This window comes from Drosophila santomea, chromosome 2L (assembly GCF_016746245.2).
Source record: "Drosophila santomea strain STO CAGO 1482 chromosome 2L, Prin_Dsan_1.1, whole genome shotgun sequence".
Classification (NCBI taxonomy): domain Eukaryota; kingdom Metazoa; phylum Arthropoda; class Insecta; order Diptera; family Drosophilidae; genus Drosophila; species Drosophila santomea.
In genome coordinates, this window is record NC_053016.2 from 7,307,674 (window position 1) to 7,858,780 (window position 551,107).

Here is a 551,107-nt window from a genome sequence, read left to right on the forward strand (position 1 = left end):
CAATCGGGGAAATAGGGTATGAAAAAAATCAATAAAAAAGAAAGTAAGTATTTATTTTAAAAATTGCATTTTCTGCACAATTTGACAATTTGCCAATCGTCCAATTTCCATTTCCCTTCAGCCAGTTTAAGCCGCTTAGCCAATGGCCATCACTTTGGTGCCGAAACTGGAAATTGCATTTGACTAATCCACTCTATTCCTTTATATTAACGAGTTGATGGAATTCTTTTTCGATTCGTTTATTTGAAATATATTTTAACATTTAGATTTTGATTTCCGAATTGATTTGTACATTAGAATCAATAATAAAAGGTAATTTATTTAAACGTTATTCATACGAATATGTAATGAACAAAGCGACAATATTTAATTGCATTTGAATATGGAAGAAAAAAAAGGGTAAGTGCTTGGTATTCCACTCCTATTTGGATATGTCACCATCCCATTTTGATTACTTCGAATATCTATCCTTAGGGTTGGGAGGCCATCCGTATCCTGGCGGTGGCCCTTGACTTTGTGTGTATCTCAGCTGTTCGCAGCGTGATGCCAAAGATGTCCTCGTGGTAGCGACTTTCGTCCTGTGGAAAATCGAAAGAGCAGTGCAACACAATGTATGTAGATTCGCTGTCATCATATGTCGCTTTACACTACATTGTTCAAAACTATTTTGGTGCTAGCTGGGAAATATTGCTCATACGCCGAGTGTGGCGGAGAGGAAACCCCTCCACTGTCGGTATTTATGGCTAAAGCTCAACATTATACCGCTAAGGATACTTACCCGCAGTGTTAGCAAAAATGTCTCAACTTCCGCCTCGCTTTTCTGCTCTTTGCCGGCAATGCACTTCCTGCCAAAGAGAAAGGAATACGGCAAAGTTGAAGTGTGTATAGAAAATACAGGAAAATTGTGAAAAACTCTTTATTTATTCGCACAGGAATATGGGACGTAATCTGTGGAGACTTTGCTACAAGATTTATAAAGTGACGAGCTGTAAGGGAAGCTGTAAAAGAAGTTTACTCTATTCTTTACTTAACATTAGCTTCATTTACTGGAACCCATTTGGCTTTGCTCTTTAATCGCCTAATAACCTTTCACTAATTTATCATTTGTATCTCTTCATAATTACAAGATTGAGGTAAAGAAGCATATGTATTTGTCTCTAAGGACCTTTCCAATTAGCAGACGCAACAGATGCGACAGTCTTTTCTGACCTGGTTTCAATTAAACTAAACCGCTTAAGACTACAAGCACATTTCCATTGAAATCCCTGCGTAAGGACAGCGCCATTATGCAATATCCTGTGCGTTTGGATTGAGACAGTCCGTATTTCACAATAAGGCACTTAATCAGAAGCTTTGAAAAAAATGTGAGGCCGAGAAAGGAAATATAAAAGCCAAGCGATGGCAAAATGCCTGACCGTTGGGCATTCGAAAACAGAAAACTTGCAATGGTAACTCAGGGGAAAAGGTACCCCGTCTCCCTGTCCAGGGAATGAGCAGCACTCTGGCCCACTCCTCGGCACAAACACACAGAGGCAATCAAACTTAAAGCAAAGCAAACCTTACCTGATGGTCTGGTACACATGCTCGGCCATTGTGACATCGCCGCAGACGTAGATGTGGCCCCGCTCCTGGACAATCAACTGGTACAACGAATCGAATTCCTGCTCAATCAGGTCCTGCACATATGTCTGCAATGCACAGGCGATGCGATGCCAAATCGAAAAACAAATCATTACATAAGCGGGAATTGCTCAGATACAGAGGGAAAAAAACAAACTATATAGATTCTTGTTACTGAATGTTTGTGGTATGCAATGTGATTTGAATTTCTTTTTATGAAAAACTTAACAAGTTGGGAACATAATACATGCAAAATATTCAATGTGTTTTCTGTGTACAACTTTATGCCAAAGTTTTGATTGCAAAGCCCATAAAACCTACCTTCGGAATGGCCTGCTCCCGGGACAGAGCGAGAAAAACTCGGTCCAGGATCTGATCCTTCTCCAGCTCCGCCTTCTCCTCGGCGTACAAGTCCACATCCCGATTCCGGCAGCCAAAGAAGAGCCACATCTTGGGCAATTTGGCTGTGGGATCCAGGTCGCGTAGCACCTGGAACTCCTGCCAGAAGGAGCGGAATGGAGCTATTCCAGTGCCAGGACCAATCAGAATAATGGGACGACTGCGGTCGCTGGGCAAATGAAAGCCCAGGGCGCTCCTCACGAACATGAACAGCTCGTCGTCCGCCCGCAAGCCGGATAGATAGTTGGAGCACACGCCGTACCGCTCGTCACCCTGGCCATCTTCACAGCGGTACTTCACGATGGCCACCGTCAGGTGGATTTCGTCACTCACGCGCCGCGGCGACGATGAAATGGAGTAGAAGCGAGGCTGCAGCGGCGTCAGTTGGGCGAGCAGAAGGGGAGCCGGTGGCCGGCAGGAGGGGAACTCCTCGAGGACGTCCAGCAGGTGGGGCAGTCGCCAGTGCCGCCAGTCCTCGTAGGCCGACGAATCGTTGACCAGCAACTCCAGCCGCTCCTTGTCCGCGGCGTCCTCACAGAAGCCCGCCAGCAAAGTGAGCAGCTGTCGGGATGGCGGAGTGGTCAGGTCAAAGAATCGCGCTAGAAGATTCCTCAGAGTGTCCGGCGGTATTTTGTCGTGCGGCTCCCAGCACTTGAAGATCCCATTCGATGTCTGCTTCTCCTTCAGCAATTGCAGCTGCAGCACCTCGTCGGGATTATCCACACCCACCAAGCGATTCAGCAGTCCGTCAACCAGTTCCGTTCGATTTGCCGGAAAGATGCCCACATGATCACCGGGCTCGTACTCCAAGCCGGGTGCACAGATCTCCAGCAGCATCGTTGTCTTGGCACCCTCGCTCAAGCGGGTCAGATTGTGGGGTTGCGCCTTCGCCTTGCAGCAGTGCACCTTCTTGTTGTGGTACTTGGACAGACTGCTGTCCAGGGATCCCTTATTCACCGACGGCACCAGACGCACCGTGTTCACAGTCAGCGAATCGTTCTGCAGCGCTAGCGAGGCATCCGAAAGGCTCTCCTCGGGATCCAGGCAGAAGGTCTCGCAGGCCAACTGAAATAATGTTTTATCGGATAGGGAGATTACCCATTTTAAACTAAAAGCTCATTTATTCAAATTCTTTTTAAATTGCTTAGATAAATACTGCAAAACTTCATTTAAAACCCTGCATTGCGTATACGCACTGTTGTTTCGGTACAACCATGCTTTAAGAATATCGCTAAACTCTCTTTATTATTATGATATTTGTTTATAAATGAAATTTGTTGACTAATTTTCTTGAGAATGTATAGTTTTCATGTGAGTTTAATTTTATGTTAGATGTAAAAGTGTCGTGGACTAAAAATGGCTTTCCAATGCATGTGCATTGCGTATACGCACTGCTCTCCTCGATTCCTTCTTCTTTCAAAAACTTGCAAATTTCCGCATGTCCCCAGCACAGATTCCGTGTCATGAAGGTGTCACTTTAGACCAACGCACACGCACTCACCTTGAATACCTCGGGAGCCCACTTCCGGAACGACTGCTCCTGTCCGCACATCTCGTCGCCGTAGGCCACCCGCAGCAGGCGTTCGCCGCCCAGCTCGCCCAGAATGTTGTCCACATACTGACCGAAGGCGCAGAAATTCGGATAGGCCGAGGAGCCGAGGGCGAAAACGGCGAACCGGACATTGGAGAGGGGGCCAAAGGTCTCCTCGGTGAAGGTGTCCGAGGTGGAGCCCCGCAGCGAGTCCCAGCGGTCGATTCTCTTCACCTGTTGCAGTGGCAGCTTCATGAACTCCTGCCGCGAGCTGGCCTTCATGAAGGACTTCGACGAGCCAATGCTGTTTGCGTGGGCGGAAAAGGAAAGCAAGTATTTTTTGGTGAATCATTTGGCCTATTGCTAGGAGGAAATTCCATCATCCAGTGCACCTCTTTTGGAGGCAGCCCAAAGTATGCAGGCCAGTTTTGGAAACAGTCCCCAGAACACTCAAATTAATGTGGGCCTGCTGGGTGGACTTTCCCGCCCTCCGTTTCATATTTCACAAAGGACTAACCAACAATAGGCAGGGGGCGTGGTCAAGGGCGGCCCCGTCCGCTTCTGCTGCTGCTGCTGTTGTTGTTGTTATTGTGCAGGAACTAAACAATGAACAAAACACGCCAAAGGAGGCAACAATAAAAGAAGAAAAGCAGAGGCTGACAGCAAAGCATTTATTACGCTTGTCATTGGATGTAGTGAAAAATTCAAGAAAAAACTCGGAAAAAAATGAAAATGAAATGTGCAAAAACTGCCAAAATAAAATGGGCACAAAGTACTGCTGTAGCCGGGAAGAAAAGACAAGATGTGGACTGGAATTTGGAGAAGGACATGGACTTGGGCAATCCACTAAAAAAACGTAATCATCCGCTCGTCAGCTGCTCGTCAGCGGCATGCTGGAAAAGCTGGAAAAGCTGGAAAAGCCCAGCATGTGAGTTTTCCCCCGCGCAAGCTGCATTTTCCGAATGCTCAGTTGGAAGGGGGAAAAGTTGAGTGATGATTCAACAATGAACACTGGCAGTCTTTAACGAAAACCCAAAGTCCGACGAAATATCCGCTTTTGGCCAGACTGCTCAGCGGCTCAACTGGCAGCTCGCAACTGCCAACTGCCAACTGCATCTGGCCAAGGCCATGGCCCACTACCAGTGCATTTAAAACTATTTGAGCTCCAGCTGCTCAGCTTGGCTTTGGGTCAAAGTTTATGGCTTTAGTGGGGTCGTAAAAACCTGTTGCCCCGAGCAGAGGGCTCAGCACCCGTCAGGACTGCCTGGCATGGAGCTTACAAGTTGTAGAAGCTTGTTAACAGCGACTGATGGAGCAGACCCTGTCGGGGATTACGGTCAAGATGAAGATCCCCACCCAAGCCCATAAGGCGATGGTCATGGAGAGGAATATTAAATTACGGCAATGCTACTTAAGCGGCTCTACTATTTAAGTAACGAGACCCAATCCTCATTATATCTAAATGAGTTTCGCAATACTAACTTGCACACAAAGTTGCTTTCATTAAGGGAAGGGCAAATAATGTTGGCAGTCTGGGGGCCATAAATTAGACAATCAATATTTCAGGAGTCAGCATGTGTAACCTACGCATGTTGTTTGATATCAATTACGCAAGAGATGAACCTAATCCATATAATCATCCCTTGAACTTTTAAATCCCCTTTAACCATTGTAATTATAAGTAAACGTAATCCCATTCCTAGCGAAACACTTGCAATTCATCACGGCGGCAGAAAGCACAACTCAACGCTTCGGTGCTTAGCCAAGTTGTAAGCTGTGTGACGCCTATCAACTTAATCACATGCTCCTTAAAGCGGCAACAACAACAGCAACAACGAGCTGGAAGGATCCACCGAGCACGCAAACAAACAGACATCCTTTTCACCCAGAAGTGCAGCATTGCGTGAAAAGAGTGTTGTAATTTACAGCTCAACTTTCACCGAGTGAGGCGGGAAAATGCAGGAAAACAGCAGGTGGCAGAGCAAAACTATTGAAAGCGAAAAAAATAGAAACTAACAGGGCCAAAGAACGAAGAGGCAGACTGGAAATCCTGGACTCCGAATAATTAAACCGAAACCAGGCTCCGTTGAGAATTGGCTGTACCTTTACACTAAAACACTGCTATAAATGTATTAAAAAAGGAAATTATAAATATATTTAAAAAATACAGACTTCGATTGATAACCCATATTAGAAGTAACATTGGTAAAATTTTACTATATTTTATTTTACTACATTACACTTATTCTATGCTTGGCACACACTGCGTATGCGTAATGCTCGCAGTGCATTCCCGCAGCATCATAAATTTGCCAAGTTGCCTAAAAGCTGGCAATGCCATTTTCGCCCCGTATTTATTCAGTCTGCTCTAGAGTCAAGTGGCTCCGCTTCATCCAACAACTTGTGCTTGTAAATATTTTTGTGCACTTGAAAATCCGCTGAGAGCGGGCATAGAAAAAGGATGCTAATGATTTTGAGAAGCGTTTTGTTCAAGTGCTTGGCTCCACTCATTATGCAAAGTGGAGTAATTGCAAGCTTATAGGTGCCATCATCAGTGTGAAGCAACTTTTATGGCAAATGCATCGCAGCCACCTGTCCTTAATGATGACGTCTAAGGCCGGATAAGTGCCCCATTCCGTGCTGTTGCAGTTTACAGACAACAGGATACGGATGTCAGGTGCTCACACATAAAAACACAAACATCCCACCCGCACTGCAGACACTTAAAAGGACACTCGGAGGCGTTGATGGCATAATGGACTGCAATTAAGTGTGCTCGAGATGACACTCACTTGACTCAAAGCAGGACAAGGCCAGTATTTTTAAACCAATTGTGCACTTTTGTGGTTCTCAAGCAATGTCAGTCCCAACCAGTGAACTGACTTCTGTTGGACCACAAATATTGTACCGAAAGTCGCTAGTCTTCCCCATCTATTGGCTGAAAAAGTCTCTGCTGGGATTTGACTTTCGACACGAAACTATGCGGAAACTATTAAGCAATAGTTTCAGTTTCAGTTTCGGCAAGTTGCTCAAACAAGTTGGCAAGTTTCAAGCTTTAAAATTAAATCAATCGAAGCAAACAATTAAGAGGAAAGCAATTTGCGAAGCGACAAAATGCCTCGGGAAAATAAGAAAAACAAATACACGAGCCAAGCTCACTCGAGCGTTTAAGCAGCCAAAAGAGGACCTTCAGCAGTTCAGACCAGTTCACATGATGAGGATAGCCTCCCCGAAGCGATTTTGGTATCAGGCTGCGAGGCTTGCTTGTTTAAATTGCTCATACGCAGCGTGGCACCCGAAAGTCAGTCAAGGAAGCAGGGCCTTTATCTTCAATGCTGGCCAAGCAAAAATTGCAATCGATTAAAGGGAGTGCTTGAAATGTTGCAAAATAATTGAAACGATTATAGCCGAGTCCTACACAAAAGAGTCCACGATAAATTTGCTCTGTATAATTTGCCCGACAATTAATCATAATACAAATAAGAAACGTAGGCCGAGAGAGGCTAATTAACTCAGGTTTGGCAAAATTCCTGCGAAACTTCCGCCCAAATGAGCTTCGCCCAATTCAACAAGCAGATAAATGCAAAATGGTATCCAATGAAGAAGTAATAAATCAAATTAATTGGTTTTTACAGCACACAAAAGGAGTGAAACTAAAAACGCCCATCACAATTCGCCCATTATAATAAACACAAATTAATAAACATGCCCAATCGATTCAATAAACACGCACAATTATGTCAGATCAGAGAATACCGCCATTATTTTTCAATTAAATCATCTCCCTTATCGCAAGTGCAGAAGTGCGGAAATGCGGCCGCAGGACATTTTTTACAGCCCGACTCTTCATATTACGAGAATTATTGAATTGGCTTCCGTCCGTGGGGGCGTGTGTTTCTTTTGGCAGCCCCGGGTCCTTCCGCCAGCGCCATATGAATTTTCAATTTCATTTTCAACAGGCGACTGCCAGCTTGTTTAGGTATAAATTTAGCCACCAAAGAATGGCTGTGTGTGAGTATGTACATAAGTGTGTGTGCCCCAAGTTGTCAAAGTTGTCAAGCGGAAATCCCCTTTACATCATAAAAACCCCACACACAGACCTACATACGATACGTGAGGGAAAATATCGAAATAACAAAATTATTGTTATTGTTTTTTCCCCTTCGCAGTGGCGGAAGGGAAATTGCGCGGATTTGTCTGTTCTCTCGAGCGGCACGCACTTAAGTGCGTGTCCTTATCCCTGCGTGCATCGGTATGTGTGCCAGTGCCCATGTGTGTGTGTGTGTGTGTGCCTTTGTAATTTTAAAGCCGAGTATGCGGGACAATAGCAAGTGAAGCCAATTAATAATACAAAAATGCCAAATATCTGTCAGCAATAAAGCCAGCAATTCTGGAATTGCAAGTAGCTACAGTGGGCATACCTGATTGAATATAATTGATTTTTCTTAGCTCCAAGAATGTCATAAATTGCGTTTAGAAAAATATTAAAAAACGGTCACATGTCTAGCTCGTTACTTAAAATTTCCTTGATAAATATATTAGATGTTATATTCAATTTAATGAAAGTAGACACGATACAATGTTACGAAAACTTTGTGTTTCATGATTTAAAAGCGTCACGAAGATATTTAGATTTGCTTTATTTTCTGTCTTGTTATCTATCCCTTCCTATGGTTACTATGTTGGATCGCATTCCATCCCAGTCCAGCAAAATAATTAATTAATCCGGGGTTTGTTACCTTACCAAAGACATGGGATTAAAATCTCATTGCATGCCCCACAAGGTATGCAATAAAAATTGATACGAAAAAACCGCATTTGCATGAGCTTGAAATTCAAAATGAAAGAAAACTTGCTTAAAAAGCAATTCAGTTACGCCCACTCGTCCCTATTTATTATCCTTGCTTCTTCCACTACATCGAAGTAAGCGCAAAAAATTGATTTATACGAAATTTATGCAAAGACTGCGCCAACAGAATCAAGAGAAGGAGGAAGGGCGCCCAGAAAAGGATGGGAATTTATTGACTCACCTGGAGTCCTGCAATCCATGCTCGCCAGACTCCTGGACACGCATCGCATACAATTCCTGGGAGAATAGCTGCGTGGCACGGGGCGAAAAGTTAAAGTTCACATTTCGGGTCGTTAGGAGGCGGCTGGGCCTAATCCATTAATTAGTTTACCATGATCCGGATTCCGGAGGGAGTACTTACCTCGCCATTTTCGGGGGGATCACCGTTGCCAAAGGTGGAGGCCACAACAATTAACAATGCCTCGTGCTCAATGGAGGATATATCGTAGTCCGACATGCAATATATCTAAATGAACAAACAATTTAGCAGTCTAGCAGTGGGTATCCGTATTCTTTTCTTTAATTTTTTGCTAGGCGAAACACTTTTGTGGTCATTAGATACTCGCATACCAAAACACGCATTATGGACAGAGAACCTAATGAGTCTGTATTCCTGCAAATACCCTGTGGTTTGTCACAGGTGTTTGCCGCTTATCTTATTTTGCCAGCCAGCCGGCAGATGCTTTTTACACACACACATGTCGAGGAAACCAGGACCTCGACTAGGCCAAGCTGGACTGAATCCTGGGGATCGGACGAAAACGGAACCAACCGGACACTAAGCCGGCACAAAAAATGTAAAAGTAAATTTCGGTTTTATGCTAATTTGTCTCATGTGGCGCTGGCCTTTACGGCCTTTGCGGCCTTTAAGTCTAAGGTCGCAGGTTAAATTGGGGACGCCCGAAATGGGGCTAATTTTAGATGTAGGCTAAAGCGTTTTATAATGTCAAATTAGGGATGTCATTTGGCAGTATGAACTATGTCTAATGGCAGCTAATTTCCTGGGCTTATTTCGAACAAATTTGAAACTTAAAGTGTAAACTAGCCGAGATAAGTGCTAATAATAATAAATTTTCAAGCTGAAAATTCACTTTTATTGAAACCCCTGCGAACTGAAACTTTTACTACAAAACTGTCAAGCTGGAATGTTCATTTCGTAGGGTTTTTTATTAAATACCTCGTGCTAAACTCACCTGTGCGTTGAATGCGTGTCCCAGTAGTTCACAAAGTTGCTTGGCATATTGCTCCGATTTGCCAGTTTCGGTGGCATATAGAACGGTTGCCTTTATGCGTTTCGACAAGGCGCGACCAAATAGTTTCGATGTAAATTTCACAGCCCTGCAACGAAGTGAGAACGAATCTTTAGCTCGTGTACTTGGGCAAATGGTGAATGACTTAAAGCTGCACGTCCAGCATCCATAGACATTAGACCCATAAGCCTTCTTGTCGAGGGTAAGACCATAACATATGTAGAACATAAGAGGCGTCGGCTGATATAGCCACTTTGATTGACATGCCACGTAATTGGAAAATTGTCTACAAGTGGGGCACACATATGTATTTTCGTCTAAGGACCCGCACACATGGCTAGTCAATAATCAAAGGGGCGCAAAAGAATTTTATTGCATAAAGTCCGACGATGCGATTTTCCCTCGCGCCCCTCATTTCGACATTTAAAGTAGGATCGCATAAAATTTTATGCACAGCGAACAGCGAGGGAACACAATGAAAGTCATGGAATTTTCCTGCGGAAAATTAAAAGCCAATACATGAGAGGAAAGCCGTCGGCTGCTTCAATGCCAGACGTTATTCGGCATCCCTTTGGCTGTATTGTATTTATTATTAAAGAGTTGTTTTTATATATCAACTGAGTACTTGCCTACTTGGCATTCTATTGAGGATCTAAAGGTAAATGGCTTACATAAATTCTATTCTGAATAAAATACATTAGTTACTCATTGAATTACGTCTGCTTTCAACAAAGAAAGTTCTAAGAACTCTGAGATGTATGTGTATCAATGTAGGGTATTCCGTAGTTCGAGCTTAATGGAGGATTCCCATTTCTTATTTTCCTTTGGGATCCCATTGTTTTCTTGGCTCTGCGCCGGCTGCCTTCTGTCTGCTGCTGGCAGGGAACTACTTTTTGGGATAAGAGGGCAAATGGATGCTTATAGGCAGTTTAAATGTAATTCAATATGTCTGGCACTTCCACTTTGCAGCACCTCGTGCCCGACGCACTTCCACTTCTCGATCCGTGGAGCTCCTCCACATCCACATCCATCTCCACATCCAACATTTCATCCACACGCATTTCACTGCACACTTTTGTGCGAGCATGAATATAATTTCATTTTCATAAAGTTGTCGATGTCAGCGCTGATTTAATTCCATTTCATCTCATCAGAGCTAAGAGCCGCGGCGCGTGCTGAAACAATTAAACTTAATTATGTCTACGGCCTGTCATCCCAACAAGGATATATGTGCGGATATGTATATCCTCATAAATACGTAAATACTCGTTCGTAAATACGAATGATTTCATTTAAGCACTGATAAAAAGTTGTACCCTCGAATAGGCGTCGATTTAATGCAACACTTTTAATTGATAACTTTTTAATGAATTTGTGAACGCCATTTGGCAGTTGCTTGTTGGCCAATGCAATGGCCATGTTGTTGGCTTCACCGAACTGATTGCAGTAAATTAAAATTAATTAGCATGCAAAATACGCTGGTGTGGACAATGCTATTAACATGCTGCGATTTAAAGTGCGTTCGTTAAATAATCATTATAATTCTTCACGCTTTATTTAACAGCAATTCTCATTATTTCATATGTTTTTTTTCAACCTGCTTAATTGTGTAATTGATTTTATTTGTTAGGGCTCACCGCAGATGTTTGTTTGAGCAGCCGATTAATGGAAGGATACATGAATAGGTGTAAGGATTAAATGCAATTCAGCCAATGCTAAATGAATAATCTGTTCGGATTTGCATAAATCCGATAGTTTCAGCTTCGTTCATTTGTTTACAAGTCGGATACTGAGTAGATTAGAATATTAACAGAGTCAATACTGTATTAAAAACAAACATATAGATGCACTTTTCTTAGTGAGGACTGCAAGGTAGCTAAAATCCCTACCAATTTGTTTGGATCATTGGTTTTTGCTTAGACTTTAAGTTCGCAAAGTCACTGAGTTTAAATAAACTCTCTTTCTTGCTGATGGATTTCAATTTAAGTTCGTAAAAGCGGAAACTAACTTATAAATGTCTCAACGTTTTACCTCGCATAAAATAAGGACATCAAATTTGCATAACAATCAACTTCAGCCGCACATATGTTCCCAATTCTCCTGCTAAATCTAGGGGAGATCTCAGATAGAAAGGACGTGGCAGTATCCCGGCAAATAACATTTAAAATAACAATAACGGGCACAACAAACCTGATGCAATGTACGAAATTATCCGGGCGACTTGATAACACTGGAGCAAATGGAGGAGGTGGAGAAGGATGAGAAGGAGGAGCTGTGCAGCTGTGGAGCTGCGGAGCAGGAAGCCCCATGGCAATAAACCACAATCCATGTAATCTACTTAAAAGCTAATCCCTGCTGATGCTGTCGTGTGACACGGTGGCAAAACGACCGAACACCGTTCCGCACACGGGGACAATTACACGGGCAAGGATGCGAGTATCAACATCATCATCAGCCGCCGAATGGGGCAGGATAATGCTGTGAGTCTGGGCAGGAACAGGAACAGGAGCAGGAGCAGGAGCAGCACCAAAGGTCGCCACGTTAACGGCAAGTACTTACCTAGCGATTTGTTTAAAATTGAATTTACGTCTTGGCTTCTTGCCCTTGCTCTCGCCACGCCCCTTTTTCCACACGTGGGTACGCCAGGCGGGATCCTGGTACTCGAACGAGGGCTTCAGGTAGTACAGAGCCATCTCCTGATGGAACACCGGCGTTATGGAGCCCGACAGTGGCGGCACGATCCAAATCCAATCAGCGGGACACCCATTCCTGTCAAGAAACACAGAGAGAAACAGCAACGGTAAGTGATGTCCTTTAATTGACGAGTGGGTGGCTGAATCCTTTGGACTCATTTCCCGCCCAGCAGTCGGAATAACGAGTATTTTTAGTGCCCCAAATGGGAGATTACCATTAACTAAGTTAATTGTGGCTGCCCCCCGTCTGCCGTTGCCATAAAAATAGACACGAGGCTTATGGTTTTGATTTAGTGCTTGTACGGGGAGACGATTTAGACTGGTTTGGGGATTCTAAAATAGCCCATTTAAACAACTTTAAAGATTTTTGGGAAGTGGGCAGGAGCTCCGAAATTTGATATCTAACTATACGATAAACAAAGATAAGCGCTTATTGCGGAAATGAAATGCGAATAATGTAATATATATTTGTAACTTCTACAACCAAAGAAACTCAGCCGCATTTCGCAACGAGAATGAAATAAGTTTGACAAATTGTGCGGCATTTATGTGTCTCGCGAGCACTTTACATAAACGCTGGCGACAGCAAATTGGAAACGATAAATTTACTTTCGCACCTGCAAAGAGTTTTCCGCACGATTTTCCCCGCGGCCGTGGGCGTGGGCGTGGTAAAGTCAAATAAAACACGTTACGCCATAAACATGCGGTTGGAAAATACAAATATACATATGTGGATACGGATATGGATGCGGATGCGAAGGTGTCATAAATGCAAACCCAGCCGGGTCATAAACAAACACACAGGATATAATCGCCGATCTGGGACCTCGACTCACCTGAGCTTGGACTCGTTCTCGAAGTGCTTCATGAAGCTCTCGCTGGCCGTGTGGTGATCCACAATGGTCACGTTGCGACTCTGGTAGGAGTGGAGCACGGCGATGTTCATCTCCACAACGGCCTTGTCCTTCCACAAGGATGTGGGTGTGCGGGTATCCAGGTTCATCTTCAGCGCCACCGTCTGCGGTCAGTTAAAAATGTTGAATCAATTTCGTTACTGCCTAATCGCTCTAATCGAATAACCATGTCCATTTTCGATTTTCAATTTTCGATTACTGCGTTCGGTTTTGTGGCCAGCATTTATTAATTACCAACTACTGCGGTGGTCAGGCCCAACAAGTGGCCCAAAGCCCAAAGCCTCTTGCCACTTGCCACTTGCGAGTCAGAAGCCACACGGTATGTCAATTATTAATTTAGCCACAGGACGTCGAATGTCACGAGTGGAGTTGTTGCTTGCAAATGACTGACTTTGATGATGACAAATACCACAGAATAATGGGAATGTTTGCAATAATCTTAATGAAAAGCACTAGTTATATCCTTTAATACTTTGAGTTTTAATACAAACACTAAAACTACATTTCAAAGCTCGTATATCTGCATAGAGAAAGTTTTTTTTATTTAATAATATAAGTTATAACAACTTATCGCACCTAAATTGATTTTTTACGCTTTCGGGTAAATGAGAACGGCTAAACTGCATTTCGTTTTCATTAAATAATTGAAGAGAATTTAACAAACTAATAATTTTATATTTTATATCAAGTTCCATCCACCAATGCACCTGTGCACATTTTGCTGTCATAAAGTGAAGCCCGATTTCTGGAGAAGTGCTAATGGCGTTTCCATGCTGCTGCAATCTAATTAGGCTGCTGAGATCGATCGAATTTTAAATGCACTGCCAGTGTATTTAGTTGCAGGTCAGAATCGAGCATATGATGCATAGGAGTGCTTTAGTTTTCAGTCCGTAAATTATTGGCCAAGGCAACATTTTTCAAGCCTTAAAGAGCCGCCCTTCCTAAGTGCTGTTAACCAGCTTACTCCCTCCACCCACTGGCACATAGCTGGTGGGTAAAAAGAATGTTGGCCCAGAAAAAAGGGCTTTATGTGGAGACAGCAGGAATGATAAGGGGGGGAGTCCCCGGTTTCCGGGTGCTCTGCACATTATGCGGCCTTATAATGAAATAAGCGCCACATCGCGATACAGCGACAAAGACATCAAGGACATCGGACAAGGACAAGAACAAGAACAAGGACAATGTCACTGGAGGAGGGGACGGATATCAATACTAAAATTACCCCACATATAGACATGGTCGAATGTCTTTTTACTCCAACTTACCTCCAGCATATTGCGGCGATTTGTGTCGCATAAATTCCGGCTGCCAATCTCTGTCGACATGTACCAACCGCTGAATGTGGTGGCCGTAAACTGGATGCCGCCCACATCGAACAGCATACTGGATACGGCGGGCAGGGCGTACCATCGCAGTTCCAGATCCGAGAACCATTCGAATCTGCAATGGGAGAGCAAAAGTATTGGTTCCATTCATTTCGCCAACTCGATTCACATTGCGAGATATGGGTGGGTGGTGTGGGTTGGGTCTGTGGGCACAAGCCGCTATTGTGGATGCAAATCCATTGGTTATACAAGCCATCACCCGACCAGCTGATGTACGTCGGACTTAATCCCGACATGGCATCGAAGCCAAGCTAATTGGGAAGCTAAACATTGCAGTCCCAACTGAACCGCGCATTTCAGTGGATTTAGACACTTATTCTATACAGAATTATGCAGTTTAATGAAGTGGTGTTAGTAGTTTCTGTGCTAAATTAAATAATTTACTAAATGTCAAATGAAGATTTACATTACCTATGACTGAATGTTTACTTGAATCCCATAGTAAAGCTGATTCAATTAAAGAGTCACGATGTCACGTAAAAAAGCGCTTAGCCAACAGCATTAATCATTTTAACATGGCTACTTTAGCTCAATTGCAAAGGAAATCATATAACTACAAATTATATAATCTTTGAGTTATGGAGTACTTATGTGTACTATTTAAGTGCGCTTTCCTTGCAATGAGACACATTTGTGTACAATACGCAGTCATGCAAGTAGGCCAACCACCAATTATAGCAATATTTTTACTGCTGCTTGGCCATTCGGTGGGCCAACTCAGAAGGACGACCATCAATCGACAGGTCAATCAGAACAGGACCCATGCGAATGTGAAGGCGGAGAAGATCGTGCTGGCAGCGAAGTACTTTCTGGTGGACAAGCAATCCTCGCAAGCCACGCAGGTGTTGACCAACGGATTCAATCTGGAGTACACCATTCGGGTGTGTATCGGAACACCACCGCAGTGTTTTAATCTCCAGTTCGATACTGGATCATCCGACTTATGGGTGCCCAGTGTCAAGTGTCCCAGCACCAACGAGGCGTGTCAGGAGCACAATAAATACAACTCCAGTGCGTCGAGTTCCTACGTGGAGGACGGAGGAGAATTTAGCTTAGAGTACGGCACGGGCAGTTTGCTTGGAGTTCGCTCTAGGGATACGGTGAATATTGACGGTATGGTAATCAGGAATCAAACTTTTGTCGAGGCCGTCGATGAACCAGGTTCAGCCTTTGTGGACGTCATTTTTGATGGCATAATTGGAATGGCATTTGCATCTCTCTCGAGCGGAATAACCACTCCCTTTGACAACATCATCCGGCAAGGATTGGTCCAACGTCCGGTGTTCTCCGTCTACCTCAGGCGCGATGGAACCTCGCAGTCTGGCGGCGAAGTCATCTGGGGAGGCATCGATCGGAGCATCTACAGGGGCTGCATCAACTACGTTCCAGTATCGCTGCCTGCCTATTGGCAATTTACGGTTAATTCGGTGAAAGTCAGGGACATCCTGCTCTGCAACGGATGCCAGGCCATCGCCGATACTGGCACCTCGCTCATCGTCGTTCCCCTGCGAGCCTATCACGCGATCAATCGAGCATTGAATGCCACCGATAATGGAGAAGGAGAAGCCTTCGTGGACTGCAGCAATCTATGCCAACTGCCGAATTTTAACCTAAATATCGGTGGCTTCACCTACACACTTACCCCAAATAATTACATCTACAAGCTGCAGGCGGATAACAATCAAACCCTATGCCTATCCGGCTTCAGCTACTTGGAGGGAAACTTATTATGGATACTGGGAGACATTTTCTTGGGAACAGTCTATACTGTTTTCGATGTGGGTCAGGAGAGAATTGGATTCGCTAAACTAAAGAAGAACTCAACTTATGGCATTTATCGCCCAACTTATGTTAGAGATTACTCTTTCTACGGCGATGAATACTCTAGATACTTCACTTGAGTCACTCATGTTTCAGTTTTCGACCAGTCCACCGACCTATTTTACACGTCATCTGTCTTTTGTCAAAACACTTGTATTAAAAAAGATGCCTAAAACCAGAAACAAATATTTGCCGAGTTCTTTAAGTTCTAAGACCAGACTGCTCTGTTTTCAAGTCAGCTTAAGTGTGCCAACAGAAACCGTGGACTGCTAATGAAATGGCAAAATTTTCCGCTATTTATGGATATTTGTAGAAAGACAATAAGACACGGGAGAGCAGACAGAAGTTATTTAAATTCCGAGCCCATTTGGTATCTATTCACAGTCGAATTTCAGCCGCAGACATGAGACAGTTGTTAGTTTTATTGCTGCTAGTCGGTATTGGCCATTCCGCTGCCAAGTTAAATCGCGTTCAGCTCCACTTGAACAAGAACTTCACCAAGACCCATGGAGGTGTGAAGGCCGAGAAGACCGTGCTGGCGTCCAAGTACTCATTCCTGGCGGAGACGTCTCTCAGTACCAGCTCCTCGAGTGCCACCGAAACGCTGCACAACTCCATGAACAATGAGTACTACGGAGTGATTGCCATCGGAACCCCTAAGCAGAGATTCAACATTCTGTTCGACACCGGATCCGCCAATCTGTGGGTTCCAAGCTCTAGCTGCCCGGCTTCAAATATCGCCTGCAAGAAGCACAACAAGTACAACTCGGCGGCATCCAGCACCTATGTGGCCAATGGTGAGGAGTTCGCCATCGAATACGGAACTGGCAGTCTGTCGGGAATCCTCTCCACCGACACGGTGACCATAGCGGGAATCAGCATCCAGAATCAGACATTCGGCGAGGCACTCAACGAGCCGGGCACCACCTTCGTGGATGCCCCTTTCGCTGGAATCCTCGGACTGGCCTTCAGCGCCATTGCCGTTGATGGAGTGACTCCGCCGTTCGACAATATGGTGTCCCAGGGACTGCTCGACGAGCCCGTTATCTCCTTCTACCTCAAGCGCCAGGGAACCGCTGTTCGCGGTGGAGAACTGATCCTGGGCGGCACTGACTCGAGCCTTTATAAAGGAAGTCTCACCTATGTTCCCGTTTCGGTGCCCGCCTACTGGCAGTTCGCGGTGAACACCATCAAGACCAATGGCATTGTGCTCTGCAACGGATGCCAAGCCATCGCCGATACGGGCACCTCTCTGATCGTGGCCCCCCTGGCCGCCTACAGAAAGATCAATCGCCAGCTGGGCGCCACCGACAATGGCGATGGAGAGGCGTTCGTGAGCTGCAGTCGTGTTTCAACTCTGCCCAAGGTCAACCTGAACATCGGTGGCACCATCTTCACCCTGGCGCCCAGGGATTACATTGTCAAGCTGACGGAGAATGGCCGAACCTACTGCATGTCCGCGTTCACCTACATGGAGGGGCTTAGCTTCTGGATTCTGGGTGATGTCTTCATTGGCAAGTTCTACACGGTGTTCGACAAGGGCAACGAAAGGATTGGTTTCGCCAGGGTGGCGGACTATTAACTAGTTCTTCGCGAAAAAGAAATAATATAAGAAATTCGTGCAATAAATAAAAATCAATTTGAAGTGTTTCTTATCAGTTAATTTATTTAGAAAAATCAACAACTGTGTTGTGAAGCTTATAAGTTGGTTATAAATAATTGGGGTTTATTGGATGGAAATCAGAGCGAGAGTAAACTGTAGTAATTGCCCCCATATGGGGGGCTATCTTTATACTCACTTGGGATGGGTCAGCGGCACTTCCAGTATCAACTCGGGCGGGTAATCAAAGTAGTCCGGATCGTGACCATTGGCCGAGACCACCAATGGCAGTATGTCCCACTCGCTGCCCTTGCCCTTCCAGCCCAGCTTGGTGCAGACCTGACGGATGGATGGAGGAGAGCGATGGGATTGGACATCAAACAAATCGAAAATCAGCATAAGGCCATGCAGTCAGCCAGCGGCTGGCAGTGGCGGACATAAAAGTGACATGTGTAAAAATAAATGCGGATACTTTGGGGCTCGGTTTTATATGCAAATACATCACTGTGGGGCATGGTGGACTACGGATTGACTGAAACCATGGATCGCAGTGGACCAACATCTGCTACCGTATTTGTGCTCGTATTTATTGACAGCTTTGTTGTTTGTTCGGTTTTTGCGTATTTAAAAAGAGATTTATTACAACGAGTTATAGAGCGAACTTGTTGCCACTGTTGTTGTGGGCTTTTGGGCCTTTTCCAACTTGTTGGTTCGGCAAAAGGTCGTCACATGGGAAATTGGGCGGGCCGAAAAGGGGCCGAAAGGGGCTTGGATTTAAAGGCAAAAACAGTTGATGCGTGTAAATATGGTGATGGCTGAGGAAAAAACATATATTTATGCATGTATATATGATATGTAAATTGATAGGTGGATTGCGCAGAGCCACATGAATAAACAAAAGCTGCTTGGCGGTATTGTAAATATTCTCAAACCGTGTCTATAACTTTGCGTTTAAATAAACAGGAAATGATAAGTCAAGATAAATTATAAAATAACGTAGGACTACTGGTTTCATATTCTTGGATACGCACCTCAGTAAACTCGACATTCATGGGATCGCCAATGATTTTTCCATCCGCCTGTTTGTAGCCGGCATAAGATATTAATTGGTTATTCCAAATGCGATAATCGTGCTTGGCATCTGTGCGCTGGGGAAATATCGTGATGGCCGATCTGAAATGTAAAATCAATTTATTTTACACAAGGCAACCGCAAAACAATTTGTGTACCCAGAACGTTAAAGTTCGCCAAAGTTCAATGAAACTTTTGGAAACAGCCAAAAGCGCTTTGCGCCCTAATGTGCGTACAAGTCAAAAGTGCAACACCAACTGAATCAAATGGGGCAGTTGAAAGGGATGGTGCCTCAACTATTCGTGGCATCAAATTGGCAGCGGCAGCCCCCTTAACTTTCACCCTCTCAATTCAGCCAATTAGCAGGCCAAACCCATAATTTGGCAATCACTTTTCGCAAACATTCCACCGACGCCTGCCACGCAGCGAGTAGATTATTTGAAAATTTCGGAATTGTATGTGCCAAAGAGCATGGGAAAATATTAATAATTATGTGCGGCTCAAAACGATTAGAGGGCTTCCAAAATTGTCCGTTCGTTCTAATTTTCATGAGCTGGCAATTACGTGTTGAGGGAATATTTAAAATTGCATTCCTAATTGCGAGTGTTAATTGTTCAATCGAAACATTTTATATACGAGTATATCTAATTATATTTTTATTAAAGTGTGCCAGTGTTTTAAGTTCACTTTTCTTTCCATTCAAAGCCTATACTCATATTTCCTAAGAAAAACCATGAATGAATATTTAATTTAGCCAACACTTGGCCGACAAATTCAATTACCTCAGGTTGCCTTTATTTGTTGCATATTTAATGTGATTGCAAATGGCTTCAAACATGCCACTTGTTGTTGTCACATACCGGCAGTCAAAGACCTGCAAAATATAGTACATAAATAATGAAAATATCAGCTTGACAATAACGAATCACTCTTCAGTGGAACATGTATAAATTTCCACCTAGAGGGGTGTAAAAACGCGATTCCCGCAGAGCTAAAATTACCTAAAATATTCAAATGCTTGCAGCTGGAAACTAGAAAAAATCAACACCATTTGCAGACAGAAAACTAAAAGTGTAGACAATTGTTTTTCATGAGTTTTAGTTGCCAGCCCCCCAAACCCTAAAGCTGTGCAACACATTTATATTTCCTTTTTTATTCGCCTCGTTCAACGGGGCGGATGATAAATGTGACATAAATTTCTGTGTAACTTCTATATTTGTTTTATTTGTGTGTTAGCATGGGTCGCATAAGAGAGTTGTTCGCAACTTGTTCACACACCGAAACCCTTTTTCAATTATTTCGCTTCAATGAATTTTTTGCAATATTTCTGTTTAAGTGTTGAACTCACACCCTGAATCTCACACCATGTTATCTGGTTCCATACAATTGTTTTTTTTTTCCACACCTGTTTTGTGGCCTCTTCTGTATTTGGGTCTAGGCCAGGATGAAGTCCCTACAGTTGGCTTTATGGGATTTCTATGTTAAAGCCACTCGAAACCGAAATTCATTCCTGGCCAAGGAAAGCCCTTTTCATTCGATTTTCTGCTGTGTTGGGTTTTGCCATGTTTTTCTCTGTCGGGGGCAAACCAATGTACAACGAGTTTCCTAATTAAGTTTGCAAAGCGCACAAAACTGAACCCTTTTTAAGTGCTTATGCCACACATACTTCATTTAATTTAACGCAAAGTTCTCCGCTTTTTTTGTCTCGCCAGAGTGGTATTGGATAGCTTTGGAAAAGTTAGTACATGTAATCAAAAGTCAGCGCGAAAAATTAAATTAACATGGAAAATATTTATGGTACTTTGTATCTGCTTGTTTTACCACATAACTTTTAGCTTTGAGTTAAACATAACATTTGAAACTATGCGGAAGGTAGCTTTATTTAATTTGAAAGCAGAATATGAAACTGACATCCGTCCGCCAATGCAAAGTATGTACATTTGTTTGGCATGGCGCTGAAGGTGACTACTTGTCTTTGGAAATCAGATTTGCCTTCTCGAGTTCTCAGCTAACAAACACACGTGAATCATTCAGGCGGAAATGCAAATCGGTTTACACTTTGCTAGGCATACGCACACTCACACCCATCCACACACACACCCACACACACACAGTGTCAGCCATTTGGTGTGCCAACTACTGATCATTATAATTTGTATACGAGTATGTAGATTCGGGTGCATGTGAATAAATCTCCGCCTTGGGCGCCATTTCTTTTGCGAGTAAATTAAAATTTACGAGGATTTGCATTTCAAATTTTAGCTTTGTCTTTGTCTATTTCCCTTTTGACTCTGCTCTTCGCCTTCGACATTTGTCATTTGCCTGAAACACGCATAAATCTAGAGTAATGTGGCCCAGACAAAGGCACATATTATATATTCGTCTGTGATTTGTTCTCTAACAAATTTTAGCTGACTACTCCGGCGGGTGTATTGCCCATATAATTTTTTGGAATTGCATACGTTTAAGCCTAATGTGCCTTGATGAATTGTTGTCATATTTTGTGGCTGATGAAAGCTATTTTCGAGTTCTGTATGACCTCTCCGGTCATGAATCACTGATAAATCCATCTAATCCTCATGAAATACTGGTGTGTAGCTTTGCCAAACGAAACCTAAAGACGTTTATCTGATAAATGGCATTTACCATAAGTTTTGCTCAAATAACTTCGATTCATAACACATAAATCAGCATTAGCAGCACTCACCTGCAACTTTGACCATTGTATGCGGCCAATGCAACGTGAAGAATTGCGCCAGGCCAATTTGGCACCATAAATTAGCTCCGTTTCGGTTAGCTGATAATGTCCTGTAGTCTCAATGCTCTGCCGCACCTGTTTCCACCGCGTCTCGTGGGCCGTCGATGATGTACTACACTCGAGATGGGAGATAAGATATCAGATAAATCATTTTAATATAATATTCCTGTGTCTTTATATCTTAAATGTATTTGAGTTATCTGTTATGTAAAGCTCACCGCTTAATCGATGTGAAGTACTGCTCCAGGAAGTCCTTGGCGTGCTCCAGGATCAGATCGGGTTTCCTGGCCTCCACCGCCGCATTGCCAATGTTCATAATGCTGCTCGTACAGGTGGCCTTCGAGCAGGAAAGAATCTGCAGAGAATAGACAATGGAGCCCAGCAAATAAGTCGTCAAGTCGGAATGAATGGAGTCTGTGTGACATGTTGTGACAGCTTTAATTAAACAAGTGTAATTGCTCATTTAGGTGATTAAATTTTTATTGGCAATTGCCCTGCAGCGACAAATGGCCATGAATGGCAGTTGGGAGAAGGGAAAATACAAGCAACGAACTGGTGACAGTTGAGATACAAGTGGAGAGTCACAATGGTACGAAAATTAAATAGATAAAAAGTTGAGAAAAACCAAAGGACCTTTAGAATCACCCCAGTTTAGTAGGGAGCGTTTAAAAAGCATTTCACCGTCAATTGCGGATGTCGTTTTTCCTGCCAGTCGTTTATTCCTGCGCGCTTTTCCTAAACTTAAGCCCGCTTCTTGGTTTGTTTTTTATGATGCGTGCCGTTGTAATTTTCATTTCCACTGCCGCAGCTCACCTAGGATTCCTGCCTCCTGCCGAGCACTTTCCTCCACACCTTTCTTCTTCTCAGCTTATTTGCCCGACGGTTTAATTTACTCAACGCCACGACTTCAGTCTGTCTATTACTCCGTGGAAAAGCAGCCGCAATCCGCCCAAGACACCCGCGGTCATAATTAGTTTGTTTTTCCAGGCAGTTGAGCCCTCGAATTGGCTTGGCAAAGAGTGGCATAAAAACTGCTCAAGTGTCGCAAGTGTCTAACTAAAAAATTTCATGCGGCTGTGCTCGCTACAATTACGTCAATCATACGCAGTGTATGCCGCGCTAAAAGCAGCTTCTTGAAGCTTACGAGCGATTTTAGTGGGTAAGAATGGCAAAGAACACATAAACTGCTGAAATAGCGAGCCATTTAGGACATTAAATTGTAAAGTGAATAGATGTAAACCAAGCCAATTAAATAACCCTTGAGCAACTCGTTGAAAAGTCCATTTAAACAGAAAATAATTTTCAGCAACTTTCCAAAAAGAATCTTTAAAGAGAATGTTGGTTCATGCCTTTTTGTATTAAAATATTTTCTGGTAAAATGCAATACATTAATATATTAACATACGCAATTAAAACAATCTGATTAAAACAACTTTCTTGGTATAGATTCTTTTTATTTTAAGGAGTATTATGTAAGTGCGAATCACTTCATGTTTTGCTCACTTTTGCATATAAAATAGTTAATACCATGAGTAGTAAAAGGTGAATTTGCGTTGCTGCATCTTACCATAACATACAAATCTGAATTGGTTGTTAAAATGTAATACCTCTGCAACACCCTGGCGTTCCAGCAGTTGTTGAGGTAATAAAAGTGGTAGGGCTAGTAAAAGTGGTAATGGCAGTAAAAGTTGAAAAGCAATAGCAGTCAAAGTATCACAGTTGGCAAAGGATTAGTTTGTGAACGTATGTACTTCAATGTTGAGCTGCGATTTCCACAAAGGCACATTAATTTTAGAACTCTCTTGTTTGCAACCGTCCTGGCCACAATAAAGTGCAGTTTGCAACTTAAAGGCAAGCCACATACTTTGCCTTGTATGCGTATGCACATGGCAAAAATGCATTTCCCTCCTCTTTTCGCTGCTGCCCGCCCACATAAACTTTGCCAATTTTCACTCAGCTGCACAAGACAAATTTATGCACAATGCAAACAGCAACCGAGCCAGGCAACCAAAAACATCACCCAAAAACACAGCGACACACATGACGAGAATACGTCAGTTAGCAAAGTGGAAAGAGAGTTACTATCCTAATAAGCAGGAATCAGGCGCGGAATGCGTCTGGTTAAGTGGCTAAATTATTATTTTCCGTGGGCGAGAACCTCATAAGCTAAACAAGACGTCATAAAGGCGCTGGCTTTTCATTTTCATTTCCATCTGCAGCGGAGCAAATGAAATTTTTGCCGTCTGGGTGGGAATGCAAATAATTGCCAGCGCGGGACTGGTTAGCACTCAAAGTTGTCCAAAATTGTTTTATGTAAATATAAACAGGAGGAGCGGCATTTGCAGCGGAACCGGAAATTGTTGCAGCTGCCGAAATAAATACGAAGGAAACGCTGGAAGGATTTCCCGCCCACCCACACACACACACATTTACTGGGCGGGAAGCTTAAAGTTTGGCGTGTAAGTTTGGTTTTCCTCGGGCCACGTGCCACCCAACTCCAACTGGCTGGCATGTGGCATCTCCCCAAGAAACTGCACTTTCTCCATCGAAGAGGAGCAGGACTTGGCCGCCGAAAATGGTTATTTTTTCGCTGCTCCTCGTGCTTGCAGCAGAATTATGCCCTTCGGTGCGGGAAAGTGAAGGAGGTGTTGCCGTTTTCATTCGCCTTGGGGCATGTTTCCTCAGACAACAACGCACTTCGGATGCCCTTGCTTGGATTGTAAAGCAGCGAAAACCTAGAGCGGATTGCATTTACAAGCTTAGCACAGGAAAACAAGGGCTTTTACTTAGTTACAGTCTCATTACATCAATAGATCAATAGTTAAACATTTAAGAGAAAGTTGCATGCGTACTTCCCAACTTCTTATGTGAAATATCAACGAAAAGTTAACCAAAAGCCAACCAATAAAAAAGTTGTTGGCACCATGACAAGTGCTCTCACCGAAACATCCCAAGAATAACATTTTCCAGCCAATTGAATTTCCGGCCAAGCCATTGCCATAAGTTTCCCGAGACGCCAATTTTGCCAGTTTTCTTCCGGAGCTGAAACATAACCACGAAGGAATTCAAATATTAACTGCATTCTGCGGCAGTTAAGTTTGTTTTGCCACTTTTTGGGCCACCTTTTGGCCATGAAATTGAAATTGCACGGCAACGGGCGCACAAATTAAGTGGAAATGCTGTCTGTGGTGATGAAAAATGCAACGAAAATATTTGCACCAACTTTCGGTTGTCGAGTGCATGATATTTACGGAGATGTGTGGCAAAGTCACTCAAAGCCAACCGAGCACGAAGTAAAGCCAACTCCAGGACACGGATTAACCGAAAAGTGTGCGGCAGTAAAGTTTCATTAACTGGCTGGGATTAAAGACCCTTTTCACATGCTCAAGTCACAAAATCCCGAGTGTTAAATGCCCCGATGTAAACTTAATGCTTGCAACTTAAAGTGCTGGTCCATTATAATTACCTGGGTGTCAGAAGCGGAAGTGGGAGTCCTTGGGAGTCCTTTGGAGCAATTTGCATGTTGTTGCATGGAGTGCTTAAGCAAAATGGCACATGGCACAGTGGCTCATATAAATTTGTGCATTGCATAATTTCGAGCGCATTAAAACGGCGCTTGGTGGGCGGGCGGCGAAAGGGAAATGAAATTTGATTGTGAAAAAGGATTCGTTGTGCCATTTCCGCTGTTGGCGTTGATGCTGACTTAATTAGCATAGAAAGTGTAGCTGAACTGCAAGTGCAACTGCAACTGCCACTGCCACTGCCACTGCCACTCTGGACTTTTGGGGGTGCCAGGCTAATTGGGGTTAGGTCTCCCAACTTTAAGCCGACTTCTGACACCGCCGACTTGCCACTTCGCATCTGCAGTTTGCACTTTGCTCTCGCCGCTTCCACTCGGCCTAATGAGGTTCGAACCAATGGAGCGGCGGTGGCTGAATCCGTTTTGGCCAAATTAAATTATGCTGATTGTGGCGGCAACAATGCTGAAAGGTATCCAAAGGTATGCTAATGAGCATAGCGAGTTTTGAGCACTGACAGTTACTACAATTTAAATTTGAGTCAACAACAATTAGAAGGCGTTCCTCTAAGTCATTAGAGAAACCAACTAACTTTATTGCATTCCCGACACAAAAGTGTTTTCACCACAAAGCTTATAAAAACTCATTTCTGTATTAAGTTGTCTTGCCTTTTGTGTTGCTCTAGAATGTAGTATGTAGTTGTATTAATTATTTTCAACTTGGAGGACAAACAGCTTATCACGCCCAATTTTGTCGTTCGTAATAGCTCAACATTTTCAGAAAAAAACGAACCACATTCACCACATTAGCCCAAAAATAGTACATAATTCAACACCCACAGAGCAAGGGAAAAATGTAGAAAAATGAGCCAACTTCAGGCCACTTTATTACGATGGGAAAAGTTTTGTGGACTGACAAGAAAAAAAGGAAAGAGCAGCCGGGTCCTTTATTTAATCCGCCATCCAGCCTGGGCACGCACTCTGCCAACTTTTGCATAACAAAACTGCTGTAAAACGCTCCAATTGCAGACGAGCAAACAAACAAAGCGACAGGACCCACACACACACACACTCACATATGCAGGATGCACCCACACAGCCACTCACCCACACAGCTCACACAGGCATACAAACAATTACATGGCAGGGTAACATTAAATAACTCCTGCAAGTATGCAATGTTTCTTGCGCTCGTTGGCCAACTCACTTTTAACGCATTCCTTCGGCTGAAACTTTCTGCTCTTAGCCCAAGTATTGTTTTACTGCCCTTTTATGGCACACTAGCTCGTGCATGGAGCAGTGGCTGCTCCTCGGCCACGTGCAGTGGCTAATTACGGCCAAGATTCCCACTCCCGCCCTGCAATCCCGGACGTGACTCACCTCGCGACCCTTGCAGTGCAGCGTATCGTACACCTCCGGCCTGCCCTCGATGTTCTTCAGTCTCATCGGCTTGCGCATCAGCAGACTGCGTCCCTCGTCGTCCAGGTGCATAAAGCTGCAATGTAGAAAGTGATTTCAGATGTGGGTGGCAAGTGTGGCAAAGTAAGTGCCAAGCCGGCGAATCTGAGGGCCATTTGGGCCACTAAGCTGCGCACATAAATCGCGCAATTTGTCTAGCCGCTGGGAAATCTTTTTTACTCAGTCTACTCCTTTTAAAAATTATAAATATTCAAGTACTCTATTTGTTTTTAAATTTTAATTCCTATAAAAGTCTATTCGATTTGTTTCAAACTAGCCAATACACACATAATAGGTACAGCGTTTTTTAATAGCTTTTTAAACAACAAAATATACACATAACTTTATTAAAAATTGAGCACGAACAACCTCTAAAAATGCTACTTATTTCCTTGTTTGACACAGAAATATTCTCATTTTTTGATTAATTTAAAAAATTTAAAACGCTTTTGGTGCAAGGAAGGGTAATACATACAATACAAAAAACATAATGCCTATGGCTAAATTGTTTATTTTAAATCGTATAAAACCCAAATACTTTTTGCGCAACTGCTAGGAGTGAAAAAGAAATGGTTTTCGATTTCCGCCGACAAATGCTATTTACCAGCACCACCTGCAAATCCCATCTGGTTCCTAAGCACAACTAGTTCTGCTAAGTCCTGCCGCTATCCTGTGGCTGCCCCAAACAATTTATCTGTCATGCCAGGAGTGGTGTGCTCCATATATAGTATCAGTGATAAATGCAATCCTTACCTGCCGGCACGCGACCGATAATCCTGTGACATCTTTCTGGGCTGCTGTTGGTTTTTGGGCGACGGCGATAGTTCCCGCGAACTTTTTCCGGACGCAGTGCCGCTGCCCGAGGGCGGACATCCCGCACCCTGGCCACCTCCACCACTAGCGCCACTCCCATTCCCGCTGCCACTGCCATCCAGCTCGACCACGATGCTGGTGTTGGTGCCACGCCGTTCGCGAATCGGTGGCGATGCTGTGGAGATACTGGCGCGCTTGTGGTGCCTCAATGGCGTGCCACTTGAAGAGGGCAAGCCCACTGCTCCTGGTGCTCCCCCCGGATGGTCCACTTCATGGCTGGGCGAGGAGTCGCCGCCTTCGCCATTTGGATTGCAGTTCAAGAGCCCATTGCCATTCACCGTTGGCGTTGCTTGAGTTTTGATTTTTCTGCTGTTTTGTTGCTGTGCGGCGGCTACATGTGCCTTCTGTTGCTGCTGCTGCTGCTGAAGTTGCTGCTGCTGTTGCTGTTGCGGCAGCTGCTGCTGCTGTTGCGCATTTGTCGCACGTTTGATGGTCACGAATCGCAGGTTCTCGAATATCGATGTGAAATGCTGCGACATCTTGCCCGGGGACTTGGAGCAGCTCCTCTGCGCTGATTGTTTGCCTCGTTGATTTAAAATGCAGCCAACAGGTGAACCACTTGGACAATTTACCCTCCAAGTTTTTGATTAAATTCTGTTCGTAAACTTTCTGCGGCTCGCTTATTTTATTTTTTGGGCCACACTCAATTGCTTCACTGAGGATTGAAAAGTTTTCGGAAAGTTGTATTACTACGCTTGGTCGGAACAGATAAAGGAACTTAAAAACATACTGTTGTAATGAGAGGTTTAATGAGGAAAATCGGCAGGAGAAAGTATGCTTTTGTTTGCTATTGTCTTTAAATGGTCTATAATTTAAATATAATTAAAACGTAATGTCTTGAATAAATAAAATACTGCTTTACAAAATCTCTACCTGACTAGTTTACTTGATTGATTAGCATATAGTGACTTCCACCAGTTTGTGCACTCGGATGAAGCAATACCTTTGGCTTGAGGCTCTGCCATCGAATGTCATCAGAAATCATTGAGTTGTCCAGCTTTCTGCTCCTTCGGATCCACTCAAAATGCCTGAGAGCGACGGTAGGAAAACAATAGATGGACAAAGGCTGGCTTTTAGCTACAAAAATAGACTTATGCACTCAAAGCCAGCCGGCCAGCTAATTGATTGATTGATAAGGCAAAGCGAAAAGGGCACAAAGGGACGTACTATACATATGTGTGTGCAGATGTACATGGCATCGTGGAAAAATAACACCCAGTGAATCAAAATAAGCCGAAATTTGCGGTCATTATTTTGATTTGCCAAAGCAATTTTCCAAAGCCGTCATTAAACAAACGGCAAAAACAAGAGCCCACAAACAATGGGCGAGTAATTAGAAAGCGATAGCATTTCATTGGACATTCTGACTGTCCAATGACTAAGTGCGGGAGTGCCCTCAAAGTGAATCATTCGGCATTTGATTTCGAATTTAAATGTGCGTGGGTGCCCATGGAACTTCATCGATGAAATGGATACCATGGAACCAGGTTCCCATGTCAAATGCAGCCACATTTGGAGGTTAATCTATGGCAGCGACTCATCGGTCTCGCATTTTATGTGGCCCAATACACAACACAATAGCACCTGTCCATCACCTGAGCTCGGAATAGGATAATTCGCACCGGGTTTTAAACAGATTTAATTATTCGAATAAGTACGGCAATTTCATTAAGCGATCTCTCTTGAACTAGTTATAAATTTCGGACTATTTAATTATTAGAAAGCATTATTATTTTTGAATAAGTAAGTTTTTGAGTAAAGTGAAAAAGCCATTACTATGTAGGCTTTATGTTCACAAAAACACTTTCATTTACATATTCTAAAATACCAAAAACGATTACATTTTATTAAGTACAACGCAAACAGTGTAGTCCTGGTATATAAATAGCAATTTTGCATTCTACCTATCATATTCTTAGTTGTCATAAATTACGCCACTTTAATAAAATTTTCTGCTGTGCAAAACTTTTCCTTGCAAATCAGCTCAACTGATGCGTCATCTTTAAAATTTGCCCATTTTTTTAAGCGGTTAAGAGGTTAGACAAATGCTGCCTAACAAATGAACGAGCCGCGAATGGAAATGGGTTTTTTTTTTGGGCAGGAAAAGGGAAACAGCAGCTGGTGAAGAGAAAAACATCGTGAAAATTGGCTGCAGAATGAATGATTAAACCCTTTTGAAGGCACAAACCAAAGGCTCAGCAGATGTTGTCTGCAACTTTTGCAACTGTAATCAGAAGCCTTCACTTTGCCACACCTCGGTTAAGGTGAAGGTTAAGCGGAGTGTATAAATAGGCCAGCTGCCGGTTCACCCACCAAATTAAAGGTAAACTAATTGAATTTTCATAGAGCGGCAGGGACTTCGTCACTTTTTGATTAAGAAAATTTATTACGGGGCTTGGCGCCGTGAAGGCGTCTGGTTTTGTGGTTTGCAGCGGCAAATTGCCATAAAGATGCTTTTAATTGCTACAAATGTTGAGCATGGCCTGGAAAACCCGGCGTCTGCTTTTCATTTCCGCTCGCTTTTCCACGCTGCCTGCTTAATCAGCCCAAAGGCAAATAAAAGTGGTGGGTATTCTTTGGAGTATTTGAGACAGTGCCTCCGTTTATAGTTGTTTGTCAGTCTCTGTTGGTTTAAAATCTAATGAGCTGTGTGCAAATTAGTTGGTGCAATACAATAATCCTAAATGTTTATAACAACTTATTTAGTTAACAATAACAGAAAACGAACGAGGACTATCTTTATTACTTTTTATTTGGATATAACATCTATTTTCATCGTATTGCTCATACGCAGCGTTGTACATTCGCTAGTGAATATTGTTCTCATGTATTTCTAATGTTTATTGCTGCATCCATTTATGAATGGATACATTTGGTAAAAATAAGGAACAGCACCTTCAAACTCACAAAAATATTTCTTGAAATAGAGTTCGAAATTTAAGTCCGATTTATGAACCGAAAAGAGGGAAATCATAAAATTTCCCAAAGGAGGCTTTACGCACAAGATCTCTCGCAGGAAACACAATTCAATCACATTTCCCCGGCAGCAAGTGGAAAATCTCAGATTTCCTACAGTGTCAACACTTAAGCTCCTCCAGCACCGCTTCACAACGTTTTAAATCCAATCAATTGCTTTAAAATAAACCCTTGAATAAAATCAAAGGCAAAACCGTAACGACGACGGACGCTGAATGCTTTTCGTATTATCTCAAATGACAACACAGCCGCGTGAAGAAATGCAAACCAAAGGAAATCGTACAATTGGGGGACAAAGGAAAGCGTTTTAAAAAAATCCTAAAAAAATTCTGCCAAGTACAATGCAAAACAGTAAAAAAGGGAAGTGAAAAACCAGCAAATCGGTTAAGAAAAACCATTTAAATGGTAGACACAACACAGCTAGCACAATGGGTATGTGGTTTTCCACCCACAGAGGTGAAAACTGGATTCAGCCAAGGACTTAACTTGTGGTCAAGTGCGAATCATGACCAGAATAGAACCCGGATTTGGCAGAATATTTATATCTAAGGCGAATAAGGCGAACGTGAGCTCTATAATTAGGGTATTTTTCCTAAATTGCCATTTTAATTGGCTTACGCACAAGTAATTTGTACAACAATAGAGCTCTTCCAAATATGGTGTTGAATTTTAAATGTCAATTACCTCGAAGGATAATTAGCGCAGCAGTGTTTTGATCATACAAAAACCTTTTTATTGGCAATCATTTAGGTACTACTTTAAAACTTACTAAATGCACTTCAAAGCATTTGAAACTTCTGAATTTTAACCGGATTTCTTGCCATCCCGCAGAGCTCTTATAAGTTGACATGTTTCTAACAGAAAAATTGCTCTCATCGCTCAAAATTTATTTTATGCTAATGCAAATTGTAAAATAACCCAAAGTCAGCTGAGCAGCATGGTATCCATGTTACATTTACAAAATGGACGAAAGACCCTTCGGTAAATAACACATCATTTTTGAAGATTCTCGTAAAGTGAAGAAAATCCGTTGGCCATCCCTTGGATGGCTCACAAAAAAGGTAAACAAGTTTTATTCCCCTCAAATGCTGACTATCCGGCTCTGGATTAACATATGAAAGGGATAGTCCTGCAAAGGATTTTATGCCTGTGAAAAGGATTTGCCGAGCAGCGAATCCAAGTACACCCACATCCTTAAGCAAGTGTATTAAATATTCACACATAATGTTGCAAAATTTATACTCCTGTCGGCCTTTGTAATGTCAGCCTCAGCTGCGGTTCGCATTTTGATAGTCAATATTGAATGTTTATTTATTGTTATTCAAAAACATGCCGAACATTGCATATTACGTATATTTCAGTGTGAGGTGTGAGTAATGGAAGTTGAGATGAAAGGCTGATTTGTTCGTAAATTGATTTGGGTTTGCATTAGACATGTGAAAGGGAAAAGACGCCGAATATTGAGTTCAATCTTCAAAGGGGAGATCTTCATTTTGAAATAATTTAGCTAATGGTTAAAAATTATTCCTCAATCGTCTACAGTGCATCTTTATGCATAAGAAAGGTAAGCATAACCTATATAGTTTAGTGAACATTCTGTAGTTCTTTTTGTTGCGAATTTTACGTATCGCTGAGTTTCTATGGAAGTACCTTCTCGACTATGCAATATGCCATGGGCCGCCAAGCATCAGGAATATTATAATTATCTTAACAACGAAATGAAGAAAACTGCCGAAACGTGGATGGAACAGCAAGGATGGAAAGGATGGGAAGGATGGGTCCTTGTCAACCGTTTGACATCGGCTGCTGCGACAGCTTCACAGGAAGTTGGCCCACTGTCTCCCAAAAAAGTTTGCTTGGCACTCAATTTGATGTTATTTTTTACTGCTAATTGTTTTTCAATTTATGTTGGATATTTTCTTATAAACAAATTTTGTCGACTGCATGCTAAAGAGTTAATTTCCGTATCTTTGAGAACCTTAATTACTTAATGGTGTTTCGTGTTTTTCGTAATTCAGTTTAAATCTTTCGCCTTTGAGGGTATTAATTAAAGATTTATTTCCATTAATTAATTATCCTTATCGGGCTTAAGAACTTTACTGATTCTTCCGTTTCCAAATGCTTGAATAATACATTTAATTGCAAGTTAAATCATTTCGATATCTAGAGAGAGAAATTAATCAAATGACTGCTTGAACTGGAGAGTTGTTTGGGTTGACTGATTATTGTGGTCCAACAATTCGTCAATCAATTGTAGGTTGACATTGTGTTCATTTTAAAGTGATTTTTGTGGCATTTCTAATAAATCATTATCAGTCGGTCTAGCTACGTTACTAATTAAACTAAATAATTAATTTACTCATTTATCTATATACATTGGTAAACTTGCACTTAGGTATGTATTTAAAAGATTCTATCATATTCTGCAACATTTATGGCAGCTAAGTGATTTTAACTACGTTTGTACTAGGTTTTTATTATGATCACATAAATGTTGTTAAATCCACACAATGTTCTCAAAATCTTGTTGAAAATATGAAATTTGCAAATGCAAAATGAGAAATGAAAAGTGGTCCAGATTTTTAAAATTATTTTATTTTCCTTCGCTAAGTCGAAGAGGTATTTAGTAATATAGTTTCTGGTCCGCGCTCCTTTTCAAAGAAGTTATTTACTTTATTTCAGACTTTTCTTAGAATGTGACTTATAATTGAAGTTACTCAGCATAGTAGCTAAAGTAAACGATTTATAAGAAGTAGTACCTTTTGGAAAACAGTATTTTTGTAGTTTAATGGACTAATTCATTGTAACTATTAACAGTAGTTGATTACACATCTTAACAAAGCAAAGAAACAGTATTTCTCGCCACTTTTCCGTGGCTCACTTCACTCACTAAGAGATTTAAAAACTCTTTTTAAAACTGATAGCTTCTTTTGAATATCTCAGTGTGGTCCTTCGATTTGAGTTTTCAGCGCGATCCAAAGAACTCGAACGCCGCGCGTTGACTGAAGCTAAGGCCGCAACGCAGCATCCTTAAATAGCGGCTGAACCTCCGACAGCATCCTTTGGTTGTTGTTGAAAGCTCGGCTGCCGCACTCCAACAAGCTCTAAGTGGCGTGGGTCCTGGCTAAAGCTCCTGTGATGCGGCGGATGCTGGAAGAGGATGGTTGGAACAGCGACCTTGGGCTGAAAGGGAAAATTCACCAAGAGGAAAACACCAGTTGCTTTGTTTTGTGACGTTTATTGTTAAAAGAGGGATAATAGCTCTCCCATTTCATGCAAACCCATGGCTCCCATGGATGCAACACCAAAGTTGGAGGTGCTTTTGAAATCTTGAATTCTTTTCCATAATTTTCCAACATTCAAGAAAATTAAAAATAAATTAACAGTTAAGCTTAGCCTAGAAATATACCTATAAACCTAGTCTTTTGTATAATTACTAATATAGTATTTAGGATTCTTGTCAAACTCCCTCTAATAAAGAAAAAAAAACACTGAGTACAGGATCTTAGCCAATTTCTTATGTGGTACCCCGAAGACTGCAAATTTTTTATACAATCTGCTTTAGTAAGGCGAATTAAAATTGGAAGAGCTTACAAATGCCGCGCATATTTGATGACTTGTTGAACGCCTTTTCACAGATGTTTAGTGGTGACGGGGAAGACCAGGTTGAATTTGCCATACTCCAAAACGTTGAGTTTGATCTTCCGATGCTTTTACATGCAGGCTGGATCTCATTGCAGTTGTAGTTCGTGGTGGTGGTGGTGGATTTGATGGTTGTATATATATACAGGTATACAATAGAGAGACAGAACATTAGTATAATCCTTTTCAATAATTTAAATAAGACAACAATCATTAAGCCTATTCTTAAAACTAGTTTAAAAATGAAGTGATCAGACGATGTATAAATGAGTAAAATAAAGACAACAAAACAAAAATGGTTTCTCTATTCAAAGCTTTTAGGCTTTTCGAGTTCCGTGATCGCTTCTGATTTTGTTTATCCTCATGTGTATTATTTCATGTTAGTTTTGCGAGTGTTCATGTTTAGTAAAGTTGTTATTAAAGAGGGTCGTGACCATACTTGAAATCGATTCACTTAATTCTTGAGTTTTACATGTTCATTGAAAGGTCACGCACTTTGGGTTTCATGTTAAGTTGTTGTTGAATTCAGACGAGTTTTGATTTGGGGATCTTGCACGATTTCGGTGGTTAAAAGTATATAAAGATGGTTGAATTTTAAAAGAAGTAATGTAGACCAACGCTGGGATAAAAATGTTCAGCAGAGCGCGCCAAATTATTAAGGTCCAATGTTAAAATTATTCCAAGTGTTATACATTTTTCCACTTTTGGTGATTCTGGAAAAAAGTATTTGTTGGGGAATCCTCGTTGTATTAAATCCATATGAATCCATCCATAAAATCTGCAAATCCGTTGCTAGCATTGAATTATTCATTTCCAGTGTGTGGCATCATCGATAATAGAGTACGCCATCTAAAATCCAATGCTTCTCCAGAGATAATCCTCAATACGCGGTATTATTTGCCTTAATTGACATTGTGTTGAATTACAACGCGAAGTAGATGTTTCCTGTGATGCTTTCTATATCCTTTTCCGTTGAATTACTTTCTTTCTAAAAATTTAAGCCCTACGAATAACAGTTGGTCCTAAATAAGCGAAGTTTTCAGCATAAGAATAAGAGTAAATCAAGACCTAACTTTGTAACGAAAGGGAATCGCGATCTAAAGAAATATATACAAAAATTGTTAAACAGGGCCAAGGGAGTTGCTTCCGCAGTCCGAAAAAGGACACTAACATCCGAAAAGTTCGAAAGTTCAGGTACAAAATCGAAAGGGGCTTCATGGCAGCTATTCTGCTCTATATGAAATTCGCCTCAAATAGCAATAGCAGCTGCATTTTTGCAATCAACTTGCGCACCATTGGCGGCGTATGGCAAACTGAAAGTGTCGAGCCATTCCTTGCACTTTTCGGAGCTATCGAAAGCCAGGATATTGGCAATATAGTCAACGCTAATGTTGGGACGATAACTGAAAGATATTATCATTATTAGTAACAATTAAAAGGTAATGGATATAATCAACTTACGATTTAATAATGACTCGCAATGCAGCTTTGCGCTCCCTCTCCAGGAACCACTCAATCATGTGGCCGGACATTAGAGGCGCCGACTTGTACAGGGAAAACAACTTGCAGTAGTTCCCCAGCGACCACGCAGATCGGAACTGAAGAGCGTGCGCAATGGCAGGATTTTCGCGTTGATCAGCCGTAATCGAACGCATGACAGTGGTGATGTCTGGAAGTAGGAAGCTGTGTTAGTTTTAATTGAAAATACATGATTAGCAGAAAACCATACCCAGAGTATTCTTTGTGAAAATATAGTAGAGTATGCGATAGGCGGTGAACTCCAGGGCATTGGCGTTTTTACCACCGATCTCCATGTACAGCATCTTAAGTTGCGTCTGGCACTGATTGAACTCCTCGTGGTCACCCTTCTCCATGGCAATGCGAGCGTGTGTCTCGTACACCTCCACCGTAAACTGATCGCGAATACCCTGGACCTGTGGGTAAGTTTGTGTTAACATTACTTTATATCTTTACTCAGCAAACACTTACTGTCAAATCCTGCCTAATGGACTTCAGCTGATCACACGCATAGTGATAATCCTGATTGGCACGCCATTTTCCTTTCACATTAACAAGGGAGTGGGTGAGCACTTCGACAGGCCGCACCTCCGACGGTGACGGCGCCTTTGTAAGACGCAAAAATGATTTTTCTAGATCCCTACAAGTTCCTACAATGTGTAAATCGAGAAGATCTAAGCCGCTAGCCGCCTCTGTGTCCTCGAAGAAAGCTGACCGATGGTGCTGCTGCTGTTGCTGCATCATTTTCTTCTTGTTTTTGGCCGTAGTGAGACCAAACGGTGAGCTTGCAATGGCGACGACCGATTTCTTGGCCGAGCTGGAGCCCTGCTGTGAAAATCGTGCCGCACGCTGTTGCAAGCGCGCTGTGTCATCATCAACGGCACCGCCAACAGACGACTGTTTAGAGTAGAAGTGAGGTGTTTCCTTTTTTTTTATCTGTGCGGAGGCCATGGCGGCAGCGCGCTTTCCCTTCTTCATTAGCATTTTCTGCTGCTTGCGGGACAAATTCGCGGTGAGTGGTATGAAATTCAGAGATTCGTTCGAGCCCGATTTCCGGATAACTTTACGCGCCGGGGGATTGCTGGCATCGCTACTGCGGGAGCACGATCGGGAGCGGGGAGATCGCGAGCGGGAACGCGAACGAGAGCGCGAGTACCGTTTCTTGCTCGAGTACTTTAACGAGTTTGAAGATGACGGCGACCTGCAAAGGGCATAAATATACTCGTTTAGGCTACAGGTTCAATGTGATTAATAGAAATCATATTACTCACCGCGATCGACTCCTGGAGTACTTAGACGATGAAGAATGATGATGAGAACCGTAGCCGGATGACGACTTGTTGAACTGACTGCCCTTTTGCTTGAACTGATTCACTATACCCGAGGAACCCTTGGCAGGAGACTTATCCGCTTCGCGGTCTCTCTCCCGCTCCCGCTCCTGCTCCTGCTTTTTCTGAAAGTAGTTGCTTCGCTGTTGCTGCGGTGGTGCCACATTGCTTAGCACCACATCGATGCCGTCCCTTTCGCTGTGCACCGTCGGCATGGGCTCGTTGTCCCAGTCACGTGTCCACAGCTCATTGCGATTGGCCGCGGCTATAATCTTTCCTTTCAGACATATGTCTATCTGATCTTTATCCAGATCCGTGTTGCACTTTGAATAGCAACGGGCAACATATTGGTTGAGGGCATCCGGCCAGGAGTCATTGGACGCCATTTGAAAACTGTTGGGCCGCTTAAAATTTGATGTTTGTGATGGAGCGGGAGAAGCGGCTGCCTTGTGCTGTTGCTGTTGATGGTGATTTTGCTGCTGGGGATTCTCTGTGGGTGCCACTATGGCCAGGGGTAATGGTGGTGGTGGTTTGCTTAAGTCTGGAGTAATTGGCACACCTACATCGCTGGCGCTAATGATGGGCGGCGGTGGAGCTAAGGGTGTGTCTGGGACTTGATTAGCAAACGGATTGCTATATGCTGATTGCTCAAAATTCTTGTTTTTGTTGTTGCGCTTGCGCTTCTTTTTGTTGCTGTTGTTATTATTGTACATTTGCATGACCTGTTGCTGTTGTTGATGCTGCTGCTGCTGTTGTTGTTGTTGATTCTGCTGTTGCTGCTGCTGCTGTTGTTGTTGTTGTTGCTGCTGCAGGGGATTAGGGCCACCGGCTAAACGCTTTTGGTTTAAATTCAAATTAAAGCGTATACCCCCGAAATTCTTTTGCTGTTGCTGTTGTTGCTGCTGCTGTTGCTTGTTTTGGCCAGGTGGCTGACCGACTTTCGGCGGCGGCGGAGGCGGCGGTCCTGAGGGTAGGGGTGGCGGTGCCGCCAGCGCATTGCTGAAGCCCGGCGGCGCATTTGACGCACTGACCGTCGAGGTTACCTGCTGTTGCTGCTGCTGCTGGTAGCGCATGTAATATTGGTAGTACTGCTGATACTGCTGCTGGTACGCGGCATTCTGGTTTGCATACCAGGCGTAGTTGCTCCACTGCTGGGCGAGCTGGGCGGGATTACCGCCCTGCTGCTGCTGTTGCTGCTGCTGCATCTCCTGTAGTTGCGGAATCAGGGGCGGCGGAGCACTCATGGCATCCGACATTGTACTCCCGCAATCTCCCTCTCTTGGTCCTTTGCTAATTTCTTTTTTTACCTGAACTTACCTTTGGGTTTTGCGAATTCAGCCCCTGATTTAAAAGAACAAAGGGCACGAAAAATGGGAAAAATGTGCGTATTAGTTGGGTGTATATGTGTGTGTGTGTGTTGGCATGTGACGCCATTTTTATTTCTTACCTACTTTTGGCCTCCGAGAACTTGCACTTTTTGCTTTGATTTTCGCGTTTAAAACGCCGTTTTCGCCACGATAACTAACTAAAACGGTTGGGCAATGCAAATCCCTATCTGCATACACACGAAAACACTCGGAATACGCTACTTTTTGACTGATTTCATCACGATATCTAATCACGTCTGAACAGTTGAACTATTTTTTCGTATGAAGAAAAAGAGACAGAATAATCGATGAATAGAGATGTCATAGAGCGCAGTGTGACCACAGCTTGCTTCCCCGAAAATCCATTCTATGCAACGGAGCCACTCTATTTCACATTTGGGGTATTCCGAATAACTGTTGCAACGGTTAATTTTAAATATATATTTAAAAAAGGAAGTTCTATTAAGTACAATACTCCGTAGATTTAAGATTCTTCTTGATTTGTGTATCTTAAAAAAAGACAATTTATTAGTAATCCTACAATATAGAACTCTTTATCTAAAAACAATATAACAGAATCATTGATAAAATGTTTTAAAACAACACGTTGCTTAAAAAATTCTTAGTTATATTTATCACGTATAGTAAAATCAAATTTCAAAAGATCCACAGTACGCGTTCTTTTCAACAGTGAAAACCCCAGGAAACACCAATTCTATGGGCTCCACCAATGGGATCTGCCCCATTAAAGGCCAGGTGATAGCCAACATCGATATTTTTCCCGATCTTTGACTGGTAGACGAACCCGAGTCTGGAGTCCTCCCGCAGCTTGGCCTTCACCATGGTGCCATTCTGGAAGTCGTACTGAAGTCCAATGGCAAACTGTTTCACATTTTCGGAGCTGTAGAGGTTCGCCTTTATGGCAAAGGCCCAGGCTTCGCCGATCCTTTGAAATATCGATCCTCGCAGGTCCTCGAAATTCTCGCTGCAAGTGAAATATACCCATTATATTTGTTGCCTTTTTAATAATAATAAAGTTATTGGAGCACCTACAGTTTCAGACCCACTTCGGTCCTTCCATTGTTGTAGCCCAGGCACAGGGCGTGCTTATCGAATCCCTTTTCGTCACAGTTGTACTGCGTTCGATATCCCAGCACCCAGTTCTCCACAGGCGCCACCAGGACATAGCCCAGAAATAGGGGCTCGTTGTACAGCGGCACCACCAGTTCCACCTTCACGGGATCGCGCTCCAAACCGCACTTCAGCTTCGTTTGAAACGTCACCCTAAGGGGTTAATTCACATTGATATTACTTGTAAAGAAATAGTAAGAAAAATAGAAGACACTCACTCGTCTTTCGTGCCAATTGTGGACTTCAGCAGTCCATACAGCCGACTGCCAAAGTTCATGCCGCGCACGCCGATCTCCGAGAGAAGATCATTGTTGGTAAACCAGCCGAGGGACGTGCTGTAGATGCCCACTTCCTTGAACACCTCCATGCCGCCAAAGACGCTCGTCATGGTGGGATATCCCTCGCCGAAGGTGCTCAGATAGAAGTCCGAGTCCGTTCTCGTGGTGCACTGCATCTGCCAGGCGCCGATCTTGAAACCATTGATGAGGCAATCCTTTGCCAAGGCGCCCACATGGAAGTAGGTGGGCATTTCGCCCTCCGCCGGTGGCATGGGTATTATCTCTACCTCGACATCCTTGGCTGGCTTCTCGGGCTCTTCCTCCTTAGGTGGCTCCTGCTTAGAGGCATCCTGCTTGCCTGACTTCTTGCTCGGCTCCTCTTGCTTCGCCGGCTCCGGAGACTCCTTCTTACTCGGTACTGTGGTGGCTCGGGTGCGCATCTTGTTGCGGCGAAACAAGTTGCGCAGCCGTTGCTTCATATTAGTCATTTTAAGATGCGTTAAAAAAAATAGCAAAAAATTAGGTAAAAATTTAAAATTTTGGCGAAACGGTAGATCTGACACTGGAAACAACAACTTCTGATTTTCTCAAATGGACAGATTTTAGTTGAAAGCTAAAAGCGGCGTTATATACTTTGTAAAAGAAATACAAACGTAGTTTAGCCAGCCATCCTACACATTAAAGTACCAGGATGCGCCGAACTTGTGCTTCCCATTAATGGAATCCCTTCCATCGAAGCCAACGTGGAAGAGAACTTCAATGTCTTCGCGCAGTTTTCTCTGAAAGATGAACCCAAGGCGTGTATCTCCTCGCACCTTGGCCTTCAGCAGGGTTCCAGGTTCCCATTCGTACTGACCTCCAATGGTGATGGTCTTGGCACTCACGTTTCCATACAGGTTGGCCTTCAATGCCACAGCCCACTTTTCGCCAAGGCGCTGGAATATCGATCCTCGGAGCGTCTCGAAATTCTCCCTAAAATATTCACATGTACATACATAGTTCATTGCGAGAAGTTGAGAGCATAACCTACACTTTCAGTCCGACTTCTGTGTTATCGTTGCTAAATCCTCCGCAGAAGGCGTGCATATTGAAGTCCCTATCCTCCACATTGAACACCGTGCGGTAGCCCAACAAATAGTTTTTGGCCGGCTCCAGCATAATGTAGCCCATTAATAGGGGTTCCCTGTATAGGGGAATATAAATTTGCAATTTTCCAGGATTTCGATCGAAGCCGCACTTCAGCTTGCATTGAAATTTGCATCTGCAAAGATTAACATTCACTTACAGTACATTTGATTTTGAGTATTGCCCTTAAAGGAATAACATAGATCATCTCTCTTAACCCTGTAAGGCAACTCCCACTTACCCATCGGTCTGACCAGCGCTGACCATAGACTTCACTGTGGCGGACCATGACCCGCCCAGCGCATTACCATGTGCCCCAAGATCTGAAAGCAGGTCTCCATCCGACAACCAGGAGAGGGATGCGTGAAAGGGGCCTTGCTCTTTGTACGCCTCCAGTCCTCCGTAGACAGATTTCCAGGTCGGGTAGCCCTCGCCGAAGCTGCTCAGATAGAATTCCTTCTCCGTCTTCGAGGTGCACTGCAGCTTCCAGCGTCCGATGGTGTAGCCGTGGGTGAGGCACATCTTGGCCAGCAGACCCACGTGGAAGTAGGTGGGCATCTCACCCTCCATCGCTGGAGGCGGCAGAATCTCCACCTTGTTCTCCTCCTTATCCTCTTCTGCACTGCCCGTGTCCTGGGCATTGCCCCTATTCTCATCATTGGGTTCCTGGTATTCGGATGCAAAGCGCTTTCGTTTGTTCCGCCTGAACAAGTTCCGTATCCGGTTTCTCATGGGCATTGTGCCATATGAAAGGTACAAGAATAATACTTGAAATTTTGGAGTACTTTAAAAATATGATATATAGTAATATATATATATAATTTAGAAATTTGATAAGAAAATCGAAGCAAATGTGATCAAAACACAATTTAAATAATTATATTTTGATTTGGTTTGGTTTGATTTCTTTACTTGGAATAATTATACAGATAGTTATATTGCCATGATGGAAAACGAAATATATTTGTCATTTGAATAAAGATAAACCAATTTGGAAATTGAAATCGTTGAGTGAATGGCAGCCACATCAGCACTGGAGGGCGATGCCCACGCCGAACCGATGGTTTCCATCCTTGAAGTTGTTGCAATCCAGCACGGCGGATATGGAGGCGGTGATGCCCTCGCGCAGCTTTTGCTCATAGCCCAGGCCCAGCTCCACAAGGTTGTTGATCTTGGCGCGAATGAGGGCGTCTTCCTCCAAGTGATAGATCATGCCCAGGTTGACGACCACATCTCCGCCCTGCTGTTCGCCCTCTGGCGCGTCGGCGCCGCCTCCTCCTCCGGCTCCTTTGGTGACCTCGACACCAGCATCGATCTTCTCGCTCGCCTTGTAGAACAGCGAGGCCAGCCAGGTGTCTCCGTTCTTCCTGCAAGTTTAAAAATTCCCTAAAACCAGGTCCTGGTAACTCGCATCTCCCCTTGGGTACTTACAGCTCGCCGTGCAGGGTGGCTGTTTCATTCGTCCAGCCAAGGGCCACCTTCAAGCCCTTGAGTTCGGTGTTGCCCACATCAAACTCGGTGCCCACGCCGCCGAGGAACTCCTTGTGGCCCACAACCAGCGAGCAGTTGAGTATCGGCTCCGAGTTCAGCCCAATGTCGGCCAGGAAGTTGAAGTTCTCTTGGGCATAGCCCATCTTGAACTTGCCATCCGCCTCGCTATCAAGCACAGTTATATAGAAATGTTAAAATATTGTTGATACTAAGGACACCCAATAGATAGATCATAACCCCCCCAACGCACTTTGATCCCGGCTGAAACTTGGCTTCGACGGCCAGCATCAGGCCCTGGGCCAACTTATCCCGATGCATTATCTCGCCAAAGAGCCAGTTCTCCGTGTTCCATCGCTCGGTGAGGGTCAGGCCCTGGTCCTCGATCTTATACTTGCTCTGCAGCGAGCCGGACACCTTGCTATTGTCCTGGCTGGCGAAGCCGGTGGTGAAGAACTCGATGCCCGAATTGGTCAGCGTCTTGCAGTCGATCTGCCAGATGCCCGGATGGTAGCCGCGCTTGAACAGATCGCGGGCCAGCTTGCCCAGGTCGGGGTATGTCGGCGTGGTTTTGGCCATTATGGGCGGTATGAAGAGGTGGTACGGTATATAAGGCCCGACTGATTTCGAAATTTTTTGTCTCTACTGTTCAACAGCCTCGATTAGCCGAAAATTTATATCTAATGCTGCCTGAACAGTGTCGAGTTTTATACAGGACAGAGACCTGTGAACTGAAACGCATGGAGTCCTGTGCCCAGCCGAAAAAGTGAAGCGTATCAAATATACAAAACTTGGGATCAGTGGAAAGTACCATCTTGTCTTTTGTAGTTTATATCCTTCGAAAAGATAAGACTCTTCCCAAGCCTTTCACCACCAACTCTGCAACCAAGTTGTTTCATTTCTTCTCGATTTATTTCTCAGGTAAATGCACAACGAATAGGCTAAGATTGTTAATAAGGATGTGGTTTGGTGTTATGTGTGTCCTAGTTTCGCCGCAAGATTTTAAAGGCAATCCCTAAAGCCTTGGGAACTGAAAAAAATGCAATGTCTTTTGAGCCATAATATTCCTTTTCCATTTTGTTTTTTTGTTTTAATAGGTAAATGTATTTTACTGCACTTTTGCCAACAACAATTTCGCTAATTTTCAATGCACTAATCAAAGCTACATCCAACGACGACGGACTGACCGACCCATCGATTGAACCACCCAGCCCCCTGCATCGTTTGTTGGCAGTGTCTCTCCTGCAGATTCGGGTGGCTGGGGCAGGGAGTGGGCAGATGTGGAGATGGCCGGCTGACAACTGATCCAATCGAATCGTTAAGATGTGCAGACTCTCTTTATATTTGACTGTGTGTTGTTATTTTTTGAAGAATATCGTATCTTTTATTTTGTTTGATCTTGTTGTTACTGCACTTGTCTGGCTGCTGTTGTTATTGTTGTTGTTGGGCGTGTGGGGATGTTAGACAACGTTCAAAGATTCCACGACTGGCGGAAAACCAAGGACTTAGGCCTCCAGCTCCAGACCAACACCGATCTTGTGGCCGCCGGCGTTGAAGTTCTTGCCATCGACCAGCGTGGACAGGGTCAGGGTGACTCCGTCGCGCAGCTTCTGCTGGTAGCCCAGACCCACCTGGCTGGCGTTGTTCACCTTGGCGCGCACGCTGGCATCGTCATCCAGCTGATATTTAGCGCCGATGGCGAACTTGGTGTTGCTGGTGCCGCTGGCCCACGACAGCTGCACACCCACATCCAGCTTGTCCGAAGTGCGTTGGAAGATCGAGCCGCTGAACTCCTGGCCATCGTTGCTAAACAGTAAAAGGAATCCATTAGTTTGGAATAATTTTGACCAAGTGTGGCAGGTGTAATACTTACACAGCTGTGTGCAGAACAAAGTCCTTGGTGGTGTAGCCAAGGGCAAAGTTGTTGGTGGTCAGCTTGGACTGTTGTGTGTCAAATGCGGTCTGGTAGCCGGCCAACCATCCCTGGTAGCCAAGCACGGCAGAAGCATTGATCAAGGGGCCCTTCAGATCAATGTTCACATCCGAATCGGCCTTGACGTTCTCATGGCCGTAGGCAACCTTGAACTTGCCGTTCTTGTTTCTGATGGAGATGAAGAGTACTACAAGTTAGTAATCTTGCAAATCACAATTTATAGTACAACAAGCAAGCTTTTAACTATTTATTTATATAAATGACTACTTTTGCGGTTATAAGAATATGCAATAACTTTGTTCTTACCCAGACTGGGGAGCGAAGTTGCCCTCCAGGGACAGCTTCAGACCCTCGAGGAGCTGATCCTGGACAGCAACCTCGGTGAACAGCGTGTTGTCTGTGTTCCATTTCTCGGTGAGGGTCAGGCCGTAGTCCTTGACCTTGTACTTGGTCTCCAGGGAGCCGAAGACCTTTCCAGACTCCTGGTTGGAGTGTCCGGCTGTGTTGAACTCGATGCCCGACGAGGTCTTGGTCTTCAGATCGAGCTTCCACAGGCCAAAGTTGTAGCCTTTGCTGAAGATGTCGCGAGCCTGTTTGCCCAAATCGCTGTATGATGGAGGAGCCATCTGGAATGGATTGAAATGGAATACATTCAATCGCACCGCCAATTAGTTGGTGAATAATCGATAATCGTGACGATGATGGTACTTATTGCGAAATCACTGCGTTAAGCGAACGATAAATTTAATCTTATCAGCAACATGATGATTATTACTTTTTGCTCGTCTTGATTGCAAAGTGATCTATTGGCCGCAATTGAAAAGGGAAAACTAAAACTAGAAAACATCAACATGGTAGAAGAATTTCGCGGGCCATTGCTCGTTTCACTTTGGCTAAATGTCAATTTTGCGCGGCGAAAATAAATAAATCAATTTAAATTAGTGTTCAAGGCGGCCACATGGACAGAATCCCCAACTGAAGCAGGGAAAACTGTGAGGGACTGCGGAGGGGGAATTGCACGTCTGGGGCAAAAGAAAATTGCCAGGAAAATGGGAGCGAATCGGGGATCATAATGTGAGTAATAGGTCTAGTACTTTCAATAAATGGATGGTTTATGATACCAAGCAATTCTCAATCTATTGAATATATTCCCTATTCATCTGGCCACAGGTGTGCCTTCTATGTTTACGTTCCATTCTCGCTGGCATTAATTGCTGGTCAGTTCGTTCCGTTAGGCTAGCGATCATTGACTCGGATGCTAACTGCACATATGCAATGTCTGCTTTGGTCTCTGCTTCGATGTTTCTATTTGCGTGACGTCAGGAATGCGACACACAGGCGCGGCAGAAATATTAGTCGCGGTGAATTTGTATACGTTTCCAGCCCAAAAACTATTTCTTTTAAGAACATTGGAGAAAAATCTACCAAAATATCCAATTGAATTTGATATATAGATATTGAGGGGGTTGTAGTGGTGCGGTGGGGAGAAATCACGGCAATCTAGGCGGAAAATTATGAAAAGCAGACAAAAGTTTTTATGGCCGGCAGCCAAACGTTAAATGAGATGAGCTCTTATTCTTCCGGAAGTCAGGTGATATAACCTGGTCACTAGCTCTTGAAAAAAAAGGTATCAGGTGGATATCCCGGTGCAAATGAATCAGCATCTCGGTGATGATGACCTTGACAAGCGGGTCATAAAGTGGGTGGGTGGTTGGTTGGATGTGCAGCGCATTTTTTTTTTAGCAAGTTGCATAACAGCTGGGAAATCGATGGGCAAAAAAGGGAAGCGAAGCTAAGCAAGTAGCAGCACGAAAAGGTGGGCTATTGATTTTCCAGGTGACGTCACGATAATACCACCCACAATCGTCAAGTGCACCCACCTCACATGACCACAAACAAACAAAACGGCGATTTAGAACGGTGGAGAGCGAAATCGAAAATGTTTATTGAGCGAGCTGCTGGCTGGTGGATGGCAACATGGCGATAACGAACGGAATTGATCAAAACAATTTAAACGAGAGCGCAAACACATTGGCTGCGAATGCGTTACGTAACAGAAATTCGCCAGGCACTTTTCCATCGCTTTCTCTGCTTCTTTGCCCCTTTTTTTCGCCGGCAGCTGCTGCCAATGAACTGTGAAGGCATTGGTGTGCGTGGGGTGTGCATGTGTGGGTGTGATAGCTGACCGGCTTAATATCCCCTTTAAATTTCTGAATTATCAATTAATTATTGTGTCATTTAGTGATAACAAGCTCGCTTTTCGTCAGCCAGCAAAAAGTGCTCAGCCCTTTTGCTTTTCGTTCATGCGCGTGTCTAACTTGCAATTTTTTCATTTCGAGGTTATGAAATCACTGACACCGAAAATCCTGATTTTCCTTTCACCCATAGGGGTACTCATTACAATTCACCGAATTTTTAGGGGGTTTGGCTTTTGAACTACTTACTTTTGATGAGTTTTAGTTTGGTTAGAGTGTAATGCGAAACGCAGAGGAACAGAGACAACCACGACAAACGTACACCACAAAATTTTGTAATTCTGTGCCTTAGTGTTACCAGCCGGAGAAATTCTTCCAATGGATTTAGCCTGCATCATGTGGCGAGAAACAGTTTCTGGTAACACTGCGCTACTCTGTATGGCTTATGGTCACACTTCTTGTAACGGAAATTCAAAGGCAAACGGTTAATTAAAGTTTGTATTTTATTTGCAATTCAATATTTCATTTAAGAATTTCTCTATGTTAAGGAGAAAAACTATCCAGCATAGCGTTTTCATAGAAAAAACTTTTCCTGAAAGTGAGCGCTTGAGAGTTATGGACAGGCAAGTGTTGCTAAAATAAGGTAAAATGGGAAAAACAATAAAAATGCAATAAATATTTTACATCGTTATTGATTGACACCAATCAACTGCATCGCCTTTATTTATAGATGATTGTGCGTGCACTCGTGCAGGGCAGCCAATCGACCGAGTAATCCCAATCGGATGGGCTAAAAGCGAAACCAGTGCATTTGCCGTGCGGCGACAGAATGTTGAAGGCCCGTCTGCAGGAGGACGCCCTGCTGGGACGCTGTTTGGCCACCTCGTGCTCCGTGGAGCGGGGTGAGCTGGTGCTAGAGGAGCTGCCCTTCGCCCGCGGACCGAAGCGCGACAGCGGCATCGTCTGCCTCGGATGCTACCAGTTCCTGCAGTTCGGAGAGGACGGCGATTCGCTGGACCGCTGCGAACTCTGCGATTGGCCGCTGTGCGGATCGTGTGCCGACGACGAAGACGTCACGGAGCACCGCGGAGAGTGCCAGGTCTTCTCCGCCGCACGTGTCACTTTCGCCGGGAATGTGAGCGATGATGGCGTCTGCCCGCAGTTGGATTGCATAACCATATTGAGGTTAGTTCGAGGGCGCTCCAGCGGGGCGGGGACGGCGGTACTGGGATATCCGGAGCACCGGGGCTACTGGGGGAGCCTGGGCGGTCTGTCGGAATATTAGTTTTGGCAGCGGCGGCCCCCATTTCTCGGAGATCGCTTGCGAGCCGGCAGATACCGATGCTCATGGCGACGACGTCAAAGAAGGCGGATGGATGGATCAACAACACTGTGAAGGGGACAGTGAAGCGAATAGTTCAGCTAGTAGCTAAATTTATGTATTAATATTATATTATATTATATATATTATATATAATATTATTCCGGCAATGGTATCTGGATACAAATCTTTAAATTAGTCAATATAATAACATAAAAGTCTTCAGAATAATGAAGATCAATGTACCACCTTGTTTTTAATAGTTTCATAGCCAAACGGAAATTTAGGCACTGTGAATTATTATTTTAATATTGTGTGTTTACTAATCCATCGCACATGTTTAAATAGATGGGTACATAGTACATAGAAATAGAACTAAGAAGCCAAGCAACTTGAGATTTGTATTAGGATGGGCCTTGTAGCAAAAAATTCACCAATTTATTACTTAATTTATAATAATTTTATACCGAAAGATGAAATATTACTAATAGAAATAGAATAGAAGTTAGCTCTTCACTTAATTTAACAATGAAAATTTGTTAAAAAATAGAACTGCTCACCTTATTTATCTGCATGCCCACTGTGCCCCGCAAATTTGATGCTTTATGTCGGAGGAGAAAAACATGTAGCCATGTAGTGGGGTAGTAGATGGCATCATCCGTGAGGTTCGCCCATGATATGAGATCTGAGATCTGAGTTCGGCCAGCCGGCATCAGTCAGCGAAATGACATCGCCGCCAACGCTGTCGGTGAATCGGACAGCGGTTCAGTGGAGTCCCGTCTGCGGACGCTATCTGGTGGCCAAGGGAGCGACTCTTGGCCACGGTCTGCTGATCGAGGAGCTGCCCCTTGCCGTGGGACCCAAGTGCAATGGACCGGTGGTGTGCCTGGGATGCTACGAGCCCGATCCGGATCCTGTGGAGGAGCTCTGCAGCGAATGTGGCTGGCCGCTGTGCGAGGAGTGCTCCCAGCAAGCGGATAACACCCACTTCCAGCTGGAGTGCCGCGAGCTGAGGGATGCCCGGGCACGATTCTTCCCCCTGCCCAGCGGGAGCAGCCACTGCCCGCAATTGGACTGTATTATGCCGTTCAGGTGAAGCCCAGTGGGAGGAACAAAAATAGACCCAGGCACCAAACGAACTGATAGCGTCACTATTTTATCCGCTCAAGTAATATTTATATACAAAGAGCTTTAATTAATAATTAGAAATGGAAGATATATAGACTATGTTCATAGGATACTTGGTCTCCAAATCCTGCTTACATAGAATAACCACTCAAATTTGCTACCTTCAGGGTTCTGCTGGCGAAGGAGGCGAATCCCGAGCGATGGGATAACGAGGTGGCACCCATGGAGCACCACGAGGAGGAGCGCAAGCAGGACGCCGATGTGTGGCACGCGGATCGCGTAAACATCGCCCAGTACTTGCGCGGTCCCTGCAAACTGGCCTCCCGATTCAGCGAGGAGCTGATCATGCAGGTGGTCGGTGTGCTGGAGGTGAACGCCTTTGAGGCGCGGAGTCCCAAGGGCTATCCACTGCGGTGTCTCTTTCCCTACACCGGCATTCTGGCCCACAACTGTGTGCCCAACACATCCAGGAGCATCTATCCCAGCGAGGGATACAAGTGAGTTCAAGTAGATGTATACATATATTCAGAAGAAGTCTAGAATTACATTTCCGCTTTTGCGCGCCTAAAATAAATCTTTCTATATCCAGTGTCCAAGTGTCAACTATCCAAACATAACCGAAATTGTTCTCTCCCAAAGAATCAGACTGCGTGCCATGGTGGACTTGGAGGAGGGTCAGCCCCTGCACCACAGCTACACCTACACATTGGATGGCACTACCCAGAGACAGAAGCACCTGAAGCAGGGCAAGTTCTTCACCTGCCAATGCGATCGCTGTCTGGATCCCACGGAATTGGGGACGCACTTCTCCAGCCTGAAATGTGGCCAGTGCGCCGAGGGATTCCAAGTGCCCAGGCAGCCGACAGGTGAGCAGAAAAGCTCAAAAAAACTCAAGATATTGATTAGCTGACCAAGCACGTAATCCACTTCACAGAACCGGACACCAGTTGGAATTGCGCGAGCTGTGGCTCCGACACCAGCAATGTGGAGGCACTGACGCTACTCCAATCCCTCCAATCCGAGGTAAATGCGGTGCAAGCGCTGCCCATGGCAGCCAAGCGGCTGGAGGAGGTCGAACGACTGTTGCGCAAGTACAAATCGCTGCTGCATCCGCAGCACTTTATCGCCACTGGGCTGAGGCAGCTGCTCATCGAGATGTACGGGCGCGTTAAGGGCTACGAGATGGTACAGCTGCCGGACCACCAGTTGGAGCGCAAAGCAGAGCTCTGCCGCCAAGTGCTGAGAGTGCTGAACAGCTTCGAACCGGGTCTGAGCCGCACACGCGCCATGAATCTCTACGAGCTGCACGTGCCACTGGTGCTCCTGGCCAAGAGTGGCTTCATTGCCGGCAAGTTGAAGGGCGGCGAGCTGCGAGCCCGCCTCGTGGACGCCATAGATCTGCTGAAGGAGTGTGTGGAGATCCTGGAGTTCGAGGACAAGAGCTCCCAGGAGGGAGTGCTGTGCGTCGTGGCGAAGCAGGCACTGAAACAGCTTACCCTGAGCGTGGAGGGACTGGGAAGCGAACTTGATTGATTACTTATGCATATCGGTTAGCTTTATTGGGAACAGTTCTAGGGACACAAACTGCGGATGTTGGTGTTACATTAAAAATCTTGTTAGTGCTGCTCGATGGTCGTAAATGTCAAAAGAACAATAAACTACAACTAAACAGTGATTACAATTATTACAAACTAATGCTGCACAGTGATTTGGATGAGTGTTTGATCTCTGTTTTATTTTTGGTATTTGCGTCATTCTCGGGTTTATCATAAATGCTTTTATAAGGACTTAAATCCTAGCTCGGTACATAGCTATGTAGTATTGTATACAGTTGAGATTTTACTACGTCTCAAACTAGAATGTGCTGCTTACTTGGATACTGGTAAAAAATACCCCGGGTGGCCGAAGAATTCATTGATGTTCCTTCACATCGGTGTACAAATAATCAACGCATGTGTTTTTAAGCAAGCAGCTGCCAAAAGTTCCTTATAAAATATCCGTGTTCATTTTGAGTATGCTCCTGCTGTCCGCGACGCTGCTTTCTATATATTTATAATTTTAAATCATTATAAACTAAAGCATAAATTAAGTTGGAATCTGCATATAATACACAATACGAAATACGATTCAATTTGACTGGCTGTGGGTGGGGATAGGGGGTGTTTAAAAAATCACACATTGATTAAAAACTAAAAACACTCTTGGGCTCGTTTAGCCGCACAGTAAACGCAAGGACAAAATATAAAGAATATTTCCTGACCCTAGACCTCGTGGCTTAGAAGAGGCGTATCATGGTAGCGGGAGGCGTGGTTCAAACTAGTGCAGGGCAGCAGCCACAGCGCCGGGTGTCCGCGTCCAAACACGTCAGCCAGCAGCTGGTACTTGCGCCGGTTGGGCCGGTAGGTGCCCTTCTGCTGTATCGCCTCCACGGCCGTCTCGTCGTACAGAATCGCGTGCAGCTGGTCCACCATGATGGCTGTAACGAACAGGCCGAACAGCGCCGAAACCAGCATTAGGATAACCGAGTGAATCCTGCAACGGCAACGGAATGAAATCAGTAGTATTAATCGTACTCTTCAAAATGACGTAGCCGAGTAGCCCATTTAAGGCACATATAATTTGCTTAAGAACTAGCAAAACACTCATCTTCCACCTGGCAATGCAATTGATGCAATTCCGCTTAGCATTCGATTCAGGCAACCCCAAATAAGGTACTTGGTTCTGCTATTGTTGTGGCATAGAAAACTTACATTCGCAACTGGGTTTCAATCACGTTCTGATTGCACTCCTCGCAGGGCCACACCCAGGAACCGACGATAAGGGCAATGGAGTAGAGCGACAGCAGAGCCACGTAGATGAGGAACTGCAGGAAGTACTTCTGGTTGCGCTCGCCCACGCAGTTGTTGATCCACGGGCAGTGGTGATCCATGCGACGGATGCACCGCTTGCAGATGCGACAATGGTGGGCGCGCGGTGGCCTATACGTTTCGCAGCGGGTGCACACGGTCCACTCGCTGCTGTGTCCATTTCCGGGCGGAGGATTGCTCTTGTTGGTGGTGTGCAGGTCGGAGAAGTCCAGACGGTTGGCGGGCAGTGGCACAGTGCCTGGATCGGAGAACACGGCCTTGGAATGGGACATGGCCAGCAGGAAGACGACGGTATTGAAGAGCACCACATGGAAGGACATCCAGAGGCTGCCGCCAGGTGATAGATATATATGTAATGACGTCATGATAATTTCTGTACGCATTACTCACCTGCCCGGCATGGTGGTCAGGATGATCCAGCGGATGACCACATAGTCCGCGTAGAGAACTGCTCCGTAGGTGACCACCAGACAAGCGATGCCGCAGGGATCCCGGATAAACACCATTGCTATGCTGTCTGCGTCTTATTGGACTGACCTAGGTGCAATTGCCTCTGCCCCTTCTATTTAATTCAATTAGAAACCGAAGGGGCTGATGTTCCTAGCCCCCTCCCCCTGAAAATCGACGGGCGAAAAATAACAATTGTTGCTGTAGTTCCTCGGCTCGTCTGGCGACCCTCCATCCACTGCTGGACGGGATTCGAGGCTCCGGGTGGCGGTCTCGTCGGCTGCCGCAGTTTGCCCACTTACTAGTGGGTGCACGATTCACAAATCGAGCGTTTCATCGACTTTATAGGGTTTATTTTACGCTTGAAATTGTCATTTATTTATTTAGGGTGACCGTTTGCAGAAAGTGACAAAATCTTGCTTTACTCACGAACTGGAATTATTTAACGGTCATGGGCGCAGCACAATTAATTTTAGGGGGTTAGCAAAAGGAATGGGTTTAAAGATATAAATATACAAAGATATAATTATAATAATTCGACATATTTCAATCTTTTTTTAAAATCTTATAAACCGTTTATTAAACATAATAGTAAAATCTGAAATAAGTTGTTACAAAATGCAAACTCGAAACCAGTCAATTCCTGGCCGTGTTCTCCTTGCCGCGCTCCCGTTTCTGGAGCTGCAGTTCCCTTTCGGCCATTCCCGCCTTGACCCAATAGTGCGTCATCACCTCCACCAAGGTGATCCGGCCCTTGCTCTCCTTGCGAAGCAGCTACAAAGGTAAAATCACCGTTATTCGAATGGATCTGCCAAGAAACATCCTGCAACTTACCCCGCCAATCAGTTCCTTGCAGCCCTTGGTCAAGTGCGGCGGATAGGAGATCTCCATGCGCCTGATCTTGCTGTAGGTGCTCTCCGTGCTGTTCGACTCGAAGGGCGGACAGCCGACGACGAACTCGTAGCACAGAATGCCCAGACACCACTGGTCCACCGAGTCGTCGTAGGAGTTTCCGTCTACCATCTCCGGCGGCAGGTAGTCCAGGGTGCCGCACAGAGTCCTCCGCTTGTTGTTGGGCGTGTGCGCCGACCAACCAAAGTCAGCCAGCTTCAGATCGTCGGTGCTGGTCAGCAGGATGTTCTCGGGTTTCAGATCCCGATGGATCACGTTGTTCAGGTGACAGTAGTTGAGGGCATTCGCCACCTGGTAGGTGTACTTCGCAGATCTCGGCTCATCAAATCGATGATTGGGTGCTCCACGCAGGTGCTTGAAGAGCTCGCCCTCGGAGGCAATTTCCAGGGCCAGATAGATGCGGCTCTCGTCGTGGAACCAGGTTAGCAGGCGCAGGATGTTCGGGTGCTTCAGCCGCGACTGGATCTCGATCTCGCGCAGAACCTGACGCTGCACACAGCCCTTGCGCAGCTCCTCCTTGAACATGACCTTCATGGCCACTAGGTAGTGTGAGTGGCGCTCTCGGGCGAGATAGACACGTCCGAATTTGCCGCGTCCCAAGTGGGCGCCCATCTCAAAGTCGCGGGGACTCCAATCGTATCTAGAGGAACCATAGTAAGTACGGATCGGATACGTTTGCTTATTATTACTACGTACGGCTGTCCGTATGCGTCGTGGGACATCATCTTGAGGCACATATTCTTGATCGGCTCCTGGTGCTCCTCGGGCACCTTGGCCATCAGGTGCGGCAGGTGGGTGCGGTTGGCATGTTTCGCGCGGGAAAGCGTCATGGCGCAGGCTTATTAATAAAATGTATTGATTTCCTAGTAAATAAATTCGTTTAAGTTGTATTTTCCTTTAGCGTCCCTTTTGTTTGCGCGTTTTTTTCGAATGCTGTGATTAGTGAGACCGCATGCTAGAAACTACTTATTCTGTGACTTTATTTGAATCAGTTAAATAACTGTATTTTTAAATTCGGGCATAATATATTTCGATGTTCCTGATATAAAAGTAAATGTTAAAATATATAATATATATATTGTGTAATGTGTATATTAATTAATATATAAATGCCACGTCAGTCAAAGATAAGTTTAGGTAATTTGCATAGCATAATTCTAAAAAAGCATAAACTCAAATCATAAGATGTGTAGAAAATTTCTATCATCAGTTGTCTAATTTTATATACAATATTAATAATATATTATATATTTAAAATAACATATTTTGCATAATTTAGGACTCGAATACCCTTTGCTAACCGTCGAGGCTAAGCTAAAAAAAATCCATTGGATTTCCCGACTATACACAATCTGGCCACACTAGCCATTAGTCATTTTTTTACACAATAAACGTAAATTAAGCGAATTTGTAAGCGCTATTTGGAAGTATTTAGCAGGATCGAAGTGATATAAACAGCCCGAAGGAGATTTGGAATAAAGCGAAAAGCATTCAGGAGGAGGCACACAAAAGCGGGCATTCAGACGCCGTGACGCACCGAAAATCGATTGGACAGGAAAAACAATAGGGAAACCAGACAAAGATCAACTGATTTGGATTTTATTGACCCCGGGGCAACGCAAATTATTGGCAGGTAGCTGAGCGAGCGGTTTGGTCATAAAGATGGGAATCTTTGGACAGTCGTCGCCATTCGACGCCGACGTCGGTGAGTTCCATCTTTCGATAAGCTGGTGGGTTGGCCAATTGGACGAGCCGCAGTTCCAATTGGACTGCACCACGGACCACTGCGTTTCGTAGTTTCCTATTCTTATCTGCGGTTTTAACACCCGCACATCACCCCATTTACCCTCCTTTCCCTATGAACCCTATTCCCAATTAAGCAGACAACAAAGAAAGTCATGTGAGATGCTGTGCGCAGCTCTGCGCCGTTCGTTGAACTTCTTATTGGAGTTGCTAGATGGCAGTCGCTGACCTTGAGTTACGTAGCACCCGCTTACAACTCACACCCCCTACGCCACCGTCCACAGCCACCCCCCCTCCCTTAATGTAATTTAGCTAGTTTCCGATTGTATTGATTTTCTTTAGCTGCAATCAGGTCTCAAACAGCCTTATCTTTGTTGTGCTGTGACTCAGAATTCAATTTTTATTTGACTGATAAGCTAATGCGGTTCATTCCTTTCTTATTTTATAGAAAAAGCCACCAGCGAGACCAACACCAACGACAACTGGTCTCTGATTCTGGATGTCTGCGACAAGGTAACGACCAATCCCCGCCTGGCCAAGGATTGCCTGAAGGCGGTGATGCGCCGCATGGGCCACAGCGATCCTCACGTGGTAATGCAGGCGATTACGCTGCTCGATGCCCTGTCCAATAACTGCGGAAAACCCCTCCATTTGGAGGTGGCTTCACGGGATTTCGAGACCGAGTTCCGCCGACTGTTGGCCAAAGCTCAGCCAAAGGTTTCCCTGGTGAGTACAAACAGTGTAAATACACTTATTTCCATTCTGAAGCCAACTTTTCGATTCACAGAAAATGCGTCAAGTGCTCAAGAACTGGGCTGAAAACGACTACAAGAATGATCGAGAGCTAGACTTGATACCCGCTCTCTACACCAAGTTGCGCCTAGAAGGGTACGATTTCAAGAATTTGGGCGATAAGACCAGCAAGACTGTTGCCGAGAAGGCGGCCGCCCTGCCCAAAGATCCGAATGTGGTCAGCAGCCAGCAGGAGGAGGACGACATTGCCAAGGCCATCGAATTATCGTTAAAGGAGAACAAGGGCAGTCCAAAAACCGGGAGTGGAGCCAGTACCGGCACCGCCAGTGCCTATCCATCCTTGTATCCATCTTTCGCTGCCACCGGTTCCAGCGCCCCGAGCGGCGAGGCCAGCTCCGCTCCAGCGCCGGAGCCAAGAAAGGTTCGAGCTCTTTACGATTTCGAAGCTGCCGAGGAAAACGAATTGACCTTCTTTGCCGGCGAGATCATTCACGTGCTGGATGATAGCGATCCAAACTGGTGGAAGGGATACAATCAGCGCGGCGAGGGTCTCTTCCCCTCGAACTTTGTCACTGCCGATCTGTCCGTCGATCCCGAGCGGCTGGACATCAATCAGCAGCATAAGTCGGCCGCCGCCGCGGGGCAACGAGAGTTGGATTCCGCTGCGGCTCTGCAGCAAAAGACTGAAGCGGCAGCTGCTGCCGCCGCAGCTCAGCCTGTGGAGATCGATGAGGGTAAGATCGACCGGCTGCTGCATCTGCTGCACGAGGCCAATCCCGAAGATCCCTCGCAGGACAGCGACGAAATGCTGCAGTTGGAGCAGGAGGTCCATCAGATGGGTCCGCTGATCGACGCCGAGCTGGAACGCGTCGACCGTAAGCACGCTCAACTGACACAGCTGTCCAGCGACCTCGTGGACGCCATTAATTTGTACCATACCTTGATGCGGGACGATCGAGCTGCTGCTGGCCATTTTGCCGCCACTGCTGGCGGCTTCATGCCTGGACTAGCTGGCTTTCCGGGGGCCGCTCTGTACGGTGCTCCAGGTTATCCTGCAGCAGGTGGTTTCCCGCAGACCCAAAACTATCCGGGCATGCACTCGATGCCATATGGCTCCGTACCAAATCCTCCCACTTCTGCTCCATCGCAGGCCCCTGGAGCTCCTGGTGGTTATCTGGGTCAACCGCAGGGGCAGGTGCCACTGCCCTATCAGAACGGACATGCCGCACAGATGAACTGTTAGTATAAGGGAGAAAGAATATTTTCGTATAATAACAGCATTATCTTTCATCTTTCTAGCGCTGCCCTCCCATTTGACTCAGCCAACTGGCACTGCACCTTTGCCCCAGCCAATTTACACTCAGCCCACACCCGTGACAACCCAACAGCAGCCACTACCCCAGCATCCTCAGCAGCCGCCACAGCAGCAACACCAGCAGCCCCCACAGCATCCCCAGAACAGCTACCACATCGACCCCCAGTCGCAGTACGCCCAAGTTCCGCCCGCAGTCACACAAATCCAGCAGCAGCCACCGGCTCCGCACGCTTACATGTCGCCGCAGCATCAGCAGCCACCGCCGCCACAGGGATACCAGCCAGGACCAAATCTGTATGCACCAAACGGATCGCCGGCTGTCGTCAACCCACAGAGCTACATGTCCCCACAGCAACATCAACAGCAGCCACAACACCCACCACCACACGATCAGTTTAGTCAGCTGCACCAGCAGATGGCCGCCATGTCCATGGCTGGCGGACCGCCAGTTGGGGCGCCCGGCTATCACATGCAGAACGATGCTGTCAAGAACAACATTCCTATCTACCAGCAGCAGCGGTAAAAACGCTGGAATAATACAGAGACCTTCACTTGGTTCGCTTAGATTGCCCAAGCAACTTTAAACTTTACTCTATTCTGTCAAGAGGATGCAAACGAGTATGTTACTTTCGGATAACTTGCCGAACGTCGGAAGTTGTCATTTCTCTGCTATGTATATTTTGAGGGCCGAGAAGAGAAATTGTCAGTGAACCAAAAATGTCTACTATCCTTTAAAATAATGAGAGAAGCCAAATTAATTTCAAGTGTATCCTTACGATCTTTCTTTCTTTATATTTGATAAAACACCATTTTGGCCAACGAAACCATATATTTTTTGGAAGAAAGGTAAACAAGTCGAAGAAGATATATATACCATATAAATAATCTGTATTCAACACCACGTATCTTTGTATTTAGTGCAGGGGAGATAACTATTATGTATTACGTTTATTGTACGGATTATATGATAAATCTAACGAAACGAATCACATTCATTAAAATCATAAAATATACTAAGTAAACCACGTCTTTGAAAATTGTTCTTCAAAAGCTTGTAGCTTCCGTTTGTGATGTAGTAGTTGGCAAGCTTTTTCTCCTAGAAACCGCATATAAATCATTTCCACTATTTTTTTTTTTGGAAATCCGATAAATTTCTTACAAAATTAAATTTTTTAAATGATAAAGAAAACTTTGATAATGAATTCTTGCTAATGGTGTTGACTAGTCAAAAACACTCAGCTGAATTCCGAGCATAGTAATTATTTATTTATTCCTCACTTGAATCTTTTGTTTATTTTTATGATATTTATTTAATTTACTTTTTACTATCGATGCAATAAAACATGAAAGCAAAATTCTTTATATTTTTTTAAGAAAATTTGGAAACTATTCTATAGCCTGCATTATAACTATATCAATTGAGAATAAGATTTAGATTTGCACATATTTCTTACGTAACGAGCTTGGCTCCAATAGCTTATCCCCTTTTCATGCGAAACACCAACCGCCCGTGTCAGTGCGCTTTTCAAAAGAGATTCCAATATATTTGAGACAAGCTTTGCCACATGCTACATGCCACTGTCTCGCAATCCAGCAAACATGCAACAATTCAGCAAATTTCCATCCGACGTTCAGTGGCACAAATATCCTGTGAAATAAACTGTCAAAAAGGGGCAGACAGCCGCTGAGCCTGGTAAATAGAAAATGCCAATGAATGCGGAGTGTCACCTGGAGTGAAACAAGCCAGGAGACGGGCGAATAGGCTATGCAAATATTTGTTGATTGTTGATTTCTATGGGCTGGCAGTTGGGTGTTGTCTAGCTGCAAAAATGTCAACAAATGCATGGGTATTTTTGAAATTAATTGATTTTGCTGGCCTTGCACGCTTACAGCGAATGGGATTGGGAGTGGAGCCAGTCGACTGGCTGGGGTCGTGGGAAAATCCTGCCCAGCTGAACAGTTGAACAGCTGTACACCTGAACCTTGTTCGTCCTGTGCCCTTGGGCTGTTCAATTGTGTGCTGTTCTGTTGCCTTTGTGGAGCAGTTTCCGTTTGGTTCGTCGTCAACTTTGATGGCGCTTTGCTCAGTTTCGTTCTCGATTTGATTATTCCGCCGGGTGATTTGCATTTTGTGCCGCTGCATCTGTATCCTTCAAGTCGGATGGCATTAATCAGAAGCAACTGGCTCAAGGACGACCCTTCAACCCACCGCCTCTCGTGCGGAACGGAGATGTCTGCTCTCGCTTCCCGTTTCCCCGTTCCTACTTCCATGTTTATTTTTTTTAACACTTGGCAATAAAATCAAATGATGCGGGCATCGTAAAGCTTCGCGCCTCTCGCGTTTTCTATGCCATAAAAGTCGACACGTTACCATTATTGCGTTATGTATCGCGTTGCCATTTTTGTCCCTTGGCTGCAAATCCATGGATGGACCATGGACCACTGCCACGAATCCCGGCTTCCTGGCCTGCGGATTGTGGCCTTTAAAGCGGCATAAATGATTCCCTTTTTGCAGCTCTTCATTCACCGTTGCGAATGCCTCAAAATATTTACCCGCGATGAAAATCTAATAAAAAAAAAAATTTTTGAAAAAAAACCCGGGTAGAAATGGGGTAAAGGAAAAATATTTATGGCCATTTGCTTTTGATATTTATTCAATGGTCCATTGTTTGCCGATAAGCTGTGAATAGTTTTTTGTTTTGTTTACTTTTTTTGTTGGTCGTTGTTTAGTCAAGAGTTAGTTAGGTTTTAAAATCCAACGGAAAAAAAATGAATGATTGCCGTTCAGCGTGGTGCTAAATTCTTGAATAGTTAATTTTGAACGATGGTTAAATTTGCAAAAGATGATGTAAACCTCAGTAAGAATGTTGAAATGTCAAGGATAAATCTACTTACAATGCAAACATAACAAGAGGTTTTATCCGATATTTCAGAAATTGTTAAAGATTCTAGTAACGTGTACTTGAACTAATATTATGTGTAGCTTTGCTGTTTTACTAGTTCTAGGATATTTAATTTTTAACATGCATGTTTTTCAGTCTCATTTGTGCAAAACAACAAACTACTTTTACAACGTCAACATTATTGTGCCACATGAAAAATTGTGCGGAGCATTTGAAACCATTTCCCCAATAACTAGCCACAATCGCAATTTTCCCCAGCATATGCAAGTGGCACGCTGACTGAGAAAAACTATTTATTATTTGCACACTTTTCACAAGGTCACGCTGCATTTCATTCCAGCTTCTCCGAGCAATTCGCTTTTCCTCAAATTGTTTTGGGGAAGCATAGTTTGAAATCTAACAGTCATGAGCTGGCAAAGTTTTTCAAAGAGAAAACTTCTATTTCGCATGGAAATTGGCTGAGAAAACTGCACATAACATACAAAATATTCAGCTTAAGTGGCTTTATATCGAATGCTTTATATTTTAAAGGCTCTTAGCACTTTCTTTGCGTATTTATTTTCATGCATTTTAATTTTTTAAGCAAATATGCATTCTTTCGATAATCGAGTTGATTTTTTCAACTTATATCCCATGCAATATGGTATGTGTAAGCAAAGTGCGAAATTCCTGGCAAAACAGGACAAAAGAGGCAGTGAATATGCCTAAATGCGTATACATCTGCATACTCTTTATTCAGCTTTTGCCTGCCATGTTTTATTTTCCCTTTATTTTTTGCCTTAGTCAGAACACAACACTCACGTGTTTTCCATCGCATTCCATGTGCTTACCTTGGAGTCCCAGTTTATCATGCATTAATTAACGATTCCATTCAACTTCCATCGCAGCTCTCTTGAGTCGTGCGAATGGTGAATCGTGAATGGTGAATGGTGAATGTTGAATGGTGAACACACAAACTTCAGCGAACAGTTTGCACTGCATTTGGATAAGTTGTACTTGAGCACACTACAAATATCCAGGAGTGGGGATACAATGCTCGTTGGAGGCCAGTGATGGCAGAGGCACCAGTGTGTTCTCGACTTGCTGTACCACATTTAGCAAGCTAAAAGCATTTAAAAGCATTCAAGGTAATTTATATGCCTCAAAACCTTTTTAACCGCTTTCATTTATTAATTTTATTGTGAGCCAAACGAGTGAGTTATTTAAACAGACTTAATGATTGTACTTGAACTATAGTTAGATAATTAAAATATTAGCCAAACAATTAGCTTCACTTAAAAATAAAAATATGAATAGTTCTAGACATGATAAATGGCTAAAAGGGGAAGCTAACAAGAAACTAGCATAATACACTAGATTGAAGAACTAAGGAAATTATTTCATATGTTAACATCTCCATCTTTAAGTAAACACTTAAAAAATAAATAAAAGTGTGCATAACCAGCGAAGACTTTCCTCTTTTTAAATAGTTAAATAGGGCTCGGCCCTATTTGGCGGGGCATGGTGGGCGGGGCATGGTGGGTGGGTTGTGGTGTTTCTAAATCACAAACACGGGCACACACTCGTTCACACAGCTGCATATTGACTTTCGCTGAAGTTGAGCGCGTGATTGAGCCAATGAGTGATTGGAGAGCTGTGAATGATTGAAAGCCTTTGTCTGAGTGTAATTTAATTAAACAAATCAAAGTTGTGCGCCAGTTGGGAGGCGGTCCCGTGCCATCCGAGTGTTTTTCTGTTAATTGAAAATACGTTCAACGAACGCGAACAAATATGCCGACAGCTGGCGGAAGGGGCTGGGTTTGTGGGCGGGCCTGGGTGGTTTTCGTGGCATTAAATAATTAAGGGGGAAATTCGAAATTCGAATACTCGGTTGGGTTGCCCATTTTCCCATTGCAGGCACTGCCGCCTTTTAGGCGCTTTATTATTTCACTTTTTGCGCGAATTTGTGTTTTGTAATTGTGTTTGTTATCGCGTTCTATTTGTGTTTAATTATGTGCACCACCACCTCGTCCAAATGTTATAAATATAAAATCAAATACTTATGCACGAGGCGCTTCTCTTTGCTTCCGGTGTGCGGTGCACATTATCAAAATGAAACATGTGGCCATTTTAAAATGTACCCATTTGCTGTGCAAGCACTTTCCTTTATTATGGTAAACATGTCAATGATTATGTTTCAGGACAAATACCTTTTGTGTTGATTGACTGGCAAGCTAAGATTGTGAAAACTCAAAGCTTTTACTTTCACGGTTGAGCGTATAGCTGAGAAAACAATACGAAGGCAGACGGACGGACAGACAAACGGACGGACAAACGGACGGACAGACTGTATACCTGTTGCTTGCACTTCAATGAACCTAGTTTACCATTTTGCGTTATGAGTACCGGGTATAGAAAACCATCGCATTGTAATCCTGCCGGTGCTTAACACATTTCCCGAACAGGATAACTTGGCTTTGATGCATCGTAGCCATTTGCAGCTGACGCTGACACATTTCCGAACTCACAGCAACACACTGAGAGCCGTCATTAGGGAAGTGATGGGACAAAAGAATTTGTTGAGCCCGGAATGGTGGGTCCTTATTGGAAACTTATTCGCCGGCAGGACTGCAATTAACAGGACAAGCAAGGCGACGGCAGCTCAGTTTGATGCACGAGGCGATAGATGGCGACAAAGTGGATTTAATGCCGAAAGGGTCCGAGGCAAGTAAGTTTTATGCAAATTGCATGTAGCACATACCCAGTGGATTGGGGGGCGCAAGAAAGATAAATTACTTTTAAAGTGCGCAGAGGCAGAAATGCTCTATGCTCTTTCACAGCCCTCAGTGCTTCTGGTAGTTTATACATATATACTTCTTCGACGGCCCGAAATGCAAATGGGTTTTCCCTGCACTCGTACTGCCTGATGATGACTTTCTGATTTGCTTGGGCGAAACAAGTTTCGCATGTGCAAGTTTTTGGATCGTTTTGCCTTTTGGGCTTTTCTGTTTGGCAGCTTGTATATTATTTGTTAATTGATATGTTGCAAAAAGTTTGGGTCCGGTGTTATAAAACTTTTTAATGCCCAAATCATTGCAAATCTCTTAAAAATGGGTGCGTTCTTTTGCCTTCTATTGCAAATTCCGTACTCACTTTAATAGCTACCTATCTAGGCTCCTTAAAGAAATCACTTAAAACATATGCTCGAAGAGCAGGAGTAATCAAATTGTAAAACAAGAGAACCCAGCGAATTTATTGGACTGGACGAACTGGAATAGCAGGTTGGCGTCGACCTCAGCAAAAAGCACAAAAATAGTGCCAGAAGTGGCAAAAATTCCGGGTAGCACAGGTGCTGCTGGCCGAAGTGGGGGTTTGTTTAACTATTTTCTATTCATTTATGCATTTTGCTAATAAAAATTTCATTTTTGCTTAACTAAGTGAAACGAAAAGGTTGAAAGCAGAGCAAGGAACTCTGGCAAACGCTCGGCGAACAATGAAGGCTTTTATCTTGGCCGACTGCTGTTTGGTCAAGCCTTTGCCCCAGTACAGTGGTCCCTGGCTACGTATCTACGTATCCAGTTCGCCCATCTCTCCATTCTGCATTGGAGAAAGAGAAAAATCAGTTGGCGTATAATTTCGTTTTTCCATCGCCCACACAAATTATTTGCACTGTACTTCCGCTTTGGTGCCCGTTGTCTTGTTGCCTAGATAACATTTCCGTCATTCCCCTTTGTGTTGCTCCTTTTTCGGTTCCTGTTTGTTTGCAAACATTTTTTAAATTGTTTGCTGTAATTTGTTTCCGCACCCACACAACAAGAAAAACCATAAAAAACCAAAAAAAAAATGTACAAAAAATAGGCAAATGGCCCTTGCGCCATTTTTCGAGCTGTGTGCCATAGTGGGCGCTCTTTCTTTTGGCCAACAAAACGTAGTAACAGCAGTCGTTTTGTATTTTTTACGATTAAAAAATTATAATTTTAATGCTTGTCTGCCGTTTGGCTCAGCACGTTTGCTCCTTCTTTTTAACTTGATTTTTGTTCTGGCAAATGGCGGCGACAGCTGTGGCTATATGTCCTATAAATCCAATTTATCGGAAAACCCCTAGGAATATAGGTACGTTCACTATCCCGAATTTGGCAGCACGATTCAAAGACTTTTATTAGTTTCACTTTTTTCGGTGAGAATTTATGGCGAATTTTGTATATCTATGCGAATGTTTTACAGCTGTGTTTGGTATACAAATATTTCATTGTTTGCTTGGCTTGTTGCAGTCCAATTAATAACAATTACACAGTTTTAAAGTTCAAATTTCAGATGGTGCATTAAGAACGGGTAAAGGATATAATTAAGGTATAAGGTATACGGTATAAATGTATAATTAAGGAAATTTCAGCCAAGTGCTTGGCTAGTTACTGTCCAATTAATAACGATTACACAATTGTAATGTTTAAATTTCAAATGGTGATAAAAAAAACGGGTATGAGCTACAATTAGGGAATTTTCAGACGACAACTATTGAGTAAATTACATATCAATTACAACATTGATTTAGTTTTTCTGACAGCAAATAAATCCAAATAAATGGATAAAATCCTGTTTACCTTTCTGTAGATTTATTTGCATTGTATAAGTGTAGGGGTGCGTCATCTGTTGATTAAATTATACATATACATATGTATCTATTTGTAAGCAAACACTGACGTCATTTCAATTCTAATTCCGAACGAAATGAAAATATATAAATATTAAATAAAGTTTGCCACGTGCTGCACGCGAATGCAATCGAAAGTCACGTAGCATGGTGACTCAAAGTTTGCAACGCAAACAGTGAAAGTGGTGCGAAATCTGAAATTAAATAAAGCTCGTAATTTGACAAAGTTATTAATAAGATAGCTTTGCCGGCGTTTCAGAAAATTCTGTTTCACCGCATTACGTTACAATCGTGCTGGTTCGGACGTCAGCAAAGCTGAAAACTGTCATTCGAAGAACCGATCACACATCACGTAGAAATGCTTGAACTTTTGAAGGCGTTTTCAGTTAAAAACTTAATTAGCTGCAGTTCGGACGCAAAGTTTTCAAGGGAACTTCAAGAGCTGTACTCATAAAATGAATCACCTGGGCTCCATACTGCTCCTCCTGCTCATCATGTGCATTCAACGCTCACGACAGCAAGCCTTTGCGAATTCCGAACCTTTGACGGATAATGGGATTTACATGCCCGGCCTGGAGGACGACCTGGACTGGTCGGGGGCTAAGTGGCAGCTGGTGGTCCGCTTTCTGATGCAGCGCCAGCAGCTGCGTTTCTGCATCGCACTGGCCAGATTCGATGAGCAGCTGGTGCCCGGCACAGCCTGCCAGGCTCTCCTGGCCAACGGCCCGCTCATGGCCAACTGCGATATTGGTAACATCGAGGACCTGACCATGACCTTGCGCTACGCCTTCGGCGAAATTCTGCTGGACACGAGTCGAAAGTGTCGTCCTGGCCTGGAGCTATTCGGAGTTCGCTGCAGGCGGAGGGCTTGAATATTATTATTTTTATTCCCAGAATTAAAGTACGGACATTTCATATTTCAGCAACGCCAACTGCCAAATTAAAACAGTTTAGCTTAACATTAATTTAGGAGATTTCCATTTATGACATACAACAACTCAAATACTTTTCCAATGGCTATTTCTAATGAATATTGATGTATTTCTATGCGCCGATTCGATACTAAGCCAAGTGATGCCAAAAATAAGTGCATTAGTTTGAGTTTGTCACTAACAAATTAGTAACTAATGGAAAATCGTAACATTTTTGCTATCTGCTGAATCTGCTAATTGTTTCCATTTCCATTTCGTCTCCTAAGTGCACTGCTAATTCACTTTATTGAGCAATTTTTCATCGTCTGCCCTGTGCTGTCCCTTGTCATTTCAATATGTCAATAAAAATCAGAAAGTAACACTCCGCCGTCCCCGATTCGCTGCCATTTGAAACTTGGAAACTGGGTGAAGGCCTGAGTCCGAGTGGCGAGTCCTTGCCAAGTGCAGTGCCTCCTCCCTGACAAATGACGATTATAATTTGTAAAATGCGCCCATCTTGTTGTTCCCCCTCCCAGATCCCCAGATACTCAGATCCTCAGGTCCCCAGATGGACAGATTCACAGATGCCGAGATGCACAGATCCTTGTCGCACCCCGATATGTTCGACTTGTGGCCTAGATGTTGCTGTCCGGCTATTTTCCCCATTTCTGTGCATTTCCACTCTCGGATTCAGTTTAGTTCATCGCAATTGTTGTTGCAATTAGCAGAAGCGATGGGCGGGCATTTTCCGGGCGGTAATATAAGCACAACTGATGGTTTCAATGGGGAAAATTGCACAGCGCAAATGGCCGATGGTCGTGGGTGGATAAAGTCGTATTGTTGCATTTCGCAATTACCGGCAAAACCGGTTTAGGAGCACAGCTTTTTCCAATTTCAATCGAAGCTGTGATATCCTTTTCAATCGATTTGCAAGACATCTTCGAACAAAAAATATGTGTGCCACACTCCCAAACGGAGCTTTCAACACAATAAACGCTTTTCAAATCAGTTTTCGCAATGAAATTGATGGGATTTGTGCATCGAGTGTGCAAGCTGCAGAAGTGCGTTTTAGGCTTTCAATGTATGAGACAACAAAATGTTTGTCTAGCTGAATAGTAATGGCTTAAAAATTAAAAATTTCGAAAAATAAGAATAGTTTGCAAACTAATAGTAGGATATTTTTAAATATTTATTAAATTTCTAACTTAATATGATCACTTATTATAAACAAACCTCCACTTTTAACATTGCTGTTAATTGATTTTTTGCACAAATTTACTAACTTTGCTTTATTACCGTATGTAGCTCAAACTGGCATATAATTTAAAATAAGTTTTAAATTGAGTTCCATTGGCTTTTGCAGCGACTGTTGTTTAAGCGTTTATCTGCCACTTTCAAGGACTCTTCAAGCTGCTCCCCAAATTATGGACAACTTTTCTCCGGCTTGGCCAAAGCTAAATGTAAATTAATGAATTGTTTAAAGTACTTAAAATATTTACGCTCAAAGCAAGTGGATGAGCACTGCCACGCCTCCCGCCCCCATCTGGGAACCAGCTTCAATCCAGGATGCTGGGAGCATGGGCTGCTGACCGATGAATATGCAAACGATCCGCTACCCACGGACACTCCCTCCTCCAAGTTCGTTATAACGCAGCATAAGGTCAAGGAGAATAGTACACTGGTAAGTAGCATTCATAGGTCTAAAACAATAGAAATAAATAATTAAATATACCTTATATACTAATATATAACTGTATGAATAAGCAAGAGGGAATAATATATTTAGTTATCTAGGTGTAACTTATCATAGAGCATGAGAACCTTGGCATCCTTTGTCCCACGGTGCGTATACGCGATGGTGTCGAACGGTCATTAAGGCAGCGAACTGAGAGCCGTGCTGGCTGTTTACGCAGTGAGGAGGAGCAGCAGTGGGCAAAAACAAGAGGACGACAGTGGCAACAGTCTGTCCAGTGACTTCTGGTGCCACCCGTGATTTCCCGCCCACCAAGTGTCCTGCGGAGCGGTTTGTTCCCTCATTCCGCCCACTGTTTCCACTGTTTCTCCAACTGACTGACTGGCTGACTGTTAGTGCTGAGGCCCTCGTTTCGTTAAATATGCATAAACAAACGAAACGAACTGACTTTGCCACTTGCTCAGCAATGCTGCCACTGCAGCTTTGTGCTGCGTTTGAGGCGCTGCAGCCTTCTGTCCTCTTCGTCCTGCATTTCTGTTCAGCTCGAGTAATTAAATTTCGCTCGAGATTCCAGGCATTTCCTTCTCTGATTTCGCCCGAGCTACCAAACTCGCCGAACCCCCGCGCTATTTGCGTTGAAAAAGTGAAAAATCTATTAATGAAACGCGACTGGTAATAATTTATGCAGCAGTCAGCCGATAGCCGGAACTGGGGTTCATTTTGATAAGGAGGCAAGTGAGACTGGCTGCGAGCATGGGGTTAAAATGGCATCGACGGAACGTTGGTAAATGAGATCGAACAAGACTGCAATCACTGCCCAGACTCCCTTCTGCATCCTTCGAAGAAGGAGAAAACACTACAAACTGGCACCAAACTGATTGCATTATCGTGTGGAGCCAGGAATGAGCGACGTGGGAAGACAAAGGAATCGACCCAGAAAGTTTCAATATTAAAGGGCCACATGGAAATACTTATGGAGAACTGGCACGCTGTCGTATAATTTCAACCGACCAATGTGCTAAGAACTAATTCTCTTATATGGTGTAGTAATATATTTATATATATTTTTTTAATAAACTAATTAGTCAACAGCATATTGGTAATAAACTTATTGTGTTATTTTATTAAACATAACATATCAGTTGTAAATAGGGAAATATGCAGTACAGTTTTTTATTAATTCGACTTAATTGAATAATTTCGCATTCCATACAGTATTTCTTTTTAATGGTTTTTTTTATTAATAATGGTTCTAATTTTTGTGCAATTAAAGTTAACTTCGTTTAAGTGAATTATTCTGTGCATGTTTTCAGGGGGTTTTGTTCGCTTAACTTCAATTTTCCATCCGCTCGGTTGAATCACCGTGGGGCATCGCAATCGACTCGAGTGTCGGGTGGCAAGTGGCAAGGATGTGCGGCAAGGACCCACGTGTGTGTGTGTGTGTGTTTGTGTGCGATTCATTCGGGCTCTTCAAGGCTCATTTATGACCAGCATCGTTGGTCACTTTTTATGCATTTTCCCACGCTGTTTACTTTGTATACAAACGAGTGGCACTTACTTATTTTGTGCCATATAATGAGCCCTCCTGATGGTCGCTTATAAATTATAAAGCATTTCAACACACACACACACTCGCTGTCGTTCAATAAACTTAACGCTCACACCCACCCAATTTGATTTGTATGGCTTTTCAATTTGTGCTCTGGCGCTCTTTAGTTTCATACCACTCCGCTGGCTAGCTGGATGGCTGGATGGCTGGGTGGTCGGTCGTATTTCCTTTTTGCTGCATTTGCCATTGTATAAAATTTTGGTATTTGCGCCAATTTCATTCCAAATTGAGCGCTGCCCACAGTCGTTTATTTTTAATGCACCCAGGCCATCCAAGCATCCAAACTCAAACCCAAACCCAAACCCAAACCCAAACCCAACTCTTGCCAATCCAACCCAACCGACCCGAAACGGAACGGAACGAAGCAAGGCAGCGTGGACATGGGCTGCTCCTCGCAAGGATGTGGACCAGGTGCGGAATGGGGCTGGTGTGCCACATCAGAAGTTGATTTTTTTTCCACTTTCAGCTTGCCTGGCCTTTATTTCCCGATTCCCATTTTTCTATTGTGGATTGTGGACTAGCTGAGGGATTTCGGCTTTATTTGCTTGTATGTCTGCTTTTGGGAACGGAACACGTGTTGATTTGCCCCACCATAATGCTTTACCAAGTTCTAGCCTTAAATACTACACATATTCTGCAACGGCAACGGCAACTGCAACTCAATATCAATTTTCGGTTTTATTTTAAATCCATTGTGGAAAATTACGAGCCCCAACAGTGCACTGGCAAGAGCATCCAAATTGCGTTGCGCCGCCCACATGAAATCGCATTTTTTCCCAATTTGGTCCTTTGTATTATTTGCAGTGTGCTTTTTGGACATTGTGTCCTGCCGGATGCCAAACATTCGCTGCACAGCAGGACACTCAGGCGAATTGCAGTGGTCGCAACTGAATGGGTGGGAGTGGAGGTTACTCCTGCAAGGAGTCGGATTAGTTGGGCCAAAACGCAGCCGAAGGCGAAGGCGAAGGCAAAGGAGGGCCCCAAGTGCGCTCAAGATTTATGGCTCATGATCCTCTGCATTTGCGGTTATACGAGGGGGGAATGGCCAACTACTTGGGGGCTGTGGAGCCATCAAATACAATCAAATTGATTGCCTTCTTTTTTTTGTGTATGCCAGTGCCGGCAGCAGGCAGCGCTGACCTATAATGCGATTTTGATTTTTTATTAATTTCTTAATTTGCAATTAGTTAATGACTAGCCAGGGGACACACACACACGAGTATACACGACACACACACACACACACACACACACACACACACAGCGAATTTTGAATGTGGAACGGGACCGAATAAATAACAAAATGGCGTTCTTCAATATCCGGCGAGCGGAAATTTCAATAAGGCAGCCACGGGAGGCTCCTTGGCCGTAATCAGGATATCAGGATATGGGCTCAAATGACTGGGCGAAAAAAAAATGAAAATGTGTGCGGCAATCAAACCTCGTGTATGTGGGCCGAATGGAGCGTGGCAAGTTTTGAATTAGTTGCGCCGAGAATTTCTGCATAAATCATTTCCTGTTTGTGTCAAAGGAGCAAAAAAATAAAAAGACGCAAAAATCGAAAAGGAAAAATGAAGACTGAAGATAAAAGCCCTGCAAAGACAAGGACAACAACAACATCGACGACGGAATGGAATAAAAAATGAAAAGCGAAGGAAGCTCCAAAATGACATGACAAAGTCAAAGCGACGAACAAAAAACAAGAGCAAGACAAAGCAAACAGCAACAATAACATTAAATTAGCATTTTTTATTACTTGTAGTTTTCGTTGCCCTTTGCTATATACATTCCTTTGTGTATGTTTTTTTATTCCGTTTCATTGCCGGCTATTTGCATAAGTTGACACAAGCAGCTACTAAGTAATATTGCGCATTCGACATGTTGGCCAGCGGCTTTAACTGGAAAATGCGTCTGTACAAGCGCTTCTAAAATCAGCTTCAAAATTTATCTGGGCTTGCATGTTTGCCTGTGTACTTCTTACATAATGCATTAAGAAAGTTCAAGCTTTTTTCTTATTGTTTTAGAACGTCTACTTTAAATTTAAATCCTCTGGCGCATTTGTATATATTCAAAATAAGTAACCACTGCCATTTAAAGTAATTGCAAATTGAATTGCCCGAAAACGAAACGGAAAAGTGCAGCTCTTCGATTTTCTATCTTTGGAAAAATGTAAATGTTCCCTGTTGTGCGATAGTTTAACTGTTATGGCCACTGTCTTCCTACCCTTCATTCAGATGTCTGCTGAAATATGTATGAAATCTTACACATTTATTACAGAAGAGCGGAGAAAACAAAAGGCGAACCGAAGGAGCCGGGCACATCTGCATGGATTTCCACCGCTTTCCCATCCGCAGCTCCCCTGCTCCACTGCTCCACTGGTTCGCTTGTCCACTGGTCCACGTATAAATTGTATGTACACTTACTTACTTCTGCAAACAATGAAGGCTCCGTGACGTGACTTAGTCCTGGGGCTGGTCAGCTGGAACTCGTCTGCCATTGTCCACAACTCCTTGCCGCCCATCCGCCTTCCGTTTCTGGGTCGTTGGCTGCCAAGTGCAACGATTTCGGTTTCCATTGGCATTATGTAGTTTAAGATTTCACCCGAATGGGCATGCATATGTGTGCTCCGTGTATTTACATATATTTATGGCTAAAGTAAGGCATGTCCTGCGGCCAAAAGATATTGTAAACATCAACGCATCTCTGTCTTCTTGAGTACTGTGTGCGAGTGGAGGGAGCAGCACATGTAAGGACTGCTGTCACAGGATAGTCATCTTTTCGGATAATTGAAAACTTTGGTGACTTTTCATTAAACTTTTACAGTTCAGAGGTTGTCAAAATATCTGACCAAGTGGAAAACCATAAAATGTGAATTATGGTAATCGAGAGTTAATAAGTACAGCTGAGTGCTGATGTGTTAATTGAAATTTCTGCTTTACTTCTTCAACCGAAAATATCCATTAAAGCATAGACCAATCTTAAGTATAATCCTGTGGTAATTGGGCAATATATAGCAATTTACCTTACCATCACTCCGTAATTTACTAGAGCTTATTAATTAAATCGCATCAAATGAGCTCATCACTCATCGCACCCGGCCATTAGGTGGCTTTAAGTCGCAAATAAGCTTTAAGTAGCCACTCATTCGAGTCCCCACTGTGCCCCCCTCTCCCTCCCCTTCCCCAAGCAAACGATCCATCTGACACTGCGTCCTGGTTCCGGCCCTAACAACATTGTCAACATCGAACAAATCGCTGCCATCAGTTCTGCGCACATTGTTTAAAGAACATTTTAAAATTCAGCAGGAGCAGCGGACCGCTTATGTATGTACATATACATATGTACGAGTCCTGTTTGCCTGCGCTCTGTATATTATTTCATACGCACGCTTCTTAAGCATGGCAATAAATTTTCGTGCGAAATTTTCATATGCGTCGCCGTCAGCCCAAGGGGGCCGGAGCCACGCCCTCTCTCATCCTGACCCCATCCTCCCACAGGATGTCCGCACATCACGCGTCCTTGCGGCTTCGCTGGGACAACGTGGCATTCTCGAAGGCGTTTCGCCTGCTTGTTTCGCTTTTTGTAATTTTCAATTTAAGCAGCACAACGTGTTGCTCGCCAGCTCGCCAACTTGCCTCTTTGCCACATTGCCACATGGCCACATGGCTACACTAAAGTAAATAAACATTACATTTATGGCACTTATTCGTGGATCAGTGCGGCGTTTGTCTTGCTCTCCTACCAAGAGAGCTCATCAATAAGCAAGATGGAAGTAATATATAACTTGGCAAATATTTGAAATAAATTCATTTGCTTTAGACAGCAGATTTCTGAGTGTACTGCCCCCCGGTTTCTACCACTCCACCAGCATTTTGGGCAGCCATTTAGTGACAAATAAAGTGCCGCCGTATGCGTGTTAATTTCGCAACTCTTAGCAAATGACGCATACGACACGTGTGCCCCGGTCGCAGCTTAGTTGCAATTTATTTGGCGTTACGGGCTACAAATTGATTATTTTGTTCTCTGGACTTTATGATCCCTATTACCGACCCTTCAAGTGCCGATTTACGAGCCCGGCAATCGCATTCTCGCCTCGCATTTTATGCGACAGCTACAGTGAATTTATCGCCCTTTACCGAGATGACCTTAAAAAGCACACAATGTACATAGTTGCCGCTCGCTGTGCCCTTTATGATTGCCACAAATCGCATTATGACTTAATTTTTATGCCGCCGCGTTCATAACGTTTATGTAGTGTTAAAAGTACTCACAGCCCTGCCATTCGGCGGACCACATTAAATATTTAATTATCCGCAATGATCTGCAGACGTGCAACTTGTTGCTTGCCACGTCGTCCGGTGTCCTGTGTCACCTGTAAACCCGAGAAAATTGCCACCTGCCAGCCTTGCACTTGTCATTGTCACTTGTCTTTTGACCATCTGCCTGTTGGGTTGTTGGTGCACGGGGTTCGGGGGATTTGGGCATCTGCGGAGCTGGGGATCTGGAGCTTTAACGCCACATTGTTTTATGTCCCCTGCAGGAAAATTGCTGCCCACTTGCTGGTTGCAAGTGCAGCTGCTGCTCCTCCAGCTCCTCTTGCTCCTATTGAGCCATTAACGAAATCCCAGCAGCAACAAATTGGTTTTCACCCGGCACCCAAACGTGGCCTGAGATTTTCCATGGCCCGGAGGCCACAAATGAAGGTCGTCATCGAATAGGCGTCTGCTATTAATTGTGCTTTAGGGACAATTCGGTGCTTTTCAAGCATCACTCATATATGAAAGGTTACTGTCAGTGCAGCAATTAATATAGACGGTCAAGGGGGTAAGTAATACATTAAGATACTTACACTGGCATTGGCCCCAAATAACTTCTTTCTGCAACCGCATGCTGCATCCACACGATGGCTGTGCTGCGCATTTACGCAAATTAGCTAAGTGAAATTCAATACGCTTGGCCAGACTTTGTAATGGAGGTGAGAGGAGGTGAGAGGAGGTATTTGGGCGCACATCATTCCCTGCCGAAGCACATGTAATTGCCATTAAATTGACGTGATTGAATAAGCCGCACAAAGGGTTTCTTGTGCAACTCACACATTCAACGTCAGCATGGGACTGAGAATGTACAAGCAAATAATAATTCAGCACCTACGAATTAAGTTAAATTTAGTTCAGCAAAAAATGCTGAAAGGAGTAATGCATATAACAGGATTAAACCCTTGCCTTTGTGTTGCTGAGATAATATATATAGTTTCTTTGTACAAACAATCCCTACATATAAATAAATAGTAAAATTTTATCACTGCCTAATTCACTATTTACTTGCATTATATTTGCTCTATTCTGGGCACTTTTTTGTTTGCCATTTATTTGATTTATGTGTGGAGCTTTTCCTTCTTCCACTCAAATTTTCCTATCTCAAACCTTATCGGATTGACCGCATTTTATGGCTGTGCTGGCATTTCTTGGTGTGCCAAATGGGTTTGTTTGGCAAGCAAATTGAAAACAAATTGTACTACAGGAACTTAAGCAATCATTTCACGTTCACCCCGTATATATTCGTTTTTAATTCATTGTAATTCAGTACAAGTATTCGACAATTATCGACAGAAAATCTGTTGCTTGGTAATTTAAAAAAATATATATGCATATATTGCGGATCAAATCCCGGCTGATGTTTTGTGCTAGACATTCTTTTATGTTCTCTGGTAACTTGAGAAGTCCATGGTACAGGGCTTCAAGGCAAAAGCCTAAAAAAAAATGAGAAAAAAAGGCAACGTTGATGGGTAGAAGAAAAGAAAGTTTAACACTTGCTCATGCTTCTGTTTATTCAAGGTTGGCTTAGAAACGCGCACAAAAAAAGGTGACCGTCATTTGTTTTCTTGACACTCTTGAAGGCTTCTCAACAAGAGGCGGCTTAGTTTTTTTTTTTTTTTTTTGTTCCTAAAGGGTTTTGGGCCAGTTTAAACATTTCTTTATACTCTTCGCATTTTTGCATAATGCTATTTTCTTGGGCGACCAAAGGGTTTTGTCACTAAATAAGTCGCAAGTTGATATTAATAACATCTCATTATCGCATCGTTCTAATTTTCAGCGCTCAGATGAAATATGTTCGCATCGTCAATTTATCATAATGAAGACAAACGACGAGAAAGGATGACCTTCAAAAAAGTATTATCCCAGTTTTTAAGTTGTGGCACTTGTAATTGATGAGCTCAGCATCCACAGATTGGCTAAACAGCGATTAGCGAATAATAACTGAATGATAACTTATGCCAACGAAGAATTTCACACTGAGCTTTAAGAAACTGAACAAAATGAAGCAGAAATATGAAATACATCCCGACATTTTTCGAACCCTAACAAATGCTTTGTTAGTGCGAATTTTCCAATTGACTGGGATGAAAGGCAATCAGAGTCACAGCGGTACGACCCAAAGTGTCTTATTCTCGGTTCACTGGCCAGAATGGTCGAGATGATTGACTTCATGCAAATGTTCTTGTTAAGACCCATGTCTGGTTCGAAAATTTGCATTTGGCTTGTTTGACCAGTTTCACCAGTCTGGCTGGCACTGGAATAAAATTGAAATTGTTACCTCTTCGAACGCTTCAATTTAATTAATTAGAGTACGCACAAGACTCAATAGTCTGCTTTTGTTCAAATATATCTCGGGTTCCTCCCCAAAATCTCTGACTATTAATGTTTAACCAATGCAAAGTAACAACAAATAGTTGCAAGCGCACCCCATTTTGTGGTCCCTTTGGCAATTAATGTTGAAGTTTGGTATTGAATTGTCTTGGCATGAGTACAATTAGTTTGGTTAGTTACTGAACATTTTGGGGTTTCATGAAAAATCAATGTAACAAATGCATTTTTCATCAGATTTTGCAGCAGTGGTTTACTTAAACAAATTCAGTAAATGCCAACCATTTCCATTGCACAGGAAATTCCATAAATTTTCAAGCTGTAGCTCTATCGATCCTGCAAGTCTATATCTCTGCAGCGCGTTGACACCGCCAGACGCTCGGCATTATTAAATTTATGCACTTAACGATAGAGTCAGCAGAGGAAGCTGTTTCCGCGACTGCAGTGGCAGCAGTGGCAACAGTGCGTATACGCAATTAAATTTGCAATGTCTTCTGGCTCGCGTTGGATTGTCTGTGCGCGAGTGCATAAAGAATTACCGGAAATGAGATTGTTGCGGCTTTAATTTCGCCCAAATGATTTAAGATGACCTGCGGAATGAATGCACTTCGCGTGCCATCGAACGGGTAGGGCAATCCAAAAGTAACACATATTTCACTGATTATAGGCTTATTATGGCGGCACATGGGGTCATCACATAGCAAAGCTGGAAAATAAAAACACATGTTCATATAGCCTTGGCATTCATGAATACTAGTACTTACTAGAACTAGAATTTCCGGTATACACATATGTAGAAATACAACGAATGGGGGAAGACATTTTCACATTGAGGCGGCGGCTGCCGATTCCTCATTGGCCACAGTGATGGCCTTCTCAATGGTTCCCTTCAGCTTTCTGATGTCCGCATCCAGGTAAATAAGGCGCTCGTACTTGGCAGCCATCTTTTTCAGAATACCACCGAGTTGATTCCTAAGGATTTGCTGCATTTCGTCCTCGTCGGGACCTTTGAACGACTGGCCCCTCAAATTGCACTGGAACTCGTCCTCGGCCAGCGCCTCTGCCAAATTATCCTCGGTGTCGTCCAGCTGCTTGCGTAATCGGCTCAGTTCGTCATCCAGATCAGATCGCTCGATGGCCAAGGCCTCGTAGGCGGCTATCTTTTGATTCAGTTCCGGATTGAGTACCACGCCCGGATTGATAAGGCGCACAAAGCCCTTTGCCGATCTGGACATTGCTGCACAGTGTAGTTACACGGCTGAAGTTGGAGTTTGTGGTTGGGTTTTTTAGGTGGAGCAGTATTTGATTTCACTTAGAAGTAAATTTGTTCCTTAAATCCGAACAGTTTCTAGCTACCTACTTATGATTGGTAAATATGTGTTGCTGGCGTCCACTGAATGTATATCATTACTTTCTACAATCGCTTAGGGCAAACTGGTCTCAAATGTCTCACTCTTCAAACGTAATTGCTTTAGGATGAAAATATAGAAATATGTGTTAGCTATGTTAGTTAAGTTAACAAAATAGTTAAGAGTGGCTAGCCAATTTACGTGTTTCGGTGTATAAGAATGTAATGAAAGTGTGTGAAAGTCTTCCATGAGTAAGCGGCAGAAAAGTATAGTTTATCCCTGTCCCTTCTTCATTCATATGCTAATCAAATTTGGCAATCAAGAGGAGCTTTGTGAAAAAAAGCCTACCCATGCATTTAAATAAGAATAACCGCGGTCCCTTTCAAGGTTCACGTGTATATTTGAAGAGGGGAATATTGGGGAATGTACGAGTATACAACTCAGGGCGCGTGTCCTAATTAATAAGACCACCTCGACGCCATCATTGCCATTTGAGCCCAGTGGATTTTTGCTCCTTTTTTTTGTTGTTGGTTACAAGTATTTCCCAGCGGCATTTCGCGAAATGCAAAAACAACAAGCGCGAACACAATGGACGGAGTGTAGCGTTAAAATGATGAAAAGAAACAAAGGAGGATAGAGATATCGCATTATGGACAAAAGCAGGCCAAACCAGTCCAAAAATAAAATGAAAAAATTATGCAACCGAAAAAAAAGAAAAAAACCCAGCTGGCCTGTTTATCCTCCGCTATTCCTGCAAATCGACAGTCGCCCCTTGACCAGTCTGCGTATTTCACGAATTTGTTTACAGCTCTCGACGTGGAGATCCTTGTTTTGAGGTCCTGCGGAACACGCGTGCCGAAAATAATCAAAATATAATAAGCAGACTCTTCAAGGCGCTGCCAAATGAGGCATGTAATAATTTTTGCTCTGGCCGAGTTTCTTCCACTGGGCGTAAGATAAGATTTATGGTGCGCAGTTTTGTGCTCTAATTGTGAGGTAGTAGGGGTATGTTGTTTCAGTTTTTTATCAAAAATATTACACAAGTACTTATTCAGGTCCAATAAACTATAAACACATTCACACTTATAATTAGTATGCAAATGTGCATTTGATATTCATACCCATTATGGGGGGAATGGGTTGTTTGTTTGGCTGTGGAATAATAAAGATTTGATTATACAAATATTAAGTTACAATTTGCTATTGCTCAGCTATATTTTGAACAATACTATGCTAAGGCAACCTTATTTTAAATCAGCATATGTATTTCATTAGGCTGTCATTTCTTCTTACTACATTTGTGATTGCAACTCCTGCACAGTATCTGATATTCGGGAGAGACACGACTCCTGGGCCATGCCCCGTCAAATTAAGCAATTTCCAACTCAGTTATGGAAGTAACATTTTTACGAGTAGTTCACAAACAATTCTATCCACTCGGATTTTTTCATTTATTCGTTTGCTCTTGGCTTTGCCAGCTTAATAGGCTTTGCACACTTTTAGGTTATCTTCAGTCAGTCGGTAAGCCGGATTACTGAAGGATTTCATGGGGTTTTCCTTGACATTTCCCTATCACTCGGCCCCTTGGTGGCGTACAACAAACGAGAGCAACAGCCCATGTAGACTACATCTGCCTACAGTTATGCAAATCACTTGCGGCCAAATTTGCTTGACTAACTTCCACTTCTTTCTTGCGCCGCAAGGTGGTCAGCTGCAAATTGCGAACGGAAGGATAGGCTCGGAAATTCGTCCTTCGCAAATGGAAATTGGGAAATGGGATGGGGAAAAGGGGAAAGGGACTAGAATGCGTGCACCTAGTTTGCCTTAATTTCCGCTTTATTCGGCAAATATATACATACGTTGCCGGGCGAGTGCTTTTTAATAAGTTAGTTGCCCGACATTCGCGCTGCTCTGTTTTCATCTCGTCGCTCTGTGTGCTCTCGCATAATTAAAAATGTACACACGTGCGCTCACAAGGAGACCACGTGTTAGGAGGGCTACAGGATGATGGGTGGTAGGTGGTGGGTGGTTGGTATCCTTGTGGTTTACCTGCGGTAAAGGATGATGATAGGGGGGAGTCCAGAGTGCAGACTGCGGACAGGTTATATTTACTTGCCGCCCAGCTACCTCGCTGAAAGTTAAAATACAAAAACCTTCGCATCATCATTGTTGCTCGGGGCGTATACTTAATACCCAGCAGCGGAAACCAGTAGATGAAGTCGTCGAGTAAGCTGAAGAGCTCAAGCGGAAAGTTTTTGTTAAGAAAATAAATGGAAGCTCGTAACATAAGACAGACTTAATAAAAAACGCAGAAGTACTAGTAATTTTCACTATTGGAATTATAGCACGTACGTAAAGGATGTTACATTAATTATTTAGAGTCACAGAGGTATATGGATCTATTTGAACTTAATATCTATTTGTTGTTACCCAAATTCACATTCTATTTGTTGGGATTTAGCCTAAAGTTTTTGTGTGTCAGTTGGCCGTGGAATTGCAATGGCTATCATAACTAAATGTTAAAAACACATGATGCGCATCTAATGTCCAGTTCAACGGAAAAGATTCGCTGGAAAATTGAGTAAAATGAAAAATGAAACATTTTGCTGGTTTGTACTCACCGATGGGAAAAACGATATTTGGAATATTTGCGCGAAAGATGAAAACTAACGAATTTTTTATGAAACTTTCTATACCATCGAATAGTAGATAGTATTTTTTTTTTTTTTAAATTTCTGGTAACCTGTTTTCGCCGCTTAATTGGGAAACTGCCCTCGCAGGCGGCTGATGTTTTGAGGGTTTTTGTGAATTTCTTGCTGAAAATCAATTAAAATCGTTATTCAATAATTGAGTGCATGCAAAACCAGTTGCAGAAACAAATGACATTCATTAATTTCAACTCTAGCTGGATGGGTGACATGCCGATGATTTACCAATTGAAAGTTCATTTCAGCTGTCATTTGGCGGTTAATTGTGAAAACTTGATTAACATCGGTTAATTGACAGTTGGGGGGAAACTGGATACACTTATTTGTTTTCTGCGTCGTTTTAATTAATAAAATTCGTAAAACAGCTGTTATAATTAATTTAATAAACAACTTACTCATTTTGGGTTTTTAGTTAATGCAATGGAATGTGGTTTTTCCTTTATAATATTAATAAACTCCAGTTTAGTGCATAGAGTTTCTCTAGAATTTTAAAGCTGCTTGAAGGACATTTATTTTTCGAGGCATTCAAGGACTTCATTTAGTTTCCAGGATCCATTCAAGGTAACCCTTTCCGCGTTTGGCTTCTGCACTGCTGGCAATTAAATATTTTTGCCGCAGTTTAATTAAATGCACGACTTTTGATGGCTTAAGAGGCCCATAGAAATATTTTTGGCAGCTGTCAACTGAGCCACTAAAAGCGCGCATGGGTTTTTCATTGCTGGTGACGAGCGAGGCGGGAAACCTTGAAAATGTTGAGTGCTGATTTAGCAGCTAGCCGTGGCGATGCCACGCCCACCTCCACGCCCATCCATAATCCATGGTTGCATGTGTGTGTGTGTGTGGGCGCAGTGGGCGTGGCCGGCCAGCACTTACCGCCGCAGCTGATTGTGCGTGACAAATTTCGAGTCAGCAGTTTGGCATTTTAACGCACTCGCAGTGAAAACTAACCAAAGTTCGGATATCCATAAGCTCGGAGCTTAGGCCCATCAATTCTGGCCATCGCCCACCCTTTTTGGCCACCATTTCCAACTCAATTAGCGCTCGCACAAGCTTTTAGCCAAACTCAGTTATTATTGCCTATGGTGTTGAAATAAAATGTGCGCATCGACAGCAACAAAATGCATTTGAATTAGCGAGAGCATTACGCACCGTGCAGTTGGCTGAAATATTAATATGTTTGGAAATACACAATTTACTGCTCTGTGCCATTATTTATTTTGCATTCATATCGATGGCTCGCGAACAAAACTAGAAATTTCCGATCAAGTTGATAGATGGCAGATATTAATACTCGTAAAACTTCAGTTTTATTATTATTAAATTTATTGTTATTATTTTTATTGCTAAAATTATAGTTTCTATGATTTATTAACACGGGAAAGTGTTACACAAAATGGTTTAGTTTTAGGTGATCTTAAAGCACATTATGTATGTAGCTTAATATACATAGAAAAATAATAAATTCACTGCTCTTTATACAGTTAAGTATTTGGTTAAGATCTCGATTTTTCAGCAATTTCCGGGTTTATATCTCGTCTGAATATTGCATTAATCGATTTTCATGCCATTCTTCGCCTCGCTCTTGCTTGGCAAGCAGACTCCAAGACATAAAGCACAAAACGTGCCTTAAAGTATGCCAGGCATTTTAATTAAAACTCGTTTCTGCCTTTCGCCCATTTACCGTCTTCCTCCCCCGCCCATTGGCCCCCGAAAAATGGTAGCAACCGTTATTCCAGCTTTTGCTTTACCTCAACTTAATGGCAGCTGCTGTCGTGCTTGATTACCCAAGTGCCACGCCCCTTCCGCCGCCCCACCCCGCCCCATGCCGTGCCGTGCAGCACTTGAAAACTTTTACGCTTGTCATGTGCAACATGTCCAACTATGCCATTCCCGTCCATCTCCTCCAGCTGCTCCTCTGCCCCAGCTGCTCCTGCTGCTCAGCTCGTCCTGGCTGTCCTGGTTGTCCTGGTTGTCCTGGTTGTCCTGCAGCCTAAAGGCAACAAATCCAGCACAGTGCACATATAGCTGCTCAACGGAAATGGAAAATCAAGTAGAACAACTCATAATGGCAGAGGTCTGGTTGGCGGCGAATCAGGGCTGCAAATGGAAATGGATAAATCGGGAATATTAGCCATCAGGTCGAAGTGGATATGAGTGAGTAGGCTAAATAATAAAACAGAGGTGCAGCACAAAGGTGTGTAAAAGTAGGCTACAATTCTAATGGACTCGCTTTTACTTTCATAGCATCATATTTTTAGACACCTTAGCTAGTGCTGATCAAACTTTGAGATCCTGACTGTTGTGGCTCAACTTGAAGTTCGTTTCCGAGCTCTGCAGCCCTGAAGAGCAACTCTTCCGTCGGCTGTGGCAATTTTCTTGAACATTTTTTCGAATGCCTGCTCCTTGTTGCTTCTCCACTGGCATCGTCCACTTGGCAGCGTCGCAATTGTCTGTTATGTGGCACTCAATTACACTTTCGTTGTCACTAAAACATCTTGCTGTGCCAGGAGCAGAGGAGATTGAGCTAGAGATGGAGCTGCTGCTGGTGCTGGAGCTGGAGCTGGAGATGGAAAGAAAGGCAAAGAAAAGCTTTGCATACATGTGTGACACTTAAAGTGGAGAACTCTGCCGAGCAGGATTCATGCGTCTAGTTAGTCTAGCACTCCTGCTGCTCGAGTGTGTGGGGCTTGACATCCAATAAAGATTACCGACGATTGTTAAACACAAATTGCGCTCAATGATGAGTTATCTGGCGCAAAGATAGACTGAATTCCCCCAGCTATCGTACCTTTTTGTGGCGCAGCAAATCAGCTTTGCAGCTCGTCGTCCTTGGAAGCCATAAGGTATGCCAATGCCACTGTGCTTTATCTTTTGCCATCCGGCGACTGGCAAAGTTACGAGGCCACCTCACTGACGAACTTGTCAAATGAATTCCGAGTGTGTGGGAGCCGGGGAATTATCAGAAAATGAAATTTAAAACGTTTTTATGTTTGCCAGCCAGCCAGTCAGCCAGTCAACCAGCCAGCCGACAAGGCAAGTTTATTGTGCTTTGTACTTTGGGGGGTTATGGCATGATGTATTCGTGCCAGGGCATGTAATTCATCAGCCATGGAGATGAATGAGTCGTATTCATATATACACATACGAGTATACTCGTACTCACATATCCAGTCGATGGATATTACTATCTCTTTTTCTGTCGCCGGATTTTTATGGCATACTTCGCGACAAAGTTTACATTTTCAATTTATAATGATTGCACAGCTCCCATATCTGAATTTGCCGCACGTTCTTGACTTCATTCTATGTACTCAGGTGGGAGTATCTTTTGGCATCAAAAAATCTGCAATTTCCATTTGTGAAAATGGAATTGAATGAGACCAGGTCCAAGTCCGGCATTCGTATGTTCATTAGACGTGGCTGCCAGCAGATTTCTACTCTTATTTGGAACCCCATTTGTGTCAATCTCGATTCATTGTTCCTCTTGTTTATTACGATGCAGAAACAATATGAGCAGCCACAGGGAAACTTCCTTATGCTTCTGTTTTTGTCCTTTCCAGCTGACTTGGTTAATTCGCAAATACATTTTTGGTTTGTTTATGCATTCTGCCTAGACGTATCGGTATCGAATCAAGCAAATGTTTTTTTCAACAACCAGATAGACAAATAAATGCATATGATTGAGCTCCGAGCAGGAAGCTGATTTGATGTCCTTCATCAGCTTTTCATTATGTTTGGAATACAGATACTTCGGAAATTTCGGAAACACCTGAAAATTATTGAAACGAAAGCTTCAACGGCAGTCCGTGTAACTAGAAATAAATTTGATTGGCATGTGTATGAAACACTCTCTGGTTTATTTGAAATAATCCACTGCGCATTTTGTTTCGTGGTTTTTGTGGAATTTACTCAGCGCTTGAAGTAAATTATGAAATTCGATTAAGTCATTTCAGGTAAATCACATTTTTGGCTTGCACGCATACGATGTACATGTACGATGTAAAGGCAACCACCATAAACTAATATTTTCGATACAATTTTTTTTTTGTGGAAGCATTATTTTACATGTTTACCTTTTTAGCCAAATACAAATATTCTTGCTGTTGCCATTAATTAACCTGAAATGTCGAAAAGTCGTGGACGCTTTCACAGCATTTTATATGAGAGAGACCCCTTTGGGCACTAAATGCGAACTGTTTTGCATCACATTGAAGCCTGTCCTCTGGCGAATCCTTTATATATTTGGCACAGGAGTAACGAGCGTATTCGCATTATCCTCGTTAGTTTTGCGACGCCTTTGGGGCAGTATTGTCGTGGCCATTACTTTAATTAAATTATATTTGTATGGGCACGACGTCAATCGTAAAACCAATACGCCTAATGCATTTGTCAACACAAAAACTCGCAGTGTGTGTATGTGCTGGATTGTCAAAAGCAAAATCACGTACTTAAAGGCAATAAGCATTTTTATAACCTGCCTCAAAACCAAAATCAAGGGGCCCAGGCAAAATATTCAAAAAGCTCAAACGCAAGAAAGGAAAGAAAAAAAAAGAACACAGCAGACAAGGCAAACACACATTTCTATTAAAACGCAAATTTCAACAGATTAACACACAGACCGCAGACCACCGGATGCGGAAATTCGCAGCGAGGAGAAGAGACGCCAGCGCGTGTCATTCGCCGTGTAACAATTTGAAACTTTTATGGAGTTTCTGCGTTGAAGCGAAAGGAAAAAAAACAGAAAGGAAAAAGCAGGCGAAAAAAAATTCTATCGATGGGCGGCGGACAAGTTTAAGAACACGTTAAACTTTTTACGACTTCCGTAGATGAGGATTTCGTGGGCCGAAATGTATGCGCAACTTTTCCGCAATGAAGATAATGCAGTCAGTCAGGAGTCGTGGAGCAGGCATAATGGAATTTAAGGCAACAGCTGCCACTAATTAACCTGGCCATTTGGAGCTCAATGCCGCCGCTTTGTATTAGTTAAAAACTCATAAAAATTGCCGCCTGATTGAAAATGCGTTGGTGGTGTTTGGTTTCCCAAAGCCAAGAACGATTTAAGCCGCTCAAACTTCATTGCATATTTATGGGCGCTAGTCCCCGCACACACACACACACACACACATATGGGGGTTTAGTCGCTTTTTATTAAATATTTAAATTCTAGCTAGCATGTGGGAAACCAAACAGAAGACTGGCGCACATCTGGCATAAATATATAGACCGAATGTCCCTTCTTCGCAAGTCGAAAAGGTGAAAGACAATGGGGGCTGCAAGTTGGAGCTTCAACCAAGCGTCAGAAATGCGTTTAAATTGAGCGTGATGTCAACTTTGGGCCCTCCTGCAGCTGCACAATGCCGGCATAATTTAAGTTTTCCACTGCAAATGCAATTAAAGTCTGCTTTGGCGAAATGCGCGATGACTTTCGGGGCCATCAGACGAGCATCTCTCTCTGTGTGGGGGCTTAGCTCTTGTAGCGCTTTTATTTAACTAGACTAAGCCGCTTTTGCCTAGACAAACTTTGCCGCACCCAAATCCGCTTGACTTTTGGCCAAGGCTTTATTGCCAGCGCCTTCTTGCCAAGACGAGCATGTGGAGCATGTGGAGCATGTGGAGCGGTCCTGAATGACATTGTGTGGCAGCGGGTCCTTCTTAAATATTAATATAGAGCGGCTAAAACTCAAGGAAGCTCTAATGCTGCCTTTCTCCACAACTCTAGTTAAACAGTTAGTTTCTGGAAATCAATGCGCTTTCCCTATGACCTCAATACATTCATATTGCAACATTGTACTATATATAAGCCTTACAAAAATAAGAAGGCTCAGATAAGGTAATAGAATGTTTTTCTAATCAGAACCTCTATATGTACATAATTTTAATGAAATACTTTTAAAAGCTTAAATACTTCTTGCTGCGCAAGTAGAAGGAATTCAATTCATTAAACTCATACTCAGCATGTTGATAAACAGTTGGCCAAAGAATTTCTCCGCCTTGACAACCACGCACACCACGAAAACGCATGAAAAGCTCGCTTTTCCGGACCAGCCGACAATCAAAGTTGGCCACAAAGACTGGCCACATAATGTGCTCATGAGCCTATGCATATGCCTATGTGCCGCACAAAAGTTGCGTCCAACAAAGGAAGCCCAACTGCGTCAGATCTTTTGTACGGTTTCGCGTGTAATTTATTTGACAGTTTGACAATTTGCAAAAAATGGGCGCTAAACAGGAGAGGAAAACCTGGGGAAAAGCGCGTGAAAGTGGCCGCGGGCGCACAAAAGCTTCCAACGTGGCGTTGGCGAACTGTTAAAAAGCGTGGAAAAGTCGGGAAAGCCCAGGGAAAACTAAGGGAAACCCAGGGCAACACAGGCAAAATTGGGGAAAACACACCTCGGACCGCTGCAAGGCGCTAATGTTGAATTAAACGAGCGCTGACAGCGGCATAAACAAAGGGCGCCCAACAGGAGCAGGATTTATATGCCTCACATGTGCATATATATGGCATATACATATATGGCATACTATGTATGGTATATGGTATATGTGCATGCATATTTATGATAAATTGTCGCTGTAGGAAAACGTGTCGCTGACATTTTGGCGCCTACGAAAACGGACAGGGGCAAAAAGTAAAGAAAAGTTCAGCAGTTCAACGCAAGTCAAAGTCAGCATGAATGCTTGTCTGAAATTTTAATAGCCCGGCAAACTGGCATTATTATTGAATTGCCAAACATTGGCACCCAAAATGACTTTGTAATGCGTAATATATATATATAGCGTAAAAAATTGCAAAAGCGAATGCTTGTGTAGCTGAAAAGCCGTTTAAGGCCATGCCACGGAAATAATCCAGCTCTGGAGATGATTGGAAAATGCTTTAAAATAGCAGAAAATAAATGGGGGTGGTGTGAATAAAATGGCGAGTTGAAATGAGTGTGCAGATGCCTCATTTTTTGGAGCTGCTCTAAGCTTTATTGTCTCTGCCGCAGCCATTTGCACACGCTCAAATCTCTGGTCGCATTCAACCTGTTAGCCGGTGTGAACGAGTATCCTTGCTATTGCCTACTTTTCGGGGCCAGCTCTTTGCGGCTGCTCAAATGTAGATGTAGTCGTAAAAGCGCTTTTACGTAATGCGACGATGTCGCTGGGAACGAGACGATAATGGTCCCACAAGAATTGCGCCTCGTACGTGTGTCGTCCTTGAAGTGAAATGCTCACAGTGCTCGGTCTTAAAGTTAAATTCTCAGGGATTATACTTTATACGTATACTTTATGCGACGCAGAAGTACTCCTTTCCGGGCCAATCGCATCCAGCCACAAATCCCTTTCTTTTGTCTACTATCGACTGCTGCTTGGCAAAAACATAATTTACTGGCTAGGCATTCAATTGAGAGGAATAATGCGATCCGCATTCTTGAGTTTTGATTTCCACTCAGGTAGCTATTATCTTTCCAATCCTATTAACGAAGTAATTACATAAGTATAATTATATGTATTGATTTGGATGCAATTACTCGGCCTTTGTCTTCTATCACTTGTAAGCTTAAGTTGGCCAAATTAATTATACACACTCATGTGGTTTGATTAAAATTCCAGTTACGCTCTTTTCCATAAACATTTTTTTATTGAAACTTCCGCCCAAAACGATCACGACCCAACTTTTGAAAATGTTTTTTTTAATTTTATTTTTTTCCCCGTTTCTCTCCATATGCCTTAGTAATTTTAAATTTCTCAATCGCAGTTCCACACGCGAATAGTGGGAGAACTGAAGCGATCTTAAGGATATCCTGACTTTTGAATGCCTCAATAAACATTATAATCCAATATTATAGCATGCACATATAATTTTACTTACCTCAATTTTCCCGCTTACGTTATGTTAGCCAAAGTTGGCCAAATGAATTATACACATTTATTTGGCCAAGTTCCTTCCACCGCCGACAAACGTTCTATTTGAGTAAAGTGTTATTTAAGCAGAAGCCATTCAGCTGCAGATCGGTCTGTATCTTCTGGCCTAAATCTGAATCCGACCCAGGTAAATAAACTTAAATGCTTTTACTCCTGTTTGGCCAACGAGTTCAGTTTCAGTCTGCCGCCATGAATGCACCAGATGCACACATTTCTAGATTTTTGTGTATATATTTTACTTATGCAAATGGCATGCGACTCACAGGGCAGTGCTCACTTTGGGCCAACACACACACACGCCCATACACACACACACACACACACACGAGTCTTTGTTGCGTTGTTTTAATTAAACCAGTTTCAGTATTCCTTGTTCGTGCTGTGGATATTCTAATGCCCCGTGATGCGACCCCTGCCGCCATCAAATATTCTGAGCTGGAGCTCCTCCTTTTTATATTATTTTATTAATTCCCGCGTTGTAACCTGTTTTTTTTCATTCAGAAAGTATATTTATAAAGTTTGAACAAAAGAGAACGCTATAGTCGATTTGTTCGATTATCAGATACCTGTTACTCAGCTTAAATTAAACAGTCTTGTTGGCATACCTATAGAAATAGGCAAGAAACAAAAAATTCAAGCAAACTTATAGTTAGAAGTGTGGACCCTTTCTTCTGCCAGTTACATACTTTTTAACGCATCTAGTATACCCTTTTACTCTAAGAGTAACGGGTATAAAAATGCTGGAACTAATCATTTGTAAATATAGGTCATTTTGGGCCATCATTTTGGGACATCAAAGAACCTTAAGTTCTGTACTGTCAGAAAGCGATTTCAACTTCGGTTGCAATAGTTTAAAAGCCGTGAAGTCAAAAAGGGATATTTACAGACAACTTCAGATGCCACAGCAAATCTGTGAGACTCCCTTATCCTTGCTCTATCCACGCTCTTTACAGTGTAACACCCTTTTATTGTCGGATTCAGATTATCCGCTTTTCCCGGACTCGGCCGTTTACTTGTTTATCGTACTGTCAATTACTTTTAAGGTTCGGATCTTAACGGCGGCAGCGCAACTGCTTTCCAATTAAGAGTAACGCATTGCGGGTAAGTAAAAATAAAGTGAAATGATAGCAACGAATGGGAGGACTGCCTGTTGCTGTAGTCTTTCCCCTTCAGAAAGCCTGGTCAACTGGCGGAGGATGCACATGTCGTTGGGATCTCCTCTGGAGACTGCCCCTGCCATCCAGCAACCGCTTATGCAAATGGAAATGGATTTTCAGCCAAGAGCGAAGGTCACTGCGTCCTTTGCGGTTCTCGAATGCATGCCTGGTTGGAATCTCACCCCGCTCCGGTGATCCGCTTGCAGGAACTCATTAACGGCAGTGTTGCCTTTTAAGTCGGCTCCTGGCTCCTGGTTCCTGGCTCCTGGTTCCTGACTGCTGGCCCTCGACTCCTTGTCCTTGATGGCCGGGCCAAAGTCACAATAATTAAGTAAAGACGTTTGCGACAGGGCTTAAAGTAATGGAACGTTTTTTACTGCCGAAAAGGGTCCTTGTGCATTTACTTAATCCGCTCAAAACCTAGTTGTAGAGAAGCAAGTATAGAGTATCTTTGCTTCGGTGACCGTGGCTGCCACCATTTTTTCTTGCTGCCTTTTTCACATTTAAGAATTTCACGACATTATATGTACCCATGTTAGTTTGCAGCGGGAAAAAAGCTTTGAGTGGATGGGAAAGCCGCTTAAACGCAACTCGAGACTTTTTAATAATTTACGTCGGCTGAGGCGCGAATCAAAGAGCATTTGGAGTGGCCTCTGTGTTGTCAAGGAGCAGGTGCACAAATAGAGATACAAATAAAAAAAAAAGCATTAGACACTGGTGAAGTATTTCCCATTAAAGTTTATGCAAATCCCTTAAATGCTGAAAGGACGTTAGGCAATCCGATGGATAAGGATTACTAGGCCGACGTCTGCGTCTTAATGATCCGGTAGTTGCCTTTTTTCTGCCATTTCTCGCCGTTTCTGTTCCGGTAGCCATCCACCGACCACCTGCCTCCTCCCAGCTGCGAGAGCATAAGGAATCCGCCAATTTTGCAGAAGAGCAGGGAGAAATATTGTATTGACAGCAGCGTATCGTTCCAGCCCCACAACATGCTCCAATGATTACTGAAGACATCGTGATACAGCAGGGCAACCACCGCGCTAAAGGCAAACAGTTTGCAATGGAAGCCAAGCGAAATGAAAACCAAAAGGCCAAATGACACGATGCTGAACAGAGTCTGCGAGAATATGGAAATTTAATTAACCGTTCATAACACATAACTATGAAACTCACCTCCACGCCCTCGTCCATCCAAATGATGAACAAGCTGCACAGGCCGACCCTTCCTCCCAGCAATAAAAGATGGTATTTCGACTGGAACCAATCCCTCTGGTCCCTCAGATTGATTTTGGCCGCCATCAGCAGCAGAAGCGAGCCCACATCCAAGCTGTCGTTGAAGAGGAAGTAGAAGAACATGGTCCATATCGAGAAGAACAGCCGATGGACAACTCTGCCGATGAGCAGCAGGGTGACTCCACTCGCCTCCTTTCGCGTGCCGAGGATGAGAAGGATGGCTCCAATGGTCAGCAGCACATCAAATGATGTATAGAAGTGGCCGAACACCTCGTTCACGTCCATCACAATGGCTCTCTCCCTGCCCACAAGTGGGGTGTTGACCACTGAATACAGAACTTCCATAAAGTAGTACGACATCACAAAGTACGGCATGCACTTTAGAACCAGGGGCCTGAACTCGCGCCTAAGACTGTTGATTGTTTTTGATACCATGATAAACTCGCCTTTTGGATTTTAATTTGAAAGAATCATCCCTTCGTACATAAATGAATGTTTTTCGCACAGCACTCTTTGTTCTTCGAATCTAGCACACCCTTTCAATAATAATAGTTATACAAACAATGTAACACGAGCAAATATTATTTTGTATAATTAGAATACCAATTCAAATAATTTGATTTTAAAATAACTATCATTGCTTTAAGGTCTGTGTCTTGTAAGCAATAATTTCCTATCCTTTCCTGGACTGTCTTATCCATCGCCCAGCCTCCCCCTTTTAATTAGTTCGTCAGCAGTAAGCCCCAAATATCTCGGGGGCGTTATGGTCGCAGGTTTTGGCCCAGAGAGAGATATTTTCGTGTGACGAGGGGCAAACATTCAATTTCGTGCCGCGCCTAATTGTCTGTAATTGTTGACGATACTATTGGCAGACCGCAGGGGTATATTAGTTAATTATCCGCCAGAAGGTAGAGTGTCTATCCCGGAGAATCTGGCACGGAAAATACTTGTGCATCCCTTGTGGCTATTAGACGACTTCCCCGAATTCGAACCTTCACAGAGTGAACACTGTAGTCAAGGCTTAAGATTACATCCTCTTCAACAAGTGCAGTATACTAGTTTAGAGCATACACATGTGATATATATTAATAAGCCAACTTAATTCCAAATATAATACTGTAGATATTTGAAAAAGCTACAAAGTATATATACCTTCAATTCTGCCTAAGCCTAGTCTCGAATATAATAAACTGGATAATAAGTTTAGTTATATTCAAGCAAGCTAATAAGATTAGCTAACATTTTCATCGGTAGGAAGCAATGGAATTTAATGCCTCAACTCTTAAGTCATAATCTGACTGCGGAAACCCAGACAATCTATAAAGTGTTTGAGTTCACTTTGCTCGCTGATAGACACCTCATCTCCACTTGTTTTCGCAGAGTAAGGGTGCGGCAAAGTGACTGGATTCCAGTTTGATGCCAATGACTGTCAACAACTTTTGACATTTTGCAATTTATCTGCTTACACAGCAGAAATTAATGCCACAAGTGGAAAACATTGTAGCTGGTTCAAGGTAATGAGCAGTTGAGTGGGTAACATCGAAAAGGCAAAGAAGATGCTGCAAAAGAAGAGAATCAAAAAAGCAATCCTTGTTGATGACATCTAAGCGTTCTCCCATCCCTCTTCCTTTCCAATATTGAAAAGGTATTTGCCAGAACTGACGCCAAGGTCCTTGGCAAACACGTAGGCACAGTCCAATGGCATGGAATGAAAGAAAGTACAAATTAGCCATTAAGATGGAATAGTTGAACAATACAATCTGAAAGTACAACAATGGCAAGTTCATGTAAACAAGATCGTAACCCTTAAATTTGACCCGGAACTATTCATTATGGCCATTCGGACAACTTGTTTATACCGTAACCATATCCCGGAGCACTAATTACTACCAAGATGGCAGTGAAAATAATGACAATAGCATTGGCCTTGCCAAGAACCATTCACCACTATCCTTCGAAATAAACGAGCAGGATGAAAAACTTGGTTGGTAACCAGCCATTACAAGTTCCCATGCCTGGGGAAAGTTTATTAATTGAGCCTATTACTCGTAGTTGCCATCTTCTTCTTATTGCCAGCAACGACGTGATGAACATTTCCCAAAGAAATTTGTAATAAGCCAGCGGCATCCGAACTTTATGGAATATTTGTATATTCCTCATTTGAGATTGCAAAAATTTGTTTTGGCGTTGCGACGCCTTTAGATTGCTAAAAAATGCCGAAACTTTTAACTGCAAACTATCTTAAGTATTACGCATTTATGCACTAAAAATGCAAGAATTTTCATGGAACAAATGAAGTTTGTAAGAATAATTATTTAATAAGGAAAACTTGCAATATAAGTAAACAATTAAGATAATTTAAAATAGAAATTCTTAGCTTATCAATAAGTGTATATGTATTAACTTTGCAGCTCCGCTTTAAGGGAATTTATGATGTGATTTCTTGAATGTCCTTGAAAGGTGCGCAATCCTCGAACCACTGTTCTACGCCTTTTCACTTTGCATAGATATTCTGGAAAGGAGCATTTCCGATGCTCGTCTTGTGGTGTTTACATAAACATTTTGCTGGGCAATCAAATCAGCTTTGGGACCTTGGGGCGTGAGGAGACTGAAGGATGGGGGCGAGCAGGAAAGGGGCGTGGCTGTCGAAGGAAGCGGAGAAGATACAGTTCGTTGATTTTGTTACAAATAATTTAAATCTATGTCAACATTTGGAACGCATCGCGATAATAATTCATTTTTGCCTTTCGCCGCAGCTTCGTGACAGCTAATCACTAGACAGAGATAGCGATAGACAGACAGACAGACAGACAGAGAGAGAGATGTATAGGGAGCGACTGACAGGCGGAAAGGCAAATAAAACTGGACAGTGACAGCCATTTTGAAAAATGGCGTCATGGCTGCCCGATTTCCGCCGGCAAATGAATTTTCCCATTTAACGGCGTCGACTTTGTTTTGTTTGCTAATTTAAGGACTTTTTTTTCAGTCGGCGGTTAAATTAACAACAACATGAAACCAATAGGTCGCTCATTATGACTGGTCTAAATGGAGGGCTTTATCGCGAGGCACATAAATTGAATTGAAATTCGAAATCATGATTATCGATTGTGTGCACATGCGCGACGCCATCAATGGTAATTGTTTATTTGTTTTTCGATAAAATCATTTTAATTTCATTAGTTTCTCGCTTTATTGTGTGTGTTTTGCTGTCCGAATTCGCCATCAAGTTGTTTGCATACATTTGTCCGAGTTTCAAAAATAATCGCATTGCTGTCTCTTTATCTGTGACAAATGTCAGACATGCGATTTATCCTTAACTGTTCCATTGTCATGCATATTGTTATGAATTCAATTAATAATGAACATTATGCAGTTTTGTGGATGCTGTCGATAAAAAGGATTAAAAATGTAATTCTGAGTGGGCGGTTAACCGAAAGAATGTATTAAATGTATCAATGCCTTTTCTGTTTATAACACTATAACATCACCTCTTCGCACTCAGTCTACCTACAATTTAAGAATCTATATTATCTTAAGCCATCGCATATCTACACCAGACCACCTTTTCGACGACTAAAAGGACAATGGCCGACTTAAGCTTCCTGTTTGAAAGTTATAGTAAAACCTTCGGGGTCTGTCCGTAAAGCAAACAATGCAACCCAAGGAGACCCAAATGACGGCAAGAAAATCTATTATACTTGGGAGTGCATGCATATAAAAAGAGTACACTATGGAAGTTATAATGAATGGAAATAATGGCGCCGCAGGTGAATAATCCGACACCGTGTTTGTTTCTTGGGCGCACTGTTGGGATGCAGATTTTTTGCTCCCTTCCAACCTGTCTGTTTTATATCCCAATTTGCATTGTGTCTTTTTGTTTTAAGACAATGGTTAAAATGTCCTCTGGTTTTTAGTTTTTGTTTCCCTCGATTGCTGTCAGCAAAATCAGACACAGGCGCGATTGCAACTGTCAGCCCAGCAGGAATATTATTCGTAGAAAACATTCCAATTACAAAATTGAGCATTATCTCAATTTTAAACTGGTTTTTTATCAACTCAAAGAAAAATACCTCGTTTTTACCGCAAATACAAAGGGGAAAAATAACAACACTCTGTAAAAAAAATCCTCTCTAAACGCAAAAGTCTTTAGAAACTGCTTAAAAAAGTGGTCAATGGTGTTAACCCACTTAAAGAAAGTACGATTTCATAGCTGCAAAACGGGGAGTTTTTTTTTCAATTTCACCGCGAATCCTGGGCAGATGTCAAGAAGGATAATGAGCCTAGATTTGGGAATGAGGAAATGCCAGTGAGCTCGGAGTTTTCCAGCGTGGAAAATCAGCTTAAGGCGTGCATGATATTTGAATATATATGCATAATTTGTGCGTCCCCCTTTTGGGTTCACATTGACTTTAAGATGGAAATTCCTCATCTGACTAAGAAGTAGAAAAGCCCATGGGATTTTCAAGACAAATTGAAAGGAATCACAATAAAACCGGAAAAGTGTCACAGACTGAAGAAGGCTCACCCATTTTATGAATGCATTGAATTTTCAATAAGAATTAGGCACAGCTTATGGTGTATTATTTACATAAACACGCACTTGAATTATTAAATGGATATATTTTATTTGGATAGCTTTTCCACAATTCACTAGCAACAGCTGCGGCCGTTAACCTTGGCAAAATCAATTAAATGCGCAATTTTGGATTGTCGTGAGTGTTATGAATATTCACGAACCCTGCGCCACTGCATTAATATTTAAATAGTTTGAATATAAATGCCTCCCAAAGCTGGTGACGCCGAAACCTCCAGCCGCTAATGTATTTTGGCAGCACAGCCACGCAGAGGAGCCACTCGACACCAAACCGGAAAGTATCCAGCCGGAAAGAGTTTGCTAGAGGATGTACATAGGTACATACATATGTATGCAGATGCGCAGGTCCTCGTCTAAATTAACAAATAAATTATTCAGTGCCAACACTTGTGTGGGCAATGTTTGGACTACAGCGATGTGAATTAGGTGCGAATGACCAGGCGGGGATTACCCTAAATGCGAAACTGTGTAATTTGCTTAAAAGCGTTGGTCCTCGGACAACACTTTAATGTCATGTTTGTATTGGCCACTCGCCACTCTCACGCTACAATTTCCAAAGAAAAAAGTTCAACATTTAAGTTGCTTTAATTGGTGATGGCTACTTTGAAAAATGTGTTATTGCTTAGGCAATGAATTTGAAATATTCAGGGCCAGCAACTTTATTCATTTGGTCCTTGTTTCTTTGCTGTTTGATCCTTTCTCCCCTCCGTCTATTACTTATATTCCGAAAGTTACTGCCACGGCAGCATTTTGTTTTGGCACCACCTGTCCTGGAGGAGGAGAGGAGCTGAATGTCCGTGGAACAGCTGTTGCCCAGCCATCCCAGTGTCCCAAATCCAGTTCCACCTCCGATTTCGTATGCTAAACGTGTCAACAAGATTGCTCTACACACCGCAATGCAGTGGAGTTTACTTGGTCATTTTATTTAATGCGGCTTAAATCGAAACGAAATTTTGGATGGTTGAGCTGAAATGAAGTTGAAATTAGTTGCACTCAGAGAACCGTGCCCTTGAGCAACGCAGTGAATCCTGCAACTGTGATGAACATGAAAAGCGCCAAGACACTTCCACCCATCAACTGAAAAAAGGAAACCCGGTGAGCTACTACACATATGTATTTATCCATTCGATTTACTTACAAATTGGAAAGGTCTTATATTGCCCCAGCCGGCGACAATTGTGTTTCCTGGGGTGCTCACGGGCAGCAAAAACTGATTGTGCAACGCGGTGGCAAATGGCAGCGAAAAGGAGTTGCCCTGAAATGAAACATAGAGGTTATTGAAAGCAATCATCATGCTGCCTGTGAAAGGATCTTACGAAAATATATCTTTAAAGCTTCAAATGATTGGACTAAGATATCCATTTATATTAGTTTTTTTTAAGTACTATTACTCACCCCCTTTATCATGGTGGGCAGAGTCAGCTTGGCCACGGTGGTGGCCGGGGACAGAGTGGTCATCAGTGTTCCGAGCAAGGCACCGTTGAGGAAGTTCATCATTTTCAGTTCCTTGTTGTCATCGGAGGGCAGGTTATCAACCACGAATTTGTTGAATCCACTAGCATTGGCACAAAAGACGCAGCTGAAGGCGGCGCCCAGCATGAAGATATCACCCCAGGGAGTATTGTTGTTCACCGCCTTCCAGCCCAGCAGCGAATTGGCAGTGCCCTCCTTCTCCGGCTGGCGGCACACATAGTACCTGCAGAATAAGTAGTTGGCCGGAATGGCAAAGAACAGGATGGCTACGCCAATGCCCGGCACCGAGAGTCCGGATTCTGTGCCATCGCTTAGACTATCCCATCCGTTAAAAATGCGCGGCTTTCGAGTGGCCACCAGCACGAACATCACTAGAATTATGATTAGGGCCAAGATGGAATGTATACTCCAAGGACCAAGGGCCTGTTTCCTATCAGCCGAGGCCTGCTTAAAGCCGCCCTTGGCGCCCTCGAACTCGGCCAGTTCGCGCTTAACACTGCCTCCAAGAAGTCCGAGGAAGAGGACTTGCATCCAGAAGACCATGACAATAGTGCCCAATATAGATGGTCCCGCCATTATCGTAATCATCTCCATAACTGTAAAATCGCTAAAAGAAAAGTAGTAGTAGTTTTCAATACTCGTACCCTTTGGAACTGCAATTAAATCCATAATCACCCCGGAAAAACATCGCTTATCACACCATTCGGATTCACGACGGGCGAAAGACTCGACGCAAACGAGGCTGTGTAGCAACAGGTTAGGAAAATTCCGATTACAGGACGCGTGGGATATGGTTTGCTGGGAAATGGATTATCAAATTATCTGAAAAGGGCAGAGTTCTGTTAGCAGGCACTCACGATCCAACCTCGTAAGGCTTTTCCTCAGAATCCCCCTTCACAACACCAGCCTGTAAAGAGTATGTATGTTAACTAAAGACTGATTTTAAGGGATACCATACATTATCGTATTCCGCTATCACGGCTTGGGAGACCTTCATCCAAAAGGCAGCGGATATTGTGGGATTCACCAGAATGGACAGAATTAACACGGCGATGGTCATGAAAATCTGAAGACTGCACAACGAAATTCGAAAGTAATTGGGATCTTAGCCAGTAAAGGACTTACAATTTTATACTTCCTCCAACTAGGGAGATTGCAAAGAACGCAATGCGTTCGCTCAATCTGGAACTGTCCATCATAATGCCCATGAATATAGCGGCATAAACGAAGAATATGAGATCAGTGTAGTACGAAACACTGAGCGGCTTAGAGGCTGCTATGCCCGCCACGGGTATGAAAACCATGTAGATAAAGGCGGCAGCTCCTCTGGCCATTAAATTTAGTATATATATCAAGTAGAAACATATTGTTAGATACATAAAGCGAAAAACCTACAGGAAATAAGTTAATGGCATGCCTTCAATGCCCCATGTCTCATGTCCCATGTCTTACCAGCACTGGAGTTCCAATCAACATGGGTGCAAACAGAATGGGTATGAGCAGAAGGAGAACTCCTTTGTAGTGGTATTTGCAGAATAATCTGCGGTCGTCTTGCTCCTCTAAGGGAATATCCCCGGGCTTGTAATCCTGACTGTTTGTGTAACGATTGCCATTGATAATAGATAGTTTGGTTTGCTTCTGTTGTTATACTCACGTTGCCATTTTGTGCGATTAAAATTGTTTTCTCTGAAGTTTAATTTTGTTAAAGCGTATTGTGGTAATGACTCACAAGGAAATGGTTGCTGTGCATTATGGTTTCAAGCTGAATAAGTATTTCTACGAAATTATTGAAAAAAATCGGTTTTTTGTTTTCGAAATGTATGTATATTTACCCACCTTTAGCGTTTCTGAAAATATTTAACCTAATAGTTGGAGTTTTTATTGCAAAAGTTCTTTCCCAACTGCCAAGTTAACTCACGTAGTGGGTCAAGGGTTTTTCGCTGGCCGAAAACTGCATCGCGAACAGCGACAGGCGAATTTGGCCAATAAAAACTTTGGTCGGCCAAAACTGAGTCTGTGACTGAGACGCACTGCATTGTGGTTCGCATCCCGAATCCGGATGGTGATTCTGATTCCGATTCTGATTCTGATGACGATGGCGATGGCGATGGCGATGGCAACTTTGTGGGAACACGTGGCGCGTAACAACGCGCGGTCGTCGGCAATTTTGCGTAACTATCCGCCGTTCTGCTTCGTTAGTGTTTGAGCAGAAGAATGAGTCTTTTTGCAATGGAAACTTAAAGTTGCCAAATGGAACAAACAAGCATGTCACTGCAGTTAGTGCCGAATTAAATGTTGCAGAATGGTTCACTCGTGTCAGCAAACTGTGCATCAAATTATTTATTTTATTTTATGAAGCGTTATTAAACGTATTTTTGTTGAAATAATCATAGTACTAATGGAAAGTTAAAAATCACACTGCTAAACTATGGAAACTGACTTCTTTATTAGCCACCTCAATTGAAACACTTGTCAGCTCCAAGATTTAACTGAAATCTGTGTATTACATTGCAGTCAATCTATGTTTCTACAAACTTTAAGACGGCATTAAATTCACAGCCTTTTACTCGGCGTTCAACGAAACCACTCATAATTCGCTGTCTAAAGGGGCGCCAACATGCCGTTGCCGGTTTTGCCGATTGACACTCGGTGTTTTGGCGTTTTAGTGGCGATGGCAACCAGCAAAGGAAGGAGTCCATGGACTAACAACATGGACTTGCAACAAAAAAAGGGCAATGGCAAAGCGGAAGTTGATTGACTCCTTCGGACACTTTTTCCATACGGAAGGTTGATAAACAAAAATGGCCGACAACGTTCCTTCAGCTTCATCCGGCGACCATTGTTGTCATTTGCCTGAGGCGTTGTGACGAGCCAACATGACGTATACATAACATAACGAACCATTCCTTGATTAGGGTTAACACGAACATATGATGGATGCTTGAGTTTTATGGCACTGGCAACCCGAGATCAACTCAAAAATCTGGGATATACTATATACATATGCCGCCTGCCATTGTGTTCTTTATTTCAGTCAGTTTCAAGGTTTGGGATATCGAATCACCACCTCTTGAGCACCTTAAAGCCTAGGCCAACTTGCGGCATCGTCCTGCCAGGAGTCCCCATCCGGCCCAGCAGCGCTTTTGAATCTCGAGTAGCATTTCACCTGTCACGGCAAGCTGGTTACTCAGAATGGGGGCGCATTCAGTGATTTGGAGCGGGATGCGCAGATTCTGTTGCTGAAGGGAACGGCAATAGGCCAACTTGTCCGGCTGCTCCTGAAGCTCCAGGGCGATTTGAGCCGACCAGTTTGCCGTTTGAGGGTCCTGCTGCATCAGGATCAGTGGGATGAATATTAACAATCCGATGGCGCTTGTGGTCGAAGTGTTCATGGCGACAAATAGCAGGCAACTCAGTCAGTGAGGGGCTTCTGAGCTACTGGTTGTTCATTTGAAGCCAAACAGCTGTTCTTCATTTGCATGAAAACTTTAAAAGCGGCTGGGAAAATAAGCATTTGCAGAGGCAGTAAATGTCATTTGAATTCATATGGATTTTTTCCCCTTTAATACGAGTAGTAAAATGCCACTAAAATCCTGCAATCAGTTTTATTATTACTTTTTGCTTGGTACTTTTAAAAGGCAACCTATTTTCTTGTTTTATTTGTAAGCATCTTGATAAATATTTAATAGCATTCATTAATTTGTACAATAAGTAATTTATGTGCGTGTAACTGTCACTAGTTCTGGCAGGCAGCTTTTATTTACAACACTATGCTGCCTTCACTTACTCACTATATACTATGTATTTATCTATCTACTAATTTAAGGAAACTTTAAATATCGCATATGCATTTATAAAGTTTTGTAAATAGATGCAAAAAATTAATCTAAATGAAGCGTGATTATTGCAGCCCGGTTTAATTTGTAGCCCAGTGTTATAGCTGATTTTATAAGTTATTTCTTTCATTGCCATTTTTTAAGCAGGCCAAATTGTAATCAACATTTTTTTGTAGAAATGTTACTTTGCAATAGCCTTTAATATACGTTTCGCAAATTCCCATTTTACTGATTTTTTTTTGGCCAAAGTTTTCGTTTGTTTTTTAGACCTTTCAATTGCTTGTTAGCGGTTTTTTCTTTGTTCGCCCCTTTCATTATAGCCACCTCTGTTTTTTTGGACGTCGTCATTCTTCTGGTTGAAATTGCATTCGGCAAAATGAATGGATGCCCGGCCCTCGTCCTCTTGGCCACGTTTGGCCCCGGTGCAGCATCGACCTCGAATGATGCATGCAATCGAGTGTAAATTTCTCCGTTTTATTATTTAATAACGTGGCTGAGGAAGTCACTTTCTGCTATCTATATGATGGTTACTGTCGGTTCGGGGCTGTCATATTTACGTGCCCATCCCCATCTTTTTATCCACGCTCTGCCAGGCAATATAAGCGAATTGTCGGTGCGAGTGTAAGTGCAAATTGGACAACTGAAATGACACCCTACCTCTTTGCACAGGTAACAAAAATAAGTGTAAAAATATAATTTGGAAAATATTTTTTGGTACTTTAAAGTGATGAGTAACTTCAGAAATTGCCGTGTTCAGTGTTGCTGTTTGAGTGGCTTTAAAAGAGAGAAAGGATTAAACTGCTGATAGACAAATCTCAGCGTGAAATTCACTCGGACGCAAAGGACCAAAGGATTAAGGCAACTTTTTGCAAAGGCCAGTATGATGGGCTTTCCAGGTCCTTGTTCCACACCGTTTGCAGCTTAAGTGAAGTCTGGCAGCCATTCAAAGTAAGTGCAGTGGGCGCCCAAAGCGTACTTAAGCATTTAAGTAAATTTAAAAACTTCTTAAGCCCCATAATGAAGCGATAGAGCCGCGATGGAGTCCAAATCTAGTTATTCAGCAGTGATTTTCGTAACTTTTATTAATTAGTTGTACCATTAAATCAAATGGCAGGCAAACGAGCTTAACCCTTAAGACGACTTTGGCCCGGCCAACATTGTTCGCCGGTAATGGCCCAACCATGTGGCAAACATCGGTTCTAGCCCGAAAACAACTCCATTAGGGCCCAAAAACCAGGCACAAAGGGCTGTGTGACGGCTAAAGAGAGCCCACCTGCTGGTATTTCGGTTTATTGTTGACGTGGGTAGCGCGGCTGGAATTAAAAAATGCTCAACAGAAAAATTCAATTAAGGCTTTCGTTTCTGTCACTCAGGTAGCCCGAGGCCATTGTTTGCATCATCATCATTAAAAACGATTGTAAAATCTGCGTAAAATTCCCTTTCAGGTATGTTTGGCGTTTACAGGTTTCACTTGGTTTCAATTTAAATTACAAATAAAATAGTTCATATTTACTATTCAATGGCGCTGTCCTAACTGCAATGAAGAGCGTCGTGACTATTGTATACCTCTTACTCAGATATTAAAGGATTAAAGGATAAAATAAGGATTTCTAGTATCTCATATGTTTCTAACAATCCAATATTTAATCCACATAACGGACACCCCGGCTCACTGGCTTGAAAACTAATGAGGCACCATAATTACTGCCCCGCAAATTACTGCAATTATCCCCACGGAAGATGAGCTTTCTGGCGGCTCAGTCGAGTTATGATTGCAATAACTATCCGGCGGCACACATATGCATCTGTGATGCATTTGTTTGTACATATGTACATACACGTACGTGTGTCTAATGCCCCATAAATCTTCATTCATTCGCTTCATCATGCTGAAGCCACGGGGGCGACAATGTGCGCGTCATCAGCATCATGGTCGATGTCGACTTATCCGCATCTTGGCGCACATTTGTTTCTCTTTCGCCCATTGTGCACCCGGGGAGGCGTCATTTATCACTGGAGTCCCTTAGTTGTCATACTTCCACTGCAACTGGCTGGAAGGGTAGCTGGGTAGCTAAGTAGATGGGTATAAGGGTATGTGTGATGATTTTTCACTTTACATCGACCAAAGTTCGCTCAGCGACAGTCGATCGCCTTCTATGATTGAATGAAGGACCAGCTTCTGATAGCCATCGGACATTAAACATTAAAGCCATGCCTGGCATATGCTTACACTTACACGACCCTGGATATGGATATCGATATTTATGGGGAATCATGTCGCCCCACACACACACACACATACACACACACGACATGTCGATTCTTAATTTCCGCCGGAAATAATCCCATTTAAAAAGTGCACTTTTGAGCCCCAGCGACGTGCCATTACGCATAATAATAATAATAAAAAGGAAATGAGCTCGAAAACAACATCCTCATTATGATGGCCATTGTTAATCGCGAAAATGTCAACACGAGCCTCAGTCTCGCAATGCAATTTTAGCTGTAAATAGCACAATTCGCTTATAACCATAATAATTAGATTTCGCCTCCTTTGAGCGCATTCAATGCCACATTGCTGGAGTCCTTGTAGGAGTCGGAGAGGTCCTTCTGCTAAATGATGATGGAAGCATCTGAAATGCCCTCAAAAGTGTTCCTTTTTCTGACCCGAACATGCTGTACACACATATAAATCATTTTTACCCATTGCTGTGTGGAACGGAACCCTACTTATAGTAAATGAATATTGTGCACAATATGTTTTATTTAAGTGAATTTTAAATGCCATGAAATTGAGCAGCCCACCCAAAGGCTGTCATATGTTTAATTTTCTGTGTGCGGGTCCTCGCTTTAACAAATTTATTTACCAAGGTGCGTGGCCTAAAACGCCCACAAGTTGTTAAATGGTAAATATAGACAGACGAGCGAAGTGCAAACAAGTGGCGATATAAGTACGTAAATAGGTGTATTTATGTATTTGCCAAACATGAATGCTGACTGACCCAGCCGCACCGAATGGGTAAACAAGGGTAAAAAACAGTCGAGGACGGTTGGAGCCACTACACTGACAACAATGTTTAACAAAAATGCCAACAATTAAAATATTAATTATAATTATACTATACTTTTGTATTTCTCAAAAAAACAGCCTACTTTACCTCTGGAAAGGTATCTAAATTTTCTCAATATTAAAAACCCAGCATATGTTATTGCTAACCGGTAATTAAAAAATATTTTACATAGAAAAAATCATGTTTTTCTATAATTTTGCAATCACATTTAACTTGGCATTACACATCTCTCAGTTCCAACAAGTTTCCTGCCACAAGCCCAAATTTGTTTCCCAACTTAGCAGCAAAACGGAATGGTATGGAATGTAAGTTTGTTTGTTTGTGGCTTTGCTGGTGATGTGTTTACCCTTTTTAGCATGAGTTGCTCTTTTTCAGTGGCTGAACGTGTAAATTTATAATTAAACGCCACCACTTTCTTCTTTTTTAGCCCATCCAGATCCCAAAAACTTGGACTTTGGGCCGTCGTCTGTCGTCTGTCGTCTGCCGTTTCCGCCTTCGTTTTCAATTTTCGTTTACATTGCGTGTGTTTTCTGGCCATTCAATGGTGTTGTGTCCCTTTTTGCTTTGAAATCTTTCGTGTAAGCACTTAATTAGTGGTAAAAGTTAAACAGAAACCGGCGCAAACATGCCACACAGGATACAGGATGAAAAAGAGCCAGAACCAGAACAATAACAGCAACCCATCCCGCAAATGGGATGAATTTATTTCATTGGACGCAGATTAGATTAAATCGTACAGGCTTTTGCATTTCGGGCGACGAAGGTGGGTTACTTCCACCGACTAACTGGGGTATTTTCCACCCACCACATCTGTGGTTTTCCGGCCAAGTGCCAACGTCAGTGGTTTTTGCCATTTTATTTATGCGATAGTGTGGGCCATTTTCATAGTTTGGGTAGATAGTGCCACTGCAGCATGGGGGTCAGCAAACATTAATGTTAATAGATGGCCGTTTTTTGGCATGTAATTTATTTTTATCAAGCTAATAATGTTTTTTAATAAGTGCCTTGTTATGCTAAATTTCCCAGAGTACATTTATGGCCCAGATGCATGAAGAATGGGCAGTGAACTGTGGAGCTAAATGGATAACTGAGCTGTATCAATATATTTTTCAATATAATGAATACAAATAAAATGAATTTAATTTAATATTTCTTATTTTAATATTAATGAAATCTTGTTCTGTAATCTTTAGACATTATAACCCCTTTTCCCCTTAGTTTCTTTTCAGTTCCACTGTATTGACTATAGCCGCCTTGGCTGGAACTCACACAATGTAATGATTTGTATCTCAGACCCATTTGCACGCATGCAGCCGGGTCGAATGGCTAAGAAGGATATTTTCCAGGAGCACGCTCCTGTGCCCAAATGAAATTATGCTCAAAAGTGACTTACTCGTACAGCTGCCTGTTCCGCCGTCTATTTGCTTGCGGTGCTTAATTAACTTTCGCACTGTAATTGCTCGCAGAACTTTAAAGCGATAAAAGTTTTTATGAGCTGCCGTTTTGGCCTTTTGTCTGCAGGCGTATTACAATACGAACATTTAGTTTCGCATACCGCCGAATACAATTAAAGTTGAGCAAAACGCCCGCACAAAAAGCCCGAACCTTCCGAACTGCATAAATGTTTGCCTTTGATGACAGCAGGACAGGACAGCACAGGACGAAAAAGGAGTGGGCAAGGCTCCAAGGAGCCAAAGGAGCAAGGATCTGAACCCGACGGGCAGACAGGTGACGAGTTGGACTTTTTTCGCCGCTCGTGTTTCGTTTATTGCGGCCCTGCGGTTATTTCTTCGCAAGTAAACAACGAACAATTGCAGCGAACTTCCATCCATCCAGTGGACAGGGTAACTTTTTGACTTTTCGTGCTAATGGTTCAATTTATTTGGCCGAGTTACCTCGACAGTTTGCAAAATATGACGACGACGACGCTGACGACAATGACAGGCATTCAAGTTGCCATGAAACTATTTTCAGTTTTTAATTGCAGCCGCTCACGGACTGCCAGACTAAATTAGCAGCTAACTTTATTTGCCTTTCGTTTTAAATTTGCGCCAAAACAGTTCGCCAGCTACAAGGGCTGCCAAATTGGACGGCAAATGGGTTTTTGCACAGCGCCTATGTACCTGTATTTAGTTGGCATTTTCGTGATAAAGAACTGCTCGCTTGCCATTTCAAATTGAACATAATTACATTAAGTGCACGAGTGCTGTCAGTGTCCTAAAAACCATTTGCAAATTACCAGCAAAGTCAGCTGAAACATGTATGTATCAATCAGTGTGCAAGTTGCGTTCGTCTGGAAAATATTTGCACACAATTAAGTGAAAGGCCGCCGAGCGAATGTGCGGATAATTTATGATTTCATTTAAGCGACTCAACTGCGTGTAATTATGCGGACTCACACACACACACACAATGTACACAAGCTGCGGCTGCTGATAATCGCGCATACGCCCCGTGTGGCTGGCGCAACGAATTAGAAAGCGTAACGTATTGCTGTTGACCGGAGCGACACCAGCCCTTTGGCGCCGATTGTTATCCCTTTTACTGCCGCGGTAGCAGTGGCGTTCAAGTGGCGAAGGTGAGGTCAGAGTTCGAAATTAAGTATACGCACTGGTGTACCTGCTGTAGCCTGCGTCTGGAAACTGATGATGCGTGGCGATGGCAATGGCGATGGCTTATCGAGATCCGCTTAATTCGGAATGCTTTAGCGGCTGGCTCTGCGTCGATTAGACTTCCCGTGTTTTCATGTCACGGCGCGAATTAATCGAAATTAAATTAAGCCCACGCACATTATCGAGCATTTAACGTTGTAATTATAAAACAAAGGGCATTGTCAAGTACGGTTAACTTACATAATGGCACATTTCTGGCAGCAGGGAAATTTAATTAATGTCCTGGAAAATCAATAGCTGCAACAACGAGCAAAAAAGAAAATGGCAGTTGGAGTAACTGGAGTTGCGTAAATGTGGTTAAAATCAAGTTTTTATTTCAACAAAATACATTTCAGTGTTTCTCATTGAGAAATTCGATATATATACGGTTACAAATCGTTCGTCCTGCACACTGCATATGCGATAGTCTATAACTAAATCGAAGTTAAATTAATTGCGGCCCTTTTATGTATACTCTCGTATGCTGATAATGCAATTTGAAACAGTTTTTATTTTCTAACGCCGGTCGCCTTAATGAGATTGGAATTCAATTGGTTTTCAAGTGTTTTCACAGTGACAAATATAATTAGCTAATTGCAATAACATAAACGGAAAATAACCCGAATAATAATATTTGCATTCTAAAACTAACAATGCGATGCAGCTTTGTGTCTGTTATCGCGTTTTCATTCGATAATTACATGGGCACCCTTTTTTATTTTTATTGTTACATAAATATTTACGCTAGCATACAAATTAGCATTAAATATAGTTATAGTTATAGTTTAGTTTACTGTATGCCAGATGGGAAACCACTAAATGCAGACAGTTGGAAAGTTTCACAATCATTTTAACGTTGTAATAAACGATAATCAAAGTTTAGGATGATGAAGCAGTAACATAAACTAATTATTTCGTACAGCGGTTTTCCCATCTCCCTTTTTTTCAGATTTACACAAATGAGTTATGCTTAACTATGAATTCAGTTTTATATACAGGATGATTTTGTTTGGATTTTTTCAAGTGGCCATCACTTAATTATCATGATTCCGCCAGCGTTCCAGGGCCCAAACATCGATGCTGCTCCAAGTGGCTGGTGATTCTCGCACGCAGGTTGCAGTAATTGATATGCAGAGTGGATAAATTCGAGCAGGAATCGCGGCAGCTGTTGCACCCGATGTGCCGGCCACCAATAAGCCATCGCACAACGGAACTGGTCACCATGGCCAGGAGGAGCACCATCCGACTGCTCCGTATGCTGCCACTCGTCCGGATCGCCCTGCTCTTTTGCATCGCCGCGGGGCTTTCGTCTATGGAGCACAGAACGGGAAGACAAACAGAAACAGAAAGTTGGTGGTGTGGTTGCAGCAGATACATTTGGTTAGGTTCGGAGTCCGGAGTCCGTAGACTAAAGTCCGTAGACCGAAGTCCGGAGTTCGGAGCCCGGAATGCTCTTACCATTGATGACATTGACCACCACGCTGGCCGCTTCCGCTGTGGTCGGCATGCACGTATAGTTTCCGGTGTCCAGCAGCTGAGCATTGGCAATGCGTAATCTGAAAAACATGGAAACCAAAGCGCAGCGAAGCTTAAGGCAAACGTGCAGCTTAATTGCGTCAACTTTGCCGCCTCCCTGTTTCCCCCCTCGATTAAATCAACTCCATCGATCAAAGCTCGGCATGCCAGCCATGAGGCAACTGGAAAATCTCGCACCTGATGGCACGTTAAGTCCCCTTCGGCATTCCGGCTGGCAAACTGGAGGAAAAATTCCAGCCTTCGAGCTTCGAGCTTAATCGCTTGTTGAATCATTATAACCACCAATTTAATGTACAATTAAATGCTACAGAAAGTGCAAACAGTTCAAGATCTTTAAATTGTTATGAAAAGCTCACTAGTTATTTGTTTATATAAATATGCAACATATCGCTTTCTTTCAAATTTCTATCTGATAATGAAACTTTTTGGTTTCAATAAATCCCATATACTTTTGGTATAAGTTGCTCGTACGTAAACTTAACTGATATAAACTGATATAAAATATGAAGCATTTAAAGTGAATCCCACGATTTTCCCGAGTGCAGGAAATGCGATGCATTATGGTGTTATTGTGCTATTGTGTGGCACCCAGTGGCTCACCTGCTCTGCAGCTTCTCGGCCAGCGTGGACTCCATGGAGATGCGCTGCAAATCGATGGCCGCGTCATTCGGATGGGCCACGAAGGGGGTGAGGATGTAGGGGCCGCGGTACCAGTAAATTGGACCAATATCCTGCGCCGACGTCGCCGGCTGCTTCACGTGGCACGTGAGCGTTACGCTGCTGCCCACTTTGACATAGAGGTCCGTCGGTCCGGCAATAATCGCCTTGGCATCTGGCGGCGTTACTGCGATGCGCCGCGGAACGCCATGAAACGAGCCCCAAAATTGATTAATAGCATTTCTAGGCGCCCCAACACGCTCCACTCATGAGGTTGCTGGTTGGGTGGTTGGATGGGCAACTGCATCTAATCATGCGTTCTGCAAACGCAAATTCCAGAGCGACGCAATTGATTGGGTTCAGATGGAATGGGTTGGGATGGGGTTCGGGTTCTGGTTCTGCTTCTGGTTCTGGTTCTGATACAAGACGGGTTGAATTGAATTGGGTGGATTCAATTGCCGGCAATTCTAGCACATGAAAGTGCCCCACAGTTGTGTGTACGTGTGCTGCTGATGGATCCTCATGTTTGACCGGAATACCTTGGAGCCACGCCTTGAACGCAGCCCAGATTTCGCCTGATAATGAGCAGCTACTGTGTAAACTGAGGCCCGACTGAGTACTCCATTCAGCCGGATGACTCCTGTTATTAACTGGACCAAGCCTCGACTTCAATCTGAGCACATTCTGCATGGGAATGCTAATCTACTAAAACTAAGGCTTCATCAAATTGCCTGTAGGTTTCTTTAAAACGTTTATTATTATATATAACATACTTGAAATGCTCTCATAGAAGTATATGCCTTTTGATAGCTTTCAATTTATTTTTAATCTGCCAAGCTCATATTTTACCTAAAATTTTAACTTAAGGCAGAAACCACTTTTACTTTATGCGTTCCAAAAAAGCTGCTTGCTTATATCTTAAAATCGATACCTAATTTCAAAAGTTTAACACACTTTTCATTTTTTATACTGAATACTCTGGAAGTTGTAAAAAGCGTTTAATAGCGTCAAATCAAATTTTCATTCTCCGCTGAAGAACAAATTTTATAGTGAGGAAACGCCTTTTTCCCGAGCAAAATTAATGAAAAAACTAGCACATAAAAATTTGTTGGGCTTTCCTGATGGCCTTGGTTTTTCGGGGCAACTTGCTCCGACCGCCGCCTTTTGGCCATTTCATTGACCCATTGTTTGTCGATGAAGCTGTTGGCTTTGGCTGCTGGTCCTCCATTTTACACACATTTTAAGTGTTGTTAGCCGGTTGTTATTGTGAGCCAGACGCTGGGCCATTGCCCGATGTATTAGGGTGTGCCATTAAACGTTGTTCCCCATACGCGCAGTATACGTATGTATATGTTTTTACGTGTGGCTTTTCTAATATTGGCGTTGGCTTTTCCGGGCGGTATTGGGCAATGGGCAAAGTAAAGTGGGTGGTGGGTTGTTGGGTGGAAAGGCTCGACGGCAGCTGCCGCAGACAGAGACAAATGTGTGGGGGGAGTAGCTGAACTAAACCGAACCTCCAGCTCCAGAATCCTGTTACCAACATCACTTTCACGTTATAGGCACTGAAAATTGGTTTAATGTTTTTTCCGTGCGTTGCTGCTGGCCGACTGTTTTTGGCCAACACAGCAGGCAGTCAACAAAGTCAAATGTTGACGTTGTTAATGATGTGCGGGGCTTTGGGACAGAAGGCTGCAGTAGTATCCACTCACACAAGTCGACGACTGCCACTGCTGGGCAGTGGGGCATAAAAGCGGATTTCGGAGCACCCCAGACTAAGCACACTGCACTGGATGCGGTGGTCAGGGGTGGAAGGGGGAAGCGATTCGGTTAGTTAGTTAACTTGGCATTAGTGGATCCCATTGACGCCCTCGTAGATAGCGTCTTAAATGCCATCGGCGTTCACTAGTGACCGAGATTGGGAAAAGGGAAAATAAACCCGCTTCAATATTAGCTATTTGCTAGTACTTAGGCTCTAGTTAAAGGGAGTAGTTAGTTTTATTTATTAACAAATCGTACAAATTTGTGCTGACTAGCCCACAAAGTAGGGAGAATATTAATTAAATATATTTTTAATGGCATGCCTTGCTCATTTTGTTTTCCGAGTCACTGAATGCGTGAATACGTGAATAGTTATAGTATCTGCATAAAACCACGTTATACTCCTGAGTAATATTTCATGGGCATAAATTTTGGTTTCCTTCGGCATAAATCAGTGAATAATATTTCCGTCACCGCACCGCGTGATTCGCATGACGTACATTTTTAAAACGGGATTTCTGGGTTGCAAATGATTAGCATAAATTCCACGACTTGCCGCCTTAACTTGCCCCACCCTTACAGGTGGCAACATGCCTGTCGGCTTCCTGTCGCCGCTCCTTCCTTCTGTCCAAGGAGCAGCGCACTCAAGGATTACTACATCCTCTGTGCAGTTTGGTTGGCAGGCGGGCAGGATGTTGTGCACCACCAGGTTGCAGGCGGCAAAGGCAACTGCGGAAGCTGAAATGCTGATACGACTTTGCCTTTTGATGAGATCCACACCCTTCCACTCGACTTCGTTATAAACTGGAGACACACTGCATCCTGCCGGTGGCAGGCAATTTGTCCTGGCTGCCTTTTTTTCCATCATCACCCATTTAAGTCGGATTTTAAACCGGCGAATAACTGGCTGACTACATTAAAGGCAAATTTCAACAAATACAAACTCTGAAGGAATGCATTATAAATATTCAAATATTAAATATTACTTCTAAATCAAACGCATATAAATACTGAGCGATTTGCTAGTAAGATTTTCCCTCGTGTAGATTTACTGATATTGGCCAAGAAAACTCTGAACTAGAAACTAAAGCAATCACTGCCAAAGTAGCAAACTCCGTCCGATTATTTCAATTAACTTTCACGCTGGTCAAACAAAACTTTCTCCCAGCGACGGTGACGACAAACGACTAGACTAACTGCGTGGGATGTCCGGGGTATCCGGGTGATCCGGGGGATTCCCCGGCGTGGAGTACTGCCTTGCTCGCTTGGCTGCCCGGGCACGGCGAAAAAGTTCCAAATCAATTTTACGTACATGAATGAAACATGAACGTGTATGCTTTGTGCAGCAATTTATAGCAACACACAGCCGCAAACAAACAGGGTATCCGTATCCTTACCCCCCCGTCGACTTCTCGACTCGCAGCCGGAAATCCATTGTAGAAAACTTGTGAAATGGCAGAACAATGAGGCAGAAGGACGAGGTTCTTCCTTAAGGCTGGGTAGTAGGGGGTGGTAGGAAGGAAGGGGTTAAAGCAGCCCCCAAAACCCCCCCTTTGCCGGTGCCCTAGTGTGTATTACAAACAGGCAGCATATGAATTTAGTATTGAATTTAAATGCAAATTGCGTTTGCATGCAAAGCGTGTAGAAAAATAGACAAACCGAACTTTCCATTTATGGGGGGTTTGTAAGGGGGGCGGGGAAAGAGAGGGTCGATGGTGGAGCCTTGGTGCGGGACGAGTAACGGTACTGGCAGGTGCCAACAGTGGTTGCCATTCCAAACCTTCACCTTTAAAGCCTAACCCCCTAACACTTGCAAATGCCAGCCTCTATGCATACTAAAAACAGGAATATTTGATCAATTCGTTTGCGGTTCCTCTCGACGAGTCTCTGCATCTGGGGATTGTCCTATTTTCTAGTTTTCAACCAGGGTGCTTAGTAAAAATTGTGGAAAATATATTATATTACTTAAAATCATAGACTGCACAGTTCACATGGATCTCTGGAATGAAGCCCTTGAGCTTGGGACATTTAATCTGCAAAGTGATGTCCCAGTGATTACCCAAAAATTCCAGCATGGCAAGGATAAACCATTATGACGAACGACCATCCGAAGGAGTAACTTTGGCCACACCCTGTGTGCCAGTAGATCTTTGCCAAGCCCAGGAGAAGCGGGCAAAGTTTACGGCCAATTTACAAAGCCCTTCGCCGTAGAGAAATGCAGAGTGTATAAAAAGTTGCCATTTCAGGTCGTGCGAATGCCAGCAACTCGCTGACAATGCGTATGCAACTGAATTGTGGGAGGACATTCGGGGAGCTGGCAAGGATCTGGGAGGATTTGGGTGGTAGAAGGAGGCGGAAATGGAGCAGACAGGGATGCCTTACTCACCTATGACATTCAGGCGAAATGCCATCGAAATCTTTGGCTCCGTATTCACTTGGCATTCGTAGATGCCGCTGTCACGTGGCTGGGCATATTTCACATGCAATGTCCAATCCTTGGAGTCGGCGGTCCGCACCACCTGCTCGGGTTCGAGTGAGACGGCAGCAGCGGGAGCAAAAGAGACAGACAGAGACCTTACAGTGGGTGGGTGAAACAGGATGCCAAGATAAATCGCTGCTGTGGGTGTGGGGCCCACCGAGTCCTTGGTAAATTTAATCAATGCATACAACTTGCTTGGCCCGAATTGCATACGCAATTAAGCTGACTTTGCTTACAAGCCCGACGGACATTAAATAAGCTACCTGGGCCAAAGGATGATTGAGATTTGGGGGGGGTGGGGGTGGGTGGAAAGGTGAACTGGAGCGCAGGAGGGATAACTTTGGCCCAGATTACGTATACGCACCTTGAAACGCTCATCAGATGTGTAGGTCAAAATGCCTGCAGTCAGAATGTGCAAATCGCGTTTTCGTATCCAGGATACCTGCAATGGGATGAATAAAAAAGGTAAGAGGGACACCAAATGCTGTTAGTGCCAGTGCTTAAGTCAATTTTAAAAATTGCCTCCGGTCCTGCCACTCGGCTGCTTGGGAACTCGACGAAAGTATATATATATATAGATACGAAAATTTAATAAACCAAGCGGCAAAATGAACTCTTAAATCTGCTGAAGGTTCTTACCCAGCTACAGTGGCTTCTAGCTATGAACGAACGAAGTGTACGTCACTTAAACATGATTACACTTTAAAGGATAAATGGATAAAATTTGAAAGCTAAATAGAACTCGATATATCACTGAAAACGATTGCCAAAGACAATCAAATCGAGCCGTGGGATTAACACACAAATGGGTTTAGCTCAAAACAGATATCACCGTATGCAATACAGCGAACATTTCTTATTCAGGCGAGCAAAAGAAAGGAGCAGATGAGCTGGGAAAATGGAGACAAGTGCGTGCCCCAAATGTGAGCGGCTTAAAGTTGCCGAAAGCCCCCCAAAAATGCCAGGCGAACTGAAAGAAGAACCTGTCGCCGCTGCAGCGGACAAAAAGTAATCTTCCAGACGGCCGCGGGCAAACAAAACTTTTCGCATCCCCAGAAGCCGGCACAAAAAAAAAAAAAAGAAAATGGTAAAATGAAGGCGGGAAAACGAGGAAAATGGGGAAAACCAGGCAGGAGATATAAACGGAACTAAAAGTGTCAAAGTGGCGAAAGGGAACACCAGCAGCGCGGATGAGCTCGTGGAAAATAGATGGACCCGCAAGGTGAGCGATAGTAAATCTGGATCAGACTACGCTAGTGAGCACGAGATGGATGGTGATTGCGAAGGATGGCATGGCTCGGAATCGGATGGGAGGGAATCCAGGAACACACTTGGATTCTAAATTAACAAAAGCCCATTTCTAATTATCTACGCGAAGGACACATTTCAGAAATGAGCTTACTGCTTGAATGTAGACTAAATTATAATTAGTTTGCAACTATAGAAATATAAGACTATTAGCTATATTATCTTCTTTGAAGAATGTTTTACATTTAAAGCAATAAAATAAAATGAACACATTTCTCCATTAAGACGCATCTGTGCAATTCAATGTTAAGGATTCGCCCCCAGTTTGCTAGCTCGTTTTGATTGAAACCAGTACAAAGTAGTGCCAGTCAAAGAAATCCAATACAAAATACCCTGGAACTTAAAAAGCTTAAATAAAAGAAAAACAAGCGAGTTCGCAAAGTAAACTCGGCATTGGTCAAAGGCCAAGGAATGAAGGTTTTGAGCGGAAGGCACAAACTTTTTCATTGAACCGGCAAAATAAGGGTGGCCAAGAACCGGGAAATGGGGAAAACGGGGACTGAGAAACTGAAAGTTGCGACTGGGGGAAAAACTGCATGGGAAAACTTAGAGCTAACTTGATTTTCAGCTTCACTGACGATCCAAATATTTTGCTTAAAAATGCATTAAAATGAAAATCGGTACGGGGAGAAATCTATTCAATGATAAGCTCGTAAATGCAATCACTTGCCGGCTGATTCACTAACCGATTTATCGCCCAGATTGTCAACGCGGCAATTGATGGCCGCCGTGTGTCCCGTCCGGGTTGTAATATTCCTGGGCATTCCGAAGTCGAAAACGGGTGGCGGATAGGTGGTCTCCTCGGGCTGCTGCTCCTCGGCCTCGCGGTCATCATCTATGGCATTTCCGAACTGTGGAAATTTCCTATTCACCGAGGCAATGTAAACGTAATCGTTATCAATGCTCGATGGCGCAGAAACCATGGGCAACAGGTCGTTATTGCCATCCACGATATGAGCTGTGATGAGAGAAAGGGAAAAACGTTTAGAATCATAGAAGTTTTAATGCTAAAGGGCTCATTATTTATTCTTAGAAGTTTTAAATACCAAATTGCTCCGTTTTAAACGGGTTTATTCTTGGAAGTTATATATCTACTAAAGTGCTCATTTTTATTCTTAGAAGTTTTAACTACCAAATTGCTCCGTTTTAAGGTTTATTAATTTCTGCTTTAAGAACCTTTAAGATCTTTATAAACTGCTTTTATAGCTTAACCTGCATGGAACTGAAAAAGCCCATAATGCCCAATAACCTGCTCTGCAGAACAGCAGACAGGAATAGTTCAAAAGGGAGAACATTAATTAAATGCCACTCAATGCTCGGTAAAAATGCTCTCTTCCCCTCAACTACAGGAATATTACTACGAGTATATTACTGGCTGGATGTGGACAGTCGAGTTTATTTCAAAAATGCACCATGAGATGGCATTTTACGGCTCGTTGGGATTAAAGGACGAATAGCGAGGGAGCAATAAAAACCTAAACAATGGGGAAAACACTCATAATAATTATATATCACACTTGGCAAGCAATTAAACGATTTCCTTACTATTTTCAACCGGAAGCCGCAGCTAAACAATGGAAACGGGTTTTAATTAAAATAAATGAGTGCACTTTAATTGCCAATGTGGATATGGGTTAGTGGAATCCGTGAGGCACAGGAAATGCCCGAAGTTGTCCAGCAAAAAACTCAAATCTTCTTGCAAGTTCCGGAAGATCTCACTTAAAATCGCAGCAGGAAGAATCCAAAAGAAGCACGTTACGCTGCATTATTTCATATTTTCACAAGAAAAGTAGAAACTTAATATTAAGGATTCATAGTAAATTTCAATGCGCAGTCAAAGTTCAGCATTCTCATTGCCACGCCGCAACGTGCGCGGTTCAGAGTTCAAAGTTCGTGTCAAGTAACGCGTATAAATTATAAATCACTCAGCAACTATGCAGCACGGACTATCTTTACGGTTAACTGCAATCCACACCTCGCACGTGCGAAACTCCCATGCACCTCGCACTTTGCATCACGTGGCAAAAAGCGAAAAATCATGTTTTCTGCATTTGAATTTATTTGACATTTTAATGAGCGCATAATGGCAGCGGAGCAGTCGCCAAAACAGCGACGCGACTTGGTTGCTGATAATGGCCAGGTCGCACCGCCCACAACTCGGATGCTATCAAGGCAACCATCTAAACACCAACACCCATTCCCATCTTCATTCCCATTCCCATGCAGATCCGCATCCACATTCACATCCGAGTCCATGTCCACCGCCATCTGCATCTCCTCCTGTCACTGCCTCCAATCTCTCTAACTGGGTCACTCACTTTTGCCGGCTGCACTTGAATCTTTTAGGCCATTGGGGTGGCACTTGTGCATGTTAGACACAAAAATCTAAATTATTTAAGTGCCCACCATCCCCCCCCCGCTTGGGCACACTCATGCATGCATATGTATGTGGAGGTGAGTAGTTGGGGGCGGAATAGCCACACTCACACAGATGCAGCGATTTACAGTGGGTCGCATGTTGGTAATGTTCATGTTTAACTCTTTTGAATGCCTAAATGGTAATTGTAGTTACTCGAAATATCACTAGAAGAAGTCATAAATACTTATTATGTTTATATTACACATATCAGAATGTGAGTGATTTTGATAGTACTTCCTGGCACTTTTTTTAATATTACGTATACGCCGAGATGTACAAACTTTAATGCTGCGTTATTAGTTGTCCTATTTATGTTAACGTTTAATACTTTACTAACTTATTATAATATATTTCTGAAATGTTTAAGTTCTTTCTTAAAAAATGTTAAGCCACATGAGCTTTTAACACAATCTGCATACTAATAAATTTGATGTAGCACACAAAAACAGACTGCAAAATAATTACAATAAAGTTCGAGTTTCTCTTAGACAATGCTCACTGTAGAAAATATGCGGCAGAAGAGCTCTCCGCTTTTATGGAAAAGTAGTCTAAACATGAGAAAAAAGCTCGCAAAAAATAAAACTAGATACAAAATGCCAAAGTGAGTGCAGCACTTTTTGCAGCTGCAACCCGCGCTTCTTTCATCTGCCACTGCTGTTGTTGTTACTGCCGCTGTTGCACACACATACACTTTCAGTTTTGGCATCATTTAGATACTCGTGGAGCAACTGATGCAAATTTAATTTGGACACCTCGCAAAAAAATGCGGCGCATGCGAGTGCCTCAAAAAAAAAGGGGGCAAAAAGAGGTGCGCAGATGGGCATGGGGCGACTATCTGGTGGCATAACTTGCACTTGAGTGTGTGTGTGTGTGTGTGTGTGTGTGTGAACTGCAACTAATGATGTTGCAGGCACTCGCATGCGGCTTTCTGATTTAACGATCGCAGTTGACTTTTTGTAGTCTTGTTGTTCGCTCCCGAAAATGTTCACTTGCTGGGAAGCTTAATGGCCCGCTTTGGTTGGTTTAACCGATTGCTGCGGTTGATGGCCGTCATCCTCCGGTTTTTTCCACTCTTCCGTCATAAACTTCATGCTTTGTTTCCGCCGAGGTACACTTTTATACCCTTTAACTGCTGCGAAAATATCAACGGCAGGCAAAAAAATATATATGTATGTATATATTTCATCCTTTGAAAGGGGTCATAAAAGGCAAATCAAGCCTTCTTCAGTCAACTAAAAATAAAAGGCGTTGATTGCCGCTGAAATCGATCTTCGGCAGACGGAAAATCGTCTTTTCTTTTGTGAGCTTAGATTAATTTGGCACCCTTGTCAGCATAATGATTTCATTTTACGGCATTAGTGTAAATGTATAAGCCGATTTCGCGATGACAGGATTTTCGAAGTAACAGATACAAAGTGAAGGTAGGTGCACCAGACAGTGAATATTAGTGTCGATGAACCCGCTTCTTTAATTTTGGTTTATATTATAGCGAACTTTTGCAAAGATATTAAATTAGTTGCTTTTCAGTAGCAAGATTATTAATTTAAATACAAGCCTTCTGGTAATCCCTTAAAGCAGCTGTTACATTTAAAGAATCAATTGAAACTTAAAGCAAATTTTAAAACCTTCAACTGCCAACTTTGACCCCGAATAAAACCAGCAAAAGTCCTTACAACGATGCAACTACAGCTCCTTAAAATCACTTGGCTCGAAACACTTTAAGCACATTTTCCTCGAGGGAGTTGGTAAGAACAGAAAAGGGCTTTTGAAAAATTCAATAAGCAGCCGGTGCCATCAATGTCCTCAAGGATATTTTCTAGTTGTCTGCCGTTTCTGACGGTTCTGGCGACTGGGTGTGTGGGGAATATTTATTAAAATCGTTGTTCACCGTTTTTATTTAGCATATCAAAAGAAGTCCGTGGACTGTTGCCCAACATTCTTGTGCGAAAACATGTCCCAGAGGTTCAAGAGTTTCTTTTTCCTTTCTTTTTGCCCTTTCTGCGGATATATTTGTTTAAGCGGAGTATCATTTCGCCACTGGCTAGACAAACCTATTTGAGGCCTAGGCCCATTGAAGTTGGCTGCGGACAAAGTAAACGAGCCCGCGGCTGGGAAATCTCTACAAAACGGATTCACCCAAGATGGTCCATGATTACAGGACCTGTTTGGACTGCGACATATCTACTCAATGTGTACACATAGGACACATATTCGCGGGAATTTCAGTGCTGAAGTTGAAAGTGCAGCATCGCCAAAGGCTGTTGGCAAATGTCTCGCTCACATGAATTTCTATGTGGCAAGATGATGAATGTGCCCAGTTTCCACAGACAGCTGCTGCAAAGGCGTCGAAGGAGCATAATGGCCCATGGAGGCGAAGTGGAGCACTTCTTCGGTGGCCAATGGCTATTAATTGCCAAGAGTTATGGGTTCTCTTGGAATTTGGGTTTATGCTTTTGGAAAAATGAAAAAAAGATTGATTAAGAAATGGAGGAGAAACAGTAAAACTCCTAAAAGTATAAAGAACAATATAAATGAAGAGATTTTGATTCATTTTTAAATAGAGTGTAGTACTGGTAATCCGCTTTTGAACTATTAACTTAAGTACATTTTTAGTAGTTACGAGAGCCTTGAGAATCAGTTTATGAAATTACTCGCTGAAGGATTAAAAAAACATATTGTAAAGGATTTCAGTACTTGTAATCCGTTAAATAACTATTGCTTTCAAGTCAACTTTCCCAATCGCAGACCATGATTAGACTTTGAAAAGCCCTCTGCCAGACCAATTGGTTTGAGCCCTTAACTTTGTCACAAATTCGAGGCCGGCAAAGTTTCAATTTAATTTCATTAGCAATGCAAGGGGAAAAAGAATAGTCGTTTCTGCTGCCTAAGCCAAAAGTGGAAAAGTGGAAATTTGATAAAAATCGGTCTGCCATCGCCAGAATACCGAGATTGAACTGCTCCCAGCCACTTGCAACTAAGTCTCACATAGCTTTTTGGACTCATTTCTAAGCTCAAACATTGGCACACATAAATATTTACGACTATTAGTTTTTACTCGAAGATCAAAACTTTTTCGATTTACTCGCAAGTCACTTGGACTTGTACTTGGCCAAATTTGCATATCGATGTGAACAGGCAAGAGCAAACTGTCGGAGGAGAGGCGCCAAAAAAAAAACAATTAAAATAAATTTTACATAAGTCTTGGCACATTGCTATTACTTTGCGTAAATGTTTTCAATATTTTATGCTAAATCTTTGCGAAAACAATTTTGCTGCACGACTTGAGTTTGGGGCAAAAATGCAAATTGCAAATTAAAAGGCAAACGGCAAAAGGCAAAGGAGAGCACTTGAAGCATGAAGTTCCGACTTGAAGCCTTGTAAATCAGAAAACCCAAGAAAAGATACATCCACGTACACCATCATCGTCAGCTCGAAAAGGTCCCTAAACCCGAATATGTCATGTTCTGTGTATGTAGGCCAGTCCTTTCGCCTGGATATTTATTATTTATGTAGCTCAACTAAACGTTTTGCCGCAGGAATTATGGCATAATATGTCAAAAAGCAAGCAGCCCAGCCCCACGCCTTAAATAACAAAGAACGTCGGCCTCTTTGGGGACTCACTCACTCCAAAGTGTGAATACTCTTTCTTGGAAAAGCAAGGGGTTTTCTAAGCTTCTAATTGGTGACCCGAAACCAAAATACAAGCCAAGAAAAGCCAAAAGAACGTGAAACCTCTCACATTACGAGCTACCATTGGGCCAAAAACAGAACCAATGCTAAATAAATATTAAGCCGACCCACTCGCAGGGCAATCACTTCGCTTCTAAGCCGCCTACCAGTGCAAAAACTCTATAAATTTTAAAGCCGCTATTAGCCGAGACTTAGTAGCCGTAATAGCAGCAACATCGCCAGTAACAATTCATAAATGCCAACGGAGGTCGTGGAAAGTGGATTTTTGTTGTGTGGCATGAATTGAAATGTGTTAAGCGAGCCGCAGCGAAACATCTAGCTTGCTGTTGTCCAGTGGCTTCGATATAAGCTCCTTAACTTGAGCAAGCGAAAAAATTCACCTTTAATCAAACGATTTCAAGGCATAATTTAAGGTGCAGAAGAACTTTGCATTTGTGTGTGTCTGAGGTATTTGGAAATAACTTTCCTAGGCGCTGCAAAAGTTTTAGTTACCCGCAAAAGTTGTGAAAGAGCGTGAAAGTCGGCAAAACTTCCCGGCCATTTAAATCATCACCTGCCAGGAGCACAAGAGACGCACAATTGAAAATCGTCGGCACACCTGTACAGCCATTGCAAAAAGGCAAATAAAATAAATTTACATCTCGATACTCGCACTTGTGTTGGAAAATAAATGGCGAAAAGAGATGGTTCTCCAGTCACCTTTGTTCAGCGGCGCTTCGAGGTTCTAAGTACTTCCTTTTAGGTGAGCAAATTAATATCGGAAAGCAGGAGATTTAGCGTACAATATTATACAATTTAAATATCGCAAAGTTATAGCATGGATAAGACACACACAAACAAAGCGAACGCATTAACTTCCAATTATAATAAGAACGAAATGAAAATAGCTTCTGGATACGAAAATGAAAGCACCTGGGAAAACATTGAAAATAACAACTTTATCAAATGCAAATTAGAAAATACTTAAATTAAACAGAATAATGTATATCAAACTCTGGGATTAAATGTGTGCCATTATTGCCTGTTAATAATTTACGCCTTATTAGTAAATAAATATGCTCAAATACTGCATTTAAATTAGAAGGTAGTAAGCCGCTTTAGAACTTATTCAAAGTTTTGTTGGTTATAGCTAACTAATTTAGTATTTTTAAATAGTATGCTCATATGTTTGTATGTTCTTTTTCTTACTATATTTTCAAGTTATCTTATTTATCCTAGCTTGGCTTCCATCTCTAAGTTGCAATATATCGCCAATATATTTTGGAGTATTGGTATTGGCGCAGAGTAATGGCTGGCAATTTGTAGAGCCTACTTTTAGGCGCTGCCAGACAATGAAATATTCCTTGGCAAATACACGCATATGAACGCACACACACACACGCGCACACACGTGGCACACGTTTGTGTGTGTGTTTGGTCCCCTAAGCACCATCATCAGTTGCAAGTGTGAACAATAAATTGTCATCAGCTCGGCTAGGCTCGAATCGACTCGACTTTGCTTTATTTCTTTTCAGTCAGTCTGCGCTCACCGATTTATGGCGGATTTCAATTTGTGTGTGGGGACGGGCCTTCCACGACCGCTCTCATAAGTGTGTTCTACAAATTGGCGCACACACGGATACGCACACACACAAACACACGTGCGCGGAAAAAAAAAAGCGGAAGTCCTGGAAAAGGAAGTCAAGGAAGGAGGAAAGAAAAACATGTGAAGTTTTCGTTTGTAGCTGACATTTATTGCGCACATGGCACTTGCCATTGATTTTTTATGCGCTTTTGAAGAAGTTCGAGGTTCGAGATCCTCGAAGGCCCGAATAAGTATGCTACAGTTTTTCAATTTCCATTCTATTGTTGTTGTGGCTCCGATTATCAGTTGTGTGACATACTTTGCTTTATGGCGTCGCATATGGGCCCACCCACTTATGTTGAGCGCTGCTGCCAAGTGCCTTTTAATACGGTTAACGTTCGGCCGGAAAACTAATAAAAGTTTGTTTTTCTTTGCCGCTCGGGGATGGCAATTTCGATGTCGATGAAACGAACGCACACGAACACAATTGACAGGCCAAAGCAAATAGGATTTACAAAGTTGAATGTTGAATGCCCGGCAGTGGTAGTTGGCTATGAATTTCCCATTATATTCCACTGACATTTCAAAATTGTGTTCTCATCCAAGTTTTTGGCAGCCGGAAAAAGGGGCGGGGATTAAGCAGAAGTTACAACGCATATACTGAGGAAGTGGACTTGAACGAAAAACATCCTGTAGGTTATTAACTAAGTTTCTAGAAATCCTTGTTTCGCAATTATGCAATAGTGTGAATTTTACATTTGGTTCATCGACTTCTTTGCTTTTTACCCAGTCAGTTCACAATAAAACAAACCTTTTTTTGAATTTCAGTGATGAATACACTTGTGAGAAGCAAATAAAAAATTCATAATTAAACCTTTAGCTCCTATTCCACGATTTTTTACACCGCAAACTTAAGTAACCGCCTTTCAGGAGCTTAGAACGTATTCTCATCATTCTCAATCCAGCCAATTTGCATTTTCCTCGCTTTTGGTGTCTCGCTCAACTAATATAAATGTATGGGCTTGAGGCACCGACACAGACACAAACACAGACACTGGCAGGAAAGGCGAATGGAAATCAACTGGGGGCAGTCATTATGGCGGCTTTCACTTTCGCTAATGTGTTATGAGAGGCAGCAGAGAAAGTAGAAGACGCAGTCAGGCGTTTTCCGAGGGCGCAGTTCTTTGCTCGCAGGCGTGGAGAAGTGGAAAAGTGGAAAAGCGGGCTGAGTGCCAGTTAGAGTGTGTTTAAGCAAATAGGTCGGCACACACAGCCACAGTGCCACAGTGCCATACCAAAACCAACACCAACAGCAGTAGCCAAAACCACTGACACACACACACACACACACACACACAGTCGCACTTTAACGCGCCGCAGCTTACATTGTAATCTGTAGAACAGAAAAACCACCAGAAGTAAAAGAAAAGTCGCACAGCGAGGCGCTGAACTCTCAAACACTCTTTCATTTTGAAAGTTTATTTAACTGAGGAAATATAACTATTCTTTCCTTGTAAGCCAATTAAATTGAATTGAATAGAGTGCCTTCATTTTTTAAATATATTCCTAACTGATCCTCAAAAGATTTTTATAAATGTCTCTCTTGTTTGTAAATTAGTCTTCCTTTTCTTTTATTTCTGAACAAAGTTACAGTAGCCCTTCTTGCAAGCTGAGAGTCTTGAACGAAACCCTACAGTGAGAACCCGTAACAAATTACTTTAGTTAAGTCAATACATCTTAAAGTGCAGTACTTGACTTTGCATGCCACTTTGAGAGGGTCCACTGTACTCGGCGTTTTGAGTGTGCGTTGCAAAAGTCAAAGCAGGAATTAAACTCAAGCTTAAGGAAAGCAAATGAATTTTTTTGGGGGGAAGCCCCAAGGAGCTGCAACTACCCCACGGATCTTCGCATCCTCGCATCCGGTGGGGATAAAAGTCATATGGGCAGGCCCCAACTCACAAACACACACACACACACATGCGCATGGGCACACACACACACACTTGTATTTAATCAGATGCGCACACATATACGCCCATTTGAGTGCGTGTATGGGTGTGTGAGTAAATTGTTGTCGTATTTACACTTATTTCATTTTGCCCAACGCTTTGTTTACTATTTGCCTTTGGTGCGGGGAAAAGCAGCGCATCTTTTCCTTTTCCTTTTTTTCTGTGACGTAAAATTTGTGTTTTCTGTGCCGGCGCTCAGGCGCTTTGGCGCCACGGAGCGTATGAGTGATTAAAAGTTTTAGCATTAAGCAAATTGCGCCTAAGCCTGGTCTTTGCTGGCTTTCCCCCCCACACATACATATATATACGTATATAATATGTAAATGCATATATTTCTTTTTTCGTAATGCCTCTGGTGGCGAATCCGTGTCGATGTTATGCTAATTATATCACGCCTCAATAAACAGCTGACAGGGAAACGTGCCGGGCCAATCATCAGAGATTTGACTTCTCCAATCTGCCGTATTACTTCTGTCTTCCGGCTGCCTTTGGCGCAAAAATCCTGGCTTCGATTTGGGCCATTTGAAGTTGCCCAGTGCCGTCGCCAATTATTATGCAACAAACAAATCTCATTTTTCCATTCGGCAGCTGTCGACTACAAGTTTGGCTAGCTGATAATACGCGGCCAGGCCGAAAAGTTTTCAATCGATAAAAGTTTGTGCGAACCAACATCTTGAGATTTGGCACCGTGATTTACGTGATTGAACTTTAACTCCAACCCGATTGACTACAACAGCTGCCCCTCGAACACTTAACACACAATTCAATTGGGCTGCTCGTAATAGCTTGGTATTTATTAGTTGTGATCAAAACAAGCTTTTCATTTTAATTTATACCGATTAGAACCCATTTGGCAACTTTAAAAGGCAAAGAACTCTTCAATTCCTTCTACTTCCTGCTAAATATATTAGGAAATTCATTCATATGAACAATTCAGCTATAATTTACTCGCCTAGACATGCATATGGTAATAGCATGCCAATCGAAAGCAGAACTACTAACTTTTATCTGATGTGTCATATGTGAGTTTGCTGATGATTCAGGGACAGGCATTCAAGTGGATAATTGCATGTAATAATTGTTTCACACACACACACGATGATTTGGTGTCCCCAAGGAAGATAAGCGAAAGGAGCCACGCACACAGTTACACTGTCACACACAGCCCATAAATAATAATTAAATGCGTGACTAATTACTTGTGTAATACTGCTATTATTAGTGCAGAGAAGTTGGAAAGCCGCAGAATAAGTAGAAAACTGACAAAAGAAGGCATTCCCATTAGGCGCTAGACTCGTTAGACACATTAGACACGCCCACACTCGCAGACAGACAGGCGGGCCCATAATGAGCTGGCAATATGTCGTGTTATCGCCACAAAAAAGGAGTTGAAATTCCACTCCTGGAGGCGCTGAGTGTGTTGACTGCGTTGACTGTGTTGCCTTGACGATGATTAAGTTGACATCGACTGTCGACTTTGCTTTGGCCCGGTTTGCTGCACTGGAGTAGGCGAAATCGCTGATGGGCGCACAAACAACATGTGTCCTGTTCACCTCGAGGCCTCTAATGAGCCTTGATTTATTTCATTTACCCTGCCAAAGACACAAGTCGGCTTATTGAGGAGTTGAGTTCCTCGATGGCAATTTCGGCTGTGTGAGTGCAACAATTTGGCTTATTTAACTTCAGTGTGGCATAATTTGGAGGCATACTTTCTTAATTATGTTAATTTAAGCACAATTTGAATGTTTCTGTTATTTTTGCCTCGCTTGGGGAAAATTTGTATACAACATAATTGACTGGTGGCAATTTACTGCAATAAAAGACTAATAAAACCCTAAATTAATAAGAGAGATCTTTATAGTAAGAATATTTGTATACATTTATTAACGTTTTGGTTTTAAAATCTTTAGTATTTTCTTTTGCTTAAAGCTCAAGAATAAATACATAAATACAACAATGCATTTCATCAACTTTTGCCTTTGGGTTTTAACTTAGTTTTCTTAAACTGACTGCATATTTCAAAACAAAAAATGTAGAAAATCGTTTTTTCTTTCGCTCCTTACGCAATATGAAAGTACGTTAGTAGTAAAATTCTCAAGAATTCAATTTTTATCGGTCCGATATGCCGCTTTTCATTTTCCCCGAATGGCATTCCCAATTCGCATTCTCTGTTTATTTGTCTAAGCGCCATTCGATGCTATCGTTTTATTTCTGATTCCGATTCTGATTCTGTTTACACTGGCTGGCTTGAATTTCACGTGGATATATCCATTTTATTTACTTTTCACTGCAGCAGCTTGAGCATGAAGCTCGTTTACGGTAGCTTTTCCAAACTTTTGTTTGGCATTCTTCATTCTTCACGTTACCCGATGCGAAAAATCAAAATTCAACCAGATAAATATGCTTCTCAAGTGTGCCCAATTTGATTCTGATTTATAGCTTGACTTTCATTCGTCTGTTTATACTCCCTGCGAGCTGACAAATGGGAGTTGTGAAATCTCTGGATCCATCAAGAAAGGGGGTTGAGTGTAAGGCAATTACAATTGTTTTTGAATTAAAGGGTATTTTGTTAACCCACAATAATTATTTGAATCTTAGCATTGAGTGGTTTTGAGCGGATTTTTTCATCCTAAGTAGTGCGTTTAAGTGAAAAGTACCAAGTATAAAAGTTACTAAGTAAAAAAGGGCTATAAACATTTTAAGACCCATATAAGAAAGTACTCGTAACCCGTAGTAAGTTTCCCACATATATGTTATTATTACATCGATTCCGAAAACTTTGTTGCTCTGTTGGTCTGGGTTGCACTTAGGATTTAATTACCTTTTTTAGTTTACTAACCAAAATCTTGATGTTTGATTTGCACAACACTTTCCAGCTGAGTAATCGCTTCTGTTTTGATTACGTGTCGAAACGCTAAACTTCTAACGCGCAGCTCGCGGGGAAATTCAGGGGGTCGGTGCCACATCGATGAGTGGCAACGAAAATAAACAAGTACGCTCACATGGGAAGCCTCAGGGAAAGGGTTTGGTACATGATAAGAAGCGAGTCAACTCACACCATGCATAATGTAAACAAATTGCAGGCCAATAAATGGTGACAAGCCCCAAGCTCCGACAGCGAAGACAGTTTGCCCCAGACCTCCGATGAATCTGTATGCCAAAACTGAAATCCCAACCATGGATGGCCTACAATATGCGGTCGAGTTTGCCCACGATGAGAATCTACTGGGCAGCCAATCGAAAGTGGTAGGTCCAGATCGGATTAACTATGTTAATGGCCAATTGACTAATTGGTCGACTCTTCCACTCAGTCTCACCTGTCCGAAATCCTGGCCATGCTCACCCTCAACTCAGCCGATGAACGCAATGTTGAGGGCCATAACCTTCATGGGAAACTATTACAACTGAAACGGGAAGCGGATTTGCTAGACACCCAATTGGATGCGCCCGATTATTACACCCAAAAGGAGGAATTAATCTTCAAGGTCGTGTGCGAACTCAGGGGCATCGACCATGAGCAGTGGATCCTGGATGAAATGGGACTCATGGATGACGCTGCGTTTGGCGACTTTCTGCAGGATGCGTTTGTTTGCGATCAAAATTGACTAGCAGCTGCATGTTTTTAAGCTTTGATTTTTAAAAGGCATTTTTATTTTGAAATATATCAATTGCTTAACTGCAAACGATTGCGTAACCGAAACTAAAATCAGCACATCAAACAGCCAACAGCTTTGGGCCCGCATTTCCTTAAGCCCACTCCTTTTCTTTAAGCCAACAGCTCAGCACCAGGTGCGGCACAAATTGTCCTGGTTTAGTCAACAATTAATGTTTATCTGGCAAGGCATTTTAATTTAGGCTATTGCTCCGCTCCAATCGCCTGCCATTCGCCATTCGCCAGTTAACCCAAAAGCCAAGTAAGTGAGGCCCCAAAACACGACAAGGGATTCCGATGTATTGTGCATGCGGGCTGGGTGGCTTACCATATTACCATACCTTCTTGGCCCGATATTAATTTAAACTAATGCCACAAGACGACGAAACACAAGCAAACAACAAACAGCCGCCCGAAAACAAAAGGAAATAACCGAGGCATTCAAATCCGAGACGTGTAATTTGCCAGCAGAAGTAGGGTGTAGGGGCAGTCGGCTTGGCGGTTTGTTGGGTTGTTAAGATGTCGGTCCTGACGACACACTGACTTAACATGTCTGTCCGCCCGGCTGATTATTGCGTTGACAGTGCGAATATGCCGGAGCAGAAAGATTGTTTGCCCACATCGATGGGCGGGGCTCATCAATGGCGATGCCAAGTCAATTTGGAAGTACACTGCGAGAAGCCACTTGGATTAAAGGCAGTTATCTACGGCAAATTACATGTGCTTTTTGGTATTTATTAGGACAAAGCAATTAGCCTGTAGATGCCAAGAAGTAATTAAATTTTTCCCCGTGCATCAGCACATGCGGGCTTGGAAACCTTTCGCAATTTGTCAGTTAAACATGACAAGGTGAAAAGCGAGTTCTTGTTCATTGAAATTTCCTTAAACTGGCAGAGAGACAGCGGCACGGAAGCGGCCTTAAGATGTCTAGGAAATTAGCCACTAAATTAGATACCCAACTTCATTACCATTTGGTTAAACCTGTATGCTGTGCGCATTTCAATGAACTTGTGGCCGATGGAATTTGCTCTCATTTAATTAAGCCACCTCTTGCAGCACAAGCTCGCCCATAAATTCCGATCGAATTTTAAGCAAATAAATGTAGAGCAGCAGTGGGGCATCCTAAACGCCCCAGCACATTGACATTCGAAATTAATTTTCCCTTTTCGGAACTCCTTTCATACAAGCAGCCTTGCAACCGCACTCGTCGCCTGTCTGCCGTCTGCCGTGGATAAGCCGTGTAATTAAGCAAAATTCGCCGCCATTTGGTTAGCGGTTTGGTTTTAGCTGCGTGCACGCCACTCGACTCGCAGCCCCAGCGTATTAATACGAGTAACGTCAAAGTGTTGCGCATGAGAATTTATTAAGATGCCGCCACCGTTAAAAGCAGCCACTTCTCCACCATCTCCTCCCTGTCCGCCCATCAAAATTTCAACTCTTTTCTCGTCAGCTGGGAATCCGGCTCGGCTTCAACCCGGCTTACCAACCCAATCCGAGGCATTCTTGGAGGCCAATGCGCTTGACGGCTTCGCGTCCATAATTTGGGTAATTTATTGGGAACACGTCGTATGCGGATTACTTAAAGTTCCGCTTTTCAGCGGAAAAAGCGTCTAGAATGTTACGAGAAAATAACAAAGGGGTTTACTTATATGCTGTACTGTCGAATAATGTAAAAATGGGGCATTCTTTGTAGCTGACATAGAGTATGTACCCCAATTAATGCTATATTCGGGGTGATTAATTCTTTGGGCGACTTATTTTTCTCTAAAATTTGTAAGGAATAATTTTTATGTTATATGTATAGCAACCCGAGCAACAGCGAAGCCTCTACCAGCGAAAACAAACCACATCACATTACTCTCCATTAAAAGTGGAGTCAAAAGGGAAACCTGTGTGCATTTTCGTCGGTTTTCCAGTTCTGTGAAAATCGGAATGCAGGTCTGTAAAACACTTTACGCCATACATTTTGCTTCACAACACAGATACATTCAGCGATCTGAAACTCTTAGCAGTTGGCCAAAAGGCTCCAAAACTTTTACTCCAATAAGTCACCAGACGAAAGTATCAAACCGTTTCGGGGGATAGAACAGCAGAAAGGACAATAAAAGTGTCAAAAAAGCGCATCGCCGTAGAGGCTTTGTGTGCCTGGGTGTACTTAAATAAAAACATTTCAAGGGGGAAAAAAAGTCTAACAATTGCGCGCGTGAACAAAGCTCTTAAATCATACGTTTAAAATTAGCCCCAAGCAAATTAAAATCCCCCCAACAAGCTGGGATAAAAAAGAAATAATTATTTAATTATTTTATTACTTTAAGCCGCATTACAAATGAATAGAAAGCACGCGCCAACAATTAGCCGTATAAACAAAACAAAAAACGACAAGCGCCTGCATAAAAAACACAAAAGGCGAGTCAACATCCGTTTACTTACTATACTTAAGTGCTGAAAACAACCAGCTAAAAGGCCATCTGGCGGTGACAGAAAGAAACGAGGGCCAATTTGATGGAGTGAAGACTCGTTGGACTTTTATAAATGGCTTTGTGATTTTACATTGCGCATTTAAATTTGCCACAAAAAATTGAATGAAAAATTGCTATATATGTTTAATATTTGAAACAAATCTCTATATGCATATCTTTAATATCTTGTACTCGTATTAAATTAATTTTTATGAAGTGTAAATGTTGTAAATGTTGATATATAGCAATGCACCTAACTTAATTAATTAATAGAATTATGAGTATATCTGAATTAAATTTGTTTATAAATATTCCCCTTTCTGCATGTGCTTGAAAGGCATTATTTTTGCAGTGTGCTCAGCGGGTCGGTGTTCGTTTGCAAAAATGCCACAATTGCGCTACCAAAAGGCGTTGCCGCAATTACCCAGCCATGAACGCAAACATGAACACAAAGCCAGAACTTGGCGAGTGATTCTGTGAGTGCTCGCATATCGCATACTTTTTGCAGGCACTGTGTGCTTGGCTATTATGCCAGGGAGCCCCCGTCATCGCATGGCTCCATTTCTATTTCTATTTCAATTCCAGCTCGGAATCGAGCAAGGCAGTGGGAATCGGGTGTTCTGTGTGTGTTTGATCATAATTGTGGAACCAACGAGTGCGACGTCGCTCGGAAATCACAAAACAAACAAGAGAGCCTCTGTTCTAGGATGTGTTTTCCTTCTTCTACACTCTACAATTTCCCCTTTCTATCCCCTGCACTACAATGCCTACTTAAAATGTCAGAGCTGAAAACTGCAGACCAACTGAGAGGCTGCAGTTGAAAGTGCAATTTTTGTGGGTTGAAGAAGCTTAGTTTTCTCAGCTGACAGCGTTGCATTTTATTTAAATATGTACTTTCCATTGCGTAAATGGAAATCGAAGAATTACGAGCTAAACAAATTTAAGCGGAAATGCTAAAACAATTCTTACTCAACAGAAACCAGAAAAATCTCCTTGCCAAATGCATGCCAATGCTTCGGGGTGAAAATTTAAGGCAAGGGGGAAAAGGTTTAAGTGAAACAAAAGAAGTGTGCAGGCATTTGAATTTATTTATATGGAAAAGGAGCGCCTAGCAATGGCTTCAGCAATTCAAACGATAAAGGCTAAAAGTTTTCCCATGTCGCAGCTAGACCGGAAACGGAAGTCGCCTGGACGTCATGTATGCGGAAAGGTCGCCAAAGCTCATAAATATTCCTTAAACCATGTGAATAAAACCACATTTTTGTTTCAAAAGAATTTCAAAAACTGAATGTGTGGCTACTTTAATTCATATATTAAACTTTCCCATAAACGCAGGCACATGTTTTACATTTTTCGCTGTCTTTTTGAGCGCCTTGATTAAAATTATTTATCACTCTCTAACCAGATGAGCATTTAAAATGACCCAGATCAATCAAGTGAATTTGAAGGGGAAAACCGCATTTCATCATTACTGCATGGTCAGCAGGAGCCAAAAAAATATGGGTCAACCAGATCTACTCGTATTCCAAATGTATCAATTATGAGCGTCGTTCAATCAAACGAACCCCCGGCAAATCGACCGAAAGCCAGACAAATGTGAGCGAGTTGCTGACTGCCGTTGAATTGGGCCTAGAAACACCCACCAAGATGGCCAGCAATATATGTTCGCCAAGTTCTACGCCAAGTACACATACAAACCGACGTGGACTGGGCATTATAAAAGCTATTAATACATACCGATGCCCAGTGCCGAAGTTAGAAGGCAAATCAAAGTGTGAAGGGATATCAACGCTTTGCCAATCTTGACCTTATCGGGGGGATTCTGTTGGCCAGGCCACAAGCAAATTTACTGAATGGCCGAGGCATTTTATTGTTTGGCCACAATAAAACTCCACAAAAAAAAAAGGGGCGGAAAATCGTTCATTATTCATTATAAGCATTCAGCCACAGCAATAATTTTCCGCAGATACACATAGTATTATATATGTATATATATATATATATATACATACTTGTACGTAAAAAAGAAACTCAAGTCATTTATCTTGACAGGAATTTTTCCGTTTCGGCTGCTCACTTGATAGTTAGAAAACGAGGAAGCCAAAAAAAATCCTGCGCCGCTACTTTCATCAATCTTTCAATAATGCTTGAGGGGCTCCAAAGTGCTCCAAGGTTGGATGGGGAGCAGGAGGAGCAGGTGGAGCAGGTGGGTAAGCACCTTTCAGTTCAGTGTCATGTAAATTTGTTTGCGCAGTTGCACGTAGCCAATAAAATACTCGTGAAATGTGTGGTGTGCGAAGGCCTCCATTCGAAGTTCGAACTTCGAACCACTGGCAGGGGTCAAGAGTCTGCCATGAAAGACATTCAAAAGTAAATAAATCATGATGGTTTCCTCCCTGGTCCTTGATCTGCTTACGCTCATCCAAGTCCTTTCTTTTAGTTCACCACTTTTCTTTTCCTTTGACGCTGACTTTAGTGCTGGGTTTTGGGTAAAATATCCGGCGATTTATTGATTCCTTCTCGGCCCGCACACTTGGGCATCTTGTCCCTTTAAGGATCTCATATAGCGTCCTGCTCCAGCGAAGTTAATGAAGTTATTGCTCCGCTCCTTTTCGGCAATATGTTTGCATTATGCTCAGCTGCTGGTGGAGTTGGTCCCTTTGTATTTATCTGCCTGCCAAGGCAGTGAATATTATTTTAATTTATTTAATTGGCTAATGGACGAGCCAATGCTGGTACTCTGCGAACGCTTCATTAGCCTAAGCGAAGCAGATGGCGGCATAAAAAAGAAATCGTTATTTCATTTTTGGATTGTAAACTCTGTAAATTATGGCATTAATGCACGCCAGCTATTATTAGGGCTCATAAAATCAGCTCGTTGAAATTAATTTAAAAGAGCCAACGGGTATTGCATATTTAATATTTCATTTTATTGACAATATTTAATTTTATTGACAATAACTCAGCGGAATTACAAGAGATAGCTCATCAACAATATATATTTCGGCTTTGCAATAAATGTAACTGATTTAAAATTATTTAAGAACGCATTCCTTTCTTCTTTTTCACTTTTTTGTCTTGCACTACATCTCTGTTAATTCTGAAATGCTTCCAGTTTAGGAACATTCGAGGGTTTAACTTATGATTCGGCTTTCTTGGGTGATTATCGTTGATGTCACCTAACCAGATGCGTATCGATTTCATTCCTGAGGATCGGGAAACGTATCCACCAGGCGGTCTGTCAACGGAAATTAAATTCTCAATGTAGTCCAGGAATATTTGAGACGAACGATTCATGGCGACGAACGGGCAACAAATGTGAAAATCCAAGGAAAACTGCTGAATTTATACAAACAGTTGGCCGATCGGTTGCACATTTTCAAAACTTCTGGCTTTCTAATTAACTGCAGCACACACACCCCTTGTTTTAGAAGGAATTTTATTAATGCTGATACAATTCTTTAAAATATTCCATACTAAAATTATATTAAAATATATATATATAAACATGGAAATTATATACATAAAACTCACAATCAGATTAGCTGTGTAGCAAGATTTGAAAACCTGCCATGAAAACAATTTCTCAAATCTGGCATTCAGTAATGTGTCGTTGCTAAATTCATTTTTATTTTTGTAGGCAGTCAAAATTAAGTTAAGGATGTACAGTACAGAGGCGTTAAGAGCACACAGGGGGCCGCACTTTTCGGTGGACAGGAGAAGGAGCAGCAGAGTGGCAGTGGTCGCTGGCCGCTGGTTAAGGACGTACAATCCGAATGTGGGCGTGTGTAGGCGACCCATTAGCCCGCACTACGGTAGCTATGCTCCAGATGGCACCCGCATGGGTGTCCTGGTGGAGCTGCTCAAGGATGCAACCCGCAGGTCGCAGCTGGACGAACTACTGCTGCTGGTTGCACCCGGAAGTAGCTCGCATTCGCAGAAGATTCACTGCTTCGAGAAGGAGACGCGGCACCATCTCGGAATGATGCCCACTACGGAATCGGAGGTGGACATTCTGAGGGAGTACGAGGATATGCTCCAGTACCAGCTGAGGTTCACCAATCAGTACTGCTGCGTGAAGCGAATGACCTGCGACCGGCAAATCATTGCGAGATTCTTCGATCGCAGTTGTGGTGGCATGGAAACCGAGGTGCATCCACTCTTTGAGAGCTTTCCGAACTTCAGTTACCCTGCAACGGCGCCCAGGGAGTTCAGCAGTGTTGGGATCCAGGTGCAGATGAGCAAACCGCAGATCAGGGCTTTGTGGAAACCCAAGATACCTGTTCACCTGCGAAATCTGGAATGCATACGACGATCGCAAAGGATTCTGTCACTGACGAACTTTAGGAAGCGCTCCCGACCTTTCCTGTAGCTCCTGATGAGTGCTGTTGATTTTGATGCAATCTAGAAAAGATGTCTCTTTTTTTGCACTGTATTTTCAAGGACAGTTTTATAGTTTTGTCAATGTGTAAAACCATTACAAGCGAACTGTGATTACAAGTAATTAATAGGGTATTCAACGGAAATTGAAAATAAATCCATAGATAAAGAATACCACTTCTACTACGCTGCGCCATCGAACATTAAATGGAAAACCTGCCCCTGTTTCTCTATTTACCGCAAACTTTCCACTCTTGTCCTGCAGCGAATTTGCCGCTCTTTCCCACCGTTTCCCACATTTTCACAGCTTTTCACCCGAAAATGGGTGAATACCGTGGCGTTGCTTTTGAAAAGTGCAGACAAACGGCGATCCAAATGCTATCCACTCCACTAGTCCTGCCCGGCAGCTTCACTCCCTTAGGTTAATCGCAGGATTTGAACTGCAACATATTTCTGCCCGTCAACAATGCAGCTTCAGCTGGAATATAACCAAAATAGCTGGATCCTGTCAGGATCTAAATGGGTCCAGAGGCGCACCACATGTTCGTACCAATCTGAGCTCTACCATTTCCACGTTAATTTGCATTGAATTATGCAGTGCATATTCGAAATCATCCACGTTGATTAGCGTGTTTGGAGCACACACCGTGTATGGACCATGCAGATTTGCCAATGAACTGATAATTTAAGAATTTTACCTGAACTGAACGCGGTTACTGTTTAAAATTGCTAACAAAGTAACTAATCAGAAAACTGCAATAGGTCTACACTAATTTAGATAGCAAAGCACTAAAACTTTTCATTACTTTTACAAATGTAGTTGCTTTTAGCTGGGCTTATCACCATTAGTGATAATAGAAAATAACTGCTACGTGTTTGGAAGCGAAAACACAATATTTGTAAAACAAGAACACCAATAAACTAGCGAGCGAGTGTCGAATGAGAAGAATTTGTTTTGAAGACACATTGCCAGGCGGCGAAGAAAATGGCATGGAAGTCCGTGTGGCACAAACAAACGCAGCTTGCTCGCCTCTAATTATATTTCTTTGCGCGTGCAACTTGTTGCAGCTGGTAAATGGCAGAGCAAGCAAAAGGAAAAGACCAACTTTCGATGCATTCCTCGGTACATGGAAACTGGGAAGTGGTAAGTGAGAACTGGGATCTGGGATCTGTAATCGAGAGCTGAGGAGCATAAACTGCAAATTAAGCAAGGCACGTAACAAAAGTTGAGTCCCCGGAACGCCAGAGATGAAGATGGCACGTACTCATACATATGGATATCTAAACTAAGGCAGCTGGCTGGCGCCCAGTTAACCAGCTCCCTTCTAGAGTTTCCCGCAGCTTCTGCTCGATTCCGGTTTTTGGGTGGCCAACGGAAATCATTCTGCTGTGAAGTTCCCTCCCCCAATTGCCGTGCAGTGCGGAGTGTCTTCAGCTCGTGTGTACTGTGTGCTGTCACATGAGCTTAGTTCTCCACTTTCCTCTCGGTTGTTTGTTTTGCAGGGCAACTAATGAGGCGCATATTGCTTAAGTGTTGCTCAATTACATTGAGTGCTAAGACGCCTTTGACGTTTGAGGTATTTATCAGGGGAAAACTGTTTGCAGGAGAGCTTTGCTCAGTACCTTCAAAACGAAGCAATAAAAGTCGAGAAATTTCGAATTTTCCAGCCATAAAATGTCTTAACTGTCCAGCAACTATGAAACAATTTCCTGCATTTGTCAGCCGCCAATTCACTCGTCACAACTTTCACTCCAAAAAACTAACACACCAGCCAAAAATGGCTTTTAATTGATTGGCCCAATGAAAACTTTCAAGGAATTGGCAACATCCGACAGACAAGTAATCGAAAAGAAAATAGAAACGCAAAACAGGACTACAACGCACCAGAAAATAATCATTTTTAAATATTTCCTAAATCTTGTTGAATTTGAAGACTCAGATTCAAATTTATATTGAATTAACGTGGTGCAAAATCAAAGTATAGAGCTCAAAATAGCTCAGAATTCGTATTGAATTTCGCTCATAAATACTTTTCGTTTCATTTGCTTGTGCATTCGAAATGTTGACAGCGTCATGCATAAAAAGTTTTCCTTTAAAATTGCTCGGTAACTGCAAAATGATTGCACTTCTCGGTATTGCTAAAAGTTGTCCAATTGCAAGAGTTTTTCTGAATAACTTTTGCCTTTCGTTCATAAAAAATAAGGAATCGTAAATGAAATGCAATAAATAACTGAAGTGGACAGGCAAATGGTTATCGTATATAGTTAATTGAACTAATAAAATGAAGAAGCTCTTTTATACATGCCAGTAAATTTAAACGCATTCCTAAGCATTCACCTTTCAAGAATTTTGTCTGCAAAGTTTGTATTAATTTAGTTTGAGTTAATTTTTCCAAAAAAAAAATATTCGAAAATAATGGCAATAATTCGGTGGCCAAAACGCACTCTCAAGTGCTCGGCAAACTTTCCGGCCGTGTTAATTGAATATCGTCTGCCAACTTTCGAACAATACGCCTCAAATGAGACGAGAACAACCAGGTGGCCCAGACAGATGTAGAAAGCCCATAGATGGCTTGTCAAGGCCAATTTATTGTGTTGATTTGAACTGAGTGACTGGTGTCATGGGTAGAGTTATGATGGGTTAGAATGAGTTAGGTTGGGATGGTATGGTTTGTCAGCGAGGCGCGTTCAATCACAATTCTAATTACCAAACTCCCCGAGGTAATTAACTTTGCATGCATTACACAAATTACACAAACAGTGCTAGTGCGAGTGCGTCGCACCGAAAGCTTTATCAACTCAATTACGAACCGAGGGGGTTCCCCTTCATTTGCTCAGCTTCTTCCCTTCGTCCTGTTGTCCTGTCGTCCTGCCGTCCCTCCTGGCAAGGCTGCCGTGGCCTGAAAGTGTCACAGAGATGCTTTACGCAGATAAACAACAAATAAGCATTGTTTGTAATTTAGCGAAATTGTTGTTGCCGCTGCAGCTTCTCCTCCATGCGCCGCCAGGATCCCTTCGCGATTTCGCCCACCCAACCCCCCACCATTTCCCAAGCCACTCCCACCACCAGGAGCTCCCCTTATCAGCCAACTGCAATCGGGAGTTGGAAGTTGGGAGTCGGGAGTTGAGAGTTGGAAGTTGGGAAAGGTTACTGCTAGTTTGGAGCCCTTCGGATACAGTGGGCACTGACATCAATGGGCCATTTCGTTTTATTGAAATGAATTTCTCCCTTCGAAAATGGACATCAATTTCGTTTTGTTATAATATCAGTTGAATATATGAAAAAACTGTATTTGTATTATTTTGAATGCGTCAGTTTAGATTTATGTTGTGTTTCATTTTACAAACTTTTCCAAACTATTAGAATGAATTCAGCGAAAAAATCTTAAGGCCATTTACCATACAAATTTAAATTCTAGGTTAACACATTTTATATAATATATGTGGAATATATTTTGAGTGCTCACTGTTAGCCAAGTTGCAATGCGTGTGTGGACTTATTTTGCTACCGTTTGCAGTTGGCTTGTTTGCTGCCGTGTCTTTTACTCTCTGCCCTTCTAGTTTTAAGCCCAGTATCGTATCGCTGCTCTGGGTAGTTTGTGGAAATTCTGTGATGGGGGAAATGTATCCGAGTGCTTATGTAATGATAGGTATATCACGGGTTTGTCTGCCGGGGGGCGTGCTAACAACTTCCTTGACAGTTAGCATAATTACAAAGTTGTAACGCTTAAATACATACACGTAGTGCTCACTGGCATTACATATTGTTACAACTTGGCTCTATGTGTACAAATAATAAAGAATGAATATATACGTGTAAAAAAGAGAGCGATATTAAAATGAAAGCTTTATACATTTTGGCTCAAAAAACGTTCATTTAACTTCGGTATGCAAAACACTAAACTAAGTCTAGACCCGACATAAACCCACATATCTTGCCGAACGCAACCAAAAACTCCAAACAAAACTAAACAAAAAGTTGCAACAAAAGTGAGAAAAGCGGAAATAAATCTAACAGAACGGCTTTAGTAGGCGACTTTCGCCCCAAACCCGCAACAAAACCCTCCGAAAATTTATACCCATGTGCAGATGTGTGCCTTGGTTTTTGATTTCTTTTTTGGCCTATTGTCACAAGCCATACAAGCCTCTACATTGTGTATTTGCTTGCAAAAGGCTATATATATGCATCGCAGCTTACATATGTCAACTTTTATGCCTCGTAAGGGTAATGTTTTCACAGTAGAAAAGATTTGCCACAGATTTCGCCACACCACAAGGAAATTCAGAACCTAAGTTGTTACATTATTAGAATATTACAAGAGCAATAGACAATATACCTACAATATATAGTATATGAACTAAAAGAAAGGAAAAATGGTTTAAAATGCACAACATATAGCGTACAATAAATGCAAATTCCTAACAATTTCGTGGCAAATCACACCAGCAAATCAGTATACCCAATGCGACACAAAAGTGGCAAGACTCGGAACAAACAAAGTTGTTGGATTTTTGTTTTAGACGCTTTAGGTGAACGGCACACAAAGCTAATATTTTTTCGCCAGAAATTTATGTCTAACGATTATTTCAGCTGAACGAATACAACTCACTCCAGCGACCGCAGAACAAAATCATTATTTACACATGTATCGAAATTGGTGCCTTAGTCTAGTACACGAGTGACTGGATTTCATCGTAATTGAGAAAATGTTAATCCTTAAGTCTTTCCAGCAGCTTAGTGGCTTAATGTCCTTCTTAGTATTTCAATTTGTACAATTACTACTGAACATAGAAAATATTTTGCAAGTAAATAGGCCTGCTTTCCATCATCTCTTCTATAAATATTTTCAATATATTTTCAACCTATGGCTATATAAATATTTCTAGTCATTAGATTCACCTCAAAACGCAATATATTTTAGCAGAATCAAATAATGGTTGAATCCAGTTACATACATGCAATTACACGGGCCTGCAGGATGAGCACATCCTGCTTATCTGCATCTGGCTGCAGGATAGCTGCGATATGTGCCACATGTGCAACTCGCATTTGTTTGTGGACCAGGAATATGGCATCCGTTTGTTTTTGGCCCTTCGTTAAGTCATTCAAATTGGATTGCATTTGGGCCAACGTGCTCGGCATATAAGCCGAAATTAAATGCAATATCTATCCAGCGAACATTTTGCCAAATGATATTTTGAAACGTATGAACCGAAAACGTATGGCACAGTGCGTACTTAGTGGTTGCTAACAAATTTATATTTTTTAACTAATGGTAGGAAGAAATAAAACCGCTTCAGTAAATACATCATAACATATTGGTAAATAGACATGAAAAACATGTGGGGGCTGACCTAAAAAGAAATTGTGGGGCACACAATTGTAGGGGCAGGACTACGAGCCACAATTCAACACAAAGGACATGCAGCCATGATTTTTATGAGCTTGTATTTATATGGTTTCCTTATATCCACGCCGTAATAGCCAAGGGTCCTGATTGCAGGACAACATCCACACAACAATGCCATGAAGTTGTGCCCAACCAAAGTGGAATATCGGATGGGAAATAAAATTGCTTTCTCGTGCACATGCTCATACGTTTGTGCGATTGTTCTTGAAGTTACCTTACCAGGAAATTTATGAATATTAAAATAGCATTCCTTTGTATCCTTGGCGGAATAATTAACCATGGTTACTTTCCTGTTTTCCTATTTGAAAGGAAAGATACATAATATCAATGCCAACTAAATTGAATGACTGCTTAATGCGTCGGCTTTGCTCATTAATTAAAAAAAATGAACCTGCATCAATATAATTGTCTGTATTTCCCCTGACTTCATTGAAAACTGACTTATTTAATAAAACAAAGTCGTAAAAGCAGCTTAAGATGACTCCCTGAAACATGTAATACCACTTAAAAACATATTGCATGAAAACCCCTTTTTATTAGCATTTTTATGCCCTTTCTTAAACGAGGCAACAATAGTCACAATCACCACTCTTTAATCTTCTTTGTTGCTGCAAAATAATCGTAACTTTTATTAATTGGCACGACAACTGCCTGAGCGGAATTTTTGAATTTTAAATAAATTCCCCTTGATGGTTTCAGGATTTCGCACAAATGCGAGTTTAATTGTGCGGCCAGGCTGGTGGACAATAAAATAATTTTACGATCATTTTCCTGCTTTTCCGCATTTCCTCATCGTTCTGGCCAAGTCGAAGTTGAATAACAGCAAAGTCAGAGTTGATTTTTCCGTACTCTTCAGCCAGGTGGCTTCTGCAGGTCCTTCGGGACTGAAGACATCCTCGTATCCTGCCCATCTTCGCCTGCACTTCCTTCGACTTGCTTGTCTGCACTTTTGCGGCTGACTTTTGCCCAAAACACGACAAGGTGTGGAACAGCCGGCTGAGTTTCCCTTATGACGGGTTTTCCCCACTGGTATTGCCCACATCACCAAGTCAGTGGGCAAGAAAAGTCAATAGCCATCCAGCAGATGCAGTAGGAAAAACAGAAGCTATACAGAAAGGGAAAAACTCTGACAATGGAATAGCAAGCTCAAATGCAGGTGGCTTACAAATAGAGCAATTGCTTCTTTTCTGGGTTTATTGGGCGGATTGAAAAGGAGCAGTGAGGCGAGTATCGATGGAGTTTGAGGCAAAGCGCTTTCAACTACAATTGCAATGCATTTAAGTCGAATAATAACATATATGAGTTTGTTTATAGAAATATATTTAAAAGGCAGGATTTAATATTAATATTTTTCATCGGTGATTCAACACTTGACTTTTCAGTCCCCACAAATAACACAGCATCTTAGTTGTTTTGTGTTTTTGTTATTCAGTGCAGAATGTGAGCAACATGACCACGTAATGTCTAGCATAAACATAAAAATCCATGGTGCGTTGGCCTCCTTCGCCCTAAAGCCGCAAACACAACAGCGTTCAGGACTCAGGACCGTCTCCTTTCCCCGCAGGAGACGAAGGATGTGCTCTGGCTGAATGTCTGGAGATTAGGATGAAGGTCGCGGTGGCTCATCGGTGTCTCCTGTCTGAGTACTCACTCTGCTCTTGGCCATGATTTAATTAAAGTCTACATGTGCTAAGTAGATCTTATTCTTTGCTCGCTCATTTGGTTTATTTGCCTATTTTTCCGAGCTCACTGTTTCGCCTGCTGGCCATAATTGATTTAGGCATTTACTGCATTAGGCCAAAAAAAAGGAAATTCCCCCACACATTAGGAATTAAGTCAGGAAGAGCAAGGCGGATATAACATATTTGATTTGTCAAGCCAAATTAGGTCAGTTCTCAATGGTGTCCTTTCTGCAAACATATTATTCCATTTACCTTCTTCCATTTATCTCTTACAAAATAAAGTCCACTAATTAACTTGTGCTTTCGTGTTAGCCAATTTTGGCTCACAATTGTGTGCTATCTAAAATTCTCATAAACTAAAGTAGCGGTGTTAATTTATAGCACATACCATTCAAGTCACAGAGAAGGGTTTGAAATATGCTTTTATATGAGCCTTATTGAATTATACGTTTGTAAATTCGAGTGAGAGATACTTACATAACGACTTGACTGCAGGATGCTGTTGGATGGCAGGACTCAATGGTTGTTGCTGCAATGTCCAGGCTCTCGAAATGCTTATCATTATCACGAGGATTGGCGTTGCGATGCAACCGAAGCATTTGCCCTCCATTGCCATGGTCCTGCGAGCCGGATCTTACTTATTTATATTTATTTACACCTCAAAGGCGGTTAGATGAGTGTAATTTAGCCCCACAACTTTAGGTATTTTGGTTTACATTACGGCTAATGGTTTGATACCCCAATCGCTTTTGAAGTGCATTCTATAAAGAGAGGGAGAAAACATTTTCATTAACGCTATTAGTTGTGAAATATTAATTAAAAGCTCTTGCAATGAATTAATTTGAATTACTGCTGCCATTCCAATGCTGTTTAACTTTACCTAAATCATTGAATAATTATTTGTGGCATTTTTGAAAATGATTTATTGGTCTAAGAATGTAATTTAATAGTTAGATCTTACAGAATCAAAGGGATATCGATAGTTTGTGGGAATTGGTATGTGCAATATGAATTTCTTCTTCAATGGAATTCAATGTTCGTTCAGAATTTACCTCTTCATTATAAATGTCCCTCATTCACATCATTTATCCGCTATCAAATGGCTGCGACATTCATTTATTTTTCCTGCTGCAGAACGTGTGCGTTTTACGTTTGTTAAGCCCCCATATATTGTCGGTAGTGGCAAGTTGCTTATCGCCACCATGTCACAGGAGCAGTTTAAAGCATCGCAATTATAATTACATCCCGCAAGCCGCACTCAAATAGTTTTTTATTTGGCCATAAAACACATAAATTGTTCAGCGGACTGGTGTTCCCTTGATCATAGCCTTGATCACTCAGTAAATGTGCAAAGGCCAACAACCAATTAAAATGTTAATTATACACACACTGCACTTTGTTTCACTTTAAGTGCGCCACGAACGATCCAAGAGATATTGTATTCAATAAATACCGACTCTATGTCCCTTGACCCTTTAGGCAATCACAGCTTTTTAACGATTTTATCCGTGGTGTTCCGTAATGAGCTGTTGGTCACTGGGTTATTGGGTTGTTTCGATGCCAATCAAAGAATGGTGGTCGAATTAACATGGCTCGAAATGCTCGAAATGCACACAGCAATTGTTATCCTCGTGGCATCGATGGCTAATTGAATTTAGTGCTTTCTCGGCATGCAGTAGTGATATGTTTTAGATTATTTAATGCCAAACTAAATGGATTTTCATCATAATAGTGCATTTATGATGTTCAGCCATTGCAATTTATATGCCACAAATATAGTCTGCTGTTAATTAAAAGTGTATACTGTACTTATATGGTTGAGTCACTCAAACTCAAGGAATCCCACTTATCAGGTTTGAGGTCTGGCTTTTGTCTACCGTTGTGTACTTCAGGCATAAATGCAAGTTAATTAAACAAACCTGGTTGCACATTAATCACCTGGACATCGGCCAAAAAGCCACAAAAGCACCTGGAGCCCACTTGATCTTTAAGGAGAAAAGTCAAAAGAAAAAGCTCGAAGGCAAATTCAATTAGAGGAACACGAAAAGCGGCCAAAAGAGCAAGAAAAACTGTTCGATTTCAATGTCGGTTTTTTTTTTTTTGGTTTGGTATTGTCCCCGGACATATGTATATGTATATTCCCTATTCAAGCCATTCTTTATAAGGTTATAAGATTAATGAGAGACAAGCTCATCTACTTATATTCCCTCAAGCAACACTTAATTAATGCCACATGCAAAGAGTCCTGCGAGGTCCTTGGCCTTTGTCGGGTCCCTTTAAGGGCAGCTGGCAAATTGTCCAACAAGTTTTCTTCTAAATTTCGGTTATGGTAGTATTTAACGAGTTCCCACAAAGCCCGCTGCCAGTTTGCTTTAATATTAAATTAATTAAATGTTAAAGTTATAGTATGTTGCAATTATTTGTATTTTTTTATATGGTAAAAACCTAGCCACGAATGCTTTTACCCCATATATAAAACAATCATAGTGCTAACATTTGACCCAAAATGTTTAAAAAAGTTTTAAAAAGTCAAAAACTACACCAGTTATTGGCTGTCTGTGGAATGTTTAATTATTGACTACACAACTTTGACCTTTCCAAATCACCCCCAATGCATTTTTTGCGGTTTACGGAATTAATTCATATTACCACAAGAACTCATTAGGAATGAGGACTCACTGCAAAGTCAATCCGCAATACACGTGCTCATTAGATTGTTCCGATTTTTTATTCTGCACCAAAATTCGAGGGAACTTCAACAGCAGATAAGGCGAAGGAGAACTTGGTAAAACTTCCATCTCAACTTGGAAAAACTTTGATTCAACATTTATTTCTGCACAAAACTCCCGGTTGTTTATGCAACTGGCAGGAATTTCAGGTGAAGTCATGAAGAAATGTGTTCTGTTTTCTGTTTCAATCCCATCGCTAAGCGTATAATTTGCAAGAAACCCGAGTAACAAATGCATTTTCGATTGGCATTAAATCACGTCGCCCGTCCGACTTCATTTCCGATGTGAAATAAATGTTTTTCTCTGATTTATCTGTGCTCCAGTTTTAGAGGGGGGAAAATCGAGACACGTTGAATGCGATAAAGCTGTGTAGGTGGATTAATATTAATGTAATTAAAGCTGCTATTCGACTCACTTTTGATGTTAGCAGCACGACGAATATCTCCATAAACTGAAGTATTGAAGCATCCAATGTTAGTATTTGGTTGGTTGTTGATACAAGGGGACAATATCTTTCACTGGCCGCTTAAAGCGGCCTAAAATTCGAAACTTCACTTTAGCTTCAACAGCCTTATACACTGAGCGAAATCGAAGTCGATCGACCTTAGTGCCGTCGCGCACAAGTGGAAAAAACATGCGGCACTTGGGCAAGTTGGGAAACCGCGACACCGCAATCAAATGCAGCAACTGCGAGATATCCTTTCGCGGCCAAGTCCACAGGCTGCGATAAGGAGTCGAAGTCACATCCGCGTCAAAGGACAAAACACGTGCGCCGCGACTTGAAATACATTTGATACTGCGGCATCCGAGGCCGGAGCTTTTCCGTATTGTTGTTTCCTCCTCGCTGCAAGTAACCGATCCGATGTGAACCGAGTCCTGCCAGCCACGAACAGGACCAATCCGAAAACAGGACGGGGCTGGAGCATTCCGAAAACGGCTGACGTTGCGGCGAATTCGGAAAAATCCTTGTATTTCAAGGGGCGAAAATCTAAAGGGGAAAAAATGCAAGGAGTATTTAAGCAACTACACGTAAGCTGGGACTATATTTTATTGCTTCAATTAAGAGCAAACTATATCCATTTTATAGGAAAACGAATTCCTGTACCATAGGTAAAGATAATCTGTCTTTAAATTATTAAAACACATTGTTATTTAAAAAAAAAATTATTATTCAAATATGCAACTGGTTATTTTGGTGTGCACTGCTTTAAATTATGATGCACTGCTTAGAAATTTCCCTTACTGCTTACATGGGTGGAAACATATATCCAATCAGAATTTAGAACTGGGGAATTTTTAGTTCCATCACGCAATTGTACTGCTTTCAAGGCATATAAGCTACTTTGTTTCAAGAGAACTGTGCTAAAAATAATCCCCGGGAAATGTTACTGATCTAATTTGCAGTCATTTTTGGGAAATATAAACTGCTTTCAAAAAACACTCACTCTAAAAATTTACCTTGAGGATTGAGAATTTGGATAGAGGTAGCACTGCTTTTCATGCCAACAGGTGTGTTCAGAATCTTACGATTTATCTAAATACCCCAACAACGCAATCAAACGCAGATAACATTGAAAAATACGCCCTTAGTAATTTACGGGTTTACTTCACATCTTTCAATTTTATTTTATTTATGCATAATCGTGCTTTCCATTAAATATACAAATGAGATTTAAAATCGAATCGAAAGTTTCGCGCTTTTTTGCAAGTATTGGGGAAATGTACACACAAATTTAAGAAAACTATAAGTAAAAGTATAAAAATATTTGAATCTATTGTTTGCCTTCAAAATGCAGTTGGAATTGTTAAGTTCAGTTAACATAATAGAGTTAACACTTCGCGCATTGCCACAATAAACGCACTTAAATAATTACAATTACAAAATTTTGATGATAGAACTTTTCACAAAACTCGCAAGCCGTTGTAAACGAATTTAAAAATAATGTTTTCTCAACTCGGAGAAAAATGTTTAAACTTATGTTGTACAACAAAAAATTTCTCGTGTCTTTAACTAATTTATCAGTATAGAGGTTGAATTTACTAGATTGTTAGTGTACACTATCGGCATCCACAAAGATTTGCTCGTATTGCTTTTTCTTAATTAGACCTGACGAGAAGTTGTTGATGAATGTGAATGGCTTCTTGAGTTTCGACTGACAGAACATTTTCCGGTTTTTAACTAATTGCGAAAAATTTGGGCTTCCTTCCACTATTTACTATGACGCGTATTGTGTCTGCATCTGCTGCAGCTGCTGATGATGTTGCTGTTCGAGAGGTAAGCGTGCCTGACGCTTAAAATCATTTGAGCTTGGCGTATGCGTCGACCTTTTTGTGAAACTGGTTGTAGTACTCCAGGGCGGCGTTACGCGTTTGGTTCAGCGCCTGATTGATGTTCTCGGGCGAGAGACGGCCACTAAAGAAAGTTCAGAATCATAAGGGATGCATTCTCAAAGAAATCAGAGCCAGACAGTCGGGCAAACTTACACAAGAACCTTTTCCTTGATGAGCACGACCGACTTTTCGTAGCTGCTGACTGCTAAATCGCTAGCGCCCGCGGCAAAAGCTTCGATCTTTCCAGACAAATTGGGCACGTATTGGTCAATCTAGAAATTAGATAGCACATATTAACAAAGGAGCCCGAAAGTCATTTTGATATTAATTTAAAACTGGTTTGCGCATGACCTCATCCATACGCCGACTGAAAGACACTTACGAATTTGGCCACAACGGGCCACTTGGCGCCAAAGTATCCCTTGCCGCTCTGGAAGGCGTTGCAGGCCGCATTCCTCGCCAGCTTCCACAGGTCGCCGGTGGTCTTGATCGCCGGCTCTGTGTACGGCGGCACATTCACTTCCGCCCACTTGTAACCCCGTGCTCCGGCGCTCATGACCGTGTACCAGGACTTCTGGACATGCGGCAGCACTCCGGCATTCTTCAGCACCTTGCCGGTGGCGGATTTCTCGAAGACGCCCTTGCCGTTGACCTCGGTGTCGTAGTACAGAGCACCGGCAATCAGAGCGATGATGAAGATGCTGCCCAAGGTCCACTTGCAGCATCCGCATCGCTTTTTCTGTGCCGCGGCATTCTGTTTGTTCTTCTTCTGCTGCGCGCTGCTCTTCTCCTGGACGCTCTACATAGTATAAAATAAGAAAATTAATAAGAATGCTAAACTGTTAAATCCTGGGGGTAAATTGTTTACCTTTTTGGCGGCCGGCGCTGGTTTGCCGCCCTGTTTGTTACTTTTCGGTTTAACCTGAGCCATTTTCTAACTTAATTTCAATGCGTTTCGATTACTAAGAGTATTTCTATTATTCCTTAGCTGTTCGCAAAAAATATGGAATTATTTATTATGTTTATCAGTGCAATTCAGTGTTTGCTAAAAAGAATGACGAGACTTTTTGAGCTTTTAAGCCGAGCTTTTTTTTGCGACTGAGCTCGATGACCTAAGATATGAGAATAAGCAAAAACCGCGAGTGGGGATAATTAAAAATTTTTTAATACGTAGTTATAAAACCAATTTGTCCAGATACAAAACATTAATATTCAAACTGCAGCCTTTGGGTTAAAACTCGAATTTTAATCTTAACTAAATGTTGCACAAATTTTAGCAGATAATGAGTTTATTCATTCTAACTTAATCCGTGTGTCATATATGTATATTTACTTTTAAAAGTTGAAAATTAAATAATCAATTTAAAGTATTGCGAGTGTTTTTAAAATGGTTATCATAGATTTATTTTATGTTTAAATTTCTGGCAAATGAAAAATTTTAAATGTGGGCAAAATTAACATACCTTGCCTCTAAACTAAAGTATCATTTACACTCACAATAGTTTCTTCAAATTTCTGTGGACAAAAGAGTTGAATGAACTATGGCTTATGCCCTCGAAATTTCGTCTCTTTTATGCTTTTGGAGTGAAAGAAAGAAAGAATGGAAGAAGGCCGACGAGAATCAGGGTCACCGTGGACATGCCACGTGTTGAAGCAATCTTAAAATTGTACTTTTTAGACGCGGGGATTCGGAATCGTGGCGTTGCGACCTTTTCAGGTGAGAGTGCGAAACTGCACCACTGTGCAATAACGAAAGTGAGAGTGCGGAGGAGAGGCGAAGAGAGGAGGAGAGTGCGCACTAGCAGGATGAGAGAGGGAAGTGGGAGCGGGAGGTGAGTGACGAGTGGCCAATCGCAGCTGGAACACATCAGTCAATAGGAAAATAAAAATAAGCATCAGATCAGGCGAAAATTGGGTGTACTGATAAGAATGTTGCCCGATAATGCGGCAATTTATGATGCCCAATGGCCATGCCCACAATGATGCCTAATCTCTCTTTTCGAAAGCAACACGTCTGCTCTGCTCGGAGAAATTTAGCGGCAACTGGAACCCGCATGGCAACGCTATGGGAAAAGTGCAGCTATAGCTGCCACCAATACCAGTGCAAAACGACGGAATACACAACCGTTAATGATGACACGCACACTTATGCCCGTAACGCACTTTGCACTGCAACAGCAACTACAATTGCGACGACGCGATAATTAAGGTGCGGGCCATAAATATATGCTCATTCCAGGCTTTAAAAGGCAGTTAAATTGCGGAGAAATTTTGGGCGAACGCCGGCTAGCGCTTTCCATCTCTTTCCCACAGCGACGTCGCGTTGGCAGCGTCTCATCTGATCTCTAACTCTATTATCCGCTAATTGTTGCGCTACCTCTGCGTGGGGGAGTTTATTTCGGCTAGCTGCAGTCTTATAAGCTCAAATCATTCTTTTTAGCACCGATTGCAAATATTTATTCACTTTTGACTGTCAGTTCTACTAGTTTATACCTTCGTTTTTCTTTTCACGACAGCAGTGTGACCAGACTAGACAATGCACAAAAACCAGACTATTTACGAACGCTCAACGGAAATAGTGTTACCAGAGATGTGTGAAAATTCAAATTTGTAAACAGCGTTCCGTTTAAGTTCGGCTAAATTTTTTAATTTTAACGGCTATCAAGATAAATATGTTATCTAATAACTAGTTTTTTACCAGAGCTACGTACAACAAAAGAACAATACACCTTAAACTTTTATCTAACTGGGATCAGGACCGTTTTCGTGGAAGTTTGTGATATATTTAAGCCGAACTCACCAGCAAAACCTCCTTTAAACTATCTAGGTGACCTTCATTCCGCTTGCTTCCCTGCAGCTCTTCGTTCAGGTTTTCCACATCTTGCAGAAAAGAGTGATATACAGCCGACGTAGCCAACTCATGGGTGGACGTGGTCCAATTGTCGTCTTGAAAACGGTTAGAAATCGACATTAGATAAGACATTAAATGTATTTTCACAATTGTGTCTCGTACCTATAGCTTTGAGTAGCAGTAGACTAGGCAACTGTTGCTTCTTGTAGTTCATGCGCCACACCCGGAGACAATCATCTCTGCCGCTGCTGAGCAGACAACTAATGCAGCCTTCGATCTCATTAGTCTGCTTGGAGCTGGCACTTATTTCCCGGAAGAGCGTAAGGAATATGTTGGCATGCTTCACAGGACTGTTGATATAGTTTTGCTAAACACAAGAGGAAGAAAGTTTAGTGAAACGGAAGAAATACCATCAATTGTTTTCAGACTTACAAGCAACAAAAGCGCACTTCGCTTCAGACTTTGTTGCCATTCCTTGGGCAGGTTGGTGTAGGGCGCATTCAGCGCATTGTAGGTGGCAAAGAACTCCTGCTGGTTGAGCTGCAGAGGATCCGACGTCTTTCGGGTAGCAGCTGCACTTAGAACCCGCTCCATATATTCGACCACAAACTTGGTGTACTGCTTTAGCTCCAGATTGGGCAGCATCAGGTTCTGCCACACGCGAACGCCCTCGTTTAGCGACTGATAACCACCCTGGCCGATGGCCCACAGGATGCTGAGGCAGATGTTGCTGCGGTTCTGGTAGGAGTTCCTCAGCAACGCAGTCTTGGCCAGGTTCCTAGAGCAAATGTTCGGCCAGTTTTGACCGATCAACTGTAGGATCAGCTTGTAACCTGCCACCGTCTGATTATTGTTCAGATCCGTTGACATGCTATCCAGCAGAGAGTAGAAAAAATACTCCAGGTTTTGCTCGCCCACACTGCCCAGAAACTCCACAATCGAATACTTGAGCGAGGCACTGGCCAAGTTGCTGGGATACTGAGCGGAGCGGCCAGAGAAGATGGGATCGCAGTCATAGGACAAGGCTTCATTAAAGTATCTTGCAATCTGTGGATAGCGATAGGTTAGCAAGGAATAAGGTAAATCCCGTTAAGAAACATACATGACTTAACCAGCGCAGCTCGGAGCCAGGACAACTGAGCTTCACCTGCTCCAGTTGGGCTGCAAAATCATCCTGGGTGACGTTCCTCAGGGCCAGCTCCAGGGTCTTTGGCTTCGAAGCAGCTGACGACGTGGACTTTTTCTGGGTCGAGCCAGCGGCATTCTTTACGGTTTGCTTTTTAACTGGCGACTTATTGGCTTTTGAGGAAGATGAGGCACTTGAACTGGATTTCGCAGGGGAATGGGACTTGTTGTTGTTGTTGTTGCCGGAGGCGAACAAATTGCGATACCGCTGAGTTGGCACTGCGAAGTGGATACAAGGGCGGGGGCAAATATGTTATCGCATTAGCAGGTGCACTCTTTAAAAGATTCTTACACAGCTCCTCCAGTTTGGGCAACTGGGCCTCAATACGCTTCTTCTCGCTGTGCGCAGTCACCTTCTTGTCCAGGTTCTTTTGCTTGCGCGACTTGGAGACCACCTCCCATTGTCCAGACATGTTGCTAGCAGTCTTTTAATTGATAGAATTAAATGAAATCAGGAAATGCAGGCGGCCGGCAGAATAAAAAGCAACAAGCCAGGAGTGTGACCAGGGCGGCCTAAAAGTGATGTGGCCGACTTCCAGTATTTCAAATACTGAATGATATTCAAAGCGATTGCAAAGCAGCTGCTTGCTTTTTTTGTGTGTTTAAATAGTTTTAACCGTGTTGAAAACACCTGACAAGTAAAATTAAATTACTGGAAAAGCTAGTTTCCTTATCATTTCCAGGGCAGCAACAATTCGTATGTGCAACGCAATCGAACGTTTTCAACCTTCCGGGATATTTACTACATTTGCTGCATCGGTCACACTGCTGTGATTGTTTACATTTATAAATTATTAAAAAATATTTAATCATAGTTTTTGTATAGAACTATCAAAAAATGGCTGCGTCGCGCTCCCGGCGCAACAATGCCGGCAACAAAATAGCCCATTTACTGAATGAGGAAGAGGAGGACGACTTTTACAAAACATCTTATGGTGGATTTCAGGAGGACGAAGAGGATAAGGAATACGAGTGGGTACCAATCACTTAAAGAAATTTGAATGTATAAACCATAACAAATCCACTCTGTAGGCAAAAAGACGAAGAGGAGGATGTGGTGGACTCGGACTTCAGTATTGATGAGCATGATGAACCCATTTCGGATCAGGAAGAGGCGCCCGATAAAAAGCGAAAACGAGGTGGCGTTAACACAAAGGCTTATAAGGTTCAAACGATAAATACTTTATATCCCTGTGATTACTTTCAATGAGTTTTAATGGTATCCGCAGGAAACAAAGCCTGCAGCCAAGAAGGAAACAAAGGCCGCACCGGCCTTGCACAAGAAACGACCTGGTGGTGGGGTAACGAAACGGCGACCACGTCCCCGTTTCACGGTTCTCGATTCCGGCCGCAAATCCATACGCACATCCACGGCCATCAAGACGCAGGCTACCAAAATACGCCTCAAGGAATTGGACGATGCCCGCAAGCGCAAAAAGAAGAAGGTGCGTGTGGAGGACTACATGCCCACGCAGGAGGAGCTGCTGGAGGAGGCCAAAATAACCGAGGAAGAAAACATTAAATCTTTGGGTGGGTATTTAAAGCAATCAAGGTAGCATTTACATTACAAGCTGCTGCTGAATTTATAGAGAAATTCCAAAAAATGGAGCTGGAGAAGAAGAAATCACGTCCCACCAAGCGCACGTTCTCCGGGCCCACAATACGTTATCATTCACTGACCATGCCAGCGATACGAAAGCCTATTCGCGCAGCTAACCCTGCGAGCGATTTAAAGGAACTCGCTGGAAAGTGCGAACGCACATTTGTCACCATTGAAAACGATTTCAATGACAAAGTGTTCCAGAACATCTTCCGCCACAAACCGCCACCCAAAGCAAGCAATGGCATCTGTCCAATCACCAGGCTGCCAGCCCGCTACTTTGATCCGGTCACACAGCAGCCCTACTACAGCATTCAAGCCTTCAAAATTCTGCGCGAGGCATACTACATGCAGCTGGAACAGCAGGGCGGAGGCAGCGAGCAACCCGAGCTGGCCAAATGGCTAGAGTGGCGCAAGCTGGTCAAGGAGAATCGTCTGAAGGCTTCAGCAGCTGCCAGCAAGAACGAAAACAACTAGAAATGCTAACACTTTTGTAGTCTATTAAGCTATAATTATTTTTCGAATAAAAATTGATATACAAACATAAACATCGATTTAAGGTAATGAATAATAACATAAATTACAAATTAGAAACTACTTTTTTGCCAACCCTCGTAAATTATACGCAGTAGGAAACGTTTACCTAGCGAAATCTTTTAAATATATTTCATATAATTGCGACCATGAAGAAGTACATAGGGTTTTTCCCAAAACGTAATCTTTGAAAAGTTTTTATAGTCAACGGACAGTCTGTTTTGATTGTTTTTTTTATCAGCAGCATCCGGTTTATTGACTTAACAAGATAATAATACTATCCCCAAAAGAAAGTTTATCTTGCTGATCCCATTTATATGGAACCCATTTATTACTTTCTAGTATCTAGTTTTGATTACCGCTCTATTTAAAAGTTTAGTTGCCTTAATAATAAAATCGTCGCAGTCTTCTGTTAAGTTTATTTATAAAAATTGTTTCGCATAATTTGCGTCAAATTGATAAGCACACAGCCTCTATGCAATATATAACAAAATCGGGAGGAAATGTTGTTGTTCCGACACACAATAGCTAATAAATAAGTAAGGGTACTTGCATCATTTTGAGACAACAAATATTATAATAATAATTTATTGGCTTATTACTGAGCGCGTATAGTATGTGTGGTTCAATTTTAATTTCCGAATGAAATTGTTTTTAAATTTAAAACTCTTACAGGGAATTAATTTAGTGGACCCCACCGCAACCTTGTCGCATCTGTATATTTTTGTCGACTTATCAAAATCAACGCACGCGCTGGCTATTTGAATTGTGTGAACGGACAAGGTATTTTCGTGAGCAAGATTTAGTCAAACCCGTGAGCTTAGAATAAACGAACGTCGTGTGGTTAAGCGGAACAATGAAGAGCTGTGTGGCGATTGGAGTCCTTATGGTACTGGTACTCCAGTACGGAGTTGTCCGGGTGAACGGTGATAGCAGCGACAGCAGCAGCAGCAACAGTGGGGAGAAAAATCACAAGTACACCACAACGGAGCACAAGTACAATTATCCCGCATATGGTGGTCCGGGCTATATGCCACCATTCCCTATGTACCCATATCCATTGCAATATCCCACGTATCCTGGGTATCCGCCAATGAGTGGCTACCCTCCATATTCCTACAATCCATATATGCCGCCGCCAGCACCACAAGTGCCTCAGCCAGCTCCTCCACCGCCAATGTATCCCCCCGGCCCGTACGGATATCAAGGCGGCTACCCACCACAGACCGCTCCTGGACAGAATCCGGCTAACAGCCCAAACGCGCTTTCCAATCAGCCTCAAGCACAGCAGACTGCTCCCGGCGCAGGATCAGGGGGAGCACCAAACTATCCTCCAGGCGGCTCGAGCGTTATTAATCACTCCCTTAAGGTCAACAAGGAATACAACGAGGACGGGCACCACCAATCTTCAACGTAGTCGTAGTCGCGATACAATGTTACATGAAATTGTAAACATTGGTTTGGGCCTCGGGTTTCAAGTCGACGTTCAATACAATGTAGCCAAGTCCAGTTGAATAGTGTTTGTCACATTTATACTGCTTTACACTCTTTAGTAAAATACAAAAAATAACTGTTCTCCTACCATTTCAACTGAAGATATTTCTGAAGGGAGACAATATTTGTAATATCACATGTATTGCCATATAAAAAACGCACTTACTATACACTTATGATACAAAAATATACAGTGTATGTACACATTAGGCACTCGATTGCTCCACAACCGTGCTGTGGTTGTACAAGTGCACGTGGTAGGCGTAGCTGTTCATGCATTTCTGGATACTAAGCACCAGTGGCTCAAAAGGATGCCAAATAAAGGCGCACAGTTCCCGAGGTGCTAGAGGGCTAATCTGCCGACGGGCTGTGGCGTGCAGTCTGAACTTGATCGACTGCGTGGAACGGTCACGAAATACAATGGGCTCGGCGCAGCAAGGATTGGGTCGCTCCAGAGGCGACACGTACCGATCGTCGTAACTGAATTCGTTGAACCTTAGATAGGGCGACGGCGAGAGGCTCTGGGAGCTGACTGGTACGCTGGGGTTAAAGCGCAAGGCCGCATGTCGAACGAAGGGCACCGATTCATTGGCATCCACAAAGTTTTGCTTTAGGAAGAAATGCAGTGGCAACGAGGGCGCATCTCCGGTTTGCAGCGATCGCACATTGCTCATTTGGTCATAGAATTGCAGTATGATCTGCAGCAGGTCGATGGAATAATCCGGATACACGCCAATCACTTCTTCGCCAGTTATAGTATAGAATACATACAAGCGGCGGGGTGATGGAGCCATTGGCATGGTGTCGGTATCTTTGGGCCGCTCTTCATAGCGCAAAAGTATAAGTTCCTTGTTCACCAGTTGCATTCTCTCCATGATCATGTGTTCTATCTAAAAAAAAAAGTATGTAAGGGTGGGTGGGAAGCCTATTCACAATGTTTATGCAGTTACTTACAAACTCAAAGTTTTTGTAAAACTCCTTAAGTTTTTCCGTGGTGTCGGCACTATCAGCCTCAATTTGGCGGTACAGGAAGCTGAGGACGCGCTGTTTAATGTGCGTTATGGGCAAAACTGTGGTGGCGTCTAGGCTGTCAAAATTTGTGGTTGCCTTCTCGATAAAGTCCCGCGGCCGGGGACCAATCGTCTCCTGCTCGTGGAACTTACCGTCGTTCACCCAGTAGACGTAGACGCACTGGTGCAGCCGGGACATAATCGTTACTGTGGACCCAAAAACCGATATGCCGTGATTGTGGGCAATGACGATGGAGTCGTTGGGCAGGATTAGTCTATCTGTGACTAAGCCTAGCTCCAAGTCCACTAAAAAGAACACATACGAGAAAGCGTCCAGTTTGTCGAACAGATCCGGGTACCGGACGTAGTCATCGACCGGCAGAGCGCCGCGCAGAACAGTCATGGCCGCCAGTAGGACATATCGACCCTCCTCTAGGAACACACTGAACTCCCGGTGCAGATAGTACAGGCCATAGTCGCCCTGGCAGAGACTCAGTGCCTCCTTGGTGGCAAACAGGCGCTCAAAGATCGTGCTCTTGAGGATGCTGTCCTGGCTACTAAAGCACTCCCCACTGCCCACATCCGCCTGGCGTATCAGTTCACCCACCGCCGCGCAACTAAGTCCCCTGTAGCTGTAGATAATCAGGCTGCGCTGATCCTGGGAGAAGGCCAGAAGTTTGCTGCCATCGGGCGTAAACTTGCGCAGATAGACCGGCGGAATCGTAATCGAGTCAATGGTCAGGCAGGGCGTGATGCACTTGTAGAAGGGCCGCTCGTAGGCCAACAGCGGCATCCTGCCCAGCTGTCTGCCCACGTTGGTGTATCCGGATTCGCGGTTCTGCAGCAGATGCACGAGGTTCTGCGATCGCAGGCGCTTCTCGTAGGCCATCCTGCCAGATCATGGGGAAGTTCTGTCCAATTCTTATAAAGCCAGCCGGCTTCTTGGGGATCGCAATGAAACAGTTGGTTTCCGATCGCAAGATAAATAAAGTTGAGTGTGACCGTGGTAAGAATAGAAGAATATACTCTGACTACAAGTGGTTGACCACAAAAAATATATTTAAAAAAAATAGTTTTAAGGTTTTTAAAAACTAAAACGACTTGTTTATTTTTTCCTAAACAAATATGTGTAGAAATAATCCATCAAAGTAAAATTTAAAAAAAGTGTTTATTTTAAAATACAAATAATTTTTTATGCTTTTGAATTCTGCCTGCGCATATATGTATTTCTGCCACTGTTAGCCTCTTTGATTATGAAATTGTTTATAAATATGATTTAAATAATGTCCATACATTATTTGTATTATATCAAATGCAACTCTGTAAAAGTTTCCTAGTAACCTGTTTAAAAATCTAAGATTTCTAAATATTGAAAATCTTTAAATTAAGCTAAAAAAACATTAAGTGTACTTTAACCCGTATACAATATTTTAAACTGACACCAATTTTGAATTAATATTATATTATTTTTCTGGGATCGCGCCTACAAAGGTGATGAAAAATTGTTTTTACCGTTGTACACTTTGAGAAATGTTTTAAGGATTCACCTCAATTTCGAAATTTGGTCGTCTTTCGCTTCATAAGATTCCAAACAAGTTCACATAAACTCATTTACAGCTTACACTAATCCCGCGCAAACGATTTAACTTTTTTAATAGACATTGTATTATTTCGGAATTTTAAATTACTATTTCACTTTATTTAGAGTCGAAATGTTCGCAGACATATAAATATACACATCTGTTACGGATTACTTTTCCCATTCCAGTGACTACCAAGCGGAGACTATAGTAAGCTTAGACATTGTAGCCCACAATGTGGCGCTTGCCGATGCACTCGCCGATGTAGAACCAGAAGATGACCTCGGCGGTCACCAGGGTGTTAAGCCAGGCCTCGCGAACGGTGAGGTTCTTGTAGGCGCCGGTCTTGGCTCCCTTGATGATGTTGCCCAGGCCCTGGCGGATGGCCGGAATATCGGCGGGCGTCGGGGGCGTCAGCTCCACCTTGGCGTACTTCAGGAACACGTCCAGTTGGGGCCTAGCCTGTGTGAGGAGCCCTGCAAAAATTGATCATTACATAATTTTGCGATTGGCAAGCGCTGAAGGTGGTGCACCAAATCGATGGCATTCGAATCGAGACACTCACTGTTCACAAGTCCTGATCCCTTGGTAGCCAAACCCGCCATCTTTTCAATTTGGTTCTGCAAGCAGTTGGAATTATACAAGAGGAAATCAACGAAATGTGCGGAAAACTTACCTATTCAATGTGCGACGAAACAGAGATGTTATGTATTGGGACCAGGGCTGGAGCAATAGTTATCGATAGGCGGATAAATCAAAAAAATACCAAATACCGTATTTCTTAACGTTAATTAATGAAATTATTAATAACTTTTTTTTAAAAAAGTTTTAAATCAAATAATAATACAAAATTATACATTTCTTTTCAAACTAAGCTATACATTTTAATCATTCAAATAATTATTATAATTATAAAAACTAAATTTTTTCCCCACATCGTGTAGTAACTAGTATTTCAGTCAGATTTCCCGAAATGATGAGACCCTGCAGTATTCTCAACCCGCAAAGCTTCGGTCACACTGCAAAGGTGTGGAAATCTTAGTTTCCACAAAACGAGCAAATATTTGCATTTTTCAAGCCCCGAATTGGCTAATTAGAGTTCTCATCGGATCGAATTTGCCACCGAACCCCCGAAACGGAAGTGGCTGCTTAATGTTTGTTGTGGTGCCAGCCGCCGAGCTAAAAGTGTGACGGGCGGTGAGTGTGCGAGGTGCTGTAAAGTGAGGTGGACTGTGTAAAACTAAGCTGCGCTGCTTAAAATCAAAATCGCAGCAGGCATTGCGAATAGAAAGTGTGAGAGATACATTTGTGTGCATTGTTGCGATTTAGTGCGATTGTTTCAGTGCGAAAATCTCAAAGAGTCAGACGTCCCACACATATGTACATTTACTTGGGTGCTGCTGCTGCTGCTCGTGCGTGTGTGTGAGTGCGTGACGGTCTAATTTGCGTTGGTGGGGAGGCCTCTGATGCTATACGTATATGCACGTATGGAATAGGTGCCCACGTAAAGGCCCCAGGTCGTAGCACCCAGATACTGCCACCGAAAAGGGGCGCATTATCGACTAATCTCGCCGGGACTGCAAAGTGCATCTTGCGGGGGTGACTTGGGCGTTACGCCCTTATCACCTCGCTGTGGGTATCGTTGCAGTGGGGTGTGGTCCAGACTGCGAGTTCAGCAGTCGCGCATATCACAAAACAATTTAAATTACATTTCGGCGATAGTGAAAAACACGTCTCACTTGGATAAGCGTCTCGAGAAATCTTCTGCAATAACTATTCTGTATTTTTCTCAGACGGCTTAGTGTAGTGATGACAAATCTTCTTTCAAACTAGTGTTGATAGTACAACCATTGAATGTTTTTTTTAAAAAGGTATAAACAAAGCAAAGTGTTTTATGTATAGTTTTCAAAAATAAAATAAAACTCAGATAAGAATATCAAAACACATAATTGTATTTAATAAATTAAGCTAGAAATCAACCAATTCATAACACGTCAATGTGTAATGATGAAGTATTTTCAATTGACAACGGACTTAAAAGGAAATTATTTAAATTTCAATTTCTCAATTTCAATTCTCATGAGGTTAGGTAGTGAATCTACGGTTAACGCAGTGAATACACTTAGATAATACAGAGTTTAATATTTAAGAGAGATTCATTTCGGTTTTATTATTGTTCATATTATTAAATATGTATAAAGATATTATATATTATTCTATATAGAAACCTTATTGATAATTTATTAATTTCGTTTTCAGTCGATGAGGACGCGCTAATTTACGGGTGTGCCAAGTTGGAGATAATTGTCAATTGCGCCCGACCATGCCGCTGCCCAAACGATCGATTGAACCCGTGCATGTGGCCCGATCCGTGTACCAGCAGGATGAGCTGCAGTCCGTGGAGCTGGAGACGGTCACCAACACCACGCTGACAAACATCATACGCCAGCTGTCCTCGCTGTCCAAGCACGCAGAGGATGTGTTCGGTGAACTGGCCCGCGACGTGGGAAACATCGGAGATCGGGCAAACTCGCTGCAGGCGCGAATCGACCGCCTAGCCATCAAAGTAACCCAGCTGGACAGCACAGTTGAGGAGGTGCCCTTGACGGACATTACCCGAAAGAAGGCCTTCAAGTCGGCCAAGGTGTTTGACCAGCAGATCTTCTCGCGCGCCACCATGCCGGCGCCCATGATGGACACATATGCCCAGTGCGATAAGCCACCGCCGCTGGACAAGCTTAACGTTTATCGAGACGATGGCAAGGATGGTCTTAAGTTCTACACGGATCCTAACTACTTCTTTGAGTTGTGGCGACAGGAGATGCTGAAGGACACCGAACGTGTGATGCACGACAAGGGCAAGAAGCTAAACAGACCGCGGCAGGAAGGTGGAGCCGGCGGAGCGGCTGGACGCGGCAATAAGAAACAGAAGACCAAAATCAGGGTGCCGCACAACACGCGCGAACAGCAGCGACAACGTGCACTGGTGCACGGCGAAACATTGATGCCCAACAACGTTATCTACCGCACACCAAATTCCATGGTCAACGAAGAAGCCGGTTACGGAAGTAAGTACTTGGCGAAAGGGATTGGTCTCCGAGAGAGCCAAGTATTCAGTGCGAACCAAATTCATAGGCTGTTATTGGAACGTTCGTTTCGCGCACTGACTATTTGCACTTGTCTTGCTATTGAATGGTATATTTTAATTATCAATTATGTCCTGTCTGCCCGTGTAGTTCAGCTAGTCAAAATACAGACTGTGGGCGAGGCTGACATCGATTTGCGGCATAGCACTCTCGATGCGCACCACCAAGTTGTCGGTAATATTCAAGACGTAGGTACGATGATGGGGCCACGTAGCTTTTATTTCCGCCCGGCTGACATCCCACGAAACAGATGTACCCGCCATTCATTCACCTACTTCACTCAAAAGCTCGCTAGTTTTCGATGCGCCTCAAAACCCAGTTCGAAGATCACTAATTTGTATTATTTTAAAGTTGCTGTTAATTAAAATTAACCCACACATTCACGACCCAAAGAAAGGTGACCGAAACAAAGTTTTCAGCGCTTTAAAAATTAATGAAATCTACAGTACTTATCAATAGTTCCATTGAAAAACTTTAATCTAAAAACTGCCAGTTTAGTTCAGTCTTCTGAAAGTTAGCAAGACTTTCGATCATGATTTGTCTGTAATTTGAATTCAGTGACATTCTTCTAATGAAGTTCGCCTTGTTGATGGTAAATACGGTCGGAGAATCTTACAATTTCATCCTTTAAATGGTCGATTATCTTCCGCAGCTTTTGTTTGTTTATTTGCATGTTGTTTATATGAACTCTTTTATTGTTTTTGGTTACGATATTAATGAACGTGAACATAATAAGCATTGTAATTACGAATGGATCAATCGCGCATAACCATCTCATTTACAGATACAGTAAAGCCTTATAATATGCTTTCGCATTTGGAGAATAACAGTAATGTCACCAAGCAAACCGCCGTTGCGATTGCAGGTTAGACATCCACACACCTTTTAGCAAGCTCAGTAAAGACTATATATGTTCTTTCACACGCTTCTATCCCATTACCTTAATAGCAATCCTTTTTGAGTTCCTTTAGCATTTGTGTGTACAGAGAACACTCTCTTTTTCAAACTATCAATCGGAATGACGATGATTTATGAGTTTCATGGTCATGCAAAGTGCAGATTTTTTTATCTCAAAACACTGTTAACTATTGCAATATTTATGTAATGTGTGTGCACATTATGGTTATAATGCACTTTGCATTTTGCATAATACTTAAATTCATTTCGTTCTCGCGATTCACGATTGATCCGCAGTTTTTGTTTAGGATCCTCCTATCTTTCTGTTGTAGTTCAGTCAATTTCCATGTCTACGTCTACATGTCACTCTGCAGCTATACTAATTCCTTTCAGTCGCCACATCTTATTCTACGATAGTATCTCTAAATTGTTTTCTGTGCAACGGGCTTGCAATAACTTTTAATCGGATGTTTGTATATTCTTCAAAATTTCTATTCGAGTCCAGCGGCCTGTCTCATCTGCACAGAAATTTGGAATTGCTTGTAATTACATAAGTGTGTTATTGTTCATCGCGTGTAATTACAATCTAATTGGCGTGTTTTTAAATGAGATGTGTGTCCTGTATAAACGTTGATTTTATTTCGGTGTTAGTCAATGGCTCTAATGTCCCACATTCGTTTTTCTAGATATGGGAGTGTACGATACACGTCCGCCTCGTCCTAACTCGATCGAATTGAACCGAAGCTACCAGTCGGAGCAGATTGACGGTAGCACCTACGAGCAGCTCCCTCCCCAGATGGGCAATCAGTATGCTGCCACCTTCGGCAACGGCATGGGTGGCCCCCAGCAGATGCACATGCAGCATCAGCAGATGTATGACGCCGGCATGTATCAGTCGCATGCGCTGTACGGCCAAACTGGACAGGGTATGATGTCGCCAGAGCCCATCTATGGACCGGGAACACCGTCGCGTAACAAGCCGCGTCCGTCGCAGCCGCCACCGGCTCCGCCGTCGAATGGCAGCGGTGGTGGTACGCCCACAGCCTCCAACGCCAACACTCCGACAAGAGGCAGAAGTATGTCGACCAGTCGGGATGCGTTGCCACCGCCTCCACCAGTTCCAGACGTCATTTCACCAATGTCCGGCATGAACGGAGTCAACAGCGGGCACATGGCGGCCAAACTGCTTGGCCGGGCAAACAGTTCGTCGGGAGCTGGATCTCCGCAGATGACTCCCAACAGCGTCCAGAATGCCAATGATATAGTCATAAATCAGCTGGGCAACACTTTCCACAGCATGGGGATGGCGGGCAATCAACTGAACTCCCTTAGCGACTTGCCGCCACCACCGCCGGTTCCAGATCAGGTTTGTTATTCAGTTATGGTGTTATCAATCACATTTTGATTTCATTTGTGACAATTTCTTTCAGCACTCGCCTAAGATGTCGCCACCTAATGCCGCGCCACCACCGCCGCCGCCACCGCCTCCAGTAGAGGAAGGCATGGGTAGTGGAAATCAACACACACTGCGCCCGCATCAAATTCTTCCCAAATCACTGGCCAATGGCGATATGCAGCCCGGCCAACAAAATGGTGTGCCCCACATTGTTGCACCCAAAAAGATGCTGCCTCCATTCCATGACCCACGCAACGACTTGATGAAGGCCATTCGAGATGGTGAGTAATTGCAAATGCAGATCATTTTAAAGTTTGAATGGATTAAGAGAGTACAACAAAACTTTAATCCTATCGGTTTAGACTAAGATATTCTCTTTTTAATTGGTTTAAATATTGTAATTTACCCATTCGCTTATTTAATTACTCTTTCCAGGTATTACTCTACGCAAAGTTGAAAAGTCGGAGCAGAAAGAAATAGAACGAAATGCGGCGCCATTGGATGTGGCTTCAATCTTGGCCAGACGTGTGGCTATTGAACTATCCGAGTCCGAGGATTCGGATAGCGAAGACGACAGCGAGGGCTGGATGGAACCGAACGAAACATCGGCTTGATCCCTGATTAACTCGTTAAAGCCTGACATAATTCTAAAAAACAAGAAGAAAAAGTAATTCCAAAGAGAATTAATCCATACGATGGTCTTAACCAAGCGTGGTATAAAATTGGATTACACAAAAGCACCAAAGCTTTTCTACCACCCTTTATACAATATAAACCTAAACCTAATCCTAAATAATATGTCTAAAATCAAAAGTTTAATAGAATTGTATATACACCAACGAGTAATTATGGTTAAATTAATCGCTTTAGTAAACGCAATTTGCATTTTAAGCCTAGACGACAATCCATAGAACGCGATTTAAAGACTTGCTTGTTTTTTTCGCTTCTTTGGAGTGAAGGTCTAAATAGATATGGGCTTTTCTGTATCATAGTAGTCGGTGTTTGGATATTAAATTATAAATAATCGATATTATCACTGAACTCAATATAAAACATTAATCCAAAATGAAAGTTTAGAATTTTGTAAATACAAATACATTAAAATATCGAACTCCGTAGCATTTCAATATACTCAACAAGCTATGAATTTGTATTATCCTTGTGAAAGTTAAATACCTGTATAATTAATAAATATGTTTCACGAATATAAGCAGCCATGGATGTGTGGTTAAGTAAGCAAACATGGATGTATGTAATTTTCTTTACATAAACTAAAATATATAATACAAATAAAGTAATTATATTCCAAATTAATGAACATGTCTTGATTGATAACTTTTTTTTTTTTTAGAATAGAGAGCAGTTAAGCATTTCAAATACGTAATATTCAGCCATAAATGCTGAAGTGGTGAACAAAAGTAGGAAAGTATTTAAAAACTAAAAATGGCTGGGCAAGTTTCAATTACTGCCGCTTAGGGAGGGTCCAGAACTCCATCGAAAAGTATACCCAATTATAGATAATAAAACTTCTTTTCGAGCGCGTTCTGCGGAATGGAGTGCAAGTTCGTACCGACAAGGGTAGCAAGCTTTTTAGCGTACTGGCAAACGGCGGGCACTCGTGTGGTGCCTGACCAATTATAGTACAAGTGACACATCTTGTACGTAAGCTTTTGCATTTTATCCGGGGAGATACCCATGCTGCTGTAAAGAACGTTGTAGCTAGTCGGCGACACTGTTCCCTGGCGAACTTGTTGCGAGACCAGATAAAAGTCATATCGTTCGGGCAAAGTTATAACGTCATCAACTATAGTGCCAGGCGGAGGGTTCTGTCCGTTGAGGAAGAAGCGCGAGTTCATGGATCTGGTAACCACAATATAGGCTAATTGCGGTGGGCTTAGATCTACGCGGGCGTATTCAGCTTTTAGTTTCTCTATGATGTCCTTCACTTCAAATTCAAAAAGCTGCTTTAGTGAACCAGAGCTTACGCCGTCTCGATAGAATACAATTCGTGATGGCAGCTTCTTATGCTCTCGTTGATATTGACGCAGGGCCTTTGCTATCATGGGCCAAAGGGTGTTAGCGAGCACATCAAAAGCACTACACTCCGTAACCGTGCTGAAGTACGTGGAGTTTTGCTGTAGATCCATGGAGGCGATCAATGCTCCGTATGCCCTCTTGCGATCACGTGTACTCTTCGCAATGTCAAAGCCGATCGTCATTAGTCCGGACAAGGGCAGTTCGATCATCCAGGGTGTATATCCCAGCTTGCAATTCAGTTGAATTCCTATTTTGGTGGCAATGCTCATAAGGCTACGATTCTTAGTCGTTTTAATGGTCACAACTTGAGTGGGCACAGCCCTGTCAACGTAGCCTCTCTTTTTGATTGACGAGTATCTAAAATAAAATGTTTTATTGTTATTTATTTTATTTTTATATACAACGGTTTCTTCCGGAAATACATTAATTGGATTTAGATATTAACAAATTTTGAGTACTTTAAAGGAGAATAAATACCTTTCGGCGTTGTCATTGGGTACAAGGCATAATATAAGTTTGGGATCCGAGCGGGCACAATCATCCATAGCTCTCACATAAGTTGCTGTGCGATCGTCATAAATTATAAATCTGTGTGTAAAACGATAGTTAAAGTGGATATACCATAGAAACAAATAACGAATATGTGAGCACGTGAAACCTCGCATTACGAATTGAGTGAATACGTAAGGTGAGGTATGCGTGTTTTTTGAATAGCTCACTCCTGGGGGCTTCTAATTCGTAGACCCATTCCACTAGCGGCTCTGTACAAACAATCAAGTAAAGTTCTTAGCTCATGTGAATTTCTTTGCGGCGCGATGACAGCCCACCGATCGAGGCCATCGCTCGGAGTGGTGAGCATCCTCTGGTCTCTGAAATGCCTTTGCCAATCAGCGTTTTCTCCAGCAGGAACCCTGAAATCAATATTTAGTATAAACTTGTTGTGCTTATTTCCATCAACTTACTTTCCATGCTGAAACACGATGTTTTGCTGTCCAATTATGCGACCTTGTACTTCTGTAGCGTTCTTGTCGAGATCCATGTTCCAGTCTCTTAAAACTTTTACACTTTCTGGAGTGTTTTGCAAGCGGTGGTTGAAAGTGCGCAATCGATCAATGCGTTGTTTGGGATTCATTCGCGTGTAACTACTCATGGCACGCATAAGCCTGTTGATGAAATACAAGTGAAGAGGTAGTCAAAACACATTAAATAATTTATTAAATGTTATAGTGTGTATCACCAATATTTGAAATATTTTTTAATATGATGTACATTTTTATTTCATCCATATGTTTTGGAAAACAATTCCGGAAGATTTAATTGAATGATTATTTAAGGTTAGTATGCGACACAGGTAAATATGGTATAATAATATCAAGTTGTTAAAAATCTTACTGAAAGTTTGAGCGCATGTCGTCATTGAGTCCAGTCACTCGGCAAAGCTCAGGAATTAGTACCACCAATTCGCTGGCATTAGTTTTTAGAGCCTTGTCTCTGTTTTTAGATATCAACAACGGCTGATTATGGTCACGAATGCGTATGTTATATTTCTAAGGAGAATAAATGTTTGTAGAAACCATGTATGTACGCCGATGTATATCCGTGGTAAATGAAAGACTTACAGTGAGATAGTATTCCACAAAACTAATATCCCTACCCTTGCAACTGAATGTTGATTTCGGAGTTTGTCCAAAGTCAACATCATTGATACGATAAGTTTTGTTATTGTAATCTGTAAGGACAATCAAATCCAAAACATTTACTCGAACTTCGTCCTGATGACGAGCCGGATTTTGCGAACAACGTCGCATTATGTCGTAGACCGTTTCGGTGCGCATAACCTTGTGAGTTATTTCAGTGCCCAACAGAATGTCTTTTTCATGCTGGCGAATCGATGTCTCATAGCCTGGCCAAAGCTCCATTTTGAACTCCCTTATTTCAATCTAAAAAAAAAGCATATTAAAAATGCATTTAAAAGGGTTCCAAACGAAATTACCTTAGCTCGGGGATCAAATAGATTTCGACCAACTAATTCCAGCTTTAAGCCCTTCATGGAGCGCCGCAAAATGAGATTCAAAACTTGCAAAAAGCGGGGCTCAGCACACGATATGAATCCCACGAACTTTATGGATATTTTGTAATCAATGTCCATTTTCGACTTTCCGCTGAGCACCGTGATTTCCTGCTCAAACTTTCGGGTGGTGAACAGTTGCAGCCCGTCGAAAAGATAGCCGGATCCCAGAAGGTTAGCGTGATTGGACAAAACTCCCATACGGACACGAGGATTCTCGATGCTCGGCTCGAACTCCACATGATAATGAACGATCCGCCATTCCGGCTTAGTTTTTAGTCGGAAAAAGTTTGTCTGCAGCATAACCGGGACGCCATCAGTTCCCTTTTTGGATACCAACTCAGCCGGACGGGTATTCAGGTAATCATATTGATCGCCCCGCGGCTTTCGCTCTTGTGGGCCACTTCCACGCCTGGAGGCTTCCTCGAGGGATCCCCTCACTCTTGAAGATTCTAATCGAGGGTCTGCTCTCAAACCATCCGATGAAGAGCCTCTGAATACTTTCACCCTCTGCATAAAAAAAAAATTAGGTGAAATATATTTTTAAACGATGGATGATATTTACTCGTAAGATAAATTTCTTACATATATTATAAATTACATACAGCTGCGAAAAAAAAAATAGCAGCACTTGCACAGTAAAACTTTGAATACGTCTCCTACCTACAATTTAGGGCTTAAAAGGAGCTGAAATACCTTTTTAGAAAGGTTAAACAATTCACTTTTTAGGAAATAAAAAATAACTACAATTGTTTTATTTATTCTTATCTTAAATAAGGATCTTTGTGAAAAATGCTTAAATTTTCAATTTTAAACTTGATAGTAAAAAATTCACTAATAACAAATGTTTGCGTGATAAAACTACAACTTTCCCACTAATGTAATATTTAGGTGGGTATCCCTTATTACCAGTAACAGGATCGCAACGTTTTGGCATGGAATAATCCAGGTCCTGCCACCGTTTTAAGGATATTTGGCTCCAGGACTCCTCAATTACACCCAAAGTTATTCGTTGTTAGTTGGCTTTGAAGCTACAACTGCTTTTCTCATATCTGACCAAAAAGTTTTTGATGGGATTACGGCCTGGGGACTGTGCAGGCCAATCCAAAACAGGAACAGATTTATTTTGGAACGAATCCTTGGCTTTCCTGCTGGTGTACTTGGGGTCATTGTCTTCTTAATAGTATTCGGAAAAGGGTAGCATCATCGTCACCAAAATATCCACAAACACATGTTGATCCATGATTGTTTTTAACCATGGTATATGTTGGTATTGCCCCAACTACATAGTACGAGAAACAAGCCCATACATTATTGCATTTCCTATCATTTTGTTTTAGCATTGAATGATTAGACCAATATTTCTATGTGATTTTCCTTCAGAAACTGGTTTTTTGACCATGTCACGTTTATCTGAAGTGCAATGTTCTCCTCGTCCCATTTTAATAATTTTTTTTAAGGTATGTTTAAAAAATAATGTTGGAAATAGTAATACAAATGTCAAGTTTTATAACCATGTGCTTTTCACCAAAACAAACCGCCGACAAGTATTGAATATTTAAAAAAATCGATAGTGCTGCTGTTTTTGTTTTCGCCTCATTTTAGACCTTGCTGCCCAAAAAAAATTATAAAAAATAAAGGTATGGACAATTCAAATTTTTTTTTTCATTTTTTGATGGAAAAAATATCAAGCATTATGCGAAAAATCTGTATTTCGTACCTTCGGTACCGCAACCTTAATTTATTTTTTTCGAGGATAAAATACGTAGTGGTGCTTCTATTATTTTTTTAGCAACTGTATGTATGTACACATACTAAAAATCATCTTGATAAGAAATGACAGACATACGATTTTATATCTGATTATTAAAAGTCAAAATTTTCATTGAAATAATCTCAAAAAAGAATGATCGGTTCACCAACACCAATAAAAAAGACTCATCTTTCTATACTTAAAACAATCGCAATGATGTACAATTAACATGAATTGAATATTAATAAGCTTGATTTTGGGAAAAGATAGAAAGCATGCATAAGATTAAGCATAAAGCTTCCAGAGACTAGACGCAGTGCAAGTTTGTTTTCAAATGTTGTTACCCCCACAATCCGCACTAAACTGCCACGACCACACTTTTGAAAAATATGTTGATATGTTGATTAGTCTTGTAAATTTCCCTCGATCTGCCAAAAATCGTTGTGCCACGCCCACTTTAACACCCACAAACCGCCAAGAACGGTTAATGTTGAAATTTCTCCTTTGCACTTCCACTAGCTAAGTAACGGGTATCTGATAGTCGGGGAACTCAACTATAGCGTTCTCTCTTGTGTTTGCTTTGCCTACAGTTTCACAATATATAACTGTCTAAATTCAACATGAAGTTTTAAGAATGAAAAACAAATTATATAAAAAAAAAAGAATCAAGAGCCGTAAAGCGTAGAGTAAAAGGGTATACTACATTCGTTGATGAGCATGTAGTTAGTGACAGGAATTGTTTGAGGGAATATAATGGATGCCTCTGCATGAAATGTCGAGTCATCGAAATTCAAGAAGATTTTATGCTTGCTGAGGAGTTTGTCCGAATAACACAAGGCTTGTTTTTTTTCAGAAATTTTTACAATGTATTGACCAGGACAGATTGTGTAGCGATTTCAAGCTCAAATTCATTTTGGATTTTTGTTTATTTATTTTATATATAAGGATTTTTAGTACTTCCCTTTGGTGTCAAATTCCGAAGAATGAAATGCGCAGATTTTTGTTTATACACAAAGACATTTACCATCTATGCGCGTGCATGGATGTGCTTGTATGTGCGACATAACGGAATTCCAAGGAATGTGCTTTACCGTTTTAGGAAAGCAATTTTTTTTTTATTTTGTAAATATGTTTGTGTCTACATACCGGCCCATCACCACTTCCTCGGGAATTGGAGGGTTCTTCTTCGTTAAGTGGACGCCTGCGTCCTCGACCCTGATCATCAGCCATGGTTATTTTTTGGCACTCGATCTATGACTTCTAACTTCCAAATAGGAACTGAAAGAGGACTTCAAAAACGACGCTTTGGACTCAGGGTGACCAGATGACCATATTTCCTGGTAGGGTAAACTTTTGGAATGTATCGATATCAGTCTGCCAACAGAAAACCATCGGTTTTGAAAATAGTCGAAATGCGTTCTTTCTACCATATATTTATTCTACCATCTAATTATTTCTACCATATAATTATATTTTAGGTTTTTTGAACTTTGTAAGTAAAGTGAAATAGAACAAAGTAATGCACACTATTTTTTTTAATTTAAGCAGACACATAAGGTTTTTAGCAAAATCTAACAGACTTCCATTGATAACAGCTGATGTAACAATTTGAACATTCATAAAAGATTATTTACAAATAGCATTAAACAGTTTTTAAATTTGTGCGCATAAACCTAATAAATTGAAATAGATAATAAATGAAGAGTACAATTTCTACATCTATTTTCCCTCGTGGCCAAAGCCCTAAATACCGTATTTACGGTATATTTAATAATGACATACGAATGAGGTATTTTGTTACATGTACAAAACGGCCACCCTGTTAAACAAGTAAACAAGTGAAAATGGAAGATATACAAATATTTGAAAGGTCTCTTAGAGACTTGGATTACTTTAAAGACTTTCAATGTTTTCTCAATTTCAAAAACACTGCTCGAGTACGGGCCAGGTATATAAAGAAGAGGCACCAACGATTTAATCCCTTGACTGACCTAAATGAGCACAAATTTCGACTAAAGTACCGATACACCAAGGAAAACCTTCGCAGAATTATTGAAATTGTTCGGGATGACTTGGAAATTGAATATTTTGAGCCATTGAAAAGGGAGCAAGTTCCAATAGATCTGCAAATTCTTTCGGCCATTCGCCTATGGGGTGGCACAGAGGTAAAGTCAACATTTCTGTATGTCAGACGTGCGAATTTGTATGTACATCAAAACCGCGTAAACAGATTTTCAAAATTGCCCTCTAAATTTTAATTGATAATTGATACTGTATTTTACTTTATTTAAGCACCCCAAACTAACTGCAATGGCTCATGGCGTAAGTTTACGCACTTTGGCAAAAATAACGAGGCGCGTGGCTTCGGTTCTATCTTCGAAAGCTTCTAGGTATATCCGAATGCCGGCCACTCTATCGGAAAAAGAGCGATCAGGATCGGCGTTTCAAGCTATGGCCAATATGCCGCAAGTCATTGGGGCATTACTGCAGACAACTGTGAGGTTTCAACCAGAAAACTATGCAACTGATCTGGATGCAGAGGAGCTATTGCCCGCTTTTACCAACAGGGAGGAGGAGCTTCACATCCAGATTGTTTGCGATGCGGCCCATAAGATAAGAGACCTCGACATCCGACTGATCGAAGAGCACTCAATGCTCACCGACACCGAAATGTTCGGTCTGTCCAAAATAAAGGATCGCTTCGAACAGAACGAGTTCCGGGGTCGCATACTGTTGGGCAACGAAATGGTGCGTTGCTCCTCGTCTCTGTTTACACCAGTTCGATTCCCAAGGAACCAATCCGAGGAGCTGTATAACCACGCCCATGCGGTCACTTACGCATCGGCTAGAAAGTGTCTCAATTTGTTGATGAGTCGCTTCGGAATACTTGGCACCGAAATACAGGGATCCCATGGATCTGCAAAGCAGACGATTACGGCGTTGGCCATACTCCACAACATGGCAATGGAGTGGGCTGATCCCAGCATTGGTAAGCTAAACGAACGAGTCCTAAAGAGCTTATTCATAAATAATTTACATTTCTCCTTTTCAGATACGGAACAGAACATTTCACCATTCAATTCCACTTTCTTCAATTCCGTAGGAAGGTCACCAAAATCCGGAGAGGACAACAATAGAAGGCAATTCATTAAAACCCATTTTGCAGCCTAATAAATAGTGTTCTTACAATCAAGTCCCTACATTACCAATACAATTTGTACTTTCAGTATTACAAAAATTAAAAGCAACCCTATAAGGTCAAAGTCACTTAAATGTTTTTATCCAAATTAAAACAGCTTTGTTTTTATATTTTCCCGCATATTTACTGATTAAAAACCGGACCAAACGGGTAAATTGAGCAATTAGAACTGATTTTCCGGGAACTCCCCTATCGGCCGAACAGCTGCTGCGTACGCAATCGATACCTATCGCTCGGTGGCACTTCAAAGTGTTCAAGCTGCCATCTCTAACTGTGCACATGGAAATTCTGTTCTTCAATAAAACAGTAGTTTAGTTTTTTGTTGTCATAGGCTGTGAAAAGTTTTAGTGAAAGTTTATGAATTTCACGCTTAACTGGAAACTACCAAATAAACCAAAATATTTATAGACAAAATTGTGCATTTGCTATTAGTTAAATATATTGTAGGTATATTGTGGTTTCATCGCAATCATTATAAAAATCCAGGATGTGTGTTTCGATTTGCATTTCAGTTTTTGCCTCCATTTACATACATTTACCTGGCGCATTTTTCGTGCTGGCAATGTAATCACACCGAGCTGAAGACAAGTGCCAGTGACCTAGATTTTGGGAGTCCTGCGCTTGGGTAGAGTAACGACAACACCACCGCCACCGCAATCCTGCTCCGTGCCCGTTAATCCCTCCAGCTGCAGCAACAAAGTAAAGGTCACAAATCGCGAGGCAAGTAAGTTTTTGTACATATGACCTGGTTTACGGAGTGCCAGCCACTCTGGTTGGCTCAGGGGGAGCAGGGTGTTAATCTATAATGTATATTCACCGTCAGAGTGGCATACTATGCATTCTGGCTTCTCTCTATCTATCCACCAGATATGATTAATCCGCATCCGTAATCTTACGTCCAAATCCGATCAGAAATCATTCACAGCATTTAAAACTTGTTATAGGCCTTTTTTGGGTTAGCGGAGTCAGAGATCACAACGAGCTTAGTGTACCCCTCAACAAATATATGACTGGGTGACCAGGATCTGACATGCGTAACAACAGTGGCTATAATATCCCAGCCAGCAACAGTCTGAACAACAATGGAGGCGCAGCGCCACGTTACTGCAATGCGGACAATACGTTTTGCTACTATAGCTACGATAACTGCAACCTGATCGCTCCAGCGTGGGGCAATCGCCAGAACCAGAATCAAAATCCAGTGCCCAACCAGAACCACAATCTGCCGACAAAGAGAATTCCCACCAATCATGCGAACAGATCGAGCTACCTTCAATCGGCGGCCAATTCGGCGCCCGACTCATCACTCTTTACCGATGCATTTGGCCAGCACTCGCTGGTCAGCCAGCGGATAGCTGGCAACAAGAGTTGCGAGTACGTCTATCAGACGGTTCAGCGATCAGAGGATCTGCATGCCAATACGCAGTACAAGCAGGCAAGGTGCTATGGCGCTGACAAGGAGCAACAGCAGATGTTGCTGCATCCACCCATCGTGTACTTCGATCCGGAGCTAAAGAAACGGAAAGCAAGAGGGGGACGTGTGTCCACCGATTATGTGGACAATAGTCCGGACCGATATCGGCCAGTCAATTCCCCTGCACCAGAGCCGTCTTGGGATAACATACTGTAATTTTGCAAATGCCTTTTTGTTAATTGTCCTGCTTGTTGAAACTACATACCTCCAGTACACGCACACACAAACACGTATTTTGTTGTTGTTGTGTTCGAGTCTTAAAATTACAATTTGGAAAACTACCGATAGATACCACATAAACTCTAGTTGCGAGTACATAACTATATACACACAAACACTCATTGAACATACATAGATGTGTAAACAATATACAGATTCCTTTGTTCGCCATGTTGTAAGTAACCGCTCTCCGTTCTCGTTTTTCAGCTCGGAACGCCCTGTCCAGTATCAGACGACGAACCAGCACTATCAGCACTATTTTTCGTACTTTTACAACCGTGGAGCGGATAAACAGTCCAAGCCAACGTTTGCCGCTGCCAATAGCCGCAAACTGCCAATGAGTAAATTCCAAAAGGACGGCGCCAGTCGCAGGGATTCGCGAGATGTCGATGACACGGTTACTATTGGGCGACGGAACAATTCCGAGGACAGGAGCTGGCAGGGTCAAAAGAATGAGAAGCACGTGCTAAAGGAGAAGCTGCCAAGCAATGATCTGGAAGCCGATTACCTGGACAATGGCTGGGGAGACCCTGAAAGCGGAGAGGACTACAGGGATATTAAAGATGGCTATGACCCTGTTGTTGTCATTGACAATGGGCTGGAGCAGGTTGGAGTACATCGGCGTTACTGCAGAATGACCGAAAATACGATCCTGGATAACTCCGGAGACACCCTTATTAACAACAACAATAATGAATTGAAGGTTATGCGTAAGTCGACGGAGCAGCCCGTGCCACGGTTGCCCATGACGCCCAAGAGGGCCAAAGGTGGGGCCGCGTCTTCCAAAAAGCCAATGCCCACGGTCCACCGAGTCCTGCTGTACAGCACACAGAGTCCACGGCTGGGCCGGAAGCAGCAGTTCAGCACCCAGCGGCTGAGTGCGAAGCAGCAGAGCGCCAAGGCACTGGGTGCAGGTGACGAGGGACAGACGGTCATATTGCTGGAGCCGGAACACAAACAGGAAGACCACCGCAGTGCCATTGACTTCGATCGTAATGACGACTTCGACGAAGATGATGATCTCGATAATCGTAAGAATAGTTTTTTCTAAGACCACATTTGTTTATTAATTCAAAAAATGCTTATTTAACTATTGTTTATTCTTATTGTTTAACCAAATAGTTTCGAATTTTGATGAAAGCGACACGGCGAGTGTTCTGTCAGACACCGAGGACGGTTATCGTGCCCATGCCTACAAGCTCACCCACTCTGTGGATCGATTTTTATCGCCCCAAAGCACGCCCAGCTTTTTGTCATCACAGTCTTCTGAGGATGATCTGAAAAATCCGGATTCCCTTCTGGTTCCCAGTTTGTTTCCCTACGTGCCCCCTTATTTGTCCTTTTCGTCAAACACAAAACGAGGTCCTCGCGTGCCGCCGGATCTACATCGGGTTCTGAAGTGGCGCATTACAAACATAATGCCCAAGGTAGTTCGTCTGATTCTGGCCAACAGTGGAATGCGAATGCTTAAAAGTGAGTTTCATTATAATAATCAGATTTCAATTAATTAATAATTCGCAATTAGAAACCAACGACTGGATGGGCGTATGGGGCAAGCATTTAAAATCACCGTGTTTTAAGGCCATTCGATCGTATCAGAAAATCAATCACTTGCCCGGTTCATTTCGCATCGGTCGAAAGGATTCGTGCTGGAAAAATCTGCAAAGGCAGATGGGTAAGCACAGCAACAAGGAATTCGGATTCATGCCACGCACATACATTATCCCCAATGATCTGGGCGCCCTGCGCAGGCACTGGCCGAAGTATGCCCAGCGAAATACTAAGTGGATAATAAAGCCACCAGCCAGTGCTCGGGGTGCTGGCATCAGGGTCATTAACCGGTGGGGGCAGATACCCAAGAGAAGGCCCCTTATTGTACAAAAGTAAGTAGCCTGCATATAAGGATCAAAAGCTTCAAAATGATATTTACCATTTTATCATTCTGTTTTTATTTTATAGGTATATAGAACGACCGCTTCTTATAAATGGTAGTAAATTTGACTTGCGTTTGTATGTCTTGGTCACATCAGTGAATCCCCTGCGAGTATTTATGTACCACAACGGATTGGCACGATTTGCGTCAGGTAAATAAATACCTGAAATCTAGTGAGCCGTATATTTATAAATTTTCTTATCTGCAGTAAAGTACAGCGCTAAGGCGGATACTTTGAATGATCGGTGTATGCATTTGACCAACTACAGCATCAATAAGTTTTCCTCGAACTACTCGAAGAACGAAGATGTTAATGCCTGCCACGGACACAAGTGGACTATCAAGTCTTTGTGGACGTATTTGGCCAATCGGGGAGTGCGTACCGACTGTCTATGGGAGGCTCTCAGAAGTTTAGTTCTACGGACGATTCTCGCTGGCGAGAATGGCATTAATAGCATGATTAGAGCAAATGTTGAATCAAAGTACAGCTGCTTTGAGCTATTCGGCTTCGATGTTATTTTGGACTCTGACCTGGTTCCTTGGCTTTTGGAAGTTAATATTTCTCCCAGTTTACATTCGGAACTGCCCCTAGATGCTCATGTCAAAGCGCCTTTAGTGCAGGGCGTTCTTAATACAGCACTGTACAACGTAAGTGTGGTGACACTGTACACATTAACATGGAACGTATGTTATATATAAGAATACATATTTTAAGGTACCTCCAAAACTATCTCACGATAAACAAAAAGAACTGGCAGCAGAATTTTCCTTTCCTCCCGGCACACAAATGTGCTACGACAAACGGCTTTACATCAACTACTTGTCTCGCGAGGAAAAGATCAAACATAACACATTTACCCGAAAATCTATGGAAGATCGGAATGAGGTACGGCGTAGTTTTGATACTCCAAATAACATTTCTAATTACACTTATATTTCAATACAACAGTATGTCAATGCGATCCTGAATAATCTGACCCCCGATGATGTGAGGTGCCTTATAATAGCCGAGGATGAACTGGCGCGATGTGCACCCCTGGAGCGCATCTTTCCAACTGATCAAACCCATAAGTACCTTAAATATAACGACACTCCGCGGTATTACAATCGCCTTTTGGATGCCTGGGAATCGCGCTACGCTAACAATCGCACAGAAGGGATTGCGTTGTTGCGCGATTATTGTCAAAACAAATATCATCTTCAAGTCCCAACACCTCCAGCCAAAAAGGTGAGATCTTTATTCATCAATGGTGCAGAAGCTTTTCACAAGACCCATTTAAATGAATCGTAAATTATATCAAACAAATGTGTAGGGCAGGATATTTTTTTAATGATACAAATATTTTAAGTTATTATACTATTTCGTTTATAATAATCCAATTCAATCAAGCCAAGTGCATATTGCACTGCATTCTATACATACACTAAGTATTTGCCCACTTTTTAATTCTTTTTTGTACACAAAAATACTGTCCTAAAGAAAAACAGTTAAAATATTCATAAATTCTCGACTTTTGTTAAATTTTGAGGGCTGTTGGAGATTTATACAATCGTTCTTTTGGCGGTGCCGCGCTCTTTGCCATAGTAAGTCTTATCTGTTGACCACGCAGAGTCATCGTAAAACAAAATCTCGAATATTAGTAGATAGAAGAAAACCAGTAAGCTTGTTATAATATTGTATTGTCTTTATTTAAAATATATCCAGGACAACAAAGTGTATTTGTCATCTCTACCGGTTAACTACCATAACGTAAAAATCTTTTGTTTTCTTTACCAGTAATGCATAGGTAAATAACGAAGCTTAAATAAAATTAAAAGTAGAGGGATGGTCAAATAGTGATGTTCTCTTTTGCCGACAGGCCCCATATATAGTTCTAAAACCAGATGATTTATGTAATTAAAATGTTCCTATAAAAATAATTTAAAACAGATACTGCTCACCGAATTCATATGTATTGCATTGCGTTGCCTTCTTGTGTTTTTCTGTTCGACGTTACCATCACTATAATTTCTTTTTATGTCTCTGCGTATATGAAGTATATTGAAGGTGATCACACTGCATATTCCTTACACCTGAGTCCAGAACAAGACTTTCTTTCAACGTCAGGTGGGTCTTTAAATGGTAATATACCTCAACCGGCTGTCCATAAATAGCTTTTCCAACGCGTCGACCTCAAATCTTTCACAAAAAATAACATTTTAAAAAACATATTTATGCAAATTTTTAAAACCGGACCATCGCAAAGATAACTGCGCCTGAAGATTTAAATCCATAGCGAAAGTAGTGAATTTTAATAAAAAATTTCCATGTAACCATTATTTTATACGGTTTATAATTCCACGGACTTCTTACCTTTATTTTGAACTCATTTGAAAAGTAGAAATCTCATGAAAATAATCTGTTACATGCTTATATTCTAATCATGTAGCCAAGAACTTATAGTTATGCGGTGAAAAACATTTTATGTATGTTTTTGCGGGGTATCCTTTTTTATCCTTTATAGGTTGCTCGTTATATTGTCTCTCCATTCAAATATAAAAAAACGTAACGCAGCTTAAGTTTGAAAAATAATCGTATTTTTGATAGAACATTTACAAAAACATTTTACAAAAAAAAAACAAAAACCACAAACTTTGTGAAACACAAGGGAATATATTCTTTGGGACAAAACTATATTAAACACAGTTAACTTTCTTATTATTTAAGTATACCTGCAGATTTAGCTTTACGTCAAAAAGTCACAAAATCACATCAGAGCGAAATACACTGCGCATTAAATGTTATTTATTTTTGAACAATCACTCATTTAGCTCTGTTTGAGTAATCCAACATTTTTTCATTGGTGCTACATTAAAAACAAATCTACTTTCCATAGATATACTCGTCTATTGTTTGTATTTATCCAAAACAACTCCTCATTTCAATACCTTGCAAGTCATGGCAATGTAATCCGTTTTCTTTTCAATTTATTAAGAGTTAAACGAGTTTATTATTGTCTAATCGTTGATGCAATTAAATCAATTTGTTTTGCTGTAATTGTAAATTTGCAGGATTACTTCATCAAGTTTATGAGATGGATTTTAAAGTGACAGTCGCTGCCATCGTATTATTGGTAGTCATTATTGTTATTATTAGTGCAATTACCTTAGTCTTAATAACACATGTATATATTTGATATTTACTATTTACTATTAATAAATTCAGATGTATTTGTAAATAGGCTATTCAAATACTTAAATCAAAATGTACTCTGTTGGGACATTACCAAAATTGCATAATTCGTAACTAAATTGTGATCTTTTTTTTATAATAGATTGGAATAGTGTTATTGCTAATACTGAAGTTAATATATAATTCTTAGTAATCAGTAAATATGTTGTTATTGATTAATTATAGTAAACTGCCAATTATTTAAATCAACAATAAATGAGGTGTTTACAAAGTCGAATATTAATAAAGCCCAGTGAAACCGCGTTTTACGTTATAAAGAAATCAAAATTATTTTGATTGTGGACAAGGATTACATAATCTGAAGGTCTGTAGTGGGGACCCAAACAACAAAACGCCTTACTCTAAATAAGGCTGATTTTTGATTTTTCTTAAATAACTTTAGCAAATTATTTGTTTTTTTATATACAAAAATATTCTTTTATATTAAATACCGTAACTACGGTTTTTATTTGGGATAGTAAGGTTTTCCATTCACTTGTAACGATTCTTTTATTGAATTTTATTAATTGATAAAAATTGGTAGACCAAATCTAGCATAAGCTTGTCTTAGCAATTGTGATTAAATAAAAACATATTAAAATAATTTATTTTCACATTAAGCATTTAAAGAATCGCTGGCTGGCAGCTTAAGCGATCAAATCTAGTATGTAATATAATAGATGTTTTTTAAAGCCATAATTTACTTTTTATATCGAAGGGTAAGTAACTTAAAGAAATATCATCCAATTAAAATTAGTTGTTTTCGCAACCTTTTCTATTTTTTGTATTGGACTGTACTTTATATATTAAATATAAAACTAGTTACCAAGCTTGTAATAAGGATAATTTCTTTAATTGTATTTTAATTAGCGTATAAATGTAAAACATAATATTGTTAAATAGACCAAAATCAATTCGATATTATGTTGTATTATATTTGAATATAAGAAATACATGGGACTACGAAGTAATGTAATCCGTTGTTAAATCTTAGGTGCACACCTAATTTTATTAAGACTTTTTAATCCTATATTGTGTTATTCTGCTTGCTACTTTATGACATGCATGCCTGTGATCCTATGCACTGGGCAAAATTTGCGTATTTTTTATTTAAATTGGTTAATTTGTATAGTAGTTGCAAATTATTGGTTTTAAAACTTCGGAAATCCGATTGTATTTTATAATCGCTTTCGTCTATTTACCTTTTCAACTTGTGGATACCTTTTCAATAACTGTTCGATTTTTAATCTAGGACTCGAACGATGAAGAAATTAGCATAGCGACGCCAAATACTATAAAAGATGATATCGAATCCTAGCATCTGCATTTGAATGGTTGACCAGGTGAGCCAAACCTTTCTAAAGTTCGTTTGCTGCAAATACTAATACAGAATTTATTTTCTTTTTTTAGACAACTGATCAAGACTCCGTTTGGCCTGCAATAAAACAAATTTTATTTTAAAATTCAATATTCGGATTAATGCGGCATTGTGCACGTGTTCGGCAACAATTGAAATTTATATGTAATTCTAATGCAATTAGAAAAAGTTGCAGTGAATTATTAAATTATATGTTAACTCATTTAATTAGCTTTTTTAATACATGCATATCCTTTCAACGAGTCTTCATAGTCACAAACGTTTACATATTTAAAAGAAACAACTAACATTTCAGATTGGGAAAATAATGTGTGTATTATTACCTTTATTAACTTCAAATGAATGTATCTTAATACAAATGTCAATATATCATGTTGTAAAATTGTTAGATTATTTGATTCCAGTACGTTTTATAAAAAGTACAGCTGATTCTCTAGTCCTGCTGAAGGCTGACGATTAATGCTTTCGGCCACGAGGAAAGCCAATTTGTGGGCGTACTGGCAGACAGCGGGGACCCGTACAGTTCCAGAGAAATTGTAGTACATATGGGTCATCTTGTAAGAGAGTATCTGCAGCTTATCGGCGCTTAGTCCCATGTTGTCACAAATGACATTGTAGCTGGTAGGCGACACGGTACCTTGACGAACAGCCTGGGACACTAGGAAGAAGTCATAGCGCTCTGGCAAGGTAATAACGTCATCGACCACTGTGCCCGGAACTGGATTGCGGCTGTTAGCAAAGTAGCGAGAATTAATGCGCTTGGATACAACGATAAATGCCATGCGACAGCCCTCTGTTTTTCCCGCCGATTTGTAAATTTCGTCGAGCTTGCCCTTTAGGAACTTCACCTCCGTGTTCACCACCTGGTAGAGCTGGCCATCACCAACACCGTCGCGGAAGAAAAGAATGCGCTCTGGCAAACTGCCGTGGTGCTCCCGGTACGTTTTCAGGGCGCACGTCATGTTCAGCGACATCTGCTCCGACAATTCTTGGCCCTTCATGTGTTCGGTTACCGTGGAGAAGTATCGAGACGACTCCCTCTGGTCCATGGTGGCAACCAGAGCCCCATATGACTTGTTCTTGTCCTTTGATGAATGACAGACATCAAAACCAACAGTCATCAGTCCACGGAGAGGGAGATCGATCATCCAGGGAGCCCCCATCAATTTGGCGTTCATCTGGATAACCACCTTTGTTGCGATAGACATGAGCCCAGCTGATTTTTCCTGTCGGGGCGCGATTACTCTTAATGTCACCACCTGCGACGGCACTGGTCTATCCACGCAAGTGCGTTTTTTGATGCAGCTATATCTGTTGGGGAATGGGGAAAAGTAGTTAGATCAGTCTCTGGTCCAGATAATCTGGCAAATCCAAATTACTTCTCTTCATTCTGAGATCTCATGACAACCATCACAATCTGTGGATCCTTGGCTACGGCGTTGTCGATCGCTTGGGAGTAAGTACCGTTGCGGTCATCTCTAATTTCATCACTGCACGGAAATAACAAATTTAATTAAACATTAATAATAGTTAGTATTACTTACTAGATAGGCTTGGCAATGTTCATCTTCATGGTGCTGGCTGCACGGATGCACATCTGCACAAATTCCTGAGTCTCGCGCAGATTTCGACCCGGAGTAATCACGCACCATCTATTGATGTCCACATGTTTCCACATCGAAGAACTGCGAAACTCACTGGTCCAATCGGCGCGAACGTCACATATGAATTTTTTGTTGTTGCCAAATAAAATCTTCTCCGATGGCAAAACGCGAGCTGGAATCTCCACCAGGGCAGAGTCCAGCTCGATGTTCCAAGACTTCATGGTCTCCGTACTCTCCTTAGAGGACTTCAGGCGCCTGTTGAACATGCGCAGGCGTTCAATGCGACGATCTGGAGCCAGTCGGGTATGCTCACCCATAGCCTTCATTAACCTGAGGATCATAAGAAAAGGCTTTCGAAAGCATCCTATGGACTACATTCCGTTTAAATATACCTGAAGTCGGCGCGCATAGAGTCTGTCATTCCTGTAGCCCGAGCCAGCTCGGGAATAATCATCAGAGGCTGGTCATTGCCTCCACGAATGTTTTTCTCTGTGGGACGAGACAAGACCAGAGGCTGCTTGAAGTCTCGAATGGTGATGTTGTATCGCTGAAATGATTCTTCTTTTAGAAAATTTATAACGCTTTTGGTTTGGATATACCTTCTTATAGTAATCCACGTACGAAATATCACCCTCTTTGGTATTAAATTTGGATAAGGGTGTCGATTGAAAGTCCACATCGTCAACGCGATAGGTTTTGTTATTGTAGTCCGTTAATATCACCATACCTTTTATGAAATATTTAAATTGTACTATATTGTACTAAAATGAGAAAATTTATAAACTCACCCATTACTGCACGTTTAAATGCAGTTTGATAATCGTCATTGTCACGAATAGCCTCGGATAAAATATTGTACAAGGTATCAGTTCTCATCACCTTGTGGGCTATCTCTGCACACAGTAATATATCATTCTCGTGTTGGCGAATCGAAGTCTGATAGCCAGGCCAAATTTGCATACGGAAATTCTCCAAATTAATCTATATTTTATAATTACCAAAGTAGGAGTTATTGATCAGATAGTCTTTTAAATGTACATATGTTCAGAGGACAAACCTTAGCTTGAGGATCAAAGAAATTGCGCGAGACCAGCTGCAAGTTTAAGCCCTCCATGGCCCTACGCAGTATGAGGTTAAGGACCTGAAACTGCTGCGCATCGGCCGTATCCACAGATCCAACAGCCTTGATCTTAATTTCAATGTTTTCTCCAGCGCGACTCTTCGTCACCAGTTCCAGAACATATGGGCTATTCTGTACAGGCTTGAACTGATTGGTGCAGAACAAGATGGTTCCGTCGAAGATGTAGCCGCCGAGAAGGCTTCGATGTTCATGCATAAAAGCCCGCCGCAATCGTGTATTGTCCACGTCGGGCGTAAAATCGACGCGGTACTGGTAGATTGTCCAGTTTGGACGCTTTAATACCTTAAAATAGTTTGTCTGCACGGTAATCCTGTGACCAGACACTCCGTTCTTGGTGGTCATTCCTTGAGGACGAGAATGTACCACATCCGTTATCAGCCTACGGCCGCGCACGGAACCACGCGGATCTCCTGATTTCAATTAATTCGAAGAACCCATTAAAGGGTGAAGAAAATTATATATAAACCACTCACCCTCAGACACCTGCACTTGCACATCGCTCAACTTGGCTTTCTGCATCGCGTGCACCAATTGAGCATCACCAGAACCTCCAGATGCTTCAATCCCTGCCGAATGCGACTGACCCTGCAGCAAACAAATTGTTAAAATAATTTATTTTGTAATTTTATTGCAATAAGAAGTACATATGTACATTAAGAAGATCAAAATTAAAAAGTTTCGTTATTTAAAGTGAAGTAAAATTTGCGCCGTGCTAGGTTATATAGAGTACACACAATTCATTATGGTAAAATTCTTTCCTATTTGGGCGACCTATCAGCTTTTTCCTATTTTTTTTGTAGTTGCTTTGAGTTACTAGTTTGTGTTCTTTTTATTTACTTTTTTTAATTAAAGCGCGCGAAGGATGTATGCATTACATACATACTGCCTGTACAATTCCGTTATGTTTATGAATAACCTTGAATGTACTCGTTGTGTTCTATTTCGTTCATTATTTGGGAAATGATTCCAAAGCATGTATTTTTTCATTTAACCAAAACAATTTGACAAGGGCAGCCGCTCAAAAGCAGTTTGTATCATGTTTTTATGTGTTTACAGCAATATGATCTGCGTAGTCATCAATTTTTTTTCGCAATGCAAGCTTTTTGCAGAAACATTCAGATAATGGATACATAAGGAAAGCGTTACATTTTTGAAAAGAATTTTATTTCATTTTAACCAGCATATATTTATTTTTAACTGTTTAAGTACTCATTTGTAATTTTGCGTTTTATGCATTGTGTACGAAAATATGTATAGAAATGATAACATACCGCATGTACGTATGTACATTCAAGTAAGTTTTTTCATGAATGGTTGTATGCAACCATGTAAGTACATATGTGCATGAAATAAGTTATAAAGAAAAGTCCTGATCTTGCGTCGAGATTGAAATTGGCTAAAAATAATAAGTTCATATGCATTATTGCTTACAAGTTGAGGAGCCAAGCCGCGATTGACCTCTTCATTGCGCTTGCTTCCACGCCCACGTCCACGAGCAGTTCCCGGGTTTGGTGGTAAATTCATCTTTAAACTAATTAGTTTAGCTCTTTTTCACTTCACTCGCTTAAAACTTTCGCTAGCGTTGCTATCCACGCGCCACAATTGCCGGTTAGAGAATCAGAGAACGGAAATAAACGGGACATTTCAAGACGCCCAGGGCTGGAACTTACGCGAATTATTCCTGCGGCTATCGATCGTGCTTAAACCGATTAATTCAAGATCTGCGAACACATTTGCAAAGATGTAGTTTCCGAAATGCAAATATTTGTCATTTAATAGTGTATATATCAAAGCTTTGGTCTTAAAGGGATGTTCAAATTTTAAGAGATCTCAGTAGAAAGATTCGATTCGTAGGCCCTTTATTTATAGACAGAGCTTATACAAAATATGCAAACGAAATTTCTTATTAATTATTATTTAAAACATAAGCTTAAAAACATATACTTACGCGTAATAAACGTGGTGATGTAGTCTTATTTTTAATGGAATTTTAATACAATACCAAAAATTGTATATCTATTCAACCGTACCTAATTAATAAGTATCTAGATAATAAATAGAAAAGGCTCATAGGAGCGTTTTTTGGTGATGTTTACATTTGTATCATGTTAGAAGGTCCAGCTGTAATATTGTTAAGTTCCGTAACTAGAATTTTGTCCGCCACTGTGTATCCAGATGGCAAAGTAAAATCATAAGACTTTCTAATTACCAGCAATCTGTGAACTTTTATGTGTACTTTAAATTTTTTACTGATTAATTCAAAATTGTTGTACCAATAAAAAAAAGAGCATTATTTGCGAGTTTCGCACTCATTGAATGCATTTGCCTAAGATAACGTTATGCACATACCATAAATATTAACTGCCTGCTGCTTGCAATAAAAGGTCTTTCCCTTCCGAGAGTATAAAAGCCGGTAGCTTCCATATAAACATTTCAGTTGATCCTAGAGCATGATCATGTACATCAAAGCGTCTTTCGCTTTCCTGCTCTTAGCCCTGATTTGGGAATGTTCAAGTGCACAGACGTGTGAGCCGCCTTTTAGTCGAGTTGGAAACAAGTGCTACCACGTAACCTTGCAAAAGGTGGTCCCAATGAGTACAAAGCCTTTTATAAGTATTCTATTTTATACAACAATATTATTTCAGGCCAACTGGCATGTCGCCGATCGCAGCTGTCGAAAACTTGGTGCCGAGCTTATGGTGCTTGACAATGAAGAGGACAAACTCCTTACAACCGAATTCCTGAAGAGTATGGGACTTTCCTTCACCCAAAGCTGGCATCATTCCGTTTGGGCTGGCATCAATTGCTTGGGTAACCGGCGCACCTTTCTTCTCGCCAAGAACGGCGATGCTGTGACGTACCTAAACTGGGTGCCCCGGGAGCCAAACAACGCTTCTCCCGAAGAGGATTGCGTGGGATTCGCTAACTACAACGGAGCCTTTGGGTATCACGATATAGAGTGCAAGGTTCAATTTCCATTTGTGTGCCAGAGGGTACCAGCTGCGGACTACTTCTGCCTTAAGCGGGATCTCTTCCTAGAGGTCCTTTTGTAGGGCATTCAATTACATGTTTTATACTCACAAATAAATATACATATTTGTTTTTTACCATACCTACGAGTTTACAACCAATATCACCATATTCATCACTTTTGAGTACAACTATTTTTTTGTTAAGCATTCTGATAAGATCAGAACCATTAAGTTACAGAAGTTTTCAGACACTAAATTTCTTATTGAAAGTTTCGGCCGTTGGTTTTTTTTTTATTAACATTTTAGGTTGAAACACATTCTAAAAGTCTAAGACTCTTGCTTCACAACGGTCGTCTTCTCGGACACGTACAGACCGTCAAGGAACTTACGGATATCCTTGTTCTTGACGGTTGTGGACTGCTGGATGAGGGCGGCAGATCCGGAGACAGACTCAATATCGTTTCCCTCCACGATGAGCTCGTCCTTCTGGGCAGTGGAGTTCACCACGGTGACGCCAGCAGCCATCTCCACACGACGGATGTACTTCTCGCCCAAGAAGTTACGGATCTCAATGACCGTGTTGTTCTCGGAGGTGACACAGTTGATGGGGAAATGGGCGTACACAGCACGCATCTTGTACTGGAAACCGAACGTGACTCCTAGTAAGAGGAAAATTTCAATTAGTTAAGTGGTAATTGTTTTCAGGAACTTAATGACGAATCTATTTGGCAACCACATATTTAGTTTACTTATAGTACTTTAAAGTAATTTCTAAGAAAGTGGATCCGTATGAATGGATCTTAGAATGCAAACGAGGGTTATCCCCGTAATTGAACAAGCTTTAAGAGTTGTGGTTGGCAAATTGAGACATTGGTGTGTTATTGATTGTTTGTCCTAGCACTACGCACCCTTGATCATGTTCTCGATGTGACTGCAGACGGTACGGACGGCGGCCAGCTCCTTCTTGGTACCGAACCACTTCTCCACCTTGAGGGTGCGCTTGTCGGGCATGTACATGTCCAGGGCCAAGTGCTTGAAGCTGCGCTTCAGGGTGCCGCGAGTGCCGGTGATGGTCACCACACGAGCCTTCACCGAGGCCTTGATATCCTTGGGGATCTTCACGCACTGGTTGGAATTGATGGTACGCATTTTGATGACACTGTCGGCAAAACAAGTTATTAGTTTATCAGCTACAAGTGCTTTTAACAGAGCATTCCAAACACCGAATCGCAGACGTTTCTCGTTTCTCCCACCATGCGTTGTCTATTGTTTTGCAATTTGTTTAGGGACTATCCACCGCAGCGGATGTGGAAATACGGCGGCTCTTCAGTGCCACACGCCAATTGCCGTTTCAGTAGAACACTCGATTTGATGTTTTGGAACACTTTTTCACACAAAACTTACGCTCCGTTAGTCCCTCGTTTGTATGACACAAATTCTGGATGGACTCCTCGCTGCAAGTGGTTGTTTAAAAGATATTTTGGGTTAAAATTTCAATAAAAATATAACGCGGAACACACTACTCACCGGAAACGGGGAAAAGAAAAGAAGGGAAATTTAATGTGGCTGTGTTAGGCGCAAGAAATGCGCTAATTTAGGCGTGCCATGTGCCGTTGATGTGCTGTTAACGCATCCCATTGTGCTGTTAGGCGCGGGAGTTTCTGAGTCGGCTTACAGTAAATTTTTATATTTTCATTAACTATTATTCAAAGAAATAGATAAAATCTCAATTAAATGGTAATTAAATAAGCTTTTGAAAAAGCTTTGCAAGTCTGAATTCAATGAGCATTAATGGTACTAGCGATTTTGGAGAACATCCTACCTGTTGCGCTCAACAGACACATTTTGGTCTTATCATTTTCCAAAAATTTAACAGACATGAGCGAGCTTTTATATTGAATTTGTATTAATTTTACAGTTACTATTTATATAATAATAATTTTAAACAACGCTTTTGAATTTAACCGGTATTCCTGAAAAACTTTAAGGCCACAAAATAACCCCAATAAATCCAATGTGATGGGTAGCACTGGCTGTCAAAGAAACCTTACTAAATTTGTTTGTCTTATTATGAATGAGTACTGCTTCATTGCATAACATGCATCACAAAATAAAATTGTTATTGAACTGTTATTATTATTTGGATATTTGTTATTAGTGATTAAATTTGGCCACAGTTCTTAGATACATCTATGGATTTTTATCCAGACGATTTTAAATTAGCCCGCCCAACTTACACTAAATACTAATAACTATCGATAGGCAACGGTATTTATGAGAACTATACCATAGGTATTCGGCGAATATGAAGACATTACAGCATCTGGTAACACTTTGCAGAAGGCGGGAGCGTGGGTACATTGAGCATCAGCCGGCCAAAACTGCAGATTAGTTTATAATCATATCTCAAAACAGTGGTCTAACGGCATTTTAAATTTCCATTGCATCCAAGTTTGCCCGCCCTAGCATAGCTTTCTGCACAATGGCTGCTCCGCAAGCACAGCTCGACTTTTTCGCGACGGCGGGAAGTATGCTGGAATGGCATGACAATCTGGACAGGAATAAGCCGGGTCTGCTGGAAGTAAGTATTGGATGCGGATATTTACCAGCTTCACAATTTCTAATGATGCTTTCTTGATAGCTGACCGGCGTTAGCCAGCATGGACGGGCCACGATGAGTGGACTCAATGACTACGATTACCAGACTCTGTCGTTTCTGAAATCGGATGGAGCACATAACCTACAACAACTGCGAACGGTGACCAAGTCGGCCATCCCCAACGAGATTCTGGAGCACTTCAAGCGTACGTATCCTGAGAATCATCCCATAGAACCATCCGCTTCAAGCTGCAATCATCCATTTTATAGACATAAAATGCCACTGCACTATGGGTCTCTTTCCGGAGATCGGACGCGCCTGGCTGACCATCGATTCGGAGATTTACATCTGGACCTTCAATCGGGCAAGGGATGTGGCCTACTACGATGGTCTGAGCCATCTGATCGTTAGCGTGGGCCTGGTAAAACCAAAACCCGACGTCTTTGTACAGGATGTCAAGTACCTCCTGATCCTAACCACGCCCATTGAGGTCATTGTACTGGGCGTAACCTTCGGTGAGAGCTCGAACAACGAAATGCAGCTAATGAACCGGCCCATTTTTGTGATTGGCACCGACAACGTGTCCATCAGCGTCATCAAAGGAACGGACGACGGCCGCATCTTTTTGGGCGGCCGCGATGGGTGTCTCTATGAGATATACTACCAGGCCGAGTCCAGTTGGTTTGGAAAGCGATGCAAGAAGATAAATCTCTCTCAAGGGCTGGTTTCCTATATGGTTCCCAGCTTTCTGAAGGTCTTTTCGGTAAGTATTGTTTTTATTACAAGAAGTGTCCTGACCCATTAAGCACGATTTGCTTGCAGGAAGTAGATCCAATAGAGCGCATTGAGATCGATAACAGTCGGAAGCTTCTCTATGTCCTTACGGAAAAGGGTTCCATTGAAGCTTGGGATATCAGTACGGATTACACGAATGCTCGAAGACTGGGTCGGATCACCCAGAACGATATTACAAATCAAGCAGTTAGTCTGATCACGTGAGTGTTTTTTCTCAAAGAACTTAACTGCTGTATGGTCTATAACCATTATTTTAACTTTAGGACTGTGGACCCGTCCATTTTTAAAAGTGTGAAAGCCATCTGCCCTCTGAGCGCCGACGATGCCGGCAAACTACATCTTGTGGCCGTTACTCAGTGCGGTGTGCGACTCTTTTTCTCCACAACATCCCTAAATGTGCAGCACCAATTTGGCCCTACAGTTCCTTGCAGTCCAGGCGAGAATACAGGATTTGGTCAGTCAGAAAATCAACCATCCCTGTCGCCAGGGGCCGATTCTCCTAAGGGACTCTATCTGCTCCACGTGCGTCTACCGCCCGGCTACACCCCAAATGCCACCACCAACAAGCCAAAGCAGGTGCATGCCGCTCACTACACGGAAGGCACCATGTTGATGATCACAACGCAGCAGCAGGAGCAGGATCTGCTTTGGTCGGTCAGCTCGGCCCCATCGGTTAACTTTACTTACCTGGTGGAGTCGACGGCGCTGGAGAGCCTGGATGGAGTCGTCTGGGGATTGGCTGAGGTGCATGAGCCGTCGTCGCCTCTGCGGAAGTCACCCTTAAACAGTGCCCGAAACTCCCGCAAAGTAGCGCTGCTCACCAACCAAGGCACACATATCATAGAACTGCTCAAAATGGTGGACGTGCTGCGGCAGATTCTTTTGTCGTGCAATGGTCCGCACCACGAGGAGGTGAAGATGTTCTTCCAATCGCAGAATCAGCGAGAGGCGTGTGTTACGGCTCTGCTGCTGGCCACATCGGATAATTATCGTGGCGGTGACATTGCTTTATGGGCCACCCAGGCATTTATGCTGTACGGCGGAGAGCCATGCTATCAGCATCAAAAGTTCCTCAACGCCAGTAACCGCAATCTGGCTAATCAAACACTGGGCCAAAATACTACGAACTTAAGAGAGCGTCAACCTATGTTTATGTCCACGCCGATGCCAAATAGTGCGGCAAACAGTCCGGTTGGTTATCCTGGATCGCAGTTCAATCAGCCCATCAGTCCAAGTGAGTTAACTAAGGCTGTCTAGATTGTGAAAATCTAACACAATTATTGTACTTTTCAGTTGGAAATATGCAGCCATCACAGGCGGTTAGTAACGAGAATTCACCAATTGTATTCTCGGCGAAGCACGACGGCCTATACATGTATGTCTCCCGCATGCTGCGTTCTATTTGGCAATTGCGTTGTGTAAATGAGCACTTTTGCTCCAATATGAGTTATGGTGATTGTACCTCCTTGCTATCCGATCTGCGATCCTTGCGCAGCTTCCTGGAAGTGCATTCTGTGCACGATATTTCCTGTAAGTCTTAAACTACATATAAAGTTTAAATGCTCTTTCCTAATATACCGATTAAATAAATTTTACCTAAATACGATTGTTGTAGCATCTACCCGAGTGTCTTTTGACAGCCATTTGGAAAGAACCAACTCATATAACACCATCATGATGAGCAACACTCTACTGCCAATTCCTGAGCAACGGATTTTTTCCGAGCAGGCTCAAGTAGAGGAAAAACGTTCGCTTTCTGCTCTCAACCTCTTTGTCAGTAAGTAGTAATGTGATAACAAAACAAAGCTTCAACTAATCGACCTCCTTTTCCAGAACATGCCTGTGAGGTCATATCGCTGTGGAGCATACTTAACTCGCATCACTTTCAGCTGATATGCTTGCAACTCAGTCCGGAACATCAGAAGATGTTGAAGTGCTGCACTTTCCGGGACCTTCTCGTAACACGTTCCGAAGTCTGCGCATTCTTGATCATCTCTCTGATCAATCTGTATCTTAAGGACAAGGCGGGTGTGTCCGAAGTGTCCATGAACTTGCGTGAGAACTGCCCCAACCTTTACCGCCATGAGGATGACGTGACCTACAAAGCCACCGAGTTGTTAATGAATGCAAAGAATTGCACTTCGGCCGCCGAAAAGGACCGAAAACTGCGAACCACTCTGCAAATGTGCAAGGAAGCTGCTCCCACATTGCCACTGCATAGTATTTGCCAGCAGTTCATATCAGCTGACTTCTTCGAGGGAGTGATCGAGCTTTCATCTGTTTGTGCCTCAAAAAGTGATCCGGAGGAGGTTGGTGTACATTTCTATAACAATGGAGAACCCGCCGAGGATCGTGAGGGTTACACTTGCTTTGCCACAAGGTAACTTGTTTAAAGTTTTTTTTATTGGAAAAACTAATTTTTTTCTCTCAATAGGATGAACTACTACAAGGAGGTGCAACTTATGCTGGACCATATCTATCAGACTGCATGCAACAAGTCGCACATTCAGGATAAATCGCCAACTCAACTTAAAGGTACTGCCAACGCCTCCAATGCCAAAAACGCCGCGAAGCAAACGATTCCAAAAATAGTGGCCCAGACCCTGCAGGTGAAGGACCCGCTCATCCATGTAACGCTCTACGAATGGCTGCTGGCTCACGACATGGTCAGTGAGCTGTTAGACGTGGTCGAGCCGTCGTTAGGAGAGTTCTTGCGACGCAGTGTGTCCCGAAACGGAGAGAATGTCGTTCTGATCGATTTGCTGTGGAAGTACTACGAAAAGAATGGCCATCATTCCCAGGCAGCCCAGATATTGGACAATTTGGCTATGACACGCAGTGAAAACATAACTCTGGAGCAGCGCATTGAGTATTTGGTGCGGGCTGTTATGTGTATGCGAAATGGCAACGTTGGCTCCTCAATAACTAATGGAATATTCCTGAAAGAGCTGGAGGATAAGGTAAGTTATAAGTCCTCTGGAATAATGTGGTGGCCTATATTTACTGACATCATTTATATATTCAGCTGGATATCGCACGAGTGCAAAAAGCAGTGCTGGTGGCAATGACAGAGTTGGCTCGCGCTAAGCTGGAAGCCGCAACGGCTGTGAAGGAGCTAAACTATTCGTTGTACGACATAACTCAGCTTTACCAGCACTTTGCGGAGCCCTTCGACCTCTGGGAGTGCCAATTGTCCATACTGAACTGCTCGCATCACAACGACCCACTTCTGATCGAGTCCGTTTGGGGCCACATTATCAATAGCGTTGTAGATGAGCCGGGCACAACTTGTGAGCGCAGCAATAGGTTGTTCACGAAAATCGAACTTTTGGTAAGGGAGTACGGCGAGTCTGGGGCTTGCTTTCCCTTTGCTTTTCTCATAAGGGAACTGGAAATTAAAGCCTGCCAACTGCGATTGCCCGAGGGAATAGTGCCCGAAAAACTGGTGGCCATGAATTTGGACGTTGAACTGCTCTTGGAATACTATTCGAGGTATGTGTTAAATGGTTTTGGAGAGAAATATCATTTTAAACTTCTCAAATCTCTTAGGATGATTTCAATGAACGAAAGAGTGTGGGCCAACGAAGGTAATGAGTGGCATTTAATACAATCCGCGATACGAGTGGTCTCCCTCCTGGCAGACAACGCTCAATCCATTTGGTACCGTTCAAAGTAAGTGTAGTGACATCAAGTTCAACCCGATTCGTTTAACTCACATTCGTATTTGATTTACAGACGACGAATTGTTGGCAAGGCTCAAGACATAGTGGCCGGCTGCCTGAACATTTGCTACCAAAAGCCCGACACTAATCGTCTTCAACATTCGCTCAAGGAACTTCAGAGTCGGTTGCAGCGATTGTTGGCTTGAAGCCTGTTTCCTGCGTAAAGTTATTATTTTAATTAAATTTTTGAAAATGCTGGACTAGACGTTAAGTTTGACTGAGATATATATTGTATTTGTATTAAACATGTTAAATAAATTGATTTCCCAACAGTTCGTTGTTCGCATTCCGAGATAGCATAGAACTCATGAGGTGTCCATCATTTTTAGGTGAGCTTCCGTCAGAATGCACTTCGTCATATGGCAGGAGCAAGGCACTGGGTGCTCCTCTGTGTTGGGGTCCAGCAAATCCACCTCTAGATTGTATTTACGCATATCGGCAGCACTGCGCTTCATTGTGATTTGAAATGCAATGGGTGATTTCTCCTCCAGATTCTCGCAGGACTCCTCGGGCAGGACGACTACACACTGCTTCCAATGCGTTGGCGTGGAAAGTGGGGATGTGCTTAGAACAAAATCTTCGCCAGGGAATCGTACATCAAACCAAATGCAGAAGCCCTGATGGTTGCCCGCCTTCTGCGCTGTTATCACCTCCTTAAACTGAATGCTGTCCAAATCGCTGGCATCCACATCCAGCAGATTCATCCAGTGAAAGACGACACCCTCGTGGAGAAGGTCTTGTGGATTCAGATGTGTAATCTCCGGCCTGGACGACTTTTGGGCTCTCAATTTTCTGGCAAAAGTGTCCATCTTGATGCCGTCCACATTGTGCCAATCGTCGAAGAGCGATGGCACCGAGCAGGGCGCCACGAAAATGGTGCACTCGCTGGGGAATAGAAGTCCGCCCTCCTTAAGGAACTTGTCCCGGGCCAGGAGAACCGAGTCCAACATGCCTTCGTGCAGCAGGTAGAAGCCCATCCACTCGGACACTATGATGTCCACCTTTTCCGCCTCGGCAGGCAGCACGAATTCCTCAACACGAGATTGTATCACCTTCACCACGTTCGTGAGGCCATTTTCCTCAATCAAATCAAGAGCTACTTTGGTGGCCACATTGGATGCCTCCACAGCGTAGACCAAACGGGCCCCTGCCTTGGCACAGAAGGCGGACAGAATCCCCGTGCCGGCACCAACATCCATTACGATTTTGTCCTTGAACAGATCCTTATTACCCAAAATCGCATTGTAGTAGGCTTCTTGCCGAGGACGATCCCTCAGCATGAGCTCGTGGATCTGTAGTTTAGTTATTGTGATTTTAGTTTTAAAGCATGTTCTATAATATGTAATCTCATTTACCTCCAGGTTTTCATATTCATCGAAATAAGCGTTCGCCATGATTCTAGCTTGCAGTTATCCAAACATTTAACGAATCAGGTGGATTTTTCAAAACAACGTGCTAAATAGAGCTGGGTTTTTCAACTAGGAGAGTATCGATATATCGATAGTGCTCACAGAGGTTGTATCGTTCCGTTTTAATTAATAAACTAAGTGTTATTTATTTAAAAGCTTAAATTCTTGTTTTATTTATAGTTAGAACCCAGCATACAAGCCATACTTTTGTTATTTTTCTTGTAATACAAAGCATATTTAAGATTTTTTGGTAGATTTCTGGCGACTTGTACTTTAGGTATTTTTCAGCACTAGAAGTCCGCCAGTTTCCCGACGCTTTGTTAAACCGCGCCATTTTCAGACCAAGATTCTGCAAGTAAGGTGAAAGAAGCACAGACTTTTGACCCAGTCGCATAATAAAATAATCTGCTCCAGATGCCATCAACCGATTTCGCCGATATCCCAGCTGCCAAGAAGATGAAGATCGACGCGTGCATCCTGCGGTTCGCCAAGCTCACCGAGAACGCTTTGGAGCCGGTGAGGGGATCCGCCAAAGCGGCGGGAGTTGACCTGCGGAGCGCCTACGACGTAGTGGTGCCGGCACGAGGAAAGGCCATCGTCAAGACCGACCTGCAAGTGCAGGTACCGGAGGGCTCCTACGGCCGGGTGGCCCCACGTTCCGGACTTGCCGTGAAGAACTTCATCGATGTAGGCGCCGGCGTGGTGGACGAGGATTATCGCGGCAATCTCGGCGTCGTTCTGTTCAATCACTCCGATGTAGATTTCGAGGTGAAGCACGGCGACCGCATCGCCCAGTTCATTTGTGAGCGCATCTTCTATCCGCAACTGGTGATGGTCGACAAACTGGAGGACACCGAGCGCGGTGAGGCAGGATTTGGCTCTACCGGAGTCAAGGATCTGCCGGCAGCAAAAGCGCAGAACGGCAACGGAGAGAATGCTGCCGAACCGGAGGGTGCTGCCCCCGCTCCTGTTGCCACGTAAACGAGGAATCTTTGCCGTATTAAGCACATCGCACCTCGGGCCATTACTTCCTATGCCCTTCATGCCCATTTTTAAAGAGTTTCATTCCGTATTCTTAAGTGAAAAATGTTAATGTATGAGTATTTGTTTATCTGATTAAAACTGCAAATGTACGAATTTTATTGTCATTAGATCGGCTGTTCGATGGCGATCACCGGATTAGCCGGAATTGCTAGAAAGCATTGCATACTTTTGGCATGCTGTTTCTGCAAGTCTTCTAGATTTATCAATGCAGCAAACTCCTAGAACTATGCAACCTTTCTGGTTAATAGATGTTCGTGTTGAACACTTGTGGTAAAGATAGCTGATAACTTATGTATATCCTTTGAATATATTTTTAACGCACGTTACTTATGGGCTGCATTTTCTTATACATTTTGACCAAGGTCGCCAATTTTAACTTTTGCATTGGAAAACTTTTGTTCTGTACTGCTGTAATTCATAAAATACTTAAAATTCATTCCTATCTTTAGTCTCGTATTTATCGACTCTTTGGCTCTTACTTATAGATCCAGAAAAAGGTTAATATGTGTACAGCTGTGACTTGTTGCATATTTAAGTAGGCATGAAGAGTTGAGAAAGGTTAAAATTCAAATAACTAGAAGTACTTACTTGCAACAGGTACATATAGAAACCTTTCAGAGCTTCACAAAAAAGGAGTTGCTGCACAGAAGTCGGGCAATTATGTTTGTGCAAGACAGAGCCGACTTGGCTTTATGGGCTTTCTAGAGGCTAGGGATACTTGAACCGGACAGGCGCAGTGAGTTATGACCGAGTAATGAGAGCTAAGAAGCGCCAACCGCTGCGGCCAACCGGCGATGGCCCACAATATCAGTTCGCGTGTCTCAAGTGCATTGCTGCACAATTTACGCGGCCGATTTTAATAAATTCAATGACTCCAATTTGTAATTAGACGCTGGAAGGTGCGCTGCGTGCTTTTAATTGTTTTGCAGCCATCCTTGGTTGCCTTTTGGCGCAACGGTTCCGCTTGACCCGCGACGCATCGAGCGCTCCGGAGGTCAGCCGCGTGCCCATAACGCCCCAGTTGGAGGCGTCCGCCGCCCAACGATCTGCAATGTGCAACATCCAGCCATTCAACTTGCAGCGAGAGTCGCATTTGTGTTTGTATGATAACTGGTATAATTTATTTGCTTCAGCTTTTGAAAAATAGCTATAGTTTTCATTAAAAGTATAAAGTAAATCAAGTTCATTCTCATGCCTATTTTGTAGAAATATGCTTCTGTTTCGTTAAGTTCATCATTGCATAAGGCCTAGATGTTAGAAGATGTTTTTGTGTGTCTCTTTCTAAATGACTTACAACTAATTAAATAAACAATATGTACAATGGAGCTATAAAATACGTTTTCTTTTACGTTTCGTGTTGTTTTTTTTTTTTTTTGTTTTTAAATCTTTTTTCACTTGTGTATAGTGTGTTTTGTGTGTGTTTCAAGTCTTGGAGCTCTTAAAAGGATGCATAGTTCTAAAAGTTGAATTTCGAATTCCTCTGTGCATGGCCGCAGAAAAAGTAAACATACATAAAATAATAAAATTTGAACAAAGCAATTGGGGGGGCTCAACAATTCGGCCGTATCGTAGGATAAAAATGTTAAAATAAATAGCCTTTTACTTCATTTGCAAAACAATAAAATTGAATTTTTAAGTTTGCTTCACATTTTGCGGAATTCTATTAAATATACATTTACTGACTAGCAGTTAAAAAACGAAAAAAGTCATAGAAATAAATAAAATCAATGCAAATTCGCGCTTTGCACTTAAGTACGTAAACGAAAACTTTCTCATTAAATTGACTAATAAATTGATTAATGTTATACAAATATGATTTGTTTGTGTGTGTGTCTGTGTGCAAATGGAAGACTTTGCGATTATTGTTGTTTCTCACCTAAAGTTTACAACTTTAGCTAGCCATTAAATTACATATTTATGGTTTAATTTTATACAAAAGGTATTCTCTCCCAATCCGACTTGTCTGTCTGTCTTGTCTGTTTGTCTATTTGTTTTTTTTTGTTTCTTATTCTCTTCTTAACTGTTGAAAGCTCATTTGGTACAGCATTTTAGCAGGTGAAATGCAATTTAGTTAGCATAAATACGTATGTGGACCGCTAATAACTAGCTGGCGTCCTGCAATCCGCCGCACGGCAACACTGGCAGCAGCATGTTGCTGCTGCTGGGCGAGCTGGCTGCTGCCGCCGGCGGAGCTGCAACATCGCTGCCCTGATTGCTGCTGCTGCTGTTGCTGTTGCTGCTACCGTTGCTGCCACCATTGAAGATCTCCGACTTGATGCTGCAACTAGTTGTGGCCGATGTTGCTCCCGTTCCAGCTCCCGTTCCTGCTGCTGCTGCTCCTACTGCGGCTGCCCCACCCGTTTGCAGTGCCAGCATTTGTTGCGCCTGCGCAACGCATGCAACACACGGACACGGCCCGCCCAATTTCTTCGCCAATATGGAGCGCAGCTTGAGAGCCGGCCCCAGCTTCATGCCCAGCGAGTTAACCAGGTGATCCTCGGTTAAGAGCGGCAGGCCAGTGCCATCGATGGACTGATCACGAAACGACTGCAACGAGAAGAGAGCCAAAGAGAAGAATTAGTGGGGTGTCTTCGGAAGAGTCGGCAGATTTATGGTGGCCATGGCCACTTGCATAGTGGTAATAGTGGTTTGAAAAATAAGTGATATCATTTAATTCCCTTTTTTAAAATTACTTGAATATGAGTTTTTGCAACCGCTGCATCGTTTATAACATAAATTAACTGGTACATCATCTAAATATCAGATATCGACTATCATATGACTCATCATTTTCTTTTGCTGCAATTATTTATGAAATAGCTTAATGTTCTTGATCCACTGTGCTACCCAGCAAGTCGTGGGCACAGGGCATCTACAGGATGCATTCTGTTCTCTGTGTACGCGTGTGTCTGCGAACTTGTGATTAATGCGCGGCTTTTAAAATTGTTAATGAAAAACGATTTTAGCCAAAGCTGCCTGACTTGGCCGCCGCACTCGCTGCAGTAGCATTTTCATATTTGCAACGCACGATCGATCGAAAGTGGGCAGAGAGTGGGCACCCCATTTACCCTCGTTCCCCTCCTTCAGCTTTTCTCCCGAGCTGATCCCCACTGACACGCCTCCTGCTGTTGCTGTTGCTGCTGCAAACTCCCCTTTGGGCAAAGCGAAGCTCGCGCCACATGAGATTTCTATTATAGATTGGCCCTGATTGAATTCCACGTAGCTCTCTTCAACAGGGGGCCAACCTGTTTCCGCGGCAGCTGCGGCCGCTGTTGCTGCTTCTGCTGCAGTGCAGCAACATGGACTAACAACTGCCACTGTTTTTGTGCTCCGCAGCATTTGGCCCCTTGGCACTGCCGCACTGCTTTGGACACGCCTTTATCGGACTGCCCCTTTTTAATGGGCGAGAGCAGCCACGGCTACAGTAAAATCGATTCGATTCCGGGCAACGGCGGTCATCTCTATATATAAGGGAGGGTCGGACAGCCCGGGCAGCTCAGCGTTGCAGCGATGTGGCGGATGCGGATGCGGCTACTCACTGGCTACCTGGTCCTGCTGGCCCTCGGCCATCTGCCGGAGCATGGCGCTCTGGGCCAGAAGTACTACATGAACTTCGCCTTCAACAACAATAATCCGGATGGAGAAGGAGGCACCGGCGCCGATGGTGGCGCTGCTGGTGCTGGTGCCGCTGGTGCCGGTGGTGCACCCAGTGATCGTTCACAAGAAGGTGACGGTAGTGCGGCGACGGATCGTCCCAATGACGACCACGCTACATCCGCTGATAATAGTTTGGCTACTGATGGCGATGCCGGTGATAAGAAAGGTAGTGGAGATGGCAAGAGCGATTCCGACAGCGATTCCAAAGACTCGAGCGGAGACAATGCTGCCACGCCAGCGAATGGTCATGACGATGATAACGATGACAGCGACAGCAAGGATGCCAAGGATCGGCATTCGAAGGAGGATGCCGCAGCGGAGGGTAAACGCACCGATCACAGCCACCACAGTAGCTACGAGATCAGCATCGACGACAGCTTTGGCGGGCGGTACGTGCGCTCCATTTACGAGAGCAGCGAGAGCCACGGCCACTCCGGCAGCAATGCCGGCTCCAATCAGCGGGACAGCGGAGCCCGTGATAGCAGTCAGGAGACCCAGACCGCCAAGGAAGTGGCCAGTGAAGCCCCTGCTGCACGGGCACCTCGCGTCGCTGGCAACGTGCCGGATGGTCCCGAAACCGGAGCCAAGGAGGATGACTACGAGGAAATGTAACACCACCGGGAGATCTGACCGTAAGTCCTTGGTCGTGGGCCAAAACGATCAACTCTAACTTTGTTCTCGTATCCTTTTCTCTGGCAGTCAGGTTCGCTCGAGGGACTTGGAAAGGACGCAGACACTTCAATTGATTTTATCATTAAAATGCCAATAAAATTTAAATACCAAAACTGCTTTTTTTAATTATTTGCAAGTGGAACAGTTGGGTTATAGTTAAGGGAGTTTTAATTGGCTTTTAGCTCTTTAAACGACAAACTAATAGAGTCTAATTGGAATGCATAGGCATTTTCACATTGTAGCTTATTGTATTGCCTAATTGAATGCGATCTTATATGAAGGACACTACTGGTCACTCGAAATTAAAATATTAAGACCTGTCTATTTCTGTTTATACTGTTACTGTGTATAATAACATAAACCTTAATTTCCGCTGGTATAACCGAGATAAATAGAAAAATTAGTTAGATTAGAATAATATTAGATGTATGAGTTATTTTGGAGGTATTAAATTTATTATTACTTTTATTTATAGAATTTAAATGCTTTCATTTAAATTACATACTAATTTTTTTAGTACTGTGAAATCAATTAAAGGTGCGACCGGCAAAGTATTCCAGTTCTGTGCATTGAATCTAATGGCAATCAGGCAAATCAGTCAGCACATTAAAAATCGGTATCTTTTCTAAATTACTTAACAAGGTTAGTCACGAGCCAACAGAGCGAGGGTATATAGGGAACCCAGCTACCATATAGGAACCTTCACTTCGGTTCCGGTGCAGCTGTAGAGCGTAGCTATGCTGACCTTCTGCCTGTGGACAACTCTACCGTGGATTGTCCTGGGCCAGACGTACTACATGAGCTTTATCTTCAACAACTACGGCTCCTCCAGAATAAGTGCACCCCAACTGGGATTCAATGGTACAGCCAGGGAGCCCATTGAGGGTGGAAATTTGAAGACCAGCTCGGCGGTACATTCAGGCGAGGAAGAAACTCTGGAGGTCAGCTCATTGGAGCATTCACGGGAGTCCAAACAGAACTCAAAAAAGTACAAGGAAGTGGAAACACTTGAGTTGAGTTCAGAGGATCATTCGCGGAAAAAGAGCAAGAGCGATACCATGAAACCAAGCGTAGAAGACAAGGACTCAGGTGATTCGGCTGAGACGATGATCTGGTCCACCACTCCAAAAATGAAATCCACAACAAAGAAAAAAACGAAGGCCACAACATACGAAACTCCCGAAGTGCCCACAGAAATCACCACAGAATCCACAAAGGCCACTGCAATTGATAACGAAAAATCAACTGACGAAATATACACGGAAAACCCCAAGGAACATTTTACAGATCTACCGGAAATCGGATCAATTGGAAAAGAAGAACCAGTCTCCAACCTACCAAAAAATTCCGTAAGAAGCTGGGAGTCGGTAACACCACACCCTCCCGAATTCTTCGATTATCCGGAGGCCACATGTAGTGAGGACATGGATCTACACGAGGTATTTGGCATTAGGCTGGAACGAGATCGGGGTTTGCCCACCAAGATCTTGTGCAACTTCAAAAACAAATGGGGAGGTCCTTGGCTGCTAATGACGCGCATAGAGCTCCCAGTTCGTATTCACATGCGCCACTGGTTCCTGGGCTATCTCACTCCAGACTACAAGGATATGAACATCAATTTCTTGGCTCTGGCTCATATCATGAACTCCATGCGCACAGCCATGTTGATCATTGGCCAGGATAAGGAGAACAAGTTGGTTTATAATCTGTATGACGATGTGGTCATATCGGCATTCAACGATCTCTTCATGATGCGAAAAGCCGAATTGGTGGAGGCCAATACGACGGAGTTGCTCTTTGTATCCGTCGGCAAGGTATTGAGTTCGTATGCGGGCCGGAATCGGACGTGTCCTTTGCAGGTTCTTGGCAGCTGGTGGGGTCACCATTCCATACAGGATATGTACCAGGGATTCTTATGGTGACTATAAGAGTCCTTGATTTACTCACAATCAACTTATAACACTAATAAATGAATTAAATCATATTTTACAGTGTCTTCCCCAAGGATCGCAGCATATCCAAGCCCGGCTATGTGGCAATTTTTATAAAACCCAGCCTATTCCCGGCGAATCACACAGCTCTTTACAATCACCCCATATCGACACGGCGTCCCTGGACGAGTAACTATAATACTAAAATATTGAATGAAACAGATACAAATTCGAAGGCATATAAAAAAGAACAACAATTGGATTGGGAACGAAACAAGATGGCTGTGCAAAGGGAGCTGGATCGTCGAGCCAGGATCTTTGATGCTATCGACAGGCTGAGGATGGAGGAGGCCCAGCGGCACAGGGGGAGGTAGCATAACTGAAGGAGTCTGAATATAGGTTCATAAACTAGGGGGTCAGGTCACCTCCATTACTCAAGAGAGAGAAAAGTATATAAAGTTTTGTAATAATTAAGTACTACTCATTAGATTAAGCTTATAAATACAAGTTCAAGTTGTGTTTGCGTTTTATTTTAGTACTTAGCGTTGTAAATACATTTACTATCTATTACTACTATATTCCTTAGTTATCACATCAGTCAAGTGACAGAGCGGATACCAACTTTAATAACCTTCTCTAAACTTTTCTTTTAGTTTAAGTATACATTTCTATTCGCATCCCTTTCCCACAAAGCGTTGGTCAAAAGGTAAAGAAGAAATCTAAACGAGCTAAAAACGAGGCAAAGACCGATATCCAACCGGAAATTGGTGGCTTTTACTCCTATGGGCAGCTCTTGGTTCTTAGACTCTGTCATAATTTTGCTCGGACAACGTATAGCTACATAAAAAAAGATGTGGGGAATCGGGAGGAGCAGGGGCTTTGATTTGGGTGGCTCTGTGGTCATGGTTATGGTTAGCCAAGTGCATTCTAAATTCTGTGCCAATAATTGACAGAGCCAACAATAGCAGCAACAACAAGTCTGCATTAAATAGAGTCCAGGAAATGGCCAGAAAACCAGAAACAAAAAAAAACCAAGCAGCACAACTTGGCCATAACAATACGGGCCAAAAACAGATTTGAATTGTGGGTCTCTCAGGCTCTCGGCTCTTGACTTTGAACTCCTTTCGAGAAAAAAAAAACAGTAAAAACTAAGGGGCCGAGGCCATCTGGAGATCCATACACGCAATGTAATTGGACTCCAGGTCTCTGGTCTCCATTCAGTTGAAGGCAATTTAAGACAACACAGAGCACAGGCTAGGAGGGAAATGGGTGGAAAATATGGAAATATGCAAATCATTTGGCTGCATCAAACAAAAGACTTTGTTTGCGTTAGAAGACCTAGTTTGGTCTCATATTTTGTTGGCCAAAACACTAAGCGTTAATATTAATGAGTGCAACAATAGAATGCTGAGCTTTAATAGCTTTCGCAGCTCGTATCTATTTGATAGACACAATAGATCCAAGCTAATTTATTGAATATTTACATACATACATAAGTCTAAGAGTGTGCAAATATTTGCCACGAAAAAGAGTTCACTTGAGATACGCATCTTACGACTCCACCCCAAACACGAGTCCCAAGTCAAAATCAAATTCTCGGTTTTCAATCTAATTAAACTTTATAGTTCAAGTTTGGCTTTTTGCCTGACTGTGGTGGTTTTTTTGGTTTCGGAAAGGGAAGCGTTGGTGACCCACGTTGACCATGGACAGATGGTTAGATATCAATGAATGTCCAAGATCAATTTGCATACGCTGCCGAATGATTCGTCAAAAGGTCGCTTCGTTTTGATTTTAAAGTCAAGCCCAAGCCAAAGAACTCGTAAATATTTTCTCGTTTTATACGACTTTAGCTTTGGCTCAGCCCCTTCTTTCTTTCTTTGATAGAGCTATAAAGTTTAAGCCCAATAAAGTTATTTTGTTGCGCAATATTTACATAGAATTCAAGTGGGTTTCAATCATAAAGTAGACACATAAAATTGGTTCCTGTTTTGGTTAAAATATACGGATAGGAAAGAGATAACAGCTATACGTTATGCTAGAGAAGGACTATTTGATGCAGGTGATAATCGAGATTAGGCTTATTAAGAATGATGTTCTACTCGTATGTGATATGTTGTTAACAAAATATTCAATTTATTGGTTAATTACTATAAATCAGAAGCAGGTTTTGAATCTACAATAAGCAAGAGTAAAACTATTGATGGAAATGGGGAAATCAATTAATAAATATAGTAATAAATGATTAATTTTAAGATTATCTTGTCTTAACGATATTCCGGTCACGCACCCATCTCCAATATGCATATAAATGGATCCAAATTGAATGAACGAGCATCTTGGGATAATCTCAAGCTCTGGAATTTGGTTGGTTGCAAAATAAATTAATAGCAGGGTCAGCGTATGGCGCGTCAAATGTGAAACGTGCCAGGTCTTCATCCGCGTCCTCCATCTCCATCCCCACATCTTCCCACTCTCCTTCAGCTCAGGCCAAAAAGTAAAGCCCCGAAAAACCCGTACCTCGAATCCCGAATCCGACGAGTTTTTGCCCAAAAGACACATCACACTAATAAGCAGCTACAAAAGTGCTTCTGGCTGCTTCTGGTCACCCAGCGGACGCTCTTTCCGACCCTCCCGCCGCCTCAATTTTTTCACTGCCCGCCAAATACATTTTAATTTGAAGAGCCGAGAGTGCAGCGCAAAAATGAATTCTACCCCGGGTTGAAAGGGGCCTTCTGCTCTCTGCCCAATTGTATTTTCTGGGCTCAATTTAGTTGTACGGATTTTGACCTGCTTAACCCTAAAGCCAGCTATCCAGCCAGCCAGCCAGTCAGCCATCCAAACAACCAAATGCCTGGCAAATGGAGGGGCAGCTGAGGAGAAGGAAGGATGACGATGATGATGATGATGAGGGGAGGGATGGGGAGGGGAGGGGATGACAAGAAGCGAAGACAACAATTTGAATTCTAAATTGAACAGCTTTTTGTGCTACCTATGCCCGGGAGCTCGCCCAGCCGCCAGTTGAGTGGAGCGCTGATCGCGGAACGTGGGCCGACCTGCTGCCAACTTGCAGAGGTTGAAGCTGTTGTTTCTTTGGCTTTGGCAGCGGCTTTGCCAGAAATCCAAAGTCGAGGCTTCGGCTGGGGGAGTGGGGCTAAAACTGAAACTGAGGCTGAGCCCCACCGTCAATTGCGCCCAACTACCTACTCATTGTAATTCTTCATGTCTGGCCACGTCCCAAGCCAGGGCCGGGCCAAAAGCAAACGCAAAAGCAAAAGCGTACCGAAAGAGCTGGCCAAGAATCGGAGAGTCAGTCCAGAAACGGCGACCTGATTGCCGGCAGTGCCAGCAAGTACCCAGTTCCAGTTGCCCATCAGCAACCTTTGGCTCAGTTTGCTCGTATCGGTGGCTGCCCGCCTCAAGCGAAAGAACGAAGTGACACTGCAAAGGGGTGTGCTCGACTAGGAGTTACCGCCTAATATATCATTTAACATTTGGCCAGCGGAAACTAAGGCTTTTTGCTTACTTATGTGTGTTTATATACAACACATTTACGATCTCTTCTGGTTACTTTTTTTTAACCTTTGACTATTATTAAAATGTAACTAGACTTAAGCTAAAGGAAAAATTGCAAGCAGAATGATAAAAATAGAAACAAACGTTTTCTAATAGAGCTTACATTATATGTGAGTGGATATAAACTTATTTAAGATTGGTTTTTAAATGGGGACGTAACAGACGCCTCAGTTAAGTGGTTCTGTAATTTAAGCACCTATAAATTTGATCATAAATTGTGTTACTAACTTCTTGTCAGCATTACAGGGTATCGAAAGGTTGACTTGTGGAGCATCAGCATCGCGGCTACACTTCACTTGTGTCTTTGGCTTTGATTTTGATTTTGGTACCGAGTATTTAATGATATTTTACTCTTTTTTGTATTCAGCCCAGCAAACCAACAATTACGCTTAATGCCAAACATCCTCTGCTCAGCTCCAGCTCCAACTCCAGCTACCAACTACCAAGTTCCAACTTCCAGCTTCAAACTTCCAAGTTCCGAGCTCCCGAGTGCGGTGGCTGCGGTTTGATCTTGTTACGCATTCGAGGCACTCGCTCTCGACTACTAGGTGGCCCCGGTCTTTAGTCTTTAGTTTGTGTTCTGGAATCTGTATTCTGTACTCTGTTTTCTGTACTCTGGGATCTGGATCTGGATCTGCAATCTGAGGTAGCATTTGATTGGCATGTAGAGCAGAACAGCCTCGACTAGCGATCTTTTTTTTAGCAGATAGTTGGTCATCGGGGATTGGTGAAGGGCAGATGTTGAAAGGTCCGCGCTTTTCCACTTTCCACCGAAAGTGTTGGAAATTGCCAGTCTAGGCCATTCATCCTCTGATTGATTTGCCAGCTAACTATATTCATCTTCGATCGAAAAGAACTGTATTCTATATCAATCACCAAACTGTTGGCAGCAACAACAGCGAACCAAATTGCCCGCTTATTATTTAAATAATTTAATAAATTATCGAACACTCGCCCCCAGGCCGAGTAATGAACTCCGGCTCAGGTCCTCGACTTAGACAGATGTAATAAATAAGTTTTATTTTTATTTCACAGCTACTGCCGCTGGCGGACCAAAGAAGCGAACAGTGGGACAGTGGGCGAGTTGTGCAAATTGCTGATAAAACCATGGATAAGAGTGGTTCTGCACTTTTAGGCTATTTTTGATTAATAATATGAACATCAAATAGTTAAAGAAAATATTTTAATGGTTTGGTTGGATATTTGGATACTTATAAGCCAACGAAAACAACTGAATTCAATTAAGAAAACTTAGTATATGGCAGAAATATGTTTTCATATTTTAAGTCTCATATACATGGATGAGATTGTCAGACCTTGTGCCACTGTGCACAATGGGGCCAGCACAGATATTACATCTTAAGGTCAAAATATTAGCAAATTTCATGTGACCCGCTCACCGAACAAAGCCTTTGGGGAGCCAAAGAAACAAAAAAAAAAAGTAAAGAAGGCTAGCCAATCCAATCCAATCCATCGGGGGGTTTGGCGAACTGAGGAGAGCATGGAGGATGGCAGGTCCACTGGAGATGGGGCTGTTAATTTCGCTGCAGAGAGCGGTAGGCACATAATCAGTTTATTTGGTTGCATTGGCTTTCGTTGGGCTCAGCAGTAGAAGCAGTAGGAGCAGGAGCCGAAGCCCAAGAAGAAGCAAAAGTGCCCCGGGTTACACGCCAAAGATACAATTTTAGATTATATGGCCAACTGCGCGCATGCGCATAATAATAATGCATGCAACAAGACGAAGACGACGACTACAACGACTAAAACAACGACGACGATGGCGATGGCGACGAGTAGCCAATTGCTGGCAAGGCTCAGGCAACTCCACTCCACTCACTCCAAGCCGCTCATGACCAAAAGCCAGGTCGTCTTTGGGTTGGCTTCCTGTAGGGGCACAAAAAAGGCGTGCAAGTGGGTATAATCATCATCAGCTTTGATAACACACCACGAGCGACGTTGGCTGCAACGACCTGCCTGGGTCCGAGGTTTTTGAAGACCCTGGACCCCAGACCCCAGACCCTAGACCCCAGATCTCAAACCGAAGACCCCAAAACAGCAGACCCACAGACCCGGCATGATCTGCTGCTTGGCATTTGACTTTGGGGCCGACTTCTCTGCTGGTTGGCTTATTTCTTGGTTGTTTTTCAGTTCGGTTTGGTTCGCTTTGGCTGCTTCCAGTCATGCGCTGGCTTCAGCTGAGTCCGAGTCTTGGCTTTGGTCTTGAGGTCTCTGGGGTCTCAATGGGGGCTGCTGCCTGAGTTTGCCGCTGCCTGCTGACTGTCAGTTAAATGGCAGCTCTGTTGCCGTGGCCACCTTATAACCTCCGCCTTGTGCACATTTCATCTAACCTCTGCTCCAGTCCGGCGTGCACAGTGGGACGGAGGTCAGCAAAAGGGCCAAACGGGTTAATTATTATCTACTGCCCATCTACTTTAAATTCCAAGTGAGAGTTGTTCATTTATAAGAAGGGTGGTGTATGTGGTATTTAACACAGTTCGTTTCTTTTGCTTTAACTAAACTCCCTTTTTCGATTTACATTTCAAAAAGAGTCGCGGTGCTCAGGGTTACTTCTTAGACAAGTAAACAAAATCCCCAATAAACTGAACCCTACTGTGCCGCATAAAGCTCCCCTCGATTGCGATCATTTGCTTTCGTGCTGTGATTTCTGCCCCCAAACCCTCAAAGAGAACCTAACTTTTACCCCAGTATATCTATACAATAGTTTGGATCCTGCTTCGGTTTGGTTCTGTTCTCTGCCCATTTCTTCCAAGTGCCACAGCAGGTCGAATTTGCCGGTTTCAAGTTCCAGGCCCAGCAGCAGCAGCAGCAGCAACATCATCAAACAGACGACATCATTATCGTGCAACATTATCAAAAACGAGGGGAAAGAAAACGCCAAACGCGAGGCAAGAAATTGCTTGTCTTTGGTCAATTTTTGTTCGTACATTTCGTAGGCGGCCAAAAAGTGGAAGCCACCAAGGAAAAAATGGGAGGGGGGGAAAATAGGAAGCTCTGCGACCGGAGCAATATATTGAAATATGGCGGTAAGCGGGCAATTTAAATGTGGGCCCCTCGACGCTTCCACCCGCCGCTGCACGGAATGTGGTTTTAAGTAATTCATGGATTAATGGTAGCATATTGGTCTTGTGGCTCGCGATTGAGCTGCAGGAGTTGGAGGAGTTGGAGGAGCTCGAGAAGTTGGAGGAGTTGCACGAGGTGGATGAGAAGGAGGCGGCTTCGTTGCCGCTGTCTCTTGAGTGAATGGTCGTGTCTGTGGCCGAGACCAAAACTGCTGTCTGTTTTTCTGTCTGCGGGGCCTTGGCCGCGGCAAGAGTAGGAGTTGCATGTTTAGCACGTGCCTTCGGTTCCTCTTGTTGCACACTGATGTTGCTGCTGCGGCTGCTGCTGCTCGTGTGCGGTAGTTGCTGCCGTTATTGTGCTGCTGCTGCTGCTGCAGTTGTTGTTGCTTCGCTGATAATGCGTTGACCGCCAACGCCGCAAACTAGATTGTTACGTTTATAATCATTAGGCAGGTCGGTCGGTGATTTGTTTTCCTTTTCCTACATTTCCTTTTTTCTAGCATTGATTCTTTGGGCTATGAAAGTTTTTTGGTATTCGCCACAAAGCACCGTTAATATGAGGTTGCTTTTCTGGGCAAAACGAACTGCAGGCTACTCTCTGGTAGCTAAAAACTTTGGAATTTCACAGGGAGTTGCTCCAGTTAAATGTATGGAACGCTTTTCGAAAAATCGCACATTTATGGTTTTAATGTTTAGGGTATTACTTTTATTAGAAAATATAGCAGCATACTTTAAATGCAGCTTATTAAATTCAAATATCCATAAACTAGAGCCGAATTCCGAGATTAGCGAAACTAAAACTCAATGAAATCCTCTTTAGCTAAGTCACAACATAAAGATTTCTTTCACATCTCTGTCATTCGGCTTAACCGAATATAAATTCAAATTTTTGTTTTTGTATGTGGCACAACGCCTCGTCACACTTCCTGGACAAAAGAAGAAAAACCCCAACTCATTGGCCACATAACACATTTCGCCGCACTCACACACGCACACACACGGCACTCGAGAAACCAACAAATTGCATTTTAATGCAACTTTCCAAATCAATTTTCCGAAAACCAAACACACAGACCGAGGTGCATTTCCCTTTTGCAAAGAAAAGAAGAGAAGTGAAGACGAAAAGGGGAGAACTAGAGATATGGCCAGAGGGATATATCGGGAACTTGGGTCTTGGGTCGCAGTTGGCCAAAAAGAGTGCCTGGCCAAAAGGCCAATATAAAAATAAATAAAACTTAAGTCAGCCATGTGACAGTTATGGATGAGAAGGCTGCACACTCCACTCCACACCACACCACACCATTGCACTCCACTCTACTCCATGGCAAAAGCAGGAAAGTCAAGATCCGGACTTGGAGACCCCGGCCTGAGCCAAAGTAACGAGTTGGCTGGGCGATAAAAAATCTAACTTTAATACGAATTAAGATAAACAAATAATGCGAAAGGGAGTGGACTGGCGATACAGAGGAGCAGAGGGGCAGCATCTAATCGAATGTTTGTGGATGGCAATGGAGACCTCCAGGCCCAAGCTCAAGTGACAAGTGCGAGTCTAGCCCGGGGGTTTTTGACATTTGCTGAATCTGAATCTGAATTTGAATCTGAGACTGCGACTGCGACTGCGACGAAGACGATGATGATGATGATGACTACGTGGATTTTGCATTCGCTGTTTGTGTTTACGCGAACGATGAAACCTTATGCCTAATAATAGGGTCGACTTTGAAATGCATACGAAACGGGGAGATACTGGTATACTGGTACTGGGTACTGGGTACTGGCACTGGTACTGCAAACATAGTTTGCCTCGCATTTTTTCTCTTTTTTATTTTGTCGGGGGCGTTAGCCACGGTGCAAAATGTAGAGCTACAGAGTTGATCTCCATGTTGCCGATGCTTGACATTTATGTGAACCCAGAGCAACAATAACACGTTGGTGTACCGCCAGACAGAACCGACAGAACCGACAGACACGAAACCGATCCAAGCCCAAAGATCCCAGAGCAATCGTCGTGGGCTAGAAGGCAAAGTCAACTCGTTCGAGTCATGAATCTTATGACGCCTACGTGTACTTTTGGCATTTGGCATGTCAAATACAATAAGTACTAGGGGAGCCCCAGTGCCAGAGATCACAGCACTGCGAGTACATCGCATACAGCCCAAGATGGAGATGGAGACCCAAATGCGGAGCCTGGCGATGATTCTTAGGGTTCAAGTCTGCGTTGGCCGCTGCTGCGTTGACTCTTTTTTTTCTTTCTGACAGCTTCGTTTTTGGGCCCAAACACGTTTTTTTGGGAGCCAAGTGGAACATTCCTGGTCTGTCATTAACCGACAGAAACTAATTCGCTCCAAATAAGTTCAAGGCGGAATGCTGATAGATTGACAAGGCGAATGGGTTTGGAGATGTTTGTCCGAGTTCTTGCTACAATTGGCGAATTCGTCATCTTGAGTTTCTTGGGAAATTGGCAATGGAGAAGTCGGTAATGACTTGATTGTGAACTTTGATTGTGGGGTTAAAGTTGTACACTCATTTAAAAAAGTTGTATACCAAATCATTAGATCTCAATTAAATCTAGCTATCTCCATGATGCTTAAGGTATTTGAAGATATGTGACACTACAACTAAATCACAACTTTGGCATGCCCTCAAACTGGTAAGTTTGCTAAATACAAAAGTTTAGACTGTTGTCAAACGAAACGACTAAAGATTCGCATCCCACGACATCCAAATCTGCTCCTGTGATCTGACCATCGAGTTTCATTGATCGAGTTTCCAAGCTCCTCTTGGACTTGTGTTTCCTCGCATTCCAGGCATCCAACCCACCTGCTACCTGCTCAGTGCACTTAATCAGCGAATAATTCATGACAAACTGTGGAACGAGGGGATCGAGAAAAAGGGGGAAGGGCTCCGTCCCGTAGCTCGTGTCTTGTGATCACGCATAGAAATTATTATTGTGCTTTAATATAGCCATAAATCTGAACATTTAAAATGCAGAAAATATCGCATCCTGCTGCGTTTGCCAAACCAGTACTAGAAAATGCTGAGGATCGCAAAACTGGCCATGGGCTGGGTTGGCTCCAACTTATGACTTCATCTGCATTTTTATGGCGAATACCCTGGCGATAATAAACCCTGGCAGGGATCGCAAAAGCCACCCATGCGTGCTCCTAGAAAATGAAGGGGGAGAGTGGGGGGAGGGGGGGTTCCCAGTTGAAGGAGGAGGAGTTCCACCGAGGCAATATCAATAACACTTGCAACGCTGTCCGTCGTCGTACGACTGCAACATGATGCGACAACGTTGTTGTCGTCGGACAATGTCACTGAACCAGTTCTCAATGTCTTCATATAGATTTCCACGGCCTGCGAGAGTCAACCTCTGCACTAAATATTTACAACCTCCACAATATCTCAACGACCGACAACGACGACAAAAAAGACTGAAAAGTCTGAAAGCAAAAAAATAAAAAGGTAACAGAAACGAGGCTGGTCTTTTCTATCGCCTGGCCTGGCGGAACAAGTTCATGCAACTGCAGCAGCAGCAGCAGCTCCACAAAAGGTGTTCAGGCGACCAAGACCAAGTCCGAGCCCAAGACCAAGACCAGCCAAACATCCAAACATCCAACTACCATCGACCAGCGACCAGCGACCAGCGACCAGTGTCGTTGTGGCCATAAATTCAATTGAATATTACGCCAATTGCCTTTTTGTCTATCGCCAACCTCGCGCGTCGGGGAGGAGTCAACATGACGGCCTCCAAACTGGTTCCATCATCATCAGTTTGGCCCGCCGATATCTTGTATTTTAAGCAGATTTAGTTCATCTACGAATGCACGCCACGCTAAGCCGCTTTCGGCGTGCTAATTAGACGACTTTGAAGGCCCCATCTCTGCCAGCTAATATGCATCAAAATGTGTCAACACCTGGAGCCGCGTTGTCCTGCCATTCCGACCGGCTTAATTGTTGGCTCTCCTCTCGATGCAAGCGAACCAAGCCGAACTGAACTGAACCTAGGCCATGTTTTCACTCCATTAACGCGTTGTGCAGTCGCCGCAGAGTGCAGCCAGATCCTGAACTGGGTCTGGTAATGATGCCTGACGTTGACCGATCGTCGACCGCAAAAGCCAGTCGAAGCCATCGCCATCGCCATCGCCATGGCCAAAAGCCGGGGGAAAAGCCAGATCCAGAGCAGCAGCTACAGCTACAGCTACAGTAACAGCCAGAGTAAGAGCATGAGCAAGAGCCGGCCCAGGCTGACCGAGCGATCAAAAGTCGTTCAACTTGCCGGAACTGGTCGTAAAGATCACCTGGCCAAGAGCTGCCTATGTGGAGCATTTGGCTCTCGAACTTGGCCAACGCAGCTCGTACCTGGGCATCTGGAGTTTAAGTTTAAGTCAAGTAAAGGCTGAATCTCGCGTGGCACAATATTAATGGCCGCCAGAGAGTTCATGCCGGTCATGGCGAGTTCAAGTCCCAATACGTTGTTAATCTTCCCAGTTCGACATTCGTTCGGTTTGCGACAGGAAGTTCACACAACCACACAGTTTCATTGAGTAAATGAGCTTTGACTCCGGCGATGGGCTTTAGGATTGGAAGTGATTAATGCATTCCAAAGGATCTACAAGGATCTTCAAGTTAGAGGATGTCATTTGGATATGAGGCAACTAGGTTCAAAAAATCATTGAAAAGGAGTTTTTTTAAAAATGTAATAGTTTTCTTAAGGAGACTATCAAACCTAAACATTTTCCTAGATTAATACCTTAGCAGGACTGGTTATTGTTTGGTAGTTTACTTTCTAAGATCTGATTTATTTAGCCCTGCCAGCTGGGCCATAAAACTCAATTAGTTGATGCAGAAAAGCTCCTTTCTCCATCGCATCGAATCTCCCTGCTTAATCAACTACAAATGGGCTAAAAGGGAGAATGTTGTGTTTGGTTTCGGTTTGGTTGGCCTACCTGAACGTATTCGGCGCATATATCAATTCCGCCCACAAAGCCGCACACATCGTCCACGGACCAGGAGTTAACCTCCTCGCTCTGCGCCTGACATCGTCTTCGGGCCTTGGCAACTCCTGTTCCGACTCCAGCTCCGGCTCCTGCTCCCGATGATCCCGCTGCAGAACCCTCTCCCGTGCCTAGGACCGCGTTGGCGTTGCCAGAATTGATATCGTCGTGCTGCTCCAACGGTGGCGGGGATGGTGTGGACGTGGATGAGCCTGTGGTGGCTGTTGTTGCCGTGGTGGCCGTGGAGCTGGCACGACGCTCTGCCTTGAAGCGCTTGGCTGCAGGCGGCTGGGAGCTCAAATCCAATGGCGCCGCCGACGCAATCGAGGAGTTACCGCCGCCGTCACCGATGGGCGCCACCGTCGAGGAATCATTGGTGGAACGTGGACTAGACTGCCGCGAAGCGTGATGCGATTGCTGCTGCTGTTGCTGCCGTTGATGTTGCTGCTGCTGCTGTTGTTGCTGCTGCTGTTGCAGCTGGGCCGAGTAGATCAGAGCGGGTGTAACAAATTGGGCTGCCTGATGCAGTGCCGCATTCAGGGTGGAACTGGAACGTGGTGTGCCCGCCGCACTCGCACTCGGCGACGAGGCATTTGAACCGGAGCGCTGCTGTTTGCTGCGCAGAATCTCCTGGATTTCGGCATCTTTCACAGCACGCGCCTGCGGAGATCGGGTTGGATGAAATGGTACAAGAAAAGAGAAGGGATTGATTAAAACACAAAATAGTTACATGAACCAACGAAGCTTATAGTAGTACTTCTAGTGGGTGCACAATAAGATTTCCTACTTTGCTGTTAATAAAGTGGTACTACCTACATATTGCCAAATACATAACCCCTTAAATAGCAGAGGTTGACCTCCAATGGAACTACTCGCTAATGTTACTCACCAGTGTCAGCAGTGCCTGGGTGCTGCTCATGTCTATCAGCGGCGGGAAAATGCCGGACGAGAAGGGCAGAAAGTTGGTCATAAACGGCGAAACACTTGCTGCTGCCACCACGGCGGCCATTTGGCTCTTGGCCTGCTCCGTGGGCGATGGAGCGGTGGGTGGTGGAGCTAGTTGCGACAGCGACGGGCCACCACCACTAGCTGCCGCACCACCCACACCTGCACCACCGGCCACACTCACTTTGGCCTCCTTGGGCAGACTGACGGCAGCACTGTTCGCCGCCGATGCGGCCGATGGGGAGAGCTTCTTGGCAGTGGACGTTGTGCTGCCGGCGGTGCTGGTCGACTTGAGGGCGCTGCTTGGGGCAGAGTTTGTGCCTCCTGCTCCTCCGCCACCTACACCGCCTGCTCCGCCAGTGGCTGTTGCCGCCGAAGTGTTGCCGTCGTAGTAGGAATTGCGTCGCGTTGCATTATTGCTGCACGGAGAGAAAATGTTGCACAAATTGGTTAATAATTCAGAAACTTGGTAGTTTAAACAAATATATTTTTTATAAGATTCCAAGCAATTTCTGTATTATTTCGAATATTAAAGTAAGCGAATATAGTTTAAAACCTTTAATAAGCATCTTTTCATATTAAATTTGATTTTCTTAAATAATTGATGTAATAAACGATGTTCCCACATTTTTTTGCCTACGAAAATATAAAGTTATTTCAGGGCGGACTGGAAACTCACTCATTGGGATTGGCATTGTTGTACTTGGCCGCCAGGCATCGCATAATGTCCGAATAGTTGCGGGTGGAGAAATCCGCGGCATTTGAGGCGGCACCACCATCCGATTTGGCGGTGTTGCTGCTGCCGCTGCCGCTGATGTTGCTGCTGATGTTGCTGCTGCTGTTGCTGCTGCGCAGTTGCTGCTGACTGGCAGCCTGCTGAATGCTATTTAGCAAATTCGTTGACAAATTGTGCAGCGGCATGTGTGTGGCTGCAGTGGCTGATGCCGATGCTGATGCCGATGATGATGCCGATGATGATGATGTGCTGGTTGCTGTTGCCATCGATGGGCCACTGGGCGGACTAAGGCGTTGTTGCTGTTGCTGCTGGTGGGACTGTTGTTGTTGTTGCTGCTGGTGGCTGGGCGAGACACCACCACCAGCACCACCACCACCACCACCACCAGCACCACGATACGATGACGACGAGGGCGTGGCGCTGCGAGATCTGTGAGAAAGAGGCAGAGAAAAAATGCCAAAATATCATATGGATTAGTTATGTTAAAGTGAACATTTAGCAGGTTTTGCATAAGTGGGAGAGTGTGACATCAGCCTGATATATTTACTAGTATACCCCATGATTTCTCGTAAATTTGCATTTATATTTAATTATCTCGAGTTCTCATTCAACGCCAGAAAAAGGTGTCGCATACAATTGGATTATTTGTCATTCCGCACAGCATCTGAGCCAAGTTCTCTTGGCTTATTTGACATGCTAATGAGTGGCTTCCGTGAGATCTTCTCTCCTATGAAAAATGGCGCACAAGACTTTCAGCCAGCTGCGATCACGATGTACGTCTTGTGGAAGTTTGATATTTAGTTTAATTCTTTGGAGAAGTGGCAAGTCTCTGGTCATAATGCGATTACAGATGCGATTTGACATGGGAACTGCTTTGCAAGGAGTTCCCTGGCGAAAGGAGTCCACAAACTGGTATGCAGTTGAGAAGCCTGGGAGAGCTTACGCTTAGTTTAAATTGAAACAGGTAAGTAGAACAAATGGAAGTGACGATACCATAAAGAAGGTCTAGAATTAAGCTATTATTTCCACTACAATGCATCTTCTTTACAACCGTATTCCTGACAGTGTACCCATAATTCTTTTAGTAACTTTCAATCTTGTTAGGACGATCACGGAACATTTCCCAAACAATTTCATTTCAGATGCTCTCGGATCCAAACGAAACGAAACATTTCATGTTAACCAATGTTGAGCATTTGTGGACTACAATCTGGATGGCATGGCCATAACTCATATGCAACTACCAAGCATGCCACCAGCAAGGCGCAGTCGAATGCTCCACCTTGCCCCCGCTCCAATATCCACCCATTAGCCATTCAGCTCTTCGAATGCAACACGAGCCAAGCCAACTGAATGTTGGCCGAAAAGAAAATAATCAGCATAGATTTCTGGCCAGATTCGCAGTGGCGGCAGCGGTCACCTCCTAAACCGAACCATGCCACAGCCGGTGGCAGCTGCAAGTGCCTGCTTCTATTTCAGCTCGTCGAGAGCGTTGTGCTGCATGCCGCCACAGGGCCAGAGGTGGCAGTTGCGATTTTTAACTACTAATGGGTATCAAATAATAGGTGAAATGTAATGCTACCCACACAAAGGTCACATCTGAATGTTATTATTGAAATATATTCTGTTCATCCATATTATAGATTCTATAGCATATAACCTATGTTTTCCTTGGTTTCTTAGGGAATAGCCAAGAATAGCATCTTCTGTTTTCCAGCTTTATTTTGGCTAGGTGGTTTTTGGCCACCACTGGTTGCATGCCACATGACTAGGTGGTTGTGGCAAGGCCCGGCTATGGCAGAGCAACTCGTGCTGCACGTCGTCGTCGTCGCTGGTCGTTGGTCGTTGGTCATGTCGTGTTGCTCTTTCGGAGGCTGCGGCACCAAATTTATATATAGCAGCTTGCCGCCTAGCTTGCCTCCCCGTATCGCTCCTCCCCCTTCCCCCAACCACCTGCCCCGCCCCCTTTGGTGCCCCCTGCCCACTCAACTGTTGTTGTTGCCATTGATTTATCGTGATCTGTTGGTTGTCGATTTTTTGCTGTTATTTTGTTCGTTTGCCGGTTCGTTGTTGCCTCTTGTTGCTTACAACGTTTTTTTTTTTGTTGCTCGTTTTTGTCTCATTTTTTTCTGTTGTATCTTTTTTAGTAATTTTTTTTTTGGTTTTGTTAAAAATGTTGATTATTGCAAATTGCTTTGGCGATTGGTAGCAGCTACTTAGTTGTGTTTTGTTGCTTGTTCTTGGCAATTGTTTGAACAGCAACCAGATCAACCCGAAATAAAGAAGTGGAAGCAAAAAAGCATTGCAAAAATGGTTTATGGTGGCGATTATGTTGGCTACTGCCACTGATCGCCCTCCCAGTTCCGACAACTTCACCCAATCTCGATGTCTACGAAGTCTAACGGTTTGGGTGCTCTGGTTGTCCAAGATCTTTAGATCGGTGGCATGCCTAATTGGTTTTTATTATACAACCGGCAAACATGTGACCGCCTCGGTATGCAAATGGTGTCTATTGTTACGCCTACACAAGACCCAAAAAGTCCCTAATAAAAATAAATGTATGTGAATACGGTGCGGTTCGAAACTCACAAACAGCATTAGCAAGAAAGAATTCCATTGACCGACCTGGTATTTGTACCCTAACATCCAAATCTTATATAAGCACAGTTTTTAACTGGTTTATTAATTGTATTTTACATTCAGAAAATAACATATATTGCTGTGAAACGCACTGTATGAATATGTTTAAACGGCACAGGATTTCGCATATTTCCAAGAGTATTTGTAAGGTTGACGTAAAGTTCCGCAGAAAAAATAAGAAACAAAAGAACTTAAGAACCCATTTGACGAACCATTGGAAAAAAGTTAAACAAAATTTTAGTCCATGTATTGAATATGCAAATAATGATATAAATAAGAAAAAAATAAAATACAAGCTGAGTGGAGCAGAAAGGCATCGTATTTTTGTCAATGGGCACCTGGCAAAATCGAGTTATGTCAATAACTATATCTATATAACATTCGGCATTTTCAACACGGGATACATTTAATCAGTTGTGTTCGACAGGTGCGAATAAGCATCGAATTTACATTAATTCTTCAAAAGTCTCATAACGTATTTATGATATAAGCACAGTCCTCAAACAAGTTCTTCGCCCGGCCCTAAAACATTCATTTGTCATATCGTATTAGGGCTGGCTTAATAAGCCACTCTAATTTGTGTCCAAACAATTATAAATTATGAAAATTATGCGGCTTATCGAATCTGTCTTCAGACGACCACCCCGAGCGGAATGAGTGAATCCACGGTTCACCACAGACTGTGGTAAATCCAAATCTGTCGTGGTCGCACCCCACTCAACAACATCCATCCACACCCCAGGTGCCGATGGACTAGCATGTCTCATTAATATTAAAATGGTCAGCCCAACCCGTATCTATGTATCTATGTATCTTTGTATCTTTGTGCTAAGGCCTAAGGCTTGTTAAGGTAGTGTTGTTGGTTTTTGCGCTCGGCAGATAAGTTGGCATTATTTATATTAGTTAATATATAATCTTTAACACCATTAATTTAGTTGTGCGTATTAATTGCTGTTGATTTCGCTTGTCAAATCACATTTAGTCGCCGAAGGGGCCTTATTTATTTTTTTTTGTCTTATTTGTTTTTAAATTCAAGTTTTTCTGGTTGTTTTTCTTTCCTCTTCTTGGCGGGTTCTTTGTTATTGCCTCTTTTTGACAGCAAAAGCGTGCTCTTGTGTAGACACATTCGTGTTGGCTGCCTTTTTGTTTCGTGGTTTTGATTAATTTACCATTGGCTGCGAACGGAAGCCGCATCGGTTTGGTTTCTTTTCGAGATATTAATTTATTAAAATGTTAATTAATTTGTCAGGCGTCGACAGGCGTCGAATTCGCTTGATAAATTGTCTAAAATAGTAGCGAGTTCGACTGTGAAAATCCATCTCACTCTTTACTTTTCCAAATCAACATGGCTCTGAAATTTACGTGATTTAATAGCAATTAACTTTCAATGTAAGTCTTCGGAATATGTCTGACAAGGCCAAAAAAGAGGAGACCGAACAGTTGGATGATGATTCCAGTGACGACGATTCCACTCAGATCGAAACCAGAGATCAGCTTTCCTGGTCCAATCCCACCATCACTGCATCACCCTCGATTCTGCGAACCATCAACACTCCGCGTCCTGATATTTCAAATGCCCCCTCGGTTGTCATATCCTTGCCAAGTAGCGATACCTTCGTCGTGACCGAGGAAACTCCGGAGCAGCGACTCCGGCGCAGGATGAGGTTCCTCGAGTTGCGGCGTGAGCACTACAACCACATCATTCACAGCGAGCAGTGTGACATGTCGGATACGGATGGTGAAGATCACTCGGAGAATCACGTGGAGAAACACCCAAAGTGTAATGAGAACTGCAAGCCCAAATAGAGACTAGCGGATCGAGTGTGTTTAATTTTATAATTGTTAAATGAAATTAATTACTATCTTCATATTAGAATCGCCTTAAGCACTTTTGCTATATAAACCTTACACTATGAGTGCACAAACCAATTAGAATAGGTTGATCAGCTCAATGAATCATTTCCAGCTGATCACATGGGTCACGGTTATATCACGAATCACTGATGCAATGAATCAATGATTCAATAAGCCATGTCTGGAGTACCACCTAGTTATGACTCCCAAGACACCCTTCACCCTTCACTCTTCCACTCACCTGGCAAATGAGCTGACGGTGAGTTCGCCGTTGTGGCTGCTGCTGTTGCTCCCTGGACTGAGCCGCTCCCTCTTGACGCTGTGGCCCAGACTTGGTTGACTCGATTGATGGTTGTTGATGCTGCTACTGCTGCTGCTGCTGTTGTTGTTGTTAATGGTGTTGTTGTTGTTGTTGTTATTGTGTATGGTGACCATCGGCGCATCCTTGTGATTGTCCAACTTCTCGTGCTTGACCTTCTCCAAATAGAAAGCAGCATAGGCAGCCGCCACCGATGCCGTGTTTGCATTGGTGTTGCAAGTGCTGCCAGCGGAGGAGGACGACATGGAGGAGGACGATGCTGAGGAGGCGGGTGCACTTAGTTGGCTGGTGGTGGGCGTGGCAGCCTGACCGACAGCACCACTCCCACCCACGGCACCACCGGTGGCCGCTTCGCTCAGCTTCTTGGCACTGCTCTCGATGGCTCCATATCCGCTGAGCAGCAGCGATCGTTCGCTAAGCATTCTGGCCGTTTCCGCAACGGTGGGATATCTACTACTGGGACTAACCGAGCGACTCCTCCTCCTGCCCTTCTTGCCCAGCTGCCGCAGATCGCTGGCCAACCGCTCGAGATGCTTCCGCTTGGTGGCTGTGGAAGCGGTCGTCGCCGCTTCCTGGTCGTCGTGGGTCGCCGGTTGGGCTGCGCTGCGACCGCCCACAATGGCGGTGGTGGCCTTGGCTGGCTTCTGCTGCAGTATGTCTGTGGGTGCGTTAACTGAAGATTGAATTGCTGGGTTAGTTACTAGCAAGGTTCAGATATAAGTAATGTATGTAAATTGCTAGGTTTTGGTATTTAAGAAATATAAAAATTATTGTTTTAACTATTAACTATTTTAACTATTAACTAAGCAGACGATATTTCCCACAGTTTTTTTCTAATATCAAATGTATGCGGAAAAAATGTTTAAAATTAGCTTTGCAAGACTCAAAACTTACCTAACAAAATAAGTGTAGATTAATCAGTTTATTTTGAATATTTACTTTAAAAGAAATAACCAATTTGTAACTGTGCACGGAAACCAATAAGCACACACAATAATACACTCGCAGTGACACGCACCCATAGACTGAGCCAAATACATTGTGGTGTAAAAAGCTCGAGGCTTGCGTCGCATGCAAATCGGCCAAAGGTTAAAATAACTTATAATATGTTAACAAAACCATTGACCTGCATCGTTGAACCCCTAAGCTAATTATCGGGGTGAGCCAGGGGGCGCGAAGTGCACCTCAGTGCCGCGTACAGTACAACACATTGCGATTCGAACCGAACAGTTACAGGGCCCGGAAAAGGCAATCATTAAACAAACAAACAAACAGCAGCAAACCCAAACAGTCGCAACAAAAGCCCACTCAAATGGGGAAGCTAGGTGTCAGCAACCGGCGTAGAAATTCTAGTTGAAGATAACTCGACTTTAGCAGCGGCGAAATGGAGACATTTATTAAAGTTATATTCCCTTCATTGATGGGCAAAATATTCTGATGTATGTATCTATAAATTGCTCGAATAGTTTTTGTAGTAAGTTGTTTAAATTTGAACTGAACCCCAGTTTAATAACCAGATAGGGTAACGTGCATAAAAAGAACAAGCGATGTTTCACAATATAAAGGGTACCATACATAATGGCACAACCATTAATAAAGATATCCAAAGAAAATGAACATATTCTACTTTTATGGTCGGGTTTTGAGTTCCCTCGTACGGGCAAAGCAAATAAATGGTGTATTTACCCAGTTATTTATTTTCAATTTTTGGATACGCAACAGTTGGTTATTTACTTTGCCGCGCGCATAAATAATTTAATTGTAAGTTAACTGGCAAAAATGAAAAAGCAAATACGTGTATCAATGCGTGCACAAGCATTGACCTTTACCTGTTCGTCGCACCAGGTGGAGAAGCTATCGGTTCTCTGTCCGTAGGTGTAAATTGATGGAAGCCACACACACACCTAATCCCAATCCCAATCCCAATCCCAGAACCAAACCCAGAACCAGACACCAAGTCATACTCACACCTAGCCACTGACTTGGAGCCACATCCAGTCGGTCGCAAGTTTGGGAGCCAAAAGCACACAGCATAAATAATTAAATGAAATATTTACAAGCGAAATTAACAACAATTTGTAGTTTTAAACTCGTTACGATCCCCACAATCGGAATCCGAATCCAAACAGAACCAGAATCGTGGCTCGGAATTGCATTGGTTTTGGTCAACACAACGAAAGCTCCCCTGCCGATTGACTTCATATCAAATTTCACCCTTCATTTTGGAGTTCGTAATGTGCGTATATATCTGCTGTTTAATAATTTGTCTGTGCGTTATCATAAAATTTAGTTTATCATTGGTTAGCATAGAAATTAAATGGCGGGTATATAGCGCCAGAATAGAAAATACAAAAGTCAACCGCCATTAAATTGTTGGAATGGAAGACGAACGTGTTTGAATAAGTATGGTTGATATAAAGTGGAATACATTTTATATATTTTAAACTAAAAACTTTAAAAAAACACATTAAACTAAAAAAAAGCTTAACTGTTAATAAAATTCGTGGATTTGAAATAATTTAACGTTTCATTTACCAGTTACAATGTTTATTAAGAATTGTACTTTTCAAGTACACTTTTGGGCTGCTTTCGCACCACTGTGCGCTCGGTCAGCAATGCTCCCCATAGACCCCTGATTGGCATCGCTTGGTGCCAATGGTGCTAAGTGCCGAATGTCGAATGGTGAAGATCATCATGACTGCGATGATGGAGGAAGCCGTACCCGATAGGGCAGTACGGGAACGAGGGGGACTAGAAACCTCGACCCAACATGTGCCATGCGCGGCGACACTGTTGACTTTTTCCACTTGGACGTTATGTTTTTCCTCCCCACCGTTCGCCCATACCTGAGGGAGTATCTGTGTGTGAGCGATCCGCACGGTGACAGGCCGCATTTCGGTTCGCCGTTGGGTCGACAAGTGTCAATAGTACTAATAGACTAGGAGAATAGGTGCCGACATCGAAACTTAGGACCGAGCACGTTCGCATCATAGAAAGTGGCGGAGCGCGGGTGCACAGCGATTGGATTTGGGTTTGGGCTTCGCTTTGAGTTTGAGTTTGAGTTTGAGTTCTGGCCGCGGCAAAGTTCATTGCCATTGGGTGCGATACAAGTACGTATACGATGTGCTGGCAAACACAGCTGCCGACCCGTCATGTGACCATTTTTCATGCGCCAAATAGAAGTACGAGTGTACTGCGCAACATGATGTAGCACCGACCATTTGCAATTGATTTCTGACCCACACAGCTGGCAATGAAGGGTCACATATTCGTTCGTCTAGACCTTGAGCAAAAGTACCCAAAAATCCAAATACAAAAAAAAAACCCTAACCTCTGACGCAAGCAATCGCTGTCGATAGCTGATTTCATGTCCGAGCGTCGGCGTGGAAGATCCAATTGGGGAGTGCGGCTTATCAGCCGAGTTTTATTGTTTCTTTTGACCTCATTTGAAAACCAAATAAGCGCCAGCTTACCAGCTGACTTTGCCCCCCTTTGCCCTTTATGCAAACTCTGCTCTGTTGTTATCGCCATAGGGTTCAACCTTTGTTCCCGACTTGTTCCGTAAGAAGAGTAAATAAACCGAATATATAAACGAGTATCAGTAAGTCAAGAAGGTAACACTGAAGTGCGCTGATAAATAGGGTTTTTCTGGACGTATGGTACGGTACCGGGTTGTCGTATCAGTTCAGCGGGAATTGGGAGCGATTCGGCCTATCTACGACACAAGGCCCTGAACCGAATTCGTGTCGAGTTCGATTCGATTTAGCCTCTTCAATGACTGGCTCTTTATAACCCCTATAGCTGTATTATTTGCCTCGTTCTATTCTATTCCTTATATCTGGCCATCGTAGATTGTGAGCTTTGCTGTGTTGGGGATCAGAAGTGTACCTTGTGAAATGCAGTTTTGTAACCCCTGAAATTGTGCTTGTCTCATAACTAAATCGCAATTGGAGTAGTATTGCCATATACCATTAAAAAGTTTATAATACAAAATAACCAGAGTTCATTAGGAAACAAAAACAAATGGTACACAATTGGCCAGCATATCTATAAAGACTTTCCCAATCTCCTTATAATACTGAACAAATGAACAAATATGTCGTTGGTCTCAGTCTAAGAGAGTACTTGTCTTGGTAACTAGCTACATATTCTTATAGAGTCCATGGCTAGTTGTGATTAGTGTAACCTTACTGTTCCTGCTCGACAGTTTCTATTCGCTCTTTTTTGTCACATTTCTTATAGATAAACATTTATGGTGGCCTATCAGTATCAGTATCTGTATCTGTATCTGCATCGCTCTACTCTGCTTCAGTTTCAGCTGGAGTTCAGTCAGTTTCAGTTTCCTTTTTACGTGATTTCTTGTATCTCAAGTGTTGTGCTCTGGTCGCGGGGTCTTATCGCCTTGTTTGTCCAAGTGCCAGTTGAACTATATATGTATGTATGTTCGCAATGCTGATGATCATGATCATGATGGTGACGACAATGATGATGATGATGTATTTATTTCTATATAGGGGGCTTAGTACTCGTATATGGCCTTCTCATGGTTCACGATGTTTTCGTCAGCGTGTGTGTGTGTGTGTTTTCCCCCCTTTGCTCTCTTTTTTTCCACGTTCTCAACTTTTTGGGTCGTTTTTTGTGGTTTTCGAAAATCATGTCGCATTTATTAGATCATCAAAAGGTGTTAAAGATTGTGGGGCACGTTTCAATGATAATATTTGGCCTAGCCTTTTGTACGGCATTCTGAAGCTCTAGTTCAATTGTTGTTTGCCGCTCTGGGTGAAAGTAATACAAAGTTCATTAGAGATCTTCCATCCAACTGTTTGCCTGGTTTGCCCCGAAATTTACCCAGTTTTGCTGCCTATCGTGTATTTTTCTGATTTGTCATATCTGTTGGACGAATCCCTTATCTTTATGGGATAGCAATCTCAGTGGAATTGCAAATTGCGAAAACAATAGCGTGTGGAAATTAACCGGAATACAAATGCAAACAAAAAATCCAAATTGTTTCAGTTGGTGGAATTTACCAAGGTTTAATGGCCTTTTAAGTTGTGTCACTATGAACTATATCAAAGAACATATGTTTCCAAAACCTCTGCTTATTTGTAAGGATTTCAAAAGTTCTTGTTTGTCTTTTTCCAACTTGCCGCTATAAATTGATTAGCCAGTCGGCGCCATATCGCCTAATGACAGACCTAGGATTGGCTTAAGGAAAATGCAATAATAAAATACACAGATAGCGAACTGGAACGGACGCCAACTGAAACCATTGGACAACCGCAAAAAAAAAAAAAAAAAAAATTAAAGCGCTCTAACGGTTCATAACACTGTGTTCCCCACAGGTCCACGCCAAATTGAAATTTCAAATCAAATCAGAGCGCGGCGCAAGACGGAAATGGCAAATGATTTTCTTCCAACATTCTGCGACTCCATAACGGACAGCCAAAGCGAAAAAATAGTACAAAAAAAGTGGTCAAGAACGGAGGGAAAAATTTCATAAATTATTAACACCTCTGCCATTTGAACTGGACAAACTGGTACCTGTTCCATGTAGACACATGCTGTGCGAGTGTGTGTGTGTGTGTGTGTATATGTGTGTGAGTGTTAGACGCGCCTCTCTTTGCGCTTCTCATTGAGGTAAGCTGGTGCCTGGGCGATGTCTTCGGACTGCATAATTGCTTTAATGGAATTTGATTTTACCCAACCTCTCAACACGCTCGACTACGGACAAGTGTCAGACCTATCGTATGGAGCGGAAAGCCTAGCTCTAAAGAGGAGATAAATGCGTGACTCACGGACTATATTCCCATATATGGTGGAGTTCCCGGAATTGCATAGCCTCATTTCGAAATAATCGACCCCCTTAAAAGGATTGAACTGAGTAATCTCTAGACTATCATAACTAGCTAAATGCAATATGAATTCATGACATAACAAAGAACTCTTTGGGAACTTCACCAACAGGGTTAAATTTTCAAATGTAAGCAATTCAGAAGTGAAATGCGTAAAACTTTGGGTTAAGTGGCCTAAATACTTATACAGCCATATTTCCACCGTGTCACGGTGTCACCACTAGACCCCACCTTGTCGTTTTTTGGTCCATTGCAGATGATGTACAACCACTATTAGCATTAAAGTTTATTATCGACAACGACGCTGGTTCTGAATTCCTGTAAAACAGGTGCACCTTAGCATACACACATACACACACACACACACTCATATACATGCACCACACATCTGTGCACTCGATTGCACAGTGAGGCCATCGGAGGAGGCCTTTCAACTTTTAGCTAGAGATTTCTCCACCTCTGCCATATCACACTGGCCAAACGAAACCAAACGAAACCAAACCAAACCATACCGTACCATACCATCCGATCCAATCCAATCCGATCGGAACCCAAAACCCCCTTCCACATGGTTGCATGCAATGCAGGCGGCGCAATGCATTTGGCCGCTAAAAGCGCCTTATTTGGTTAAATTGGTGCAGATTGCTGCCAGGCCAGCTCTAAATAATAATTAGCACAGGTTTCTTCATCTTCTTCTCCTGCGTCGACGTCGCTATCTCACTGTGGCTTTCTTCTTCTTCTTGTTCGCCTCGCCTTGCTGCGCTTTTGGTTTTGGTTTTTAGTTTGGTTTTGGTCATTCACCAGGCGCACCGCAAAAATCAAAAAAATAAGACAAGAAACTAAAAAAAAAAAGAAGAAAAAACTAAACTAACCGAGTAAAAACATCTTGTTGCATGCCACATACGGGGTGAAATTTCCTTAGAAATTTCGTGCTTGCCTGCTCTGGTTTTAATTTGATTTTTACTTGATTTCCCCGCCACTCTCCATCACCATCACCATTGCCATCACCATCGCCATTGCCAGCTTCAACCTTCCCGAGCCCCTCCGTCTGCATCTGGTGGTGGTGACGGTGGTGGTGGTGGCCCAGGTTCAGGTTCATAAATTTACTAGATGTTCGCCCGATTTCTTGGCTCCGCGTTGCATGTTTAATGTTGCTGCTCCGTTGCATATTCGCGTGTGCTGCATGCCTCCGCTCCGTGGGCTGCACTCGCAGCCCCAACAATGTGGAAGGTTCAGCTCCTTCTGCGCCACCCCATTCGAGCCATCAGTTCCCTTTTTGCTAATAATTATTTCTTGGACTGCGGATTTATGATGCTGCAGGATCATTACCTATTGCTTGAGCTTCTTTCAGTACTTTGAAACTATCTTAAAAACATACTATCTCTACAAGAATCAGTAATTTGTGAGTATAGATCTAAGCTTAAACAGTATGAAATGCAAGTTATTTTTAGTAAAAACTTTATAACGTTCGAATTTTAATGCTCTTGTGACCTTTTTAGTATTTAAGCTTTACGCTTAAGTAATGTTGTTCTAGTCACGACAAACAGATTTCAGTTCGTTTAGTACGTCAGCCTTTAAAACTAAGAATATGGGTCCTAAAATAAGAGTACCCTACCAGAATATAGGAGTAATTTAAAAATGAAGCCATTTATAAATTATATGAAATAAAGCATGAATGGTAAATGAGAGCAGTACTCTAAGGATTTGAAAATAAAACCATCAAACAATTTGACTTCAAGGTAATTAAATATATACCGAAGGAAATGCGGTGAAATAAAAAACAACGTATAAAACAATTTGCCAATTGATGCCGATATGATAGTTAGAGCGAGACCCCAAAGGGGAGCAGGTGGGGCGAACGGGAGGGAAACCAGATGTGCGCATGCCTCAAAGGCACCTGCCAAGTCGGGCCGCATGGAATGGAGTGCAGTGGAGTGGGGTGGAGTGGGGTGGAGTGGCAGATCGGCTTGATTCCCGTCCGAGTCTGGGGCTAAGGCGAGGAAATCAAGTGCAGATTAATTAAATTCGATAATTAAATGAACGGTCCGCGCCGAGGCTAGCAGATCGTGTCTGCCGGCAGCATCGTAGTGATGTGTCTGTTTCTGTGTGTCTGTGGCTGCCGCTGTTGGTTTTAGATGAAAGCTGCAAAAAGAAGGCCCCCAAACGGCAGCAGTAATAATAATAAAAAAAAAAAACATTTGCACATTGGCTGCACATTTGGGATTGAGGTTGAGTCTCTGGCGACGGGTGATGATGGCGTTGGACCAGCCACGACCAGCGACTCCATCTCCTCTACTTTCTTGTCTCGTCTCCGGCTAATGCACTTCTGTGATTTTAGGCGCAGCGAATTAATGCGCATCGCTCTATAAATTTGTCAGCAATTAAACGATCCAGTCGCCCGGCTGGGCCACTAAAACTGTTTGCCCAACTTTAAACAATCTATCAGGGTAGTAGTTGCGCATTAGAGTGCTTTAATATGCTTATTTGGGGAGATGAGGTCATATACAGTAACCCTTGTTAAAGGAATGTGCTTTCCTTTCAGCAAGATACTAAATTAAAGCTAAACCACCTAACTCTCTCATGTTTGTAAATTCTTTGACGTGAAGTATTTTAACAAATGCAAATTCCGTCAAAGAGAGACAAACTGCTGAAGCATATTATGGATTTTTAGCCGTTAAAAGCAACAAACTCCTGAACTTCATATAGTGGATAGACTTCAATGGTCGCAGAATCCTCGAATGTGCAACAAATTTCAGTGGACTTGATTGATATTGGGCGATAAAGAAACCGCTAAGGAGCCGCTTTCAGTCTCTTTAGACTCTAGCTCTCTGTCAGCATCCGTCTATATGCTTCCCTATCTCCATATAACATGTGTAGCAGTTGTAATGTATAGCTGGCAAAATCGGTGCATGTTGCACATAAATTTCATACGAGTTCAAGCCCAGTTCGCCACAAATTTATGGCCAAAGCGAATGAGGAGACGACTGCGAGGTGGACTTGATCTTGGTTTTGGTTTTGGACTATGGGTCGAATGTTTTTTGTTTTTTTTTTTTTTTGGGGGGTAATGAGTGCTTTTTGGGGCGTGTTTTCCTGTGCTCTGTCCTGTTAACAAGTTCTGAGTCTTGCAGCAGCATCCGCATCTTGTTTAATGTGTTTGTGGTGGCCATACGTAAGGCCGTTGAAAGCTAGTTAAGGCCAAAGATTGATGGCGCAAGGTTAGAGCGCACATAAAATGGCCATAGACTAGAAGGCATCAAAATAGTTGAAAATGTGTGCTATTTACACTTGACACTAATATGATTCTATTTCATGGGAATCCATTTCATATCAATTCCGTTCTATTGGTACTTTGCTAAGTGTCGCATTGATAACGCTGCGTATACGCAATGTCACCTATTACGGAGGATTTTGGTCAAGTGCTTTGGCTTAGCTACTGCGATGCACACATTTTTTTGTTAATTAGTTGACGAAACTATTGTATTGTTAATATTTAGATTGACAGACAGACAGTAAACTTGAGACCCAATGTATAGTATAAAATATTTGCTTTTATCAAACCACCTGACACACAACATCTGCAATCGTTTTTCAGCCCAATCAATACGTCTGAATGACTTCAGCACTTATCATTTCACGTCACACCCCCGCCGGCTGACTTGGCGTATACTTAATATGCAATTATAAATCTTAAACACGATCGCCCAGAAGGCAGTGAATATGTATAGTTTCCTGCTCACCACGAATATGGGTTATTCTGTGCGCATATTGCACGTCGCCGTGAAGGTTGGCATATGAAAACATACACATTTGCTGCCGTTTTGCCAGTAGAATGGTGTGTACCAACGAGTTCAAGCAGTTCAAAACCTTTGCACGCGAACTTATCGCACATGGCGACTTCGTCTGGTTAGAGTGGAACCAAACCCGAACCAAAAACAATGCTGTTCACGCAATTAGGATTGGGTGGTGTTGGAATTAAAGTGTTGTAATAGTGAGCTCATAAAAAAACTTTAAAATTATGGATTACTAAAAACTCATGTGATATAAGCAATATTGCAATATTTTTGTAGCTCCAATATATGTACATTATTTTTATATTTTTATTTATTAATTACTTTTTAAACCATTTTTAGACTTTTATAATCTTACAACTTTTTGAGACCCTGTGAACGTGTTCTTCCCAGTTTTACTGTTCTTTCTGGGGTTTTTCAATTTCAATGTGGACTGCTCCCATTTTGCCCCCGAGTTGAGATTGGTGTATACATACATATGTATATTTAAAATAAAACGCAACGATCGCAGAGCAAAAAAGTCAAAGCGGCAAAGCGGCGGTCGACGCGTACAAAATGCGAAAGCAACAGCAACATATAGTACACATATAGTACACAGATCAGCCGCAACAACAAAAACAACAATAACAACAACAGCAGCAATGGGAACAACAAATTCAGCCGTGGAGAGTGTATACACAAACGTCAAAAAAGTCAACTGCGCCGCTGCCATTTGATAAGAGGCCACAAGTGTAAATATAGACGACTACAACAACAACAACAACAACAGAAAAACCAAAACGGCGATGTCCACGACCGCCGACTCTCCTTCTCTGTCGCTCTCTCGCTTACGCTCTCCACCCTCTCACTCTCTACTCCTTTCCTTCCCCCTGCAGAGAGGTGGGTACTCTTTTTTAGATCTCTTGCATCTCCCTCACTCGCGCTACTCGAATTGATTGATATTGCCATTTTGCCTTTGTCGCCATTTCATTTTTGCTTTCAGCAGTTCACCAGAGTTCATATGTATATACATTGAGCACACACATATGCATATACATACATACACACAGATATAGGTGCACGTATAATGCGTGCGTAGGTGCCAGCGGAGTGGGAGTGGGAGGGAGAGGGGGCAACTACGTGCTGCAATGCCACACGAGGTGGCGATCAGGGGTAGGCGTGGCGAAATCGCCTGCATTTGGGGTTAACCACAAAATAGGTCAACACACTTGTCGCTGGGGACGACTGAACCCTGTGAGTCAGATAAGAGTTTCTAGTAGATCGACAGCTCGGGACGGACGATGAGTCAGGGATATGTCAGCAGGCCAATAATCAGCTGGTGATTAAGTATTAATATCAACACAGTTGCATTTAAGAATATGTAATGCCATTCTAAAAGGTTCGGGGTGAAGTCTGGGTTACACGAGCAGCTGAGTGTGCTGCAATGTGCACATATGGAAACCTCGTAGTTTTTAACCACTTCTTCAAATTGCATAGCTCCTACAAACATTTAGACAGAACATAGTACCTAATATTATATATGTTAAGTATTGAAATTTTAAATGTATAATATCTGATTCTCAAGGCTATGCACTTTAGAGAAGTACCGCATTATCTTCAATTTCTTGGCCTTATATAACCCCGGCAACGATCAATTGAATTGCCATTTCTGCAAATGACAAAAGATTGAAACGCCGTAATTTATGCAACATAAATGGCCATAATGATATCCAGCGACGTAAACAATCGCGATTTATATGGTGTCTTTAATTTTTGTCGATTATTTTATCGTAATTCTCTCCTCACCGCGCCGACTATAAAGACCTAAAGAATAAATAACGCGTGCACCATACAATTTAATAGCACAATATTTGCATAAAAGCAGCGCGTGACAACAACAACAAAAGCGCGGTGGGGTACCCTCTACCCTCCACAGTGGAGGGGAATAAGTTCGGTCAGACAAAAGATCGCGCAAATGGGAGTAATGGAGGCGTAAGAAACAGTTCTGGAAAGGAAAAGATACAGATACAGATACAGATACAGATCGTATCAGGGATTATCAATAATTGATCTGATACCAAAACATGATCACTTTCGATTTCAGTGAAGTCATCCTATATATTTAATCTGTTGAATGCCTTCAAGTTGATAATCCTTAAGTACGAAATTCTTCCAACTAAGTATCCTTTAGATGGAACTGAGGCAGGAGCAGGACTCCTCCATAAATTGCCAGACCAAGGAACGGCGCTTCAGTGACGGATTGACAAATCACAAACACACACATGCAGAAAGCCAGGCACAAACTGGGGACCCAAGACTTGGACAGACTTTATGTATGTATATATATTTTTGTGACAAATTTATGACTGACTTTGAGGTTGCCTACCCCCGTCTTGCCATTTTGCTTGCTGCCTGATCAACACAATAACGACGATGAGGATGGTAATGATGATGATGATCGTGGCACGTGAAGACATGCCAAAATGTTTATGGCTTTGGCCAAGGTAATAATTTGCCAACAACAATTTGGCGCGCACAGACTGCAGATGGCAGGAGGCTGTCGGCCGATGATCATAACGATGATGATGATGGGCATGATGATGGCCCATCATAATGATGATAATTTGCATTTTAAATGCGCGACAAACTGCCAGAAGACAACGGCAGCGAATTGCCGCTTCCTCTGCCCGCTCATCTTCATCCGCATCTTTTGGCTGCCCATTTGAATATAGTCGCAGTCAACTCACATATCTAGGCATAAAGTACTCCCATCGCAGGTCTCCTCCGCGTAGAAGGAGTCACCATATTTGGCATCACACACAGGCCCAAAACGAATACCCCAAAGAAGTCACAAAGAGATCGTTTGCCAACTGGCAAACTGGCGAGCTGGCGAGCCATACAAATTTGTCACACGAAATTGGTGTTTGTGACAAATAGAGAAAGGCGCGGAGAATCCAGCAGGGCTGAGGCTGACTGAGATGAATGCGCTTTCGAGGCGACAAGTGATTGAACTATTATGCTGCAGGCCCAAAATCACCAAAGGCGCATGGTGATTTGGGGGGGATAATAAACGTTTAGGCCTTCTCTCCTCATATGCATATTGTACAGTTACGGAAGTTTTGCATAATTCCTCCCATGGGTTCAAGTTGGTTCCAGAATTTGGACTGGGGAGCCAGGAGATGCTCCTCCTCCTCCTCCTCCGATGTGTGTGAACTATTAGTGGATGCCCTCAAAAGGAGCGTTGACAGAGGATCTTTTAAAGGAAGTTGGGGAATCTCAAATGGGGGAATGCCTTGCTGATCTCAGTTGACTATTCTGCATTTTCTCGTGCGGATTAAGTATAAGTACTAGATTTCTTATGATCTCTTGAGCAAAGTGATCTAATATATAGACTCAAAGTAGTGATACGAAAAACCGAATGAGGCCATTCAAATATTTATTAGCCAAGAAAGATGACCCTTGACAGAGGCTATAAACCACGTAACATGGTAAATGTGCCATGCACAGCAAACTTTAAATTGCAAGATAGCAGACCCAAAGATCACTTACGAGTAACCAGATAAGTGGAATGTGAACTTAGACGGCACAGCCTACAATGATGCACGAGATACACAAGATATCATTATTATCTGCTAGATAAATCACTATGCTCGCAATATCCGGCCAAAGCAGATAACGATCCCCGTGAAATGGCAAAGTTTTGCCCATTCACACACAGACACACACGCGCGAATATTTTTAATAGTTTCTGCAGCTCTTGGGGTAAGCCACAAAAATCCACAAGAGACCAACTAATTGAGACATCATCAGCAGATGCAGCAAGTGGCCAGGGGGAGGAGCCACAGGACTGGAAGGAGGCTAAGTAAACATAAAAATGAATACTTCTACTTCAACTTCAACTTCTACTTCGACTTCAACTAAAGAAGGCAGAAGGCAAAAGTGTAAATATCACAGAAAGCGCCAGAGGAAGTCGAAAGGCTCATCCAACTGCACTGAGATAAACACTACAATGCATTGATTTAACAAGTTAACTAAAAATGTGTTTGAATTTAATCCTTAAGCATATGTAGTAATTTCTGTATACAGGAATTCTATAAATCTATTCCACTTCTTTTTAAATATTAATCCCAATAAATTCCTTTATTTCTTGCAACATCATCTATTTGTCTTAGTGTAAGACACGCAAACATAAAAATCAACAGGAACGGCAACTATTTAATGGCAATTTTACAGCCTGCCATCTTCCATCTCCTATACCCGAGTGAGCCAGCATCTCTACTGGTGCCCTCCGTTTGCAGTCCAGTCCGATGATGAGGATTAGATGCCAAGGCAAGGTGATCGCGGATCTGGAGTCTGTTAATTTTTTGTCATTTGCGGTGGCAAGGACAAGACAGGAAACCATCTGGTCCGAGACCGTAGAATCGTAGAATCGTTTAACGATGGCACTGCGGCAACTCTGGAACTCTGGCAACAACTAATTTGAGGTTACAGACGTTTGGGGTCGTAAAAAACCGGGGGACCGAGTGAAAACTTCATTAGAGGCCGCATAAAAACATTTTGAAGAGGGGCTAACGAAAAAAAAAAATAAAAAAAAGCGCTGCCAGATAAATAATGTGTCAGAAATTCAATTTCGGTAAAAGATTTTTGGCCAAGCTGACTGGCGACTGACTGATTGACAACTCTGACTCCGTGCGTTGACCTCTGCGCACTGGCCTGTGTGCTCACAATTCGGTTGCTTCGAGTACGTGATCGCATAATGAATAACTTTCAAATTGAATAATCAAACAGACTCGCTCACACACCCATCGAGATCTTGGGGTTTGTTCGTCTGTGTGTTGGGTGTCATAAAGCCAAGTCGAGGCCGGCACAAAAAACATGGCCCAGAGTGTTTGCCCGAGTCTGGCTCGCTTGTCTTGGGGTCACGCGCATCGTGAAGGAGGCAAACAGAAACGAACAGAACGAATAGCAAACGAAATGGAAAAATTCTTTAAAAGCAGTTAAAACTTTGACAAGATCTCAACTGCGGTTTCACCAGGAAGAGAGAGCGATGTTTTCAAATTTAAAATCGAGTTTTGGACACCAACACTTAATTGAATGCTTATATCATACTTATTAAATAAAGTTTAATAGTTATAAGCAACACATAAGGAGTGATATTCTTATCACCATCGTATGAGTAGCGTATCCCATTTCGTACTAATAGCGTAATTAGTAATCCCTATAGGGTATTCCCACCTGCTCCCAACTTCCCGATTCGAGCCCAGGGTTTTTGAGGTCGTTTGCGTGTCCCACAGCACCCCCCTCCAAAAACCAACCTACCGTGCATATCCCCCTTTGCAAATTGCTTAAAAATGTTAATAAGCAAAGGCATTTTGGGATACACACGACGACACTGGCCGATCCCCGATCCAAACCGATCCTATACTATATAGTGTGTCGCCCTCTCCCTTTCGCACTTACGCATCGAGCGATTGGTTCTTTTGTTTCTGCTAACTCATCAATGATTTTGCTCACGTTGCGACATTTTGTCAATATCTGCGCCAATGATCGTCGCTGTTTGGTCTGACCTACCCCTAACCCCCTTGGCCCCCTACATATGCCCCTCCCCCCGCTCCCCTCTTGAAGGCACTATAATTTCAACTGCTGCTGCTTCTTCTTGTTACTTTTGAGCAGGGCGCGAGCGTCGTTCAATGATTTTTTAATTGAATTCTAAAAGCGTTGTCGATCCTTTGTTGTTTTTGCTTTTTGGTAGCTACGCTTTGGTATCTTTATATGTATAGTCTATATGGGTTTATGTGAAGAGAGAATCAACCTTGTGGTATGTGAGTTTTATAAAGGAAAAACATAAAAAAAAAAATAATAAATAAAATAAAACAAAAACTGTGGCTTGGAATCACAGCTTTTTTAATGGACAAGGCGCAAACTTTGCATGGTGGCATTGTTGTTGTTTCGCTGATTTTATTGAGCGGCAGTTGGTGTTTTATTTTTTGTTTTTAATTTTTTCGCGCGCTCTTGGACTTGACAATTACACGGACTTTTTTCCATGGCATTTCAATGACGTTCGTTAAATTTGTTACAGTCATGGTTAACACAGACACGAGCACTCAACAAACACACACTCACGCCGATAAAGAGAGACAGATACACTTGAAATTTATGGGCGCCTAACGTTTTTTTTTTTGTTAACGTTTGTTTTTTCGTACCTCGTTTTTGTTTTTGTTTTGTTTTTGCCCATACGGCAGCTCAGTTCAAGTTCAATTGTTAATGTAAAAAGCTGCACACACACTTAACAGCAACAACGACCACAACAACAAGAACAGCAAACAGACATCCCCCAAATGCCATTAACTTGTTCGTTTTTATTTGTTATTATTTAATTATTTTCCATTTCGCTTGACCAGATTGTGTAGGCAGGTATTTCCACGAACTATGAAAAAGAAATGAAAAATAAACCATCGCAAAGAGAAGACCCCAAAAGCAGTAGAGACCTTTTGATATCGCTTAATTAATATCAATTACTATGCAATTAGAGATCGCTAAGCTAAGCAGTCGGCATTCAGCAAAAGGTCACTGGAAATTGATGAACTTTTGGCTTTCTCCCCTAAAAGGTGCGGTGGGATCAAATACCTAAGATTGGCCGAAACTCAAGCATTGATGGGGCGGAGATGCTGAACGGTAGAAATATACAAACAAAACGAACTTATCAAAAATGTTCCTTAATGCTTAAGCAGAATTGCTAAATCATTTTGGACCCCCGACGTTTAGAATTTAAGCAAGATTACAAAAAATTGGTAATTATTGTGTAAACATTTTTTGCCCTGCATTAATCGATTTTCTTGTTAAGGTATGTATTATTTGTGTTGTAAAAATAATACTAAGAATTCTTAAAATTCCAACAGCAACTTTTGGTTAACAAGCTTAAAATATCAGTTTTTGTCTCTGAGAAGCAATTATTGAGAGAGAAACTGACTTGTTTAACTCAGATATTTGAAAAGTTTCAAACACAGTTTGCATAAACTAGCCAAGAAATCGTTTTTATTAATCGTAATTTCATTAATTATTCAACATATCTTCATGCATTGAATATTGACAGTTCTTATTAATTTTATCGATTTGATCGTTTTTTCCGGCGACTAATCGATAATTATCGCCAGTTTGTGGAGCTTCTGCCATCTCCAACTTCACCGATTGCTGTTGAAATGTCGATTGGCTCTTTGCGGGTGTGTCGCCAAAACCAATTGAACACTTCTGGGCGACAACCACTAAGCTGTGAGCTCGACTTTGACTGAATTCGGCTCCAACCTGAGTGGCAGTCAATAATCAGTATCGCCGCTTGTAAGTAAGTGAGTGTGTACCTTCTGTCCTTACTTTACTTTGGGTCGCAGCCAGGCGGAATTTTTTGATTTTTTTTATTTGCTTTTGGCTGTGACCGCGACGCGTATAATTTACACGTTTTGCTCATTTGCGATTCTAGGCTCGCAAGCTGCGACCGAAACAGAAACAAAACAAATGAATTTAAGTCCGCACATACCCAGTACCTGGTACAGTGAAGTCTTGTATATAAAGAAGTTTCATTGCGGAAGCTTTGCTCATCCTTTGCCGTTTTAGGTCCATTAGCTTATATGATAATAGTGATTAAATCAAATAATATTTTCAACATGGAGCATTTGAGATATGAAAACCAGGTAGGACAACATATGTTGAAAGATTATTAATTGTGGAAAGTAACTGCCTTAGTAGGCATATATAACGTAATATATACATATATAACATACATATATACAACTTTTAGGTACACATATTCTTTTCAAATAGACATAGAAAGTATGGATTATTCAGTGGCCATAGTTCTCTGCACTAACTGGTTACTGGGGCCTAAACCGAAATGAGGAAAGGGGGATAGCTACTGCGTCGGCGCGACGGCTGCTTTATCTGCTCCTCTTCTTCTTCAGTCTGAGTGAAATTCCGACAAGTGGCATAATTGCGCCCTGAGGCGGCTACCGTGCTAAGAGGGCATGGGCACGAGGGAATCCAGGAGTCCGGGACGCGGGACTCGGGAGGGGCGGACCCAGGCCAAGTGGCCATCGATATGCGGGAAAAAATCGCAAATCATAACCACGGCAACAACAAACAATAAATAAGTGCAGCAGCAACGAGCAACTCGCAACTCGCAACGTTCAACTTGCAATGTGCAGTGTGCAAAGTGCTTCAGCTTGCATGCCACGTAAGGCAATTCCAATGCCAAAGAGCAACCAGTGTGCGTGTCCCAAGTCGTTTTGACTGTGCTCCGAGTGCAAAGTTGAGCACACATAAAAAATACCGGAGGAGTATGATGGGGAGGTGGAGGTGGCGGATCACAGAGGGCAGAGGGTAAAGCTGCTGCGCAGTCGCCTTTAAAAGTCAACGTCGACTTACTGCACGCCATCCGCATACAAAGTAATATACTATATATATGTATAGGACCTAAAAGCATTATTTAATTCACATAACTGATGCCCTTTCACAAAGGATATGCATCTGATAAAGATTTTTACAGAATTATCAATGAAACCGATAGTGATCTTTTGATCTGCATTCCCACTTTCATAAACTCATTATCTTAGCTTATCAGCTTATCTTAGCTTATTTGAATAAATTCCACTGTAAAATCGAGAGGCAAAGCTGAAGCACATAATATTCATACACGAGAAAAGTGTATTTGCGGATCGCATTAATGCAAATGGTAGCTGCTTATTAACCCGACTTCGTGTTGGGCTCCCTCTGATTTCTGTCTGACTGCGACTCATTCTCGTTCGCCATTCTCGGCTCCAGACAGACAGCAAGTCAACATTCCATGGCCACTCGCAGGGCATAAGTTCGCGTCAAAGGTTTCGGAGTCAAGTCAAGCAAAAACAAAAAGAGGTCCCAGCCAAAGCAAAGCAAAAGCAAACCAAAAGCAAACCAAAAGCATCAAGTTGAGCAGAGTGCCAACGAGTGAAAAGCGCAAAAGGCAAACAAGAACGACGGCTGCGGATCGGAACGGAACGGCAGCAGAGATGGAGATGCATTATAACCTTTGCCAGCAGCACGGGCAGTTCATATTGATATCATGGCGGTACAGTGAAGCCTCGCAAGGTACGGAAAAGTGTGTGTGCCTAGCCTTAGCAGCTAACTCTCTAAATTGAGTGCATATCTGCAATTTCTTCAAACTTTTCTTACACTTTTTGAATCTACAAAAAGGCGTAGTTTTTTCGCAAGGTGGAAATCTCTTTAGCGAGCTAGTAGTACATTATCTTTCGCCAGCATTGGTATTAGCCTGGCCGCAATGGAGATGCGAGCGGGTCGCTTCTGTATGGGATGGATGGTTGCCCTTTCCACGGCGACTTGCCGACGTTGGGACTGCGGTGCTGACTCGTTTTGCATTTTAATTTTGCCCGGCGAGCGATCTTTTTCATCATTATCATCATCGGCGACGTCGTCTTCGCCGCTGTTCGGCATCAGTTGCTTGTTTATTTTTATTTCTGATTATTTTAATTTTAAAGCTGCTGCAGCTCGATACGTTTCTTTTTTTTTTCGTTTTTTTTTTTTATTTTATCGCCACTTGTCGGCCATTTGGGCGTTCATTTGTCCCCGCGCATCCGTCCCTTAACGTTTGCCATATTTGGAGGAGCTGGAGAAGACGGGAGTGCCAGAGGAGCCGGTCAAAGTCAAGTCAAATCGAGAGGAGGGGAATTTAATTTTATTTAATGAAAATTTGCATGCTGAATGCTTAATTTGCCGCTCACAAATATTCGATGAACTCGTCGAATTCAGGAGTGGTTTCGGCCAGGCTTTTTTTTTATTTGGCTTGGTCAAAAGGTTGTCAACTTGAAAAGTAAATCCTCAGGTACAGTTCGCTGAAGTATATAATACATATGTACACTCGACAGTTATTTCATGATCTTTTGGGATCTTTAAACACGTTTTCAAGTAAATGTTTCCTATCGATTAATAAACAAAACAAATTATTAAGTTTATTCCAGTTTAATAAATTTGAAACAATGCTAATTAGTCTCCAAAATTATACAGGCATGACCAAACGTATTTCTTAATGATTATAAGTCTTATGATAAATACGACTTTGAAATCAAATGTTGAGAAAAGAAAACCGTCAAGGAGCTCATGTGCCGGTGATCTGATCAATAGTATTTAAAACACACTAAAGAGAGCAGTATTAAAGGCCAATTATTTACATACATATATCTATTTAACAAACCTAATCTGACGTCACAAAAACCCGAAATCTCTCATATTTTTTTTTACTTCAATTCTGCCTTTTACTTTTTACCGATCTCTGTATATTGTTGTTTTGGCATTAAAAAACTCTTTGTGTTTCACAATGTGCATGTCGAACAGAAATTCTCGTTTTTGCATGCTGGCTGCGACTGACCAAAGCAAAAGCAAAAGTCAAAGGTGAGGACCAGATACGGAGCCATGACATCATGGCTCAGATACTTGACTTCCCGGCAAGTGAACAACCGAACTAGTCAATCTAATTAATCTATCACGGAGTAGCAGAAAAATGTCACACGCCCATAAATAATCCGTCCGTATAAATAAAACAAATCCCGAAAGCAAAGGCAAAGGTCTGGGTGAGACAAATTTACGACAGCGAAAGAGTAGTCATAAAAAACACAAGTAGGTCCAATACAAAAACCATTTGATCATAAACTGCAGCAGCAAAAAAACAGAAACAGTAGGCCGCAATTCCACAACTCTTTTGACCAAGGCGTTGACAGCCACCACAATGGCCATCGGCCTTTCGGCTCAGTCCAGTACGAAATTTAAGCCCGAAAAAATATCAAGTAAATATCAATATCAAGTAAAATAAATATAAACAAATAGAGTTGCTACAGGCCAGTCGTTGGTTTTAGTTAACTGCTGAGGTACCCTGTGACTCATAACTGCCTTGTATTTCAAAAGGAACTTTACTTAAAACAATTTACGCTAGATCTCAAAACAAATAAATTTAAATATATTATATGTATCATAACATTCATTCTTATGACTAAAGAGTGTTGTTCAGTGGCTCAGCTTATAGACCCAAAAGTCTAGTATATTTCACAGGGTACTACAGAGCGGCCCAGAAATAATAGCGTAAAGCGATAGCTAAACTTTCAACAGCTTTCCTCTTTCCCCTCTCCCCTAACCACTATTGTTGTCATAATACTACGAAACACTCCATTTTGGAGTTGGGAATAAAAATGGGGGGATTTGTGAGGGGGCATGACTTACCGGAATAACACCAGGCTGGCCATACTACTGTTGTCTCCGTATCAATTTCCTTCATTATGGGGGCTCAACATATTGTCAAACCTCCGCCGTCGTCAACCGATTCGATTTGCCCTCTCTTTCTGGCGATCCGCGGCTGTCTCTTTCGCTCTGCTGGCTGCTGCAAGTGAAGTGAAGGCAGGAAATAAATAGTGGTAGTAAAATACATACAACAAAATAAAGAAAAAAGCAGAAAGAGATAGAAATGCGGTAAAGACAAATCATGGGGTTTATAAAGTTATTTTAACACTTTACGCTCGACCACTTCTTCAATTAAGTTGCCAGGTTTTGTTAGCCGTTTCACTTGTTTTGACCATTTATGCTGCTAATTTATCTCTGTTCGTATTGTCCAAGTCTCCGTAATCATTATGGCTCTATGTAGTTTTCGTATCTATGTATCTTTGTGGGTTTGCTTGTCTTTGGGTGTTTGCTTAATTAATTTGCTGGTTGTCAAATGATTGTTGCTGTTGTAGCCTAAGGTTTGCCATTCTTTCTGTTGTTTTTGTGATGTGGGTAATTAAATGATATTAACTGCGGCCACAATCAATTTGTCGATGGTTTTATGTTTGGCAATTACAGGTATGACACGAGGGGTAAATTGATTAAAAAAGTTTTAAATTTTGTAAAAAGGTCGTTACCGATGTAAAATACATAATAGCTTTTAAGATAATATAATATTTTTTCATTGGATTGATATTGTTTAGGCAATTTGATCTGAACAGTAATCAAGTTAATTCAATTATTTTAAGCATTCGTTTGGACAAAAGCAGACTAAGTAAACAAGTTAAAACACTTCTGTTCAGCACCTATAAAAAATGACAATCAAACTTGTTTCAAACCTGGCTTAAATTGTATCGGAACTTTAACCTTTTTGGTTTGAACAAAACAAAGAAAAGGTTTAAGGTCGCTCGCTTTGCTGTCAAATATTTAAACAGCTTTTGCATTTATATTATGCATTTGTTTCCCGCTCGGCTTCAGCTTCTATTTCTTTAAATGATTGTTTAAGAGAATGTATTGTGGATTTTTTCTCAAACTCAAATTTAAATTAGAATTTACCTTTGTGATTGTTTCGCCGTTAATTTTGGCCCACTAAATGAAGAGATATGCTGACTAATTGTGTTGTAAATTCGTCGGTCGTTTAAAAAAATGTTAAGTTTTTTGTACGTTAACTTGGATAAAATTGTATTGTTTGATTAATTTTATTTATTTGTTTAGTGTTTACTTTTATGGTTTGTTATGTACTAAAAGAATCATCAAATTTATAAACTTGTAATGGGGTGTAATCAATGTATCATATTTGTTGTACCCTATATTTGGCTTATAAATTATTTCCGTTTACTAAATTTCAACTTTATAGCTTTGCTTTTAATTTTCTCCACAATTAAAATGTGTGGTTTGTAGCTTTGAACTTTTAAAGCATTGTTTATTTAATTTAGCTTGTGACTTTTGACTTTTAAACTTGATTTTTTGCGTTTCACTTTCTGTCGCTCGATTAGCATAAGATTTGGGATTTTTTTTTCTTCGCGGCGTTATCACTTATCTCGCTCGCACTCTCCGCCCATCTCTTTCCTTGCTTTCAGGTGCTGTCTCATTCATTAATTGGCGGTCACGTGCCCAGCTTCCCAAAACAGATTTGTATCTATGTTGTCAAAGTGTCGTTAGACACGTGAGTTTGTTGTAAAGAAGCGAAATGCGGCGAACAAATGTCACAGTGATTTTTTATCTCTCCGCGGACTATTTTTAGCTGGGATTAGTTGCGCTGTATTTGTGACATTTTCCGGCCCGTTTTTTCTTCTGTCAGAACTGTTACCGTTACGGTTGTGTGGTGTGCTTCCGCCGTAAGCACTTTTTCCGAACTTTTTTAATCTTTCATTTACACAACGCCCCCACACTCACACTTTTCACCTTATTCGCGTTCTGTACGCTTTTTTTTTATCAATCCTCTTGATTTATATTTTCTCTATTTACGCGCGCTTTGCGCTCGCGATCGCTGATCGTTGATCTTGCCGATCGCTGAAATTTCGATCACTGATAATACGGCTACTCTTGTTATTTATTTTCGCATTCGCACGAGTTGCCCGCCGCACGAACGAAATCGTACTGAACGTAAGTTCGAGAGAGCATGAGAGCGCCCCCCAACAAATAAGAAAACAAAACGGGAACGAAAGAATTGGACCTCACAACGACTGGCCAATACTCTCGGCAAAAGTAACATTAATACATATACAAATAAACGGATACGTTGATAAGCTAATTTATTTTTCGGTTCAGTTATGGACATATTTATATTTATTTAACAATATACACTCAAAATTAGAATTATTATTAAAACTTTATAAATTGGATTACTCATAAAATACATAGGGGTCCACCTCGAATTGATGGTACTATGACAATACTATTGAAAAAGTTGTCCCCTTCACAATGTTACCAACATCTTATCAAAATTATAATTCCCTTGAAGAAGGGTATAACAAGCACAGAGGCAGCAACAAAGCAAAAGATACTCCTACTCCAAGCCCCAACGTCGAGAGCCGGAAAAACAGCTGTGTAGCAAAACAAACGGACCGAAGAGAGCGCAAGTTAAGAGAGCGATGGGGCGCTTTATCAGTACAGTAAGCGCTGTGCGCATGCGACAGGTGCTAATACTTAGCAGAACAGTGTTTCTTATAAATAATAGCATAGGAAATAACAGATGTCATTAAACATTGAAAATCTTTCTATAAAGTGCCAACAAGCTAAAGTAATTTTAGTTTTAGTGAACCCCAGTTTTAGCATCAAAGCTGGGTTCTAATGTAAAACTGAAGCGGATCTTATCAGTACAGTGAGTACTTGATCTACAATCAAAAGATAGTATTTAGTTTGGTTTTCACTGTATTATACTCGCTGGTCTCTTTTTCTATATTCCTCTCCCTGACCGATCGGCCCCAAACGCTCACACACACGCACACATCGAAAAGGGTTCACTGAAGGTCAGCTGGTCAGAGTTCAAGTGGCAGTGGGAATGAGCGAACGAAACGCAGCGATAAAGTAAAGTCATAGAACGAACAACATCAGCGACTTTACAACTTCGGAAGACCTCAAAAAGGGTCGAATGGGGGGTGAGGAGATGCGCTGGGTGGGCGGGGGGCGTATCTGATGGATAACAAAGTGTAGGCGTGTTTTGTAACTGTATTTGTATACGGAGGCATATCTGTGTCGTCGCTGGCCATTTGATACTTTGGCCTCGTCACTCGTCAATCAACACAAAAACAAAAACAAAAAAGGGGGGAGGTGGGTGGTGGGTGCAGTGGGTGGAAGCGAGACAGGGCCAGAGTGGAGCAGACATATTGCAGTTGTTCGCGATGCCGTGGTTGTTTTTGTTTTTGTTGTTGTTCTTGTTGTCTGGCGGTGTTGCGTTGCACTTTCCTATTTGCCCAGTTGTTGTTCGATTGAACTTCGCAACAAAACCAACAAACGGTCGAATAGGAAACATATGCATATTAATTGCCCATATCCCATTATTCTAATGAAAAAATCGCTGTTTTCTTTTGTTACACCGCTTCGAAAACGTTCGTTATCGAAAGACAATTTCCAATGTAAATCGAAATCGATTCGCCTCCAAACTGAACGACCTGAACAACCTCAAGAGTCGCAGACGTCAAACGAAGGGATCGCATATTGTGGACAGTATTTCCAGTTCCGAAACGCCAAGCACCCATTAAAAGATGTTTCATCTATGAGAAAGGTTCCCCAAACCAAATCTAGGTTTTGATAAAAGCTAAGTGGATAAGTCATTGTAGTTTTAGAGGAGGTAATATGAACTTGGTGTATAATGTACTTTAAAAACAGCACTGGTTTTAAATAAAACGACATATTTACTCTTTATTTTAGCTTATAAAAAGTTGTCGGTGTGAAAATACTTGTTTATTCACTTTTTTCCAGCTGCCTTGACATTTATGGAGATGATTATGTAGAATATATAAACTTAACGCTTATATATGTCAAATAACAATTCTTCTTCGAAATCATGAAAGTTTGAGGTACTTATGGGCTTGTAGGCCCAGGTGTTACCCTGTGCCAGGGTATATTAAGAAGTATATGTACATAAATATATAGGTATGGACGCGATCGCATTTATGTATATATAGCCAGGCTACAGATGCGAGATCCGCACACTTAACCCAAAACGAGACCAAAAAGGCGAACAGAGGCGACCGGGCCATGACGGGATCTCGGCGACGACCGACGATGCGACCTGAGTTGGCGGCGAAATATTTTTAGAACTTTGCGACCGACGGCGACGGCGACGACATCGGTAAAAGGGGCATCGCGGAGGTGGCAGGGGCAGAGGCAGAGGCAGGGGGAATGCGGGTTGGGGGCGGCATGGGGGCAAAGGGGACATGCATATATTGTGGTACTTCGGTATCTGTATCTCTGGCAGCCGCAGCTCAGGTCTGTTATTTTTTGCTCGTATATTTATTTTTTGCAGGGCGCTCGGCGAGCGAGCGAGAGGTCAGAAGGTCTGTGATCTTTTGCAAGTTCGCTTGAGCGCAAGAAAAATTCTCCGAACTGCCAAGAAGAACAAAAGGCAGCCTGGCCCGTCCAAGTATCTGTGAGATACATTTCTGCCGCTCATATGTATACGTATATGTATATCTATACGTACAAATATATGTGTGATATAAGCATCGCACATTTTGGCCAGGCAAAAAGTCAAATGACAGCAAACTTTCGGTTAGATAAATAGGTAAATACAATATATGTATCTCTATATTCGCAGCCTACAAAGTACCTCGGCGTAACAATTTGCAAATTGCTCTATAAATTAGTAAACCCAATAAAGATGTTTATCAAATTGGATTAATTAGTATTAGTGCATGTCAAACTTTCACGGGAACTGCAGTTTGCCAATACCTAACCCGACTTGATATGTTTTTCAGCTTAGGCACAAGTGTTAGCCCACTGCTGTTTTTGACACATTTCAGATTGCACTATTTGCCCAACTACTTGTCAACCACTTTTATTGCACTTGTAAAGCAGCGATAAATCATCGATATTCAGTTGGCTGAAACGCACACTGTCATTTAAGTTTCAACGTAGAAAGGTGTTATTATTTGGAATGCTATGTGTGTAATAAATCTGTTTGGGTTCCTAAATCACATTCGTATGACCAGCAAATGCATTTCGTCTCATAACTATATGAATAATTTTGCCATACATAAGCCGGGCAAGCATATAACTTTCTACATCCACGCAGTACGTCAATGAATCAAATATCTGAAAATGTGTGTGAAAAAAGCTACAGGTCGAAGAAGGTACATACATATACCTGGGGCCAGGTGAGGGGACGCTGTGCCCTCCACAGAAAAATAAAATAACAACTTCGACTACAGTTGACAACTCCAAGAGGGAGATACCACAGAATGCCGCCAGGTTGGCTGATGAGGGGCAAGTCAAGGTGTGTTGAAGTATTGCCAGTGTCTTTGGCCGTATTTGTGTGGGACGATCGCCAAACTTTGCCAAATCGCAGGCCACAGAAAGAGAGGTGAAATCGACAGAGACAGAGATGGATGCTGATGCCGCTTTTGTGGCACAACAAAATAAAGAAAAAATACCACAGACAGTTCGACAGTTCAAACCAATTGACTCGTTTGCCAACACGCGTCTCCAGAAAAATCAACAACCACTATCGCGCAGAACTTCCAACATCCAAGAAATTGGTAAAAGCTGCACTGCATATGGACAGAGACAAATATCGGGGATAACATGTTCTCAACCCGTCAGCATCGCAGGCCAGTAATCTGTCTTTTCGGTTTATTTTATTAGCTATTGGGGGAGATGGAAACGGGATCGCTAATGAAATGATGAATGGAGAAATCTAAATCAACTAGTTACGCATGATTTGTGGATTATTTAACTCTTCTGATTAATTACTTTTCGTTTGTTTGAGCTTAACTACCTTTAGTCTCTTTAGCTCCTACTTTTATTTTGGGTTAAATCCGTCTTAAAACAATGATCCTCGGAAGTGTTTACTAGTTGAGGTTTGCAAGACAAAGTTACCGGGATTGTCAAGAACCTCAGCTAAATATTTGCCAGTTACTATTGGGCCATTGCTGGCCACAATGTCAAAAATGTCGTCAGTTTGGCAGTCCGTCAGTCATTCATTCAGTCCGTCAGTCAGTCAACAATATAGAAGACACAAACACACGGGCACACACTTCCAAACGCAGACACTTGCAATTTCTGTTGTTGGCTTTTTTGCGCGCATCTAAAAATAAAGCAACACTGAAAATGCTAATGCCATGCGCCCGCCCGACCGACCGACCAAACGACCGACCGATCGACACCGACATCGACCGATGCCCACAGACCTCAAAAGCGAGCGCCCGTTTGCCCTCACACAGATACACACCAGCAGCCCTCAGCGGACACATACAAACATGCAGGCGCGCACACACACACACACACACACACACACACACACACACACACACACACAAATACGCGGCCGATCGGCGACACACATGCAAACATGTCCCCAAAATGACAGCGACATATTGCGCGCCTCGAGTTCACTTCATTCGAGAGTTTGAACCGATCTGAATATAGTCAGCGTACCAGGGTGTTAGTGCGAGTGGGGGTATCTGGCACATACGTGGATATAGATACTTGCAGACTATATACTCTAGATGCGCGGCACACGCTGTTCGGAATCTTGGCTGAGTCTGTCAATTGCTAGGATATACAGTGCGTACCGGCACCTTAATGCGCCGGAAGATTCACTGATCCCGGATGTAAAATCTTGGCGATCTCCATGCAATGCACATCTAATTATAAAATAGCATTAACTAAACTTAACTACGAATTTACAGAATTTACACCAGTAAAAATGTGATTTGTATATTCTAATTGGTTAGTATCAACAATTCAAAATATTCTACCATAACGATATGTAAAAAAATGTAGTTCGTTTAGATCAGTTTGGCCAAGTTGACATAAATCAGAACTTTAACTTGTAATAAAAAGCGAATACATTCTTTTTGATACTTTTCTTTAGCTTCTGCCATATCAGTGTATCCCAACTATTGAGTATTAATTGTAGTTTATGTCCTGGACAAATGGCCATAACCCGCACTGTAGGGGCATACAAAAAGTATTTATCTTTTAGCCATTTTCATTTTTTGTGAACGAAAACTACAACTCAACGCTGTCAGACGACAGACTGACAACAGAGTCGTTGGGTTTGTGTTTGGGTTTGGTCTTTGGGCCTTGGGTCTTGGGTAGAGGGACCTGAGACTGAGACCTGGGATCTGAGACCAAGTCAGGCCAAGTCAAGTCAAGTAAAGTCGATGTCGAGGCGTGTGGGCAGCATCAGCGTGTTGGGTTCAGTTCAGCTTTTTATTTTTTATTTTATTTTTTTGCATGTTTTCCTTCATTTTTTGCACCAGTTTAGGCGAAGCCTGTCGTCGGGGATGTGAGGCAAAAACATGGCAGCTACAAAATCAAGCGACGAACGAAAACTTTTAAGGCGAAAAGTAGTGGTCGAGACGGCAAAGATCGTTATGGGGCAACTCAAAGGGGTCAGGTCGGTCGATCGGTCGTGCGGCAACTGTACTCGAAAAGTGACACCTGCAAAAGGCCGAGAGAATGGAGGTCAAATATAAACGAGGCGGAAGCGGACAACCAAAGTGTTTATCCTCATTACTGACGTTTTGTTTGCGTGCTGCAAGATCAGAAAGTGGAAATGTGAGGGCCCCAAAATATCCTTATATGCTTCCATTGCCATGTTGTTTGTCACAGCAAACCTAAAACGTGGTTAGTTGATTGCTTTTTATTGCAGATGTCTTATTATGGCTAAGCATCCACCAAAAAGAGGATGGCATTTCGTAAATGTCATTGCTTTTCAAGAAATGTATTATTGTAGTACGAGCAAATTACCAACAATTCTTGGATGTAAAACTATATATTCACCTATAGCCCCATTGACCCCCATCTCAACGAACCGATTATTTAAGCGGTTAAACAAACTCACACCTCACCCACTTATCGTGAGCCATCTCAAAACTCTTGACTTACCAAAGCAAACACGCTCAGAATAATGAAATCCAATATTCAACCTAAACAAAGCAAAACCTGTAAGCCATTAACATATAAAAAAAGACTAGGTATAAATATTTATAATAAAAATCAAAACAAAATCGAAAATTATAGAAACATATGCAGAGATTAACACGTTTCGGCTATAATCCATAAAAGCAGTGAAGAAACCACAACAACACAGTTGTAGTAAAATTAAGAAAGAAGTAAATGAACATTAAACGGTTAAGGTAAAGCTCGGATTTTTTAAGCCAATGATAATTTATGCGTCTTAAACCAAAAAGTTTAGCCCTATATAAAAAATTATAAACCTACGTCACACAAATTTTTAGACTAGTAGACTAGATTGAGGGAAAAGCACGCACAGCCCTGATGAAATCTGGTGCTCGCCTAGGAAATGCTTAGTTTTCCATGGAACACAACATGAAGATCGAGACTTTAAGTCAGAACTTGTGGAAGTTCTCGAAAATCTTACTGACCTTTTGGGAAGTCTCAACTTCCGTTTAGCAGACGATTTGTGAATGGAATTTGCCAGCTCATTGAAATGTTTATCGCAAAAAACACACTGAGGGTGAGAACAGGCTCAGGTATCATATATAATATCATATAATCAGGCACATAACTGCTTACCTCACAAACTGCTCTTGTCATTTGATAGAGGACGAGGACCAGCCAAAAAACAAGAATAAAGCTAAGAAAATCCCCAAGCTGGCATCATAAAATATATACATAAATAAATGCTAATAATAACAAATTCAACAATTTCCTGCGGCTCACATCACAATTTCGCCGTTTCATGTCATTAGCGGACTCCAAAGTAAATATTTGACGAAGACAAACGAACCTCCGCCGCAAAGCAACTTCATCATCGCATCATAACCCGTTCTTCCCGAAAAAAGCAGGAAGAATAATAATAATAATAAAAATAATGAAGAGCAAGTGACGATCATTTTGAGGGCTTTTGAGGGTATTGAGGGCGTTTTTAACTTTTATTTTTTGTTTGCTACAGATCGGTTCCCTCTTCCTTCGTTTTGAGATAAGTTTGGGAGTTGGGTAAACCGATCGGCTGCGGCTTTTTTTTCTGGTTTTTTTGCTGACTGTGACATTTTTGTCACATGAACTTGCCGCCGTCGCGATCTCAGCACTCCTCGACGAGCAGGGGTAACTTGAAGTTAACGTTATGTACTCGCCATTATATTCCGTCAGCAAATTTGCGCTGCGAAGATCATAAGACCATAATTGAACTGATTGGCAGTGTTTTGTTATGGTCCCAGATTTTTTGTTTCCTTCTTTTTTGGATTTTTTTTTTTCTGCCCCGCACTTGTAGTGGGTTTTCATAATTTGATCTTTTGACAGATCAAAGATCGCTGCTTGAACCTAAGGTTAATCACTGACCGCAGCACCGCACAATATGGCTGTTATTTCTGCTTGGGTTCGCTATTTGTTTGATTCGAGCCGCCGCATGAAATCATATTTCTCCATAAAGCATCCACTTTGTCTGTCCCAGCTTCCACAGATGATCGAGTGCCGATCTGGGCGCCCACACTCGATCCCATGTGTGCCTGACTATATATATATACATATATATATCTTTGCGGCTGTGTTAATGATCGCAAATGTCGTGATTTTAGTCGAGTGGGTTGAGTGAGGTGCTGAACTTTAATTAAACGCGCACCGAAATGTGTTTTTTCACATTCTGAACTTTGAGACATCAACTGCATCCACCGGGCAAATGCATTGCAATCGCTGCGAGATCGGTTAATCAACACATGGCCTGGCCTTATGCCTTCTATGGGGGTTGTGAGACTAAACGAACCCAAGGAGAACCTTAAAAAACTGACACACATCAGATATTAACAAGTATTTTGATTTATATGAGGCAAATGTCATATTTATCGGTTATAATTAAGGAAGTCTGTCTTGTATTTCATCATATTAAACTTAGATTAACTTAAAGTTAATCCATTAATGTTAATATTACATCTTGATATCAGCATTGTTCAGAATATTTAATCGATTGTGAAAAATAATCAAACAAAAACAAAGCGAGTTAAAATCCTTCAAAAGCATATATAGGTTGAATATACTCAAGACTAAGGTTTTTAAGTGAATAAGCTACCTTTAAGCTAATTTAAAACTTCACGAAAGAGGTCTTTAAAAAAAAACATGCCACAATGAGGCAAATTAACAAAGAAATCAATGAGCCATCGGCCAAGAACAGATGCCCATTACCAGCAATAAACTTTAGCTGAATCACAAAAGTTTAGAACCACTCAAAAAACAAAGAGGTTAGTCGAAATGCGAATCGGGAAAAAGGAAAAGTGGAAGCGCCTAATCAAATATTGTAATCAAAAATGCGAAATGCAAATGAACTGCAGGTGGTGTCCACACTCTTACACACACAACTGCACTTAGGACGACAACTGTAACAATAACGGCCATCAGAGAGACAACAACAAAAACTGACCAGAGAGTGAAGTGGGTGGCATTTGGGGGAGGGTAAAGGGGCGGCGAAGGTGAGTGCGCTTATCAGGCCCAAAAGCAAACGCAAAAAAATGAAAAAATAAAAAACAGCAACAACCACAAACGCCGGATATGAGCGCCACTTAAAAACTGTAAAAACAATGAACAGGCAACAAGTGTTCGAGACGACTACAGAGAAAACAAAGCATTTACACTTCCAGATTCATCGTTTTATTTGGTATTCGAATTCCATTTTTTAGTTAAAATGGATAGATAATTGTGGAGTTTAGATCGCATCATATCGGATTACTTTTTAATATTCTGTAGCTCATTACATCACGTTTTAATATTTCCATATTTATTTATAGTGTTTTATAAATCTGTTTTGACTTTCAATTCGCTTCCTTGCAGAAGCTTAGCAAGTGGATCATCTATTTGTTCGCCGTGCAGACAGACGACAGACAAGTACAAACAGACCAGCAAAGAGAGCGTTAAATTCCGCAGAGAGCGACAATCGGACAACAACAAAGTCTGCAAGAGGGAACAGGTAGCCGATTCAGTCACAGGCAGGCCAATTAATGAACGCGACAAAATGGCAAATAATACTTTGGAAAATGTCCACGGCATGACCGTAAGAGCCAACCAAAGTACGGGCTGGCCTGACACACAAGCTTCGCATTCCCTATTAAGATGTTTAGGATAGCTTATGAATTATCTTAAAGTTTGTCATTCTGATTGTGCGTTTTAGAGTTTTTTTTATGTATTCTTGAAAAACACATAATGTTAAAAAGCTGAAATAAATATTTTGTTTGATTTGCAATTCAATTCTAATTCATCTTAAAACAGCTTACTAATGTTTAACAAAATGTAAAACTCTATGTATCTACTGTAAATATATGTATGTATATAAGAACACAAAAATGTGCTTTTTCCCGAATGTCTTTGAACATAACGGCACTTCTAAATACATATATTTAACCTCCTTTGTTGCGAATGCACTTTTGATTGTTTAATGAACTTATTTTTTTAACAAATCTCATAACTCACAAAAGTAAAATCTATCTGTCGAGGCTTCACTCTGTCCACGCGGTGGAGTAACAATTCAAACGCACAAAGGGAGAAAGAGAATGTGGACTGAGGGAGCGGGAGGGGAAGAGTGAAGAAGAAGGTGGACCGAAACAGTTACCCACTAATTGCAAGCATGCGTCGCCGCAGCTTTTTGTCACCCATCGGACGGCTGCATGTGGTTGTAATTGTAATTGCGCCTGTATTAGAGTTTGCGGCTCAATCAAATGTCTCGCTGCGCAGCATTTACAGTTGTTGCGGCGGACATTTGCTGAATCATTTGTTTATGGCCGAATCAGGAGTGTGTGTTTGTATTAATTACCGTTTTAAGCTGACTGCTCTCTGCTTCTTCTTCCCCTTCTGCTTCTGCTTCTGCTTCTTCTTGCTAGCTGGGAATGGGAATTGGAATTCTTTGCTGTCAAACACTTCAATGAAAACTTTTATGTGGAGCAATTGATACAGCCGCGCTCACGCACACACTGACACTTTTCTGCCGGAATTTACTCACACACACACACTGGCATTTGTACGTTAAAATTAAGTACAATAATTCACTTGTTGTTGTTGTTAGCTTGACACTTGTCGACCGTTTTTTGCGGCTCGCTTGCAATTAAACAAACAATTTTTCTCCTGCAGTCGCAATAACAATATTCATCGAACGCCGCGTTTTGATTAAATTGTTTGAATTACGATTTCTTCAACTGGACTGACTGCAAGCACGAGAAAGCTTCCGCATCGAACCGCACTCGAGAGCTTCGGAAAAATAACTGTGCAGCAGCATGCGATCGGGGCCTCTTTTTTTCACAGCGCGGAGCGACAAGTGGCGAGTACAAAAACAGCAACAACAACTGGTTGTATGAATGAAAAAGAATTTCGCTTGGCACGCTCTGCATTAAGAGAACGAAAGAGAGTCGAAGAGCGGCGCTCTTTATTTCACTTTGAAGCAGGTTATTTCTGCTGAGTGATTATTATCATTATGAAGTGATCTGATTTGCTGCTGATATAAAAGCAAGACCGGTCAATAATTACACTGGCCAACACAAGCTAATGGCTTTTTGAGTAGTTATTGCAAAAATTACTTACAATCTTTTTGTAGAGGCTTGGTATAGCATTTATACAATTGGAATACTTTGGAATAAAATCAGATATGCACAAATCTCAAACTATTTATGTCGAGGAGTTATAGATTTTTGTCATGCTCTAAAAACTTGATCATTTACTTACTTTTTAACTTACACTACTTAAGGATAAAAGAATATTCAAATTCTTTAGCCCTGCAACCCAGTGTAATTATAGTTTTTGCTAGATAAATTCCAGCGGAAGCAGATTAAAATGCTTGAAAAATTGATATGGTATGTGATTAAAACAAGAGCGAACCGTGTTTCCGATGGGATCATCACAGATCCCCATCCCCATTAGGGCTACAAGATGGAGATATCGTTCAGAAGAGACACAATGTATGAGGTGATAATTCACTTGTACGTCACCCGCTCGCATTCGCATTTGCATTCGCCATTCGATTCCACCATTCCCGGTCGACTAACTACGGTTATCCTCAATCAGCTAATTTATTTCCCTGGAAAATATCGCCCCCACCTCGAGAAAGGCGAACGATTTTCCCTGCCAAGGGGCTCCACCTCCATTCAAATGGGGGAAACCAAACAATTAAGCAAACAAAACGACAGCGACCACGGCTGCAGTCTCCAACTGCAGCTTCAGCTTCAGCTCCAACTCCAGCTCCAACTTGAGCTCCAACTCGCCAGCTCCGACTCTTGATAGCCCCTCCAGATAGAAACTGTCAAACAAAACAAACTACACGATAGAAGCCAAACAAAGCGAGGCTTCCAAAGTGTGCTGCGTTTTAGTACCCGTCAATGGCGGGGTATATTATTGTAAAAGGATTGTATTAAGAACCCATGACCTATTGGTTCTTATTTGTTTATGTTTTTATATATATTTTTTAATATATTTAAAATGTATTTTTAAATATATTTACACTGATGTATTCATATATTTAAACAGATAAAGGCTTTTAAAAATAATTTTACAAAATGCGCTTTACGTACCATTACCAGCACAATTACATTATATATAGCAATGGACGTTATGAAATACAGATCCTATCTGCTAACTTCAGAACCCTTGACCATGCATACTAACAGGTATCTAGTAGGCTAATTTGCCATTTCATAAGCTTTCTTGTTTATTGTTGCCCTGCCTTTGTCTTTTGTTTTTGCCTGGCAAATGGAAGGCTAAGTACAAGGAAAGGCGTCAATGACGACCGACGAAGACGACTGACATCGACCTTCGCCAACTACGCCATCGAAAAGGAAGTTCAAATGAAAAAAAAGAGTTAAGTAAAAAACACTAAAAATCGAGGCTTTAAGAAAAGGACCGGGAGATGCATCGAATATAAATTAACTGCCATGAACGAGGTAATGGAGCAACAATAACAAGAATAACAGTGGCAGCAGAGAGAGAAAAAGGACATACTCTTAACGAACTGCAATAATTATCTTTATCTATTAAACTTAAAAAAATATTAATACGAATAATATTAACATTAACTATTTTTAAAAGATCACGATTATACAAATATATATGTTGTTTTATAAATTCTATTTAACTTTATTATAGCATTTATAAATGTCTATAAAATGAAAGAAAAAGATAAAGATAAATTGTTAATAATAAAATACCTTTGCTCTCTAAACAATGTAACTACTTTTCTGAGTGCACCGAGGAGAAAAGCAACAATGAAGGCTCTACAAAAAGCCAGAAAGCAAAACGACGACGCGTCGATACTAGTGGGCGTGTACCGCTCCCCATCCGCCCACAGCTGCCGCTCCTACCCCCCACCCCCCATTGGCCAAGTGCAATCAATGGCAGCGATCGGCCAAGTACAAATGGTTAGGAGATGCAACAGTAACAGCGAAAACAGCAACAGCCACAATGGCTGGCGAGGTCAAACAGCAATCAATAAAGGTCAGCGACTACCGCCAGGGCACGCCTGAGTGCCTACCGTCAATGCCGCTTTGCTAGATTGCTGGATTGTCGGATTGTCGGATTGCTGGGTTGCCCGATGGCTTGGTGGCCAGATCATCGGCAGAAGGGGGAGCTTGAGGTGCAGAACCAGCTCCCAGCACCCAGCCCACACCCAATTCTCCCGCCGCTCCGCCTTCCTTCCGCCCCTTTCGCAAGCACTTGCCCATTCATGCGGCCCACGATGAAGATGCTTTATGTTGCAAATTGAAAGCTGGACATCCAATCGACTGAAGAAGAACAAGACGAACACGGCGGCGGAGTAGAAGAAGAAGAAGTAGAAGTAGAAGTGGAAGTGGAGGCAGTGCCATGGGCAGTGGCAGTGGCAGTGGCAGCAGGAAGGTGGGAAAGAGAAGGCTGGCCGACAAATGTAGACAGTTGCGACCGCGCAGCCGCAGCAGCAGAAGCTGCATTCGCTGAGGTTGCTGAAGAAGCCGCGTCAGAAGCCCAGAAGGTGGGAGCGAGAAGGGGCTAAGCTGCTGCGGGGAAAGGAGCGCAACGGTGGAAGATCGGTTAACCCTTTATGGCCGCTTCGATCGCAGATTTTATGATTGATTATTAATATGTATCTGATTGTTGTGCCATATGTATCTTTCAAATATTCTAAAAGACCTGGTTGCACAAATTTCTCCTCCTAAGCAAATCGTAAAATATTTTTAGTAAATAGTTCTTACATAAGAGCTAATAGATAGATAGATTTGTAGATATTTTTGAATGTTAAAAATCTCTCTGCATTTTTTTAATCTTTGTCTTATCTTTATCTGTTTTTAAAGAGAAAAATAATTTTTCAAAATATTCATTTCACCAACAACCCACCAGCGGGATTTTCCTGGGCACCATTGGGTTAATTAGCTAAATGGCGGATGTCGATGACTGTGGCATTAGGCGTATGTTTCTCGGCTATTCCTTGGCTGCCCCCTTGACTGTCCGTGCCCACCGAGCGACCAGCGACCCTGTCCCGCCCCCGCAGTTGTTGCTTTCGAGGTTGCACAGCTCCCGGTTCCAAAGCCGCGGCTAAAACCATTGCTGATGATGATGATGATGATGAGGATGCTACCAAGTGGCCTCTGCCTTTTTGAATGCATCTTGTGGCGGCTGCTATCTGCCTGGCCGTGGCATCCACAAGATATTTTTAATGGCCCAGCTTCCTTTTTGCAGATGCTCTGCTACTTTGCTTCTGCCGTTTTTTGTTGGTCCGATTTTTGTGAATGAAGTTGTTTTAGATACACACACACACACTCCATACTCCACTCCGCTGGCAGAGAAGTAGCACCATTATCGCACTGACATGTCTGCTGGATGTCGCTGCTGCCCACCACCCCCTTTTTGTGCCCACCACCCCAACACCCCGCCAGCCCACCGCCAGCCGCCCACTTGGCGGTGTGTGTCACCTGTTGATGGATTTCGTTGTTTGATTAACATGAAATGGCATCGCATCCAATCCCAGCCGATCTTGATGCCTTGAGTGGAGTGGAGTGGATTTGAGTGGATTGCAGTGGAGACGCCGACTCTAAGTGACTCCGTCTCAGTTGGATCGCCTGGCGGATAGTTAGCCAAATGTCCGAGATTGATGAGGTGGATGGGTTAAGTGATGGCCCCGAGTGGAATGGCCGAGGAAATTGTGGCTTTTGATGGATTTCAATGTACTTACTCCTTGCAGCGTTTACCTAAATAGCCCGCAACCTTTGGGGCCAATGATACATTCATTCGATTGAAAACGAATTAACATTTTTAAACTTTTTCGATAGTTGGACACAAAATAGAATAACATTGAAAAATGCTGCGGTTACATTTAAGTGGTAGACTTTTCAGCAATATAAAAATTTCGAGTCCTAGAATCACATTTTGAGACATTTGTTGACAATAAAAGTAGGTAAAAACCAGGTACGACAAACACATGGCATAATTATAAATCACTTAAAGGATACGCCTTACTTAAAGGACTACCTGCGTCGTATCCGTGCCACTATAAATTCCTTTCGGCACGAACGCAATTAGTACATTCAGAATCAAACTGCCAAGCAGTCAAGATGACGAGCTCTAAACTTGCTTTTCTTATTCTGGTTATTGCCTGTTTGCTGCTCATCGCTTGGGCACGACCTAGGTCGAGATCATCCATATTCAATGAGGTCACATCGCTGCCGGCGGAGAGGAGAATGAGCAACGAAATCATGGACCAGATATCGCCTATGAGGAGGCCACACAGGAGGGATTACTTCGTGAAGAAGCGCCCCCTCATCAGCTCTAGGATGATGATGTCCAGAAGTCCCTTCCTCGACCGTTTCTACAACGATCCAGTGCAGGAGATTGCCCCAGGTGGAGCCAACTACTTTGGGAATGATGTCCTGCCGCTGTCGACCTACGAGATCCTGGAACCGGAGTCATTATATTAGAAATAGTCTCCCAGTACTACATATGCAAACGAATTAAATTTAATTTAATTTTACAACTGACATTTTGTTCTTGTAAGGAATGAAAAATACCATTTATAGTTTGATAAATAAAAAACTACATAAGCCACATTTATTATGCTCGTTAATTATACCTACGTTGCACCTATGTTTTAGAAACTTGGATGTTTAATCTACAATTTCTAGCTTTTATAGTTCCTGACATCTCAACGTTCATACGGACGGACAGACAGACGGACAATGCTGCCCACTATAACGCCCTCAAACAGATAGAAACCTTAATCAGCAGAATTTTTTCAAAAATCGTCAATATTTTTTATTTTTTTCTCTCACTTAATAATAATATTTCAATTTGAGACTCGCAAACTGTGAGAACCTGGGAAAAACGCCATAGACATTTTAATGTTACTTATAGTCAACTCTTTTTCCAGCGACCCAAGAGGATCTGCCATTCAGCTAATCGAAGACAACAGCTCCGAGGGACGAACCCATTTTGCTAACAACAATCAACACTCGTATCATCAACAATCTGAACAAACTACAACAACATAATCAACGGCAGCAACAAAACGCTTAAATACGCAATACGAGGAGAGAGGTCCAAAAAAGTCAGAATAAGAGTCGAGAATCGAGAATCGAGGAGGAGCATCCCAAATGCCATGTAGGAATCCATGTAGGAACATCGGGTTGGCGTGTGTATCTGCGAGTGGCCATATCCCCAAGGAATGAATGTTTCGGTTTGTCGTTCTGGCCGGAGGACAAATCTCTATGGCCAGAGGCGGAGAGCGGCTGGCCGACCGAACGCAACAAGTGTTCCAAATCAAAACGGAAGCACAAGCCAGGCCATGGCCATGGTAACTCCGGCTCCAGACCAGGCCGCTCCTTTATGCCGCATATGTACATGGCTTTTTGGTTCGACATGGCAAAAGCATTTGGAAAATGTAATTTACAACGCTCAACGCGGAGCAGCGACCACTTCGCAAGCACACATGTATATATGTACAATCTATATATACATATATATATATATTTTTGCCCGGGGAACTGGTCAACTTTGGTCGGACTCGGTCGCATCAAGAGCCACTCAACCTCAAAGTTGAACGGCATCGGCATCACCTGCCACCGATCTCACACCGCTCTCATAGCCACCGATTCGCCAGCGAATCGCGCTCGGATTGAAATCCAAGAAGCTAAGAAAAATAAAGGAAACAGGAGCCCCCAGGCAGGACAAAAGTGATCGAGTTGGAGTTACCCTATGACTAGTAAGGCAATGGGCAGCACTTAAGCGGCGTTGTGTTTCTGATAAGCTGCTCCAATTCAAAGCTTTTTGGTTTTACATTTAATCAATTACTGTTTTCTTCGACTAAATCAAAGGGCCGCCCAAACAACCCAACGGAACAGGGTATCCTGAATGAAAAAAGTGCTTAACTAAGAAGAACAAGTGAGCGCAGATTTTAATTTTAACCTTTTTGGTCAGGTTCTTTCCACTCCACCACGATGGCTTCTGTGCGCCCAACTTTTCCTGGCTGCTGCTGTTGCAGTTTCTTCGTACTTTTTTCTGTTTTTAATTTGCTGCGCCGCTTCATAGAGCATTTTTCATTAAATTCCTGAATTAAGGCATTCCTCCGTGGCCTCCCATTGGACGCTGGTCATGTTCTGAAATAAGAGCAACATAGCAACCTTGTCCAAGTCCAAGACGACGACGACATGGTGACGACGATGCCGGCGATGGCGATTGTTTAGGCCACGGCCAAGTTGCCAAGTTGCCAAGTGGCTTTGGCCACGGCACTGGCTACCGGTTACGTTGGGAGTTCGAAACACAATTGGATCACACGTTGAGAAATTGTTTATTACGTTAATGGGCTACTACAAATGATTTGGAAACTACCACCATACACTTGAGATCCTGAAAACAACGCAATTATATCAAATTGGTGGATACATTTCAAGTCTACATTTGCTTTTATGTATTCCAAATTGCTATTTTGCTTGGCTTAAATACCATAATTAAAGTATATCTGCGGTGTGCATTTTTCCAAATATTATTCCACAATTTAAATAATTATATTAGCAGTGCAACATTGCAGTTGTTTGAAATTTCATATTTCATTAGTTGCTATTGTTGTCTCTGTCCTTTTCAGTCATTTTGAGACTGTCTGCATTGGAGAAACTTATGCGGCGATTTCGTAGATTGAGATCTCGTAAAAGGATTTAAATTAAATCTGTGTCAAAAATGCTTTATGATTATCTAATATATTTGGTTTACCATTGAAAAAAGGATTTAGATGCATTCGTTGTGTTTGAAATTGGAATAGATACATTGCCTGTGTCTTTGAAAATATATTAAAAAGTATTGGCTGCACAAATATAAATTAATATTTAAAAATTAAATACAAAATATTTTAATTAAATCACCATTGCAATGATAAACTTATTCAATTTACGAACTTTCACTGTTGCCAACTGAAATCAATATCGCCGGCTGCAGAGTTCCATGACATGAGGCCAGAACGAATCCATGTTCAGATTCCCATCCCGAGATCCCAGCCAGGCCCAGCTGGTATCCAGCACAATTCACTTAAGGCCACCGCTTTGGCTGGCCCCCACCAGTGGCCCCACGAATCCAGAGCATTTTTCTAACTTCCTCTTACCAATAGAACAAAACCAGCACAAAGCGCCGCGGATAAAGTGGAATGACAACAGGAGGGCTGGCGGAGATCGGTGGGCTGGCGATTGGGTAGATGGAGCAGGAGCCAACCAGTGCCAAGGCGACCCAAAGCTATGCGAGAAAGAAACGGGCGCGAGATCAGGCCAGGTGAAGTCAAGTTCGAGTCACCGGTTGCATAGTTGACCAGATCGGGAGAAGCCGGAGCAGGAGATCCCAAGACGTTGCCACTCCATTGGCCAGAGATGAACGCGAATCGTGACTGGGTGATTGCGGATATGCACTTCGAATGGTCAACATATTGATAATTACACAAGGCTGAATATTCATATTGCTTTTGAACGGCAGTAATTAGTTTTCTTTAAAATGTTAACATACACATTTGTCTTAAATTTAAAAACACTAACAATGTATGACTTGAATACATAGATATTTGTATTAAGTTTTCTTGATGAGTTTAAGTTTTTTAATAAAGTAAATGCAAGCATGAGCGTTTTAATATTTATTTGCTTTATATATTTTTATGTTATTTTATTCTTTGTAACCTTCAAGTTTTCATGAAATAAATAAACATTTTTTTAACAATTTTGGGATCGTGTCACGTGATCATCTCCAGTGGGAGCCACCAACTAGATACAGATATGCGCGGCGACCGCGACGACTGCGCAGGCGCGGCCAGCGGCAACTGGACTGCTGCGCTTCTGCTGCGCTTCTGCTGCGCTGCTGCTGATGCTGCTGCTGCTGCGGTTGCTGCTGCGACTGCGCGGTTGCAGATACACTTTAGGGGCATGACATGACTCGCATACGAATTATTATAAACGATCTGGCGCAAAAACTAACAAGCGATGGGGCCGGGACTGGACTGGAATGGAATGGACCTCGCCTGCTGCTCTGTGGGATGTGGATGTGGATGGATGTGCTCTGTGCGGAGGCAGAGGTGCATGTGGATGTGGATGTGGATGTGGCGGCCAAATGGGCGGCAAGGTGACGGCGAAGGCATCGGGCAAACGGAAGGCGAGCGGTCGGTCGGGCGGAAGGTGGAGCGACGGACGAGTTATGGTGGCCAATTGCAAAGTTAATGGAGTTTGGCTACTCCAGCAGTGAAAGAGCAAGTGGAGCAGGGGGATCGGGCTTGGGCTTGGGATTGGGATTGAGCTTGGGGTTGGGGCTGGGTTGGGGTTCGGGATCGGGATCGAGCGACTTGAGCGGATGCTGGCCGAGAAGATACAGCTACTGGTTCGCGACTCGGTAAAGATTGAACTTAATTTTGCACAAATGCAATTTATAGAAAATTGTTGCCACTTGTTTTCACGTTGATGGCACTCGGGCACCGAGTAGATCATCGAGCGGGGTGGAGCCGGCTGGAGATAATAAATGCAGGTAGCCATTGGATTCCTGGATTCTGCCCGATGCCTGCAGCTTGGTCATTATTTAAATTTTTCCCCTGCGCTGCTGCCATACTACGTTTTGCAAAAATTAACAATTAAAATGTCTAATGGCAGAAAAAGTGAGGCGCGATAGAGAAGGAGAGTCGGGCCGGATCATAAAGACGCTCACCCATCAGGTAGGTCGACATAGGTGACTCCTTCTTGGAACTTCCACTCATCAGCCGGGGCAATTAGTTTTCCCATTTTTGTATCGGACGCAGTTCATCTGGGGATTCGCGTAGGATCGATGGAATCCGAGCAGAGGAAGTGGAAATGAGCGAAGGGATTAGCGCGGAATGGTTTATTGGCGAGTCGCGGCCATAAAACTGCGTCCTAATCCATCAACGAACTCCTGGAACCCTCTCGAATCAAGGCTCCTGAAGGACAGGTAACCGATATCTTATTACCCCGCAGTATCGAGCTATAAAAAGACGCACTGCACCCCGTAACCCAAACAGTCTCGTTTGTTCGCCACATTTGTCACAATATGCTAATTGTTCGCTATTTAATCGCCTTGGTCTTTTCCATTTTCATTGTGGCCACATCTCTGAAGATCGAGGAGCGCTACCGGCGGTGCAATGGCTACAAGATATCCACTCCGGATCGGTTGGTCATCAAAATGGAACGGCGCGGCGGAAAGTGTCCCACCAAGTTTCTAGAAAAGAGGCGCTTAAAAGTCTGAGATAGCGAAAGATTGCTAGGATTCTAAAGCCGAAAATCAGTGATAGTTTACTATGCAACTCGATGGAAAAATTAATGCATAAAGCCTCAGAGGCAGTTCACAAAGTATCAAATTCAGTCTAGTGAAATTTAGAAATATTATTCATATTTACTGAGATCAACTGCTAAGCAAAAATATTCAAAAAGTAAAAAAAATGCACAATGAATGTGATTTAAAAATATACCATTGCAAAATGGTAAACTAGTAAAATAATATATAATATATATGTATATTATAAACTCCAATAGTTTATAATAATATTTCATATTTTTTATAAAAATAAAATGTTCCAGTAACGAAGCAACGTGTTTTATTTGACTTTTAGTAATTTAAATAATACTCATATCCAGCTACCATTCAGAAACACATATTTCCCCAACTTCAATGGTATGCATAGGTTTCTAACCAATCATACCTCCAAAGGAATAAAATTTGAAAGTCATGTTTTCTAACATTCGGGCGCATTTAGTTTATTCGTATATATTTATAACTTTTATTTGGAAATGTATTTTACATGTATAGTTTTGTGTAGGATTTATATGACAAAAAGTTTGCATTCCTGTTTGTTGTTATACATAATTATTTGTATTATACATTAGCTGGGACACTTAAATTTACAAAAGCACATAGATGGAGGAATGCATTTTTTATTTATGTATATATGTAAATAGCTTTACGAAGCATTGTATTTCATTTTACCACACCATATGCAAAGCGTAAATCAAGAAACGAAATATTTCAATTTCAAACGTTTGTGCTAATATTCAAGTAAATAGGTACATCATTTATTTTTTTGGCAACTACAATGGAACATTTTTTCATACTTTTAGTAGACATTCAAAGGGATAAGTTGTATGTATATATATATTTGTATATATATGGATATAGTTGAGTCTTAGCTTTAGTTTAATTGCACTAAACGTTTGCGTTTATCCATTATGCTAATCTTTGTATTTGGCTTATTTGTTTGGTTTGTTGAAATGCTTGAATTGATACTTTAACCAAGAGCTCTGGGTTACGGATGATCTCCAGTTGTCTGGGAACTTACTTCCTAAAGCAGGAGATGGGATTAAAGTAGCACTGCCGGTATCTAACTTGACGTTTGCTCTCGGGCAGCCGATAGAGTTCGTTCACATTGCCGTAGGTGGGACTCCTCAAATAGGCGCTGTAACTGCTATAAAAGTCAAACACAATTTGACATTATCTACAATAGTTGAAGGTGGTTGCTTCTTACGTGGGTCTGTATTGGGCAAAGAGCATCTGCAGTCGGTCCATTGGAATATTGGGATAGATGGCCTGGGCTGGCATGTCATAGGCACCTCCGTAGGCGCCTCGCACGTCCTCCGCTTCCTGTCCATCAAGTACATCGGAGTCCTTAAATCAAGTCAATAAGGTACATTCCTAACACGTTCTGGGAAGTTAATACTCACCGGTCCTGTTTCGCCACCCGAAGGTCGAGCCTCGCTGAGGGCAAAGAGCAGAGTGAGGAGCAGGCCGTAGCACATTAATATCTGCACGAACTTCATCATTTTTAAACGCTTCTGCACTGAAAGTGGTCGATGAAATATAATAAAACATCATTAAAAATCCATTTTAGGAAAATGTATAAATTTATATTTGGTAGCTCAACCGCAAGTCTTGTTCAAAAGTCTAATTCAATTGCTTTAAATATTTCAATGTCCATATAGTTATGAACTGTTGTAGTATACCAATTAATGCAAATGCTTGAAAAACTTCAAAGAGAAGTCCCAGGACTTTGTCCCCGGCTAATCCCGATGCTCAAAGGTTGTCAAGGGGCGAGTGCAGGGAAAAAGTGCCACAAAGTCAACTAGCCAGATTTTTAATTAAAGGCCACGATTCAGTGGAATTGCTTTTATACGCATATATATAATTTTGTAACACTTTAGACACAATTCAACATGAATGGACGGGCAACAAAGCAGATTGCAGTTACTCAAAACACTTGCTGCCCGAAACGTGACCTGCATTTCTGCATTTGTGCATTTCTGACGTAGATTGGAGTCCTGAGTACGGTTTTTCACCTTAGCCCGGCTTAAGTGAATTTCCGCAATTAAAAGCGGATATGGACCTGCAGCTTGAGCGATGCAACAAGCGCACCCACACGGTCATCCATCCACTTATGCGTTGCATCCGTAATACAATGGTCAATAGTGCAACGTGTGGCAGCCACACAATGGCCCGCCCGTGTGCATGGCCTTTGGCCTTGTTCAAGCCTTGTTGGCCAAACTTTAATTGATTCATCAGAAGCTGACAAAGGGCGTGCACGAAGTTGGCTGGGTTACCCTTTATGTATGTGGCTTATCATCAAAGTAGTTTCATGGCCAGTTTCGTAACGTGTTGTCAACTTGGCACAAGTGATTGATCAAACAAAGCGTTATTCAATCAGTTCTTCAAAGCTGTAAAGGTGAAAGGTCACCGATAAAGGTTTCAGAGATTATGCAACGAAACATATTAACTAGCTGGTAATTAAATAAAATAGCCATAGTTAGAATCAAACTAATTTCATTTGAACTCAATGTCTTTTCTAATCTCATATAAGCAATTTTGGATATGAATATATTGCTTAAGCAATAGGAATCTGATTTATTATGTATTTTATGAGCAATCCTTTATGTGCATACTAAGTACAAATTAGAATGAAAATGGGATTTTATTACTTACATCCATCCACCTCATAAATTAATCATGTTAAGTAATTGCAGCTAACATCAAAGGTAAATACTAATGTAATATAAATAACGAAAATTCCCAAACAAGTCGTCTAAAACTGCAATCAGCAACTAATTACTTAAATTACATAAATTATGACAGCATTGTAATTGAAGTGGGTGTGAAATCAAAGGGAAAACCTCTCCCGCAGGACATGAATACATAAACAGCCACTGCTTGAACATAAATCCCCGTTTGGCCGGGGAAAATGAGGTCATCAAATGACTTTCAGTATCGCCATCATAGCCATCATAATCATCTGCATGCAACAGGTAAGCAGGTAAACGAGAAACTGAACCATCGGCGTGGGCACCAAAAGCTATATAGACATGGCCCATCGAGGACCTCAACGATGTGGTTCGTAAACGTTAACGACTTGTCTCATTTGCTTGCTGCAGCTCATAAAATGTTGCTGCTCCTAGATGGTCCTTAAATTTAAAGCAGCTGGTTGGATGTGAATGCATTTTGCGATGGAGTTTGTTATGGTTTTCAAAATCTGAATTGCAAATTAGCTGTCTGCTTCGAGGAAATGTTCAAACACTTTTACATTGACTGGGAGAGGCCGTGAAGTTTTTTTAAAATATGTTCTATATGTAACCTCACCAAACCAAACTTTGAAATTATTATTGGTAGTAGCAATGCCCTTTTATCTCTCAGAAACGTGCACTTAAACGTCTGCCCTTGAAACATTGATAAATATTGGGTCATATGAGAACATTTCCGCATATTTATTGGCAAAAGTGCATGCGAATCACTTAAAGCACTTTACAAGTGAACTTACGCAGAGATAATTACAAAGCCCACAACGCGGCTAACTAAACTTTGGGCTCATTAAATATTTGTTAGATTAAGCAGCTAGTGGGTGATAAATAAAAACTAATGACGAGGTGGCCAACTTCTGCCCACACCTCGGAGTGGCTTTGGCTGGATCAAATGGAATAATAAAAGGCCAAAAGCAGACGGTGCCCTAAAGCCCGACCCAAAGCCAAACATAATCAGGACACATTTATTGCCACCGATAAATAATGCTCGAATGTTAATTGGAAATTTAATCTCGCCGCCGTGGCAGCCAAAGAGTTGCAAGTGCTAAAGAACAAAGCGGTGCGGTAAAATCTAAACAAAAAGTAGGAAAAAGGAAAATGCAATTTCACGTAGCACTTTAGACTCGACATTATTATCCTGGCAAACACGGCGACTTAATTCCGGTTTAGCTGCGAGTTCCGTTCATTTTTTCGAGTTTCGTCACATTTTGCGCCTGTGGCAAAAGGAACTTTAAAATTAGCCAAGAACGAATGTCGCTGGGCAAATATTTGCCTGAAGGACCTGGCGTGGGCTTCATTAATGTGTGTGTCTGACAGGAGCCGGCAGGACGATGGCCGTGTCCTTGGCCATGTGATTTATCTGGTCATATGATATTTTCGAGGCAGGAAATTAAAATTACGTCAGTCAGTCACCAAAAACTGGAAACTTCAGACGTCTTCAAATACGTATCAAGAGGTTTGAAATGTTTCCTTTTCCCTCACAGGGATGTAGAGCACTTGGAAGTTGTATCGAGTTTCTTTGGGGGATTTGTGTTTTGTGGTTACGTTCCGATTTGCGGAAAATGCCGTTCGAAGTGGAAGAGTTATTTACCCAATTAGATTTGAAGTTAAGAAGATGCGCATACTTTTAAAGTAAAAAATGTTCGAAAATATGTGCTGAAGTATTTGGTTATTTTTAAAGCTCCATTGCGGTTAGAAATAAAATTAGAATAGATCAATCGCCGCCGGTCTTTGGTTACATATTCAATTACTGTTTGTTTGAGCTTCTTAAATATTAAAAAGAAGTCTATTTTGGTTTATTTAACCTGATTATCACAGCACGCAGCTTTTTAAGCAAACGAGGAGCTGGCCAGATTCTTCCCCTTACATTTCAGCGGAAAATTATCTGGCTCATTGATGCCCTTAGCCCACAGGAAAATTGCCCTGAAAACCGTGGGCGTATTCTAATAAATATTAAATGCAATTTGATTGCGGTTTCGGCGGGAATCGACCAAGCCAAACCAAACCAAACCACACCAAACCAAAGCAAGTCAACTGAAGTTATTTATTATCAGCAACTCGAATCGAGATGGAAGTCCAAATCAAATGAGGTGAATGTTTTGTGCGTATTCCTGATTTTTCTATGCTTCATAAATAATTCACATAATTTTCATTGAGCAGCGGAAGCAGTTCCTCCTGATTTGGTCTGTCATTAGGTGGCTCTGGGAAACTCCCTGAGGAAATTGATGCTCTGGCATATTCAAAACAAAAAGCAAAGGCAACGGGGCGGTAAAAATGGCCTATGAATTGCACATATACGTCAACGTAAGGGAGTTTTTAAAGGGCTAAAAGAAACCTTTCCTTACCTTCGAGGCTGTGAAGGCCTATCAATATTCAGAAACTTTTATGAAATTATTTTAGGCAGCGCACCTTTGACTCAATGTAAACGGGAAACAGAAAAATTGACCCTAATCATTCTTTAAAGAGATTTTCAAGATATAAAATCCAGAGTATAAAATCGGAGTATTTTAGTAATAACAAAAAAGTGCTCACGACTTTAATATTTAACTATTCCGCATCTAGTTAGAAAAATGACAAAATAAATTTGAATAATTTTAAAACTGCTTAAGTTTTTGATCGCAATGCGTAAGAGATATTTATGTTACTTTATATTAAACAAATCTAACATGAAGTTAAATATTTCATTGATATTAACTGTTTTGATTTAATGCAAACAGTGTAACTTATACGATGTGATATCGGCGGCTATAATTCTTTTGCCCTGCGATATTTCACCTGTGGCACAATTTCCGCGCCCACAAATTAATTCTGGCAGACACACAACTGCCCAATTCAATTAATCGCCGAATTCCAATTGGCGAAGGTAAACAGTACCACAGTACTCACCGATACTTTTCGACTGGATGAGATTGGGAATAGCCCGCAATGGAATTGGCGTCGGTAAATTAGAAAAAATCTGGCGCCAGGAAATTTGTCAATTGGTAATTCGCGAACTATTTGCGTTAGTTGGTTTGCCTTCAAGTGGAGTTTCAGTTGGTGGAAAGTTTGAGCTGATCCTTTGGCTGGGTTTACTTGTTGAGCTGCTGTCGCCTTATCGATGTGAACGCCAAGAAGGGAAATTGGTAACTCGATGTTGGCGATGCCTGCCACCGGGCTTTATATACAAAATAGCAAACAGCACCCAGGGCAGCGACGCCAGCAGCAGCAGCGGCAGAAGCAGTAACAGTGGAAGTAGCACCAGCAGCAGCAGGAAGCACGAGCTGGCGGAACAGCCAGGAGGCTGAGGGGGCGGCCCACTGGGTGGGGGTAATTCGTTAGGGGGCGTCTGCTGAGGCAGAGCTTTATGCCTCTTGTCAAGCGGCACTGCAGTCGGCAGGAATAACACTTGTTTATGGTACCTGGCATACGAGGAGGGTTGATGAGGTGCACAGATCCTTAAGGAGATTAACGCTATATGGTCACAACCAAAAGCAAGATAGTCGAACAAGACTCAAAGTACGAGGGTCAATTTTAAGCAAGTATGTGGAAATATCACTAATCGAAATCAAACTTCACTTAATCTTAAACAAAGCTGCACTTTTAATATGCCTTTAAATAGGCATTTTTAGTAACAAATTAAAATAAAACAATACACTTTTTAAAGTTTTTCAACAAATATTATACAAATTTATTTAGTTTTTGATAGGTTTATAAACATAGTTCGTTGAATTCAAAGTAGGAGAGGGCAAAAACGCAATGACTTAGAGCATCTGCACGTCGCATACGCCCCCAAAGTGCCAACACCCAAGTGCTTTCTGCCCGTACAATGGGGCGTATGAACAATGTGCGACTTATTAATTCACCACACGGACATGGACATGGACTGTGGGTGGAATACGTGGACCACCCACAGGCACCCGCCCATCCACTTGGCGTGGTGAGTAGCGGCGACCAACGGCACTTGTTGCTGATAAAGCCGACTCGTACGAAACCTGTTGCATACTTAGCAGCGCACAACACAGTATCTATGACGTTGAGTTGAGATTACACAGGAAAACTGGTGGAAATGCATTTGGACAGTAGGCTGTAGGCCTTACATCCGCCATTGATTTATGGCCATTGATAGGAAAATCGCGCCATGTGCGAAAGTGAGATTATGGCATAAACACACATAAAAACAGATACCCATCGGCGGTAATCTAATAATATAAGGTTGTATAGCATTCGTGGAAAATTAAGCACTTCCGCCAGTGAAAGCAGTGCATGTTATTTTTGTTTAACTTAAACATGAAAATAAAAAAAAGTATTACAGATGGTGATACTCGTATATTAAATATGCCAAAAACATTATTTTTTTATTGCGTAATAAATTCGTTGTAATTACCAGGTATCTTGTAGTCGAAAAAGTGAAGTTAGAAACACACTACTTGTTTGTGCTTTTTGAAATCGACTTTTGCTCCCGATGCTCATCAATTAACGCTGGCAATTAGCTGTACATAAAAGTCTATTAATGTGTGCTCCAACAAAATCATTAATGGCCACTATTGGCCAATAAAACTTTGCCTATCAACTTGGCAGCCAAGGTGGCTGGGCAATAAACGTGCTTTGCACACTAAAACCGATCGCCAGCTTAGTTTAACTGTTCAGTTATAGAAAGACAGTTGACCCACAGCTAATAATATGCATTGACTTTTAGTTTGATAGTTTGCAAGAAGTTTAAGCGGCTGATTTGCATGGAAAGGCGGAAAAACTTGGTTGAGGAATTTCGTACCTTAACAAATAAAATGTGCACAGCAAACAATCCTTAAATTATTTTACAAATTGCAAGCTTTTGCAATATTACGTATACGCATGGTGGGCATACAAACCTTAAATGTTATAGGCAGTGGAGGCCTGATCCTGGCATTTAAGTAGATAAAGCTCCAGATATCAGTTGATAGAGAAGATACTTCCGCTTGGGGAGCACGCCCACAATTTGCACCCGAAAATAGATCGTAAAAGAACACGAACCGAGGGCATGCGATGGATTTGCTGAGAATCGCGATTTATGGCAATGTCAATCAGCATTAGGCAGGATAGGTGGGATAGGTAGGATTACCTGTCTAACCGAAATTGCCCTCGAATATACCCGCAGAATTTATACTCCCGTACGAGTATGGGTGTTTGAATTAATTTATTTATGAATGCCGTTGGACTTATCGCTGGTGGTTTATTTATAACGCAGATTCACAGTGAGTTACAAATGCACAGATACATTTACAGAAACAGATACTAGATACAGATACCACTAGATACAATTACAGAGCCCGGGGATTCCAGTTAATGGCGCGAACAACTTTCACAACAGCAGCGCAGCAATATCAAAACCGTTTTTCAAACACATCGCTGACGATCAGTTGGGATTTGAAATGTTTGTGGCTTTAAGTCCACTCCAGAGACGGATTCTTTGCTGGATTTGTATGGGTGTTTTAGTTTCAGAAGCAGCTGACGGCATTGAAATAGCAACGCCAGTACGCTCGGCCACCGCCGGATCCGGATGGCTGGATACGCCGGGTACCAGCTGGAGAACCGGAATGGGTGGACGTCCCAGATCGATCTGCGCCCGCTCTTCTCTGAAAGCTCTTTGGCATTAACTGAAATTTTCTTACACATCGCGCTGCTAATTTTATGTCTTATATTGCAATTTAGGTTTTATGTTCCAACTTACTGTTTCGCCAGTGGCGCGATTGATCTGGTTCAAATCTTTGAAATCATAATCCAACATTGAGCCCGAATCGTCGTCGCTGTACATGCCTAAAAGCGCAGCTCAATGATAATCATTTCTTTTTATAGATATAATTACCAGCACATACCATCCTCCCTTATTTGATGTGGCTCCATTCCGTTGTGGGACTCGCCGAATTTACCACCCAATATGTTTCTATCCCCAAAGAAATCGCCAATTCGTTGCTCACTTCTTTCCTGTTCGAGGGCATGGTGCAAAGCAACCATCAGTCGATCCAAAAGTAATGCGGCTCGCTTGGGCACCACCATCTATAAGTTTGTAGAGAAGGAAATAATTTTGTGAAATGCAATAATAAATATTGACAGAATCATTTCAGATACATTTGGTTTAATGATCTATCAAGAGAGATATGGGAAATAGGAATAGCATATTCATTGACCGATCTAAACACAGATTTTCTTAGAACTGATTGCACTACCAATTCTCTCTGCACTGCTGTAAATTTCAATTACTTAAATGCCCTTTTTCCCAGTTCTTTAAACCCACTTCCCACGCATCGAGCATGAGGCCACAGAATATTTAATTTGGCCACAGTCTGCCCTCATTAGACCCCAACACCAATAGTGTCCACCTGGCACAATCAAAGTGATGTGACGTCAGCTCGGCTTTCTGGGGGAAATGTAGCTAGGGGTCAAAGCCGAAAAGCAATCAAATGGAAAATATACAATTACAAATTGTGTGTAAGGTGATAGGGATTCAAAAAGGCCAGTGACCAACACGACCCACGCAGTGATTCCGCTTTTGCACTTCATAATTTTCGTAGATTTTGCTTACCGGATACTCGTCGTAGCCCTCATCGGCTGGGGCACTGAAAATCTCCTCCGGCTGGCTGGGGGCCGACCTGGAGCCGCCCGCCCGCTTGTCATCTGCCGGAGTGTTGGCCTCCGGCAGTGTCACCTCTCCGGCTGCACTGCCGCCGATGGAGAGCAGCTTGTCGGGGGATCGTTTGTCGGTGGCCGGATACACCATCAATTGCCGGCACATGTGCAGCTCAAAGTTCTGGACGAGCACGAGCAGGATAATCAACATGGCTGGTAGGTGATAGGTTCTGCTTGGTGCAGAGCCCTCTTTGACGGCAAGACTAGTGGAACTCCGCCTCCTCCTGGCAGTTTGGCGACCAGGTGGGTGATGCATTCTTGTGTCTACTGGCGGGAAACTAATTAATGTCAAGCCTGTCCTACGTTGAGCACTTTTGAAAAATCAACTGAAGCGTTGGCTTTATGCGTTCGACGCTTTTATAGCAGTCGATTCCTTGGCAAATCGCTAGTTTTCTTTTTTTTTATTTTCTTCTTTCGTCCTGCCAGTGCTTTTTTACAGTAATGAAGCATTATAGACGCTTGTTAATCGGGATGGAGCTGGTCCAACAGTGAAATGCTTTTTTCATACTTTGATTTACGATTGCGGCTCCCACTCGGCGTCCTTGTTGTTGCTTCTTAGCTGCGGCTCTTGCTGTAATTACTGAACATCAAAATCCATGTCCTGCCTGCAGCCAAGTTATTAACGCACACACACACACACACATCGACCATAAGTGGGTGGAAGGATGTGTGTGTTGGTTGCAGCCTGTTGCGCTTTTTCGGTAAGTCGGTAGCTCGGTTTAATGAGCGAAATGTGAAAGTCCTTTTTCGGCCCAATTCGCCTGCCCACCCACTTGTTGCTCGTTAGGCCAAAAAATGAGAAGCTGGGCGTAGGAATGGGATGGCCACGAACTCGGTTGACTCCTCGCTGCATGTGTCCTTTCACTGCGTCCCTGTGTGGGCGCCACTTAAGTGTTTTGCATGCTAGCCCTTAAAATGTGGCGCATCCTTGTTTAACGAAGCACTCTTGCTGGATTACTGCTCACACAAATACCAAATTAACCTTTTGCGATTCACAAGTCGGCCACCAATATTATATTATTCAAACAAATTTAAACATTGCAGGCTTTATTAAAGAGCTGCATGACATTTCTATGCCAATCATATCCATAGTTTAGTTCTTTATTTATTGAAGAACAAAGAAAAGTCAAGTCATAGCTCCATCAAAACAGTAGGAAATATAAGAAACAGAGTTCACTGGCCATGAAACATTCCTAACCTATTAATTACCTACTCTTGGTGATTTCAACATGCAAATCGTAATAAAACTCCGAAAACAGGCCGTAAATGTTCTCATAAATATGCTTTACGTGTAACACACTTAAAGGCTTAAGTAAACTTAGCATAGTGTGTGTGAACATACATATATAAAGAAAAATAAAAACACTTAATGAATTTAAAATGTGGAATACAGAATTATTGCTTAATATTTTTTGTAAACTAAAATTATAATTCTGTTTAACCCTGTGCCCATTTATTTGATTAATACATCACAAAAAAACTACCAAATAAGAATTTTAAATAAATAAATACATTTTTAGCGTAGCCAAGTCGGAACCAAATTCCTTCCCGATTTCTCAGAGTGTAGTTTCGCCATCGCAGCATCCCTGGAGCATCTGACACGAGCACGCGCCTGCGCCCAAGCCACCCACCCGAGTAACGGGACTGTCAAAACACTGGGAGAGCGGAAGAGCGGGAGAGAGCCAGTAACCCAGTCAACTGGGAGCCTGCAGCCTCCGAGTCCTGCGGAAATCCAGTGTGCGATGAGGAGCCAACTGAGACGGAATTAAGTCTGCAGTAATTCGCCGTCGAAAGCGTGGCAGTTGTGAGCTCGAACTAAAACAAAAACAAAAACACCAGAAACGCAGCAAAAAGGCGGTGGGCGGAGCGCAGGACGAAGGACGAAGGAGATGCAGGCAGCCGAGCGAGGCAGTCGTGTGAAAATTGTTGTATCGAAAGTGCATAAAATGTGGCCCACAAACAATTAGCGGAATAAGCAGAGCACGGAGAACAAAACAAAAAGTCGGACTAACTAGAAAGCAAACAGGATGTCAAGGACTTGAGCACTTGAGCGGGGAGGGGGAGCGGGAACGTGAGCGGCAGGCGCGACTAACAACAGGACTTTGGGCGCATCAGGATTCGCAGCAAGTGACGCCAAGATGCGTGCCTACTACACGGCAAAGGATATGCGAAAATACGGCGATTTGAGCTATGAGTAAGTACCGAAATGGGCAAGTCCCCCCTTTCAACATCAAAGGATTCCGAAAATGGAAGAGGTGGAGGGGGTGCTGAGTGCTTTTTGGGGCAAGGGACAGGTGTGTCAGTGTGTGTCATCGCTTGTTTGCTTGCAGCTTTCAAGCCGAATACCATTTCAACGCTTATCCATATCCTTCTGCCCCCCAAATCGTTCGATTCCTTTACTCTGCCGTGTGTTTGCACGAGAAAAATGCAATTGCTAGTGTCAATTGAAAATTTGTTTTTGTCCACAATCGAATGGATGGGAAAGCAAATTCTTGTGACAAGATTTCTTTTGGTCTGGTGGAAGTGGGTTATTCTCTTCCAAAAATGGTATTAGTGATTGATATTTATGTGTGTTTTCGATTTAATTTAGTTATTTAGGTGGTATGCCAAAGTACTGCTTTGTTCTTAAGGAAATCTCAAATAAGGAAAGACATTGTTAAACATTTGGAGGTACAGTTAAAATTACTTTAGAGGAATTTGTACAGGCTTTTTCTCAGTGCCTCACACAATTCCTACACTGCAACATGTTTTCGTATATTTTGTTATTATTGCCCATATTAGTAAGCATTTCGCATACTCATAAGCTAGACCTGGCTAAAATTTGAAAACATTGACAGCATCACGTTCTTCAGAATTTCTTGACATAGGAACCACAGTTCTGGTGGGTGTGGTGGTGGCTCGCAGGACCTAAAGTGGGTGGAGCTTGGTTTAGGTGGGCAGCGGATTAAGGACTTTCGGCTGAGTGGCTACTCAGAGTGCTTCCTTTGTCTCGGGCAGTCATTATATGGTTTGTTGCCTTAATTAATGGCTGTCAGCATAAAAAAAACTGTTAAGCGCTATAGAGAATGCAATGAACCTAACAGAAGTTTGCGGCAAACATAGAAAGTTCAGGTGGCGGAAAGGAATATACAGATCAATATTTCAATTAATCGATATTTAATTCCTGTTGTATATATATACCGAACATTTGCTTTTAAAAATCTTTACTTTGGAGTCTGATACTCATTGAGATTTTAATCAAATATAAGGTGAACCTGTCCAAAAAGAGTATACACACCTTCCCTTGGCTTTTTCTGCTAGACACACCAAAACAATTCAATCGTTTTCTTGTTGCTATTCAACAGAAGCAAGTATCTGCTGGATCCGAAGTTTATGACCAAGAGGGACCTGCAGCAGTACTACCGCTACTACAACATGAACAAGAACCGTGGACAGTTCAAGAAGGTTGTGATCGTGATCTTCGCCCTCTGCGTCTTTTCCTACCTGTGTGTGGACTACAATCTCAGGACGAAGCTGCTTCGTTTCCGCGATGGATTCGATTTTATGGCCCGCATCGAGGACCACTATGGTGGAAATGTGACAACCGCCTATTTCGTTGACACCACCGGCTGCCGGATGCCGCACTTCGAGGTCACCGACGACACCATTGCCCAGTTCATGTTCAAGCCGCGTCCGTACAGCTGCAACAGAGCTCTGATCCGGACCAGTGACACGGTGCCCGGTCAGCTGCACCTCAATCTGGAGCCGAGTGAGCTGCTCACATACTACAACATCAGTGATCTGTCGTCCGTAAATTGCAACTATACGGAGGTGAAGCGGAAAACCGATGCACGTAACACTTACAGTCCGGCCGTGAGTTTTAAGCTGGATAAAGTAATGAAACTGCCTCTCAGCCCGGAGTTCATTTGCATGTGGTGCTACGATTCCTTGGACAAACTCTTCTACAAGGACTGCCACTTTTTTGCAGTCGATAAGCCAAAAATAAGGCCCCCACTGAAAACTGGAACCGATAGGGTGAGTTTCAACAAGAGCAAGGAGGAGCAGGAACGGCTTTCCGTGATGATACTCGGCATGGATAGCCTATCGCACCTAAATTTCCTACGCCAGATGCGCCGCACAGCGAACTACATCCGAAAGCATCTGTCCCACGTGGAGTTTTGGGGCTACAACAAGGTGGGCGACAATACCTTTCCCAATCTCGTGCCCCTGCTGAGTGGCCTGGAAGACCAGGAACTGAATCTGGCCTGCACGCCGAAAACATTGCGATCCTATGATAGGTGCTCATTCATTTGGAAACGCTACCAGCAGCTGGGCTATCGCTCCATTTTCGCAGAGGATGTGGCCATGCTCTCGGCTTTTAACTACAATCAAAATGGGTTCCGAAAGCAGCCCACGGAGTACTATCTGCGACCCATGATCATGGAAATGGAAAAGACTGTGGCCTTCAAAAAGGACCTCAACATGCACTTGTGCATGGGCAGTCGCAGGACGGCGGATGTACTGCTCGAGTACATGCGGAAACTGGTGCCCCGATTGAGCAGGGATCTTTACTTTTCATTCTTCTGGACGGTGGCGCTAACCCATGACTACTTTAATTTCCCCTCACTACTGGATGAGGCCATGCTGCAACAGTTGACGCAGCTGCAAGATTCCGGAGTCCTTAATCGCACGGTGGTAATGTTTCTATCCGATCACGGCCTAAGATGGGGTTCCTTTCGGCGGACCTACCAGGGCATGATGGAGGAGCGCCAGCCCCTAATGATGCTATTGTATCCGCCATGGATGAACGAGCGCTATCCGGAGGCCATTGCGAATCTTAGGTTAAATGCCCGCCGGCTAACCACACCGTTTGATGTGCACGCGACGATGTTGCAGCTCCTCGACCTACATAATCTGGAGGCGGATCAGTTGCTACGCAGATCAACCGAGATGGACGAGCCGGACAGCACGCTGCCCAGAGGCATCAGCCTATTTCTGCCCATCCCGGCGGCTCGGACCTGCGAGCAGGCGGGCATCGCTGCCCACTGGTGCACCTGCCACCAGCGCCAGGAGCTGCAGACAAACGATCCGCGTGTCCAGCGGGCGGCTCGATATCTGGTGCGCCTGATCAACAACCGACTGAAGGATAGCACCCAGTGCAGGACCCTATACCTGAACTCCATACTCCAGGCTCTGATTGCGGCGCCGCACTCGAAAATCGTGAAGAACATTTCCACGGACTATGCGGTGGACATCACCCTGCGACTGCAAACGAAGCCCGGGCTGGGCGTTTTCGAGTCCACGGTGCGGATGACGGGCTATACGACCGTTCTCACGGGCACCATCAGCCGGCTGAATCTGTACGGAAGCCAGAGCTACTGTCTCAATGATCCGGCGCTAAAGATGTTCTGCTATTGCCACAGATAAGGTGGCAATGTAACTGGGAGCTTTCGGGGATGGGGTGTTTGACAACAAAGACTTGAAACCCATTAACGTAGCCTTAGCCATAAAACCTAGTTTATTTCTATGAAATAGCCAATGTTTGTATAAAAAAAAGTAATCCAATTTTAGCCTTTGCCGTAAGGAGTTCCCAGTCTTAGGCACCTATGTAGTCACGGTAGTTAAGCGGAATTTCTTTATTTCCCACTAACTTAGAGGACAATAAACTGAATGAACTAATAATCGTAATATCCGCGGAATTACTTTGTGTATGTATTATAAATAATTAGCTATTACTGATTAGCAAAGGAAGTGACGAAAATAGAAAATAATGATCGTAACCAATATCTGTGGCACGTAATGTTGTAGACCATAATTGAGTTGTTAAATACATACGTAATGCACTTAATCCTTATGTTTAGCCATTTATTTAAAGCCTTATGCTGAGTTATTAGATGAATAATAGGATGACATTTTTTAAACGAGTCAATTAGGAATATTCCTTTCTAGTTACAAATTTATTGAAATGCTAAATTATATTTATACACGTACTTTAATCATATTCATAACATTTATGAACCCATGCACATGTATATTTTTGGTGATTGACAATTTAAAAATTATAATAAATCTATAAAAAATGTAAGGTTTTTACTTCAACAAGACAATATCTTATATATTATAATATTTTATAATGAAACTTAATTATTATTCTTATTTCAATTCAAATCCCGATGAGCGATAGCCACGTTGTATATGTTGTCATCGATAGTATCGAGTAAACAACACTTTTTCAGCTCTAGTTGTTAATAGTGCTGTCGTTATTCTAGCTAGATTTGTTAGTTTCAACAAATTTGAAGTAACATTTTTAAGTATAAAATATAATTTTTCTATATATTAAAAATATCTGATATAATATAGTATTATCATAGTATTATCGAAAAACTTTTGCAACAGTTTTTGTTTCTTAAAGGCCAAAGTGCTCCAGTAATTTAATTTGTCGAAAAATAAGCTTATTTGCCAACACTGGCGCCTGTTGTTATTGTCTATCGTTCTTATCAGTTCAGTTTTTTCGTTTAATTTTTGTTTGTTGCAAAAATGGCTTAAATTCGCAGTTGTTTGCTTTTTGAGCACTCATTAGAGTAGGACAATATGCCGCCCACAGAGACGCTGCGTCCGGGAGAACGCGGAACAGCCGGAGGATCAGGAGCAGGAGCACCCGAACAAACGTACATCATTAGGCAGAGCAATAAATACTATGAACACCGAGATTCCCAGGCCACCGCCATGTCGGTTGATTACTCGGGGCAGTGGGTGCTCCTCGCGGGTCGTGGTCACCTGGCACTGCAGCGTTTGGGACAGGACGATGGATCACTGCGACGACATGAGAGGCATTCCAAGTACGAGGTGTCCGTAGCAGAATTTGCCATATGTCCCAGTCGCAAAGAATACTGCGCCATAGCGGTAAGTAGTTGAAGTTATCTACGTATGGGCTGCGTTTATCACAGTTTGCCCTTTGAATTTCAGACTAGCCAGCACATAGACATCGTTCGCTGGGGCACTGCGGAACCCCACTACGAGATGTCCTTGCGTGGACATACTCGCACAGTGACTGATATTGATTGGCATGGCAAGGATCCGAATCTGCTGGTCAGCTGCTCCATAGACACCTTCTCTCATATTTGGGACTTAAGGGAGCCAAGGAAACCGGCCTTGTCCTTGAACGCCGTGTGCATGTGTAAGTTTCTATAAAAGAATTGAAACATTTTCATTTTACAATAAAAATTTTTTCAGCTGGTGCTACCCAAGTGGGATTTAACCGCGTTTCGGGAAACCTTTTGGCTGCTGCCCATGATGGGGATTTGCGCATCTGGGACATTCGCAAGGGTAGTTGCCCCACACACTATATCACGGCACATTTGAATAGGGTGCATGGCATCAATTGGAGCCACAAAAGGGAGACCTGCTTGGCAACCGCCAGTCAGGATGGGACGGTCAAGTACTTTGATGTGTGTAATCCTCGCAGGGCCGAGAAGATCATTACAACCATGTCGCCAGTGTGGAGAGCAAGATACACGGTAATTAGGTTCAGCAGGATTAATGGTTATTATAAAAACATATTGTTTCATACAGCCTATTGGCAACGGCCTGGTTAGCATTGTGGTGCCCCATTTGGGCCGTGGCGAGAACAGTTTGCTGCTCTGGAGCAACAGCAAGCAAACGGACCCTATATGTTCCTTTGTGGGGCACACAGATGTCATTCTTGACTTTGCCTGGCGTCCAAATCGTGAGAGCTCCAATGAAATAGTAGGTATTCTAAAGATACCGTAGTTTATTTACTAATTCATTGTTTTACTTAATTAGGAACTGGTCACTTGGTCCAGGGATCGCACGCTGAGAGTGTGGAAGATCGATGATAATATGCTGAAGCTTTGCGAACCGTCTGCGGACGAAGTAGAATCTCGTTTCGAGCCCGATCTCAGTGAGTTAAGAGTGCCAACTCCTCCAGAGTTCCTGCATCCCCGTTCCATATTGGTTGCCGCTTCGTTGCCCATATCCACGGGTGACGGTACTTGTAACACCTTGCCCATGGCTCGCTCTCCTAGCTTTGGAGGCGGCTACTATCGCAGGGAAGAGCCCCACATAGCCAGATCGCTGACAGATCAACCCACGTGCTCACTGCACCACGAGTTCTCGCTGCTCAACACGAACATGCCTCATGTGGAGGTAGACACGCTAGATGCCATTAAGCGGTACGCCTGCTTCAAGATTTGCGCCGGCGGACACACGGTTATTTTACAAGTGACTTTCACGACATCGTATCCAAGTCCTAGTGCTCCGCCAGACTTTCAGCTTTGCCAAGGAACCACTCTGTCCAGTGAGGTGAGTGGTGTTCTGCTAAAGGTGCTGCGTTGCAATGCATTACAGCGGGTCAAGAAATCCCGCACCTGCCTGGAACAATGTCTACGTGCTCTAGTGGCGGCTATGAAGAAAAAGGTGGCCGCTGTAGGCGGAGCGGATCGTAGCCAACTTCTCTTGCAATCCCCTCGGCTTGAAGGAGCTTTGTCAAGCACCCTGCACGATGCCTGCATCCCATATCCACGGACGTCAGGTGTCCACTTCAATGCCACTGGTATGCTGACCACTTTCGCCCAGCCGGTAAACAACAAAAGGCTGACCCTGCGGCCACACACAGCAATGACTCCGAGGACTTTCTCATCGATTAATGGTAGTGGATTGCTAGGCAATGTGATGGTTACCGCCCAGCGGGAGGCAAACGCTTCTTTTTACCTCCAGGAGAGGATGATTTCGGGAAAACCGGGCAAACAGCGAGCCATCCGGCAGATGAATGGAAGTCCAGTTGTTCACGTATACGACACAAGTAGCTTACTCCACATAAACCGCAGAATGGCTCGGGAGTTCTCCCTCGATAAGAGTAATATAGCAGAAACGTGTCGTAGAAATGGCGAAATCTGTCGCCAGCATGGGCGCTTGGACTTGGTGCCTGTTTGGCTGTTGGCGGAACTGATAGCCACTCCCCAAGTACCTCATGAAACACTCAACGAGCTTCTGTTCTACAAAGATCCCTTCAAGAAATCCCTGCTGGAATCACTAATAATGCATTATGCTACCTCCGGTGACATACAGACTGCTGTGCTGCTGGCCTGTTTGTTTGACAAGTGCCCCCCGGGTGGAGGAGCCATAATGGAGAAGACAGTGCGACTTCCGGCGCAGCTTAACTCGCAAATTTCACCGTATCACACGGTGCTTCCGCTTGACGTTAAGTCATCTTCTTCCTCCAAGACTTGGCAGCAACTAAAGCAACTACGCAGCAACTCTTGGTCCGACTCCCTGGATTTGGAGATGAAGCAAATCCAGTCTGATGCATACGCTTGCTCTTTAATTAGACGTGCTAAGATGCCACTGTTTGATCAATTTAAGCGCGCCTATGCGGAAATATTATTTGGCTGGCAGTTGCTTTCGAAGCGGGCTTTGGTCCTCAAGCACACGCAAAATACACCACCCCCTGTCCAGGGTGTGGAATTTGTTACCGAGTGCAGGACGTGTGCCAAGCCCAAACGGACACCCAAGTGCGAGCCCTGCAAGCGACCCGTGCTCTTTTGCGTCCTCTGTCGTTTGCCTGTAAAAGGAGCAGCCAACGCGTGTCTGGCTTGTGGTCATGGCGGTCACATAGATCACATGATGCAGTGGTTTGAGGTATGTATCTATCTGCATTTGACTCGTTTAGTTTCTCGTTTCAATTATTTAAATTTTTGTATTTTTGACAAATCAAAAGATGTATGGATTTTTACGTAAATTTATTCTTATGCTTTCTTTTTGTATCATTTCTAGAAACACAAAGTTTGTGCTACCTGTGGATGCAAGTGCTTGGAGCGCACTTCAGAGCTGCTAGCCCTACTCAGCTGATTCAAATCTTTCAGCAATAATCTTATTAACTTTCTCTCGTCTGTGTGGATATCAAAATAGCTAGGTGTTTTTTAGTCATTAGGCAAAAGATTTTTGTACGATTTGCATACCATTGAGAAATATATGACCACTTACTAGCCAAGCTAAGGGTAAAAGCTTTATGAAACTATACACATGACCAAATTAATGTGGTTACGATCATTCAAGAAGAACTGTTTCTAGTTTTTTTCAAGTACATACATTTATTCTTTTTTATTATCGACTTTTTGCTTTCTGTTTTATTAGCTTAAATTCTACGATTTACTTGTAGTTTTTGCATTTGCAATCATAATCATTTTTTATTTTGTCCGTCATAATAAAGTTTGCTTTTGTATTGAAAATAATTTTTTAATAAGTTTCTACAGCTCCGCTTCTAGATTTTGTATGTGTTTTCTTTTGTTCATAAAGCGTCATAAATATAAAAATGAATATAAAAGGAACGGAACTTAAAGTGCAGCACTGTTAAACTGCTTGCAAAAATTAAATAATAAAAAAATCAATATTACAGTTTAGTAGGAAAATCTTTCTAAAGATAATACAATTTTGATATAGCGACATAAACATTAGATATACGGCCTTACTATAAACAAATCACGCACAAAACAAATAAACAATAAAATGAAAGGCATAGATTGAATTTCAACTCTTTAAGGGATGAACTTAGCTGAGAGCTTTTTAGCAGACTAACTGCTTCCTGGACTTAACTACAAGCGTGTATTTATAAATGTGTTTGTGGTCATAGATTAACTATCTTGGATCGGATGGGTAATCTATCAAAACCAGCCACTGGCTAGGTTATAGTTCTCTTGATATCATTTCAGCTGATCGCGGTACGTTATGATAGCCTTCATCAGCAGACGCACATTGCTGAACTGCGAATTCTTGGGACTGTTTTTGATGAACTGTTGACAATTACGATACAGCTCGGTAAGCACTTTAGGTGCGTGCTCGCGGGTAATGGGATCTGCCATATTGATGGCCAACAGTGCCTCGTTGAGATATCTGGATATGGAAAGGTACACCATTAATGTTATCCCTTGAAAGCTTTTTTAACTTCTTTAGTTCTCTTTTAGCTCACCTCTGTTTAAGCTCATTATGATTGGTCATGTCAGCGGATATTTGCTGAATGAGCGACAGTAGAACCTTTTGTTCCAGTCTGCATCCCTCTGGTGCGAATGCCTGGTTGCTGTCCGTGTGCCGAAGAGTGAACTCTACTAAGCCCAAGTCGTTGGCTAGTAGAGCCTGATGGAAGGCCTTGTTGATTTGTCCAGCGAGCAAAAGCTGCTTAATGCTGTCCCTGAGGTCGTAAGGTGGTGCGGGTGTAGCAGCCTGCGAACGCATTGCCATGTTCTGGGCTTCCATGTGCTTACGTAGCTCTGCTCTGATCGTTTCCTGGACCTGACGCGCCAGCAATATCTCTAAGCTCTTCACTTCTCTTTGTGTCTCAAGCATGGCATCCGTGAGTTCAGTGCGGTGCTTATGCAGGCTGCTTTCGACCAACTGCTTTAGCATGGATAACTTGTTATTAATCTCCTCGGTATTGCCACCCCCGGCTTGGGGCTGTGGCATGTGCTGCAGGTAGGTGTTGAACTGGACCATAACTAGAATTCAAATGTGCAAGATTAAGAGGGAGCATTATGTATCTAACATGATTGTGATGATCGTATACTAACAGTCTTTTATGCCCACGCTGAAAGCGTCATGCAATTGCTTAAACATGTTCTGCGAGGACTTCTCATAAGCTGGAATCAAGGTGCTGCTCATGGATTCAATGAAGGCGGTTTGCAGGCTGGTTTGGACTCCAATCAGCACGGACTTGCCAAAAGTGTCCAGAAATTGCTACCGGAAATGAATTAAACTCTTAATAACAAGAATCTATAGATGGACTAAGAGAGTAGCATACCTTGCTCTTGCACACCTGGGCAATATTCTCCTTTACCGTTTTGTCAAACACACTCAACTTCTGCACAATCTCCACTTGCATCTGGGCTTGGAGCTGGTCCATTTTGGCATTCACGCGAGGAAGCAGTTGGCGCTGCAGTTCCATGTTCAGAACGTTGCCAATGATGTCCGTAAAGTGATTCATGACATACTGATTAAGTACCTGAAGCACAGATTCACGAAGCTCTCGGTTTTGACTGTCACTGAAAGACGAATTCGTTTAGATTGTGGCATGTTTTGTTGTGTAACTTTTGCAATATCTTACCGCGCCGCCAAGAATTCCGTCAGTTTCTTCTTATGCTCGTTTTCGTATCGCTTGAGGTACTGCTCCATTAGCTTGGACAGTTGCATCTCAATTTTATATGCTAGCTGACTAAGATTTTTAGGCTCCAATGAAGTGTCTTGTTTGCTATGCAAGGACACCGCCGCTTCCTGCTGTTTTTGTAGCTTGGTGACTTCGTTCTCCAATTTGTTAATTTGTTTGGATTGAGCCTTTACTAGATCTACAAAAAAATAAGTTGAAAATTATTATTATTTGAAGTATGTTTTAATGTTAATATTACTTATTCTTTGAATGATAAAATGTCTGATTTAAGATCGCAATAACTCACCTATGAGTAGTTCCATTTTGGCATTGAGCTCTCCAGTTCCACTTGAACCATCGCACGCTCCGCCCGCATTATTGCTGCTGCTGGTGTTACTGGTGTTTAGAGTGGTGGCCGTGTTGTTGTTGCTGTTGCTGCCCACACTAGTGTTATTGTTGTGGCCTCCACCCAGCGTAGGCGGCACATTGCCATTGTTGGTGTTCTGCACGGCCTGGGACATGATCTGAGCCGCATTCTGGAGCTCAGCAGAGTGGGATGACAGCTTGACGATGGGCCATGTTCCGTCAACTGCTTCTGGCAGCGGCGATGAATTTGCCAGCTCTTCTTCCTCATCGTCATCATCGTCGTCTAGATTCTCTAGCTCTGCTTCGTAGGCGTCGGCATCATCTTGTGTTGCCATTATCTCCTGCACCTCTCGACTCGGACTCGAACTGCCGCTGGCCAAGTTCTCAGCCACATTGCGCTCCGGATTGCGATCAATTGCAATGAACTTCTTGCGAGCGTCAAGCTTTTCCTTGAGCTTTTGTTGCTCTCGGTCCTCGATTAGGGTGTTGTTCATTAGGTTGAGGAGAACTTCCGCATTGGGGTTTTCGGAAGTCTTGGACGTTACCGTAGCCAGCATGCGTATGGTTTGCAGGACCGCTGAATCAATGGATCTATCCTGTCCGCTGCTGGCTGTACAGCTATCAGTGCCTATGGAAGTCGTGGTGCTAGTAGATACAAAGACAGCTGCTGCTGATGCAGTTCCGCTGGCACTAAAGGCATCTGGAGTCATGAGATTAACCTGTTGCGGATATGCGGTGCTTAGTTGCGGGGACTCTGACTTGGCCGCCTCATTAGTGGCGTCCTGCAGGATGGCTGAAGGGGCTGCTGCCGCGGCTGCCGCCACGGCCACTATGGCAGATGAGCTGCCGGTTGAAGCTCTCTTAGCGGATTTCGCAAACAATGCATCCAGCTGTACAGCACCCACATTTCCGCTGTTGGGGGATTCCGGCTCCTCTTTGATTAGTAGATTGTCTTCCGGCGTCTGAGATCGCTTGCTGCTCAGGCTGCTCCGCTCCGGTTTTTCAGCCACGCATGGCTGGTAGATTATTTGACATTCCTGCAGGCTCTTTGCCTGCACCACAAACATGTGCAGCACAAGGGCACTGGTGGAATTGGAATCGTCATCGAAGTCATCGGGCTCCTCAATAGGATAGTAGCTCTCGATAGAGTTCTTCACACGACGCATACTAGCGTTTACAATAGAAAACGAGAGAATTCCCGAGCTCAGCTTGAATTCGGCCACATTCTGAATGCGTTTGGAAGAGTCGCATGCCTCTTCTTCGCTATCGCTACCTCTTTCCTCGGAGTCTTCGGTGCCAGTACTGCCAATCTGCATTACATAGACGGCCAGAGAGTCCAGGCAGGATAGCACCAAATAGTTCGCACTGCGATCAATGCCCGCGATAAAGTTTCTGGGCTGAACAGACGACGGACTACTTGACACCACGTTGATGGTTTGGAGGCATTCCCACAGCGAGCAGTTCCAGAGTTTTATTTCGGTATTGGCATCGCTCGTAGTGATCACGTGCTGCCAGTAGGAACTAAAAGGGGAAAGTTAGGTTAATCGAAATATTGATCACAGATTATTATATCCAATTATAAAATAATATGTACTTACTCTTCAACAGGCTTGTTGATATTGTCGAGAAAAAAGAGTGAGCAGACCTTCTTGCCATCATGTGGCTTCCACTCGTGCAGGCAACGATGGTTGCGCACATCGAACAAATAAATTTGGTAGAAGCGAACCAAGCCATCGGCGCAGGCAGCAGCCACAGTGGTGCCATCCGGGGACAAAGCAGCGCACGTGATCAACGAGTCCTCCTCTATCTTCAGATATCCAGATTCTAAGGCCGCTGGTTGGATCTTGCCTCGCTGTTAAGGTAAAAACCATTAATGATATGAATGACACAGAACATAAACAGAAACAAACCCCGTGCTCAGAGACAATCATCTTCACTTGAAAGCATTGAAATTGAGAGCTCCGCGACCAAATAAGGAGCTGATTTTCATCGTCATCGTCGTTGATTGGAACAGTGGCGCTGCTGCTGCAGACATAGGGACACCAGGAGACCATATCGTACTCCGGAACGTAGTTGGCAATAGGGTCCTCCACTTTTAGCACTAGATTGCACAGCAGGTTGCCTTCGATTTGATCGACTTTGTAGACAAACAGTGAGCTGACATCGATCACTGCCAATATACGTTCACGGTCCGTATGGGCAAACTGCAGATCTAAGACCTCGCCGCTCATTCCCTTGATCAAGGCTCGCACACTGGTGGCTATGTTGCAGACGCGCACCATGCCCTCCATGCCCGTGGCTTTGTTGTTGACTGGGAGCACAATGAAATATTGGTTAGTCAGTTTCTAGATCAATTTTTAGATTGCATATATACATAAATATACAATGTATATATCTACATATAATAATAATATACATAAAACCATCAAAACCAACCTAGAATATTAATACGGACTTAATTCCCAAATGTAACATAAATAAATTCTAGGATCTTCTGCCTTTTTATAACGTTCAAGAAATGTGAGAAAAAGCTTACACACATCCACATAAATTTCTTACCATTAATGGCGTACGCCAGGTGCTTGCCATCGCGGTGGACAGCCACTAGGTGACCTGGATAGTAGTACTTGCGCTCCCACTTGTAGTCGACGATGTTCTTTAGCTTGACCTTGGAGGAACCGCGCGTGTGAACGCCACCGGACGTGAGGACCTTGGTCTTATTGGATCTAATGACGCGGCAGCACTGCTTCTCTTGCGCTTGAAAGTGGCTGTAACGCACAAAAAAGAAACAATTAGGCACGATCCTTCTATTGGCTAGCAGATTATTCGCACATGACTTCCACCTCCTGAGGCTCCGCCGCATTGCCGTTGGCGGCAATCGGCTTGTCCTGGTCGGTGCTGTTGCTCATCCCGGATGCTGTGTGGATGTCCGGAGCACTAATGCGGATGCGGGCGTCTACTGACGGTGTATGATACGCGGAACTCGCTTTGCCACACCTTGGCGACCGGTGGACAGACGGCGGCGGGGAGGAGGAGGCTGAAGAAGACGTCTTACGAAAGATTGGCAAGTGTGCAAGCGCGAAGAGCGCGATTAACATTGACACATCGGCTGACTGCAGGTGGGAGGATGATACGGCATGGGGGTACACATTATTAATTTCGCCAGTTGATGAACAGAAACGACTCGCACACCAACCTGCCCTATCAATATGCAGCAGTCAAGTGGTCTCGTTTACTCCTGCTTAATGCACCCAGCCCGAACTTGGTAACTCTGGCCTCCAGCAATTGTTCGTCTACTTTGCGAAACTAAACCATTTAGTTGGCTGCTTCTCGTAAACTCACAAATTTTCGCAAAACTTTTTTTTGCCGCAAGACCTTAGAGATGCGTAGCGGCGTGTGCAAGGGCAATCGATAATGGCCAGCGTCTGTTATCGGCGACGAGGGCCAGGGATGGATGCTTAGCGAAACGTTTTTTTGAAAACAATAAAACAAGTTTCGGTTGCACTTTCGTTTTATTGCATTTTAACATCAACTTAATACATTTATCTTTATTTATAGAGATGTATATCCATCAAAACAATACACATTGATTACGCAGCGACGTAATAATATGTTTACATAGTGTTTCAATATCACTTTTTCTTTTCATATTACATTTTGTTTCGTTTCTCGTGTGATTGTGTGTGGTAGGTTTTTGAAAATATTTAACAGGTTGAAGAAAAACTAATATTTCTAGAGGCTTAAGTATGCAAAAGAAGTGATATATGCCGGTATGTCTGATAAATTCGAAGTTAGCATATACGTACACATTCAGTGGTCCGAGTAAATCAAATTTGTCTCCTGTTTCGGTAGAAAAAACTTTTGGTAATTGTAGATAATATCAATTGTTAATGTGTTCTCGTGTACACTATACAGATAGAAAATATATTAATATGTATTTACTTTTTGAAAACATAAGCTAAGCTTTCAAGGAAATGAATTTCTTTATCGATTTTTTACCTTTGACTTTTCTAATACTTAAACATTAAGCCTGGCTTTTTTTAGGTTATTTTTTGTAATTCTTATTTTGTTATTTTTTTTTTTTAATTTTCATTGCCGGAATGAATAGAAGGGACATTTTCGAGGCATACACAAAACATTAATAAATAGCAAATGGAAAAGTAAAATGCCTTCGCAGCAGGAAATATTACAGCTGGGATTGGACCACTTTGTGGCAGTTTCATTAATCACTAGGGTGAGGGTGAGATACGGGTGGCTGTCAAGCGAAAGAATTGTGTGTCATTTACTCGTAACAATTAGGAGAAGCGCATATACATACATATATCTCTAAATATACATATACATACATATATAAATCGATCTGCATAAATATCTATAGAGGCGGCATTATTGTTGTGGTTCTCGCATGATTTGTTTTGTGTTCTTGAGATTTAACTAGCCTACAAATTAAATTAGCAACTTCAATGCATAAACGGACGCGGTATCAGATCCATCGCTGGTTTTTCTACCAGCTTAAGACTGAGCAAGCGCTTGAGTAAGCAAATGGTAGTATATATAAGCTGTTGGAGCTTAAAAATCTGGCAAATATTTAACTGCAGACTACGTAAATACTATCACAACAAATTTTTGCGAGCTTACTCAAAGATTTGCCCAGTCTTATCGCTGTTTAAGCACCCCGAATCGTAACTTGTGCTTGCAACATACAGAAACAACGAAATAAGTGTTTAGCATAAAGGGGAATCGATTTCTTTGAGTGCATGAACAGGTGAATTAATACTAATAGCGATAATTCCTTTCAGCTCTTTGCCTTAAATCCGAGGATTTCATGTTAAACTTGGTCGATATCTTTTGTTTCTTAGCTTTTTTGGTAAATTCAGTTCGTATTCAAATTTTAGGGAAACTAATTTGTAGCTTTCTGAAATCTTACGACCAATATATACATAATGCAGCCTAATTTGTAGAAAACGGAAATGATATAATAACTTAAAGAAAATATAACACAATGTAAGGAATGTTAAATTTTGGTTCGAGGCAATTAAAATGGTTGCAAGAATACAAGCGGACAAAAGTCACAAATCGCCCAAAAAGATAAATCGATTCACCCTCGTAAACATGATCCTTTAGCAGCTTAAACGTTGGTGTAAGCAGCTCCTGCCGAACCAGAGGAACCACCGGTTACGTTTGCTGTCACCGGTGCGCAAATCGAGGAGCTCGTTCGCCCTGTATTATCACTGGCATTAAGCCCCTCCAGCTTGAGACGCATCTCCTCCTTGCGCGTCTGGACGCTCAAAAGTTCGTCGCTTAAATCGTTGCAGAGGTGAAGTAGCGAGTTGTTCTGCTCCCGCAGCCGTTGCAGCACTTCCGTGGTGTTGGCCTGGCCCTGCTTAAAGGACACGTGGCGCAGCGAGTCACTTATGGCAGTTACGCGCTTCTCAAAGCTCTCAGCACTGGGTAGCTGACCAGTTTGGGTGGTCAATCCCACAGCTGGAGCCGGCGGTGGCGGCTGCTGGGGCGGCGATTGCGATCCGCGTGGCGTCTGCGGCTTTCGGTAAACCTCGAAGGCGGAAACACGCTGCTGAGCCTGCTGAAGAGTTATTCTTGTGGGCGGCACCACTGCTGCCTGTGGCGGCGGAGCGGCCGGCGGCAAGGAGTGAAGCTGCTGCTCGTCCACCTATAATGTTAGAGTACAGATTAGTAAGACTGTTATGGAAAAGAGTGCGTTATTTGTAAAAGCTACTGAATTTGGACACATGACACTAGTGGAGCTACAGCCAATTGTAGTGGAATGCTTTACGAGTTGCATACATTTAGGATTGGACTTACGACGTTCGCGGCGCCTTCGTCGGCAAAGTGCGTGAAATCGGCAAACCCCGTTGAGGTTTGCATATCGAAGCTGGCCTGCGCGGTGATCTTAACAAAAGGGGTTGCATATTTATATACATTTCACAGGTTAAAGGTAGTTACGACAATTAGGCAAACAAAAAAATCAAAGAAAAATGTTACTCCTTCACTTGCAAGGTACACCACAAATATTGAAAATAGAGAAGAGGACGGGACACACAGAAAGTTTTGAGAGTTACTTAGTATGATACAGCAATGCAGGGGATAGGTGTAGGTCTGCGATATTATTAATATTATCCCCTACAAGGCTTTAAAGACCAAGGCAAATAAAACGACACAGATTAAAATACGCAAGTGAAATTGTACATTGTTGGTCCATAGGACATTACATACCTCCGCCTGCTGGGAACCGCCCGTTGCGCCAATTTTAAACTTGTTTAAGTCCAGACTGCTGCTTCGCGCATGTCGATGTGGCCTTGGCGGTGGCAGGGGCGGTGGCTCCTTCTTCGACGCCAAAGAAGAGGCCACGTAGGCAGCCTGCGGTTCCGGCAGCTCACTTGGTCCAGTGGATCCGATACTGGGCTCACGTTGCGGTGGCGGTGGCAATGCACTGTTCTTGGCCGGCAGCTTTTTGGCTTGAGGCCGTTGGATGGCACGCAGATCGCTGCTATCGCGGTGGGAGCCAGCGACTCCCGATACACCGGGTAGAGCAGCAGATGACTGATTGTTAACAGTAGTCGAAGAGATGGCCTTGGGACTATCCTCGCGCAGAGCCACAGCGCTCTCGTTATCGTTAGATGACTCAGCCGAGGAAGCGATGGCGGTGCCTAGAAATGAGAAAGAATAAGTATATTTATATTCACCAAATTGTAATCTTAAGATCTTATGTATGCTGGAACAACACTTTATCAACAATATTAAGAAAAGCATATAATTTAATTTAATTTTTCTACTCACCTATGGGCGTCACTCTTAGCGGCACTGGGTGCAGTATCTGCGGATTGGATACCACGTCTTGGGCCGAGCGTTTCATGTCAAACAGAACTGGCTTGAGCCCGGGACTAGAGGCGCCAGAAGCGGCTGCTCCGGGAGCTACAACAGGTGCTGCACCAGTGGTTGACTGTACCGAAACAGCACTAGTTGGAGATTCGCTAAACTTTGTCCACTGACTGGAAACGTTGGTCGAGTCCACAGCGTTCGCTGTAGAGGAAACAGTTCCCGTCACAGGTTTCTCCGCATTCGGAGAGTTTGAGATGCTGCGGTTCTTGCTCAAAGAATTCTGCGGTGTTGCCTCACGCCTGGAACTGTTGCTAGCCTGCGAGGACGTGGAGATGCTGCTCAGATTCATGATGTTCTTGTCGCTGGGCACATTGGGACGCGGTTTGCTGGTTGCACTGCCGCCGCTGAGATTGCCGGCTATGATGGTATTGTCCGTATGGTCGTCCTCATCGTCATCATTTAGGTGCAGGAGATCAGCCTCAGGTGGCTCCTGAGGCAGCGCCGCCGACGACGAGGATGTTACTCCCTGACCACTGGCGGATGCAGCCGCTTGTAATACGTTAGGATGCAAACAGTGTGGCAGACTAGTGGGCAAGGGAATGTTGTTGCGCCTTAGGACCACCAAATGCATGGCGGCTGTAAACTCAGACAGACTAAGCGCTCCATCGCGGGTAACGTCGCACAACTGCCAGATGTGGCGCAGCTCCTCCACGGGAATGCGGCTTTTTTCGAAGAAGTTTCTATAAAAGAGTATATACGTTTAAAGTTGAATACAATAGAGATAGAATAACCTCTCAGTTTCTGCTTGAAAAGAGTTATAAAGGTTATTGAAGCGAACTAACCTTGCTGCCTGGCCGGAGAGCAGGCCATGCGGATCCCTTTGAACCGTCCTGAACTGCTTATTATAGTACTCGCGCTGTTCCGGAGTTATCTGGTAAATGGTCACCAATTCGCTCTCGTTGTCTTCGTCGTCGCTGCTGTGGCGGTCGGAAGACTCTTCTTCCGTGCCCAGCAGCTGGCGATGCTCATCGCCCAGCAAACCCTGCCAGAGGGTGTCCTGCGCCCAAGGTCGCTCAGCCACGCTGTTAGTGGGCGTGGGGCTGTCACTGTTAGTGCTCCAGGCTTCCGGCGATCCACCACCAGTACCGCCTCCTCGTCGACGCTACGTGAGATAAGGAATGGAGGGGGAACGGTCAATGGTAAGCTTATTTACAAATGTCAGAAGATAAGATAGAAGTACAAACCCCGACATTTTCGCGGCTGCTGCTGCTCACGACCCCACTGCCATCCGTGCCTCGTCCGTGGCCTGTACCATCGTCCACTGATTCGTTCTGCTCAACCTCGGAGTCGGTGCTGGGCACATCAGAGGTGTCTTGTAGCTGCTCTTGCTGGGAGTTCCGTCGCAGTGAATTTCTGCGATCCGTGGGTGGCGGCGGTGGCAAAGCAGTCAATCCATTTTCAACAGCCACCGGAGCTGTAACCGCCTCCTTCCAACTAAAGTGCGGTAATGGAAGCGGAAACGTGGCCAAAATTAGCTCCTGGCGCAAGGGCATGGCCGCCTGATGAGCAGCAATAAGCTTTAGGCATGAGTAGAACTGTGCCCGCGAGATGTGTAGTGCCGTGGAGGGAATCCCCGCCAGACCGGTGATCTGTAAGCCCAGACCCAGATAATTAATCACTCACGATCACACAAATTGGACCTACCTCAATCACGGTCTCGTTGGCGATGTCCGCCGAGCGAAAGAGCTCGGTGGCCTTAAGCATGGGCACCTTGCCCGCATTCTCCACGTCGCAGCATTGGAACAACTCACTGTAGAAGCGCGTCTCCGGCTCAGTGAGGGACACGTCCATGCCTGTCGCCTACTTGTTGCCGCCTCCGGTTTTGTTTACCAAGCCGCTGCTAAACGAGCCACGCCCCGTTCGTCCGTCCTGGACCCGGAATCCAATTCGTTTGTTTACTTCCACGCTAGACCCAGCAGGCCAGTGCCGTCCCCGCTCTCCCGCGCTGCTCTCAACCAAAAGTCTGATGATTTTCTGCCTTTGGCCCCCAAGACGGAGTTGGAGGAGGTGGAAGCTGGGAGAACAGCAGTGGCGATGGTTTCTCAAGCTTCTTGGTGCCGCCACAACCACGGTGGTTAGAGGCTCCACGGCATTGGTCGACGGGGGTACTCCTACTGCCTGAAGCTGCTCCGCTCACAATCAATTTGGCTTTTTGTCCAGGTTTTTTTCGCAAACTCTATTGCACTGTGTGTGCGCTGGCTCTCGATATCGATAGGTGAAGATATCGATTAGTCAGCTGTCGCGGCAGCCCTGTACCTGTTAGCGTGTGGTAGCCCTAGTTCCCGGTAAAAGCTTAGTTCCGCAGGATTGTTGCTTTGTAAGGTGGCTTTTTGTGTGAATTTATGTTTCAATACTGAATCAAACTAAATATAATTGGATGTTGCTGTTGGTTGGTTGGTTCTTTAAAAAAAATTTTTTTTTTAATTTTAAGAATATCAGAACAACAGCAAATTTAGTAGCCCTGTGCCACTGACGTCACCAATTCGCAAAGACTTTCCTGCGTCACCTTTAGTTTCGCCACAGTGATCCCCACTCTGTTATTGTTGTCTGCATCTGAACGGTTGCGACGCAAATAATTAAAGGATTTAAAAGTCTTTATAAACTTAGTTTAGTTATAGAACAATCCCTAAACAGCCAAGGATGTTCTCCAGAAAGAAGCCAGAGCCAGCTAAAAGAAGGCAGCACGACTTATCGCAGGTAAGAGGAAAAACAAACAGTCTAGATCCGTCTATTTATTAATTATGACTCATCACTCTTGTCTCTTGCATTTAGTTAGGTCTTACGGAAATCCCAGATGACTTTGATCCCAGCGCTGGATATGGAGACGACGATGGAGGTGACAGCGATTTGGAGGCAGAGCTGGCGGCCATAGCCGGCGGAGGAGCTGCCAAGCCGAAGCCCAAGCCCAAAGCAAAGCTGCTGCCCACCAGTGATTTGGACAAAATGATAGCTGACAGCTTGCGTGATGTTAGCGATGATGATGATGATGACAATTTGGAAAGCGATCCAGATCTCCTTGGCGAACTAAACGGAATCGGTGGCCTAGATGAGGCGGAGGAAGAGGAGCCTGCCGCTCAATCACCCGCTGCCACTGAGGAACCAATCCAGACCTTTCTGCCGACTACGACTGTGGACACATTAAGCATTATCAAACAGCGTCTGGAAATGTACAAGCTGGCCGAGGCCAATGCCAAGACTGCTGGCGATTCTGGCAAAGCAAGGCGTTTTGGAAGAGGACTCAAGACATTACAGGATCTGCATAAGCAGGCAGCGGCTGGCAAGTCCATCAACGTGGATGACATTCCACCTGAAGTCAGTGTAAAACCAATTGGCGGCCAGGCTCCACCAGTGCCTGCAGAGGAATCACCAGCTCCCTCCACTCCTGCTTCCCCTCCGCCTGTGCCAAGTCGTGCAGCCCCCGCTCCACCAACACCTAGCTCACCAGTGGAGCCCACTACATCTGTGGCACCTACCACTCCCCCTAATCCTCTCGTGGCACAAATGCGCAGTCGCCAGAACGACTACAAGGCTGCAGCACTGCAATCTAAGCGCAGCGGTGATACGGCTACTGCCCTTCAGTTCCTCAAAGTGGTCAAGCAATTTGACGTAGTTATAAAAATGTGTGAGGACGGACAGGAAGTTGATTTGAGTGATATGCCCCCTCCACCAGCCGAGTTCCTTGAATTCCTTAAGAGAATGCAAGAAGGAGGAGCTGCCGAAGCTGTCGCCGAACCTACTCCTGCCCCAGATCCCACACCTGTTGCTCCAGCACCCGTTCCAACAGCTGCCACAAATATGTTGGAGGCTTTGCAGCAACGTTTAGAGAAATATCAATCTGTGGAAGCGGCTGCCAAGGCAGAAAACAATAGCGGAAAAGCCAGACGGTTTGGGAGAATTGTTAAGCAATACGAAGATGCCATAAAGTTGTACAAGGCAGGCAAACCTGTGCCTTACGATGAACTGCCTTTGCCACCCGGTTTTGGACCTCTGCCCACGGTGGATGCTGCTCCTGCCGCGCCGACTCCGTCGCTGCCCACTTCTCCTACATCTCCACCGGCAACGGCAAGTACTTCCGCAGGAGGAACTCCCTCCAGTTCCAGTGTGTCGACACCTACAGCTCCTAGGAAAGCACCTTCACCTCCTAAGCCCAAGGAGCTAACCACACGCACGTCTGGCAATCAACAGAAGAACAATATTGCCGAACAACAAATGAAACTGCTCCTCGAGCGCCAAAAGGAGTTTAAGCTAGCTGCTATTGAGGCCAAGAAAGCGGGAGAGATCGATCAGGCCAAGGAGTACCTTAAGATCTTCAAAGGATTTGATTCCCTACTTAATGCAGCCAGCAGTGGATTGCCAGTGGATCTCAGCACTGTAAGTTTTTCATTGCATATTATTTTTGCTTGCCTAATTCTTTCATTCTTCTCCAGCTTCCCGTCCCGCCTTCACAAAGGGATAATCTAGAAGCTTCCTTTGCCATTGTATCCGCTGAGGAATGCGATCCGACAGATGATATAGGCGAAATTGGTGTCCGCATGGAGGAGCAGCTGGCAAAGCAACTGATGATGTGCAAAAATACCCGAGATCATCACAAGGCTATGGGCGATGTAGCAGGCATGAATCGGTTCGAAAATTTAGCTTTAACAGTGCAAAAGGATTTGGATTTGGTGCGATACTCGAAACGAAAGAATGAACCACTGCCAAAGTTTCACTATGAAAAGCGTAGCTTCAACATTGTCCACTGCAACACAGATCTTACAGACTGCGAGCTTGAAATTGTTGTGGTCCGGGGAATAAACTACAATGTGGCCAATCCCAAGGACGTCGATACTTATGTGCGCGTAGAGTTTCCGCTCCTTAATGTAAGTTAAAACGACCTAAGTTTATAGTTTCGCCAATTATTAATATGTTAACTTTTAGGATGAATCTTTCAAGACTAAAACCAACGTTATCAGAGACACTAGCAGTCCTGACTACGATGAACGCTTCAAGGTTGACATTCAGCGAGCCAATCGTCAGTTCCAGAGAATCTTTAAGCGCCATGGCGTGAAGTTTGAAATATATTCCAGAGGGTAAGTTTTCTGTAAATAAACTAACTAGTTAGCACAGTTATTTAATCCGTACTAAGATGCTTTCCATTCATATTAATCTCAACTAACGGAGGCGGTATATAATTTTATTTATGCGCATTCATTTCGCAAGGAATACTAAGTATTGTTGTCTTATGAGTAATCTGCTACCTTTAGTAATATCCTTAACGTCAATCAAGTTATTATTATAAAACAATCTTTAATATTTGTAATATTAATATACAAAAACTGATTTGGCATAGATAACTAGAAATTAGCAAACATTTATAAACTCGTTGGTCAGATGAATATCTATTAAATATTATTTATCCAACCTGTAGGTTTAGTTTGGGTATTAATTCGCCCTTCATATTATGTTTCAGCTCATTTTTTAAATAATTTAATTTTTTCCCGTAGTAAGCATGTTCCTTTGGTCCCGTAAACAGTTTGTACCAGTCACGGCTTCAAGCACACATATATTTCACCGTATATGTATACCCATTGAACATCATTGATTCTCATAAGGAACATTTTAATGAAATATTTTTAAAAATCTTTACGCCTCAATTCCCAACAATTAAAAAAAAAAAACAAAATTCATCCAATGCTACGCATTTAATATAAATAGCTGCAGTATAGATTGTTGTGGACTAAGTCGTAAACTGCCTCTGTGTTGTTTCAGAGGGTTTCTGCGATCGGATACGTTGATTGGAACCGTAAATGTCAAGCTGCAGCCGTTGGAGACCAAGTGCGATATACACGACACATACGATGTAAGTGCTCAATAATATAACATACTACAACAAATTTAAATTTAATGTTTCTCTTTCATTAAAATAAGCTAATGGATGGCCGCAAGCAGGTTGGAGGAAAATTGGAAGTTAAGATACGCGTTCGCAATCCTATTCTTACCAAGCAAATGGAGCACATTAACGAAAAGTGGTTGGTCTTGGATGCCTAAGGCTAAACAAGAACCAGAAAAGAAAATAAGAAGCGAACGCCCCTTGGGATTGTTCTCGATTCAGTCACTAAGTTATTTTATTGTAAATATCCCTCACAGAAAATTAATGTATCTACGTATGTACGCTTTTGCCGACTCCTTCGCAGGATGGAGGCATTTATATATTACGAACACAACACATATAATGTAATATAAATATCTTTATATATAAATACTATATGTATATATGATATTGCCGGCGTTAAGGCGAAGGCGCAAGTCCAGAAGATTGTGCCGGTGAAGTCAGTCCATTCCAAGAGAGACAGATTGAGAGTAGGAGCGGTCCACTAGCGCCTAGCCGAAACCTGATTATGTTAGCTTTCACATTGCATAAATATGTTCTTTTGATTTATAAACTGTTTGTTGAACTACAACTCCAGATATTCGACTATTTGTGAGTAGGGGCTGGTTTCATTAAACACATCCAAACCCCGAACTTTGTAGAAACCTGTCGACAAAAAAGTATTTCACATGTGGAAGATGGGAATTCTTGAGATTCTGCTTACCATTGACGGATCCCTTGTCCCCGGGCGCATACTGAAAAGACGGATACGGCAGGTGCCAGCCATGTGAGATGAGCATCCAGTCGGCGGAGCGACCCAGGTTGTCGCGTTCCTTGAACCACACCTCGTAGCTGAGAAGGCACTGCGTGGATTTGGGGTGCTCCATCCAGCTAATGAATACCTCACGGTGAGTTACTTCTGCGATGGAAAGTTGCTGCGGTCGACGCAGCTTCGGCCAGGATGCGGAGCATACCCGGAGCAACATCGCCCAGGGCAGTGGGATGCTGGCGGAGTTGATAACCAGCTCGCTGTTGTACTGCCAGATGGGTCCCGTCTTGTAGAGCCTAGGTGTTTGCGCCCTTCGCATCGCTTCCCTTAGAGTGGCGTTGGGATAGGCCGGACTTCCCGCCTGCCGCCATACGTAGTACGGATCCGTTTCCTTCGGCACCAGGAGCTCGGTGATGAAGGCGGACTCATTCGCTATCGACATGTTTAGTGTGTACTTGTGATGGAAGGCTGTCATCTTTGGTCCGGCCTCCTCGGGACTTAGAAATATTGTGGCCATGTACTGACCAGGACCGCCCAATCCGCCAGACACTGTACGCAGGACCTGGACGCTGTGCTTAGTATCCATATTGACCAGTTCCACGTCCGCAGCCCGGCTACCCAGCTTAGCTAGCATTCCCAGCGCAGCGTATACGGGTTTCTGAACAAGCTGCGAGTGCGGCGGCTTGGTTTCGTTCATCCGGAAGTGGGCAAGAAGAGTGCGCTGTGTGAACTCGTAGGGATGGTAGCTGAGGAAGGCATTGTCATGGCTAATGGACTCCAAACGACTGAGTGCACCCTCTGCTAGCTTGGCATGCCAGAACTGCATTACCGTAGATATCAGCGTGATTCCATACCGCACATCCGCCTGAAACTCGCGGGAGGTACTCCAACCGGCAACAGGATCGGCTTCACTAAGAGTTGAAAAAAAAAAAAAGATTTTAAAAAGCATTATTAAATTGATAACTAGACTGCAAGATTCTTATTTGTGTTAATGCATTTCTTACTCATTGGCCACCGGTAGTTGTTTGAGATTGGGATACTCCTCATAGATTTTAGCCATCAGGGAAAGCGAACCATTCACGATTTCCGTGGCAGTGCCTTCGATTCCCTTTCGATGGAAAGTCAGTATGTCAATGGGACAGTAAACCACTCTTTGGCTACATAGCTCCAATAGATTCCAGCAGAGCGGATGATTCGAGTCCTTAAAGAGTCCTGCAGGGCCGCGCAAGGAGCGATACATGGGCAGCGGAACCTTTCCGTCTTGGTTGTCCAGGTTTCCAGCCTTACTCAAACCCCGACGCACAGCCTGAACGTAATCCAGATAGGTGTGCGCCGTAAAATTTTGCTTGTTATACCCACGAAGGTCCGGTTCATTCCACGTCTCGTAGCGCCAGTTGGCTAATCTGGAGGCACCGTGTCGTGCTAATATATACAAAGAAATCTATATGTACGCATTTTAAATAAATGAGAGGGCATCGCTTACCAATCTGGTGGTTAATCGTGGTCTTAACCAAATGCTCCCAGTAGAAGGATTGCTGCATGGGGTTTTCCGAAAAAACCCCACCCAGATTGCCCATCCACTCGAGAACAGGGGACAAGCGCAGTTCCTCGTGCAGGAAATCAATGAAGTCATCGAACTTGGAGAAATCATAAATCGGAATTCCGCTGGGGTCGTACTGCCAGAATTGAATCAGCTCCAGCAGCCAGTGGATGCGAATGTGGGTCACCGCGCCCACGGGCAATGCTGCAATCTGGCGGAGATTGAGTCGCAGGCCTGGATCGCTCAGGGCGGAGCTAATCCCCTCGTGATCGATCCGTCCGGCAGGACAGAAGCCCACGCCCGTCCAGAAGTGCGGCATTGTGTGATAGACCACATCCCCGCTGGTGTAGTGGGCGTGGATCCTGGCGAGCGTCGTCAAAAACAGGAGTAGCGACAGCATTCCGTGCGATGAGCGATGCGCTCGACTTTCTCTGCGGGATTAATGACGGGTTTTGTTTTGCCTTCGATTTGTCGATGCCGCTGCTGATAAGAGTGGCTCTCTCACCTTCCCTCCTATCTCTCGGTGTGTCTGTATCTGTCGAAGTGAGCTAAACCAAAAGCTAAAGCCGTGGCCGTGACGTCACGGGCAGTGCGTCACAGTGGGTTCAGTTCGAGCTCAAAGTCATGCTTAACCCAAGAAGGCCATGTCCTTTTTTTGTATCCAATTAAACAATCCAAAGTAAAACAAATAAAAAATGTTAAAATTTTTATAATACTCTGAATCACGCTGGAAACTATTCGTTATCATTAAACACAAAACTGTATAAGCCAGTAGACCTTATAAACTTAAAAATCAGTACATTATTTTGCATTTTTTTAAATATTTTGACGGAAGAATTCGCGGCAAGTTTCCGGCGAACGATTTCCTGACTCGGCCCACAGTGAGGCTTGTGCCGAAAGCAACAGCGTGCCCGTTTAGCACTCTCTCGTCACAAGTCTCTCTCCCCAAAAAGGTAAAGTGAAGTAAAGCTGGGAATGACACAAAAAAGTAAAGCAACAGCACGAGCCGCATTGAATTGCAATCCCTCATTGGGGGTGGAAAAAAACGTGGATGTGTGTGTGCGGTGTGCGATGTGGAGTTTGTCCTTGTGTGGGTGCTCTGGGGGCGGAAAAGCGGAAAAGGTGTGACAAAGATAACATTTCACGCATCCCAGTGATAATACACCCATAACACGCTCATGTTACATATACCATCGGAGGGTGAACTGGTCCTCCAATTGGTTCGCCATTCGATTTTATATTTATGGGATTTGTTTTGCGGGGATTACGCAGGACTTAAGGGAATCCTTATAAGGGAAACCCAAATATCGTCGTGAGGAAATTGAGTAGACATTGCCTGGAATTAAGGGAAATAAAACTATTAAGCAATAGCAATAAGGTCTTAAATAGAAGAAGGCAGGGGAAATTAATTAAAAAATGAAATTATTTCTCTAGATCATAATCTTTTTAAAATACTAAGAAAATTAAAATATAATAACTCTTACTAGATATTAATTAGAAATCATCCGTTTCCCCTCCGTTGGCAATATTCAATAATCCACAATGCCAACCAATTACTCTAATGGCAAAGTCTGACCCGTGACCCCAAGTGGGCCCAGAACACAATCAGATAGCTCAGACCCCACTTGTACGAACGCCGGTCAATCCAGTTAGTCCAATCCTTTGGTGCTGTCAGTGCCACGTTGGCCATGTCCCCGAACACTTGGGTAATTGAAATGCCTACGCAGAAAGCGCGATCACATCCGTATCCGCGAAGAATCTCGCCATACCGAGCACCCGGTTTAAACAGGGATGCCTTCAGCAGGGATGCACCACCAATGCCACCGAGGAACCATGATCATCCCGCTTTCGAGGACATCCGCACCATTTTATCCGTGCTTAAGGCCAGTGGCTTGATGCCCATATACGAACAGATCTCCAACTATGAGGTGGGTCCTCCGACCAAGACCAACGAGTTTTACTCCTTCTTCGTAAGGGGCGTGGTCCACGCCCTGACCATCTTCAATGTCTACAGCTTATTTACACCGATATCGGCGCAATTATTCTTCTCCTACCGGGAAACGGACAACGTGAACCAGTGGATCGAGCTGCTGCTCTGTATCCTGACCTATACCCTTACGGTTTTTGTGTGTGCCCGAAATACTACAAGCATGCTACGGATAATGAATGAAATCCTTCAACTGGACGAGGAAGTGCGTCGGCAGTTTGGCGCCAATTTGAACCAAAATTTTGGGTTCTCTGTGAAATTTTTGGTAGGAATAGCCGCTTGCCAGGCGTATATAATCGTGCTCAAGATATATGCCGTGCAAGGCGAGATCACTCCCACCTCTTATATACTGTTGGCCTTCTATGGCGTCCAAAACGGTCTGACCGCTACGTATATAGTATTCGCATCGGCTTTACTCAGGATTGTGTACATCAGGTTTCATTTCATCAACCAGCTGCTGAATGGATACACCTATGCCCAGCAGCAGAAGCGCAAAGGAGGTGGAGCACGAGCGAGGCGGCAGCGTGGTGACGTCAATTCCAATACCAATCCAGCTCTAATGGAACATTTCCCGGAAGACTCACTGTTCATATACCGCATGCACAACAAACTGCTGCGTATCTACAAGGGCATCAACGATTGCTGCAACCTGATTCTGGTCTCGTTTCTGGGCTACTCATTCTACACAGTCACCACCAACTGCTACAACCTCTTTGTCCAAATCACCGGCAAGGGCATGGTGTCGCCCAACATTTTGCAGTGGTGCTTCGCCTGGTTATGTCTCCACGTTTCACTCCTTGCTTTGTTGTCTCGTAGCTGCGGCCTGACCACCAGGGAGGTGGGCAACTATATCAAAGATAAGATCTCAATAATCATGAGTGTTTTTGTTTCAAGGCCAACTCCACTTCACTAGTTCTGGCGAGGGTATATGCGAAGTCAAAGGAATATCAGAATATCGTAAATTCCTGGCAAACTTAATGAGTTAAAATGATTTTCTAAGGGTTTCTCTTCCAGATCGATAAATTCCTTACCAAGAGCATCAAACAGGAGTTGCAGTTCACGGCATATGGATTTTTTGCCATAGATAACTCCACGCTATTCAAGGTATCTTATTGAATACCAGATATATATTAATGGCATGTATTGCACGTTCAAGATTACGGAATTCTCTGCATATGTGTATTTTTAGATATTTTCGGCCGTCACCACGTACTTGGTTATCTTGATCCAGTTCAAACAGCTCGAAGACTCGAAAGTAGAGGACCCTGTATAAGATCAAACTTGAATGTACCTCTAAAACATTTGATAAATATGTATCGATCACGGTTTTCAAACTTTTCTCTATTTTATTAGCATTACAAATATTACGACAATTTCACTAATCGCATATACGGGAGTCGATGAAATCGAAAGATCTCGATTTGTCAAATTAAAATTATATAGGCCGCCCGTTAATACACTTGCCTGATAATACACTTTAAATGCTTTATGTTGATTCTTGGATGAAGAATTTAAATATTTATGAAACCGACGCCATAAAACACGTTAAGTTCTTGATCCTTAAGGGTATACAAATAAAAAACAAAAGGGCTTTTTCTATCATGTGGAACGTACGGTTTGCGCTGCTGTTACTTTACTTTTCTAGTATGTTACTTAGTATAAAATGGTCCTAACAGTTCAGCACTTTAGATTTGCGACGCGTTTCCCCGAACAGGAATGAGCAAATACGGTCCAAAAGGAAAGCCCCGGCAATATCCAAGACTAGGACACCGAGCAAAGTTGTGCGGAACTGAAATATATTCGTTGTTATAACGTTTGACAATATAAATAATAAAGTACTTACATCCGTTGGGAAATCAATTATCTCAAAGAACTCCGTCAATTCGGGCGCCAGGCCCGTGGACAGAAGAATCACCAATGTAGCGGAAGCTCCGATGGCATACATCAGCATGCGATTGGAGCGCAAACTCTCCATGAATGGATGGCCCTGTAAATGTTTATGTCATGTCTCCTGCGTTGTATGATAAGTCAGGGAACGTACCTTGTAGTTCACCGCAATGGTGGCCACTTGTAATGATAGGCAAATTATGTAGACCGTGCTGCTAACAATGTTCGGATCGTATTTAGTCTTCTCCTCGGCATCCATGTCAATATACAACTTTACCTTGCCCTCTCTGTGAAAGAAATTATCAGTATAAATGCTTTCTTTTGAAGAACTTAATGTTCAAGCCTCACAAACCTAGGCGGTGCCAGAATGTTGGCTTGGCTGGTCAGGTAGTAAAGCGTTCCAAAATGCACAGCAAACTGACTGAGAATAGTTGATATCGTGTAGAAGTTGAAGATATTTGGCAGTGGAGCCACCTTGGATAGAGTTTTCAGCGGCTAGATAAAAAGCGAATAAAATTTGTTTAGTTATTATACAACAAATTTCAAAGCTTTTGCGTAAAACCTTAGCTCGTGTGATGAAGAGGAAGCAGGCGGCAATGAAGATGCCCTGCATGGTGGCTTGGGTATCGCTGAACTTGATGCCATCAATGTAGAGCACGGATTGACAGTAGGCTTGAATGAGTGCGTTCAGCGCAAGGATCTTAAACATTTGGAGTGTGGTGACCAGCGTGCAACGACCCTGCTTAATGATGTGGTTAACTAAAAATTAAGACACATGTAGTCGAAAAAATATATAAAATGGTTCAGTGATACCCACCGCACATGATTGAAGAGGACTTGCTGGTGAAAGGTGCCGCGATAGAGGCATCACCCAACTTGACCATAGTTTGCTCTTCCATGTCACGGAGGGCGCTTTGCAGACGAGCCTGTGTCTGGTTGATATGCTCCTGGCGCCGACGCAATGCGCGCTCCCTGGGCGTCAACTGTTGGTTGGCATTTGCTTGTGCCTGAGCTGCTGCTGCAGCTGCATTGGCCGCCGCCTGCTGCTGTTCCTCCTCGGTGCGTTTACGCTTCACTGGAGCACTGGTCAGCAGGGAGACGCCCACGTTGGCGTGCTTTAGAGCTCCTACATCGTTGGTACCATCGCCACACATCAAAGTGCAGTACCCCAGTTGCTTTAATTGCGTGATAACGAACTCCTTTTGTTTGGGTGCAAAGCGCGCACAGACCGTAATCAGTGGTAGTACTTGGCGCATATATTGCGGCTGATTCTGTTGCAGATGCTGCAATCCCTCTCCGGTAATGCAGAGATCATGCGTGGCTAGCAAATGTTGAAGCTTTTTGCTACCAGCCTTAGTATCCAGTTCGTACGTTTGATCCCCGTCGATAGATACCCAACTCCAGCTGGTCCTGCTTTCCTGGTCAGGGGGGGTAAGAATGATCAACTTTTTGCGGGTGAAGCGCAGTTCGCGGGCCACATGACAGGCGGTGAGCGGGCTGTCGCCCGTAATCATCACCACCTTGTGCGAGGATTGAATAAGCTCTTTGATCACAGATTTCGAATCGGGCTTCATGGGACAGGAAATAATCACGAATCCGGCAAATGTCAGGTCACACTCCACTTCCTCACGCTTCATTTCCCTAACTCTCTGAGCGCTCAGGGTCCCGAGATCCTTAATTCCCAAAGCCAAGACGCGTGCTCCACGCCGAGCATATTCCAAATACACCTTAAAATACAATTTAAATGTAAACGGATATATTTTATGAATTTCGACTTGCATACCTTCTCATAGTCCGAGGGCACCTCGCGCAGCATCTTCTGAATGACCTCAGGAGCTCCCTTTACTGCTCCCAAATGTTTCACCTCATTGGAGTACGGCACTAGATGGCCAGCTAACACGGACATTCTCTTAAGTGCCGATGAGAAGTGATAGCGCTGGATGATCTTTAAGGGCTTAAACTGTGGTCGCCTTGGGATGACGCTGTCCATCTTGGTAAGCGTCCAGTCCACAGCTGCTAGAGTGGCTTTCTCAAGCGGATCTCCGACTAATCCGTCATCAAGCAGAGCCAATGAATGGCAACAGGCGAGCACTTGAACCGTGTTCCCTTCCGCCTGGTCGATGGGAACACAAGCTCCATTGGGAGCCAGTCCTGCAATACCTTCCACCATCAGGTTATCCGTTGTCAGAGTCCCAGTCTTGTCGAAGCAGCAAATCTGCACTTTTCCCGCAAAGGGAATCCTAAAGGGTTCTGTACAGAACACAAACAACTTTGTTAGCTGAATCAGTGATGTGTTTACCGCCAAGGTCAACTCGATGGGCAAATCGGGCGGAATTATGGACGTGAGAATGAGCGTACACTCCAGGAAAAGCTTGTAGCGATTGCGCTCTGGATCCTCGCTGCCTTTAACCCACACATAAGATGCTGCGGCCACGGCAAATACCATCAGGAAAGCGATAAAGGCGAAGGTCTCTACGTTATTCTCCGTGGCTCGATTTGCGCCGAACAGGATTGTCCGCAAAAGTTTGCCCTGGGATGTGTTAAAGCCTGTACGGATCACATAGCCGATGCAACCACCGTCAGGAGCACGAAGCGATTCTTTTGTTGGGGCAGTGTGCTGTACAACTTTCGTGCCACCAAACAGCACAAATAGCTTTCCATCTCCTTCGGCATCCATTTCAACGTCCAGATTATCTAAGGATTCCAATGACTCCTTCATTAGTGGCACCGATTCGCCAGTAAGCATCGATTCATCCACAATGCAAGAGCCTCGAAGAATGACGAGATCGCAGGGTACTATGTTGTCATTCTGGGAGCGCGTTATCGACACCAAATCCCCGGGTAGCAGCTCATCGGATCCAAGGTGACGCCACTTGTTTTGACGAAACGCGTATATCAGGTAGGGTTTGTTGCCCATTTTTCGGATCTCGGACATGTTCCGCAGCTGCTGCTTTACAATAGTGCACTCAAAGGCAATTAGCATGAAGAGCGTGAACAGGGAGTAGTACCAGTAGTCGTCCATGCACCACAGTCCCACGGAGAACACTTGGAACACAAAGAAAGGTGCAGTAGCGCGTTCTATGAAAAGTTCGTGAAATTCAGGAACCACCATTTCCATTTCGTTGTTTCCGTAGGTGAGAGTAGCCCGCTTGACGGCCTCCTCGGTTTCCAAACCTCTAGATGTGGAATAGCTACTCAGTAGTCCATTTACCGGGAATTCGACTGCGCGGAATGTTTTTCGATCCTCATTCCAAACGTATTTGGTCTTTTGGAAAACCAAAAAATACTGCGTTGAGCCGTCCTCCAGTTGGGAGGAGCGAATGGGTACGATCTTCGAATTGCCATTGTTGGCAGTGGGCACCACTTTGGCCAGCACATTGGCGCCGGGCAGCTTTACACGTCGGCAGGTGAGGAAGGCCAGCACGTGAACGCTCCAGTAGCAGAAGAGCAGCGTCAGAATGTGCAGAAAGGCTATCGCCAGAACGGCGATGAAGCCCACGTCATTCCAAGTTGTAGAATTATCCGTGGTTGTTTGATTGTCGGCGGTCATCACATCGTTCTGGGTGGTTTCATTTTCCTCGCCGCCACTCACGTTGATCCACAGGTAGAATGCGGACAGGTAGAGTGGCACGAAGGGCAGCACCACACCGGTCAGCGACGTGGGTATGCGCACATGGAGACTCACATATTGCACCAGGTCATCCAACTTGGATGGCTCTTTCGCCCTGCTGGACTGCCGAAGCATCTCTGTGCCGTACGATTCCGTGTCTCCGGCGGCTCCTCCTGGGATAGCTGCTCCAGATGCCTCGGTCATCGGTCTCAGGTGGGTACTCCTACTGTTGCGCGTTGCCTGTGTGTTGTTTTGAGAAAAGCTAAAGCACTTTTTATAGTTGTAATGTCATAGCGGCAAAAAAAATTGTGAAAATTCAAGCAACGTTGACAGGTATCAGCTGTTGAAGTATGTTATCGATGGACCCTATCAGTGTTGGAAATCCAGTATCAGCGATATGTTATCGGATTTTTAAATTCAAATTAAAGTTGTCATCATGTTGTAAATTTAATTTAGACGAACCCCCAATAAACCAGCATAATGATATGTAACGGTTTGCTAACTATAAACATTTGTAAATTTGAGCATGTATATATAATATTTATAGAAACATATTTTGTTTCACTTAGATAACGTTACTATATATCTTTCAATTGATAATAAAGATATAAATTTGTAAACTTGTCACTTATATTTCACCAATAAGTGCACAGTTCTACTTTCGCAAACTATAAAATTGAAACCATACAAAGTACAGATACAACTAAAGCAAACACCTGTAGATTTATTCGATGCAATAGGAAAATAGGAATCCTTGGAACAGTCTCACACGCACGCACTAATTGACGTGAAACACCTATTCATCCAGGCTCTCCATTGGCGACTGGACATTCGCATTGGGTCCGCCGGCGGCGGCATACGCCTTCTCCATGGTGGCCTGCGACTCCCGCTTCGGCGTGGTCCGCTTGTGCTGTGTGGTGAAGCTCACGTTGATCCGTCCGCTGCCACGAACGGAGCTCATGGGCGGGCGCATGAGAGGCGTGGCCAGGCGACTGCAGGCCGCCGAGGACGGCGGATACTGCAGCACATCTGGATTGGGCGCAGCATTCGCCTCCTTGCGTACATCCACCACCAGAGCCTCGCGCACCGAGTTCTCCTGGAACTGCTTCAACCGATCCCGCATAGCTGTCTCCCGCTTGATCTCCTTCTCGATCTCAGCCCGTCGCTTGTTGTCGTAGCGTTCCAGGGCCTTCTCGTCCCGCTTCTTGTTGCGCTCCACGATCAGGTCAGCGATCTCCAGGCGCTTCTGCATGAGTGCCTCCTTGTCCAGCTTCTGGAACATCTCAGGCCAGAGGCCCTTCTCTTTTTTCACCAGCACAATGCGGGCTTCGTTCTTGAAGATGCGACAAAAGCTGTAACAAAGGTGTTTAATTGAATAGAGGGGTCGTGAACCATAACTCCACAGACACAGTTTTGCACCGGAACCCTTAGGGAGAGGGTTATCCCAGCTCACCTGGCCATCTCGTCGATCTCCTGGGCCAGATGGCGCTCAAAGAAGATGGGTGGATTGTTAAACTTCAAATACTGCGGAAGGAGAACAACGTCCGGCTTGCGGGTCACCAGTCGATTGAGTTCGATGGAGATCTTGATGTCCTCCTCCGTCTGTGAAATCTGTACCATGATGAGTTGCTTGGCTTCCCTATTCGTTTGCGCTGCTATTGCCGTGGTTCTTCTGCTGCTGGTCTTCGACTGACAATAGGCAGAAAATTATGTTTTTGGGCTGGCCGGAACTGGGGACTCTACGACGACAACTACGACAGGGCCAACTACCCGCCCGACTGTTCACTTGCACCGCATGTATATTGGTCGCAATACCCCTCGATTTAATTTGAATATTAACCGGGGTTCGAACCACCGAAACGAGCCGGCTGCGTTTCCCATCGACCAAACAATGATTGGTTGTTTGGATCCCCCAGGACTCGCCAAGCTCCCTGCCACCACCGATCCACCTGTAACTTTTCCTATGCATTTGCATTTCTTCGGCAAGACAAGACACGGTGGCCTAGTCCCGGAGCAGCTCATTGCTCCAGGCTGCCTGCTCCCGTTCCTCTGATTGAATTAGTCGCTGCTCCTGCACGCGAAGCGAACTGCTACTGCTATTTGCTATTTGCATAGGAATAGTCATCCATCAACAACAGCTCCCAGCGACATTGATTGGCAACGGGTTACGGGTTTTTTATGACTCTGACGCCTGAGCCTTTATAACCTTCTATTTCTATTTGCGTTTATAATTCTTTTTTTGGGAACACGTGCAATTGCATGTTATTGAAATTTGGTTTACTTGGAATAAGTACCTGTCCTTCATCCTAAAAGTTTGTATGTTACGAACCCATAAAATGCTTGTGCCTGCATATATCAAGTATTAATTTATAAACATCAAATTTGTTGTTTTTCAAAGTACTTTAAACAAGTGGATGCCAAATTTCTTTAAGATATTACTATGGCTGCCAAGTATATAAGGATCAAGGCCTTAAAATTATCTCAGATCACTAACCTGTCTATCCAATATTAAATTATAATCTGTTGTTGAATCATTATAACAACTCAAACATGATAAAAAACAAATTTAAGATACGCATCAAACAGAACTCATAACTATGGAAACCAGCTTGTCCTGACCTATTACAAATGACTATTTATTTATCTATCCATTACAAGTTTCTCAATATTTATTTAGTTCTACTTAAGTATACATACATTAATTAATGATTTGAAATGATGTAAATGGTCAAAAACGTTGCTATGCGGATAAGATGCCAACAGAAAATGCTATCCTATTAACCGTTCTCTGGTTGCCAAGGCAATAAATTAATTGGTCCTAATCACTTATTAAAACATTTTTAGTTCCCAAATGAATTTAGGCTTCTGATTACCATTCGATTGGCCTTATTTCACAGCGTTTATTGAACTCTCAGGAAGAACTTTAGCCACTTTCCGTGGCTCCTTGATCGTGGTCTGGGGGCACTGCATTTCACTCCAGCCGACCGGAACCATGGGCACACGGGTCTTTCGGTTATCACTGGCATATGCGATGACCACGCCGAGTTCATTTTCGGCGGTGGTCAGGAGGAAGGTTTGCTCCAGTTGGTTAATGACCCTGGCCAGGATCACATCGCCCGGCCGAAAGGACTTGTAGATATCCACGCGATCCTTTTCTGTCTCTCGGACATCCTCCTTGCGCAGGAGTCCACGGTAGCTGCTTTCCAGCAGGACATTGCGTACGCAGAAAATCGCGCACTTGACGAATTTGGGAGTTGTAACGAGAACTCTGGCTGTGACCACGTCTCCGGTAGCTGGGATGGTTAGATGGAAGCCGGGCTTATGCACACTTACCACTTGGCACTGAAATGGAGATTTATTGCTTTCCAAGATCAATGAAATACCGGATTTACTTACGTTTTCTCCCGACTCTTCGATGTGGACAATTCCAGACTTCGAGGCGTAAATGTAGCCGTTTTGCTCGAAGGTGCCTATACCTAGGACTATGTTGTCCTCGGTTCTGCAGAGTCGCTCTCCTGGCAGGCAGACCACAGTTTCATCCTGCGCACTCATTTCTAGGGCAGAGACCGTTTTTAATTTATAAATTAACTAAATAACAAAGTCGCATCAACAAATGAAAACACATGTGGAGTTCAGTGTGACCAAAGGGTAGTAAATATTAGAATGCCAAAGACAACTTGTTTAATTTATGAAGACTTAAAAACATTATAAGTTATAACTGCTTTGCTATAACAACTCAAATTTTTGTACAACTACATTTAGGCAAGTTTCCTCATTTTTCTACTATAAAAAAGAAAATTGCTGCAATTTCGTATGTGACTGTGGAAAGCTTTGTCGACTATTTTGCCTGGTGCACACCGCTGAAGTAAGCGCTTTCCAACACTACTACTGAGCGTGTTTACGCCGGTGCCGCCAATAATTTTCTGTTTTCCTTGAGGTTGTGTATTATTTTGTTGTGCTATCACGATGCCCACATCCAAACTGCACGCCAACATGAGCTACCGGGAGGTCATACCGAAGAATCTCAGTCCGGCGGAGTGGATCGAGGTGAAAATAAACACGGGTGAGTTAATTGCAAGATCGCCGGAGAACCCCTGAATAACCACATACTCCTCCGGAAAATGTAGGAACTCAGAGCACTTTGCAGGATCTAAAGAGCTTCGAAACCTCCGGCGGCTACTGTTACAAGAGCAGGAAGAACGTTCAAACCAGGAACCGTTTCATATATTGGTAGGTGCCAGTCGGAGTGCCTAACAGAGTTTCACATGGCCACTTATTTGCAGGCGGGCATACCAAGATGTCCTGGAACTATCAGAGGTCAGCTTGGACATCTCTCTGCAGCGGAATCACCTGCGCCTGCGATTTACCGACTCCGCTGTGCTGAATGTATCACTCACGGAGCAAAGTAAGTCCGTCACCCTGCTGGTGGTCACGGTCAGCAGTGTGCATCGCTATGTTTTCCCCCTGAAGATCGCTGGCCAGGATGGGGGCGCCGCCTCTCCCGAGGATCTGCTGTCCCAGTCCATTTTCTACGACGTCAACGACAAGATCAACGATCCCAGCACCTTCTATGTCACGGATGGCTTTGGAACTATGCCCAACGTGGCTGTATCGTACCTCTCTCAAAACTCCCAGACGGCTTACTTTGTGGTGGCGTATCAAAGCAAACTACTGCTTCACGTTATGAACTGCGCCACCGGCCACACTGTCACCCACGAAATCAAGGAGCCGCATTTAATGCCTCGCTTTTTTTCAAATCTCAAGGGTGCCCTTACGTGAGTGGATAAACCTTGACGAAAAGCAAATCCTTTAATAATCCTTATTAAAAATTAATCATTGTAGCGGCCGCTCTGAAACCCTGGAGGCAGCCACGTCCATGGCTTTCAGTGAAATCGAAGGGGATATTTTCATTCTGGTTCTGTATCGCAGTAATGAGTTGCGTCTATGGTCAGTGGATAACTTGCAGACTGTAGCCAGTATTAATTGCTCCGGCGGATTGGGGCAAGGAGGTTCAGCAGCACAAGGACGTGAGTATAATAGAGCATAATATCTATATCGAATTGAAATTAAATATCTTTTTTTTATTCTTCTCTTTAACAGCTCAAAACAATCTGCTCCGAAAAATAAGCGATCAGAACTTCTGTCTATTTCTCTCGCACGATTCCCGAGCTGAGTTTATCTGCGTTAGCATAATGCCCGATGCCGACGAGGCCAGCGGTATTAATTTGGTGCAGAACGTGGTGCCGGCGCCTCAAATGGACCTGGTCGACTTCGATGCCACATCCTCGCACATCTGGGCTCTTTGGAGCAACGCTGAGGGCGATTTCCATGTTTCTGCAGCTTATTTTGGTTCAAATAACTCAATCAAATGGGTTTCTGCCGCTCTAGAACCGCCACCGGATCGGTTTTGTCTCACCATGGAGCAGGGAGTTGATCCACGCGAAACTTACTGCGGCTACATCTTTCATCCTGGTCGATTTGACCGAAATGTAATTGCTAAGGCTTTATATGTGAGTATAACCAAAATGTTTTTTCGTATAATTTTTGAAGATCAAATTGATTATCACAGATGTTCAGACGCGTTAACCTGCAATTCGATGTGAAGCAACTTTCCATGTCAGTGCTCAAGGAGCAGGTATGCCAGGCCGTGGAAGATGAAATCCAGAACGAGCTAAAAGACTTTGTGGTCACCGACGAGGAGTATTTGGAGATATCCACTCGGCTGTGGGATCGCTTCTACTCCTGCTGCGAACAGTATCACATTAAGTTTTCCGAGCCGACAGGACTCGCCGTTCTTGGTGGAATGGATGCAGTATGTTTGGTTAGAAGGCAATCATTCGCCTTACTGCGTCCCTGTGAAGTCCTCGAGCACCTGTTGCTCATCGGGGAGCACAACGACGAAGTGGCCACCTACGTGGCGCCACTATTTCGCAACGATCCCGAAATGGCCAAGGGCTTTGTGGATCTCATGAATGTGGTGACGCTGCTTGATAAACTGATTTCGGAGGACATTAAAATAGATTTAGATAAGCAGCTCTACCAGCGCGAGTCGCCGGTTGAAGTGATATCCAAGCTGGTGGCTAGGATCACTGTGGGCGATGATAATGGTCCGATGTTGCCATCAAATTGTGTAAAGCAAATTCACCAGAAGCTGCAAGCCATACCAAATCTTAAACCCGCTTTGGAAATGCTGCTCGATGTGCTGTGTATAATTGATCCAGATGCACCGCCGCATGGTAAAATACTCATATATATAATGTTTGAAGATGTTTTATATATTTTTATTCTATTTTATAGATTACTCCCTTTCTACACGCTTTTTACAGTCGTCAGGGGCTCTAATGGGTAGCGAATACGGACTCTCTATATTGTCCGAAACAGTCAAGCAAATGGCCATGATACGGTGAGCTTTCGAATAATTTCTTAATATGAAATTGGCTTACCATTAAAGTGGTCTGACATTAACAATTTATTTGTTCCTAGGTTTTCTGTTTGCCGAAACCTTTTGGTGTTGCAGTACATGGCTTATGGACAGAACGGAATGGAAAGCGAAAATATTTTAACAAACATCAATTATCTGAACTCGTATTATACTCTGGTTTGGATTGCCGAGACACCCATTTCATCAAGTACCCCAGCTGGATTGTAATGAAATATTACTAATTGTATTGCTCACTTCTAACTTATTTTTTTCTATTCTAGCGAGGCTTCTATTCAACGATTGAGCCGCGCACAACTGTTCAGCGGCTATACTCGACCATACTCCAGCCATCTAAGACATAATGGAAACGATCAGACCACGTTGCTCCGGCTGTTCCTGCAATCCAAAGGCCTGTTCAGTGCTTTGTCTATGCTGCTGAAGAACGACAGTTTGTCGCTAGAGTCGGAGCAATTGAATCTGCGCCAGACTTTGCTCCAACTAGTTGGATACATCAATAAGATGCTGTGCGTATAAGTCATTGACTAACAAAAGATATAGGGTTTTGATTTAACATTATCTTTTAGTTGGCCCGGGTCTCCGATTTACGTTTTTCCAGAATGGTTGTTCGGGACGTGCCATCACATCATTGTTCAGGACTATGTGCGCATTTTGTCAAACTGGTGCACTCTAAGAACCCATTCCAGTAAGCATTTCTCGGCATTACACTAGATCTCCCAACTGTGAAATTAAACCTTATTTTTCCGCAGGACGCTTTATGCTAGCCGTATCTCTTTTGGATTGCGGTGAGGCCCACAAGACCCTGCATCTCTTTCAACAGACAGCGCCTGGCGTAGTGGAGGATGACTTCCTCTTTGAGCATGTGCTGAAAAACACCCCGCTGTATAGCAAATTACAGGAGAGCGTCAGCCGGGGCGATACCATTTCCCCTGAAGACACTAAACTGGCCATTGTTCACTATTATCTGAAGGTAATCCAGCTCTTTGAACAGCATTCAGCACTGGACTACGTTATTCAACTGGCCGACATGGCAATGAGTGTGCTGCAACCTGATGATCCTCAGTTGCCCATGTTCCAGTCGATAGTGTTCAATAATCATCTGCAGTTGGGACACTACGAGGAGGCCTACAGAGCCTTAGTCAACAATGCCGATACTTCAAGGCGAAAGGATTGCCTTCGTCAGTTGGTCATAACGCTGTTTCAGAACAAATGTCTGCCGCTGCTTATGCAATTTTCCTACATTGGATTGCAAGACGAGTTCGAGAGCATTGTTGAATCCCGGGCACGTTCAATGAGCATCGATCAGAACGAAGTCTACAACTTTTTGTATGCATTCCATACGAACAAGGGTAACATGCGAAAAGGTTTGTATAAAAATCATTTTATATTCTTCAGCTGCATTAATAATTGGTTTCTAAACAGCTGCTACGGTTATGTATGAGCAGGCCATGCGGTTTCAAGTGGACAGCGATGCTCCAAACGCGCTAGAGAAACGTTGTTCCTCGCTGTTGATTTGCCTAAACTGTTTGCACCTAGTTGACAGCCGCTACAGATGGATTGCCAAGCCCACTATTGGCGATGAGCGGGTGGTTGCCATAGATCAGGATAATGACGATGGTGAGCCCAAGGGTGATGACGACAAGAGTGGCCAGGAGGTGGTTGTTTTAGAGCTCGCTGATATTCGAAGGGAACTGGTGCACGCAGAAGCTTTACGCGAGCTTTCCTACTACCGCAAAGATGCAGCTGCCTACGAGCGGTCGACACCAGAGGAGCTGTCTTACTTGCTGTCTAGTTGTGGCCTGTACACCGCGGCTTTGAAACTCTCGCGGGGACACTCGTTCTCCGTGCTACCCATATTCGAGAGTCTGACAACCGCTTGTGTCGCTGCCACAGAGGACAAGTCGGTGGACGCCTGGAACTGGCTGCAGAACAACGACATGGCAGGTGAGTATTCTTAAACATGTTTGCTACAAAAAATGCTCACTAAATGTCCTATTCCAGATCTTCCTCATCGAAGTAATGCTGCCGATATGGCCTGGACTTTGCTTCAAAAACTGGTTGTGGATACCGAGGCAAAGGACTCCACTTTGATAAGAAAGAGTGTGGTTCAAAGGCTTCTCCTCCTGAATGCTTTTTTGCCACAGTGGCTGATGGACTCCTACAAGTTATCCCACTCTCGGGAACTTCTCCACTTATATGTGAAGCACAACCGTCTGCTGGAAGCCGCGGATCTGGGATGTGAAATGATCGCCGGCATGCTGGGAGCTGGCAGCGAGTACTTTGAATTTAAGCACTCGGTGAACGTAACAAACCCACAGCTCTCCTTTCCCATCAACACGATCGACTTGCTTCTGCACGGCTTAAAGATTAATGGCAAGGAGGATATGGATTACGAAATGGTAAGTCATTAATATAACTTTGGTTAATTGAAAATATCAGTTCTACTTGAAATACAAATTCTAATAAAACTCCGAATTGGTTGCTATTTCAGGCTTATATTAAACTCGAAGAAGAAGTTCAAAGATACATTGAGACCATAAAGCGCACCACCGATGATAAGATGAGCATGGCCGTCCTGCAAAGACGACAGGAGCTTCAGCAACAACATTAGATCGTTGGATAATAAATTTATTTGATAAGTTTTTTGAATTAAATGCTAAAGTGTAAAACCTTTAAAAATCGTCCGTCATGACCAGCTCAGATAGGAACTTTTTGTAGATGTTCATGAACTGAGCGACAAACGCTTCAAGATGAAAAATGTGCTTGGCACCGGACTGCATCCTGTGCTCGTACTCGGTGGCGAACTCGAGCGTCTTCGCCTTGATCGACATATCACAGTTGCTAACCAGCTGTTCGACCAGGCCGCGGAATATGAGATTGGGTGGAACGCCTTGGGTGAGCAGCTCGTACAGGCGTTCCCGGATCTTCTCCAGTTTGGCAGGCGTTTGCTCACTGATAATCTGAGATGCTGTCTCACGCAGGAATACCTGCCAGTCCAGGTCGGGAATCTCCTGGTTGGCGGTAAATGGCGCCTTGGCCACCTTGGCGGCCTCCAGCATCAGAAGGGCTCGTCTGAGATTACGCTCGGACTTGTCCACAACCCGTTTGGCCAGCTCGACGGGTAGTGCGAGGCCCTCCCGCTTGCAGGTGTTCTGCAGGATGGACACGATTTCCGTTTCGTTGGGAGCGGCCACCCGTATGCCCAGGCAACGCGACCGAATGGCTGGAATGATGCGAGATGTGGAGTTCACTGATATGATAATCCGGCATGTGGCCACATATTTCTCCATGGTACGGCGCAGGGCGTGCTGAGCATCCTTGGTGAGTTCGTCGCCCTCCGAAATTACAATCACCTTGAATTCCCGCTGGCCGCTAATCTCAATTTGGTGCGTCTGGGCCACCTGCTTGATCAGATCGATCACCACTGTCCGGTCGTACATGCCAGCGTCGGATGGATTCACCTCCAGGTGGTAGTTGCTGCTGACCGTCATCACCTCTACCTTGCGATTGGAGGGAGTGGTGAACGTCATGGTCTCGCTCCTCAATCGTTCAACACCGGATCCGTACATCTCCCTTAGCAGGCACATGATGCGCGTCTTCTTACCGGCACCCGAAGGTCCGTAGAACATCAGATGCGGAAAGTCGCTCTGCTTGCACAGGTTGCGCAGGTTTTCCGCTTGATCCTGCGTTGACAGTACCACAAATAATTAAATAAAGCAATGGTTAATAAGAGTTACTTGAATATATAGGCCAGCAATGTGGATGCGGTGGTTCCGTTGCAGATTACCTTGTGGTAGTCCAATTTGGAGAGCTCCCGCGGACGGTATTTATCCACCCAAAGTGCCATTGCGTCTGTGCATGCAAAATACGATAATTTGTGGTTGTATATCAAGTTACTTTCTGTCCGTAGAATTAAATTAACAAAATAATTTAATGCGCGCCTTTTCTAATGATTATTTCTAGTGGTGCATCAAGCATCGATGTTTTTATGATAACGATATATTACACAGTTCCTGTCGATATCGATATTTAGCGCTTTCATTTAATTTGCGGCAGACTTTATTAAACATAATTTTTTTTATTGTTAATTAAATGAAGTACTTCTATTGAATAAAATTTGAATTGAATTAAATAATAAGTTTACGATTACACTCCTTTCGTCGCGCATCTCTATTCTTGACAAAGAACGTTAAAAAGACCAAAATAATTGAATTTCAAAATGAATTATTTGACTAATGCCTGTCCCGTGGGCTATTTGATTCATTAAAATATAAACATATTCCTTGTGTTCTGGTGATGAATAACCGGTAAATTATTAAACATGTTCTGTCTGGCAACGCCATTCCACGGTTTTTACCGGAAAAATTTTACCCGTTAGCAAGTGTGACCGTGCGTTGGCGGTGTCAATGTTGAAACCGTTTCGGTATTCTGGGTAGAAAAAGCAGCTACCTTACTGCATCCATCAGTTTTTTTTTCGCAAAACTTAAGTATCTTGAAAATAATATATCCGTGGAATTGCACAAAATTCGCGACGAGAACGCATGGAGAACGGAGTGGAACACGGTGTGGACGAGGCGGGCGAGAACCAGGTTGTGAGCAGTTCCGATGGCGAGGGCGACTGTGATGGTGATGGTGAAGTGGAGGGGGAGGTGCTGCAGCCGCCGCCGCCGCAAATAACAAACGATTGTGTTGGCGAAGCCATGCAAGAGGGGGAGGGGGAGCGTGCACCCGCAACGTCGGAAGCTGTGGACGCCACTCCAGACTCTGGACCACCGCCCCTGGACGGAGCAGCACCTGTGGCCATGCTGGAGGACAACCTGTGCGACAAGGATGTGGACAGTGATGCTGGCGACGAGGACAATGACGACGAGGTAAGCGAGATACCATAAGCTTATTGAAAATGTATACTATTTCCTATGAATTCATTTCAGGCCAAGGAAAACTACGAAGGCTTTAATGGCACCGGACGCACCGTCACACTGCAAACGCTGATGGCTGCCAATGTTCTCCAGCCGGGCCTTGGTTTAATGACCATCGAATATCTGGGCCAGAAATTCGTTGGCGATCTGCTGTCCGATGGTAAGATCAAATCCCATGAGACTGAGACAATATTCCTCACGCCCAGCGCCTGGGCAATGCACTGCAAGCGGATCATCAATCCAGAGAAAAAGAGCGGCTGCGGATGGGCCTCTGTCAAGTACAAGGGCAAGAAGCTGGACGCCTACAAGAATACGTATCTGCGAAAATGCGCCCTGCAAAAGGAAACACCGCTTGATGATTGTGATCTGGGTAGGTAAAGTCGGTTTGCCTTATAATCCTTGCTAATCCAATCGAATCCTTAGATGCCGAACGCAAGACTGACTCCCCGGAGATTGTCGTCAAGCGAACTGTTTTCGCACATAATACCGTTTCGAATCGCAATGTAGTTCAGTGAGTAGACAAAGTGCATCCAGAATTTTGAAGGGGGTGGTTTTTCAAAAGAATAGAGGGATACTGTCATGCCGTCACATTTCAATAAATTTCGGCTGATAGCATGGTTTCCAAATGTTCTTATTTGAAATACTATTACTTTTAGATGCATAATTATAAAAGGATTTATTGGGGAAACATTTTAAATCGATAAATATTTACTAAGAAAGGTCTTTTAATCCGATTTCATTTACCTACAGCGATGCCAATATGTTGATTGAATCGGTGCCGTTTACTTCGGTGGGAAAACTGCAGCCCTTCCTCATCACAGTCAACTCCTCTGCTCTTCTGCTGGCAGATTTCCACTGCCACTTGACGGTGCGCGAGGTGTGCGGCTATCTAGGTGGCACCTGGGACATGAACACACACAGTGAGTCCGGCTCGGCGTGCAATTCATACTGCATAGGCATCTTCTACATGTTTGTTCATTTCAGCTCTATCCATCACCAAAACATATCCTTGCCGTAGCACGCGCTTTGATCGACAGCGAGCCGGCGAAGTGGAGCGCGATATTCAGAAGATGATGATTCAAGACCAACTGCTGTTGGTTGGGTGGTATCACTCGCATCCCAAGTTTCAGGCGGAGCCTACGTTGCGCGACTGCGATGCACAGTTGGACTATCAAATCAAAATGCGCGGCGCAAGCGATCTCACCTATACGCCCTGTGTCTCCCTGATTATATGTACGTGTCATCTGCATAACCACTTAATTTAATGTTTTAATCGAAAAATAATTTTAATCACTTATAGCCCCTTACTACGATGAGAACCCTACTCTGGAGTCGGTGGTCAAGTGTATTTGGATCGTTCCGCCCAACGAGAACAGACAGTCCATGGAGTATGGCCGACCAATGCTGATGCAGTATTCGGTGCTGCCGGACAAGGAGATACCCGAGGAGGTGCGCTCTGAGATACAGCTGTGCGTGGACTACTACTCGCAGTACCGGAGCGAGATGGTCAAGTTCCGGAACATCTATAGCAACGACGTTACCTACAACGAGAAGCTGAAAAACACACTTTACCCAAAGTTTCCCTCCAAGCAGAGCGATAAAGCGCTGTGGAACTGGATCTGCGCAGTGCTGGATTGTGAGCAGGAAGACGACTTCATCCCACCCAAGACCATCAAGATCATCGACAATGACGAGCTGGAGGTAAAGGAGGAAGACAAACCTGTTGTCCTTATGGACCTAAGCGGCGATATCAAGATAAATCCACCTAAAGAGGAGCAGTTCAATGAAGCTGTTGGTGCTTTGGAGGACAGTGGGCGCAAGGCGGAGGAAGAATCCAACGCCCAGGCGGAGCAAAAGGCAAGTGAGCTTAAGGTGATGTCGCTTCAGGAGCAGCTGTGCATGCCGTCCGGTTTGAATATGAACCCCGTGCGAATGCTATCGCCTCTGGCCACGCCCAATCCAACGAGTCTGCCGCCAGTGTTGCCCAATTTGGGGGCTCCAGTATTGCCAGCAACGCCCAGCCAACTGCTTCCACCCCAGATTCCCGCAGTTACCGCGCCACCTGTCATCACACCTGCAGTGACGACTTCGGCCTTGACTTCCGCTTTGAATGCCTCGCCCAGGGACAGCCCAATAACTATCCAATCGAACTCTGCCAGTCCCGCCAAGTTTGAGGTTCCAGTAAGGGCGTCACCATCGCCCGCCAAATCGGATACCTCGTCCCACGCATCCACCTCCCGCACCCGCAACTCGCCTGCGCCCAGTCCGGGCAAGTTCAGCGTCAGCGATATTGCTCGGAACAGCCCCAGCATCACGCCGAACAAGTATGAGGCGGCTGCAGCTGCCTTGGTGCCTCCAGCTGCCGCATGTCTGCCCACGGCCAATGATCTGATGGCTGCTAGTTTGGCTCAGCTGGCAGGGCAGCTTCCTCCTAACTTCCTTCAAGGCGATTTGGCTGCGCTTTTCCAGCAGCAGCGCAAGGATTACGGCAGCTCCTCTCTAAACCAGTTGGCGGCGGCAGCAGCCAAGGTGGGTGGCTCTAAGCAGAGCAATGCCTCTGCATCGTCCGGTTTGAATGACCCCAATGTCGCAGCCGCTGTGGCTGCCTACTCGAATAGCTTCAATATGCCGTTGCCCACGGGCGTTGGGATTGGAGGAAGTGGAAATAGCAACGCTCACAGCAGTAGCAAGTCCAAGTCGGAGCGATCATCGAAGTCCTCGTCCTCATCTTCCTCCTCGAACTCCAGCTCAACTTCCAATTCGTATAAAACGAAATTGATGAAGGAGCTGGATGAACTAAAAAACGATCCGTTAAAAATGAGCGAGCTCATTCGGTCTCCGGAATATGCAGCACTGCTCCTCCAGCAAGCGGAAGCTCTCGGAGCCACCACTCTGGGCACCTTGGGTTTTGGATCTGACTACAGCTATCTGACAGGAGCCGGACTGGGAGTGCCTGCTGCTAACGCTCTGACTGGAGGTCAATCCTCGAACTCGTCATCTAGCAAGTCCTCGAAATCTTCGCCAGCAGCAGCGGCGGCAGCTGCTCTCAGTGCCGATTACAACAACCTTATTCAGGCATCGAAATTGCTCGGCTATGACTCTTACATGCAGCAAAGCAAGCAGAGCAACGACCTCAACGCGTTCCTGCAGCAGCAAATGGCAGCAGTGGCAGCTGCCTCGATTCCACCGCCTCCACAGGCTGCCTCCAGTAGTAGTTCCAACAGCAGCTCGTCCAAGAAGCAGCAACAGTTACAGCAGCAACATCAGCAGCAGCAGCAGCAGCAACAACAGCAGGCGGCTGCACAAGCGGACTACACGGCACTATTGCAGACCTACACCAAGTTGTTTGATCCCAACAACCAATTCGCAGCGGCGATGTCCTCCAACAAGCACATGGCAGGTGCCCACAATGAGCTGTCCGCTCTTCTCTCATCGGGAGTTGGAGTCGGAGGAGGTGCGAGCGGAGGTGGGTCTAAGCAGAAGCAGAAGGACATTCAGAGCGATATGCTAAATCAGTTGCTGCAGCTGGAGAAGCAGGATTCAGAGATCAAGGCATTGCTATATCGCCAAAATAAAGCTGCGGCCGACTTGGACGCCCTGTTTGCCACGCCCTCGGGGGCCGTTGTGGGAGCTGGGTCCTCAACAAATGCCATGAAGTCGGGAAGCTCCTCCAGCAACGCTGGTGTTTCCGGAATGTCTTCACCCTCATCTCTATCCAACCAAGCAGCATACTATAATGCCTTGGCGCAGGAAAAAATGCAGGACTACGCTGCCTTCTTCCAGCAGCAACATGGCAAATACGGCATACCCGATCCATTGTCAAAAACCACACTGGCAGCTAATAATATGTTCATGACTCCATCGGCGTTGTTCAAGATCCAGCAGGAATCGCTGTCGGCCATGATGATGAAACCGCCCAAATCCACGACGCCTTCATCGGCGCGCACCCGGGAATCATCGGCATCACCAGCTTTGGAGCGACTGACGCCCACGAAGTCTGCTAACAGTGGTGGTAGCGGCGGCGGAGGCAGCAACTCCAACTCTGGTGGCAAGTACAACTTTAGTGCCGTGGACCTGGCCATATCAAGTGTGCCCTCGAACACACCGTCGCCGTCGCCCTCCGATGGAAGCAGCAGTTCTTCGCATCGACGACCCTCGCCGGACATAAGCCGCCTCTACGGAGAGTTGGCGCCGCCAGGAGCGCTGCTTGGCAGCGGTGGAGTGCCCAAGAAGCGCATGGAATTCGCTTCGGTGGCCGATCTGGCTGCACCGCCGCCGGCCAAAATGCCGAAAAACAACATGAGCGATGACATCTTGAATCTGTCACACGACTAGGATGGCTGAATCGGAATCCTTGCCAGCGCAATCGAAGTCGCAGTATTTTCCCAACAGTATATATTCCCATACGTAATGCCGCGTTGCATCCATTAGCAAACCAGAGTCGGTCATTTTAATCGCCCAATCAGTATCTCCCGGGACAATTATTTAAACAAATGTTCGTCTTCTTTATTTTAAGTTTATGAATTTCTAAACATGTATTTTGTATACCTTTGATTATTTTTCACAACAAGGATATGCCGTGCATATCTCAATCGAAACAATCATCAACCGTATAGATTTCGCCAGTCCTACAAGTGAATTTCCGCTTTTATTCACCTCACGAGCGCTGTATGTCCTTAAACGTTTAATTTAATGTACTCTTACTAATTTAGGTTTAACTACCGCATAAAAGTACTTTAAGTATTTTAATATACAGACAGCGCACACATCACTGTGTATTGTATTGCCTACCGTATTAACTATAACTTTGAATCTTTGCCGCAATAAATTAAACGACTAGTTACTTAGTTTACAAAATCTGTTTTATATTCCTTGCTTCAGGTGATGTTATGAACTTATTAATTTAGTTACTGTTGCCGTACTATAAAAGTGCTCGGCTATTTTTCAAGAAGTATAGCCCACTTTTAAACCAGTATAACCGCTATGCTAAGCGAATCACGTATGCTTTCCAGTGGTTCTGCGGCTCTGGTTGGTAACCAAATCAAAACAATCCGCACGCATCAACAACTGGGGGGCAGGTGTTTATCTCTGGTATCACTCGCCGCATTTTAGGGGACCGGCCTTTGCACGGGGACTAGTTTCTCCGGCCAGTATTCAAAACACTCGGCATCTAGCGATGGAGAACAAGTGGCCTGACTGGATCGAGCATATATAAATAGGGGTCGTCTATGATCCGTAAACTTCAGTGCTTTTTTAAACCGCCGGAGGAACAGACATGTCGGAATACAAGGTGATCATTCTATGGCTATAACAATTCTGTGTCAGTGTGAAAATCGTGATAAATGTGACTACGCTAAAATAAAAGTTATAAAGATTAGATATGAGAGTAGTATATTGTATTTTCATATCTTCCACCGTAATTTGGATATAAGTTAGTTTTCTAAACTTATGTATTGCGTGGCGAATATGTACATATGTTAATACTAAATAGTTTTCCAAATCTTGTTAATCGGGTTGTATTTGTGCTTGCCTTCCAATTCTCTTCGGTGTTTGTTAAAAAAACAAGTTAGCAACTTGAATAATTTTATAATCTTTTATTTTACTCAGTGAATGTTAATAAAATTTATATGGATATTTATACGGCGGTTTTCAATGAAGTGCATTTTTAATTCGAAGAGTTGTTACTCAAATATATTTATTTTACATCACAGTACCTCTCGGGCTTCGGGTCTCACTTCTCATCTGAGGACGAGCGGTGTCCCAACTCTCTGCCAGTGGGACAGAACTCGCCACAAGTGTGCCCCTACAAACTGTATGCGGAGCAGCTATCCGGCAGTGCCTTCACTGCTCCCAGGACGGAGAATGTGCGCACCTGGCTCTACAGGAAGTTGCCCTCTGCCGTGCACCTGCCATTCCAGCCCTTCAAGGGAGCTGAGTACTTCAGGCTGAACTGGGATGAGCAGCCACCAAATCCGAACCAGGTGGCTACAGTTGTTAGACATTCATATAGGCAGTTGTATATTATTTTATTCTTGATCTAGCTTCGCTGGAAACCCTTTGACCTTCCTCCAAAAGATGGAAGGAGGGTAGACTTTGTGGAAGGCTTGCACACGGTTTGTGGAGCCGGAGATCCCAGATCTCGTCATGGTCTCGCCATACACATTTACGCCTGCAATGCCTCAATGGAGAATTCGGCTTTCTACAACAGCGATGGCGACTTTTTGATTGGTAAGAATAGTAGTTGTCTTGGATGGACTTGAAAAGCTGAGTCACATTCCTAATCATTGATTTAGTGCCCCAGCAAGGAGTCCTAGATGTAATCACGGAGTTCGGAAGGATGTCTGTAGCTCCGAATGAGATCTGCGTCATACCACAAGGAATACGATTTGCTGTAAATGGGGATTCTCCTTCCAGGTGAGCAAGAAGCTCCCAAATGATCACTTAAGTTAATCCCTTACCGTTTTTCAGGGGCTATATTCTGGAGGTGTATGATGGCCACTTCGTTTTGCCAGATTTGGGTCCCATTGGTGCCAATGGATTGGCCAATCCCAGAGATTTCGAGACTCCTGTGGCCTGGTTCGACGATCGGGATGTAAAGGGTAAATATCAGCGCGCATTTTATGATGAACTAAAAATTGATTATAAAATAAATTATCTCGAATAGACTTCCAGGTGATTTCTAAATTCCAGGGTGCCCTCTTTGTGGCCAAGCAAAATCACACCGTCTTTGATGTGGTTGCCTGGCACGGTAACTATGTGCCCTTCAAGTACGATCTGTCCAAGTTCATGGTGATCAACTCGGTCAGCTTTGATCATTGCGATCCCAGCATATTCACCGTGCTCACATGTCCCAGCCTAAGAGCCGGAACGGCCATAGCCGACTTTGTGATCTTCCCACCCCGCTGGTCAGTGCAGGAGCACACCTTCAGGCCACCCTATTACCACAGTGAGTGGATACGAAGGTACTATTATATTCATCTCATGGTTGTCTTTATTGTTAGGGAACTGCATGAGCGAGTTCATGGGCCTGATTTTGGGCAAGTATGAGGCCAAGGAGGATGGCTTTGCAGCAGGAGGAGCGACCCTGCATTCCATGATGACGCCACATGGGCCAGATGTCAAGTGCTTTGAAGGTGCCTCGAATGCCAAGCTGCTGCCGGAACGCGTGGCCGAGGGCACTCAGGTGGGTTGGATAATTGAAAGTCTGAAATAGGGTTTTATAGCCTACACTTTCTTGAAGGCCTTCATGTTCGAGTCCTCTCTAAGTTTGGCCGTGACCAAGTGGGGCGAGGAAACCTGCCAAAAACTGGATGCCGCATACTACGAATGCTGGCAGGCGCTGAAGAACAACTTTCAAATAACTAAAAATTAGGATACCTAACTGAAAAAACACGCTATGATAAAATCACAATTAACTTTATTAGTAAATGTTGTTGCTTGGCAGAAATCCTGTGACAAACTAAACACATGTCTGATATAAGGTAAAGTATAAATAATTGAAAGACTCAGCTTTGTGACTGGACGGACAAATTGAACTACAATGTGTTATGGTAAAATATTTGGTGGAATTTCTATAATCATAATTAAAACTTTTGTAAAGAGATACATAACAATACATAAGCCGCAATGGACGCCTGTAATTTACATCGATCAAGGAGCCTAAGGATAATTACGAGTATAATTGAGTTCTTATAGTCTAAATGTGATACTAGGCGCCGATCGGGGACCTCGATTACTGAACACTTGGCTGCTGTTCAATCGGCAGACACACAATTGATTGCAATTGACCTGCGTGGGTTCACTTATCTTTGGAAATTCGGAAGTTCCATGGGAATTGGTCACATTGTCGTCCGATCGACGGCTATATAAACACTTGGTGTCACAGTTGCAGGAACCCAATCTGTAGTTATTCGCAGCTGGAATACAATATTGATGGACTGAAGCCTCTATGCTCTCTCGTGCGCCGGAGCAGTAGGTGTCCAAAGTATCCACGGTGCTAATCAAATCCGGAGTTAGCTCCGGTTGCTGACGTTTGGTCAGCCAATAGGTTCGCATGTCGCCCTTGCCCTGAAAGTAAAATTTAATTTGATTATCTTGCAAGACTGTTTTGAATTGAAACATACCTTTATGCTTGTCAGACCCCTTTCAATGCACACATAGCTGCCGATCAGCTGGAGCAGTTGGTAGGTGGCTTCGGATATATGAATTCTCATCGAGTCACCAGTGCTTTCCATCCGACTTGCTGTGTTCACCGTGTCCCCGAATAGGCAATATCTGGGCATCTGATTCAGGGATGAGATGTATTTCAGATATATTTTATATATGCTGCAGTTGTATATCCAATTCCCTACCTTCTGACCCACTACACCCGCTGCACAAGGACCGGAGTGCACTCCGATACGAAGCTGAACTGTCTCCGTGGGCTTGTGCCGGATCTTGAGATTGCCCACCGTCTCCAAGAGATGGAGAGCCAGCGAGGCTATCTCCCCTGCATGGCGACTTCCATTCTGCAGCGGCAGTCCGGACACAACCATATAGGCATCTCCAATTGTCTCAACCTGAAATATAAATTTCCAACAAAATATTCATGCAAAGACAGGTGTGTGGTAACAAACCTTATAGACATCATAATTGGATATGATGGAGTCGCAGCAGGTGTACCAATCGTTTAGCATCTCCACCACCTCAAAGGGAGTGCTTGTGGTGCAGAGTTCGGTGAAGCCCACTATATCACTGAACAATATGGTGACACAGTCGAAGCATTCAGCCTCGACAGGATCTCCTCGCTTCAGAAGCTCAGCTACAGGTCTGTAAGGAATGCAATCTTAAATGATACAATGATACAACTAAACAGTAATCACCTTGGCAGCATCTGGTAAAGAAGCATATCGGTTTTCTTCTTCTCTTCGTACAGCAGATTGGTTCGCTCCTGAACCAAACCCTCGAGATTGTAAGCATATTTCTCCATGATCGATAGCATATTGTCGAATATATTGGGTTTTCTGCAAAGTTAAATATTATAGAGTTAGCTTACGAAGGACTTATGCAATATGTGGTACTGACAAGCCAGCCTGAAGCTCCTTCAAGTGCATGCGAACCAGTCTGATATCGGGCCTGACCTCGGGATCTTCATCCCAGCATTGGCACAGGCACTTCCGGATGTAGTCCGGAATGTCCAAGTGGGTGTGCGTCAGAGCTGGTCGGAATACTCCGTGCTGCAGCATTTCCGGACACTTGACAAACTGGATTATTTCTGCAGCAACACAACATATACATTTCATACATTGGCACCAATGGTAGTAGTTAATACTTACCCTCCTTCGAGTAGGCCGTGTCACCCCAAGGTCCTTTGCGGCCAATCATCTCGTAGAGCAGTATCCCAAAGGAATAGACGTCCCCCTTCTGGGATCCGCGTCCAGGTCGGTAGGCGTCCCTCAAAAGCTCCGGCGCCATGCAGAGGGCACGTTTCAGTTCCAGTTCACTCCTGCAAACGTCATGAAACGAGAGCGTGTTGTATTATCGAGGAAAGTTCGATGACTTTTTTATATTTTATGAAAGGATTTTGCAGCTTAGAATGGCCGTGTGGTACTTATTTATTCTCTAGTAGTTTTCAACCAAAAGTAAACTGAATGCTGACGAACAAACGATCAATAAATGCAGAATAAATTTATAAAATATTTTTACTTGTTGGGCTCTTCCTGGCCAGCTTTCAGCTCGTGCAGTCCAAAGTCCGAAATTTGGCACACCCAACGGGAGTCGATGAGGCAGTTGCTGGATCGCAGGTTGCCATGGGAGATTATCTCCGAGTCGTGAAGGTAGATCATTCCCTTTAGGATATCCGACACGAGGGAGGAGATGAACATGTGGTCCAGATGCAAATCCTCGTTGGCCAGCACGTCCTCCAAACTGCCGCGCGCACAGTAAGTGGTGAAGATGATCACGGATCCGTGATCCGTGGACGCCCCAATGAAGTTGATAATGTTCTCATGCCGCACCTGAATGACATGTTTAAACAATTGTTTAAATATTTTTTATATTTTTTTATGCCCAAGCTTCGCTGTCCTCTACCTCTCGCATCAGTTTCAGTTCCTTGCGAATTGATCGCGTGATGTCTGCACTCTTCTTGTGAATCTTTTTCATGGCCACAATATTGCCACGAAATAGAGCTGCCCAATGGGTTAGATCCTTTAGATACTATTATTATTGTTTTATATTATGTTACCTATATTTGTGAAGGACCTTTTGTTGGGCTCACCAACCACTAAAATGCTTTGACGGCAGATTTGGAACTAAAATAATGGTTTTTTAAATACTTTTTCATATCATAAATATTATAAATGTGTAACATACAATATTCTTATTAGTGGGATTATTGTATTCGCCAAGATTTATGACGGTGACATCCTTCATGTCCACTTTCCACAAAAGACCTGCCAGAGTCTGTTCATACCGGTAATGCCTTAACAATAAATAAATATATGTATATACATATATATATTTTAATTGATATATTTAAAGCATATAATCATACTTGATTAGCAGGGCAATAGCCACAACCACAACGAGGGCACATAGTGGACCTGATACCAGGTACCGCCAGTCGAGTTTCTTTCGGGGACACAGTTCGCCATGAAAACCACATAGGGGTTCTGCGAGCGGAGGACGCCCATTTAGCCATTGAATGGGTCTATCATTCTTTATGTAGCGGAACTCCTTGGGATTTTAATATGGTTATTACCTAGTGAGTAGTGAGTATATAGGTTTAACTTAACTCACTGGAATATCAGAGTTCTTGTCATAGGCAAAGAACCCAACTGGCTGCATGGACATCTTGGCTAGGGAACCCACCAAGGTTCCACTGCCCATATCGTTTTGCAGAGTTATGACTGTGTAATTACCCTCAGCATCGCCATTCGAGTCTATGTAAACCTAGAGAATATGATAAATGTTATAAATGGGTTAAAGTCTAAGTGCTTAATAACTTACATCAAATCCTTGAATGGAGTGATAGGACCTATTAAAAATGTGACTCATTACCAAGTTTCCATCGTAAATATCACCGCCCAGTCTTAAAACTTCTGTTATGGCTCGGACATAGATCATAACACTGTCGTAAAGATGCAGGCCATATATGGGAACCTATCAATACAGTCATCGAAATGCATATGGTTCGGAAATAAAGTATATTATAAATAAAGAAAATTGAAAGCTTTAAAAAATAGACAATTTTCCTACCGATATGTTGTCGAAGACACGTTGATGATACGGCACCAGAAACGGAGTTTTTCGGGCATAATCTTTTATTTTGGAACAAATGTCGCTGCAAGCATAAGTTCAGAAAAATGAATAAGCTGTTTTCCATAAATTATTTCAAATATTTATTTTACATGCAAATGATTAACGTAAATTAATGTCTACATATTTAAGGAAATTGGCACTTAGGATTCGCAGCTAGTAAACCAATGAAATTATACATATTTCTCTATTCCTATTAAAATACTCTAAACCCATGCTGAAAGTAAGGCACTAAACCAACAGAAAAACTTGAAGAGATTTGTAAAAACTATGAGCTTAAAAATAGATTAACAATTGTTAGAAAGACGCAACAAAAATACGCACAGTTAGATAACTAAGAGTCAGATAAATTACCGAATATGGGGGTTTTGTGGATATGTCATGCTTATTTTTATAACTGAACGAAATGAGATTTTGTCCAGCGATTTGCTCTTTTCTTTTCTAATATAAGGATCTAAATAATCTGGAATAGATGGTGCATGCATTAGAATTCTAGCTCGGACTGCCAAACCGCACAATTCACTTACTACGTTCCATACTGTTCACCCTTCGATTGGAGTCGTAGATCTCGTCGTCCACCGAAACCACGATGTAGTCTCCACTCTCGAGCAGCCGGCGATTCTGGAGGCCTCGCACAAAGTCCACCATGGCAATGTGCTCCCCAATGAACACATATACTGCATTGAAGATTTGATTATATAATTAAAAGTATTTCAACTTATTTTGCCCACTTACTGCGAGTTGTGGCAAATGTTTCTTCAATAATTCGATCGATCTGCGAAAGTGTCTTTGTGGTTGGTATGTAGTCGGAGATATATTTGAAGTGACTGATGGTGAAGTTCCTGGCCTCCGCCAATTCCTGTTCCAAAAATATTAAATTTTTTGAAAAACTCTGCACATTAGACTTACCTGTATGGCACGGGCTACATCCGAGCCCCAGATCGGTTTTGAGCTGACTACTATCGAGAATTTATTCCAGTGAAAGGCGTTCAGCAGACTGATAACACTTTTCGAGACCTGCAAACGTGTAACTACTTTTTGTAATAAAGTTGGGTGGGATTTAATCAGGAACTTACCTTGGAAGCCGGGGCTAAGGTCCGTGCAAAGGTGTGAAATGTGCTTTTGTTTGAGACAATTGGATCGGAGCATTTCTGGGGAATTAAAACAGGTTATTTTGGTAGCATGTCTCAGATAACTGGAGTAATACAACTGTTCCTTCCCCAACAAGAAGTGTATAACTTAAAAGAAATTGCATCTGTAAATCTGCTAGTAATAAATAACAAATGTAATTTGTGCCACTCTAAAGTTGTGTAGTGTCTTTTGTATTCAAGGAATAAAACTTATATAGCTTTGTACTTTTAGTATGGCAATTGTGGATCAATCTGTTAAGCAAGGGCAATTTTTGCCAACTGTGACAGAATAGCCCTTCATAGGTAAAGCGCAAAGGGTTGAGTTCTTAAATTGAACACCGGTGACCCAGATTTGAGTAATCGGTATACTAACGAAGGAAAGCATTGGTGTGTTCCAGGCGGAGGCCAGCAGCGCCTCCGTGGTGCAGCTCTCGTCGGGACCGATGAAGGCGGTCACGCCAGCTTCCCGCATCTGTGTCATCGCCCTGGAAACGGAAACGGAAACAGGAACGGCAACGGAAACGGCAACGGCAACCGGAAAAGAAATTTCAGAGGGCACCTGATACAGGGTATTATTTAAGGTGATAGCATACGAATGAATTACCTCAATGGCTTCACGCGGTAGGCGCTCATTTTCTGGCCAATGTCCACCGGCTTGAAGGCCAACTTCTTGCCCGGCAAAAGGTTGGGGTTCTTGTTCACATCCTCGATGGCAAGTGGCAGTCCGCCGAGCGTCACCTAATGTAAATAAGGCCAATTAAAGTCAGCGATGAGTACTGAATATTAACACCAGATCCTGCCACTCGCGAACTTCTCCCCACGCCAAATGCCACTTAATTTATTCATGTTGTGCCAGTTGTGGAGGACCAACGTAAAGCATAACAAAGCCATGCAAAACACTATTATGTACACTTGGTTTCACCCTATGGGTGTGGCTAATTTAAAAATAATTTAGACAAACCAAGCTCGACCTACACTTTTTTCCACAGAAGGGATTGCACAAGGATAAGCTAAGTCCACTCGTTACGTAATTAGTTGAAAGCAATAACATTTTCTAGAAGGAATTTAATAAACCTAAAGTTTTGTGATGTTCAGGTTGTTAAATGGCAACTACTTTGCTTACGGTCAGTGGTATTCAAATTGCAGAAACTAAACCTTATTCAAATTCCATTTGCTGCATTAATAAAGTTTACAGAATAACATTGCATACCCGCTCCCAAAATATTCAAAAACTGCCAAAAGCTAAAGCAGAAAGCAGTAAATTAAACATGTGCTTAATATTTAGTCTTTAGGTTACAATCTCTTTGTGTTTCAAATACTACAATTTTATTGTTCCATAATTAAACTTATAATTTGTCATCATATAATATTATACACAATATAACCTCTATATACAATGGAGGTTACTTGTGGGTAACCAAAACCTCTCATTCAGTGAGCACTATCATCTCAAAGCCGAGCAGCTCGTTGATTCCCCGGACGTAGGCCCGCAGCTCGTGGTCCCCGTTCCCAATGTGCCTGGCACACATCATCTGGAGGTTGAGTCTCACAGCCAGCACCAAGCTGGCGATGGCCAGGATTAGCAGGTAGTTCCACAGCACAACGGCCAGGAACACGAGCCACAGACAATTGTCGGCCTCGAGGAAAACATCCTTGGCCAGGCACTCCCACATGTGGCAGGGGAAAAGGCTTAGGTTCTGGGCCACCTTCATGGTCCAGGGCACAAGCATCACGGGACTGCATTGTTGCCACACGGATAAGCCCGCTGATCGCAGGCTGGAGAAGAACCCCCCGAGGAGTCCTTTGCTGGGCAAGTGTATCAAACCGTATCCGTAGAACATGGCACCCATGGCAAAGCCGGAAAACAATGGACTCCAGGCAAGCTCCCCCAGTTGGGCCACCAAGTACACTCGGGTCAAAGGTCGCTGCAGCTCCGGCGATTGGTCAACTTTCACTTTCACTTCCAGCATCGAGAGCATCAGGGTCAATTGGAGCGCAGTAAAAATGCAAAGGCAGCGATGCGAACGTATTAAGTTGGATACATAATCACGCATTTTTCTAAACGCAATGTAAATGTACAATTTAGATATTTTCTAGGGAATTTAGACAGACAGGTACCGAAACTGCTCCTAGCTCAAGTTTTTATTTCTTGCGGATGCCATGGAGATAACGTGGAAAAGTTCGATTTCCAAAAAAAATACCTTACTTCCACTTAAATTTGTTTAATTAATTTACAATTCAAAAAGTTTTACCCACTTAATTGAAAAGTTTGCCACCCCATCGAAATCAAAAAGTTTGCACGCATTTTTTTTCTTGCTCCAACCTTGTTGATTAATCATTCAAAAAAGGCTGTGAAAATGTTCCACACATGAACATACACATTTGCATATACATATAAATCATTAAAAAGCCTTTAAGGTTCAAATCTCCAGGCAATCGAAATCCTTGGAAACCGAAATGAATAAAATAAGAATTAAGAAAACCTCACCACTCACAGCATTAATTGAGCTTTTTAGTTTCAGCAAATATGCTGGTATACAGATTTCAAAATTGGAAGCATAACCCACTCCTTTTACTTGACTTAAATTATATTTTGGGATGGATAAAATGCCGAAATTTTTTCCTTAACGCAACGTGATACTCTGCGCAAAAGATTTTCTTAAGATTCTCTTAGGAGTTTAAAGAGCTCAAAAAAGTAAACAATTTTTTGCCTGCTCGTTACTCCCATAAGAATAACTTCTTTGCTTGCTTTTAGATTAAACTTTGATGAAAAGAAATTGCAACATATTCGAGTTCCTCATTTGGTGTTCAAGTGTTGTGAGTCAAAAACCATAATCTATTAAAGCACTTTATTTAATATTATAAATGGGTTATAGGAGCAATTTAAATCCAGAATTGTTTGTGGTTTTTGCCAATGATTTCGATGGGTGTTATTATTTAAACAGTTAAAATGTGTTGTTAAATTATCTGGGCTTTGCAATGGTTGAATTCACTTATAAATTATCGTGGGGCTGTTACGAATTAAATTTAATGCTATTGTTGTTCACAACTTTAAAGCGTTTATCCATAAGACTCCTTAACTATTCCTGATATCTCATTAAAGGAATTTAAAACCGATGGCATATTAATTTCCTAATTCTATAAAAAAGCTTCTTAACCTTAAATTGTATTTTTCATAAGGAGCCTCTTTAAGTTCGTGCTGTGAATTCACCGGAAATGTTGCAGACTTTATTATTCCGTACCGAGGCTAATTACATTGAAATGTAATACCTATGTGCTAATTCTGCTTAATTGAAAAATAATGTGATAAACAGCATTTACTTTTGATTAAAAATTTAAAAATAATGCGATCAATTTCATTTGCAGAATGCTGTAAATGACGTATATGTATGTAGATTATCAAATTTAACTAAATGTTCGTTCAAAAAGTAATTAGGTCATTGAAATCAACGAGCTTGAAACGCCAAAGAAAAAGAAATTAGTAAATCTAATTAACTCTTGCTTATAAACATACCTATAAGCTTGAAGCTATCATTAATTATCTTGATAAAAAACGTAGACCTTCAAAATTAAACTAATTGCAATTATAGTGTATTGTGCACCCTCAGAAACCTTCTTTACAAATTTGTAAATTAAATTGCTCCCTTGCCCTATATTTCATTTCGTTGAGAAGCGAGCAAAATGCACATATAATATATGAACATGACAATGAAGCTGTCATAGTTACTGGGAAAACTTTGCAGAGGTGAGGTTTAAACTACAGTTGCTTCCAATTAATTTAATTTATGCAGGCATTGAGCCCTTCTTATGTTTGTATCTTTGAAGTTGGCGTAGAAGTTAAACCCCGACTTAAAAGAAAAACTCAACTCAATGGACAAGCAAAAGGCATCCCACCTCGAGAGTCCGAGAATTTATATGGTCGCTATAGTTTCTATTCTTTTCTTTTTTACTGCCATTAGAGTTATCCTTATTATAAATTCCATAATAAGTGACTTCCGAGCTTAACATTGCCAATGCTCAGATATTTAAATTTCAAATTTTTTAATAAATCCTATTTCTGCTGTTTAAATTCCGGCTTTTCTAGCCATTAAGGTGCTGTCTTCCTTTCTTTACAGCCAATTAATATTTATTTTTATGCCCTGCAGGCCAATTTACTCAGGAATGTGATTGTGCCAAGGGGGCTTATAAATCGTATATGAAAAACAAATAAGAAAAGGTTTTGCATTTACATAAAAAAGTTGACTCCTTGCAAGACAAATAAATATTCGTGGCATAATTAACCCATTTTTGCATGGATGCTGGTTAACACAATTCAGTTAAGACTATTGAAATATATTTTAATTTAAGTTCTTGGAAAAGGTGAATGGAGCTTAATAAATGCAACACTGACTTTAATAAAACTCATTACAGGATATCTCTTATCATATAAAAAAAGTGACAAAGTCAGAATTTTTGGCAAAAATAGCTGTTCATATTTTTATGATTTTCATGATATTTGTGAATATTTCACATGTCCGAAAAAGGACCGACCAAAAAAATGTGAATTGCTTTTGTCAATTTATGAAGCGGAGCAGGACTCTTGATGGATTTGCTTTTAAGCTGCGCATTTCGCTATTAAATAAATGGAAGCCATGAGCACACTACTACAAGCATTTTGGCTTTTTCCGGGTTCCAATTAAGTTGGGTATAAAAGACACTAGATCTGTACGGATTACTGGCCTATCAATGGGATATAAATGGAATGCATTTATCTCCATTGTTCTCTATTTTTATTCATCACAGACCAGATACCGCTGTCAATCCTCATCGAAAAACATCAGAAAATCAAAACAAGTTGAAAAGGCTTTTGGGTAACCAGATCGAATAGGAAACACTTTACCTTAGGTAGGTGAAACTTTGATTTGCTTTTAGGCACATTATGTTTGCCTACAATTTCAACAGAAATTTGAAGGTATACTTTATAATAATATATATAACATTTAATAATAACAACTTCGCACATAACAACTCTATGCTATGTCATTTATTTTCCCAAATTAAATTTCTTGATCCGTTTAGCCAGCAATAATCCGCAGCGTAGTTAGAGTATTAAGCATTATAGTCAAATGCCTCAGGGGACGCATGATGTGTTTGATTAGGGCAACAGAATGGTCCCTTCAATCATCGTGCTGAGCCATAAATGTTGGCATATTTTTGGGACAGGATGCGTTGACTTGTGCTCTGCTCCAAAATGAGATTGCCATTTGAATTGCAAATGTGAGGCGGCAGGTCGATGAATTATGCATGCACATACACAGTTACCACAGGACGAAGTTCGCAATTAATTTCGATAATTTATATCGAATTTAAAACTGTCTTAGCAATACGCTGATCTCCAGGGTTTACTCACCCGCATCTGTGAATATTCCGCCAGGAATCCAATATTTATCGTATCCGACAGTCGGCGCATGGAGGAGACGGCGGCTCCGGCGGCCAAAGGATGACTCCGCTGACAGCCGAGCAGGACGACGATGCAGGAGAATGCAGCGGTGGAGGCGGAAAGGCCTGGCATCCTCAAAGGCAATAAAGTTTTATTTCACACGCAACTGAAACTGACACCGACACGGCCACTGGACAGCACCAGAATCTGAATCCGACCCACTGTATCAAACTGACTTCGGTGCACTTAATGGTCGTGGATTTTCACATGGTCACGGCAGCACTAGATGCCTCCTGGGATAGCAGATGTCATTTGTTTAGTCAAATCCCATGACTCGTTTCGTTTATCCCCCCCAACAGGTGTGCGTTTATAACCCAGCCTCAGAGTCCCACTTGTTGCTCCGCTTCTGCGAGCTTTTCCGTTTACGGCAATTCAACACGCCCGTAGTCTGTCGCAGACTGTGCTCGTGCCATCCGTGGTCCTGCTTTTATAGCCTCCGTACTCCGAGCTCCGTGCTTCGTGCGTCTCGGCGGAATTCGCATTGGTTCCGTATCCGAAAAGGAGCAGTGTGTGTTTTGGGTGGCCAGTGGGTGGCCAGCAGGACGCGACTGAGTTAAGTGGTCTATGAATGACAGCATCAGCCGAGCCTCGGGGATCATCAGCGGGCCAAGTGGGAGGGCGACTTTGGTCGTTGGCCAGTTGGTCAATTCGGCAATTCGACAGGATGCTAAGGACTTTGTTTATTTGCTCCTCTTGGCAGCCAAAAATGATTCGTTTCAAATTTAGAGTGACCCCAGTGAAGACTTGACCGAACATCACGGGCGTTGAGCCCATTTCCTTTTCCCGTTACTGATTAACATCGAGGCAATTTTCATTCGCAAATGGCAATAATACATCCTCGTGCAGTCTGGCAGTCAATTATGGGAATTATCTTTTGTCTTTGGGTTTACAAATTGCGTAGCATTCTATGGGTTTTCCGGACTAATGGTCTGGTCTAATGCTGCCTTTTAATACTTTTTAAACCCTAACTTGACAACAACTAATGCTTAACCTTTATTCCTTTGAAGGTAAGAACACCCTTTATAGTGGTGCGTTGTAGCATTTCAAGTTCAAGGACAGCGAACCGTGAGTTTTGGTGGCTATTTTCGAGCATGTCAACGTAATCCGTAATCCATGCTCAACTTGCCACAAAGGGGTGGCTGTGGGACTTAGACGGAAATTCAAAGACAAATGTTTTGGCTTATTGAAGCGAGCATTGCTGAAACTGAGACTTATTTTAAAAAGGGTTTTTTCTTGTAAGCATTAATTACGTTTTCACAAATGTCATCATTACATTGGTGTCACTATTACATAGGAGGCCATTAGGACTCTCAAGAGGCCATCACAACAAATGATATCAATTGCTTAGCACCTGTCTTAGGTTTTAATTTCGAATGCCATGTGAGAAGTAATTTGCTAAATGAATTTGAGATGCAGTGCGGAACAGCGTTCTAAAGCCATAACACCATTCTTAACTTCTTTGAAAAGAAAAATACCCTGAAATCCAGGGCAATATAGAACAAATATATAAGGTTTTAATAAGTAAAATTCGAGCACACATATTTCTTCAAGTGTAATGGTATCTAGGCATATCGCTCTGTAACCATACACCCATTCGCATTGTATTTGAATATTCAACTTCTACTTGTTTTCTGCGTGTCGTAAAGGTCCGAGTTCAATTTCAATGCCGACTCACAATTTGATTCGAGTTGAGCCGACATGTAAGCTGATTGAAATTAAAATTTAATTTTAACTTCTCCTCGTCTCCAATGGTAAGTTACACCTTTGTGAATCGCCCAGGGAACCACGATTATGGGACCATGACAACTCATATCTGGCAATTGGCAACGAGCTGGTACTTCCTCTGCCTTAAATTATGCATTTGCAGGATAAGTTCCTTTTCCACTGAAATACAGACAGGACATGCAAGAATGGGTCTTGCATTTCCGCCAATAAATGAATTCATTTTACCTCACTTAATATTTCACTTCTCAGTCATTTCATCTCTTATAAATCACAAATATTCATATTTATCATAAATTTCTTCACCATATATCTTTTATAGCCATTTGTCAATAAGTTTCTTGCTGCCAAGGAAATTGCTATTCGATATATAAATGTTGTCCATTATATGAACTTCTATTGTGTGATACTGCTGTAGAATTTATGAGTTTCTTCTTCAAGTGAAAAGCTTTTCTATTAAGCTGCTACAATTGAATCAGAATAAATATCTAGTGCTCTCTGTTAAAATTGTTAAATTGTTTAGGAACATCAAGTAGATGAAAACACCAGTAAATGAACATTCAGCTGGCAATGTTGGTTCAGTTGAGCGTATTCACACATGCTGAAGATAATGACACAGAAAAGTTGCCAGGAAAGTTCACTAAAACTCGGCTTTTCCATGAACGCCTTTCTACATATATAAAATCTACATTAAACTTGCTTTCAGGCAAAACCTTGATTTTCCATCAAAATACCAAAAGGCAGTACAAAATCAGGGAAATTAGGCGGCCTTAAAAACTTGTATGTTATTGCAATACCTTGACTACTAATGTACCTACACATATTAATACTTGAATTTAAGAATATTATTAGAAAATGCTTCTTTTAATTTTATTTGTGTATTTCGGTTTTTACGTTGATTTACACTTCTGGTCGTAAACTTATTTATAAATGCTGAATAACGAATTTAGAATGTGCTGATGGGTAGAATATTCGATTCCTTCACTGGTAATGGGCGAGAGCCTCCTTGTTGATGACGCCCGCATAACTGGTGTACTTCGGCGAGGTTCCATTGAGGGCGATGAACTGCTCCGCCACCTCGACGGCAACACGGACCTGCGCCTCCGAGGTGCTAGCGCCCAGATGCGGCGTGGCCACCACCTTGGGATGACTGATGAGGGCCTTGGTGACCGCAGACTTTGGTGGCTCCTCGGGATAAACGTCGAAGGCCGCGCCGGCCACCTTTCCACTCTCAAGGCCATCGAGCACCGCCTGCTCGTCGATGATGCCGCCTCGGGCCACATTCACCACCTTGACGCCCTGCTTGCACTTGGCCAGTGTCTCCGCCGAAATGAGATCTAAAGGGATTCATTAAGGAAATCTATATAGTTCAGCTTGAAACACTTTTACACAGGTTCTACACTTAGAAAATGTATGAAAAAGAATTGAAAGAGCATTTAACTTACTTCTGGTGGCTGGGATCAGCGGCGTGTGCACGGTTATGTAGTCCGCCAGTGGCCAAATCTCCTCGAGCGTCATCTTCTCGATGCCCGCCGCCTTGGCCTCCGCCTCCGTGGTAATGGGATCGTAGCCGATAATCTGCAAAGCACTCAGGGTTCGATTAAAATGCCACACTAAGTAAATACCCAATCCAAACGCACTCGCATGCCCCAGGTCTTCATCCGAATGGCGACCTCGCGTCCAATGCGTCCCAGTCCAAGAACGGCCAGGGTTTTTCCATACAGCTCTGTGCCGGCATAGAGCTTCCTGTCCCAGCGACCCTCCTTCATGCTCTGGCCGGCGGGGACGACGGGACGGGCCAGGGAGCCAATTAGGATGCACGTCAGCTCACAGGCCGATATGGAATTGCCACCCGGAGTGCTGAAAGCGACGAGAGTTTAGTTAAACATTCCCCAAATGCCACGCTAGACACTGGCTGTTGCGCCAAGTTGAGCGTTTCTGGTGGGCAAGTGGATGGGGCGTTTGTTGTGACTAGACAGCAATATGCAAATTGCGCCGAAAAAGTATTGGATGAGTTGGGGAAAATATGGCCATTTTCGCGCTTGGCTACCAGTATTCCACTACCAGACCCACCCAGTATCCAACCCACAACCCTTCGCCCTGCAAACACCCACGCAACTCCATCGACACTCGGCGTCCCTTAATTATGCGTGTCAAACGGCGTCAATTGACCCAAGTCATGGGTAATTGGGGCTGGGATGCCATATCTACTGCCAATCCTGCGATTCGGAATGCGCATAATTATTTGGACTCTGCGCCATCGGAGATTACACTATCAAGCACTGCTAGTTTGAATACCCATAGTTACGATATTCGTATTATCTATCCTAATATATTTCCTATTAAATGATGAATCTAACATTAAGAGCTACATAAATTCATTTTCGCGACATGCAGCTACTTATTATTATAGTTGCATAAAACACACAGAAAATCAAACTTCATAAACTTGATATGGGAGCCGCAAAGGGTTTTAAATAAACAGAATGGAAAATGTTCATGGAATTGATGGCATGGAAAGAACTCTAATGACCCACTAACTAAGTACTTTGTACTGTTTGCATTTCCTATACTAATACCCCCATAAATGTTTCCGATTTTAAAACTCAAAAATAATTTGGAATTTTGGCATAGTGTTCGTGGCTACCCTTTTGCCGCCGTGCAATGCACCGGGGGCTTACGGAGCACTTACTTCAGGACAACGACATTATGCGCCGTGGCTGCGGGAACATCGATGTTGTCAACACCCGCCCCCGCGCGGCCAACGACCTTCAGACTGCCGGATCCGGCGGCCAGAACTTCCGCGGTTATTTTCGTATCCGAGCGAACGATGGCTGCGTCGAAATTCTGAAAGGCGGTGTAATTTAATTTAATTAGCCACTGGGTAAATATAAATATTTGTTCGGTAATTTCCTAACTCATTTCACTGGCCTTCTGGTTTCCATTACAGATTTCTTCTGGGAACGTGATTGCTACCATCTACCACCTGTTTTTTATGATAACTGGTAACTGGTTATGATTATTGGAACCCTTGACATTGACCAGTAATTTTCGGTTTTAGTTAAAAGAATTATTTTGATGTAGAGGCAACATCGTCTGATCAGCCAGATGTTTGATAAGAACTATTGGACCGATAATAATAAATGGTGATAACAATGTCTGGCCCACTTATTTACAGCATACTATTGTCATTTAAACGTGATAGTTTCTTTTTATGTTTAAATAAAATCTAAAACTGCATTTCGAAAAGTTGTTAAAAATGCTGGGCGCTGCAGTTGTAATTGAACCTGTAACACTTTTCAAGGATTCTAGTATACCCTTTTACACTACGATTAAAGGGTAAAAAAACAAGTTGTACTGCCTTAATTTATTTTCTCTCTGCGAACTGGAAAAATATTTTTTCGTCAAGTACTTATTTTCCGACCCTTACAATTTGGTTTTTTGTTATTCAATAACATCACCAAAAGAATCCGTCTACAAATCAAATAAAATTCAAAACATGCATTCGTGCCCATACACACATGAGTCGGTTTAACTAATTGAGGCAAAAATACCCTTGCAACAGAAAACCAATTTAAATAAATAATGAGAGTAATTGATTTTGACATAGAAGGCCACAAAAAAGTCTTTTCAAACTATTATTTACTTTATTTATATAACTGGAGTGAAAATAATCTGATGTGATTATTGTTTTAAAGTTTAAAGAGAAGGAAAATAATTTATTTAATGGGTTTTAAGTTAGTATTTCACTTAAATTACTGCAAAATACCTATAAATTCAATAACAATTATTATAATGAATTCCTTATCATTGGCTTTAATTTTGTTAATTTTTGTTACAAGTACTTTATATTGGAACGAGATAGGAATCTGCCCTACTGTTGCAGTTTTTAATTATACTTTTAAGTTGATGTGCTTAGTTACAGACTAATTGAGATGTTATTATTACGTAACCATCATATATACATACATACATACGTATGTAAGGGAGAGTTCTCCCATATCTCAGCTCATGGCACATGTTTCAAGCCCGCACTTAAATCATTTGAAAAGCTTTCATTCCAACGACTTATCTCGTTTATTTCTATGTACTGACATGTTTGTATTTACCTCTTTGCCTGCACTGAAATCCCTAAGCCACTTACCTTAACTTCCTGGCACAGTTCCTCCACGGGGAGTTTAAGCTTGTAGGTAACCTTGTCAAAAAAAGAAGGAAAATATATGGTCAACAACGTTGATTAAATTGTGCAATCAATTAAATGCATATATTGTCTGTTTGTCCACTTCTAAGCGCTTTTACATGCTTGCAAATTCACTTACAGTGTGTACCCGATGGGCAAATTCAACCGAGTACCTTAATTTAATTTAATTACATTGCATTGATGGGCATTATTCAATAATTAAATACTTTTCAAGTGTACTTCCTTAGTCAACCAACATTTGTTGGTTGTCGCTTATTCGTTGTATTTTTTTTCGAGGGCGCACTGTACTCTTGAGCACTTGTATGGGTGTAAGCTTTTGCTTACTCCAACAAATAATCGACTGTCACGTCATTGGGGATTGGAAAACCTTACCTTTATCCCATGCTGTTCCAGCAGCTCCACGCAGGATTTGTCCACAGCATCGCAGACCAGCACTTTGCTGATTTTGAGGGGCATATTTGGGTTGGTAATGAGTACACTGAGAGATCTGAGCAAGCGGTTTGCCGTAATTTATGAATTTTTGCCAATTACTTTCCGCAACTCACGATCTGCGCCGCCGAGCAAACAAATTGAACTGACTTTGACTTCGAGAGCGGGTTCCTCGGGCCATCGAACCTGACTTTGAATGCCTCTCGCCGGTGCAGTGCGATTGTTGTTTTCTGGGTGATAACCGATAACCCAACCGCTTGAGAGGATCGGAGAGCCCCAGTTCCACTTGGATCCCAAAGTTCTCTCTTTCTCCTCACGCGATTGGTTCTTTTGGGTGTGCGTGTGAGTTGTTTTCGATTTTTGCACGCAAAACAACAATTTTAACCCACGGACAACCCTGTGATTAAAAAAGATTCAGCGGAACTTTTGTAAAAAATATTGTATTTTATAATTTTTTAGTAAAGTTTTTCGTGTCTGAAATGCATATTTAGGAAACTGCAAGCTTGCAATATATTGTAACTAAACCCTTTTTAAAACTTTTTTGCTGAATGTTGATAAAGCTTTTAAAATAGGACTTACCCATATACTTGCTCACACAAAAGTATAGACAAAAGGGGATTTATTTTTAATATTTTTATTGTATTTGCTTTTATTTGCAATTTAGCTTTCATTTAACTACGTATTTTCCAAAAACATAATGTGAACAACATTTGAATGCGGAAAATGAAAACGAAAACAACAAAATTGCGTTAGGGAGATGGCAGGTATTCATCCTTAACATTAAATTAAAGGAATCTTACAAAGTTGATAACAAAATAATTAGGTAACAAATTGAAATATCATTAACTATTTACATACAATTTTTGAAAATTGCTGATTGGATTTTAGTTACTGTTTTCTCATTTTTTACAATATGTATATGTTTTGTATGTATAAAATATTCTATATAAATTGGGAGCGGTGTTGATATTTCCACCAATAGTTCTTTTTTATTTTTCCAGGTTATTCGGTGTGGGGATCTTTGGTTAATAATATATTGATTACGGAAATTTCATGCGTGCTCTTGTCAATCTTTCCACCTTCTATTCTCCAGTTCAATTAGGTATTTAGGCTAAAAAAATAAGGTTTGCTTTTCTTATTTAAGTGGCTTGAAAAGTAGAGAAGTTATTACCGCTAAATTTAATTATATATAGGCGTATCTTTAAAGTTTCAGTATGCTTGCTATAAAACTTGTTTGCATCTGTGTGTGTGTGTTTTTTTTATAGTTTTCAAGAGTGTCAACAAATTGAAATTGCTTGGTTTTTTGTTTTTAGAATCGGAAATAAGAGTTTATTATTACAAAAAAATTGCTATACTTTTGAAGCAAACCAGCTGGTCTTCCTTGCAGACTTTTGTCCGTCTGCTAGAAGGTTATGTAATGGAATATATGAATTTATCAAGTTTAGTTTTCGAAAACTTTCAGAGAACTTGAGTTGAGAAATTTAAGGCATCTTACAAAATATCTTCAACATATTCCTATCAGATCTGATGAAATTTTCATGGCAAAGTTCACCTTTCCGTTACCAGAAAGTATCTAACAATATCTGGGATAATCAGTAATTCTTTTAATCCATATTATTTTAATTAGTTTTTGGGTTTCACGCTTACAAAATGCCGGCTGATGTATCTGTATCGGTTTAAATTTTGTTAATTATGTTAAGAACATGCATACTTATATATGCAGCTCTATAAATGTGTGTATCTTTTTTAATATATACCATTATAATATATTGAATTACCAGTTCTGTGAATTATGTGCAATATTCTAACGTACACACTCCTCATCAACTGACCATTTAAACTTAAGTATTCCGTTTGTCCCCTTCTTAGCTGCAAAGGATCGTATCTAGTTTTGTTTTTTGTTTTTAACTTTATGCTAGTATTAAAAAGTAATATTTCATTTAGGTTTAGCTAATACATAGATCATTTTGCTTTGCCACTTTTTACAAGAAGTGCTTGTGTATCGTTTGCTGCTTTCGTTTGCCGCTATTTATTTTTATTTCAATTTGTTCCTCGTTAAAGCGCCTCCAGTGCCTTGGCCAACGCCATCCCAATTCTCTAAGGGAAGGGAGGACTTCACCCCACTTCAATCCCTCCCCCTGCTGAACGTGGCCAACAATTTCAATTAGGTAGCTGTCGTGTATCTGTCGTGCGCTGTTCAAACTTGCTTTCTGAAAATTAGTTATATCACCTTGTATCTCTTATATAAAAAAGTTTCTAGATTTTTGCCCCGATCTGTCTGTAAACTCTGAGCCCGTGCTTCGGGATTCAGCTGTAGTCCTTGGACAGTAGGATGGGTTCTGTGGTTGTGCTTACAGATCAAAATAACTAGCTAGACATCAACTCTTACTCGAGGTTCGAGGTGGCGATCGATTTGAATGCAGTGCGGTTCATCATTGTTGGGCGCTAGCTCAGTTCGACAACTGATCGACTGATCGACTGATCGACAAATTTAGCATGGTGGTTGGAATTGTAAAAGGAGTGCTCGTTCGGAATGGGCCAGATCAACGACTATCGTCTCAGCATTACGTGTACATTTCAAAAACTTGAACAATCATTTTGACGCATTCGACTTTAGCGATTGGTAAAGTACGAGTAATAATGATCTAATGGGGCGGCGGAAATGCAGAATTTTTTCTGGGGGTGGAGTGCTGTTGTGTAACTCGATTTGATGGTTTTTTAAGGCACTGGTAGTTTAAATCGCTATACCCAAACCTGGATCCAATTATTTTCGATCCTTATCCAGGTTGCAGGCCCGTTCGCGGTCTCCAGTCCAGTCCAACTGGAATTTCGAACTGGGATCGCGAACCGTGCGCTTTGGCAGGTGTGTGGCATGATATGGTGTTGCAAGGTAACTAGGTCGAAAGTATTGCTGTTGGAAGTAGAAATCGTGGCTGCTGTACAATGCGTTTCAATCAAGATCTATACTACAAATATTTAACAACTTATAAATGGATAGTATTGTATGTATATATTTAGTGCTAAGAGTGAATTAAGGATTAAACAGTTTCAAACTTCAAGCGATATCTTTTCAAAATGAAATGAATTAACGAGTAACCCCAAAAATATAGATTAAATCCATTAAGTTTAACGTACTTTAGGTGGATATATAAATGTATTAAAACTCATGACTATATGGCTTTGAAACGCACTGTACGTGTAAATTCCGAGTTAATGGAATTGCATTCTGCGTAGAGGAGGAAAAGGGCTGGTGCGAGAAATGGGTATCGGTTTGAGATTAAAGAGATTTCAATCGGTTCACAGTCAATTGAGAGTGTACAGGTGTGTTTGTGTGTGTGTCGAGTGTATGGGTGTGTGAATGTGTTTGTGTGGCTCGACTTAGATTAAGACACGTTCACTAAATTATTAAAGCTGACACTTATTCATGTACTTAGTCAATCGATTGCATAACAAATACGAGACCCATTGGGGGACCAACGAATCCTGTTGGCTGGTTTTTGGACTCCCTTTCTTCAACTTTTAATTTTCCACTGTCGACTAGCTTAAATCTTAGGCTTAGACCATTTAATTTAAATTCACATTACTCAAATAAAATCTGATTACACTTAGCTATAGCATTTAAGACACATAAGGCCCCACTTGGCATTGGGCTGCTTCCTTTGGTTTGCTTTAACGTTCGCTTTAACCGCCACTTTAACGCTCACCAGCTAACTTTAACTTTAACCAGCTACTTTGTTTGTGTGTGTATTTGTATCTGTATCTGCATTTGTATCTGTGTGGCTTTCAAATTGATCTGATCATCGAATGGAACATTTACAAATGTGTCGTGTGTTTTGGCACTGCTGCACTTGCATTCCCGCCCGCAATGGGGTTGCCCAAACCAAAATCGACGCGGGGGGGCGACTGAAATCTCTTTAATAGAACCGATCCGTGCCCAGGATATCCTCTTCGTCCTCCTCCACGATGATCTTGTTGCGAATGGCGTGGGTGACAGCTTCGACCTTGCTCATGGTGGGACTGAGGAACTCCTCGCGCAGGGATCTTGGTGGGTGGGCAAACGATGTGTCCTGCACGGAGTAGCGATACTGAGTGTGGGATTGGGAGTGGGATTGCGAGTGGGACTGGGAACGCGACTGGCTGGTGTGGGTGGTGTATTGGGATCGGGGCTGGGAATAAGACTGCGGCTGGTGCAGCAGTGGATAAAGCTCTCGGCGAGATTGGGGTCCTTGATCCAGCGTGCTCTGCGAGGAGGAGGATAGCCAGTGTGTGCCCAGGGAGGACTGGCGTGGCAGGTAGGACACGGGTGCTCGATTACTGGGCAGGGACGACTGGCGTGGCAGGCCCAACGGTCTGGACCTGGATCTGGACTGTGATTGTGACTGAGATTGAGACTGAGATTGAGATTGAGATTGAGACTGAGATTGAGACTGAGATTGGTGGTGTATCATGTCAAGATCAAAACTATTGTCGCGTGCTTCCTTCAAACCTGGCACTCTCGCATCGATCTGATCCCACCCCTATATCCACGATTCCTACATGGCATTAAGCATTCTCCTACTACTCCCACCACCTCTGTGCGGACTGTATTCATCGCGATCGACAACGGTGGCGCCACGCGGCAAATCCCGTGGATCGTCGATCCTGGTCGAGGGTCCGTAGCGTGAGCTGCTCATCCGCATCTGGGCCTCCTCGCGCTCAAAGTCCGGATCCTCCAGCAGGCGTCCGCCCCTGGACAGATGGCCGTGGTGGGAGGCGCCGCTGGGGCCGCTCCTCATTGCCGGATACTCAAAGTTGCGCTCGTCCAGCAGCTCATCGCTATTGAGATCGTAGTGCATGAGGTCCCGCTCGCGTCGCTCGTACCGCTCCCGTTCGCGGTCCCGCTCGTAGCCACCGCCACCGCCACCGCCGCCTGCGCCCACTCCTCCGCCACGCTCCTGGTGGCGAACCGAGGTCGGTTGTCGGCGGCTGTGCTGGTAAGAGGTTCCTCCTGCAAAACGCCCAACACGGCAATATGTTAGTAAAATGTATTTTAGGGTAAATGTATTTTAGGGTAACGAAAAACGAAAAACAGAACCAGAACTAAAGCATTCAAAAAAACGGGTCAATAGGCGAAAAGTTGGTATCAGGCCTAAGGTCTCCCTTAGCGGAGATTGGTCTCTTGGGGTTTTGTGTTCAGTTATTTTACAGAGGAATTTACTCTTAAAAGCAACCTTTGTAAGCTTTATAAGATTGGTATAATCAATATGTTTTGTAATCGTTTTAGATCTATGTTTGGGACTTATCTATTATACCAAGAAATCATTTAATTTAAAAGAAACTACATTATTTAAACAACTATTTGTGAGGCTTACTACCTGGTAACTTTTCTATGTAATATATGTGAGCATCTATAAAACAAATTAGGGCATTTGTTCAGCTAAGTATTCTTTTGTTAATTAACTTGTAACTCTAAAATGTTAGTAGGAAATAAGACATTGGGTTAAACCTTTTAAAGAGTAACAAACAATATTTTAATTCGCTGAAAATAGGAACAAATAAAATCAGCAGATGATCGAAACCTAGCTGGCGTCAGTTATGCATGGTACATTTAGAAAAAAGGAGGATCATTTCGGGGGGACAGTTATAAGTAACTAAAATGGAATAGGTAAAATCGCTCAAAAATAATGTAACGCAAACACATCTTGGGGGGTTTCGGTACTCACTAAACCAGATCTAAACGATTAGATGATTTGGTTTTGCAACTTGAAATGGTGAAAACATAAGGTTCGACAACAACGGAATACATGTACTGATCGATATATATTATAACTGAGCTGATTTGGGTCGAGTTGAGCTGAACTAGGAAAACACCCGGAAGAATGTGAGAAATCGAGTAGAAGGGGTTGGCGCGGATGGCGGCAGTTTACAGGCGCACAACGCCCGGTGTAACTAAAAACAAGTACAGAGATCAGTCGGTAAAACGCACAATTGGCATAACAGATATTCGAATGAGTGGTTGGCTGATCGATTAGCTCGATTCGATTGATTGATGACGGATGCTTGAGATTGATTGGGCTGGCTGGTCGTGCAGTTCGCTTTTAATCGGTTAGTAGAACTCAAAACGGCAGTAAGATAGTCTTAGTCAGCTAATAGCTAATTAGTGGGGGTGATTTAATCTCGAGGGTGTGCGCACACCTCATCACATGGATTTGTTGGAAGTCTTGACTTGGCTAAGAGTTGGCGAGATGGTGGAGATCGTCGGAGATGTCGGTCGTTGGGTGCTTTTGCTAGTTCCAGTTGATATGGTTTTGCTTTTCAATATCAATTTCAATTTTAATTTTTATACGGGTTCAATTGTCTTTGGCATTTTGTACTGTTGATGTCGCAGTTGTGTTGGTCATGGTGGTTGATTTGGATTTGAACTCGTTTCGTTTTTGATCTATAGCATTGTTGTAAAGGGACCGGGTATGTCACGTGCTGTGAATGCTGTAAAGTGTGGTCACAAAATAGAAACGATAGAAAATAAACGAAAAGTTGAGGATACCAGTGATGTTGTTTCTGAGTTATAGATATGTACAAAATGGGTCTCTAGAAAGCGGGAGTTCTAAGTAAATGCCATGGGCTGCAGCTACATACAATCGAGATGGGTGGAGATGGTTGGTTGGCCGGTGACGAAGCTACTTTTCACCTGAATCTATGTACAATGCAAGAGAGATACAATGGGCTACTTCTGGGACTATCTTCTAACTTGGAACGTGGTGGTTCTAGCTAAACTTTCAGTTACGGACCAAATGCAATATATCGTGAACTCGATTTCTGGGGGCATGTGATACTTTGATACTTAATCAGTTTACGTAGATATTATCGGTAGAAAAGGAAGCGAAACGAAAAGAAACAGTAAAGAAACGAAATTTACCTTGGTCCCAATCGAACTCCCTATCCCAATCTCGTTCCCGCTCTCTCTCCCACTCGCGAGCCCGCTCCCGCTCCCACTCGAGGTCCCTTTCGCGATCCTTGGAGCTGCGATCTCTGTTGAACTCCCGATCCCAGTAATCCCGCTCCCGTTCGCGCTCCCTCTCCCTCTCCCTGCTATCGCGGTCTCGCTCCCTACTTCCCTCGCGATCTCCGCCGGACATGCCCATCCTGGGATCCTGCTCATCGACAAACTCCTCGCCATCTACTGCTCATCACAACGTGCCCCATCATGTGCATCACGTGCATCATGTGCATCATGTGCATCACGTGCCCCACGAGCGGAGGAAAACGGAGGAGAGAGAGCCAGAAGGAGAATCGATTGGTTCACATTTGGTACAGTCATGGGAATTTGAATTTGAAAAAGACAAATTTTAGAATTGTATTTTGTATAAGTGTGGTTGGTTGAGTATGTTGAGAAGCAAATGAAAATTGTTTACTGCTGATCTGATGTGCATACATAACATATCCATCCATCGCTATGTATACACATGCTGATATGTGGATTCTTAATGGGTTCGGTCGGATCGATTTCGTTTGAATTGGAAGGAAGGTGAGGCAATGGGTGACTCTGATTTCGATATCATCGATATTGATATTGGTTTGATTGAAATTTCGCAGCTTCTTGGGCTTCTTGGGCATGGGCGAGGACTTTGGTGGTATCGCGCGTATGAAAATGGCAATGCGACCGTAGATGAGCCCAATTAAGCGGGCAGGTGTTCCTTTACCTGGTGGCGTCGGTCCCAGACGCGCGGGATCTGCGGAGGGCGAGGCCTCCTGCGGCAGGGGGCGGGCGATGGGCGGCACGGCTCGAATGTCCGGGTGGGTGGCCTTCCAGTACGTCTGCAAGAAATCATAGATTATACATGGATACATGTTAAATCCTTATAAATAGTATGATATATAAATAGATAAACTTCTGTATGTCTGTATGATAAACTATTTGTATGTATTATTATGAGAAAGAAAGCTCTCTAAGTTGTTGTTATGCACACAAGAATGCCCATGCTTGAGTTCAACCTACTGTGCGTATACTTAATATTTTTCATGACAACCAAATAAATGATCTAATTGCGAGTCCAAATATCACCTCAATGAGTAAACCCACCTCCAAGTACTCGGCAATGTGCTCGCAGGCGTCTTCCAGCTGATTCTCGTCTAGGATTACATCGAACATATCCGGTGGACATTGGGCTAGCTTCTCGGCGGCAACCATTTGAACGGAGAGGTTTTTCGCCTGCGACTTGCCACGTGATTTGATCAAACGCTGTAAAACCTGCATTAATAATAGTGAATAGTTAGTAAGTGAACTTGTGTTATAGAGGTATAGATATTGTTAGACGCACCTTACTACTACTAATCTTTAAGTACACTATTGTTGGCGCTAATGAAGTTTTCGCTAGTTGTGACGGATGATTGATTGTATCACAATCGAGCACGACCAGCTGGAGCGAGCGGGCCAGCTCGAAGATGCGCTCGATCTCCTCCTGCACCTTGCCGAGGCAGTCGCTCCGGCTGGAGGAACGCTCCATGATGGCCCGCTTCGAGGGATTGTTCATGATGGAGCGCTTGGCCAGCGAGATGTCGGCCATCACCCGGGTGATGATGATGCGGCCCTCGAAGCGGTGCTTGAGGAAGTCAAAGAGGGCCTTCTGCATCATGTCGGTCACCTCGTAGCCCTTCAAACTGGGCCCCACCAGGACAACGGGACGCATCGAGGGCACCACGTCGTAGGGACTGGCCGTCTCCTGTTTCTTGAAGAACGGCTTGCGCTTCTCCTTGTTGGCCGCCGCCGCCTGCGCCTTGCCGTGTCGTCCTGGTCCCATGGAATCTGATTCGTCACCTGAGCGTTAGTATCATGGCAAACAGGACGAAATAATGGCAAAGGATGAGCGAGCTTATGATTGGTACGAGCCAGTGCGATCGATCAGTACGAATTGCTAGGCCAATTTTAGATATTATCGTAAATACGTAAGACGCTTGTGGGTTAGTTGGTTAGTTAGTATATACAGTGTATTCAAATTGATCCGTTGATTTCGGTGTGCTCGTGTTTTTGTGCTGGGCAATTGTGTCGGTCTACGGCAGGTTCGCAATATCAGGTTAATTTGAATTTTCATTTGGTTTTTCGTTATTTGCTTTTCTTTTCATCTGGTCTACGCACCATTTAATGCTGTTCAAAATGCCAACTCGAGGATGAGGTTTTTTCCTATGACTATCTAACTTATTTCTACACGAATATGACTGGTTCTCTGTTTTACACAATTTTCTATAACTTGGTACGGGTTTTTGGTTAGCAGGACATGTCAAAATTGGGATGTATTACATATAGCGATTATATGCGACATAAACAGGGTTTTACGGACAGATGATACGTATTTGGAAATGAGTTTTTCTGATTGATTCGGTTAATAGAATATTTTACTTACGAAAATCAAATAGAGTCAGTTAAAAAGTTGAAATATAATAACTGATTAGATCTGTTCTGATAAATTTGCAAAGTTCATAGCATTACTTGGATAATTACTGAATTAAGCTTTATTATCTACAATTGAGTAGCACACTTTGGAAGAATTTCCTTCTGAAAACAATGTATTAACATTTAAATTTGTTTCTCCTCATTTAAGATGTTTTAGATTCCAATATTTTGAGTAGCTAAGTTTGGTTTTTAAAAATCCTGAAACTCACTGAAAGAGCTAGCGATACTTTTGCGATTGAAATGGATTTCTGAGGTTCAGATGAGAGACGTGGACAAACCTTTGTTTTTCTTGCGCGGTGTTGTACTGTAGGGATCTTGGGTCGCGTTGTGGTTGTTCATTTGTTCATTTGGTTAGTGTTGTCAACCAACCGGTTTGTGTTAGATAAAAGAGAGTTTGAGTGCATTTAATAGTGTTCACATTGGCTAATTGGTTAGTTTACAAGCAGACCATGAACGAGGAGCTTTGATTTAGACAAACTAGGACGGAGAAAATCGTGGCTATTGAAGCTGGCAAGGTGTGTACTTTTGTGTGTTTACAGTGGGTGAATTGGATCTAAAACGGGGATCAGGCAGTCTAGGCCGATCCTCTGGAGGATTCGGCTTTCATGCTGGGATCTAGGACTAGCTCTAGGCCGATACATGGGCCGTTTGCATAACTAGGGTCGGTCGGATTTGCATCGGATTGCCGGGTGAACTCGTTTGATATAAGTAAGCATAAAGTTGCACTCGTTTTATATGGATGTCACATGATATATAATTAGAACAAACACAAAAGTACAAAATGACGGGAATTTAGCTTGGCCCACATTTTCATGTTTTTTTTATGGTACGGAATCTGATTTGGTTCGCTTCAAATGAAAATCATAAAACACGCGTCCAATTACAATAAACATCGATGAGCTCGATGAGCTCGAGTCGGGCTCGGCATCCGTCTGTCGGACCTATTGGATGCTCATAATCATATTGGCATATTGGCATATTGGGCACCTCGAAAGGAGTACCTCTATTGGCGATTTACAAAAGTAAACACATTACATAGAAGACAGCGAAAAATATATATAGATTGAAATTAATTCGATTCACAGAATAGAACAGATACGAAATAAAACCTCGCCCAAAAGAAATCAGGAGAATGAAATGTGTGTCATACCAGGTGTGGGGGGTGTGCTACCTCGAGATGGCTCCGCACCTGCTTGTCCGCCCGCACCAAGATTCCCGCTCGACGAGCCCTTTGTGCCATACAGTCTTGAGGGTCTGGTTTGGTTCTGTGAAAGAGGAAAGAGGGATTCGTTGATAGATTAACGCCTGGCATAGATCACACTGGTTATCATATCCAACCTGCATGCGAATGTTGTCTAGCTTAGCGGGGCTGGGTATGAAGCCCACATCACAGCCCTCCTTGACCAGCCGGCCGATCCACCAGTTATTGTCGTACTTCTCTTTGATGTGCAGGAACTCCCGGATCTCGAACGAAACTGCTCCGCCCTGCACCGGCGAATCGTCGTCGATGGCGCCATCGTATGCTACGTTGGTTCGCACAGCGAACGCCACTGGTTTGCTCTGCAATTACAGGGTATTATCGCTCATTTAGTTACATTGCTCATTTTAAATATATAATAATAATATTTTGAAGGTGAAAAACAAACACTTACCCTCGCTTTATCCAACTGGCTTAAGGCCTGACGTTCCTTTTCTCGCCGAAGCGATTCCTTTTCCTCGTCTAGCGACAGATCGGATGACGGTTGTGAGTAGTTCGAGTCGGCAGAACCCTGGAAAATTCAAGTGAAAGAAAAAAAAAAATCAGAAAAGATTTTACTCTGCCTAAAAAGTGCCGAATTAAGAACAATTCAATTGGACCGGCCAACTGAAAATAATAACAAATTTAATTGGCCAGCTGCCAAAATCCCAGCCCAACTCAAATATCCCAGCAATGCAGTAAAATGTGTATGGTTTTCAATATTTCTTTGTGCCGCACATGAAGCAACAGTTGGTGGCAAGTACAAGGCCACGGAGAAGGCTAAGTAATTTAACATTAATCAAGAGGTATTACAATGCGATTATAACTGAAGTACATAAAGTTCTTTATGAGTTTTTTTTGTTCTTTGTTAATTTTTAAGCGATTGTTGAAAATCATTCTTATCTTATAATAATAAATTCTAAGCAATCAAGTATATGAGTAAAGTATTTGAATTATTGAGACAAGGGCAATCTGTTTTTATAGAACTTTGATGGAATACTGTTAAGTTAAAAAGGGCAAACTACCAGTTGCTAATCCTAAAAAGTTTTCCAAAGAAGAGAATAGGTTTCAATTGTTTTAGAACAGATACGTTTACAAAAAACCTAACCATAACAACACTTATTCGTAAAACACATAAAAAACACTGATTGATGTTTTATTGTTTGCGGCACCTGTGTGAATAGCTTGTTGTATCCACTCTGGTAGGAGGGGTATCCAAGGCCAAATCGAGACTCTCGATGTTGGCCACCCTGAACGGAGGGTGCATCCGAGGAAGAGGCGCGCTGCACCATGGGCCTGTCAGCCCGGTAGTCTTCCTCGAACGAAGATATCTTGGCGATGTTTCCGACGATCCTGTGCAAGGACAACAGCACCACCAGCACCACCAGATGGTGCGATGCTGATGAAGATGGTGATGGTGGCGTTGGTGGTGGTGGATATGGAGGTGATGGTGACGGTGGCTGGCAAGGCGTTGAGCTGGCAATGATTACGTATCCGTATTCCACGATTGCTTCTTATTCCTATACGGTTGCGGTGAGTTTTAAGTTGGCTTTTTCGTTGGTTTGTACTTATTCGAAGGAATACCTGCGTTTCGGAGCACTTTACACTATATGAAACCAACTGGTTTTGGAGTTATAAAAAGACTATAAAAGCACTACGATTCGGTTGATCAGGCATATACAAAATTATTAGCTATTAACTTCTTTCTTTTGGCAGGATTTTGAGAGCTTTATTGTTGCACTTTGCTGTTTGCTTAACTATTTTAACCATCGGGTCAGACGGTATTCGATTTTGACACTGACATAAAAACACCGTTACCAACTGTGCGAGAAAGATAGCACAACAGCGAGAGAGAGAGGGAGTGGGAGAGAGAGCAATCGAGAGAGAGAGAGGCGATTGCGATTGTCAAACGGTTTGGAAGCCACAGGCGAAATAACTTTAAATTGTTAACTGGAAGGGATTTCCGCAGCCTTTTCTCGCCTTAATTTCAGCAAAATTTGCATACGATTGGTGAATCGGATCGATGTTGATTTCGATTCCGCGTCGATGGGGATTTTAGGCCCCAGGGAAGTTAAAAATAGGAATTTGTGTCAGTGGCGTCGGGTCGCGGTACTCTGCTCACATCACTTTTTTTCTTTCCTTTCTAGTATATGCACACGAAATGTGCTGGAAAACTCGGGCAGAGGGGGTGGTACACATAGGTCGCGAAAACTGATTTTCGTTGAACGTGGCGGTGTTTTTCTTCAGCCTTCCTTTGTTCCGAGCACCAAACGACTTCTTTCGATTTCGAACCCTTTTGACCTGGCTATATCCTCAACCGATTCGCGGGTTATCTTTTACAGGATTTCATTCGATTCACATCCTTTGATTTCGATTCGCCTTTCCGACATTCAAACGGTTCTACTCCGCACGCAAACTGAATCGTTTCTGTATTTGGAAGGCGAAAAGTCCGCTCCGCTCTGGAAAAATTGTGTAGAGTTTTCTCGTTCGCTTCCAGTGCGTAAATGCTCCACTCGTGTCGGGATGTGTATATATTTATATATATGCTTGTGTGAACACATTCCCGCACATACACCATACCATACACCATACACCGCGGATGTAAACAAATTCGATTTTCAAGTGCATATGCCGCAGACTCGTCCCACTGTGCGACTGGAGTTGCTTATGCTAAAATGGGAAAGGAGTGGTGGAGTTTTCCGTCCCCTCGAAATCTCCATCGAAATGAGCGCGCTGTCATCGGCGGTCAGTGGTGTGCCTGGAAAATCGATAGCACCCGCACTTCTCAAGGGGGTAAGGGGTAAGAGGTTGGCGAAGGGGTAGTGGCGGTCCACCTGTTGGCAACCCCGATAATTGTCTGCGAGCGCCAAAAGCTCCAAATGAAAAGGGTTACAGCTGTTGGCTGCACGACTCTTAAACATACACAACTTGGGCTAATGTTCAAAGACATTTCAGTCATATAGGAGAACACAAGATTGGTCATTTTATATTTAATCTATCTTTAATTTTTATAATAATAATTATTTTAATACATCTATGCATGTTTACCATTGATAAAATATTTGTAGCTTTCTTATCATCAAGTCACTTATTTTATCATTTAAAAGATGATTAAAATAAATTTTGGTTAAATATTTTGATTCGAACATTAAATTGCTTTTATGTTTTGGAAAGAAAACATTTTATTTTTTAATTTGTATTTACTGTATAAAAACAATAAATAAGCGAATTTGTATTAAGAAGAGTTTTTAGTTTGCATTTATTTCGACTCCCCAAAATACAATTAAATAGAAAGGTTTTTATTTCGCTTTTATTTCGACTTGGTTTATATATATTTTCTTATCACACTGTGCCCATAACGTAAACATTCCGTTTTCCATTTCCTCAGGATGCGAGAGAGAAAGAGGCAGAGAGATGAGAAGAGCGAAGGAGCATGCGCAGAAGGCAATTCTCCACTTTTGCTCTGCGCATGCGCCGGCATTTATTCTTCTCCACTCTCTTTCTCCGGCTCTCCCCATTTAACCGTTAGCGGGGAAGCTCGCGGGCGATGGTCCCGATTTGCGTTTACACATTTCCAAAAGGCAATATGTAAAACAAAGGGGGATCCCCCTTTAATCGCTGAACTGAAGGAGTGGGGAGGGGGGATGGGTGTTGTTTGGGTACCTCGGGTCGATTCTTTGTTTACCTTTCGCCGATTGCCAAAAGCCCCATCATACTTTGCAGCGGGCAAAGTGCCCAACAACTAGTAATGAACTTTGGTTGCCATCGACACCACACTGCAACCCACAGCCACCCACTACCACCCACTATCACCTACAGCCACCCCTTTGGGATAGTTTTTTCTGCGGGTGGGTCAACGCTCCGCATTCGGATTCCAGTGCAATTTCCCCCCTCAACCCCTCGACAAATATTTTCATGGTCAGCCCGAATGTTTCCCACTTTTCCGGCTCTGTCGATGACCGCGCGTCAGCAAATCGCTTCTCACCTGCGTTTGGCATTCCATCCCTGTCATCGTTTTTAAAAGGCTTAAATAACAATGATTCCCAATTGCAATGGGCGCATTAGAAGGTAAATAGTTCAGCAAATACCTTAAATAAACGGCCAAAAATGCTTTCATGGAATATTGAATTTTAATTATGGCTACTTTTATTAAGATCTACTTTTTTTCAGATTTTCAATCATTTTGTTTTGAAACTAAACCAAATCTTGTAATCGTATTATGCGATAAATTTTTTATATAAAATGCGTGATTATACAGTCATTGTTTGTATTCTATTTAAATTTGCTTAAATGGATTAGAATCAGTCCAAATGCAACGTATAAGACTGGTTATAAATTAACATAGGGCAACTAGAGTGTCTATAAGGTGGCTTTCGAGTGCCGCAAAAGTATCAACATTGACTGTGCTTACAACTATGCAGAATTCGAGGATGAGTAAGAGGTGTGATAGCCTCTTTGGCCCCCAAATTGTCAGTGGGAGAACTAAGAGAATTTAAATTTAAAAACAACCACACGAGATGTCATAGAACTACAGTGTGTATTTCATATAAATAACAAACAGCAATGTATAAAAATTGAAAACTAAGTAAGCCTCGTATAAGTTAACCACCTCACTCTAAGTAGTTTCTTATCCAAGCGATAGTTCTATTATAAATTACACATCGCTTAGAACAATATTTTACCATATTTTTATTACATTTGATACATTAAACCAGTTTAGTTTTCTTTTGTTCCTCGCTGAAGAAAACTAGGCGTATGAGTAATCTCGCATGCCACTGTCTTGGGGCAATCACTCATCCGCCCCGTTGCCACCACATGCTAATACGCACTGTATTCACTCAGTGAGTGTGTGTGTGTATTTAAATGGTCGTGAATAGCCTGACAAGCTGGGCGAGCAGTCTGCGAGCGATCGAGTGGATAAAAATATACGGATTCCGCCCGGGCCCGGGGGCACATTTAAATAGGGGGTAAGATTGGAGCCCTCCAATCCAATCCAATCCAATCCAATCCATTACTTTCACTCACCCGACGATTCTTGTTCCTGAAGGGCTTGTAGGACTTGCCCTTGTGCTTGGCGCCCAGGTGCAGCTTCTTCATGGCTCAGAATTTATATTGGAATCACAAGCGGAATAGGAACACAACTCGAAATGTATGTTGAGCGTCTCACGCGCGATTTGTCCCCCCCAAAAGTCAATTATGCAATCATTTTTGGAATCGTTTCTGCGGTCGCACAGCAAAATAAACAAACACTTTGCCGTTATGGCCACTAATCGTTAAATGGCCAAGAGTCCCGCACACACACACACACTTTTGCTCATAGAATTGGGTCACAATTGTGGCTATGGGACTTAGAGTCCGTCACATGGCAGCGATTTGAACGAGGGCAACGCCATCCTGCTGGAATCTATATGCCAAATGGGCGTGGAATCTATATGGCGAGGGCGTGATCCACTTTGGCCAAGCAATGTGGAGCAGATCCAAGCGGTTCGCGGTGGAGACGACTGAAAATGCGACCGACCGCACAAGACAGCAATTTGGACTGACAATATTTTTGGCACCCGCGCCGCTGGTCCATTGACAAAAATGCCCGAGAGAGAAGCCAACCAAGACGATCTCTGAGAATTATGTAGTAATGGGAAATTCAAGAGGTGAATCGCTCGGAAAATGGCTTGCAATAATCCGTTTTACGACGGCTGCAGTAATAATATATATAAATACTAGCTGACAGTTGTATGCCGGCATTTTAAAGGAATCGCATGGCAGAAGCAAAACTAATGTATACTTTTGGATTTCTTTTAGGAAAATATATGTTCTAAGATGAATCAAATTCAATTTGATCAGTTTTACATATTCCCAAGCATTTTTCACTTATTCCCATACATACATTTATAATCATGAGTTTTCAAAGCAGTTTAATTGCACAGTATTAAGTCCACTAACAACATTATTTCGCCACTAGTACTGTTGACCCTGGATGCCCTGGCCCAGGCCGCGCAGCTCCTCCATCAGAGCCGCCATTCCAATGCGCTGGTGGAACTGCTGCACCTGCTCCCGGCTGGGATTTCCCACGTAGTGGGGCACCTGCTCTGTGTAGGCGCCGGCGGATCCGTAGGCTGGAGCCTCCTGGGCACAGGGAGCTGGGGCCAGATTGGGCTGGCAGCTGAACAGGTAGTTGGTGGGGCAGGGTGGAGCCGGATAGCCAGAGGGAGCAGCGGGCGCAGGAGCAGCAGCTGGAGCTGCATACGGGCAGGAAGCACCGGCAAGGGCGACAAACGCAACGAGGGTGAAGGCGACGATCTTCATGTTGAGTAGAGTGATTTACAACTGTCGATTTAGACATCGAATGTGCCATTCTTATAGCGTCATGCGTTTGCTTAAGCAAAACTCTGCAGTTTTCACATAGGCTTCAAGAAAGTGCAGTGCCATCACATGGCAAGCAAGTTAAACTGGCGGAGAACTAGGAACAGTCAGACGATTATCACTTATTATGGCAAAAAATTACTGTCACCATGCAGTCTGCCCCCTTTTCGGCTCAATAGCAGAGCAATTAAATTATTACGTCCAAAGTGCAATGCAAAAACGGTTATGCCCATTTATTGGATCTCAGCTGTTTATTGACCCAATTTTTTTAACGATTTCTTAAACGAATGCAACAATTAATGTGCTGATACCTAAAATATTTAAATAGTTTTTTAAAAAAGCTGTCTTAAATATTAAATAAAGAAATAATTGTAATTTTTCGTAATATTATTAGCTACATCTGCATATTCTAGCGACACCTGGCGGATACTCGCGGAACAGATCAGCTCTCCTTAGCGAGTACACAAACCACAATCTAGATTTCGTCTTGGAGACTAGTTTATCGTATATCAGGAGTTCAAGTTACGATAAAAATATGTTTATAGAACTTTTCACTTTGTTTATGTCATTTATTAAATTCAAACATAAAAAATGTTGATACAAAATTTAAAATAAATTAAACAATCAATTTGAAAGTAATCTAGAACATTTGCAATATTAACTTTATAAAGAATATTCTATAGAAAAATGATTATTTAAACGTTCGTTTAATTATATTCGCCATATATAGAGCATTTTGTCAACCTGCCTGTTTCAGTCTCTTTTACCGTAATTGAGCAATAAATGGAAATGTGTATTAACAATTTATGACATCTTTTAGTCATAACTCCGATTTGACCTGCGTCCATTTATTATGGAAATCCTAATTGAGCCAAACGAATCAGTCGTAAATTTGAATGCAGAGTGCATAAATTGCAGCTCGCTTTTAAATTATATTCTATGCAAATGAGAAACATAGTTTCCTGGAAAATATTGTTTTAGGAAAGATTGTTAAAAGAACTATTTGCATAATTGGTTTTTGATCGCAAGAGAAGCAAGTAAAAAAGCCAGCACATTTATTCTTTGCATTTCTTTTATTCAACTCAAGATGTAATATTTATTATAATGATTGATGGCTATCTAATAGAGAACTGGTGGCACGTTCAAGAATCCACAGCTTAATGCATACGTGAACTCCTCTAATTGTGGCTTTAGTTATGCAATTTGCCGATGATAACAAACTGTTTCTCATGCAACTGTCCGTCCAAAGCGAAAGCCCCTCAACTTGATATTGTTTTGGATCTAACTGTGGCCGCAGGTAACTTTCCCCGCCGAAAAGCGAAGAGGGGAGTATACTTTAATTTGAGAAGGATCGCGATCGCTGGATTTTGGGATGGCCAATTACGCACATGCACCATATAAAGCACACTATATATATATGAACATATGTATGTATGAGATCGGACCTAAATTTTAATCATAGGCTTGGTGCCGATCGCCTGCCGCTGGCCTTCAAAGTGGGGCACCTTCGTCTCGGAGTGGATCTTCGATGGATTTTCGAGTGGAGAGCCGTTTTGATTGCCCCCTCTAACGGTAAACAAATACCTGGCCTCATTCTGTGTGTGTGTGTGTGTGCGATCCAGACATGGCCCCAAGATATACATCTTAACTGGAACTCCAATTGAAGTTAGTCGCAGGTAGGGTGGGTTAGTATTATATGAAATGGCCTTGGGATATACACATCTTAGGTGTGTTTTAATTGCTTATTGGTTCAGCAAATGATCAATGAATATTTAAGAAGTGGCCTTTGTTTTATTGAGTAAGCATACAATCCTCAGTCCTCCCTTCTCAGATATTTTATTATATTTTTTTCTACTCCTTTGTTTTCGTTCAACATTTTTTTAGAGATCAGTGGCTTTAATCGGCATTGGCTCGAGCCACCTGCCTTCGCTTAGACAGCGACTTAGACCCAGCTGCTCCTGCCGTTTGCTCCTTGCACTTGGTCCTGCGGCTGAGGAGGAGGATCCACAACATACGCACACATAGGACACACACACACACACACCAAGGGCAAAAAAGCAGACAAGCCAATAACATGTCTCGGTACTTAGCGGAAGGTCCGGCGCCGGATCCACCATGGTCACCATGGTTTGTGGTCCTTGGCCCACGGGCATCATCCTCCGCCATGCACCGGGAAAAACTTTATTTCAAAACTGCTGCAGATCGCATTAACCATTTTTTAACTTAATGTGCCTCTAAGAACTAGCTTTCAAACAGTTTTAATTTTATTTACATTTTTGTTCTTCTGAATTATTTTATAGATATAAAATAATCCGTTTTTTTTCGATAGCAGTAAATATAGTCGTCCAAAAGTGAAATGTCATACCTCGTTGAATTCGTAACAAAATTCTCTATCCATATATGTTCAAAAAAGAAAATGCTAATTTTTTGCAAATTTTCGCAAATTTTGATGATGGTACCCCTTACCGAAAATGCAAAAATTTGTTTAAATTTTATTTTTTGAAAATCGAAAAAGTATGGATAGACATAGTTAGCTATGTTTATTAGCAGCACAAAACAGTATTTATTTTAGCTGTTATGGGAAAAACACTGATTGAAAATATCCGCTTTTTTTCAAAAAATTTTTTTTCCAATTTTTTATTAAAAATAATCCGTTTTTTTTCGATAGCAGTAAAAATAGTCGTCCTAAAGTGGAATGCCATACCTCGTTGAATTCGTAACAAAATTCCCTATCCATATGTGTTCAAAAAAGAAATTGCTAATTTTTTTAAACTTTTTGCAAATTTTGATGATTACAGAAAATGCAAAAATTTGTTAAAACTTTATTTTGCGAAAATCATAAAAGTAGTGATAGGGATAGGTAATATCCTAAAATAGTTTTAAAATACTGTGACTCAACCCGTACTTCTTTCATCAGTTTGCATATTTTTGATTTTTAGTTGAATATGTGATGTGTCTTTTCTTGCAGTGCTTCAAAAGGTTGCAATAGCAGTCGCTTCGCTGCAGCCTAATACTTTTTACGGCATCTAAGTTAATCGAGCCGAAAAAAAGGACTCGATGTGTTGCCACACTTTCCCTCCGGTAATTTAGGACTCTGTTTCCTTTTTTACCACCACCATCACCACCACCATCAGCAGCAGCAGTCAATTATGGAATGGAGACGGAGGACGAGATGGCACGGGGTATCCTCGAATCGCGAGCGTTGACGAAATGCCGAGCTTTGTTTTAAATTAAATTTAATTAGCAGCAAGCCGAGCGAACGAAACACCTTTTCTTATAATTCATGCCTTCGGAACAGGGCACGTGTCCTCGCTTTTGGCCAAGAACAGAAGCAGAAGCAGCTGCAATGCTGCGGGGTTAACAAGGCCAAAACCGAAAGGGGAATGGGAGGGGGATTGGGAGGGGGATTGGTAGGGGGATTGGGAGTGGGAATTCGCTGGTCGAGGATGAGATCCGTTTGCAAGCAGCGCTAACAATGCCGTTATAAGTGGCCCATTAACACGGTGTCAACCGCCATGGAACAGCAATTTCCGTAGCCATTGCCATTTATCGATTTTCAAATTCCATTCAACGCGCATTTCAACGTATTTCAATGGGCCAGCGGAAGGCGCAGTGCACTTCTGCCAGGATAATGGATATAGTCGCGTTGAACACGATTAATGGGGCCAACTAGGCAGTGGGCGGATGCACATCCTGCGCCAGGATGTGCGGGTTGAGCCACTTGTGTGGCACAGATGCAATGGGATACCATTTACTCCATCGAACTATATTTATGGGCCGTTAAAAAGGGGCAGGGGTTTAATGCTTACTTGAAACTTGGAATAATTGTAAAACTAAATATTTAATGTAATCAGCTTTATGTGCACTTCACTCTTCATAATCATGTTATGTATCCTTTTACTTCTAATATACCTTTTTATACAAAATTCGACTTAAGAATTGTAAATAGGTTACAATCGGACATTGTAAATGCAAGTAAATGATATCTTAAAACTCCACACAATAGTTATCCACTATCCGTGTATCTTCAATTTGACTTATTTGACATTGGATAATAGTGAATGATTTGGGTATTTAATCATAGGATATTTATCATCCAGTTCCTACCTGTTGGTTCCGCAATTCTCACGGCGTACAAAAGTGCTGCAGTGGGCTCCCAAATGGAGCTGCGCTATAAGCCGAATCCTTCTGGCTTCTGGGATCAGCTTGAAGGCCTTTGGCTCAGTTTCATCTGCAAGGAAAGCGGGCAGTAGTAGAGTTAGTCATTAAGTAACCAAATGGCAGGCCGAACACAGGAAATCGAAAATAAAAGCAAGAAGTAAATATTTATGTGGCTATGTTCGCGTACATTCTTCGGCTCTTGCAATGAGAATTTCAAAGTCAAGGCTAACAGCAACATTTTCGCATTTCGTCTCCCTTTCGCAATCGCTTCTTATATTTTTTACCATTTCCCATTTATTTCTTCACTTTTTCACTCGCCCCCCTCTTTTTCCCCCTTGCAAGTGCAAGTGTGAGTATCTGTGTGTGAGTATCTGTGTGTGAGTATCTGTGTGTGAGTATCTGTGTGTGTGGTTCTAAGAGCCACATACGCTGCGCATGCGCACTGCGCAGTTCGAGTTCGCACTGCTGTCTGTGGTGTTGTTGTGTCTGCCCCCAGTCTGCCAGACGACCACAACAACTGCAGAGTGTCCTGGACTCTCACTCACTTGATCGTTCTCAAGTACAGGAGACTTTCGGCACTATGCCTTTATGACACTGGCTGTCATTTGAAGTGAAGCGATTTCGTTGCAAGACTACCATTACTTTATCATCATTACTTTATTATCACTGACTCACATGATCACCAAACTGACTCACTTGATCGTTCTCAAGTACAGCGCTGCGTAGGAAAGTTTCGGCACTATGCCAATGTCACACTGGCTATTATTTGGAGTGAAGCGGAATAACTACCATTATTTCATATCACAAAAAATAAGTTCTTTATAGTACAAAGTACTATGTAAGTAGTGCATCCTTAAGGCTAAATATTTCTACCGTGTGAGTGCGAAACTAGAATATTCAGATAGTTACAGTTCATTCTTCGTGCTAATTTCAAAACTTAAGAGCAGCTTATTTCAGTATTGAAGCGAATTCAAGTAGTGCCATGCTGGCCTTAAAAACATGTCGCACTGGTTCCCCCTGCGAAACTTCTTATTGTTGTTGCTACTGCGACTGAAGTCGAAGTGGATGTCATGTTTTTGGCAGCGCAGTCGTGGAATTCAATTTTTTAACAAACTTGAAAATAAAGTCAGGCAAGGTAAGGCAAAAATCCGGTGGGAAGGGATGCAAGTTGTTTGGCGCGGCAGACAAGTCCCAGACATGTTCACATGCCATTAGATGCTGGCGCGCATTTCACTCGTGTATCTCATGGATTGTGGTTGCCACAATTGCACAGGGTTGTCACCTGCCAAGTAATTTCGGGCGGGGGTTCAATGACCTGCCACGCCCCACCCACACGCGCACTAATACTCGCTCATTACGCCCAGTTCCGTGTAAAGTGGGCATGACTCGCCGAAAAACCCACCGTCATCCAATGCGAACTGTCCAAATCGATCAGCCTTGATGAGGGTCCAAGTGCACGGGTGAGGATTGGGGATTGGGGATTGGAGGAGGAGGTGGGGTCCAGGAACCACTTTTGCAATAATACTTAGGCTCACAATTATATTCAGGAAAGTCTGCAAACTAATCGGGCGAATAAGAAATGGCATTCCCGTTTATTAATCTAATTAATGCATATTTATCGTTTGGAGAAATCTATATTTTGCCAAATTCTTTGAAGCTTGTGCTTAAATATCATATTTCTTAATATTTACAGTTTGATGATATCTATAACTTAACTCATTCAGATGTAGCATATAGTTAAATATATAACCTAGTCCATGTTACATTACAACTTTAATTATAAACCAGATGTCAACAGCTTTCAAATGAAGACTATAATAACAGCTGTGGGAAACATTTCCAAAGTATAGTGCCCACAAAATTTGTGGCCTTCAAAGAAGAGTCTGCTGCCCTCGCATCCGCACTTGCAGCTCCCCCATTCCCCAATCCTGCCCTGCAATTAAGATTTTAGGGTCCACACCCAACGAGCTACGACAAAAGAGGCACCAAGGAGTGCAAGGTGGGGAAATCTGCGGTCAGACTTTTGTGGCTTGGGGTTTTGGGGTTTGGGGTTTGGGGTTTGGAGCTTGTGGTTGAGTCTTGGTCTGTGGGCTGGATTCGGTGAAATATTTCCGCTGCCGTCGACGGTCCTGCATGTTAAGTGCGCTTTATATTAATTTTATAATTCATAATTGCATCATGTTGCTCACATTTCTGCGCCAAAACGCAATGGAATTTAATTAAGTTAACCCTGCAGGTGCCGACGGTCCTTTGTGTGCAGTTTTTAGTTTTTTTGTTTTTTATGTCGAAGGCCCCAGGTACCCGGCTTGAATTCTGATTAGTCACGGCCATCAAAGGGTTTCAGCTTTAGCTGAATGTACAAACAATATATTTATATATTGTTATATTTACAGAGCCCTGTTATTATTAATTTATTATTTAATTGCAAGGTAATTTTCGCATTTTGGTAATATGTTTGCATATAGCAAAATGTCTCTAAATCATTTCATAAACTATAATTTTGGTGATACTAGTTTGGAGATGAGCCTGAAAAAAATACAAAAATGTACTCTATATATGAAGGAATATGTTTATGATGGATCTGGCGAGGATTCCGGAATACAAGAAGCTCTGAAGGATGGCCTACATTTGTAAAGATTCAACTATTGCAGACTTGGCTTAAGTTTAAGTTTCTACCACCCCCTGAGATGACTTTATGGCCAAAATGGAGGCTGCATGTGAGCATAAAACCAACCATGTGCCCATGGGATTGGATGGATGAGGGGCAGGAAAGCGGATGGGATGCCCACAGGCATCGCATGCTGAGTCAGATGGGAGTGCTCCACGCGCATTTGGGCGAGATGGAGATGGAGATCGAGGATGGCGGATGGTGGATGGTGGATGGATGGACATGGACGCCTGCACTTATTAATGCTTAATAAATGGCATTTCATTTCTTATTATTCCCGGACTCGGGACGAAACGTGTTGGAGGATTTTATTGCACTGCCTGCCTTTTGCCGACTGCAGTTGTTGTCGTGGTTAATGCGAGTCGATATATTGGCCATGACTAAGGATGCAGATGCACGAAGGGCCTGGCCTGGTCGAAGTTGGCCCATTCCATTCCATTTCCAGACGGAGTCAGTCAGTCGCGCTGTGTGCTAAAGTAATTATTTCATTTGAGCCAACAATGAGGCTGCAACTCTGAGTGCCGGCCAAGTTCGCCGAGATGGATGATTGACGAGTGGAAATTAAAGAAGCTGGCGGCTTCAACTGTCCAGTCCGGTACGGTACGATCGCAGTTTCAGTACTAAAACCCGCTGCTCAATGTCCGATCCGAGCAGCATCTTTTAACGACCAGCGTCCGCTCTTAAAGTACTTGGAATGTAAATGAAGCGGGTGCAACTCCACCTTTTTTACTCCACTTCACTCTACTCCACTCCATTCCATTCCACCCATCATCCAATGCGTCGTCCAGCTCCATTTGCCCCGTTTCGAGGTCATCGCGGTGGTCGTTGCACCCACGCGCCATTTCCCAGACACCTGAATGCTCTCACCTCGATTTCGCATGCAAATTATTTATTATCTCTCTTTGGAAGAGAGCTTAATGTATTAAGAAGACACCAAACTTAATTGTTCTTATTGGCTGGAATGGACATGTCATAAAACTATTTGCTTGCTAGCTTCAAATACAGGTTTTAATAGTGATTGTTTAAACATCAAATGCATACAATAATGCATACGATTTTCTAGATTATTAGAAAATAGGCCAAGTAATGATGACCAAGAACCAAAATGAGCTCGGTTTTATATACGTTTATATGTAGTAGCATGTTTTAACTAACACCTTATATGAAATAAGGAAAAGGAGGAACTACCAGAAACATAATTTCCCTTCCTACAATTTGTAAACATTTTTCAAATTTCGCGCCTTACGTTTATCGGTCTATCAACATGCGCAACGACACTCTGGTATTTTGTGGTATTTTTCGTGGTATTTTCAGAATGCCTGCAATTGCCTAACGCGTGGTTCGCACTACAAAAAAGAAGATGACGCTGATTTTTTATCATTGAAACGTTTTTTAAGCCACTAAACTAAGAAAAATAGCTGAATAAAAAACTGGTGCGTGACAGAGAAGAGTGGGTGAATCGCAGCAGAGCAAGCGCATCATAATCAGCGCGCAAATCAAAGTGAAAACCGTCGAATAACCGGAGGCAATGCAGCAAACTAATGCGGCTTCTGGCGGGGATGCACTGCTCCCATTGCGCGCCTGCAGCACGGCCGGATGTAAAGTGGCCACCGTGGTGGAGAAGACGAAGCGGAAGTGCTCCCAGTTCGTGTCCGCACCGTATATAATGCCCAAGCCACTGGTCGTCAATGGGCACACATCGATCTTTCAAGTGGGCGGCGAGATGGCCAAGATGGGCGACATTCCAACGCTGTCGCAAATGAGCGGTGGTGATGGTGGTCAGCTGATATACCGGATAAAGCCGGGCACCCATGCCCATGTCGTCAACTATGTGCTCATCGACGAGGGCTCCGATTCGCTGGAGAAGGCCAGATCCGGCGACCAGGAGGCCATGCGTCTGCTGCTGGAATCGCAGCGCGACAGCGCCGTGTCCAAGCTGCAGAAGCTGATAGCCAACCATAAGGCAGGTCCGCCCTCGGGCTTTGTGGCGCATCCCTCGCTAAGGGCATCGCGGCCAGCGGCCTCCTCCTCAACGCCTGGCGGCACCTCCGTGGCCACCGGCCATGTGACCACTCCTCAAATCCATCCGGACTTCTCCATCGCCAGCGTGGAGGGTGCGGTTCCCTTTACTCGCGCCGTTCCACCCTCCGTGGTGAATCCCTTAACTTCAGCTCCAGCTCCAGCTCCTTCCGTCGCTCCAGCAGCTGTCAGTGCCGTGCAAGCCGACCCCGTGGATCGCCTCCAGGCGGAGCTCGTCGAGCTGCGACGCACGGTGGCGCGCTTGGAGGAGAATAGTCGCCGCTAGATGACCGACTCTCCTTTGCGAGGGGATACTTTAGTTCAGCCAAAAACGCTTGGGGCAACCTTAATGCGCCCCACCTTAAATATAGTTAATCTAAGCCACTGAGACATTGTAAATTCAAATAAATTGTGTATTACGGTATTGGTAAAAATGTTTTCCTTAAGTATATCCATACACTTCTGGTGTTAATCATAAACTTGTAATGAATTGCATTTCTATGCTAATAATCATGTTAGATAAACTGATTTACATCAACTTAAGACCAGCTATATCAAACAGTTCAAGGGTGGATTATATCCATATATATATTATTATCTATAAAATAGCAAACAGAAGATAGTTTCAAACAACTAAGACTGGCAAAATTGTTTTATTTATAAGGAAAAATAGGTCAGGATGTTCAAAAATTACCATTAAGGTAAACATAAAAAGGCATACATAGACTTAAAGAACCTATCAAGCTTTGCCACTATATAAGTACGCATGTTGCTAATACCCTGCCCATGTCGGAATCATATCAGTTTCGAAAAGGATATTAGTTTCTGGCAGGCAAACGGGCCAAACATCAAAGTCCCGAGCTTCAATGTGGAAGTGCCGCGGCGCAGACCTGTCCAGTTTCCGATTCCTGGAAAGGCTCTCCGATCCCCAAGCCCACCAGGCAAGGGGCATCGAAATCCAAATGGCCAACTGCGCTGTTTACTCTCTGCTTTTTAGGCAAGTAGTGCGCAACTTTGAAAGCTTGCGATGCCTTGCCCCATTCCCTGTGCCCCCCAAAGAAATCGCCATTTTTCGAAGTGAACATTTTTTATGTTGGCAGAAAGTGAAGCGACCGAGTCTTCGAGTCTTAAGGAGCCGTAAACGTGGCATTTTATGTGTCATCAATGGAGGCGGCGGTGGCGGCGTCCTCACTCTCGTTCCGGTCGCGAAAACCTTGCAATCGAACGTAAATTAATTTTTATTGCTTGCAAATGCGCACGGAGACTGTCCCTAGTCGGCCATCAACTTATCCAGAGCCCGGTGCCCGCCACATGAAAGGTGTCCCCATGGATGTCCGTCAATTGGCAACCGAAATTGCTTCAGCGATGGAAATCGTTAAATCAAGTTGATTCAAGGATTTATCTCTTAAGAATAAAATGTACGAAATTTTCAATTTAAATATCTAAATCTTCACTTTATGAGATAAGAAAAAAATGGATTCGCTGCTATGCGATTAAGTTGTATTTTTTAAGAAGGTTTTTTAAGGAGGTTTTTTAAGGAGGTTTTTAACACCTTTCCCATTACCAAATCCTTGAAAAACTGACTCCCAGCTGTACTGATGCCACAAGATGCGTTTGGTTTGCAGGGATAAGTAAACATATAAATTTATGCGAGTTTGCATAGGTGGGCAGCAGGTACAGGCGCAACTACTTAGTCGCCGGAGATCAGGACTCAATTGTGGGGATACAAATTCGATACGCCAGCGTGGAAGGCGAAGATGCTGATGAGGAGAAGTGGTGATCCTCGACGGGGTTGTATAAAAAGTAACGAATGTGCGCAATAATAAAAATCATTAAAATAAAAATGTTTATGAGAAGGCATAAACACGACTTTATGGAGGGAGCGAGAAAGGAGCATATGGAGTTGGGACACTTGATGGCCGAGATGGTCGAGATGGCTGGACAGAAAGTCACCTGAGGAGCAGAGGATCGCGGCACGAGGGTGTCAATGGGCAGCAGTAGTAGTAGTAGTATTGCTGGTAGTGGTAGTAGTCTGTGCTTTCGGCGACGGGAGGAGGTCGAAGGGTCCTCCACAGACACGAGAGCCAGCCGGTTGGCTTTTTGGGATGCTAACTCATTTTGGCGGCGGCTTCTGCCGCGGAACTGGGAACTGGGACCTGGTACGAGGTATACGAGGTACTGGGCCTCGGGCAGCAGCTCCAGGAGACTGGAGGGAACTGGGGAACTGGCAGGGCGAGGAGCAGGCGCAGGCGCTCGGCTCAAAAATAATTTGCAATTTCTTGGAAATACTCACTTTTGAGCTGCCTGCGCGAACTTCGCTGCTGTCGTCGCTGGCGCAGCTTTTCAAGAACCTTTAGTGCATAAAAGGTGGCGGCGGAGAGTGCAAAGTGCACTGAGAGAAAATCGCAGTCAGTAGAAAAACTATTGTTTATGTTAAACTTACACCTGCTCTTTAAGTCTCAGCTCAAAAAACAAATAAGATGCAAATGAATACTTTACTTCAAAAATTATTTTGTAAATTATCAAAAAATGTATATAGTAAAATTGTTGTGTGTGGTTCACGCTCAGTAAAAAGTATATTTGTTCTGGTTGAATATCTCTTTCATATCTAACATTTAAAATGGAATTCAATTGAATCAGCTAGCATTTTTTTCCAGTGCTGGGAGGCAAGCCGAAGTGGCCGTAATGAAAATTAAAATACGAAACACTCAGCCAAAGTTTGGTTTCGGTTTGGTTTGCTTGGGCTGCTTGGATGGTCGCGAGGGCAGCGAGAGGGGGAGTGGGGGAGTGGGGCAGGAGCCAATGAGCGGTACAGGGTGTCCCCTGGCCGAGCATCCCCCGCGCCGCTGCCCCTTAGGAGGAGGCTCCACTCCAACTGGTGAGTCGCTCGGTCGGATTGCTTGTCGTTATCTTGTCATGTCAAAATGGTCTTACGAAAATGTATCTTTTGTATTCCAAGTGCAAATGAGCAGCACAGATACAAAACAACGTGGGGATAGCCCCCTTAAACACCCCCCTCCCATCCCTCCACCCCCCACCCCCCACGCCCATGGACAGTGGTCAGCATTTTGTTTCGCGTCTTTTTCGCTCAGCTTCGATTTTTATTTGTTTTGCTCACTCGCAATTTTTATGCCTTTATTGTGTTTACTTTTTGCCATCGCCGCTGCCTTTTGGCCGCAAATGCTTTTAAGACTTTAAGACTTTTTAGTTTGTAGTTGAGCGTACAAATTTGTGGAGGAACAGGATGGTCTTGGGGTTTGGGTCGGGATCGGGATCGGAATCGGGATCGGGATCGCTGTAGGGATCGAGTATCTGTATGCTGGCTCGGTGGCTGAATGCTGAAGCTGAAGTTGAAGCTGAAGCTGAAGCTGATGATGACACAACATGAAAAGGTAAAGCACGCTGAAAAATATTAAATACGCTACGTCGCTGCCTCTTGACAGGGGACGTAAATTTGCTTTTGCCAGCGCCCCCCTCTTATCCCCCACACACCCAACGCCCCTGCCCCTGCCACTGCACCTCCCCCTGCCCTTTCCACAGATTGTTTAATTGCACATGAGATCGGATGGGACTTGGCGATCCGAGCGACTGGAGCGGAGAAAGGAGGTGGCTCTTCTCAGGATCGCGCGGCTATTAAAATAGAGTGTAAGTTAAGGATGCATAAAACGCTCATCTTTATGAAGCCCCGTATTGTCATTCCCACAACGATTACATGGCGTTCTAGGCCAGCTCCTTTGGCCGGAATGTAATGGCCAGATTTGCCGGTGGCAATAATGCATAGTTGGTGGGTTTCATTGATTCGAGGAATTCAGATTTACAGATAAGTGCCTGATTACTTTACCTTTGAGTTTATGCCTACGAAGCTCCTTTGAAATGTCTCTGTTTTTCCACTTTTCGCAAAATATCTCTAACTTTTTATCTTTACACAAAAAGTTTGGCTCGAAAATTTACCAAAAATTTGTGCCTGTACGGTACTTTTTCTTAATTTTGTTCAGCAGCCTTTTTTCTTTCAAGTGTAGTAGTTTTTTCATTAAGACTCAGTACGTTCTCATAATCTACGTACGAGTTTCTTCAAGGACAACCTCTTAACTCCCTGATTGCTTTCAATTTTGAAATGTGCCAAGTTTGCGGGCGAATTAATGAAGTTAATTAAATTTTGGCTGAGCCGCAAACAAGCGAATATCCATTTCTCATGTGAACTCAAAATCAAATCTTGCATATCGCCGCCCCCACACAGACTTGGCACCGAAACATAACCCAAAACTAAACCAAAAAATCCAAAAAAACCAAAAAATAATAAGGAAAAATCATATGTGAACGAGCTTAGAAGCATAACTTGCTCCCATTTCCCACAATGGCCCAATTGTGGTGTAGGACCAAGTCGGATGTGCACTGAGAAAATATATTTACCATGAAGTTTCTTGATTTTCTTGAAAAAGTATCTTAAAAACTTGGAAAATCTAAAAATGTATTATTTTTTAGCAGACAACAGGTGAAGTTTTAATTAATTCCAACAAACTTTTTCTCGAAATTTGTCATAGTGTAGATTTGATCGCTTTCTGCAGTGCCCCACAAACCAGAGTCAACAAAACGAGCAAAGTCTCTTCTCCTCCGAGGAGAATAACAACTTGCAGGGGCTGTCAGCATCGTTCTTCGCCTTTCCCATCTTCGTCCTACCGCATTCTAAGTTCTATTGGCACAAAGACCGAGTTTCGCTTTGCGGTTCTTCGCTTTGACTTTCCCATGTATCGCAGTGCGAGTGCCTTTGCAGATACAGATACAGATACAGATGCGGATGTACGAGTATCTGTTAGATACGCTCCGCACACACAGATGCAGCGAAACTCGTTTTGCGATCTGGGTCCGTGAGCAGAGATTATAGGACCTGGTACTCTCAACACCCCCTTCACTCCTCCCCACAACCCGATGGCTCCATTCCACTGGTAGCGCCTTCTTCAGCCGGCATAGTTTGCATTTTCAAGGTCGATCTGCCTGCCCCGCACATGTATCTGTATCTTGCGCTGGCTGCTTCTGCAGAATTTTAAGCACGGAGCGTGGATATAACTAAAGTATATCTTTGTATCTCATGTGGTCTAATGAGCTCGGCCTGATATTACAAATCTGCTGCCAAGTAATCGCAGTGACTGGTCTCTTTATAGCTGTGCTCATTGCAGCTCAAATTTGTTCAGACATTTACTCCTGCTGAAATAAAGAATCTGTTTTATTAGCCCAGAGATATGTGAAATCCGAGTCAGTGTGTGTGTGTGTGTTTGTGGAGGATTCCTTTGCCTGCATGGTGCAACATTTCGCGCTGCAGGCACTCGGCTCCTCCTCCTCCTCCTCCTCCACCTCGCCCCCGTCATCGTGTTGCCCGTTTCCTGTTCACCGATGCGATGCCGCGGCTGACTCACTGCCTCCGAATGCCCGGATACATTCCCTCACCCCCCGGATTCGCCACCATACCCATTCATCCATTCGGTGGCATTAAGGCAGAAGGGGTTCGCCTCCATTATTTGGTAGCTGGAGCCAAAATAATTGTGATTGCACCGCGAACTTATCCAACTTCTTGCAACATTATTCATGCATTTCATTGGAAAACTTTGTGAGTAATTTCGACCACGAGCTGGGAAATTGACGGTAAAAAATGTGAATCAATACGTAATGTCGGTGTTCCGCAAAATCCTTGCAGGTGTTTTCGCGCTTTTCGTTCAAATTGCTGAGTTCTCAGTGGTTTATGAGTTCTCAGTTACCATTTTATTTTTTATAAGATTTTTAGTTGTATTGAATGGTTCGCTCGTGCTTGAAAATACTTGTAGAAAATCCGAGAAATTCCCACCATTATTAACAATAATTTTTGTGAGGCACGCGCTTACCAGAAACCACAATCTTATGTCTTTTATGTACGCATCGAAACAATTGGCATTTACATACTTTGTCCATTTATGCGACTGAATTGCGCTGCTTATCTTCTATCAAGTGCAAAATTTACCATGAATTTTAAAAGGCTGCTTTTCTTGGTGCAGAAATTACAACACTTGCTCATATGTGGGACAATTTGTTAATCTAGGAATGCAAACAGTACGAAAACGTTGGCAGGACGCACGTTCGAGGATACGTGGCGAACAAAGGACACCGACGGAATGCCAGCGGACAATTGCAGTTCCCAGAAGCGAAGGACAACGGGGGCGGGAACTGAGTCCTGCATGTCCTACTATCTTGAGTGCGAAATCACGTTCGACAAATGCGATTTGGGTACTCCAGTTTTTTTTTTTCTTAACTACGAGTATAATTGGACCAAACGATCAGACAACACCTGCTGATTATATTCACGATCATGGGCAGCCACATCGATTGTGTCCAAATCCTTTCCAGTTCGGGGAATTCCCCCTAAATTGTCACTGAAGTAACATGGCTCGTACAATAAAACACGTTCGTTACTAAGCTGTCTTTGATCGGTGCAATGAACTTTCCAAACTGAGAAGAAATTTCAACTCTTATTCAAATTTGTTTAGTGGGCATTTATTGGCTCCGAAAGGGAACTGTATGGATAATAATAATAAGCGAAATAAGAAAACTGGAAATAAGATAGAAAAAATGCTGTGCGATCCCTCCGCACCACACAAATAGGCAATCAAACGATATTTAATTTTATACAGAAAGCCCCTCATCCCCATCCTCATCCCCATCCACAGCATCCGCTCCCCGCCTGCGATTAGCATAACATCAACTGGACTTGGACTTGGACTTGGACTTGGATTTGGACTTGGAATGGGTATTGGAATACAAATGAGAGTGGGAATGACCGCAGATGGTAGAACTAGCCGACCACGAATTCTAAGAGATACTCTCGGCCAAATACATTAATTAATAACTCCTATGAAACTAGCCACAAGACATTATTTATACATTTCGCTGTTGTACGTGGCAAGACAAACTGGTACACAAACAAAGCATATGCCACAAATGGAATTTGGCAACGGTTAGTGCCTTTGTTCAGTGATCTGTTGCTTGGGTCAATTTCTTTGTTGGAAAGAAATCAAATATATGGATTGGAGTACAAATTGTTTGCCTGACTAAAACTTAAATCGGTTGACGGTTGACCCGAACCAACAAGTTTGCTCTAGAGACCATCCACCACCTCCACACTATTAACCAAGTTTAATGACCTTTCCTTTTGGACTTGAGCTGTTTTAACTCTTCAATATCTTTGGTACTTTGGTACAGTCAAATACTCTATTTGGTATATGAAAAGTTCCATGCATATGTTTGATATACAAATGTGTTATTGTGTAGAATTAACTAAAATTAAACAGAAAATGTTTTTCCTTAGTTCTATTACTAAGATTAGTCCTATTTTCAGTTTTAGTCTTATCTAACAGTGAATTTATGATTTGTTTTTCAGCTAATGGTGTCTTATACCATTACCACTTTGCTCATTACCATAGAGTTTATTGATTTCCCCGTCCAGGCGCGTTGTCTTTGTAGTTGGGAATCTTATTTTTGATACTAGCATTAAACCCAAAATTTACATAATTTGATCGAGCGGTACCAGCAATGGAGATGCCTTTTTTATGACCCTCTCCATTGGAGAGAGAGGCTGGGAAATTATTACGAGGAAAACGATACCCGACCAACAACAGACTTCCCCCGTCACCCATCTGGTCACAAAATAATGAACAAGACGCTTTCTTTCCATCTCTCCGTTTATCTGGCAGGAGGATCTCGGAATTATATAGTATAGTATAGTATAGTATAGTATAGTATAGCAAGAGTCCAAGGCGAATGGTCGAAGAAAGAGAGGGACTAGACAAATGTTATTACCAAAAACCAAAAACCGAAAAACGAAAAACGAAGACAACGACCGACCCCAAAGATCTGTGACTAAATTTATTCAAAAGCGATTCGAAAAACGTCGCAATGCCGCTGTATCTTTCTCCCCTTTCATCGTTAATGTGAAACAGTTTGATACTTATGTACAGGTCCCAATGCAGTGGATGGATACCCATGCAGCCAATCCAAAAGGTAATTCTACTACGTGTGACTGCCATTAGGCAAAAGTACTTTGGAGAGCCGCCGCCGGCAGAGACCCCTATCCCAATTCCAATCCCTATACATATCCATCTCGAGTAACTTCATCCCGGCAGAGCTCTTCCATATCTCCTCGTTTTGCCCTCCACTTTCTTTCACCTACAAGATTTATCGCTCCGTATTTGTATTATTTTTAGTTGGCTTATGTCAGCCACAGATATAGATCCCACTCCACACAAATATTTTCCATCAGCTGCACACATTCGTACCTGGGATAGTTAGCTTTTACATCTGTGACATCGGGTGCGGCATAATTTATGGGATGGGTAAAGAAAAATGTCTAAAAAATAATTCGTTTTAATGCTGCATTATATACTTCGTATGTACCTCCATTATTAGTAAACACAAAGTAATTGTAGTTCATTGTAATTAAAAAGATTTTACCTACTTTAAAACAAAAAGCCCAATAATTGTTTGGTAGTAACACCCTGAATTTACCCTTACCTTACTAACATTTACTCCAATCATAATCACTTGAACTATACCCAAGATCCGTATTAGAAAACTAGTTTAGTTACCAAAACCATAAATATTCCAATCGCTTCCAGTTAGACATACATAATTTGGTGAGTGCCCGAAGTTTTGTAAGCCGATTTCAAGCATGATACCTGTACCAGTTTAGGAATGTTTGTCATTGTACAAAAACAGACTGTGTCTGTATTATGGAATGTATCTGAGTTTTGTCTCTCTTATGTTCTGAATTTGTGTGAGTGCTAGTCTCCTACACACAATAAGCAGACGAACTATAAAACTTGTATCAAATCGGACAAAACAAAAATAAAATTTTATTGCATTCCAGCACTAAAATCGTTCGATCGTTCGTTGCGTGTGTGCTTATAAAGTATCTGTATCCGTCAGATACCCACCTCGCTGTGAAGTGTGCAAAGAGGCTGAAGAAGCAGCAGCAGCAGCAGCAGCCTCCGATAATTTCAGCCTGACTTTCGATGCTGTCCCCTCTGTTTCATTTTTCCCTTCTTACTTATTTTTTTTTTTTTTTTGTGTCTTTTTGTCCCACTCAATCGGAGTGTTTGTGCCCCAGTGTGTCGCCATGTGCGTATGCCTCCTGCCCCAAAAATAAAACTCTTTGCCTAATATTCCATTAACGGGCTTATTAAGGCAGCACGTATTGCTGCCAACCCACACAGCTTCACAGAAACACAGATACACAGATACACGGATACACAGATACAGGTACAAATGCAGATGGACAGTCACAGATACAGACGTAGCTACACAGGGAGAGAGAGTAGTTTAATAAAAAGGTACTGATGCATAAATGGGTGTTTGTATCTAAATTGATCGAATTTGGGGACACACACGAGAAGAAAACCGGGGCAAGCAGATGAGCAGGAGAGCAACTGGCGAAGAAAGAGACAGGCTGATTGGTAAGGGAGTGTGCAACAGAAAGAGACGCCGCGTGTACTGGCCAGGTAAAAATTCCCGCAGTTGAAGGGAACGAAATGAAAACAAGTAGGATCGATAAGTCAGAGCGTTGCGACTATCATATACCTAGTATTACAAAAAAGGAAAGTGTTAGATTGTATTGAATGTATTTTTGGATATTATTGTACATAATAATATAATTACATAAATTAAATATATTAAATGATAAATATAAATGATGTGTAAAATATGCTTTATATTACTAAGATTTATTTTTGTTACTGACCCCATAATCATATTTCCCCAAACCTAATATACCCCAACCCCACAAAGTACGAGGTATACAACAAACTACCGATGGGACCGCGATTCTTTGACTTGAAGCTGGACAGCGACGGCGGCTGCTAAAGCAGGTACAATTTTATAATTTCGTTTCGTGTTTAATTAAAGGTGAAGTTTTAGAGAAATAATAAAGAATTATCGAGAGTCGGGGCCAACGTCGAGCTGCAGATGAGAGTCCCAAACGCACACAATCAAATTGAACATTGATCGTAAAGCGATGAGACGGGTATTGGGAACCCAAAAAATACGGTTTTTCCTTCTTACTTCGACTTAGACTCTGAACGCTGGACGTCGACGATCATTATGCCATAAATAAAGATTCGTTCCATGCGATCCGGGGACCAGAGCTATGGGAAAAATATATCCATATCGTATAAAGCATTTTTATTGCGCCCTGCACATAAAATGCTCCACATGCCCAAGCCCTTTGATTGTGTTTGAGACATAATTATGGTTTGGTTATGATTAAAGTTTAGTTATTGTCGGCGTGTCTATGTACAAATCAAAGTTCGGAAATCACTGAAGTTTAATTGCCCAGGGCGGAGATCGAATATCTGTCTAAAATTCCTATTGTTCCTGACGTTTCTAGTTCAGTATACTTAAGAGAACACAATTACTATAATCAATCATGTGGTTAAAGGTCTAGTATAAAACTTGACTGCATATATGAGAAGCAATAAAATCAAGCTTGGAGTTTTGCGTGTTTTATAAACAAAGCTGAATCTAATTTATTAAAAACAAATTGAGCATCATCAAACAAATTTCGGGGATTTGTCAAATTTTTCCATTTCTCAAGCGAAAATGTTTGGACAGGCTAAATGACAACGCCTGTCAAAATGGACAACACAAACTAATCATTTCCATTCGAGCGGCAGATCGGCGAAGAGAACGCGTGCCAAACGACCGCCCCTCCCCTCGAACGTTTCCCCTTCCCCATCCCCATCACCACCAACATCCACATCCCCTTTCATCATAGAAGCAGCCATGACGACGATGACGCCTCGCTGATGATGAAGATGGCGATGACGATGATGACGAGGCATTTGCAGACAGATCCGCTGACTGCGAACTGCTCCATTTTTCTATGAAAAGTTTTTCCAGGTTTACCCATATCACTAGTTCATCCTACAATTGTCATCATTATGCTAAATATCTCATTAGTTAAAAATTCTAAAGTAAATTGTACTTGAGAAACGATCTTTCTTTTGGTCACCTTACTGACTTGCTTAGGAAACAGCTCCTCCTCTGAGTTAAACGATTGGTTCTTAAATAAATAAATATAAGCATTCTAAGACATAAATATTCTTGATCAGCAGAGTAGTGTTTTCATGCTGTCAGATTAGTTTTTAATTAGTATTATAAACCATGTGCAACTCCTTGAGGCACGAGCCCCGATGGTCTTATCGGCATGGTAATCGGGCATAACTCCGGGCCATAGTTCGGAAAATGTGACCGGTGGAGTGTAAGTGTCTGCACTTACGGTTTTATCGCCGTGTGGCCTTTCACCCGGCGACCCAGTGACGGGTCAGGAATGAGCTGCAAACACTTTTACGACACAACGACATGGCCAACAACGGCAACAACGGCAACAAACAAGTGGGCAAACAAGGGACAACCAGCGCCCAAGACAATTGGGTCTGGCCTGGTCGTAGTTAAATCGAAAGCAATAAAATTCTCTAATTGTTTTTTCGCCAAAGCAAACAATTGAGATTGAGCCCTGGGGTCGAGGCTAATTGATTCACACTTTCTTTTTGGCTGTAAAACACGATGTATCGAGTGGCGGAGGCGATGAAGTGCTCCTCTGCTATGGTTTATGGTGTAGATCAACAGTGATTAAATCTTTAGTGCCCGAGCCCATCAAGTGACATCCAATTGGTTTTACGTCCCAGTCTCAGAGTTTCCCAGTTTCCCAGTTCTCGACTCTGGGATTTCTTCACCCCCACGGAGGCATTACACATTGTGGCAGCTTAATTGGGCCAATTCAGTGTCGTCAGGCAAATCAAAAACGAACTGTCCAGCAAGAACTTAACTATGCTAGGTTCACAAAACGAAAAGCTAATGGAATTTGATATGATTCGAATAAAATAATACCCATGCTTGTAGTAAAGCTCAATAATTATATGTAATTATATTTGTTTTATATAATTAGTTCAGTTGGCATGTAACAGAAATCCGATAAAGCGATCAGCTTTACATATTTCGAGTTATGTGGAAACAGTATACCCTCGTCCCATTCTGTACCTTTTAGAATTACAAAAGGGATCGGTGGCAAAGAAAATGTGTTTCTTTGAGTTTTCCACGACCTCAACGCTGCCGCAGATGATGATGAGGCACCTATGACAGCCAGACTTCGGGGGGCGCAACCTCAAGGGGGCATGCCGTCGAGTTAGACGAGTAGATAATGATGTTGTGATGTCAAAACATCTGAATGACGACCGCTGATGGGTCGACTGTCAGGTGACGGATGGCGCGTGAGGATCCCACAGCCACTTGTTGCATCGCATTGTCTCGGCTTTTGGGTTCCCAATTCATTATTCAAATGCCGATCCATCCACCGGGCTCAATCTCAGCCACTTGACACGCACGCACCTCAGTGGCGCCAAAGGATTAGCTGCATTTAATAAACGCTAATGACGAGGCGGCTTCTGGGACAGATTGATCTTTTCACTGCATCCATTGCCCCTTTGTGTGTCAGCAAGCAGTGGATTAATGTTGACTTTTGGCACCCACTGCACCTGAGAGTCCCGAGGGTTTAGGTTGTAGAGTGTAACAATGTGGCATGTTACACTTTTAAGGGAAGCTGGCAAACAATGAAGCCATTTACACAACCAGCAATATCCACAGGTATGGATTAAAAATCAAGTGAAAATGTTCATAGTGGTATAAATATTGTAGAACTTTCATTATGAAGTCATCAAAAATATGCGATATATGTATAGATATAAAACAGACTGTAACAGATATTAGTTAGGTTTTAATTAAGCACACAAAGGAGTTTTTTATATGGACAGAGATGATCCTATTAATTGCAGATCCCATTAATCACCATCCGCCGTAGTTGGCCAGCTCACTTCCCTTTTCGGCCACCAAATGGGCATTCTTCTCCAGCGCCTTCCACCCGGCATTTGAATGTCGTTGGGCGTGGACGTCGCTTATTCACCCATTACTCAAGTGAACGTCGTGGACGAAGCGCCGACAAATCCATCAGCAGGCCCAGAAGTGGACCCAAAAGTGGTCCGAACCGAACTTGGCCAGATGCGAAGGCGGCCCTGGGGCAGGTTAAATAATAAACGAATTACGGAATGTAAAATAATTCATTTAAAATGTAGTTTTTTCGACTCTCGGGGCTGTAAATGCAGCAGTTTTCCACTGAATTTAATTAGCGGCCTCGACAAATTAACGGAGGTGGATGCGGTCGCTTGGACGCTTCGCTGGGTTTTCTTCGACTTTGGATTCCTCATTGCCTCACTTAAATTACACTGGCAGAAGTTTTGCTGTACTTCTTGTACCGAATGCAATGCGACACTTCAATAATCAATTGTAGAACATATATGCATGAGCTCAAAATGCAAGTATATTTCCAAGCATATTTAAAAGGTATTTCTCTTAGAGTACACAATATTTTTTAGCAGTGGATGAAAGTTTCCCGGTTTTTTCGTTACTGATCGTTGAACAAACTCCCCCGCACAACGTCTACAGCAACTTTTTCGGTTATCGCTGCTCTAACATCAGACAAAGTGAACGAAGTGAATTATTTAAATTAATAAAATATGCTAAAATGTGTTACAAGTGTGCGAGAAATATGTCCGTCTGCATATGCGTGGGTCCAGTGTAATAGATCATATAATTAAAAGAATTATGGGTGAAACTTCGAGGCAACAACAATTGCTCTCTGCTCGCCAGACACACAAACAATGGCAAATAGTTTTCCAAGATGTGTGTGGCTCGTTTCAGCCATCCGGTCAACCACTTTTTGGGGCCTAAAAGCTGAGGAGTGAAAAAGCCAAGAGCAGCGAGTGGATAGTAAAATGATTTAGGGCCAATTGAGGCGCGAGTTTTTCCCTTATTTTCGTTGGGAAAGTGTGTTCCAGTTGTGAACGTGGCTTGCACGCAAAGCGATTTGCATAATTTGGAAATCATTTTGATGAACTGCGCCGAAATATTTGAAAGTATCAAAAATATTAAATATACATGACGAAGTTAGATATTCCAGAGGAAGGCGTTGCTCTTCTTAATCAGTGTGAAAACATCTTCAAGAGACTCATATAGATTATATTCTTCCTAAGCTAGAAGGGAAAAAATCACAAAATCGAATATACCGATTTCTCATCCTATTTCTTTAATTCCCTGTTCAAATTATTTAAGCAACGTTCAAAGTTCTATATACTCGAAATTATGTAGTGTTTAGTTTCTGTTGCGCAGTGTAATCGGATATTCTCCTAGGCAGTTGCAGGCTGCAAGTCCTTGGATATTTGCTAGTCCTGATTATTGCACCACATACATGCACTTAAGTGCATTGCTCGGCATCAGAAACTGATTTCCTGACTGCCCGACACGACAATCGCCGCCTCAGAGCTCCTGACAGTGCCAGTGAAATATAATGTTTCACTCGGCATATTTGCAGTGCATATTTGACGGGGATATACGAGTATGTGTGTTTGCCAGTCAGAATGAGATGCGAGATGGTACATGGTACATATGGCAGAAGGCAGGAGGCAGAAGGATGCATGGCAGGACCTCTTCTGCGCAGCGCAGCCCACTCGAGTGTGTGCAAACAAAGCCAACTGGGAAAGTGCCACTAATTACAATTCCCACACGCAGCAGCGCCCATCCGCCGCCCACCTCTTATTTTCGCCGCAGGCTGCCCGCCGCATTTGCATCCTTGCATCCCTGCATCGCTGCATCCTTGCATCCCTGCATCCTTGCATCCTTGCATCTGCTGTGTTTGCTAGTATTTGCCTTTGGTGGAAATGACGGCATTTGTTGACCAGCCTCCGTGGATGTTGGTGATGATGCTCACCGACTGTCTGTCTTCGTCTCTTGGCTGAGCCTTGTATGAGGTCCTTGCCATAGGCGAAATATTTGCTTTGGTCTTCTGGCCACAGATCCTGCCTCGGATATCGAATTTCTGCGGTCAACTGACTGACTGACCTTTTCGCTCTGTCCCACTGAACTCGTCGTCGCCCAGGGGAAATCGATTGAAGGCAAAACTATGACACGGAATGTCCATCGACCGTGACCACGGTCGGTGACTCGCTCGATGATTTCATTTGCGGTCTATCTACCTGTAGTCCTGTAGTCCTCCCCCCACCCCCATACAAACGTATATTGAAATTTCAACAAAAAACTATTTACCGACTACAAAACGAGCACGCAGAGGAAAAGCCAGCAGCAACTGTCCCATTCACACGCACCCGGTGAAAATCGAAGAACTCTGCGAGGGGGGGGATAGTGGATGGGGGATGAGGCCATTTTCCACCTGCGCCGGTGGTCATCGTCAACGTCATCGCCATCGCCATCGCCACCAAGTCGCGCGGACAGGTGGAAAGCGCCAGCGACTCCTGGCTCGACTCCTTGGCCAATGTTACCATTCCCACCTATCGTCGGCTCTAATTCCACTTCCACTTCGATGGCATTCCTACATGGGTACGTATGTAGGTACATGGTAACAGCCAGCGAAGCGTCCAATTTGAGGCCATTTAGCCGGCAGCCCAATTAACCTGCACTCGCATCTCTGGCATTTCTGGCCAATTAATTATGCCCCCCATCCCCCTGAAAAGTGTTAATAAGAGGGCGGACTGGCTAATAAACGGGAAGTGCACCCAAAAACGGCAGTGTACGAAATATTAAGACATTTTTTACGAGAGTGCTTTGTTAGTAAATTGACTAATAAACGAAAAAAGTATGTTATGAGATGTATCTACTACATGGTAAGATCATTCCTTTTGTGAAAAGTATTTCAATAGCATATTCGTATTTTGTTGTTATTTAATTTAAATATAAAGACCACTTCCGGAATACCATTAATAATACATCCAACTAGCTTTTGACATATTTTATCAAATATTTTTAGTGCTGCAATAATAAACACAGTTTAGAAGCGCTCCCCTTTTAAATTTGTTATGTAAAAGGAACGATGCATCTACGAGTATATAGTTCAACTGTGTATATATTCAAGCAAGTACATATTTATTTTATATTTAAACTGGCAATCAGCAGAACGCGCAGTGGACTTCCGCGAAATGGAAATGCAGTGAATTACATAAATTCTATACAGATTGAGGGTGACTGCAGTGCTGGAACGCCAGCGGAAGTCCTTCAAGTTGGCCGGCGAACAATCGATATGGCTCGGAAATGTTGAAAGGCGCCTGGCAAGATTGATGATGCTTTAGATGCCGGCAATTCGCATGAAATCCGTGTGGGCACTACATTATTTAGGTATATACATATTTGCACATATATATCTGAGAGCAATTTGCCATGCAACCAAACAATTAAGCTGCGAAATTGGTGCGCTTGCAATTCCCGTTTTCAGGCAGATCACCAGATCTTCAGATCTTCAGATGTTCAGATCGCCAGATCTCAAGCTACAAGCCAACCTCAATTAATCTCTTTGCCAAAAGCCGACCGGACTTGACCCGAAGCTGGGCTCAAAACTTGGCAAGAGCAACCACCACAGCTGCAGAGCGAAACGTCACACTTCAATCAGACAATAAAAATATTGAAATGAGCATCCAGAGTTGCGAACAACCCATATACCTATACCCATATACCATTCACTGAAAACTTAAAACTGAGAACTGAGAACGGCGGTGGCGGCGGCGAAGTAAAAACGAATTTCGCAGAATCATTTTAAATGAAGTTCATTTTTCGCTGAGCGCTTCTCAGGTAATCCGGCAAATGAATAATTGATCGAGCTATATAATTAACGAATCCACTCAATTGCCAACATTTTAATGCAGCCAGCAAAGCTGCGAACAAAGCGAACTCTATCTGAATAGTTATTTATATCCATTTCATGGTCACCAAAATCTCATGTGCACTTTTCATTATTTTCAGCCACTGATTCCACGGCGGAAGTCGAGTAGGCAAAAGTCAGCTCACCGAATCCAATGCAAATTTTATCACTGCCTTTCATACCCTTTAAGCCAACTAGTTGTGAAACATATGTTATATACAACTCTGCTTAAACAAACCTACAACAATTTTGTAATTTTTCAGAATTGAGTGGTGTAATAATCTATATTGTAAGTCGTTAAAAAATAATTTATTTTAGGGTATTTAAAATGCAATCATATAGCAACTAATAGTTATCCATTCAGGTAGCCTTTATACTCGTAAGTTGGTTTTCTGCGAAAGTTATGATAGACCACAATTTGAGGCCCCACATCAAGTTCACCAAAAATATAATTGATAATTTATTCAAGCATAAGTTGAAATGTAATTTCTTGGTCTATTATTAAGTTGATTGCTCAACGTCATGGACCCCAGGGCAGTGTGTAGATACAGATACAGATACAAATCGGTATAGAGATACAGATACAGATACAGGTACAGGTATCTATGCGATAGGCACCTGTACCTTCGGGCATGTGACATTGCTTCGTGGCTCTACTTTAATTGGTGGCGATATAGGGGCTCTTCAGTATTCTGTGGTATTAAATTGGTGCTATCATATCATAGGATCAGTTTCGATCGTTCTTTGAACTCCCTATCCCCTGACATGATTTATAGGTAATTCGGCTGTAGCTCTTTGGCTCGTTCCACATTCCACGATTCAATGATCCCATCTAATTGAACCGAATTTAGTCAACCTTTAATTTATGGTTAAATAACTTCGTCGAGAGCGTTTGGCATGCAAACTGGTTTGCCAGCAGACGCTCGCTTCTCCAGTTCGATTAAGTAATGCCGCCACGATTGTCCCCACCGTGTACTGGTTTTTGCGTATTTACGGAAGTGTTTCTCACCACCTGGCCCCGCCCCAAGCCAATTGCCGATCGGACGATCGGTCATTCGGACGGAACCAGTTCTTGGCTCCCACCTCTCATTTCGATGCCCGGCCACTTAGCCATCGTCACCTCGTCAACGTCATTAGCCAGTTAAGACGAGGCTTTTGTATCTTTTGCGTACCCTGTGAGCGAGAACAGATTCATTTACTCCATTTACGCTACGCACTTCCTAGAATGGCGCACAAAGCTCCACTAAAATCAGACAACCCTTCTGTAACTATAGCTGATAATAATTAATTACAATAATGCATTTCTCATTCCAAAAATGATTATTGCCTTAAAAGACTAAGGATATTTGTATAATATATTTTCAGTGCCATTACTCTTTATAAGAACAATGCCTTTCACTAGTACGATACATACGCTACTTAATCAATATTTCGTGGAACTAAAACATCAAACGAAATAATCTAGCGTTTTATCAATTGCAGTCCATTAATAAAATTATTATGTTTAAATTATAGTTATCTACATGCGAATAATTCACATTAAATAGTCAAAAAAGCCGTACAAGTTTGATAATTGAAATTGACTGTGACATAAAAACAGCTAAGCACTTAAACGCCTTGATTTTCATTTAATAGTGAGATGGCATAGGAATGAATGCAATATTGTTAATTAAAATAACACTTATTTAATTATAGTTAATCCCCAAACAGATAATCTATGAATAAAACGTTCTAGTTACTTATTTTAGTTACTGTGGCATTGCTGCATAACAAGGCAGACGCTTAAGTTATTTATTCTCCGAACATTGCTTGTAAAGGCATATTTGAGCAATAATTACTTAATGAATATAACTGGATATATTTTATTAAAATAATTCTTTAGATGTTGATTCCGAAATCATATGAACTCGACTGACAATTGGCCAGTTATAATGCCGAGTGGATTTTTTAAACTTTAAGAAGGATAGCCAAGTTATCAGTATTCAAAAGCAGTAAGTCATATTGTAGATCCTGTTTGATGGTCAGTTAAAGTACTGAATGTGACAAAGAAAATGCTGCATTAATATGTAAACATTCCCGAACCTGTTTGCTTGTAAAAAAAATAACAATATTCAAGCAATTACAGTGCGAGCGATAAATGCTAATCAAATCATCTCATTCCCAAACTGATTTAATTTGCCTTCAGCCCCGGAATCTAACTATATATGGATCATGATCTCATTGGCTGTTGGCTGTTACTTGCGCACAGCCAGTGCCCATTTCAATACCAAATCGACTGCCAAACTTGCGGACCGCAAGTAGCTTCAGTTTCAGTTTGGATCTCGGCTCAGTGTTCGACTTCAGTTGCCAATTTAGTATTTAGTGACAAAACACAGATAAAAGCGATTCAATTCGAAATGTTGCCAGCCCATCCGCCTTGAGCTCTTCGCACACACGAGCTTCAATCCCCTCCCCCCCCGCGCTTTTGGCCATTCTCTGGGCGCGTAAGCTGATCTAAGCCAAAATAGTAAAACCTATTAAAAATTATTATTGTCCCGTCTTCATTAAGCCAGAGCCACAAAGCCACACCGAGCCAATCGAGGCGAAAATACGATTCCGTTTGCATAAATTTCGTTGGCCGCTGCTGAGATAGATATTGAACTCAATGTGGGTACAGTGCGTTTCATGGCAAGAAGCTATGCATGAGATGAACCCATTAACAGCAGATCTATGTACTTAAAATGAAAGCTCTGTAACGTAATTAGTTCAAAAATGTTATAAGTGTTCTATCTAGAATTTTAAAACTACCTAATTTACCTCTTATAATTTTGTAACGCACTGTTCTGAAGCATGTGTATTTGTGCACAAATTTATAGGCAAGTTTTTGTTTAAAATTCGTACTTTCATGAAATTTATTGCTGAAACGCCGATAAAGTCGAAAAGCAACTACTAGACAATACAAACGGCTTCCTATTTACATAGAAATCTTTTTCGACACAAATAAATGGCAATATAATAAAAACGCATATTCAATGGACTAATCAGAGTGGAGTTCTTCTTACCTGCTGCTCGCTGGTTATTGGCTCGATTGTAACCTGGCTAGAAGATTCTCATCTCTTTTTGGCCAACTGACGTAATTCTCACTGGGAGATCGAATCCAATGCGAAACTTTCACACTATACGACGGCGATCATTACACGGACTTTTATTCAATTAGCATATATTCACGATTGAGGATTCCACTTGAACACTTTCTGTGATGGGGAGGCAAAAATGAGGTGCCAGTCCAAGCAAATGGGGTTGAGTTATAGATTGTATTGAATGTTATGTAATCTTAGTATAATATAGTTTAAAATTGTTAACGTAATATATATGACCCATATTGATAAAGCTGTATGCCTTATTTTACTTTTTTTAAAAAGTTCTACTTTGATTAAGGACTTTAAGTGGTTTTCTTTTCTTTAAAAGGACACAATTTTCGTTTTAAATGCAGCTTGGAAAAGGTAAATCTCTGATCAACACTTCGTCATAATTTGCAAATGTCCAAACGTGGCTCAAAGTGCTCAAGCAGCGCACCGCCAAAGGAGTCGGCCAACATGGCTTTTAGCATAATGCCGCGTATATCCACCTCTAAGATGACGTGCAACAGCCTCTCGACACTTGGGGCGGAAAATGGGGGAGGGGAAAACGTGTAAAAGGGGCGGGGTCTTTGGTGTAAACACTACAAAGCCGCGTGGAAACTATCTGAGCGTCGCTGCCAAGTTGTCACTCGTCGCTGGGAAATGCAACTAAAAGCGACACTAACCCAATTTCTGTAGGGCCTAATAAAATTATAAACTTTTCACCAGCCACCAAGCCGACGACGTCGCCGTCTCGGGAGCAGCAAAACAAACAAACATACACACAGACACACACACCGGGGGTTAGGGGGCGTGGTAATTGCTTTGCACTAGCGCCTAACATCAAGGAGGCGGTGGGCGGGGCAGTGGGTGGTGCAACCTCTTGAGGCTGGCGGGGCAAACATCAGCGCGCGGTCACGACAAACGACAGCGACTACAGCGACTTTGGAAGATGGTAGCCAGAATTTTGCAGATACGGGAAAAAAGCACTTGGCCTCCTGCTGGGTGGGGAAAAAAGAGGGTGGGGGGGGGCAGTACAAATAGGAGCAGCTGGGGGCGTGGCAAACGGGAGCTGCGACAGAGGAGCGGCTCGGTTGAAACAATGGGCATAAATGCATGGCTTTGCCACCTCTTCAAAACGGGGTTAATAAAGTTGCGCATGGCAAAGTCTGAACAGGTCGGAGTCAGCACTCGAAAAAAGCCATCCATCACGTGGAATGAATAATGCAAAGTTCATCAAATGTTCCAGGCACTTGCTGCCTCTGGAAAGTTGCAGTGTATTCTTAGGTGCAACATGCGAAATATTCTTTGTAAGAATCCAAAACTTTATTTCGAGTTCCAAGAAATCTTGAGCCCGCGAGATCAGTTAGTTCATCTAAAATCTATGATGTGAAGGTAATACTTTTTTCTTGCTATTTCATTTGCAAATTTTGCATTTATTTTGTGCAGTGTAAAGTCAGTCACCACAGGAGCCGCAGCTGCAGCTCGCATGCAATTTGTGCGGTAAACAGAGTAACAGAGTCCCGTGGTCGCTGGCGAAGGAGCCCGTACTCGGAGACCCGTAGTCTCTAGTCCGGGCGGGGTGCCCACTGAAGTGGCAGCTGAGAGCAGTGCCCTGCAGGTGCAGCAGTTGGGCAGGTGGAGCAGGTGGAGCTGGGAGCTTGGTGCCTCTGAAGGTGTCGCTGGCTCCTGCTTGTTTACGCTGCCCTGGATTTGTGCACCTCTTGCGGTGTGTGCGTGGAAATGGGAAATGGCTGGCGGTGAGCCCAGATCCTGGCCAGAACTTTTCATTTCGAAGTCAAATCCATATCGGTGCTGCCATTATTTGGCACTGAAGCTGCGTAAGCAGTCGGGGAGTCAAGGCTAGCTAGCTGGATGCCAGCAACTTGACCCATTTGGCAGGGAATTGCGGTTATGGTTGTTATGAGGCTGACTGTTGCGTAATGCTTTCATCATTTCAAATTCGAGTCATGAAGGAATAAAAGGATAAAGTCTTTCGAGGATGAACTGAAGGATTTTAGGGCATGCAGTCTATTCATCTTCAAATACAAAGTATGTGAAAATCCTCTTTACAATTCTTGAATTGCAGAATCAGTTTAAGCAATCAGTTTGGCAAAAAAAATTTAAATTATGTGTAAGCTAGTATTTATTACTAAAAGCTATTTTATTTTTTCTCTAAACCTAATACTTTTCATTCTTGTTTTTAAAGCATTTCTCATATTATATTATCTTTGTTTCTATGCCAAGTCAGACTGCATTCTCATTTAATTATATTAACTCGCTACCTAAACCGAAACTCACATTTATTGAGATTTTTAATGATCATTTGTTTGCCAATTAAACATGTTTTAAGCAGCTTCATTATACAACGTATCAGTATCAGCACATAAAGTCAACATTCGCTGAAAATCTAGTGACATTTAAAAGCGCAGTTGTTAGGCCCGAGTAATCAAATAGTGTTCATTTCGAATTTAATTGCAGTGAAAGCACATGGACACAAACAAAATGGACCCACATTCGCCATGGCAGTTAAAGGTTTTTTTTTTTTTTGCTTTAGCATTATTGCAAATACCAAAGCCACTTGGCAGCATCATTGATTTTTCTTCTCTGGCCTGTGCTTTCCCTGCTTTCTTTCTGCTTTCTTTTTGGCCAACATTTTTGCTGCCTCTCTCTCTCTCTCTCACTCTATATATCTTGTATGCCGTTTGTTATGTTTTCTGGTTTCTTCAATTTTGTTTTCCACAGCTCTGGCTGTTGTTTTTCCAGCCGTTTGCCCGTTTAGGCCAAATTACTTTGGCTGGGGAAGCACGTGCATGCAAAGGATATGCCACACACACACACACACACACATACATACATGCATATACACACAGATACACGAGTGTGTGTATATAAAGCTCGCCTGTCTTTGGAGCGACTCCTGCCAGCTGCTGTGGTGGCACAGTTAGCAACTCTGTGTGGCACACACGCTGCTGCTGCTGCCTTTCTGTTTTCCCTCCTGCTTATCCTCCCATTTTCCTCCTTTTTTTCTAGAGAGTGTGCGTGTGTAGTTGTCTCGCGTGCCACACAATCAAAAGCAAATGTTGAATAGTTGGGGCTAAGGGGGGAGGGGCTAGGGGCGCTACAGGGGGGGCGGGGTTGGAGGATGTGGGGTAACTGAACCGGCTGCCACAAACCCCTCACGACGAGGGGACAACAATTTAATTTTAATTGCTGGACTTTTCAGGCCGCCAGCTCCCCTCTCCTCGCCTCTCTTCTTCGCCAGCTGAAAAGCGACTCAAAATCGATCATACGCACCGTGTGCCGCTGGATGCCCGAAAGAAAAACAAAGCACCAAAATGGTTACAAGGCGGCAAGAGGAAATGGGAAAAAATCAATTTGTATTAAGAATGAAATTTCGATTTGCGTTCGCCTTTATTTGACCACGAATCGGGGTACAAATAAAATCCAGCAAGATATGTAGTGCTCCCTATATATACATACATATGTATGTGTGTGTGTGTGTGTTTTATGTGCCACAACCCGAGAGTGGAGAATGTGTGTGCGAGTGTGTGTACGAGTCCTTTTACATAATTAAACGGCGGCACGCGTTGACTGGGCTTTAAACCAGCGGGGAAAAAAAGCAAAAGGAAAAAGGAAAAGCAAAAGCAGCTTTAAGGGGGCACTGTGCCCATTTGCTTGGACGCAGCACAAGGACAAGGAGGATGCGAGCCACTCGGCCATGATTTCCCCCGAGCTTTCTTCCGCCTTCCACTTATCACCGCAGCCAGGATGTCAGAATATATCCTGATATCGCTTTCACACACTCACTCCAATCGTGAGATCGCAGGATCGCAGGATCTGGGCATCAGAGCCTCAGCCTTTCACTTTTGGCCTGACTCCGGAATTTCGCTCCTCGTGAGCTGGAGCACTGCAATCCTGGCTGCCACAAACACACGGCCACTTGCACCACCACAGGCACAGACACAGACACAGACACAGACACTTGGGCAATTGGGCACTTGGGCACTTGGCACTGACACAAACACAGACACAAACACACACACGGCAATCGCAGAGAGGACTCACTCGCAAAGGCGAATCGCTGGCAACTAATTTGGGTGACTGCCTGGTGGTCGCGTCGGGTCGTTGGTGCTGCTGCACCGAGGAGTTCCAAGTCGCGTCCCACGGACGGATATGTTCCAGTTCCAGCGGCAGTCGGGTTCAAAACCACTGGCGGAAAGCTCTGCATCACCATGGGCTACTCGCAGGCACCTTCAACCCTTGGGCACTGGGAAAAATTACTACATTATTAATTATTGCTAACTATAAATTCATAAATTTGTAATAAATTAAATTCTTACATTCAGAATCAACTAACAAGTACTAAGCAGTTTGCCAAGAGCAAGGCCCACAAACTGTGATAATATGGCAGGTAAGAATTGAGAACATTATTTCTCTGAGTGCAGTGAGCTGCTCAGAGAGGTCGCAAGCTCGGAGCACGACCTATCCCAAAGCTTTTGGCTCGAATGGCGTCCACACGCGGCGCCTTCCAGTGCGCAGTGTTGGGTCTGCGCGAGATTGGCGCCAGCACGTGCCACGCCGCAGTCCAGCTGTTGGCTGGCGAACCCACCTTGCCACCTGACCCTGCCCAATGCACCCGCCCGCCACCCTGCCACTCATCAAACGCCATTCAAATCAGAGCCGAGCTGTGGGTTGACTTCTGACCATTGATGGCGCACGCAGGCGGGTCAAAGAGGGGCCCTCAACTATGTGCTGCGGTCGAATGCACTCGGGGACGACGACGCAGCCGAAGGTGGAGCAGCAGATGGCACTGGAGATGGAGCTGCTCCACCAGCTGCCGGAGGAACTGGGAGACCGAGGGCCGAGCACGAGTATCTCCAACTCCAGCTGGCCTCGGCCCATCGCCGAAGCCTTCTTTATTGACTTTAGCCTTCCAATTGGGTTTTTAGGTCAGCCTTCAGCCAGCATGAGCACACACACACACACACACTTATGTATATACTTACACACACAAGCATCGATTGGATGCAGCAGTGAGCAGCTCTCCTTTGAGCTTGGACACACAAAATCAGCCATCCAGCGATGCATACTTACTGGCCAACTGCAGCTGACACTTGTGGGATGTCACTGCGAATCGATTGGAGCAGATAAGCCAGCTGAAATGCACTTTCACTATGCCTAATTACTTAATGCATTTCAGCTAGTTTAGTTTTAGTTTGTGCTCTCGCACAAAGGCAGGAATAAAGTGCAGCTGGTCTTGAAACTTTTCATGCAGCAAAATTCACATACGTTGCACTAATTCAATTAGCTTGGGCGTCAAAAGGTAAAGTAATTGGGTTACTAAAATGCATTGGGCTGAAATGCAACCGAATATTAAGCTAAATTGCACTTTATATTAACTCCTTTACTAAACAAATATATGCATTAATAGATCTAAACAATAGTAAGTAAGTCAATGATCTGTCGATACTAGCTGCAATCTCTTGAGATGACCAGCCACGCAGGATGACCGAAATCCGTGTAAAATAGATGCCCGGATTACCATCTAATATGTGTGCCGTGGAGCTTTCCTGTGCTTATTTATTGTGCGGCTGTGAATCATCGAGTGAATGGGTTGTCAGCTGGAAGAAGCGGAGAGGAAGGCGATGCAGTCGAGGACTTGACGCATTTTGTGTGCAAAACGTTTCGAGCTTATTGTTCCAAATTCGATGCCTCGGGCCCCAGGCACTCGAGAACCGTTCTCATCGGGCATAATTCGTTGGATCCGTTGGATCATCACAAAAGAAAAGCGATGTCATCGGCGAAAATGCAGCAGAGCTTTGCGAGCCAACGGATTGGATGGGTTGGGGAAAATGGCGGGGATGGCTTCTAAACAATGCCGACCAATTTCCAAAACAATGTCAGCGTGCGCAATTTTAATGATTGCAGATATTTTAATGCGGCACCAAGTTATTGTTCTCATGCTGATGCTGTACACTGCGGATAACTACAGGGCACTCGATTGATTTGCACATTCCTTATTAATTATTTGCTTACTTGGATTGTTTGTAGACAACCTATTTTTGAGATTTATTATAATCTGGTATTTAGAAACAAAAACGTAGAATATATCTACTTTAATAAAATATAATGTATTCACTTGTATTTCAAAGTTTTAAGTACAATATTAATACTTGCAACACTTTTCGTTCTGTATCTAAAACTTATCAGATGGATTTGTATCTCAATCTGGTAACTGCAGCGTCAGCAATGGGTGGTGGTCGAATTGCAATGAAATTTTCCCTACAATTTGTTCATACAGCACAACATGCCTTATTGGGTGGATGGCTGGATGGTTAGATGTGTGTAAGTGTTTTTTGCACTGTGAAACTGTTTTCGGCAAATGCAAAATGATTGATTGACTCTTAGCATTCGGTATTATTAGCATTTTTGGGTTCGGGTCTCTGTTTTGCCTGCGCTTCTGGCTAATTAACAGACCTGACCAACTCCGATTTGGCTTTGGTTTTGGTTTTGGTGTTGGCCTGGTTCATTCAACTCTGGCGCTGATGGGTGAAGTACAACCGTTGGACTTGACTGCCCGGTCAGGTCACTAATTGAAGTCGAGGAGGAATTACTAGATAATTTTAATGTGTTACGGTAGCTCAGCATTAGCATTAGCTAGGTCCAAGTCAATTTTCACTTCGCATCTTGCGTCTTGGCTTCATTCCACCTTTGGCTGCAAAGAAATTTTCGACAGGTTATTAAGCTTAAGCCACAGTTTAATGATTTGTTTGCAGTTAAAGAAAAAAGCTTTGGATCTATCTATAAATGTTAGTTCAGCATCTAAAATAGGTAATACGCATTTCAAAGAGTTGTAGTTTCAAGCACATTGCCAATTTCCAATTCCAGTGATCCCCGTTTGTGGCATTTTATAAAATTTTAATTAATTTAGCTTTAATAATTTCGAGGGCAGCAGACACTTAAAATATATTCTAACTAGTAACTACTACAGTTAACTACGTATATAAAACCATCAAATACGTACCGATCATTTCATAAACGTTAATTTACAAAGCATCCTAATTTACATCTCGTTTTGGCGGAATAAAACCGGCAGCTGTAATGTGAAATTTCAAAAACCACATCTTCCAAAACTGCGTAATACGTATGTATATTCAAGTTGGTTTTATGAGTTATGCCCTCTAAGCTCGGAGGCAACTGTACCTTGTGCAATGCGATCGCCGCCATTTTGGATTTCGGAGGTGGAGAGTGCAGAGTGGAGAGAGGCGAGTAATAGAGCCAACGGCACTTAATCCGTAAACTGCGATGGCCGACCAACTTATATTCCATGCATATAAGGCGCACACCATCGAATACCCACTCATACACGGCAAAGTACCCATTTATCCAGACGCTTTCCAACTTAGTTTACATAATAACCTAGGTTGTACCCACACGAATACCAATACCAATACACCACGCTGGCCAGTACAAATACTCTTATAAACATTTATTTGCGTCTTTTTTGTTGGCTATAAAATTGTTTTTTCTTTATCATAATTAAATTCATGGTTCGTGTATCATCTTCAAAAAAACCAAACCGAAAGAAACACTCTCTCGATCTTTCTCTCGCTCTTTTGGGTCTTAATTCGTGCGCCGCAAGGTGAGTTGAGCGGTACAAATAAACGAATGTATGTACATATCTACATATGTATGTACATATGTACAGTCATATTTACCTTGATCATTTCTATTGTCCACACACGTTCGATAGAAAAGGAGGGCAACAATGTGGACGAGCGAGACGGAAGGTCGCGTGTGTGTAGGCAGGCTAAGATTGCTGGGGCTCAAATGAACGGAATGCTCCCAAATTACAGATGGTACGGCCCAGTATATAGATAGATTACTATAAGATTATAGACAAGTATGTTGCTTAGGATCTTATTATTTAATTAGGATCTCAGCCCTGTTAACTCTACAAATCCGTATAATTGTAGGTGAATTTGGTTTTCCAGGGTATTTAGTAAATCCAAACCATTTCAGAGTGCTAGTTTAAGTTATTGAACATATGTAATTATGCTCCACAAATTCCATCCAATCTACGACTGTGGGGTAAACTCAAGCAAAACGAAAGCGCCACCCATCCGAAGGTGGCTCTCAATACCCGTCTCACTTACACCTTCTGTTGTTTTCCCTCGATGTTTTCCCTCCCCCAGCCATTTTTCACGTACACGCATTTCTTTTGATAATTTCATAATCGTGTTTCTATTTTTCACATTGATAACTCAGCCAGAAATCACCGGAACTGAGAGCTTTATGGGACGCAGCTTCGAGTGTCAATAACTCATCGCTGACATCGAATGGTGGTCGCCAACGCAACTGCTAAACCCCCGGCCCCCAATTCCCGATCCCCAACCCCCTCATCCCGTTCCCAATGGGGGAAAAACTCCAGGAAAACCCGCTTGGAATTGCTGCACGAGCTGCAAGATAAATGAAATGTCATTTGCCTCGTGTGCAACAGATCGGCGTCTTCATCCCATGGCTGATATATTCCCCTATTAGGCACTCGAGTGCCCAACTTGGATGACTCCATTGAACGCAACCGACTCCAGAGCTGCGGAATCTGAGATGAAAAATATGCAAACACTGTATAATTATTGATCAGACACACTTTTTAGCTCAGAAATTAGATATATATGAGATATAAATATTTGTGTTTAAAACTCTCTTGTTTCTTTATTTCGTTTTGTCACGCAATAGGTTATTGCAATTTTTAAAACTATTTCATTTGGCAATTGACAATGCACTTTACCAATATATTTTACTTAAATCTAACTTCGCTGTCGATTGTCGAACTAAATTGAAACACCTACGTTGGAAATGAGCAATGGACCAACACAGTGGCACCACTAAAATAATATCAAAATCACACAAATGTCATAAACAGAATCCATTAAAAGCAACCTGAAAATACTGATTCTTTTTATTAAAAATAAACTTGAACCACCCACGAATTCAACTGTTGTTGTTCTTATTAGTTTCATTTCATTTTCACAGCAATTTTTGTTCGACCATTGAAATGCGTACAAAATTATTTAGATAGATCGTGGCATTAAAATATATGTACATGCTCATATATACATATATATGAGCACAGACATATATTAAGCGCATACAGCCGAATATTTTAATTAGAGTATAGATAAAAAATAACAACAACAAAGGGAAAAAGAAACGACTAGAGGAGGCAGCAACAAATATTAACAATAATTATACCCAAAATATCAAGACGCGACACCTATTCCATATAAATTTTAGGTTTCCACAATTTTTTTCCCTCACTCTCGATAAAAATAACATTCCACACGTACACATACAACTAGAGGGGGGACTCTCGGTGGCGCGGGGGAGCAACAGATTTGGGAAGTGAATTTTGGACAGTACCTACACACCACCACCACCCATCCTCCCCCCTGGAAGAGCGGTGGTAAAGGGGGAAGGGAGGGGTGAGGCTTGTGGGTAAAAATAAATACAAATGTCGCCGGCATCAATAAGATATAAATTAAAAGCGTACTACAATCCCAATGTTAATTAGAGAAGCACGAGAGGCGAAGAAAATGCGGCGGAGGTGGGGCCAAGCATAAAACTAAGGTGGAGCGAAGTGGAGCGAAGAATGAGAAATTCTCCCCCCTACACTGAGAAAATTAGAGAACAATAAACAGGAGTTAAAGTAATGGAATCATGAGTCAAACCTTATAATTTCACATGAACTTTAAGCACTGAATAAATTATTAACAAGATATATTATGAATAGTTACCAATAATAGCTAAACAATTCTTGAACATTCGTTTAGAAATGCACACCTTCATAGAGCTTTTCTCACAGTGAAAGAGGATATACCCATTGCATATGCGTATGGAACTTTCCTCCGCCCAACAATTTTATACCTCGCTCCAATGGAAGCGCTTGACGTGCTGTCGTGTATCTATTAGATACATTAGCTGCCGCATGCCGCCAACTTGCGCTCCCTTCCTTGGAAGCTGTAGCTGCATCTACAGATCGTTGCAACCGAAACTCTCTGTGGATCGTTGGGATGTTTGGTGGTGATGCTGCGACAATTTCGATGTTCTGCTACTCTGCTATTTGAAGTGTTTTTACACGTAAATTTATTTTGTTTTTGTCGACTTTAATAAAGTTGCATCTGCCTCACAGCCTTAACGTCTGCCGAAGTGGGAGGAAAACTTTATTTATTCCAGCCTCAGGCAGCTTAATGACTTCCTGCAGGGGCGGCTACTGTGAGAAATCGGAGGAGGGCCAGATTAAGGTGCGGTTGCAGTTCTCCATGACACTGTCCTCCTTTTTTGAATTATTATTCCACCATAAAGTAAGGAAAGTATGGTTGGTGAAATATATCAATATATATGTATCATCCTGCATATGTGCATATAATGTTGAACTGTACTGACATTTAACAAATATCCAACTTCATCCGTTTGGAAATCCGTTTAGAAAACTGAGTAATTTCCACATTTGAGCCACAAATGAACGTTGCTGCGTCATTTCAATTACAATTTCAAATGAGGGCAAATGATTTATTAAAATCCGTGTGACAACTTCTGTGCATTCCCATGTCTTAAATAACGCTTGCCTTAATTGTTTTAGATAATTTATTTATTTGTAACTAACCATACATATATTTTTTTTAGTTATTAATTAGTAGCTGTACTACTGCTAGTATCTCAGTTTTATTGGTTTTTTTCCAACTAAGAAATAACCTAATTCGATTAAATGCGACTTTATTTATGGAAACTATAATTTATGAGAGGGCGCACATTTTAGCGCACTTAACACCCAATGAATCAAAAACTCGGGCTGCTCTCTTCTTACCAAAAACTTTTGGCCAAGAAAGCGCTGGCAATTCTGAAATTCAATTGGTCGGCCGAGCGTCTTTCTTTCTTCTCGTGCTCTCTGCAGTCTTCACCTTGCCACTTTGCCTGCTGGTTGGAAAAGTAAACACAATCTGATTGTATGGCTTAGATAATAGCCCCTTTTTGCGCTAGTATATGTGTGTGTGTGCTGTGTGTTCGAGTGTGTTGGCCAGTTGGAGGAGGATGGGGCTAAGAAAACGAGCGAGAAGCGAGCGACGCGTTGCATGCAACATGTTCGCCGTCGAGTGTCGAGCATCGAACGTCGAACCTCGAACATTGAACATCGAACATGGAGCCGACGAAGAGTGCGTCGGATTTTACTTACCGCTTACGAAAACAGGAATTCTTATTACGCGCAGTACAATTTCAGAAATCAGACGGGCAGCAAGTGTCGTGGTTCAAGTGCGGCTAATTTGGCTTATTTGTGATTTCCAGTGTTTTGATGGCTTAGCCCAACTTAGTTAATTATCAGGACCACAGAGACAACTGAATTTGAACTCCTCAACTGATCAACTTATTAAACACAAACAAAATAACACAATCCAAGAAAACTGAGAACTACAGTATGATATAAAAAAAATAAATTAAAACAGAAAAACTATTAAAAACACCTAAAAACCCAAATCGAATCGAATAAACTTGGTGCTGTTAACTGTTTTCAAAACAAATGCAAGAAACTTCCGTTCCGTTCCCAGTGCGAAACTATAAACAACAAGAAGTGCAGCGGCGACGCGTCGGCAAATTGGCATAAATAAATAAAATCAGCGCCGTTTTTTTTGCTGCTGCCGCTGTTCTTTTTTTACAACCTGATTTTTATGAATGAATGCAGCGACAGGCAGGAAAAAAAACCGCAACAAAAGAGCGAGATAGCGCGAGTCGCGTGCACAGGAGCGAAATCGCTAAGGAAAGGGGTGGGGATGAGGAGTAGGGGGCGGTGGTAAAATAGCGGACAGGTTGTACCGTTCGATTGCCGCCCACTGCCCGTTGCCCACTTTTTGTTGTTATTGTTTTTTTCGGTCTGCTTTTCCGCTTTTCCTAGGCGACACACGCTCATGCTTGTCACTTTGTTGCTTTTGCTTTTCGCCTGTCAGCGGCTGTCACAAATACACAAACACACGCAGAGACACACACACACGCAGCAATTGTTGTCGTTGCAAAATTAATAACGGAAGTTGTGCATTTTATTAATAAAACGAAATTCACACAGAACCAGATTCACAATCGCAATCAGAATCAGAACCAGAGAAACTAAAACCAGAACACGAAACTCGCTGCGAAAAAGAGCGCATGAAACCAAAAAAAAAATACAGCAAAAAAAACAACAAAAATCGCAAGTGCAGCGCGACGGCTTCTTCGTCTTCTTCTTCCTACTCTTGTGGCGTTTTTCTTGCACTTCGTTTCGTTTCGTTTGTTTTCCGCTTCTCGGAAAATGCAGGAAAATGCTCTCTGTTTTGCCAACGATTCTCATTGATTTTGTTCCTATTGTAATTGCAGTTGTGCAGTGTTGAAAAATCAAACTAAATTCAAAATCGGCTCTAAAGCAAACAAATTCATAAAGGGAAATCCCCAAAGAAAATAACCCTCAGTGTTTCAAAAGTGTTCAAATTTTACAATTGCGGCATCTCACCAACAAATTCAGCAATCATCGTGAATTTTCAAAAGAAAATAAAATACAGAAATCAACAGTGCAAACGGTAAGTTTTGAAATGTTCTTTAGCTATTTATTATAAATTATTTAAGTACTTTTGAAATTTGGAATTCTTCTTAGCCAACACATTTAATTTTTTACGAATATAGGGACAGTTGCGAAGTTGTTTTCTGAGAATTTTACTGCTTATAAATATATATGTACATAAAGAAAATAATGAGGCCAACAAATTATAAATATATTTGCTTGCATTTAATGTGCATTGACTTAACTTTAATCTTTTGGCAACGAAACCAAACGAGAATCAAATCGTTTAAGCTGCTTAATCAGATCGCACTAAAATCGCAGTAAAACAGAACTTTCTCGCTTTTTTTTAGATGAAATAGAGTTAATATGTCCATGCGTTTTAGTCTCTGATTTTGTTTAACATAAATTGAATTAGGTTAACAAATGTTTTATGACCGCGATCTACGTTTGCGATCTCTCTCAGTGATCGTAAACCGCAGTTAATGGCTTACAAAATCGGGCTCACAAAAGACGTTAGCATTTGGAATTGTCTTCAAAATAGCTGGCCAAAATGTGCGAGTTTCCAAAAATGATGTATTTTGTGGTGTTACACGCTTTCTTGATTGGTCGGTCGGCGGCCCTCGAAGACAGACCCGAATAGTTGGGTGTCCTCTTGCGATTTGATAAATGAATCTTGCAACGCTGGGAAAACGTTTTTCGGGGGATTTTTCGTGTGCAGTAATTGCCAACTTTTTGGAGTCAGTAGTAACTACCATGTAGTGGTGTGTTATGGCCAATAATGGTAATAGCGGCTAATGAAGCGCTGCTCTCGGCTGGATTTTGGATTTTTGGATTTTTGTATTTGGTTGCGGAGTCGGGGGTCTGCGATCCACGATATTCAACACCATCGCGTAAGTGTAGATTCCTCGCCTGGGCGAGTGTTGTTTTTATTTTTCACCGGCCCGTTGAAAACAAACACAAATAGAGGTGGAAACCCGGGGATGCTGGGCCACAAAAGGGCAGGAGGGGGGCAAACAATTAACGCGTCGCTGTAATTACTGCAAATGGTAAATGGTAAAACCAAAAAAAAAAAAAAAAATAAGGGGGGTTTGGGAACAACTAACCAGAAAAAGACACAAAGAGAGGGCAAAATAGAAAATATTAATAATCAATAGCCCGCTAAAAGGCATCGATGGAGTCGGTCGAGTTGGTCGCGATGGTTGAGGCAATTTTATCGGTCGTTGAACGGCCGGCCAAAAAAGCCAAAAGAAGCCAAGACCAAAAAAAAAAGATTTACAAGCCAAAAACGCAAATCGTCGAGCTTGGAAATTATGCCAAAAACTCGAACTAGCCGCAGCAAGAAGCGATCGGTTTTTGGTTAATTACCCGGCCAAAATCTCCGTTAACCTCCGGCAAAGAAGAAACCTCGATGGCCTTTTCGGGGGGCTGAGCAGTTAATTACATAAAAACAAGTGATTTGCGTGTGCGCTGCTGCTTTTGCTGCTTTTTCTCCTGCTTTTGCTGCTGCTTTTGCTGCCCACCGGCATCGATTCTCCAGCTCCGTTTCTTAGATTTTCGTGTTGGGTAATTTTCAACTCGCCAACTTTCGGCCCGGCTAATTAGCGGAGAAAATCTGCGGCGGAGCCTAAAACCCATTTTTGGGTTGAACACTTGCGAGTTGGTAAGTGACCAAGGACAGGTGACCTTTGACTTTGGCTCAGGGGCCCTAAAGAATGATTGGATTCAGTCATTACATACTCATATGCTCATACATACTTCTAACTAAAAAATGCTTTTTCAAAACTTGCACATTATTTTGGCCTATTAATTTTGCTTGACAGAGTTGATCAAGTTTGGATTTATTTACACTTCAAAAGCTTTGTCTTGTCGCATTTGAGAGATTATTTTATAACTTATTTCGCATTACTGCTGTAAATATATTTTGCGTAATAACCTCTTGCTCTTAACTAATTTCGTACGAAGACTAAAAGTACATTTGGGCAGTCATCCTCCCTGTAAAATTCGGTTTTATTTCATTATGTCTCAAATCATTCTTCAACCGCGTTTCTCACTTTTTTCCGCCCAGCTTCCGAATGACCTTTGGCTGGCGCCGTCTTCTCCGCAGCCTTTCGCTCCCAGCCGCCCCACACTCCATATAATTTATCATAAAAAATAAAAGTTTTTTGGCTTTTTACGGACCTTTTCATGGGGTTTCTGCCCCCCTGCGGTTAGAAAAAAAAAAAAAAAACAGTAAGGAGCTGGACAATCGGCGCCGTGACTGCGTTCTAGATAAATAAGCATTCTTAATTATCCCTTTGCCTTGTTCTCCGGGGTGGCAAAAATGTTATAAACAATGGAAACCGCGCACTTAATGCGTTTTCTGTTTTCCAGCAAAACAGAAAGAAAAAAAAAACTCAGCTGCGGCAAGTATTTTTCTTCATATTATTCATTATTTTGTGGGCAAAAAAAAAGTAAAGAAAATGTTTTTATTGCCTGCGAAAAAGGGTATAAAATGCCCAGTCGCCATTAGCCATGGACCCGCAACCAAAACGAAAACAATTCCAATCAAATGTGAAGGAGCAGGGCATAAAAACGGAGATTTCAAAGTGGCCCAAAGGCCGAGATACTCAATGTTGGGTGGAGAATTGGGGGGTGAGTGAGTGGGGGGCACAATGAAATGCCGTCGGTAGATGAGATTTGGATTTGTGGCCCATGACAGGCCAGTGACTTTTCACTTTTTCGCATGTGAGCAAATGTGTAATTGAAGTTCCGCTCGAGAATCAAGCGGAGAAGTGAAGCGGGCCAAGAAACAAAGGAATGTGGAGAAAGGACTCTAAGGACCTGGCCAAGTCATTTCAGAGTTTCAGCGTTCGCCTTTCTCGCTCGCCGACGGAGGCGCCTTGGCCTGGCCCAAAGTAAAGTATCGCGATTGCCGCATGAGTTGGCATAAAATCACAAAAATCACAAATATCAGTAAATCGCTCACAAAGTGCACACGAAAAGTGCAGCGAAAATGAAAATGATGTGGCACTTTCTCAATACTACCTGCCATGTAAATCATCAAACAAAAAAAATCCTTGAAAAATATTATTGCAGGAGCATGGGACTTAAGCGGAATATACTCGTATGTGCATAGCTGCATCGCATCGATTTGAAGAAATATTCTCATCAAAATATTTGCACTTCTTCTTCGAGAACTCGTAACGACACCAATTGAGAACGTAAGCCAACGTAAACATGCGGAGTTTGAAGCTGCAGTCACAGTGGACAGTCGATAGAGTGTACAAACTAACTAACTAGCTGCCTTCTTAGTCAACTATGAGAAAAAGTTAAAAGATACAGATACACTGTCTTATTTTAAAGACGGCGCTCTGGATAAAGAGCTATACTATATTTAATAATATTTACTGCAAATAGATAATAGATATCGTATCAATTTACCATCGCTGTAGAACCTGATTTAATAGTTCCTTCGGGACTTAACGAGTTGCTTTAGAGCGTAGCCAACTGGACAGTTGCAGTTTGGGTTAATTTAGCTTCTTGTTTCGGCCCAACCCACGACCTAAAAAAGAAAAACGATTTCTATATGTTGGCGACTTTAGCTGTGTGTGCTGTCCGTGTGTTTAGTATTATCAAATGAAATTTTCTAACGCAGTCGCACTTTCAACGATGATGGCAGCGACGTCGACGGCGGCAGAGACGGCGACTGCGACTGCAACTGCGACTGAGGCCCCCAAAAGCAGCAACAAAGGCCCCCCAACAATTGCAGTTTTAAGTGAAAATAAAATGCATGACAACAGCAGTGGAAAAGCAGCAGCAAAGGCAACAACAATGCATGCCTAAAACCTAATAAAAATTCAAATTAACATTTGAAAGAGCGAGGCGGCAAATAGAGCGAGTGGGCAATAAATGGAGAGCAGTGCAGCGAGCGACAGAGATAGGGCAATGGGAAAGAGAACGAGATAGACAGAGAGAGAGAGAGATAGAGAGAGAGTAAGAGAGAGAGGGAGACAGCGACGCAAACGAAAAGCTTATGAAATTCTATTAATTTTTGAACAAAACGGAATGTAATCCCTGCGAATGACCCATCGCCACCCTGTCCACCCTGTCCATCCTGTCCAGCCACTCCCACATTTCTAAACGCCCATCCGCTCGACTAACCGATACCGAAGGCAGTCGAAACTTTCCGATTCCCAATCCGATTCAGAATCTGAATCCGATGGTGCAGCGCTCAAAAATTGTTTGTTGTTTTTCCCTATTTTGTTGCACTTTGTTTTTCTACTCCCTTTCGCTCATGTTGCTGTTGCAGTTGTTCTTGTTGTTATTGTTATTGTTGTTGTGGCTGTGCGGATTGCAGACACTCGCATAATAATGCAATTTGCCATCTGCCATGGAGCGACGTTCCGTCCGTCCGTCCGTTTCGAATATTCGACGTCACGCGCCAAAAAGACTGCGACGTTGTTGCTTTTGCTTTTGCTACTGTTGTTGTTGCTGTCGTCGTCTGGCCTCTGGATGTCTGTTTATCTGTCTATCTCACTCCCCCTTTGGAGCCCTTCTCCCTCGCACACACAACTGTGCAAGTACCGACACACAGATACTATAAGATACAATGTTACAGTGGACACTGGCTAAATGCAGAAAGTTTTATAACTAAAATCGAAGACTGGAGACTTGCAATTTTATTTTCTTTAAGTGGATACCGCCAAATTTGACAACTAACCGAAAATATTAAATAGCATATTTAGTTACAAGTTACAAGACTTAAATACACAACTAACAATTGAATTGGCATTACTTTGTAATACTTTAAAATTATACATAGTTACGCTTTTAGCTTAAGAAGAGATTTTTGAGCTTACTACACTATTTGCATTTAAAGTCTCGTGTCCGAGTGTCCACTGTGGCTCCAAAGGCAACAATTTGGTGGCCACCTGCATGCTGCCTGCCTTCTGCACTCACACTTTTGCGGGCAAATACTGATGCATACTGGCACAGGATGCGAACTCCTGGCGTTTGGTATTTGGCACTCACTCTCCGCTGCTCTCTTTGCTCCCATTTTTGCACTGCTCCCTGACCTCTGACCCCCTTCGCACAGCCCCACCACCCCCTAATCCCTTTGGCCGCCGCTGCAGTTGAAGGCCTCGAAACGCCTTCGGCTTTTGTCGGCTGCGAAAACTCGCGATTTCCCAACATCTTTCTCGAGCTTCGCTATTTACGAGTTTTTTGTGAGTGTGTGTGTGTGTGCGTTGATTTTGCGATTTTTGTTTTTGTCCTTTTTTTCGCACAGTTGCGAGTTTTCCACGAAAAACAGCTGCAAAAAAGCACGTGTCATCGCTGACTCGCCCATTTCATCGTGTGCGTTTTCCCCCGGCGCACCACGCCCCTCAACCACCCCATCCACCCACCGCGCATTTTCCCCACTTGTGCTCACCATTTTCCCCAGCGCCAGTTCCACTTTTCCCTTTTCATGGTCGCTTTGGCCGCCAGCTTTATTTGATTTTTATGCTTGCGGATTTTCTTTTGATTTCGCTGTTCGCGATTGTTGTTCTTGTGTGTGAAAGCGTTTTCGCAGACAGGACAAATCGGGGAAACCCCATGGCGATGATGACGATGACGAGATGATGACGATGTCGTCTGTTTTCGGTGCCGCAACTGTGGAAATCGGAAATCGGGGGTATTATAATAGCACTGTGCAACGTGCCGCGGCGAATGCAGTTCTTTCGCCAGACTTTGCCCGATTCTCCGTAGCCAAATTATTGATTTGATTTCTCGATTTGGCCGCGAGCCAAGCGCCAACTTGGTTAAAAGCAAACAACAAATATACTGCTTAAGATTGCACACACCCCACGGGTACAGTGGTCACTGGGAAGAGCGATTAGCGTGGTCTTGCTGCGTACCAACATTGAATTAAAAATCGAACTGGTTGAGTTTTTAAAAAGTTTAAAAATACATTCTACATGCTGTTGCACATTGATATAGTCTAAAGATACCTTTTAAAAGGATTTTTGTTTAATATTTCAAAAGGAAAACAAAGTAAAGAGACCACTGTGCCGCAAAAAGTCGCATAAGATGATGGCATAACCAGTGCACCCCCGCCCCCGAATTTCGTGGCTGAATCGAATCTGCAATAAGGAAAAGACGTTGCAGCCCTTGGGGCCCTTGCCCCAAAGAAGTCGCCACTCGGACTGGCCTTCTGTGTGGGGGTATTCTTCGGCATGGGTTGTAAGTATGTTGGTGCAACTGGGCACTGCAGTCTGGGAATGGCGCTCTTCTGCTTTGGGGCTCCAACTCTTTGGGGTTTCTCTTAGGTTTTTCTCACTGCCCCACCCCACCCCGCTTTCAGTTTTTCTCAGCTGGGGTTTGTTATTGTTTTTCTTGCCGTTTTGCCGGCTGGCGAGCGAACGAACCACATGAATGAATATGAATATGAGTGCGGTGCGGTGCGTGTGCTCTCTTTCTTCGCGCCCCATCTCGCTCTAGTAGCATTCGGAAACTTCGGTTCGAGTTTGAAGTGAGTCTCAGCAGCTTCGTGTTGCATCAAACCTGCTCGATGGCATCTATGAGCAGGGATGGGGGGGCGCTTTGCTTTCGCAATAACCGGAAACGGAAATCATATTTGGTCAAGTTCTAATGCCATCGACGATAGCAATTAAATGGCCAAATGTCAATTGTTTTCAACCAGGCTAAAGAGAAGGACAACACAGCGAGGTGTGAAAGAGACAGGCGCCGAAAGACGGACCCTGCCATTAACCGTTAATGCACGGATCGTAAATCGAATTGAAAGGAAGGTGTGTCATGCGGACTTATAAATAAAATTAACAACCAGCCGGGGAAGAGGTTAAGGCGGAAATATTTGCGCCACTGCGACTTTGTTGCTCCCCGTTGCTGTCGTTGTTTTTGTTGTTGTTCATGCTGTAATTAATGGCAAACAATTACAAAAAATAAAAAATATAAAGAGAAGAAATGGAGTCGGGGTAAGAAGAATGAGGCCCCCGGTGGAATTACAGTATAAAAGGCGAAGAGCAAGTTAAAAAGTGAATTACCTGATAAAGGACAAAACGCGATTTGAGGTGTGTTTGCGTTTGCCCACCACCTTCCCACCGAACGTCCCATCGCGATTCCATATCCAATCCATCCGGTCAACAATGCGTGTGCCTCGCTTTAAGCACTGCTGCCCAGCATGGGTTCTTGGCCATGGACAGTGGGCCAAACTTGGCCAAACTTTCAGTGGCAAGTTTTTCAAACCATTTGAATGAAACAAAGAGTTCCAAATAAGGCTTAAATGGAATGCCCTCCTTATCGAAGGTAATGGAAAGGCTGATAGCTTCCCGACTTATAATACATCTAGAAGACAATGATACTATCCCAATGCACCAATTCGGATTCAGAGCTGGCCACAGTACGATTGAGCAACTGCACCGTGTAGTCAATCATATCCTGAAGGCCTATGACCATAAAGAATACTGCAACGGAATCTTCCTCGACATTCAACAGGCATTTGATAGAGTTTGGATCCCGGGACTACTAGCCAAAGTCAAAACAGCGCTGCCAGCCAACCTGTTTGAGCTCATCAGATCGTTTCTCACAAACAGAGAGTTTTGCGTCCAGTCCAGAGACGCAACCTCTGTAAATGTTGCCATTGCAGCTGGCGTACCTCAAGGAAGCGTCTTAGGACCGATACTTTACTCCATCTATACAGCAGACATCCCCAAGCCAAGCAATTATGAAATGACCAATGACAACAGCAAAATGCTGCTGGCCAGCTTCGCTGACGACGTCTGCTTTCTCAGCTCCTCGAACAGTGAGACCGAGTCGTCACAAATGCTGCAAACTTATCTCAACGAATTCGAGAAATGGGCCATGGCGAACAACATCAAAATTAACGAAAGCAAATGCGTAAACGTTTGCTTTACGTTACGCCGTAAAACAACTCCTGCGGTACACATTAATAATGTGGACATAGAGCAAGCAACTAAGGCGAAATACCTAGGCCTCACACTGGACAAACGCCTAACCTTCCGAGATCATATTGCCAGAGTCGTCAAAATGTGCAACCTAAAGCGTAACCAACTATTCTGGATGCTAAATAAGAAAAGCAAACTACCTTTAAGATGCAAGCGTCAGATTTATCAGCAAATTATCGCACCTACTTGGAGATACGGCATCCAAATTTGGGGAGTGGCGGCTGCGTCCCACCGAAAACGATTCCAAACCGTCCAGAACAAAACATTAAGACAAATCACTGGCTGTGACTGGTTCGTTAGCGGCCAAACGCTTCACAATGATTTAAACCTGAGCCTTGTTGAAGACCAAATCTCGTTCTTCTCAAGCAGATACAACGATCGACTAACTGCCCACCGTAATCGTCTCGCCCGGAGATTACAGGGGGCTATCCCAATTCGCAGGCTCAAAAGAAGACATTTTGGGCTGCTTCTAAGATGATAGTATGAATATATTATTTACCTGAAACCTCACTACTCGAAATTTGACCTATTCCTATATATTAAGATGAAAACAAATTATATTTTATAATTAAGAGATTATTTACTTAAGACAACATTTAGGTTAAAGGCTTTAATTGACCTGTTCCTGAATAATATTAAATAAAGATGTTAATTAATTTAAAAAAAAAAAAAATATTTCGTAAGATTATTATATGATAACACATCACTGTTTCCACTGTACCTATCCTTTCGGCATTGGATTCCCCTCCTTCCCCCTTTCGCTCCACCCCCTAACGGAGGTCACTGTCCAGCTGACGCGCTTAATTAATTACGCGATTGTATTTGTGACTAACTGCTTACCTCCTTTCCCTTCTGGAGCCCAAAGTTTTGCGGTAATGCAATCGCCTGTTTTGGTTGTAAGGTGGCGGTAATGGGGTGTGGGATGGGAAGGGGCAGGGTGTGGGGGCAAGGACATCCCGTCACTGGGGAGAAATTAATACCCACTTAAGCTTAACTGGACAGTCCGACAGCGGCGACTTTTTCTTCTGGCGAAGATTCTTCTTAACTTTTGGTCAGCAGCCGTTTCTTATTCTCTTATTCTCCCGGTCGAAGGTGATTCACAATGCGCATAAATAAACGATTCTCAGTATTTCGATATTTTATGCCAATTAAACTTTGTTCTGACTTACTCGCCCAAACTCATTTTGTCTCATCCCTCGCTTCCTTTTCAGTAATTTTCGAAGTCCTGCAATTATCCTAGGCAGCTTAATATCCCTGTATAATGTGTAATGCAGTCGCTTTTTCGAAAAATTATGAAGTAAAAACCGTTTTTTATTACCATAAATTACAATGTGCGAACGGAAAGAAAGGCGGGCTAACAGCGAAGGGGTCAATGGAAGTCGCAGTTGAGACGTACACTCAGAAAAATGCAGTCGAAAGTTATTAATGAAGTTTAAGAATCCGGCAATTGTTGTTTCATAACATCTATTTCATTATATATTTCAATAGTTGGATATTTGTGCATAGGAATGTGGTATGACTAGTTTTTTTATTACAAGATATACCCTTGCTTTTTCCAAGATCCAGAATTGTTATATAGGCATCCCTACTTTCCTGTGTAAAGGTTTTTTGGAGTGGGACCCGAGGTGCCCCAGGTTTCCAGCTGTCCTTTGGTCAGTCTGTTTTTGGGATGGTTGGATAGTTGTGGGCCCGTCATCAAATAAACACTCTAACCCCGCCACCAAAAGGGATGCATAGCAGGAGGTTAATTTCATTAGAAATTCATATTTTTTGTTTCTGTTTTTTTTTTTTTGTTTTGTTTTGGGCACAATTCGCTGGGTGAGCGGGTCAAGGGGGAGATTTGGGCGAGGGGCGTTGCTTGGACATGTGTAAATGTGAGCAATAAAAAAGAAATTTCACATTTCCAGCTACGTTGTCGTTCTGTGTGCTGCACGTTGTTGTTATTATTGTCGTAATTTGTTTATAACGGTATTTATGAAATGGTCACAAGTCAACGCGTTCCAACAACAACCAAAATAACTACAGGACTAACCCCAGAACACGCACCATAACCCCGCCCTACACTAAGCCCCATCCGAGCTATCGCCAATTATTCTTATTACGCCTATTACTACTTTTTTTTAACCACTTTCCATTGTTGTTGGCTTTTGGGTGTTTTTGGTAACTCACAGGGTTCCCCCACACGCAGCTAGCTGACCTTTTATGTTAATCGCATTTGGCTTGTAACGCGTTTTGGGTAGAGAGAGAGAAAAGTCTTGTAGCCCGTAATTGATATGCGTCCTAATCATGCAATCCTTTGTTACCCCCAACCCCAAATCCCCACCACCACCCACTGAAACCGCCGCCCACTCGGAAAACAACTTTGGCTTGTTAGTTGTAGTGGAAGAAGTAATTACAAGCATTGCTTGGGTTGCATTAAGACGCAATGACGTCAGCCCTCAATTAATGATCACAGGAAAAGCTGGAATCGCCTGCCATATTTGCATAATTATGCGTTGAATCATATCCGTAATTATCAGCAAGCAATTAAACCTTAAAATAAACTTGGCTTTCAATACACATAACTTTTTTCCAAGCCTCAAGATTTTAAAGCAACTTTAGAAAACATCAAAATCTTTCGCTCTTCTGGAATCTTTTTTTTTTTTTTTTTTTTATCTTAAAATCTACGAAATCAAAATATTTACTTCTGTCCAAGATTCCGTATATCGACCTTAGCCAGCTAAAGTCACGGATTTAATTTATACATCCAACTTGAATCGAAACTTTGACGTCTGCAGTCGCCCAACGATCTGGCATTTGCTGGCTAATTAATAAACTTTCACATATCTGATTTTGGAAATCTTTTCACTTGCAGCCGCTTGAATGGTTTGAAATCTAGCCGAAAATCGTTTTATGTAAATTATCAACGAAAGAAATGTATACCTCTGTAAGTAGCAGATGAGTTAAGCTGCTATGGGGAACGAGAGAGAGAGAGGTGGGGGATTTTTGTATAATTTATTGCATTTTGATAGTTAGAGTTTAATTACAGCATTTCACTTCGCTTTTTTCGGCAGTGAAAGTGCAAGTGGCTATAGGTTTCTGGCTCACAACGATCTCGATCTCGAACCGAGCACGATTAACCTTTGACCTCCTGCCGCCCAGGTAGAAAATGTGGAACGAAACAGTTGCAGTTTGGTCGTGACCCCTCTGAAAATCATAAAACAATAAATCTTTTTAATATCTCTTCTTGTTCTCGAACCCAAATTCTGTGTGCCTCTTTTTCGTTTCTTCGCCTTTTTTTGTGGGCGTTCGTTTTCCTTTTTCTTTCCTTTAGCGGTTTTCTGGGCGAGTTTCTCACGTCCTTTTGGGGAAGGGGTGGGGGGAGGGGGGTGAGGTCAGCGAGTTGGGGGCGTGGCCATTACTCAAGTTTGTGGATTTGAAGTAATAACTCAGTGCGTCATAAAAATTTTAATTGCTTTGGGTTTCTTCTGTGCGAAAGCAGTTCGGGTAATTAACATTAACCCAAAAATGTCCAAGAAACAAAGCCGACACAATGCAAAGCACCCACAGCAACATCAGCAACATCAGCAACAACACAGCCAACAACATGCCACGAACAATGAGGCAATAAAAATTGCAGCGCATAATTTTCCACCATTGAACCCTTTTTTTTCGGGATGTTGTTATTGCTGAAAATTTCCACGCGTATCAGTAATTAGTTTGCTTATTGTTTCACAGGTCGCTTAAACTGGGGCAATGTTGGCTACTAACCCCTAGTAACTGCGGCCCAACTTTCGGCCACCTTGAGTGTTAGGAATTGGATCAGGAAAGGATCTACCAAGATCTTTTTTAGATTCAGAAAGAGAGGCCGCCTTGTCAGGCTGGAAATTTATATGCGTGGATCAGAGAATCAAAAGGGCCAAAATCAACGGCAATTGTATTGTATTCTACATGTGTGAGTGCTAAGTGGGTGCAATTAGACCGTTGAGCGAACAGGTAAACAGGTAACCCAAATCGAGTTTCAGTCGAGTTTCAGGGTCTGACCTTCGATTTCGGGGTCGGTTGCTCTTTGTGTTGGCTTTGATCCTAATGCAACGAATTGAGCCACGCATCGCAAGGTGGCAATAAATTCTGATTGCAATTGACACTTTTATCGCTGGGCCCAAATGGGTCGGGGGTGAATCGAAAATAATCTTCTAATGGTCAACTGTTTTTCCGTTCCTTTGTTGCAGACACTGAGTTGCAGCTGAATGTGAAAGAAGCAACTGCAGCAGCCGCATAAAATTCGAGAAGAATAGACAACACAGCATTGGAGAGGCAACAATAACACTGGGATCTGCTGCAGCAACATCCATAATCGAAAGCTAAGCCACATCATCGAAATCTTTGGGCAGTGAGAAAGCGGCATTAACCAGCAGCAACATGTGAGTACCACTCCAATTTCCATTAAGTGGACTGGCCAAATCAATTCGCTAATTGAATGCCGCGCAATTGAAAAGCTTCTTAATGTTGTTAAATGTGAACGAATTGGCATCCCTCGACGCGGCTCTCTAGAAACGTACCCATTCTATCTCCCTGCTATCCAAACTCCTTGTCGTAGCCCCCGGTTAACAGTCTTAATAGAATCAAAGAGCCACGCAATATTACTTTTAATTTGCCGTAATTGTGGCGTTCTCGGTCTCCTCTAACTGCCCAACCCGCACTCCTCGGTACCTATAGTTCCTAGAAACAAACTCACCTCCCCCCTGCAAAGTGCACAGAAAGAAATTTCAGATGACTAGACCAATAGTTTACTATATCATAATAAGGAATACATCTTAAAGAAATGTTTGTAATGCTTACCCTTATGGCAATGTTTATGTTCTAAGAGTAATTAACTCCAGTTAATATCTGTTATTAGATGAGTGATTTCTTGCAGTGTGCCCTGCTTCCCCCTTCAGTTGCCCAGTTTGCGCTACAGATTTACTTGTGTCCGCAGCTCTATGGCAACAATAAATAACACAAATTCGAATTGGTCAAAGCGAACGGCAACAAAAAAGCATATAGGGACATGTGGAGCTCTGAGGGGTGTGGGTGGTTGGGAGGGGGGATGGCAAACGTTGGAATCAATTAACCAAATGGCGCGAGTACTCGACTGTCGGCTGACTTTTGCATTGGTTAATAACCGCTTGCAAAAAAAGAAAAAAAAAAGAACCAAACGACAGACGTATAAATAGAGAATTGAAATCAAAATCAAATACATATCTGTGTGCTCACACACACACACATGAATCATCAAAAGGGGTGGCATTTCCCCCACACAACCACCACGCCCCTCATCGCACAACCTCAAAGCAAAAACCCGCAGTCCAAAAATTTCTCTGAGGAGCTTCAATTGTCTGCACTTGAGTTCAATTTCTGTACGCTCGCGTTGGCTACCCAAACGAAACCAAACCAAACCCAAAAATGCTTTTAAAGCTCGCCTGCGGAGCGGAATCAACTTGTGGAGCGGGTTGGGGGTTGTGGGATGGGGGGGAGGGAGATATTTTCGTCATAACTATAAATTTTATTGAGATTCAAATGGTCTGCGTACAAATTTAGACACAATTATTACTTACTTCAATGACGCCAGCCAGTGGAATGGGGCAAAAATGTGGAACTCGCTCTTTCGAAGGGGGAACATCACTCCATGGGGCAGATTCGACTCCAAAATGCTGGAGCCTGTAATGTTAATGCCAATCCAAGCCCGTTGCCTCACAAACTTGTATGATTTTACAATGAATTCTTGTGTAAACAATAAAGAAGTGAATTGAATACCTTGTATCTTTGCTAATCATGAATGCCCCAAAATGTTAGAGCCCCCCATTAGTTCTGGGATTAAATGGAAGTAGCTATCTAGCAGATGTCAAAACAATCCCATTTGTGCCCCCAACCAGCACCTATGCCACTTAACAGGCAGTTCGTCAAATGACAATTACAACGACTTAATTACTTTTAATAAAGACGTCCGCAGCAAAAACTACAGCTCTTCATTAGCGAAAAAGTATACTCGGCCATTTTTGCATAATGCCTCATTATGCTTGCCCCAGCACAAAGGGGGGTGTGTGTGGGGGTGTGCTCGCCTTAATACATACAAATTGGAAATTGATGAATTTTTCCGGTATAGAGCCCCATACAAAATGCAGCTGGCCCCCAAGGGGCCGAGAGTCTATCGCACTCGAATATCAATTAGTACGGGTGGGGGTGGGATTACCGATCCCATATCGATACGATCCCATTCGATTCGATTCGATTCGATCGATGGATGGATGTTCGATCTAACGAACAATCAATGGCAATTGCTGGCGATGGGAAATTACTAATAATAATGACTTTAATTGAATACTGCGCACTTCATTCACCCCGTCGTTCTAAATTCTAAATTTGAATCCCAAAAGGGGGGCACACTCGTATTATCCATTACCAGCCTCCAATCGACCATAAACACACTTGGAGGAGCGAGTGTAGGCGATGGGCACCAGGGATCGATCCGTGGCAATGTCACAACGTGCTTTATATTTGGATGTGAAACGAGCGGTAATGAAGTTTGCCGGATTCGCAGCCAACCAAGTACTCATTCAGCTCTTCGCCCCCTTCCACAACTCACGAAACAATTCAAGCATGAAAGCAATTTTTAATTTACTTTGGTTGAGCGCTTCACTTTTTCCTAAAATTATGACATAATAGCCGGCAACGCGAAGCAGCGAACCACCTAATAATGTCATATGGAAATTTACGGATATTTACGAGTACCGAACCCGATCTAAAAAACCGCGCGGGGGAGCTCATTCCCATCGAGGGGATGGTGGTGTGAACACCTCGAAAAACACAGACGGCAGTGTGGGAAAAGTATATTTGGATACTGTTTGCCGATGGCGTTGGCGATGGCAAACACCTTCCGCTTCACAAATCAGCAGTGTGTGTGCTGGAGTGTGTGTTTCGGTTACTTCGATACTTTGAGCCGAGGACCAGTTGAGCTGAGCTGCTGACCAGTTGCCAGTTGTCAGTTGGCTAATGTTATAATTAACCTGGCCACCGCCGTCAACGCCAGTCACATATCGATCCATCAGTTGACCCCCGAACCCAATCAAAGCCGCTTGGCCGGATAATCTCGGCTGGACCTGAAAATCGGATTGACACTTTCGTTGAGGAAACAATAATAGATTGTGTTCCGATAAGTGAAACTCCAGGCCAATCGTTTACTTGTTACTATGTACTGATTGAATTAAAGCAATTGAATTATAAGAATTATCTTTGTAAGTTCTTAATGTTCTCTCTGCACGGAAATTCACTTCGTAATGTTAAAATATCGCTGCTTATTAAAACTCACAATCTAGTTCATTTCTTATAGATTGACTAAATGTTTTATATTTAATAACGCCCAGCGGCTATCGTTGAATTGCCCACATACAAGTCGGCTGAAAAAAATACAATTTAGTTGAAATACCGTGGGCGAAAGAGATGGTCTAAGTATGTAAACACGATCATTAAATAAAACATTGAAAACGAGCAAGAAACGAAACAATAAAACGCACACTCAGATACAAAACAGATACAGATACAGATACAAATACAGTGGGTGATGGTGATGACGGGGGGGAGTGGGAGAGGCGGGCAGACGAAATAGAAAACGGAGGAGAGGAAATGGAGACAAGTTAACCAATGAAATAAACGCAAATTTAATGACAACAACAGCGCCACGCACAACTTGGCCAATACGCGTTTTCCATTATGGCCAGCTAGCCGAAGCACTTTACAACGCGAGATCGAATCGGCTAAGAGCCGAAAAAAAAACAAAAAAACAATGTCAGAAAACGAAAACTACAAAATGGAATACATAATACACATAAAACCCAAATAGTGAACAATGAATTAAATGTTATAAGATGTAGATACGACGCACACTTACAGGTTGAGATACATTTGTATCTGTATCCGCGATCCGCTGTGATCTCTCCTACTTCTACTTCGAATTCAACTTGTTTTTTTTTCTCGTTTTTTTCCGACGTTTTATTACTTTTCAATACCGAAAGTTGGATGTGGCGGCGCATACCAGGGGGAAAATTAATGCCAGTATATACATACGGTTTATATCTGTGCGATACGTCGCAACGTATTCATTCTTACGGCCATTGTATCTGCTGCTGTCGTAGTTGCTTTCTCTTTGTGTTAATTGTATTCGAATAATGATGATGCTGGGTCGCTTGTTGGCCTGCATCTTGTATCTTTCGGATACTTTGGCCTCCGCTTCGGCATTAGCTTTGGCTAATTTAATTTATGGCTAGTTTATGTAAATTTCAAATACCACATATTTAGTTTGTTTCTTTTTGTCCAATCTTTGGCCGAACAGATCAAATTCTGTCTCTGTCTCTGCATCTTCAATTTCTTCTTCTACGCTCCGGCTTTTAAGTTCTTTTTTAATATTAACCATTTTTATAAATAGACGACAGTTCATTGACATCTTTTGTATATATGTACGGCTGGTCATGTATCTAGTTATCTTTATGTGGGTTTTTTGTGTTGGTCAAAAGAAAGTCGAAAACTTTGTGGAGTGACGGCATCTCCGAATTGGCATTTGCATAAATTTGGCCACACATTTCTTGGCCATGCGAAACTAACGAAAACCAACTATCAACTAGCGGCAACAATAGCCACCTCGGGCTAATTGCGGCCCATTGAGATGGCTATCGGCTAGTGGACTCGCCCCATTAAGAGAGCCATTTTGGTGAAGTTGGAAATTAATTAGGACAGGTTGCTCACAGTGTCCATAGTGGCCATAGTAAATATAGTGGGCTAGTGGGTGCCAATAAAAACGCATTGCAGTGCGATACTATCGCACTAGTTGGATCCATGAGTAATGGTCTCACGCATCTGACGGATGATTCGGAGATCGAGCCCCTCTACAAAACCAATTTTTAGGGGCCATTTCGGGCTTTAGTTGCGATTGCGATTGCGCTCGCGATTATTGCGCTTTAAAATTTGGCTTTGGTTTGTTGTTTATGTCTCTGTCTTTGGGCATTTTTATTTGCTCATTTAATTTCTGAATTTCTGAAATTACTCAATTAGTTTAATTAGCAGCTGGCTACGAATGTCCCTCAATGTCTATCCATGAAATGGATCGCAGATATTTCTAAGCCGAGCACTTAGAAAAAATCTAGTGATAGATTTATAAATAAAGATTCTTCATTATCAATCGAATTCCATTCGACTTGAGGTAGTTCGTAACTTATTGATTATGCTTACCATTCAGTACATAGATAAAACAGGTTGTTATTTGTTATTTTTTGTTATTTACACAATTGGTTTGTTTTTCAATTAGTGTACCAACTATTCGGATTTCCCAAACATTTTATTAAGGCCTAAAGCGCTTGGCCCTGAATCTGCAGCTTTTACCTTGATTGATTTTTGCATTAAATGAAGTAAATTGAGCTGGAGCTTTTTTGGCCTGGTATAGTTGGGCCTCTCATCTGCATCCAGTCGACGTCAAAGTCAAAGGCGACTTTGGCGTCGGTCATTTGTCAAAATCATTAATGCAATTACGCGACCAGACTGCGACTGAGAATGAGAATGAGAATGAGATTGAGACAGCTACTGCCACTGCCACTGCCACCGAGAGCTGTCTTCTGGCCTGCTAATTATTTTGAATTATTCAATTTCATGTCTCAATTTAAAGTCTCCGAGGCAATTAGGAATAGTCGCAGCGAGTTCCATCTCAGTTCCCTTATCGCTTTTAGTTTTTTTCCCTGCCATTGAGTGCCACTTTGATGAGTGTCCAACTCGAGGGCGATGATATTGCTGCGGTGCCTGTCGAGGATTGGGATCCAGAAATGCAAATGAGTATATGTCTATGTATATGTATATGAGTGTATGTGAGGCGAGCAAAATAAAACCATTTAAATAATTGAAAATCGAACAAATCGCGCTGCTGGCAGCAGAAAAACACAACTGAATAGGATACCATGATGAATAATAAGGAAAATGGAGATAGAAACGCATGCAAATTTAGAAATTTAGAGAAAGCCAAATGTGGGGGAGGTCAGGCGAACTCTAAACAAAATGGCATACAACAACTGAATTCAACTATAACGCTTTTGCTGGTGTGTATGCTAATTTATACATCTGTTTTTGATGTGTGGCCGTGAGAGTTTTTGGTTGAAAACCCTGCAGGATAATACAACGGAATACATAAATCAGAGCTAAAATGCTGAACTGGAGTAAGAACCCAAAATAAACGAAAGATGTTCCAAAATTGATAGTTCTATGGCACTATTTCATATTTTAGTTTTAGTTATTTTGGCGCACTTTTTTAAAAATTCTTTTGGTGTATTTAAAGGAAAATCGTCCATGTGAATTTCACACATCCAATCACGACTCACGTGGGTCGGCTCTGAAAATGGTTTTAGTCGACTAGAAAACATGGATACACATAGCTGTTTTAATACATACGACTGGGTCTTTGGTCCGCAAATGCGTGTTAGATTGTTGATGTGCAAAATCTAATTAATTATTTCATTAAAATTGGCATTTTATTGACATTCTAATTTGGATTTTTAGAAATTTCGTCCTGGAACGTGGGCATACTCACACACACACACAGCTACGAGTGCATCCATTATCCTATGTACAGATTGTATATGTACATACATATATGGCGGCCTAACTCCCCCGCAATCATCGTGTGGCGTCGGCTTGGTCAACGTGGCGGATGAGCGATTTTAATTGGTTTTTAACTAATTTGCTTGCATTGAGGTCCTTTCCCATAGCTTCATACAAATTTTCGATAGAACGATCTCCTTAAATAGGCTGTGCAGAATTTGCATTGTTGACACCGTTGATAATTTGATTTGAAGGCGGCGTCATATAATGGAAATTATATGAATTTTTTGCTACTAAACATGCAAAACCTATTTTTTAATAGAAACTGAGTGTAATTTTGCTTAATCTGTAAACTTTTTGAATTGTTACTGGCTGACACTCACAGACTACACAAAAATTCGAGGCACTCGCAACCGAAACCAATTTGACTCAATTTCCCGATTTGATGTTCATGCGTTTACTTTGTTTATGGCTTTTCCATCACATTCCCTTTATAAGGCCGAACGCTCCACAATTTGATGAACTCATAAGCGACATAAACATAACTGTAAAAATAATGAGAGAAACAACAAAAGGGAACGCCACACACACACCAAGGAGCTACTTGTACCTCGGACCTTGTGTACATTCAATGATTCCTCCACTGACAGCTCAAATGCAAATCGTAAAAATAACAATCATCATCATAACGCGCCTCCCTTTCCTTCCGTCGCCGAATCCTAGTTATAAAAGGAAGTATGGTGGGAGAATTGGGGGTTGTAGGACGAGTGGCGGTGGGGGGTAAAATATTTACCAAGGAACTTAGTTCACTTGCCAAGGCACAGTATCAATTTACCAAAAATAACAAGCACCATTTATCCAAACTCAATGTACCCTGTGATTTTGGGTTCTTTGTTCAAATATTTGTTAAATATTTGTCAATTCCAAAGCGTTTGACTTTCGATTTAGTATTTTTTACTTGCGGAAAATAACTATTTGAAAATATTATCTTTGTCGCAAGGTACTCGCTCGATTCAATATACCCTGCGGGGCAAAATAGTGAGTTTGGGGTGTTCAAATAGTTAGTACAAATTTGATTGTGCCCATGGCCAACAGCCATTTCCGCAGTTCTAGATACCAAGCCCCAACTCTTTTTGCATACGCGTGTTTGTACAGCCATTTAAATATTGTATGTGGATCGTTATATATGTACATATATATATCCTGGATGGGTGTGTGTGTGCACACATACATATGCCAGCGATATCTGTGTATTTGCAGATGATTGTGTGTTATTTAGTAATTCGTTTTTTATTTACCATTATCATTTACATTTATTTGTTATTATGTTACGCTCAACTCCAGCCCCCCAGGATATTCTTCCTTTCAATTACACACCCACACTCAAACACATTCACACACACACTCACATACTAACACTCACGAATGGCTTTTGGCCTTTTTCGACTGCCAAAATGTACTGTGTTTTGTTTAACGCAAATTTGTGAAATGTTTTTGTTTTTAGGCAGTTGCCGTTTGAAAGTTGGACATTTGATGTGTGGCATGCTGAATGCAATTGCGTCCTGCACACACACAGTTACAATCACACACACTTACACTCACACACACACTTACACTCACACACATCCTGCTGATTACATGTGAAAAGCGTATTTTTGTGCTGCCTTTTTGCGCCCCCCGCGCCATTCATTTACATATTTTTCGGTTACCAAGCCGGAAACTATCTGTTGTTTTATTTTGTTGTGTCTTGGCCGGGTTAGTTATTGTATTGTCTGGTATGGCAGCTGGCCCCGCCCCCGCCACCGCCCCCAACCCCTCGGATTTATGCGATGTGCGAGGCAAAGCGAATGTTTGTTCAATAAACGAAATAATTGCCAGCAAATGTGTTGTGATGAAATTGTGTTGGGTTACTTCATAAATTAGCGCAAACAAATGCACGCAGCTCAGCGAAGCGCAAAGCAACGCAGAGGGTTTCGATTGGGGGTTAAAGGTAGATATTTTGTTTAGGGCACAGGTTAGGGCTTTCCAATTTCCAAAACTTATGCTTCTAACTAAGACAAAGACCTGGTAAAAAAAAGGCAGTTAAAAATGCCACAACTATGTAGCTAAATCAATTAACTCGGCATACACTCATTGCACAAACAACACATACCAAGTAGCCAACTAGTTTTGAAATAAAATACCTGCATTGCCGACCAGCCTCCTTCGATTGTCTTAGTCACGGCCAGAATGGTGATGGTCATAATCGAGTTTCGAATGCGCCATCATTAATCAAACAGCGATGTGAGTCAGTGCGGCGAAAAGAGTGAATAAGTGCATGAGTACCCAGGGAAATTGTGAACATGATTTTCGAGCGGAATTCCACAGGCACCATGAAAAATTACCAACCTGCAACTGCAGGCGCCAATTGCAGTGGAAGAATGTGTGTGAGTAGGTGAAGGTAATGGGATTAGGTGGATACACCGAGTTCCGCCTCTCGAATTATTCGATCGCCACGATGTAATCCGCATCCGAATCTTCCGCGGCGATCGTAATCCAAGCCCAGAAACCCAGAGATGAATGCGTTTATAAATATTTTGATGGCGGTACATCGATCAGATGGGTTCGCCTTATAGAGAGGGAAGATCGGTGAACGGAGAACGGCAGCTCACTGAAGATGGATGGATTGTTGGTGGTTACCTAATGATCTAATGATCTTGTACAATTATTTGGAGGGTGCACTTAGAAAATTACTCAAATGTTTGGGAATTACAAATAAATGTAGCTGGCGTTTTAAAAAATATTGACATTTGTTTGGGAATTTCAAATATATTCCTAGTTGCTTGTAAAAAGTATATGAAATAGGAAAAATCGTTTAAAAATTGGTCCAGCTCTGAGATCTCTTTATATTGGTTTTCCCAAGTGTAAGTCAAAGATCTTTCGTGTGGCTCCATTGTTTTGTGGCTTGTAAACGGTTAAATTAAATTGATTTGCGTCTAATGCGCCCGACAAGTGGCCCGCTCTCGGTGGTTCGGTGGCTTGGTGGTTCAGTGGTTCGGTGGTTCAGTGGCTCGGTGGTTCAGTGGCTTGGTGGCTCGGAGGGTACGCTCGTGTAATTAATGGTTTCATTAGACCAACCGCCGATCCAGCGGCAATCCGGCAGTCCCGGTCCCGCTGCTTATGTATGAATAATTGGTAATAATATTTAATGATTGGCCCACCTGCCCGAGCAATTGTATTTGGATTTGAGCCATTCGAACCGTCAGACTAATCTTAAATTTCTTTTTATTTTTTTTTTCGCCCCCCAGCATTTAGCTCCGTCCATGGGCGCCGCGGCAAACAGAGTCCGGTGAAAATGGACAAAGGCCGCGCGAGGCTGCCGCCGAATTAGCAGAGAAGCCGGAAAATCCCCACACTCACACACGGACGGGCAGTGCAAATATTTGCCAGGCCCCCCAAAAAAAAGAAAATACATATATATATATATATTCAAAAAAAAAAGGAGAGCACACATATAACAAAGGGGCTCAGAAGGGGAAGCATTTGTGCGACAATAGCCAAGGAATTAGCCACAAAAGAAGGAGCGAAACCGGGTCCATTAAGACAGCCATCAGACCATCAGATCCCATCCCGGCTAGACGAGGTCCACTTAAATGACCGAATCCACACAGCTGCAGACGGCGGAGAACAACAACGCGGGCGTGGTCAAAATGGAGCCCCCGCCGCCGGCGACCTCCTCCGTTTCCGTATCCGCCGCCGCTGCCGCCCACGCCCTCTCCTCCCTCTCCTCGCTCACGATGGCCGCCACCGGATCCGCCCTCTCGCCGGCCACGCCCCCGCCCTCCTTGAACCTCTCACATCAGCAACAGCAACAGCAGCACTACGCCCTCAAGTGGAACGACTTCCAGAGCTCGATCCTCAGCTCCTTCCGTCACCTGCGGGACGAGGAGGACTTCGTCGATGTGACGCTGGCCTGCGACGAGCGCTCCTTCACCGCCCACAAGGTCGTCCTCAGCGCCTGCAGCCCCTACTTCCGCCGGCTGCTCAAGGCCAATCCCTGCGAGCATCCGATTGTCATCCTGCGCGACGTGCGCTGCGATGACGTCGAGAATCTGCTGAGGTGAGTTTGAGTTAAGATTTAATGCAAATAAGAGTATTACCAAGACAACATGTTTATTTAAGACAACCATTGTGTGCGGTTTTTCATTTCATAAAACGATTCTTTCCAGCTTTATGTACAATGGTGAGGTGAATGTCAGCCACGAACAGTTGCCCGACTTCCTGAAGACAGCTCATCTGCTGCAGATTCGCGGCCTGGCGGATGTCAATGGTGGCTATCCCTACTCCAAGGCCTTGTCCGCCGCCTTGAGTCACAACAGCAGCAATAACAACAACAATAATAACAACAGCAACAAGAGCAGCAATAACAGCAGCCTGAGCAACAACAATAATAATAATAATAATGCCGACAGCAGTAATCACAACAAGATAAGCAGCTATTTACCGCCCAACCAAACGAGCGCCTTGTGCAGCAACAGCAATAACAACAACCACAGCAGCGGCAGCAGCAACAACAGCAGCAGCAGCAACAACAACATCAGCGGATCCCTGAACAGCAGCCTGAACTCACCGTTCAGTGCGCCACAGATACCGCCACCAGTGACCGCCACGAGTGCAGCGGCAGCCGCAGCAGCGGCCGCATCACTGACCGCCGCAGTAGCCGCAGCAGCGGCAGCAACAGCAGCAAGTGTCGGCAGCAGCGGCAGCGCTAGCGGACAGACGAGCGGTACGCCCGCCATCCAGGAGCTGAAGGCATCGTCGGCAGCGTCGCCCGTAAGAAACCCGAACCCCAATCCCAGCAAAGTAAAGTGTGCAGTTCCACGAAATGCCAGCACTCGACTTAGTTGATCCCATCCAGACTTTTCACTAACATCGGGACATATCTGCTCTTCCATATTTTTCGCAGGCCAGCAGCAGCAACCACTGGGACATGGGTGAGATGGAGGGCAGCAGGAAGAGCCATCTGACGCCGCCGCCACAGAAACGCATCAAGAGCGCCGACCTGTTCCGCGCCCAGCATGGCATCAGTCCGGAGCGATTGCTGCTGGATCGCGAGTTCCCCGTCGCCGGACAGCATCCGCTCACGCGGAACAGGAGCGGTCGGGATACGTCCAAGGATCGGGAGCGCAACATGGAGCTGAGGGAATCGCTACTGGGACAGGCTTTGGAGAACAGCAACGGACAGCAGGCCAATCCGGTGGGTGACTATTGCTAGTATTTCTGTATATTGCATTAAGAAGAAAGAGTTCTTAAAAGTGTAGCATAGTTTTTGGCGTTACATTGGTTTTAGGTTGAAGGGATAAATTACCCTTCTGTTTTAAGGAAATGTTTCTTCATCGATAAATATTATTATTTCCAATTTCCTTTATAGAAACACGAACTTGGCCAGAGCGCGGGTGAGGATTCGAACAGCAGTGACACGGAGCCCTCGGATCGCGGCGATGGTCAGCACGATGGAACCCTCGACGGGATTGACAATCAGCGCTCGCACTCGTTCCCCAATGCATTCCTTGGCCTCCAGGGCATTCCCGGACTTCTGCCAGGACCCTCTGGCCTCAACAGTGACTTTGGTAAGTCGAGTTTTCCATTTCAATATCCTCAATATCCATTATTCCGAAACTATATCGATTACGAGCTTGTCAGTCGTTTACACTTTATTGTACGGAACCAAAATTGAACATTTGCCTCTTGTGTATGATTTACAAATCGATTGGAAAGAGAGTGTTTTGAAAAAAAAAACATTATATACATATGATTTGCATTTTGCCAGACATGTTTTGCATTGTAACTAACGGTCGATCTATCGATAAACAAATGGCAAAAAAACTAATTGGCAAAAAAAGTGATATATTTAAGATGAAGACAAAGCAATGGATTATAAATTAGTAGTACAAATTTAAAGAAACGTTATCGATTTATCGAATATTTGCCTGTTCTGTATGATTTATGAAGAAACAAGAAAAGAAAACAGATATTTTGTATATGATTTGCATCATTTTAGAAACTAGTTACTATGTAACTAACATTCAATTAATGATAAGCCGATAATGAGCATCCCAAGTATACGAAAATAATTGGAATACAAAAAAAAGGAAGGAAATTTAATTTTAAAAACTTATCGGTTTGTTGCACAACTATTTGCATTTGATATTCATGTGCAAGACTATTATTAATATCATTTTAAGACGTAGTCTTAGTTTACCATTTAGGCAGTGAAACTCACAAATCAACCAATTCCCTAAGCCAAATAACCTATAATAACCCCCATATCCAATAACAAACGATGTTCGATCCGAGTAACGAGTTGACCAACCCAAATGGGCGGCAATCATTAGGCCCATAACCAACTGTCGCTGGTCCAGAACCAGAAGCAGAACCAGAAGCATAACCAGTAGCAGAACCTCCACTAGATCCCATGCCCAATCCCGTCCAGAGTGCCAAGAAATATGCGCGGAGCACGTGTCGCATTAGGCCAAGGATATGTAACTGTTGGCCAGGATAGCAGGATATTTGGCGTGTGATTATAAACACATTCGCTTTCGGTTTCGGTTTCGGGGTGCGTAATGTCCTTTAGGACATTCACGTATGTGCAAATGTTCTACATAACGGAGGACAAAAAATGATTATTGCCATTACCAAACACTATTGCTATCGACATAACTACGGCTATTGCTATTACGATTATTGTGATTATGATTACCATTCGATTGTGAAGCGGAAGGATGCCGAGACAGGCTGCACTGGCAGAAAAAGAGGTCTTAAAACATATTTCAAACACTTATTGTTACATTAGAAGGAAGTAAATATCAAAGTGATTTATTTCCCATCCCTTTTCCCTTTCAAATGGATATATCTTTGTTCGAACACTTGGGTCCGCACTCTCAGCTTTTTCTCAGTGTGGGAAGAAGGCGCTACAAATATGATTTGGCCAGATCCTTATTCCTGCCGCCTCCTTTCGGGCTGTTTGTGTTCCTAAGCACATGACACGCACTTTGTCCGATGTCGCAAATGTCGCATTTAACGCGCATTAAAATGATAATGGACCCGGCTTCAGGAGCAGACCAAGTTCCATCCTTCGACCGAATCCGGGACACTCGATGTCCTGTTTCGATGTCGTTTAATATTCAGGGCACATAGATCATTGCAACAAATGTTGGCCAGCACTTGGTCAGCTAAGTTGGAGTTTAGCTGTAGGAGAAGATTCCGGTGTGGCGAAGAGAAATCAAATTTAATAAAGCATAAACATTCAATAAGCTTCGGAACGAGCCAAAGTCATTTGAAATTCCGAGCAGTAACGGTAAAGGGGCGGTCCTGCGACTTTTGGCCATTTGGAAAGCCGAATCGAAAATATTAACGGCCCAAGCAAAAAAGGATAAACTTTTGCGCAATGATAAAAATGATAAGTTTTTCTCTTTTTTTCTATTTCTTCGCCCGCCTTCTGTTTTAGCTGCCATGTCCGCCCACATTTTCTCCACCGCCCCGCTACCCCCGCAAAAAAAAAGGACGACACTCGAGACCATACATATTTAGATTTTATTTCGTTTTATTGCTTTTTTGTGCATTCGATTTATTCGCCGGTCCATTGGCAATGGCCGAAAACGGACTTGGAAATTGCGCACATGTGTGCGCAAGGACTTCGAAGCTAAGTCCTGCCCCCCCTACCCCCCGCCCAAACCAGCCCTCGGTAATATGAGTTGGGTTTGCATTTTAATATATTTACTTGTACCCCGCCACTCCTCCACTCCGCCACTCCTCCACTCCGCCCCACAAATGTCACACACTCGCAATCAGATGCGGGCCCCAAAAACTACAAAAGACGAACGAGAAAAGAGGAAAAAGTTTACTTTGCAAAAATCCATTGCAGAAACATTTATAAAGTGGCCCCGGCCTGGCCAAAAACCTAGCCCCTAACTGTCTTCGAGTAGCAGGAGCACAAAAAGGACCAGGCTAACATGGGAGCGTATGCACTGTGGAAAATAAGTCATACGTTTCTCTAAACTATCCCGAGTTCTGAACTTCGTATATACCATGCTTTGTACATTTAATATATCTTGTGTATGTGGTATACATATCTACAATAAGCTGCACTTTTATAAAGAGTTTCTAGAATCATTTGGATCACCTGATCATTTCTTTCTGTGTAGTGTATACAGCGTGCTGTAGAAAAGAAGGCTGGCCCAAGAAAAGCTGGACTCTGGCTAGGAGGCGTCTTCGCTGTCGTTGCCGAGGACATTTTAAAATGAAAATGATATCGGGGAGACAAAAAAGAAAGCGGACAGCCAGGCCGGCGGCTGCGGCCTCGTCAGGTGGGTGGGTGGTGATTCGGTGGGTGGTTCGGTGGGCGCCTTATGGTGGCCCAAACATTGACAGCAAATAAATGGCAGCCAAAATAATAACAGCAAAGGGGAGGCGGCATGTGTGTGTGCCTGTGTGTGTGTGTGTGTGACAGGACCAAAAAAGGAGGAGCGCTTACTTCAAATCAGCTAAATCTGAGAAAAAAGAAATCTGAAAGAAAGGATTCCTGGCAGCGAGGAGCGTAGGTGCGAATGCTGCACTTGGCGCCGATGGCGAGGGCGAAGAAATGCAAACAAACAATGCGGAATGGAAAGAAAGAAATCATTGACATATGAGGCCAGTTGCTCATTTCTTGGCCGGGTCCAAATGCAAAAGTTTCCGGAAGTCGTGGGGCGGACAGGGGGCGTGGCAGGGGCGGGTATAAACTTGGCCGGACCAACTGGCGCTGTCTGTCGCTGGCCATTTGGCGTTTGGCGTTTGGCGTTTGGCATTCGGAAGCTAATGCGCAAAGTTTCTTTCGATTTGCTTCGGTTGGATTCTATTTGCCAGCTGCTCACAAATGCACTTCTCTCCTTTCTATCGTTCATCTTTGGACATTTCCTTGGACTGCAACGCGAAAAGCATTCAAAAAAAAAAATTATAAATGGCCGGGAATGCATTTTCCTTGGTCTTAATGATCAAATGATGTGTTCTGCGGCTAGTAAAAGAATGTTTAATTGGATTTCATAGGTAAACTTGATATCTTAAGAAAGCAGCGAACAAAGATTAAAGTAAGAAACATGTCCTTCCTAAAAGGTTGATTTAAAAAACTTTCGACACTAAAACTAAGTAACATCTTTTAGCAATTCGATATCATTAGTGCTGTCAGCTGCATCTAATTATAGTTCTGTGGCAAATCTGCTGACTGAAAGTGTATGCCAAGTAAAGGATTACAATCTGCGCCCCAGTTAATTTACGCAGTTGTGTAGGTGTGTGGATTTTGGCCGTATGTCTTAGCGATAGAGACATTTAATGACGTACGCTCCCAGGACCCCGACTCTTCCTTCCCCCAACTCGTCCGCTTCTCGAGTCCTGGAAATGCGTGAAATGCGTAAAATTAGCAGCCGGCAGCAAAGGCAACGGCAATAGGCATGCGAGAAACATTATTTCTCAGGTCAAACAAAACGCACCCATGTGGCTCAGAAATGGGGTGGTGATCCGTGGTGCTCCGTGGTGTTACGAGGTGTTCCATGGTGTTTAGTTCGAAAGGTGCGTGCTGGCGCCCCAACTGCCTTATGTAAGTTCTGGACGGCATTTGTTGGCGTGTTTGCATTTAATAAATTCGATTAACAACGGAATAAATACGCTTAAATGCGGAAAATAATGAAAACTAACGAAAAGCGTTTTGTTAGCCGTTGCCCTTTGTCGGCGTCGCCTGGGCGCCACCTTTCATTCCATCCGGCATTCAATCATTCCATTCAGTTATTCATTTTACGAGCTGTGTTATTATTGTAAATATGTGTGCTGCTTTAGCTTTTGTTGTTGCTGTTGTTGCTGTAACAAATACAAATACATTACGTGAATAAACGCACCCATTATTTCATTTCATCAAGAACCATTAACGCCAACACGCCGCACACTTTCGCACATAGCATACTTAGTTGTGGATGTAGTTGTAGTTGTAGTGGTGCGAGTATCTGCGGGGTCCCGTTAACTCAGCGCGCCTAGTGTGGCCAGCTTTGCTTACGAGGCAAGCACAGCCCACTTTTTCCACCCACTCCGCCACCCACCACCCACCACTGCCCCCAATCGAGCTGCTGCAAATGAGCGAAGGACATGAAAATGTTCAAGTAGATCCACACACACTTACATACAATCGCACACCACACATACACTCGCACACTCGCACATCGCACATGGGGGCCCGCAAAACTTTTGCCCGGATAATGAGTAAAATGATTGGAAATACATTTGCAGTGCGTGCGGCTGTCGCATGTATCCGTATCTTTGTATCTTGCCCAGCTTCAATGTATCCTTGTCCAAGACATTGTTATGTCATCTCAATATTGGAGGCTGGCAGTGGGGCGAAGGTTGATGATTCCCGCTCATGAAGCGGTACTTAAGCGGAGGAAATCCATTTTCTTAAGTTATGTGGCAGAGGAAAATTAATAAGAGGGATTTACAGGAACGCTGTATGGCAAAGTAATAGATATTTAATTTAATAAAAAAGACATACGGATATTATTTATTTTAAAAGACTAGCATTGTGCTGCCATAAATTGTTTAAGCTCAGTTTTTAGTTCAATTCAAAACGTTTAGAAAGCACTGGCCATTATCTGTGAAATGCTCAAAGGTTGCTGCACTTCGATAAAAATCCAATTAATTGATGGAGCGATGCGCTTCAAATTCTCTGCGCAAAAGAATTCAATTTTTGGCAACTTCACTCTAAAAATGGTTGCAGATAATTTTCAACTAGTATATATGCAGTGATGGGTGTACATATATAGTTTGCAGCAAATGCCACGCCCCGTTTGCGAAAGTGAACAAAAAACAAAAATGTTATCAAATTAATTTCAAAAACTCCATCTGCTGCACGTCACACTCAAGTGAGTGTTGCTGAATGGATGAGTGTGTGCGTCTGTGCACACACGTATGTGTGTGTATGCGTATGTGTATGTTAGCTGAATATAGACCCTGGCCTAAACGAGTACATACATCTACTCGTCTGCAGGAAGGCTGCTGGGCAACAAAGTGGCAAAAGTGCCAGAACCGGAGACACTTTCGGTCCGACGGCCAGGAATTGGGGGATGGACCGAAAGCGAAACCGAAACTAAAAACTTTTGAGTTAAATTCCCGCTCTAATGTTTATGTAGATGAGGGATTATGTCATTGTGCGCCCCACACACACACACACGCACCCTCTCACACACACACACACACGTCCACTCAGGCTCTTCTTTCCCTTGAAGGAAAACCAAAAGCAGAAACCCAGCAACGGACAGCATGGGACAGGTTTCCACACATACACTACACTCTTTTTTATTCAGCTGGAAAACCCATTGCAACACTTGAAAATTCTAATTTTCTGCTTAAACTTCAAATGAAATTGTTTTGCACGCACACACAAACAAACAGTTTGTAAATAGATGCGAAAAATGGAAATGAAAAACCATTATTATTATGTATGTATGTAGAAATAGCTCTATCCATCTCGTTCTGGGCCCCAGCAGTGGGTGGTGGGTGGGTGGTACAAGTGGACAAGTGTTTGCCATAGGAAATACATTAAATTTAAACAAAATTCCCTCTGCTTCTTCTACGGCGTTCTACTTGAGCTTAACTCACACAGACACACAAGTACCCGGGTACCGGGTACCCAAATGCAAAAGTTTTGCTCAAAACTATTTCGTTTTTGGGCAGGGTTGAATTTTGGGTTACCAATCCAAGAATCCAAAGGGTTGAGTGCGGCCCCTTTTGCCACGTTGTATTTTAAATTCAAGTGGTCGCATGTAGCAACAAAGCATCCGTCTGCTGCCCACACAACCCAAACCCCACCCCACCCAACCCAAACCCAACCAAATCCATATCCACACCCACATTCACATTCACCATCAGCTTCCACCTTCACAATTGTATGCTTAAGGATTTCGTTTACTGAATCCGCATCCGAATGCGAATCCGAATCCGAGTCCGTTTCAAATGCGAATTTATTTCCAACGAAAATATTACTAAAGTCAAAGACGCAGCTCTTTTACCCCGCATCGCAGTGCTACCTTGGCAAAAAGGTCATTTTTGGGCATAGAATTTACATAAATCCATATGGATGCCGTCCATGTGTGTGTGTGTGTGTTAGTGTATGTGTGTGTGTGTGTGCGAGTCTTGAGTTCAGTTCCGCAGCCGAGTCCATTTGAAGTCCTTTTGGCCTTCTTCGGTCCTTCGGCTTCTCCTCGTGCGGCGCCTGCAATCTGTCGGCATTTTTCGCTTATCACTCGGATTTCGTTCACAGCTTCTATTGATAGCTACACTCAGAAAAACTAATGGACAATTAAACCTTAAAGGTAAATTAAAGTAAAGGTGTTATTTGAAATCATAAGACAACGAGGTTGAGTTTAGTTTACCATACACTATTTTTGATTAAGAACCTACTATAAATATATCAAATTTTATTCTTATCTATACATTAGATAAAATTCCAGTCCCTGCTTATATTTAAAGTTTTTTCTCCAAGTGTATTAGGAAAGGTTGTGGAGAAGAAAATGTGTGCGTGCGGTTTTCAAACGGAAGGCGAAGACTTGCCTCGACTCGTCCTTTTTCCATTTGACCCCGATGCCAGCCAGGATCTGCTCCTTCGCTTTCCGTCCTGCGTCCTGCGTCCTGCGTCTTGCGTCTTGTGTCTTGCCTTTTGTGCCCCTCCCGAAACACCCTGCCATCCACCGCCTCTGACGCATTGATATCCCTTTTAATGGATGAATTATTGCCGCACATGCGAAAGTAGTTGCTGCCCAGAACTTCACCCCCTGGAGCAGAGCAGGGTTTCCACTCAGCGTCCTGCGCTCACATATCCTTTTCACACAGACACAGTCACACCAACACAAACACAAGACACAAGGAGCATTTGTTTGCATTTCATTTCCTTCAGATCCATCTCTGTGTGTCTTTCGCAACCCAATGGCAGGGATTTGGTTGTTTGTGGGGTTGCAGAATCGTACTCCAGGGTGGGGGTTAGTTGACAGGCCATGCTGTGGAGGTCAGTTAATTAAGGGCGGACGTAGAGCACAAATAACTCTTTTGCGGCTACCCAAACCCCTTTTTTTGGTACACAAGAATTTGGCTGCATATACATACATGCGCGGGAATGCGCCAAATATCCATAATAATTGAAGGATATTACATCAATAAACCAGCACGTACCCACTCACACATCGCTGCCTGAGTCCTGCATTTTAATATTTCCAAATTTCGCACACATACGCACACACCGACACGCATGCTGGCGTATAATTTAGGCTTTGACAGGCGGCCGCCACCTACAACGAGGTTAAATGTGCGTGTGTGAGTGTGGGTGCCAAAGGGGGAGGGACGAAAGGGGGTCGAAGGGGTGGGTGTCAGTCAGGAGGGCATTCGAGCGCCAACAGCCGACGCCATAAACTAAATTTATTGCAAATATTTCCTCAGCAATGAGCAATTTGTGCGATCGAATCCTGCGCCTAAGTGGGCGCGGTGGTGGGGCGGGGGGTGTGGCATGGTGCTCATGGGTCAAGGGAGGGGCATTCTGTGGGTGGGGGGGTGTTGGTTCGTTATGCCACCCGGCGAACGTGTCGATGATGTATTTCCCCTGTCCAGCATTTGACCCAAACCGGAAGAAAAAACACAAAACGGTGTGAGAGCACCGGCTTTGCCACATAAACGAGAAGAAATCCCAAACGAAATTAAATTCCGCTTTCGTGCAGTGTTTTTATTGTTTTAGCTGGCCGAGCCTCAAACCTAAATAGTCTATTTTATTTTGCACTATTTATATTGCCAACTAAGCTCTAACACAAAAAGAGTTCCCCGCTTTTTGTCAGAGAATTACACGCAAAACCGAAAAGCCGGCAGAAGTAGTCAAATGAAATTACTCATACGCCCAGTGTGCCGCTATCAAGCCCACTCACACACACACACACACACTCGCACACACACACAATCGCACACACACACACAAATAGATAGCGAGTGAAAGAGAGCGCTAGACAGGCCGACAAAATGGTTGGCCAACGACAACCGAACAACAACTAAAACAGCAATAACAAACATGAATTTTAACAAAATACAATTTCAATACAATTCAAACTTTCTAACACACACACACAAACACACAAACACACGCAACATACACGTAGCTAGGACAGTACACAAACACAGAGGCAGCCACGCATAGCAATGCGAATGAAAGGGATAGAGATGCCGCTACAGCATGCCATCGCCCGCTTTTCAAAGGGGATCCTATTCAACCCCCCCTCTCCGCTCCCAGCAAACCACAGTGCCAACATTGCCAGTGCCCAGGCCACCGCCAAAACCCCTTTTCCCAAAACCCCTTTTCGGCCACCCATTCACTGCGCCCATGAACCCAAAGCCGTGCGAATATGAAACTAAAACTTCCTCTACTCATTTCCTGTCCCTGTCCTCCTCTCCCAACCGCATCGCCTGCTGATGATGAATAGAATAAAGGGGGAGGGGGTAAAGTGAGGGGTAAGGGGTTATGGGCAGCGAGGGGATGCGGGAATTTAGCTGGGTGCAAAAACTATCTCGACCGACTGTCTCGCCAGTTTTCAGTTGCGTTCTAAATTCATACATTCATTACCATCGCAAAACCGCCCACATGCCCCACAAACACCCCCCTGCCCCCTGCCCCCGCCCCTGCCCTCCATTCGCAATGAAGTTAAATACAATCGTTGGTCCGTGTCCAAGGGGGGTGGGCGGGGGGATAGGGTTTGCACGGGGGGCGGTGGGCGAGTAGTTCGCTGCTCATAAAGTAATAAATTGTACCGTAAATAGTGCGGCGCAAGTGTTCGATGGAAGGACGGATGGCTAGATGGCTATACGGCTAGATGGTTGGATGGATAGATGGATAGACGGAAGGTTGGATAGTTGGTTAGATGGATGTGTAGTGGGCGGCGAGGCGGGTCGGGTTGGAAAGCCGGAAACTCAAGCTGCTTTTGGGGGGGAGGGGGGTAAATAGAGAACGGTTCGACCACTGACTGAAGCAATTCATCTTTGACTCGGCTCGCCTTTCAGGCAAAGAGGTCCTTTCAACAGCTGCTCGCAACCGCAAAGGATCCAGGATTAGCATTGTGCCCCTAAAATAGAAGTGTTCGTTAAGGTCTGCTTTTGAGTTGAGTTCAGTTGGGTAGCCCAATTATGGTTGCAAGCTTGTGTTTTACTCGTTTTTTAATTTAAGGGGTTAATAAACCAAATGTAATCTTAAGCGATTTCTGTTTAGGATTAATTGTAAGTGCTAAGTGCTTTAGAAGATATTCAAAACTAAATTCATTATGATTAATCAGTTATCTTTAAATTCACATGCAAAGTATTCGAAAACACCCTCTTGCACTGAATGATGACCAGCATGGGAGTTGGAGTTCAGAGCGAAGAGTCACTGAAACTCCTTGAGCTATTTATGCTATTCACTGAGTTTTAGCATCATTCGAATCGCCGCCCATCAGCATAGTAAATCCCCGACAGCTCCACCAGCTCATCCGCCCTCTCAGAAGTCCAAGTCCAAAGAGTAGCCCACACCACGGAACGCCTAATCCCCGGCAACGTGAACCACATACGACCGCATCGTTCATCATTTGGCCGTGCGTGCTGACGCCTTTTTGGGGTGGGGATGGGTGGTCCAGTGGGTGGTGGTTGCTGGGTGGTGGTTGGGTGGTGCGAGTGATAGGGTGGCTGGGCATCAGGCTGCAGCCTGTACTAATGAATTACGCAATCTAAAACTATGTACATTTAATTCAAATTCACAAAACTGTACGCCAAACTAACCGAGACGAACTCCCCCCCCACACACACACGCACACTCTCTCATGTATACGCAGACGTCCATGTGGATTTTCACACACACACACACACACACACTGACACAGTGGGACAAACTTTGGGCAAACTTTTTTGCTGCCTCGGCTGGCGTCGCTGCCTCGGCTGCTGTATATTTTGGAATAATTCAAAGCGAATACATTTCGGACCCTTGCCCATCCGAACATCCATCTTCGCTCCAACCCCATCAGCAGCTGGCCGGAGTTGAAGAACCCCCCCCCCCCCCCACCCCCTGCCAAAAAGAAAAACCCAAAACCCCCGAAACCGACGCCCCTGAACGGCCTAAGCATTTGCGCCCATTGCCCATTGCCCATTGCCATTCCATTACCGACACCATTGGCGTCAACGTCAGCATCCATCGCACATGTCCTTGCAATTGTTCCGAGTCCTCCCAGGACCACCCACTGAAACCAGGGCCCCCCCCTTCCCCCCTAACAGACACACACACACACACACACACACACACAGCCGCACTCACACAGAAAGAAGGAAAACACGAGAGCGAAAGCGTGCGCAAAAAGCAACAACAAGTTAGATTCCCATATAATATTCGTACACACTTTGCAAACATGTTTGTCGATGATGTATTATACAAAATGCCCATAAAAAGGCCCGCATGAGAGAGACAGAGTGCCCCCGAAGAGGAAAAGGGATGGAGCTATGGGTGTACTCTATGCTAGAGCGAGAGCGTGCGATGGCGTAATCGTCGTTTGTCTCTCTACAAACATGCAAGTGTGTGTGTGTGTGTGCTACTAAATCGAAATGCCAAAATGCCCATTTCTATTCCATTCCATGGCTCTAGAACCCCGCATAAGCGATACAGACATTTCGTTTTTTGGGGTAATACATCAAACTAGCCGCATCAATAGCACACTCACACACACACACACACACACACACACACGACAACCCTTATATCGCAGTGTGTGCGTATGTGTGTGTTTAGTTGCATGAGGCAACAAGGACAGCGAAAAACAATGGGCCAAGTTAATACGAGCGTGTGTGCCAGTGTGAGATGGAGAGTGTATGGAAAAAGAGTGAAATACTTCATGCAGAACCGAGCCAAAAAACCGAATCGAACGGAACAGACAATGAAGAAGAAGCAGAAGTTGTAGAAGAAGAAGAATAAGACGAAGTAGTAAGGATATGGACAAGTTGGGGGGGAAGGTGGAGAGGTGGAGAGGTGGGGGGCTAGGGCAAAAAGTTCTTGCCACCAAAAGTAAAGGAGATAATCTTGGCCAAAGACGAAGTGAGGAGCGAATTGCTTGCCAAGAACGAACATCGCTCACCACCCCTTTCGCAACCCCACCCCCCCTTGGGCCCCACCACACCCCCTCCCCCCCCCCTTCACCTTGTGAACTCCGTTCTAATGACCGCCAAGATAGAATGACATTTGGGGCTGTCGGCTTTCATTGTTGGGTCCGTTCTTGTGTTCTTCCTGTGTGCCTGCATGTGTGTGTGTGTATGTGTAGTTGTGCGGCTAAGTGAGTGTGCGGCTGTCGAGAAGAAAACTTTAAGTACACAGGATCCAAGGAGTCGGGTTCGATTTTAAACCAGCCAGAAGAGACAGTGGAACTATTTACTACTAATTTTATACTATCGTTAGGCAGAGACGAAGGGTCATTCGTCTAATTCTTGGAAGACTTCTCATATCATATCATTCTTATATCATATCAGGAAAATGATCCTTAAAATAAAATAAAATATCCTTACGATGAGATTTTTACAGAATTTTTTCCTTTCTTCTATGAATTTGATTTCTTCTATTAAAAATAGAAGTAGTAAATAATCTAAAGCGATTCTTCCAAGATCAGTAGTGATCATAGTTGGTCAATCTACAATGCAACTTTTCACACCAATTCTTGATAAACTTTAAAGTTTCTATACAGTATATTCCACATTTGTAAATTGGTTTGTGATCTTCCAGTAATCAATCTCATTTCTCACCACTGTGCCTGAGTCTCTGGCCCACGGGAAAGATGGCAAAGGGCCACATTTTGGCAACAAGACGCCTTCTTCGGTCCACGCGCACAATGCCACACAATCGCAATCCCCCCCCGAAACCGAGCAGTGAAGCGGGGGGGCGTGGTCGTGGCGGATGTGGGGGGGAAGGGGCAACTGCGGTCCAAGTACGTGAAAATTGATAGATGAGTTATGGGGCCGAGGAGTGGGGCCGAAGGGTTCGCATGCATATGTCCTTACACGCACACCCACAGCGAAAGAAGAAGCAGAAGAAGAAGAAAGGGAAAGGGAAAGGGAATGAGAGAGCAAGATAAAGGTCTGTCCCCCCCTCAAGACCTATCCCCCTTGCGACCGCCTCTGCAACCCCCTTAAACTGCTCGTGTAGTTGATTCTGTCTGTCTGCCCGTCCGTCCTTCTGTCCGTCTGTATGTGTAGTTGGGCTTTGCAAGTGGCAATGAGTCCGAAGACGTTCATGTCCGTCCCAGCTGTCCTTTGGCTGTCTGTGTTTGTGTGTGTGTGTGGCTGTGTGAGAGTGTGCGAGAGTGTGTGTGGCATGCACGTGTCTGTGTGTGTGAAGGCAAAGCATTTTTCAACGTTTGCTTCGGCAGCCGGGGGCATTAAAAGTTTTCGTATTTATTTTGTAGTCGGTTAACAATATTCCTTTGCTGTCTTACCCGAACCGTACCCCCTCCCCCCACTTCACCCACTCCACCCACCTAAGCTCGACCGTTCGACCCACTCACACACACACACTTGCACACTGGCATAAGGGACACACGTACGTGTAACAGTTTTGTAATTGTATGCGTGCGTTTTGTTTGCGGACGTGGTCTTGTGGATGTCTTGGACTTCTTACACACACGCACACACACACACACACACACTAAGGCGTAGGAAAGTGGGGACATGTGGGGGCATAGATAATATATAGTACATGGATGCTTGAGTGTCTCAATGTATGTCCGTGTGTGTGCGAGTGTGTGTGCGGGTCGAGCTGAAAACTTTTATGTGTAATACATCAATTGCAAAAAGATAGCCAAATGCTGTTAACTTTATATACAACTCATACACGACTGCTGTGCTGTCTTGCATATGTATGTGTGTGAGTGGGGTAAGTGGGTGCCTGGGTGGCTGGGCAGTGGTGTTTCTTGGTGGTTCACGGGGAGTTACTTACGCTCCTCATGCGGCGCAAGTAAAAGATACATTTATTATGTGCGAAGAGCGATGAACACAAGCGATTTATCCTTTTTAACTTTCCTGTTCGCTTTATCTCCGTGTGTGAGTGTGTGTGTGTGGGAGTGTGTGTGCAATGGGAGAGGGTAATACTTGTGTGTGGGTGTGTGTCCCAACTGGACCACCCACATTTAGACCGAGTGACTAATTTATGGGCACCACCAGCTTGAGCCCGGCTAATTTCGATTCTGGCCCGCCTAAGTAGGCAACACTTTCTGCACGGCATTTTTCTTGGCTGCTTCGGCAGCGCGCAAGTTACACACACACTCGCCGCAATCATATTAAAAACACGTTGGCCCACTGAAACTTTTCTCATTTCAAAAGTTAAAAAAAAAATAAAAAAAAGGGCAGACAAACAAACGGTATTATCGGCCGGGTCCCATCAACATTCGTCACAGGCCAAGGAGCAGATGTCCCTGGAATCCCTGAGTCCTGTATCCCCAGCAAAAACTTCTCGACTTGATCTTGGCATGTGTCCGCCTTGAATATGCATTCGAGGCGTCACTTACAATTTGTTTTTTTCGCTTTTTTTCTCTGCCAAAAACTGCGTTGTCGATGGCGAATGTCAATGGTGATGTCGGTGTTTGGGAAATTCAGGAAAAATTGGGGGCAGATTGCCGGTGGGAGGGTAGGATGGCCAGCCTGCCAGTTCATATATCACTCGATGTTGTCCCCCGTCTTCAGCGCCGGAACTCCTCCACTGTCGTCACACATGCTCAACGGCAATTTCGCTTTCAATTTCAAATGCTATCTATGAGGGAATGCGAAACGAAGTCCCCGCCCACACTTACAGTCATACTTGTATGTGCAGGGACAACAAAGATAAAAAAGGTAAGGAAAAGGGTACCGAACACCCAAAATGCCCTAACAGGGTAACAGTACCCACGGATACCTTGCCAACTGTGAGAAGGGATAGTTTAAAGTATATACACAACTTGTGGTAGCAATAGAAAATATATTGTATTCATAAAATAGTTTAAACTTTCTATAATTTAGTAAGCATTTGTAGTGCAAACTGATTCTGCGAAACAAAGCACCCCTCGAAAGAGTATCTTAAAAGAAAAGTGGAAGAAAGCAAAGCGAACAAGCAAACTTGTTTGCAAAGTTTAAACAACATTTCGTTTGGCTTTTGGCTGGCCGTACGTGCCAATGCCCCGCCCCCTTTTCCCGCCCCTTCAGCGGACAAAACTTTGCCATTTTTTTTTTTTGCTGCCCTTTTTCCCCTGTTTTTCTTTTGTGGCTGCGTTTTATTTATAAGATAAACAAATGCAGAGATGGATTGTCCCGGCATGTGTCGTCTGACATCTGGGCAGCGTTGACTGCGTTGGCAATCTAAAGTGGGTTTTCCTGCGATATATCCTGACCAGTTCGCCGTGTTCCCCAACCCCAACGACGAAAAGTAGATAACCCTGAAAGCTAATTAAGTACGCAGAAAACTAGAGTGCGTATCTAATGAATTCGGTCAGCGATTTTACGACACTTGGCCGCATATGAAATCGCCGGCCGAGTAATCCACTTTATCCATAATTCAATCACAACTATTTTTGGGGTCGGAGATCGTAAAACTGCAGGACGTCGCCAATTTGTATCCATCAGATACTTGAGACGCAGATACTCACCCGTTTTATGGCAAACATTCGCAAATAAAACGAACCATAAAAATTAATAAAAACGCGCAAGGTCCGGCCCGCAATTTTATAGTTTTATTATCGGGCAAGATTTCGGATTAAGAACGATTCCCCAGTTACTTTCAAAAAATTCAAAAGCAATGGAAATATTGCTGAGCGAGCGGTCGTAAAAATCCAAATGGGTGGGTCAGCCAGACCAGCCCCAAAAACCATTTTCCATCGCCCTAACCGACCAAAAAAAAACAAAACTTATTAAGTAATAAATTCCAATAAGAACAAAAGGCTGAACCAAATTACAAGAGGCTACGGGGGCGAAATATGCATAACAGCAATAACAATAATAATAATAAGCGAGGTGATAACGATCGCAAGACATCGAGAAATGACCGTTAAACACACCTACGACGCACCCTTGGCAACCCTTTCGAACCCCGACCCCCTACCCCTTTCCCCTGACCCCTTCCCGTTGACCCCTGACCCCTGGACAGAGACAAAGCGAAAATGTTTACACATTGGATGGTGGCTATAATGGTATCAATGGGCCTGGCCCATTGACGCGAGTGATTTATACAGAAAAATTCATTATTTGCCGGCACCTCCTTCTGCAGTTCATTTTCGAAATGCAAAACGAGTCCTGAAAGGGGGGGGGGGGGGGAAATAAGTTTATGGAGCAGGGGGAAAACTTCGTTATAATGGCCCCTTGGCGCGAAAGGAAATGTTTCCCGAGTCGCGTCGCCGCTTTATCTTTAATAAAGCTAATTTCTATTGCCGCTAACAGGACCGCGACATGCGAGTCCTAGACTCCCAGCACACGGGAATCGGAATCTCAGGAAGTCCAGGAGTCGGGCTGCGATTGAATGCTCCGCTGGTAATTGATGTGGGTGCGGAGATTCCGTCCACCAACGTCCATTGATCCGATGTCTTGCATAACCCGATGGGTTTCCTTAACGCGAATTGGCACAGAAAACGCGCTCGCATGCGGCCATAATTGATGGCCCAGTGGCGGTGGCTCACCAAGCCCTGGATTTGGAATATAGGTGCACACGCCCAGGAATATCCTTAATCGCCGAGGCTTCTTTGTGAACGGAAATTAACAATTACTAAGCTTTTAATAGATCATTCTAATGCCGGCGATATGAAACTCAGGCATTAATTTGATGTTGGGAATCTGATTTGAAACCAAAGAGAGGGTTTTCTTATTTGGGAACATTTAATAAGCAACTCAAGAGTGACAAGCGAATCAAACTATTCCGAATATTACATCCTAGATTATCGTACACATCTAAAGTATCCTCCATCCACAAAAATCCCGGCCCTTACAGTCTTTGGGTCTTCAAAAATAGACATTTATGATGCATAATTATTATGAAAAATTAGGTTTTGCATTTCATATTTCATTAATTATGCACAGCCACAGAGGGAACCGCCCAGCGGCTTCAACCTGGGAGTTCATTCCTTACACACCTGTGCCCGCGTCCAAACGCATCTTTCACAAAAAGTGCACTTGCCGAGCGGAGAGGGCGAAGGGAAATCTTACACCTGATTTGATCCGGGCCACACAATGTCCTCTTTCAGGACTTGTTCTTGTGGCTGTCACTTGCAGGCAGGAGCACAAGTTGGCTGGGTGACATCCTTTCGGTTACCTCAAATGTGACAAATTCGAAATGTGCTTGGCTGGTCAAAGGCGATCGGCAGCATGGCCCGACCCATTCTATCCTGCTCGACTGGGTGTCCTGGATGTCCTGGCTCTGCACTGGCCAATCGACGAGGAGCTCGGGATGTTCTGTTCGCCGAAGAAAACTGTGATGCGGCCATGCATGTTTCATGTGCATCTAAGCATATGCCAGCTCATTCGAGAGACAGGGCCAGCTATATACATACATATGCAAACGGGTGGGGGTGGGGGATGGAGATCCTTGCATATTGCATTTTCCATTTTATTCGATTGGATTTTATTGTATTTTTCACTTGATATATTTATGCAGCCGAATTGTTTGCCTTCTCCCTTGAGTTGTCACGCACAAAGGCAGAGCTAAATTGTTTAATTTGATTTCAGTTTTATTTTCTTTTTTTTTTTTTGGCTTTTGTTGGGTTCGCCTTGCGTCACGACCTGCACACCCACACATGTGCAAATCCTCTGGCCATCCCAAAAATGACTCAATATTCCGATTTCGATGGCCCTCCTGGCATGGGCCTTGCCAATTTTGTAGACATTAAATTGCGTTTTATTTTTCAATATTTATTATTATCGAATATTGAAACGAAACCGAACTGAACTGAACTGAAAGTGGAGGTGGAAATGTAAATGGAAATGGAAAAGGCGCTGCAAATGGGAGCGGGCGGAATGCAAAAGGATATATATGAGAATCAGGGACGGGGGAATCAGGTGTGTTCCAGCACGCCACTTGGACTTGGTCTACATACTCCTCGCATATGCACAATCGCAGTTCGCATATAGAGTTGTACGACCATCCAATCCGGCAATGGTTCCATGGCACGCGATGATACGCTTCTCCACCCCAATCTCCATGATCCAGCCATTTCCCTAGCCATTACCCACCCGGTTCTGTGCGTTTTGCAGTCTTAGTCTTTGGAAACCGAACACATCATTTAAATTGCAATCAAATATGTTCTGATTAAAAAGAAAATGTAATGAAGTTAGCATCAAATGCGGCCAGCATTTGAGAGTTTCACTGCAACCATAGAGAACTATTGTGTAAATAATATTTATACATTTTTAGTTGTTTAGACTGTATGCACTTTTTGATATATAATTTAATTACTCATTGCTTGCTTGCCTGCAAAAACAAAATATGAATGTACAATTATATACACCTATATTATATTACCCCTTATATTTCAACGGATGAAATTGGCTAAACAAAGAATTTGTCGTCCAAAAAATTGGCTTAAACCGTGTGTGTGTTTGTGTGTGTACTTCCGATTGCGGCGGTAGTTGAAGCAATATCCCAAACTCTAGAACTGAATGTGTATAAAAAAAAAAAAGAAGAAAAATATCAAGAACACCCAGAAATTGGCTATAATTGGTAAACCCGAAAATGATTATAAATTTCGAAATTGAGCCAACCAGTCGCGGTTAATTCAGTTCTGCTGTTGTTGTTTTTGTTGCTGCTGCTGCTTATGATGGAACTCAAAATTGACCCCAAAAACAACACACACACGTTCCACAATTGAACATCAAAATTGAAGCTGGCTAATGAAATGAAACCAATAGCAACCTTAATCTAGCCTCTGATTTTCGATTTCTCGATTTCCCCATTGACTTCCCACTCTCCCCACAATTGCCACTCGAACCGAACCGTTTGGATCGCAGGCACATTCCTCAATGCCAAGAGCGGCATCAAGCAGGAGGTGTTGGAGCCGGAAACGGAAGAGGATGCAGTGCAGCAGCAGCAGCAGCAGCCGCAGCCGCACGAGGCCCATGCCGCCGACCGTCGTCCTGCGGCCTGTAAGCTGGCCAAGCTGATGCAGCAGCAGGAGCAGCAGCAGCGCCAACTGTTTGACCAGCGGCGTAGCCATCACCAGCCACACCATCACCACCAGCCGCATCATCGCCACCAACATCACCACCACCACCACCAGCATCGCATCAATAACAATAACAACAATACGAAAAAGAACCGATCGGCCAACTCCTCGCCCACGCCGTCGGCTCGATCGTGGAACGACAGCGAAGACGATCAGGACATGGACTGCAGCAGCGGCAACCAGCAGCAGAGTGCGCAGCAGCAGCAGCAGCAACAGCAACAGCAGCACAATAGCAACGAGGATGAGGATGATCGCTCCTCGTCGGCCTCCTCGGCCATATCCTTGACCATGAAGAGAACGCGCCAGGATAGCGAGTCCACGCTCTACCAAACGCTGCTCATGAAGCAGGAGCAGCACCAGCAGCAGCATCAACAGCAGCAGCAGCAGCATCAGCAACAGCAGCAGCAACAGCAGCAGCAGCAGCAGTATCTGGACGAGCTGCAGCAGTCGCACCAGCAGCAACTGACGGCAAATCTGTTTATGGCCAGGACAATAGCTCTGAGCAGGTCACGAGATTTTCCGGAACTCTTCCAAAACACCATTGCCGCGGCGGCTGCGAATGCGACAGCTGCATCGGCCAGTCCGGGCAACAATGCCAGTGGACCCGGTCAGCAGGTGGTGGCATCCGGACCCGGACCCGGACCGGGACCAGGAACTGCTGCACCCGTGGCCGTGGGAAGTGGCAGCGGAACGGCAGCCGGAAACAGCAACTACATGCTGCCCTGTCCGCTGTGTGAGACGCCGCTGGAGCAGCGTGTGTTCCGGCAGCACCTGGACCGACACTATCCGCGCGACAGTCCCGTCTGTCCGGTGATCGAATGTGGCCGCCGGTTCGCGCATCCCAACTCCGTGCGGAATCACATGCGGATCAAGCACACGCTGCAGTGGGCCAAGATGAAGGCCATGCGGTCGTCGGGCGGCCCCTTCGCCGGCGGTCCGGACTTCAAATGAAACTGCGAGGCCGTGGGCTAATGTTACTCCGCGTAGTCACGCTAAAAGCTTTCTAGGTTGCTGCTTCTCAGTCAGTCAATGGCGACAATAAATCGAATCTAACTCGCAATCCACGAGAAATCACCCCAGTCTCGAGACACTCGCATCTATCGTAGATAGCCAAAAGTAGTCCAAGACCCACTCGGAGTCCATTCTAACTAACAGTAACTGTAAGCGCACGAGAGCTCCTTGCCCGATAGCCAACTACTGCTCCGCATCCTGGCCACCAGTCATGGACGCTCCTCCAAGTGATCAATTAGTATTTCAAAGTGTTCATTTTGGTCCATAACAGGTTTCAGTCGGGTTACCAAAAAGTGATTAGGGTCAGTACACGATTTGGTTCATTATGATTTATACATTTTTAATTTTTTATGTAGGATATCGATTTATGAGTAATAGCATTTGAAAATTCATGTTTCCAACAATATAAGGATATATTACCATTGAAAAGAATACGATTGCAGAGTAGATTCATGACTGGCGGCGATGGATGAACGCGTTGGGTTAGGAAACTTACAACAATTATTACGTTCCTATATGCGATAAAGTACATATACTACATGTGCAGACACCTACAGCTCTAATACGTTTACCTAAGCAAAAGTAAATCTCAAACTCTGAATTCCTTTACACTCGCTGATGGAGTTCATCTGTAGGTCTCGGCTCCAGAAGCGCTCCAGTTAAGCATGTGCAGTATTAAAGTGAAAGCTAACGAAACCGAAGAACTACACACCAGAAGAATAGTAAATAGTAATTCATAGAGTTCCATAAGCAAAATACGTACGATTAAGCCATAGAGGGTGAGATAACTATGTAGATAAAGAGCTAAAAACAAGCAAACAAAGAAACATAAATGATATATAGAAATATATAAAGTAGTTATTATGAATATTGATACTGAAACAAAATAGAATGTGCCTGCGTAATATATTTTTAGCCAAAAAAGTAAAACGAAAAACTGAAAAAATGAAAAAATGAAACACAAGTAAACCAAAGTTGATACGAACTAAAATAAAAATAAAAAGAAAACTCGGAAAAACTGAAAACGATTTGTATTAGAGAAAGTTCAAAATTCAAGGAGATATTTTGTTGATTACCCTAGGTTCACTGAACTGTAATTCGAATCAATTGGCGGCATAACACTCCAAGAGCAGACATACGTAAAAAGGTTCCTATAATGTTAATCAAAAAAACACACAAATAGCTCCAGCTACAAAACTGGCTAAATGTGAGGTATGAGGTCTATCGAGATTGCATCCCAATGCTGACTAAATATAAATTCTATTTCGAAGCGGACAATTTTACAATTGTAGTTTATAAAGCCCAAAGAGAAAAACAAGCAGCCATAAGTACAGCGATTGTACAAACGTTTGTATGCCATTTTAGTTTGCGAAATTGTCCGAAGGGGCGAAAACAAATGTATCTAGTACGAGTATCTTGTATCTGCGTTGCCTGAAGGAATGTATTTGGAGGCGGCAAATCTATTTTGGTGAACAATAAAGAGCAAACGAAGACTAGCCTGCCTTTTCATTGGTCTCTCCGTAAGCGGAACTTTGATGAACCCAAAGACTAATCTCTGCTTTAATGTATCTTGCAGTTTCACGACGCTCCCTGGAAATGCGTGTCCGTGCCACAGATCCGCGTCCCTGCCCCAAGTGCGGAAAGATCTACCGCTCCGCCCACACACTGCGCACCCATCTGGAGGACAAGCACACCGTGTGCCCCGGCTATCGATGTGTGCTGTGCGGCACGGTGGCCAAGTCCCGCAACTCCTTGCACTCGCACATGTCGCGCCAGCATCGCGGCATCTCCACCAAGGACCTCCCCGTCCTGCCCATGCCCAGTGCTTTCGATCCGGAGCTCGCCTCGCGCCTCCTGGCCAAGGCGGGCGTCAAGATCTCGCCCGCGGAGCTGAGGGCCAGGGCCTCGCCCACCGGTGGAAGTGGCAGCAGCGGCGGCGGCGGTGGAGGTGGCGGCAGCCAGGCCAAGCTGGATCTGAGCAACGCCAGCGGTGGACCTATGGACGATGCCGAGGACTCTGACGACGATCCCGAGGACCTGACCACGGGCAATGGCTTGTATGGCATGGGCGGCAGCAGCAGTGATCTGAGCCGTTACCACGAGAGCCTGTTGAGCAACTTCGGGCACGCCAGGATGCGAAATGAGGCGGCTGCTGCGGCGGCCACTGCAGCTGCTCTTGGTCAACCCAAGGACTTGGGCGTCCAGATGCCAAACAGCAATGCACCTGGCCAATCCCTGCTGGACACCTATCTGCAGTTCATCACAGAGAACACATTCGGTGAGTACCACATTTGCAAATCCAATTTCCCGTATGTAATTCGTGTCCTCTTTCTCTCGACATTAGGCATGGGCATGTCCCAGGAGCAGGCAGCTGCCGCAACACTGCGCGCCAAGATGGCCCAGCTGAACGCGATGGGTCACAGTCTGGACAACCTGCCGCCGGGCCTCCTCCCCGGACAGTTCGATCTGAGCAAGCTGGCCGCCGGGAATCCCGCCTTTGGACAGAGCGGACCCGGACTGACCATTGAGCCGATACTGCGGCACGAACAGGCGGCGGGAAGCCTCTCGCCGAACCGACCACTGGCTCTCAACTCGGGCGGCAGGATGATGGGTCACGATGACATGGTGGAACACGATGGCGACATGCGACGGGACGGATCGGAGCCCATGGATCTGGGCCTGGACAATAACCAGTCGGGCAGCAACCATGAGGTGGCCAACTCCGACGCCGAGGAGAACTACTCGGAGGACGAGGGAGTGCACAACACATAGGAGGAGCCAGAGACTCCAGCGAGGGAACCACGAATATGAACATGAACATGAAGATGAACATGAACAGTTGTATACCGATTACCCATGGAACATATGTAACGAGTAGCCTTATCCTCATGTATACCAGTTTATGTGTACGATACGATACAATACGATAGTGAAACCTAGGACTAAGATCATTTTTGTGCCGCTGCCAGAGCTGGCCTAGTAGAATTCGATGTTGTGCTTTTTAAACTACCTAACTATACAGATACATATACATACATATATAGATATAGATATATCCCTATACACATGTATATTTATAATTTATATACACAAGTACCTGCTGTGTATACAAGTCGATGAGAAGGAGAAATTTAAAGCCCCAGACAACCGATCCTGCATGAAAAATATAACGTAATGGTAGTCTAAACTCTAGAGTACTAAGTTAGATTTCACATTGAAAGAGATGCCTGTAAATACATAAAAATATTCATGTTAGGCCAACAGCAGCCCCCAAACAATCCGTCGTATTAGTATTGTACCAGACGCCAGCAGATAATTCAGATGTGCCATGCATGCCACAGCCTTCCAGTTCCAAGTCTAGCCAGTCTATACCAGTGCTTACCATATCTCAGGAACACTTGCGGACAAATATAAACCGAACGAACAACTACACCGAACTACCTCAGCCAGCGAAAGAGCTGAATCCCCGAAACGAACCCGAGCCTCAGACTTCCATGAGTTGTGACTGGTCTGGTCGTGCACTCCATCTCCAGGAAACTTGCCAATTTTCAGCAGCAGAAATCTGCTCCTAGACTTAGAATCCTATGGGGATCAGCAGCAAACAAGAAATTTAATGTTTATACACAACTTACATACGGTATACAGTGCACACTCGGTATACGTATCTACACTTAAATATACAAACATATGAATGCCTGTACTTATTTGTCAGAGAATTGAATACCTCAGCATACTCAGCATTCGGTCGTTAGCACTCGAAGGTGAACCCCTTAATGATAACCAGTGCGAATCATATACTTATATTTAAATTAGGCTAGTTAGTTTATGTGGCAGCACTGCAAGCAAGACATAGATAGATGTAACTACTTGTTTCCTGTATGTATTTAGTTCGAATATGCCTCAGTTATCCTAGGTTTATGGTTAGCTTCAATCGGAGATGAGCACAGACTCTACAAGAGTCGCTACAACTTGCCTTATGACCAACATATGTGTTAATTTAGTAATCTTCTACCTCAATTAATTTAAATGTATTTTACTTGGTATTTATTTGTAAGTCCTTAACTGCACTCTCCAATATGTAAGTTATTTCACAGCATGCGTGTTTCAAAAATCTTACTTAAGAATCACCTAACAGCATAGCAGAGATAAATAAACAAAAAAAATCAAGAACACGAGAGTATATTTAGTTTTTATTTACCCGATGTAGATTTTTTATTTGGTTCTATACACTTTCCTCTCACTCTCGCCCAGATTTTGGCGCCAGGGGAGTGCAATAGATTGCATTTTTTAGGCTTGAAATGCATTTATGGCTAATGCGATTCGGTTAAGACGTTAGATTAAAATATATTAGTTAAAATCGTTACATAAGCAATATAAGTAGACATCCATGTGCTTAGAAAGTTATATAAATATTTATTGACATTACAATAAAGCCGCGTTATGAAGACAACATGTGTTTTACTTAAAATATGCGGACCTAATTAATTTGCTTGGTATTGAATACTTAACAAAGAAGAGACGTTTAAGTACAATACATTAAATGAAGTCTGGCGACTGTAAGTCAGACAAAATTAACTTAAAACCAAACCCATGCACATATATACACTTTTAAAATATAAATATAATACATAGTGACTTATTTAGCTGATGTAGCTGTTTCATATTTTGCGACTTTTTCCCGCAGGACATTCAACTCCTCTAGTCGCATCGCCAAAACTCGTTTTGCGGTTTCATACTTATTTTTGATTGTAGAAATTTCCTTCTTTTGGGACTCGCACTGTGCCTGTAAAAACAATATTTTATACAAGAAGTATTTAAGTAAAACTGCAAGTTACAACCTTCAATGCACTAGTTTGACCAGCTGAGAGTAAGGTAATATTCGAAGTATCTTTGTTTTCGTTTTGCCTAAGTTTCTCTTCCAGATCATTGATGAGATTGTAACGGAAGCGCAACAACCGAACCGCATCCTGATACTTTATGTTCGTTTTCTCAAGGATGGCCTCAAGATCGGATTCTGTCTGAGTTTGGGCCGGTACGGTAACAGACTTGGCAGCCTGTGCTTTTTGGTTAGATCCTGGTTCTTTGGACAATGCCGCAGCATCGGTGAGGTCAGAAATCTTTGCGTTAAGATCTTGAAGCTTCATCTTAAGCCGTTTCTGGTCAGAGCGTGCCTTCTCTTGCTCCTCCAAAACTCTCTTCTTCAGTTGCGCATTCTCGTCCTTCAGCGGATGATGCTTCAGCTCCATGTTTAGTGCCGTCACTTGGCTCTCGCGGATGAAGAGCTCGCGCTGGCAATCCTGGAGCTTGCTATTCAACTCCGCACAGCTGCAGTTGTTGTCTGAAATTGGTTTCATTAAGGTTGAAGTCTAGAGGAAACACGGCAACTACTCTTACCAACGGGATCCGTCATGATGCCGATTTCCCGAACGTCGTTCCAGTAAGACTGCCGCCGCTCGTCGTGGACGCTGATTCGTCGATTCTTCCGTATTTCGGATTCAGAGGTAATCGATTTCTGCAAAACAAAAATACATATAGGGATCTCTTATGGATGGATAGAGGTTTAGATGTTATTTTACCCTGGGGCCAGAGTTCCGATCCACACTTTTTCTAGCCGCAGGGGCACCTGGCGACCCGTGTGAGGCAATTGACTCGAATGAAGCGTTGTTTGGGTTTACTTTATTTGCTTGTAATGTGCCTAGTTCCGACTCAAGCTTAGCCACAATATCGTTGACCGAGCACAACTTTTCCTCAAGGGCGCGTTTGTCTTCTAAGAGACTTGAGATTGTGCAGTCCATGCGTTCCACCTCAGACCGGAAACTGGCTTCCTTGCATTTCTAAAAACAAATTTATTAAAAAATTTAAATCTTAGCAACAGGATATCACATTTACCAGAGTTGACCGGAGCTGCTCGCACTCTTGCATGAGTTCCTGAAGCTTACTGCCATTATCGTTGAGCATTCTCAGCTTTTCCTCCTGGATACGGTTTTGCTCGTTAAGACTAAAAACTTGATTGTTTAAGTGCTCCCTCTCCGTTTGGATAGTAGTCTCTTTGGATTGCTAAAAGAATCGATGAATAATTTTCTGTAAATCATCGTGTAAGCTGCACTATTACCATATCAAGTCGCAGTTTTTCGCACTCCCTTGTCATATCGTCGAGCTTCTGTACCAATGCAAGGTTTTTGATATTGCTCTCATCTACGACCAAGTGGAGCTTTGAAAAGTCTTCTTGCAGAGCTGCAAACTTCGCCTCGTTGGATGGGAATTGAGCCTTAAGTCGAGCATTGTCTTCCTCCATCTCCCGAAGAGTGGTCAGCTCTTTCTCCAGCTGCTGTTTTGTTTCCTGCAGAACGAGTATTATTAGGTCTTTGCTATCTTGTTCCCCCTGGAAAATGGCATCATTTTTTTTTTTTTTTTTTGATTTAAAAGCATTTTCAAAAAATTGTTAGAAGGTTAAGAAAAAATCTTACCAGATTAGAGCGTAGATTTTCGCACTCCTTGGTGAGTTCACTAATTGTATTGCGGCCCAGCTCCACCTCATGGGTTAGATCCGTGAATCTTTGACATATTTCTGATTTACTGGCTTGCAACTGCTGCTCAAGGTTAGATTTAGCTTCTTCCAGTTTGACTAATTTTTCTTTCAGGGAGACACACACCTTATTCTCCTCTTCCCACATGCCCCGCAGATTTTCAGAATTTCTAAGCTTTACTTTGAGCTCTTCATTTCCAGACTCTAGCTTATCTTTAGTTTCTTGCAGAGAATTAAGCTTCAATTGAAGCTCGCTTACTGATCCCTTTAGTTCAGCCGCGTCGCGTATAAACTTTTTTGCTTGTGCAGTCATCTGCTCCTCGACTTCTTTGAGCTGCGTTACCAAAGTCATTTTATCCGTACTCGCAGTTGTCTTTGCATCCATGACGTTCTTCAGTTCTGTGCGAAGCTCTTCTACTTCCACATCTCGACTCGAGATTCCCTTTTGTAAATCAATCAATTCCGATTGCAGGCTCTCCACTTTCTTTTGCAAGTTTGATGACAGTTCATTTGAATCGGCAAGACAGATTTTCAGGCGTTCGTGCTGCGATACCAAATCGTCATACAGAACGATTTTTTGTTCTGCTTCCTTCAAGGCTTCTTCGAGATCGGTTATCTTGGAGGTAAATATCTCGAACTTGGTTGTGAAATCACTCTTTTCCGTCTCATTCCGATTGCTTAGGACTATAATTTCAGCTTGGACTTCCTGTAGCTTATCTAGGGTGCTGAAATGCTCTAGTTTGGCCTTTTGAATCTCTGATTCCAGTGACAACTTCTCCATCCTAATGTTATCCAGGTCCAGAACTTGCTGGTCACATTTTTCCTGGAGCTCAGTAATCTTTTTGTTCGAAGAGGCCACAATCAAATCCAGTTGTTTAATATGTGCTTGTATTTCCGAACTGTTTTGGTCTAGAGTAAGTGATTGCATTTGCAGCTGCTCCTGGGTCTTACTGCACTGCTTCTCTAATTCGATGTTGTCCATTTTTAACTTGTTGAATGCCAAGTCCTGCTCAGCTCTGGTTTTCTCCAACTCAGTAATTGTATCTGACATCGCACTTCTGTCGCAAATCATCTGCTCCAACGACTTTTTCACCTCCTCAAGCTTCGAGGATGCCTTATCGCGCTCTTCTTCCGTTTGAGTCAATTGCTCCTTCAAGGTTGCTCGAACATCGCTTATTTCCGCTTTAAAGGCATCCTCCATTTTGGATTGTTGTGATCTAGCCTCAGCTAGCTTCTCTTGAAGGGTTTCCCTGATTATTTCCATTTCTGCCTGGTGCTGGATAGCCAAGTGGTTTCTTTCCTCCTCAGCCTGGGAAATGTTTTCTTGAAGAGCAGATTTAAGCCCTTCCAACTCCGCCTGACAGCTAGCCGTAACACTGGAGAGTTTCTCCCCTGCCTGCAATAGCTGCTCCTTTAAAGCGGCCACATTGCTCTCATAGCGATCTTTAGTCTCTTGCAACTCATCGATGAACTTGGCTTGGTTCTCTTTCTCGCTCGTCTCAATCTTCAGCAGAAACTCCGTTCGCAAAGCACTTATTTCATTATCTTTTATCATCCGCACATCACTTAGTTCTTCTTTGGTTGCCTTTAACAACTGGTTAAGTTTCTTGATTTGACTTTCATATTGGGAGGAAAGTTGCATCTGATCCGGCTCTGCATCCGCAAGATTGAGAGATTCTGTCGCTTTTAGGCTTTGTTCAACGAGTTGCGAATTTTTCTCTTGAAGCTGATCGATTAGACGTAGGTCATCGGACAGCTTCTGCGCCTGGCGATCCAGGAGATCCTGTTTTTGTTTAGTATCCGCTTGCAACTCGGCAAGCTTCACCTCCATTGATAAGCACCGCTCACTCATTTCCTCAAAATCGGTCTGTAATTCCGCTAAGTTTCCGTCCTTTAACTGGATCTGCCTTGACTGGTTTTCAAGTTCGGACTGCAGCCCACAGACCTGGTACTGCAATTCCGTTATGGAAGTCTTGAGCGTGGCCACCTCCTGATCTCTTCTGCCGGGAGATGTGGGGCAGCCTGGAAGGGTATCCTCGTCAGGCGGAACTCGGAGCAGACTCTCGCTCATCGAGCTCTCCCTTGTTACTCTATCCTGGAGCTCTTCGTACACCATTGTCATCTCCGCATTTTGTTTTTCCAGGGACTCGATCTGCCGCTGGTAGTCCTCAACCTTATTCACTATAACGCTCTTTTCCAGGAGTGTCGACTTTAGGTCATTCATCTGCTCTTGCATTTCGTTGATGTTTGCCTCTGTGACCTCCATAAGAGCAGTCTTCTCTTCGATTTCCTGTTTCAGCTGCGAAATAATATCGAGCAGTCGTTTTTCCTCTCCCATCTCTTCATTTTCCTGGCTAAGGCGCGTTATCTGGAACCTGTGTCGCTTGAGGAAACCTTTGAGACAAATAGATTCAGTTGTATCTGAGTCAAGAGTGTCTTCCTCTATGTACTCAACAGACTCGAGGCAAAGCTTAAGTCCTGGCTCGCTCTGACCCTGAATCTCCATTTGGTTGGCCCTGAAAAGGCGACAGATGCCGGAATGATGCTGCAGCTCTATCTGTTGGATGGACTCAGATAGCTTGACAAACTGGTGCAGCAGGTTCTTGTCAAGGTTGATCTCCTGCTCCTGTTCGTTAAACTCGGTGCTAATACCGGAACTCCTCATAGACTCAGCATCCAGACTCGTGGGTCGATTCTTTAGCTGCTTTTGCAGGGCATCGTTCTCCTGGACACTCTCCATCAAATCGTTGGAAAGGCAGTCGTATTCCCGCTCCATCTCTTTAAAGTTTTTCTCCAGTTCAGTGATTTTTGCTTTTAGTTCTTGATTTTGTATTTGAAGCGCTTCCACATGAGATTCGGGGCTTTGGGCTTTTTTGAGCATGCTTTGGGACTCTTCAACTTGTTCCTCGAGGCCTTTGATCTCTGCTTGCAAGTTCGTGTTCTCCTTCTGAAGCCGTTGAACTTCAGTGCTAGAGGCGCTAGCCCGGCGTTCTAAATGCTCGTTTTTCTCCTGCATATCATGGTACTTCTCCTGAACGATTTCGTGGTCATCCCGCATGTCTTTCATGTCCACTTGCTGTGCATGCCACTGTTGCTCCAGAGTGTCGAATCTTTCCTGTAGTTGCCCAACGTCCATCTGAGAGGCGGATAACTCTTGCGAAAGCCGCTCGCAATCAGACGTCTTTTGATTAACCTCGGCGCTTGCCAGGTTGAAGGCCGATTCCATGCTTTCTAACTTGTCGCGAACAGAGACGATCTCAGACCGGAGCTGATCACACTCGCAGGAATTATTCTTGGACTCTAAATCTGCAATCAGCTTCTCCAGTTGCTCACACTTTTTGCACGTACTGTCGTCGCCGGTGGTGTCTTCCGGTTCTAGGGCAATGGAAAGCATGTGGTCCTCCTTGCTGTTCCGTAACACATCGCGAGATAAATTGTCGAGGGACTTCTGAAGACTCTCTATGGTCAACTCCTTCTCTGAGAGGGCGGAGAGCAAGTCATCCACGCGAAGCTTCGATGATTTCTTGTGAGCCTCGAACTCAAACTCGAGGCCCACGGCCTCCTGATTCTCCACTTTTAATCTGGCCACAGTCTGTTCCAGAGTACTCAGTTGCACCTCCAAATCGCTGATCTTCAAATTAGCAGCCTCATTGGCCGCTGTAAGACTGGTTACCTCCTCTTGAAGAGCATCATTACTAGAAGATACACAAGAAGCAAACAATTCATTAATAAAGCTGAATAAACTTTACCATTTACTTTTAAAAAAATGAACTAAACTTTGTTTGCTAGTCTAGTTTCCGAGATGCGTATGAATAGATATGTATGTTAGTTTTAGGGGGGGTTAAAGCACAGAAGTCGAGTTCATTTTACATCGGATTTTTACATGGAAGGCACTTTGTTTTGGACGACAGATTCCTTGACAGATAACACCTCATTAACTCACCGCTCCTTTTCAGCTAAAGAACCTTGCTCTAAATGATCCCGCTGAGCTGTAACCTCGGCCAGCTTTTCTTTTAAACCCTGCACCTCTTCGCACTCCACCTCAAAGTGCTTCTCTAAGCTGGTGAACATTTGCAGGTCCTGGATCTCCGTCTTGATTTTTTCCACTCTGTGCAAGCAGATAAGTGCAGGGATCGGGTCGTATATGGATGCGATTGTTATGTGATGAGTGTTATGGAGAATGATCAAAAGCTTGGAGAATTACTTACGTTAAGGGGCCCATGGGAGTGAGGGTCAGGTCTGGCAGTTGCTTGCCGATCAATGTTGGTTTGTATACATCTGGGCGAGGTGAGCCAAAGTCAATGCACTCTGCCGGAAGAAATTCCTCACTAATGGAGTTGCTCACGTCACCGATATCTAGGGATCCCAAAATGTTGATGGTCTTTGGAATGTTGTCCCATCGTTTGGCAGCATTTGAAGTGGGAAAAAACACTGGTTTTGGAAGGTGGGACACCTTTGGAAATTGGACATGTCGCTCGTCAGTGATGCCGGTCTCTGCTGGCTCCAAATGCGAACCCGATGCAGTGGGACACCAAGTGCGGCGTCGCTTTTGCTGGCCCTTGTCGCTCAGAGATTGGCTAGAGATTATCTTGTGCATGTCGCGCTTTATTCGTCGCTCCAGATCCTGTACCTTTAGCTGGCTCTCGTTTTTGCGCTCTTCTTCGGCCAGCTTATCCTTTAGCACCTTTATTTCGCGCTCCAGCCTCTTCATCATTGTGGCGTCAGAGACCATCTCGTTGACCTGCGGCTTAATGCGGATCTTCTTGGCTCGCGTGGCGAAACTAAGGGTAGACTGCGACTCTTCCATGATAGATGGTTTGATTGTGCAAATGATGGATGTAAGTGCATTGCCCCCCAAGGAAGCTTGCAGGATGCGCGTCAGCTTGGAATCGCGGAAGCTGATAAATTTATTGTCCACGTTTTCCGACAGATTCTTAATAACGTTGCTCAGAAAAAGTAGGCTCTTGTTTATATGACCGCCCTCCTTCAAGCGCGCTCCTCGAGCACCCGTTTGGTCCGCTCGCTCCGATCCAGCCAGATCAACTAGGTTCAGCACGCTTTGAATCACTGCATCGTCATCGCTGCGATCCGACTTTCGGGACTCAATAATCTGTGGGATACATTTTGTAGATTACATGAATGAACCCTGAATGCAGCATGCAGCACTCACTATTCTGAAAATGGCGTGCGAACGGCTAGATCGCTCGTTCATGTTGGTCTCGCCCACAGTGCGCTCCTTGTTGCCCATGCAGAGCAGGCGCAGGAGGTCCTCCTCGCTGGTTATGATGCACTCCTCGCAGTTCACGTTCACAATCCCGTTGCCGGACTCGTGGATCTTAAGGTCCTGATTCTTCTTGTTCAGCAGATCGTAGATCTTCTCGTTGTAGATCTCGATGTAGCCGACGCGCAGCAGGAAGTCCCGCTCCGTCTCACTGGAGATCTGCTGAAAGATCTCCTTGGCGGCCAGCACCATGACGCCCGGGTTCTGGCCGTCGCCCATCATGGTGTACGTCTTGCCTGCAAAGCATGCCCGGTTTTAGGTTTATCGCGGTATATATATAGCACAGTACCCACCCGACGACGTCTGGCCGTAGGCAAAAATAGTTCCGTTGAAGCCCTGCATGCAGGCGTGCACTATGTGCCTGGCCATCCGGTCGAACACCTCCTGGTTGTTGGCACCCTCGTCGAACACATAGTCTGCAGGAAGAATTGGTAGAAGCCCTTAGAGACTAGGTTTCTGGATACACTCCACAGGTGACCACTCACCGAAGACGCAGGGCTCCGCTTGGCTGTCCACCAATTGGATGGAGCGGCTCTCCTTCACCTGCCAGAGCGAAGTGAGTCCGGGCTCGCATGGACGCACCTTGATGCAGACCTGGATGGAACTGGCGTTCTTCGCAGACATCTTGGCGGCTTTTATGTCTCAATGATTTACGACGAACACAACACAGTTCATAAACAAACATAAAATTCAATGTTTTACAGAGAACAAACAATGATCGACATCTTTGTTTCTCGTTAAATTCGAACAAATACCGCTTTGCAAACTCAGGGACGGATCGGCTTCGATATTTTCTGGTTGCGATAACTAGTTCGATTGGTAAATCGATTGAAATTATAGTTGCCAATAGGGCTACAAAAACTAGCAACAGCTTAGTTCATATCATACAGGGCTGCATTAATCGTAATCTATGTTGGCTACTGCATTTTTTTATTATTTAAAACTTTGTTACTATTTACATTGTTATAAAGCTATTTCAATTTTTAATTAATAACGATTTCAACGGGCAAGCACCAAATTCTATTACACAATATTGTTAATTCTACCAAAATATATAGATGAAAACTTTGGCACTTGTTTGAACTAATATGTTATATGTGTTCTTTTAGTACTTTATCATAACTGTGTTCCATAGCACACCTATAATAAAGAATATACTTGATACCATTTTAGAAAAAGAGACTAAACTTTGCTATAACTCCTAATGTAGACGGTGGATAGTGGACGACTTGCATTGTTATACCAATAAAATTTGGTGTTTATATCAAGCAGTATATTTCTTTCTGCATAAGCCAACTGCTTAGCTTTTGTCTGTCTGTTAGCAACAAATGTTAACATCAGTTATTTGAATCCTGTACATTTAATTTAATTTACTGGTCTTTCTTTTTGGAAATTTTGCGCATACGGGTATAAACAAGTTATAAATAGTACATCTTAAAATAAATAATAAAAAAAATGCCCGACATGGGACTAAAATAACACTCATTGTTTGAGTGTAATCAAAATGAGAATTCACGAATTCATTTGTGCACCTAATGCATTGCTCTACAAAAAATGTTATTGTTGTTTTTTATTTTTGTTAACAATATTTTCAAAAACTTAAATGCAGATATAACAAAATTATCAAATGGTGCCTTTAGTTTTCTAAAGTCCGATTTTGCCGAGTTGTATTTCTCATTTATGAAAAGCTCTGATGAAGATGTTAAAGGTGCAGTTTCTTTTAAAATCAACGAACTGCATTTATCGAAACTGGATCCCGTAGCAATATTTCCACCAAAATCTACTTAAAAATGGTTCATTTACTCATGTAACGTCTAAATTATTAACGTTTTTACAAAATCTTTTTTAAAAAATAAAACTTTTAAGTTGAACTGTCTCGCGCCGATTCACTGGTTCCGTGCTCCGATCTGGTTCGCTTCCGAAGCGGTATATGTTCGAATTTATTTAGGGAAACAAAGATGTCGATCAAATTAGCTTTCCTAACACGTTAGAGTCTGTTTGTGTCCGTCCACTGTGTGTGTGTGTCAAAAACGCTTCCCACAAGTCACAAAGATGACTGCCAAGAACGCCAGCTCCATCCTGGCGTGCGTCAGGGTGCGTCCCTGCGAGCCCGGACTCACTTCGCTCTGGCAGGTGAAGGAGGGCCGCTCCATCCAGTTGGTGGACAGCCACGCGGATCCCTGCGTCTTCGGTGAGTGGTTACCTGGGAGTGTGTCCAGCGTATCCAGCAACCTAGTCCCTAAGGGCTTCATTCCATTCCTCCTTGCAGACTATGTGTTCGACGAGGGTGCCAACAACCAGGAGGTGTTCGACCGGATGGCCAGGCACATAGTGCACGCCTGCATGCAGGGCTTCAACGGAACTATTTTTGCCTACGGCCAGACGTCGTCGGGTGGGTACTGTGCTATATATATACCGCGATAAACCTAAAACCGGGCATGCTTTGCAGGCAAGACGTACACCATGATGGGCGACGGCCAGAACCCTGGCGTCATGGTGCTGGCCGCCAAGGAGATCTTTCAGCAGATCTCCAGTGAGACGGAGCGGGACTTTCTGCTGCGCGTCGGCTACATCGAGATCTACAACGAGAAGATCTACGATCTGCTGAACAAGAAGAATCAGGACCTTAAGATCCACGAGTCCGGCAACGGGATTGTGAACGTGAACTGCGAGGAGTGCATCATAACCAGCGAGGACGACCTCCTGCGCCTGCTCTGCATGGGCAACAAGGAGCGCACTTTGGGCGGGACCAACATGAACAAGCGGTCCAGCCGTTCGCACGCCATCTTCAGGATTGTGAGTAGTGCATTCTATTATAATTCATATAATCTGCAAAATGTATCCCACAGATCATTGAGTCTCGAAAGTCGGACCCCAGCGATGACGACACCGTAGTTCAGAGCGTGCTCAGCCTCGTGGATCTGGCTGGATCAGAACAAGTGGACCAGGCGGGTGGCCACGGTTGCGCATCCAGCCTGCGCAACCTGGTTAAGAGCCTATCTGAGGACATAGAAAGCAAGCCGATTAGCTTTCGCGACTCGAAAATCACGCGCGTCATGCAGCCTTCACTGGGTGGAAATGTGTTGACCTCTGTCATCTGTACGATTACGCCATCTGTTGTGGAGGATTCGATATCCACTATAAGTTTCGCCATGTGTGCCAAAAATATTTGGTGCAAGCCGCAGGTCTGCAAGATGGACTCTGAAAACACGATGATGAGGCGACTGGATCGCGAGATCCAAATGCAGAAGGAAAAGCTTGCAAAGGAGGAGCGCAAGAATGAGAGCCAGCTGGTATTGCAGGCTTTGGAACGTAGCATCAAGCGCGACATGTTGAAGATAATTTCCAGCGCCTCGCTTAGAGACAATCGCCTCCAGAAGCGGCGTCGTACTTGGACTTTATCCGCCTCAGGCTCAGAAGGCGAAACTCCTGCTCCCCCATTGACTGTGCCAGAGGAGTCCCGTCTTCCGCGCCCATCGAAGTTGACCAACCTGCCGAAACCCACGTTTTTCAACAAAACCACTCATTCTCAGCGGCGGGAGATTGGTCCCAAAACCAACAGCATTCATCCGTCGCTAAAGGAGGAATTATCTCAAACGAATAATACGGACAGTAAGCTTTGCCAGCCGAAACAGTTGGAAAGCGAGGCGGCGAGCAGTATTGCTTCATTAGTTAACCAGATGCCAAAAATGTATCAGGAGTCTGTTCAAAAGTAAGTAACTGTTGAAATTTTTTGATTCTACTGCTTACATATAGAGATATAAACAGATTAAAATGCTTTCTTTTACTTTGCATACTGACCAGTAAGTTTAACAAACGAGACAACTATTTCGTTTTGAAAAGCAGTTACGAGTCACATGTTGCGCATTTTGAATATACCAACTCACCTCTGGCGCGCACTCACCTGACACCTGATTTAAAAAACGAGGTGGAGTCGAGTGTGGCGTGCTCTTCTGCTCGGCCGTCTTCTCGCGCGGTCTTCGCACGCTCTCCTCGCTTTCTCGGAGCAGTCGCTTCGAAGAGGGCAAGCTGGCTCCACTCAGAGTGCGATCGCGAAGAAATCGAAAACAAAACAAACGCCAACGCAAATAGCCGTCGAGAAGGAAAGATTTCTGGGGGAGAATCCGGTAGCGACGGGAGTGGGGACGACTGATGTGAGCCAGTTTTGCAAATAGACGCGGCTGGATGCGATGCGATGTGACGCCCCAGCTACGATCGCTTTGTGGCCCTGGGAGCGCGATAAGCGGCAGTCAGCCGATCGACAAGCCAGTTAACTGGCCAACTTCTTGATAATTTGATCGCTGGAATTCAGCAATGCGCATTGTATTTGCCGCTGCCCAACAGCCAGCACGCTTTTCCTCCGCCCATCGCTCTCGCGCTCCTCCGCCGATCGTCGTCTTGGGTGATCGATGACGTCGACCCTACTGCCGATCCACCAACGTTATAGACTGTGATGTAACGCCTATAGATTGGCTAACCGAAACCTAAACCGAAACCGAAACCGAGAGAGTGAGTGAGTGAGTGAGTGACATGGGTGAAAGATCTGCATCTACCAACCTACGCAGACAACTGCGGTCGCAATAATAGCTCAGTGCAGTTGTACTGCTGCCTGGTAAAATCCCTCATTAATTAATTAACTGTCAAAAACGATTTGAGATCCATATCTATAATCAGATCATTTATTTGTATATAATATTTATACCATGGTGTGCCTGTATTTCTATGGCCATGCTCGTCCCACACATCTCGCCTGCTGCAACTTCAACTTGAATGCCGCCAGCTGCTTCTATTTTTAGTGTTATTTTGTGAACGCCGGATTCCCTCGGTCAGCAGCCATTTAGTTAGGCAGAGTAAACAGTTTTGCCTAGTCAGGCGCACTGGAATTATAAATAGAGTTAAAGTATATTTATGGTGTTCCTCAATTTACGTATTCATACAAGTATCTCATTTTTCCTATCAATTACAGCTGCGATGCCCTGCAGATCGAGATCTCTGCTCTTACTGCAACCAACCAGGTAGCAAAGGAGACGATCCAGAAGTACCAGGAGCAAGTAGAGAGGCTAACGGCGACAATTGAGCGACTGGAGATGGAGAAACGCGAGTCAGTCAATCTCGGGGAGCAATTGGCCAAGTCCAAGCACATGGAGGCAGAACTTCTCTCTGTTCTCTCCGAGAAAGAATCGACCATAGACAGCCTGCAACTGTCACTTAAGGAGCTTTCTCGAGATGTGTTGCGAAACAGCAAGGAGGATCACATGCGATCCATGTGCCCCGAGCTCGAGTCCAGCTGCGAGCGGATATGCAACAAGTGTCTGGAGTTGGAGCGGCTACTGCCTTTAGCGGATGCCACGGGTGTGGAGTCAATCGCCTGCCAGTGCGATCAGCTGCGATCGGAAATTGCTGCCACCCGCATCAAGTTGGAAAGTGTGCAGTCTGCTTTCAGCCAAGCACACTGTGAGGTCTCACAGAAGACCACTGATTGCGAACGCCTCTCCAGACAGATATCCACGGCCCAGGATGATTTTGGACAACTGCAGGAAAAGTACAACAATCTGGAGCATAAGTGGATGAGTCAACAGCTGGCCATTGAGACCATGCAGGCTGACTTCAATGCTATACAGCAAAAGTACCTAAAGCTGCTGGATCAGTACCGGTATCTGGGACGCACATCGGATGAACAGAGCCAGCAGCTGCAGGACGAAAATACGAAACTGCAAGCAGAGATTGAAACTCTGAAGGCGCGAGTAGAGGAAGCCCAGCGCAAGCTTTTGGAAGCTTCCAATCCGGATACTCATTCCGTAGAGTTGACGGTACAAAATCAAGAGCTGAAGAAGCGCCTTACTGAGTTGCAGATGAAATTTAACGAGATCCAGCAGAATTACGACTGTCTATCTAACCAATTGATGGAAAGTATCCAAGAGGGCGATGTACTCCGAGAGGAGCTCAAGCAGCGGACAACGAGCTTCGATTTGGAGTCCATGAAGAGTTCGGGTGTAGGCACTGAGTGCAGTGATCCGGAAAACGACTTGGACTGTGATCTGCTGCAGCAATTTAGCGAGCTGTCGGAGTCCATCCAAGAGATTGAGTTCGTAGACTACTCTGGTGGCAGGCGCCTCTTCAGATCCAACCAAGCGGAACAGGATCAGGACGTGCCAAGCTTTAAACTCCGCCTGGAGCCCGCTGAATTAATAGAGGGTGATGGTAAACAGCAGAATGCATCGGACCCTGTACTCCTTAAAGGCTCTCTGAAGCGTCAAAGATTTCAGATTGTGAAAATTAGTCAAAAACAGAATTGTAAAAAAGAGGAGGACCGACAGCGTGATGTCATCTTCCAATTGGAGCAAGAAGTTGCAAAGAAAAAGAATCTTATTGAGGAAGAGAAAGCAGTCGTGAATGAATTGCGTGTACAAATGACCAACCTAGAGACGGCTCTCCTTAAGAAGAGCGAAATAGTGAAAAAGGTTGATGACTACGAAACGCAAATCGAAACTTTAACGAAGCAAAATGCTGAGATAAAGATATTGTACGAGGAGTTACGGCATAAAGATGCCGCTAAGGAGGAGCGGGAATCGCAAGAAGTCGCTACTCTTAAGACATCACTTGCAGAATTGAAGAACAAGGTGTGTGATCTGCAGACAGAGCTTAAAGACCAGTTGAAGCAGATGCAGTTGAAGGACGGCAAAATATCCGAGCTACAAGCGGATATTGAAGAAATGAGCGAGCATTGCTCATCCATGGAGAAGAAGCTTACGGAGTTGGAGGAGGACGCCAATCAAAAGCGCAATCTACTCGATGGCCAAGCGCAGGCGTCATCAGATGATCATCAGCTTCAGAGGAGCGGTGCAAAACTGGAGGACTGCAGCATTAAGAAGCCAATCCAGGAGCAAACCACTCTTATCTTGGAATTCGAAAGCCGAATCGAGCAACTTGAAGAATCATTGAAAAGGGCAAAAGAAGAATTAAGCTTTCTGGAGAAGCGAAAGACAGATGAGATTAACAGCATTCAGCTGGAGTACATGGTGAAAATTGAGACGAGCGAGAATGAAAACCGCTCCAAATTCCGAGCATACTGCCTGGAGTTGGAGGAAAACAAGGAACGGTATGACAGCAGTGTGAAAACTTTGGAGGAGCAACTACTGCAGGCCAGTGAAAAGCTCGCCAGTGTTACGACTCAGTGTCAGGCGGAATTGCAAGCCATTAAAGGATCTCTTCAAGAAAAGATTACTCAGTCCGAGAAGGACAGAACTGAATTGGTTGCCCTGCACAAGGCAGAGCTGGAAAAATTCAGGGAAACTCTGAAGGAGAAGGAATCTTCTTACAAGGAGAAACTGAGCCAAGCTCTGGAGGAGCAAGAGAGAGGAATTGGTAGACTCGAGGTGATGCGAAACACAATAGCAGAGCTGCTTAAGACAAAATCTGATCAGGAACTGGAGTTCGAGGGAATACAAATGGAAAAGCGCCAACTTGAGAAACTCTACGACGAAAGCCTGTTGCAGGTAGAACAACTCCAACGCACTATTGATCAGAAAAGTTCGGAGGCACGGGCAGTTGTTAAGGAACCCAATTTGCTGCAAGCCTCTTCGAACGAGAGCATTAATGAAACGCCGAAAAAGTGCGAGGATTTGGATATTTTGCGATGGGAGAAAGCAGAACTGCTATCGGAGATCCAGAAAGTCCATACACAGCACTCGAAGACCCTAAAAAAACTTGAGGAAATCGAAGCGGAAATGATTACCCTAACCAGTCAAAAGGAGTTGGAGAGGTGTGAGATTGAAGAAAAGCTTGAGACTTTCAAGTCCAAGGAAGCAGATCTCACAGAAACTTTGCACTGTGCTCAACTCAAGTTGCATGCCCACGATGAGCTCATGTGCCAGCACGAGCGGCTAAAGGGCTTCCTTTTGGATTCAAATGAGTTGTCGGCAAACCTGCAGAAGAAAGTTGAGCGCTTGGACTCCGAACTGCTTGCTTCACAGAAAGAAATTTCAGACCAAGATTCAGAGATTAAAAAGCTTCGATCTGAGCTTAAGCACGCCATTGATGCAAATGCAAATGCGAGAACGGCACAACTAGATTTGGAAAGCCAGCTAAAGGAGGTAGAGGAGAATTTATCTGCCCAGGTAGTTCAATTTCAACGAGAGATCGCCGATCTTAAAGGTTCAATGGACGAGCTCCAGCTTAAACTGAAATCTCTGCAAGAAGTAAAAGACAATCTAGAGTCTGGGAATGCAGAGCTTAAAGGTAAGCTAAAACAAGCTCAGGATCTACAAAACATGGTGGAAAAGGAGCAAAAGCTTAATGCCTCTCTACGGGATGATTTGAGCAAACTGGAACAAACAAAAACTGATCTCGAAGAGCAACTGCGAGCCAAGCAAGCGGAATTCGATCGGCGATCCAAGGAGCTTTCCTTGGAGCTCGATCGAGACCAAATTGGGGAACTGACCAAGGAGTGTGAAAACCTTCGGTGTGAACTGGTAAGCGTAGTTAACTAAACGTCTCTACTTTTGTATTTTATGAAATTGTTTGTCAGGAAGCTCAAACTAATACTTTTCTGAAGGAAAAGGAAACTTTGAACTTGACCATATCCGATCTAAAACTGAATAAGCAGCAGTTGGAGGAAAAGCTGACCATTCTTAGCGAGAAGGATAAAAGCAATTCTCGGCTTGAAACGGAATTCGAATCGCTGCTAGAGTCCTCGAAGGAAAACCAAGCAGCCATAAAAGCAGCCAATAATTTAAATCTCGAATTGCAGAAGAAGGTTCAGGATCTCACAAAGGAGTGTGAGATCTTACGTTCCGACCTGGTAATAGTTATTTTAATCTGGTTTAGTACAATATTGGTAACTAAAATTTTGCAGCAATCCAAAGATGAAGCAATTCAAACGCAAAAGGAACTGTTGGAAAACTCTATTTCTAATCTACAGAAGAAAAATCACACGACGGAGGAAAAGTTGACTACGCTAAACAAGACTCTCAACGAGGATTGCGAAAAGCTCCGTTTAACATTGGTAATATGGGATATGTCACTGTATGTCATTCGATCGGTAATGGTAATTTGTATTCAGAAATCAAAGGAAAGCGATTTGAGAAAGAACAAGCAAGAGTTGGAGGAAAAGCTGGCCCTTCTTAATGAGAGTAATGCGAACAATGACCGACTTTCGTCCCAGTTGGCGTCCAATGAAGGCGCATATAAGTCACTGTGGGAGGAATCGATTGAGCAAAAAGTAAACATGGCAGCGGCCAATAAGAAAAGCCTCGAAATGGAACAGAAGGTTGATAAACTTGCGAGGGAGTACGAAGAACTACGATTGACTCTGGTAAGATAATTGTGATCAAAGGCAGTTATAAAATAGCTAAATGTTTTTTTGTTTTGTCTAATTTGCTTAGAAAACCAGGGAAATCAGTTTTCTTTCCGAGAAGGAACGCATGGACGACACCATCTCTAGTCTGTTAGAAGACAAGCGTAATCTTGAGGAAAAGTTGTGCTCAGTCACCGAGCTCCTGACTAAGCTTCAACATGAACTGACGACTTCACAAGCGCATAAAGTGAATGGCGGCGATGTGTGCTTTGAGTCGAGTGGATCGCCAACTCCAGGAGCTGTTTCGGCATCAAAGAAGCCTCTAAATCGCAATCCTGTTTGCAGCGTGCCAAGGGTACATATGAATTGCCAAATTCCGAGTAACTCCGCAAGTATAATTTTTTTATTTTGTTATTTTCGTATAGAAGTCCCTCAGCTTTGAGACTGCGGTGCGAAAGAATCGACGGATGACAGCTTACGATGAGCACCGCAAGCAGTCTTGCTGGAATGAATTTCGTGAATGCGGAACTATGACCGATCCCGTGGGTAAGTAATATTTGCTTAGCCGAAGAATCCTTGAATTCTCATACGGATTTATTTGCAGATAGCAATTGCCACTGCTCGCAGCAGAGCTGCAAACAAAGACTGAGTTCGGACGGGAGCCACAACATTGAGTTTAAAAATACAAAACCGATGGGAAGACACAAAAATTAATCTGAATTAATGTTATCCAAGTATTAAGAATTTTTTTGTTAAGTGTTATCTTGCAAAGGGTGGATTTCTACATTTATCGTTTTCTATTTATGTGCTAATTATTTGTCAAATATTATCCATACACAAATTACAAAAACAAACGTGATCCAAATATTCAAAATTAATTGGTTAGCTTAATAGTTAAATCCGATTAAGTAATGTGTCCTGATTAATATGTTTAATTGTTTATTTTGTTTATATGTATAGGATTGAATAAACTATTTATATCCTAATTTTAGCATTAGATTAGATTAACATTGGGTGGCTAATTCGTAAAATAGAAGATGAAAATTACTTAAATGTAAAACTAAATTAGTATAACGGTTTTTTTTTTTGAATGCCCGATATACCAATCGATAAGTCGATAGCAGCAAAACTAAATATCCCAGTGTTGTGCAATCGCCAATTGGGGGCCGCTTGAGTGTTGGGTACGGCGTCAGTGTTGAAAAGCTGCGGACGCAAAACTACGTAAAATTACGACAAAAAAACAGCGCCCCGCGAAAAAAGGCCATGAACTCGGCAATCAAGGTAGGTTCTGCAGCTCCGCCACATCCGCCGGCTGCGCCGCCCGCGGAAATCCCGTCGCCAGCGCCCCCGCGCGTTCCAAGCGAAAAAAGGCGGCGCGGGAGAGAGTCGAGAGTCATTCGTTTGTCTCACTCCTGCGAGTGGGAAATTTGTTGTTCCACCTTGAGTGGGGCGACGGGCGGTGGGCGGGGGCGGTGCGTTTGTTTTGAATTTGCACGCGGTAACAACAAACTGACTCCGGATGCAAATCCGCGTACACTTGCAGGTGGGGGAGATATTCACGGCCGCCGGACAGGCGTTCAGCAGACTGGGCGATCTAACCATGCAGCTGCATCCCAATGCGGAATCGCCATCCGGGTAAGTTGATACACTGTGGTGGAGTCGCGAGTTTGTGGACACTAATCGAAGTGTTTCTGTGTCCTTTGTTCCCTCGCCACGGCTGCAGAAAGTGGACGGACGAGGAGATCGACATGCTGCACTCGTCTATAATGCGCTTCTCCGACGACCTGACCAAGATCAGCCTGAGCATCAAGAACCGCACCGTGTAAGTGATCCTGTGCACCTGGCGAGGGAACCTGCTGCCTAGTGTGTTCGTGCTAGTTTCTCAATGGCCCTTCTCTATTGCAGCTCTCAGATCCGCCAGGCGCTGAAGAAGAAGGCCTTCGAGGACGCCGGCATTCCCGCCAAGCAAGTGCCCGTCCAGCAGGTGCAACACGTTCTCCAGACGCTGCCACAACAACAGCCGCAGCAGTCCCTTCCGCAGCCACCTCCTCAAGTATTCAAGTCACAGCCCATCGTGCAGCACGTACAGCTGGTGGCGCAGCCAAAGCAGATCATCCTGCATCCGCAATCCACCACTACGACGGGCACGACGGTGACCGTTAAGCAGTACCAGCAGATGCAGAAGGCTGCGGCATTAGCGGCAGCCCAGGCTGCAGCCTCGACGGCCAACAACACGCCCACCATTACGGAGAACATCATTATCCAGCAGCCCACTTCGACAACGGCGACAGTGGTGCAGCAGCCCCATGTGGTGTCCACCTGCTCGTCGACGCAGATCGTGGTGCCCGTAGTGTCGGCAGTGTCCACTGTTCCAACAGTACTCACGCCCACGGTGGTGATTGCCGACGATGTGGTGAGCACCTCCAATCCTCCAGCGGCAGCGGCGACAGCAGGATCGCCAGCCGGGGCGCCAGCAGGCTTAAAGTGCGGGCCAGACGTGTCCATGACCCTCAATCGCATCAATGTCCAGGAGAACGAAGTGGACGTGGAGGAGTGCCTGCCCGCAGAGGTGGTCAAGCTGGACTTTGTCAGCGAGGAGGTGGCCGGGTGAGGTTCGAGCCCTCGGAACGGGCTGGACTTCTTCTACTAGATCTCCGGCCGCAGAACGAATCACGTAACTTGGAACAGAACCGCTACAAATCTAGATCGAGAACTCTTAAACAAAAAGGTTGAGATGCCGCCCTAGCCCTAAGCCTAAACTGTTAAGTGTTGTCATATTTGATATACCCTGAAATCACCTTGTTCCCGGCCCCGAATGACAAATGAATTGTACGATGTGGAGGAGGAGTCTGTGGATTGCCAACCACAGAGCGTAGATATTAATTGCGGAGCGTGTGTGCCGCGCCTAGACTTAAATTTACGCAAGACACAATAGTGCAAAGTACATAACGACGATCGTGTAAGTTGAGAGTGAATAAACGAGCATTATTTTAAGATCAGGCGATTCTAGGATTTAATTGGAGTGGGAATGCTTAAGCAACGCGAAGATTCTCTTTTGTGCAACGACTCTGGAAAAGAGGGTAGACTAATAAGTAGCTATATTAAAAGTACACAATACTCTTTTGTATTTTTAATGGTACGCTAAATTATATTATATTATATAAAAATGTATCTGCATTCAACCGTTCAGTTTATAGAAGCTATTTACCCACCTTTCCTTGCAAAACCCCGTCGCGTTTTTTACCAGCTATTAGATAAAATCAAATCTTGTCTTATTATCGTATAATTTATTGTTTTTTTAAATGTACATTACGGCCTCGAACAATTTAAATCCATTTTTAAACTCCGCGCCGCTCATAATTGCGCTCGAAACAAATTGCCATTCGCATGTCGGATTTCAAACCCGCACTTTCGGAATAATGCAGGTAGCAAGAAGAAGAGCAGCTAATAAAAATACGAATACATCAACAACAACAGTCGGAAATCCATTGTTCGCCACAAAATGAGGCTTCATTTGCAAGTCCTGGTGGCTCTGATAACCTGCTCGGCCATTCCCGGCACACTGGCCTACAAGCCGGTGGTCATCCTACACGGAATTCTCTCCGGAGCGGAATCGATGGCTTCTCTGGTCCGGGAAATCGAAGAGGTTTGTTATTGGATTCCCCTTGTTATTGTTTACCAGCTGAAAATCCGCAGTGACAAGGTCGAATTCGACGCAAACAACGCAGTTGAACTGATAGACGCTTCTCTTCTGCTTGCAGTTCCATCCTGGCACCATCGTCTACAACTGCGACAAGTTCAGTGGATGGTACAGCTTGGAGAACGCCTGGCGGCAGGTCGATCAGGTCAGGGATTACCTCAACGAGGTGGGCAAACTGCATCCGGAGGGCATCATAGTGCTGGGTATGCTTATCTATCTCTATAAGTTGGTTTGCTTCTGGTTACCCATGCCATTACTCTTTCAGGATACTCGCAAGGAGGCCTTTTGGCCCGGGCGGCCATCCAAAGTCTGCCCGAGCACAATGTGAAGACCTTTATATCGCTTTCCTCACCACAGGCGGGACAGTACGGCAGTAAGTGATCAATCCAAAATCCAATCCAATGAGTAATTTCTAATGTAATGCACACAGGTTTAAATTTCTACGGGTAAAACCTATCTGTATTTTAAAAGCAATAAGTTAGAGCTGTATGTTATGTAACCTTTTTAGAAAACTTTGCAGTATGGTTAGAAAACAAAGGCATCTTTCCGATGTTGACCTTTTTGGTTATATATTTTATATCTAGTTCCTTTGCTATACTTTCAGCCAGCTTCCTGCATCTGATATTTCCCGATTTGGCGGCCAAGACGGCCTTCGAGTTGTTCTACTCGCGCGTGGGACAACACACCTCGGTTGGTGGCTACTGGAACGATCCGCAGAGGCAGGATCTCTACATGAAGTACAGCGAATTCCTGCCATTGATCAATAACGAGAAGAAGTCCTCCAACTCCACATCCTTCAAGATGGGAATGGTGCGGCTGGACAAGTTGGTGATGATCGGCGGACCCAACGACGATGTGATTACTCCGTGGGAATCGAGGTAGGGCTCAGTTGGTGGGATCATTTCTAACATCGAATCATTCTTTTATATTTCTTCAGCCACTTTAGTTACTTCGATGAGAATATGGATGTGATTCCTTTCATCAAGCGATCGATTTTCACCAGCGACTCCATTGGCATCAGGACGCTTCAGGAGGCTGGCAAGCTCATCATTGTGGTCAAACCCCATGTCCACCATCTAGCCTGGCACACGCGAAGGGATGTCATCCACGAAGTGATAATGCCCTATCTGGACTGAACAAAAAACCAAAGCTACTGAACTAAACTAAGCGATCAAACGGCTGTGATCGGATAGACGGACAAGGGCTCACTCTCATCAATAAGCATTAATGTGAAGTTGCTACAAAAATGATCTTTTATTGGTAATTACTTAGCTCTATATTTTCAAAACCGCCTGCGTATTGCAGGAGAGATTTTTACAAACTTATAAACTACTTATTAATAAGTAAATAAATTGACAGTGATATGACAGGAAATTTTTTTTTTCCCTGTTTATCGCTGAAACGTTATACAAATTTAAAGATATATTATTCGATATTAAAATAAATCGCTAATAACACTATATATTCAATAAGCTGTCGTGTAATTTAACGTATAATAACGTATTATGAAAGAAACATTGATTGTTATCAATAATAATATTTAAAAATCCCGCACACTTTAGTAATAGCAAGAAAACGGTAACCCTATTACTCATCGCGCAATCGATTAAATATCGATATCGATGACATTCCGCGGTTCCTGCGATGGCGAAATAGGGCGCAAAATCTTATGTGCGAAACTTTCAACAATGGATGGCACCACGACGGCAGAGCAGGATGCGGACAACGTGATCCGAATCTTGGTGGCCACCGACAACCACCTGGGCTATGGCGAAAAGGACGCGGTGCGCGGTGAGGACAGTTTCACGGCCTTCGAGGAGATCCTGGAACTGGCGGTTTCCGAGGATGTGGACATGATTCTGCTGGGAGGCGACCTCTTCCACGACGCGGTGCCCAGCCAGAATACGCTGCACAAGTAGGAATTGCATTGCATACTTCACTCTATTTTCATTTTAATTGCCCACCAGATGCATCGAGCTCCTGCGGCGCTACACCTTCGGTGATCGTCCTGTTTCCCTGGAGATTCTCAGCGACCAGGGGCAGTGCTTCCACAATGCCGTTAACCAGTCGGTGAACTACGAGGATCCCAATCTGAACATTGCCATTCCGGTGTTCTCAATTCACGGCAATCACGACGATCCCAGTGGCTTCGGTCGTTTGAGCTCCCTGGATTTGCTGAGCACCTCGGGTCTGGTTAACTATTTCGGTCGGTGGACGGATCTTACCCAGGTGGAGATCAGCCCCGTGCTGATGCGCAAGGGAGTGAGCCAATTGGCACTGTACGGACTTAGCCACATCCACGACGGCCGGCTGGCAAGGCTTATAAAGGATTTTAAGGTGAAGTTTAACTGCCCCGAGACTGTTGCCAATGACGCGGACGGTAATGAGTCCAAAGAGGAGGAGGATTGGTTCCATCTGTTAGTGGTACATCAGAACCGCGCCGATCGCGGACCAAAGAACTACCTACCTGAGGACCTGTTGCCATCGTTTTTGCATCTGGTGATCTGGGGTCACGAGCACGATTGCCGCATCGAGCCAGAGGAGAATGCCAAGAAGCGCTTCTATGTCTCTCAGCCGGGCTCATCGGTGCCCACCTCCTTGTCCGAGGGCGAGGCCAAGAAGAAGCACGTCGGCCTGCTTGAGATCTACAAGGGAAAATTCAAGCTTAAACCGCTGCCGCTAGAGACGGTGCGGCCCTTCGTCTTTGAATCGGTCGTATTGAACGACCATGCCGAGGAATTGGGACTTGCCGAAGGTGATGCCTCTACCAAGGTTTTTAAGTTCGCCAAGGAACGAGTGGAGGCAATGATCGAACGGGCGGCAGCCCAACACACCGGTCATCCTAAGCAACCAACGCTACCGCTCATTCGGTTGCGCCTTCTCTACACAGATGAGTCCTGCATGTTCAACGCGATTCGGTTTGGGGAGACGTTTAGCACTCGGGTGGCCAACGTTCAGGATGTGGTGCAGTTCAGCAAGGTGGTTAAGCGTACCAAAACGGAGGCTGTCAATCTGGACAAAGAGGCATTGCGACGCGCTCTTGAAGCGGATAATGCCACTCGCGTGGAGGAGTTAGTGGATCGATATTTCGAAGAGGCCAAGTCGAATAAACCACTAAAGTTATTCCACTCCAAGGCTCTTGCAGAGATGACCTATCGACTGTTGGAGCAAAGGGATGCTGATGCAGCAGAAAATATTGTCAAGTGAGTCGCAATCCAGTAGCAAATATCTATAGGCATCCTAACCAATTTCAATTTGCAGGTTCTATAAGGAAAAGGCAGTTGATCACCTATTGGAAGCAATGCCCAACGATGAGAACATCGAAGACGAGCTTTTGAGTTTTAGGGCGCGCCACAAGCACGGCGATCTACTGAAAATGCTCGATGCACAGGGATCGAAAGTAAAGAAAGAAGAACATTCCATATCTGAATTGGTGGGCAGCGCAGCGAACGTCCCCATTGCACCCGCGACTGGACGAGGAGCTGCAAAGGGTCGTGGAACAGCTCGAACTCGGGCCGCCTCCACAGCTGCCACACGTGGCAAAGCCCAGCTAAATGTGACGGTCAGCAGTACGGTACGAAATGTTAGCCTTAAAAGAAACCTGAACATCTTATTGTATTTGCTTCTTTTTGTATCCTAAATAGCGAACCTCCGGCAGGCAACAAACTCTCCTAAGTAGCGTGATGGGCTCTCGAAATACTGCCAGCTATGTTATATCGGATGATTCCGATTGATCTAAGTTCCGAAAACTCAAAGTTTAATAAACATGAGTTTTTATTTATGTAATCTCTAGGTGTACAATTCAATATCGTTTATTATTTGGGCTTCATTCTCAGGGTTCGCGCAACTGCATAATATATTAGCCTACAACTTAGAAGCTACATTAAGGTGAACGGCTGCGGTCGGACTCCAATTGGTCCGACTGGATGTGGATCGTTTCTTTGGTAGTCTAGCTGCATCAAGACTCCGGCGCCGAAAAACGGCGGAGATTTCTCCAGACACCACTATCGCCACTGCGCATACGCGTTACTGCTGGTGGTATTCGTAGTAGTAGCGATACGGATCCACCGAAGAGCTGCCGCCGGCGGCGGTCACGCCCACGCCACCGGCGCCAGCCGCACCACTCGTCTTGGACACCGGCCGGATTACGTATGTGTTGCGTCTGCAGGGAAGCACATGAAAGTAAAGTAAATGTTTTACGAACTCTAATTGTATGAAGACTTACCTGTTATGTTCACCGGCATGCACCTGGAAGCTGGTCTCCTCGCTGTGGTCGTGCGAGAAGAGTTTCTTGAGCGCAATGATCCCGGCAATGGTCAATGCCACCTTGCTGATGACGAGAGCCTTGCCGGCGATCGCGGCCAGAGCCTTCAGACCCAATGGACCAGCGATGCCCATGGCGGTGAGGAGGGCGGCCACCACGTACTTGATGTGACCGCCCTCCTTGTGCTTCTTTTTCTTGTGGCCGTGACCACGACCCACACTCTCCTCTCCGCCGCCTCCGTCCATGTCGATTTTGAGCGTGTGCGTCCGCATCAGCTTGTCCGCCTTGGAGAGAAGGGCTCGATCGATGGGCGCCAGGTTGCCAAATTGCCGGGCATCCGTCAGGGAGCCCAATATGCTCTCCGTTTCGGTCTGGTTTTGCTTCTCCAGCACCAGACCATCCACAATCTTGATGGAGTCCTGGTCCAGGGCTCGACTAAGAGCATGGAGGGCTTTCTGTTTCAGGCAGCCAATGAAGTCGTTCTTGTCTTGGCAATCGTCGTAAACCCGCCGCACGAGTGCCATCTCGGGACCCAAGCCCCAGGCTGATCCCCAGTCACCGAGACTGGAGGTAGGTGCTGATTCCACCGCATTGTGTCGCCTTCTCCTTGGAGTCACTGCCGTCGAAACGGAGGCTACCAACGCCAGGAGCAGCAGCCACTCGAGACGCTGCATTGTGGAGTCCTTACTAACAGATGCGGCTATCCAAAGTTCTGATCTTGAGCGGTGATCTTCGTTGGCCAATATCCGCGTCCACTCGCCGACAATCTGAAGATGCTACTGCAGCGAAATCGCTGGGCGGGCAGAGCTTTTATAAATTGCGTTCGGAGATTGCGGCGCACTCAGACGGAAAGAACTGGCGTGTTCGATGGGTTGCAGACGGATGGGATCTCGGTTGGACCTGGAGCAGCAGCTACTGCACTACTGGAGGGCAATTAGCACTGGCCATATTTTGTTATGCGTTCGACCGACTCTCCTTATCGCAGTCGTCTGTGGGCGCTGACATGTTTTCGTTACCCAACCACGGATGGATGCCTGTTCATCGTGTTCAGCTCCCTCGATCGCCGTGCAGCTGTGGAGCTGTGAAGCTGTGGAGCTGCGGAGCTATCCTCCACAAAGTAGCACTTTTCGATTTCTATACGCGTGCAGGTACATATGAATGAATACGGGTGTAAATGCATAAGATACATATATATATATAGATAGATATGCGGCCAAAGAAGTGGATTTCACTTAATTACAAATTATATTTATATTTTATCATATATTTAATTATATTTTAGCCATTTCTAACGCCGGAAAACATGTTTGTTTTATGAAGTTTTACTTATATCGTAGCTAGATAGCAACTATAGAATATTCCACAGAATATTGTAACCTTTTTATAATAAATAATTTATTAATTTAAGGAAAACTGTCCTATAGTTTCAATATATGTAATTAAAAAAAAGTTGAACCACAAATAGCATTTGTTATACAAAATATTACAATTGGTAATGCTACCATGGGTAATTAGTTCTATAGTTACTAGTTCCTAGTTCTATAACTCAAATGACCACTGTAGGAGCTCCCCAAAAGCGATCACTGGAGCAGTAGAACACCGGAACTGCCCAGATATTCCGAATAAAACACACATAAATCAGTGCCTAGAAATGAGAGTAGAATCAGTGCCAAGAATAAATATGGATAGTAGGATCCAAAAAAAGAAGTAGATGCCAGCTGTTGGAAGAAGGCAACAACCGATCCACACACTATATCTTAGTAATAACTTATAATATTTAACGATGCGTGCAGCGGAGTGATTAAGCCGCCTTCGGCTACTGCCCCTTGGCTTGGGATCTTGGACTGGGATCTCCGCTGGAATCTTGGCCGGCACAGGGTGTATGGTTGTATTTGCAGTCCGCAAATTGGTTATCATAAATTGCAACTGCTGCTTTTGGGCGGAGCAGGGGAATCCCCGTGGATGCCGTGCAGTGATCGCTGCACATTTGGCTCACTGGCCCACTCACTCACTGGGTGAAATTGAGTTGGCTGCGGCCAAGAAATTTTCTTTTCTGCGCACCAACTGTGAAAATCAACAGCTCCCATCCTCCAGCGCGTGTTTTCCAGCCTTGGGAAGATCACAGCCCATCTGGCCAACTGGTGACAGTTAATCGCAGTGAAAAGTGACGGAGACACTTTCGCCCGTTTATCTTTTCACGGATATCGCTAATTTCTCTAATTAGGCAAGTGGCGTTACAAATGTGCAAAGTTAACACAGTTATTCCGATAAAACGTTTAGTTATGACTATGAAAGTCAATGTTTTTTTTTCTTAGGAATTTAATGCGATGTCATATTAGCTACTACACATATTGGCACATTTCATTCTAAATGGTAAACCTTTTTTATATTTTTTCAGGTTTTCCACGTTTCAGAATCTTGTGATTAACTTAGGCATTTATTTAGTAAAATAACTATAGCGCACATATGATTCCAAGGAAATTATCTAGATTTTTAAAAATACATACTAAGAGTTCTTTCTTATTTTAAGAGCTTTTAACTCTTAATTATCTGTTTTAAAAAAAAGAGATATACAGAGAGTATAGTTTATTGTACTGTTTGAGCCATTAACAATGCTATTAAAGTGGATGTGTTAATACTCGTACTTTTTGGGCAACTGTTATTAACAAAACTATTGGCTCACAATGTAAACATATAGAAATCACCTATATACACACATGTCTATATAGCCACAGATGCACATATGAGTGCCACGCACACGAATCCTCTGCTCAAGAGGGCGTAAATAATTTAATACATCAAGAAAATTGGAAACGAAAGTTTCTTTGTTTTGGTTTTGGCGTGGCCGCAGCTAACTTTTAGTTTCGATGGAATCCTCCCGAAAAGGACGACTGTGCGGATGGACAATTGTGCGATTTATTTGCACATTTCGGCAGACCATTTGGGATTCCTGGGGCGGTTGGGAGCTCTTATCGTCAATAATCATCATATGCTCAAATTTTTGGCCGCTTAATTGGAAAATTGTTGTTGTTCTTGCGATACGCCTGAGCGATTGGGTGATTGGGTGATTGGATGGCCAGGATCCGGATGGATATGGATGGATAAATGGATGATTGGTTTGGCTGCCGAGTGCCGTTTGATTGATGGCCTCCACATTGTTTTGCGGCCTTGTTGTGATAATATTTGCTCAACGCCACTTTGATTGGCATTTTGGCCAAGTGCCTTGTGGTTGGTTTGCATCAATGCGGCAAGTTCAAAAGTTAATATTACTATAAGTCAGTCATAACGATTTCCTATTAAATGATAAAACAGATTGTTAAAAATTTTATTGGGTAAGTAAAATGAAATTAATAATTTCTGTTATGGAAACCATTTTATTATGTTCAATGGTGGACCGATTTTTGTAATTTTTTTACATAGCGCTACTGCGCAAAAGCAGAAAAGCCCGTCGAGGGTGGAATATGAGTTCATATCTCGTCATATTTCATAACACCCACTTCCTGCACTTGCGTTCTGTGGTTGCGACTCCTTTGTGGGCGTGGACGTGGACGTGGGCGTGGGCGTGGGCGTGTGGGTAGCGATTGCTACCCAGTCCAAAATGGCGACGGACCTTGGGGATTAGTTTCCCCGGACCGGAGGATGCACTACCGGTTCTTTGAAGTTTCCGTTGAATTGGCAAATGACAGGCGGCGGAATGGGAGGGGGAGGGGGGGATAACTCCTCTTGAGTGTGCACCACGTTGGAAAATGCTCTCATATCAAAAGAAGTCGAAACCACAAAGAAAATCTCAGCGGCAAATTTTCAGCTACATCAAATCATCGAGTCCCGTATCCGTACTCGCATCCGTATCCGCATCCGTAGTCGTGTGCCCGTATCTCAGTCCTGTTTGCACCTGCACCCCCCCCCGCTGTAGTCCCCAGTGGCCGTGCTTAGACAAAGAATTTCCCCCATTTTCCAACTTTACATCGCCTTTCTCTGGCGACTGCGGTTCGTTCGCCTGCTGCCAACTTTCAACTACTTGCAAAGTTTTCACATTTTAAATTTGTTGGCTTGTTGCTTGTGCTCCGATTTTTCTGCTGCCATTTTCCTTTTCCTCCGAAAGTTTCTTTGTTTTTCTTGCTGCTGTTCTTGAGTGCTGGTCGCCATTTAACAGTGGAGTTTAGGTGTAAGCGTACTTCAAAAATATTCCAATAAAATATTAGCTGAAATTCAGACCATCTTTGTGTACCCATATTAGTAAAGTATTATGAATAATAATAACTTACGCTCGCATAAATAGTAACTAATATAAATAATACATAACGAACTCATCTTCCTTCTTCTGTTTACTCTTATAATTATTTCATTTCCCCATTGCGATAAATAGTTAAGAATAAAGACCAGTAACAAACTGTATTTAACTTTAGAAAAATGGAGTGCACGTGTGTGTATTCAAGTTACCTTTAGTTGCAAACCTTTTGTACATATTTGAGTGAAGAGACAGATTTGTGGAAATCTTTATTTCGTTGCCCACATGAATATAAAAGAGCGTTGTACCTTTGCCCTGGACAAAACTCAAATATGCCAGGATATGGGCTGGCTACTACGGATCCTGCTCCTCCTTCGCAGTTCGCCACATCCTGCGGTCTTGACCAAATTTGCTTGTACTACATATTTTGAAGTTTACCTTCAGGATACTTTCTACACTACATACTCGTATATATGTATGTATATATCTAATAAGCTCGGGAAATCCCCATCCTTGGTGCGATTCGGCGTCGATGGTTCCTTTGTCTCACTCGTCTCGTTATCGATTGCGCAGCGAGTTGAGCTGGAAAAATGTTTTCGCTTTATCTGCGAGGTGGGCGTGGCAGTGGGAGGAGGTGGCAGAGTTGGTGGAGAAAAATAAATTGTTGCAAACACAAACAGAAATATAATTTTGTTGCCTCGCATCCCATCGCATCGCATCGCATCGCATGGCATGGCATCTACATGGGCCACATATTTATGGCATGCCAGCACGTACGCGATATATTGCAACCCAATCGCTAGACGAGAAGCGGCGGAGGGCTCTCTTATTTATTTGGTAAACTTCGTTTATATCGCACACAAAACCGAACCCAAAAGAACTGGGAGCTGGGGGAATCCCCCATCCAGCGCGCAGGGAAAGCGAAACAGAAAGCGAAACACCAACCAACGACGCCATGTTGAATGCGACGCAGTGGGTGGTGGGCGGTGGGTGGTGTTTGGGGGTGGGGTGTTAGTGGGTGGTACTGTGGGTGGTCGTCACCATCATAAAAGCCTTGGCTGGGGCCCAGGACTCGTGTACCCACTGTTTGTTATGCTTGTCAAGCGTTTTGCGCGGGACCGTCTAACGATATTTCGATTTTGATATCCTTGGGTGTTATCGTTAAATGTCTGTCTGGGCGATAGAAGGGGGGAGGGGAGGGGGGAGGGGTGGTGCTTGGGGGTGGCAGGCGCACCCACAATGTATACAATGTGCCATGTTGATTATGGTCTCATTTTTGGTATTTACTTTTCATCGGCATTATTCCGCACTCGAAGAAAAAGTTGCAGTCTTCTTGTAAGACAACATCTTAAGTACCAACATTTGCAAAAAAAATATTACCAATCTTAAAGGTTCTTCACCCTTGAAAGACATAGATCATAACCAATCATTTTGCAGGCCTATAAAATCTTATAAAATCTGAAGAGATCTTCCGAGCAAATTATGATAAGTAGCTTAATTATTTGTTCTCCTCCTTTGTGCAATTTTAATGATCCTGCCAGAGGAACGGGAGACCCATGACACCTCACCCCAAACTTTAAATAATCGATGCATCCTGACCATGGTCATGTGCGAGACTCCTAAATTAGCACTCAAATGTGTCAAGAAGCCAGCATCATTATTCCACGAACCTAAGACCCTCGTCCACGTCTCCGATTCGCTCCAAATTATGCCTGTATGTACGGACTTTTTGACATGGGTCGGGTTGGTCGTGGCATCTGTATATGCCATCATATGTCATAATTATAGCTGCTCCAGTTCGGTATCCTTGGATGCCCTGGATGCCTTGGTTGCCCTGGAACCTGCTCCAGTTCCTGCCCAGATACCAGATACCAGATATTGATAATTGGCCCAGAAGTATGACCAACTGCGCCTGCGGCTGGCCAAGTCTAGACGAAAAGTGTCGGTTTTGAATATTTTGACAGTTGGCACTTGATGGGTCCAATTGGACATAGATTAAATAAATTTGAACAGCTCAAGGGCAACACGAGTTTTTTATGATCCAACAACCTAGCGAGCTTTTTGTTAAGAATATAAAAGTGTTAAGTGAAACTTCCTGAACACGAAAGGAATCTTGGATTGCTATACAATTGTATTCATTTGTTTTAAAAATCCTCTGAAGCGATGTCCTTATGAACAAAAACCTATGCGATGCAATCCTCTAAAGATTAGCAACCTTAAATGGAGGCACCTAAACCTAACACCGAGATGTTGATGTGGGGCAGAGAACTGCTCCAAGTTGGGGAAGTTGCAGGGAAGTTGGTAAACCCATTAAGCGGCAGCCGACCGATAAACTCCATGTGGAGCACGCGATGCTCTGTCCGGTTGTGATTTATGTGGCTTTTAGGATATTTTATTAAAATGCATATTCGTTGCTCGGATGTCACCGACGGTCGCCGTTCAGTGTTTATGATTTTCATAAGCTCGCCGTCCATTGGCCAGTGGCTACTGGAGCATCCATTGCTGCAGGCGATGGTTCCTGTTCGGCGGCCAGGTTGTACGTCATAAATTGTCACCGTCGCCTGAGACCCATGCCCGTACCCATACCCATACCCATACCCATACTCGTTCCCATTCCCATACCCAATCCCATACCCAGTCGCAGTGTCAGGTGAAGATACAGTATCTGATCGCTGCGACCGTTGCGGGTCATAAACAAGCGGGCCGGCGACCAGGTCCTCGGATCTGGTCCGGTTCCCTCCTGGCCACCATTGCTGCGCTGGCCGGGCTTCCTCTTCCTTTTGGCTTTAATTAAAGCAGCTTGCCCCGTCTCGTCTTCATTGTTGTATCTTCTGCCTGGCAGAAGTTGTATCTTTTCGGCTGCGACGGATTGGGGGAAAAAAGTCGAAAGAAGCGAAACAGTCATCAGCGTTGGCTGGGGCTTAGAGCGGATTCGTTTATCAGTTTATTTAAATTTTCGCTCGCATGTATCGTGCATTTGGCATTTGGGGTGGGAGTGGGAGTGGGTGGCTCGTATTTATGCCCATAATCAGGGCGCATGGAATCCCGTTAAGTCGCGTCATAAGGCGGTTCGCCATTTTCGCTTATCGTCATCTCAGGCCCAGTCTTGGTTACAGTCAGATTCGGTTACATGCCATCTACAGCGCCGCCCCCAAACGAGTGAGCCGAGTTTTATTGTTGCCTCTGAGAAATTGGATTCGTATCTGTGGCACACATCCACATTTATTCAGATACACATAAGCCCACGCCCACACGTACAGTTTATGGCAACTCATATCTGAAAGATATAAAAGTGAGGACTCCCAATGCAAGGCTATACAAAATAGCAGATGGAGACACGGAAAGAAATGATTCAGCAAAATATGGGAATGATATATTAGGTAAAAACAGCATGGTTACTAGCGCCAAATATCTTATAGATCCTAAAGATACACTTGCTTTTATAAGATACATATGTAAGGCAACGTATATTAAAGTTAGATAGTTATTAAGCAAATATTGATGAATTTGTAGATTTTGGGACTCTTTATGTTTAAATTTATTTTAATTATTAAGGAAATATCTAAGTTACTTGTTTATTTTGTTCATAAAACCAACAGATAAAGGATAAAGTCGAGCAAACACAATCATCACGAGAAAAGCCGAAATACGCCAGCCATTTTGTAGGGAAATCCTTGCGAGCGACAAGAACGTCGAAGAAAAATGATAATAAAATAACGCAAATATGGCAGAGGGAAATGCTCGTTATGCGAGGATTTTCTTCTCTTCCCCTCGAAATTTCCCCTTCGCTTCCCTTTCCACCATTTGATTTTTATTTCATGTGTTTGCCACATAAGCGGCTTAAGTGGCAGCAGACTGGGGCATAGATAGGACTCCAGCTCAGGATATGTACATATATGGATTTACATAAAAATACACTCGTGTGTGTGTGCGTGTGTGTGTGCGTGTGTGGGTACATGCTTGGTTTGCCATATCAAAGGCAAAAGGATCAGGCATAATGCCGACGTCGCCGCATGTGCCATAATTTGCAGAAAAGTGCCAGAACAGCCACCCAACCACACGGCTCCAATCCAATTCCAATCCCATTCCCATTTCCAGTGCCACTGCCACCCAACCGCTGGTTGGCATTAAAATGCCTTTCGAACAAGGATAACATTTTCGCCTTCTTACAGGACGAGTGGCATAGCGTATGTATATGTATATGGCACATGGGGCGAAATGGGTGCATGCCATAAAAACAATAGCGCACATAAATTTTGCACAAATATATAAAGTATGCAAAAAGGCATAAAAACGAATAAAACCAACGAATGTGTGGGGTTTTCCGGCAAATGAGCTGCGGGTGGAGAAAAGCCAGACCTCCAAACGGAAAACACACTCGCACACAAACTCTCGTTCACGAAAATCGTAAAACATAAGTAAGGATACGAAATATTTGCGATTTCGTTTGGTTTATTTTACTCATTTTCATGTTTCGAGTTCGTTCCAATTCGCACTGATTTCGCAGGAATGTTAGTTAACGAGGTCCGATATGGATAACTTCGTGTTGGGGCGAAATGGTAATTGGGATATATTGTACTTTTAAGATTTTCAGACCAAAAACCGTGTTAAAAAAATGATTATATTATTTAAGATTTAATATGATAGCCAATTTGGAAACATGTCTAATTTTATAAGTTTAAATAGATACACCAGCTTGCTTTTAATCTTTGCTGATTTTCCATATGTTCCTATGTAGTAAGCTATTGATTCGCTGCTTATCAAAATCCTTAGAACTCATCATAATTGCGTAATGACATCAGCATCCAGGACATTCAGGCATCCTGGACATTTTCAGATCGGGCATATCAATCTACTGCATTAGTCGAGGCAATCGGAACAAATGCGATTGCCGGAGGGCATTCACGCATCTCCATCTTGCACGGGGTCACAGATGTTGGCATTTGCCGGAGTCATCGGCGTCACCCGTAATTGGACATCGACAGCGGTTCAAGTGCCGCCGTACCTCCTCCTAAATTCACCCCTCACCTCACGTAATTGTGATTTTCCGTGTTTTCCATTTGATTTTTACTTGTTTTTCCTTCGCTTTCCTCCCCCATCGGCCAGAATTTGCCCAAGTGCATGAATTTGTCGTTTTCAGAAATTTATGCTTTTTAGTTTATTGCTGGTTCGAGTTGGTGGAGGTATGGATGGTATGTAGGGTGTGTTGGCATAGTTTTATGAGTGGACCTGGTGTGCTGGGCATCAGAAAGAGAGTCCCTGGCCGGGACCAGTCCATGTGTAATTGGGAATTTATTAGTCGCTAGAGACTCATTTACATTTCTTGCCGTGCAGAAGGAGTGGGCGCCTGGAAAGGACAATGAGTGGGTGTGCAGTGTGCGGACTTTGTCCATCGAAGAGCAGCTGTAATTATTAGGCATTCTTTTATTTATGGCAAACAAAGTTTTGATTTATCCCAGACAGGCCGGATTCTCAAGACGAATGCTTGCAACTTGGCTAATAAATATACGCAATTGTCTATCGTGCTTTCTTATAGCACTGATTTATTTGTTAACTGCCAGTCATAAAGAACGGAGCTCACACCTAACCTCTTTCTAACAATAACCGAATAATGCTACCTAAACATAATCTGTAAGATTAAAATGAATATGAACATGACGTAATAGTATTTGTTCTATTCATTTCAGTAGTTTACTTGTATTACTTGTAAAATCGCTTAAATCGCGTGGTCTGAATGCAAGCTTAACTTGTCTGTCATATGTTAAATTTAAGCCTCGAATTCGTGGACTCCTGAAGGTCCTTGTTAATGGACGCCGTGCTCGCCGGGTCACGCATAATCTTATTAAGCACCGGACACCAACCTCATTCCCATTTCGGTTGAAAGGCGGTGAAGAAATTTCAACAACGTCACCAATTTCCGGCAATTATTTCGAATGTCGGTTGATTTAATTTATTCGTTGCTCAAAATTAAAACCAAACCAAAACAAAGAAATCCCCTTGTCCAAGTCGAGCGACATTGTAAACAGGCCACATCCCCCATTCCATCCCACCCATTGTCCCCATTCCGCCGAAGGTCCTGCTCCTGTTCGATCCCCAGTCCCCATCCCCACCTTCATCGCCCGCTGGGTTTGTTGGCGCGATTTTTCATCCCAGGCGCAATTGGTTTTCAATTCAGGACCATGTAATCCCCCAGCTCCATGGGATATTTCTGGGGATTTATGTTGTTTTTTTTTCGCCGCTAGACGAGGCTTCTGGAGTGGAGTGGGTTTCTGGATGGGATCCGTGCATATTATTTGCCAGCGCCGCGTGACTGTGAGTTCAACTTTTAATCGAATGCACATAATTGCCAAAATAAATCAATCAATTCGGCTCGCTTGCCTCCTAATGAAAACTGACAGTAGCCAAGTCATTCCCACTTTCGAACTCCGTTCAAGTCCAGTTCTTATTGGCTGCATGTGGGCCATTTGCATAAATTTAATTTAAACAATTTGTTAGCCTAAGTCCTATTTTAATGCCTGTCCTAGAAATTACCACCCCATATCTTATATTTCGTACAGCTAATATCTTATATATGCTCGTATTTCTTCGGAAAATGACAAAGTTAATCCGGGAACAGGGCAACCTTAAACGACTTGGTTTACGTGTCATTAAACGCGACGAGAAGGGCAATGCCGCGTCTTAGGTGAAAATAAACCTCCGTGTTCCGTCCGATAGTGATCTCCGCCTGACCTGGCAGTCAGTACTCCTCCTCCAGTCACGTGCCACCGGAGTCGCGCCTCCGTCTCGTTTTGTAATCCACGAGATATGGCCTAGTCGACACGCTCCCACCGACTTGCTCGGCGCCCATTATGAAAATGACAAATGGAGCGCAAGTGTCCGCCTCTCCGGGGTAAATAGAACGGGGTAGACCCGGTGACGATCCCGGAACGCGTGAGGGATTACGTGTCAAAGGATTAGAGACAACACGAACTCCGGTGTTACCACCTCGGAGCTTAATGCCGATAGCAATTGATTTACCATCTCTGGGAATTCGAAAGATGGCTATCGTAATTAAATCGGTTCAGGAAAGGGTTTGGGTAACTTAATATACTACGATTTGATCTTGGAATATAACCCGCTTTAGTTTTTTAGGTGAGATATTAGTTTTCCACGGTTTGAAATCCATAATTTAAACAAGTACTTTCTATATTTCTATTAACAATTTTTGTAAATGTATCCAATTCCTAACAAATCGTCAAAAAACTAACGAACTAAAACAATTTCAAGTTTTGGAGGAGCGAACACCCCGCTGTGTAAAAACGCTGGCAAACAAATTTGTGTTAAAATTTCAACCATAATTTGCAGACACCGAAAAGCACAAGAAGGACTCCCGGATTCCATGTGGTGCCAGGACTGAGTTGCCGGAACTGACGAGGACGTTATTAGCCGCAGGGGGAGTTGAAGATGAAGTCGGCAAAAGGGCTGATACCTTTACCTTAGGGGGTTGGTTTGATTTTTTTCCAAAGCACTGCGGCCGTCCACAATTGAATTTTGAAATACAAAAAAAAAAAAAAAATAAATAAAAAAACAGCAAAACGCATTTTTTAAAATGACAAACAAACGCAGCGAAAAGTGAAAGGGAAATAAACACAAACAACGGAGGCTAAGGAAAACAAAGTAACCTGAGACCGATTCCGAGTTCAAACGACTCGATGATGACGATGATGATGAGGCTACGAATGGTGGGGTGGATCTGGGTTTTGGAATCTAGAATCTGGAATCCGGTAAAGAATGGGTCGACCCGCAAGGGGGTGTGAAAACGAAATAAGTATAAACAAATAGAAGCGCGCAGTAGGCAGCTCAATTTGAACAAAGTCAAATGGACTGGGAGACAAGGGTTCTGGTTTTTTTTTTTCCCCTGGATGACACAACGCCGCATTTTGGCAATTATAGATGCGAAACTTATATAACTTATGCATGCATTTTGCAAGCCATTAAACAAACAAACGATTTTCAATCAGTTTTACAAGGGTAATTATACTACTTCCCTGTCAGGATCTCTGGATTGAATGAGTTATTTTAAGGCACATAAAGTTAGAAGAAACTGATATTGTAAGCAAACTTAGATACAACTATTTTTTACAATAAATGCTATAGGTTCTTTCTTAATTTTTTGTGACCTTTTCCAGTTTTGTAATTGTTGTAATTGCCACTGATGGAACTTAAATAAAACTTAAATAAAGCTTAAATAAAGTGTTGCGAATTCGAGTCGGCATCCGGAGGCGGAACCGCAGATGTCCGGTGCCAGCAAGCGATTTTCCATTGCGACGGCAGGCGGTCTCATTAAGGCGCCAAAGTGTTGGCCAATTTCAGGGGGCAAGGGGCGGCGGATGAGGGGGCGTGTCCTGGGCCGCGGGCATATATCACGTCGTTTAATAACTAATAAACGCCATCGCTCAAGTGGCAGCTGTCAGCTTGTCAGCGGCGTGCGAGGAGCGTGAAATTGTCGCAAGAGGACAGGACTCACTGGACTAAGGGTCAGGAAGTCAGGCAGGACGAGGACGAGAGTCGAAAACAAGGACAGCACAGCGGTCGTTGCAAGTAAAAAACACCCCAGAGGAATCCATCAGTTTTCGTGATTTCCGTATATTAAGTCATCATTTTCGGTCCCAGTTCAGCAGCTCCCTTGGGGAAAGTCCGGTTCATTCGGAGAAAAACTTAAAATTGAAGCTGGGACCATCGTACCATCATAATGGTGGATGAATCTCGTGTCCGCGCTGTCTGATTACAAGAAAAGTTAAGTGCTGCGACTCGAAACGAGGAAAATGGGTGGAAATTGCTTTCTTGTCCATGTTTCATTAGTGGTTAATGTCGTACAAAATGGTGAAGATAGCAGGGGAGTTTTGGGAAACGAAGCTATATTTAATAGTTCTAAGAGACATTTCCTTTAAGTGGATACTAGTTTCTGAAATTCAAAAGCATACTTCGGCTTGAGTTGCATACATCTGCTGTGAAAGTGAAACTCTAGTTTGTAGCTATTTCATTGTTACCTAAAAGTATGTTACAACTGTGGCTTTCGATATCTTTATTGCTTAACTGAAAGTATAAGAAAACAGGTGTTTAAATGCAATATATTCTTTTTGAATATTTAATCAGTAAAGGGTAGGGGAAGCCATCTTTCGATGCCTGACAGCTCGTCATCCATTACGATGAGCTACAACAAATGCACTCATTTGCTTGCAGGTGTCTAAGCCCACCACCACCACCCACTTTTGCTTCTAGGACCTTATGGCCCTGGGGGAGCACTCTAATGCGTCAAAATCCTTCAACTTTTCGCAGCCTTTGAGCTCAGTGCGGTGGGCGAAGGGGCGTGGCTGGTGCTGAAGAGCCCTTGAGCGCTCCTCTGAAAACAAAAACAAAAGCAGAAGCTCTACAATGAGGGCACACAAAAAATCGCAGAGAGAGAGAGAGACTGGCAAAAGTATTTGAATTGACAAGTGCCATCAAAATAGAAGCGGAATTAAATTTATCATGCCAAGTGGTGGCTTTGCGCGGTGGGTGGTGCAAGGTGAGGCGGAACAGCGGGAAAGCGGGAAAGCCATGGCGCTATGAAGAGCTATGTCAGGGGATGAAAGTATTCATCAGGCGACTGGGGCAGCGTCATCGATCAACTCGAGCGGAAGACAGTTCCGCCGGAAGGAAGGAAGGAAGGCGAACTTTTAAATATTGAATAATATGTTTTTCTTTCTTTCCCTCGAACCCCATCCAGCCCCCGGTCACGCCCCCTTTTGACTTGGCTCGTTTTGGCTTCCAAAAACTTGGCATAATGATGCGGCGCATGATGAGCCAAATCTTGACAGCTCTGCACAGTGGTATAACAGCAAATATAAAGTCAAATAAACATGAATAAAAGCTTAGGTAAATAAGTTAACGTTGTGTAGAATCTCTAGGCATTGAAAATAGTATAATAAATACCACACAATTTAGAAAATGATATTTAATATAAATCAGAAATGAATTTTTACATTTTTTGCTTAATATTTGTCAAGGTGTGCGCTTGTTTTTCATAGAAAAGAATCACTGTTGGAGAGCCGGCTAAATCGATCAGCATTCAGATGATGAGGACGACAGTGACGAAACACTTTCGGATTGTTGGGCAAACAAGGCGTTCCAAACTCCAAAAGTGGAGAAGGCTAAACGACATGTATATCCCCACCATATAAGCATGGCAACGGAAACAGGATAAATGCGAAATGGGATGGAAATCTGTGATATTTGAAACTTTGCCACTTGTATGCATTTGCAACGCTGTCGGGCGTTTATATTACGGCATATTTTGAATGGGCTTTTTAATTTGTATTTAATTTCATAATTAGAGCTGAGCTGCGACACGTTCCGCTTTTACTCGAATTACGAAGTAAGCCACGTGACTCCATCTCTCTATCCAGACACCCGATCTGCTCTCCAGTGAATCGTGTTAAATGTAATCCGCTTAGCGTTCATAATTTTTGGCTAGTATGTGCCTCAGGACCTCTGGATCGTATGAGAGAATTCCAGGACCAAACATTTTTCCCAGGCGCCTTCAAATGGGTCAGAAGTTGAGGGGTGGGGAGGTCCTGTCTGAAATATGGCCTCGCGTTGGGCCTTTCAATGTAAACATCGCTGGAGAAGTGGACAAATCGTTCAACTAAAAACGACAGCAATCAAACAAAATTGAATATCAGCGGAAACGGAAACGGAAGCGCCAAAAATCGACAGCAGCAACTGGCGGAAAAAACTGCTGACAAAAAAGCGGATGTCAGGCTGACATTTTGGGACATTTTGGGGGCTGGCATCTGGGCAGTACGGATTGCGGGGGCTCACGGCAATTGTTACGTGTCAATAACTGCAATAAAAAACTGCAACTGCAACAGCATCCCAGCCCGTTTCGTAGAACTGCCGGACTGTGCCTCAATAACTCTGCAACTCAAATCAAAATCAACGTTGCATTTCAATTGCGAAATTGCCAACTGCCAAACGTTCACATCCGCTCATCAATCGCCCCGGGAAAAATCGGGCTTCATCGGCAGGGATTCGCTTCACCTCTGTCCCTGCCTCGAATTTGCGAGCTGGAGAATATTAAAATAAATGTCCATCAGTTAGTTATTCCAGCGAGTTATTTGTTTCGTTCGAGATTAAATTAAACTGGGCCGTGAATGGCCTGCTAGCTGGATGGGAAAAGTGAGAAGAATAAGCGGAATCTATTTCGATGGGAGGCCATCATTTTTCATAGCAAGCTTTCGAGCTTGAACAGAAAATAATTCGTACTAGAAATATCAAATGTTCATTTATTTAATTTAATTTGAAATAGTTCGCTAGCGGAATATTATCAGCTAGCAGGATCAGCCGTCTATTTTGATTATTAAAAACCAACTTTTAAGTTGGCAATTACCCTGCTAAATGTATGCCTATACCTAAAATCATGTTGATATCACTCAATCAAAATTGGGTTCTCAATTAAAAAGAGGGTAATTTTCTTTGCTTTTTGTGCATATTTAACGCACTATCAATGAAACCATGTCTAATGCCATATGTTCGCTATCGGATGTGCTGATCGCACCAGTTAACTGCCCTTTATGGGTATACAATGTTTTATAATCTGAAGGAACGCATCTGCAGTGATCTATTGAGATGTCACCGTGTTGAATGACAAAGGAAATTGCGAATGTATTACGGGTGTAAGATCCATTCAACATTTTTGCATTCCGCCGGGGTGATTTTGATGGGCTCGTGTTGCAGTAGTTATTAACACGCTTTTAACAATTTGTCAAAAAAGTGCCTCGTATGACATGTGTGCAAACAAGACCAGAAATGGGTGAAAAGTATGACAGTTCGGGGGTTGCAGATAGTCCTCGAAAGGGGTGTCCTTGCCAGGATGCCAGATCCACCCTGGCGATGGTGACTAGCGAGGCGGGATTAATGAACATGTTGTTTACTTTTAATTCGACAAAAAACTTAAATTTAAACTCGATGAAAGCAGATGGATTTTAATAGGGATTTTCAAAGGTTTCTGCTGGCCAAGCTGCCTTCATTTCCAATCGATTCGACTCCATTCCAAGTATTTATGCATATCACTAAGAGTTTAATTAAAAACACATCAAACTGCAGTCTCACAGGAATCAATCACAATTACCAATCGCCGTCGAGGGTCGCGCTGAAAAATTGGCAAAATGTGAAAAATGCACAAGGATAAAATGGAATCAAAGGAATGCTGCACTGGCCAAAGGGATGTGTGCAGGAAATGACCCCAAAAGGATTCGTCGAGGATGTTTCCATAATAAAAGCGGACTAATTAAAAATTCCACCGATGCATTGGGACACGCTATTAATTCGATCATTGAACTTAAGTTGCAATTGCATTGGTTAGTTAGTTATAATAAATAAAGTCGATTTTCTTAATACTATTTAATATACGTAATTTTGTTGCACCTTTAAAAAATCGAAAATTCTTCAGTTCGTGTCAGTGGGAGAAATTGCTTCCACTTGGCTGACCTCATTAAGTGGCAACAAAACAAAAGGCAACAAAACCACAACATTTCAAATCAAATATAAAAGTCAAAAATACATCGAAGCCGAAACGAGGGCGTTGAGGGAACTTGGCCGCCAGGACCTGCATGCAAATGTTTCCAGGGAGATCCTTTGGGGGGAATGGGGATGGACTAACCGCAGTCGAGGCACCAAGACGCCGGCAATGAATGAGAATTTGCTTTGCGGAAAAACTTAAACACCGGAAACAATTAATTCCACTTGAATTAACATATGCACAGATTGCCCTCCCAGTGGGGAGTGAGGAGGGGAAGGGGGAGGGTGAAAGTGGCCAGTGGAGGGAGGGGCATTCTAATCGAGGACCTTCGAAAGTGTTGACTGCCCGTGGGGTTGATTGATCGCCCCTCACTCCACGGATGAGCACTACCCGGGAAAACTTTCGCCATAAGCGCTTCTGGAGCCATTCGTGTTTATGAGCCAAAACTTTTGATGGACTCGCGGATGGAAAGGGCTGCACTGCAAAACACGAGAAAATATGTTACGTAATTACTATGCATTTCACTCAAATATTATATTTATAAACAAACTTTAAACTAAAAACTACGAATAATAAATAGTATGAGCAGAACAATAAAAGATTGTAGAGATTCAGCAAAAAATCTTAGTCTGTAAAACCCTATTAAAAATATATAAAAAAATTCACCAGTTAGTTTTTTCCAGTGTAGCATCATTTAGAGGGTTTGAAGGGAAATAGTTCGGCATACCGCATTGCGAGCAAACTGTTACAGAAATGAGTTAAAAAGTTAATTGCCAGCGGACAGGTAATTTCTGGCACACTTCAAGTGCAAATGCCATTAAGTAATATGCAAACAAGGGTGGCTCCACCCCCGAAACCACAGAATTCCATCCCCTTTCCCCGGCTCGCTGGCCAAGTCAATCAAGGAGCAGGAGCTGACAGGCTCGACTGCCGCGACACGAAAGCCATAAAGTCACGAAATGCCTCCAACTTCAGCGGCGATCCTGGAAACCGGGAAACGGGATGGGGCCTCGTCCTTCGCGTCCTTCGCGTCCCGTTGCGTGTGGCTTAAGGTAAGTTTTTACTGGTTTGTTCTCGGGCAAATGGGAGGTATCACTTAAAACTAAAAACTCTACTGTCGCAACTGGCCAAAATCAACTTATCAACTCAGAAGTATAAAATATATTTTATAAAAATAATAAACAAATTATACACCGTGTTAGTAAAATTAGAAAATTAGAGTCAAGTGCTACATTTTTGTTTTCAGTGCTTCAGTTTTGAGCAAGGACTTGGAAAGGTGGATGAGGGTAGAACGCTGATTGGGGACGGGGTGAGGTGACCACACAGCGCGTGCTCACGTTTAGGCGTAACAAATTACCATTAAACTGCAACCGAACCTGCCCCTCTGCCCTCCTGCCCCCCTGCCCCCCGATCTACTGATTATTATTTAATGATGAGCACGGACAGATTGTCCCAATAAACAAAGTCTGGGTCTCGAGGGCTCGGTCATAGTCGAGTTGCCCGTGTAATTATACTTCATACGATATACTCACATTTATCCAGTTGCCTTGGGACGTGAGCTGGAACTTGGAGCAGTTCACCCACTTTCTGGCTGCCATTGCCCAAATGCAAAAGTCCACTTTGCCAGAGCGTGTTCCATATCTGCGATCCAATTTGAATTGGCGAGATTCGGATAAGAAACAGGATATTCGCAGTGCTGAAAAACAGGTTGGTTGGTTTAATCAATAAAAGGTTGGTTTGATTTACTTCAAATGAAATAAAAACAAGAGAGAACGCTATAGTCGAGTTCCCCGACTATCTGATACCCGTTACTCAGCTAGTGGAAGGGAGAAGGAGAGTCTTAAACACAATTTTTGGCGGTTTGTAGGCGTTATAGTGGGCGTGGCAGAAAGTTTTTTGGCAAATCGATAGAAATTTACAAGACCAATATAAAAATGAAAAAATATCAAAACATTTTTCAAAAGTGTGGGCGTGGCAGCTTTGGGCGGTTTGTGGGCGTTAGAGTGGGCGTGGCAAAAAGTTTTTTTGCAAATCGATAAAAATTTACAAGACTAATACAAAAATGAAAAAATTTCAAAACATTTTTCAAAAGTGTGGGTGTGGCAGCTTTGGGCGGTTTGTGGGCGTTAGAGTGGGCGTGGCAAAATTTTTTTTGACAAATCGATAGAAATTTACAACACCAATACAAAAATGAAAAAATATCAAAACATTTTTCAAAAGTGTGGGCGTGGCAGTTTTGGGCGGTTTGTGGGCGTTAGAGTGGGCGTGGCAGCATGATTCGACAAACTTGCGCTGCGTCTATGTCCCTGGAGTCTGTATGCTTAATGTCAACTTTCTAGCTTTTGTAGTTCCTGAGATCTCGACGTTCATACGGACAGACGGACAGACGGACAGACGGACAGACGGACAGACAGACGGACGGACAGACGGACATGGCCAAATCGACTCGGCTATTGATCCTGATCAAGAATATATATACTTTATATGGTCGGAAACGCTTCCTTCTGCCTGTTACATACTTTTCAACGAATCTAGTATACCCTTTTACTCTACGAGTAACGGGTATAATTATTATGTTGGTTGATTTTATTTACTTCAAATAAAATAAACATTATTTTCATGTGATTTTAATTTTTAATACATTTATTTAGATTTTTACCACTTATGATGGAAATTGTTCCCCAATTCAGCTCATTGTTTTCGTTATCTGAAGACACCTAGCAATATTCCTTAATGAAATAGATATATAATTCACACAAACAATTATATAAATGAGTCTGCTTGTTTGTTTCTGTGTGTGTGTCTGCACTCCGCCTGGTGACTAATATCATCGAAGGAATGCAATTATTCAAGTGCTGCCAGCCAATTGTGGAAAATGCCAAAAACAGCCAAACGAATTTTCCGCACCGTCAGCAGGCAGGGCAGGGCAATTTTTTAATTTCTTAATTTTTGCGAGCTCATGGAAGAATTAGCCACGTTGCCACTTGGCCACGTAGCAGCCAAGATGTCGCTACTCCATCCTCGATGCTCGATGCTCGATGGTCGATGGTCCAACCCCCGGCGAAGGGCGGTAATATCTATCTATCTCTCCACTCGGCGGACAATGGACAGGGTCGGGGTCCAAGCTGGAGACGCTGCTGAGCTGTGGCCTTTGTCTTAGCACCCCTTTTCAAGGATTCGAGGGTATATTCCTGCATAGAAGTTGCTGGCTACACACAGATATTTTTCAACCTAAGTTTTTCTACCTTATTATACAACAATTGGCATACAAGTAGACGTACTTGTGATAGGTATCCTGTATTCGTATCATTGGCGTTTGCTATTTTCTTAACTTTTTCCTTCTGCCTTTTCCTCGGCATTGCCCTGCTGGCAAAAGTTTATTCATTTAGAAAATTTGCTCATTTTCACTGTTCGAGGGGGCGAGTTATTGTTGCTGCCAGGGATCTCGATCCAAAGTCCAGTTTCCAGTATCCAGTATTCAGTATCCAGTAGCCGGCATCCAAGGGGGTTAATGTGGTACGTGAGCACGGTTTTCATATAAATTGCGGCCAATAACATTTTTCAGTTGGCAGGACAGGAAAAACGCGAACAAAGCAGAAGACCAGAGCGGGACGGCAGTTGGGCAAAAGAAAAAAAGAAAAGATGAACAAAAGCTGCTGATGATGGCTTCTTTTTGGTTGGCCTGTTCCCGGGCCCGAAATCCGGCTCATTAAGCCCCCGTCGATGGTCAGCGCGGGTGTTGGCCTTGCGGTGGCAGTGGGTGTGGGTATTCCGGACACTTGGTCCCCTGGTTTTCCCAGCCTGCCTGCCTTCCTTCTTTTTCGGCCATTAGCCGGCCAGGGAGATGAGCATGGAGCGATGGACGGGCAAATTATTCCCCAAATACCCCGAGGTAATTATAAATGTCATTCCTCGCTCGGCTTAGGCCAAGGACAAGGATGGCCGATAGCGGGCAGGATTGGCGAAGACATAGACGGGGATGGACATGACAGCCATTGGATCAGGTCCCGTCAGTCGGACGCCGTGTTTTGTCTATCATAATGAGTGGCAGGCGGACATTTGGACATAATTGTTCAATTATTTTGTTACTTATTGCCTGCCACCACCCTCTGACCCTCAAAAGGACACCCAAAGTTGCCCGAAATCAGAATAAATTGTTCCAGGCAGCGGAAAAATACGTAGCGAATATGGGAACTTTCTGGAACAAAAATAGTTGGCAATCGGATATTTGTCAATTAGAAATTAGCGCCAAATCTTTTTATTTCCCATGAAGTATAACACATATACATATATATGCAAGAGTGCCACGCCCCCGCCGCCCAGTGCCGCACCACATGACAGCAAGTCAACAGGAGGACACCCACGAATGGAACACGCGACTGCCGAATGTCAAATTCAATTACAAAGCCAACTCCACGGGGAATTAGGCATTGGGCGTAGTGGATGTAGGGGGCGTGGCACAACCCCAGGTGAGCTACGCTATTCAATTATAAATTTTCAATAAAAATGTGTGCCACTTTGACGAGTGCTACATTGTTTTTGACATTTGTTGAAACGCGGGAGAGTGCATTTAAGTATACTTTCCCCTTACAATTTGGCACATTAGTAGATGATGGCACTCCATGTGGTATATAAAAGATGGCTTTTCACTTGCCACAAAGGGGTAAGTATGTACGTGTTTTAGCCCAGGGCAAAAGGAGTTTCGTCCTGCGAGTGACACACGTTAATTTTCGTTCACTTGCTAACTTTCCGAATTGATTAATGCAAATTTGTTTGCCTGAGTCTATGATTCGATTAATGCCCATACCAAATATATATATTACTTCATTCGATGGCAAATTGATAATTTAGTAACATATTTAGACTATTTTTCTTGGATAGAAAGATATTTATATGTTGATTATATTTCATATTTATAAGTAAGATTTCCAGGTAACAAAACTTTCCCGCTAATTCAGCAGCTGGGAATGTACAAATTGCGTACTATATTCGGTAGTCGCCTTTTCATATTTAAAACATATGCTGATCCTGATCCCTCAGTTTGGAACCCCCAGTCACTCATAACACCGCACATTTTGTGTCTATCAAAAGCTGCAGAAAAATTCCGAGAAGGTCGGTTGGCCAGCCATGCAGATTTATGCATCATCTTTCAAGGCCTTTGTGCCCGAGCCGCGAATCATTCAAATCGGATTCAAAGATCCAAAGGGTGACAATTCTCAGCCGCGGATTGAACCCGTTCGAATTCGCGTACGTCCGCGTTGCAGAATGCGTGTGAATCGCATTGAATCGCTCAATGACATATCGGTAAATCAGTGCCACAGAGTCTCCAGATTGGTGGTTGGCAGAGGCGGGGGTGGTGGGGGGGCACCGCATTCCGTGGCACATAAAGCAAAAGTTCGACCAGGACCACAAGCCCATCCGCAAAGCCAGTCCAATCGCGGTCCAGTGCTGACAGATGGACAAGAGGGCAAACAAAGCAAAAAGAGCCACGGAGAAACACAAAAATATCGCAATGATCATAAATATTATTCCATTTTGATGTCCCCTGGCAGCCCACAAAACGCGGCTCTGTAAGTGACAACACAGTGGAGCTTCGATACTTTGAACTGTGGAAATTCCATGTTATAGAAGAAATTATAAATGCTGATGTGTAAATAATTCAGTACTCACACTTTGGTCAACACACTTTTGCAATCTTACCTTCTTGTCTCACTTAAAATAATGATATGGATTATGGCTAAGTGTATGACTTGCGTTCTCTGTATAAAACTGATTCCTAATCGCAAACAAAATATTTAAAATTAACTTTTACTCCCAGCTTAGACAGAAGAAAACACTTTCAAAGGATTTTTCATTCTAAATGGCACAGAATGTGAGTGCTTCAGAACACTTTCTATGTAGCTAAGCTCAGCTATTTTTATGAGGTTTATGTATAGATGTTGACCTGTACTTCAGTGAGATGATGTGGAGAGTGGAACAGGGACATCATCTGCACTCAGGAATTGCCAAAAAGGGCTTTCCATTTTTCACACAGATGCAGATGCCGATGCAGATCCCCAATGCGAAATGGCCAAGTGGTTTGGCGGCAAAAAAGGTGTCGAAGATATTGTTCGACATCCAAGTCGCGACCACAGTCCAACTCCCCAAGTCGAAAGTCGGAGAGCTTAAGTCCGTCGATCCGTCGATCCGGCGATCTGCTGCATAAATGAGGCAGCCAGAGACACGCTGTCTGGCAATGCGCGACTGTCGCAAGGCAGTCTCCACTCCAGAGTCTCAGATCTCAGACCCAGTCGGATTCTCATTCGGGATGCTCATTCTGGAGGCAAGTTGGGGCCAAAGAGAAGAGCCGCCCGTCACTGGGGAGCTGCGGCATCCACGAAGGCGTCGCATTGTCTTGGCTTGCCATTATTAGCTGGGGTGTTTGTTAAAGCAGCGTCGCGTCGATTTGAATTTCAGCACTTTGGGGCCGCAGCTGAGAGGAAATATTAAAATAGTTCAGCCAACGATCGGGCATCTTGGGCAGATGCGATCGACTCCAGGATCTCCACCAGCAAGCAACATCCATCGGGATCTGGGGTCTGCAATTTGAGCATTCTATGCAAAATATGATAGAAATCTGAGGTAGCTCGCGATGCTTGTTGGCATTCAGCGCGAAGAGATTCAAAATCATATGCATTTCTTGTTCCGCGACCTTTATCCATATATGTATGAAATCTTCACGGTACCACAGTGGAGCGATTTAGACAAGGCATCATCCACAAAGAAACACACATCTTATAGATGCATTGATAAAGTAATTGCTTCAGTATTTGCTTCACATTGTTAATTCGAAGAAATTAAGATTACAGTTCAAGATGTTTTCGCAACAGTAGTAAGCTCTTACTTTGAGAACTTTTTATGACAATTTATTTGAAATATAAAAATATTTATATATTTATGTTATGAACTATATTTTTGTATCATAATATAACAGCTTGACCCACTGTGCCTTCGGCGGATTGTCTATCTAGCCGATCGGCCAGCGAAATATGATTGCTGTTTGGCATGGAAGAACAAAACTGAAATCCCAGTTACCATGTGGCGAACGGCAGCGGTACAAGCTACAAGGAATGTCAACACGGATCCAGCTCTCCGTACAGTGAAAGAAATATTTTAAATTCAAAAATAAAACTATTATTAAAGTGCATACTGTCAGACTTTATTCTTTGGTACGACTATTTTTGTATTCACCATTATATATAATAGTTATCACAAAATATTTATTTATTGACATATTTGGCGCTAAACTACTGAAGTAGATAATAAATATTTTTTTCAGTGTGCCATTGGGCTTCTGACAGCGGTGATCTTGTTACCGATTTCGATTTTGATGGCGATTTTGACTGGTCGCAAAGCGCTGACAATTCGCCTGAACTGCTGAACGGCTGATCAGCTCGATGGGATGTGGTTGTGGCATGGACACGGTGATGGGGAAGGGAAATGGAGATTGAGATTGGGATGGGAATGGGAATGGGGATGGGGGATGGACATACATAAATCCCCCGAATGGGCAACATCGGATCGGAGCAGCAGCAGCAGCAGCAGCAGCAGAATGTGTCGAGCCATTGTCACTGCATGCCGCGGATCGACGATACTTTATTCATTTATTCCAATAATAATAATGCAATGCAAACATTGATTGTCATCGATTGTCAGCCGAAGGCTTCGCACGCGCATTCGCCTCCACTGGCAACGACGATTCTGGCGGGGATTGGGGGGCAGAGAGACTTATGCCCTTTTAGGGCATTTTTGATAGGTGACAGATTTTGTGCGCTTGCGGCGCGATTTGTGGGCAAAATTTATGAGTTGTTGTCAACCGGGAATGTCGCTGTCCTTGTTATTGTTTCGCAGTCGTCGTCGTCGAGATTTCCTGGCCATATTTACATTTAATTTCAGTTTATTATTAATGCCCCTTTGAGCACCGCCTGCCCAGCACTGAGCGGGATAAGCCTGTTTTACATAAAAAATTGTTTCACTTTTTATTTCATGGCCTTTGGATGGAATCTGATTGGAGCTGTGGAGCCGGGAGCCTCGTGTAATTGCTTTTGGCGTTGCTGAATTTAAATGAAAATGAATTCAATATTGCATTTTCACGCCGAAATGCTTCCAAAAACAGATTTTTCATTTACACTTTCTGAATGGCGCAATCCGGATTACGTGTCCCACGGGCCCAAAGCATTGATTCTGCTCCTGCGCACTGGAATGGGGAATCCCCAAGCCGCCGCCCCTTTTCGGCCACCAGTGGCTCAAAGGACCCGACAGCCGTCTCCCCCTACCCTCCCCCCCCCCATTCGCCACCCAAAAGAAAAATACAAAAATGACGGACACTGGCAGGACATTGGTGCAAAGGTGCTCCGTATTCTGAATGCCCTTTGTGGGACAAAGGACTCGCTTTCGCAGACTTTTTCAGTGCCTTTCCTGGGGAAATTAATCAACAGCGTGCGAGAAATTAAAGGCAAATCAATTTAAATGCTGCGAAGAATCCAAAGGGCTCAGCCTGGCTTTCACCTCTTTTTTCCATCGCTGTTCAATCGAAGTACCTATATATATCATTTAAGCTGAGAGCATTATTACATCTCTGTCATATTTCCTAGCAGTTTTTAGAACAAAGTTGTTTAAGTTAGTTTAGGAACAACGCTTTTAGATTTGGAATTTTGTATTTCTTATAGATTATTTCTAGTTGTAAAGACATTCATATATTAATAGCGCTATCTGAATCATCTCATATATGTATGTGTGTGCTTCAGTTTAAAGTCGGATCCGGGTCGGGACTCCTTCAGTTTCTGTGCGACATTATGCATACAGTGGCTGCGGCGTGTTAAATTTATTTATTGCCATCGGAATTATGGGGTTTTGTACCCTCAATGACGAACGATCTACATTTTGATGGCTGTCGGCAGAGTTTTTTTGTTTTATATTTGTATGGCCGATTTGATTTCATTGCTGACCATTTTGTCAGATACGGCATGACTTTTTAATGTACTCCGCTCGAATTCAGCAGATTCGCTTCGTTTCGTTTCGTTTCGATTCGTTTTTGTCATTTTAATGCGCATTGAATTTTAATTCGCAAAATCAAAACACTTTCAAAAGAGGACGCATCCGATCCAACACAATCTAGATATACGGTTACGGGGCACCAAAAGTTTGTCAAAATTTTAAAAAGCCGACCCTGCCTGCCTCTCAAAATTTATGCCAATTTCTGTCTCCGTCTCTGGCCGATAAAAAATACAAAATACCTTGTGTTGGTTTTTTTATTTTTTTTTTAAACCCCGTTTGCCTTTTGGCCAGTGGCCTGAAGGCGGAAAAAATGATCTGATTTATATTTGACACAATGGTCTGTTACAAATATATCGCACAGGTACCTCCTATAAAACTATATATCTGTATCTGTAAATGTATCTGTACCTGTACATAACTCAGTTGCTCGCTCTGATACATAAAACATAAGGCGGATACGTGGGTGGAAAGGGATCGAGGGATTATCGGGGGTGTAAAGTGCGGACTGGGGTCGTAAATCGCGACCAGACGACATAAGGCGGCCATTATGATGCGCAATAACTCGAATCGCAAAATAACAGGCAGCCAAAAAAATCGAAAAAAAATGCAGAAAAAAAAACCCCGCTTATACGCCACTTGAGGCCCAATTATATCGCAATGAGTGCTCGTAAAATATTGGGGTGTTGACAAATTATGGCAACGCCTTTGTGCGATCACGACTTGCACGTTAATCAGCTCTTGGGGCTGTCCATAACCCATTGAGCCGCCGTGGAGCTGGGATCCGTGGATCTGATTCCACTTCTGGTTCGATTCATCACTCGGTCGGTGGTGGAAAAAATGGAATAAGTTTGCTAGATTCGCATGACGATAAGCTGCCGCGGATTCTACTTCGGAATCTTTAAATAGAACTTTATCTATTTTGTCGCGCTGCGAGTAAATTGTATCAGAAATGGTGGGAAAAGTAGGTTGCACGAGGAAGTACCATTTCGAATACAATATAAGCACAATGCGATTATATTTATTATAAATATCTTGATAAGTTTACATGTGTTAGGTACTAAAATATATTCACGTCATTAAACGATCAAAACATGTTATTCATGAATCAATTGTAAAATAAAATGTACATCGCCTTATAAGTTTATTAGCTGATAGCACACACTTAACATTTAAAATATTTTCATTAGTCCTATGATATGAAAACATACTTAATACCCCAAACAAAAGTGGGTTCAAAAAGAATGCAATTAGTTAGTTGGCCCAACTTTATGGAACCCCTTTTGAAAAACACCTTTCAGAAAATAGAGCTGACACTCCACACAATGGCCCGGTATAATGACATTAGGCTTATCACTCCTTTTTGGGGGCATGTGCACCATTTTCCGTTTCCACTTTCGATTCAAAGTCCCGAAACAGCAGGAGGTATCCTCGAGAATGTCGCGCAGGTTCGTTGCGCTTCTAATTAATGTGCGCACCTTAAAAGGTGTTAAAATGACAAACAAACCATAAAACTCTGATAGCTGCGTTTTTACATAAAATATGCCCAAAACCGAAACAGCAGGCCATGCCTCCGATCCAAAGGAAGTGAGGAATGAAAGAATGACACAAATGCGCAGCTCAACCCCCGGAACATTCAGATGTATGAAATACGACCTAAAGAAGGGGTCAACGAAATGCTTACAACTTCGATCTCTCACCCACGAGCAATGCGGAACAGGTGCATGATATCGGGGGATCGCAGGATCTCGGGATCCCCTGGGATCTGGAGGATCTTTTCCAGGGGCCACGCAATGTGCGTTGATGTGGGCTTATCGAGTTGTCATTGTTCCGAACCAGGACCCTTCGCGCCAATTAATTCCGCAGGATAACGCCGCAACCGAAGTGAAATGCGCAAACACAGGCTTAATTAATTTGAGCCTGCAGCGCAACCACTTCTGCGCATGTCCTGCGATGTCCTGCGATGCAATGCCATGTCCTTTTCCTGGTTGCAATTTCCGCTCGCCAGCTTAGAAGCTGCAGGCGCGATCCTTATCGATGCGAGCATTTGGCATTTTGCCCTTTCTCGCGCTTGTTCACAATTTCTGGGGGAGATCGAGGGCGAGAATGAGGATGAGGATGAGGGCCAATACATGGCTACCGGCGTTTAAGCCGTTTAGTAACAGCTGATTAATGGCTGCTGCCCAAGATGCCAAAGTTGAACCAACTCAGCCGGGCAGGTGCTATTTTAAGCCCACATCTTTGGCGGAAAAGCAGCCCACGCCAACTGCATTGGTGAAAATTCCTTAACAGACCGGAATTCATGGCTTATCCTCAATCCTTTAACACAATAAGTGTTGCTCAAAGTCTGACTTTCAACACCAAAAAACAGATTTCTTTTTTAAAACATGTTATTTTGTTTAATATGTACATATTAACACAGACATGTGTTAGCTTATCTGCTGGTAAGTAAATGTATTTAATAATAGAACAACCCATACGACTGACTTCACTTTCAGCTTTTTTTTTTGAAAATTAACTATTAAATAATTAAATATTTAAACGTTTGTTTGTGCTAAGTGGCTTGAAAATCCACGTGGTGTTAACCTCAGTGTATGCTCCTCCTTCGTGGCCATAAAATGCGGCTCATATTTAAGAGGTTGGCTAGGCTGAGGTGGCCAAGTCCTAGTCGAATACTATCGCCATTGGTGCATTCATAAATCAAGTGCCTAATTAATGGAGCTCGATAAGGAGCGCCAGAATTAGAACTCGCCCGTGTTTATCAATTATATTTTCCCCACTTAATTTGCCCGCCTTTTATGGGGCCGTAATCTGCATGAGTTATTCCCGCAAACATCTGCGTATCATCCAAAGTCCTGGGCATTGTGGTCAATGTGGAGTGGACTATGTGGTGTTGGCCATATCTGTGCCTCGGTGAAATTCCGCAGTCAATCACCGATTAAGGCGCCACATTCAAATGAGAAATATTCGCTGGCTGCATTGTTGATAGTGTGCAGTTGGCTTTCTGTGAGTTTCGCAAATCAAATGGAAGAGCACTTTACAATGAGAAATAAGAAACGAATATTTCTTGAGCCACTTGCTTAATTAGCATTGTTTATGCTCATTAAAAAACATAAATGTTTGCACATACAAAGACGCATGCTCATTTACATTTTCTGCGTCCATATTCCGAGGGACATTCTGAAATTCTAATTCGAGTTAATTAAACACGGTGCCCGAAAAACTCGACGACAATCAGATACAAGGCACGAATGAAATGGAGCTGGAAATGTCCAAGGAGAAACTTCGGACTGGTTCCTCCTATCGCAGCCATCGATTTTGAGTATGTCGAGTGTCCTTTTCTGCCTCCTCATCTCGTTCATGCACATTCAGAAATACACCGAATTAAGGTTAATGTTTGAATTAACAATGACTGTGAAATACACTTAGGTGTCTTCACAAATGCATAATAAAGTGTTGGCAGACAGTGCACTTAGTTTCAAAAAGAAAATATTTCAAGTAATCTATACTTTCAAATAATTATTTAAAGGGTATTTGAAATTAAGCTATGGAGGACCCAAAACCCATCTTAATATTTATTAGCCGAAAACGAAATTTTAATGAACTGCGAGTTAAATCGAAATAAAATAAGAAGCCAACGAGACACGAATAAAATAATGAATTTCAGGAGTCCCAGCAGATGCCCAGCAGAAATTATCAAAACAAAGTTCGTGCCTGGACAGGAATCTTTGGCCAGCTCCATCCGATGTTCCTTGTCTGATCTCTAGCTGATCTTCTCGATTCAATTCGATTCGATTCGATGCGATGCGATGCGATTCGATGCCCGTTCTGGAGTCCATCCTGTTCGAGATCAAGTTTCGCAGTGGGTTTGTGATTTTCTTATTTATTGATTTTCTACAATAAATTTCGCATGTTTGCATCCAATTTAAATAAAATTCGACAATTCTAAATCACCTCGTTTTGACGTGGGGCTACTGTATCTGGATCTGCTGTTGATACTCGGACTCAGTCTCGTTCCCGACCTGTTTACCTGTTTTGCTTGCTGGCTTGCGTGTGCTGGCTGGGGATTCGAGTTGGATTGAATTGGAGTCCAGAGTCTAGAGTCCAGAGATCGGGAGATCGGGATGCCGAGAGGATGACTGCGTTTTTGTCTCTCTGTTAGCGGAAATGCAAAACAAGGCCAAAGCGGCAGATTTATTGACATCTTCGTCGGCTCTTTTCCACTGCTTTGCATATGAGATGCCAAGAAATCCGAAGACAGTTGCAGATTTCCCATACGTACCCATAAATATAGGGAGCCGATCTGAATTATCGTCACGCTCGCTACCGATTCCAAACCAAAGCCGCTGACATTTGCCGCCGAACTCGAACCAGTTCTGTGACTCACCTGCCTCTGGGATGCCATCCCATCCATCCACTTGATTTTCGATTTCTAAATCACATCGTAATCACCAGCGAAACGTCGCTCGAACTAGAAATTATGAATGGCCAATGAGAACGAGCGGTGATTTCAAATTATTGCGTGCGAATTCGCATGTCGATTTGGATTTTTGGGTATTTGATTTTTCGGTTTTTTGGTTATTTGGTTATTTGGTTTTTGGCCCGTGGGAAGCCGTTTATTCAAATCAATGCGACAACTTCGATATGCATAACTCTTTGGTCTCGCTTTTGTTTCGCCTCGACGTTATTAATTAAATTTAGTTATTTGTATGTTAAAATCTATATATATGAATTTTAAGTTTCTGCCATCTCAGCACTCATGATTCCCACGTCATGTTAGCCAAATTTATCGCTCTCAATTAGACAAAAGCCATTCCGCTGAAATCTTTATGCCGAGCTTCGAATTTGCAATTTCTGTGCAAATTTGTGGCCAATTGGCTGCCGCCTGCTGATTTGATGCTTCGTTCCCACTGACAAAACACACCAATCTCACTATGGGGTCGCTGAAACTGTTGGCTGTGATAACAAACTGATCAGGAAGTCGGCAGTTATCCCAGAAAAGTGGTTTCATGCGAAATTATACACATAGTTTGACTAAACTTTAAGTGAGTGAATTTAAGCGACTTTTTGGCCTCCAGCAATCCAGCCATACAGTAAGGTAATAACTTTGATAAAAATAAAAAAATTGGCTTCAAAAGTATAAATCTACTGCCCTGTCCTGGCTGTTTTAATTAGTGTTCGGGCAGCTTCCCTTGAGTGAATCCATTAATTAAAATCGATGTTAATGCGAGCAACGGATTATGACATCCCATCGAGTGTTTGTGGGTGTATTCAGTGTATTCAATCTGTTTGCGTTTCGCACTCACTCCATTGGGGCGAAGTGGCTCCCTTTGGCAGCTGGGCATTTGCCTTTATTATGGCATATTATGCGGTCGGACGTTGTATTAAAATTGTTAATTGGTTTTGTTTTTAATCTGTCAATCAATTAAAAAAACAACTGCGATTTAATTAATTAAATCAACAAAGACCGCAATAATGCAGCGCCAGCAGTGCCAACAAATATTCATCTCAATGAGTGATAATAAATAATTTTACGCATTGACAGTGCGTTTCATGGTTAAAAGTTCTGATAGTCTTCATTATTGTACAATTACATAATTCTTTAAGCAGAAATGTTATTTTTTATGGTGAAACTTAAGGTGGTTTACTTTAAATAAATTATACAATATTTTATTATATTTCCAAGGATTAAAATGCAGTCCTAGAAAACTGTTAAATACTTTAAAACATAAAATGAACTTCCCATTTATCATTTAGTATATGAACTAAATGTAAAAATTTACTAAATTAATAATTTACTTACACATAAGCCTATGAATTCTTCACAAAAGTGCTGAAGTGGCTGTGACATATTAACTTAGGAATTAAGGATATTTCCATTGGGTTTGAATGTGTAAGGGTTTGCTCAGCTGACGTCAGAGGTGGGCGTGGGTGGTCGTGGGTGGGCGTGGCCCTCACAAGCCAACCGCCACAGTCAAGTGGCCATGGACATCCACTCCAAGTGGAACTGTAGCCGCAGCCGGAAAGAGACGGGGCGAGTGTGGGAGTCGCCCAGCGGGCAGCAGCCCCAACCCAAATCCGAAAGCCATTCAATGGAGCTGGAAAGAGGCAGCGCCATTTGAAATTCGAAATTCGTATGCAAATTTTCATACATTTATTTTCCACACTTTGGCCAAACAGCGCCGCCAGCTAAAAATGATAAAGCGACTTCATTTTTTCCCGTTGCCGCTGTTGTTTGCGCCTCGTTTCGTTTTCGTGCACTCTGTTCCATGCCCCTTGAATGCCACCACCTCCACTTCCTTAATTACAGTATAAAAAAAAAGGAACAACAACTTTTATACAACTCTAGCGATTTAGGACTAATTTTCTGTCCCAAACAATCTTTTAACATATCATTGCTTTAATTTACGTAAATGCTTTATTTTAATATTTTCAGAAATAACATACCAGCTCTTTAAATGAGTGAAAACTATAAATAAAAGATTTAGAGGTACCTATTTTCTTGGTGTATTTGCCAGCAGTCAGCTCCACGGCATTGGCTTACAGCAAATGCAGCACGACCCAACCACCGCCCCCCTCCAACGTAATTATGCAAATTAACTCTTTTTTCGGGCCAGCCCCTCCCCCTGCAGCGCCCACCACCAAGTTGGCACCTATGTATGTATGTACCATGTATAATGCCGCCTTATGTAAAATGTCAGTTCAAGTTTAGGCCTTTGTGAGTGTGTGAGTTTCGTGGGGAGTGCAATTTGTTGCTTAGGCGGTAACAAATTTTCGTTCAGCGCTCTTTGTTCGTGTGCACTCAATATGACAGACTTCCTAGGCCCCTCGGATCTCGGATGCCCCTCTCAGCCCCTCTTAGTTCCTCTGGGCCACCTGGAGTCACGGAGTTACGGAGTTACGCATCGGGCACTTAATAAGCCCAGTTTTGCTGGTGGGTATTTACTGGCTAGTTCCGGCAGCCGCTCTGCGAAAATCCCACCAAGCCAGACACGAACAAATGGATCTTGGCCAATATCTAGGTGGTTTTATGAATAAGGAAAATTGCAAAATGGTTTAAAAAAGAATTCGACACAGATTAAAAGACTTCTTTTAGCAATACCCAAATGCAAATCTTTGCTTTGTTTAATATTTAAGTTTAAATAAGCAACAATCAGCGTTTGATTAATAATTTTCAAAGTAATCAGCAGGCACTGCACAAATTGACTGCTTCACAGGGGCCCTCTCCATCACCACAGCGCCATCTGTCGGTGGTTCTTCAATCATAATGATCGCTTCTCTATTTTCTCTCATAAATATTTATACAGAATGTAAATGCGACGGACGACTTGTGGGGCCAGCCGGCGAATTACAAATTCTGCGGGCCACAAAAAGCGAGCCCACAGACGCAGCTCCTCATTTGGTGAGCCACCAACTAGGCGCTCCACCTCCGAATCGCGCATATATGTATATCCCTATATATATCGGTGCACCGCTGAGCGGCACAAATCACCGCAGCCACATAGCTCGATCGGAGGGAGGGGGAAGTGAGGAGAGGTGAGGGGGCGGCATTATGACGGCTGGAGCGCTTCAAAGGAGAACGCGTCGCATAAATTGGCCTGGCGGCTTTAATAATTCACCTCGGAGCGTCGAATATGGTCAGGAGTTGCAAGTAGCCAGTTGGCAGTTGCAAGTAGCCAGTTGCCAGTTGCATGTTGCGACAGTCGCCGCTGTGGCTGCCCCAACAGAGTCATACAAATCACAGTTATGATTATTGCCGCGATTAAAAACTGTCGCCCGCCTCGTCGATGTCCACGTCGCTGTCATCGCGGCGAAGCCAAGAAATCAACCAGACTGCAGTCACAAAAATATAAGATTACTACTATTTTTAGGAATTTACTGCAACGATAATAACATAAATTTCGGATACACAAGTGCAGCAAGCAATAAATTGTTTAAACTGTTTAAGAACAGAAATCTTTTGGCAAAGAAAGTATAAGACCAAGTATTCAGAATAGAAGAAATTGAAAAACATTTTATTCTATATATTACATATAAGCTTAAAGCCCGCTAATAGTTTCTAATAGAACATTTTGAGTAGAATAAAATTATTACCTAGGCTATATTATTTTCCTCAGTGTTTCATGGCCATGGTGACTCTCCGGTGGTGGTCACTGCGCGTGCGGCACTCAATCCCGGCCAGAAGCACTGCGAATGAGTCTATCGGCGGACTCAGTTCGGGCAGCTCTGTCAAAGTTGCCATAAATATCATCTTTTCAAAAATCTCCAGCTGAGCACTTGCAGTGGTGCTTCGGTGGTGCAGTGGTTGCAGTAGTTTCAGTGGTTGCAGTGCTTGCGGCTGGTCGCAGTTTTAGATTTTTTGCGCACCGCTGGGGCACAGCGGTGATTAATTAAATCGAGCGCAGCTCCAACTCATGATTTATAATGACGAATTTATTTAAGCCTTGACTCGACTACTGCTCTGCTCTGCTCGAATCGATTCCGATTACGAGTATGGCCTCCATTGGCGGCGCCTTTCAATGCGCTTTTTTAGCTCCGGCTCAATCGGCGGTGTCATTGCCCATAGCCAACTACATGTCTAGTGCCTGTGGGGCGGATGGAGCAGGATGGAAAGCGTTTTTCCCGGTATTGGTTATAGATTTAGTTGCGAAATCGAAATGAAAGTGTGACACATTGGTTTCATAAATCTGTCCAGTTAATTAGTTGTCAAGGAATTATATTTGGTACTTCAGCAAATACTTCAAAATGGAATATGATTTGGCTACGAATTTCATTGAATATAAACTTTACAAAACACTCCTGTTTTATAGAGGGGTTTTTTTTGAACAGAGCTTCAAACATTCTTTTCTTGTATTTAAATTAATGCGATATGAATTCGTCCCCTTGCTTTCTTGTATATTGTCAACCGAAATGGCTTTGCCCATAATCCCTCGGCGTTGGCCTGTTTCTAATGCGATCCCACGAGTCTCACCATCCTCCTGCAGCCATAATCGCCGTCTGCATGGGACACAATCTCCATGGCCAGGAGAACCCTTCCATTCCGCTCGCCGGGATCCCCTCGATCATCGACCTCGCCTCGTATGCAAAGCACCACTCAAAAGGCGAACAAAACGATTCTGGGGACTGCTGGTGGCTGGTGCTGTGGTTTAGTTAGAGCTAAAATACATTTGTTTATGCTAAAATCGGCCAATTAGTAAGATTGTTATTTCTTGTACAGTCCGCAGATGCTCCACCGCTGATACGAGAGGAGCCATGGCCATGGAGCTGCTCCTTATAAAACAAAAAACTCCGAATGGAGGAGGATCGGTCTCGAATTGGGAATGCGACTCTGCGGCTGGCATGCCCATTTGTTTGTATTTATGCATCCGAAACAATATCAATTGTAATGAATTTTGAATATCGTTAAGCGTGAGTCCCGCAGCCAAAGCCCTCGGATTCGCGATCCTTGGAAAATGTCGCAAAACGGAATGTTGTGGCTGTAGATGATTCGCGATATGAATATGGTTCCCAGGCTGCTGCACCAGGTGATCGCAGAACCCTTTGGTGCGAGGACAGGAATTCCAGTTCCCCGCTGTTTGCATATAAATTATAAATAATTATTTGCCCGACAATCAAACAACTGATGGCCATAGCTGCACTTCCTCGTAGGAAACATCATCGCACTCGTACCCTTTTCCGATCTCCATCAACGCCAACGCCAGCTTTGCGACCTGACTCGCAGTAGATCCATTCATCCATCCATCCATCCATCCAGCCATCCATTTATCCAGCGGAGTGGCCAATCATCTGGTCTGGGCTCGAGGAGGTCTCCTCGCCGGCAATTTCCCAACACGATCGTTGCCGTTTTGTGTGTCATCGTTTGATTTGTCATTATCATCGCGCACATTTCGTGTCCAAGTCGCCATCTCGAGTCCCCTCCTCAAAAGCATTTACAGAAACACGAAAATTACAATTGCTCCGTTTTGCTCCACTCGCGATCGCGAATATCACTAATAACCGACTTGTACTCGCCGTATTTTGCTGTTGTGTGTGGGACCCTTTAGCTCGACTCACTTGTGTTTGGGTTCAGATTCGGATGCGGGGCACTAGGAACTCCGGGGAGGAGATCAACCCAGTGAGTCGTGGCACTTACTCCCCAGTTGTTATGCAATTTCCAGCGCAGCTATGCAAGCCAGTCCCTATTGTTAGAGCATACCAAATAATCATGTTGTCGGACGTCTTTAGTTTCCCTCTTTTTTGGCCTCAAAGAACCGAAAGACTATGTACTGCCACGGGTAGATAATATTTGAATGCCAGCTTATGATTATCGTAATATTTAACTGGTAGAATTACGAAATATAAGTTCCCAGCTCCTGAACACCTCCCTCCAATCATACTGCTTAAATTATACACCCAAACTGAAGCACTCATCCGAATATATAGTTACGATAATTCGGCGAAGTGTTCAAGAAACTGCCAGACTGAAAATATTCGTGTCAAACAAGACCAATTTTCTTTTCATGCCGATGTCCATCCACCAAAAACCCCGATGGAAAAGGAATCTGAATCCGAATCAGAATCAGATTCAGAATGAAAATCGGAACGAGAATGGTCTAAGACAAGTGTCAGACAGTCGGTCCATCGGAGTGGCCAAAAGGAAGACGAAGGCGAATCAAAATTGGACCTGGGAATCTGGGGGGATGTGCAGCAGAATTTTTAATATAGACAAAACTTGACATTTAAATTATGGGAACAAAATTCACACAGATTTGTGCGAACCAAACAGCCGACGAAGCAAAAAGAGCAACTGACCAATAATTTCAGGCACTGGCACCTGCAATCCCATCCTGCATTTCTTGCACTGAGCAAAATACTTTGAACAACAAATGGGAATAAACCATCTTATAACATGTTTATTGAGTTCGTCGTCCAGTTCGATCGGGATCTCTGCATTTAACTGACTTTGCCTTGGTTGTGTGCCCTCTACGTAAGTATTTCTCTCACTGCTTACATTTTTGACTCAAACGCAAGTGAAACTGATTATTGCTTAATGGGAAAATGGGCTATTCTGCTCATTGGCTATTAATTTTCCCAATTAGCCAAAGGCAGGCAAGTATAACAACAGCTCATCGAGCAATAAATATGCTGCTCATAATAATTCTAATTGCTTTTCAAATAAACACGAAGCGGAGCAACAACTTTCGGTCAATAAACAAAAGTTGGGTAGGAAACATTAGGCGGCCACAGAAATAATATTTACAGCAATTAGGCGCCCTATCAAAATAATATTAAGGAGATTTATAAACGCGGCCCCTTCCCGCCCGGCTGAGTGAATTATGAAATAACCGGTGGACCACTGTACCACTGAACCACTGGACCACTGGACCGGAGACCCCATGTTGCGTGGAGCCGGAGGTGTAAAATGCCCAGAAGCGCCAGTCGACGGCTACCAGAACCACCGGCGAGTCGGGAGCTGTGGCTGTGTAACGCCACTGTCATCCCATTTCCCCATAAGTCCCCCCACCTTCCAGCACCTCCCCAGATTACCATATATTTTTCGACTCCGATTCTGAGTCCGATCGAAACGACTTCGCCACAGCGGGTGCCCAGTGCCCAGTGCCAAGTGGGATCCCACCGGATCAGTCGCCCGCTGCGCTAATCGGCCGCTTAAAGATGTTTTAATCGCTTATTACATTCGCAGCGCCACTTGACTGGGAGAGTATCTGGATGGGATGGGATGGGGTTGAGGATGCGGATGGCTATGAAAATGAAGGGTCGTCTTTGTGGCTCCCAGTTGCTACCGGTTTCAAGGCTTGGCGTCGTGGGTTCTCCAAAAGAACTTTGCTAAGGAATTGGAAAGACTAGGTAAAATGTCGGTAACTTAGGGCAGGAATTCAACGGATTTCAAGTTATAATTAGGATATCTGATAATCTAATAATTAATGCATAAATAATTTCTCAGTATTCTATGTTCATAAATATGTATTCAATGTTCGTGACTTGTACTACAGTTTGTTAAGAATATTCTTAGTTTTTCAACAGGAAAATTTAATATAATATTTAAGTTGATTTGAAATAGCATTTAATGGTAATTATTTAATAGAAGATCTAACCTATTTACAGTTGTTCATAAAATAAAATAGGTACATCATTTTATGTACATACCAGAGTTAATTTTTGTAAATAAACGTAATATTTCTTAGGAGCCATTCCTATTCCCATTTGGATGCAGTGCAGCACGCAAATCGATAATATGCGTATACAAACGCAGGGAAAATCAAATGCAGCCCAAGTTTGAGCCAACAAATTGAAGTTAAATATGCAAGCTTCACGCAGCATCCGGTTGTGATATATTCGCGTGGGTCGAGCCAGGGACTCCAGATTGGCACTCGGGTTTGGTCACCTTCATCTCCAGCTCCAGCTCCATCTCCAGCTCCAGCTCCATCTCCAGCTCCAGCTTCATTTGCAGCTCCATCTCCATCGACCAACGGTCGCCTGTTTGTTGCATGAATTATGATCATATACAGGCGACAAATTTGCATCTTTCAAACCCTCCAACTCCGCGCCAGACTCCCCTGTTGTTGTTGGCCACTAAATGGCCATCAGACCCCTTCTGTTCCGCCCCTGACTCCACCCCCTCGCGCCGAGCCTGCCATATTTTTATGCCATTTTCGCACATGTTCGTCGCGCATGCAAAAGTGTCGAAATATTTATGTACCGCGAGTTAGCAAGACCAGCAAAAAACAACGCGATGTGGTTTGGTTGTCGTGCATTGAACATTGCTCAAAAAAGGCTGAAAGGAGCCAAGAGGAGAGGGCCACAAACTCCTCGTGTTTTATTGAATGAAATGGCGCGCCTGGCGTTGATTCATAAATGTGCCCAAGTCCGGCTTAGCTGGATTTTCACAATGGGGGTCAAGCGAATAGGAGCCCAACTAGACATCTCCTCTAAAGTTACATATAAAAGATATACAGTATATATATAAGAGTTAAAAACACCTTTATTTTAGGACATGGACCAATTAAGGCACTTAAATTTCGATGCAAGGAAGTGGCCTATCTGAGTGACCCCCACTGTATGTATGTGCCATTCAGGCTGGGTTTGGCACTGGTGGGGATTCTGGGCCCGGAGTCTGCAGCGGCATATGCAAATGTGGGGCCGACCTACGCATGGGCACATTGAATAAAATAAGATTTGTGGCCTGAAGGCAGAGCGAGGTGCAAATGATTGCCACAAAATAGCGCAGTGAGCAGCGGATGGATGCAGCTCTCCAAGGGCCCAACTCCTGGCCACCATTTCCAGGCCGTGGCTATCAGATTTCACATGTAGAATTTATGCTCTGCTCGAGAATTACAAATCAATGAGATGCGCTGGGTTTTTGCATTCAGTAAACCGGAGGCTCATGAACCAGAGGATCATAGAAAGATGGCCGCATGGGCAAAGTAGACAACATTTAGGGCTAATTCGAATTGGGTAGAATGAATCCGGTAGGATCGGTTTTGTCTATCTAGGCTTAGAATCTTCACAACTTCAAGCTGGCGATTGATTTCTAAATAACTCGTTAGCCTACACAAAATTCAATACCGAAAATTATAGATATACGAATAACCCGAAATATTTTGGGTTCTTTTTTTTTGAGGAATGCGCTGCCGTTCCACATCGAAACGCATATCCACTCCACGGAAATATTTGTGTACGATATATTTTTATTGATTTTTGTTTCGACTCATAATGAGCTGACCTGGTGTCTGAGGGTCTGGCTAACCCAGAACCGGAGTTGGGGACAAAGGAAGCCATAAATTAGCTCTATGAATCAAAGAGATATCTGATTTCTGGCCACTGATAAAATATTTATATACTCATTTCATTCAAGGCATAACTCTTCCACTCTACCACAAATTCTGGTGGTTCTCGCGTTCTCTGCTCTCCCATTTTAATGGCCAATATCTCGAAGCGATTCCCTGGCAGACATTTGGTCTCGACTCCAATCCCAGCTCAGACCCACAGGAGACATTGGAGTTTCGGATTTTCGGATTGGAAATCGAGTGGTCCGAGATGATATCGTGTCATAAATATCCGAGAGAGGGCTTATTAGTTGGCTGAGTTTCGTTTTTTTCGAACAGCGGAATTATGGAAATCACTGAATGGTGATCATCACGATAGCATAAATATCATTCTGTGGGGCTTATCCATCGTATATCGATATTAACGGTACTCAGAACTCATTCAACAGGTAGAACACACACATGACTTTTGGTGTGAGTTGAAAATCTAATGAAACTCTCAAATTAGAGTGAGTCATGGGCTTAGAAAGTTGGTTTTTCTTGGTAACTAGGTTTCTAAAAATATCTCGAAAGACGTTTTTTGTACGATTTTAGTTGATTTTAGTTGGCTGTCCCATTTTTTTTGAATGGTGAACTATCTCAGCTTCAATCGTTCTGATTTATCTGCTCCTGATGATGAAATCAATGGGGATGGCAACTGAATCCCACCCGCAAGCAACTGCAATTAGAAGCGAAAAAGCCGGGCAAGTTGGAAACATAAGCTCTAATCCATTTCTACACATAAATCCAATTAGGATTTGTGCCGGGACTTGCCACTTTGGGATGCCACTTTGGACCAACCGCCTGACCGACAGATGATAACGTCCCCATCCCCACGCTTCACTACATGTGTGGATGAATCAGAGTAAAATGCGGAAGGGGGCAGTAAGACAAAAGTAAAAGTAAAAGTAAATCACTCGACGCGATTTTCGCTAATAACAAAAATGATTTGGCCAAGTGCTCCCGCTGCTTACGGAATCCTGCGAAAGCTCCTGGGAGGCATTACCTTCCATATGTGTGGATGATGCTGTGCGGCGATAAGAAGGAAATCCCTCAGCCGCTTTTCGAGATCTCCACGATTGCTCCTGTTGCGGCATTTCGACTTGGCCCCTAATGAACTCAATCAAAAATCGATTTGCAGAACTGGATAAGTTGCGCCCGGGGAGCGGGGGATGCGTTATCCTTGGAGGGTGATACGTTGCCCTTTTCGCTTTTTGCACGTATGTACATCAAATGGAATCCTTGAGATAAACTGGCAAACAGATTGACCAACTTGGAACGGCCGCTTATGAAAGGGAATTATTGATACCGTCATAAGCTGAGACTTTTTATGTGAGCCCCCCCCATCCCCCATCACCCATCCCGCATCCCCCATCATCACTTGGCGAACGAACTTGTCAGCTGTCAAACGCCAATGCAGGGCCATTAAGTACGAGAGACCGGGGCTGCGGGCCTCGGAAAAATATTGTCATCATAAAGCCAGGCAAAGAAGCCGTTAAATATTATTAAGGAGACCATTTAAATTCATTAATGAGCCCAGCTCTCTGCCCCAAACGAGCTGGGATTTACATGCGACCTGGCAAGATCGACGCTCCTACCTGAGCTGGGCTCCCCGTTCCTCGCCGGGACGACAGTCACGAAAATGAAAGACGAGCGGACCCGGTATCGGGCACAGACTCACTCCCTGTGCCCACACTGGGCGAAAACGGGGGCACTAACAATGGGTTCCTCATCAGTAATCAAACTGACAAACTTTCAACAAAACAAGTGTTAATATATATCAATATGTGTAATACTTGTATTTACTTTTTTTATTCAGTTATTGAATATTAGGTTTTACCACTTAGTTCTTAATTATTATTAAAAAATATATAAATAAATATAACAATTTGAACAGCATTTATAAGCTGAGTATAAGTAGTTTGTAATCATACATAGCACTCAGTTTTGCAATTATTTTTCTCAGTGCACCTCCTACCCCAATGCGGCTTGTCTGGGTCCCATCCACATCCTCGTTAAAAAGTTAAAACAAATGAGAGACGCGACAAAATACAAAGAGACGAAATTAAATTAAGCAAATGAAAGCCCACGTTGACAATTTTCATATCTCTCAACAGCTCGTACCTTGTGAGTCTGGTCCTCGATTTGGGTTTGAGTCTGAGTTTCGGTTTTCCATTTTTTTTGTTTTTTCTTTTTTCTGTTTTGCTGTTTGCAGGCCAGCGCATATTGGCGAATATTGCTTAAAAACGTCAATAATTCATTTGTTATGCCTGCACATTGAATGTCCCCGCGGACAATTCCTGAGATATGGCCAGGTATCCACAAGATACCCTCCATTCCCATTCCGAATGGACTCCATCCGCGTTTCAATCCGAATCCAAATCCGAATCTGAATCCCGAGTCGCGTGTTGAATGTGGAGCGCGGATTTGTGCGCGGCGCTTATGCAAATTAAGATGAAACGGAAGGCGATGCAGCGGAGTTTGGCCAGAGCTCAAAATTTGGTAAGACAACCTGTTTTGTTGTGGAGGCATTCGTATTCAGGTTCAACGGGTTTTAATTATTTGATAATTGCCCAGGATGACCAAACCAATTCTTGAATAATAGAGAATTAACGCTCTTCATGTTCTCATTTCCTGAGATTTATGATTCTTTCAATTCGCAGATATAAATTCTTGGAACTGTCAATTATAAATAAGATTATTGGTATTTTCTTGTTTCTATAAAAGATTCAGACATTTTTGAATCTAGTTAGATGCAAATACAGATACAGATACAAAGTTAGACAATGTTTATTATTTAAAATTAAAATTTTCCTTTAAATGCTTCCTTCCTCTCTCACAAACTCTTCCCATACTCCTATTACTTCCCCTATTTTTAACAATCATTAAGGAGAATTAAAAAATTGTCTGTCCCGCGTGTAATCGAAACAATTAATCATTTTTGAACTTTTGGCGCGTCAGCAACTCAGATTGTGATTGTGATACGGCGATTCGGCGTCACTTAGCTAACAAATTCATCATTAATTTTCCGCATTATGTAAACACACGCTGTGACATGAAGGGGAATTGACTATACATACATACATACGTACACAAACAGACTGAAACTGAAATCGAAACCGAAAACCCAAACTGAAACTGAAAACATTTTGAATGCGAGCGAGTGGAGCGAAAAGCGAAGTGCTGAAAGGCAAGCTGACATTTTGATTTCCGTAATAAAGTAATTAATGATCCGGCCGTTCCGGGCAATCGGACTTACAATCGGAATCGGATCAGTGTCGCGTCGAACAAGCCGCACTTTCCCTCTTCTCCTCTTTACCTCGGCGCCACTAATGATGACATTCAAATTCACAGTTTGCACATGCAATTAAGTCGCTGCAGTCCAAGTCCCTGAGTCCGCAGAGTTCCTCAGTCCGCTGAGTTCCTGATCCCTGATCCCCAGGAAGGGTTTCGAGTGCACCCTGGAGGCGACTCATTTATCAAAGGACCAGGCTCCTTAGTTCCTGGTGGCGTGATTATTTTGACGTAATTTTTATTAATGAATCGCCAGATCGGCACGCAAATAGCGGATCCATCGATACAAAGAGCTGCAACTCAAAACCCAGTGACCGACTCTGCAGAATTTCCCTCCTTCGCTGCAGTTTTATTTGCTTTTCGTTTTTTTTTTTTTTGCTCAGCTGGGGGAAACATTTTTGCAATAATTGTATTCAAAATTCATATTACGGCCGCGACTGTGCGTAGAATAATTTAAGGCCGAGCTTCCAAGGCCCCTGAGAGCTGACATCTAAGCGGCGACGTGAAAAACTCTGACGAAATGACATTTATGGGACAAATGCTCCACTCCTCCAACCGAGTACAGTGCGGTCTTTGGGCATAAGTCCGTTCTTGCTGATCTACAAACTATAAAATGGCATGATCAATCTTAACAAACCCTGTTTTAAAGGTATTTAATAAGGTAATTACTATCTAGTTTAGTTTTCAAGCCCCTCTGCTTTGGCCACAAACATATTATCCTTATGACGCGCACCGTTTGACCATCGATGTGGGTATGGTCATGCGAACGACGGCCGTCGTCTGCCACTGACTTCTTGCCTTTCCCAGGCGAACTGGGGGATTGGGACTGGGCCTCCAAGACCAGTGGGCTTCTTGAATTTTGGCGCCATCAATTTGGCTGCGGAATCCAGCGGAATGCGCACGATCCGGCAAAAGCAAAAAACAAAAAGCAAAAAGCACAAAAGCACACACAAATAAAGAAAGGCAGAAAGTAAGTTTTCACGTCGCGGGACGGACGTTAAGTAGGCGCCACCAAAGCAATTTCCAAACGCAACAAAAACGCGGCTGCCTGATGAAGATGAACATGGGATGGCGGAACCAATTCGTCAATGGAATTCCGACTGCGAATTCAGGATGCGACATCTCAAATATGATTTACGTTCAAGATCTTCTGAAGGACTGTCTCAGAAGCGCACTAATTTTATACAAGCAGAGGAAAAAAGGGGCAGGAGTAAAAATAAATATGCATGAATTAGCCAAAAATACGGCAACTGAAATACTGCCAAAAAGAAGACTTTTCGGGCATGACTCAGATGGAAAGAATACCAAAACTATATCAAAACTTCGTAAATCCCAAAATGAAATAGCATTCAGTTACCTTACAAACTATAGACAATCTCTAAAAGTTGGTAAAATGGTTTGGTTTCTTAAAGAGATATACAAAATGGTTTTAATAAAACCACCCACGACTTTCAAATGAAAAAATCCACTGAGAAAAGCCAAGTATGTGGCTATCTGCACACCAACATCGCCGATTTGTAGAACCAACAAATTAAGCCGCGTTCGATGGTCTTTAGGCCAACTTGCCACATGGAAGTGGAATGGCTTGGGTATCGATATGCAATACATGGCAAGTGATCGTGTGGGCAGCTGTGTGTGTTCGGGAGCTTTAACAGCGTTTACTTCTAGTTTTCGATCGGAGATACGGGAGATAAGGCTACGGGGAATGGCATATGCATTTGCATTTGTTTAATAATTTAGTTTATTATAAGCTGATATTACTTGGACATGCTTTATTCGTGCCCGCGCTTGCGTTTACATTGCATATTTATGCATATTTTATATTCATAACTTGTCGCTTTAACTTTTCCGCCAGCTCAGCTGCAACTGCAGTTGATATTGCACTGGTACTGTATTGCCATTGCAATGGCAATAGTCGTTTATCGAGCAGCGATCGATGCAACCCGTTGCTGTTGTTTTGGCCCGGCTATCCCATAAATAAATTGCCAAAGCAGAGACAAAGTCATGCGGACACCTTGACACGGTCAACAACAACTGCCGTCGTTCGAATATGCCTAGAGATACCCATATATCCAGATATCCAGATATCCAGATATACAGATATACAGATATTCAGATATACAGATATACAGATATTCAGATATACAGATACCGGGTGAGTTATGCGACGACATCGAGAGTTATGACAATTTGCGGCGACAATTCGAGTGCGATTGAATGCGAAATGCATGAATATGAATGTAACGATTTCAATACCTAATTGGCCAGGTCATAAGCGGCTAGCAGATCTGCTTTGAGTTACTAGCTTGGTTTATTTTAATACAATATATTCACTTTTCCATAGGGTATATATACATATATGCAACTAGTCGATTATGCCAATGCTTTTAGACTACGTTAATAAATGTTGTTAGCAGGAATAACTTGGTGCCCACTTACAAGAAATAACAAGTAAAAGCTTCTACCCAATGTTCAATTCTATCTGACTGTCAGCAATATTTTAAAGAAGGAAATGGCATTTTGAGTTGAAAAGTAGCAGAAATTAAATGGCTCATTACCGCACCATAGGCCCTTGGGAATAATTCGTTTAACTCACTACAGAGCAACCATAAAATGTAATTAATTCTTCTAATAAAGTACCTTTGTGCTCAATGCTAGTGATCGATGCCTTTACAGGATCCTTACACCACTGAATCGTGCTGTAAGCACAACTCCTCGAGCCCCATTCACAAGTCGAGGTGCAAATCGTTTGGCTAATTAGTTCCAAATCAGCGACTTTCCATAATCGAAATAAATCGCATTCACAACGGCCGTAAAAAGTTCTGCTCTCGGCCCTGAGTTCCTTGGGCCTTGGTCTTGGCCAGCTGTAATCGAGTCATAAAGCTGGCCAAACATATTTAAAAATCGGTTAATTGCCTTCTGCCCGTCCATTTGGTTGCTTGCCCAGTTTAAGTTTAAGTGTCCATTTCGCCTCTAGTCATCTTTCTTCTTGGCCATTCGACGCACCGCGCCGTTGTAATGAAAACTACCGAACGTGGCCCTAGGTCCCCACCACTTCCCGGTTATTTCATTTTAAGCTTATTTCTGAAAGACAATCCACCTGGAATTCTTCGAGCCACCCACCAGAGCTTTCGTCGTGCTCTGACCCACTGGGTCCGGCATTTCTTGGCGGCTTTTATGAGGGTGTCAGTGGTTACGCCTGGTTATGACTTATCAAAGCTATTCCAGCTGACCAGGGATGAAACTTTTGGGGTTTTTAAAATATATTTTAGACATAAAGGTGAAACAAATATCGATTACATAAAATTAAAAAGGAGTATACTTTACATTTACTTATTAATCAAATAATAATAAGTTAATACGGAAGACCAAATCCTATGTAAAACAGGAGCTTCAGTTGCTTCCTATAGAAATAAGTCAGCAAGTCTTTGATATAAGTATTTACATATATTTTTAAGTTTATAACCATTAGCGAAGCTTTAAGTTAAACATAGTATCCCTGAAGCCACCGCAGAAGTTCTGAACCTTGGTCCCAAACGAAACCAGGAGGTTTTACGAGCCTGCACGATGATTTATATGGCTCAAGTGTCTGGTGTCTTTATAGTGCATGGCGAATCGGTGTTGAAATCTTTTTGAGTGAGTTTGGGATCTTCCCATTGCGGAAATTGCACATGGTCCGATTTGTAATTTCGGTTTCAGTTTCAGTTTCACAAAAGAAAGTCAACGTCAGAGTGCGGTTTTGTGGGAACTTAATTTCGGTGCAACTGCCGTTGCTCCACTGAAGTCAACCTCCGAGCTTAACCAATTTTCACACGATATTTCGGCCAAGATACGGGCCACTGCTATGCGATTAATTCAATTTTCGTCAAAATTTTGATAGCAGATTAAAGAGCGATGGTGCGACGCCTTTTATGGTCGGGACGTGTGCGCGAATTCGGGAAGCTAATCGGCCCAGTTAGTTGTAAAAAACAAGCGACAATGCGCTGTTTCCATTCACTCAGCCATTCCCATAGCTTGAGTAAAACATACCCGTGCACTGGGAGAAAATATACATACATAGCATAAGCAGAGTTAAAATTACAATTAAAGTGTGGTTTTAAGGGAAAACTTTTTAAAGATTTTTGGTACTGAAACCTATATGTTCTAACCTTTAGATAGATGAAACTAATATCCAGCAAGAGATCTACATTTTTGTTATCCTAACTGAAATATCTGACCATCCAACTCAGTTTTTTTCCGGTGCTTAGACGATGGCTCTGTCCCTCACATTTCATTTATGAACACTTTTTTACATATTCGCCGTCGCTGCCCGCACGAAATTGGGGTAATTTGAACGTGTGACTGCGGCATGTCTGGGTCGACATTAGAATTATGGCGGGTGGTGTACGGGAAGGAGGTGGAGTCGGAGGAGGAGGAGGAGGAGCGGGCGGGGGTGTTGCCGTGAGTGCGGTTCCATTACTAGTTACTGCTGGCCGAGTAATTGATATGCACGGCGCGGCGTCGCTGATTATTGCCAACTAAAATGAAATAAAGAAACCGAATTAAAATATATACATATATGTAACAGCGGCGGACACGTCGCAACTTAGTCGCAACGACTGTGGGCCAAACGAAATGCTAAATGCCATTCCAAACACTCACGCACTATCCCCATCCCTCCCTATATGTACATACATATGTAGATCTGAACCCATTTCCCAACCTTATGCTAATTTCCCACAAGCCTCGTGCAGTTCCCTTTCCCCAGAAGTTCATGAAAATGTGTAAATAGTAAAACTGCAAGTAGCCATTAAATAGTAGAGGTTAAGTACAATCCAAAGGATCCAAAAGTTTTGTACAGGAAGTATTACTTTAACGATCATGACACGAATTCCTAACTGGATATATGACATTTTGTAAATGAGTTATAAATATATGTAAATTCCTACATACCACAAAAACACATTATTCTTGATAATTTAAATAAAAAACCAACCTATTTCACCAGTATTAGCAATCTATAAAAAAAACGTGACAACCAGATAAATCAAGTCCTGTCCCTGGGCAAATTGCAGTTCAATAAGAACCTTCCCGAAATAACCACAGTTTTAAGCAGAATGTCAACCGAATTTAACATTTAACAAGGTTCGATTTGATTTCACACAAAGTAAATAAAACCACAACACAAATTGCTATAAAGATATTTGCCGCGAATTGACAACTCGAAGGCAGAAGCAAAAAAGCGATCTAGACAGAAAAAAAGCAATCACGAAAAGGAAAATAAACTGATCGATATAATTGCTGTGTAATTGTAGTTTGGCATTTCAGCCAGCGGGATGTGCAGATCTCAAAATAAAACAATAGAAATCAGCTAAGCGAACCGAATAATTGAATACCCTTTTAAATATGATATTTTTTGTGTATATTCTGTGTTTTTTCCTTTTCAAATTCCAAAGCCTGGGAATAGATAGGAATTTGAGACGACGAGGACATTTCATTCATTTCACTTGTGAGCCGTTGACAGATAAGCTGAAACTCCTCTGCTCGAGCGCAATTGCAATAATTATATTTATATCTCTTAATTGCAGCATCGGTCGGGCGACAGTATCTTCGCCCATCCCCTTTGGCAGTGTTCAAAGAAACCAATGAGCTGTCATTACAATTAAAAATAAAGTAAAAATGCAAAAAACAAAAAACAAAACGAAATGAAATGAAACAAGAACAACTGTCGAGCAGCCCATCAATCCGAATCGATGATGCCGCCGCAGAGATACAGATACAGATACAAAATGAAAAACACCAAAAGGCAGAAGTAAAAAAAAAAATAAAATTGCAATGAGAGATTCATCGTAAATGCAAATTAAATGCCTCGGAACCGTCGTTCGCTGCATATTTTGGCCAATATCCAAGGAATGTTTTTTAATCAGCACATAAAAAATATTGCGCGTCTACAATTTTTGCTTCTTTTTTGTTTTAATTTTTTTTTCAACAATTTCTCGCGATCCGATTGGTTTTGAACCGACTCGAATCGAAACACATCGTATCGCGGCGAATTCGTTCGATTTATTTAATTGCATTTTAATTTATTTGAATTATTTTCGTTGGCATTAATCGCCGCTCGGGAATTTCAATTATAATAAAACTTGAAAAAGAGCTGAAGCATTTTTCAATAGTGCAAGTGTGCAATCGAAAACCAATTATAAGAAAGCATTTTATAGTCGGTTTCGAGCATTACATATATCTCAATCCCTTTCACCCAGCCCCACCGCATATCAGCAACAATGAAAATAATTCAACTGGCAATCAAATTGACCGGAATCGAAACTACCAAAAATATAAATCTGGTTTAAGCCATAATGGTAACTATAATGACTACTATGTTCTGTCTAATCGATAATACAATTAAATATTGATTGGGCAGCTGTGACTTTATTCATTAGTTTATTACTACGAAAATCAATCTATTGATTCAATAAATAATAAAATAAATATAAAATAATAATAAATAGACTGAAGTATGATGGGAATTATGATTTTTTGTTATGTACAACCCAAAACGAGCATGTAGATATGCATCATCAAATTCATTTCCCACATTTGACCCAAGATTTGCCGTTTGAAGAGGGCCATAAAACCACTTAACCTAAAAGCCTCACAACCAATGCCAATTGCCAGTGGCCGTGGAAATGTGCATAAATCGAGCAATTTATAATTCATATGGAATCATTTTTATCTCCAAGCCTCAACCACATACGGTCAAAGTGAAATTTCCAGCCAGAATTCGATTGCAATTCAGTGCAGATGGGATGGTTCTGTTCTGCTTCGCCGGCAAGATCACGTACATCCCGTATTATGGCAAATAAATGTGCTCAAGGATACATACTGTGCGAGGGGGGGATTATTACGAAAAGTTTAAAAATTGATTTTCATCTGGCGAAATGCGAAATGGGAAATGCCGCCGCATAAAAGGATTTGCCCTCTCATATTGGAATTGATTTGGTTCAACGTAAACATAAATAAAATATGAACAGCGGCGAGTGGTGAGTCCTGCTGGCTGAGTAAATATTTTCCGAGCAGCGGCGTCTCCTTTGAGCATTTCGCTGTGTGCATCAAGGTGTCCTTTTTGGCCCCCTCATCCGGCTCATCAGCAGTCCGGTGGCGAGCTGGTCAAATAAAGCCGTTAGTAAGTATTTCATAAGTCGCCGGAGAGGATGGTCCTCGATGGATGGTCCAGGATGGTCCTGGATGGTCCAGAGCCAGTCCCGGCCAGATAAGTAAGCAATAAGCCCCGAGCTGATGGACAGCGCAACTTTCTGAGCAGCCTGGCACACGTCCGCCTAATACAAACAAGGACATGAGCTCGATTCGTGACTGAAAAGTTTCCTGCCCCGGCACATGGACTCTATCGTACTTTCCGTATTTTATTTCCATCATTTTTACTCGAATTGCGAGCTTCGCTTTTCGCCTTTTGCCTTTCGTATTTTTTTATTTTTTTTTGTTTTCAGTCTACGCTCGGTCGAGCAAATGTCCGAAACTTTGGCGCTCGCCTCGGCGAATGTTTCAGATAAAAATTTGTTATTTATGGCTTAAGGTTTCAAGCTGAAGAGTTCTGCTCAATTTGCGGCCCCAAAACGAGCGAAAGAACCACTGAAAATGTTGAAGTGGAATGAAAATGCAATAAAAGTTTTTAAGCCAAGTAACTTTTTATGAAATGTACGGCAGTCTTAACCGGAAATGTGATGTTAGAAAGTATAACAAGTTTATTGTTAATATATTTTACGATATAAATTGAGATTATTTCTGAAAAAAAAATGGTTTTCTAAAGTCTCAGGCGCTTCCTTCTTTCAGTCAACTTAATAAGGTCTTCTATTTCAGCTTACGATGTTCTTAGAAATCTTTTCTGCTGGTAGTAGTAGTCCTTTGAAACGTCAAAAAGGTTAAGATGTAGGTTAGCTGCTCTGAATGCAGCCACAAATAAGCCAGAAACTTGACTCCAATTTCGAGGAGAGAACTGGCTGCGAAAGCCAATCAAATTCTAAACTCAAAGTTAAACGTCGAGCGATTAATTGCGCACAATTAAAACCAACGCCTAGTCAGAGTCAGAATGAGATTTCTGGTCTCATTAAACAGAGTTCAACAACTCTTAGCCCTGAGTGAAGGAATCATAAAAATCAAAAGCTTGAGGACGTCGAGGAGCAGCGGAGTTGTAAGTGAGCCCGGGCCAAAATCAAACCATCAAAGTGCCGGTAATAGTTTCGGGTTGTAAAACTCACACGAACAATAAGTTAATCAATCTCAAATTTTAATTACAAAGTAACAACTTCCTTTAGCAATTTCAGGCGCGATGAACTCAATGCCCATCTCTTTCTCATGCCATACGGCCCTCTCTGTCTCTCTGTCTCTCTGTCTCTGGGCATTAATGGGCATACGGATGTCTGAGACGGCGGCGCAATTTACATAAAAAACGCAGCCGCAAGGTGTGGGCCGACGTATCCACAAGATACTCGCATTCACAGATGCAGATACATACGCGCACTGAAAGTGGCAAACATATTTTATGTAATTTGTCTTTGTTTCGTGTAATAAAATGAAAATAAAATTGTGAATTGCCGCCCGCTGAACTGGACTGGAAAGGGGAATGGCATTCGGAATGGGAATGGGAACAGGTATGGGAAAGGGTTGGTGCCCAAGATGGTTACAACCAGCACCCGGGAAGAGGAAGCCAGCGAAGCCAGTGAAGCCACCGATGCCGACTGAACGTGAACGGGAAAGTTAATGCCTTAATGCCCAAGTCGGAGCTGCAGTTAATGCTCGCTCACCCCCATTGATCATGAAAAATGGAACTCGCACACTGCCGGCGAACGAGTTGGAAATTTATTTGAATTTTATGCGGCATCCTAGGCCCCAGGCACACCTTCATATATCCATGTATCCATATCTATGCCTCATATCTTCATAAGCAGATGCATCGCCAGGATCACGCCTGTGTTGTCCTTTGTCCTGCGAGCAGGTGTTGTCACTTTTTGGGGAGCCAAATCGATTACGCAGTTCAACCTGCAAGCTTGGACACCCTCATAAGTCATAAGTGTAATAAAAATGCACATTGAGTAAATAAAAGAGCGTTGAACCAATTGGCGAGTGTTCTATGCTGTTCTTTTTTAAGTATATTAAATTTTTCCCAACATATCACAATGAAATAGAAATGACGCATTATTAAAAAGTAAAGTATATTGATATCGAACTTATACCAAATACGTGGCGTATGCATAGGCTTACTGCTAAGCAAATATCTCCACTTTATATCCAGTTCATAAGTCTCGATGTTCATGCTCATTACCCAGGGGCTTCCTCGTGGATTTTTTGACAAGTTTATTAACTTGTTTGTGGCACGCACAAACAGCTTTAAGCCAGAAGCCCGCAGAGGAGAGGGAGGAAACCTCTACCCCATCTCCTCAATTACCAACCCCAGAATTTATGAATGCCGTGGAAAACCGCCGACTGCTCCTTGGGGGCGTGTTGCTTGTCTGGCTAAATATTTCTGGTCAAAGTTTCGGCGCGATTTTCACAGCCACACAGCCACACAGCCGAAAGTCAAAAGCTTTTGTCAACAGAACTCCAACTCCAACTCCATATCCCCAACCCACCGAAGGTGCGGTCGCAACCCTTTCGCCGGCGAAAGTCCCTTGGGGCAACTGGCGGCAGGATACAGGATACGTGAGCGGTGTGGCCAGAATTTTGATGGCGTTTTCTCGGCGCGCGCTTTTCCACTGGCTTCCCTGCCGCAAAATCTGCGTAAACTTTGTCTTCATCTGCGCGCTTTCTCGGTCTGGTGAAAGGGGTTTCGCTTTGCAGTTAGCTTTATATCTTATTTGCTTATGAAATAAGATATTCCAACAGCCGCAACCCAATCCCAACTGCGGCCACGCGTTTTATGCATAGATATTGCTGCTCCACCTGCCCTCCTCTCGATTTTATGTGCTGTTTATGAGATTGCCTGACACTTTTATGCATTCCCTGTTTTACGCCAAAGGGTTGGCTCCACCAACATCAGGGAGCTCCGTCTGCCAGTCAAATCGGATGAGTTATTGCATGGATTGGATTTGGTAAGGATGGTTCAATATGAGGTGGATTTAGTGCAATATGTATGTTGGTTGGTAAATTGAATATTAGTACGAGTTTTGGGAAGCTTCAACTGGGAAGATGAAAGATTAATGAGTAGCAGCTTTTAGACTAAAGCCTTTTTACAGGTTTAGAGGCAGCCTTTTGGAGAATCATATTTTATTATTTAAAAAGAACAAAGTTATATTCAATACATTGACTATATATTTTGCTCAATAAATTTTAGATTTTTGATGTGCTCAATAAACGAAACTACTTCTACGAATTATTCCATCATTTATTTGTGAATGGGTCAAGATTGGACAGTCATCGCCACGTCAACACCAAAAGTGCTGGCCATTGTCCTCGATTGTTTCTGTTTCTGTATCTGTTTCCTTTCAGTTGCAGTTACTGCTGGCGATGAAAAATCGATGCACCCAAAATAAAACTCAATCAGAAGCAATTAAAGGACTTTACAATGGAGCGCCCGTAAAAGCGAGACAATAAGGAATTGTACACATACACAACTAGATGATCAAGGGCGTTGTCCAGTTAGGGTCACAGTGTACGTACCCTTCCCATTCCCCCTCTTTTTTTTGTCAGGGGCGTAGGGGCTGAGGGTCAGAGAACACCTGGCTGACTGGACGCCGTCTGAGTCGGGATTTATCTGGGCGTCAGAGCCGCCACCAATAAAAGTGGCAAACAAAGGCGAAAAGTCCCTAAAAGATTTGATTTTGACGCGTGGCCACACTGGCAGAAAAAAAGTTATATATAAAACGTTGGAAATTATACAGTTCTCTACTTTATGGTTGTGCTGCGTTTCTTTGTACTTCAATTCGAAGATTTTCCCATACATTTAAATTAAAACTCCTGAATATATATAATATAATATTTTCCATAATATATTTAACAGAAATCTGTCATGTATTCATGTAAAATTAATGCTGTAATGCTTATAAAGGAGACTTCCTTCTATCGATCTATATACCTTTTACCTGAGATATACTTATTTTGATAAATCCATGTTGCTATGTTATATTCGACCTCTTTCGCTGCTTTCTATGTATTTTTTTCGCTCAGTGCACACTCAACCCGAATCCCTACTGCTGACCCTCCAGTTAGGAGCCAAAGGAGGCCACGCATCCTGGGCCTGGTCGGGTTATAGAGAAATCGTGGCCATCCTGTTGGTGGCGCACGCACTCGTCTCGTGCCAGGACCTTTGTCCGGTGGCCGTTACAAATTGTTGTGGGCGTTCCAAATCGGCTTAGGACTCGCCTTTCTCCAGCTCATCCCTTCACTTGGAATTTCATTTTGTGTGAGTTTTGATTTCGCTCTTTCGGACCGAGTCGCATTTCATCTTGTGTTTGGTTTTTGAGCGTTAAATCGCCAAATCCTTCGTTAATTTTGACGTTTGTCTTTGTTTCGTGAGTAGTGTGGGTAAAGTGAGGTAGTGAGGGTGTGAGGGTGTGGCCCATTGATGACCGGCGGTCAGTGGATCGATATATAGATGACCCGTACTAGGGGTGAAACCGGAAGGAGAAGGAGCCACGCATGTGGGTGGATTTGTTGCTGGCAACTGCTCGTCCGGCTGCAGATTAAAAATTTAATTCGAAATTAGCGCAATTGTTGGAATTGCTCCCTTTTCTCGATCGATTCGAGTGGAAAGACAAACAAAATCGATGACTGACCGACCGGCCGGCAGCTGTCGTTTACCCGCTCCAAGTAATGGCAACTATTTCCTGATTACTTTTGACCCCTCGAATGCGTTTTATGGTTATCAAGGAATGTCGGTTTTCATTCTACGGCGATTTGATTTGGTCAGTCTGATGGCAATTAGTTCTTGAGTAGTGCACGATTTAGCATAGGCATAGTAGCCTTTAAACTTTACTATTATCATGTGGGAGCTTATCACCAACAGGATGCTTTTAAATTAAAGATCTAAAAGCGGATTGCGTTGCAGATTTAAAGTTTAAGGGAGAAAATACTTTTATAATTGAAATACGAAAGATTTTCAGACAGTTTCCCTTCGAAATGGTCTCTAATTTCGCCGGACTGCTGGACATATCAATCAACTGCTAAGAAATTAGATCGGGGATCCGGCGGCGATAATATCTATAGTTTCGGCTGATGGGGGTGGGAACTGAGCATAAAGGCCAAACAATGGCGTGTTAATGGCAACTTTAAACTGACACCACTCCACGGGAAGGTTAATCGCTTCCCGGTGTTCCGGACGGACATTGGCCACCACCCGCTGATATCTGGGCTAGGGTTAGGATACGGTTTTTGGGATTCGGGATTGGGTATTCGGTATTAGGTATTCGGCGGGGGAGGCAGCGTGATAAATGCATCGGGCGCAGCGGGTGGAAGGCGAATAGAGTTGTCAACTCGCTGGACTAAAACAGGGCTGTCGCGCCAGCTGGAAAAGCAGAATGAAAAATAGAGCCCGAGGGATACATATGTCGGCTATGATTCAATTACGCTCAATAGAAATGTCACTAACACATTTTGCATATTAATTGAATTGGGGCTGCACACGGAACACTTGAACTGCCAATTGATTTTTGCGGTTTTTCGACAAAAATGTCGAACAAATTGCGCAAAAATTTTTTACTTGCTCTGGAACACGCCCTTATCAACACTACAGTCGGCCATGTATCTCGTTTTTTTATTGGGCCAGGTGTGGCTAGTTGTTGTCGCCTCTTGTTTGTTTTGCATTAAACGGTTTGTTTTGCTAACCAAAGTGTTGATTTTATGGCCAGCCACCAGTCTGATTTTTTATTTTTGCCAGCCAGCAACAACGTGAAATTGGAGCTACTGAATCAGCTAGCTCACTTCCAGCAGATATGTATATATCATTTCAATCTCTGCAATTTGCAATTTATATGCTCTTGGTCTATAAAGCGGGAGTGTCCGCTATTTGTTGGGTTTTAGCCAAAGACCAATATAATCCCTAATCTAATATTAGAATATCTTTGGTTTAAAGGCTTTTCTGCATTTAAAAGTAGCTTTAAGTGCATATAACTATGTTCTATTTTTCCTAGTTCTAGTTACTTTATTTTGGAAAAGATTGGTGTTGGATTCGATTGCCCATTCGACGGCAGACATTTTCTAAACTAGAAACCCTTCTGTCCATGATGATATCTATTAAATCTTCCGACTTAGATTGATTACCCCAAAGCCATCTTACAAAAACTATCGCCATACCAAAGGTCTCCATAAAACCAAATACAATACAATACATTTTATCCGTACTTAATATAACTTTGTATAGTGCCCCATAAACCCTTCATTACACGGCACTAAAGTCGGGGCAATAAAGGCAACTACAGCAACTAAAACCGAAAATAAAAACTCAATTTGAATTCAAAAACCACCAAAAATGGTGCGTGCTTATCGCCTTGCCTTTTCCTTTGGACCCCGAGTTTAACCCGAATCTGAAATTAAACCTGAACCCGATGAGCTCGATAAAGCGACAAAAGCGGTCTAGAAAATAAATTAAAAATACATTTTTACGTAAATGTGGCACATTAAAAGGCAACTTGAGGAAAGCACATAATAAATATAAAAACACAATTAAATAAGTGCATAGAAAACAAATTCGAAACGAAAAAAACAGCCGACACAGCGCAACAACAGGGAAAACAAAAATAAAAAATAGAAATAAAAGAGCACACGAATTAAAATAACACCAAGATATTTCAACTACTCGACGTGAAAGGGCAATAGCTCTAATGGTGCCCCCTCCAAAATACCCTGTAAAGTAAAATCGCAAAGGGAGAAAAACTTGCAAAGTAAGCATTAAACATAATATTTTTATAATTTACTTACTATCTTAAACTGGTTTTCAAATCCTTTAAATAAATATATTAGTGTGACTCGCTTTTAGTAAGTCCAAAATGCTTTACTTTTTCCAGTTTCCCCTTAAGCACAGCTGACAAAAGAGGTGTTCAGACAAGACCCAGCCGACTCGAGAAATGTTAATGTAAATTTCAATTGTTTTAATTTATTTGTGACCCCTTCGCCACCCGACAAACCGTCACGGACTAAGCTAATGTTATATATATACATATATATAACAAAAAACACACAACAAGACAAAAAACTGAATTGAAATGAAGGCAGAAAACGGCGGAGTGATTGTCGGTTGGCTCTATTCTTTGGCCTATCTGTCCAAGACGTGACTGGCATTCCACCCAGGAGGGATCCGTCTCTCCGTCCGTCCATCTGTCCGAAGGGTTTCTTAGGGGGTAGAGGGGAACGGAACCAACCGTATCTGGAGCACAACGAACGGAACGGTCTCATAACCGGAGCGCTTCCATGTAGTTTACTGAACTCTCCGCGCGACAAAAAGATATATAAATTAGTTCTTCTGAAAAAAGCGCTTGTTAAAAACATAGTGGAAAATCGAGGAAAAACTGCATCGGAATGTTCGATGAAAAATGCGTTCGGTTTACCATTAATCCGCTGCCCTGATCCCGGGCGACAGATCATTACACACGCGCGGGACTTCCGAAATGGGAGGAGTTCCAGTTCCAGTGTTCAAGTGGGGACATGCGACATGCGACTGGCCCCCGAAATCGTAAGTATATGTAAATTTATTAATAAAAACTCCCGAAAAAACGGATGCACATCGGTTGGTCCCCGAAAATGGGAGGACGGTTGTCGCTGCAGTTGTTGCCTGTCCGTAATTTATAGACCCGCTGCCGAATGACATGCTAACTAATAGTATCATCATAATTTATACATACAAATACATTGCATTTGTTATTTATGCCCTTGCGCCACCCCTCGCAACTAAAGCCACCCCCCATCCCTTCTGATTTCCCCGATTTCCATACAGATCCCCGTTGACAGAGGTCACAGCACCCAGAAGGGCAGAAAAGCAGAAGGTCACCCGGCGTTAATGGCACCGTTTGACCCTCGGTCATATTTGAATATCGATTACAATTAAACGGTCACAACTGTAGATAAAGCGCACGTGATCGCAGATAGATATTTATTATGTGATCTATTTATGCCTCTTAAACGGAAAATTTCGATTTATTTGCTTTGTAAATACAATATATGGACAGCCTATATATCATTCATAAAGTGCCAGTTCTGATCCGTAAAATATAGTTGGGAACTAACTAGTGGGTTCATCTAGAACCAACTACCTCGATGGGATTGCGTGGGGTATGAATCGTTGAGACCTGAAAAACAAATTGTCATTTGATTCTCCACAAGGAGAGTAAAACGCATTACCGTTCGAGCGATTGGAGTAGCCACCAGCTAACCTTTGACCTCCACGCATGGAACCAACTCGCATTCCAGCGCCGAGGCCATTGCTCATGCCCTGACTCATGCCCGAACCCATGCCTTCCTCGAATCCCATGGACTGGGACATACCATTACCCATCCTCCGACCCATTTCCTGGCCAGGCTCTGGTCCCATTCCTTGGACCGTAGCCGGGCTAGCATAATAAATAAATATAATAAATAGATAAGTCTAAGGATCTATTATACAACTTACCCAACTTGAGAATGACCATAGCTGGGCTTGAAGTTCGTGTACATGTTCAGCATATTCTGGTTGTAGGAGGCGAAGGGATCACCTGGAGATGCGTGATTCTGGTGGACACCCATTCCATGTGGACTGGAGCCGGGCATATAGTTGTGGGTGTTCCCCTGGTTCGAGTGCAGCCACTGACGACCTCCGCCTCCAGAAGGAGCACTACTCCTTCCCATCTGAAATCATTCATGTCTCAGTTCTAAATAGCAAAGTCCGAAAGAGATTCTCACCTGGGAGTAGTTGGGATTTCCCTGACCACCATGACTGTACTCCCAACTAAATTCCGGACCGTTCTCCATTGTAAGAAAAATTGGAAAATTTTCAAATGATTTTTCTGATAATTTTGTTGGACGATCTGTTACCTAACTGAATGCCGGACTGAAAATGAGGGAATCGAATTCGAATCAGCTAAAGTACACATTCATGTGTTTTCTATGGCTACTCGATTTGAACACTTTCAACGTGGTTTATTAATCTACCATTCTAATGTTTAAATTCTTCTTTAACAAAAAAACAAACAAATTAATCATTCCATTGTCACATTATGAATATCATTAGCTAAAACCAGTCTGTGTGCTATACTCGCTCTTAGAGGAATATTTGTGATCTCTCAGCATGATCGAAATATTATCTTTGAATCTTTCATACAATCTTAGTCATAATAAAATTCAAATTGTGTGCAAACACAAAGTGATAATAAACATTTTTTATCACCATCATCTCAAGTTATGGACATTAGCCTATTAATGGCAGTTAAAAACAGCAATTCAAACTTATTGAATTAGTCATTTCAGTGACTGGGTTGCTGATTTATGGAACTAAAGTCCAGATGCTGCTGGTTAATAAATAAATGTTTAAGCAAATGTGGCTCAATAAATATTTACTATTATTTTCTTCCGAAATTTTGTAAAAGTAATAAGAAATATAAGCCGGTTCGAATGAGTATTAATATCTTTTTGATGGGAAACTACTTCGAGTAAATAAATATTGTAAGAAAGGGACCTTAGCACTTTAAACTAAAAACCTATGTTGAGCCACACTTTGGTAGATAAGGAACCCTGTTATCCTTATGCCGCCTGACAGCTTAGCGACTTCCACCTGTACTCACCGCATGCTGCACAGCTGTATGTTTCTCCAGTCTCTAAAAACCAGTTTGCTATCGATCCAAGTAGTATTTATGTTCCTGGCCGATCGGCAAAACAAAGGCCAAAGACTGACCTACAAAGGAGCTGCAGACAATGGCAGATGACCTCATAAATTGCATCGTTATGAGGTTCATAAATATATTATTGCTTCATATTCATAATGCACTTGAGGCCAAGTGTCGGCATGTCCTTGGACCAGCAATGGGATCTACCTGTCGCTCCAGAAAGAGTATCTCCAGAGCCCTAAGATTTATGACTGCAATGGCAAGAGATGTGGGCATGTGAGCTCTGCTTTTTTAGCAGCAATTTAAAATGCATAAAATATTTGATGGTCCCTTTAACTCAAAACAAGGCATCGGGAAAGGAAACGAGAACTGCCACTGGCCTCCTTAGATCGTCTTCATCTCCCTGATGGCTAATCCCATTTTATGGCATACGTGCGGTCTGGGGCCGTAAAATTGTTTTGTCACCTGTTGAAAACATTTTTTATTTTTAATTGAAAAAATCTGTTTGGGAATGCCTCGAGCTCCAGAGCACACAGAAATTTCATAAATTTCTAGACGACCCAACACTCGCTGGGGAAAAACAAATGTTTTTCTTACGTTGGCTTCGCTTGCCTTTCTATTTTCACCACCGACTTTTTGTCTAAATTTAAACGTATTTATACGTAGGAAAATATGAATTTCAACCGCTTAAGGTCCATCCTAATTGCCGCCAATTAACACCTTCAATAAGCCCAAATACCAAGAGCTCATTTGTCAGGGCCACGGGGGCGTTCAAATGCCTCGTGGCTCCGGCCAAAAACATTTTGATTTATCAACTCTTTTTACATTCCCAACACGAGTGCATCGATCAGAGGCGGAGGACACGAAAATAGCTGCATTGCAACTCCAGAGTCATCGGAGTCATCTGCATTAAGATCCGACAAACGACAACACTCGAATCGATTTAACTCTTTGACCCCGCCCACTCGTCGACCCCGATAGATCCAGGTTTCTGACTCGACCGACAGCCAACATATGCGAGGGTCTATTAAAAAAATTGTTTATGAAAACAAACATTCTCGAGGCAATTAATCATTGGCATCATCATCGGCGCGTGGGGGAACTCTTCAGCCATATAGCATATAGCATATAGCACCCATCTTCCATCTACCGTATAACCCCATCATATCGAGCTGCTTCTGCCGTTGATGATGATAATAATGATGATGATCTCCATCTCTCCATCTGCAGTAGCTGGCTGAGTGGCTACAGTTTTCATTTGGAAATCGTTTTATGGTCCCATCTTGGGGCACTCATCGCGATGAGAGGGGGAGTGTTAAACGTCTGCCAATTAGTGATGCTTGTTGGATCTGTTGCTGCGATCGTTCTCCTAATTGGCTAAAATATGAAATGCCTTTCGCTTAATCACTGGAATAAATCCTCCCGATCGTAGCCAACTCATGAGATCTTCATGAGTTTAAAGGGGTGGGGCTAAAAAGGAATTTTAATAAAGTTATTACCTTAAGAGAACCCATTCTACGAAAAGTTTATCTATCTAATGTTCTTAAACCATTGAGATACACAATCAAAGAGCTCACAAGTCGAGCACTATTTCTGTTTTGTAGTTATTTCATAGATGTGTATTTCCCCATATGCAATTTTATTTTCACCTCCTGTAGTAGTATGGCTGGCATTGTTGTTGACAATTTGCGATATAAAAACTGATGTCCCGTCCGGCAAATATCCTCGGGGGATGGCCGGGATGGATCTCAGTGTGATTTGATTGTGAAAACCGAAACAAACAAAAGTAATTTTTGAATGAAAAGCAATAAATTTGAAAACATTTATTGGTTTTTGGCTGGCTGTCATGTGCCAAAAGCAGCAGCAACAGCAGCAGCAGCAACAACCGAAGGGGCATTGCTGCTGCTTGCATCATTTAGCCCGGCTTTATGAGTCGCACAGACGGATAGGAAAAGATACAGATACAGATACATATACGGATACAGATGCAGATACATGTACCATCCATACATCCACCCACAGATGGACAGATAGATGACTCCTTTGGATTTCGGGGGTTGAGCATGGAATGCTGAGGAATCTTCATTTCAGATTGACACTGAAACAACTTTTAGATGTACTTTTTAAATTATAAAGAATACTCTGAATTACCATATATGGAATTTCTGCAATATATATGTATATATGTTGTATATATAAAGATACTTAACCATTGTGGTAGTAGTTGTGAATACAGATTTCCTCTTAGAGCGAATGTTTAATTTTTAAAATATTGCATGTAAAATGTATTACTTATGAATTTAAACGCTGGATGAACCAACTGGTTTAAATTGTTTTAAAAGGGTGTTTTGCTCAGTGCACTAGGAAGAAGCACTTGAGCGGGTTTCCGTAGTTCGGGCCTCGTCATTAGTCCCCGCATGGCGCGTGCCCGGGTTCTCCATGGGTCCCCGAACGGATCCCGACCAGAAGGCCAGGCCGTAGAAGTGCAGCGACAATGGGCCGGAATACTTCCGCAGTTGGCAGTTGCAGGAGGAACACTTTCGCATAATAACAATAACAATAAACCCGAAGCGGGACATGCCGGACAATGGAAGTGGTGCCCTGTGGTGGTCTAATGAAAGGGGGGTGGACCCGTTGGCCAGTGGTCAGAGGTCAGGGGTCGGGGGTCGGGGTCGGCCAGTTTAAATTGTGTCATGTTCGCATTTGGGACACATTCACATTGTCCTATTTATAGGACTTCTGACCATTGTGGCAGGCTGAAAATTGAAATATTACACTTTTCACTCGAAAGCGGCGCTTTGTCAGCAGCAATAACTGTGAAATCAATATCGGATCCTTCGGCGACCTTTTGCCAATCTGACAGATGACCCGAACGTCCTTCTGCCCATCCTGTCCACTGGCAGGACATTAACACAGTCCACTCAGTGCAGTGAAAATTAATGTGCCATATATGACGCTTCAATGAGTGGGTTCTGTCACTTCCGATCCCCATAAACGTGATCCTAATGATGCCACATTTCAATCCCAGTTCAGATGGATAGGTTTGATACAATGCACATGTAATTCAAAGCCTTGAGGACATCGCATTGAAATGAAATTGTGAGATAAGCGGTTTAGCAGGACATCTGGAAGTGTTACTATTAAATAGTATAAGTAAAATTATTATAGTTTAGGTATGACTTACTTTTTAAAATTTAGATTGGAAATGCATGGTTTTTGGTAATGCATTATTGGGGAGCCTTAGGCATTTCGGACTGAATCCTGCGGGCTATTGGCCCTATTCGCTTCTCCCCATCCCCTAACCTTTGACCCCCGACCCCTGATGCTTCCCTCTTCCGCTCCCCACAACACCAGCACACAGCAGACTGTCAACGCATTGTCAATTCTATTTTTATGTTTTATGTTTTTTGTTTTGTTTTCGATTCATTTATGTTTTCCCTGTTGTTCTCGTTCTCGTTCTCGTTTTGCGTGGCTTCCGCTGCGCTTCATTTGGTCTCCTCAAGCGGTTGTCTTTTTTCCAACTTTTTTTTTATTTTTTTTGGTATGTGCCCTCCTTTTGCCCACCCCCCTCTAAACAAAGACACCCCCGCACCCGCCACTGACCTTTTTGTTTTTTTAATATTCGAGTGTAATATTTCAGTTTTTTGTGTGCTCCCTTTTTTGTCGAGCTGCCTACGCGGGGTTTTCTTTGAGTGTGTGTGTTGACAATTTGTTGGTTGTTTTGGAGAACCGCTAAATAGCTACAAATTTATGAGCGTAAATAGGCGGCGTAAATCAATTTTTAATGCATTTCCATTTCCATTTGGTGGCCCGCCAAATGTCAACAGTAAATTGATGAGGCGACAGTTATGCATACGACAAAAAATGTTTATTTAGAGCAATTCGAGTTTCCTTTGCTGCTCGAGTGAAAAACATAAAGGATATGCAGGGAAATGTAAGCAGAACCAATATCAATATCAACATCATAAGTATTTCATAAATGTGCCTTTTTAAATTTAATTTTAAACTCAAACCAAAGGTTAATTTGGTGATCATGCCACTTTGAAAAGCTTTAAATTATTCCCCCCGGAATTTGCAGGAAAACAGATGAATTACTCAAAACTTAACCATCGCATAATGCATATGTACAAATGCAAATTTTCACTCCCAGCCACACACACACACATGAATTACTTATCCTTTGTGCATGGAAGGGTGTGTGTGTGTGAGTGTGGAACTTGTCGCATGTTTGGTTGCAGCTTTTCCATCAAATCCAATTTAATACGCTTAAGTTCTTACTTTTTGTTTTTCCGCCTTGCTTTTATATGTATGTATGTATATGGGCAAATAAAGAAAGCCACATGCAAAAGCAGCTGGCGCCCACTTTCACCGCCCACCAAACGATGTCGGCTCAATTTAATGTTATCGATTTTTAATTTTCCTATTTCCCATTCGAACTTTTTGCTTATTCGCAGACTTGCGAGCATTTTTAGTGTCCCCATGGTTTTAATGTGAATTACAGGGTGACCTGACCTCCCACCTCCACCCACCACATTCCCCTCCATTTTGCAGCACGTAAATAGTTAAGGCCTGTAATTTAATCGCATTTGTTTCGATGCTTTTTGTTTTCCCGCCACCATTGCCACCATTGTCTCTTTGCAATTTAGCAACTATTTTCCTGCCGTTTCAGTTTCCATTCGAATCGAATTCAAGGCGTGTAATAATAGTCGTGCTAATACACAAGCGGCACAAAATGATATACATGATATACATAAGCAGGCATTTATATGGGGCCATCGATTCGAATCGATGGGAAGCCCTACAGATGAGCCAAGTTTGCATTTTCATTCGGCATCCATATTGTTTGCATTGCTCTTTCTTTTTTGTCGCTTTTTCCGCTGTAATTAGCGCTTTGTGCCTTAAATATCGAATTAAAAACCTTTTGTGCAACTTTTGTAATTGGATTTACGGCGGATAAGATGCGTAAGGCCTGGTTTTTCAGGAAAGTAGAGCTAGAAAGTGCTTTTATAAACAGGTTTAGATATGATTTAGACATCAACTGCCTAAATCATTTTGAAGTAACTCCCACAATTGGCATTAATTCGAGACTCCAGCGCATTGAAGCACAAATGACGGCCAAAAATATTTCACGCTTTAATTAAAAATCGAAATTGAACTGCCAATAAAATGTTTGTTAACCAACATAACCGCATCTGTTAATGTCCGCGGAAAGGGAGCGCCGTGGGTAGAACACCATACCATACCACATACCATATACCATGCCATGCTCAATGGAGGGCATCCGATCCGGCCATTTCATTGCCTCTTTATCAAATTTTTGATAAAAGGCCGCGCCAATAAATTAAATGTATAAATTCATTTAATGAATTTCGATTTCATTGTTTCAGGCGGACAAACGGACAAGCGGACAAGCGGACAAACGAGCCCAAAACCAGATGACGTACTCTCGAGTGTGCATATTAAAAAACCATCAGCGTGTCAATATGTAATTTGTGTCGTCAGTCGTCGGTGCAGCCACTGCTCTCAAATAGAACATAAATTAAATATCAATGAAGCACCCCCTCTTAATTCTTATATTCTTATATTCGCCGCAGCTGGCTGAAATGGTTTTCCCGGCAAAGATCTGAGGGTAAACCGAAATTGATTTGCTCCTTAGCCGAGCAACTTCTCGGCTTCGAGCGTTCTGTAGATCTATAGATCTGTAGAATCGGTGTTGACAAGTTTCCCAAAAAAATAAAGAGAAGAATCCGAGCGCAAACAATGCCGGCTACAGTAGCCTTAGGGCCAAAGACAATTACCCGGGCACTCGTGGAAAGTTAGTTAAAAGTGCCCCTCAAGGATCCTTGGATCTCGGTTCTCGGTTCTCGAATATGGAATCTGGAATCTGGGATCGTGTGCAATCAACCGCAGTTACCCAAACAAAGGGCAAAGACGACACATGACGGATGAGTTGTTTGCGCAACCTAATGAAACACGCTTTGTCTGCAGGATCAGCAAGGATGCCTTCGAGAAATTTGTCAACCGAGTTCATTAAGCCGGTCCGGCCCATTCGGCATCTCGGATCCCGAGTTCTGTATCCCATCTCTGTGCCCAGACCATTAAATTCCAATCTGTCGTCGCCGCTCTTTGATGGCTCGGAAATTATTAGGGATTTATTATGATTATTATATTAAGAACATAGCAGGCCATACCGCAAACAATGAGTGAATTGAATGGACTGGAAACCGGTAACCTGTACCTGAATATCGCTATTAGAGATTTAGTCTTGTCTGCCATCAAATATTATTTTACATATCAATTATTTAATTGTTCTCCGGCATTCGTTGGGTATTGTTCCCGTGATTCTTTGGCAATGACAATTTGGAAAATTGCATGCCGAACATCGAGAAGAAATCCCGGATTTTCACATAATTACTTCGCTTTTTTTTGGGGAGCCTTGTGAGTAACACTGGGAAATGTGATATTTTTCCGCATTTAATTTATGGTTGGAATACGGGAAATTTGTTATCCACATTTGTCGCAGATGGAGAAGAAAATTTGGATTGGGATTGGGATCAACGCATATCGATTACGATTTCCAAATAATTGGTTTACAATAGGCAATATGTCATTGGTTTTGGGTGGGGGCTAAACGGTGGGGAAATGGATCAGGTATTTGATATATTTTTTAGACTTTTATAATTGCAAATAAGAACTTCTATTTTAAAGAGTATTTTGCCTTGTTTTACATTCAAGAAATGTATAAGCTGAATCAGATCTACCGCCTTCTTAAATGTCGAACTACCTCCTCAATTTCCCCGCTGCCATTAAATGGGAAAATATAAATGGTATTCAATTAAAGCGAATATAAAATGCAGGTGACGTCTGTGACTCGTTTAATGAGAACATTAAAAAGATATCAGAAATGAGTCAAAACTCGTCTGTCTTTAACCTTCTATTTAACCTCCTCCCACAACAAAGACACCCACGACTTCAAAGCAGAAAACCCATGGGAACGGAATGAAAAGCCGTCGTTGGCGAGATTCATGGGCTTTTCTTGCACCGTTCATTAGCCATGCAAAGCGCGAGTCCGAATTTAATTTCAATCAAAATCCAAATTATATGAAAATCAAATAAAAATCTGGAAAAAATGAAGGCACTTGCTCGCATTCTAATCAGAAAGGTGCGAGGGCGAAGGTAATTTCAGGTATTCTTCTCCTGTGTGAAGCGGTACATAAACTATTTCACATCTCTTTGTCGGCCGACGGCTTCTTTCAAGAACGGCTTAGAAATCATTTTAAAGGTAATAATTCTCCTTTCATACCCACGTATTGAATTTTGATGATTAGCTTGAAATTCTGTTGAGGTAAATTGTATTAGGGCAACGTAATTTAACCAATTTTCCGAGGGAAAACCTATTGAAGAGGATACAAATCGGATTGATGAAACATCTAGAGTTGGCTGTAAGCTAGAACTGCAATAAAATTAAATGAATAATAAATTATATAAAAAAAATTTTAATTTTATATATTTAACATTTTATATTTTTTTAAAATAAATAATTATGAATATAAGATACACTTGTAGACGTTTTTTAATTAAAGTTGTCCCCGCTGAAAACCATTCGGGTGTTTTTTCAGCTCAATTTTCTTCAGACGCATTACTTCCATTCTTTATTGCTGAGATTTTTGTTATTTACCCTATTTGCATATATGGAGTAGGTAATTTCACTTATGCATATAAAATTGAGTCAATAAAAGTTTATGCTAAGTCCGCGAATAAGGATTCATATGAGAACGAATGTTCATCCTTCCATCACCTATTCCCATTTCCTAAAGTCGCCGCATTAGGCAAATTAACTGCCTTTACTTGTTAATACACTGAAAAAAAAGCATGAAAATTAAATTACTACAAATTTACCTCTGATTTAGTACAATGTGCTATGTTATTTTTAAAAAATAACACGCTAATATTTTATTTATTAAATTTTGTAAATTTTTATATTCAGTAATGTGTTTTTTGAAATTACCCCTCAACTGTTGAGGAATTAGCTCATGGGCCACGTTTCCTGAAGCAGGCCTAAGACCTTGGCACACTCCGCCCCGCCTCCCCGCCTTCCCACCCCATAAAACTCCCACTCCCCCCCTGTTTCCCCCATTGCCACAAGGGCCATGCAAAGTTTATTGTCGCTGGTAATTCGACGAGTTTTTGCTTGGGGTTGCTTTTTTATCGAGGAGGGTGCAGGTTGCAGGGTGTCATGCGTGTCGGCAAAACATATGCATAATTATTTAATTGAATTAAACAATTTCGTAAATGGTAAATGATGCGACAATATGGCGTCGTCGTTGCTGCGCCTCCTTTCGCCGGAAATTTGCATAAATACATAATTATGGAGTTACATTGTACGATGTGGGTATACATATAGAATATACATACAATTGTGTGAGTGCGTAATAAAATTTGCATGGCTGGCAGAAAAAAGCTTTTACGAGTCGAAAACTCAGATGGAAGGAGGATTGAATGGAAGACTCTGGTCCTTGTCAGTTGCCAATTTTGATGCCTTTGGGGGTGAAAAGTTTTGGCTCGGATTTCACCAGTGAATGGATCATTAAATCCGCTAGTTGCTCAAGATTCGTGACGAATTTGAATCTATAAATGGACTTACTGAAACTTCAGTCAATTTGAATATGTTTATACCGGGCTTATTTATAAAGCAAATGATGAAATTGTAGGTAAACGATACATAAAGTTAGTTTAAAATTCTAAACATCGGCATATATACTTATAAGTAAGATCATCTGTATACATTCGTTACTTGACATTCACAACAGCTCCCTCTTCACGTGACAGCGAATTATGCAAGGAATTATTCCTGTTGCCGAAACATTCATAATCTCCTTATAAGCCGGAATGAAAAACCAACCATTTCGAAATTGTCACAGCATTCGGAAACGACAAAAAAGGGAACTTCCTGCTGGCTGGATATGAAATGGAATCATAACAGGATCAGCGATAACAATGCAACCAGGGATGTCCTATGTATCAGTATGTTTGTATTCACTCATCCTGCCTAAACAAATATCTCGCTCGAGAGCACATCACAATATCGTCGAGATCACATTTATAGGGAAAGAGTTGCGTTCGCTCCTCCATTTCGAATTAAAGCCATTCACCCCTTTAATTTTAAAACCCCTGCATACAACTCTTTTTTGAATTTGTCACAGTTGAATAAAAAATGAAACTACTTCACGGCGATGCAACAAATGGTAAACAAAAGCTAAACAATTTGTTAGAGACCTTGCTTCACATGGTGGCCAAATACTAGGCTTCTTGTTGTTGTTTCTGCTTTTTGGAATAGAGAAGGCTACTAGTGGCCCAATTTTGGCTTTTTCGTTGGGATGTGGGGAGCCCAACGTGCCATTGACCTGATTAACATAAAAATGCCCGCAGTTTTTCTCCTCTTTTTTTTGTGGGTTTTTTTTTTTTTCAATTTGCTGCTGTCGGTTTCAGTCGCATATATACTGTAGATACATATATAAGTTACTATATAAGACATTTACACCCATACGCAATGGAAATTTGAACGGGCACTGGGGAAATAGCAGCTGACAAAAAGTGAAACTGCGAGACGATGGCGACAAAAAAGCCAGACACAGACAGTGTAAAGGGGGTGCCGGGGGTTAAGGGTTAGGCTTTTTGTGGCGCTTTCGGTGAGGGGGCACCCGGGGGCGGAGGACAGACATGGGGGCGTGGACGGACAAAGTTTTTTTCGGCGGGAGTTGCCACCGAGGCCAGAGCAATTGGCAAGGACTCTCGCTTAGAAGCCGCCGGAAATTGCACCAGACAGACAGAGATGGATGCGGCGAGTGCGACAGAGAGAGAGAGAGAGGTACATATCCACACATGTACCGGGCCTAGAAGAGCTCAAAGTACACGCAGAGAAATTAGGGGCTCTTATTACATACTCATGCACTGCTTGTATTACGATAGGTAATGCATTTTCACAGAATAAATACAGTTTCACTACTAAAAATATTTCTTTATCTCGATTTTAAGTGAATGATTGAAGATTTACAAACATGAATAAAGAGAAGTGTAGCTAGTTATTTTGACAGAAAATTCATAGGGATAATGCAGACTGGGTTGCACTTACTTCTCCAGTGCAGGACCCACAGAAACCCAACAGGAGCAGCAGGAAATGCGAGGGCAAGGACATCGCAGGGAAAAGGGGAAAGTGTGGGTGATGGGGGCCCAGCCACTTTCGTCACTCTTCGACGCATCCTGAAACGAACGGGGAATCCCCCTCATAATGAAACCAGCTAATATATCTTGTTGACGTCGCCAGCAGTGGCAACAAAAAAGAAGGAAACGACACCAGAGGACCAGAACCCCAAAACCCGAAGCCGAGGCCAGAGCAAAAGCAGCACAGACATGTCTATTTTGGACCATATCGATTTTGTCGGGGCCCTGACTCTACTCTCCTCTTCTTGGGGGGATGGTGGGGATGGCAGAGGGCGTGGCCAAAGGATATGGGTGGAGCTGAGGGTCTGTAGCAGCCCGGCTAAATGGGCCAACATTTAAATGCAACAATTGTCATTAAATTTTCATCGGACGCAGGCGAAAGGTTTGCTTAAAGCAGTTGAAGATACAGTTTGGTAGGTGAAGTTGAAGGATATCCAACATTTAAATTCAGTGTTTATTTATATTCAATTTATATTTATGGATAATCCTTATAATTAAGGATGTATCAAGTGAGCAGCCTTAACTTTAAGAGCTACAAATAATTTATTTTCCTGAGACATAATTAACTTAGCTTATATGAAATGCCTAAAGATGATTTATTAGATTAGTTGCTGCCACAATTACTTGCCCAAGAATGCGCGGTGGCTCTAAATCAGCTTGGCATATTTGCTCAGCTGATTTTAAAATATGATACAAATAATTTATGTGAGCTGGGAATTCCTCAACCAATTGAAGAATTCCTCCGACATCTGGTGGGCACTTGGAGTCCCCATTCTGGGCGGGATTCCACCGATCTGCTTCAAATGAACATGTGGCTGCCACGAGCCAAGTGTGTATATGTGCCCCCAAAGTGTTTTTATGCTGCTTTATTTTATGAATTCCATTTTCATTAGGAGGGAATGCAGCGCCACATAAATTTGCCATTAAGTGATCGAAATGATGATGGTTTTTAGGGGAGTGGAGTGGAGTGGGCGTGTTAATTGCCAATGGCAGCCGCAAAAGTTGAGTTATGGGCAAAACTTTTCTCCGCCGCTTGGAAAAAATCGATGGAGGCACTTTAAAATGGGCGCCCAGCGAGCCAAGCGAGAAAGGACAACACTAGGTTGGATACACTCGATATGTATCCAGCAGATACATTTTGCACTTCTCCCTCGCACAAGCGAACTGTGTATTTACCTAAGCAAAAAGACGCTCCAGGGGACGGGGAAGTAGGAAGTCCTGGCCCGAGACTGTGTCCTTTTCGCTCTCCCTCACTGTCTTTGCACTAGAATTTCTTAGTTTTGCCAGCGATATAGATTTTATGTCGCCCCACAAGGAATTCTTTTGCTTCGTTTAAGTGTGTAAATGTTTTCGCCCTCGGAAAAGGAGCAAAATTTCGTCGGGAAATTTGTTTATTTGTGTGAGTTGTTCATCTGTGCGAGGCTGTTGACATTGGTTTCCAGTTTACAAAGAAATCGATTAAACGCAATCGGGTAAATGGCCCAAAGCGTCGGAGCCAAAAACCCGCCACCGCCACCGCCCACAATCCACCCACCGAGACAAGGTCAACTCTTAAATGCCTCCCAGTTTTCGGGTTCTGTCTCTGTGTTTTGCGGCAAGAATTAAATTTCCTTCAATTTGAGCGCCAGGTTGTAGGAAAGGTTATGTATTTTAAATAAACCAAAACAAGGCTAATTGAAATAAACAAAAATAGAGAGCCTTTAGGAAGAGAGTTCGAAGTTTGAAGAAAAATAGAGCAAATGCATATGAAATAAATAAAAGGGTAAATACATCAGAGTAAACTACAACTGACCAGAAAACGGTATTCAAATTTAAAGTAAACCTCAAGTATGATATGTATTTTCTGTCAAATTTAAAAACAAGTTAGTAAATTTACATTTTTAGTCTCTAGAAAAAACAAACTGCAATAACTTGTTAAAATACGAAAATAAATTGAAAATTCAAAGCAAATATATCTAATAGAACACCTAAAAATACACTAAAAATGTCACAGATACAATGCACTGAAAATTAGTTATACCACGTAAAAAGGCAATTTGAGCAGAAGAGTATTCAAATTCAAAATAGGCCTTTGAAGAAGCAGAAACCTCAAAACGTATCGATTCCCCCGAATGTGTCATCGTTAACATAAATCAGACGAAACGAATTAGAAACCCATTCGACCCACACGAAGACAAAGGAACCTTCGGTACTCGTAAGTACTTAATTTTACGGCAAACGAGTAAAATAAAAATAGGGAACTTCTCCAGATTTAATTTCTATTTCTATTTCCATTTCAATTTATTTTATTACACCTCCCCCCACACGTGAGATATAATATATGGAAGACCCAGCCATCGATCCTGACCAAACGACGTGCATTTTACATTTTATTGAAGTTGCAGATGGTTAGGCTAACTTTAGGCCAAGTGCTGAATGATTTAGGCCGTTAGACGTGACGAATGAAAATTAATTAAAAATAATTTAAAAGAAAATAAATGCTAATTTTTCTATATTAGTAAGATAAATACTAAAATAGGTATTTAAAGTTAAAATTCCCAAAAAGTAATAATGAAGTATATTACATATAATGGAACCCGCTTTCTTTTCATATCCCACCAAAATATTATTATATTATTTAAAGTAAAAATTTCCAAATGATGTTCATGTAGTAAGTATATTATAATGGAACCATATTTCCTCTCAGATCCCACCGAAATATTATTATATTATTTAAAGCTAAAATTCCCAAAAAGGGTTCATGTAGTAAGTATATTATAATGGAACCAGCTTTCTTTTCAGATCCCACCGAAACATCCCATAACCTTTCCCAACCTTCTCACGTTTTCTTATCGCAAATGGTTGAAAAAAATGAGGGAAACCGAAAATATAAAAGATCTTCCGCAGGTTCCTTGAAGGTTTTGGTTTGGTTTTAACCTGAGGTGAGGGTCAAGCGAAGATTTGTCGCATTTGCTGCTCAAAATGTGTAGTAATAATTTATTCCAAAATTTAATTATGTTCTGGTCGGGAAATCGCTTTGATTTGTTTTCCCCTCTCACTCGTTATATCATTCTACGATTTTCCCTTAAAGTTTCTGTTTTCGTTAACGATTTTTATGATTGTGGAGACAAATCGGCGTCATCAAAAATTGTTGGATGGAAAACGAGTTTCGAAATGATTTGCATAGAAATGCTACTTGCTGTCTCGCTCTGTTGCACTGTTGGAGTGAGAGGGAAGAAGAAGGTACACCGCCATGATTATTAAAAAACGAGAAGATCTTTGAAGCAAACTTCAAATGGGTTATGGGATCGGTTTCTTTTTTCTAGGGGTATTCTTTTGTGATAGATGATGCTGGTGCGGGGGCACGACTTCTTAGACTTTCTGTCTCTCGATGCTGCCATCTTTTTCTAAAATTCTGTATATCTCATGGAATATGAAAATTTCATTTTAAATGGTCTTGTACAGACTGGCATGATCCTATAGAAGGGATCAAGCGAGAGGGTTAGTTATTATTTGATATCATATCATATGTATGTATGTACGTGTGTATAGGTGGGCAGGATCTACATTTTTAAGTAGGGATGTTCGCGGTGGTTGGGAAAGCGGAACGCATCACAGTTTGCATTGCGTGTTCGTTTTTATTTTCAATTCAATTTTTATCACAGCCATTTTGAAATTGTTGCTGCCACTGAATGGTTTTCTAGTAAATCATAAGTGCCAGCTGTTGGCCCTTCCCCCTAAATATGCAGATTTCGAGATACATTGCATATAGTGTGTGCATGCGGTACGTGATGCACTCAATCGAAATGAACCGTACTGAAATCAAATCAAATCGATTTGAATCGAGTTGAATGTAAGCTACAGTAATCGTGTGACAAACGTACATACATGTATAATTCATGCGAACTGAGGGATTATTTTTAGAAGTTTCAGAATTTGTGAGCATTTTCTATGTTTTATAGAAAAGAGTATACTAGTTGCAGTTGACACAGAATTAATCTGTTTTGAAATGGAAAATAATCTTTTTTATAAATCTATGTCACAAGCTATAACCAAGTTACTATCTTATTTAATTCAATATTATTGAGTTAATTTAATTCCTCTTTCAAATGGGTTTTATCTCTAATAAGGGAAATATGTGTTTACTTATACATTTTGTATTATCATTTAAATATTATATTGTCAGCTTAGGTTTCTTAATATTTACTTATTCACTACAATTATACATTTTATGTAATTTCAGATATTCAGATACATAAGCCAAGTGAACTCATTGTGCCAGCATGTGAAATTCCCGTCGGCAAATCGCTGGCCAATTTGAAATCCCTGCTGCGAAAAAGGACATTCGGCGGCCAAGACGTCGTCGTCATCGACGAAGAAGAAGAAGCAGCTGACATAAGGGAAATATGGATAAATAAAAGGAGCGGCAAGGACCGCAGAGCACATAAAGGAAAAATATGATTGGCATGCCGAGCCAACGAGCAGTCTCTTAAAAGAAGAAGAAAAAGTGTGTAAAGAAAATAAGGGCCTGCGTCGACGTCGCTCCGCCTAAAGTTGTCATAATTTGCTATATATGCGTTTTTATTTATTTGCCGATCCGCTGCGCACGTTCATAAAAAACGAAGACGTTTCGTTGAATTACTTTATGTGCCTCTTTTTTTTTTATTCGTTTTTTTTACTCTCTCGCCGCCGTCACAGAGAGCGAGTGGTTAGAGGAGCACAGCTATAGGGTTAGCAAGCTAACAGCAGCCGGTAACATTCGAACTGCAGTCTTATACGCCACTTCCCCAGCTGTTAGCGCTTAACAGGGACAGAGCGCGAGCGGCGGAGAGAGCGCGCCAGTTGGGGAGAGCGGCAGAGAAGCTTTCGCTGCTGCGAATTTTGGCGGCCACACTGGGCGACGACGACGGCGACTCCTGTTTTTTTCCGATTCCGATTCGATTCCATAGAGCGCCGTCGACGCTCCGGCTCGCAGGACGTCGCTGCCTCAGTCGCCGCCATTTGCCGCCATTTGCTCTCTTCGACCGCGCGGGGGCGCCACTCGCCACAGAAGCAGCAGCAGCAGCACCACCACCACCAGCAGCAGCAACAGCAACAGCAGCAGCAGTCGCCAAAAAGGACATTTGCTTGCTCCACCACACTACTGGGGTTCGGCTTTCGAGTTTGTCGCTTCTCGGTTTCTGTTTCTGTTTCGGTTTCGGACTCGTTTCGCTTCCAGCCCCGAGATTCCGATTCGATTCCCGATTCCGATTTCGATTCATCAGTCCATAGTTTCAGTCGGCGAGCCAAAAAGCAGCCTGCCAGTCGAGAGCGCCTTTCCCAGAACTCGCTGCCTGAGTTTCATCCTGAGCCTGAGAGTCCAGGAAGCCCGCAAAGATTTGCCAGTCGTTGCCACTTAAAGTCTAACGGTGTCGCAGTGCGTTTTTATTACCGCCGCCCCCGCAACATAAATACACACATTCATACACATTCGTATGTATGTATTCGCGCACACGGACACGCAGTGGTGTGCGTGCGGGGGGCGGGGGCATGCGTGCGAGTGTGGCTGTGTGTGTGTGTGGGCTGAGCGGTCGCGCGTGTTTAATTAATCATAAAATCGACGTCGGAAACCGCGCAACTTAAAAGTAACTCGCCAGAAACCCAAAAAACAACAACAACAGCCAAGCCAAAAAATTGAAAACAAACAAATAATAATACAAAAGAAAGAGAAGGAGAAGGAGCGTGTGCGGGAGGGGGATGGCGAGAGGGGGGCTAGTGTGCAATAAACTCGATTTCGGAATAAACTCAATCCTGTGCGAAAACTAACGCTCTGCTTTGCCGTCGGTATCTGTGAGATAATTTACGCCAGCCAAAAGATGGTAACTAAAGGATAGCCAAAATCAGGAGGAAAAGCAGCAAGAAGCGCCGAGAACCAAGTGAGTTTCTATAATTTCCTCGATTTTAAACAGCATTTCATTTAAGGATGCTTAACTTAACTTTATTTTATGTATATTTAATATCTTCCCTGTGGTTTTCAGCCCATTAATTAGTAGCATAAAAATGAAAATTATTTTTATGACTTGAGTTTATTTTATTTCCAGCAAGCAAGTAATTTTTACGGGTGCTTTTCTGCAGCTTTGCATGTACAAATTAGTTTAGTAATGTTATTAAGATAGGATTTTTACCACCCAAACAGTGAAAAAACTAAAAAAAATATTTTTAATAACAATTTTTACATAAAGCAAACCTATTAAAGTATTACAATAACTAAGCTGAATGCTGTGAAAGTTACAACGCAGTAAACGAGAATGATACGACAATTCCTTAGAGAAATATTTAAATAAATTTTATAGTTTTTGGAAAAGCGAATTCAAGTACTTACATTAAAGGGCATAAACTCTACAACAAATCAACATTTTCTGTGAAAAACTACTAGGATATGAAACTCTTTTATGTATACCAAATAAGATGGGTTGAAGATATTTTCTTTTTGAAATTTAAATTAAAAATAAGATGTAGTAACAGGTGAATTTTACAATACAAACATTAGTGAAATGAAAACATGTGCAAATAGATATATGGTCGAGTTATAAATACAGAGACTTAAATCTCCTTCCTTTTATTTATTTTACAAATATTGATCTGTTATACTTAATAAAGCTCATTCTCTTTACTCAAATCTCTACGAAACAACAGACATTTTGGGCAAATCTAAAATTTATGCATTCTGTTTAAGCCAATGGTGATATATTGCTTAAATCCTGATGGGTGTCGACTCCCCATGAGGCACACAAATACGTTGCCACTGACCTATGTGATTATATGTTTACGAAATCCAGTTGCCATCCAAATAACCCACAAAATATGGCATACATATTGCAGAAGATCGAAATTGAGCCCATGGCTGCTTTTCCGAGCTGCACCTCTGCCATTTCCCGGCCCCATTTCCCCGATCCTGGATACTGGATACTGGATCCTGGAGCCAGGATTATTTAACTTTGGCACTTTATGCGAGGACATGCAACTGCAACGGAGCAGCCCGAAAGTTGCATGTTGAGCTTATGTCAAAGCCAACATAAATACAACTGCTTTGTGCCCCAAAGGTGGTCGGTGAACGGTGGGCGGGGTCAAGGGGTCGAGGAGGCGGGGCACTTGGGCGTAAGGAGTCTGGGCTCCAGGATATGACAGGAGATGTGTGTGTGCTTGTTATGCAATGACAACAACATGAGCAAGTCGAACAATATGCCAGGCCAAAGGAAGAGAAACAAGAACATGTCAAGAACAAAATTAACACAGCAACTCGGAGGGAAATCCCACTCAGAGGGTGGGGAAAGCCCTTCGGAGACATTGCCCATCGGGGGGGTCAGGAGAAAAGATGACAGGTGTCAAGTCAGTGTGTCAAAGATACACGGATCCAGCGAGATGAGTTAGAGCAGTTCAATCAATTGATGCAGCGCATGTGCGGCATGAAAAATGCACTTAGCTGCAAGTAGGATACAAAGATACATAGATACAACGATATGAAGACGTATGACCAGGGGCTGAGGAACTTTCCTTGTGCATTTATTGTTTTATTGCTTTAATTAATTTATGGGACGCGCGATTTCATTTCAACGACCAAGAGCGTGTGTATTTTTTCAAGTTTCTTGCTCGTTGGCTTGGCAATAAATTCATTTGTAAAAATTCGAAGCACTTTAGTCAGTCTATCTCTCATTTTTCTCGCCTACCATTTGGCTTTTCCCACCCCCCTCGTGACACCGCCTCCCCAGCTATGGATTGAATATATTTGATATAAAATTTATTTTCATTTTCATTTTAATAATAAATACACGACGCGGTACCAAAAAAAAAACAAGCGAGCCAAGCTGATGAAATATTTCGTGTTATGACAGAAATGTGCGGCCATAGAGGCTGTATAAAAGAAATGTATCTATCAGATACACCCCCCTACCCCTCACCACCACCATAGTGCTCGGCATATTTCGTTGCTTTTGAATGCGAATATTTGGCGAAAATGCTTTTATTATTCGCAGCGTGTTTCTGTAATGTGGGCCATTGAAGCTGCCACGCCGAACATGCGAATCTACATATCTGTCTATATATCAATCCATCTAAATCCCATTCGCTCTCTTCACCCCCCTCGCGATTTAAGGTCCTCGAATATTCAGCCATATCATGCATTTCTGCATTTGTGAATTGTGAATTTTCAATTTAATTCCGCTCGCTAATTCGATAAACCGCATATATTGAATTTTATTGCTTATTCGCCGCGCAAATTTATTAGTTGAATGCCATTCTAAAATTCTATTAGAACCTGCCCGATTTTGAGTTGCCTTTTTATAGTTCTCTATCGGGGTAATAAACCAAATTCAATTCATATTCATCAAAACAAATTTGGGCAGGGCCAGTTCGCGTTGAGTTACGGAAACGAACAAATTCGACTGAATTAATAACAAAAGCGATTTAGTAAATTTGATTAAATTCCCAATCTACATGACTGGCGGCGGAATGTCTAATTATAACTTGAGTAAACTTGATAATATATAGAGCCCAATTAACACTGTAATTCGATACGATAAAAGCATTTTAATTTATTTTTAATTGATCCTATTGTAGAAAATGAATTTAAAAAATAGTAATAGTAATTGGAAATTTATATTTCATTATAATTGAAGAATCTAAAACACATGGATAAATTAATGCAAGCAATTTAAACTGTTGTGATAAGGAAGTAAAATGTTAAAAGTTCAGAGGAACTTAAATTTGGAATCATTATTAATTAAAAAACATCATCGTTTAACTTACAAAAATAACTTAAATTTAAATTCCTAACAAACTTCTGTTTATCTTATTGATTTTAAGTGCCAAAAATAATAGCTAAGCATAAATACCAAACGCAAATCCCAAATAACAAAAGGTGG

General features: G+C 43.0%; 71 protein-coding genes and 1 long non-coding RNA gene across 141 annotated transcripts in view; 33 read left to right on the plus strand and 39 right to left on the minus strand.

Annotated features, from left to right (window-relative positions):
* Positions 1–323: 323 nt before the first annotated feature.
* Positions 324–33,703, minus strand: LOC120458004 (nitric oxide synthase). Of its 3 annotated transcripts, XM_039645499.2 has the most exons (19): positions 33,475–33,697; positions 27,620–28,394; positions 26,789–26,903; positions 22,110–22,246; positions 21,841–22,003; positions 19,916–20,007; positions 19,094–19,235; positions 18,262–18,401; positions 14,522–14,696; positions 13,179–13,360; positions 12,209–12,418; positions 9,593–9,737; positions 8,761–8,865; positions 8,581–8,648; positions 3,521–3,854; positions 1,942–3,084; positions 1,564–1,688; positions 779–845; positions 324–578 (listed from the first exon to the last, which is right to left on the minus strand). In XM_039645499.2, the coding sequence occupies exons 2-19, from the start codon at positions 28,216–28,218 to the stop codon at positions 471–473; spliced, it is 4,050 nt and encodes a 1,349-aa protein (XP_039501433.1). In that variant the 5' UTR covers positions 28,219–28,394; positions 33,475–33,697; the 3' UTR covers positions 324–470. The 3 variants fall into 3 exon arrangements, with proteins under 3 accessions (XP_039501433.1, XP_039501435.1, XP_039501434.1); XM_039645500.1 differs by lacking the exons at positions 324–578; positions 779–845; positions 1,564–1,688; positions 1,942–3,084; positions 3,521–3,854 and having other exon boundaries at positions 8,638–8,709; positions 33,475–33,703; XM_039645501.2 differs by lacking the exons at positions 13,179–13,360; positions 14,522–14,696; positions 18,262–18,401; ... (5 more) ...; positions 27,620–28,394; positions 33,475–33,697 and adding an exon at positions 12,558–12,836 and having other exon boundaries at positions 328–578.
* LOC120458006 (lysosomal aspartic protease) lies at positions 15,278–16,648 on the plus strand. The gene has a single exon (XM_039645502.1). The coding sequence runs from the start codon at positions 15,292–15,294 to the stop codon at positions 16,540–16,542; it is 1,251 nt and encodes a 416-aa protein (XP_039501436.1). The 5' UTR covers positions 15,278–15,291; the 3' UTR covers positions 16,543–16,648.
* On the plus strand, positions 16,781–18,113 carry LOC120458007 (lysosomal aspartic protease). Its single transcript, XM_039645503.2, has one exon. The coding sequence runs from the start codon at positions 16,866–16,868 to the stop codon at positions 18,042–18,044; it is 1,179 nt and encodes a 392-aa protein (XP_039501437.1). The 5' UTR covers positions 16,781–16,865; the 3' UTR covers positions 18,045–18,113.
* Positions 33,704–33,937: 234 nt separating the features above from the next.
* On the minus strand, positions 33,938–38,873 carry LOC120448375 (leukocyte receptor cluster member 8 homolog). 2 transcript variants are annotated; one of them, XM_039630360.1, is made up of 6 exons: positions 38,655–38,873; positions 37,147–38,544; positions 36,347–37,076; positions 36,087–36,291; positions 35,819–36,026; positions 33,938–35,760 (listed from the first exon to the last, which is right to left on the minus strand). In XM_039630360.1, exons 2-6 carry the CDS (start codon positions 38,457–38,459, stop codon positions 35,607–35,609), a joined length of 2,610 nt encoding a protein of 869 aa, XP_039486294.1. In that variant the 5' UTR covers positions 38,460–38,544; positions 38,655–38,873; the 3' UTR covers positions 33,938–35,606. The 2 variants fall into 2 exon arrangements, with proteins under 2 accessions (XP_039486294.1, XP_039486283.1); XM_039630349.1 differs by having other exon boundaries at positions 38,651–38,873.
* Positions 38,874–39,177: 304 nt separating this feature from the next.
* On the minus strand, positions 39,178–40,474 carry LOC120444087 (voltage-dependent anion-selective channel). Its single transcript, XM_039623613.2, has 3 exons — positions 39,920–40,474; positions 39,624–39,854; positions 39,178–39,555 (listed from the first exon to the last, which is right to left on the minus strand). Exons 1-3 carry the CDS (start codon positions 40,465–40,467, stop codon positions 39,255–39,257), a joined length of 1,080 nt encoding a protein of 359 aa, XP_039479547.1. The 5' UTR covers positions 40,468–40,474; the 3' UTR covers positions 39,178–39,254.
* A 166-nt stretch (positions 40,475–40,640) lies between these two features.
* Positions 40,641–41,949, minus strand: LOC120444088 (voltage-dependent anion-selective channel). 2 transcript variants are annotated; one of them, XM_039623614.2, is made up of 3 exons: positions 41,346–41,949; positions 41,010–41,240; positions 40,641–40,951 (listed from the first exon to the last, which is right to left on the minus strand). In XM_039623614.2, exons 1-3 carry the CDS (start codon positions 41,840–41,842, stop codon positions 40,651–40,653), a joined length of 1,029 nt encoding a protein of 342 aa, XP_039479548.1. In that variant the 5' UTR covers positions 41,843–41,949; the 3' UTR covers positions 40,641–40,650. The 2 variants fall into 2 exon arrangements, with proteins under 2 accessions (XP_039479548.1, XP_039479549.1); XM_039623615.2 differs by having other exon boundaries at positions 41,010–41,259; positions 41,346–41,485.
* An 88-nt stretch (positions 41,950–42,037) lies between these two features.
* On the minus strand, positions 42,038–43,316 carry LOC120444089 (voltage-dependent anion-selective channel). The gene is made up of 3 exons (XM_039623616.2): positions 42,846–43,316; positions 42,536–42,760; positions 42,038–42,471 (listed from the first exon to the last, which is right to left on the minus strand). Exons 1-3 carry the CDS (start codon positions 43,169–43,171, stop codon positions 42,132–42,134), a joined length of 891 nt encoding a protein of 296 aa, XP_039479550.1. The 5' UTR covers positions 43,172–43,316; the 3' UTR covers positions 42,038–42,131.
* Positions 43,317–43,656: 340 nt separating this feature from the next.
* On the minus strand, positions 43,657–47,109 carry LOC120444090 (voltage-dependent anion-selective channel). Its single transcript, XM_039623617.2, has 4 exons — positions 46,970–47,109; positions 44,832–45,151; positions 44,466–44,693; positions 43,657–44,398 (listed from the first exon to the last, which is right to left on the minus strand). Exons 2-4 carry the CDS (start codon positions 45,149–45,151, stop codon positions 44,098–44,100), a joined length of 849 nt encoding a protein of 282 aa, XP_039479551.1. The 5' UTR covers positions 46,970–47,109; the 3' UTR covers positions 43,657–44,097.
* A 403-nt stretch (positions 47,110–47,512) lies between these two features.
* On the plus strand, positions 47,513–50,877 carry LOC120444086 (SET domain-containing protein SmydA-8). 2 transcript variants are annotated; one of them, XM_039623612.2, is made up of 4 exons: positions 47,513–47,905; positions 49,337–49,666; positions 49,809–50,035; positions 50,104–50,877. In XM_039623612.2, exons 1-4 carry the CDS (start codon positions 47,550–47,552, stop codon positions 50,700–50,702), a joined length of 1,512 nt encoding a protein of 503 aa, XP_039479546.1. In that variant the 5' UTR covers positions 47,513–47,549; the 3' UTR covers positions 50,703–50,877. The 2 variants fall into 2 exon arrangements, with proteins under 2 accessions (XP_039479546.1, XP_039479545.1); XM_039623611.2 differs by lacking the exon at positions 47,513–47,905 and adding an exon at positions 48,751–49,133.
* LOC120444091 (palmitoyltransferase ZDHHC3) lies at positions 50,695–52,890 on the minus strand. The gene is made up of 3 exons (XM_039623618.1): positions 52,427–52,890; positions 51,920–52,363; positions 50,695–51,701 (listed from the first exon to the last, which is right to left on the minus strand). The coding sequence occupies exons 1-3, from the start codon at positions 52,540–52,542 to the stop codon at positions 51,431–51,433; spliced, it is 831 nt and encodes a 276-aa protein (XP_039479552.1). The 5' UTR covers positions 52,543–52,890; the 3' UTR covers positions 50,695–51,430.
* Positions 52,891–53,033: 143 nt separating this feature from the next.
* On the minus strand, positions 53,034–54,344 carry LOC120458759 (aurora kinase B). Its single transcript, XM_039646533.2, has 3 exons — positions 54,092–54,344; positions 53,318–54,035; positions 53,034–53,257 (listed from the first exon to the last, which is right to left on the minus strand). Exons 1-3 carry the CDS (start codon positions 54,223–54,225, stop codon positions 53,120–53,122), a joined length of 990 nt encoding a protein of 329 aa, XP_039502467.1. The 5' UTR covers positions 54,226–54,344; the 3' UTR covers positions 53,034–53,119.
* Positions 54,345–54,741: 397 nt separating this feature from the next.
* LOC120455051 (signal transducing adapter molecule 1) lies at positions 54,742–58,235 on the plus strand. The gene is made up of 4 exons (XM_039640907.2): positions 54,742–55,100; positions 55,587–55,864; positions 55,926–57,129; positions 57,191–58,235. Exons 1-4 carry the CDS (start codon positions 55,058–55,060, stop codon positions 57,727–57,729), a joined length of 2,064 nt encoding a protein of 687 aa, XP_039496841.1. The 5' UTR covers positions 54,742–55,057; the 3' UTR covers positions 57,730–58,235.
* Positions 58,236–65,110: 6,875 nt separating this feature from the next.
* Positions 65,111–65,704, plus strand: LOC120455192. Its single transcript, XM_039641137.2, has one exon. The coding sequence runs from the start codon at positions 65,195–65,197 to the stop codon at positions 65,609–65,611; it is 417 nt and encodes a 138-aa protein (XP_039497071.1). The 5' UTR covers positions 65,111–65,194; the 3' UTR covers positions 65,612–65,704.
* Positions 65,705–75,822: 10,118 nt separating this feature from the next.
* Positions 75,823–76,972, minus strand: LOC120451848. The gene is made up of 2 exons (XM_039635834.2): positions 76,361–76,972; positions 75,823–76,302 (listed from the first exon to the last, which is right to left on the minus strand). Exon 1 carries the CDS (start codon positions 76,829–76,831, stop codon positions 76,421–76,423), a length of 411 nt encoding a protein of 136 aa, XP_039491768.1. The 5' UTR covers positions 76,832–76,972; the 3' UTR covers positions 75,823–76,302; positions 76,361–76,420.
* A 12,461-nt stretch (positions 76,973–89,433) lies between these two features.
* Positions 89,434–90,484, minus strand: LOC120453006. Its single transcript, XM_039637521.1, has 2 exons — positions 89,889–90,484; positions 89,434–89,832 (listed from the first exon to the last, which is right to left on the minus strand). The coding sequence occupies exons 1-2, from the start codon at positions 90,381–90,383 to the stop codon at positions 89,512–89,514; spliced, it is 816 nt and encodes a 271-aa protein (XP_039493455.1). The 5' UTR covers positions 90,384–90,484; the 3' UTR covers positions 89,434–89,511.
* A 4,937-nt stretch (positions 90,485–95,421) lies between these two features.
* Positions 95,422–97,793, minus strand: LOC120458952 (protein I'm not dead yet). Its single transcript, XM_039622921.1, has 9 exons — positions 97,670–97,793; positions 97,468–97,606; positions 97,141–97,406; positions 96,974–97,088; positions 96,873–96,922; positions 96,691–96,813; positions 95,938–96,622; positions 95,681–95,797; positions 95,422–95,619 (listed from the first exon to the last, which is right to left on the minus strand). The coding sequence occupies exons 1-9, from the start codon at positions 97,675–97,677 to the stop codon at positions 95,536–95,538; spliced, it is 1,587 nt and encodes a 528-aa protein (XP_039478855.1). The 5' UTR covers positions 97,678–97,793; the 3' UTR covers positions 95,422–95,535.
* A 786-nt stretch (positions 97,794–98,579) lies between these two features.
* Positions 98,580–99,421, minus strand: LOC120457365. The gene has a single exon (XM_039644899.1). The coding sequence runs from the start codon at positions 99,405–99,407 to the stop codon at positions 99,102–99,104; it is 306 nt and encodes a 101-aa protein (XP_039500833.1). The 5' UTR covers positions 99,408–99,421; the 3' UTR covers positions 98,580–99,101.
* Positions 99,422–105,896: 6,475 nt separating this feature from the next.
* LOC120443839 lies at positions 105,897–144,339 on the minus strand. 2 transcript variants are annotated; one of them, XM_039623200.1, is made up of 8 exons: positions 143,722–144,339; positions 141,055–141,338; positions 113,998–114,269; positions 112,368–112,445; positions 111,911–112,043; positions 107,710–107,953; positions 107,032–107,129; positions 105,897–106,883 (listed from the first exon to the last, which is right to left on the minus strand). In XM_039623200.1, the coding sequence occupies exons 2-8, from the start codon at positions 141,191–141,193 to the stop codon at positions 106,615–106,617; spliced, it is 1,233 nt and encodes a 410-aa protein (XP_039479134.1). In that variant the 5' UTR covers positions 141,194–141,338; positions 143,722–144,339; the 3' UTR covers positions 105,897–106,614. The 2 variants fall into 2 exon arrangements, with proteins under 2 accessions (XP_039479134.1, XP_039479142.1); XM_039623208.1 differs by lacking the exon at positions 143,722–144,339 and adding an exon at positions 141,630–141,733.
* Positions 121,544–133,656, plus strand: LOC120443863. 4 transcript variants are annotated; one of them, XM_039623232.1, is made up of 4 exons: positions 125,455–125,521; positions 125,870–126,021; positions 126,077–126,239; positions 126,305–126,676. In XM_039623232.1, exons 2-4 carry the CDS (start codon positions 125,996–125,998, stop codon positions 126,596–126,598), a joined length of 483 nt encoding a protein of 160 aa, XP_039479166.1. In that variant the 5' UTR covers positions 125,455–125,521; positions 125,870–125,995; the 3' UTR covers positions 126,599–126,676. The 4 variants fall into 4 exon arrangements, with proteins under 4 accessions (XP_039479175.1, XP_043861703.1, XP_039479183.1 ...); XM_039623241.1 differs by lacking the exons at positions 125,455–125,521; positions 125,870–126,021 and adding an exon at positions 121,544–121,676; XM_039623249.1 differs by lacking the exon at positions 125,870–126,021 and having other exon boundaries at positions 125,428–125,521.
* A 560-nt stretch (positions 144,340–144,899) lies between the features above and the next one.
* Positions 144,900–150,240, minus strand: LOC120443820 (transmembrane protein 214-B). 4 transcript variants are annotated; one of them, XM_039623166.2, is made up of 8 exons: positions 149,966–150,204; positions 149,591–149,892; positions 148,921–149,535; positions 148,651–148,855; positions 148,438–148,583; positions 146,020–146,436; positions 145,791–145,909; positions 144,900–145,719 (listed from the first exon to the last, which is right to left on the minus strand). In XM_039623166.2, the coding sequence occupies exons 1-8, from the start codon at positions 150,084–150,086 to the stop codon at positions 145,605–145,607; spliced, it is 2,040 nt and encodes a 679-aa protein (XP_039479100.1). In that variant the 5' UTR covers positions 150,087–150,204; the 3' UTR covers positions 144,900–145,604. The 4 variants fall into 4 exon arrangements, 3 of the variants coding, with proteins under 3 accessions (XP_039479100.1, XP_039479113.1, XP_039479122.1); XR_005615601.2 differs by lacking the exons at positions 144,900–145,719; positions 145,791–145,909 and adding an exon at positions 146,506–146,625 and having other exon boundaries at positions 146,295–146,436; positions 149,966–150,240; XM_039623179.2 differs by lacking the exons at positions 148,438–148,583; positions 148,651–148,855; positions 148,921–149,535; positions 149,591–149,892; positions 149,966–150,204 and adding exons at positions 146,506–146,625; positions 148,131–148,197.
* Positions 150,241–150,412: 172 nt separating this feature from the next.
* On the plus strand, positions 150,413–151,821 carry LOC120443854 (vacuolar protein sorting-associated protein 72 homolog). The gene is made up of 4 exons (XM_039623220.2): positions 150,413–150,645; positions 150,706–150,838; positions 150,903–151,203; positions 151,263–151,821. The coding sequence occupies exons 1-4, from the start codon at positions 150,512–150,514 to the stop codon at positions 151,748–151,750; spliced, it is 1,056 nt and encodes a 351-aa protein (XP_039479154.1). The 5' UTR covers positions 150,413–150,511; the 3' UTR covers positions 151,751–151,821.
* A 594-nt stretch (positions 151,822–152,415) lies between these two features.
* On the plus strand, positions 152,416–153,397 carry LOC120458122 (homeobox protein Hox-A3). Its single transcript, XM_039645657.2, has one exon. It carries the CDS (start codon positions 152,664–152,666, stop codon positions 153,222–153,224), a length of 561 nt encoding a protein of 186 aa, XP_039501591.1. The 5' UTR covers positions 152,416–152,663; the 3' UTR covers positions 153,225–153,397.
* On the minus strand, positions 153,313–155,316 carry LOC120458121 (DET1 homolog). The gene is made up of 3 exons (XM_039645655.2): positions 154,256–155,316; positions 153,468–154,191; positions 153,313–153,409 (listed from the first exon to the last, which is right to left on the minus strand). Exons 1-2 carry the CDS (start codon positions 155,198–155,200, stop codon positions 153,508–153,510), a joined length of 1,629 nt encoding a protein of 542 aa, XP_039501589.1. The 5' UTR covers positions 155,201–155,316; the 3' UTR covers positions 153,313–153,409; positions 153,468–153,507.
* A 661-nt stretch (positions 155,317–155,977) lies between these two features.
* Positions 155,978–156,661, minus strand: LOC120458236 (ATP synthase subunit g, mitochondrial). Its single transcript, XM_039645824.1, has 3 exons — positions 156,568–156,661; positions 156,457–156,511; positions 155,978–156,367 (listed from the first exon to the last, which is right to left on the minus strand). Exons 2-3 carry the CDS (start codon positions 156,494–156,496, stop codon positions 156,108–156,110), a joined length of 300 nt encoding a protein of 99 aa, XP_039501758.1. The 5' UTR covers positions 156,497–156,511; positions 156,568–156,661; the 3' UTR covers positions 155,978–156,107.
* Positions 156,662–156,883: 222 nt separating this feature from the next.
* LOC120458201 (wiskott-Aldrich syndrome protein family member 2) lies at positions 156,884–161,988 on the plus strand. 5 transcript variants are annotated; one of them, XM_039645812.2, is made up of 7 exons: positions 156,884–157,088; positions 158,151–158,959; positions 159,128–159,229; positions 159,822–159,902; positions 160,621–161,300; positions 161,365–161,611; positions 161,766–161,988. In XM_039645812.2, the coding sequence occupies exons 2-7, from the start codon at positions 158,215–158,217 to the stop codon at positions 161,942–161,944; spliced, it is 2,034 nt and encodes a 677-aa protein (XP_039501746.1). In that variant the 5' UTR covers positions 156,884–157,088; positions 158,151–158,214; the 3' UTR covers positions 161,945–161,988. The 5 variants fall into 5 exon arrangements, with proteins under 5 accessions (XP_039501746.1, XP_039501716.1, XP_039501731.1 ...); XM_039645782.2 differs by lacking the exon at positions 159,822–159,902 and having other exon boundaries at positions 156,885–157,088; XM_039645797.2 differs by lacking the exon at positions 159,128–159,229 and having other exon boundaries at positions 156,885–157,088.
* A 567-nt stretch (positions 161,989–162,555) lies between these two features.
* On the minus strand, positions 162,556–168,490 carry LOC120458195 (protein piwi). The gene is made up of 8 exons (XM_039645769.2): positions 168,335–168,490; positions 165,361–165,945; positions 164,987–165,307; positions 164,760–164,914; positions 164,330–164,530; positions 164,087–164,278; positions 163,845–163,955; positions 162,556–163,724 (listed from the first exon to the last, which is right to left on the minus strand). The coding sequence occupies exons 1-8, from the start codon at positions 168,416–168,418 to the stop codon at positions 162,842–162,844; spliced, it is 2,532 nt and encodes an 843-aa protein (XP_039501703.1). The 5' UTR covers positions 168,419–168,490; the 3' UTR covers positions 162,556–162,841.
* A 515-nt stretch (positions 168,491–169,005) lies between these two features.
* On the plus strand, positions 169,006–170,455 carry LOC120458721 (putative nuclease HARBI1). The gene is made up of 3 exons (XM_039646470.1): positions 169,006–169,353; positions 169,481–170,177; positions 170,241–170,455. Exons 1-3 carry the CDS (start codon positions 169,033–169,035, stop codon positions 170,357–170,359), a joined length of 1,137 nt encoding a protein of 378 aa, XP_039502404.1. The 5' UTR covers positions 169,006–169,032; the 3' UTR covers positions 170,360–170,455.
* Positions 170,456–170,671: 216 nt separating this feature from the next.
* LOC120458765 (tubulin polyglutamylase TTLL4) lies at positions 170,672–178,809 on the plus strand. Of its 3 annotated transcripts, none has more exons than XM_039646577.2 (12): positions 170,672–170,830; positions 170,900–171,111; positions 171,332–172,013; positions 172,288–173,111; positions 173,203–173,553; positions 173,606–173,963; positions 174,040–174,164; positions 174,222–174,661; positions 174,729–174,899; positions 174,963–175,241; positions 178,477–178,567; positions 178,635–178,809. In XM_039646577.2, the coding sequence occupies exons 3-11, from the start codon at positions 171,418–171,420 to the stop codon at positions 178,540–178,542; spliced, it is 3,210 nt and encodes a 1,069-aa protein (XP_039502511.1). In that variant the 5' UTR covers positions 170,672–170,830; positions 170,900–171,111; positions 171,332–171,417; the 3' UTR covers positions 178,543–178,567; positions 178,635–178,809. The 3 variants fall into 3 exon arrangements, with proteins under 3 accessions (XP_039502511.1, XP_039502596.1, XP_039502676.1); XM_039646662.2 differs by having other exon boundaries at positions 170,900–171,107; XM_039646742.2 differs by lacking the exon at positions 171,332–172,013 and having other exon boundaries at positions 170,673–170,830.
* Positions 178,810–178,891: 82 nt separating this feature from the next.
* On the minus strand, positions 178,892–182,986 carry LOC120443682 (protein aubergine). The gene is made up of 9 exons (XM_039622954.2): positions 182,779–182,986; positions 181,821–181,932; positions 181,264–181,757; positions 180,995–181,187; positions 180,806–180,933; positions 180,599–180,753; positions 180,147–180,536; positions 179,982–180,092; positions 178,892–179,913 (listed from the first exon to the last, which is right to left on the minus strand). Exons 1-9 carry the CDS (start codon positions 182,869–182,871, stop codon positions 179,013–179,015), a joined length of 2,577 nt encoding a protein of 858 aa, XP_039478888.1. The 5' UTR covers positions 182,872–182,986; the 3' UTR covers positions 178,892–179,012.
* Positions 182,987–183,768: 782 nt separating this feature from the next.
* On the plus strand, positions 183,769–184,459 carry LOC120458209 (C-type lectin 37Db). The gene is made up of 2 exons (XM_039645786.1): positions 183,769–183,929; positions 183,993–184,459. Exons 1-2 carry the CDS (start codon positions 183,798–183,800, stop codon positions 184,398–184,400), a joined length of 540 nt encoding a protein of 179 aa, XP_039501720.1. The 5' UTR covers positions 183,769–183,797; the 3' UTR covers positions 184,401–184,459.
* A 116-nt stretch (positions 184,460–184,575) lies between these two features.
* On the minus strand, positions 184,576–185,870 carry LOC120458208 (60S ribosomal protein L9). Its single transcript, XM_039645785.1, has 4 exons — positions 185,847–185,870; positions 185,724–185,773; positions 185,228–185,478; positions 184,576–184,978 (listed from the first exon to the last, which is right to left on the minus strand). Exons 3-4 carry the CDS (start codon positions 185,466–185,468, stop codon positions 184,647–184,649), a joined length of 573 nt encoding a protein of 190 aa, XP_039501719.1. The 5' UTR covers positions 185,469–185,478; positions 185,724–185,773; positions 185,847–185,870; the 3' UTR covers positions 184,576–184,646.
* A 776-nt stretch (positions 185,871–186,646) lies between these two features.
* LOC120450028 (nuclear pore complex protein Nup154) lies at positions 186,647–191,707 on the plus strand. Its single transcript, XM_039632775.1, has 12 exons — positions 186,647–186,900; positions 186,961–187,123; positions 187,188–187,681; positions 187,741–187,913; positions 187,977–188,947; positions 189,007–189,243; positions 189,329–189,490; positions 189,547–190,093; positions 190,148–190,673; positions 190,739–191,205; positions 191,263–191,385; positions 191,449–191,707. The coding sequence occupies exons 1-12, from the start codon at positions 186,802–186,804 to the stop codon at positions 191,579–191,581; spliced, it is 4,095 nt and encodes a 1,364-aa protein (XP_039488709.1). The 5' UTR covers positions 186,647–186,801; the 3' UTR covers positions 191,582–191,707.
* Positions 191,648–192,919, minus strand: LOC120450033 (probable protein arginine N-methyltransferase 6). The gene is made up of 2 exons (XM_039632788.1): positions 192,791–192,919; positions 191,648–192,727 (listed from the first exon to the last, which is right to left on the minus strand). The coding sequence occupies exons 1-2, from the start codon at positions 192,827–192,829 to the stop codon at positions 191,741–191,743; spliced, it is 1,026 nt and encodes a 341-aa protein (XP_039488722.1). The 5' UTR covers positions 192,830–192,919; the 3' UTR covers positions 191,648–191,740.
* Positions 192,920–193,080: 161 nt separating this feature from the next.
* On the plus strand, positions 193,081–193,977 carry LOC120458758 (deoxyuridine 5'-triphosphate nucleotidohydrolase). Of its 2 annotated transcripts, none has more exons than XM_039646530.2 (2): positions 193,081–193,199; positions 193,259–193,977. In XM_039646530.2, exon 2 carries the CDS (start codon positions 193,259–193,261, stop codon positions 193,823–193,825), a length of 567 nt encoding a protein of 188 aa, XP_039502464.1. In that variant the 5' UTR covers positions 193,081–193,199; the 3' UTR covers positions 193,826–193,977. The 2 variants fall into 2 exon arrangements, with proteins under 2 accessions (XP_039502464.1, XP_039502465.1); XM_039646531.2 differs by having other exon boundaries at positions 193,143–193,204.
* Positions 193,978–195,007: 1,030 nt separating this feature from the next.
* LOC120445406 (pneumococcal serine-rich repeat protein) lies at positions 195,008–251,560 on the minus strand. Of its 4 annotated transcripts, none has more exons than XM_039625839.1 (7): positions 251,130–251,560; positions 239,165–239,318; positions 218,215–218,965; positions 213,423–213,908; positions 212,688–213,162; positions 211,751–212,458; positions 195,008–196,435 (listed from the first exon to the last, which is right to left on the minus strand). In XM_039625839.1, the coding sequence occupies exons 2-7, from the start codon at positions 239,217–239,219 to the stop codon at positions 195,992–195,994; spliced, it is 2,919 nt and encodes a 972-aa protein (XP_039481773.1). In that variant the 5' UTR covers positions 239,220–239,318; positions 251,130–251,560; the 3' UTR covers positions 195,008–195,991. The 4 variants fall into 4 exon arrangements, with proteins under 4 accessions (XP_039481773.1, XP_039481758.1, XP_039481783.1 ...); XM_039625824.1 differs by having other exon boundaries at positions 239,165–239,321; XM_039625849.2 differs by lacking the exon at positions 251,130–251,560 and adding an exon at positions 240,257–240,442.
* Positions 197,369–198,330, plus strand: LOC120445438 (accessory gland protein Acp32CD). Of its 2 annotated transcripts, none has more exons than XM_039625882.2 (2): positions 197,369–198,177; positions 198,249–198,330. In XM_039625882.2, the coding sequence occupies exon 1, from the start codon at positions 197,399–197,401 to the stop codon at positions 198,155–198,157; it is 759 nt and encodes a 252-aa protein (XP_039481816.1). In that variant the 5' UTR covers positions 197,369–197,398; the 3' UTR covers positions 198,158–198,177; positions 198,249–198,330. The 2 variants fall into 2 exon arrangements, with proteins under 2 accessions (XP_039481816.1, XP_039481808.1); XM_039625874.2 differs by having other exon boundaries at positions 197,370–198,177; positions 198,245–198,330.
* Positions 198,736–200,655, plus strand: LOC120445430. Its single transcript, XM_039625861.2, has 2 exons — positions 198,736–200,135; positions 200,210–200,655. Exons 1-2 carry the CDS (start codon positions 198,955–198,957, stop codon positions 200,520–200,522), a joined length of 1,494 nt encoding a protein of 497 aa, XP_039481795.1. The 5' UTR covers positions 198,736–198,954; the 3' UTR covers positions 200,523–200,655.
* Positions 217,443–217,995, plus strand: LOC120445450. The gene has a single exon (XM_039625896.1). The coding sequence runs from the start codon at positions 217,524–217,526 to the stop codon at positions 217,923–217,925; it is 402 nt and encodes a 133-aa protein (XP_039481830.1). The 5' UTR covers positions 217,443–217,523; the 3' UTR covers positions 217,926–217,995.
* A 4,264-nt stretch (positions 251,561–255,824) lies between the features above and the next one.
* LOC120455916 lies at positions 255,825–256,352 on the plus strand. The gene has a single exon (XM_039642429.2). The coding sequence runs from the start codon at positions 255,880–255,882 to the stop codon at positions 256,240–256,242; it is 363 nt and encodes a 120-aa protein (XP_039498363.1). The 5' UTR covers positions 255,825–255,879; the 3' UTR covers positions 256,243–256,352.
* A 4,464-nt stretch (positions 256,353–260,816) lies between these two features.
* LOC120458119 lies at positions 260,817–261,073 on the plus strand. Its single transcript, XM_039645652.1, has one exon. The coding sequence runs from the start codon at positions 260,840–260,842 to the stop codon at positions 261,032–261,034; it is 195 nt and encodes a 64-aa protein (XP_039501586.1). The 5' UTR covers positions 260,817–260,839; the 3' UTR covers positions 261,035–261,073.
* A 464-nt stretch (positions 261,074–261,537) lies between these two features.
* Positions 261,538–266,967, minus strand: LOC120458859. 3 transcript variants are annotated; one of them, XM_039646688.1, is made up of 4 exons: positions 266,731–266,967; positions 262,504–262,614; positions 262,308–262,447; positions 261,538–262,247 (listed from the first exon to the last, which is right to left on the minus strand). In XM_039646688.1, the coding sequence occupies exons 2-4, from the start codon at positions 262,600–262,602 to the stop codon at positions 262,118–262,120; spliced, it is 369 nt and encodes a 122-aa protein (XP_039502622.1). In that variant the 5' UTR covers positions 262,603–262,614; positions 266,731–266,967; the 3' UTR covers positions 261,538–262,117. The 3 variants fall into 3 exon arrangements, with proteins under 3 accessions (XP_039502622.1, XP_039502623.1, XP_039502621.1); XM_039646689.1 differs by having other exon boundaries at positions 261,538–262,244; positions 262,504–262,619; XM_039646687.1 differs by having other exon boundaries at positions 262,504–262,619.
* Positions 266,968–269,036: 2,069 nt separating this feature from the next.
* LOC120454997 lies at positions 269,037–270,742 on the minus strand. Of its 3 annotated transcripts, none has more exons than XM_039640815.2 (4): positions 270,383–270,707; positions 269,676–269,856; positions 269,531–269,616; positions 269,037–269,466 (listed from the first exon to the last, which is right to left on the minus strand). In XM_039640815.2, the coding sequence occupies exons 1-4, from the start codon at positions 270,635–270,637 to the stop codon at positions 269,197–269,199; spliced, it is 792 nt and encodes a 263-aa protein (XP_039496749.1). In that variant the 5' UTR covers positions 270,638–270,707; the 3' UTR covers positions 269,037–269,196. The 3 variants fall into 3 exon arrangements, with proteins under 3 accessions (XP_039496749.1, XP_039496767.1, XP_039496757.1); XM_039640833.1 differs by having other exon boundaries at positions 269,180–269,435; positions 270,383–270,742; XM_039640823.1 differs by having other exon boundaries at positions 269,180–269,456; positions 270,383–270,742.
* A 1,501-nt stretch (positions 270,743–272,243) lies between these two features.
* Positions 272,244–276,147, plus strand: LOC120458499. Of its 2 annotated transcripts, none has more exons than XM_039646166.2 (2): positions 272,244–272,680; positions 273,831–276,147. In XM_039646166.2, exons 1-2 carry the CDS (start codon positions 272,625–272,627, stop codon positions 275,890–275,892), a joined length of 2,118 nt encoding a protein of 705 aa, XP_039502100.1. In that variant the 5' UTR covers positions 272,244–272,624; the 3' UTR covers positions 275,893–276,147. The 2 variants fall into 2 exon arrangements, with proteins under 2 accessions (XP_039502100.1, XP_039502101.1); XM_039646167.1 differs by lacking the exon at positions 272,244–272,680 and adding an exon at positions 273,731–273,734.
* Positions 276,148–276,936: 789 nt separating this feature from the next.
* On the plus strand, positions 276,937–280,479 carry LOC120457252 (GATOR complex protein Wdr59). Its single transcript, XM_039644689.1, has 6 exons — positions 276,937–277,368; positions 277,432–277,642; positions 277,699–277,982; positions 278,038–278,211; positions 278,269–280,122; positions 280,258–280,479. Exons 1-6 carry the CDS (start codon positions 277,057–277,059, stop codon positions 280,330–280,332), a joined length of 2,910 nt encoding a protein of 969 aa, XP_039500623.1. The 5' UTR covers positions 276,937–277,056; the 3' UTR covers positions 280,333–280,479.
* A 499-nt stretch (positions 280,480–280,978) lies between these two features.
* LOC120457185 (enhancer of mRNA-decapping protein 4 homolog) lies at positions 280,979–286,385 on the minus strand. Its single transcript, XM_039644562.2, has 11 exons — positions 286,179–286,385; positions 285,815–286,095; positions 285,542–285,750; positions 284,893–285,293; positions 284,581–284,834; positions 282,924–284,503; positions 282,578–282,815; positions 282,275–282,515; positions 282,045–282,210; positions 281,450–281,972; positions 280,979–281,373 (listed from the first exon to the last, which is right to left on the minus strand). The coding sequence occupies exons 2-11, from the start codon at positions 286,078–286,080 to the stop codon at positions 281,184–281,186; spliced, it is 4,068 nt and encodes a 1,355-aa protein (XP_039500496.1). The 5' UTR covers positions 286,081–286,095; positions 286,179–286,385; the 3' UTR covers positions 280,979–281,183.
* Positions 286,386–287,238: 853 nt separating this feature from the next.
* On the minus strand, positions 287,239–292,157 carry LOC120458424 (ralBP1-associated Eps domain-containing protein 1). 2 transcript variants are annotated; one of them, XM_039646062.2, is made up of 7 exons: positions 291,527–292,157; positions 291,067–291,471; positions 290,665–290,984; positions 289,781–290,562; positions 289,217–289,650; positions 288,806–288,892; positions 287,239–288,653 (listed from the first exon to the last, which is right to left on the minus strand). In XM_039646062.2, the coding sequence occupies exons 1-7, from the start codon at positions 291,671–291,673 to the stop codon at positions 288,111–288,113; spliced, it is 2,718 nt and encodes a 905-aa protein (XP_039501996.1). In that variant the 5' UTR covers positions 291,674–292,157; the 3' UTR covers positions 287,239–288,110. The 2 variants fall into 2 exon arrangements, with proteins under 2 accessions (XP_039501996.1, XP_039501997.1); XM_039646063.2 differs by lacking the exon at positions 288,806–288,892 and having other exon boundaries at positions 291,527–292,153.
* A 234-nt stretch (positions 292,158–292,391) lies between these two features.
* Positions 292,392–296,327, plus strand: LOC120458426 (coiled-coil and C2 domain-containing protein 1-like). Of its 2 annotated transcripts, none has more exons than XM_039646064.2 (6): positions 292,392–292,579; positions 292,655–294,253; positions 294,310–294,741; positions 294,800–294,951; positions 295,577–295,721; positions 295,790–296,327. In XM_039646064.2, the coding sequence occupies exons 1-6, from the start codon at positions 292,523–292,525 to the stop codon at positions 295,907–295,909; spliced, it is 2,505 nt and encodes an 834-aa protein (XP_039501998.1). In that variant the 5' UTR covers positions 292,392–292,522; the 3' UTR covers positions 295,910–296,327. The 2 variants fall into 2 exon arrangements, with proteins under 2 accessions (XP_039501998.1, XP_039501999.1); XM_039646065.2 differs by having other exon boundaries at positions 292,393–292,579; positions 295,631–295,721.
* Positions 296,031–298,678, minus strand: LOC120458427 (alpha-L-iduronidase). Its single transcript, XM_039646066.1, has 5 exons — positions 298,545–298,678; positions 297,983–298,470; positions 297,504–297,921; positions 296,455–297,410; positions 296,031–296,396 (listed from the first exon to the last, which is right to left on the minus strand). Exons 2-5 carry the CDS (start codon positions 298,437–298,439, stop codon positions 296,317–296,319), a joined length of 1,911 nt encoding a protein of 636 aa, XP_039502000.1. The 5' UTR covers positions 298,440–298,470; positions 298,545–298,678; the 3' UTR covers positions 296,031–296,316.
* A 50-nt stretch (positions 298,679–298,728) lies between these two features.
* Positions 298,729–301,299, plus strand: LOC120458428 (gustatory and pheromone receptor 32a). Of its 2 annotated transcripts, XM_039646069.1 has the most exons (5): positions 298,729–298,992; positions 299,527–300,864; positions 300,921–300,983; positions 301,041–301,130; positions 301,216–301,299. In XM_039646069.1, exons 2-5 carry the CDS (start codon positions 299,728–299,730, stop codon positions 301,297–301,299), a joined length of 1,374 nt encoding a protein of 457 aa, XP_039502003.1. In that variant the 5' UTR covers positions 298,729–298,992; positions 299,527–299,727. The 2 variants fall into 2 exon arrangements, with proteins under 2 accessions (XP_039502003.1, XP_039502002.1); XM_039646068.1 differs by having other exon boundaries at positions 298,729–300,864.
* A 47-nt stretch (positions 301,300–301,346) lies between these two features.
* LOC120458423 (endoplasmic reticulum transmembrane helix translocase) lies at positions 301,347–305,865 on the minus strand. Of its 2 annotated transcripts, XR_005617194.2 has the most exons (8): positions 303,697–305,865; positions 302,731–303,640; positions 302,476–302,672; positions 302,266–302,408; positions 302,068–302,200; positions 301,870–302,013; positions 301,641–301,815; positions 301,347–301,585 (listed from the first exon to the last, which is right to left on the minus strand). XR_005617194.2 is itself a non-coding variant. In XM_039646061.2 (7 exons), the coding sequence occupies exons 1-7, from the start codon at positions 305,725–305,727 to the stop codon at positions 301,696–301,698; spliced, it is 3,678 nt and encodes a 1,225-aa protein (XP_039501995.1). In that variant the 5' UTR covers positions 305,728–305,865; the 3' UTR covers positions 301,618–301,695. The 2 variants fall into 2 exon arrangements, 1 of the variants encoding a protein (XP_039501995.1); XM_039646061.2 differs by lacking the exon at positions 301,347–301,585 and having other exon boundaries at positions 301,618–301,815.
* Positions 305,866–306,215: 350 nt separating this feature from the next.
* On the minus strand, positions 306,216–307,316 carry LOC120458920 (dynein axonemal assembly factor 4). Its single transcript, XM_039646768.2, has 2 exons — positions 306,977–307,316; positions 306,216–306,875 (listed from the first exon to the last, which is right to left on the minus strand). Exons 1-2 carry the CDS (start codon positions 307,141–307,143, stop codon positions 306,320–306,322), a joined length of 723 nt encoding a protein of 240 aa, XP_039502702.1. The 5' UTR covers positions 307,144–307,316; the 3' UTR covers positions 306,216–306,319.
* A 1,076-nt stretch (positions 307,317–308,392) lies between these two features.
* On the minus strand, positions 308,393–309,172 carry LOC120447140 (exosome complex component CSL4). Its single transcript, XM_039628578.2, has 2 exons — positions 308,920–309,172; positions 308,393–308,865 (listed from the first exon to the last, which is right to left on the minus strand). Exons 1-2 carry the CDS (start codon positions 309,073–309,075, stop codon positions 308,410–308,412), a joined length of 612 nt encoding a protein of 203 aa, XP_039484512.1. The 5' UTR covers positions 309,076–309,172; the 3' UTR covers positions 308,393–308,409.
* A 197-nt stretch (positions 309,173–309,369) lies between these two features.
* Positions 309,370–314,641, plus strand: LOC120447120 (nuclear pore complex protein Nup160 homolog). Its single transcript, XM_039628554.1, has 15 exons — positions 309,370–309,388; positions 309,461–309,586; positions 309,651–309,753; positions 309,807–310,298; positions 310,366–310,550; positions 310,624–311,033; positions 311,093–311,759; positions 311,821–311,926; positions 312,007–312,168; positions 312,226–312,468; positions 312,529–312,647; positions 312,712–313,326; positions 313,385–313,906; positions 313,964–314,361; positions 314,454–314,641. The coding sequence occupies exons 2-15, from the start codon at positions 309,490–309,492 to the stop codon at positions 314,571–314,573; spliced, it is 4,239 nt and encodes a 1,412-aa protein (XP_039484488.1). The 5' UTR covers positions 309,370–309,388; positions 309,461–309,489; the 3' UTR covers positions 314,574–314,641.
* Positions 314,575–315,943, minus strand: LOC120447129 (replication factor C subunit 3). The gene is made up of 2 exons (XM_039628566.1): positions 315,750–315,943; positions 314,575–315,645 (listed from the first exon to the last, which is right to left on the minus strand). The coding sequence occupies exons 1-2, from the start codon at positions 315,807–315,809 to the stop codon at positions 314,635–314,637; spliced, it is 1,071 nt and encodes a 356-aa protein (XP_039484500.1). The 5' UTR covers positions 315,810–315,943; the 3' UTR covers positions 314,575–314,634.
* Positions 315,944–316,381: 438 nt separating this feature from the next.
* Positions 316,382–321,719, plus strand: LOC120452201 (MPN domain-containing protein CG4751). The gene is made up of 6 exons (XM_039636325.1): positions 316,382–316,833; positions 316,894–317,251; positions 317,305–317,392; positions 317,632–317,801; positions 317,866–318,114; positions 318,182–321,719. Exons 1-6 carry the CDS (start codon positions 316,504–316,506, stop codon positions 321,214–321,216), a joined length of 4,230 nt encoding a protein of 1,409 aa, XP_039492259.1. The 5' UTR covers positions 316,382–316,503; the 3' UTR covers positions 321,217–321,719.
* A 332-nt stretch (positions 321,720–322,051) lies between these two features.
* LOC120458241 (homogentisate 1,2-dioxygenase) lies at positions 322,052–324,301 on the plus strand. Its single transcript, XM_039645831.2, has 8 exons — positions 322,052–322,171; positions 322,593–322,862; positions 322,923–323,109; positions 323,175–323,295; positions 323,350–323,480; positions 323,546–323,827; positions 323,883–324,064; positions 324,122–324,301. The coding sequence occupies exons 1-8, from the start codon at positions 322,157–322,159 to the stop codon at positions 324,251–324,253; spliced, it is 1,320 nt and encodes a 439-aa protein (XP_039501765.1). The 5' UTR covers positions 322,052–322,156; the 3' UTR covers positions 324,254–324,301.
* A 192-nt stretch (positions 324,302–324,493) lies between these two features.
* On the minus strand, positions 324,494–334,857 carry LOC120458240 (guanylate cyclase 32E). Of its 3 annotated transcripts, none has more exons than XM_039645828.2 (23): positions 334,696–334,857; positions 329,911–330,044; positions 329,680–329,791; positions 329,253–329,327; positions 329,086–329,193; positions 328,912–329,035; positions 328,704–328,853; positions 328,531–328,639; positions 328,117–328,201; positions 327,868–328,020; positions 327,658–327,810; positions 327,413–327,594; positions 327,232–327,340; positions 327,104–327,170; positions 326,950–327,047; positions 326,566–326,876; positions 326,196–326,365; positions 325,945–326,134; positions 325,743–325,883; positions 325,497–325,689; positions 325,233–325,439; positions 325,005–325,163; positions 324,494–324,948 (listed from the first exon to the last, which is right to left on the minus strand). In XM_039645828.2, exons 1-23 carry the CDS (start codon positions 334,855–334,857, stop codon positions 324,571–324,573), a joined length of 3,570 nt encoding a protein of 1,189 aa, XP_039501762.1. In that variant the 3' UTR covers positions 324,494–324,570. The 3 variants fall into 3 exon arrangements, with proteins under 3 accessions (XP_039501762.1, XP_039501763.1, XP_039501764.1); XM_039645829.2 differs by lacking the exon at positions 328,117–328,201 and adding an exon at position 328,382; XM_039645830.2 differs by lacking the exon at positions 328,531–328,639 and having other exon boundaries at positions 328,700–328,853.
* LOC120458242 lies at positions 330,606–331,440 on the minus strand. Its single transcript, XM_039645832.2, has one exon. It carries the CDS (start codon positions 331,358–331,360, stop codon positions 330,734–330,736), a length of 627 nt encoding a protein of 208 aa, XP_039501766.1. The 5' UTR covers positions 331,361–331,440; the 3' UTR covers positions 330,606–330,733.
* Positions 334,858–337,363: 2,506 nt separating the features above from the next.
* On the minus strand, positions 337,364–341,295 carry LOC120458248 (D-3-phosphoglycerate dehydrogenase). Its single transcript, XM_039645837.2, has 6 exons — positions 341,081–341,295; positions 340,652–340,702; positions 339,200–339,354; positions 338,148–338,367; positions 337,953–338,085; positions 337,364–337,844 (listed from the first exon to the last, which is right to left on the minus strand). The coding sequence occupies exons 1-6, from the start codon at positions 341,162–341,164 to the stop codon at positions 337,489–337,491; spliced, it is 999 nt and encodes a 332-aa protein (XP_039501771.1). The 5' UTR covers positions 341,165–341,295; the 3' UTR covers positions 337,364–337,488.
* A 3,522-nt stretch (positions 341,296–344,817) lies between these two features.
* LOC120455939 (voltage-dependent L-type calcium channel subunit beta-1) lies at positions 344,818–357,329 on the minus strand. 22 transcript variants are annotated; one of them, XM_039643804.2, is made up of 10 exons: positions 356,827–357,329; positions 352,217–352,333; positions 351,903–352,124; positions 351,736–351,829; positions 349,435–349,919; positions 349,197–349,364; positions 348,817–348,931; positions 348,033–348,296; positions 345,674–346,124; positions 344,818–345,493 (listed from the first exon to the last, which is right to left on the minus strand). In XM_039643804.2, the coding sequence occupies exons 1-10, from the start codon at positions 356,896–356,898 to the stop codon at positions 345,052–345,054; spliced, it is 2,430 nt and encodes an 809-aa protein (XP_039499738.1). In that variant the 5' UTR covers positions 356,899–357,329; the 3' UTR covers positions 344,818–345,051. The 22 variants fall into 22 exon arrangements, 16 of the variants coding, with proteins under 16 accessions (XP_039499738.1, XP_039499656.1, XP_039499907.1 ...); XM_039643722.2 differs by lacking the exon at positions 356,827–357,329 and adding an exon at positions 352,974–353,186 and having other exon boundaries at positions 349,435–349,931; positions 351,715–351,829; XM_039642907.2 differs by lacking the exon at positions 344,818–345,493 and adding an exon at positions 350,843–350,878 and having other exon boundaries at positions 345,526–346,124; positions 351,715–351,829.
* A 367-nt stretch (positions 357,330–357,696) lies between these two features.
* On the minus strand, positions 357,697–358,149 carry LOC120457015 (vitelline membrane protein Vm32E). The gene has a single exon (XM_039644212.2). It carries the CDS (start codon positions 358,102–358,104, stop codon positions 357,757–357,759), a length of 348 nt encoding a protein of 115 aa, XP_039500146.1. The 5' UTR covers positions 358,105–358,149; the 3' UTR covers positions 357,697–357,756.
* Positions 358,150–366,319: 8,170 nt separating this feature from the next.
* LOC120456922 lies at positions 366,320–367,433 on the plus strand. Its single transcript, XM_039644095.2, has one exon. It carries the CDS (start codon positions 366,519–366,521, stop codon positions 367,293–367,295), a length of 777 nt encoding a protein of 258 aa, XP_039500029.1. The 5' UTR covers positions 366,320–366,518; the 3' UTR covers positions 367,296–367,433.
* Positions 367,434–398,156: 30,723 nt separating this feature from the next.
* On the plus strand, positions 398,157–447,442 carry LOC120443870 (protein abrupt). 7 transcript variants are annotated; one of them, XR_005615604.2, is made up of 9 exons: positions 398,157–398,191; positions 399,284–399,483; positions 411,619–411,810; positions 421,288–422,099; positions 422,209–422,842; positions 422,946–423,236; positions 423,411–423,609; positions 442,040–444,477; positions 444,537–444,772. XR_005615604.2 is itself a non-coding variant. In XM_039623243.1 (9 exons), exons 4-9 carry the CDS (start codon positions 421,633–421,635, stop codon positions 446,035–446,037), a joined length of 2,721 nt encoding a protein of 906 aa, XP_039479177.1. In that variant the 5' UTR covers positions 398,157–398,191; positions 399,284–399,483; positions 411,619–411,810; positions 421,288–421,632; the 3' UTR covers positions 446,038–447,442. The 7 variants fall into 7 exon arrangements, 6 of the variants coding, with proteins under 6 accessions (XP_039479177.1, XP_039479178.1, XP_039479172.1 ...); XM_039623243.1 differs by lacking the exons at positions 442,040–444,477; positions 444,537–444,772 and adding exons at positions 444,842–445,543; positions 445,610–447,442; XM_039623244.1 differs by lacking the exons at positions 442,040–444,477; positions 444,537–444,772 and adding exons at positions 444,842–445,543; positions 445,610–447,442 and having other exon boundaries at positions 422,209–422,812.
* A 216-nt stretch (positions 447,443–447,658) lies between these two features.
* Positions 447,659–455,835, minus strand: LOC120443869 (kinesin-like protein KIN-7O). 2 transcript variants are annotated; one of them, XM_039623236.1, is made up of 12 exons: positions 455,558–455,835; positions 455,366–455,488; positions 454,962–455,308; positions 454,000–454,901; positions 453,735–453,899; positions 449,733–453,486; positions 449,378–449,647; positions 449,155–449,322; positions 448,842–449,099; positions 448,660–448,777; positions 448,104–448,603; positions 447,659–448,048 (listed from the first exon to the last, which is right to left on the minus strand). In XM_039623236.1, exons 1-12 carry the CDS (start codon positions 455,694–455,696, stop codon positions 447,902–447,904), a joined length of 6,891 nt encoding a protein of 2,296 aa, XP_039479170.1. In that variant the 5' UTR covers positions 455,697–455,835; the 3' UTR covers positions 447,659–447,901. The 2 variants fall into 2 exon arrangements, with proteins under 2 accessions (XP_039479170.1, XP_039479171.1); XM_039623237.1 differs by lacking the exon at positions 453,735–453,899.
* Positions 455,836–457,008: 1,173 nt separating this feature from the next.
* On the plus strand, positions 457,009–465,353 carry LOC120444698 (kinesin-like protein KIN-7I). Of its 3 annotated transcripts, none has more exons than XM_039624570.2 (11): positions 457,012–457,263; positions 457,342–457,464; positions 457,522–457,868; positions 457,922–458,784; positions 460,039–463,543; positions 463,600–463,872; positions 463,927–464,076; positions 464,134–464,385; positions 464,456–464,722; positions 464,793–464,913; positions 464,972–465,353. In XM_039624570.2, exons 1-11 carry the CDS (start codon positions 457,125–457,127, stop codon positions 465,079–465,081), a joined length of 6,150 nt encoding a protein of 2,049 aa, XP_039480504.1. In that variant the 5' UTR covers positions 457,012–457,124; the 3' UTR covers positions 465,082–465,353. The 3 variants fall into 3 exon arrangements, 2 of the variants coding, with proteins under 2 accessions (XP_039480504.1, XP_039480512.1); XM_039624578.2 differs by having other exon boundaries at positions 463,627–463,872; XR_005615707.2 differs by lacking the exons at positions 464,456–464,722; positions 464,793–464,913; positions 464,972–465,353 and having other exon boundaries at positions 457,009–457,263; positions 463,937–464,076; positions 464,134–464,275.
* Positions 465,354–465,540: 187 nt separating this feature from the next.
* On the plus strand, positions 465,541–467,366 carry LOC120458561 (transcription initiation factor TFIID subunit 12). 3 transcript variants are annotated; one of them, XM_039646246.1, is made up of 4 exons: positions 465,541–465,648; positions 465,911–466,002; positions 466,091–466,189; positions 466,273–467,366. In XM_039646246.1, the coding sequence occupies exons 1-4, from the start codon at positions 465,631–465,633 to the stop codon at positions 466,976–466,978; spliced, it is 915 nt and encodes a 304-aa protein (XP_039502180.1). In that variant the 5' UTR covers positions 465,541–465,630; the 3' UTR covers positions 466,979–467,366. The 3 variants fall into 3 exon arrangements, with proteins under 3 accessions (XP_039502180.1, XP_039502183.1, XP_039502182.1); XM_039646249.1 differs by lacking the exon at positions 466,091–466,189; XM_039646248.1 differs by lacking the exons at positions 465,541–465,648; positions 466,091–466,189 and having other exon boundaries at positions 465,872–466,002.
* A 433-nt stretch (positions 467,367–467,799) lies between these two features.
* On the plus strand, positions 467,800–469,480 carry LOC120455301 (lysosomal thioesterase PPT2 homolog). Its single transcript, XM_039641344.2, has 5 exons — positions 467,800–468,013; positions 468,129–468,270; positions 468,333–468,440; positions 468,672–468,945; positions 469,005–469,480. The coding sequence occupies exons 1-5, from the start codon at positions 467,870–467,872 to the stop codon at positions 469,201–469,203; spliced, it is 867 nt and encodes a 288-aa protein (XP_039497278.1). The 5' UTR covers positions 467,800–467,869; the 3' UTR covers positions 469,204–469,480.
* Positions 469,481–469,578: 98 nt separating this feature from the next.
* On the plus strand, positions 469,579–471,853 carry LOC120455290 (double-strand break repair protein MRE11). Its single transcript, XM_039641334.2, has 4 exons — positions 469,579–469,982; positions 470,035–471,270; positions 471,329–471,641; positions 471,712–471,853. The coding sequence occupies exons 1-4, from the start codon at positions 469,690–469,692 to the stop codon at positions 471,799–471,801; spliced, it is 1,932 nt and encodes a 643-aa protein (XP_039497268.1). The 5' UTR covers positions 469,579–469,689; the 3' UTR covers positions 471,802–471,853.
* Positions 471,854–471,862: 9 nt separating this feature from the next.
* On the minus strand, positions 471,863–473,616 carry LOC120455306. Its single transcript, XM_039641358.1, has 2 exons — positions 472,293–473,616; positions 471,863–472,229 (listed from the first exon to the last, which is right to left on the minus strand). The coding sequence occupies exons 1-2, from the start codon at positions 473,003–473,005 to the stop codon at positions 472,094–472,096; spliced, it is 849 nt and encodes a 282-aa protein (XP_039497292.1). The 5' UTR covers positions 473,006–473,616; the 3' UTR covers positions 471,863–472,093.
* Positions 473,617–501,707: 28,091 nt separating this feature from the next.
* LOC120455168 lies at positions 501,708–502,406 on the minus strand. Its single transcript, XR_005616720.1, has 2 exons — positions 502,088–502,406; positions 501,708–502,027 (listed from the first exon to the last, which is right to left on the minus strand). It is a non-coding gene; the product is annotated as an uncharacterized LOC120455168 (long non-coding RNA).
* Positions 502,407–530,327: 27,921 nt separating this feature from the next.
* On the minus strand, positions 530,328–531,247 carry LOC120451866 (hyphally-regulated protein). The gene is made up of 4 exons (XM_039635875.2): positions 531,088–531,247; positions 530,819–531,033; positions 530,551–530,759; positions 530,328–530,498 (listed from the first exon to the last, which is right to left on the minus strand). The coding sequence occupies exons 1-4, from the start codon at positions 531,154–531,156 to the stop codon at positions 530,449–530,451; spliced, it is 543 nt and encodes a 180-aa protein (XP_039491809.1). The 5' UTR covers positions 531,157–531,247; the 3' UTR covers positions 530,328–530,448.
* Positions 531,248–544,051: 12,804 nt separating this feature from the next.
* LOC120458156 (homeotic protein spalt-major) overlaps positions 544,052–551,107 on the plus strand; it is an 18,233-nt gene continuing 11,177 nt past the window's right edge. The window contains exons 1-5 of one of the 4 annotated variants that reach the window (XM_039645710.2): positions 544,052–544,422; positions 544,478–544,878; positions 545,010–545,149; positions 545,299–545,450; positions 546,451–548,122. The gene's annotated coding sequence lies outside the window, so the exon portion shown is untranslated. Of the gene's footprint in view, positions 544,423–544,477; positions 544,879–544,997; positions 545,150–545,298; positions 545,451–546,450; positions 548,123–551,107 lie in introns of those variants that run through there. The other 3 variants (XM_039645708.2, XM_039645707.1, XM_039645709.2) reach the window with 3 other exon arrangements.

What these genes read in the sequence shown, in the direction of transcription:
- LOC120443863 (XM_044005768.1), top strand. Translation starts at nt 132,766, where the DNA reads ATGTACAGTACAGAGGCGTTAAGAGCACACAGGGGGCCGCACTTTTCG.
- LOC120458121 (XM_039645655.2), bottom strand. Translation starts at nt 155,200, where the DNA reads ATGGCCTACGAGAAGCGCCTGCGATCGCAGAACCTCGTGCATCTGCTG. An exon ending in TTTACAAAAACTTTGAGTTT is followed by an intron (nt 154,192 to 154,255) that starts GTAAGTAACTGC and finishes TTTTTTTTTTAG; the next exon opens with ATAGAACACATGATCATGGA.
- LOC120451848 (XM_039635834.2), bottom strand. Translation starts at nt 76,831, where the DNA reads ATGTCCAGATCGGCAAAGGGCTTTGTGCGCCTTATCAATCCGGGCGTG.
- LOC120458236 (XM_039645824.1), bottom strand. Translation starts at nt 156,496, where the DNA reads ATGGCGGGTTTGGCTACCAAGGGATCAGGACTTGTGAACA. An exon ending in GGGATCAGGACTTGTGAACA is followed by an intron (nt 156,368 to 156,456) that starts GTGAGTGTCTCG and finishes CAATTTTTGCAG; the next exon opens with GGCTCCTCACACAGGCTAGG.
- LOC120458242 (XM_039645832.2), bottom strand. Translation starts at nt 331,360, where the DNA reads ATGCGTGATTATGTATCCAACTTAATACGTTCGCATCGCTGCCTTTGC.
- LOC120453006 (XM_039637521.1), bottom strand. Translation starts at nt 90,383, where the DNA reads ATGGTATCAAAAACAATCAACAGTCTTAGGCGCGAGTTCAGGCCCCTG. An exon ending in GGATGGACGAGGGCGTGGAG is followed by an intron (nt 89,833 to 89,888) that starts GTGAGTTTCATA and finishes ATATTCTCGCAG; the next exon opens with ACTCTGTTCAGCATCGTGTC.
- LOC120455301 (XM_039641344.2), top strand. Translation starts at nt 467,870, where the DNA reads ATGAGGCTTCATTTGCAAGTCCTGGTGGCTCTGATAACCTGCTCGGCC. An exon ending in ACAGGCGGGACAGTACGGCA is followed by an intron (nt 468,441 to 468,671) that starts GTAAGTGATCAA and finishes CTATACTTTCAG; the next exon opens with CCAGCTTCCTGCATCTGATA. An exon ending in ATTACTCCGTGGGAATCGAG is followed by an intron (nt 468,946 to 469,004) that starts GTAGGGCTCAGT and finishes ATATTTCTTCAG; the next exon opens with CCACTTTAGTTACTTCGATG.
- LOC120458007 (XM_039645503.2), top strand. Translation starts at nt 16,866, where the DNA reads ATGAGACAGTTGTTAGTTTTATTGCTGCTAGTCGGTATTGGCCATTCC.
- LOC120450033 (XM_039632788.1), bottom strand. Translation starts at nt 192,829, where the DNA reads ATGGCGAACGCTTATTTCGATGAATATGAAAACCTGGAG. An exon ending in ATGAATATGAAAACCTGGAG is followed by an intron (nt 192,728 to 192,790) that starts GTAAATGAGATT and finishes ACTAAACTACAG; the next exon opens with ATCCACGAGCTCATGCTGAG.
- LOC120458765 (XM_039646577.2), top strand. Translation starts at nt 171,418, where the DNA reads ATGCGTAACAACAGTGGCTATAATATCCCAGCCAGCAACAGTCTGAAC. An exon ending in CCGTCTTGGGATAACATACT is followed by an intron (nt 172,014 to 172,287) that starts GTAATTTTGCAA and finishes CTCGTTTTTCAG; the next exon opens with CTCGGAACGCCCTGTCCAGT. An exon ending in ATTGGCACGATTTGCGTCAG is followed by an intron (nt 174,165 to 174,221) that starts GTAAATAAATAC and finishes TCTTATCTGCAG; the next exon opens with TAAAGTACAGCGCTAAGGCG.
- LOC120458952 (XM_039622921.1), bottom strand. An exon ending in ATAAGCGATGTTTTTCCGGG is followed by an intron (nt 96,623 to 96,690) that starts GTGATTATGGAT and finishes CTTTTCTTTTAG; the next exon opens with CGATTTTACAGTTATGGAGA. An exon ending in TGCCCACCATGATAAAGGGG is followed by an intron (nt 95,798 to 95,937) that starts GTGAGTAATAGT and finishes GTTTCATTTCAG; the next exon opens with GGCAACTCCTTTTCGCTGCC.
- LOC120443870 (XM_039623238.2), top strand. Translation starts at nt 421,633, where the DNA reads ATGACCGAATCCACACAGCTGCAGACGGCGGAGAACAACAACGCGGGC. An exon ending in GACGTCGAGAATCTGCTGAG is followed by an intron (nt 422,100 to 422,208) that starts GTGAGTTTGAGT and finishes GATTCTTTCCAG; the next exon opens with CTTTATGTACAATGGTGAGG. An exon ending in CGAACCCCAATCCCAGCAAA is followed by an intron (nt 422,843 to 422,945) that starts GTAAAGTGTGCA and finishes TATTTTTCGCAG; the next exon opens with GCCAGCAGCAGCAACCACTG.
- LOC120443869 (XM_039623236.1), bottom strand. Translation starts at nt 455,696, where the DNA reads ATGTCTGCGAAGAACGCCAGTTCCATCCAGGTCTGCATCAAGGTGCGT. An exon ending in AAAATCTACGCTCTAATCTG is followed by an intron (nt 449,648 to 449,732) that starts GTAAGATTTTTT and finishes GCCATTTTCCAG; the next exon opens with GGGGAACAAGATAGCAAAGA. An exon ending in AAAAACTGCGACTTGATATG is followed by an intron (nt 449,323 to 449,377) that starts GTAATAGTGCAG and finishes CGATTCTTTTAG; the next exon opens with CAATCCAAAGAGACTACTAT.
- LOC120458122 (XM_039645657.2), top strand. Translation starts at nt 152,664, where the DNA reads ATGAAGAGCTGTGTGGCGATTGGAGTCCTTATGGTACTGGTACTCCAG.
- LOC120447140 (XM_039628578.2), bottom strand. Translation starts at nt 309,075, where the DNA reads ATGAGTGCGCAGGATGAAACTGTGGTCTGCCTGCCAGGAGAGCGACTC. An exon ending in TCGAAGAGTCGGGAGAAAAC is followed by an intron (nt 308,866 to 308,919) that starts GTAAGTAAATCC and finishes TCTCCATTTCAG; the next exon opens with TGCCAAGTGGTAAGTGTGCA.
- LOC120458119 (XM_039645652.1), top strand. Translation starts at nt 260,840, where the DNA reads ATGCTAATTGTTCGCTATTTAATCGCCTTGGTCTTTTCCATTTTCATT.
- LOC120455051 (XM_039640907.2), top strand. Translation starts at nt 55,058, where the DNA reads ATGGGAATCTTTGGACAGTCGTCGCCATTCGACGCCGACGTCG. An exon ending in CTCAGCCAAAGGTTTCCCTG is followed by an intron (nt 55,865 to 55,925) that starts GTGAGTACAAAC and finishes TTCGATTCACAG; the next exon opens with AAAATGCGTCAAGTGCTCAA. An exon ending in ACATGCCGCACAGATGAACT is followed by an intron (nt 57,130 to 57,190) that starts GTTAGTATAAGG and finishes TCATCTTTCTAG; the next exon opens with CGCTGCCCTCCCATTTGACT.
- LOC120457185 (XM_039644562.2), bottom strand. Translation starts at nt 286,080, where the DNA reads ATGTTAATCGCGCTCTTCGCGCTTGCACACTTGCCAATCTTTCGTAAG. An exon ending in ACGGAATTCTTGGCGGCGCG is followed by an intron (nt 282,516 to 282,577) that starts GTAAGATATTGC and finishes TTCGTCTTTCAG; the next exon opens with TGACAGTCAAAACCGAGAGC. An exon ending in CATAATGAGCTTAAACAGAG is followed by an intron (nt 281,374 to 281,449) that starts GTGAGCTAAAAG and finishes TTCCATATCCAG; the next exon opens with ATATCTCAACGAGGCACTGT.
- LOC120457365 (XM_039644899.1), bottom strand. Translation starts at nt 99,407, where the DNA reads ATGAACACTTCGACCACAAGCGCCATCGGATTGTTAATATTCATCCCA.
- LOC120458208 (XM_039645785.1), bottom strand. Translation starts at nt 185,468, where the DNA reads ATGCGTACCATCAATTCCAACCAGTGCGTGAAGATCCCCAAGGATATC. An exon ending in CATCGAGAACATGATCAAGG is followed by an intron (nt 184,979 to 185,227) that starts GTGCGTAGTGCT and finishes TCCTCTTACTAG; the next exon opens with GAGTCACGTTCGGTTTCCAG.
- LOC120458499 (XM_039646166.2), top strand. Translation starts at nt 272,625, where the DNA reads ATGCGTGCCTACTACACGGCAAAGGATATGCGAAAATACGGCGATTTG. An exon ending in TACGGCGATTTGAGCTATGA is followed by an intron (nt 272,681 to 273,830) that starts GTAAGTACCGAA and finishes GCTATTCAACAG; the next exon opens with AAGCAAGTATCTGCTGGATC.
- LOC120454997 (XM_039640815.2), bottom strand. Translation starts at nt 270,637, where the DNA reads ATGTTGATTATCCTGCTCGTGCTCGTCCAGAACTTTGAGCTGCACATG. An exon ending in AGGGCTACGACGAGTATCCG is followed by an intron (nt 269,857 to 270,382) that starts GTAAGCAAAATC and finishes ACAAACTTATAG; the next exon opens with ATGGTGGTGCCCAAGCGAGC. An exon ending in ACATCAAATAAGGGAGGATG is followed by an intron (nt 269,617 to 269,675) that starts GTATGTGCTGGT and finishes CTGCGCTTTTAG; the next exon opens with GCATGTACAGCGACGACGAT.
- LOC120444091 (XM_039623618.1), bottom strand. Translation starts at nt 52,542, where the DNA reads ATGGTGTTTATCCGGGATCCCTGCGGCATCGCTTGTCTGGTGGTCACC. An exon ending in CTGACCACCATGCCGGGCAG is followed by an intron (nt 52,364 to 52,426) that starts GTGAGTAATGCG and finishes ACCTGGCGGCAG; the next exon opens with CCTCTGGATGTCCTTCCATG. An exon ending in ATTGAAACCCAGTTGCGAAT is followed by an intron (nt 51,702 to 51,919) that starts GTAAGTTTTCTA and finishes TTGCCGTTGCAG; the next exon opens with GATTCACTCGGTTATCCTAA.
- LOC120455916 (XM_039642429.2), top strand. Translation starts at nt 255,880, where the DNA reads ATGACGAGCTCTAAACTTGCTTTTCTTATTCTGGTTATTGCCTGTTTG.
- LOC120458209 (XM_039645786.1), top strand. Translation starts at nt 183,798, where the DNA reads ATGATCATGTACATCAAAGCGTCTTTCGCTTTCCTGCTCTTAGCCCTG. An exon ending in ACCACGTAACCTTGCAAAAG is followed by an intron (nt 183,930 to 183,992) that starts GTGGTCCCAATG and finishes ATATTATTTCAG; the next exon opens with GCCAACTGGCATGTCGCCGA.
- LOC120443820 (XM_039623166.2), bottom strand. Translation starts at nt 150,086, where the DNA reads ATGTCTGGACAATGGGAGGTGGTCTCCAAGTCGCGCAAGCAAAAGAAC. An exon ending in GAAGTGCGCTTTTGTTGCTT is followed by an intron (nt 148,856 to 148,920) that starts GTAAGTCTGAAA and finishes TCTTGTGTTTAG; the next exon opens with CAAAACTATATCAACAGTCC. An exon ending in ATCAAGGAAAAGGTTCTTGT is followed by an intron (nt 145,720 to 145,790) that starts GTAAGTTTGCCC and finishes AACTTTCTTTAG; the next exon opens with TGGCCGTCTCTCGCCCGAGA.
- LOC120443839 (XM_039623200.1), bottom strand. Translation starts at nt 141,193, where the DNA reads ATGGCAATGGAGGGCAAATGCTTCGGTTGCATCGCAACGCCAATCCTC. An exon ending in CATCTGATGAGCGTTTCAAG is followed by an intron (nt 112,044 to 112,367) that starts GTGCGTATACGT and finishes GAACCCGAGCAG; the next exon opens with GTGGTGCGGACCGCCGACTC. An exon ending in ATTTCGCCTGAATGTCATAG is followed by an intron (nt 107,954 to 111,910) that starts GTGAGTAAGGCA and finishes GGCGCATCGCAG; the next exon opens with TAACGCCGCCAGATGCCAAG.
- LOC120458427 (XM_039646066.1), bottom strand. Translation starts at nt 298,439, where the DNA reads ATGCTGTCGCTACTCCTGTTTTTGACGACGCTCGCCAGGATCCACGCC. An exon ending in CAACTACCGGTGGCCAATGA is followed by an intron (nt 297,411 to 297,503) that starts GTAAGAAATGCA and finishes TTCAACTCTTAG; the next exon opens with TGAAGCCGATCCTGTTGCCG. An exon ending in GGACAAGGGATCCGTCAATG is followed by an intron (nt 296,397 to 296,454) that starts GTAAGCAGAATC and finishes TTTTGTCGACAG; the next exon opens with GTTTCTACAAAGTTCGGGGT.
- LOC120445438 (XM_039625882.2), top strand. Translation starts at nt 197,399, where the DNA reads ATGTGGCGGATGCGGATGCGGCTACTCACTGGCTACCTGGTCCTGCTG.
- LOC120444698 (XM_039624570.2), top strand. Translation starts at nt 457,125, where the DNA reads ATGACTGCCAAGAACGCCAGCTCCATCCTGGCGTGCGTCAGGGTGCGT. An exon ending in CTACGGCCAGACGTCGTCGG is followed by an intron (nt 457,465 to 457,521) that starts GTGGGTACTGTG and finishes CATGCTTTGCAG; the next exon opens with GCAAGACGTACACCATGATG. An exon ending in TATCAGGAGTCTGTTCAAAA is followed by an intron (nt 458,785 to 460,038) that starts GTAAGTAACTGT and finishes TATCAATTACAG; the next exon opens with CTGCGATGCCCTGCAGATCG.
- LOC120445430 (XM_039625861.2), top strand. Translation starts at nt 198,955, where the DNA reads ATGCTGACCTTCTGCCTGTGGACAACTCTACCGTGGATTGTCCTGGGC. An exon ending in ATGTACCAGGGATTCTTATG is followed by an intron (nt 200,136 to 200,209) that starts GTGACTATAAGA and finishes CATATTTTACAG; the next exon opens with TGTCTTCCCCAAGGATCGCA.
- LOC120444086 (XM_039623611.2), top strand. Translation starts at nt 48,766, where the DNA reads ATGACATCGCCGCCAACGCTGTCGGTGAATCGGACAGCGGTTCAGTGG. An exon ending in GACTGTATTATGCCGTTCAG is followed by an intron (nt 49,134 to 49,336) that starts GTGAAGCCCAGT and finishes TGCTACCTTCAG; the next exon opens with GGTTCTGCTGGCGAAGGAGG. An exon ending in TATCCCAGCGAGGGATACAA is followed by an intron (nt 49,667 to 49,808) that starts GTGAGTTCAAGT and finishes TCTCTCCCAAAG; the next exon opens with AATCAGACTGCGTGCCATGG.
- LOC120447129 (XM_039628566.1), bottom strand. Translation starts at nt 315,809, where the DNA reads ATGGCACTTTGGGTGGATAAATACCGTCCGCGGGAGCTCTCCAAATTG. An exon ending in CCAAATTGGACTACCACAAG is followed by an intron (nt 315,646 to 315,749) that starts GTAATCTGCAAC and finishes CTGTCAACGCAG; the next exon opens with GATCAAGCGGAAAACCTGCG.
- LOC120458426 (XM_039646064.2), top strand. Translation starts at nt 292,523, where the DNA reads ATGTTCTCCAGAAAGAAGCCAGAGCCAGCTAAAAGAAGGCAGCACGAC. An exon ending in GGCAGCACGACTTATCGCAG is followed by an intron (nt 292,580 to 292,654) that starts GTAAGAGGAAAA and finishes TCTTGCATTTAG; the next exon opens with TTAGGTCTTACGGAAATCCC. An exon ending in TTTGAAATATATTCCAGAGG is followed by an intron (nt 294,952 to 295,576) that starts GTAAGTTTTCTG and finishes TAATATAAATAG; the next exon opens with CTGCAGTATAGATTGTTGTG.
- LOC120455290 (XM_039641334.2), top strand. Translation starts at nt 469,690, where the DNA reads ATGACATTCCGCGGTTCCTGCGATGGCGAAATAGGGCGCAAAATCTTA. An exon ending in GCAGCAGAAAATATTGTCAA is followed by an intron (nt 471,271 to 471,328) that starts GTGAGTCGCAAT and finishes TTCAATTTGCAG; the next exon opens with GTTCTATAAGGAAAAGGCAG. An exon ending in ATGTGACGGTCAGCAGTACG is followed by an intron (nt 471,642 to 471,711) that starts GTACGAAATGTT and finishes TATCCTAAATAG; the next exon opens with CGAACCTCCGGCAGGCAACA.
- LOC120444089 (XM_039623616.2), bottom strand. Translation starts at nt 43,171, where the DNA reads ATGGCCAAAACCACGCCGACATACCCCGACCTGGGCAAGCTGGCCCGC. An exon ending in AAGTTTCAGCCGGGATCAAA is followed by an intron (nt 42,761 to 42,845) that starts GTGCGTTGGGGG and finishes TGTGCTTGATAG; the next exon opens with CGAGGCGGATGGCAAGTTCA. An exon ending in GCCACCCTGCACGGCGAGCT is followed by an intron (nt 42,472 to 42,535) that starts GTAAGTACCCAA and finishes TTAAACTTGCAG; the next exon opens with GAAGAACGGAGACACCTGGC.
- LOC120451866 (XM_039635875.2), bottom strand. Translation starts at nt 531,156, where the DNA reads ATGGAGAACGGTCCGGAATTTAGTTGGGAGTACAGTCATGGTGGTCAG. An exon ending in TATGGTCATTCTCAAGTTGG is followed by an intron (nt 530,760 to 530,818) that starts GTAAGTTGTATA and finishes TTATTATGCTAG; the next exon opens with CCCGGCTACGGTCCAAGGAA. An exon ending in CTACTCCAATCGCTCGAACG is followed by an intron (nt 530,499 to 530,550) that starts GTAATGCGTTTT and finishes TTTGTTTTTCAG; the next exon opens with GTCTCAACGATTCATACCCC.
- LOC120458423 (XM_039646061.2), bottom strand. Translation starts at nt 305,727, where the DNA reads ATGACCGAGGCATCTGGAGCAGCTATCCCAGGAGGAGCCGCCGGAGAC. An exon ending in TGCCCTCGGACTATGAGAAG is followed by an intron (nt 303,641 to 303,696) that starts GTATGCAAGTCG and finishes TTGTATTTTAAG; the next exon opens with GTGTATTTGGAATATGCTCG. An exon ending in GTCCTCTTCAATCATGTGCG is followed by an intron (nt 302,673 to 302,730) that starts GTGGGTATCACT and finishes CTTAATTTTTAG; the next exon opens with TTAACCACATCATTAAGCAG.
- LOC120455939 (XM_039643722.2), bottom strand. Translation starts at nt 353,093, where the DNA reads ATGGTGCAGCGCGCCTCTTCCTCGGATGCACCCTCCGTTCAGGGTGGC. An exon ending in TAGCACACCCCCCACACCTG is followed by an intron (nt 349,932 to 351,714) that starts GTATGACACACA and finishes ACTAACGCTCAG; the next exon opens with GTGACGAATCAGATTCCATG. An exon ending in GGAGTTCGATTGGGACCAAG is followed by an intron (nt 346,125 to 348,032) that starts GTAAATTTCGTT and finishes GGCGTTTTGCAG; the next exon opens with GAGGAACCTCTTACCAGCAC.
- LOC120458759 (XM_039646533.2), bottom strand. Translation starts at nt 54,225, where the DNA reads ATGACGCTTTCCCGCGCGAAACATGCCAACCGCACCCACCTGCCGCAC. An exon ending in CACGACGCATACGGACAGCC is followed by an intron (nt 54,036 to 54,091) that starts GTACGTAGTAAT and finishes TGGTTCCTCTAG; the next exon opens with ATACGATTGGAGTCCCCGCG. An exon ending in GCAAGGAACTGATTGGCGGG is followed by an intron (nt 53,258 to 53,317) that starts GTAAGTTGCAGG and finishes TTACCTTTGTAG; the next exon opens with CTGCTTCGCAAGGAGAGCAA.
- LOC120458248 (XM_039645837.2), bottom strand. Translation starts at nt 341,164, where the DNA reads ATGCCCCTCAAAATCAGCAAAGTGCTGGTCTGCGATGCTGTGGACAAA. An exon ending in TGAAGACCTGGGGCATGCGA is followed by an intron (nt 338,086 to 338,147) that starts GTGCGTTTGGAT and finishes AGTGCTTTGCAG; the next exon opens with ATTATCGGCTACGATCCCAT. An exon ending in GCTGATCCCAGCCACCAGAA is followed by an intron (nt 337,845 to 337,952) that starts GTAAGTTAAATG and finishes GAATCCCTTTAG; the next exon opens with ATCTCATTTCGGCGGAGACA.
- LOC120456922 (XM_039644095.2), top strand. Translation starts at nt 366,519, where the DNA reads ATGCAGCAAACTAATGCGGCTTCTGGCGGGGATGCACTGCTCCCATTG.
- LOC120457252 (XM_039644689.1), top strand. Translation starts at nt 277,057, where the DNA reads ATGCCGCCCACAGAGACGCTGCGTCCGGGAGAACGCGGAACAGCCGGA. An exon ending in CTTGAACGCCGTGTGCATGT is followed by an intron (nt 277,643 to 277,698) that starts GTAAGTTTCTAT and finishes AAATTTTTTCAG; the next exon opens with CTGGTGCTACCCAAGTGGGA. An exon ending in ACATGATGCAGTGGTTTGAG is followed by an intron (nt 280,123 to 280,257) that starts GTATGTATCTAT and finishes TATCATTTCTAG; the next exon opens with AAACACAAAGTTTGTGCTAC.
- LOC120455192 (XM_039641137.2), top strand. Translation starts at nt 65,195, where the DNA reads ATGAATCACCTGGGCTCCATACTGCTCCTCCTGCTCATCATGTGCATT.
- LOC120444087 (XM_039623613.2), bottom strand. Translation starts at nt 40,467, where the DNA reads ATGACTAATATGAAGCAACGGCTGCGCAACTTGTTTCGCCGCAACAAG. An exon ending in ACAATTGGCACGAAAGACGA is followed by an intron (nt 39,855 to 39,919) that starts GTGAGTGTCTTC and finishes TTAACCCCTTAG; the next exon opens with GGTGACGTTTCAAACGAAGC. An exon ending in ACCGAAGTGGGTCTGAAACT is followed by an intron (nt 39,556 to 39,623) that starts GTAGGTGCTCCA and finishes TTTCACTTGCAG; the next exon opens with CGAGAATTTCGAGGACCTGC.
- LOC120458424 (XM_039646062.2), bottom strand. Translation starts at nt 291,673, where the DNA reads ATGGACGTGTCCCTCACTGAGCCGGAGACGCGCTTCTACAGTGAGTTG. An exon ending in GCAGCCGCGAAAATGTCGGG is followed by an intron (nt 290,985 to 291,066) that starts GTTTGTACTTCT and finishes TATCTCACGTAG; the next exon opens with CGTCGACGAGGAGGCGGTAC. An exon ending in CTCTCCGGCCAGGCAGCAAG is followed by an intron (nt 290,563 to 290,664) that starts GTTAGTTCGCTT and finishes ACTCTTTTATAG; the next exon opens with AAACTTCTTCGAAAAAAGCC.
- LOC120447120 (XM_039628554.1), top strand. Translation starts at nt 309,490, where the DNA reads ATGCCCACATCCAAACTGCACGCCAACATGAGCTACCGGGAGGTCATA. An exon ending in AGGTTCAGCAGCACAAGGAC is followed by an intron (nt 310,551 to 310,623) that starts GTGAGTATAATA and finishes TCTCTTTAACAG; the next exon opens with CTCAAAACAATCTGCTCCGA. An exon ending in TCAAGTACCCCAGCTGGATT is followed by an intron (nt 312,169 to 312,225) that starts GTAATGAAATAT and finishes TTTCTATTCTAG; the next exon opens with CGAGGCTTCTATTCAACGAT.
- LOC120444090 (XM_039623617.2), bottom strand. Translation starts at nt 45,151, where the DNA reads ATGGCTCCTCCATCATACAGCGATTTGGGCAAACAGGCTCGCGACATC. An exon ending in AACTTCGCTCCCCAGTCTGG is followed by an intron (nt 44,694 to 44,831) that starts GTAAGAACAAAG and finishes CATCTCCATCAG; the next exon opens with AAACAAGAACGGCAAGTTCA. An exon ending in TTTGTTCTGCACACAGCTGT is followed by an intron (nt 44,399 to 44,465) that starts GTAAGTATTACA and finishes TTTACTGTTTAG; the next exon opens with CAACGATGGCCAGGAGTTCA.
- LOC120458758 (XM_039646530.2), top strand. Translation starts at nt 193,259, where the DNA reads ATGCCATCAACCGATTTCGCCGATATCCCAGCTGCCAAGAAGATGAAG.
- LOC120458006 (XM_039645502.1), top strand. Translation starts at nt 15,292, where the DNA reads ATGCAAGTAGGCCAACCACCAATTATAGCAATATTTTTACTGCTGCTT.
- LOC120458241 (XM_039645831.2), top strand. An exon ending in CGATGGCGACTTTTTGATTG is followed by an intron (nt 323,110 to 323,174) that starts GTAAGAATAGTA and finishes TCATTGATTTAG; the next exon opens with TGCCCCAGCAAGGAGTCCTA. An exon ending in AATGGGGATTCTCCTTCCAG is followed by an intron (nt 323,296 to 323,349) that starts GTGAGCAAGAAG and finishes ACCGTTTTTCAG; the next exon opens with GGGCTATATTCTGGAGGTGT.
- LOC120452201 (XM_039636325.1), top strand. Translation starts at nt 316,504, where the DNA reads ATGGAGAACGGAGTGGAACACGGTGTGGACGAGGCGGGCGAGAACCAG. An exon ending in ACGAGGACAATGACGACGAG is followed by an intron (nt 316,834 to 316,893) that starts GTAAGCGAGATA and finishes AATTCATTTCAG; the next exon opens with GCCAAGGAAAACTACGAAGG. An exon ending in CTGTGTCTCCCTGATTATAT is followed by an intron (nt 318,115 to 318,181) that starts GTACGTGTCATC and finishes AATCACTTATAG; the next exon opens with CCCCTTACTACGATGAGAAC.
- LOC120457015 (XM_039644212.2), bottom strand. Translation starts at nt 358,104, where the DNA reads ATGAAGATCGTCGCCTTCACCCTCGTTGCGTTTGTCGCCCTTGCCGGT.
- LOC120458561 (XM_039646246.1), top strand. An exon ending in AATGCGGAATCGCCATCCGG is followed by an intron (nt 466,003 to 466,090) that starts GTAAGTTGATAC and finishes CCACGGCTGCAG; the next exon opens with AAAGTGGACGGACGAGGAGA. An exon ending in AGCATCAAGAACCGCACCGT is followed by an intron (nt 466,190 to 466,272) that starts GTAAGTGATCCT and finishes TCTCTATTGCAG; the next exon opens with CTCTCAGATCCGCCAGGCGC.
- LOC120455306 (XM_039641358.1), bottom strand. Translation starts at nt 473,005, where the DNA reads ATGCAGCGTCTCGAGTGGCTGCTGCTCCTGGCGTTGGTAGCCTCCGTT. An exon ending in CATGCCGGTGAACATAACAG is followed by an intron (nt 472,230 to 472,292) that starts GTAAGTCTTCAT and finishes GCTTCCCTGCAG; the next exon opens with ACGCAACACATACGTAATCC.
- LOC120445450 (XM_039625896.1), top strand. Translation starts at nt 217,524, where the DNA reads ATGTCTGACAAGGCCAAAAAAGAGGAGACCGAACAGTTGGATGATGAT.
- LOC120458721 (XM_039646470.1), top strand. Translation starts at nt 169,033, where the DNA reads ATGGAAGATATACAAATATTTGAAAGGTCTCTTAGAGACTTGGATTAC. An exon ending in GCCTATGGGGTGGCACAGAG is followed by an intron (nt 169,354 to 169,480) that starts GTAAAGTCAACA and finishes ACTTTATTTAAG; the next exon opens with CACCCCAAACTAACTGCAAT. An exon ending in GTGGGCTGATCCCAGCATTG is followed by an intron (nt 170,178 to 170,240) that starts GTAAGCTAAACG and finishes TCTCCTTTTCAG; the next exon opens with ATACGGAACAGAACATTTCA.
- LOC120458004 (XM_039645499.2), bottom strand. Translation starts at nt 28,218, where the DNA reads ATGTCGCAGCATTTCACATCGATATTCGAGAACCTGCGATTCGTGACC. An exon ending in TATCGGTCGCGTGCCGGCAG is followed by an intron (nt 26,904 to 27,619) that starts GTAAGGATTGCA and finishes TCTACATTGCAG; the next exon opens with CTTTATGCACCTGGACGACG. An exon ending in TACTTCACATCGATTAAGCG is followed by an intron (nt 22,004 to 22,109) that starts GTGAGCTTTACA and finishes TCTCGAGTGTAG; the next exon opens with TACATCATCGACGGCCCACG.
- LOC120458240 (XM_039645828.2), bottom strand. Translation starts at nt 334,857, where the DNA reads ATGCCAGGCCTTTCCGCCTCCACCGCTGCATTCTCCTGCATCGTCGTC. An exon ending in AACATTTGCCACAACTCGCA is followed by an intron (nt 328,854 to 328,911) that starts GTAAGTGGGCAA and finishes TCTTCAATGCAG; the next exon opens with TATATGTGTTCATTGGGGAG. An exon ending in CCAATTATGATGTCTATAAG is followed by an intron (nt 325,440 to 325,496) that starts GTTTGTTACCAC and finishes TTTATATTTCAG; the next exon opens with GTTGAGACAATTGGAGATGC.
- LOC120458201 (XM_039645812.2), top strand. Translation starts at nt 158,215, where the DNA reads ATGCCGCTGCCCAAACGATCGATTGAACCCGTGCATGTGGCCCGATCC. An exon ending in CACCGCCGGTTCCAGATCAG is followed by an intron (nt 161,301 to 161,364) that starts GTTTGTTATTCA and finishes AATTTCTTTCAG; the next exon opens with CACTCGCCTAAGATGTCGCC. An exon ending in GATGAAGGCCATTCGAGATG is followed by an intron (nt 161,612 to 161,765) that starts GTGAGTAATTGC and finishes TACTCTTTCCAG; the next exon opens with GTATTACTCTACGCAAAGTT.
- LOC120450028 (XM_039632775.1), top strand. Translation starts at nt 186,802, where the DNA reads ATGGCTGCTCCGCAAGCACAGCTCGACTTTTTCGCGACGGCGGGAAGT. An exon ending in TTCTGTGCACGATATTTCCT is followed by an intron (nt 189,244 to 189,328) that starts GTAAGTCTTAAA and finishes CGATTGTTGTAG; the next exon opens with CATCTACCCGAGTGTCTTTT. An exon ending in TCCATTTGGTACCGTTCAAA is followed by an intron (nt 191,386 to 191,448) that starts GTAAGTGTAGTG and finishes TTTGATTTACAG; the next exon opens with ACGACGAATTGTTGGCAAGG.
- LOC120458859 (XM_039646688.1), bottom strand. Translation starts at nt 262,602, where the DNA reads ATGATGAAGTTCGTGCAGATATTAATGTGCTACGGCCTGCTCCTCACT. An exon ending in CGGGTGGCGAAACAGGACCG is followed by an intron (nt 262,448 to 262,503) that starts GTGAGTATTAAC and finishes ACTTGATTTAAG; the next exon opens with GACTCCGATGTACTTGATGG. An exon ending in TTTGCCCAATACAGACCCAC is followed by an intron (nt 262,248 to 262,307) that starts GTAAGAAGCAAC and finishes TGACTTTTATAG; the next exon opens with CAGTTACAGCGCCTATTTGA.
- LOC120458195 (XM_039645769.2), bottom strand. Translation starts at nt 168,418, where the DNA reads ATGGCTGATGATCAGGGTCGAGGACGCAGGCGTCCACTTAACGAAGAA. An exon ending in TTGTGGAATACTATCTCACT is followed by an intron (nt 164,915 to 164,986) that starts GTAAGTCTTTCA and finishes TATTCTCCTTAG; the next exon opens with AAATATAACATACGCATTCG. An exon ending in GACATGCGCTCAAACTTTCA is followed by an intron (nt 164,531 to 164,759) that starts GTAAGATTTTTA and finishes TTTCATCAACAG; the next exon opens with GCTTATGCGTGCCATGAGTA.
- LOC120443854 (XM_039623220.2), top strand. Translation starts at nt 150,512, where the DNA reads ATGGCTGCGTCGCGCTCCCGGCGCAACAATGCCGGCAACAAAATAGCC. An exon ending in GAAGAGGATAAGGAATACGA is followed by an intron (nt 150,646 to 150,705) that starts GTGGGTACCAAT and finishes TCCACTCTGTAG; the next exon opens with GCAAAAAGACGAAGAGGAGG. An exon ending in TTAACACAAAGGCTTATAAG is followed by an intron (nt 150,839 to 150,902) that starts GTTCAAACGATA and finishes TGGTATCCGCAG; the next exon opens with GAAACAAAGCCTGCAGCCAA.
- LOC120458428 (XM_039646068.1), top strand. Translation starts at nt 299,728, where the DNA reads ATGTCCCCGAACACTTGGGTAATTGAAATGCCTACGCAGAAAGCGCGA. An exon ending in GCGGCCTGACCACCAGGGAG is followed by an intron (nt 300,865 to 300,920) that starts GTGGGCAACTAT and finishes TTTTGTTTCAAG; the next exon opens with GCCAACTCCACTTCACTAGT. An exon ending in ATAACTCCACGCTATTCAAG is followed by an intron (nt 301,131 to 301,215) that starts GTATCTTATTGA and finishes GTGTATTTTTAG; the next exon opens with ATATTTTCGGCCGTCACCAC.
- LOC120448375 (XM_039630360.1), bottom strand. Translation starts at nt 38,459, where the DNA reads ATGTCGGATGCCATGAGTGCTCCGCCGCCCCTGATTCCGCAACTACAG. An exon ending in TTTCACAAAGAATACTCTGG is followed by an intron (nt 36,027 to 36,086) that starts GTATGGTTTTCT and finishes TCCTACTTCCAG; the next exon opens with ACATCACCACTGTCATGCGT. An exon ending in TTGCGAGTCATTATTAAATC is followed by an intron (nt 35,761 to 35,818) that starts GTAAGTTGATTA and finishes AATATCTTTCAG; the next exon opens with TTATCGTCCCAACATTAGCG.
- LOC120444088 (XM_039623614.2), bottom strand. Translation starts at nt 41,842, where the DNA reads ATGCCCATGAGAAACCGGATACGGAACTTGTTCAGGCGGAACAAACGA. An exon ending in AGCGCTGGTCAGACCGATGG is followed by an intron (nt 41,241 to 41,345) that starts GTAAGTGGGAGT and finishes TAATCTTTGCAG; the next exon opens with ATGCAAATTTCAATGCAAGC. An exon ending in ACAGAAGTCGGACTGAAAGT is followed by an intron (nt 40,952 to 41,009) that starts GTAGGTTATGCT and finishes TGAATATTTTAG; the next exon opens with GGAGAATTTCGAGACGCTCC.
- LOC120445406 (XM_039625839.1), bottom strand. Translation starts at nt 239,219, where the DNA reads ATGAAGGAAATTGATACGGAGACAACAGTAGTATGGCCAGCCTGGTGT. An exon ending in ACCGTCAGCTCATTTGCCAG is followed by an intron (nt 213,909 to 218,214) that starts GTGAGTGGAAGA and finishes TCTTTCTCACAG; the next exon opens with ATCTCGCAGCGCCACGCCCT. An exon ending in CCCAGGCACTGCTGACACTG is followed by an intron (nt 212,459 to 212,687) that starts GTGAGTAACATT and finishes CGATCTCCGCAG; the next exon opens with GCGCGTGCTGTGAAAGATGC.
- LOC120443682 (XM_039622954.2), bottom strand. Translation starts at nt 182,871, where the DNA reads ATGAATTTACCACCAAACCCGGGAACTGCTCGTGGACGTGGGCGTGGA. An exon ending in AACATTGCCAAGCCTATCTA is followed by an intron (nt 180,093 to 180,146) that starts GTAAGTAATACT and finishes ATTTCCGTGCAG; the next exon opens with TGATGAAATTAGAGATGACC. An exon ending in AGATCTCAGAATGAAGAGAA is followed by an intron (nt 179,914 to 179,981) that starts GTAATTTGGATT and finishes ATTCCCCAACAG; the next exon opens with ATATAGCTGCATCAAAAAAC.
- LOC120458920 (XM_039646768.2), bottom strand. Translation starts at nt 307,143, where the DNA reads ATGGTACAGATTTCACAGACGGAGGAGGACATCAAGATCTCCATCGAA. An exon ending in GAGATCGACGAGATGGCCAG is followed by an intron (nt 306,876 to 306,976) that starts GTGAGCTGGGAT and finishes CCTTTGTTACAG; the next exon opens with CTTTTGTCGCATCTTCAAGA.